At 43.0% G+C, this 490416-nt stretch overlaps 5 protein-coding genes and 1 pseudogene across 10 annotated transcripts; 3 read left to right on the forward strand and 3 right to left on the reverse strand.

Annotated features, from left to right (window-relative positions):
- Positions 1-131061: 131061 nt before the first annotated feature.
- On the forward strand, positions 131062-141760 carry Mc2r (melanocortin 2 receptor). 3 transcript variants are annotated; one of them, XM_032886114.1, is made up of 3 exons: positions 131138-131221; positions 134476-134532; positions 140737-141722. In XM_032886114.1, exon 3 carries the CDS (start codon positions 140832-140834, stop codon positions 141720-141722), a length of 891 nt encoding a protein of 296 aa, XP_032742005.1. In that variant the 5' UTR covers positions 131138-131221; positions 134476-134532; positions 140737-140831. The 3 variants fall into 3 exon arrangements, with proteins under 3 accessions (XP_032742003.1, XP_032742006.1, XP_032742005.1); XM_032886112.1 differs by lacking the exon at positions 134476-134532 and having other exon boundaries at positions 131062-131221; positions 140737-141760; XM_032886115.1 differs by lacking the exon at positions 134476-134532 and having other exon boundaries at positions 131112-131221; positions 140694-141722.
- Positions 141761-204041: 62281 nt separating this feature from the next.
- Mc5r (melanocortin 5 receptor) lies at positions 204042-208794 on the reverse strand. Its single transcript, XM_032885979.1, has 3 exons — positions 208568-208794; positions 205650-207636; positions 204042-205617 (listed from the first exon to the last, which is right to left on the reverse strand). The coding sequence occupies exon 2, from the start codon at positions 207594-207596 to the stop codon at positions 206619-206621; it is 978 nt and encodes a 325-aa protein (XP_032741870.1). The 5' UTR covers positions 207597-207636; positions 208568-208794; the 3' UTR covers positions 204042-205617; positions 205650-206618.
- Positions 208795-217468: 8674 nt separating this feature from the next.
- Rnmt (RNA guanine-7 methyltransferase) lies at positions 217469-238155 on the reverse strand. Of its 2 annotated transcripts, none has more exons than XM_032886249.1 (11): positions 237847-238059; positions 232578-232985; positions 230899-231040; positions 229259-229384; positions 227262-227374; positions 225260-225441; positions 224954-225118; positions 221070-221187; positions 219993-220094; positions 219167-219200; positions 217469-218048 (listed from the first exon to the last, which is right to left on the reverse strand). In XM_032886249.1, the coding sequence occupies exons 2-11, from the start codon at positions 232941-232943 to the stop codon at positions 218011-218013; spliced, it is 1386 nt and encodes a 461-aa protein (XP_032742140.1). In that variant the 5' UTR covers positions 232944-232985; positions 237847-238059; the 3' UTR covers positions 217469-218010. The 2 variants fall into 2 exon arrangements, with proteins under 2 accessions (XP_032742140.1, XP_032742139.1); XM_032886248.1 differs by having other exon boundaries at positions 217471-218048; positions 238044-238155.
- An 86-nt stretch (positions 238156-238241) lies between these two features.
- Fam210a (family with sequence similarity 210 member A) lies at positions 238242-268858 on the forward strand. The gene is made up of 4 exons (XM_032886250.1): positions 238242-238413; positions 261441-261952; positions 264818-264929; positions 268096-268858. Exons 2-4 carry the CDS (start codon positions 261477-261479, stop codon positions 268327-268329), a joined length of 822 nt encoding a protein of 273 aa, XP_032742141.1. The 5' UTR covers positions 238242-238413; positions 261441-261476; the 3' UTR covers positions 268330-268858.
- Positions 268859-280137: 11279 nt separating this feature from the next.
- Ldlrad4 (low density lipoprotein receptor class A domain containing 4) lies at positions 280138-483369 on the reverse strand. Of its 3 annotated transcripts, XM_032885581.1 has the most exons (5): positions 482533-483369; positions 445845-445985; positions 305172-305326; positions 288241-288294; positions 280138-281686 (listed from the first exon to the last, which is right to left on the reverse strand). In XM_032885581.1, exons 1-5 carry the CDS (start codon positions 482570-482572, stop codon positions 281156-281158), a joined length of 921 nt encoding a protein of 306 aa, XP_032741472.1. In that variant the 5' UTR covers positions 482573-483369; the 3' UTR covers positions 280138-281155. The 3 variants fall into 3 exon arrangements, with proteins under 3 accessions (XP_032741472.1, XP_032741473.1, XP_032741474.1); XM_032885582.1 differs by lacking the exons at positions 445845-445985; positions 482533-483369 and adding an exon at positions 426038-426055; XM_032885583.1 differs by lacking the exons at positions 445845-445985; positions 482533-483369 and adding an exon at positions 313019-313103.
- LOC116884471 lies at positions 292840-293207 on the forward strand (annotated as a pseudogene).
- Positions 483370-490416: the final 7047 nt, after the last annotated feature.

A 490416-nucleotide genomic window follows, 5' to 3' on the forward strand; every position in this document is an offset into this window, starting at 1 on the left:
CTCTTTCTCCACATCCTTGCCAACATGTGCTGTCACCTGAGGTTTTGATCTTAGCCATTCTGACTGGTGTAAGGTAGAATCTCAGGGTCGTTTTGATTTGCATTTCTCTGATCACTAAGGACTTCAAACATTTCTTTAGGTGCTTCTCAGCCATCTGAGATTCCTCTATTGTGAAATCTCAGTCTAGTTCTATACCCCATTTTTTGATTGGGTTGTTTGGTTTTTTTGGTGGTTAACTTCTTGGGTTCTTTATATATTTTGGATATTAGCCCTCTATCAGATGTGGGGTCATTGAAGTTTTTTTGCCAATCTGTAGGTTGTCGATTTGTCGTATTGACTATGTCCTTTGGCTTACATAAGCTTTCCAGTTTCATGGTTTCCAATTTATCAATTCTTTATCTTAGAGCATGAACCATTGGAGTTATGTTTAGGAAATTTCTGCCTGTGCCAATGAGTGTAAGGTTCTTTTCCATTTTCTCTTTTATTAGATTCAGTGTATCTGGTTTTATGTTGAGGTCCTTGATCCACTTGGACTTGAGCTTTATACAAATAGGTGACAAATAGGGGTCTATTTTCATTTCTCTACATACAGACATCCAGTTAGACCAGCACCATTTATTGAAAATGCTTTCTTTTTCCATTGTATATTTTTCACTCCTCTGTCAAAGATCAAGTGTGCGTGAGCGTGTGGTTTCATTTCTGGGTCTTCAATTCTGTTTGAAAAACCTGTCTGTCTCTGTACCAATACCATGCAGTTTTTATCACTATTACTCTGTAGTAGAGCCTGAGGTCAGGGATGGTGATTCCCCCCAGCTGCTCTTTTATTGTTAAAAATTGTTTTTTCTATTCTGGGTTTTTAAGATACACTCTACAGAACTCAAAAGGTCAACAAGCTGAGAGACCCAAGTGAGGATGCCTCAGTTTCACTTGGGAGAGAGAAGAAAGCAACCACAGAGGGGGAAGGGACAGAGGGACAGGGGAGGGAAAAGGGATGGGGGGTGGGGGAAGAGGGGAACATGATCTGATATCAGGTAGGGGGAAAGGACTGAAGCCCCAAGGGCCAGCAGAAAGAATGGAAACAGGCAACCTTGGAAGGAAGGAAGTTGTGAGAGACTTTCAGGACTCAAAGTGGGGGACTCTAGATGAAAGGCCCTACAGTGGGGAGAGAGGACTTATTAAAAACCACCTTCAGAAGTAAGACAGGGCATTAAATGAGGGACAGGTTGCTATCCCACAGCCAAAGCTCTGACCCATAATTCTTCCTGACTGAAAGAAATGCAGGGATAGAAGTGGAGAAGAGCCTGAGGAAAAGAAGGTCCAAGGACAAAGTGGGATCCAGCTCAAGGGAAGGCCCCAAGACCTGACACCATTACTGAAGCTATGAGATGCTCACAAAAAGATACCTACCAGGACTGCTCTCCAAAAGACCCAACAAGCAGCTGAAAGAGTCAAATGCAGAAATGTGCACCCAACCAGTGAACAGAAGCTGCTGACCCCTCTGGTTGAATTACAGAAAAGCTGGAGGAAGCTGAGGAGGAGGGCAAGCCTGTAGGAGGACCAGCAGTCTGAATTAACCTGGACCCGAGAGATCTCTGAGACACTGGATCACCAACCAGGCAGCGTACACCAGCTGAGATGAGGCCCCCAACACATATACAGCAGAGGTCTCCCAGGTCTGGGTTCAGTCAGAGAAGATGCACCTAACCCTCAAGAGACAAGCGAGGCCCCAGGAAGTTTAGAGGTCTGGTGGGGTGGGTGGGGTGGGGACATCCTTGTGGAGAAGGGGGAAGAGTGCAGAGGGGGAAAGGGAGGGGTATGGAGTATAAAAATAAATAAAAATAAAAATAATAATAGTAATAATAATAATAATAATAATAATAATAATAATAAATAACCTCAAAAAAAAGTTTTATTTCATCCCTCAAATAGAAGGAAGATATTTTTGTAATGATTCATTTTACTGAGGGTTGGGGTAGCTTACTAGCAGGTGTCTGTCTTGGTACATAAGTAAAGAAGAGAACCATGGGCTAGTGGAGTTAAAGCTGATTTACAGACTTCCTGACTTGGGGATGTGTCTTAATTTGATACATGTCACTAGGGCCACCCACTTACCTTTCTGAGTTAAACATTTGGAGGACAGAAAGCGGTTGTCTCCGAATGTGGCATTAGGGATGGAGGCCGGAGCAGATATCCACCAACGAGCACATCTCTGAGGACCCTGCCCAGGGCTCCCATGGGGATTTTGGTGGAAATGGGATTTTGTTGTTGTCATTAGGAGTTTTTCTCCCCATGGCCGCTCAGAAGTTTCAGATGAAATTTTCTGATGGTTTTAATGAAAGACGGTCTGCGCTTCCCATCGCAGAAGATATTCCCTCCACGGGAAAGCTGTCGAACATGTTGCATTCACAACATGACACAAAATCTAAAAATCACAGAGAGACTAATTACTGGAGGAAAATTACACCAAAAGACCTATTACCTCATGATGAAAATGACAGCCCCGTGCCCCTTACCTAGCCTGATCGGGCAAATAGCCTGGGCCACATTGTTCCAAGGCGTTGCACTACAAGCCGCCACGGAGGAAAGTGATGCTTCGGTCCTGCAAGCTGCTCAGGGAGGAGGCAAGGTGAGCTGTCAGTTAAGTGAGGTCTAATTATAAGTCTCATTTCCAGTATTTATGAATATGATAGACAAGACCCGGGGCTCGTTTCCCTCCACACATGAGGCTGCTTGGGTGAGTCCTCCTCTTCCGATGCCAACATCTGAATTATCATCTTGAAGCTTTGACATTTAGTGCTGACAGGCAGGGTCGCCCCCACCAAACTAGAAAGTGAGGACCACTGTTCTTCGACATTCTAGCTTTCTGCTTCCCAATCAGCTCCCCAGTACCAACGAGGCAAGAGATAGAAGGGGGTCTTTGCCTTCTCGATATGAATTTCAATCAGTTGGGATCACTCCTTCTCTTGTCCCCAAAGACCACATGTATTATTCCATTTATATGAAATGTCCAGGGTGCAAAAGTCGACAGAGACAGAAGAAGATTAGTGTTTGCACAGGGCTAAGAACACCGAAAGGAAACGGGAGGTGACAGCTAAAGGGAATGGGGTTTCTCTTCGGCCGATGAAAGTATTCTAAAATACACCAAGGCTAGGGCTGTGCATACTGAAAACTTACTAAAACACCCACCAAACTTTATAGTTTAGGGGCAAATTGTATGATATGTGAATTAAATAACAATAAATGTGTTTTTTAAAGATCTATTTATCGGGGTTGGGGATTTAGCTCAGTGGTAGAGCGCTTGCCTAGCAACCGCAAAGCCCTGGGTTCAGTCCCCAGCTCTGAAAAAAAAAAATCTATTTATCTGTGTTCCTGTTCCTAACTTAGAACAGTTTAAGTGTCCAAGAAAGGGTAAGGAAGCATGGCGGTGAGGATGGAAGGAGGACACAGAACACTCTCCTGCCCCCTGACTCACACAACACCAGCCTTGTTAATTAGATAAGCGGTAGGTAGGTCTTTCTTGTGCTTATAAACCTTCATGTGTCTGCATGTGCACAGTTGCTCACCAGTTCTGGTGCATGTGGAGGCAAGAGATAGCCATGAGACCTCTTCCTCAATTACTCTCCACCTGAACCTTTGAGACGGTGTCTCTCTGAACTGGGGCTGACCATTTCGTCTAAGGTGGCCATCCAAGAGGTTTCCAGAATCTGTCTCAGCCCAGGTATGGGGTTACGATCACGCACTGCTGTGTCCTGCTTTTACGTTGATTCTAGAAATCTAAACTCAAGTTCTATGCTCAAAAGCCATCCATTGAGCTTTGTCTCCAGCCTTCAGAAGGTCCTTATGATGGTAACTTATTTTAAACTTGTAACCAGTTTTGAAACTCATAAATATCTCAGGACTCCATTTGGATCATTGAAAATTTCAATATAATAATCATTGTTGCCCATGAGTCAGTGGCCAGAGCACAATCTCTTATAACTGGTGTTATTTTTCCTTCACTGGGTTAGAAACTCAAGATCAAGAGAGTGTTGCTTCTAAAGCTGCCCATGACTATTCAAATCTAAAGGACTCAGAGATGTTCCTTTTATCTTTCAAGAGACAGATAGTCCTGACTTCTGATGGTTCAAGTTAATGATTGCTTGGGATTTTTTGTTTGTTTATTTGTTTGTTTGCTTTGTTTTTCAACTTTAAGATGATCAGAAAACAATGTGCATTTGAAGGACACCATATTCAAATGTTGGATTTCGTTCTCTTGTCCTGCTAGCCCTTGGCATTCTCTTGACTCTCTTGATACAAAGCAGAAGCAGCTTCCGGTGAGCCGCATGACCATTAGGAGGAACTGACAACCTTCGACTGTGAGCTCGGCCGCTGAGCCGGGATGTAGGTGTGTTGAATGATGAGCTCATCAGCTAACCAGCTGTGGGAGGTGAGAAGGATCTGCATCAATCTGCCCAGTGGGAATATGAGTGTGGGCTTCAAAGAAACCATACGAAGACTAAGTGTCCCAGTCAGGGGGACTGTCGCTGTGACAGAACACCATGATCAAAGCAACGTGGGGAGGTCAGGGTTTATTTGGCCCACCTTTCCACAACACTGTTCTTCATCAAGAGAGGTCAAGACAGGAATTCAAATTGGGAGTAGACTGGTGGCAGGAGCTGATGTAGAGGCCACGGAAGGGGGTTGCTTCCTGCTAGCTCCTAATAGTTTGCTCGACCTGGTTTATTATAAAACCCAGAACCGCCAGCCTAGGGATGACAATGGACTGTGCCCTCCCCATCCATCAGTAATTAAGAAAAGATGCTCTATATTTGGATGTTATGGGAGAATTTTCTCAATTGTGGTTCTCTCCTTTCAGATAACGCTAGCTCACGTCAAACTGACGTTGGACTAGCCAACCAAGGAGTTCTTAAGTAAGGTTAAACAAAAAAAAAGTAAAGGAAAAAGAAAGAAAGAAGAGGAAATGCAGAGAAGAATGGATGTTCATGGTTCTAAAGAGAAGGAAGGATGCTGTTGAGTATTTAAGAGAAAAGGGATTTGTTAGGGGAAGGGGAAGGTTTCCAGCTTGAGTATGACTGTCTTCACCACCACTCCTTCTGGGGAAAAGTAGGAAAAGAAGGAGCAAATTTTTCATTACAATCAATTGGAGAAATTATATGCGTTTTCTCCATGTGATATGGAATCAAGTGCTGCCTTTTATCCCCCCGATTTACATAGGTTGAGTTCGTATCAGAGGTAAACAGTTTAAATTGCAATCCATGTCCTTCAGTTTAAAATAAGAGAGGCAATGGGAAGTTTAAGAAAACAAAGTTCAAATCATATCTGAATGCTATCTATAGTCATCCCTCAGTATCCATGGGGATTGATTCTGGGACCTCCTGCAGATACCAAAGCACATGGGATGCTCAAATCCTTAAAGAAGATGATGCAGTATTTGCATAGGAAATACACCCATCCCCTTGTCATCTCAAGATTGTTTATAATAGTTAATAAATGGAGATGTAACATGATTATGGTACGGTATTCAGGAAATAATGGCAAAGAAAAATATTTGCATTTTCACTATGAGTGAAAGTGTGTGTGTGTGTGTGTGTGTGTGCCTGTGTGTGTGTGCCTGTGTGTGTGTGTGTGCCTGTGTGTGTGTGTGATGCATGTCTATGTACATGTTTGTATGTATGTCCCTGTATATAGGTGTATTCATGTTCAGGTATCTCTGCCTGTTATTACAGGTGCATTTGAGTAGGGAGGCCAGATGTCTTTCTAGTTTTTGAGACACTGTCTCAATGAACTTGGAGTTCATCTGAATCAATTTGTTTCTCATTTTCCTGGGTTCCATTTTCCATGTAAAATAATTTACCCAAATAACAAACATCCATTATTTAAATAAGCAGTGACCACATTTAATTTTAAACAACTCACGAGTCTCAGAAATGAAGTATTAGACATAAACAAATAAATCAACCCCAAACACAAGAAACAAAAAAACCCTAATAACATTTTTTAAAAAAAAATATAGCACTATAACCTACTCAGGAGGATGATGGTACCAGGGTTCAGAGTAAGTTTGATTTTCTCATTACTCTCTTTTCTTTTTTCTTTTCTCTTTCCTGTCTTTCTTGCTTGATGGCTGGCTTGCTTGCTTTTCTTTTCTTTTCTTTCTTTTTTTTAGAAGTAGCTTCCTATATGCAGACTACATCTTTTTCTGTCAGTTCTTTGTGGAGAGTACAAAGCCAATTTTTATAAACTAAACAGGGTTGTTTTCACATGTTTGAATAAAATGCTTTACTATTATAATAATTTCTCTAATTATAATATGGAGCCTTTTAGAATGAAAGTCTCAGTGCGTCTAAGATGTCTGTCTCCTTTTTTTGTTGTTATTTATTACAGTAAACCTATGGAGTCTTCTCAAGAATTTAGCACAACAAGGGTCCGAGTGCCAGCAGAAGGAAGGAGTGAAGGACTTTAGTTCACCCTGTGACAGCCTCAGAGTCTTTCCTTGGGTCCCTCTTGGACAGCCAGTCTTTGGATTTGTGCTTGGAAACAATCTCTGGCCATCTGTTCTTCCTTGTTCTGCCCTCCTGATCTCTCTGGTTACGATAAGTTAATTTCTCTGATGATGTTATCCACGTTTGGATAATCATTTACAAATAGACCCCAAAGGTTCTTAAGAGGGGAAGAAAATGCCGTCTTCCACATTTGCAAGGAGACTCCACGTGCTCACTGGGCTCTCCTGTTTCTCTGACTTCCAAGACAGTCACATTTCATTGCCGCCATTGGTGCACAACTCAGTTTTTCATTTGTTCTTCGGAGGCTTACTTTGGAGAGGAATACAAACTGAGGTTGTACTTCATGAAGCTTCCCAAAGCATCTACCCTATGCCCTAAATCATATGGTTTAGAATATTCAGACCCCAAAATTCAATTGCTTGTTTTATTAAGTCTGGCTGGCCAGCTTACCTGAACTATCTGTAAGGGCAGTTCCACACTCAGAGAAGTTTCTCTGAGCTGGCTTAATAACCTTAAAATGGACTAATCTTAGGGTCCAAATTTTCTGATGCCAGGGCTTGACAGGCACTGAGCCACAGAGAGACTTTCAAGAGCCAAGTGATTCACTGGAGTTAAAGAAATTGAAGATTCTAATTAATTATAAATGAATTCATGAATGATCTCTAAGTCAAGGATTTAACCACATAGCTAGGAGTGGTAGCTTTAGGGAGGTGACCAATGGGATCAGGAATTCTAAATCGTTATCTTGTGAGACTAGCCTGGGGATAGATGAGACACTATGTAAAATAATAATAATAATAAAATAATAATAATAATAATAATAATAATAATAATGACAATTTAAAGACGTAAGTAGAAATAAGAGAATCAGTATTTTCCATTGTTTTGGTCACAGTTCAAAGCAGCCAATAAAACTTGCAGTAACTAAATTGAACCCCTAACTCTTGTTTTTTTTAGCAGGAACATGTGATTTAAGAAGTCAATTTATTATATCAAGGCTGTTTGGTTTGAAAGAGTTTTTTCATCAAAAGCATTTGCTTAGAATGCACCCAGTTTTGTTGAAAGTACTTCCCCACTATAGTAGACTTTCAGATAGAGCATTTAAGGCTCTTATGCTTTTAAAAAAAAAAAAAAGCCTTCCATTCTTCAAATGTTTAGCTAAGGGCTTGAAAGTATAACTCAGTGATGGCTTGTTTACCTACTATACACAAGGCCCTGGATTTAAGCCCCAACATCGAATAGATAAAAACATAGAGAGCCAATGTGTCTTAATGTTTCTATTGTTGTGAATGGACACCATGACCAAGGCAACTCTTATAACGGGAAACATTTAATTAGGGCTGACTTAGTGGTCTAGTCCACTATCATCATAGTGGAAAACATGGTGGAATGCAGACAGACATGGTGCTGCTGGAGAAGGAGCTGAGAGTTCTACATCGTGATTGGCAGGCAACAGGAAGAGAGAGTGACACTGAGCCTGATTTGAGTCCTTGAAACCTCAAAGCCCTCCCCTAGTGACACACTTCCTCCAACAAGGCCACACCTCCTAATAAAGCCACTCCCTATGAGCCTATGGGAGCCATTTTCATTCCAACCACCACTTAGTGTTCAAAGAAATGATGAGCATGAATGTTTTAGGGCCATAAAAGCTTTGTTTACAGAGCTATAAGCCTTTCAAAGAGAAAAGGCTAGCTTTTATCCTGTATTTTAAATAGTATGTTTTAGATAACTTTTCTATATCAATTAGAAATCAGTACCAGTTAGGAAACATCTTTGTAATCTTCCCTTAGAAGATGAGAAAGCAGACGCATTGGATGTTTACAAATTACATGTTTCATATTACGCATGTTTATATTTCATACTATGCAGCCTGTTCATCTAAATATAAGTGACTAGCCATAAGACATTATCAGAAATGATGAGCACTGGTTTATTCTAGAATTTACCTGATGAAACTGCTTAAGAAATAATGCTTTTTGAATGACAAAAACTCAACTGAAAAAAAGTGAAAATATGAGTCTAAATCCACTTTCCAGACTCGCTTCCCCTGTAATATGTGTAATAGAACAGTCCTGAATTAGCAGCTGCTTTCCATAATTCTTGTCAGCAGAGTCTATCAGTAGTTCCAACTCTGATTATACACGCTGGTAATGCAATTAGACATGTTTTAAGCCTATCTCTGATGTCACTGTTTCAAATATAGCCACATACATTTTAGCTATGAGTTTTTCATACATAATTTATATATACAAATGTGTTTGCATGTGTACCTGGATTAAGTATAATAAATGTAAATTATATAATTTATATCTATATATGTTTAACTGTGTTTAGTTTCAATCAGACAATGGTTTGATATATATTTTTTAATGAGGGAAAATCCTACTGCGATATTAAGATTTTGTGTTCCGCAGACTTCATTTCTTAGTATTTTTTTAATTAAAAAAGACAAATGCATTTCAATGTTCTTTTTAGTAAATGTTATGCTTCCTGTTCCCAAACAATTTTAGTTTATAAATAAGAGTTAATGAATCCAAGAGCTGTGTTACTCCATGAGCTTGTGGACAAACAATTTAAGGTCCAACCAGAAATCCCTTCCAAGTTGGGATTTTTACATGATACAACTGATAAACAAGTTAACAGGGCAGGAAAAACTGGGCTTTGCCTTGTTTTGTTTTTCTGTGCTTTAAATAAGTACACATAAAACTCTGCCATTGAAATGACGTAAGGATTAGCTGGATTTCTGACCCATCCTTCAGATAAATTTGTTTTCAATGGGGATTTCTCATTATCTGTCACTCTAAATTTGTGACTCTCTGAGCACATTCTAGGCAGGCATGGTGGATGCTTCTGGATCGTCATGTGGTGTCCCTCCACTGAAGACAGAGAAAGCCAGTGTGGACCATCACTTTGTCCCTCCTTTCTGCTGCCAAACAGAGAGGAGTTCCCAGGAGCTTTGGCACCTTGTAAAGGCATTCCAGTGGCTCCTAGCTCACCCAAACACATGGTGGGAAAGGGAGGAAGGAAAGAAAGTGTAGACCTCTGCCAGATAGATCTCTGTGTATTCTAGGTAGCATGGCATTTGAGGAGTAAAAATACATAGGAAGAAAGAACTGATAGATTGTTACTTCCCACCTTCCAAGCCAAGTCACCAGGCTTCTGTCAAGGTAAGGATGTCTTTAAGATGCCTACAGAAACCCCTAACATCATATAAGGTAAAAGAGTGTGAACCTTGGGAGGGATATAAAACAATAGTCCTTATCATTATAAGGCTGTGTTACACGGGTGCTTACATAAACAGAATTATTTTCACAAGAAGTGACACCAGCTCAGAGGGACCTCTCTGCTTCTTTGCTTAGTCTGTATTGAAGTCCCCGCTGAGCTTCCTCTCTGTGCCTAGCACTTTCTCCATAAAGGTCAGGACCTGGGAACAAAGCGTGTGACAAAAACATTAATGAGACATTAATCAGACACGCCCAGGCCTTTTAATAAGTACGTGAGGATATTGAGTATGATTTGTCATTAGGGAAATACAAATCGAACCCACAGGGCAGCGCCACCACAGGGTCTCAGAAGGCTTGTCAGGCGACAATGACGCTTAATGTGACAATGCAAAAGAAACCTTGTAGCTCTCAGTGGCTGCTGGGGGCACAACACAAAACCCATTTAGAACCCTGGAAAGCAGGTTTAGCAGTTTTGTTGTCAGTTAAACAGTTACTACTCTACAACCCAGCAATGACCATCCTGGGTATCAATCTCAGAAATGAAAACTTAGCATCCACACAGAAACCCAGGTGTGAATGTCCATAGAAGCTTCCTTAGTCATAAACCCCATCCTAACGAGTGACATAAACTACCCTGAAAGTGTGCTGCAGCCACACCACAGCATAGGTAGTAACGTAAGCATTCTATATCACGTGAGTGTGTCTATGTGCGTACATGTCTGTGTGTGTGTGTGCATGTGTGTGTGAGTGTATATGCGTCTGTGTGTCTGTGTGTCTCTGTGTGTATTTAGACCAGGGGTCAACATCAGCTGCCTTCCTCAATCATTCTTCACCTTTTCTTTTAGAGATAATCTCTCATTAAACCTGGATCTCATTGGTTCATCTAGACAAACTGGTCAATAAGTTCTGGGTATCTTCTGTCCCTACATCCAAGTACAGGTCCCAGATTACAGACTCACATTGTCACACTCAGCTTTCTACATGCATGCTGGGGCATCTGTACGTCTTCATGGTTGCAAGGAAAGCTTTTTAGCAGCGGAACTGTTCCTCAGCCCCTGAAAATGTCCTATATCATGACATATATATCAGCATCAGTTTTGTTTGCTGTGATATTGTATCCTGGGTTTGTAAGACGACACCATTAGAGAAAATTAAATTTAAAAAAAAGCCACCAAATTCTCTGTATTGTTCCTTATATGTGTTCCTTATATATGTGTGTGTGTTTACAAGGATTTGAAAATGAAAGTTTGAGATCTGGAGGGGTGGCTCGGCAGTTAAGAGCTCCCACAGAGGACAGGAGTTTGGCTCCCAGCATCCACTTCAGCTCACAACTACCTCTAACTCTAGCCTCAGGGATTCCAATGCCCTTTCCTGGCTTCCACAGATATTTCACCCATGTGCACAAACATACAGACATACACACAATTAAGATAAAAATAAAACCTTTTAAACAAATAAGAACCTAATTAAAATGTATCCCTAGTAAAATGGAGAACTTCTGGTCTACACAAAGACACTGTTGTAAGCTGAGTGACATCTTCTTGAAATTCATTACACAGTAAAGTGCCAAGCCTCCCGTGGCTGTATTTGGAGACAGGGTCTTTAAGAGTTAATTGAAGTTAAACTGGATCATAAAAGGTGGGGTAATCCAGTAGGACCGTGGTCTTATAGCCAAAAGGAAAGATCTTAGCAGAAACCACTTCTGCCCAATTTTTATCTGGGACTTTCAGTTTCAATACTGTGAGGACACAGATTTCTGGGTTGACATCAGTCTCTGGTGTTTTGTGATGATGGTCCTAGCTAAGTCAAACACAAGGAAAATACAGATCTTTTCAAGTGATAGAGCTGAAGCCAACAATGAACCAAAGAGGTTTCTCTCAAGCATTCATTCATGGCCCACCCATGGATGGAGGAAAGGAGGAAAGAGAAAGAGACAGAGAGAGAGAGAGAGAGAGAGAGAGAGAGAGAGAGAGAGAGAGAGAGAGAGAGAGAGACAGAGACAGAGACAGAGAGAGACAGAGAGACAGAGAGACAGAGAGAGAGACAGAGAGAGAGACAGAGAGACAGAGAGAATGTGTGTGTGTGTGTGTGTGTGTGTGTAAAGCACACAGAGCTCTTAAATTTACTAAAGAAAAGAACCACTCATCTCCCTATAGCTTCATTAACTTATCCTAAATCTCTAGATCAAGAGAGAGAGCATCAGGGGTTCTCTACCAAGGATGAGAGTGCTGAATGACAGCCAAATTCATTCCAAATGCCAACAATAAAAACTCTGAAGCATCACTCTCTCAGCGTGCGCACGGGTGCTCTGGAATCCTTCACACTGTCTGACAGTGACTAGAGCTGTGAATTGTTGAATTACTGGACAAAACCAAAATTAAGGTAGGTGGTTCAGAGCCGAGTGTGAGCGACCTGCACACAGAATTCAGGGCTTTCATCTCCCCGCCCTTTCTCCTTGTCAGGCACATTTCCTTTCATCCTAAGAGCCCAGCCCGGTGTTCGGTGTTCAAAGCTTGAAGCTCTTCTCCACACTGCGTCTCTGACATTGCCCTTGGCTGCCCTTGCTCCTCCCCCTCTCCTGCCTTCTCTGTCCTTCCCCTCAGCACTTCGATCCTCAGACTCTTTTTCTAGGCTTCTTCTCCATCATCTCCTTCCACACACAGGCCCTGCTTCCGCTCCAGCCCGGGAGCCCTACTCAGACTTCGCTTTCTCACGGTTTAACCTTCTCACCTGCTGTTAGATAATGATGAATCCAGCCACACGTCAGGAAAGGGGAAGTGACATGTTGCCTAAATAGATGCTTCCGACACGCCAGCATATTCTCTCTCTCTCTCTCTCTCTCTCTCTCTCTCTCTCTCTCTCTCTCTCTCTCTGTGTGTGTGTGTGTGTGCGTGTGTGTGCATGTGTGTGCATGTGCACACTCGCGTGTATGTTGCTTTGTTTCTTCTTAAATTTCACGCATACCATTCTCCTCTGCAACACATTTTCCCTCTAGGGTTGCAGAGGATGTGGATCTTCCCAACTGCCTGTCTCACATCTGTCTCCCTTCTTCTTTCTATACAACCCCCTTCCTCTTTCTGTCTTGCCCAGACTTCTCTTACATAAACCTTCATAGTTTTATGTTTCTTACACAAGTATTATACCACATACACACACACACACACACACACACACACACACACAAGAGAGGGAGAGGGAGAGGGAGGGAGAGGGAGGAGGGAGAGAGAGAGAGAGAGAGAGAGAGAGAGAGAGAGGCTGTCATACCATAAGGGAAGAGCAGAGGAGGAGGAATGAGGCTGTGATCTGCCCCTCAAACAGATCAATTCTACTTTTATTCTCAGTCTTACTACTCTGACATGTAATATTTTGAGGAGCAGGCCTTGGGACTAAAAAAAATAAAAATAAAAAAAAAAAAAAAAAAAAGCTTGAGAGAGAGACACGTAAGCCCCAACAGCTTAATGATAACTGATTGTGTGCTCTGGGTCTGAGAATGTGTGAGGACAGTAGCTTCTGTTCCTAACACTCAGTTCTTCAGGCTTTACAGACAGCACACAACCTCCCCACTGGCCCCAAGGACCTGCTCCGTCATCGACTCGTAGACCCAAGCCTTCTCCCACCAACCTCCAATGCGTGCCCCTGCTGCAGTCTGCAGTGCCTGCCGCCAGGGATGGAGGTGGCTGTTAAGTTAGAAACAAAGAATTCCAGGAGAAATTTGGACTGTGCACCATTGCAGCGGTGCTTAGGGAAAGAGCCTCTGCGAGCCCAACAATAAGGACCCTTCCCAACCTTAGCTCCACACTTGCTCTCTTTCCACTAAAGGATTTCTGTGGAACCGTGAACAGCAGCCTGGTTCCCAATTGAGCTAAGGCTGGAAAGCCTGGAGACCCTTCTGCCATGACAATAAATGCCTCAAAACCATGAACTGCCTCTTTTCATCAGGATCTGCTATGGGGAGCCATAGAGAAGGCCTTCACCTACAGAGCCACTATCTAATCCCTGTAGAAGGCCTCTCTGTGCTGCCAGTCTCGCTGGCTACCAAGCCCAATCCCAAGCCAACCGCCCACAAGTCAAGGACTCTTCCCCCAAGGGACTAGCCAGAGTTCTTCCCCCTTTTCCTTCAGCCCTGGACTAGATCCAGTCCGCACACCCCAACTCCATTCTCAGCTCTTCTGCAGCTCCCAGAGGTGCCTGGATGCCCAAGAACTTGAGAACCAGACAGCCCCAGCCTTCTTGCAAGCCCGGGACCCCTGAGCTAGCTCCGGCTGTCCCTTACCTCAGACTCTTTCCACACCCTAGGCTTCCCTACAGCCTGACGCCTGCTTGGTGAGGTAAGCGCAATCCCTTCCCAGTCAGGCCTCCCCAAGAGGCCTTGCCCTGTGGCAGAGTGGATTCGGAACCCATAACCCTACAGACTCTCACTGAAAGAAGGCAACAAACTGCATTTGGTTCTTTCTTACAAAATACAAACTGACCATGTCCCTGATTTCTCAACTCCCAACAGCAAGGAAATGTATTTCAAAGTCGTAGGCTATATTCCAAGCGTTCCCAAATGCCCAAAGGAGAGAAAAGCTAGAAAAACCCCAAAGATATGTGTGTATAGATTTATGTACTGGCAATGTTAATGGCCCTTGACTAAGACCACTGTGATTTTAATACATTGTATTGTTTTCGTCCTACTGTATTTTAGAAGGGAGCATTTCAAAACAATTAGATTAATTAAATATCCACGGGGATGCAGAAAATGTTTTCTGTCACACTTGGGGACTTGACCACGGTTTTTCAGAACTTTTAAATGACGATTCTCGCCCCCACCTCCACTGGAGGCCGGAGGACCGTCTCGATCTGGTGTGGAGATGCACATTCTAGTACCTGGAAAACTGCAAGACTCCTGAAGACTTCGGCTTGGCACCGGTAGCTGTTTCTTCTAGGTGAAGCTGTCCTTAGCCGTGAGTGGCACCCTTTCAGGTTTCCTAGCTCATTGTCTATGAATGCAAAGTGGAGCGTGGTCTCGGGGAGTAAAATACAGGTTAGAAAGGTTAGAAAAAGTCACTGAGCAATTTTTATTGTCTATGTTTCATCAAGATACTGAAAGTTGAAAATTTCACCCCGTGCTAATAACACAGTATTAGTTACAGTTGACTGCATTGCTGGAGTCAAACCAACGCGCCTGTTCTCTCAAGCCATTCCTCAGAGCGGCCAGCTTTTGAAGAAAACAAAAGCTGCCACAGTCTCGCGTACAGGCTGATGTCAAACCACAGGAGTCCTAGCGGAGACCACATATTATCATGAGGGGGAAAGATGAAAGAGTCCCGTGGCATGACAAGCTCGAGGAAAGCAACTCGTAACAGAAGAGCGCGTTTTCCTCCTCGATGTCACCGAGGCAATCAACTTGCAACAGAGAGAGAGAGAGAGAGAGAGAGAGAGAGAGAGAGAGAGAGAGAGGCTGAGATAGGAGCGAGAGCCAAGTGTCTGTGCCCTCGTTCAGTGCCAAGCTGTCTTAGGACCACAAAGAAGGATTCTGTTCATTCAAGTGACTGCACCGGGAGATTTGATCTTTGCTCCTTTTGTGAATATTGAGGTGGCAGGGTTGGAGGGAGGGTTTTGTTGTTGTTGTTGCTGTTGTTGTTGTTGTTGTTTTGTTGTTGTTGTTGCTGTTGTTGTTGTTGTTGTTGCTGCTGTTGTTGTTGTTGTTGTTGTTCTCCTTTCTTTTGTGCTGTCTTTGATTTTGTAGATTTACAAGGCTGTCAATGTCCCATGGCAGACAATGGGGTCCACACCCTGGCCTGCTCCCTTGCAACTCTGTGACCTTAGCCACTGTATTCTTACTTCCTGTCTCAGTTCAGCCAACAGTAATAGGGAAGACGATGATACTTCCACTTCGCAGGTTGTAAGAAATTCATTAATGAGGTAAGAAATTGGCTGCTATGAAACATCAGGTTCTACAGTTTGTCATCCTTCATCTATTTCTCTTCGGTTTTTAAAAATGCGCATTTCACAGCACACTCCGGCCTTCTCCTAGTCTCGTAGGAGTTAGTGATCCTCATTGATGGCATTGGATTTCTCAACTGCTTATGAAATCTGCATTCCTTTAGGATATTTGACAATACCATTGCCCGATAAAAATAGTTTGAGTTCAGGATTAAATTTGAACATAAGTTTAGACGGGAAAGACCACCTTTTCTCTTTCTTCCCTGCCTAGCTGCAGGACTCTTCAAAATCAAGGGATCAAAATGTACTCAAAAGCTGACCTAAAAAATGATAGAGAAACTCAGGGTATTGAAGATCTGAGGAACGTTAACGGTGGCTTGTCAAAGCCATTCACTATCACTGTATCATATAGCCTAGGCTAGCCCTGAACTCTGCTATGTAGCTGAGGCTAGCTATTTGCTTTCATTGCTCCTCCTGGCTCTACTTTCTAAGTCTTAGGGGACCAAGCGTCTAATCCCAGAAGGTCCAGCTCTCAACCAATCATCTTCCCTTGCCTCCCTCTTGACAATTTGTATTCTTTCCAAAAACCACGCGAATGCACAAACGAATAAATAAAGCTTTTAAAAACAGCAAAGCATCCTCTGTAATTAGGCTTCTTTTTCAGCCCCTGTAGAATAGCACTGAGTTAATCTTCCTAGCCAGGGACCTTTCCTTCCCCATAGAAATGCAAAATGGTCCGGTGCAGGTTTTGTTGACCTGTCCTCTATGAAGAACCAGGCTATAGGGATGATTTGATAGCCTATCCCTAATGGCTGGTCCATCTATCTTGTAACTTAGAGAAAGTTACCCACTGTCTTGGCTCTCCCTCAGCAAGTTAAGTAAAATCTTCAGCACGTTCCTGCTTTGCGTTTGCTTGCGTTGTAGTTCTCTCTTCTAAAAGCATATCAACTAACAAGGGTAGAGAAAATAATTAGTCCTGCTAACCTAGTCTCATTTTATGAGGAAAAAACATTTATATTGAAATAGCTTTACAGATTCAAGCTCAGACTGAAAGGTACTGTCCGATGGAGACCAATAATTTATAAGGAGCATGTCGTTTTTATAAATTCCCAGTGCCTCTCCAGCATTCAAGGAGAGTAGGGTATTTTAAGGTCTTTAGATTCTCCCTGTAATGTTATGTATATTCTTAAAATTACAAATGGATGCTGTGGAATGAAAGACCTCAGCCCAAATATCCCCAATTACAAATTTGCAAAATCCTACTTTGATGGGACTGTGCAGACATAAGTTGAAAGAACACTCATTTTTCAAAGGTTTTCTTTGGTCGAGACACCTAAGCCACTAGTGAACACAAGGCAGAAGAATGAGTCGGTCTGTGTGAACACATTTGACAAGCAGGATTCCCTACCTCTCACAAGCCAATGAATTGTTAAGAGTTCTGTGATTTGAGTGTTTTTCTTACAACTAATCAAAATCTTCTTCCTTAAAACACTCCCTCCTCAATTCTAGCTGCAGTTTTTACATAAACAGACACACCCGTTCTGTTTGTAATCTTCCTCCTCCATTTTGGTCAAGTTTGCCTGCCATTGAGGACTCTTTGGAGGAGAAAATATATCAGGAATCACCGTTAGCTAAGTCTCTGGCACCACTTTTCGTCAGGCCGAGACTCAACAGTTACAAACACTGACACCGTGGTCGTAATCGAAAGTGCCCAGATCTATCTTCCAACAGAATCTATGTCATCTGGGGCTGCTGTATACCACTCTGCTTTTCAGTATGTTTTTATAGCCATTGTTTTAAATCTTGAACTATTAATAAAAAAAATAACACTCCACAGCAAAACACCGGGATCTTTCAAAATCAAGACAATGAAAGAACGATAGATTTTTGCCCTCTTTTCTGTCCTGCCGTGCTAAGATTCCAAGAGCATCACAGTGTGTCTTTTGTAGCAAGCATTAAAATCATCCCATAGTTTTGTCACAGAAAATCACCAACCTACTGGTTACCTGATGCTGTGCCACCCAAACAATACAAAAAATTCCTTCGTGGTAGGGTCCTTTTGACAAATATCAGGACAGTTTGGTTTTTGAATAATTTTATAGCTTAAGCATTAAGACTTCTTACAGTTCCTTACACGAATTTGGTTGCTTTTGTTCACCCAGCTCCATCCTTAAAGAAAAGATGGGATCTGTTGACATCGTGAGTTCCAATAAATTCTCTAGCAGACAAGTGGAACTGTCTAATATTGGGACTCCTACACTCTACTTAGAAAGGAGGGAGACATTGGTACGGCTTTTCCAGATTAGTTCGCTAGAGAATAAAGAAAATCTTGCCATTTTCCCTGTGTCAGATGTAAAAATAAAAGGCGTAGAGGAGAAGAATGGGGCCATAAACTTGATGCAACGGATTGCTATACAGTTCCATCAGATGAACGAGGGAGACAGTTTCGATGATGCTCTTGTCAGAGAACACATGGTACGATGCACTGTATATGTGCCAGATAGCTTCTGCACTTTCAGAAATGTCATTTCTAAAAATGTCTATCCATTTGGAAAATAAGTATGCAATAAATCTGTAAATATTTATTATAAAGGCAATAAGAAAACAGTAAAGAATGAATGCAGTTCTGACGACGCCACGTAAACTGTTAACAGCAGACCTTGGGAGCCGACAGTTCTGTTTCTGGATCAGGGGCCAGAGCCCAAATGTTGTCACAACTGGGGCCATGTCAATATATCCTATCTCTACCCACTTAGCATCAAAGGTCACCCCGATCAAGATGTCAGCACGGTGAGATTCAAGGCAGACATAAAACACACAGATCTTGTATTTCTAAATCCATATGTCTGGATCAATGAACCAAAATATGTTTGGAACTAAAAGGCTTCTGGAGTTCCCTGCTGTTCTCTTTGGTTCTCAATCTCCATCCTATAGGAAAGGAGGGGTTAGCAGGTGAGAAATCGGACAGAATCTTCCAGAGAAAGAAGGAATACGCACACTTGTGCAGGACTCATATAACCTCAACGCAAATCTCTGAAAGTAACTGCCTTGGCAATGACCTTCCTGCTCTATGTAGCAGCCAAGTTTTCCTCTGTTGACTGCGGAAGTGTGGTGAAGAGATTTTGGGGAGAGGAATGGAATAGGATTGGCCACCTCTCTTTTTACTTAGGAAATGTGAGTTCATGTTGCTTCACCTTTCCAAGAAACTGTCTTTAGGGCAACTTAACTCAACACTTCTTGACTTAATCCACGGAATCAGAACATCTGTGCTAAATGGAAGCTTTACGGGGGGAATTATACCTACTCCATCTACGGATTGTTTGCCTCTGATGTCATTCTTGATTAGATGATTTTGGAATTTTGATTGCTTCACATGAGATTATTATGATTTCAAAATGCAGCTTGTAAATGTATTCAGTTCATCAAGGACTATAAATATAATCTTCAACAACAGACTTCTTTCCCTAGGTCCTCTTAGATGCTCTAAGTTAATGTGAGGCCAAAAGATATATCTTTTCGAAAAAAGTGACAAACTCCTCTATTAGAAATGATCTTCAAAACATCTGATCTCATAGGCAGATATTTGATAATCACAAGCCTTTCTGGTTCCAAAATTAAGTTAATAATTGCAGGGTAATGGAGGCTGCTTTTTTAGAGAATCCCTATTATATATATATATATATATATATATATATATATATATATATATGGAACACATGTTCCTCCTGGGTTTTTTCTTCTTGTTTTGGGGTTCCATTTTCAACTTTCTTCCAAGAGAAACCATCCACATTCGATTTCCAGCTCATCACTCTGGTGGACCTAAGAGCCAATAATGAAACATAGCAAGGGGTTGGGGGAGTTGGGGGAAACATTCTACACAGAAACAAAACCACCACAGAGTTCTTAAAATCAAATCACGTACTTTTTCAACGCTCAACACACACAGAATGGACACTTGCTACACAAACGATCTGCCACTGAACTACACCTCCAGCCTAACATTAAATGTAGCCTAAAACCAAAGTTTGTGTAAGTCTTTTCATATTTCTTAAAAAAAAAAAAAAAAAGACCAAACCTCATAAAAAAATTTCCAATGGAGATCCAACTTCAATTTCACTCTGAAAACTTAAGATTCACACGAATCATTGATAAAATCACATGACTGACTTAATTTCTATTGAGAATCGGAGAAAAAAGAAAGAAGAAGGCACACGGTGGAATCTGGCGGGTCAGTTGGCAGGTGAAGAGAAACTAGCATCATTATTCCCTAAGGCTTACATTAGCAAGGAAAGCTAAACCACCACACGGTGGTTACGTCAGGACCTACAGTGGTAATTAGGCCTCCAGAACAGCACACCACCTCAAGAACCCCCAGACCTGCAGGGGCGATCGCTCCCAACACTGAATCATCTAGCACTCCGCATGGCTTACTCACCCGCCCACGTGGTGCCTCTATTTCTCTGGGGACTACACTTTTCTCTAAACCATATTTCCTCCCTCACATTCTTCATAACCTGCTGTTCTATTTCTGAGACAGTTTCTTGAGAAAAGAAACCATTATCCCAAGTGGCATAAAGCCAAGAGTCTGTTATCTTCCTTCCTCCCGTCCTTAGCTCTCCTCTTTGCCTCACGGAAGACGTGCTCGGGTCAGGAAGGCTGACGATCATCCATTTCTTCTTTTCACGTTTGCTCTTCTTGTTTTGCTCTCCTGAAATATATCCTTGCTACAACGTCATCCTAGCCAAGATAAAACAGGGGTGGCTGTTTAGACGGGGGAGGGGTGGCCTTATACTTGTGGCTAACTTCTTGTTTCTGTCTGCTAAGTGCTAGGATTCCGTGTGGGCCACCAGACCCAGCATCTATGTCTTCCGTTGGTTGTACAATGTGGGGAACTGACACACACAGACCGTAGCAACTCATCTATCCATCCATCAGATATTTACTTCCCAGGTGAACTGGCCCCTGTCTATCATCCCCGCACGGAAGATGAAGAAGTGGCAGGCCTCAGAACTTTAAGCCCTTCCTCCTCTACATACTGAGATCAAGGCCAGCCTATCCTACATGACGCTCTGTCTCAAAACACCAAGTTTAAAAAAAAAAAAAAAAAAAAAAGATGTTGCACCAACAGCTGAAACGTGTGACTTAACAATCTACAAGAGACAAGAAGAAGCAAATGATAAAATGAGAGTCGTAAATCCAACGGGAGATGCGTTCTCACAGGAACACCCAGCAAGCCAGCCTGGTTTTGAGCTGCTCTGTTTCTGTGTGGGGCCTTTCCGAATTTGGCAACACCACACACTTCGCTTCAGAGATTCATATGTAAAGAGTTAGGCATCAAAGCAATGGCATGTAATAGAATATAGGTTCCTTTTGTGCATTTGCTCTGGAATTATTGAACGAATATGAAAGAGCAGGCTCTCACCCCACTGTGCATTAGAGTCACATCTGAGCACGACAGGAAGGTGCCAATCAGTCCACTTTCTGGCTGACGTGCCAGTTATTTGGCCTATCAACCCCAGTAGAGTCTACTACCAATTTCCGGGAAGTAATTTCTGCTGCCAGATGGCAGCACAGAAGTAACTTTCTGGATGAGTGAGGGAGTTGCTCCCCACTTCCTTCCTTGACATCCACAGCACAGCCCCCCTCCACCTCGGCCCCACAGGCTGGGGGCTAGATGGAGGGACCCACACAGACTGTGATTAAATGACTCATCCCCTTAGCATGGCTTATTTGTAAAGGTTACCCACAGAGACATCCAGCAGAGCCCCAACTCCAGAGTGGGTATTTGTCAAAAGGAGTCAAAATAATAAGGGGCCTTGGAGGGAACACCTACAAGTGGGGTAGGAGAAGGGCAATGCTCGTGGCCCGAGGATAGCGTTCAATTGAGCACTTCTATCTACCCTTTGGAAAAATGTGACCCCTCGAAGCAGATCAATGCTTGCCTTGCTCTAAGTCGCTCAGCTGAGACCACAAACTTGTGTCTTCCCATGATTCTGCCAATTGTAACAATGCCCAAATCTTTAACTACATCAATAGTGCCCCCAGCTCTAGTCCTGAGGTCCTCTTGTGCTGCCAATTATGACAACGTGAGATAGAAGCAGCCTGAGGTCTAAGACAAATGAATCCCCACCCATCCAGCACTTCAAAGGCAGAGTCAGAAGAAATAAAATGAAATAAAAACCAGTGACAACTCAAAGTGGTGATTTTTATTTAAGGAAAATATATCATAAAATAAAATGAATGCAGGTTGCTACAATCTTTAGTTGCAAAGGAGGCTTGGAGTCATTTAAATAGACACCCATACAAAAGTAGTTAGAAATCGTTTTTAATGTTTTCCTAAACAGTTACTAGGGACAGCTGTTATAGAGGATTATGGGGAATAGTTTTCTCATAAACTGAATAGTAACTAATTCTAGGAGAGACAAGCTCACATTTGTTGGGTGCTAATTCATTCCAGGCAGTGTGTGACAATGTACATAACCTTGCTTAATCCTTAAAAGCAGTTTAGTAAGTGTTACTATGCTTAGTTATGTAGATAAGTAAATCAGGACTCAGAAAGTTTAAATGGCCTATGTAGATATGGCAAACAGTAGTGATCACTCAACTTTTTGGGCTCTCTAACAACCAAACACACTTATTTTTGGGGATGATTCCCTGTATGATTCTTGGCACTGCTGTAAAGGCAATATCCCCTCCACTATTCAGGACAAAGGAACCAGACCATCTCTCTTCCCAGTAGCACACGGGACACAATTGTAGGCACAATGTTTTGTGCACTGAGTAAACTTGACGTTTGTATTATTCAAAGGCTGATTTCCCCTTCCCACTATCTGGTTCAATCAGGATGCTTGATTCATTGTGATGCTTCTGTTATAAATCTCCTGCCTCAAGTTTGTGTAAACAATGCTCACCATTTATTCTCTGCCTTGTCAATAAAAGCTGAAAAAGCCAATAACTAGGTAATAAGAGAAAATAGGGAGGGACTTCTGCTAGCCACCAGAGCGAGAGGGAGAGAGAGAAAGAGAGAGAGAGAGAGAGAGAGAGAGAGAGAGAGAGAGAGAGAGAGGAGAAAAGGAAGAGGAAGAGGAAGAGGTCTGGAGAGACATCGTGGTAGAAGGGACTTGAAGCCCAGAGAGCCAGACCAATAGGAAAATGTAAGTATCTCTGGGATTTTTAGCTGGGAGGTGGCCAGATTAGATTAGAGGATGAGAATAGAATTATAATAATGCCGAGTTGTTGTGCTTTTAAGTTTCAAATAACTCTTGGTCTCTCTGTCTGGCTATTGGGGAACTGGCTAGGATAAAGAGTGTCCATTTATAATAATATTAATTGTTAATAATATAATAGTATCAATCAATACACACAAGGATGAAGCTGGCCTATCCATACTTCATCCCGCCCGCCTCCTGAGCACAGGGCACAAATATGCAAAGCTGAGAAGCAGCTCTCAGCAGTGACGGCAGAAATTGTAGTCAGAAGACTGCACCAGGCTTCCAAGCTTAAATAAACTAACAATATATCAAAAGGCCAGTATAGGCAACCAGCGAAGAGGATTCTCCTTCTAGCTTGTAAGAGCATGGGGCTACTTCAAGGCTATACAACTGAAGTTTTCAGTACAACAAGTTATATAGGACATGCAGAGAGACCATTCCTAAGAGAGGCCTGGTACATTCTAGCAATCTAGTATCTAGTACCCGATCCAGATAATGTATGACCCCAGGAAGGCAAGCCACAGCCTTCATAATAAAAATGGACAGTGAAGTGGCCATTGCCGAAGATGTTCAACCAGAGCATGCCGGAGGAAATGGGGTTCTTGGACAAGCAATGAAGGAGTTGGCCAAAATGACTTTGAGTAGGAGGACTTAGTCACTAGGCTCATGAGATTTTCTTGAAGGAATTCTGAATCAATTCTATTTGAAATCGGTGGCACAGTTCTAGATGCTTGGAGTTTGGGGAAGATGTGAGGGGAGAATTATTCTCAGAAGACATGGTGTGAGGAAAAATCTTCAAGGCAGAGACCCAGGAAGAGGCAACCACAGAGAGATACCTTTTGCTCCCATCAAGGATATGCCCTATCCTCAGGATTAAGAAGAGTCTGTGTCAAGGGTCCAGATGTTACCTTCAACAATACCAGCCCAAGTGCCAAAACTCACAGCCAGTCTCAGCTCCCAAGCCTAAGGATTCAGTCAGTCCTTACCAAATCTGGTGATCACTGCTTAGGATATCCAATTACAACATTCCCCTTCTCCCTAAGGGGTAGAGACTCTGGGATCCAGGAAGTTGAATTGTTCTCCTGTTCTAGAAATGGGCCATTAGTCCCATGAAGTCCCAGCATTCTGCCAAAGAGATTATGTCAGGGAGGAGGGGAAATGTCAAACAACATTAGGAAAACTGAGGCATATGGAGTCTCTCTCTCTCTCTGTGGACTTTCACATCGTTTTATGAATTGGAAATCATTAGGAACTTTGGAACAAAAAAGGGCAGCTTTCAACTCTAAGGAAGGAAGAAAGGAGGAAAAGTCAAAAACAAAGGCTTAGAGAAGGAGATGCGAAATAATCCTTTCTCCAGCTTTGAAATGAGAAGCTCATCTCTGTGTTTCTGCCTTCATCTGATCTCCATTCTTCATTCCTCTCTCTAAACCCTAGTGGCTATAAAACAAGCAAGAAGCAGCAGGTGCTGATGACCTAAAGAGTTATCTGCCCTCTTATCAGTTGCCCATTCCGCATTCAGCACAGCATCCGGGCATCAATGGAGTAACTTGGTCTCTGCTATGAAGATTATTTTCATAGGTGCCTTTCTTCCTAAGTCAAATGTTAAACTCCTTAAGAACAAAAGCTGTTTAGTGCTAGCCATATATGTGTACTATATATGTCAATATGGATGCTGTTTTTCAATGCAAGTAAGGGGGAGGGGCCTAGAAAAGTGGCTTAGTGGTTAAGGGCCCATGCCATAGAAGAATAGTGTTTGACTTCTAGCACCCAAGTCAGGCAGTTCACAAATACCTGTTAACTCCACTCCAGAAAAATCTGATGCCCTCTTCTGGCCTCGAAAGGCATTGCACACACAAGGACAAACACACACACCCCACACACACGCACACACGCACTTCTTCAAAATACAAGCTGAATTGAATAAATGAATGGATGCATAATGCCAATGACTTCAAACCAGAAAGACACAGTGTATTATTTCTCTACCTTATTTGGAAACTCCCATTTGGATGCAGGGGGGAAAAAAGCAATCTTATCAGAAGACAAATTTGGGGGATAAGTAATCATCCAGCGGTACATATTGCATTCCACATAAATCATTTGCAAAATGAAAGATGCAAGATGCATGAAGTAAACAATTATGGTGATCCTGAGACTCGGACTCAGAGATGAGACTGAAGCAGCATCTGCCTATCCTCTGAAGAAGTCTGCTCTGGTCCTGCTTTGGTACAGGGCCATTAAGTGCTATGTGTAGGCTTTGCTGACCCACATTGGGAATAGCTACCATATAAGCAAGCCTAGGTTTTCTGCCTTGTAGAATGTTCGCCCATCATTTCTATTTCTACCCAACCCATCTCCAAGCTGCATATGTGTGTATGGAAGTTAAATAAGATGGGAGAAGGGTCTTCAGAACCCTTAGAATAAGCATTTAGAAATTCACACTTGGAGCTGGAGAGATGGTTCAGTGGCTAAAAGTGTCATTGGCTCTTGGAGAGGACATAAATTCAATTCCCAGCACACGTGGAAGGCAGTTCATGACCACCTGTGACTTTGGCTACAGAGGAATTTGACATCTTCTCCTGGTCTCCACAGACGTCTATACCCAGAGAGAGAGAGAGAGAGAGAGAGAGAGAGAGAGAAGAGAGAGGAGGAGGAGGAGGAGGAGGAGGAGGAGGAGGAGGAGGAAGAAGAAGAAGAAGAAGAAGAAGAAGAAGAAGAAGAAGAAGAAGAAGAAGGAGGAAGGAAGGAGAGGAGGAGGAGGAGGAGGAGGAAGAGGAGGAGGAGGAGAAAATAAGTATCTTTCAAAAGATAATCTTTTTCAAAAGAAAGTCCATTCTGCTACCCACTCCCCTTCTGCTGGGCTAGTGATGGAAAATTGTGTAGTTAAAGGAAAATAAACTATTGATCTCTGTGTATTATATCTGTTGTATTTATTTATCCATATATTTATACCACAGTAGGTGTGTGGTCAGCAGGCAACTTGGAGAAATCTGTTCTCTTCTTCCACCCCACAGATCCCAGGGATCACACTCAGGTTGACAGGCTTGCCAAGTGTCTACCTACTGAGCCAAGTCTTAGTTCCCTGTTGGAACCTCTTGATGGTTTGAGAAATCTAAAAGAAGCTCACTCTTTTCTTCTTCTTCTTCTTCTTCTTCTTCTTCTTCTTCTTCTTCTTCTTCTTCTTCTTCTTCTTCTTCTTCTTCTTCTTCTTCTTCTTCTTCTTCTTCTTCTTCTTCTTCTCTTCCTGCTCCTGCTCTCCTCCTCCTCCTCCTCCTCCTCCTCCTCCTCCTTCTCCTCCTCCTCCTCCTCCTCCTCCTCCTCCTTCTCCTCCTTCTGCTCCTCTCCTCCTCCTGCTCCTCCTCCTTTTTTTCCCACATCCCTCTCTTCTTCATCAAAAGACACAGGTGCTAAGCTCAAAGTGTGGTCCTGAACCAGCGCTTCATACTTTATAGGCTATTATTGGAACACCTGGCAACTTGAACGACCTCCAAGAAGCAGGTGTTAGCAATGGCTCTGTCCTTGTTTTCTTATTTCAATGTTGTCTTAGAGGGGTTCTAGCTCGGGAAAAGTCTAAATGCCTGAAGGGGCTATTGGGTGAGTCTTGAGATCCAAAGATAGAGGAAACTGGATTTCTGGCATTCAAGAGTAGGAGAAAAAGAGCATACCCCACATAAGTAGAAAGACCATTCTCTTCTCTGTTTTCTCTCTGAGCCCTCAACAAATTGGATACCTGCCAACAATGTAGATGATGGCTAGTCCATTCAGACTCACACATTCATCTCTTCTGAAAATATCCTAACACACTTCAAAAACACTACTCTAATAGGGGCATGCCCAGGGTGCTTCTTAACCTAGTAAACGTAACAACTAAACTTACCCTTCATGAGTGGCTCATGGCAAGATGCCCTGGTCATAGGAATTGCACATTGAGGGATTTGGAAGGTATAGTACATCAAGTTAGCAGCCTGCTCTCAAATGGTTTAGAATTCCAAACATTCTTTTATGTACTCATAAAATACTTAAGTTCGAAGTGGTTTTAGGAGGAAAACAACAGAAGGAAATGCCATTATTTTTCAAAGCAGCACCAGCAGATAAGCTTTGAGGTTATCAGATTAGTCTGTCCATCTGACACCTCTCTTTGCACAGATACTGACCTGCCCAGAATGTCAGAATGACCTTCCAAGGGTTGTCCAGAACATTCCAGCTTTTATTATTGCAAAACCCAAACTCATTCTTCAGTGAGCACTGGGCCCTCCTTGTTTCCTCATTCTTGGCTACTCATTTCATGTTTCATTTTAAGTCTCTACCCTTCCATGCTCTAAAGCCTTCCCCCATAATATCATCTCAATTAATGTCTGGGTTCTTAACTATCAATCTCAGCAAGTCCAAATAACAGACCAACTATTCCTTTCCCGCCTTCCCATCAAACATTCTGATGGGATTCTTCCCACCAAAAAGGCTCTGCTTCCATTTCTGTAGCCCTTTTGGTAGGGCTCGCCTTCTTTTTAAAACCTCCCAAGTTTTCTCAGACTACCTCCAAATTCCAAAGTTCCTATCTCTCATCTGTTTCTAAGCACACTGCCTTCCTACTGCAGTAGTTCCTTTCAGTCTCTCCATCTTGTCTTCGCCGGTGGATGGCAAAGAGAAATAGACAAAAGGTTTAAGGCTGGGAACAAGTGTGTACAGGGATGTCCTCCCACCTGACAGACAGCAGCATTAGCGTATGCCATCGTCAATACCTATAAGGCTAATTCCAGCATACGCAGGAAAAATGGGCTCATTGGGTCCATCTGTTCTGCACATTTCAACATGTACATTCCTTACAGATTAAACACAGTTTCCAGTACAAATCCCTCTTTATGTGATATGGTATATCTATAAAAAATAAACTCAGCTGTACTCTGAACTTATTTAATGATATTTACTATATTGATCTCTAACTGGTGAAAGCAATGACCTGGGAAAAAATCAAGTCAAATTCTGCCATTAACTGCTCCAGCACTTGGGTTAAGGACGTGGACCCTTGAGCCTCACATATTCAAAACTCCTCCCGAAAACTGGTTACTTAGCAATGGAAACAAAACCTTCACCTGGCCTTGCAATAATGTCTTCAGAAGTCCTGGAATGACGGTTCAATGAGTACGAGCTTGCACTTTGCAAGCATGAAGAGCTGAGTTTGACCCCCAGCACCCATTAAAAGCGATACATTACTGTCCTCACTGTAACCCCAACACTGTAGAGAACAGAGACAGGTGGGTCACTCAAGCCTGCTGACTGCCAGTCTAGCTCTTGGCCAAGAAAGGTTCTCTCTAAAGAGAATAAGGTGAGGAGTGATCCCGACATTCAACATTCTTCTCTGAGCTCCTTGTGCACACAAAAAAACATGAAACATCCTCCACATGCATACATACATACACAGACACACAGACACAGACAGACACACACACACACCCTCAGCCCTTTGGACCTGACCTAATGGCAGAGTAGACTCAGCCTCCAGCACCTGCATGTTCCTTGCCAAATGTTCTCACCTAAAAGAAAATCAGCAGCTGCCTACCACCACCACATCTGGCCAAGAATCAGTCATTGTCGAGCAAATCATCACTCACACTGGCACAGAGCTGTCTCTTGACAAGCTAGGAAGTACGTCCATCTACATTATGTTGTTGAGTCCTATGGCGGCCATTTGCGAGGGCAATAAATATTTGATGGGCCATATGCAAAGCACTATGGGGCACAAACATGTGTTTTAATTCATCAACTCTTCAGAGGAACCCTCAAGGTTGGTGGTCAGATCTCCCTTGTGAGAGATAGGGAACTGAGACTTAGAGAGGTGACATGTATGGCCTAGGGTCCCATAGCTCAGTGGCCACATCCGTCTTCCTGTGCTGAACACAGTCATCAGGTCATATCAGGCTATAATGTCTTCTTGATCAGTCTCCCATTAGCATTTTCTCTAAGGCTCCTCTGGAACTTTGCATGAACACCAGGGGGAAGGACCATGGTGAAGATACCAACAACCTTCCCAGGCACGCAACCTGTTGTCACCTCTCAAGCTGTGGTCTGGGAGCCCAAGAGAAATGTTCCAATAAAGCAATGTGCAGAGGAGGGCTGTGCTAGCCTAGGGTCAGGAAAGACATTGCTGACGCCGTTACCATTAGGACAGTTGTCAGATTCCTTAGAACTTGGGTACTCAAATTTACCTCCTTATTCTTCAAATAAGAATACCAAATACTTTCATTGTAAGGAAATATCCTAAGCAAATTGTATACTGACAAAATGCTATTTATCTAATTATTTTATTTTATTTATTCCTTTGTTTGTCTATTAGTTGGTTTGGCAGAGAAGGGTATCACCTAGCCCATGCTGGTCTCAAACGTATTATACAAGTGGAGCTGGCTTTGAACTTCTGATCCTCATGAGATTACAGGTAGGCATCACCTCACTTAGCTATTTACATATTATCCAGTTAGAGGACTTATGCTTGACTTGGGAGGACGAAAGGAACCTGGTGATTTAAAAGGTGAGGGGAAAATGTGATCAAGAAAAATAGACACCAGTCAGGTTTCTGTCCCTGCTCTGAAACACCTGAGATCACCAACTTATAAATGGAAATATTTATTTTGGCTCACAAGCTTTTCAGTCTGTACTCATAGGGTCCTATTGCTGTGAGCCTATGATGAGGGGGAACATACCAGCAGGGAGTATGTAGGGTATGAAGCTAGTCACCTCACAGAAACCAGGAAGCAAAGAGAATGAGCAAGAAAATAAGATCCTACTATCTTTTACTGGGGCAAGCTTCCGGTGACCCAACGCCTCTGACTAAGCACTATTTCCTGATAGTTCCACTGCCTCCTCATGGGAACATCTCACTTCAAGGCCTGAACTTCTGAATGTCCTGAAGCCCTCAGCCCTAATTTCACCTCTCGAGATACATTTTATACAATGAAACTTAGACAAAGACAGAAATGCTAGGCCTGATAGGATAACTATCATGCCCTGGATGGCTTAACTAATAGAAATTTCTTTGCTTGGTCTGGAATCAAGGTGTTGGAAAGAGGTGGGCTCATTGGAAGCCTTGGTTTGGATTGGCTGTGACTACCCCCTCCTTACATCTGCCTTCACGTGGCCACCACTCATTGCACATCTAGTGTTCAAATTTCCACTTCTTATAAGGACTCCATTCACAGTGGATTGAACCCAGGCCTCATTTTTAACTTGTTATTCTTTCAAGCTCCTTTCTGAGATTTCTGGGCTTCGGGCTTCAACATGTGAAATTTGGAGGAACACAATTCCTCCTTCAATAAACACCGAGTGACTCTCAGCTGCTGCTCTACCCCCCAGCCTCAGCCACTACCTAAAAACAGGATGTTCTCTGTCGCTAGTTAAGAGAAATATGTCCTAATAGACAATTGCTGAACTGAACATGGAACAAACAACCTATTATATAAAAAAAAAAAATTAAAGGGCCTCCCAAGGACAAGAGTCTGAATACAAAGCTGGCCAGACCCTCTCTGAATAGAAATGAGGAAAAATCTGGAGCAAGGAAAGATACCTTCCCTGAGAGCGTTCTCAGTGAGCATGTCTTAGAATGTCTATAAAACTAAATCTTTGTAGAATTGTGCCCAGCTGCATTCTTGAAATTCGGCCTCCGTCTTGGTTACTCTTCTTGTTGCCGTGACAAAATATAAAATAAAACAACTTAAAGAAGAAAGATAGGCTTTGGCTCACAGCTTGGGGGTCCAGTCCACAATGGAAGGGGAGATGTGGTAGCTGGAGCATGAGAGGACAGGTCACTCTGCATCCACAGAAAGCAAAAGACAAATGAATGCGGGGCTCCGGTCACTTTTGTCCTTTCCAGAATCTCAGACCAAAGGATCATGCTGCCCTAATTTGGGGTCATTCTTCCCTCCTCAGCTCAAACTGTCTAAAACACCTTCATACACATACATCTAGAAGTTTGTTTTTAGTGGGGATTCTAAGTTCTCTCAAACTAACCGCATGACAGGTAGCTCCCACCCTATCTGCGTTTCTAACACTTGTCTCAAGGAAGTGGATCTGTGTCTCCTCTTGAGTCTCTGTTGGTTGTGACTAAGGGACCAGTGATACTAAGTAACCTCAGAGCAGTGTTTATCAGGCCATTTAGCTTCCACTTGAGTCTCTTAAGACAGGGGTTCCCAAGCTGTGGGAATGGCCAACCTGTTCACAGGGGTCCCCTAAGACCACCAGAAAACACCAATATTTATATTATCATTCATAACAATAGCAAAATTACAATTATGAAGTAGCAACAAAAATAATGTTATGGTTGGGGGGGGCTTACCAAAACATGCAGGTCACAGCATTAGGAAGGTTGGGAACCACTACACTAAATGATGTACACTGTTTAAGAGCTGAGTCCTTGTGTTGTATTCTGTCTGCCCTGAAGCTATGATTCTTCACAGAGAACATATGTGAAATAATCCCAAGACAACAGGAAGGCAGAAGGCTAGCCCACTGGTCCCACTGCTTTTGCTCCAACCACCTCTAACAGCAGTGATGTCTGTGACCCAGAGCCAAAACAACTCAGCCAGGACTCTTCTTAATTATTGACCCACAGAAGCCATGAGCATCATAAAATGATTATTGTTGTCTTATATCCCAAAGTTCTGGAGTAATTGTTAGGTGGTGGGGAAAAATAATCTGAATGAAAATATTCTGATTAAGTCTTTCTGATGCTAATTTTACTTTGCTTCTTCCAAAAATGAACCCAAATGAGTAAAATGATTATTTCCTCTTGGTAGGTCTATAGATTTTCTACTTGGCATCTCTTAATACCGGAATATGACAATGTGTCTTTGGTTTTCTCAATTGCCACGGATGCTGCATTTGTTGAGAAGTCAGTACTGCATGAATCCCCCAAATAAACACCCTGCTCACAGCTTCTTGCCGTGTTTAAGATGGTTCACATGTAGCTCACCTGTGCTTGTCTCTAGCCGTCAGCTCCCAGGTTTCTCCTATAATTACAGCTCTTTCCATCTAGGGCTTCTAACCTGAATACGTCCAGATGTCTTCTGTTCTGCAACTGTTGCTCTGTATTCCCAATCTCTGTGTTCCTAGATGATGACCTCAGGTCAAGGCGAGGGACAGAAGGTTTCAAACGTATTTTGACTGAGACCCGAATGATATCACCTTAGGTGTGGTTTCCATATCCAGCTTGCTAGTATGCATTTCCAAACACTGAGGTGGCCACACCTACAACATGACCCTGAGATTCTCACCTTATTTCTGTCTTTATCTCCAATTAGAGTGAAGAGTCCATCTTGGATGACTTTCACCTAAGGAGATGCAACCTCTTTCACAAGGTGATAGCCACCGTATATGATGCAGGACTCCAAGGTTACAAGCATGTGTCTTCTTCACCAACCCAATGCCTGACACTCAAACATGAGAGACTGGATCCTCAGAATTACACCTGGACCAACTGATTGGTATTCTATAGATGTCTACAAACATATTGCCTACTTTTCTTTGCTGTGTCAAAATACCTGACAAGAAGAAGTTTAAGGCCGGAAGCATCTGTGTGCGCTTACAGTTCGAGAGGACACAGTCACAGTGGAGAGAGTGTAGTGGAGTGCAGTGTAGGCAGCTGCATTAGCACTCAGTTAACAGAAAGAGAATGGGAAACGGATCCTGGCTATAAACCTTCCGGTCCTGCCTCCAGTAATCTACTTCCTCCAGCAAAGCTACGTCTCCAAAAGGTTCCTCAGTCTTTTGGTTCCTCAACCATGCAGCACCAGCAGCTGGGCATCAGGAGTTCAAAGACATGAGCCTGCGTAGCCTATGTGACTGAAAGGAGATTGTGAAGTTCTTGACAGGGCCACTAAGGATTCATTCCAAATGGGCAGGAAAGACCATGACATTTTCTAGGGAAAGGCTGAAATGTTATCAGTGAATTCGGTATCAGCTATTGGCATTTCTGAGTTTAGTACACCATTTAAGAATTATCCCAATTGTTTGTGACTTTTATTAACAAATCTTATCAGAAAATGTTGGGCTTATAAAAGGAAACTGTGCAGCTGTTAAGATGGCCCAGGGAAACACTTGTGCTTATCCCCTACGCTGACACATGAGTGGATCAGATGCACCAGAGTAGTGAAAGGAGAGAATTGACCACGGCAAGTTGTGCTTTGAACTCATATGGGCTCTGTGCCATGCATGTGTGGGTACACACTCATACAAGCATGCATTCACACACACACACACACACACACACACACACACACACATATCCAGTACCTAAAAACATATGTTTAAAGGAAATGACCAGCCAGCAAGATAGAATATCAGGTAAAAGTGCCTCTTATTAAGCTAGACAACTCGTGTTTAATGCTCAAGCTCCATGTGATAGGACAGAACTGACTCCTATGAATCCTCTTCTGATCTCTACCTACATACCATGGCACATGCGAACACATACAATATAAAACTTAACCAAAAGTATTCCCAGTAATATGTACAGCCAATAATATGGGTGTCAAGTAATAAGACCACGTTGAACATAGGTTTCTGGAGGTGACGTCTCTATATTTATGTTTTGTCACCTTAAGGCAGGAAACAAATGTGACCTAGTCATGAGATTTTAAGAAAGCAGAATATTACACTATCTTAAGAAGTGAAAGGAAAGCCTTCTGTATTAAGTTTTAAACATCTCAAGTGTTGGGGCTGAAGAGACGGCTCAGAGACTTACAGCACTGCTGTCCTTGCAGAAGACCAGGGATTGATTCTCAGCTCCCTGCTCCAGTTGCAGGGGGACCCAGGGCCCTCTCCTCACCCCCATGGGCACCAGGCCTACATACAGTGAGCAAACATTCATCCACACAAAGAGGCAACACACACACATTTTATATAATAAATATTATATAATAATATATAATTATCTACATAATGTTTTATATTTATAAAACAAGTAAGTTTTTTAAAAGATGAAGCTGCTTGCACAGCTCTCCCTGTCCTGTAAGAGAAGGAAAGCATTGGTCCTTTCACACTAGAATCTGGTCAAGCTAATCCCGTGGCCTCACACTTTCTGCCTCCCAATTCGTGAACAGTAAAACTACCCAGTCTGTGGTACTTTGTTACAGGAACCTGAGGTAATCCCGTTCTCTAGTTCTCTATTAAGATAGAACTCTGTTCTATTCTTTTCTTTCTTGGTTTTAAATGGTGGTATGTATTCTTTGAAAATGTTATGCATGTATGCAAGGTATCTTGATCATATCTACCCTCTACTCTCCACTTCTAACTTCCCCTAGCTCTCCCAACATCTCTCAAGACTTCTTTCTACCTTTCTCTTTTTTAATCCAACTTCTTTTATTAATGTAAGTGCCGAGTCCTGTTTGCTGATCATGAACTATCTTTTAATTAAACATGTATTCATTTACATTCCAAATGATATCCCCCTTCCCAGTTATCCCTCAATAACCACCCCCATCCCATTCCTCCTCTCCTCCCCCCGCTTTGCCTCTATGAGGGTGCTCCTTCACCCACTCACCCACTCACCCACTCCCATCTCACCGCTCTAACATCGCCCTTTACTAGGACATCAACCCTCCACAAGACCAAAGGCCTTCCCTCCCACTGATGTCAGATAAGGCCATCCTCTGCTACATATGTATCTGGAGCCATGGATCCCTCCATGTATACTCTTTGGTTGGTGGTTAAGTCCCTGGGTGCTCTGCGTAGTGAAGTTAATTGATACTGTTCTTCAATCCCCTTCAGCTCCTACAGTTCTTCCCTTAGCTCTTCCACTGTGGTCTCCTGGCTCAGTCCGATGGTTGGCTATGAGTATCTGCATCAGTATTAGTCAAGTGCTGGTAGAACCTCTCAGGGGACAGCCATACCAGGCTCCTGTCAGCAAGTGCTTCTTGGCATCAGCGACAGTGTTGGGGTTTGGTGACGGCAGATGGGATGGAATTCTAGGTGGGGCAGTCTCCGGATGGCCTTGCCTTCAATATCTGCCCCATTTTTGTCCCTGTCTTTTCTTTGGACAGGAACATTTCTGTGTTAAAAATTTCGAGATAGGTGGGTGGCCCCATCTCTCAACTGGGGGATGTGCCTATCTACTAGAGGTGGCCTCTACAGGGTCTGTCTCCTCTTTGTTGCATATTTCAGCTAAAATCATCCCCATTGGGTCGTAGAAAAGAGATGTATCTCATAGTTTATTTATGGGAATGTGTGTGAATATGCGAGTCCATGTTTTTGGCACCTGGACAACCCAGAAGAGGGTCTATTGTTCCTTACTCCTGGGGATGGTGGCCAGGAACCAAACTCAGTCCTCCGTAAGAGAAGAATGCTCTCTTAACCCATAGGCTATCTTTCTAGCACCACCCCACTTCTTTCCAAGTGTAGCCCACTCTGTACAGCTAGTCTTACCTGTGAGTGCATGGGTATGAGGCCATCCACCACAAAAGGCCACATCGCTAAAGACATGTGCCCATCAGCTTGTACAGAAGATCTAGATATATAACCCAGGTTGCCCTCAGACTTGCAATCCTCCTTCTCCTTCTGAGTGTTGGGGTACACAGGCCACTATGCCCAATGGTGGATAGAACATCTATCAGTCTTGGTTAATCTTGGAGGAGTTAGGTAGAGGAATTAGGAAAGATGAACATGATCAAAATATATTGTGTGAGATCCTCAAAAAAAATTAAAAATATATTATATATTTTGAGAAGAGAGGGTTTTTATGTCTAGTAGGTCTCAGACCCAGCTGAACTGTATAACTACCCGGAAAGATCCTCAGTGCCCTGCTCCGAGGCAGTCGGCTGGGGACAGGGTGAGGGCATTGGAATTTTCATACACCCCCTCCAGAGTATTCTAATGCACACCCAGGGCCAAAGGCCAGACTTTTCTAGGAGCATTCTGCTCCGGGTTTGAACATGCCAGGTTAAGGTCTGTGCTTTGAAAGGAAGCATGAACAATGCAGTAAGCAAAGGGAACATCAACCCTATTTGCATCAAAGACCACAAACTGCTTAACCACCTTCCCGGCAGTTTGTATTCAAAGAAGGATGAGCTCATTCGAAGCACATCTTATCTGTCCGGTAAAGCCCTCACAGGACGCTCTCAAATGCATAGGCAACTTCTACTCTCCTGCCCCCTCCCCTTGTCCTGTCAGCAGTTACTGTACAAATTTGAAAGTCACAAAACTCCTTCCCTCGAGTTAAAAAAAAAAAAAGTCCTAAAAACTAATAATATGAATAGTGTACCGTGTAGCCATAAGCAAATGCGGGAACAAAATCAGGTCTGATGAAAGGAGGGGGAAATAAAAAAAAAAAAAGTGCCCAATACAACTGCATACAAAGTGCTACAAGCGTGTGGACTGCGATTTAGTGCAAGTTTTTCCGGCAATGAGTTTCAACATAAAACTGAGATCGAAAATGTTTAAAGTGTGTATAATGCAAACACATTATTCAAGGCTTATTTGCCTCCTGACTAGGACATATTTAACATCGGTGTTTTGCCCATTCTCCAGCCAAAAGTTAAGTATTTCTGTCTGTGTGAGTTTGTCCTCTGTTGCTCCATTTAGGGTGGGCCCCAGGCTGTATTTTCCTGTGAAGGGCTTCGTTCTTTGATTATATTTTGACTCCATCTTGGAAGACCTCCTTATAGTGACATCCCACAGTTGGATAACTCTGGAACTAGGGTCTTGCTGACCTGTCAGGCTGTGATTTAACTTCTTGAAAACCAGGGGAGCAATTTTTGTTGCCTTACCAAGGTGAGGTGATAGTTTCTGGGTCTTCGGAATAAGAGATAAGATTTTTAATTGGGGAGACGATTGGGAGAGTGCTTGCCTAGCACACATGAAGTCCTGAGTTTGATTCTCAGCATCCTTTGACCTGATTGTGGTTGCCTGATTCTGTGATCCCAGCAGGATGGGAGGACTAGGAGTTCAAGGCCTGCCTGTACATAGCAAGTCTATGGGTTAGCCTAGGCTACATTAGACCCTGTCTCAAAAAAAGAAAAAAAAGAAAAGGAAAGGAAAAAGAAAAAAGGAGGAAGAGGAATACACGTTTGTTGGTCTTTGAGCTTGGAAATAATATTGGCTGCCTTTTGTCACTACAGGAAACAAGATGTCAACCTATGTCCTTCACACGTATTGGTGCCTTCAGTCAGCACCAGTCTAGTTCTATTTTACAATCCCTAAGCAACCTAGTCAGAAACTCTACATTTGTTTTACCAGCAATAGAACTCATCATTTCTAAACAAAAATCATTGCGATTAAGTAACCTTTAATAAATAGCGTGGGCTCGTGTGTGTATAAACACATTGTACATGTATGCATGTGTGGATGAAAACCATGGGCGATCATGTCTTCTTGGTCACTTGTCACTTCATTTTTCGAGACAGACTCTCCCGTTGATCATGGAGCTGCCTGGTTTTGCAAGACTGGCAAGCTAAGAAGCCCTAAGCATCCTACTGTGCCCACCTCTTCAGGTCTCTGGTGTTACATGCACAGGCAACTGAATACAACTTTACGTGAGTTCTAAAGGACTAGACCTAAGTCCTCATGCTTGCATAGCAAGCGCTTGACATCTGAGCCATGTCCCCAACCCTTAATAAATAAGTTTATCCACTTCCTTTTATTGTTAAGCTGAGATGTAATTCATTTTTAAGAAGACTGTACCCCAAAGGTCATTTAAAGGGGATTCATAGATCTGGTTCTATTTAAAGAAAAATGCCACTCCACAATGATGCTCTTAGCATGAGAATTCGATAAAGAAGTCAAACAGCAGCAGAAATGTCTACTCCTCCTCCTCATTCTCCCTTTGACATTGAGAAAAGAAAGTCAATGAGCTGATGTCCACATGAGAGTAATGAAAGGACGTCCAGGTATTCGTGCCTGAAACCTAGAGCTCTTTCTCAACTCTTGAGGGGCTATGAATTCAGTGACTACCTCGCACACATCTGTGAACTAGGTTGTTTACTCCGTGTGTATCTTTTCTTTTACTAAGCTTTAGGTAGCATCTAAGACAATGGCTTTCACTAGGACACTTTAGTGCATATGTTTTTGATATACTTTGCTCATGACTGTCCCCCATTTATACCCTGCCATCTCCTTCCCCTCTCACTGATCCTTTTCCACCGCCATCCCAAACTGTCCCCAGTTCCTTTTTTGAAACATGTGTTCCTGTGGTTAAAGATAAATTAGTCATTAGCAGGAGGGTACACACAATTCTTGTGCAATTTGAAGTCCGTCAGAAGGAAAAATGCCAAACTACTAATCACATAATTAATCTAGTAGCTGATTGGTTGGTAATTTGCAGAGAAAGGCCTAAAGCTCTCCAATTGCCTGAGGAAGAACGGGCTCTTCTAAGTGCTATGACAGCTCTCTCCAGGCCTCCCACATCATCCCTCGTGGGTTTTATCAGTTTGACTTCAGCTCTCACTACATCTACGTATACACTTCCCTTAAAATTCCAAGTCATATACAGAGCAGATTATTTTTTTAGTAGTATATTTTGAGGAGATATAGCTCAGTGATTTAAGGTACTACTTTCTCTTCCAGAAGATCTGGGTTCAATTCCAAGTACCTACATGGCTGATCACTGTCTGAAACCCCAGGTCCAGGGGCATCTGATGGGTACTGCACCAACATGGTACATGAACAAGCAAAACACCTATTCATATCAACCCTTTTAAAACAATTAAAATGAACAAATAAATCGCCTCCATTGGAGCAGGTTCCCAAGGCAAACCAGAGAGTAGTATGTTACCTTCGTAGCCCACAAACCATGCTACTATTGTACCAATGGGTACATCTTGCCTTACAAGATGGCATTGTACTTCCTAGGGTTCCCAGCTGTGGAACTTGCTGATCTTGATACTTCTTCTCTCCCAGAAGCCTGTGAAGCACTATTTGACACTATAAAAGCTATCAGCAAAGAAGCACTTTGCAGATCACTTCTAACTCACGTCCACCGTATCTTGTAAAACAGGCAATGGTGTCTTCAAGCAAAAGGATCTTATCAACTACTTCTGTTGGGCAACCAGCATGACTAGCGTAAGCCTAGATGTCTTGGGGACCTCTGAAGTCTCCCTGAGTTCTCACATCTGGCTCTGGAATTTTGGTTTAAGGACCCACAGCAATATATTCTATTTTTAAAGGCAGCCTATCTAAATGGGACCTTCAATCGTCTCTTGCTGCTAGATCTTTGGGGAAAGAAACAAAGTTACTCTCTTTGTCTTTCTCTTTCCAGCCACTGAGGAACTCAGACAAAGAGGTTGCCAAATGGTCCTGGTTTCCTTCCCCAGGGGAGTCCCTACCAGACCTGTGGTTCTTAACTTGTGGGTTATAACCCCTTTGACAAACCTCTATCTACAAAAATATTTACATAATGATCATAACAGCAGCAAGGTTATAGTTATGGAGTGGCAATGAAAATAATTTTTTGTAGGGGAATCACCACACATGAGAGACTGTATTTATTAAGCAGCATTAGGTCCTACCATGAGAACCATTGTTCAAGACCGGACTAGAAGCGAGTCCGCCTAGCATCAAAACTAACCACCTGTCCTTTAACTTGTCATCATGGAAGGGGAGCCACATTTCTCCCTTCCCTACCATGCTTACCTGTCCTTTCCCTCATTGCTCTCTAGTCGGTGAGCTCCCCAAACGAAGCTGTGGATTCGGCAATCTCCCTTTCTCTGTGGTCTTTTCCCACAGCCAGCTTCGGCCTCAACTACCCCGCCATACGTTCCCTCGCTCCCTCCGTATTTCAGAACCGGAAAATGCTTGTTAAACATTTGTGCCCCACACCTACCCGTGCATCTTCTTTTATTAAGGAGGGAACGCTGTGTGTTGTCGAGATAGTTTCAGTCAACCTTGAATTTATAAATAGCTAACATTCCAATTGGTGGTGAGCCTGGCAGAACGATAACACATGCATGGCCCCCACCCGAGTGGGCCCGGCTTATGCTATGTTGAGCGATCTTTTTTTTTTTTTCCTAGAGAGAAATAAAAAAAAATTAAATTATGACAAAAATGCCTTAACTTCTGATTATTCATCTCAAATGCTGGTTTTTTAAATTACAGACTCTGAAACTTAAATCAAAATCAGCATCATTGAAAGGCAAATAGAAATTCTCTTTCCAGAGAAGGGGGTTCCAAAATATCGGTGCAGGTCTTACAGATTTGGGGATCTCGCTTTCCTCTCAAAACTCTGAAATATTAAAAAAGGGGGGAGGGAGGCAAAATAAATCTTCACGAACTGAGAAAATGTTAACCAAATATACGTCCCTTTACCTTCCTTAAAAATTACCATAAATCCTTTCCAAAGTCCAGCCAGCCTTGCTGTAGTCTCTGGTGATTAGAAACGGAGCACGGGGGTTGGGGATTTAGCTCAGTGGTAGAGCGCTTGCCTAGCAAACGCAAGGCCCTGGGTTCGGTCCCCAGCTCCGGGAAAAAACAAAAAAACAAAAACAAACAAACAAAATAAAAACAAAAACAAGAAACGGAGCACAGCTGAACAAATACGACACAACAATCCAACTTACCTTATCTGTCCAATTTTACCTACACACGCGCACACACACACACACACACACACACACACACACACACACCAACAGCCAAGTTGACTGACTTGGGTGCGTTTGTCCAGTCTCAGCTCTTTGGGAGGCAACGGCATCAGAGAAGCAGAAAGAGAAAGATGATGCCAAGACCTCCGACTACAGGTACTTGCTAAGTCCTCAAAGGGAAGGGGTGGTTATGGGATGGATTGGCTGGCTGCACTGAGCATATGAGGAGCCCTGGTGAAGAGCATCCAAAGACTTAGAGCGACCAAAAAGCCAAACAAGTGGGGGGGAGGGAGACGTATTATGGAGGGAAGAAATTATCCCCATCTTTAAAAAAAAAAAAAAATGAAAGGGATAAAGACTGTATCTCACACTCACAGAGCACTTTTACTGGTCAAAGATGGTTTAAGGTACCCTGAAATGTAGCTGCTCCTGTGAGCAGGGCACCGTGGAGCCTGGAGCCATACAGCTAGCCAGTAACCAACCGAGATAAGCATCGGTCTCCAGTAGATGCTCCCCAAACCCTTCCTGTTCCTATTCAATGGTGGCCATGTTTCTAGAGATTCTTCTTGTGCTCTCAGCATTCAGATTATTTGTCACAAGGGTCTTCCCAGAATAAGGAGTACATTTTTTTTTAAATGAAGAAAACGGCTTTGTAGGCAAGATATCATCCCAGGAGCCAGAGGGCCCAGTTTCACCCCACGATACAGGCTGGCTACCCAAACAGCATCTCTTTTTTCCTTCCCTCTTCTTTGCCTCGTTTTCAACCTGAGATTCCACCCCTCATCTCTCTCCTAAGAGTGTCTAAAGACACAAGAAACAACATCCCCCACCCTGTACTGCTTGGCGACAGTTAATAAAATTACGATTTTTAGCATCTGGAGACCCAAACCAAAGGACAACCTTTTTATGCCAGAACATAAATAAAATTCAAACATAAATTCACATTATAGCTTCTTATAAAAGTAGGAGCTGTAGATCTGAGTTATTAAGGCAAAGCCATATTTTTGGTTCCGATATTTTAATGCTTAAAACGCATCAGTGCCCCCCACAGGTGATGTCCCCTCTAATTCTGCTTAAGCAGACTCCAGTTGACGTCTGTTCTCATCACCAATCCTTTGCTTAATGAAGGTCTTAACACAAATGAAAACTTTGCGAAATTAGTATGTATTCAAGGAGCTGTAATTACTCCTCAAGGTATGGCCAACTGATGGCCAAGTCATGAAGTAATACCTCAAATGATTAGCGTTAACAGAAAGTCATGTATCCAGATACAACTGATGAATGGGCCAGCTTGTAAAACAGTATTCATACTTTCTGAAAGGACTCTGTCCAGCCTGTGAATGACAAGCATGGCTCTAGCAGGCCTTGCCCTTCTCCCTATTCCCTCTGCCTTGCTAAAACCATGAGCTGACCTTCCTAAGGCTGGACACCAAGGTCTGTTCCCTTATTTGCCCACTTCCACCTCCTGAGGATGACTGCCAAGGTCCAGCTATCAAAGTATTGAAGTCCAGCAATCAAAAGACCCCTTTGAAAACCCTAATTAACATGATCCAATTAAAATTAAACACCTCATCCAAACACGGGATGTTCCATTTTACCTTATAAACCACCATTTTCCTATTGGCCACATCTGTCCTCTCTAGCCAGAGACAGTCCTTGGTCCCTCAGGGACAAACATCCTTGCCCCCCTCCCTTGTTCCCTTCCCCTTCTCCCTCATCCTTTGTCTCCTGTCTTTGTTCCCTATCCCTGCCCTTTATCCCTCTGAGGCTAATCCTTTGTGCTGAGAACTTGGTCTTGGGCTCCTGAGCAAACACCTTTCCTTTCACTCTTGCCCCACAAAAAGTTTTAAGAAATTAACATATTTAAAACTAAACCACTTCAGATCTATTTGATAAATAGATCTTAAATAAATCCATATAATATATCATAAGTAATTCCTTTCTATTCGAATTGCCCAGTTACCTGCCCCAACCCCCCAGCTGTATTTCCAAGCACATTGAAGGGAGAGTAATTGTTACTGCTGCTTTTAGACACAGTCTAATGTGGTCCAGACTGGTCTTAAATTCACTGTGTAGCCAAGTGTCTTAGTTAGGGTTTTACTGCTATGAACAAACACCATGACCAAGACAACTCTTATAAGGACAACATTTAATTGGAGGCTGTCTTACAGGTTCAGAGGTTCAGCCCATTATCAGCAAGGCGGGAACATGGCAGCATCCAGGCAGGCATGGTGCAGGAGGAGCTGAGAGTTCTACATCTTCATCTGAAGGCTGCTAGCAGAATAATGGCTTCCAGGTAGCTAGGATGAGGTTCTTAAAGCCCTCACCCACACCTACTCCAAGACCATATCTACTCCAACAGAACCACACCTTCTAACAGTGCCATCCCTGGGCCAAACATATACAAACCATCACACCAAGGCTGGCCTGAAACTCCTGACCCTCCTGCCTACACCATCTAAGTGCTGGAGTGATAGGCTAGTCCACAACATCTGGCCTATCCCCAAGTTTCTGTTCCTTCTCTGCTTCACCTTCAAGGGGTGTTGCCAGGGGGCCTCATATCCTGGATTCTGATGTCACCCCATATGAAGAGTCCAACTCTTCCTCTTACTATGTGATGTTGGTCAAGTTGTATAGATGTAGTTCTCTAAGAAATGGTAGCAATAGCAGCATAGCACAAAACAATGAAAATGTCTAAGAAGTGAAAATTATAAGAATAAGAATACTTGCTACAGAGAAAGCGTTAAGACACCATCCATTGCTGTGGTGATGGCGGCATTCCCCTAGGCGCTCCCTGGCATTCGTCTCTAAGTCTCTGAGTCATTTATGGCGCTGTTGCTTAGATTTAGGGGAGATAGGGTCTCGTGTAATGAGACCATTAATACTAACCGTGTGCTGACTGTGAGGTCAGAGATGACCTGAATTTCTGATCCTCTTGCCTGCGTCTCTCACATTTGGGGGTTTCGGATATGTGCCCTGAGGTTTACGCCAGGCTGGGTGTCAAACCCAGGGTTCCATGCATGCTAGACAAGAACCCTTCCCACAGAGCTACATCCCTAGACTCTCTAAGGGATTCTCCACAACCTGTCCCCTACAAAGGCCACAGTTCTTAACTCATCAAGACGGTGACTGCAAGGACAAGAGGGAAGCACATGGCCCTCCTCTGAGCCATTTCCTCATCTCCTTTTTAACATAGGCAATGATTGACAGACAACCTGACAGTGCTGAGGAACACTAAAGTAATAGCTGCCAAAGCTTGACCTCCCTTCACCTGCAGGTCCACTTCTGCCTCGTGCTCCTCAGCTCCTGCCTCAGGTCCTTAGGCCGCGACTGTGCCTTCTATCTGGGTTCTCAGCAGTCATCCCATCCCACCATATTAACCTGACTTTAGTTGTGATCAGAACTAGTGACTCTAAGGATTGGACTAGAACATGAGGCTTTATAATCAGAACACTCAACCGAAAGGACCCTCCAATCCATTCCTACGCAAGGCTCTTCACCTACTATCAGTGCTTCTGAAGTAAGCCATTTTCCCAAGAGACAGTGTCATGGATTCAAAGAGTGAAGCTTGCCGCAGAAGATCCCTTCTGCCCTTCTTCTAGAGATGGAGACAATTGTGCTACACCAGGGACTGATTCTCCACTGGGCCATGGTGACTAGCCGAGGAAGCATCCATTTTGATTGTCCAATACATATGGGTATATCCAGAGCCTGAGGATCTTGTATGACAGTTATTACAATGTTGTTGTTGTTGTTGCTGCTGTTGTTGTTGTTGTTGCTGTTGCTTTTGTTGAGACAGGGCCTCACAACATAGCCCAGGCTAGACTAGAACTCATTATGTATCGTATCCCAGGTGGACATCAAACTTAAGACCTTCTTGCCTCAGCTTACTGAGCTGTTGGAATTATGAACATGCACCACTTTATCCGAATGGAAAATTCTGGTAACCTTTATAGAATATTAATTATAGAACAAAAGTCATCCTTTATTACTTTTGCTTTGTGTTGCATTGAGTGTGTGTGTTGTTGTTGTTGTTACTGATGCTGTGACATGTGCGTGAAGGTCAAGAGGCCCACTTGTAGTTGTCCTCCTTCTACCGTGTGGGTCCCAGGAATTGAACTTGCATCAGCAGGCTTGGCAGAAGTATCAGAACCCTTTTAGGTTTTACTTATTGTTTAAATAGATTTGTAGTGAACTAGAAGATACTCTGAAGTGATAACTACTAATCAGTCTAGTATATTTCTATTATTGCCGCTTTTTCACTCATAAAGTTTTGGCTCACAAACATAAGGACTAAAATACTTACATTTTTACTCTACATTTTTTGTCATAGGAAAAAATCCAAAGCATAAGACGTTGAGTGAAATGGATTTACGTTGCGTGTGTGTACTTGGGTCCTGTGTTAAGTCCATTATGCATATTATGAAGTCTGGAAGATTGGTCCTTACAATGTCAGCACTCATCTCTAGTAGATTAACGTTACAGGATTTATTTCTCATCATCCCTTCCAGTGAGTTTATATATACTGATCAACTAGAATACATACATTTTAAACTTTAAACAAAAACCCCTAAAGCATGTTACTTTTCCCATTAATCTTCTTAATTTATTTTTTAATCTACAATTGAAAATATTTGTGGTGTACTGGTGTACAAGATGATGCTTTGAATATATATATATATATATATATATATATATGTTGTGGAATGATTAAATCAAGTTAATTAACGTATCCATCACCTCACATACTTTTCACTCTGAGTAATGAAAGCATTTCAAATCTTCTCTCTTGGCGTTTTCAAGTACACAATACATCAATCTCTTTTTCAAGCCTGTTTGGAGGTGTGAGGTCTGCCAACTACCCTAAAGACCTCTGCAAGCCCGATGTTGTCAAGGAATCTTTGCCACCGAGTCACCTTCTTTTCAAGTCCTTTAAAATGAATCTAGGTAATTTATTTTTCTGACTTAATTACTTCGTATCTCCTGCCTGTAGGCAGTTACCTGCAATTCTTGTCTCTGGTGAAGAAAAACATTTTCTCACTATAATTGCCATGATTGCTCAGTCACTCTGCAAGCCTCGGCTTTCATTACCCTCCGCTGCTGTTCTTGGCCCCAGCACAATTCATCCTCCACTCCATGGTTGCTGCAACACACTGGAGACACATCGAGCACAACTTGCCTCGTTGCTTCCTTTGTTTGGAAATAAGCTTCTTGAGGACAAGGCCTGAGGTCCGAGACCAAGCTACTTTGCCCATTCAGCCTTTCAGCCCAGTGTGGGGCCTCAGTAACAACTCCAGGCCTGCTGACTAAATGAATGAGTTGTAGTAATGATTCCATCCACACTGCTTTCTCAGATGTTCCCAACAAACCTAGTCATAAAGGACTGGCCTCTGAAAAGAGGGGGTGGTTAGACTCTGTGGTGATTAATTTCCATTGTCAGCTCAACATAATTTAGAGACACCTAGGAGAGGGTCTCTAAGAGGGATTGTGTAGGTTGGTCCCTGGGCATGTCTATATGGGATTGTCTTGGTTTTATTAAGCTACTTGAAGTCAGAATATCCACTCACCGTGGGTGGCACTATTCCCTAGGAAGGGGATTCTAAATTGTCTAAGAATAAAGAAAAGTAAGCTAGGCAGTCGTACACAAGCACTGATTCAGTCTTCTAAGCTTTTGACTCTACAGACTGACATATGACAAGCTGTTTCAAGTTTCCGCCACTTCCACTTGCCTACAGTGATGGACCGAACTCTGGAATTGTAAACCAAATAAACCCTTTCTCCCTTAAATTGATTTCATCGGATTATTTCACGACAGCAGCCGGAAACGAAACTAAGACAGAGCCACAAATCTCGAGACAAAGCCAGAATCTCAAGTGCTGAAAATATACCTTTAACTCCCCAACGTCTCGGGTGAAATTTAAGACACATACTCTTGTGAGTATAGCATTCAGAACATGAAGAAATATGTATGAAAATAGGCTTGCTGGGCATATTTAAGAGAGAGGATGAACATCATGCAGAGCCTGAGTTCCTGCTGACCTCCACCATTGGAGTCCATTTGCCATGGATGCTCCTGAAGGTTACTGCACATCTTAAGGGTTTAATCCATCTAGTTAGCTGCTGCCCCCATGGGACGTAGTGGAAGAACCATGGTTTCTGGTTTCTGTCCTCATGAGTTTAGTACAAGGTACTGGGCAGATGACTCAATAAAGGGCTTGCTGGGTAAGTACAAGGATCTGAGCGTGGATTCCAGCACCCACATGAGAAGCCAGACACAGAGACACGCACCCGAATCCCAATGCTGGGAAGGCAGACACAACAGGATCTTTGGGACTTTAGGCCATTGAATTTGTCCAATTGATGAGCTCCAATTGATCAGTCAGAGAACCTGTCTCAGCATAATAATAATAGCAGTAATAATAACAAGAACAACAACAGTAATTATAATACGATGAATGTTTGAAAAAGATGTCCAACTTCAACTTCTGGCTTCCACACACATGTACTTACACATTTATACACATGACTACATATATACACATACATGAGGTGTCTATCACATAGATTTCATTGTCTTTAAAGCTTAGTGAGTGCTTAATGTGTATTAAGTGAGCTAGGTTTAATTATTTAATCTCTTGTCACACTACCACAAACTGAAATTATTATCCTTGCTGTAGAGGGATATTAAATTGTTTTTTGTTTTATTGAAACCAGGTACCTGTACATAGGTCTGGCTATCCTGAAACTCACTATGCAGACCAGGCTGCCTCCTGAGTGCTGGGGTAGGTGTGTACTACCACACCTGGTGAGATTAATTACTGAAAAACATGTACATGAAAAAGCATATACCTAAATGTATATAAAATATAAAGATATGTAGTCCTGATGGAGTAGTATAGACATATTTTACGTTTCCCTGAAATAACAAAATAACAGGGAGCTTCTTTCAAGATATGTTATTAATGGAGTTGACTTTCAGGCAGAAAAGGACCCAGTCAGGATTCACAAGTCACAACTCTGGGGCCCTTTCTTCTTCTAACACAGCCAACTCCATGACCTTGGGCACATCCCCGAAGCCCAAGCTAACAGTCTGTGACGTTTGGATAAATTAAAAAGAGCAGGGTAGTTTGTTGAAAGCCACGGGCTTCCTTTCTCATGTGCATCCTGAATGGTCCTATCACAGAAACCATGGTCCGCAGCAGAACCACGGGACTGCACCCCGGCGCCCATGGCTTCAGCTCACCTGCATGTAATGTATGCAGGTGTAATTGAGTTCCTCTGGAAGGGGACGTTGGCTGGCTGGCATGCTCACTAAAATGACTCATATGCAAGTGCAGTGCATTGTGAGGACCTTTTAAAACAGGGATTCGTAGATGATGTATGCTTTTTCCATTTGTTAAATATATGGCACATATAAAATTATATCTAGTGCCCCCAATGCTCTCGTGCATGCAGATTTTTTTGGTTTCTCGCATCGCTTCCTTTGTGCTTGAGTGAATTTGCAAAGCACATAAAGTGCTCAAAAATAGCTTCTGCATCCATGAGAAGAAAAAAAAAAGCCACTGCAGGTTTAAACTTGCCCAGAAGGCTGATAAGGGACTTGGTGAAGAAGGAGCCGAGAAAGGAATGAACTCCTCAGTTCTAGGATCAGCCGGATGATGGACCGCAGAATGTGGATATCTCCCTGCATCCTGGCCTTGCCCACCTGCAGTCTCTGCCTTTGACTTACTGGACTCCTTCTCAGCGTGGCAGAAACAGAGAAAAGAAAGAAGTGGAAACAATATTGATCAGTGTTGCTTCATGTTCACAGTGGGGAGAAAACACTTAAGAAGGGAAGGGAAGATGAGAGTACTAAATATATAAAGATTTGCAGGTGGTTGAAGATTCGAGTTATGTATGCTACTCTGGAAATGATCGGCTAGGGCTTTTTTGTAAAATAAGCGAAGACACCATTATCCACAGACTCATGTGCTCATGATTCTTGCTAAATACGTGAGGGCTTTATGCCACCTGTATTAGTTATTGCCTTGGTTAGGGTTTTATTGCTGTGAAGAGACACCGTGACCACAGCAACTCTTATAAAGGAAACCATTTAGTTGGGACTGGCTTACAGGTTCAGAGGTTTAGTCCATTATCATCTTGGTGGGGAATGTGGCAGGCAGACATGGACCAGAGAAGCTGAGAGTTCTCCATCTGGATCCTCGTGCAGCAGATGGAGACTGTGAGCCACACTTGGCTTAGCTTGAGCAAGAGGCCCCACCCCCAAAATGACGCACTTCCTCCAGTAAGGCCACACCTCCTAATAGTGCCACTCCCTATGGGCCAAGCATTCAAACACATGAGTAGATGGGGACCATTCCTATTCAAACCAGCACAGTTGTCTTTGCATCGTTGTGATCGAAATTGCTAACATAAACAACCTGAGGATGGAACGGAGGAAGGCCCAGCCCACGGTGGGTGATGTCATCTCAGGGCTGGTGATCCTGGGTTCCACAGCAAAACAGGCTGAGCTAGCCATGGGGAAGCAAGCCAGTAGGCAGCACCCTGCATGGCCTCTGCACCAGCTCTTGCCTCCAGGTTCCTTCCCTGTGTGAGTTCAGTCCTGACTTCCTTCAGTAATGAACAATGATGTGGACGTGTAAGCTAAATAAACCCTTTTCTCCCCAACTTGCTTTTTGGTCACGGTGTTGTTACAGCAATAGAAAACCCTAAGTAAGACAGGTATAATCTTCAAAAGGCTTACTCTGGTGGCCTGGCTTTGCCAGCTGGTCCCCATTTCCTAAAGACCCCAGAGCTTTCGAAACAGTGTGACAAGATGGCAACCAACTACTTCGAGCCCATGGGGTACGTTTCAAATTTATACTGTAATGCACGCTATAGTGAAAAATAGGAATATAAACCCTTATTGGCAATTGAGAATATGTGTGAGGGGCTCACGGTTAAATTATCTTGGGTCTTAGAAGAGGATTTGGACATTAAGATTTCAGGGACTTTTAAAAATAGAAAGCATACACTGCATTATAAGAGGAACATGTGACTTTGAGGTCCCAGGCTGGGATGCTCTGATTTACAAGTGATGCGTTCGGTTGTCTTCCTGTTTGAGGGAGCGCTGTGCTCAGGCTTTCATTAGACACCAGCTCTGCCTCCTCCAGTGTGGGGCTTTAAGAGAACTGCCTAGTCCCTCAGCTGTGGACTAAAAGCAACGATGTTGTCTCCTGAATATAACTGTGATAAGATTTTTTTCTTTTATATTTTTTCAAGTTTCTGTGTCTTTTACAGTCTTCTTATTGCAAGTGTGTGTGTGTGTGTGTGTGTATGTTGTGTGTGTGTTGTGTATGTCTATGTGTGTGTTTGTGTGTGTTTGTGTGTGTGTGTGTGTGTGTGTGTGTGTGTGTATGTGTGTGTGTATGTGTGTGTATGTGTTTGTGTATGTGTGTGTGTTTGTGTGTGTTTTTATGTGTGTGTATATGTGTGTGTGTGTATGTGTTTGTGTGTGTCTGTGTGTGTTTTTGTGTATGTTTGTGTGTTTGTGTGTTTGTGTATGCTTGTATGTGTTTGTGTGTGTGTGCATGTGTGTGGGTTTGTGTATATTTGTATGTGTGTGTTTGTATATGTTTGTGTGTGTATTGTTGTGTGTGGTGGTGTGTTTGTGTGTTTGTGTGTTGTATATGTGTGTGTTTTTATGTGTGTGTGTGTGTTTACTTGTGGTCTCTCTCTTCTTTCCCAGTATTCATTCTCTCTCTATATCTATCTCTCTGTCTCTCTGGCTCACTGTGTTTGTGTGTGTGTTTGTGTGTGTTTGTATATGCTTGTATGTGTTTTTATGTGTGTGTGTGTGTCGTGTATGTTTTTATGTGTTTGTATATGTTTGTGTGTGTGTGTGTGTGTGTGTGTGTGTGTTTGTATGTGTGTGTGTGTGTGTGTGTGTGTGTGTGTGTGTGTTTGTGTGTGTGTGTCTGTGTGTGTGTGTGTGTGTGTGTGTGTCTGTGTGTCTCTGTGTGTATGTGTTTCTGTGTGTCTCTGTCTGTGTGCGTGTGTGCGTGTGTGTGTGTGTGTGTGTGTGTGTGTGTGTGTGTGTGTGGCCAAAGACTGATGTTGAGAATCTTATTTCCTCATCCTTCCTTCTTATTCGCTGAGGCAGAGCATTCCAAGTGAACATCAAGTTCACCATCAACGTGGCCAGTTTCACAAGGCAGATTTCTGTTTAGATTCCCCATCTCTGCCTTCCTGGGCTAGAATTAGAGGCAAGCTGCCATGCCCACCTGACATTTGTGTGGATTTCTGGAGATTTACACTTGGGTGCACACACTTATACAGCAGAACTTCTACCATATCGCTACCTCTTCAGCCCCGAGAGTGTTTTGGTGTGAATAAAACATTCAGCTATTGCTGGGTTTATAGGAGGCATCTGGTTAGTGATGGTTACAATCATTGGCTATTCTCTGGTTCTAAGCATTTGTAATCCAACTAGCAGTGACAACCCTTAAATAAGACCTTAATTAGCTTAAACAACAAGAATACAACCCAAACTAGATTGTCTCTCTCAGTGAAACCAAACAGACAATAGATTTAAGAACTCTCTCTATGAACCTATGTTCCTATGGGTTCAACCAGAAGTTCCAGATACCCTGAGTGAAGCCTGTCTCTTACCTGTCATTACTGTTCAGCTTGTGATCATAGGGGGATGCTGCTGACATCTTTCAGTTGAGACGAACTTGCATACTACTTGTTCTCAGCCACTTTCCTCGTGAGAGCTTCATGTTCTCATGTTCTATGCCCTACTTTGTCTTTTGTTGCAGAGGTTGGGGAAGAAATTCCCTAAAGTAACATAGAGAAGAGCCATTTGCAAATTCATCTGGAATAACAAAAATCCAAGGACAGCAAAAACTATCCTCAACAATAAAAGAACTTCTAGGGGACTCACCATCCCTGACCTAATGCTGTATTACAGAGCAACAGTGATTAAAAAAAACTGTCTGGTATTGGTACAGAGACAGGCAGGCAGATCAGTGGAATAGAATTGAAGACCCAGAAATGAATCCTCACACCTATGGTCACTTGATCTTTGACAAAGGAGCTAAAACCATCCAGTGGGAAAAAAGACAGCATTTTCAACAAATGATGCTGGTTCAACTGGATTTTGGCATATAGAAGAATGCAAATCAATCCATTCTTATCACCCAGTACAAAGCTCAAGTCCAGGAGGATTAAGAACCTCCACATAAAACCAGATACACTCAAGCTAATAGAAGAAAAAGTGGGGAAGAGCCTCGAATACATGGGCACTAGGGGCTTATGCTCTAAGATCATAAAGTTACAAAGCTTCTGTAATGCAAAGGACACGGTCATTAGGGCAAAATGGCAACCAACAGATTGGGAAAAGATCTTTACCAATCCTACATCCGATAGAGGGCTAATATCCAATATATACAAAGAACTCTATAAGTTAGATTCCAAAGGATCAAATAATCCTATTTTAAAAAATGGGGTACAGAGCTAAACAAAGAATTCTCAGCTGAGGAATCTCAAATGGCTGAGAAGCATCTAAAGAAATGTTCAACATCTTTAGTCATCATGGAAATGCAAATCAAAACAACCCTAAGATTTCAACTCACTCCAGTCAAAATGGCTAAGATCAAAAACTCAGGTGACAAAAGATGCTGGCAAGGATGTGGAGAAAGAGGAACACTCCTCCATTGTAGGTGGGATTGCAAGCTGGTACAACCACTCTGGAAATCAATTTTCCTCAAAAAATTGGACATAGTATTACCTGAGGACCCAGCTATACCACTCCGGGGCATATACCCAAAAGATGCTCCAACATATAACAAGGACACGTGCTTCACTATATTCATAGCAGCCTTATTTATAATAGCCAGAGGCTGAAAAGAACCCAGATGCCCTTCAACAGAGTAATGGATACAGAAAATGTGGTACATCTACACAGTGGAGCACTACTCAGCTATCAAAAACAATGACTTCCATGAAATTCATAGACAAATGGATGGAACTAGAAAATACCATTCTGAGTGAGATAACCCAATTATAAAAAAAACACATGGTATGCACTCGCTGGTAAGTAAATATTAGCCCAAAAGCTCGGATTACCCAAAATACAATCCACAGACCACATGAATCTCAAGAAGAAGGATAACCAAAGTGTGATGCTTCAGTCCTTCATAGAAAGGATAACAAAAATATTCATAGGAAGAGAAGAGACAAAGTTTGGAGCAGAGACTGAAGGAATGGCCGTTCAGAGCCTTCCCCACCTGGGGATCCAGCCCAAACACATACAACCACCAAACCCAGACAACATTGTTGATGCCAAGAAGTGCACGCTCACAGGAACCTGATAGAGCTATCTCCTGAGAGGCTCAGCCAGAGCATGACAAATACAGAGGCGAATGCTAGCAGACAACCATTGAACTGAGAACAGGGTCCCCATTGGAGGAGTTAGAGAAAGGATTGAAGGAGCTGAAGGGGTTGGCAACCCCATAAGAACAATACCTACTAACCAGAGCTCCCAGGGGCTAAACCACCATCCAAAGAGTACACATGGACAGACCCATGGCTCCAGCTGCATATGTAGCAGAGGATGGCCATTGTTGAGCACTAATGGGAGGAGAAGCCCTTGGTCCTGCCAAAGCTGGACAGCACCCCCACCAGTGCAGGGGAATGTCAGGGTGGGTGGATGGGTGGGGGAACACCCTCATAGAAGAAGGGGGAATGGGATAGGGGTTTATGGATGGAAAAGGGGATAACATTTGAAATGTAAATAAAAATATCCAATAGAAGTAAATAAATACATAAATAAATAAATAAATAAATAAATAAATAAATAGATAAATAGATAGATAAATAAATACAGTGTGGAGGAGGAAGGGATTTGTTTCAGTTTGTACTTACAGGTAACAATCTATCACTGAGGGAAGTCATGGCAGGAATCTGAAAGCAGGAACTAAAGCAAAAACTTTGGAGAGTTACTACCCCTCTCTGGCTCATATTTAGTTTTCTTTTATAGCCCAGGCACACCTGCCTTGGAATGGTTCCACGTAGAGTAGGTTATATCCTTCCACATCAATCACCAATCAAGATAATCTCTCAGAGACATGGCCATGAGCCAGTCTGATCTAGGCAATTCCTTAACTGAGGATCCCTCTTCCCAAGTGCATTGCATCAAGTCAACAATAAAAGCTGATGAGTAGAATCCATCCTTTGTCAGCCTGTCACAGGAACACATCACTCTTAAACAATAACCTTTCCTTCCTTGTTTGTCCCCCAAATTTCATGTTAACGTCATAAGTAAAATACAGTATAACTTTCTAAAGTCTTACAGTTTTTAAACATTCCATTTCCACTCAGTTAAATGTCTTTCTAAAAATCTAAAGTCTCCATAACTATGCACTCCTCTAAAATTAAAAAAAGAAAGAAAATGAGCTACATACTTTAATCTTCTAAAAGGGAAAGAACATGTGCATTTCTTTCTATTTCATGCCCTCCATCCTACAGACCATGTCATAATCATGTCAGAGGAGAGAGAGAGAGAGAGAGAGAGAGAGAGAGAGAGAGAGAGAGAGAGAATATTAGTTGTTTGTAAACTCCCCAATTCCCCAGCTCAAAGAAGAGGATCTTAGAGTGAAAGAAAAAAAGAAGCTACTGGGATTTTTAGGATTGGTAAAACCAGAACCCTGCCCCCTACACACACATACAATGTCCTTACAGAACATCAGTGAGAAGCAGTCCTTTTAAGGCCCTCCAAGGACACAGGGGCTAAGACAGGCAATCTTGGAACTCTGGTTCCTAACATGTCCTGACCAATATTCCGTGAAGAAGCCTGGTAAACTGCCTCCTCTTCAGAAATCTGAGATCAAAACTGGAAAGGTCTTTTCCAGGTGTAGTTGTCATAGTGTTCGAATTGTGTTGGACTCTCAAATATACGGGGTTTTTCAACCACGGTAAGAACAAAGTTAGATCCTGGGATCAACATGAAAGGCACAGTTGTTGCCCTCCTAGAACTTGCAATCTAGTCCAGGAGGAGTGAGATGGCATCACCCAACCCCATCATCTCTGCTGCTGGTCTAACACGGCATTGACCCATTTTGTACGACTTGGATATTAAGGAACAAAGTCATTTGGGGGGGACTTTTCACAGGCAGAAGTGTGATCTTGAGATTTCCCTGCCCCTTCCCTGTTCAATGATTCTACTCATTCTCTCTCCACAGTGTAAGCTAAGAAACTGATCTCAAAGGCTGTGATCACATGGGAGCTGGGTGCCCATTTCTCACCCCGGATGGCCTTCTGCGTGTGGATTAGAGAAGCACGATGATTTAACAAAACCCAAGCTGTGCACACACGGAACCACCAGCCAATCTGGATTCGGTTCCCTTTATAGCCTCATGTGGTTACCTGTGCCTCTCACAGCCCTTCAACCCCCTCATGGCCCCTTGCCAAAGTTCCACATCCCCCACCAGGGGCCCCAGATGTTGCCGTTGTATTTTTAGACTGTGGAGGGAGAAAGTGTGTGTTGGGGGAAACACAAATGGGCTCCTTCTACTCCTCGTCTGGGAAGCTGAATCGGAGTCCTTGAACGATTTTACAGCGCTGTAAGTTTATAAGGGACAGGTGGCTGTGACTGTCTTGCAGACTGAAAAGCTGGGGGACTCTGAGACTGCTAACCGATATGCCAAAGACCACACAGCTGGCAAGAGAGGCTCACAGCTTGCGTCTAGCGCTCTCCCACTTTGGCCGATTGCAGAGTGCTCGCTGGCCTGCCCACTGAGCTACAGTGTGCAGGCTCGACTGCCATGCTGTAAAGAAAGGAACTCGAAGGCTGGGGGGGTTTTAAAGGTGCATGCTTTGTAGCCACACATTTAAATATACGAGCAATTGCACTGTTTCCCAAGCCAAGGGACTTGGCGGGATAGACATAGAAATAATGGAGAAAATAGTGGTCGAAGGGCTGAGGGCATAGCTCAGTCTGTAAAGCCCTTGCCGTACATGCATGAGAACCTGAGTCTGGAACCCCAGTGCCCCAGGAAACACCCAGCTATGGGAGCTTAGACCTGTAAACTCAGCACTGAGGAGCAGAGAGAAGATCCAGAGGACTTGCTGGCCAGTCAGTTTAGTCAATCCATGCGCTCCAAGTTCAGTGAAAGATCTTGCCTCGAAATCTACAGTGTGGGGCTGCTATTGAATCAACACATCATTCCAAATGCACAGAAGAGGACTTCTAAATCTTCAGTTGTCTTATCTAGTGGCTGACGTAAGAGACACGGGGAGGAGGGGGCAGCTGTCCCTACTGAGCACATGTTGGGCAACTTCTCTGATGAAAATAACTTCGTCGTGGAAATTACTGAAAAGCCACATTCACGTAGGCTGTCAGTTTGTCCTTCTTCAGAGTGCATCCCACTATTAACAAAGTCTATGAGTATTATATGAAGCCTCCTCCAGGCCGAAGATTCTTTAGATCATGACTCTCAGGGGACACTCTGGAGTCCCAGCTAAGAACCTGATCTGGACTTCAGCCAAAGCATCTCTGACCTTTCCCTTACAGCGCTCTCATAGTCAGCAAGATAGCTCAGTGGGTAAGGAATGGCACTTGCCTCAAAGCAAGCATGACATGATGACCTGAGTTCAAGTGTATGATTCCACGTGATAGAAGAGGACCAACTCTCACAAGTTGTCTCCTTTCTTCCACATGTATGAAGTCACACGACCCTCACCCCTGCAAAATCACTGCATACAGGTATTGCAAAATAAAATATAAGGTGTACAGTGGTTGATAGCCACTTCTGATCGTAATGGGTTCGTGCACACGCACATGTTCACATACACACACACACACACACACACACACACACACACACACACACACTCACACCAAGAATGATAGCAAAAGAAAAATTGAAACATTTGTTTGATGTACAAATCTCTACTCCCTGGGTTTGACACATTATTGACAAGACATTTTACAAATAAATAAATCTATGAAACACCTGTCTCAGTCACCTTGGCTAAAGTGATAAGGCAACAATGTCACTCTGGCTAAGGTTATAAAGTAACAACAACAACAAAACAAACAAACATACAAACTCATGAGAGCAGCCCTGACTTCTGGCTTTGTGGTTGGGCTCCCAAAGCAGATCTTTTACCTCCCAAATCATTCTTTTATCTAGGGTCATTCAAATTTAAAGTTATCCTGACCACCAATTTAAAACACATGATCTAAGAATCCAATATCTTACTAATCACAAATGTGTCTTTCTCAACCACTAACGATCGAGTTGGATCTTTAATCAATAGAAAGCTTATTTAGAATTATCTCCTTTTCTTGTGTTCTAGGTGGAGGCTAAGAGAATGTTCTGCTTTTATCAGCATTCGATAGTTAGCTCCAATGTGTATCATGATAGCCTATTGAGTGAATGATTTCCTCCTACCACACATTTTTAATTTCCAAGCTTAGTAAAGTATCATATCTCTCTATACATACACTAAAATTTGTACAGCTTCTCACTGGAAGAAAGTTCCAGAAACAGCCTGCAAAGTCATACCAGCTGCTGTAGAAGGCCTGGACCTGGAGACATACTACCACGGGGCTAACATACATAAGATACTGTGAATGAAAAGTCTGTCATCCCAACCTTACACATCTGAATCCTATTTTTTAAATGTGCTTTTTATTTTGGACCTCGTTTTTATTTTTATTTTTTGGACCTCAGACTAATTTGCAGCTCCCACATTTAATTCTGGGTGGAAAGGGAGAGAAGAAACGGGTCACTTCCCAACCAGCCTCCTGGCCTGCCTTGGGACTCTCGGCTGTCTGGTCTGGTTAAGAACGCAGGGTAAGAATGGAGCTACCTGAAGACAGCACTAGAGTGTTCCAGCTCATACCACAGGATAACACTTTATGGGGGCAGAAAAATAAACAAAGAAACAGGAAACCAAAAAACTCAGATCAGTCCAGGTTTGGATGCGCGCGATTTACTTTTCTTTTATTGGCAGCTAAAACTCATCTTGTCCTTAGGAACATTTTGAAATTTGTCCCTGTAATGTTTTCAATTAGCTTTCTTGCCTGTGATGCATCGGGGGGAAAAACAACATTTAGATTTAGAACTAAGGTGCTCCCAGAGACAAATATGATTAATGGGATAATCTTGTAGATTACAACAGTTAGAGGCAGTCCCTGCCGTTCCCCGCTCTCCGAGGACTAGGACTACACACTCCAAGACAAGCAGCTGTGCATTCCTCAGCACCGCTGTTATCGAACGCAAGGCCGCGTTCCACATCTTAAAATTCCTATAAGCTCCACATTTGGCCATGTGCTATTATTGTGCAACTTCAGTTTCCGAAGTTAAAACTTCAGGCTCCGCGTGATGACTTGATCGAGTTTACAAACGGGATTGATTTTCGAAAGAGCCATTAAAGGTTGCTTACGGAGGAACGGAACAAAGGGTGCGCCAACAAGCAGAACAGCTTTTCTGCAGCATATTGAAAACATAAAGGGCAGCCCTGTCATCTGCCAGTCAGGTCCCCAGAGTCCCCTCAGGGGCAGGTGGATGTTTTTATTCCTGGTTTACAGGAAAGGAGCAGCCGCGGGAACCTTAGAGACTCACCCGGGTGTGGGGAGGGCTGAGGCTGGAGTCCGTGTTAAGCAGACCAGGCTCCCAGGCTCTGAGGCGCATGCTCAGCTCACAGAGCGAGTGGTTCTTCTCTAAGGCCAAGTTCTCAGTTCCACAATGACCCACTGTAGAGAAGGTGTATACGTTTATTCTTCCTTCGTTGGATGCTACTTTTCCTATGCTATGATATTTTCCTCTTTGGTGAAATTTGCGGGCCTCACCAGCAAACCAGCATTTTCATCTCTAAGCAAGGATGAATGTGTTTGGTCTTCGCGTGCTTGTTCGTCTACCCGAAGCTTTCCAGCCTCATAACGTTTCTCTGCAAACCGTTTTGGATGGTGACAACACAAGGATTTCTCTACCAAACTGTAACCCCCACCCCTACCCTCCACACCCCCGAAATTCACTCTCCCTTCTGGTTGTGGCAATAGTCCTCTCTAAAGCGGGCAAGGTTCTTGCACACCTGAACGTCCATATCTTGAAACAGTTCCCCCTAGTGAAGCCAGAAAAAAATAAAAGTATTAAAGTGTTCGTCCTGAGATCTGTGTAGCTGCTGACAGCTTCTAGACAGTTGTGTCTCCCACTGACCTTTAAAGTTGAAAGTATGGAGCTGTTTCTCAGGGGGAGTTCAGGTGTGCAACAGATGAAGGGCGAAGGGTGGGCAGAGGGGGTTCCCCTGAAATCACCCCATGCTTCAGATGGCACGGGTACACGGAGGACACTGCCACCTCCTTCTCCTCAGCCGTTTCTGGCTCAGTAGATAAGAGGCGGGGCCCGAAAATGTGCAAATTTGACAATCTTCCACGTGGGGCCACCTCTTGGAGAAGAACACTTTGCAAAACTGAGTTTAGCTCTGAGTGGCCTAGAAACACCAGAAGGAAAGTTCCAGAAGGATGTCAGATGCTGCCCAGAGACACATAAATTAAGCTTCTAAAGAAAGCCTTAGGGGGCGGGGGACATTGCTCAGGTGGGAAAGTGCTTGTCATACAAACATGGGGATCTGAGTTTGAGTCCCGGTACTGACGTAAAAAGCTGAATCAAGGCGTCCCCTGCTTGTAATCCTAGCTCTGGAGAGACAAAGAGAGGCAGACCGCAGGTTCACTAGCCAGTCAGCCCACTCAGTTGGAGAACACCAGGTCCCAGTGAAAATATTTGTTCAAAAAAGAATAGGGAGATGATTCCTCATGAACAACACTTAAAATTGACCTCTGACCTCCACTCACACATTCCCACATGTGCAGCCCACATACACCATATGCGTATAACATGAATTAATACATAAAGTAACTTAATAATTAAAAAAACCTTTAGTCCTGGTCTGAAATACTAAAATGACCTAAGCAACACTGTGAGTGGAGAAGTAGGTTAAGCAGGCTTAGCTTCGTGATTCCTTTCTGACCGGACCCAAACCAACCAGAGAAGGCGAGCTGGGGAGAGTTTATCAAGGACACCTTTTCGGTGTTTATATTGGAGGTTTGTTAGCACTCCATTTGACCTCAACTGTCACAATGGTACACAAAGAGATGTCACTTGGTACGCAGGGAGCAAGCATCAGAGGTTTACAGATCAATACACACACCTTGAACTGTACTTGAGAGCAAATCAAAAGCCAGAGCTGGCTGCAGTGTAGAAGCCAATGTAAGCAGTCATTCGCAAAGACCCTTTAGTTGAAGTTCGTCAGAGAGGTCTTGCTGGTCATGCTTCTCTCCTCATCTCCCTAGCACGGTACTGAGCTTCTTTTCCTTCCAGACGCCCCAGACGTTATCCGGGAGGGTGGTAGGAGAGATGATCTGTAAACTTCCACATCTATAAACAATCTAGACACCTGAATGTTTATTGGATGTCTGATAACCAGAACCTGACTTTTCATGGAAAATACCCGAGTCAACTCATGGACCCACAAAACCTAAATAGAGAAAATAATTTCTAAAATCTACCGGGCTTCAATATAATGGTTTTTTTGCTACCACTCAGCATCAATATTATGAGTGTGTTTGTCTGTGTGGATGTGAGGAAGGTGTGTGTGTATAATTGTGTTGAGAAGAAAATGGAAAGACAGGTTGCTTCCTCACCTCTTAACTTGTAATTTACTGGGGCCAATGAAGACACTCGAGATAAATTTAAGTATCTACGGTATGTCCTTTGGTATAACATACAACACATCTGAATTAGCTTATAACCCCACTACAGTTGACGGAACACAATCAGATCCGGAGAGACGCAGCTTCTCCCCACTTATCCATCCAACAGAAAAGTTCCTAAGAAACGAGGAAGCTGAACTTGGCCCGTGCTGTCATTTACAAACACAGACAGACTTTGGTCAACATAAACGTCTGCATTTCAGTGTTTGCCTTTCTTTTCTGGTCTTGAGAACGATTGTGTTCTGAGTCAGCTATGAAGGCCTTCAGGGTAAGTAGCCTCTTAGACAATAATAGCCTGTGACGGTTTCTCCATACAGTGGTGGGTTCTGTTTCCCAAGCTCATACGCACTGTAGGTTTCTGGACATACAAACACATTGGAGCTATACAGCTGGGTAGAAAACTAGATCAACTCCTTTCACATGCCGGTGATAGTTTGGAAAAATTAATAACTTCCCCTTCCTAAGCTGGAAAGTGTGCAAAATGGGCTGGTGTGTTGTTACCATGTTTGAGGTTAAGCGCTTAGTGTCCTGACTATCTTTGGATACACCAATAAGGTTCCCCCAATAGGTTCCAAACTCAGCACCAGTGAGTCATTCTTATGGAGACTGTCCACGGAACCTTCACTTCTTCGCCAGCTTCCCTGAGCCAATATTCACTTCCTTTTGGAGCAGGCTTTACAATGAGAGCATTCGGGACTGCCCAGAGTGGTCACGTCGTACTTGAGCACAGGATGTAGGAAACTGAACTCACTTAACCAAACACTTAATCGAGGACCCACACTACGCCCAAAGCATTGTGGGAAAATCAAAGCTGCTGAGAAGAAGGCAGACACAATGCGAAGCTGAGGAACCATGAGAGCCCATGAGTCATTACCCCGCATTGGGAGGCGCCCAGTGAGTTCTACGGAAGAAAATGAGCGTTTATTCTTAACACTCCCAGATCTTTCTCCCTTCCTTTCCTGTGTTTGTTCACTTGCTTTAGAGACAGGATCTTGCCGCATGGTCCAGGCTGAGCTTCAGCTTACAATTCTCCTGCCTCAGCCTTGCCAGTGACGGGCTTCACGGCACAAGCCTTCCGCTTAGCTCTCAGACATTCAGATTTTACACCAAGTGGTCTGATTCATAACCGTGCCTGGGAATGAATGGGAAGCCATTCACAGAACGGGAAACCGGGCAGGCTTACACTGGGCACCGAGGTACGGGAAGCTGGTCAAGTTTCTTAACTTTTCTAAACTTCTTACTCTGACCTACCAAGATGTAGATACCTCACAGTGTGGGGAGAAGGAAGTTCTGATAAACCCATGTCACTGTCCATCCCAGAAAGTACCAGAAGCCAGGGCCACAACCTTCAACTAGCACAACCTCTGGCTTTAGGCAAAGAACAGTAGACCTTCCCTGCCTCTGCTGAGGGTGTCACGGGAGTGTGGATAGAGTCCTCTTTTCCAGGGTCTCACTGGGCTTCACATACAGAGTACTCTGTTCCCTCATTCCTTTCTCATTCTCCTTATTGCTTCATCCAGAGGCTTCATCCAGGACAATCTGCCGGAGTTTCTACCTTCCGTGTGGGTCCTGGGGATTGAACTGGGATCTTCAGCCTTGACCACAAGCACCTTTACCCACCGAGCCATCTCACCTGCCCAGAGTTCCTAACTGGCCAAGGTGCTTCCAAGTCTCACTGTTTCTAACATTTGTAAGAAGGTAAACATCCATCTGTCAGGCAGGACAGAAAGACACTGGGAGATTTTCCCAAGCTACCAAAGGTCATGGACAGAGCTGAGCTTACCACCAGGCCATACGCTGATGGTTCCACTGAAATACTGGGCCTAGGGTTGATGACATCATTTCGCTCCCTGTACAGCAGGATGTTGAGAGGAACGGCGTGCGGGGAGCTGCGTCCCTTTGTTTACTCTTTCCTTAAATATTTATAGAGTACTAGCTATGTACCAAACACTCTTCTAGGCACAAAACAGCAGTGAACAAAGGAGGCAATGTTTTTTATCCTGGTGGAGTTCTGTGCATTCGTAGGTGATCGTGGAGGGAAAACGAAGCAGAAAAGCGGGGTGTGAGGTCGGTGCACTGTGGTGGGTTGGAGCAGTGTAATTTTACACGGGTTGGCCAAGAAGGTGGAAGTGAGGTGACACCTGATGAGGATGAATTTGATGTTAGAGTCCTATGTGACATCTGGGAGAAGAAAGTCTGGAGAACAACCACAGTCAGTGGGAAGGCTGGAGCTGGGAGTGTCCCGGAGCTCACTGAGAAGCGCAGCTGGGCCTGTGTGACTCTGCAAGCCAAATGAGCTGAAGACAAAGTCAGAGGAGCAAGGGCGTGGTTCTGGGCCAGGTCAGGGAGCTTAGGGAGTCCTTGCTAGGATCTGCTTTTGCTCTGACCAAAATTCTGAAGCAGCAAGCAGCATAGGGGCTGGGCAGTGGGGTGTTAAATGACTTCAGCAGCTGCTCCTTTCAGCCACATTCAAATGAGATGGGAGCCCCCTCCCCCGAAAGGAGTCCATTGCAACAGCACAAGTGCTTCCTGTCAGTCGATAGTAACCTCACTTCATGCCTATTCCACCGTAGAACATGGTTAACTACTGTAGTAGCATCAAGGATGTCACCAAGGAACCTTGAAAATATCCATTGTTCTTAAGATCTAGAGCCAATCTGAACTTCGGGATCACCATAACTCATGAGCCAGTGTCTGGATTCACATCCTCCTAACACACATCACCGGGAGAAAGCTGAATTACTTTCTCTGTTGTGGGCTAGATTGTTATCTATCTGAGGTCGAAAGTTGGCTTTCTGTAATCATTAGAATGTTGTCTACAATGCCTCTGGAAAGGAAAGGAGGGATACAAATAGGGCTTGTTTTGTAAAAAGGGTCTTTAGAAACATGAGGTGACTGGGAAAAGTGTTCAATACATCTAATTCTTCATGGGGAAAAAAAATGAAACAAAACAAAACAAACAAAAACATTGAAGTGGTTGATGACAACAGATTTTACATACTTGACTTCCAGACAAGACAGGTCAAAACTGTGCACTGGCGGGCAAGTGACCTTCTCCCTGTGCCTCAGGTACACAAACCCCAGGAAGGAGGCAGAGTGGCCCTGGGGACAGTGAGATGCCCAGGGAGACACCTCAGAATATCCACCCCCCCAAGCATGTATGACATTGTGGATGGCCTTTGTCAAGGAAAGATGGCGGTCAAGAATCTAGGTAAACAGTGGGGCTCTTAACTCTCCTGCACTCAATGTAAGCCTTTCTCTTTGGGCAGCAGAAAGAAATATCAAACACATCCAAAAAGAATAACCACATATGATTTAACCAAACTCTAGATAGAAAGATATCATAAAGAAGGCCTTTGCTGGGTGCACATGGACCTATTTTATCTAGAAAACTGGACTTGTTAATAGCTCAAGGCCTTGGGTAAGAGCAAGCCAAGTCATATCACAGCTGTAATTCTCTTCTTCAGCGCACAGACTATGTGGAAATATTTTATTTTGCTTTTATCAGTCTCCGGAGTTCATGTGATGTACTTCAAGAGCCAGCCATTCTCTGGGGCTTATGGTCTTGGCAGATGCCGCGGCGACCGTTAGAAGGTCAAACAAGTCCCACTTCCGCCCCCTCAGACCAGCTGGGATCGTCCATTCCCAGACTGACTTTTGTTCCCTGAGCTAGCCTTGAGGCTCTGTCCTCTAAGAAAACGCAGCATAGCCAGATGATTTTCACCTGAGCTAGTCTCTGCCTTCCCTTATAGGATTGTCATGAGGTCAGTTTTTGATTAGCAGAAGGCCAAATATTCCTGTTGCCTTGGGAATGCTGAGATATCCAAAGCCACGAAGTCTCTTCTTCCTCTTCTCTCCGGAGCAGTCCTACACAGCAGCACAATTCCGGTGGAGTCCACTGGGTTCCCTCGATTAGGCAAACTCGACTGTTTGGTTGGTACTTTCTCGAACACACACCGTCTACTCTTTGCTTGATGCCTTCTCGGTTGATTAAATCTTCCCCATCATGGAGTACAGAATTAAAGAGAATTGCACATTGATTCTCACTATCATAGAGTGTAGATCTGGGAATCCGAGAGGCCACACAGCCTGAACTTCTACTCCAGAGACAGATTCTCTCTACCGTGTCTTCCCACTGAGAGGACATCTATTCTATTTGTACTTAAGTCATTCCTGTGACAAGACTCACACACACCAACACACACACACACAAACACACACACACAGACACACACACACACACACACACACACACACACACACAGACACACACACACACACACACACACAGACACACAGACACACACACAGACACATACACAGACACACACACACACACACAGCAGACACACACACACATACACACACACATACATAGACACACACACAAATACACACACACAGACTCCACACACACACACATACAGATACACACACACACACTGCTCAGTAAGGCACTGACTTAAAGAGTTGGCTATTTCTTTTAGAAAAATCCTTGACAGAGTCACCCTATCTCTCCCCGTGTCCCAAAATTACTTCAACTAGTAGAACTCAACGACTCAGGATGAACATTCTCCTCCTTCTCCCAATACCCCCTTGTCATTGTTCCTTTCTCCGTCTCATTTGATCAAAGCCCCCTGTGAAGACTTGGAGGCCTTGTAGCTCACGAGTCTGTGTCGATCAAGGATAAGGTTGGGATGACCTAACATGGGGACCCCCGATCAGACTCCAACTCAAAGAGGACATCTTCCTTGTGTGACTCCGGCTCTGTAGCTGATCACATTTTCTAAAAGTTTCTAATATGTTCCTTAAAGTTAAGACACGGGGAGTATTTCATACAAAGCCCTCAAAGGAAATAGCTACCTGCCTGGATTAACTACACAGTCAGGAAAAAACTTGGAAGTTTTTGTACTTAAACGCGGACGGACTACAGCATTTAAGCATGCTCTTACTGCCATCTCGTGGTCGTAACTGGAAGTACCGCCCACATTCAAAATCTGCAGAGGAGGTTCGAGGCGCAGGGGGTCACATGGGAATCGTCTGATTTTTCTCTTTGAACCTTTTATTTGGTGAAGCTGTACCTTAAGTTTATTTTCCAATCCACTACGTGTATCTTTACTTTAGCCGTCATCGTCTTACATCTTCCACACTGGGGCTAGCTTTCAAATGAATCACATCTATTTTTCACAGATGTCAGAAAGGAACTGCTTGTTCTCTTTTAGGCAGGAAAAAAAAAGGCATCTCAGGTGAGCATAAATAACTATATTTTTATCTCAAAGAGAACGCACGCTTTCACATAAATGTGTTCATCTTCGGATGTAGTTTTTAGACTTTTTTTTTCCGTTGCTGTGAAAGCTGTCGTTTATAGCTAACCTTGAGTGCATTGTTCCTCACAATTACAAGTAGATAAGTTTCACAGGCAGAGAAGTTGACAAGTCTTTAAGGGTTCACACTTGGTTTTCCAGGAAGAGCTGACGTTAATTAGAAGTGATTACACATACGTTGCATGTGTGTCTGTATGTTTCTGTTGCTGCTCGCAGACATCACAAAGGCCCTAGAAAGATTTCATGGGTTTGTTTTTTTTTTTTTTTAATGTTTTAAAAATAAACAATCTCCTTCCCATGTGTTGCTCTAAGCCAGCAAATCTAGGAAGCTCGGCGGGGTTGGACAAGGTCACTGCTTGTCAGGGCTCCGAGGGGAGCGGGCAGCAACCCTGAGAATCGAATGCTGGCGTCCTAATCCTCTCCAGCTTGAGCTTCTCGGGCGTGAGGGGCGGCCATGCCAGCGCTGACACACGCACAGAGTGAGGCTTGCTTGCTAGCCACACTTCATCTTAGCACCATACCCTACCTAGGATACCTCGCACAGTGAAAGTACAGCCTCACTCTTGGACGGAAGGCGGAACGCCACCCAACCGGTGCTCGCATCTTGGATCTAGTAAACAGGAAAGAATCATAAAGTACACGTTCCTGCCTCAAAGCGCAGGAACCATTATTGCCTTGCTATGGTTGGATTTCGTAAATGTACATTGCAGTTTACATTTAATTAAAAAATGATATATTAATACATATATACTTAAAGTTAACAACCTTCCCCTCCCCCCAAACATGTGGGGATTTGTGTACATATAGACCCGTCTTTATGCGCCTGAATATTTGGGTGTATACTCAGATCTACTGCGACAGTGAAGAAATAGAACACATAAAATGGTGTTATATACTATAAAGACAGAGTTGGTCCATATCACTGAAAGGTGCCTGAGAAAGAAGTGAGGGCTCCCCTGCTGGAGATTGGGGCCCGGCTTGAGGATCTGATAAATGCAAAGAATAACAATACCTAGTATATTCGAACTTCATTTTCCATCAAAACAGAAAGTATCTGGAAGGCAGTCAGTCAGGGTGGATGGAAAGCTACCTTACTTTCCTAAGCCGTAAATGAGAATCAACCAGACTTCTTCGACAACCGCGGAAGCAGGAAGATGGCAGGGTGGAGTGTTTGGTCTGGGGCGTGGCTCAGTGGGAGAGCAGTTGCCTAGGATTCCGGAGGCCCTGTGTTTGCCGCCCGCTACCCGCAAAGCGAAGTTAGATGTTGGATGACTTCAAACGGCCATGCTCCTAGAACTGAAGCACTAATTGCTTCACCAAAGAAGCTAAAGAGACAAAGTTCTAACTGCTAGGACAAACCCTTACGAGCATGGAGCCTTCCTTTCCTTTCTTTCACGGTGTTTTATTGATTATTCAGGAATTTCCCATCATGAACGCCAAGCACCCCCTCCCCACTTCCCAGACCTCCCAGGTCTGCCCGGACCTAAAAGACTCCACCCCACCCCACCCCGAAAAAAGAAAAGGAAAAAAAAATCCAATTTGTGTTGCCCATACATACACTGGAGCAAACTCCCAGGAGCCAATCCCTTAACGAAAACTGAGTCCTTCCTCACCTGCACCCTGGCCAGAAGCTATCAATTCTGGAGAGTTTCACTTTAGCATCCTTATCACGATTTTTAAGAGTTCTCTTCGATGGTTTTCTGTGCACAGCCTTCGTTTCTTGTCGTGTATGGACGTGGTATTGACGAACGGAAAAGTAGCCTATTGTAGCTATCGAGAAAGCCAGCCGGAAGCAAGTGTGCGTGCCCCCTCCTTTTGATCCTTGAAAGGAGTGTCCTGGATAGATCTCAGAGGGTTGCTGTTATAAACAGTCTTTCTGTAAGACTCACTGTGTATTATTCACTCCCAGTAAAGAGGCTGCCATGGACCTATCAAAAATGCTTCTAGAAGTCTGAGGCTTAACCCACGGGGCTCAGCATTGGGTCTATTTGATCCCACAAAAGCCTCAAAGTGCCTGCGACTGTGAAGCCCCATTGCCTTACATACTCATGCTGGGACCCTGAGAACACATACAGCCTCCCACTCGGTGACTCGGTGACAAGACACATGGGCTCCTGAAGCTCTGGACCAGGTCACTGTGACCCTACACGGGCTTCTGATGATCCTGAGCAGTGCGAATCAGGGCTGCCTGCTGAAATGAGTGTCAAGCCACTGCGATCTGCGGGGCCTCCTGTACCCAGTGCTCTGTCACTGTCAATGGACCGTCCTCCCGGGCTCAACGCAGGCTCACTAAGAAGCCTTTTATACTCCCAGGCTCAGCACTCGTTCGCGGTGAACACCTTGGGCCTTCCCAGGCTTGGTGCTGGTTAACCGTGAACCTGCATGGTTCTCCTAGGCATAGTTCAGGGCCCTGGGAGCCTGAACTCAGATTGCGGTTTAAGTGGGAAGCCACTGAGAAGTTGTTGCATGATCTGAAAGCTCAGTCACACACTGGTCACTGTGAATACGCATGGACTTATTGGCTTTATGCAACAACTATCTGGGAACACCGATGGCCTACCTGGTCACTGCTCAACCACGAGGAACCGGCGTGGACTCATAGTTTCCCTGTCAGGTCACTGCAAAACCAAGTGTTTTCCCAGGCTCAGTTCCAGGTCACTCTGGGCCTCCCAAGGCCTCCTAAATTCTGTTACTTTTAACCCCAGGCTCTCCCAGGTTTGGGGTCCAATCATTTTGAACTTCTGTGACCTCCTGGTTCAGCGTTGAGTGACCATGATTGTGTGTCGGGCCTACTAGGTCCGATGCCAGATCACTGGGTATAAATTGATATTCCAATCTCTCAGTTTGGTCTCACCGTGGAATGGCCTGGGTTCCATAGGTGCAAACCCACCCAGGTCTCTTGCAAACTCATTGCCAGCTCCCTGAGAACCTTGCAGAGCCTGCGAACTTAATGCTATCCACCTTGACAAAGCATGGCTTCCCGTATTCGGGGTCGGATGACCGTGAACAGCGTGAAGCGTCAAAGGTTCAGGGTTACTGTGACCCGAGTGGCTTACAGTCTGGGAGGTGGATGACAGTGAAGCCACAAGGCCTCATGGGCACCCTGCTGTGTCAGTTTAGAGCTGTGTGGTCTCCTGGTTCAGTGACCAGTGGCTGTGAAGGTGTGCGGGTCACCCAAGCTCAGTCCCAGGCCACTGTGACTATGAGTTGATGTCACAGTCTCATGCCAGGGGTCACTGTGAGACTTCATGGCCTCTCGGGCCCAATACGAGGTCCATGGATCCTCAGGGGCCTCATGGACAGTGCCGGGTCACTGTGAACACACATGGCATATCTTTGTGACCACATGGGCCACCCAGACTCAGTACCAGTGGCTATAAACCCCCACGCCATCCCAAGGCAGTGCTGAATCACTAGGAATCCACATGGCCTCCCATGCTCAGTGCAAGGTGAATCCATGTTGCTTCGCAGGCTCCGTGCTACCCTCGCAAGTCCTACTAGACTCAATGCCACGTCATGTAAACCAGGTTGGATGCCTGGATGCTACGAACCTGCATGGACTACCAGGCTAGAAGCCTGTCACTGTGAGGCTAAAGAGACTTCCCGGCTATTGGTCCCCTGGTCGTTCATGCTCATCCGGGTAGTGTGAGCTACAACAGGCTCCCAGGTCCAGTCTCAAGTCACTCGGCGTACCAGACTCTGTGTTGGGGTCGCTGTGAGATACATAGGCTTCACAGACTCAGTGCCACGTGAGCGTGGACCTACATAGCCTCCCAGGTTCAGTGCCAGTCATTATCGACCTGCAGCATTCCAGGGTCCACAGCATATCACTGTGAACGGTGTAAGCCTTACAGGCTCAGTATCTGAACTCTAGAACCCACACGTCATACCAGAGTCGGTGCCATTCACTGCGAGCTCCTATGTGTGCCATTCACCCCACGCTTAATGTCATATGATCACCAAGGCTCAGTGTGAGGCAAGTGCAAATGCACATTACCTCTCAGGTTCAGTGGCAGCTCACTGTGGACCTCCAAGTTCTCTCAATCCCTTGCCAGTTCACTTTCAAACTTGGTGGCCTCCAGGTTCAGTGTCAGTACACTGTGACCCCAGATGGGCCTCCCAGATGCCATGCCTGGTCACTGGGAGTCAGAATTGACTTAATAAGGTCAGTACCTAAGTCACTCTGGTCTTACATGGCCTTCTAGGTTTAGTGTCCAGTCACTGTGATGCTACATGGTCTTATAGGCTCAGTACCAAGTCACTGTGAATTGGAATTGTGTCCCAAGGCCCAGAGTGGTTGGGCAACGCATTCCTAAGAGGACTTGGGCAGCACAAACTGGACGGAATGGCTGTTTTAAAAGAAAAAAAATGGGGGTTTGGGGATTTAGCTCAGTGGTAGAGCACTTGCATAGCAAGCGCAAGGCCCTGGGTTCAGTCCCCAGCTCTGGGAAAAAAAAAAAAAAGAAGAAGAAAAATGAGAGGGATACTCATTTTTGGTGGAGAGGACATAATTTGAGGAACACAGAGAGGAGGTAAGTATCATCAAAATACATTATGTGAAATGCTCAAATAATTAAGAAAAATACTAACAAACTATACATACAACTCCAAAATATAGACTCTTTGGAAATGTTAAAAAGAAAAGGGGAGATCTGGAGAAATGGCTCAGTAATTAAGAGCACTGTATACTCTTCCAGAAGACCCAGGTTCAATCCCCAGCACTTGCATGGCAGCTCACAACTATTTGTAGTGCTAGTTCCAGGGAATCTGGTGCCCTCTTCTAGCTTCTGTGGGCATGAGGCAGGAAAGGGGTCTACAAAAATACATGCAGGTCAAGCATCTATATGCATAAAATAAATGTTAGCAAAGAAGGAATGGACATGGGTCTGGAGAGATGGCTCAGGGTTAAGAGCACTGACTTCTCTTCCAGAGGACCTGAGTTCAAATCCCAGCAACCACATGGTGGCTCACAACCATCTGTAAGGAGATCTGATGCCCTCTTCTGGTGTGTCTGAAGACAGCTACAGTATACTTAATATATAATAAATAAATTGTTTTTAAAAGAAGGAATAGACAGGAAAGGTCTCATATAGCAGGCAGCAATGGGCAACAGCTTGCTAAATATGAAGGGACATGCATGTACAGCAAAGCACATGGACAGAATGACTGCATAAGGGGAGAGGAGAATCAGAAACTAAAATTCAAGCACTCTGGGAAGGCCTGTGTACTTAAAGTGTACTCAATGATAGAGCAAGTCCCTCTCCCTTAATCTTGGACTGGTCAACTTAACAAATAAGAGGGAGCTGACAGACTGTAAGAGCTTCGTGCAAGCTGAGACATGTTTAAGACTGGCCTTAAATATTTCTGGACTGCTCTGGACTAGCCAACCAGAAGGGGCCCTGCCAGTCAGGAGACAGAACATTAAAAAGTCCACTAGGACATAATTTTGGATGAGGAAGATGAGAAAGAAGCTGGGAGCTTGTCATTTTACTGTTTCTCTGTGGCTCCTTCCCCCATCTGTTTACCTGTCATGCATTGTCTAACCCCTGGTCCTTCATTTTCGAATCTCTCACCTTGATTACTGTTGGGTTTTGCAGGGCGTACTCTTTGCACTGCTGTGAGCTGGCAAGAGGGACACAGGAAGAACCATCACAATGGGCTTCCAAGGGAAGTCACTCTAAGGGGCCACCACAAAAGTTAGGGCAGCCTGACACTAGCGTGTCTCTCTAAGGTGTGTGATGGCGAGATAGCAAATGCGATGTACATGAAGAGAGACTTTGGTATGACTGCCATTGAGAGAGTGGCTAAGAAGCCAGCTGGGACAGTTTCACCCTTATTAAAAGAAGGAAGCAAGTAAGAAAACCACTCTAAGAACCCTTTGTGCCCTGTCTTAGTTAGGATTCATTGCTGAAAAGAGGGACCATGACCAATGCAGCTCTCATAAAGACAAATATTTAACTGGAGCTGGCTCGCAGTTTCAGCGGTTCAGTCCATTATCGTCATGGCGAGAAGCGTGGCAGCATGCAGGCAGACACAGTGCTGGAGGAGGGGCTGAGAGTTCTACATCTTGATCCAAAGGCAGCAGAAGGGAACTGTGTACCATATTGAGCACAGCTTAAACCTCACAGTGACACACTACCTCCAATGAGGCCACACCTCCCCCGATAGTGCCACTCACTCTGTATGGCCAAGCATTCAAACACATGACTCTGTGGGGGACCATTTCTGGTCAAAGCACCGCATGTGCTTTGTAAGAGGGGGTCAGCCAGGTTGGTGACAGCTTCGCCACAGTCGTGCTCTGCAAGCTGTGCACTGTGAAGAAGGCCATTTGGCTCAAGAACCAGAGAAGCTTCTGGTTGGTCAGTTTAAAGTCAAACATCAGTGTAGCACATGGCTCTGATGCCAAGGTCCTGTTCCCCAATTGGTTCTTGATCGATCAATAAAGATGCCAGGAGCCAATTGCTGGATAGAAGGAAAGAGGCCGGATTTCTGAGGCCTCACAGGCAGGCTAATTGATGCAGGGGGAGGAGAGAGGTTTCGCCATGCTTTGGAGGTAGAAAAGGTGACTAGTTATGTGAGATCTCAGGCAGAGCGTCCATAGGCCGATTGCTTCCCCAGACGGGAGATTAGAAATGCAACTAAGCAGAGGGCAGTTTTGGGGTTGCTGAACAAGGAGAAGGTAACTGAGCAATTAATTGAGGGCAGATCTAGAATACTGAGCTGGGAGTGAAAAGAAGGATGTGATATAGAGCCAATAAGACAGGTTGAAAATAAGCATGTGTGTGTGTGTGTGTGTGTGTGTGTGTGTGTGTGTGTGTGTGTGTGTGTGTGTGCGTGTGTGTGTGTTTCATCTGAGAATCCGAAGGAACCTGGCTGGGGTTGGTAGCATGGTCTGCCCAGAGTTTAAAGCAGGGTAGCAAAACTACACACTACAGTCTGTTACTGGGTTTTTTTCTATCACAACGTCAAGAAGAGCATAAAAGGACAAGGTCAGTGAGGACAATTCATCAGAATGATGAACAAGGTAAAATGTCACTGAAACTAGCTGAACCATACACCCGAGCATTGCAAGGTAGACAGAATGCTTAGAAATGTTCACATACAAAGTGGGTGAAAGTGATGCTGTCATTAACTGCTCCCTCCCACCAATATATAGCAGACATAACTCTCAGTGAGAGTGGACACCAGATGCCTGGGTGAAATTAGGATCCTACTCTTGTTGCGGGGGAAAAGCCAGATGCCATTCTCAAATTGACAATCTGAAAGGAGAAATGAAGCCCGCCTGGTTGTGTTATAGAATTTCCCAGTGACATCCCTTGGGTACAACACAAATGCTTTGAATAATATTTCTAATCCTATGACTTTGAAATGGAATCTAATCCTCCACCCACCTCATTTGGGGAACATGGATGGTAAGAGCATGGGATGTGACGTCAGAATTTTGAGATGATGTTACATCACAATCGTGAGAGGAAGTTTTCCAGGGCAGAAGTGTTCCATGAAAACAAATTTCCTCAGCACTCAGGAGGGCAGGCCATTGGCCCAGAGTCAATTCAGATCCCACTTGAACAAGGATGTCCAGCAGATCTTTACTGAGCCTACATACAAGCCATCTCTCAGGTCATGGTAGAACCATATTCCTGGAAGATCTGCTTTTTTAAGCCTAAAATTTCCACAAACTATTCTAATCCTTTCCTTCCTCTCATAATACTAAGCTAACCTTTATATCCTCTCCCAGACAGGGAGGCCTTTTCTAATGAGTATCTCTCTCCTAAAGTGGTCCATTCTGTTTTGCAACCCCTAGACCTCTACCAATTTCCCTGATTATTTTAACCTCTGGAGATTGAATCTCATGAATTAATTTCTTTGGGTATCTAGTCAGAAGATTGTTAATTTTTCCCTCTCCTTTTCAGACAACTGGGGCTACTGCTCCCCATAGAGATGACGTTGAATTCTCAAGTCTTTAGTCAAACCCTGAGTTATTTCTTCTTGGAAGTAGGCCCATTATTACTATGGGGACTTTCAAGGTAGAATAAATCTGGAGACAATTTTGGACAGTAACACCCTAGTTGCCTCTGTGGGTTTTGCTGTTTTGCACAGGAAAAAAGTGCCTACCAGGACTGGGATATATTTGGAATTATGTCCACCAAGCAAGTGAGTGACACCCAATTTGCCAGTCTTCCTTAGGGTAGGTGTCCTACATGAGTGCTTCTAATTGGAGACACTTGTGTGAGCAGTTATGGTCCTAATATTTGTTGCCTGTTAGACTGTCTCTTTTAGGTCCTGCCCTTTTACCAAAATAATTGTGCTTTCCTGTCCAATAAGTCTGATAAAGGCACCTTATGCTTGCATTATTGGGGTTTGTGGAAGCAGCTGCTCATTGGGTATGGGCCACCATCCTCCGGGATCCAGGCATTTTCTGATCTTAGAGGCAAAGGCCATTTCTTTTGAGGAATATTTGAGTCTCTTTGGAGTAAGCAAGAATTCCATCTGGATATCAGGTATTCTGTGTAGGCCAAGGCAGCTCTCTTGGCCTTCGAGTCAACCATCCTGCATCCCTTTGTCATGGGCTTGTTCACTCTCTGATGCACAGAATATTGGATTACAGACACTTGAGGGAGGCAAAAGGACTCAAGAGTTTCTTGAGAATGTTTTATATGAGTCCCAGCTTTACTCAGGAGACCTCTTTCTTTCCAGGTAGCTAGGTGGGCATGGGGGATGAGGTAGGGTATTGGAATCTGTCTAAATGATGGTTCTTTTCCATGGCTCTGTCCTGAGGCTTGCGTGAGACCGATTAGCCAGCTAGTCGAACCCTTGAGTTTCCGGATCCTGACTCTAACACATCAAAGCTGTCTCATAGCCTGCACATCAGATTCCTTCCTTCACAAAGGAACTTCCATATACATTGGGAATCCGGGACTGGGATGGCAGCAGTGCGCGCGGGGGGGGGGAGAGCAGGGGGCGATTGGGAATAACAAACTAGGTTTTTCCAGGGGTTGATCTGAGAGGTCGGGACTGCTTTCACAGTTCTCCGTAAGAATCTCCTCAAAAGAGGTTCCCATTCCTCCTCTGGCCGATAAGTTGTCTGTGTTTTGTTTTTGGCAACTCTTAAGAGTAACTTTTGATCCCTCCAACCTGAGGGCCTGATTTATGGAGCCTGCTTGCTCTGTCAGTCAGGTTTAAGTTTCCCTTGGCATTTAGAATGCCCCTATGTCATAAGGCATACAAACCACAAGAGGGCGCGCAAGAATAATCTTTCCGTTTCCAGGGATAGGAAAAGGGATAGACGCATGTTTTGTAGCCTTCCAAGCCATCTTTGCAACCTGATCTAATTCCGTACCTAGGTATCCTACACATTGCGGAGCACAGCCTAAGAACTGAGCAATTACCCCTAGACCTACGCATTGTCTCTCAGCTACACACAGTTGGGACTAGACTGAGTAGCTAATCCTGAGGGAGGAGTCTCTGAGGATCACTTTATACCCTGTGAAAACAGCCTCCAGATCAGCTCCTCTTAAGACCCAAGAGTTTTCTCAAATTTTAATTATCCTTCCTTATCTCTATTCCTAGCTATTTTTAGTTTAGGCCGGTAGGGGGAGCTAGCTAATCTCTGTTCACGAGGACTGATGCCAGTGACCATCCAGGTTTCTGTGATCGGCTTTACAGTCAACCTGCCACGAATTAGAAACATTTGAGTGGGGCCCAGCAACTAAAGATTGCCCTAATTAATTGCCCCGCCGTGAGTGTGGGCCGCACCGTCCGGTAGCAGTCCAGATAAAAAGAGGGTGTTTCTTTGGCTGGCTCAGCTGTCCCCTCTGCTGCCAAGATGAGCTGTCCTGTTCTGCTCCCAATTCCTTGGCTGACACCAGCGTTTCCAGGCTTCCATCATTGACTAAGGGCCAGTGTCTCTCCGGAAGCCAGGTCTGCAGCTTCAGATTGAGACAGCAGAGGCAACCAGGCTTGGGGGCTTGGCCACCACGAGGCTGTCAGACTCCTCCGTGTAAAATGGCTGCTATGGGATGACTCCAGCTGCAAAGACATCTACATCAAAAGACCAGGAAACTCCCAGGTCCTAAGCCTCTCCTGTGTGAAACAACTGTTGTTACTGTCTTAATGGACTTTAATAATATTTAATGTAAATGTATGTATACATACACATATAGATATACATATAAATCCTATGCATATACACGAATATATACATTCTATATGCATACATTCATATACATTCTATCTGTTCTATTCCTATAGAGAACCCGACTAATACAGTTATCAAGTGGCTATAGGCATGATATACACAGAAATGAAAGATAAGGCGCTGGAAAAAAAAAACTCACTGTTAATCAGAGGCAATTATGATTAACAGGAGAAAGGTAAAAAACTCAATTTCATCAGGAGTAAAACTCGCCAAGTCTCCCTGGAGCTGATATCAGTAATTAACCCTAAGAGCTCCTGGGCCTTGGCTCCAAGGGGTGATTTGCCAGCACGGGGCTTCTGTCTTACTCATTTTAACATCAGCATTATAGCTAAAATCTAAAGGAACCACTTCTCCCTATCAAAGAGAAGGGAGAGAAAAGACCATTCATCCTGAAGTGGCCGTGTTACCTAGAGCATGCTGGGAGAATTCCCCGATTCCATGATAGGGGAGGGGTGCTACCCATCAGTGGTCACACCTTCAAGTTCTTTCACTATTAGGCTTGGTCTGTACTGAACATAATTAGGTCCTGCAAAGACATCCTGGGTGACTCTCCCCAAATGTTGCTCTCTGGGTGTTCGAATCAGCCTCATTCTCTCCACCGATGAAAGAATTCAAAGATGCAGACTCTCATGCAGCAAGCTGCAACAGGCAGCAAACTTTACTCAAAGCAAAGTGACCCACGAGTGAAGAAGACACCCTGAGCCCTTAACCAGGGACCCGGCTCCCACGTCGGCGCACTCGCTCTCTTCGGTTATATAACGTCTTGGGAGCATGCAGACTCTGGTTTCCAGCAGGGATATCTGTATTCTGCACCTCGGCAATGTCCACATCAGCTGCACTGACGTAAAGCCACTCCTCTGCTTTCAGAAGATGAGTGCGAAAGAAACCGTGTGCAGTGACTGGAATGCCTTGTTCATCTGAGGACCTCTAATGCCTTGGGAAACGCCCACTTCTCTTCTCTCCTGAGTTCTTTACACTCTACCAGCCCATCTGTCACACCAGCATAAACTAAGGGCAGTGCTCGAACCTGATACCTTCTATCTGAAGCAACTGAGTATTGAGGAAAACCATACATGGGCGTTATTTGAATTAATCTGTGGACTTCTCTGGAAATAGTATTAGCTAATAGCTCTAAGCTGATTTCAGGAATAAAAGGACTTGCAGCAAAAAATAAATAAATAAAGGAAGAGAGAGACAGAGACAGACAGAGAGAGAGAGAGAGAGAGAGAGAGAGAGAGAGAGAGAGAGAGAGAGAGAGAGAGACTCCAGAAAGAGTGAGGGAATTGAGAAACCAACCTCACAGCATCCCCAGAAGGGCTGAGTAAGTGTTTTTGGTTGTAGATGATAGGGCCCCTCTTCAGTTTTAGACTGGTGAACTTCAGCAAAGAAAAGAATTCTAATGGGCCCACAGCCTCATGCACTCTGAGGCATGTTCACAACTGGCCTTGAACACTTCTGAATCAGTCTGGACTGGACATTGCTGGAAATGGAAAGGGGTAGCCTTGCTGTTAGAAAGAAAAAACAACCTTGGCTTTGTCTGAGGTTAACAAAGAATCTAAAGAATCCAGAAATTTGTCAACTTTACAATTTGTCTGTGGCTCCTTTCCCTATCTACCTGTCAGAAATCCTTCTAACTGCTTGTTTGTCACCAGGTCAGTGTGAATCAAAATTCCCTTCACAGGTTCAAGGCCTGGCCACTGTGACCCTGCATGAACCTCCCACGCTCAACTCTGCCTCAGTCTGAACAAGCACTGGCCTCCCAGGCTCAACTCTGCACCAGTGTGAACAAGCACTGGCCTCCCAGGCTCAGTGTCTGTACAGTGTGATCCCCCCTGAACTACCAAGCAAGGTGCTAGTGACTGCACACAAGTGTTGCACTCTATGCTCAGTGTCAGCTGTGACTGCACGGATTCAAGGGCTTGGTGCTGAGTCACTGATAACACCGCAAGGCCTCCAAGGTAGTGTGGGTTCCTTGTAAACCTCCAGGGCATCCCAATCCCTTGTTGATTCACTTTGACAACCCCTGGCCTCTGAGTTCAGTATGGGAACAATGCGAACTCACCCAGGAGTCCCCAGCTCTGTGTGAGATCACCATAAGCCTGAATTGACCTCTTAGGCTCAGTGCCGAGTCCCTGAAAACCATCTAAGCCCTTGCACCTCCAGAATCATTCCAGGTCACTAGGATTCGGCGTGGCCTCTCCAGCTCAGTTGTGAATCACGTAAGCCTGTATGGCTTCCCAGGCTGTACTAATTACTCTTCTGTTGCTATGACAACATACCATTTCCAACGTAACTTAGAGGAGGATGGGTATATTTGTCCTGATGGTTCCAGAGGAGTGAGTACACCATAGCCAGGAATAACCATGGCAGGTAGGTATGAAAACTACAGCAGGAAGCTGAATGCTCACATCCTTAGCTGCAAACAGGAAGCAGAGAGCAACCTGGAGGTAAGGCTACAAAATCCCGTCCCCCAGTGTTCGACCTCCTCCAATAAGGTTCCACCTCCGAAGCCTCCCCAAACCACACCACAAACTGAGTATTCCCCGTTCCAATTCTGAACCTGTGGTAGACATTTCTCCTTCAAACCACCACCCAGATACAGGAACCATTCATTGTGAAGTGCTGTGACCTCTAAATACAATGTCAGATTACTAAGAACCCGTGGGTACCCCAGGCTCTCTGCCAGTTCACTGTGCTATGTGACCTCCCGGGCTCAATGCTAGCTGCCAGCGAACCTCATTGTCTCCAGGTACGGTGCCATGGCATTGTAAAGCCACGTGGTCTCTCAGGCTTAGTGTCAACTCACTGGAAAGCAGATTGTTCTGCCGGGCTGTGTTTGCTCGCTGTGCGCTGGAACTGATCTCCCAGTCGCAATGTGGTATCCCAGTGAGCCTACATCATTTCCCAGGCTCAGTGTCAAATCCCATCCACAAGCTATGGTCAGGGTCACTGCGCGCTCCGCTACGTACAGTTCCCAGGATCAGTTCCAGGTCACTGTGAACCTCCTAAACCTCCCACATTCACGGTGAGACTGCCACATACAGTGGGCCCTCCAGGGACACTGCTGGGCACTGTGAAACCATGTTGTCCTCTCTGGCTCATTGCCATATGACTGAATCGGTGTGACCTCTCGAAGCTCAGTGAGGAATCACTGTGAACACGAGGATTCTCCCAGGCTCAGTGACTGTGTTCCCAGTTAACTGTGAGCCTGCAGACTCCTCCCAGGCAGAGTTCAGGGTCACTATGAGCTCCACTTGATATCACAGTTTCTACGTGTGGTCACTGCTAACTCACATGACTTTCCAGGCTCAGTCCAAGGTCACTGTGAATATTTTAGAATATCTATTGCAATTTCAACAAACAAACAAACAAGCAAACAAAAAAATTGAGCTGGAGAGATGGCTCAGCAGTTAAGAGTACTGACTGCGCTTCCAGAGGTCCTGCACTTCCAAATGAAATTAAGTTCGCTTCAATTTCTGTGAAGAATTGCATTGAAATTTTGATGAGTATTGCACTGAATCTAAAAATTGCTTTTGGGATGATCGCCTCAAACATTGATCTAAGAGCAGAGAGGTCTTCCATGCCTGGTATCTTCGATCTCTTCCCCTCCCCTCCCCACATAGGTCTTCAAGTTTTTGTTACACAGATCTTTTACTTTCTTTATTGAAATATGGGGTTTTTTAGGCTACCGTAAGTGGGATTATTTCCCTGATTTAGCTCTTGGTGCATTTGATTTGTTGTATAGCAAAGAGGCTGATATTTGTGTGTTAATTTCTATCCTGTTACTTTGCTGGATTTTTTTCTAGGCTATATTTTCTAGGCTATATTTATTAATTATAGGAGTTTTCTGCTCGAGTCTCTGGGATACTTTTCTAATTTGTATCCCCATTATCTCCTTCTTTTGTCTTATTCCTCTGGCTAACATTGCAAGTACCATATTGAACAGGGAGGTGGGGAGAGGGGAGACATCCTTGTCTCATACTTGACTTTCGTGAAAATTCATGGAGGCTTTATCCATTTAACATGATGTGAGTCGTGTCCTTGTCTTTGTTATCTGGATTTTGTCAAAAGGCTTGTGTACATCCATCGAAATGACTCTGGTTTCTGCTCTTGAATCTGTTTATGAACTAAATTACATTTAGTGATTTATGAATGTTGAACCATCCTTGTATCTCTGGTATGAAGCCAATTTGATCGTGGTGTTTAGTCTTTTTGACATGCTCTTTAGAGAGATTTGCCTGTAAGCTTCTTTTTTTCTTCCGTTCTTTCTCTTTTCTCCTTCTCTCTCTCTCTCTCTCTCTCTCTCTCTCTCTCTCTCTCTCTCTCACACACACACACACACACACACACACACACACACACACACACTTTTGTCTGGTTTTGAGATCAGGATAATACTACTACTTTGTAAAGAGCCTTTCTTCCCTTTCTGTTTTACAGACTAATCTCAGGAGTACTGGGATAGTCTTTGGTGGTCCGGTAGAATTCTTCCCTGTGGAGATCTGACCCTGGGATTTTTGGGTTCGAAGATTTTAATTACTTCTGTTTCACCAGTTGGCAGGGGATTTACATAAATGACTTTCCTCAATATATCTAGAAGGCCATCCATTTCCTTTAGATTTTTCCAGTCTACTATAATATAATTATTAAAATATGTTCCTGCAATTCTCTGAATTTCCTGTGTCTATTACATTATTTCTCTTTTTATCCCTAATTTTATTAATTTTGGTCTTCTCTGTGTATATTTTGTTTAATTTGACTGAAAGTTTGTCAATCTTGCTGATTTTGTTTTTCATAATTGCTTGGGTTTTAACTCTGCCTAAAGCAAATATTTAATACTTTCCAGACAAATTAATGTTGTTTTTTTTGGTTTTATTTTATATTTCTGATATTATAACACAATTACATTATTTTCCCACTCCTTTCTAGCCTCTAAACCACAGGTTCTCAACCTGTGGGTCTCAACTCCTTTCACAGGGGTTGCCTAACACCATCAGAAAACAAATAATTACATTACAATTCACGACAGTGACAAAGTTATAGTTACAAAGTACAACAAGAAGAATGTTGTGATTGGGGTCACCACAACATGAGGAACTGTATGAAAGGGTCACAGCATTGAGAAGGTTGAAAGCCACGGCTCTAAACACTGGCATATAACCCTTCTTGTTCTTTCAAATTTATGGTCTTTTTTCTTACTAATTGTTGTTACATGCATATATGTATGTGTATATATACATATGTGCCTATAATATGTGTATTTAGGAATATACAACCAACTCAATCTGTATAATATTACTTGCATGTATGTGCTCAGGGCTGACTATTTGGTGTCGGATAACTGATTGGTATGCTTTCCCCTGGGAAAGACTTTTTCTCCAACTCTCAGCATTCCTTAGTTGCCTGGAGTTCTTGGTGTATAGTTGAGGCCTGAAGTCTTTCCACTGTCCTTGTTAGCACATCTATTGCTATCTTTGTTTGGCTTGTCTTGGGCGTCATATGGTTAAGACTTAACGGGAGTAGCTTCCAACGTGACTAGGAGTCCATACCTCACAGCAAACTCCCCAACCCCCTGGCTCTTAACCATTGTTTCTCCGTACTCCTCCATAGTGTTCCCTTTGATGCAAGAACCATTTTTGCAGATATATCCATTGGACTGGGCTCCACAGCTCTACATTTTGATTGGTCATGGTTTTCTGTGATGGTCTCTATCTGTTGCAATGAGAAGTTTCTCTGATGAAGGGTAAAGACTATACTTATCTGTGGATATAGAAACAATAAGTATAACATGTAGTTAGGTAAGTGTGGCTATTGCTTCACTAGCCCTGGGTGTTTGGCTAGGTTTCCAGTACCAGGAATAATTTCCCTCTTGTTGAGTGGGCCTTAAGTCCAATTAGAGAGACCTATGAGGACTACAGAGGTGTTCTGGGTCTTCTGGGTGAAAGGGTAGACCAGAAGTCTCATCACCGATAGGAAACAGCAAAGACAATACATACAAAGCCCTTACCCTGCAAGAGGTAAGGTTTGTAATGAACGTACTAACCCAGTGGAGATCTCTGCAGGAAAGACAGCACAAAAGCTGAGAATCACGGTCCCTTCCATGCCAATCTATGTCCCTTCCAAATCAATCTGCCCAGGAGAGAGCAGTAGAAACTGTCAGAAGCACTGCTACACACACACACACACACACACACACACACACACACACACACACACACACACCAGAATAAGTCATAGTAGAGTTCAAGGTCCATAGGAAACACCAGCAAAGACTTTCAACCCCCCTCCCACACGTGCCAGAACCCAAGAACACTGAGGCTTCAGAGACCAAAGTCCCCCTTCATTCATAACACCCCTGCTCTCATACACCACAGGGAGCCCAAGGCAGCCAGAGAAATCTAAGAGCTCCACTTTTCAACACCAGCAAGTGGCTGCACACATGTTTTTACTTTATACTTTCTAGCATTTAATTTCATATTCTTGCTTATATGTCTCACGGTGGTTTGGCTTTTGTTTGCATGCTGCTCAGTTGGATTTCCGGGCCATTGTTTAGGGCCCAGTTTATTCCAAAGCACATCTAGGGTACTTCTCCCAATTATTCCTGTGTTTCTCTCTCTTCCATTCTTATCCTCTTCTCCTTTCTACTTCTTAGTAATAGCATTCGGTAGATTTAAAAGTCTCTAAAATCTGGGGATACTAGAAAAATTACAACTTTCCCCATCCCATTTTCTTTATTTTCAATCTAATACTTAATCTGCATCTATGAGCTCCCTACCTGTAATCTTATTAACTAAAATCTGAGCATACATCATAGTGTTTGGGGTTGTTTATTCTCCAACAGCTATGGAAATCAAAGAGGCCACTGTTATTGGTCAACTAGTAAAACATTTGCACAATGGTGATATCTAGCAACTATGGTTTCTCTCAAAGTTAGTATTCTACTCAGAGAAAATAGAGAGTTTGAACTCAGCACCCTGAGTTCCTACGCTGGGAAACTATTTTCTGAACCACACACCGTATCACATCCAGGTCCCACATGAACATCAGAAATACTTAAAGTGACTAGACCATAGAATGACCTCCCCACATCAAATTATAATTAGAGCAATCACCATCCAGAACAAAGAAGGTACTTTGAAAGTGGCAAGAGAGAAACACCAAGTCATATATAAAGAAAGACCTGGCAGAATAACAACGGGTTAGCCAACAGAAACTTCAAATTCTGGGAGGGTCTGAATAGGTGTATTTCAAATTCAGGAAGATAACCACTGACAGCCCAGACTACTGTACCCAGCAAAGCTGTCTGTGATGATTGAAGGAAAAAATAAAAACAGGTTAAAATAATTTGTGAGCACCAAGCCACTGCTACAGAAAATACTTGGGGGTAAAAAAAATCCAGTGGATTAAAGAGAAAATCAAATAATCCCTGAGGCCACAGGCGAGAACAAAGCACACTAAGATAATAGTTAATCAAGAGGGGGAAGGGGGGAGAAGACACTACACACTAAACACACCATAAAATGACAGGAATCAAAACAAATGTCTCCATAGCAACCCTGAATCCTGACAGCCTCCGTTCCTCAATCACAAGACACAGACTAGCAGATTGGATCCAAAATCGAGAATAGTCTATTTGTTGTTTCCAAGAAATGTGTCTCACATGGAGAGAGGACAGATATCACCTCGGGGTAAACAGGTGGGGAAGGCCACTCTGAGCACCTGGGTCGGAAGCCACTGTCCTAGCATTTGACAAAACAGTCTTCAAACTAAGATCAAGTGAGAAGAGATCCAGGCAGTCACTTGGTTAATGGAACAGTTCATCAGAAGCACACCAGGAGATACATTAATTAGACTCGGTGGGTCTGGTTTTTTATTGTTGTTGCTGTTTTGTTTTGTTTTGTTTTGTTTTTGTAAGGAGAGGGCATACAGGTGAGAAGGGAATGTACTGGGGGCCTTTGGGTAGAACTGGATCAGGACCTGGTGGATCTGATCAAAACACACTGTGTAAATGTGTGAAGTTGTCTAAGAATAAATAAAAATATTATCTTTAAAACTATACTTTCACTTGGTGTAACCTAATGGTGAAGTCCTGTGATGGACACTCAGATTAACCCTTTGCTGACCTGGTGAACAGAGCCTAAAAAGGAACTTTTTACCCTACCCCCTCACTCCCCCCCACCCAGCCCCTCAGCCACAGACAGCAGCAAGAATGATCAGAGACTTCCCTCCATCACCTGGAAATCACAAAACAACCCTCGCTTCACTGGAATTTATGAAACAAAAGTAACATTCTACCCAAGTGCTTAACAAGTTTTATCCCTCCTCGCATCTAATTTTAGTTAAGTTGAATTTTTGCAAAAATTACAGAAGTAGTAAAAGTTGGCCAGGAGCCTTACAATCTGATGAGGTACCTTGTTGAGGAAACTAATTCTTCCAGTCATTTAAGAAGCTACAAAGGCTACACTCAAGGCAAGAAAACCTGGTCTGGGCCTGGAAGAAAACATAGGAAATTTGCCTTAGACCATGAAAAGATTGTACCTCATTGAAAGGAGGCATCTAAACAGTGACTAGAGCAAAGAAGTAAATACATCATTTGGTGTTGTCTTCTAGCCTTGAACTCTATTACGTCCTGCGAACACTCCAGACCTGCAAAAACCCACACACACTAATGAACCATTCCGTGTAACATCACAAACATCTTCTGCCTGCTTCCAGAGAGAGAGTCCCAGTGGCTAGGCAGGGAACAGAGAGCTGCTGGGGAAATTCGAATTGCCACATCTGATTCTAGTCAGAACCTGCTGTCCTTGGGGAAGCCCATAGCCATGCATGACTCTGGTAGCTGCAGGCAGCCAGAGTCTCTTCAGCCCTGGAGTTGACCAATTTGTTCCTTTTTGGCTCCCTGTGTGTATGGTGGAAGAGAGCACAGTAGCTATCGAAATGCTTGGGCACAGAGCCCTCCACATGAGGGCTCACAGAGTACTAAATTGCCACCGTTTCCGCACAGTGCTGGTCTTCTTGTGAACATACACAAAAGGAAGAACCTACAGGAAGCTGTGGTCTAGGATGCTTCCTGTGTGCCTATCTCCATCAGCCAAATTAACCGATCAACTGTCAGCTCTGCTCTGCCTTTCCTGGTTAGCCACTGGCTTCCTAAAAAGCCTTGAGTAAGCACTAACAGAAATGTCTCTCTGTACTTAGGAGGGTGGTCCAAAGAAAGGGAAGTCCAGATCTGACACGTGGACACCGGAAAAGATTGAAGAGTGTCCCGCTGTTGAACAAGTTTAAGAAAGGTCGAGGAGACTTAGGAAACCCAAAACAGCTAGCCTAATTTTCTACCACTGCTCTCCCCACCTGAGCTTTTTCTTAGCACCTCAGCGAACAAACCTTGCCTGGTCTCAACCTCCACCATCACGCACCTCCACATACACCAGTCGCTGAGTGTAAGTGACCATCCAAGCTCCAACAGTAACAGACCCACAAGAACACAAAAGGGACCAAGCACAGGTGTGCAGGTAAAGCTGACGGGCACCAAGAAGGCTGCCGAGGGAGAGAAGGCACTTGTACCTCACAGGCTTTTCCTGCAGTTGTCTGCAAGGCCCATAGCTTGCAGCAGCAGACTCAGCACCACTCCACACTGAGAGCCTCTTCTCCCTGGTCTCTCTCGGAATCTCATGGCTATTGAATTTCTGGGACATCAACTTGGCAGATGACTTTTAGTGACAGAGGGGACCTAGAACAGTTGTGGCTGAGGACGTGTTTGTAGGAAACTCTTCATGCTTGAGAAAGGATGGTGTCTCTCTGATCCCAGTGAGATTTTTTTTTTTTTTGTAGAGAAAAAGGGTTGGGAAGGCATGAAGCTGTATGTGTCATTTTGTAATTACACTCCTGAGTGACTTTAGCACACGTTTGTGTTTAATTACAGCAGAAATTGTAGCCACTAATGTTGAACTCTTTTTTTTTTTAAACAAACAGGTCAGAGTAATGTATTCATCCATTCATAAGGGATGTATTCATCCATTCATAAGGAATCCATTCATTCACAGGGAATGCATTCATTCACAGGGAATGCATAAGTATATAGTTGGGGACTGCATCAAAATGGAATTAAACTTGATCACCCCTAAACATGACTTGAAATTCCATGCACAGATAAATGAGCCCTTATCTAGAGTAGACCCTCCATCAGAAATGTGCATCAGAGTTCTATAGGTTTCCCAGTACATTACCTATGACTTTGAAGGGTAAGAATATCTCAAAGCACACGCTTCTCTTCTAGAATGTGTAAACGGGAATTCATTCTCAAAATTATGAAGGGCCAAATCCTGAAATTTTAAAGCAACTTTTAAAGAAAATAAAAGGTGGTGCCAAGATAATGTTGGAGAGTTTAGAGGTAGGAATGAGCTCTGGCCAAGGTTAACTAGTTTGAACATGTATATAGGAGTTTCCTAGGTCTACTGTAGAAAAGTCTCACCAAGTGGGTATCTTCAATCAATAGAAATTTATTTCCTTCCAATCTGAGGGCCAGGGTTCTAAATCCAGACGTTGGCAGGGAATCTCCCCTCATAGGGCCTGGGGAGAAGCCTTCCATAACTTCCAGATTCTAGGGACTCCTGGTGCCACTTGGCTGCAGCTGCAACTCTCCAGTTGCTGTCTTCATCATCGTGTGCCTTTTCTTCTGTGACCATGCCTTCTCTTTTCTCCTGAGAACAGTTGTCAGTAGGTTTATTTAGAGCACATTCTAATCAAGAAGCTCCTTCACTCTATTACATCAATAAAGGGCTATTTTCCAAATAATGTCAGATTCCCATGTTGTAGGGTGAAGGGCATGATCTACCACTCAACTCTCAACAATAAAGTAAGGATGGAAAGACATCAGGACAGGAGGTCCCCATAGCTGTGTGACCTTTGCTTTTCTGCTTGCATTTGATCTGTCGTCAAAGCCTATATTTCGAAAGAAGTCATCAAAATTCACTTCTGCTAATAATTCCCAAAATTAAAATGTGCTTTCCCAAACAACCACAGATAAGGAGTCATTATTTACAACATTTTCCCTAGAGCCTGTCTCCTGTGTGCTACCTTAGTGCCCATCAATATTACAGCCTGTTGAGGTAACAGGCTTGGCAGAGGCTTCAAGTCCTTTCCTGAATCCCTAGCCATGTACTCCTCCTCCCACTCACAAACTCATATACCCCATTGCTTAATGCTCAGTTCTTAGACTCACATGATGCTCTTGTGTCTGTGTTTTACATTCTTTGAGAAATCCACCAAAGCATTCATTCAAGGCAATGGACACTGCCAAGCCCCATGCCCTAAAAAAAAATACTAACACAATAGGGGAGCTTAAAATATTACTTTAAAAAAAACCTCTATCTGGTCAAGTCCATTATTATGGTGGACATAAAAATGCCTCAAATAGGTTTTAAAAAAAAAGAATGCCAATACTGCTTTCTTCCACTTGACCAGTCTTTGTATTTCGGAGATGCATGCAGAATTTAACATCTTAGCCTTCTCAAATGACAGGGAAACCACAGAAAGGCAACAAAATGACAAAACTTTTTTGTAAAGTTAAGGTGGTATTGTTAACACCATGAGGTCGTTGGGTGGCAAAGCAAAATGACCAAAAACAAAAAACAAAAAGTAAGAATGCATTCCATCAGTAGGGTATTTTTTTCCTACCATGCAAAAGTCCCTAAGTTCATCCCTGGCATAACATAAAAAAAAAGAAAAAGAAAAAGAAAAAAACCTAGGTGGGTTTATGAGGAATGCTACAATTTGGATCGAGCATTGCTTGAGAAGATCTCTCAAAGTTTTTTTGTGCTGATTATGAATCCTGCTTGAGGTAATATTGACAAGTTAGTGTATGAGGTCTGGGGGGTCTCTGTAAACTCCACAGCCATCAGAACACTGACCTACACCAGGTAAGAAGCAAGTCCTGCTTAGCACGGTTCCACAGCCAGCGTTGGTTCAAACTTCAAGAGTCTGGTGCCAGGTAGTTTATTTCAGGGATATTTAAGCTTAGCACCATTTGGAAGGAAAAAGAAGTTTCTTGGTATATATTAAGTTTCTTGGTGATAATTAAGTCAATCCCATGGGTACAGAGAAGCTTAACTCGTGATTACATTGAAACTCTTTGTAAAGCGCTAGTGACCTCTTCCATAAAGGTTGGTTCTGTAGATTGACTGAGAAATAATATTCAAGATAATTGTCTGGGGAGGCTGACTGAGATAAGCATGGGAGTCTGGGGGAGGCCATCGAGGTAATACAAATGCTACCATACTGTTAATCACATCCATCCCTAGCCTTCTGAGCAGAAAACAGGTCATACATCTCTTCCTTTGAAGACACAATCCCACACATGTAACATTCTTGTTTTCCCAGTGCGTATCTGTGAGCACAAGAACCCTGTGTCTCCTATAGTAGAAGTACTAGGATTGGTATCTGGCACAAACTGGCTGAGTTATGGGGCTTTGTCTTGACAAGGGGTGAGTGCTGGTCTCACAGAGAATTAGATCTCAAGAGGTAGATTCCTCTATGAAGTGAGGAGAGTAAAATGCCTGCTTTGCAAGAGCAAGGGCCTAGGTTTAGTACTCAGAGTCTGATCCACATTTTATATATTTTTTATATTTTGAAATCATAATGTAATCCCATCATTTCTCCTTCATCTTTTCTCCATTGACCCTTCCCATACAACCCATTGTGTTCTCCCAAATTCACAGCCTCTCTTTCTTTTATTGTCGTTGCGTGCGTGCGTGTGTGCGTGCATGCATTCCCGAATGCATAAATGCAACCTTCTCGGCCTCTTCAATGTTACCCATCTGTATATGATCGCAGAGATGAACATTTTTTACTGGATAACCAATCAGGGCAGGGGGAGGTGCTATGAGATTCTCCTAGAAAGGTCAGAGAAGCTCTTCCCATAAAGTCTCATCAATATGGCTGCTTAAACAGGACCGAAACAATGCTAACAGCAATGGATATGCTAACATGCAAGGGGAAAAAGCCTTGTGGTCTCAACCCAAACCATGAACTTTGGGTAACTGGGGAACGCTGACAGTAGAAGAAATGGTCTTCCCTAGGGATGAGACTCAACTTTTTAGAAAAAAAAAAAGAGATAGAGATAGTGTTGTACTTATCATATGAGCTCAGAACTAAGGAAAAGGGACAGGTTAGTCTCTGTGCTCACTGGCCAGCCAACCTGGCCCACTTGGCAAGCACAGGGTCAGAGATAGATCCTATCTCAAAACAATAAAATAAGATAAAACTTTAAAAGGATAATGATATCTGATGAACAAACTCTAATATTGTCTGGCCTTCTGGTCTACACAAATACACCAGGACACATGGACACACACACACACACACACACACACACACACACACACACACACACACATGAATATGACCCCTAACGCACATGGACAGCATCCAGCACCGTTTCCATTCTCCACCAAGTTATGACAGATTCAAGGAGCCCTTAATAGAATGCCGGTTTGTTTGGATCTTCCATAACTGGATTTACCATATCTGTATGCCAAACACAAAACCTTTTTATAAAGTATCCACCCTTGAGTGCATTGTTATAGCAATAGAAAATGAAGCAACCCCGGGTAATTTGTGGGGTAAAGATAAATTAAGAAGAGTAAAGGCTACGGGAGAGAAGCCAGGTAAGAGGCTACTGAAATCATCTCGGGGATAGGCAGAGGTCTGAGCAATGCTAATGCCAATGGGGAGAAGAGCATGAACTGTGAAGAAAGGGAAAGGCTACAGTGTGTGCTGAGACTCTTTGCCTAGCTTCCGGGATCTCTGACAATTTGATGCTGCTTTGAGATTGATTCTCAGTCACCCTCCAACCCTGACCAAAGGAGTTCTCAGTAGTAACTGCACCCAGGGTAAGCAAGAATCGAAGGGTCACGTGCCAGAAAAGAACACCTGCGCTACATTGACAAATTACTTCAGTGACACAGAGATGCAGATGCTTGGGGAGTTCAGGGCAGCTGCCTGAGCCTTTGGGGACTCTAATGTGCCAACTGTAAAGATGAAGGGGTTCATCTAAAAAAAAAAAAACAAAACAAAACCCTAGAGCTCAGGCTATGGTCACAGACTCTGCTTCACCTCTCATGGTCACGTGTATGGAGAGTTTGTCACTAGGCATCAGCATTGGCCTTCAAGGCTTGAGACCTACATCGAGTTCTGAGGCCTTGAGCTGAGCAGCTTTTAGACCTGTAACCTGCTCAGAGCTGGGGAAGGAAAAGTTGTCATACTTCTTGAGAGTGACCTAGCTATGTCTTATGGGAGCGATGGACAGCATTTAGGTATGAAAAAAAAATGTATTCTAAAAGGAAAATGGGTAAAATTTGTTTGTGGGGTGGTAGGTATTGATGGGTTAAACTTGCATGGAAATCACTGGAAGATTAATGGTAAAGCTATCTGATAAGATATTAGCCTGGAGTACACCATCTCCTTAACTCTGGCTTGTGTCTACTATGTAATGGTGATGGCATTCAGATCTCATAATTGAATAGAAGCTGAAGAGACACCATGGGAAATCCCCAAGGGTGACCCTGAAAGACTTCAGCTATGAAAAAGATGAACCAAGAACCACAAATTAACCTTTGAACAATGCTAGCAGAGGGCAGGAAAAGGGAAAAAGAGGTACAGGATAAGAATATTTTATTCTTTATGATTAATAAACAATAGAGCTGTTCATAGACACCTCTGAACACTACCAGTCAATAGTAATTCTGAATGTTCCTGAGACACAGAACGACCCCCCAATTAGATGACACAATGAGACTTGTGCTAGTTCATTCTCTTGTCAGTTTGACACAGGCTAATGTGATCTAGGAAGACGGGACCTCAACTGAGAAAATGCCCCCATCAGGCCGGCCTGTGGGCAAGTCTATGGGACATTTTTCTTAATTGACGATTGCTGTGGGCGGCCCCTCTCACTCTGGGCAGTGCACCACCCCTAGGCAGGCAGTCCCAGATTGTGTAAGAAAGCAAGCTGAGCAAACCCTAGGGAGCAGGCCCGGAAGCAATGTTCCTCCACAGTTTTGCTTCAGTTCTTGCCTCTTTCAGTTCTTGCCTCCTGGCTCCTGCTAAAACTCCTGCCCTGGCATCCCTCGGTGATGGATTGTGACAAGCGGTAGGGGTGGGTGGGTATTGTAGTTGACATAAACCCTTTCATCCCAAGTTGCTTTTGGTCATGGAGGTTTATCATACCAATAGAGAACAAACTAAGACAGATTTCCCCTCCCACAGATGTGTATGCAAACATTGCTCTGTGTGTTTCATAAGTTCTCTTGGCTCAATGGTAAGTCCTTGAAAACAATCCAGAATTATAGAAACCCACAGAGCCATAGAGTGAAACATATACTCTGAGAACACTCAGAGGGTACAGTTCTCCACAGTGCTTTTGACCATGCCTCTCCATAGCTCTAAACTGCTCTTCTTTTTCCTTCTGGCCCTCTGTGACCACACCCACTACCAACCCCTTCCAAATCTTTGATAATAACCCTACCCTGAAATATCTTATCCTCCCATGGTTTATCATGAGGACTCCTTCCTTTTCAGAGCATACATTAAAAAGTACACGTTCTTAGTTTTGATATGTGTTGATGCCATTTTCATTCAATTACCCTTCCCTGTATATGCAAAGATGTTTTAAAAATACCTACTTCAAACCAGCAAATTCCCTGAAATTGGCTTGTTTCCTCTTTACTTAGCTGGTGCTTCATGTGTATTATACAGCATGGGCCTCATCTTGGCCACTTTAGGAAGAGAGTTCTAGGAATTTATTCCCAAAATAGCTCTGGGGAGAGAAATGGGAACAAGTAGGAAAAAAACAAAACAAAACAAAAACAAAAACCAGACTGAATCTCTTTAACGCAATAGTATAATTAGCTGAAATGCATACACCTAATTTGTATTTGGATGTCCTCACATAGAAACTGCAACTTGTAGATTCTTTCTCTTTGTCCCATGACAAATCTCTGAGGTTGTCTCAGAAGAGATGCTGAACTGAGAGAGGACAAAGAGCACGGCAGGTTCCAAAAGGGACAGCAACACACAGAGAGTGCTTGCTTCCTACATAAACGGAATAAAGAGTTTGGAAAATCTAGATGACCCTAGTGTCTGACCAAACGACAACAACAAAAAACCATAAAGGTAATTCCTTACGATACATAAAGACACAAGTGATGGAGATCACCTTAACTAAAACTACCACAGAATGACAGTGGACCCCGCTGAGATTCAGTGACTCCATCGTCTATGTAGTCTTGATGCACAAATGTAGTGAACATCAACAGAGAACACATTGTAATGTTTTTCAGTAGGTAGGAGGCAGGGATGTCTCCTTGACAACAAGGACAAAAACAATTGGTAAACTCTGGAATGGTGCCTAGATTCTGTGAGGACCAGTCATCTATCACAAGCATTTGTTAAGAGAACACAACATCCAGATTCCCTAGTCTCACATTCATGAACCTAAACATAATCTAGGGATAAAAGTTAGATCTACCATTTATTAAAAGCTCACAAGGCATTAGCAGGATGCAATACTCAGAAGTCTGTAAGAGGTCAACCAGATAACCATGGGTTAGGTCTTCTGGGATAAGACAATTTGAATTTAATGTCTATGATCTGACAGTTGTGCTACTTTAGGAGAATACTGGGCCTGGCTAAACTTCAGTTTTCTTATCTGTAGTATAAAGATATTAATGACTACTGCCTCCCATGCTTGTTATAAGAATCAAGTTAAAAAGGCTCACAAAGAGGGATGGCTCAGTGGTTAATGCACTGGCTGCTCTTGCAGCGGACAAGAGATCAATTCCAAACACCCACATGACAGCTTACAACCATCCAAGTACAGTTGCAGGGGACACACACATAGACATATAAACAGACAAAACATCAATGAACATAAAATAAAAAATAAATATTTTTTTTTAAAAAAAATGGCACACAGAGAACTGGTTAAGAACACACGGGTTTGTGGGACATAGAGTACTATTATTTAAACACATTATTTCATTTAATTGTAAAGCAGAGTAATTTAGATTCTTATATAAGAGCATGCCTCAGGAGAATTGGGAATGTGCATACATAGGACCTGAAATACCTGAAGAGGGCACACAAAGCTGCGGAATGCCTGTATCCTTCTGACTAAGGCACAGTAGTCTGGGCCTTAAAGCCTTGTTGGACAGCTATTTGTCACATGGAAAAGTATTCCGCTTGCTTTCTGTTGCTGTGATGGAACCCTGACCAAAACCTACTTGGGGAGGAAAGGGTTCCCAGCGCCAAGGGAAAGTAGGACAACTACTGGAACGGAGACTGCGGAGGAACACTGCCTACCCCTTGCTTTTCTTGGCTTGCTCAGGCTGCTTTTTATACAACCCAGGCTCACAACCTACGATAGGCTGGATCCTCCCACATCAATCATTACTTAAGAAAATCCCTCACAGTCATGCCTACAAGCCAGTCAATGAAGGCAATTCCTTAACTAAGGTACACTCTTCCAAGGTGACACTGGTCTGTGTCATGTTGACAAGAATGAACCAACACAATGGACTCCTTGTCACTTTGGCATGTAAACGCATTCTGTTAAACCATAAGATGCTTGTGTTGCTTAGTTCCCAAATCTCATGTTAATACCACAGTATAAAGCACAGTCTAATTTTCAAGACCCCCCACCATCTTTTAATTCCAACTCCTGTATTCACGTTCTCTGTAGATATTCAAAGTCTCATTAACTTGGAATACTGTACAATTAATAATAATTTGTATACTTTCTTACTCCACAAAAAGATAAGCCAGGAAAAACGCGCACGCGCGCACGCGCGCACGCACACACACACACACACACACACACACACACACACACACACACACACATGCAAAATCATATCACATAAACAAAACCAAAGTCCAGCATTGTAGCTCCGTATCTTATAGCTCAGTGTCTGACATCTTGGACTCACTTATGATCTTCTCAGCATCAGAACATTTGAAAATCTTCTGCCATCTTGTCCTGTAGACTCAGGCCAGCTCTATGCCATACCTGCTATTGTCCTTGGACATCTCCAATATTTTGGAATTTTCACTCCAAGCGAGATATGGGCATATTCACCAATGGCCTCTCCTATTCTCTCATGGCACCAAGTTTCAGATTCTTTCCATGACCCTTTAGTAGTGCAGCTTTTGGACCTCAAAACATAGTAGCATGTGGGACATTCTTACACGTTACCAAGTACAGCCGTCAACTTGAGGTACAGCCTCATCCCCCTTAAGCTACAGCTTCTGAGTGATGACTCGGAGGAAATATTCTTTCAGGATATTTCATTTCAGTGATGCTGGTCTCTGATTAATGGCAACTGATATTTTAGCCACAGCAAACTAATCATCAATTATCTCAGTAAACAAATATTTCGCCTCAGTGGGCCTGGTCTCTTGTTAATCACAGGTGATTCTTCAGCTACAGCTGAGAGAATCCCACAAATTCTTAATTAAAAAAACAGTCACTCGATGGTTGGAGATGGATGGATGGATGGATGGTCCAGTAATCAAGACTATTTGTTGCTCTTGCAGAGGACTCAAGTTCAACTCCCAATACCCACATAGTGATTCACAACCATACATAACTCCAGCCAATGCTGTCTTATGATACCCATGAACACCAAGCATACCTGTGGTACCCAAACATACATGCAGACAAAACACTCATAAAATGAAATGAATAAATCTTTACAAATAAATCATTTTTAAAAATTCAGACACATGGCCCAGATAGAGTCTTTTATGTTGGATGCTCAAACTTCCTTCTGGGATTCTACAAGCCAAAGCTATATTGTCATATTTCTCTATGTCTGAATTTCCAAATTTCTGTAGTATCTTAGCAAACTCTGAGAATTCAATGGCCTTTCTAAGCCCAAAGTTTCAAATGTTTCTTCAATCCTCCCTAAAACAACATTGTCCAGTCCATCAGGGCAACATCTCAATCTCGGGGACCAATTTCTGTCCTATTTCGTTCTCTTTTAGTGTGATAAAATACAATGACCAAAAGCAGCTTGGGAAGGAAAGAGTTTATTTAAGCTTATAGGTATCTGTGCTAAGGGAAGCTAGGGCAAGAACCTGGAAGCAGCAACCAAAGCAGAGGCCATGGAGGAATGCTGCTTACTGGCTGCTTTTCGTGGCTAGATCAGCCTGCTTTCTTACACAATCTAAGACCAGTGGCCCAGGGGTGGCACCACCAATAGTGGGCTAGGTCCTCCCACATCAACCATTAGCCAATAAAATGTTCCATAATTCCTCAGCTGAAGCTCCCTCTTCTCATGTGATCCTAGTTGGAATCAGCTTTGTCCAAACTAAACAACACAAGGAAACAAAGTAGTTGATCAAGAGGTTACTTTGTACATAGCTAGAGGGAGATATGATAAGAAAGGGTAATTCATGAACAATTGGATATTATACTTCCCACAATCTAAAATGATACCCAGATAATGACTAAGATTATTTATTTATGCCTTACTAAATACTTTTAACTTTTAAAAATATTTTATTATGGGGTTGGGGCTTTAGCTCAGTGGTAGAGCGCTTGCCTAGCAAGCACAAGGCCCTGGGTTTGGTCCTCAGCTCCGAAAAAAAGAAAAAAAATATTTTACTACTTTGTGTGTATAGATGTTTTACCTGTATAAATGTCTATACACCATGCATTAACATGGCCCTCTGGAGCCAGAAGATGGCATCAGATTCCCTGGAATTGAGAGTCGCCCATGGTTGTGAACCACCATGGGAGTGTTGGGGATTGAGTTTCGTCCTCAGGAATGGTAGCTACTTGACCACTGAGCTATTACCTCCACCCCAAGTAAACACTTTTAAACATCACTGTTGAAACATATGGGAAGAGTTCAATTGACTTCAGTCAATGAAGAAGAGGAGCCTCTAATATATACCAAACATATTACCTGGTAAATAGATATCTACTGTGCACTGAATAGATGACTGTTCCTTTAACAATGTTCATCATGTGACAGAACAGAAGTTGTGTATAAGTAAAATTCACAGCACCTTTTTCATTCTCAAGATTCGGAAGGTTCCCCGCTGACCTGGATACATGTCACTTTCAAAAGAAATTTCACAAACTATTGTCATAATTACTGACCCCCAGATCTGTTTTGAAAGATCAAAATTCTCCTTGGTCTTGAGATCATCCTGTTAGTTGATTGGAATTGGTATTTGGGATTTACAGAGCTCATCAATTAATTTGTAATTGCTTCCTTCATTTTCATAAAAATCATTAGCATTTTGTAACTGCAAGACCTTGAGGTGAACGATATGGAATTAAGCACAGTTCTTGGTAAAATAAATATTCTACAAAGGGTCAGAAAGTTCTAATAGGGACATTTGGAGAGGTTGTCACAACCAGTGGGGACAGATAGTTGGCTGCTCCACAACGGATACCAGCCACCTGTTCCCGGTGACTGGGCAAGTTGGCCTTCATTCAAAGAAAGCAATGGTTGCTAATTGTTCTGAATTTATGGAATAGGAAAATTCAAATGACTTTCCATTGTTAGAGGTGTTGAGGAGAAAAGGACAAGAGAGAAACAGGGCTTTCTATGATTTCATCTTCTTCTGAAGAGATTCATTCCTACAAAGCATGGAAAGGCATTGATAACGAAGACGTGGAAGTGAATGGGAGGGGCACCAGCGATGAATTAAATCAAGTTCATGCCAGTGGAAATGAACACATCACACACACCCCCTCCACTTCTACCCCCTTTTAGTTTGAACATACCTACTCGGATCAGTAGTTTTCCCTTTCAAACTCGTGTGGGAGGGGTGCACACAAGGGGGGGGGGGTGAGAGATGGCTTTATGTGGTAGGGTTCTCTCCTTCCACCTTTGTTTGGGTTCTAGGGATCAAACTGAGGTTGCCAGACTTGCCAAGCAAGTGCCTTTATCTGCTGGGTCATCTTGCCAGCACAGCACATTAGTTTTCTGACAAAACGATCCTATTTTTCTGGCCATGGGTTAAGCCTCTGGAGAACAGGAAGCCCTGTAAGTTTAGTCATTTGTCACAGGTACACTGGTAGGCACTTAACATATAACATTATAGACACGCTCAATACCACACACTTTACCACTTCATTGATGCACTCCGGCACACATTAGTGTTCATAGCCAAGTTGGACAACAGCTTCTGCTTGCTTGGATTACTTTTTCCACCATTTTGCTGCTCCACGTCAGTTTTTCCACCATTAAAGAGCCGCATCACAGGACAAGGTGCTCATTTTCAGTATTGGGATCTAATCCAGTCAGTCCCTCATTCTGTATATTTGTTGCCCCCATGTCATATTCCATATGGTTTTTTTTCCTTTCAAGTAACAATATTTTCCATTTGTGTCAAAGGATTCCCCTTCAAAGTAGATCACAGGTTTGTACAGCAGAGGAGAAGGTGTTTTTCTGGAGCAATGGTTCTCAACCTTCCTACAGCTGCCACCCTTTAATACAGTTCCTCATGTTGTAGTGACCCATAAAATTACATTTGTCACCGCTTCCTAACTGTAATTTGGCCACACTGTTCTGAATCATAATGTAAACATCTGATATGCTTCTTTCAGAGAGAAAATCCAGCTGTAGCTACTTTTGAACTCTAACTCACTTGTGTATTTTTATTACCTAAATTAGTCATCCTACGAGTAAGAGCAGGAGGCAAAAGTTACTGCTTGCAGAAGATGCATAAATGTGAGCAAAAAAGGATTTTGGTTGTTTGTTGTTTTTTTCTTTCCAGATTCTTCTTCAGACACCAGCTCCTGTGGTTTGCCTCCTACCCTGAACAACCCATGTCCTTCCCCACGTACAAACTGCGCTCACCCTTTCTCAGACCCCAGAAGTCTCTACCTCAGAGAAACATTAATTCCATTTCTAGGATTTTGTGATTTAATACAAAGTGTTCTTGTTTGCTTCTCTGTTGCTGTAATAAAGCTCTGACCAAAAGAACCTGGCGGGGGTGGGGGAGTCTTAGTTAATCTTATAGCTCACAGCCCATCAACAAAGAAAGCTAAGGCCTTGCAGCAGAAATCAACAGAATAGTGTTTCCTTGCTTGGTTCTTCATGCATATACATATATGTTATTTATATATAGATATGTGTTTCATATATGTTATATACATATGTGTGTTTCATATATGTGTAATATATTATTAAAAATGCTTCCCTAGCTCGAGACCCCATATGAACAACAATGCCAACCAACCAGAGCTTCCAGGGACTAAGCCACTACCCAAAGACTATACATGGACTGACCCTGGGCTCCAACCTCATAGGTAGCAATGAATACCTAGTAAGAGCACCAGTGGAAGGGGAAGCCCTGGGTCCTGCCAAGACTGAACCCCAAGTGAACTGGATTGTTGGGGGGAGGGCGGTAATGGTGGGAGGATGGGAAGGGGAACACCCATAGAGAAGTGGAGGGCAAGGGGTTAGGGGGATGTTGGCCCAGAAACCAGGAAGGGGAATAACAATCAAAATGTAAATAAGAAATACCCAAGTTAATAAAAATAAAAAAATGCTTCCCTAGAGCTTTTCAAACATTTTAATTGATTCATCTCTCCTCTCCTGTCTCCCTCTTTCTACCCACCTTCTCCACTGCCTGGCTAAAGTCTCCTCACCTCTTCCCATACCCCTTCGTATCGATTCTGTCTTACTATCCCTTTCTCTAGAGAGCTTCCAATCCACAGTCCCTTTCTTCTTTTCTGGCTTCTTGTTTACTTTAGATTCTAAACTCCAAATCTAAGGATTTAGAGTTAGGATCCTCAAATAAGAGAGAACATTGTGTTCATCTTTGTTGGGTCCAGATTATATCAGTATAACATTTCTAGTTCAATTTAATGGCAAATGTCATGATGTGATTTCCTCTACATCGGAATAGAATTCCATTGTGACACTGTACCAAACTTTCATTCTCATTTTATTTTTTTATTCCTTAGCTACAGTGAATATAGCAATAATAAATATGACTGAACAAGTATCCCCACATTGAAGACTTTGGGTATGTACCAAGGATTGGTGTGGCCAGGACTTGGTGATATATATATATATATATATATATACATATATATATATATATGTATATATATATATATATATATATATATACTGAGAATTATTTGCACTGACTTCCATAGTGGCTGTATCAGTTTGCAATCCCACCAAGGTTCCCTTTCCCATACAACCTCATCAGAACCAGTTTTGGGTTTTTTTTTGTTTTTTGGGTTTTTTTTTTTGTTGTTGTTTTGTTGTTGTTGTTGTTGTTGTTGTTTGTTGTTGTTGTTTTGGGGTTTTTTTTTTGTGATCTTAGGTATTCTAACTGGGGTAAGATGAAATCACAAAGGAGTTTTGATCTGCCTTTCCCTAATAGCTAATATTGTTGAACATTTTTTTTCCAGCCAGGCAAGATATACCCAATGGTGTGACAGTGACACTTTTATCTTGAAGCTAACGAACCGCTGTCTAACTAGACTCAAGGTCTGCTCAGTAAGAAGGAATTTGTGTGCAAATTTACCCAACTACCATGACTGCATAAGTCATGGACCCTAGCAGAGAACATACTGCTGTTGTTCTCCTAAACCAGTACAATTTCAAGCTTTATCTTAAGTACTTATCCTTATACCCACAAGTAAGTCTAGCTCTCGCCCCTCATCAAAGAATCTTCCTTTTTACAAAAAGATAGACTATTACAAGATTCACAGCCAATCAAAAGTGGGGTGACTAGAGGTTGCTCGTCCCCAACTCATGCATCTAAATGAGTACAACAAGCCCTACACTGAAGGCTTATGGACCATTGTAGAAGAGATGCTGAAAGACTGTGAGGGCCAGAGGACCAGGAGGCTTGCTGTCAAGGCGATGCATCTTCCAGACATGACAGGAAAGTTGTACCTGTGAAATCTCAACGATACGGTTACCTAAGCAAGACCTGCATAATGACAGCCATCAGTTGACATGCCAACATGGTTAGGGGTTGTTTCTCAGGGTTCCATTCCTGGATGAAGAGCTGTAGATAATTGATGACTGCTGAGAGAGAGCGAGAACCAGTTGGCATTATCGAGAGACAAGCTCCCTTCTATACACGTGCATATGAACAACACTAAGTGGGCTCAGTCGGTATACATGTGTATACACAGTAAAGAAGAGGTCATGACTTTGAGAGGGAGTGGGAGGGGCATGGGAGGAGATGGGGAGAGGAAGGGATGAGAGTTGTGTCAATATGGTACCCAATAGAATTCTCAAAGCAAAACAAAATTTAAATTAAAAAACAACAACAACCATACAGGTAGCTAGTGCACTGCCCTGTTTCATCTTCTACAGATTTCTGGGTAATGTTGAAAGACGGTCCTTTGAAAAACAGCCCTCAACAAGATCAAGCGAAGATGTCTCACTTCCCTCCAACCAATCAGCGGAACCTTCTGTCTTCCTGATCCCACTGAAAAGAAGATGAACGGCTCGGGCTGCAGAAGAGAAAACAGAAAGGAGTCTAGCTAGTCTGACACAGTCAGATTGGTGTCAGCCAATAGGAAGACAGAGAATAAAGTCCCTTCTTTAAAAAGAAGAGAAAAGAAAAAGAAAAGAAGAGAAAAGAAAAGAAAAGAAAAGAAAAGAAAAGAAAAGAAAAGAAAAGAAAGGAGAAGAAAAGGAAAGCCAGTACCGCCTAAGAACAGTGTGCTTTGTCTTGAAGCGCTACCGTGCCAGAGCTCATGGTACGGCCAGAACCACAGTAAACTCCCAGTAGAGGCCAAACGAATTAAGTGCCGTCTGGCAGCAAACTAAGCTACTGTGCTGCCAGGGTATTTTCTCTTTCACAAACCCTTGCCTGGTACCACATGCTCCCTTGCATGGCCAGGGCTTGAAGGAACCGCTCCAAACAGGAGTGGGGCAAAGCAGTGTGGAAAAGGTCACTCAGCCTCCAGGCAAGACCAGTGTTCCAGGACAAAGGTGAGGTGCCAGGGACAGCGGTTCCAGCACTCAGAGGCTAGAGCAGCCAAGACAAATGGGTTACAAAATCCCCAGTAGTCGGGTAGGTTTCCAGACCGTCGCAGAAGCAGGGCCCAAGCAAGTTCATGTTTATAGCAAAGAAAAGAGAGATTTGGACTTGGATGAAATGTCTGTGGGGTGTGAGAGCCGCGCCCCAGCCAGCAGACACAGTGGGGGTCGTTTCAGTTCCTTGGCTCTATGCCTCTATCTAAATCAAACTTTCTAAGACCATGGACTTCAAGTGTCCTTCTAATCCCAGGAGCCTAAGATTTGCCAGAGGTTTCCCTCTGGATGAAATATTGACCGGACCTGTGCGTACAGGCTACCTGATTCGTCACCAAATGCAATATTTCCAATCGTGAGGAAAAGTTCTAAAGCCAAACAAAATTGATGGCAAACTGATCCCAACCCAGAGAATTATTAATAGTCCCTTCAGCTTCCAAAATTCCTGGAACCTAGTTCCCTTCCTTTTTCCATTTGGATTAACAGAATTCAGCTGTTTTGTGACCAATAAAACCGTTCCGTAGCGAAGACGCTTAGTGCCAAGAGATGCAGTTTAGGCGTTTGGTCCAAAACAAAGATGAGGCACCAGGTGCGAGAGGAATATTCTAAGATGCTATATGGAGTACGAAAGCACCATTCCACACCTTTGTCCCAGGAGCACTGAACACCCTCTCTCTACTGAAACCCATTCAAGCACCACCCACAAGAGTCAGCCCTAAGGACGGCAGAGCAAGCTTTTGTCACAGAGCCGTTCTGTCACTGTGTGATAAGAGCCAACACAGTACACTTCACACTGGTTAGGTACACGGTCGAAGATAGTATCCTTGTGGGATTAACGAAGAAGGGACTTGTATTGTGAGAATAGGACCAATGACCACAGATCTCCTGGGGTTTGGAAAACTGGTTCATTCTCAAGTTCAATGGAGTTAAACTGCGCATTGACCAACCAAAAGATCTCCATCCTGATCTGACCCAGTCTGTTGGGTCCCAGTGCAGGAACTTAGGCAAAGCAATGAATTTCTGGGAATTTCACCCAGCAGTTCAGCAACATTACCTATGCCCCTGCCCCCATCACCCAGTTCTCCTGTATATTGTTTCCTTCAGCCCTGTGCTCCAGGAGGCTGGGCAACTTGGATTTGTCAGCAGCTACTCTGCTTTTGGGTCTCTGGCTGAAGAGAGTAGAGTGCATTATCTGACTCCCTGCTGATGTGCCCTGAGATCCAGGACAGCTTGTAGGCACAGCTGCCCCAGGCTCTGCTCGAGTACTCATAAAGAGTTCTTTTGTTTTAACTCTTCCCGAATAATACAGACCGAATGGGCTTTCTATTCCAGGATTCCGGCTGTTACTATATTTACAGAAGCTCCCATTTGTGAGCCGCGTGAGAGTACTAGAAAAATCTCAGGAAATTAAGACCAGACAGCTGATGGCGTGAAACGGACAGCTGGTCGGTGGAGAAGAGATGAACTATCGGGGAAATGCAGATGTCAGAGTAACCGACTGCTCCACAAGGCATTGCTGCCTTCTCAGGTCGACGACGATGCATACAAAGGTTAAAGAAGACTCCATTTAGTTGAAAAGAGTATCCCGGAAAAAGGAAGACGTTAGACAAGCACACTTTGAGGTCTACTAAGAAGCGTTGTTTTAAAGGGCGGTTAAAGAGGACTTCCCTTACAGAAGAATCTTTGACCTTAGTGAATAGCCTTGAGTAGCCTTAAGTAGCTTCTTCATCACTGACTAGGTAGAGCCCACAGATGGAGAAACACTAGTGCACCTCCAGCCTCAGCCAGTTCTTAACCACACTCTCTATGTCTTTAGCTCCCCTGGCCTCGATGGGCAGCGTTCTACACAATGGGGCCAAGGTACGAACTATTATTTCAGAGATACTCCCCACGCTCCATCTCTAATCAACCTTCCTGACGTTTACAGAAGTCTTTCCACTTGAGAGAGTGAGTGGCATCCTCACTCCCACTAAAGGCCCTTGGAGTCACTCACATTCCCCTCTGCCCACTAGTCTGGAGCTTCTGTGGTCACAATACAACAAGACAACAAAAGCAGCAGTTGTGGACATCCACAGCGCCCTAGGCACTTCCTTTACTCTTTCTGCCCACAGCGACAACTTCACCTACTTTCAATGTATCCCTCTATTTAAAAGTTGGATTACCAAAGGCTTTAACCCTTTCCTGGCATGGGACTTTTCTTTGTTAGCCTGTGCTGTCCCTATGGTTACTGTTTCCCTATTTAGGGCTATCCCCTTTAAACTATATTTGTACATGTATAGGTATGTATTTCATGGGATCTTTTAAAAAGTCTTTGATGCTAGCTTTTTGTGTATCCCTTCTTCTACCCTGCTCCCCAACCCCTCCCCCTATTTAACACAACTTGTTCCATTCTCCCTTTCTAACCCTTTATACCACAATGCTCTACCCGCCTTCACTTGAAATCTTGCCTCCATGGTTCCTTAACAATTTCCTGACTTCTACACTTGTCCCAAGTAACATACATATATCAAAAGGCTCAAAGCTAGCAACCACAAATAGCAGGAACCAAGCCACATTTGTCTTTCTTGGATCTCAGTTACCTCCCTGGAAATGACTGTTTCCAACTCTATCCATTTGCCTACAATTTTCATAATTTTTTCTTAACACAGGAACAATATTCCTTTGTAAATGTAGAACAGTTTCATTATCCACTCATCAGTTGAGGCATCTCTGGCATTGTGAATAGAGCGGCAATGAACATGGTTTAGCAGTTATCTCTACAGTATGATATAGAGTCCAATGGGTGTACGCCTAAGGGTACCACTATATAGCTGAGTCATGTGGTAGACCTATTCCAGCTTTTTGAGAAACCTCCATGTTGATTTCCATAGTGGCTGCCCCATGTTACACTCCCACCAGCACTGAATACACATTCTCCTCCCCAACAACCCTGCCAGCATTCTCATCATATTTTTATCTTACCTATCCTGACCAGGGTAAAATCAAATTTCAAAGCAGATTAATTGGCACTTCCTTGGTGGCTAAGGACTTTTAAAACTGAATATCTAAATATACCATATCTATATATATAGATATATAGATATATAAAGATATAGATATATATTTCTCAGCCATTGGTATTTCCTCCTTTTAGAACTCTCTGTTTAGTTCCATGGCTCCATTTTTTACAGATGTTACTACTGTATGTGTTTGTGTGTTTTGCCTGCATGTACATCTGTGCACAATGTATGTGACTGGCATATGCAGAAGCCAGGAGAGTGTAGCAGATCCATGCCTCATTTTTAGGTAAATTATTTTCTCGTTTCATTTCTTTAGTTCTTTGTATATTACAAATACTAACACTCTACCACATGTACCTCTAGTAAATATTTTTCCAGTGTTGAGACTGTCTCCTCACTCAAATTTTGGAGCTCTTTACTATATAGAAACTTCCGAACTTTGTGTGGCCCATGCACAAATTGCTTGTCATAATGCTTGCACTACTGAGGTCCTCTTCAGAAAATTGTTGGCCAGTAAGCTCGCACAGGCCCACACACATTACAAACTATTTCCAATGCTCTTGAATACCTTACAGAACTTGACGATAAGACCCTACTGCTAGAGAAATTGCATACTTGAATCACAGAACATGGAGAGATCAAGCTAGTACTCATGTGAAGTCTCATCCCTATTGACGATGCCATGAGGTGCTATACATGCTACTGAGGGAAGAAATATCGATATGGCTAGCTGTGAATCCTGCAAATGCAATAGTGACTAGTTTGGCAAGACATGTCCACTGGTGCAATAATAACATGCATATCATGGGAATAACCAACCATCTGCTGCTCAGGATGGAATTCATACCTGGCATTAATATCAGGAACAAGACAAGTTCCAGACTCTAGGGGAGAACCAACCACAATTATTCCGCTAACTGAGCATAGCATTAAACGGATTTCTATTGATTTCCCATTATACCCATAAATTAGTGAATCCCTCGACTCTCATCAGAGAAGTTGTGTTTTGCAGGACTTAGTGATGAACACAAAGATCTACAACTGGCTAAGGTGCAGAGGATAAGAAGCATAGTGACATTCGTCCCTCAGTGGGTCGTCTATATCACAACCTGTCCTCCCAAGGCTCAGGGATCATTGCAGAAAAGGGGGCAGAGAATTGTAAGAACCAGAGATAATGGGCTACAAAGCCATGGCATTTCCAAGAAACAGCATGGCACTGGTACATCTGAATCCATAGCATTTGTGACAGGATTCACAAGAGTTGCACAAGCTCAAACCAGACAAAATCCCAGCACTGAACACGGAAAGTTGGCATGAGGTCTCACTTTTTGCTAAGAAGCTAGTAGCTAAGGAACTGATGACTATGGGGAAAGGGAGGGTGGGTTTCCCCGTGACTGAGGGTATGGCCCCTATGTCAATCATGCTATAGTGTGAAACCACACATCCAAAAGGATCCGAGCAGCACAAACTGGGCCTGATGAGGTTAAAAATGGCACAAACCGGGAAGTGGGATATCATGGGATGGGAAGATGGTGGAGGGGGTAACAGGGAAGTGGGGTATCATTTGAGATATAAATGAATGGAATGATTAATAAAAAAATGACACAAACTCGTGGGTTGGGGAAGGTGTGTTTATATCTAAGAGGAGTTAGAGAAGGGTGAATACAATCAAAATACAGTATATGACGTTCTCAAAGAAGTATTTTAAAATGAAAAAGAAAAAATATAAAGATGATTAATCTATGTAGAATACATCAACGTATGATATTTTGATCAGGATTGTAACTGTACGGCTGTCTACCGGTGCTCAAATTCATAAACTGTATCATCATTTATTTGTACATTTTGTTGGATGTTAATTATATTTAATATAACTATTCTGACTATTTTAATATTATAGATATAAAGTAGAATAAAAGTAAAGGACTTTATATTGTAATTTTAAAAATTGAGTTTCTGGGCTGGAGAGGTGACTCAATGGTTAAGAGTACTGGCTACTCTTACAAATGATTCCAGTACCAGGGGATCCCATGCCCTCTTCTGGTCTTTATATGGGTACCAGGCACACATGTAGTGCAGTTACATATCTGCAGGAAAAACACTCAGACACATAATTTTAAAAACTGAATTTCCTTAAGTCATGTCTCTTTCCAATCTAAACCATGCTGGTTAAGTTACCACTATGACCATTGCCCACCCTGTATGATTGTATTTCGTTTCCCAAACTCTCATAGAGCACTTACTGTATGCCAGGTGTTACATGGCTCTACCAGTCACTGTCAAGCCAAATGATCCTTACTGTAACACTAACTGTCTTAGTCAGGGTTTCTATTCCTCCACAAACATCATGACCAAGAAGCAAGTTGGGGAGAAAAGGGTTTATTCAGCTTACTTCCACATTGCTGTTAATCACCAAAGGAAGTCAGGACTGGAACTCAAGCAGGGAAGAAAGCAGGAGCTGATGCAGAGGCCATGGAGGGATGTTACTGACTGGCTTGTTTCCCTGGTTTGCTCAGCTTGCTATCTTATAGAACCTAGGACCACCAGCCTAGGGATGGCACCACCCACAATGGGCTGGGTCCTCTCACCTTGATCACTAGTTGAGAAAATGCCTTACAGCTGGGTCTCATGAAGGCATTTCCACAACTGAGGCTCCTTTTTCTGTGATAACTCCAGCTTGTGTCAAGTTGACACAAAACCAGCCAGTACACTAACTTGTTGTGAATGAATTTGAAATGGGAAGCCAGGGTGCAGCAGCACATTAACTACACATCAGTTACGGCCCTGGTAACCGTGTGGTAAAGCACACGGTTACCAGGGCCCTGGTATAAGAAAGAAAGAGAGGGGAGTCACACTTAACAAGTTCAGCTCAGAACTGAGACTTGTCACTGTATATAATATGCTGGCCTCAACCAGTTACATCAATAATATTTAACCTGGTTATACAAGAAAAATCAAAAGCATTGATTATACTCAGTGGGATACGAATGGAACAAAAGAGAACGTGACTTTAGGAGGGGATTGGATGAGGCAGTCAGGAAGGATGTGGAGGTGTGATGAAGGGTTGCTATGATCAAATTCATCGTTCTTATGTATAGCATGAGAATGGAGCACTTAGAAAAGGATTGGTGAGCATAGTTTCTCTGCCGCAGACAGGCAGTGTGTGGTGCGCTCTTAGAGAAAAGGGAAGACAAAGCAAAGGGCCGCTAAGGTCGGGTAAGTGGATCAGGATGGCACGATTACCCCCCCATCCTATCTGTGATTCACACCTGCAGTCTTTCTCCATAGAACATTCGGTCGGTCTCTCTAGTGGGCTACCCTGTTCCCCTCATCCTCTCTATTCACTCCCCACCCCAAATGTGTGCTTTCACCATTTCTTTCCTTCTTTTCTTTTTTTTATAGTATATAATAGAGTTTATTTAGTATGTGGGGAGGGGAGTTGAGGGCGTAGAGACAGAAAGGCGGTGGGGGAGGGGAGGGGAAAGGAGAGGAAGGGAGGAGAGAAAGAGAAGAGAAGAGAAGAGAAGAGAAGAGAAGAGAAGAGAAGAGAGAGAAGAGAAGAGAAGTAGAAACTAGTCATGAACACATGGAGAGAGGTGTGGGGGGAAGGAAATGGGGAGAAAGGGACAGAGATGGAAAAAAGGAAGAGAGGAAAAGGGGAAGACTCTTTCCTCCTTTTCATGGACCACCTTCCTTTTTTTTTCAATATTATCTCTTAAGCAGAATACTATACCCTTCATAACATAACTTAAGCAATATAGGAAGACATCCTTACACAAACTGGATGGAAGAATAGGTACTTTGCCATCTAAATCCCCCAAATATATATACTTCATATGTAGAACATTTTAGTTTGCTTCCATGGTGCTTGGATAAAACATTGCCTCAAAGCAATGTATGGAGGTAAGGGCTGATGTCAGCTTCCAGATTACAGTTTATTATTGGTGGAAGCCAAAGTAGGAACTCAAGATAGGAATCTGGAGTCAGAACCAGAAGCAGAGCAATGCTTCTTACTGGCTTGCTCCCTGTGGCCTGCTCAGTATGCAACCCACAAGTATCTGCCCAGAGTTGACATCATCCAAAGTGGGCTGGACCTACCCACAGCAGACATCCATCATGAAAGTGCCTCACAGACATTCCATAGGCCAAGCTAATGGAGCACTTCCTCAATTGAGGCTCCTTCTTCCCAAGTGACTCTAGCTGGTGTCTAGCAAACACAGGCACTCATCAACTGTACTGCACATTTTTAGTCATAGATGGCCCTTCTCAACTTCGTACTAAACTTTTCGAGATTAAAGATTGTGTTTTGCAAACCTCAGTTCCCAGAACCTGGCAGTGTCAAGATATGGTTTAGACACATTAATGAGAATTAAAGAAAGGATCAAAGACTCTAATGTAACATGAAAATGTTTATCAACAGTACCGCTGAAAGGAAGTGAGGAGTAGATCAAGGGTCTGGTTGATCCCCACTCTGTGCCAGTCATTACTGCTGGGTTATTTGTGTAAGCATGGATGTCCACAAGTTTATTCTGGAAGAAGGATCAAAATAAACCTAATGGTTAGCAATTATACTTCTTCTGGTTTTGTAACCAGAAGCTAATTTTCAATCTGGGTGGTGTGACGTAACACATTTATCTAATCCAATGACGTAGCTCAAATGTTTGTAGATCAGACTAACATATCATTGCCTGAACTTCTGTGAGAAAGATGGACAATTGGGAAGGCGAACTTTCAACTTCTACTGAGAGAGAAATACACACACGCACACACACACACACACACACACACACACAGAGAGAGAGAGAGAGAGAGAGAGAGAGAGAGAGAGAGATGCTTTAACACAACGACCTACAGAAGCATCTCATTCCTTTTCCACAGTGTTCAGATGCATTCTTCCCTGTCTTTTCAACAACACATCTCATAGCTACTCCTGTGCTATCATTGGCTTGCAGGGTCTTCTCTCTGCAGACTATTCTAACATAACAATGAAATCCCTTTGACAAGAATACTGCCCTCTACTAAGTATTAGGACTCTGTACATGAAAAGTGAGAATCCTCTGTGATTTGTTCATTTTTTTTGATAGAGATTATCTTTGAAATCTAATTGAGAGGCTGAAGATAATGGGAGGTTTGTTGCATAAGACGAGAAGCTTTCAATTATTCATGAATAAGCTCTGAGAATGTAATATACACAAAAAACTTCATACTACTTCATACTATTATAATATACACTTGAAATTTTCTGCGCCCCCCCCAAAATAAAATAAAAAACACCTCACCACAATATTCCAACTCCAACACCAGCAGGCTTCCCTAAGAAACCTGAGGCCACCTCAGTCAGGAAAGCTGGTAGCTGCCTACAGATTTTCACCTCTCCCTCATATTCTCCAAATCTAATCCCCAGTCTCATTCCCAACTCTGGAGCTGACTACCTCCTGGGGCTTCCCTCCCTCCCTGTCTCTACCTCCAGTGGACCATAGAGACCTTCCCCTCTAAATTTCGCCGTCCCACACCACACACCCCTCCCAGACTCACAGTATCCTAGCCTGCAACTCCAACAGGCATTCCCTGGAAGCCTGCAGGCCACTGTGATCAGGAGAGCAGGAAATTCAGCTGTAGCTCTTCTCTCCTCTTCACTAAAGTCCAATCCCCCTGTCTCAACCTCAACTCTGTAGAAGACTACCCTCTTCTCCTCTCAGTCTCTGTCTTCTCCTCTAAGCTGCCTCCCCACTTATCCTGTTATCCCAGCCCCTTACTCCAGCAGGCATCCTCAGGGAACCAGCCATTCAAGTTTGCCGGATAAGCAAATCAGCCAACACACTAGGTATAAGAACTTCAGATCTTCTCTGTCCCTCCTGTCCTCCAAATCCAATCCCCCAGTCTCATCCCCAGTTCTGTAGCAGAGTCCCTGCTAAGACCTTTCCTCACTCTTTGCCCCCAGAAACAAGGGATTAAGCAGATTCTTGTGGAACACCCTCTTTTCCTCCCTCCAGTAGATCCCATGAGCACCCCCAAAGCATCCCCATTCCCATGTGGTATCTCCTAATATCAAGAAACACATTGTACTCAGAATCCCTGGTGACCACACCTGGCAGGAGTCCAGGAGAATTCCCTACTAAGAAAAGCATAGCCGCCAGACCATCACTCCTCCCACCAAGAACCAGAGAGGGCAACAGAAAGCAAGGAGTGGAACACCCATTCAACAAAGACAGGACCAGAGATCAGCACCAAGAATCACATTTAACCCAGACGCCTAGATACCAAAGCAAAAACAACCAATGTAAAAACACAAGCTGGGACAGTGTGTCTCCAGTAGAGCTCAGCAGCCTTGCCACAATAGGCCCTGAGAAACATCACACAGCTTTTGGCTATGTTGGAGGTCCTTCAGGAGGAAATGAAGAAATCCCTTTTTAAAAGAATCTATGAAAACACAAGCAAACAGTGAAAGGCACTGAATGAAATGGTTCAGTGCCTGAAAATAGAAATAGAATCAATAAAGAAAACCCGGACTGAGGGAAATCTGGAAATGGACAAATTAAGAGTGCAAATAGGAGCCTCAAAGCCAAGCCTCACCAACAGAATACAAGAGATAGGAGAGAGACTCTCAACCATTGGTGACAAGATAGAAGAAATAGATACTCTGATTAAAGAAAATGTCAGGCAGATCTTCCTGGCTGCTGAGGCCGTGGAGAGCTCATAGGCAACACCCCGCGAGCAAACTTGAGCCTGGGGACCACAGGTAAGACAAACTTTTCTGCTACAAACGACTTGCCTGGTGATCTCGGGTCACACAGAAGCGGAGTTCCTCTGGGGCCGGACACTTCCGGTGTTTGGCCAGAGTCCCGGACCAGCGGAGGATCCCTGCCTTCAGCAGCTCTCTGCTCTCAGGCCCCCTGGAGGGGAGTTCTCCCCGCCTGGTCGGGCGGGCACTCCTGAGGCAGCAGAGCGGAGGAGACCACCGATGCCGCCCACCTCTGCCCACATCCCTGGCCCAGGAGGAAACTGTATACGGCCTCTGGGTACCCGTAGAGGAGGGCCCAGGAGCAGCAGATCCACTGCGTCTGAGACGCCGCACCTGAAGGGACCGACCGGATAAACAGTTCTCTGCACCCAAATCCCGTGGGAGGGAGAGCTAAACCTTCAAAGAGGCGGACACGCCTGGGAAACCAGAAGAGACTGCACGCTGCACACAGTACTGACCCCAGAGGAAAACAAAAGCTATCTGGAACCCTGGTGAACCAAACCTCCCAGAAGGGGCGGCGCAGATCTTCCTGGCTGCTGAGGCCGTGGAGAGCTCATAGGCAACACCCCGAGAGCAAACTTGAGCCTGGGGACCACAGGTAAGACAAACTTTTCTGCTACAAACGACTTACCTGGTGAACTCAAGACACAGGCTCACAGGAACAGCTGAAGACCTGTAGAGAGGAAAAACTACGCGCCCGAAAGCAGAACACTCTGTCCCCATAACTGGCTGAAAGAAAACAGGAAAACAGGTCTACAGCACTCCTGAAACACAGGCATATAAGACAGTCTAGCCACTGTCAGAAATAGCAGAACAAAGTAACACTAGAGATAATCTGATGGCGAGAGGCAAGCGCAGGAACCCAAGCAACAGAAACCAAGACTACATGGCATCATCGGAGCCCAATTCTCCCACCAAAGCAAACACGGAATATCCAAACACACCAGAAAAGCAAGATCTAGTTTCAAAATCATATTTGATCATGATGTTGGAGGACTTCAAGAAAGACATGAAGAACTCCCTTAGAGAAACACAGGAAAACATAAACAAACAAGTAGAAGCCTAGAGAGGAATCGCAAAAAATTCCTAAAAAGAATTCCAGGAAAACATAAATAAACAAGTAGAAGCCCATAGAGAGGAGTCACAAAATCCCTGAAAGAATTCCAGGAAAACACAATCAAACAGTTGAAGGAATTAAAAATGGAAATAGAAGCAATCAAGAAAGAACACATGGAAATAACCCTGGATATAGAAAAACCAAAAGAAGAGACAAGGAGCTGTAGATACAAGCATCACCAACAGAATACAAGAGATGGAAGAGAGAATTCAGGAGCAGAAGATTCCATAGAAATCATTGACTCAACTGTCAAAGATAATGTAAAGCGGAAAAAGCTACTGGTCCAAAAACATACAGGAAATCCAGGACTCAATGAGAAGATCAAACCTAAGGATAATAGGTATAGAAGAGAGTGAAGACTCCCAGCTCAAAGGACCAGTAAATATCTTCAACAAAATCATAGAAGAAAACTTCCTAACCTAAAAAAGAGATACCCATAGGCATACAAGAAGCCTACAGAACTCCAAATAGATTGGACCAGAAAAGAAACACCTCCTGGTCACATAATAGTCAAAACACCAAACGCACAAAATAAAGAAAGAATATTAAAAGCAGTAAGGAAAAAGGTCAAGTAACATATAAAGGCAGACCTATCAGAATCACACCAGACTTTTTGCCAGAAACTATGAAGGCCAGAAGATCCTGGACTGATGTCATACAGACCCTAAGAGAACACAAATGCCAGCCCAGGTTACTGTATCCTGCAAAACTCTCAATCAACATAGATGGAGAAACCAAGATATTCCATGACAAAACCAAATTTACACAATATCTTTCTACAAATCCAGCACTACAAAGGATAATAAATGGTAAAGCCAAACATAAGGAGGCAAGCTATACCCTAGAAGAAGCAAGAAACTAATCGCCTTGGCAACAAAACAAAGAGAAGAAAAGCACACAAACATAACCTCACATCCAAATATGAATACAACAGGAAGCAATAATCACTATTCCTTAATATCTCTCAACATCAATGGCCTCAACTCCCCAATAAAAAGACATAGATTAACAAACTGGATACGCAACGAGGACCCTGCATTCTGCTGCCTACAGGAAACACACCTCAGAGACAAAGACAGACACTACCTCAGAGTGAAAGGCTGGAAAACAACTTTCCAAGCAAATGGTCGGAAGAAGCAAGCTGGAGTAGCCATTCTAATATCAGATAAAATCAATTTTCAACTAAAAGTCATCAAAAAAGATAAGGAAGGACACTTTATATTCATCAAAGGAAAAAATCCACCAAGATGAACTCTCAATCCTAAATATCTATGCCCCAAATACAAGGGCACCTACATAATGTAAAAGAAACCTTACTAAAGCTCAAAAACACATTACACCTCACACAATAATAGTAGGAGATTTCAACACCCCACTCTCATCAATGGACAGATCATGGAAACAGAAATTAAACAGAGACGAGAAAGACTAAGAGAAGTCATGAGCCAAATGGACTTAACAGATATTTATAGAACATTCTATCCTAAAGCAAAAGGATATACCTTCTTCTCAGCTCCTCATGGTATTTCTTTTCCAAAATTGACCATATAATTGGTCAAAAATGGCCTCAACAGGTACAGAAAGATAGAAATAATCCCATGTGCATATCAGACCACCACGGCCTAAAACTGGTCTTCAATAACAATAAGGGAAGAATGCCCACATATACATGGAAATTGAACAATGCTCTACTCAATGATAACCTGGTCAAGGAATAAATAAAGAAAGAAATTAAAGACTTTTTAGAATTTAATGAAAATGAAGATACAACATACCCAAACTTATGGGACACAATGAAAGCTGTGCTAAGAGGAAAACCATAGCGCTGAGTGCCTGCAGAAAGAAACAGGAAAGAGCATATGTCAGCAGCTTGACAGCACACCTAAAAGCTCTAGAACAAAAAGAAGCAAATACACCCAGGAGGAGTAGAAGGCAGGAAATAATCAAACTCAGAGCTGAAATCAACCAAGTAGAAACAAAAAGGACCATAGAAAGAATCAACAGAACCAAAAGTTGGTTCTTTGAGAAAATCAACAAGATAGATAAACCCTTAGCCAGACTAACGAGAGGACACAGAGAGTGTGTCCAAATTAACAAAATCAGAAATGAAAAGGGAGACATAACTACAGATTCAGAGGAAATTCAAAAAATCATCAGATCTTACTATAAAAGCCTATATTCAAAAAAACTTGAACATCTGCAGGAAATGGACAATTTCCTAGACAGATACCAGGTACCGAAGTTAAATCAGGAACAGATAAACCAGTTAAACAACCCCATAACTCCTAAGGAAATAGAAGCAGTCATTAAAGGTCTCCCAACCAAAAAGAGCCCAGGTCCAGACGGGTTTAGTGCAGAATTCTATCAGACCTTCATAGGAGACCTCATACCAATATTATCCAAACTATTCCACAAAATTGAAACAGATGGAGCACTACCGAATTCCTTCTATGAAGCCACAATTACTCTTATACCTAAACCACACAAAGACCCAACAAAGAAAGAGAACTTCAGACCAATTTCCCTTATGAATATCGATGCAAAAATACTCAATAAAATTCTGGCAAACCGAATCCAAGAGCACATCAAAACAATCATCCACCATGATCAAGTAGGCTTCATCCCAGGCATGCAGGGATGGTTTAATATACGGAAAACCATCAACGTGATCCATTATATAAACAAACTGAAAGAACAAAACCACATGATCATTTCATTAGATGCTGAGAAAGCATTTGACAAAATTCAACACCCCTTCATGATAAAAAAGTCCTGAAAGAATAGGAATTCAAGGCNCANNCCTAAACATAGTAAAAGCTATATACAGCAAACCAGTTGCTAACATTAAACTAAATGGAGAGAAACTTGAAGCAATCCCACTAAAATCAGGGACTAGACAAGGCTGCCCACTCTCTCCCTACTTATTCAATATAGTTCTTGAAGTTCTAGCCAGAGCAATCAGACAACAAAAGGAGGTCAAGGGGATACAGATCGGAAAAGAAGAAGTCAAAATATCACTATTTGCAGATGATATGATAGTATATTTAAGTGATCCCAAAAGTTCCACCAGAGAACTACTAAAGCTGATAAACAATTTCAGCAAAGTGCCTGTGTATAAAATTAACTCAAATAAATCAGTAGCCTTCCTCTACACAAAAGAGAAACAAGCCGAGAAAGAAATTAGGGAAATGACACCCTTCATAATAGATCCAAATAATATAAAGTACCTCGGTGTGACTTTAACCAAGCAAGGGAAAGATCTGTACAATAAGAACTTCAAGACTCTGAAGAAAGAAATTGAAGAAGATCTCAGAAGATGGAAAGATCTCCCATGCTCATGGATTGGCAGGATTAATATAGTAAAAATGGCCATTCTACCAAAAGCTATCTACAGATTCAATGCAATCCCCATCAAAATACCAATCCAATTCTTCAAAGAGTTAGACAGAACAATTTGCAAATTCATCTGGAATAACAAAAAACCCAGGATAGCTAAAACTATCCTCAACAATAAAAGGACTTCAGGGGGAATCACTATCCCAGATCTCAAGCAGTATTACAGAGCAATAGTGATAAAAACTGCATGGTATTGGTACAGAGACAGACAGATAGACCAATGGAACAGAATTGAAGACCCAGAAATGAACCCACACACCTATGGGCACTTGATTTTTGACAAAGGAGCCAAAACCATCCAATGGAAAAAGATAGCATTTTCAGCAAATGGTGCTGGTTCAACTGGAGGTCAACATGTAGAAGAATGCAGATCGATCCATGCTTATCACCCTGTACAAAGCTTAAGTCCAAGTGGATCAAGGACCTCCACATCAAACCAGATACACTCAAACTAATAGAAGAAAAACTAGGGAAGCATTTGGAACACATGGGCACTGGAAAAATTTCTGAACAAAAACACCCATGGCTTATGCTCAAGATCAAGAATCGACAAATGGGATCTCATAAAACTGCAAAGCTTCTGTAAGGCAAAGGACACTGTGGTTAGGACAAACGGCAACCAACAGATTGGGAAAAGATCTTTACCAATCCTACAACAGATAGAGGGCTTATATCCAAAATATACAAAGAACTGAAGAAGTTAGACAGCAGGGAGACAAATAACCCTATTAAAAAATGGGGTTCAGAGCTAAACAGAGAATTCACAGCTGAGGAATGCCGAATGGCTGAGAAACACCTAAAGAAATGTTCAACATCGTTAGTCATAAGGGAAATGCAAATCAAAACAACCCTGAGATTTCACCTCACACCAGTGAGAATGGCTAAGATCAAAAACTCAGGTGACAGCAAATGCTGGCGAGGATGTGGAGAAAGGGGAACACTCCTCCATTGTTGGTGGGGTTGCAGACTGCTACAACCATTCTGGAAATCAGTCTGAGGTTCCTCAGAAAATTGGACATTGAACTGCCTGAGGATCCAGCTATACTCTCCTGGGCATATACCCAAAAGATGCCCCAACATATAAAAAAGACACGTGCTCCACTATGTTCATAGCAGCCTTATTTATAATAGCCAGAAGCTGGAAAGAACCCAGATGCCCTTCAACAGAGGAATGGATACAGAAAATGTGGTACATCTACACAATGGAATATTACTCAGCTATCAAAAACAATGACTTTGTGAAATTGTAGGCAAATGGTTGAACTGGAAACTATCATCCTGAGTGAGCTAACCTAATCACAGAAAGACATACATGGTATGTACTCATTGATAAGTGGCTATTAGCCCAAATGCTTGAATTACCCTAGATGCCTAGAACAAATGAAACTCAAGACGGATGATCAAAATGTGAATGCAGATCGCTCCTGAGAGACACAGCCAGAATACAGCAAATACAGAGGCGTATGCCAGCAGGAAACCACTGAACTGAGAACAGGACCCCTGTTGAAGGAATCAGAGAAAGAACTGGAAGAGCTTGAAGGAGCTCGAGATCCCATATGTACAGCAATGCGAACCAACCAGAGCTTCCAGGGACTAAGCCACTACCCAAAGACTATACATGGACTGACCCTGGACTCTGACCTCGAGGTAGCAAATGAATATCCTAGTAAGAGCACCAGTGGAGGGGGAAGCCCTGGGTCCTGCTAAGACTGAACCCCCAGTGAACTAGACTGTTGGGGAGAAGGCAGCAATGGGGGGAGGGTTGGGAGGGGAACACCCATAAGGAAGGGGAGGGGGGAGGGGGATGTTTGCCCGGAAACTGGGAAAGGGAATAACACTCGAAATGTATATAAGAAATACTCAAGTTAATAATAATAATAATAATAAAAAAAAAAGAAAATGTCAACTCTAAGGAAATCTGGGCACGAAATCCTTCCAGGGAACCAGTTCAGCTGACTGCAGAACTTCATCTCTCCCTCTGTCCTCCAGACCCAGTACCTCAGTCTCACTCCTACCTCTGCAACAGAACACCTGCTGCAGCAGCCTTTCCTACCTGCCTGTCCCCACACCCTGAGGATTCCACAGATCTTCCCTTCCTAACCTCCCTCCCACACCTTGTTGCTTTATCCTAGCCCCTAGCTTCAACAGAGACTCCCAGCTAAACCAAGGGCCACTCCTCCAGAGAAGCACATAGGCTGATTGCAGATCTTTGCCTGTCCCTCTGTCCCAATCCCCCCAGTCTCATCCCCAGCCCTGCAGCAAAACACCTGAGACAGTCTCTTTCCTCTCTGGTCTCATCCCCAAGGGATCATAAAGATTTCCTAAAATCTTCTTTCCCCCAATTCATCCCATTATTCCAGCCTCTGACAGGCATTGCTGCAACAAACAGGAGTTGAGCAGGCCAGGGAAACAGAGGAAACAGAAACCAAAGACTAAAACACTCACTCAACCAAGACAAGACCAGATATCAGCACTTAGAATTATAATCAGCCCAAACCCAGATGCCTAGAGGCCAGCATTAAAACACAAAGCAAAACAGCAACAACAACACAATAACAACCAAGAGAATGATACCAGAGTCCCAGTAGCCCTACCACAACAATTCCCAAGATTCCAACATACCTGAAACACAAGAAAAAGATCTTAACACCACCTGTGTAGAAAGGATAGAGACCCTTAAAGAGAAAATTAATAAATCTATTAAAGAAATCCAGGAAAATGCAAACAATGAGAAGAAATGAATAAATCCTTTAAAGAAATACAGGAAAGCACAAACAGTGGAAGGACATGAATAAAACTGCTCAAGGCTTGAAAAGGGAAATAGAATGATTTTAAAAAATCAAACTGAGGGATTTTGACAATGAAAAATTTAGAAATGCAAACGGAAACTAAAAAGGCAACCTTGACCAACAGAATACGAGAGATGAAAGAGAGATTCTCTACAGGGTAGAAGAAATAGATATGCCGGTCAAAGAAAATGTTAAATCTAAAAAAAGTCCTGACGTAAAACATCCAAGAAATATGGGACACTATGAAAAAGACAAAATCTAAGGATAATAAGAATAGAGGAAAGAGAAAAAACAAACAAACAAACAAAAAAAAACCAATCAAACCAAAAGCAGCTCAAAGGCCCAGAAATTATTCCAACAAAATCAGAGAATAAATTTTTCCTAACCTAAAAAATGAGATGCCTACAAAAGTATAAGAAACATACAAAAATCCAAATAAATAGGACCAGAAAAGAAAGTCCTCTGAGCACATAATAATCAGAACACTAAATGTACATCAAAGAAAGACTATTAAAAGCTGAAAAAAATAACCAAGTAGCATATAAAGGCAGACCTATTAGAATTACACAGACTTCAATGAAGAGTCTTAAAGCCAGAAGGACCTGGACAGATGTCTTGCAGGCTCTGAAATGACAGATGCCATATCAGACTACTATACCCAGCAAAACTATCAATCACCATTGATAGAGAAAATAAGATATTCCATGATAAAACCAAATTTAAGCAGGATATACCTACAAATCCAGGCTTACAGAAGGCACTAAAAGGATATTTCAATCTAAAGAGGTTTGCCACACATGCACACACACAAAAAAACTAAACAATGATTATCTACAAATCCAGTCTCTAGAACGTAATAGAAAAGGAAAACTCCAACCTAAGGAAGTTAATTACAACCATGAAAACACAGGAAATAAATAATCTCAGCCAAGCAAAATCAAAAAAAAGGAAACACACATCACTACCACCACCATCAACAACAATAACAACAACAAAATAACAAGAATAAAGAGTCATTAGTCACTGATACTTCTCAATATCTATTGTCCCAATTTCTCAATTAAAAGACACAGATCAACAGAATGGAAATGCAAATAGAATCCAGCCTTCGGCAGCATCTAAGAAACATTTCTCAACACAAAGGCTAGACATTGCCTCTGGGTTAGGGGTTGAAAAAGGATATTCCAAAAACTGGTCCTAAGAAGCAAGCTAGGGTGCATATTTTCATATCTAAAAAATAGACTTCAGACCAAAACAAATTACAAGAATTAGGGAAGGACACCATATACTCAAAGGAAAAATCCACCAAGATGACAATTCAATTCTTAACATCTATGCACCAAACACAAGGGCTTCCATGTTTGTAAAAGAATGACAATAGCTTAAATCACATATTGACCCTCACACCCTGATAGTGGGAGACATGATACCCTACTCTCACAAATGGACAAGTCATCCACACAAAAAATAAACAGACATGCTGGAGTTAATAGATATTATGAACCAAATGGACCTAACAGATATTTGCAAAACATTTTGCCCAAATACAAAAGAATATACCTTCTTCTCAGCCCTTCCTAGAACTTTCTCCAAAATTGAGCACATATTCAGACACAAAGCAAGTCTCAATAGACACAAGAAAATAGAAATAGCTCCCTTCATCTTATCAGACTACCACAAATTAAAACTGGATATCAACAACAGAAAGTTTATAAACCCATCAAAACTGAGCAAACCAACTACTGAATGAAAAACAGGTCAAGACATAAATAAATTAAAGACGTCCTAAAATTGAATGAAAATGAATACCCAAAATTATGGGACACAATGAAAGCAGTTCTAAGAGACAAGTTTATAGTGCTAAGTGCCTACATAAAAGAGCTGGAGAGACCCATACTAGTGACTTAATAGCAAATTGAAAGCTCTAGGATAAAAAGAAAAAAATCATACCCAAGAGGAGCAAACGGCAAGAAATAATCAAACTTGGGGTAAAATCAATAAAATAGAAACAAATAGAATAATACAGACCAAAAAAACCCAAAGAAAGGGTTTCTTGAGAAAAGTAACAAGATAGACAAAGCCTTATCCAAATTAACCAAAAGGCAGAGAGAGAATATCCAAGTTAACAAAATCAGAAGTGAAATGGGAACATGACAACAAACATTGTGAAAATCCAAAGAATCCCTAGGTCACACTTCAAAAACATGAACTCCATAAAATTGGAAAATCCAAAAGGATAATTCTCTCAATAGACAACACTTACCAAAGTTAAGTCAAGATCAGATAAGCAATTTAAATAGATCTATAAATATGTAACCCCTAGTAAAATAGAAGCAGTCATTAAAAGTCTCCCAACCAAAAAAAGACCAGGTCAGATGGTTTTAGCACAGAATTCTACCAGAACTTCAAAGAGAGTTAACACCAATACTCCTCAAGTTATTCCACAAAATAGAAACAGAAGGAACATTGCCCAATTCATTCCATGAGGCCACAATTACCCTGATCCAAAATTATACAAAGATTCAACAAAGAAAGAGAATTAGACACCAATTTCCCTCATGAATACAGAGGCATACATTCTCAATAAAATACTTGCAAACCAAATCCGATAATACATCAAAAGGAGGACCAGCAGTCTCAATTTACCTGGACCCCTGAGATCTCTTAGACACTGGATCACCAGCCAGGCAGCATACACCAGGTGAGATGAGGCCTCCAACACATATACAGCAGAGGACTCCCAGGTCTGGATTCAGTCAGAGAAGATGCACCTAATCTTCAAGAGACTGGAGGCCCCAGGAAGTTTAGAGGTCTGGTGGGGTGGGTGGGGTGGGGACATCCTTGTGGAGATGTGGGAGGGGAGGACTGTGGGGGGAGGGCAGGGAGAAGGTATGGGATGTGGAACCCTGGAGTGGGGGTGGTAGATCGGGAGAGTAATAAAATCTGGAGTGTAAAAATAAATAAAATAAAATAAAAGATCATGATCAAATAAACTTTAACCCAGAGATGCAGGGATAGTTCAATATACAAAAACCAATAAATGTAACCCACCATCTAAACAAACTGGAAAAAAAATATGATCATCTCACTACATACCGAAAAGGCCTTTGACAAAAATCCAATGTCATTTCATAATAAAAGTCCTGGGGAGATTAGGGATAAAGGGGACATACTTAAACATAATAAAGGCAGTTTACAGTAAGTCCATAGCCAACATCAATTGCAATGGAGAGAAACTCAAAGGATTTCCACTAAAATAAGAAATAAGACAAGGGTGGCTGTTCTCTCTATACCTATTCAATATAGCACTAAAGTCTTAGCTAGAGAAATAAGACAACTGAAGGAGATCAATGGGATACAAATTGGAAAGGAAGAAATCAATGTATAGTTTTTAAGATTATATGATTGTATACATAAGTTACTCTAAAATTTCCACTAGAAAACTCCTACAACTTATAAAAAGTTTCAGTGAAGTTCTTAAACACAAAATTAACTAACAAAAGTCAACAGCCTTCCTATATACATAAGACAGACCGAGAAAGAAATCAGGAAAACAACACCATTCGCAGTAGCCTCAAATAATGTGAAATGTCTTGGAATAACTCTAACAAAGCAAATGAAAGAATCGTATAATAAAAACTCCAAGTCCTTAAAGAACTGAATTGAAGATGATACCAGAAGATGAAAGGATTTCCCATGTTCATGGATCGGTAGGATTAGCATAAGCATCTACAGATTCAATGCAATCCCCAACAAAAGTCCAACACAACTCCTCACAGATCTTGAAAGCACAGTTCTCAACTTCATAAAAACAAATAAATAAAAATAATTAAAATTTTAGAAATTGAAAAAAAGGAAAGCCACTCCAACCAACAATAAAAGAACTGCTAAAGGTTTCACCTTTCCTGATTTCAATTTGTACAACAAATCTGTAGTAATAAAAACAGCATGGTGTTGGCATAAAATCAGACAGGCTGATCAAATTGAAGACCCAGACATAAATCCACACACTGATGGACATCTAACTTTGATTAAACAAAAAAGCAGACACACACTGGAAAAAAGACAGCATCTTCAACAAATGGTGCTAGTCAAACTAGATGGCTCCATGTAGAATATCATTCTTCCCACCCTGCACACAACTCAACTCCAAATGGATCAAAGATCTCAGCATAAAACCATGTGCAGTGAATCTGATAGAAAAGAAAGTAGGGGACGGCCTTGAATTCATTGGCATGGCAGAAGATTTTCTGAACAAAAGACACTAAGATCAATAATTAATAAATGGCATGAAACTGAAAAGCTTCTATCAGGCAAATGATACAAACAATTGGGAAAGCAGCAACCTACGATGGGAAAAAATTTTTTTTACCAACTCCACAATGGATAGTGGGATAATATCCAAAATATATAAAGAACTCAATAAACTAGATATCAAGAAAACAAATAACCCAATTAAAAATCAAGTGCAGATATAAACAGAATTCTCACGAGAAGGAATTCAAATGGCTGAGACACATGTGAAGAGATGTTCAACACCATTAGTCATCAGTGAAGTCAAAATTACTTTGAAATTTCATCCCACTCCCATCGGAATGGCTAAGATCAATAAAACAAATGACAGCTCATGCTGACGATGATGCGGAGTCAGGGAAACACTCACCCGTTCCTGGTGGAACTGAAACCTCAAATAGCCCCTTTGGAAATCCTTTGGTGGCTCCTTAGAGAATTGGAAATCAAGCTACCTCAAGAGCTAGCTATACCACGTGGGGGTATGTCCCCAAAGGATACTCCATTCTGCCACAAGGGCACTTGCTCAACCTTATTCATTGCTGTTCTATTCATAAAAACCAGACCTTAGGAAAAAAATCTATGTTCCCCAGCAGATAATTGGATAAAGAAAATGTGGCACATTTATACAATGTAATACTATTCAGGCATTAAAAGAAATTAAATTTTCAGGTTAATGAATGGAATTAGAAAAAAAGTCATTCCGAATGAGGTAACCCAGTCCAGAAAGACAAATAGGATATGTGTTAGCTTATATGTGAATACTTGTTATTAACCCCATGATCATTAAGCTATAATCTGTAGAACCACAGAGGTTTGTATAACATAAAGGACTAGGGGAAACAAATAGAACTTGTTAGGAAAGATAAACCACCAATCCAGCCTAAAATAACCCCTTTGATCTACAATCTGTACTACCTGAAAAATATGCTAGGGCAGTTATTCCTCAACCTTCTCAATGTTGTGACCCTTAATACAGTTCCTCATGTTGTGGTGACCCCCAGCCATAAAATTATTTTTGTTGCTACCTCATAACTATAATTTTGCTACTGCTATGGATCATAATGTAAGTAATCTGTGTTTTCCATGGTCTTAGTTGAGCCCTGTGAAAGGACTGTTCATCCCCAAAGTAGTCACTCCTCAGAGGCTGAGAAGTGCTGTGCTAAGGCAGTGGTGGCAAGAAGCTTGTGGGGGTAACCAACCAATGTCTACTTGACTTAAGATCTATTCCATCAGATGGAACCCATACCTGACACTGGGTAATCAAGAGCCTGAGGGTAGATAGCATGGAGTAAAGCCTAACGCTAATGTTCTGCTAAAAAGATTTAAACAATAAAATGATGCCTAGTGACATTCTGCTATACTGATAGATCCGTGTCTTTTCAACCATTACCAGAGAAGCTCCCTCCTGCAGCCAATGAGAACAAATACAGAAACCTATAACCAGACAATATGGAGAGATTGAGAATCCTTGTAACATGCAGCCCCAAATGGGATGCCTCTATCAAATCCCTCCTCTTAAGACTCACAGAACCCTGCAACAGGAGATGTGGGAAGGGTGTGAGAGTCAGAGGGCGTGGAGGACACCAAGGAATAAAGACCTAGACACAACAGGAATAGCACACATCAGGTCAGAGAGACTGAGGCAGTAGGACATGCACAGCTGTACTCTTAGGGACCCCAGAATAGAAAGAGGTGGACACATGCCCCCGATCTCTAACTCAGAAGCAATCTCCAACTGATAACAATTTGCAAATGGAAATATAGTTTTCTCCAGTTTAGATTCTTACTGGCAAAACAAAGCATTCTTAAGTGTAGGTCCCATGGGTGACAGGAGATCGCCAACAGGAAATGAACTCAACGGCATCTTCGGAGGTTGTCTCACTTTATTTTAGTGTGTGTGTGTGTGTGTGTGTGTGTGTGTGTGTGTGTGTGTGTGTGTGTGTGTGTGTGAGAGAGAGAGAGAGAGAGAGAGAGAGAGAGAGAGAGGAGAGAGAGGGAAGAGAGAGGAGAGACTTGCCTTACCTTTATCTTAGTTTATATTTTTCTTTTATTTCTCCTTTTACCTTACAGGTCCTTTGCATATATATATATATATATATATATATATATATATATATATATATATAATAAAATAGATATGCTTCCAGTTTAGTTTCTAGATTCCTGAGTTTGTGAGTGAGTTAGTCTCTGTCTATATTGTTTCTTATGCCCTTTCTAGGCTCCTTTTCGTCTGTGTATGTGTTGGGGTGGGGGTATAGCCTTATTCCAATGTGTTTGTTTTATCTTATTCTATTTTATTCTATGGTTATCATTTTTTTTTACTGTCCCTTAGAAGCCAGCTCTTTTCTAAAGGGACAGAAAGGGGTGGCTCTGGATGGAGGGAGGGTGGGCAAGAACGGGGAAGAGTAAAGAGAGGAGAAATCATAATCAGCATACATTAATTGAGGTAAAAATCTGCTTTCAATACAAGGAAAATGTGAATAAATTAATTAATAGATAGCAAATAAAATGTTAAAAATTTAAAATAGCTTTACCAGTAAAAGTAAAGTTCCCACCACAGAGAAGAAAACGTGACTGTGTAAGATGATGAATAACTTGATTGCTTTATATTATAATCATTCATCGTGTATGTGTAAATCAAAAAGGTTATGTTGATATAATGAGGGAGCTAAAAAGACCCCAACTGGACATCATATGCTGTTAAATAACACCTATCCCCTCCAATACTAGGAATGGGTTATAGCTTTTTGAGTCATTGGCCAAAGGGAGTCTCAATTTTATTTTCTACCCTCCACAACCTGAAAGTAAGAAGACCCTATTACTAGAGACATCACATACATATGACCTAGAACATGTGGAAATTTAACTGTACTCGACAGGAAACATTGCCCCTCCAGGCTAGGGTTCATAGTGCTGAAGTATGCTTTTTAATCTTTTTTTATTGTCCAGTCATTACCCCACTCCCAGTCTGCCTTCTGACAGCACCTTATCCCATTCCTCCTCCCCCATCTCCAAGAGGATGCCCCCCCCAACCCCACCAGGCTTCCACACTTCCCGGGGACTCAAGTCTCTCAAGGGTTAGGTGCATCTTCTCTCACTGAGGACAGACCAGGCAGCCATCCTCTGCTGTGTATGTTTGGGGCCTCATCTCAGTTAGTGCATGCTGCCTGGTTGGTGGCTCAGTGTCTGAGAGATCTTGGGTGTCCAGGTTAGTCGAAACCGCCGGTCTTCCTATAGGGTCTCCCTCCTCCTCAACGTCTTCCAGCCTTTCCCTAATTCAACCACAGGGGTCCTCAGCTTCTCTATTGGTTGGGTGTAAGTATCTGCGTCTGTCTCAGTCAGCTGTTTATTGGGCTACTCAGAGGACAGCCATGCTAGGCTCCTGTCTGTAAGCACACCATAGCCTCAGCAATAATGTCAGACCTTGGAGCCTCCCCTTGAGATGGATCCCAAGTTGGGCCTGTCCCTGGACCTCCTTTCCATCAGTCTCTTCTCCAGTTTTGTCCCTGCAGTCCTTCCAGACAGGAACAATTCTGAGCCAGAGTTTTTGACTGTGGGATGGCAACCCCATCCTTCCACTTGATGCCCCGTCTTTCTATTGGAGGTGGACTCTACAAGTTCCCTCTCCCCATTAGCAATCAACCAACCACTTTTTATTGGGGTTTTTAAGGTCCATTCCATGAAATGGATTGGATACTGATATTGTGAATGAGGCTAAGAGCCCAAGACTAGATACTAGGTTTTCCTAGAGGAAAGCAAACCACTGTTATTCTGCTAAGCAAACAGCAGTAGAACAACTTCTAAGGACGTATCGCCACATTCGTAAGTTAGTGCAGCCCCCAACCTTCATCAGAGAAGCTGCTTCTTGTAGTAGATGGGAATTAACACGGAGATCCACAATTGAACAATGCACAGAGTGTGAGAGACTTTGGAGAACCCAGCCCTGGATAAGATATCTTTACCACACCCCTCACCTCAAGGTTCGAGGATCAATGTGGAGAGAAGGAGACCAAAGATTATAAGAGCCAGATTATAAGTTTCTTACTTTAAGAAAACAGTTTTCCATTTGCAGCAAGGCACACATATGAACTCAGAGTGATTATAACAGCATGCACACGACCTAGAGAAGCTCAAGCCAAACACAGCACAGAGTGGGTGTGAGCACAGAGTCTCACGATTGATCATTGCCGGAGAGGGAAAATAAGTTTCCTTCAACAGAGTGACATTGGATATGACATCACACAGGGCCGACCCCATGCTCGAGAGCAGTTGGCCAACACAAATCAGATTCCATGGTTTTTACAGTGACCATCCCTCTCCTTCCTCACCTGCCCCCCAGAAATTCTGTTTATTTTGGTTTTTACAATCCTGATGCAATTCTCTTGTCTGTAGCTTCTCGAGTGTTCAGATAGTTCACATGATGCCTCATGTGGTCAATAATGAAAGCTGTAGGGATGTGGTGGCTGTGCACAGAGTGTTCCTGCAACCCAACATGGCTTTGCTTTTCTATGCAGGGGGCTGTGAAGTTATCAGGGAGTAACTGTCCATTTGAAAGAAGCTTGTCATCTTTGGCTTGATCGATTAATGCCTCTATCTGGGACCCTGAATAGGAAGGACTTCACAAGGCAGGTCATATAGTATGCCTTTCATGTACTTTGATCTGGTCCCAAATGTCTATTAAAGGCTTTTTTTTTTTTTTTTTTTTTTTTGCCTCAAGGACAGAGTGCTGGATTGCACATTGGAGCAAACACTGACACAGATTTGTATTTTCCAGGACTTTTCAGAGTCTCTGTTCTCTCCCTCTCCCTCTCCCTCTCCCTCTCCCTGTCCCTGTCCCTGTCTCTGTCTCTGTCTCTGTCTCTGTCTCTGTCTCTCTCTGTCTCTCTCTGTCTCTCTCTGTCTCTCTCTGTCTCTCTCTGTCTCTCTCTGTCTCTCTCTCTCTCTCCCTTCCCTTCTTTCTTTCTTTTTTTCTTTCTTAAAGAAAGGAAACAGAACCTTTGTTTTTTTAGAGAGAGGAAGAACATGGGTTTGTAAGGAGCAGGAAAGATCAGGTGTGTACAGGAAAGAACGAGATAAAAATGCACAGCATGAAATTCTCAAAAAATAAATAAATCCATAAGAAAAACACATTGAGAATTTTAACACTTATAATTTCTATTTTAAGCATTTGATTTTGTTTTAATTGTGTGTCTGTATAGATGTATGTCACACATGCCTATGGAAACTAGAAGAAGAAACCAGATCCCCTGGTACTGGAATTATAGATTGTGAACTGCCTGTCTTTGATGCTGGAACTCTAACCTCTAACTCTGTAGGAGCAGTACACACTCATAAGCATCAAGCCGCATCTCCAGCCCTATTTTAAAAATAAAGGTCAGGGCTGGAGAGATGGCTCAGTGGGTAAGAGCACTGACTGCTCTTCAAGAGGTCCTGAGTTCAATTCCCAGCAACCACATGGTGGCTCACAACCATCTGTAATGGGATTCAGTGGGCCTCTTCTGGTGTGTCTGAGGACAGCTGCAGTGTACTCACATAAATACAGTAAATAAATCTTTAAAAGAATTAAGCTGAACTGTGAAAGCTTATGTGTGGCTTCACTTTACCATGTCCCAGTCTCTCCTGCAGCATACCCCACGAGGACTCTACCTCTGCCATTGTGCACCCCCACATTTCTATCCCTACAGTGTGTCCTCCCCAAGTAGCCAAAGAAAATCTTTTAAAACTGAAGTAGGTTGAATCACCCACTTTCTAAATCCCAGTGGCTTCTTCTCAACCTTAGACTAAAATCAGAAATGCTCATCATGGATTCTGCCTCATTAAACTAGTCGGTAATGTTCACCTCACACAGGTTGCGAAAGATTTAAAGATCTGATGCTAGGCATTTAAAAAATGTGGTATTGGGTATAAAATTCTGAGACTTGTATACGCTGGGCAAGCATCACTGAGTCACATCGATAGCCCTCGCAGTGTGGAGGTGAAAGGTTCCCTAGGCAAAACCCTTAGGATAATGGTTGTAGTTAGAACAATGGTTGTAGTTAGAACATAGAGAACAACATATAAATTGTTGTTGCCTCAACAGCACATACCGGCAACAGCATTTGCTAGTTAACTACGGATCTCCAGGTTCTTTATGCTGTTAACATGGTTCCCTCCATCTCATCTTGTTGCTCTTCTTTGTCCCCGTGATCTCTGCTCTAGCCTTTCTCCATCTTCTCCTCTATTTTCTTTTGCCATGGGGAAGACATTAGCCTTGAATGGGGTGGTGGGGAAAAAAATCAACACACAGGAACCCCTTGTGTGCTTCCTGCTTCCTCGTGTTCCAGCACATCCTGAGAGGGAGAGGGGATGAATTTGAAGTGCAGTGGTCACAGAACCTGCCTGTCTGAGTCTCAGTCTTTAAGCCTGCCCTTCTATGCTCACGGCTGAGATGTCTCTTTTTCCCATGGCCACTCCTTTAGCAGCTTGGGGACCAGGTTATAAGAACCCTGAGTCTTAGTACATGATTTCACAGTTATCTAAGTGATTTCACAAATCCGATCCCTACTCAGAATCAGGGCAACCAGAAACAATGGAGGCCCAGAGTCTACCCATCCCTACCCCGCCTCAAAACTATTACTCTAACACACATCTCCTGGCTCTGTTTTATGGGGTTTTTTTTTCTGTTTTTTTCCAAAATGTATTTGCTCCCTTTTCTTAAAACATTGGAAGGAAACGAAAGAGAAAGAAAAGGCAAGGTGAAATAACCAGTGTTAACCTTTCAGGCAACACTTGAGCAAGCTTAGCGCACTCTGACAGAGCACTGTACCGGGCTGCTCATAGCTCCACACATAGGGAACTCTTGACTGAGCTGGCCTTCTCCAAGGTCCACCATCTGCTATCCTGCTCAGTTCCTGTCTTCTCAGGGCTACCTCGTTTTCCCAACCAGTTCACTGTATCCACCAGAGACAGAAGTCCTTCAGATACCACAAGTAAGAAAGTTGAACTGTGTTGTCCTACGTTGACATATGACTCATTCTGACGACAACGTCTCCCTTTTGTACAGTGTCACTATTGTGCGGCTCTGCTAAGGGAAAAGATGTGTAAGACGTCTATGGACCATGTGCAGAGTCCAGAGAAAGTCACTGTATGAAAGTGTGTTTACTCATCTAACAAATTAAACTCAGGCCTACATCCTTTTCAGACCACTCATAGATAAGCATCTTTCAATTAGAGGTTAAAACATCCTTTTGTTTGTAGTTTTTTTAGAAATAGCCACTTGTCTGTCCTCAGCACCTAAAAATCCAGATCCAACCAAAACTTGACGCAGTCCACGTTTCAAAATCAGGTTCGGGCTGGGTACATGACTCAGGGCACAGTTCATGCCATGCCTTTGCGGGCCCCTACTTCAAGTCGATGTGGGTGACATCAAAGGCCACCTTTCCCTGAAGACCTTGTCAAACAAAAATTAACATGGCAGTCCCCAGAACTGGATGTTTTTGCTTAGAATGATGCAACTATTAATAATGCTTTTCGTGACAGTTTTAGACAGGGAAGAAAGGCAAAACATGAAGATTTGGGTTTTCTTTTTTATCTTGGTCCAAGCCCCATAATGTGCCCTTAAGCACACAAATCCCTCTGCTCCATTGTTTGCCTTATAAAAGATGAATAATGGGGTTATTTCCTTACTCCAAATGAGGTTAATGAGTCAAATGTCCACAAGATGTCTTGAGAGGTCTACTGGTAACTTTGAAACAATTTCTTCCAGAATAATTTCCTCAAAATTCCAACTCGCTAATGCCTTCCCTGAAAAGTCAAGCACAATTCTAAAATGACATTTAAAAAGGAAAAAAAGAGAAAGGCTTACAATTTCATAGTCTGCTGTGGACATGGTCAGAAACATTTAAAATAATCTTCTCTGTGTAGACCCAGGGCTACTGTCTTCATCAGATCCTTCCCTCTGTCCTCTCTAGCTCTGCGTTACCAGAAGTATGCCGTTCATTTCTAGTGACATTTACTCAAGGTTACAATAACAAGTAGCTGTCTCCCAGTGATGTGTATGTTCCGGTCTTTCCTGCTGCCAGGATCTTCTGCTTGCTCTCCTTTGAAAATTATTTTCTCCCCTCAGTCCTCTTGGCCAGAAAGATCCTACTTCGGAGCTGAAGGTAAGCATGTTTTGTACAAATTTCTCGGCTTCTCAAGTGCTCTGGACCCTGAATAGAAAAGCTAGGACTATACCTAAGAAAAAAATTACATCTCAGTGCTTCCAAATCTTAATTGTGGTTCGTCCTTCTTAAGGAAGGATCTTATTTCTTAATTAAAGTATGACAATAAAAATCTATTACTTCTTTGTCTAACTGAAACTTTCTTCCCTACTAATGAATTTATTAATTTCTCTGCTCCTCTTTAGTATAGTCTATTAAATTATTATAAAGCCTATTAAATTATTATAAACTCGACTCAGGAATGACAGCAGGCTTTGCTAATGGAACTAGGGTTGAAATTAAAATCATTCCCTTTAACCTCTTCCTGAATCATCCTTTTTTAGCTGCTTAACCTTTCTTTCTGCCTTTTAAAAGGGGGATCGTTTTCTGCTAAAAGACCAGGGGAGTCGCCACAGGATGGCTCCCTGCTATTCTGAGCAGCTCTACCGCTATCACACACATGAGTGACTGCAGCAACGTGGGGTGCAGAATAACTAAGTTAAGGTAGTCACGATCGTATGCTCCCGAAAGTGGCATACGGTTGGAACGTGCATTCAGTAAAGACTCAGTACATTTGTGACTTTGCTTGACTGGCTGTCATAGAATATACAGAGTCCAAAGGAGATGGGGATGGGAAGGGTACTCGGAGGGGCTGAGAGAAAGGCCTTGAGCAAGACCTAGAGAGAAGAAGCCTCCTCCTCCGCACTCCCAGGAGGAGCGAAAGGCTCTTGTTCACCCTTTTCGTGCATTGAGCAACACTGTTTACTGGATTCCTATGCACTGGCCTAATTTCAAGTTGAAGTCGGAGTGGGGCCCGGGGGAGCCCCCAGAACAAGAACATTATGTTGCTGAAACGAAGCCTCACAGCGGCTCCTGCAAAGAACTAAGTCCGTGAGGTTGCACACAGAGCCACAAACCTTTTTTGGTGGGATCCCCTCGGGCCAGGGGCAGGACAAGGGGGGAGGCAGAAACTGGGTGAGTAGCTTCAAAAGACGATTGCCTCTCGGTTGCTTCTGTGTGCCTCCTATCACAGCAAGAGATTTAACTTCTTGTGGCCTTGCGACAACTTAAAGCAGATTTTTTTTTAAAGAACCCACTGAGACATCTCAGTAATAGCTCTAGGTCTGTTTTGCATCCAGAAATTTAACTGACTTTAAAGACATCTTTCTAAGCCATGCTACGTAGCATTCCTTTTAAGTTTTGTTTTTGGTGTTTTGGGGTTTTGTTTTGGGTTTTTTTTTGTTTTTGTTTGTTTTTGGATTTTTGTGGTTTTTTTTTTTTTTGGGGGGCGGTTTTAGTTTTGGTTTTCCTGCTTCGTGCCGTCTGGGTTTAAGACCAGCCGGGTAGGTCTCATCTCAGGGAACATTTGATAGAGCTGGCAATTTGCAGAAGTCTGAGCTCTCTCGGCCTGAAAGCAGACACAAGGCTGTGTGCTCAGAAACCTTGCCCCAGTACAAGGTACAGAGAGGCACAAAAGCAAGACCTCCTGAGAGCAAGGGGGAACTAAGAGTTGGGCAGTGTGAGGGTGGGGCAGAATGGTGACCAATTGCAGTGGCATCTTCTGTTCTCGTTTCCAAGAGCCAAGCTCTTCAGTTCTTGGAAGATTGGTTTTGTTTTTGTTTTTCTGTTTTTTTGTTTGTTTGTTTTTTCTGATTTCCACCATCTTCATATTTTTTCCATCTTTATTAAACTGGGTATTTCTTATTTACATTTCAATTGTTATTCCCTTTCCTGGTTTCCATGCCAACATCCCCCAGCCCCCCCTTCCCTTCTCTATGGGTGTTCCCCTCCTTCCTCCCCCCATTACCGCCCTCCCCCCAACAATCCCATTCACTGGGGGTTCAGTCTTGGCAGGACCAAGGACTTCCCCTTCCACTAGTGCTCTTACTAGGCTATGCATTGCTACCTATGAGGTCAGAGTCCAGGGTAAGTCCATGTATAGTCTTTAGGTAGTGGCTTAGTCCCTGGAAGCTCTGGTTGCTTGGTATTGTTGTTCAGATGGGGTCTCAAGCCCCTTCAAGCTCTTTCAGTCCTTTCTCTGATTCCTTCAATGGGGTCCCGTTCTCAGTTCAGTGGTTTGCTGCTAGCATTTGCCTATGTATTTGCTGTATTCTGGCTGTGTCTCTCAGGAGAGATCTACATCCGGTTCCTGTCAGCCTGCACTTCTTTGCTTCATCCATCTTACCTAGTTTGGTGACTGTATATGTATGGGCCATATGTGGGGTAGGTTCTGAATGGGCGTTCCTTCTGCCTCTGTTCTAAACTTTGCCTCCCTATCCCCTCCTAAGGGTATTCTTGTTCCTCTTTTAAAGAAAGTGAAGAATTTGCATTTTGGTCATCCTTCTTGAGTTTCATCTGTTCTGTGCATTTAGGGTAATTTAAAAAATGTTTGGCACAAAGTACCAGCAATAGGTGAAAGATTTGGTGCAAAGCAAGAACATTGCCAACGAATGAAACTTGAACAACAGTGTACTACACAAGTGATAGCCACCAAAGTTTTATGAAGCCTTTAAGCCCAGCAGGAAGAAGTGCTTGATTCTGGTCAGGAAAATAACTTCAGCAGGGTGGGGAGACTCTAGCTGGCCAAGGTCAAGGACAGCCAAGGCAGAAAGGAAATAGAATGGATACTTCAGTGGTCCTCCTCCCAGAAGTTCTCCAGACCCCAGCAGTACCTGGGCTCTTGGTCCATCTACCAGTACAAAGGGAGAACTTGACCAGACACTCTCATCTCTCACCCTGGTCTACTTTCCCTGGTCTTGCTGCTCACTAAAGCTGCTGTGCTCTACCCAGTATGATCAAATACCCAAATTTTCATTCCTCTGACCGTGCAGAGAGAGAGGCTCCCCCTAAAGCCCATCTTAGGGTGTTCCCCACAGAATGCAATGGGAAGGCACTGGCTTTGGAGCAAGCAGCCATCCCTTAGGGTGGAGCTTTGGTGTAAAACCAGGAATCCTGCACCTAGCAAAAGAAGCCATAAGCCTATTAGGATGGTATCCCTCCTTAGAGCTTCTTCTTCACTTAATAGAGTCTTGATTAATAACATATACACATCTAGCTAGGTTTGGTGGCACGTGACTATGATCCTGATATTCAGAAGATCAAGGTAGGAGAGCCAAATTGTAGATGGAATTGGGCCACATAGCAGGACCCTGTCTCAAACCAAAACCAAATCCAATCCTATTTACAGTGTTATAGTACAGGGCTGTTTTCTATTTAGTACCATAAACCATACATAGTAAGATTAAGTAAATTCCAGTCAAGGTTGCCTCAAGGTTTAAGGGAAAAGTCTTTCTGGAGGCAACGCTTTGATCCAAAGAGAAAGCTGTCATGGGAGTTGTCAGTTTTAAGAAAGAGATATATGACTCGTTTAGGTCAAACTCAAAACACTCAGGTGGATTCAGTTTAGGACAAACACTGAAGGTGTGAGGAAAGATAGCTTGAGAAACCCCAATCTGCCTCTCTGCCTATCCAGCGGACACCAGTTCTTGAGAGCCAAAACATCTTATACACAGCTAAACAAAGAGTCCTTAGGCACCCTATTCATTACACCTTCCTCTCCTTCAACTAAGGCGTAGGGTCACCTGCCACAGATCAGCTTGTGCATTTTTACTGAGCAGGTGGGTTCTCCCTCAGTGTCTGGAGAGAATTAGCTCTAAGACCTGCTGTGGGTACCAAAATTCATAGTCTCTCATAGAAAATGATGTCGTTTAATCTACGTGTATCTCATTACACACCTTAAATCCTGTCTAGATTACTTGCAATGGCTAAGGAAAAGGAAAGGTCATTTAAGTGATTGCTAAACTCGTGTTTGAGGAATGGTGACAAGAAAAAGTTTGTGCCTGCACAATAGACCTAAGATTTTTTAAAGTCTCTTTTTTAAAGTTACATTTAAATTTTTATCTTGTGTGTGTGTGTGTGTGTGTGTGTGAGGAGAGAGAGAGAGAGAGAGAGAGAGAGAGAGAGAGAGAGAGAGAGTGACTTTTCAACAGTTGTTACTGGAACCGCTCAATATTTTAGATGAAAAGGAAATAGATCTAAAAATAAAAATTGAGAGAGAGAGAGAGAGAGAGAGAGAGAGAGAGAGAGAGAGAGAGAGATTGAGAAATAAGTATTTCTGGTGCTCAGCTCTATTTTATACAGTTCATGATCTTCTGCAGGGGGGTAGCCCTCCCCACAATCAAGATGGGTCTTCCCATATCAATTAATCTGATCAAGATAATCTTTTACAGATCATTCTAGAGTCCGTCAGGTTGACAACTTTGACCGTCACAAGCCTCTACACTCAAGTAGGTATGACATTTATAGTCCATCTCTTAAGGGTGAATTGCACCCAGTGGCTTTCTTCTACAGCATGCATTCTAGGAAAGATATATAGGGGGAATAAATATACAGTGGGAAACCTAAAAACACTGTCATATGTCAGTCATATGACCTACAACAACACTGAAGAGTTATGTTGATGGTATGTCCCTTGATAAGACGTGATGAAAATGACGGTTTACCTATTGTGGTCTTCCTTCTCAAACCTTTAACCTCAGTGCAATCATTAGAAAAACATTAGACAAAAAAAAATACACCAACTTTGGCAAATTCTACAAAACATTTAACCAATATTCCATTAAAATCATCAAGTTCATTTAAAGAAGGAAAAGCCTAAGAAATTTTCACAGCCAGTAGGAGCCTAATGATTTTTGCCCTTGAGTAAAGTCAAAATATTATACTAGATGAGAGATCCCAGGACAGAAATTTGTAAGCCACTGAACAAATGCAAAATTCAGATTTTAAGTTAATAAGAATGTTGTTCCATTGGTCCATTAATTGGATAAGTGGGTCACAGTAAGTAAAGGCGTTAATAACCAGAAATTGAGTACGAGAATATATGAGAACTCAGTGACATAATTTTCCATAAACTCGAATTTCTTCTAAAATAAAATGTTTTAAAATACTAATAATTCTGCCAATCAACACTACCTACGACCAAGCTTTTTCAGTATTAACGCTCAAATACACAGATTCACCCATGCCAAGCAACCGCTCTGTAACTGAGCTCTATTCAGGCATGCACCACTAAGATCTAATGCATGTCTTCTAATTTTTTTCTGTGAGTTTTGCATAAAATAGTCACAGCCTTCTTCACTATTGGTGAGGTGCTAGAACCAGGCTCTCTAATGCATGCCAACATCCCCAGATGTTCAAGTCTTGACGTAGATGGCATCGTATTTTTTGAGAATCTATACACACCCACCTATATACTTTACACTGCCTCTGGATAAATTCTAATATCTAACACAGCAAAAGGGCTATGTTGGTAATTTTTATACTGTGCTGTTTAGGAATTATTGACTAGGAAACTCATGTATATGTCTAGTACAGTTGCAATTGTTTTTAGTATTTTCAATATCTAGTGGATATAGAATCTGTAAACACTATAGGCTAAGTGTGTGTGTGTGTGTGTGTGTGTGTGTGTGTGTGTGTGTGTGTGTGACACACACACATTCTCTATATCACTGAACTGGGATTTTTATCACATCTATCTTTTAGATCTGGTAGAGTTTATTTAATCTATCGTTGGGTAGAAATGATTTGTGTTTTAGTTTTTACCTTATAATGATAATTAAATGAACACTACATACAAACATTTTTGTGTGTACATCATTGATTATTTCTTTAGTAACCTGGGGTCACAGTCAGCCAGGGTGTTAGGTCTTGGAGTATAATGCTCTTGCAGTATCATGATAAGCCTGTATCTGTCACTTTCTGTGCACTTCTTGCTCTAGACTTTTAGTAAAAAATCAAATTGAGAGGCTGGAATATATCTTCAAAAGCTTTCATAGTTCTTAAACATGGTCAGAGTGTCTAACTTTGATTTGTTAGAATAACGTAGTGATCTTTGTTTGGAATGTTTCATAGATATTAGGTTTTAAAATGTACTTCCTGTGATCCTTGAACTCACTATACTACCAAGACTGGCAATGAACTTGAGATTCTCCTATTTTCATCTCCGAGTGTTCATTAGTGGTGTTCTTTTGAGACAGGACCTCACAAGGCCAAGCTGGCCTCAGACTCTCTGTGTAGCTGAGGCTTGAACTTCACATTGTCTTACCTCCACCTCCAATGGCCACAATTACAGGTGTGGGTTACCAAGCTCAATTTAGGGAGAGCTGAGGAGCAAGGAAATCACAGCTTGTAAGCACACTAGGTAACCACTTTACCAAGTGGGCTACATCCTCAGCCCACTAAGGACGGGTTTAATTCTGGAAACAAGAAGCACTCATGAAGAATAATAGCCTTTCAAGGAGGATCGGTTTGCACGTTTTTTTAATTGTGCAAGCTGCAAATCTAATTTTTATGTTGTTTCTAAAGTTAGCTTGCTCATAATTATTTTCATTCGCACATAGCGGTTGTGTGTGCTTACGGGAAACAATGTGACGATTTAATGCACGCACTATATTGTGTGCCCTGCTCAAACTGGGGTAATTAGCATGCGTATCAATTTAAATATTTATGATTCCTTTGTGGTAAGAATATTCACAATCTTTTTCTGGTTCTTTTGAAATATACTATTGACAATAATAGTACTGATACACAGGCACCTTACCATACAATAAAATGCCAGAATATAACTCTGTATCTAACTGTACACATTACAGATCCCCTTGACAAAGCTCTCTTCATTCCCTATCCTAAACCACACCTCTATTACCAACTCCTCTGAGATCAACCTTTTCAGATTCTACGTGAGATTAAATACATGTATAAAATTTTAAATTCTAGATATGTTTATGTATGCATCTAACGAAACATCTACAATCCTAGATTTCTACGCAAGTGTCTTTAGTGTTCCTTATCCCCTCCTCATATCCTTTCCTCTATTCTGTCCTTCCATTCCCCACTCATGTACTGTCTCTTGCTCCATTATTCTCCTGTAACCTTTTATACCACTGTATTCTATCTCTCCTCTCTTGATATCTCCTCCACGGTTCATGATTTTGCTTTTTGTAACAGGTAAATAATGTCTCATTGAGTAAACGTTCTAATTTAAAAAAAAATCCATTTATCAGCTGATGGATGTCTTGGCTGTTGTGAATAGTGCAGCAACAAGCCTGGATGAGCAGGTGTGTCTGTGGTGGGATTATTAGGTCATTAGGTCGGATGATTAGGGTCATTAGAAAATATGCCCAACAGTGGTACAGCTGAGTTGTGTGGTAGATATATTTCTAGTGTATAGAGCTCCCTATAGTGATGAATAAATGCCCCCTTTCCCCATACTCACACCAGCATCTGTCATCATTTGGGGTTTGTTTGTTTGTTTGTTTGTTTGATCTTAGACATTCTGACTTGGCTAATATTAAAAATCTCAATGTAGTTTTTGCATTTCCATGGTGGCTAAAGATGTTGAACATTAAAAAAAAATCTTCCTCAGCCATTTGTATTTTATCTTTTGACAATTCTAGTCTAGTACCATGCCCCAGTTTTTAACTGGGTTTTTTGTTTTCTTAATGTTTAGGTTTTCTTCATACTAATATATGCAAACACATATTTAAAAATTAAATGGAATTACCCCGGAAAGAGGTAACAGGGCCCTCTCCGGATACCATATGGTAACATATAGAAATGTCAAGACTGGATTACCTCTTTTTGACTTATTCAACAATAACGTCCCACAGATACCCAAACACTGAAGGCTATTGCTACTGGCTAGCCTCTAAATTTGGCAATAAGATTCTATTGCTGAAAACACCATATACTTAAGTCATTGGAACATAGAAAAAATCAAATTGATGCTTACCTAGAAGCTTCATCTCTACCAGATAGCTTTTGTGGTGCTATAAGGTGCTTTATATGCTACTAGATGAGAAAATAATCATGGAGCTTACCCAGATATGAATTTTGCAAGATACAATAATGACCAGCATGACAGAAAATGCCTACTAGTGCAATAAGGGCACGAATGTCATGGCAGTGACCAACCATTTTCTGATTAGATTTAAAGCCTGCTTACTGAAACTCAAATTGGCACCATTGTGCAGGTCAAGAATCTATGGCTAAACAAGTCATAGGCCCTAAGGGAGAACCTACGACTATTACTTTGCTAAGTGGTCATGGTATTAGAGCAGCTCCTAATGGCTTATGATTATACCCAGATATTAGTGTATCTTTCAACTTTCATTGGAGAAGTTTTTGTCTGTAGTAGATGGGGATTAACAGAGACCTATAACTGATCAAGACGCATAAAACGAGAAACTAAAGAATGCTCATCTCTACATAGGATATCTATATCGTGCCCCCTTCTTTCAAGGCTCAGGGGTCATTATAGAAGAGGGAGCAGAAAGACCGAAAGTGCCAGAGGCAGTGATGGATGATAGTGCTTTTCAAACACAACAGGACGGTTGCACATATGAGCTCACAGTACTCATGACAACATGCATGAGACATGACATGCATGACACAAGCTCAAGCTAGACAAAAAGTTCTATTGCAGAGAGGGTAAGTGACACATAATGTCCCACCCCTACTTGAAGATGGAATTAATAACTGCTTGTTATCAATTGATAATAAAGAGAGATGATACAGTAGAAGCCCACATCACCAAGAGTACCTGGGAAGCACAAATTCTGCTTACTGGTTGCTGTGGTTTGGGTTGGGTTGGGTTGGTTGGTTTGGTTTACATTAGTTTGGTTTGGTTTTAATTAAGAAAAAGACCCAAAGTTGTGTGGGTCTAAAGGAAAGGAAGAATCTGGGAGGAGTCAGGGAATGGGACTGAATGTGATCAAAACTCATTGTGCAAAACTCAAAGATCTCATTTTACAATGAGAAAGGAAGCAACAGTTTCAACAAAAATGTTAAAATTTTCTACGTTGTTTATAATTTTAAAGGGTTTCTTTAGCCACAAGCCTACTTGTCAAGCTTTGGTGACAAACCACAGGGGAGAAGCATTATTGGAATTGTTCTCAGCAACATACCTGATTCTGGTCCTTCTAAGTCAGGTATGCAAATCAGCCGCTCAATATAAATAGTAATGAGGGCTGCAAATTAAGTAAATCATGAGACTTCAAATCAGGATCTCTCTCTACACTTTATTATGGCAAAAGCCACAATGGTAGAAACATCACACCACTGCCTTGAACATCAGTTCTAGGCATCCCGACTCACCAGCTTGTTTACCCTACTCACCACAGTAGAGAGCAGTACGCAACCTCATTTAGAGTCCCCTACCGGTTAAAAGTATTGAAGTAAAGAGAATTAGAAGTCAAGTCAGACGGTAGCTTTCACAACTTCCCTCAAAGCTGTCAGTGGTTTCATGTCTAATCAACTGAAACTAAAATTAACAAAAGAAGTTAGTTGATCTAAGCTGCCAAGAGAACCCCTCGTTCACTCAAAGGTGATTTCAGAAAGCCCCAGCCCCAGCCCTAACAGTCACATACATTCCTTCTTTCAGCTTAGCCTGGCATGCTTGCCAGCCTGCACAAACCTCTTCAGTTCTGCTCTTAGGAGCCTACACTGGTGCATTAAGATGCAGGGCACACAACTGTTAGCAGTCAGAATCGGAGTGCCTGATAAGACTCACACAGCCACTCAGGACAAGGGATTCCAGCTGGTCTCCGGGAGAGCGATAAAACAGAGACCTCCAGATCACAGAGAAATTACTACACGCCTTGGTTGACTTGTCTTTGGAAAGATTCAAGGGAGCCTGAAAAGCACCAAATCCAGTTTGGGGGACAGCTAGAGGTATTGTGAAAATTCTTAGACATCGGCGGAGATTCCAGTCACCCTGCGAGGTCCTTCCTTGTTTCCTGTTTCTTGGTCTTTGGGTCTTGCTTTTGCTTTGAGACACATTCTCTTTATACTTTTTAGGCTGGTGCTGAAATCCTAAGTTCAAGAGGTCTTCCCACTTTGGTTTCCTGAGTAGTTGGGACCACACATGCACATCACCAAGCCCAGGTCCTTTAGAAATTGAAGTAATAACATGTACTCTCCGGCCATCTTTTAGAAAGGCTCATTAAAACCCTTGTCATTAATGTCATTGTTGTAGACTATTCAGTCAGATGTGGCTCAGAAAAGTAAAGTGAGGAAAAAGAAAGAACCCAAAGTTCTCATCAGGACCTTCAAGTTGGAGAAGATTGTGTGTGTGTGTGTGTGTGTGTGTGTGTGTGTGTGTGTGTGTGTGTGTGTTTCCTTTCCTTGTTTTTATTATTCTCCCATCCAAGGTCTCACCAGCACTCTCATTTATCACACACAACTCATTCATAAAAAAAGTAAGAAGGAACAGAAAGAGGGCAGAGGACACTATTTCATTATCATCTCACGGCTCCAAATTCCACATCACTCATAGGCTGGTTAGTACAAGGGTTTACTAAAATGTTTTATTGAAATTACCACACTGTGATAGTTTTTGGAAGGAATATAGTTTTCTCAAAGATAATGCAGCTTGCTTTTATTTTTTCAGTCATTCTCCAATATGCGTTCTTTTGTGTTCTCTTAAACCTCAGATCCTTCTGCACAAAGAAAACATTCTGAAGAGCCGATCAGGATTTCTGTAGGTCAACAGCAAGCACCATCCCCTTCTTAACTGCAAGCAAGAAAAATGAAGCACATTATCAATTCGTATGAACACACCAACGACACAGCAAGAAATAACTCTGATTGTCCTGATGTAGTTCTGCCAGAAGAGATATTTTTCACAATCTCCATCATTGGAGTTTTGGAGAACCTGATCGTCCTCCTGGCCGTGATCAAAAATAAAAATCTCCAGTCCCCCATGTACTTTTTCATCTGTAGTTTGGCCATTTCCGACATGTTGGGCAGTCTGTATAAGATCTTGGAAAATATCCTGATCATGTTCAGAAACATGGGCTATCTCAAGCCTCGTGGCAGTTTTGAAAGTACAGCAGATGACATCATTGACTGCATGTTCGTCCTCTCTTTGCTGGGCTCGATCTTCAGCCTGTCTGTGATTGCAGCTGACCGCTACATCACCATCTTCCATGCCCTGCAATACCACAGCATTGTGACCATGCGACGCACCGTCATCACCCTAACGGTTATCTGGATGTTCTGTACGGGGAGCGGCATCACCATGGTGATCTTCTCCCACCATATCCCCACAGTGCTCACCTTCACCTCGCTGTTCCCTTTGATGCTGGTTTTTATCCTGTGTCTCTACATCCACATGTTCTTACTTGCCCGTTCCCATGCTAGGAAGATCTCTACCCTTCCTAGAGCCAACATGAAGGGTGCCATGACCCTGACCATCCTTCTTGGAGTCTTCATCTTCTGTTGGGCTCCCTTTGTGCTCCATGTTCTCTTAATGACCTTCTGCCCAAATAACCCTTACTGTGTTTGCTACATGTCTCTTTTCCAGGTCAATGGCATGTTGATTATGTGCAATGCAGTTATTGACCCCTTTATATATGCCTTTCGGAGCCCAGAGCTCAGAGAGGCATTCAAAAAGATGCTCTTCTGCAACAGATATTAGTAGAGCTTTTGATCCCTGCTTTGAGTGTTGTAAAGGAACCAAGTAACACAGCACTCAGACAAACACCAATGATTCTTCTGACCAGTCTTTCCTTCTTTAACAGATGTAGATGATCCCACTGACTAGTATTTCCCATAGCTGCCTTTCTCATTAACACAGTCTTACTGTACCTGCAAACTTTATATTATATATGGAGAGATGAAATGATGTGCTAAAAAGGACGGTTTACAAAGTATACATAGCAATACAAATGTGAGGACTTTGGGTTAAGCAAATATTTGTTTTTCTGTGGGTACCTGGCAACACTGCCATGGGAGGCCTTTCCAAGCAGGAAGCCATGGTAACCAATTCTCTAGAAATTAAGTCTTTTGTAAATGTCTAACTACTATATGTGTTCGTCAGATTTCCATTTAGTAGCAAATACATGCAATGAATCAACTTTGAAAGAGGAAACATTTATTTTGGTGCTTTTGGTGCATGGGTTATTGAGATTTTGGTTCACCGTACCTGGCTGTTTCTTCCGGCCTATGGTGAAACAGTACATCACGGTGGGAACATGTAGTAAAATGACTCATGGTAGCCAGAAACCCATGGTAAAAAAAAGAAAAGATGGATTTTTATAGTCTTCTTTAATGATAAAACCTCAATGAACTAAGATTTTCCACTAGACCCCATCTCTTAAAGGCCACTTTCTGGTAGCAGCAAAGTGAAGACCAAGTCTTTAAGATGGAGGGAATCGGAGGGATCGCTTACCTAAACCACAATGAAGAATGACTCAGTATAGAAACTATAGTGTGCTTGTAAGACAGAGATGCTAATTAATTGCCACAGGTAAATAGCCCATCTCTCCTGTAGCCAGCTTTGAGTTCCCAAAAAGAAATGAATCTTCACTATGAGTCTTCTTTGCTCAGTCAGGATCCCACTTAGTCTTAAGATATCTTCCTGCTTCAGTTTCTCAAGGTTTAGAAGCAGAAAAAAAAAGATGAAATCAAATTTTAACCTGTTTGAGTTCTATTCAGGAATATATAAGGCCTATTGTATTAGAAGAAGTCACAGCCAAACTTGGTTCTTCTGTCCAAATGCATAAGTAATGCCCCCCAAAAGTATTTCATAGCAAAAGAAGGGAAAGGGAGAAGAGTGTATGGAGGTAAAGGGGGAGGAAAGGAGCGAGAGAGGGATGATAGACAGGAGAGGAGAGAAAAATCTGAGTCAGAAACATGTTTTGAAGTATGGAAATTCTAGATCAAAGCATTTCAAAAAACATGCTGTTGCTAGAGACCCAAGATGAGAATGTGAGGAAAAACCTCCTCCTCTTCCTCCTCCTCCTCCTCCCACCCTCCTCCTCCCACCCTCCTCCTCCCACCCTCCTCCGCCTCCTCTTCCTCCTCCTCCTCCTCCTCCTCCTCCTCCTCCTCCTCCTCCTCTTCTTCTTCTTCTTCTTCTTCTTCTTCTTCTTCTTCTTCTTCTCCTTCTTCTTCTTCTTCTTCTTCAACAAGTCCAGAAGATAGGTACATTAAATAACTGAAATTTGTATTCTACATGTAATAATAGAAAGATGCCCAATATTGAAAAGTAGCATGCTAAACAGCGGTAAAAGAAACAAACTTTCAAGTTTACCTATTAACATCATAGTTAAAGAGAAGGTTTAATAGGCAATAGGTTGCAGTGGCAAGTCCTTGCCAAACTGGAGAAAGGTATCTGTGATAAGAAGCCAAGAGAGCACAACGGCTTCTCTGGTCTCCCAGGATTCATAGCATCTTGTGGGAGAGGCAGAGTCTTGCCTTCTGTCTCCAAATCCTATCATATAAGAAGTTTTGAAGAAACCAGAGAAAAAGATGTGAACTACAAATAGTATGATTCATCAGGAACTTGGGGATGTGCGAAATCAAAGAAACATACTTAGGAGAGGGGAAAGGACTTACATGCCTAGTAGAAAAACATCAGACTGATTTCTACAATGGCTGACCTACCTAACATTCCCACTAGCATTGAGAAGGTCCATCCTTTCCACTGATACGTGTTATTTCATTGTATGAATGCATAACTTGTTGTTTTGTTATTGTGTGCTACTTAGGTTTACCCAAACCGCTGATCATACTCTCGATGCTTCTATGAACATTCCTGTGTGTGAACGTGCAAAAGAATTTCTCCAGAATACGTTCATTCCATGGGCACACTTCAAACTTAACTTGAGAATTGGAAACTGTTTTCCAAAATGGTCAACCATCATTCTTACCCCTGAGGGTGCCGAGATTCCCATGGGCCTGTATCTTCACCAATTCATCATGTCCTCAAAGTCTTGTGGATTGACAGATATCTGATGCCCATTTTCAGCTACTCAGGGAACTGGGTAAACTGTGCTCCCTACTGATGTCTCATAAAATCTTACTCATGAGCTTCGCTGGTCTGTCCCAGAGATTCCACTGATAGATATTTACAAGTAGAGCCCTTACTACTTTTGTCTTTGACCCTGGCTTGAGTCTACAATACCAGTGGTAAAAAGAAGCAAAGACTGACGAATTCTTCATGCTTCTCGTAATTTTAGGTATAGATACATTTAATTTCTTTCTACATAGTTTCCTAACAGTGTTTTTTTTTTATCACAAACACACATCGGTTTTAATGCATTTTTCAGTAACAGCTGACCATTTGTTAAATTATTACATGGATAGGTTTTTGTAAAAAAAAAAAAACTGATCAAGAACAAACCACAAATAGTGTGATATTACAGCGACTACGGTTAAAGCTAAAATGTGCCCATTTGACAAGACTTATTCTGAATCAAACTTTTATATATTCGAAAGGTTTTATACTAACATGACTTAGTGAATATTTTAAATGGAAGATGACGAATTGTGTGAAAGAAAAACAGTAGAAAAACAATAATTATGGAAGAAGAGATCACGGACTTGTACGAGTGTGGAGAACATGGGAGTCGTAGGGGAAGTGGTGAGGAGGGTGTGACTTGACGTCAATACAGTACTCAGGTATGAAATTCTCCAAAAATAATAAAAATTTAGATGAAAACATAAATAACATTCAAGAACTACTCTTTTCACAAATGAGGTTAATATATATATATATATATATATATTATAAAAAATAGAAGCTATTTGTTCTGTTACTATGGCTACTTCTTAACCTAAAGGGTTTTCATCTATTTGGAATGACACATATCAGTGAGAGACTTTTACTCTGAAGGAGCCAACCAGCTTTTCTGACTTCTGGCCATTAAAGAGTGGCAAACAACTATACTGCCAACAAATGAGGGGGAAAAAAATCAACAAAGTTTCCTTTACTAATATAAGTACATGTTCGCATGATAGATAAAACTTTTCATCGTTTGATGGGCATTCCGTCTAATGCCTAATAACACCTACACACTTCTTTGCATTGACTGTAACTCTTTAAAATTCTGTAGCAGTTTGGCAGATAACTACCATTCCCAACAGCCACAAAAGAACAGACGAGAATCCCAGTAGGGACTTCACCTGCGCAGGTCTCCTCGGGGCGCCCAGATCTCTGGCATCAGATCTCCAGCAAGGATTATGTGACACAATAATGATGTGAAAGTTAAAGAGTTTTAATGTTGAGAGGTTCTAGAAGAATGGGCGGATCCAGAGCAGCATGGCAGCTAAGACCGATGGGAATGGACTGTGGTGTCGCTCGCTTTGAGTTAGAGGCAAACTGCTTAATAGGAAGACAGGAAGCCCTGTGAGGCAGTCAAAACAATGTCTCTTAGCTCTAGAATCTACAAAGTTATTCTCTCTGGCTTCAGGCTCGAGCCCCTTAGGTGGAGTGTAAGATTTGAAACTTTGTCAAGGGAGACAGGAGAAAGTTGAACTTGTATTTGAGAGCAGACATCCGCGGAACATTCAGCTCTCCCTGAAGTATGTCTTTTTTTTCCCACACTCTCTGAAAGCTCAGATTCAGTTTTAACCAGGGTCCTCAAAAGTCTGTTGAAACAAGGACATTTGGGTGCAGACAACCTCTTTAAAAATATCAAAATCACCCTCAGAAATAGTTTTGCTTCTGTGCTGTTTTCTTTTAGCCATTGATAAACTTACCTACTTTAGTTATCTTTCAATTTTATAAACTTTATTATGAATTACTTGAAAATAAAAAAAACCCACACAAACAAAATTAACAAAACCCAAAGTGTCCTATACATTTCAGTGAACATCTATACATTTAGAATAGCCTCTTGAAATAGAAATGTTGTAGTTTCACACTGGAGTCCATGATTTACATATATACACACATATACATATATATATATGTGTGTGTGTGTATACATATATATATATATACATATATTTTTTTCAGAATTGAAAAATGTATGACAGTTATAACTAGAAACCCAGTTTATATCCTTTATCAGAAATGGGCATAAGCTATGAGAAAGGATAATTTAGTTATTTGGGGGAAGCTTTATTTTGGTAGCAGCTGAACCACATCTTGAAGGAATATATCCTAAGCACTTGTATTGGGCCTGTTAAGAGTCTTCGTTTTCATCTGGCCCTAATTTATCCTTCAATTTTCTAGACAATTTAGCAGCGTGGGATTTCTTAAGCAGAGATAAAGGCTTAAGTTGTAGCCTCTCCCAAATGCTGCTGTCTTCTGCCTCTTTGGTGATAACTAACCCTGAGAGAGTTGGGACATGAAATAAATTATCCCGTGACTAAAATGACCAAATAAGTTGATTATGTCTAGCAGAAGCAAGAGCTTCCTCTTGCAGATGGTAACAAAACTTGGGAAAATGCAGTGATAAGAATTAGCACGGTGATTAAGCAGTGAGTATCGGAGCAATGGTTCTTAAACCTGTGGATCACAACCCCTTCAGGGGTCACATATATAGCTAACCTATGTATTAGATACATGCATTGTGATTTATAACGGCAGCAAAATTACAGTTACGAAGTAGCAACAAAATAGTTTTATGTTGGAAGTCACTACAGCATGAGGAACTCTATTAAAGGGTACCAGAATTAGGAAGGTTGAGAACCACTCATGTAGAGAAAATGGACCAAAACAAAAGTTCAAGTTCCCATACACTCACAATATGGCCCTGTCCACTTGGAACCTGACCCCCATGACTAACTCCTAGTGACCCATAGATCCTTATCCCAGTGGCCAATCTCAAGGAAGACAAATAGTGCTATGCATTTTGCTATGTAACTTAAGATAGTGTGATACTCACGTACCCATCAAGATACAACCACACACACAGTTGATACTTAAGACAAATAACTTCCTTTAGCTGCATAAAAGATTTCCCATTCTATTCATGGAAGTGATTCTACTCCCTCAGATTTTACCACCCCTCCCACAGAGTATTTTCTTCATCTCTCCTCCAGAGTAACTCCCTTTATGAGAACATTTTTCTGGCTGTTGTAGTGTGGTAAACACTTTTACCACCAGGCATTTAGATGGTCAGCATTGCTGCCGTGTGACATTTTGATGGTTCACACAGAGAGTGTTCTCCTTGCCTGCATTGTCTGTGCCCCTCTTTCTTCTGATGCTTGTGGTAGTTAGATGACTGGCCTGAAAGCAGTTGAAGGTCTCTCCAAAGAGAACTGAAGGCCCCCTGGGTTGTGACGCCAGACTATGCCATCCTTCAGAATGAAAGCTAAGGGGTGCCTGTCAGCCTACTGTGGAACCCCCTTGCCTTCTGTTTACAACTGAGGGGCTCTGGTCAGGGCTATCACTGACAGAACACAATGGTGATATAGAAAGAATGGTCCCTTATAGCCCCTCAAGGCAAGCTCCACTTTGCCCTTTTTCTGGCAGGACTAACTTTTAATAGGTGATGGGGTTAGCAGTGGTGGCTTATCCACAGTAGAATCCAGACACATTCTCTGTGGTCCTTCTTCCTTCTCATAGTCAGATCTTTTCTTTTCCTTGGCACTGCTCTCCAGAGTGGAAGGGAAGAAAGCCTGTGACTGATGGTGTTTGTACCCTCGGTCTCCTCTCTCAGTCTGATCCAAGAAATCTACAGGTGGCCAGACTTTCACTTTCTTCAGAGCAATGCACTCTCCATTTCCCTCATGACTGATTCCTGGCCAGTTTCAATTTGCAAGTTTTCTATTTTAGGGGTGTCTGGCCTGACCAACCAAGTGGATTTGGCACTAAAGAGAAACTTGTTTTCACCTCTGTGAGCTTAGAGAATAATTATTTTCAGGAGTGATCTCAACTTACAGCAGACCTCGAATGAGTCAATGCATAGAGCCCAGGACTCATGGAGAGGTCTTTTGACTTCAAGGGAGGCCATCTGGGTAAACATTGCTCTTCTAGTAGGAACCACAAAACCGGTCTTATGTCCCAATTCCCTCTAACTGACCTGAGAGGTGTATTTCCAACAGTTGATCTTTTTGATCCATAGACTTTCAAAAAGTAAACAGAAAAAATTTTTATCATAAATCTTGGCCCTGATACCCACTATCAGGTCAACAATGCTTGCACCATGTGGTTCACCGGGCTTCAACTGCATCCCCTAATTAGATATTGCTGCTTATCATGTAAAAACAGACTCTGAGATCTCTTGTCGCAGACCCTAAACTCTCAGAAAGATATGCTGTGTGCCATCTTGCACTCTTACTTTACCTCGTCTTCCCCACACTCAGCCACAGATGAGGTCTTGGGTGACTCTCCTTTAGTGCACACTCAAGTCCCTTCTCAACCATCAGCCGACAGCCATCCCTCACCTGCACGCTGATCCCACCCACCTCTGTATCCTTCCCTTCTCCCCTTTCTTCCTCTCTACCTGCAGAGCTCTCTCAGATTACTGCTTTAACCCACTCTGCCTCTCACTTGCTCCAGAACTTCATATAGGGAACTCAAGAAACAAAAGCCTCTCTCCTTCAGAGAATACCCTTCTCTTTCACAGGGTAGCTATGGGGACTTTATCAGGATATCTGTCCCCTTCCCTATGTCTGACCTGTCCTCAGTATAATTCAAGCTAGAGTTATTTACCCAGAATCTACCTATCTTCATTAATGACTTCAGGAGGCTTTGAGCCAACCTGGCAAGACGTCTTTGACATCCTAACCATAGCTACAGGCATGAGGAAGAGCCCCATATCTAGACCTAAGTGTGCTTCTAGGTTGATGAGGCTAAGGGTCGCTGCCTATTTACAGCCAGTTAAACAGCATTGCTGTACAGAAAATGGAGCCCTGCTGGTCATAACTGGCCACAAATGTAGGAAATGTAGAACAAGACCCAAAGAGACTGCATGGCCACCTATCTGTTAAAATAAACATGAAAGGGGTTCTTATGAAATACATTAGCTACAACAAGTTATGAAACACAGGGAGCTTCTGATAACCCTCACATCTTCCCATGTAGACTACCTAAAACATGCATCAGTGTATTAACCTGCACCACAGGAGGCAGGAATGCTAAGCCATTCTGGCTTATTAGCCAAGTTTCTAAAGGTATTAGATGAAAGCTTAAAAACTTAACAGGAACATAACTCCTGTCACCATCTAATAAGACACAGATTTAAGATCTTTAATAACCAGGTGGTGACCTCAATGACCAGAAAGGAAGAGTTGGAGGAGGAAAAAGATAAATTAAACACACAACATATGACCACATCAATTGCCTGTTCTCTGCAGAAAACCTGAGGACCTGGTCTAGCAGCCATCTCATCCACTGGAATTTACCCAGTTCCTGGTCAAAGGACTTTTTCTACTGCTACTGTTGTTAGCCAGGATATTTTAACTGAGAGTAGCAAAGCCAATGAAGTATGCCCTTCTCTAGGAGCTGGGTCCAATCTACAAAGTTGAGACCCACTGCACTAGAAATATCCCTCTCTCCCAAACAAGGGGAGGAGACCTCATCCAAGGACCTCATCCTTAGGTCAAACCTGAGGAAGGACCAATGCCCTTAACATTGTTCCTGCACTATAAGAAGTCCATTGAGGAAAGATATACATCCTTGTTGAATCAGTGTCTGTGTTAGTCAGTTTTTTGTCAACATGACACAGGCTAGAGTCATCCGAAAAGAGGAAACGTTGATAGATAAAATGCCTTCATACAATTGGCCTGTGAGGAGAAGGGACACAGGAAAGAGGGAGGTCTTCAGACCTGTCTTTGGAATGAGAAGGACACACAACCATGTAAGGTCTTGGGGCAGCCAGAACGTTGGCCTCCACCACCAGTGGCTACTGATGGCCACCAGCAGATGGCTGATATAGGCTGGTTGATAAGGTTAGGGCAAGAGATACCTGTGCCCAGCAATTGTGTTATCTGTTCATTTCAAAATAATAAAGCTGTCTGAAGTGTTTCTGAGAGAGAGAGAGACAGAGACAGAGACAGAGAGACAGAGACAAAGAGAGAGACAGAGAGAGACAGAGACAGAGAGACAGAAAGACAGAGACAGACAGAGAGACAGAGACAGACAGAGAGACAGACGAGAGAGAGAGAGAGAGAGAGAGAGAGAGAGAGAGAGAGAGAGAGCTGTGAGCAAGCCTGTGAGGCTTTTTCTTGATTAATGATTGAGGCAGAAAGGCTTAGCATATCTGAGGTAGGGCCACCCATGGGCTCATGATCCTGGAGTGTATAAGAAAGCCAGCTGAGAAACCATGGAGAGCAACCATAAACTGAACTCTTCCATGGCCTCTGCTTCCATTCTCCAGGCTTCTGAGCCACTTGGGCTCCTACCCCTGAGTCCCTCAGTGATGAATTATAACCTCGAATTATAAGATGAAACAATCCCTTTCATCTCCAAATTGCTTTGGGCTCTGGCCTTTATCACTGCAATAGAAGCCCCGACTAAGCCAAGGACTGATGGAGGCCTGAAGTTTCCATAGTTTAATCCGTATGGATAAGTTAATCCTAGATATGACAGAGACTAGAATTCTATTCTTTATTGACACAAGAATTACTTTTTCTGTCCTGACTCTACTGCCAACTTTACCTTCTGGTTTCTAGTCTACCATACTCTGGTACTGAGAGCCACCTCTCACCAGGATGCTTCCGCTCCCATTAACCAGTGTGATAAATAATATCAATAGAACTCATATCTCATCTGTCTTAGGTAGGGTTTCCATTGCTATGAAGAGACACTGTGACCAAAGCAACTCTCATAAAAGACAACATTTAATTGGGGCTGGCTTACAGTTTCAGAGGTTCAGTCCATTATCATCAAGGAGAGAATATGGCAGCTCCCAGGAAGAGCTACAAGTTCTATATCTTTATCCAGATAAAGCCAGGAGCAGAGACTGTCTTGCACGTGGCTAGGAAGGGAGATTCAAAGCCCATCCCCACAGTGACACACTTCCTCCAACAAGGCCACACCTCTTGATAGTGTCACTCCCTGTTGCAAGCACATTCACACCACCACACCACAGGTAAATATCAACACAACTGCCTCCTCACATCTCCTCACTCAGCCATTGAATGCAATCTTGCAAACATCAGCAAGGCTGAAATAAGGCTCCCTCTTTTATTAAGGTCCCATCACACAGGTTGAAAAGTAATTGGCCAGTCATATTTAAGAGGATATCAAAACATGAGTGAAGTAGCTAGGAGCCAAGATTATTTCAAGGAGGGATTAAGGATTGGAGATTTGGTGTTGGGCTAAAAAAAACAAGTGTACTAGATAGGACAAAAACAATCTCTCTCACACACATAAGCAACTCTAATTTCAAGATAACACAGAGGTTTCAGAGGTACATGCTTGCAATATATCTGACAATACTTTAAGGAAAGCCTCTCCATTTAATCAAACAAACCATTTTACTTGTCCCAACTTCTCCTTGATGAGGTTATCTCTTTTCCCCCAAGGGCCTTCAAATGATCTCTGTCTGCTATGGCCAACAGTGGATTTTTAATAGACTGCCCCCATCAGCAATGGTTGAGTGTCTCCCTTTCTTCCACATCCTTGCTAGCATGTGCTGTTATTTGTTCTATGATCTTGCCCATTCTGTCTGGTATGAGATGAAATCTCCATGTGGAAACATTGCTATATAAGCTTCTTAATATGTATGCATACATGAAAGAAATTTAAGTAGAACCACCTAATATCAGGGCAGAAAAAGCCCCAACTAGACATGTCTTGCTCCTATGTGAAACCTCCAGTTCAAGGAACAAATTATATCTAATTCAATTGTCATCCAAAGGGACTCCATGAAAACATCCAAATAACTCAGTATCCTCCCAAGGGTATTGATCTCTCTCCACATACTGATGGTAAGGTCCTATTGCGAAGACAATACCTACTAGTTTATTGAATGTGGAGAAGTTGATCTGGTCATTCCTACTGACTAGTGAGCCTAGTTACTGGAAGGTATTCTGCATTCTACTAGAGAAGGAAGGCAAACGCCAACCTAGATACAACCTTTGTTATCTACAACAGTGATCTGCTTTCATGGTATGTTGGTGCAATAGTGGTACAAACATTGTGGGAGTAAACAACTTCTCTCTGATTGTATTTAAGGACCACTCCAAGAGATAGAACCCATGCCTGAATGGCTTGAATGGCCAAGGATGAGACTAGATAGTCCATAGACATAGGGAAAACTCAAACACGGTTGTTCTACCAAAGAAGCATAGCAATAAAATGATTCCTAGCAACACTCTGCTATGACCATAGATCAGTGTCTCACTCATCCCAAATCTGAGAGTCTTCCTCCTTCAGGAGATGAGAACTAACACAGAGACCCACAGCTGGACACTGTGCAAGGAATGAGAGATCATGAAAAAACTCAATCTTAAATGGCATGCTTTCAGCAAACGTTTCTCCTCCAGCATCAGAGAGATAAATGGAAGAGCCAGGGACACGGAAGACACCAAGGAATCCAGACACAACAGGACTTCCAGACACAACAGGACTTCCAGACACAACAGGACTTCCAGATACAACAGGACTTCCAGACACAACAGGACTTCCAGACACAACAGGACTTCCAGATATAACAGGACTTCCAGACACAACAGGACTTCCAGACACAACGGGACTTCCAGACACAACGGGATTTCCAGACACAACAGGACTTCCAGATACAGCAAGACTAATGCACATATAAACTCACAGAGACTGTGGCAGCACTCACAGGGTCTGGACAAGTCCAAGACAGACAGGGTCCCAAAGATGGGAAGGGAAGTGGACACGACTTTCCATCCCTAACCCACACATTATTTCCAATTGACAACCACTCCCAAAGGAAGGATTAGTGTTCTCTAATGGAGTACCACTGGGTATATTAACCACACTTAAGGATAGACCCCATATCCAACACAAAATGAACATGGCCAACACAAAATGAACCTACTGGTATTTTTGGAAATGTTTTGCCTCACAGTGCTTTGTTTCTGCATTTTTTTTTTTTTGTTTTTTGTTTTTTACTTTACTTGATTTTTTTTGCTTATGCATCATGGTTTCCAATGTTATGTTTTTATAAATTTTATGTGTGCATGTATATTATGTCTCCATGTGTATGTTTCTTCTGTTTATTGTATTTCTTTGGGGAGGGGTTCTCTCTTTGTTTACTTTGTTTTATTCTGTGTTTAGTTTTAATTAGCCTGTTTATTTTCTGAAGAAAAAGAGGGGGGAAAAAGGCATGGAGTTGGTTGAGGGGGAAACTGTGATTAGAATATACTTTGAAATAATTTTCAGTTGACAAAGCAGAAAGGAAACAATACATTTCTCTACCATCGTGCTTACCACCAACATTTTACAGTCTAGAAAATCCTCAGAAGTAATACTAATGGAAACTCGTTGTAATGGTTCCGAGGTAAGGCATGATCTCAGACTGCTTATTATTAGAAGTAATTTCTGTAATATATGCAGGGGGAAAAATAGATCATGCTTCTATACAGATCTGTAAATCAACACTCCTTATGTTTACTTGAAGGTATCACAGAAAAATAATTTGTTAATTAGTACCATCTGTCAAACAATGTGCTAAGTAATAGTCCCATTATTTTATTGAGATCAAGCACATTAGAAGTATTTACCTATTTAAAGGGAAAGCATTGACGCTAGGAGAAGTTCAGTTATACACCAAAGCACAGGCTAGTCATGAATGCAGGTCTGCCATTCTGTGAAAAGAAATCCATCAAAAATTTGAATATTCCCGAAAACAATAAAAACCTCAATATTACTCAACAGAATAATTTTTCCCAATGTTAGAGTACACGGTATACTTTAAACATATCTTCAAAATCCCCTTTTACACATTTACAGTAAATTTGAAAAGACCAAAGCCAAAAAATGAAACTGTTAGTTAAATTATTAAATTACATTAAGAAGCTATAACGCAGAAGCTCTTTAACAACAATGAGTAGTGGCATTGCCTGTCAGTCTCATTTCTGGAAATCCACAGCACCTCTTCAAGGAACAGATTGTGTAAGCTGCTACATTTCTCTTCACAGTGCCTTGCCACACTGTAACTAATAGATTCCGTGAGAAACCCTACCATATGGTTGATACACTGAAACCATTTGCCTTGAAAGCACACCTTGTAAAGAGTTTGCTAGCCTGTTAATAGAGTAACAATATATCCTTAAAACTCCTAACAACCATATGATTCATACACATAAATGTTTGCAAGAGATGTCTAGAGTTCAAACTCACTAAAGATGGAAAGGACTAAATCTTATAAGATTCTGGCAATGATACCAGCATTCTTAATTATGAAAAAGAGGAGCATTGGCCTTATTTGATAACTATAGCATTTTCTTGTTCATCTTTAAGGAGACATTCAGGAAAGTGTGAATGGACCTGCAGCCTATTCTAAGAGATCCTGTGGCTGCCCCTTCAGATGAATTTAGGTGATATGTTCTTTATAGAAACAGTAACAATTATATCTTCTATATTTTATTTTCAGTCTTCTACTGAGGAATTTTTGTTTCATTTTTGCTACAACAGATAGTCCAGAAATCACATCTCTGGGACTGGAGAAATAGTTCAACATTTAAGAGCACTAGATACCCTTCTAGAGGACCAGGGGTTTTTTCCCCAGAACTCACATGAGAGATCACTTGTAATTCCAGTGCCTGTGGACCGAATCCCTTCTTCTAGCCTGGGCACTTCTAGCAAGGGCACTGCATACATGTGGCACACAGGAACACATGCAGCTATATACATAAAACAAACAAAATACTTTTAAAGAAAATAAAGCAGCATCCCTGGAAGAGAGAAAAAGGGCCACTGGACAAAAGCTGAGATTAATTTTCCATAAAAAGATGGCTGCGTGGGAGAGAATACCTAGAATATCTGTATATATCACTTTGTGGGGCTCTAATAAAGAAGAATGAACAAGCTGGGCATGACCATGAGTGTCTGTGATCTAAGTACTTGGAAGGTGAGGCAGGAAAACCACTGTCAGTGTAAAGTCAGCGCCTTCAAGGCCACCCTGAGATATAGAGCCAGACTTGGTCTCAAAAAGGGAGATGCATCTTCCACATCCTCAGAGATGTGAAGTGCGGTCCAAACCCTTTGCATCCCAGAGATTATCACAAAGCTCCAGATATCCCATATGGACTTACAGGATTTAATGTTTCCCTTTCAAGCTCCAGTCTTGCTTTGGTCTCATATTTCCTTGCTATGTCCCAATCCCTCACTCCTGTATTAGGATTATTTATCCTGTGTTATTATATAGGGGAAGCATGTAACTTGTTTGGGGTATTTTAGAGGCTCGCCATTGAGAGAATGCCCGAGATTAAGAAGAGATTGGGCATACATTTTGAGCAGCCTTGGAACTGTTAAAGACAGTGGGCACTTTTGAAGTTAGACTAAACACATTTTGCATTTTAAGATGGCCACGAGGCTATGGGGATAGAGGAAGATTATGTCTTGAGGGTCTCATATTGACAAGGAAAGGACTTGTGATGATTAATATTATCAACATGACAAGATCTAAAACCACCTAAGAGGTGACTTCTGGGTGTGTTTGGGAGGGAGCTTCTAGATTAATTGGAGTGGAAGACCGACCCTAAAACCCTGTACTATTCCTGGAGCTAAGGTCCTGAACTTAACGAAAATGGGAAAACAAGCATAGTTACTAGCATTCATCTTGCTTTGCTTCTTCACCATGGATGCTGTGTGACCAGCTGCTTCATCCTCCTGTCACCAAATCTTCCCTACAATGATGGACTGTACCCTCAAACTAGGAGTCAAAGTAAATCCTTTCCTCCTTGCATTTTGTTGAGAATTTCATCACAGAAAGAATTTGTATGTATGGTCAGCGCACCTGAGCTTAGGAGCTCAAAGTTCTTTTCTATTTCACCAAGAATCCATCTCTTTAATCAGGCTTACTCCCTTAATCCTACATACATCACATAATAAAGACTGCCTACGATTTTTAACACTTTAGAAAGAGTGCAAACCAAATAACTCTGGATGGTGCACTTTTTTCATTCTAATCAATGTTTCCTATTTCAGTTCCTACCAAAACCTAATATTGAACTACTTTTTTAAAAAGGTTTGTAAATGAATAATCTCTCTCTCTCTCTCTCTCTCTCTCTCTCTCTCTCTCTCTCCCCCCTTTCTCCTTTCCTTTCCTCTCTCCTATATAGTGGTTTATGGATCAAGAACTGAATAATTATTAAAGGATTTTATTTATTCTATATAATTACAGGCACAGCAGAAGAGGGCATCAGATCCCATTACAGATGGTTGTGAGCCACCATGTGGTTGCTGGGATTTGAACTCAGGACCTCTGGAAGAGCAGTCAGTGCTCTTAACCTCTGAGCCATCTCGCCAGTCCGAACTGAATAATTCTTAATTTAGACACACTACAATAGGAAATTCTCTGCCAATTTAGATAGGATTCTGAAAGCTAAGTATCCTCTGGCTTACTCACCTAAAAGTTTTAAAAATCACAATAACTAGTGAGTTTCTTTGTCTTTTCTCATTGTGTCCAAAAGCAAGTAAGAGATTATGGTGAAGGTTACCTCAAAACTCTATGGCTTCTGGCCAGGCTCCACCATTTCTTCTAACCCATATTTCCTCTTAGGCTCACAAATCCCAGCTTATTCACCACCAGGGACCTTATAGCCACCCCAAGTGGCTCCCTGAGCCTCCTTCTTACTCCTCAATTTGGGTTGTCCACAAGTTCCTCAGGTGCTTTTCAGACCACCACCTTGTTCTTCCTTTGGAATGTACTGATTTCAGCCCGCTTCCCACAGTAACTCTCCAGGCATCCCATATAGTATGGAGACCCACATTTATTAGCTGCATCCTCCTTCCTGGAATCAATCCCTCCATTCAAGTACCCCAAGAGCTCCATAACTGCTTGGGAGGGACGGCTACCTCCTCTGACATCCCAGGAGACCCAGACCTCTCCCTCCAAACTCACCAAAGCCTGCTAGCTGCCTAACTGAGGCTATCCAGCTTCCCCATCTGGCCTTAAAACTAAGGCACACTGCCAGGAGAAAATTTTTCCAAGCTCCTTGACCAAACAGCTACATATACCGGACAATAACTGACAAGCAAAGGACTTAGCCTCAGATACTAAATAGAGGAAATTGACACTCTAGACCTGCTATGAATTAGTCTCCTACAGAACATCATGAAAAATTCCTGCTGAAAGGAAAAAGAGTGACTTGGACCAAAAAGAACTAATCTCAGATGTGCACATCTAATGCAGAAATATAAACAACACAAAAGACCAAAATAACAAGTACAATTCCAAAACACACAGATCCCATAGTCATGGCCCCTAATGAAATGACCTAAAAGAATGTCCAGGAAAAAAAGCCTCAAAAGAATAATTATAACTTTGAATAAGCATATTGAAGAAGACAAAAGTGAATAAATTAAGGAAATCAATCAAAAGACAGTTTGAAGTTCTGAAGAAATTACAAATTGAAATGTTACTATACATGAAAAACTCAATAAGCCAATTAAAAACCTCAATGGAGGTTTTTAATCAATGGAAAGGTTCACAAAAAAATGGATCATGCTAAATGCTAGAAGCAGGGAGTCAAAGATAGAAGAAAGAACGAAAGAAAGAAAGAAAGAAAGAAAGAAAGAAAGAAAGAAAGAAAGAAAGAAAGGAAGGAAGGAAGGAAGAAAGAAAGGAAGGAGAATTAGATTACTCAATGAGAAACTTAGAAAAAGAAAAAATGGAACATCTGACAGTTTTAGGGCATAATAAGCTCTAACTATTTGAATTATGGGCTCAAAAAAAAAAAAGACTGCCATAGCAATGACATAAATATTATTGCCAGAAAATCTCCAAAAGCTAAAGAAAGAGATCCCCATCTATTTACAAAAACCTGTAGAACACTGTACTGCCTGGTTTTCTGTGTCAACTTGACATAAGCTGGAGCTATCAAAGAGAAAGCAGCCTCCCTTGAGGAAATGCCTCCATAAGATCCAGCTGTACAGTATTTTCTCAATTAGTGATCAAGGGTGGACAGGCCCCTTGTGGGTGGTGCCATCCCTGGGCTGGTAGTCCTGGGTTCTGTAAGAAAGCAAGCTGAGCAAGCCAGGCGAAGGTAGCAAGGCAGTAAGTAACATCCTTCCATGGCCTCTGCATCAGCTCCTGCTTCCTGATCTGCTTGAGTACCAGTCCTGACTTCCTTTGGTGATGAACAGCAGTGTGGAAGTGTAAGCTGAATAAACCCTTTCCTCCCAAACTTGCTTCTTGGTCATGATGTTTTGTGCAGGGAATAGAAAGCCTGACTAACACAAACACCAAATGGACAGTACCAGAAAAAAATAGCCACAATATATTGTAATTAAAACATTAAAAATACAGAATAGGGGCCCAAAACCTACCAGAGAGAGCCGGTTTGCCAGAAGCACTCTCCCTCCTAAACCCGCAGCCCACAGGTGGGACCCCACTTTCCCTCTACTCACTGTCCAAGGAGAAACATTCTGGGAGTGCGAAGGGCAGCCTGAGACAGGACACTTCTGGTCTCCATCTATGCCCAGAGCTGGTACTGGTTTCCCAGGAGCACTGTCACTCCTAAGATCACAGGTTCACAGTTCCATAGGAGGGACAAGCTCCAGTCAAAGACAACAAGACCAATTAGCATCAGAGAAAACCAGATGGTGAGAGGCAAGCCCAGGAACCTAAGAAACAGAAAAGAAGGGTACTTGGCATCATCAGAGCCCAGTTCTCTCACCACAGCAAATACTGGATATCCCAACACACTGAGAAAGCAAGACTTGGATTTAAAATCACATTTCATTATGATGATAGAGGACTCTAAGAAGAGCATAAATAATTCCCTTAAAAAAATACTGGAGAACACAGGTAAACAGGTAGAAGCCCTTAAGGAGGTAACAAATATCCCTTAAAGAGTTACAGAAAAACACAACCAAACAGGTGAAGGAATTGAACAAAACCAACTAGGATATAAGAATGGAAATAGGAATAAAATGGAATAAAAAAACACAAAGGGAGACAACCCTGGAGATAGAAAACCTAGGAAAAAGATAAGGAGTCATAGATGTAAACATCACCAACAAAATACAAGAGATTAAAAGAACCTCAGGGGCAGATGATACCATAGAAAACATTGACACAATAGTCAAAAAAATGCATAAAGCAAAAATCTCCTAACCCAAAACATCCAGGAAATCCAGGACACAATGACAAAAACAAAGCTAAAAAGAATAGATATACAAGGGAGAGAAGATTCGCAACTTAAAGGGCCAGTAAATATCTACAACAAAATTATAGAAGAAAAATTCCTTAAACTAAAAAAGAAAAAGAGATGGGCCATGAACATACAAGAAGCCTACAGAACTCCAAATAGAATGGACCAGAAAAGAAATCCCTCCAATCACATAATAGTCAAAAGCACCAAATGCACAAAACAAAGAAAGAATATTAAAAGCAGTAAGGGAAAAGGGTCAAGTAGTATGCAAAGGTAGACCTATCAGAATTACACTAGACTTCTTAACAGGGACTATGAAAGCTAGAAGATCCTGAGCAGATGCCATACAGACCCTAAGAGAGCACAAATGCAAGCCCAGGCTAATATACCCAGCAAAACTCTCCATTACCATAGCTGGAGAAACCAAGCCAAAACTAAATTTATATAATATCTTTCCACAAATCCAGCCCTACAAAAGATAATAGATAGAAAACTCTGACACAAGGAGGGAAACTACACCCTAGAAAAAGCAAGAAAGTAATCTTCTTCTGAGAGAGAGAGAGAGAGAGAGAGAGAGAGAGAGAGAGAGAGCGCCACACAAACATAATTCCACCTCTAACAACAAAAATAACAGAAAACAATCACTATTCCTTAATATCTCTTAACATAAATGGACTTAATTCCCCAATAAAAAGACATACAATCACTATTCCTTAATATCTCTTAACATAAATGGACTTAATTTCCCAATAAAAAGACACAGACTAACAGACTGGATACATAAACAGGAAACATAACTCAGTGAAAAAGAAAGACACTATCTTAGAGTAAAAGGCTGGGAAACAATTTTCCAGGCAAATGCTCCCAAGAAACAAGCTGGAGTAGCCATTCTAATATCAAATATAATCAACTTTCAACCAAAAGTTATCAAAAAAGATAAGGATACTTCATATTCATCAAAGGAAAACTCTACCAAGATGAATTCTCAATTCTGAGCATCTATGGTCCAAATGCAAGGACACCCACATTCATAGAAGAAACCTTACTAAAGCTCAACGCACATTTCGCATCTCACATGATAACAGTGGGAGATTTCAACACCCAACTCTCATCAATGGACAGATCATGGAAATAGAAACTAAACAGAGACACGGTGGAACTAAAAGATGTTGTGAACCAAATGGATTTAACAGATATCTATAAAATATTTCATCCTAAAACACAAGAATATACCTTCTTCCCAGAACCTCTTGGTACCTTCTCCAAAATTGACCATATAATCAGTCACAAAACAGGTCTCAATTTCTAGGAGATTGAAATAATACCATGCATCCTGTCAGATCACCAGAAACTAAGGCTGGTCTTCAATAACAATGAGAATATTAGAAAGCCCATATACACATGGAAGCTGAGCAATGCTCTACCCAATGACAACTTAGTCAAGGAAGAAAGAAAGAAATTAAAGACTTTTTAGAATTTAAGGAAAATGAAGGAACAACCTACCCAAACTTATGGGACACAATGAAAGCAATGCTAAGAGGAAAACTCATAGCTCTGAGTGCCTCCAAAAAGAAAGGGGAGAGAGCATACACTAGCAGCTTGACAGCACACCTGAAAGCTCTAGAGCAAAAAGAAGCAAATTTACCCAGGAGGAGTAGAAGGCAGGAAATAAACTCACAGCCGAAATCAACCAAGTAGAAACAAAAAGAACCATAGAAAGAATCAACAGAACCAAAAGTTGGTTCTTTGAGAAAATCAACAAGACAGATAAACCCTAGCCAGACTAACCAGAGGGCAGAGAGACAGTATCCAAATTAACAAAATCAGAAATGAAAACGGAGACATAACAAAAACTGAGGAAATTCAAAAAATTATCAGATCCTACTATAAAAGCCTATGTTCAACAAAAATGGAAAATCTGGAGGAAATGAACAATTTTCTAAATAGATACCAGGTGCCAAAGTTAAGTCAGGATCAGATAAACCATCTAAACAGCCTCATAACCCCTAAAAAAAAAAATAGAAGCAGTCATTAAAAGTCTCCCAACCAAAAAAAGAAAAAAGAAACAGGGTCAGATGGGTTTAGTGCAGAATTCTATCAGCCCTTCAAAGAAGACCTAATACCAATACTGTTCAAACTATTCCACAAAATAGAAACAGAAGGAATACTACCCAATTCGTTCTTTGAAGCCACAATTATGCTTATACCTAAACCATGCAAAGACCCTACAAAGAAAGAGAACTTCAGACCAATTTCCCTCATGAACATCGATGCAAAAATACTCAATAAAATTCTCGCAAACCAAATCCAAGAACACATCAAAACAATCATTCACCATGATCCAGTAAGCTTCATCCCAGGAATGCAAAGATGATTCAATATATGGAAATTCATCAACGTGGTCCACTACATAAACAAACACAAGGAAAAAAAACACATGATCATCTCATTAGATGCTGAGAAAGTATTTGACAAAATTCAATACTCCTTCGTGATAAAAGTCTTGGAAAGATCAGGGATTCAAGGTCCACACCTAAACATAGTAAAAGCCATATACAGCAAACCAGTAGCCAACATCAAACATCAAGTCCTAGCCAGAGCAAGTAGACAACAAAAAGAGGTCAAAGGGACACAAATTGAAAAGGAAAAAATCAAAATATCATTATTTGCAGATGATATGAGAGTATACTTAAGTGACCCCAAAAATTCCACCAGATAACTTCTACAGCTGATAAATAACTTTAGCAAAGTGGCTGGATATAAAATTTATTCAGACAAATCAGTAGCCTTCCTCTTCTCAAAGGATAAACAGGCTGAGAAAGAAATTAGGGAAATGATGCCCTTCACAATAGCCACAAATAATATAAAATACCTTGGTGTGACTCTAACCAAGCAAGTGAAAGATCTGTATGACAAGAACTTCAAGTCTCTGAAGAAAGAAATTGAAGAAGAACTCAGAAGATTGAAAGATCTCTCATGCTCCTGGGTAAGCAGGATTAATATAGTAAAAATGGCCATTTTGCAAAAAGCAATCTACAGATTCAATGCAATCCCCATGAAAATTCCAACTCAATTCTTCATAGAATTAGAAAGAGCAATTTGCAAATTCATTTGTAAAAGCAAAAAACCAATGATAGTGAAAACTATTTTCAACAATAAAAGAACTTCTGGGAGAAATCACCATCCCTGACCTCAAGCTGTATTGCAGAGCAAGAGTGATAAAACACTGTAGGTTGATACAGATATAGGCAGGTAAGACTGAAGACCCAGAAATGACCCCCACACACCTTGGTTATTTGATCTTTGACAAAGGAGTTAAAATTATCTAATGGAAAAGAAAAACAGCATTTTCAACAAATGATGCTGGTTCAACTGGAGGTCAGGATGTAGATGAATGCAAATTGACCCATTCTTGTCTCCTTGTACAAAGCTCAAGTCCAAGTGGATCAAGGACCTCCACATATAGTCAGATACACTCAAACTAATAGAAGAAATAGTGGGGAAGAACCTTGAACACATAGGCACAGGGGAAATTTTTCTGAACAGAACACCAATGGCTTTTGCTCTAAGATCAAGAATCAACAAATGGGACCTCATAAAATTGCAAAGCTTCTATAAGGCAAAGGGCATTATCAATAGGACAAAACAGAAACCAACAGATTGGGAAATGGTCCTTACCAATCCTACATCCGGTAGAAGGCTAATATCTAATATATACCAAGAACTTAAGAATATAGATTCCAGAGAATCAAATAATCCTATTAAAAATGGTGTACAGAGCTAAACCAAGAATTCTCAACTGAAGAATATCAAATGGCTGAGAAGCACCTAAAGAAATGTTCAACATCCTTAGTCATCAGAGAAATGCAAATCAAAATAAGCACCTCACACCAGTCAGAATGGCTAAGATCAAAAACTCAAGTGAGAGCAGATGGGGGCAAGGAGGGGGAGAAAGAGGAACACTCCTCCATTGCTGGTGGGATTGCAAGTTGGTACAACCACTCTGGAAATCAGTCTCCAAGTTCCTCAGAAAATTGGACATAGTACTACCTAAGGACCCAGCTATATCCCTCCTGGGCATCTACCCAAAGATGCTCCAACATATAATGAGGACACATGCTCCACTATGTTCATAGCAGCCTTATTATAATAGCCAGAAGCTAGAAAAAACCCAGATGTCCCTCAACAAAGGAATAGATAAAGGAAATGCAGTACATTTACACAATGAGTAGTACTCAACTATTAAAAACAATAACTTCATGAAATTTATAGGCAAATGGATGGAACTAGAAAATATCATCCTGAGTGAGATAACCCAATCACAGAAAAACACACATGGTGTGCACTCATTGATAAGTGGATATTAGCCCAAAAGCTCATATTACCCAAGATACAATCCACAGACCACATGAAGCTCAAGAAGGACAACCAAAGTGTGGGATGCTTCAGTACTTCTTAAAAGGGGGAACAAAACTATTCATAGGAGAAACCAGAGACAAAGTTCGGAGCAAAGATGGAAGGAATTGGCCATTTAGAGATTGCCCCACCTGGAGATCCAGCCACAAAACCCAGTCACTATTGGGGATGCCAGGAAGTGCATGCTGACAGGAACCTGATATAGCTGTCTCCTGAGAGGTTCTGGCAGAGCATGACAAATATAGAGGCAGACTTTCACAGCCAACCATTGAACTGAGAACAAGGTTCCCACTGGAGAAATTCGAGAAAGGACTGAAGGAGCTAAAGGGGTTTACAACCCCATAAGAACAACAATACCAACAACCACAGCTCCCAGGGATTAAACCATTATCCAAAGAGTATGCATGGACTGATCCATGGCTCCAGCTGCGTATGTAGCAGAGGATGGCCTTGTCAGGCACCAATGGGAGGAGAAGCCCTTGATCCTGCCAAGGCTGGCCCCCCACCCAGTGTAGAAGAATATCATGGAGGGGAGGTAGGAAGAGGTGGTGGATGGGTGGGGGAACACCCTCATAGAAGAAGGAAAACGGGGGATAGGATAGAGGGTTTATGGACGGGAAACCATGAAAGAGAATAACATTTTAAATATAGATAAATTTTTAAAAATCCAATAAAAAACAAAAGGGAAAACTAAAATAAAAGTTTCAAGAGAAAAAGATGAAGTCACTTATAAAGGCAGTTACTCTAGAACAATACCTGATTGTGTGACAGAAACCTTGAAAGCCACAAAACATGCCCAAAAAGATGTACTTCAAGTTCAGGTAGAACTTAACCATCAACCCTGACTATTATACCCAGCAAATTTATTAAAATTGAGGAGAAATAGAAGCTATCCATGATAAAATGATTAAATGAATTCATTACTCCCAAGTCAATACCTCAAACATATTAGAAGGATACTTCAATCTGAAGAGAATGATCAATATCCCTAAGACATTACAGGGAACAAACCAACAATGTCAGGGCAGGCATTCAAAGGTGTTCGAGAAAACACCAAAGCCAACAAAATGATAGGAATTAATTCAAGTCTTTCAATATTAATTCTAAATTTTAATGGTCTCGATTCTCCACTAAAGATACAAGAACTAGAAGATAGTATCAGAAAATAGGATTTATCTTTTTGCTACTTCCCAGAAACATTATCATCAGTCATAGACACCAACCACCTTCAGGTAAAGGGATTTTAAAAAGTATTCCAAGAAAACAAAACAAAGAAACAAGCAGGAATAACTATTATAGTATATGACAAAATAGACTTAAAACAAAAACTAGTCAGAAGAGATAAAGAATATTTCATGCTCATTAAGGAAAAACAGTCTATCAACAGGACATTACACAGGTTATAAAATACTATTATTTTGTGAAATAATAGTATTTCATAAAAGAAATACTATTAGATCTAAAATCACAGATTAACCATGACATAGTGACAGTAGGTGACTTCAGTACCATTCTCACCAATAAAAAGGACATCTGGGGGCAGTATCAATATTAATAGAAACTGCAAAATTACTAAATGATAGTTTTTGTCAATAAAGAAATCAAGAAGAAAATGTATAAGTCTTAGAATTAAATTTTCAAAAGTCTATAAGAAACAATTAAAGCAGTCCTTTTCTTAAAAGTTTCTATCAATAAGTACCCATATTAAAAATTTGATCTCAAATTAATGACTTAATGATGCACTTGAAAGGCTTAAAAACACAAGGATATGACACCCAAAAAGTAAATGGTAAGAATTAAGCAACATGAAGGCTGAAATTTATGGAATGAAAAGCAAAAATTCAAAGAATACTGAAATAAGGAATGTGTATTTTTGGAAAAGACTAACAAAACTAATGAACTTGTAGTCAATTAAGCAAAAGAAAAAGAAAGATGATACAAATTAGGAAAATTAGAGATGAATACAGGAACATTTACAACAGTTACCAAGAAAAGTCAGAGAATTGTAATCACATAATTTAAAATATATGTCTCATCAAATTGGAAAATCCAAACAAAATGCATGAATTTATAGATGTATTTGTTTTGCCAGTTAATTCAAGTTGAAATAATTTAAATATACTCATAACATGCAAAGAAGTGCATTAAATATTTCCCAACAAGGAAAAGCCAAGTACCAGATAGAGTCAACATAGAATTTTTTTACCAGACTTTCCAAGAAGAAGAAACACCAAATTGCTCAAATTTTCTCATAAAATAGGAAAGGAAAAATACTTCCAAAACTTTTTTCTGCAAAGCCAATATCACCTTAATGCTGAAAGCAGACAAAGACCCAAGAAAAATAGAAAAATCTAGGTCAATTCTTTGCTGAACATGGATGTAAAAAAAAATTCTCAGTAAAATACTTACAAGTCAAATCCAGCAATGCATCAAAAATATAATCCACTATGATCAACTAGGCTTTATCCCAGAGAAGAAAATGTAATCTACAATCTAAGCAGGCTGAAAATCAGAAACCACATGACCATCTCATTAAATTCACAAAAGACCTTTGACAAAATCCAACACTCCTTTATGATAAAGTACTGGAGAGATCCTGGCCTACAATGCTAGCAGCGGACCACTGCTATACCAAAGGCCATGACAGTACTAGGAAGGCCAGGTAAGGTATTGCTTACTACCCACTAACAATCCTTAAAGCCGACCCAGTTATCCCAAACAGCATCCCCACCCCTGAGCTCCATATCTTGGCATACAAGTCCATCAGAAGACTCTTGCACTGCCGGAGGACAAGCCACTAGTAGGAACCCCAGAGACCAAGCTAGTACCCCAACCATAGAGGCTACACAGGTACCTGGGGCTCCAGAGGCCACACCAGTATCAGAGCCCAGAGACCAGTTCCTAGAATCCCAGAACCCTGCAGGCATCACAGGCACCCAAAACCCCAGGTGCCACCCAGGTTAACAAAACCCCAATAGAGATAGTCTATTGGAACTGAAGATTCTCTGTTCATCAGAATCACAGGACACTCAAGTCAGAAGACCCAGAGGAAAGATAAACCAAAGGGAAAACATCCATCCAACAAGACAAAACAAAAAAAACAGTACCTTAACCTGTAAAAACACCAAACACAGAGGACCAGAAGACAGCATAAAAGCACAATCAACAATAACCAGGGCAATATGGCACCACCAGAGCCCAGCTATCCTACTACAGAAAGAATGGTATATCCTAACACAGTTGAAGGACAAGACAATTACCTTAAATCCAATCTTATGAAGACGATAGAGGCTCTTAAAGAGGAAATAAATGAATCCCTTTAAGAACTCCAGGAAAACACAAATAAACAAGTGAAGGAAATGAATATAACCTTCAGTTTCAAGGTGTGAAAATGGAAGTAGAAGAAAGAAAGAAAAAATAGAATCCTGGAGATTGAAAAATCTAGGAAAGCAAACAGGAACTACTAATGAAAGCATCACCAACAGAATACAAGGAAAGGAGAAAATTTCAGGTACAAAAGATACAATAGAAAGAATCAATACATCAGTCAAAGAAAATGTGAAGTCTAAAAACTTCCTGACACAAAATATCCAGGAAATCTAGACACTATGAAGAGACCAAACCTAACAAGAATATGAATAGAAGGAGGAGAAGATCCCCAGATGAAAGGCCCAGAAAATATTTTCAACTAAATTATAGAAGAAAATCTGTCAACCTAAAGAAAGAGATACCTATAAAGGTACAAGAAGTTTACAGAACACTGAAAAGATTGGACCAGAAAAGAAAGTCCCCTCAGTACATAATAATCAAAATGCTAAACAGAACAAAGAATGTTAAAAGCTGCAAGAGAAAAATACCAAGTAACATGTGAAGGCAAACCTATCAGAATTACACACAACTTTACAACAGAAACTCTCCTACAGACTCTAAGAGATGACAGATGCCAGCCCAGACTATTATACCCAGCAAAACTCCAATCAATAAATGGAGAAAAATAATAAACAAAATGTAAAATGTATACAATATCTATCTACAAATCCAGCCCTACATAAGGCATCAGAAGGAAACTTCAACCCAAGGAGATTGGCTACACCCAAGAAAGTACAAGAAAGAAATAATTTCACACCAGAAAATTCAAAAGAAGAAAAAAATACACATTCATACCCACATATACTAACACCACCGCCATAACAAACAACAACAAAATAATAAGAATTAATAATCATTGGTCCTTACTATCTTTCAATGTCAATGAACTCAATTCCCCAATAAAAAGACAGGCTAACAGAAAGAAAATGAACAGGATCCATCCTTCTATTGCATACAAGAATACACCTTAACATCAAAAATCAGAATAAAGGGTTGGTAAAAGATTTTCCAAGCAAATGGTCCCAAGAAACAAGCTAGTATAGCCACCATTCTACTATCTAACAAAAAAAAGCCATCCAACCAAAATTAATCAAAAGAAATAGGGAAAGACACTTCATACTTGTCAAAGGAAAAATCCACCAAGATAACATCTCATTCTGAACATCTGTCCCCAGATGCAAGGGCACCCATGTTTGTAAAAGAAATATCACTAAAGCTTAAATCACACGTTGAATTCTTTTTTTTTTTTTTTTTTTTTTTTTGTTGAAAGGCACTTTATTTCAGCACATAAAATATATCATCATTTAATTTTCTTATTTTTTTTAATCATTCCATTTGTTTATATCTCAAATGATATCTCGATTCCCAGTTACCCCTCCACCAGCCCCTTCATCCCACATCTACCCTCCTCCCTCCTCTTTGCCTGTATAAGAGTGCTCTCCCACCCACTCACACTCTCCTGCCCCACTGCTCCAGCCTCCCCCTATGCTGGGGCATTAAGTCTTCCCGGAACAAAGTGCCTCCCTTCTCATTGCTATCAGGCAAGGCCATCCTCTGCTACATAAGTATCTGGAGCCATGGATCACTCTAGGTACACTCCTTGATCTGTGGTCTAGACTCTGGGAGAACTAGGTGGTCAGGCCAGCCTATGTTGATCTTCCAATGAGGTTGCAATCCCTCTCTTCTCCTCCAGTCCTTCCACCAGCTTCTGCACCAGGTACTCTGAGCTCCGTCTGATGGTTGGCTCCAAGCGTCCACATCTGCATTGGTCAACTACTGGCCAGACTTCCTCAGGAACCACAACACTAAGTTCCGGTCAGCACGTGCCTCTTGACCATAGCAACAATGCTGGGTTTGGTGTCTCCAGACATAATGGATCCCCAGATGGGGCAGTCCATGATTGGCCCTTCCTTCAGTCTCTGCTCCATTTTTTTCATCCCTGTTCTTCCTTTGGGCAGAAAAATTTCTGGATTAAAAACTTTGAGATAGGTGGGTGTCCTCATCCCTTGACCGGGAGCCGTGCCTATCTGCTGGATCTATGTCCTCCTTTGCTGCATATTTTGGCTAAAGTCATCCCCATTGGGTCCTGGGAGCCTCATGTTTCCCTGGTGTTTGGGACCCACTGGTGGTTATCCCAGTTCCTCAACTCCGCTGCTACATATTTTTGTTCAATTTCCTCACCCTCTGTACCCCTCTCACATCTCCTCCAGATCCTGACATACATTGAATTCTGCACATTGAAAATAGGAGACTTCAATACCCAACTCTCACCAATGGGCAGATCATCAAGACAGAAGTGAAACAGAAAAAATAATGAAACTAACAGAGGTTATAAATAAAACAGATCTAACATGTCTATAAAACATTTCACCTAAGCACAAAAGAATATACCTCCTTCTCTGAACTTCATGGAACCTTCTCCAATACTGAACACATACTTGGTCACAAAGCAAGGCTCAATAGATACAAGAAAATTGAAATAACCCCCTGTATCTTATCAAACCACCATGGATTCAAGCTGGATTTCAACCACAGAAACAACAGAAAGCCTACAAACTCTCAGAAACTGGACAACTCTCTACTCAATGATCACTGGGTCAAGGCAGAAATAAAGAAAGAGATGAAAGACTTCCTAGAATTAAATAAAAATGAATGCACAACATACCCAGACATATGGAACACGATGAAAGTAGTGCTAAGAGGAAAATTCATAGCACTAAGTGTCTTCATAAGGAAAGTAGAGATCTCATACTAGCAGCTTAACAGCACACCTGAAAGCTCTAGAACAATAAGAAGCAAACACATCCAAAAGGATCAGACTGCAAGAAATAATCGAACTCAATGTTGAAATCAATAAAATGGAAACAAAGAGCAATACAAAAAAATCAATGAAACCAAGAGCTGTTTCTTTGAGAAAAACAACAAGATAGATAGATCCTTATTTAAACTAATTAAAAGGCAGAAAGAGAATAACCAAAATATCAAAATTACAAACAAAAGGACATAACAGACACAAAGAAAATTCTAAGAGTCCTTAGGTCATACTTCAAAAAGTTGTACTCCACAAAATTGGAAAATCCAAAGAAATGGACAAAATATTGATAGATACACTTTACCAAAGTTAAATCAAGATCAGATAAACAGTTTAGACCTATAACACCTAAGGAAATAGAAGCAGTCATTAAAAGTTTCCTAATTAAAACAATAAGCCCAGAGACAATGGTTTTAGAGAAGATTTCTACCAGATTTTCAAAGAAGAGCTAATACCAATACTCCTCAAACTAATCTACAAATAGGAACAGAAAGAACATTAACAAACTCATTTTTTTTTTATTATTAACTTGAGTATTTCTTATATACATTTCGAATGTTATTCCCTTTCCCGGTTTCCGGGCAAACATCCCCCTCCCCCCTCCTCTTCCTTATGGGTGTTCCCCTCCCAACCCTCCCCCCACAAACTCATTTTATAAGGCTAAAGTCACCCTGATATCCAAATCACATAAAGACTCAACAAAGAAAAAGTATTATAGATCAATTACCCTCATGAACATTGATGCAAGAACACTGAACAAAATACGGGCAAACTGAATCCAAAACACATCAAAATCATCATCCATGAGGATCTAGTAGGCTTCATCCCAGAGCTGCAGATAAGGTTCAACATATGAAAATCTGTCAGTATAATCCATCATATAAGCAAACTGAAAGAAAAACACCACATGATCACCATTAGATGAAGAAAAGGCCTGTGACAAAATTAAACACCCCTTCAAAATAGAAGTCGTGGAGAAATTGGGGTACAAGGGACATAACTAAACATAATTAAAAAAAATAGTATACAACAAGCCAATAGCTAACATGAAATCAAATGGAAAAAAACTCAAAGCAATTTTACCAAAATCAGGAGCAAGACAAAGCTGCCCACTCTCTTTATCTATTCAATATAGTACTTGAAGTTCTAGCTACAGCAATTTGAGGAGGTCAAGGGGATACAAATAGGAAAGGAAGAAGTCAAAGATAGTATACATAAGCAATCAAAAAAATCTACAAGGGAACTCCTTCAGCTGTTAAACACCTTCAGCAAAGTGGCTAGATATAAGATCAACTCAAAAAAAATCATAATCTTGGGTAATTCGAGCTTTTGGGCTAATGTCCACTTATTAATGAGTGCATACCAAGTGCTTTTTTCTGTGATTGGGTTACCTCACTCAGGATGATATTTTCCAGTTCATTCCATTTGTCTATGAATTTCATGAAGTCATTGTTTTTGATAGTACTCCATTGTGTAGATGTACCACATTTTTTTTAATCTATTCCTTTGTTGAAGGGCATCTGGGTTCTTACCAGCTTCTGGCTATTATAAATAAGACTGCTATGAACATAATGGAGCATGTGTCTTACTACCCAAAGACTACACATGGACTGACCCATATGTATCAGAGAACATATGTATGGTCTGCACATGTATCAGAGAATAGCCTTGCTTGGGCACCAGTGGAAGGGGAAGTCCTTGGTCCTTCCAAGGTTGGACCCCCAGTACAGGGAATGTCGGAGGGCAGACAATAAAAAGGGGTGGATGGGGGGAACACTCGTATGGGGTAGGGGGAGGGGATGGGAGCTTATGGACAGGAAACTGGAAATAGAATAACATTTGATATATAAACAAAGAAATATATCTAATAAAAAAAAAAATAAAATTCATAGCCTTGTATATTCAAATAAAAAAGAAAGGTTGAGAAAGAAATGGGGGGAAACAACACTAGGGTGGTTTTACATTGGAATGGATTCATGTTTTTGAATGGTTGGCCATAGGGAGTAGCACTATTAGGAGGTGTGGCCTTATTGGAGTAATTGTGACATTTTTGAAGAAAGTGTGTCACTGTGGGGACAGGGACATTAAGTCTCCTATGCTCAAGCTCCTCCTAGTGTGGAACACAGTCCACTTCTGCTGCCTGCAGATCAAAATATAGAACTCCCAGCTTTGCCTCCAGAACCATGTCTGTCTCAACAATGCCATGCTTCCCACCATGATGATAATAGACTAAACCTCTGAAACTATAAGCTAGTCCCAGTCAATAATTTCTCCTTTCTATGAGTTGCCTTCATCATGGTGTTTCCTCACAGTAATTGAAATCCTTAGAAAAACAACTTCACAATAGACGCAAATAATACAAAACATTTTAGTGTAACTCTAATGAAGCAAGTGAAAAGCCTACATGACAAGAACTTCAAGTCCCAAAAAAAAAAAGAGAAAAGAGAAAAAAAAAAAAAAAGAACTTCAAGTCCCTAAAGAAAGAAATTGGAATAAGATATCAGAAGGTGGAAAGATCTCCCGTGTTTATGGATCAATAGGATTAATAGTAAAAATGATCCTCTTGCCAAAAGTAATCTACAGATTCAAAACAATCCCCATCAAAATCCCAACGCAATTCTTTACAGACCTTGAAAGAACAATACTCAATTTCATATGGAAAAAAAAAATTCAGGATAGCTAAACAATCCTGTACAATAAAAGAACTTCATGAGGTATCACTATCCCCGATTTCAAGCTGTACTACAAAGGTATAATGACAGAAAGTATTGCCATAAAAACAGATAAGTTGGTCAATGGAATCAAATTGAAGACCCAGATGTAAGTTTATACACCTATGGACCCCTGATTTTTTACAAAGAAACCAAAATTAGGCAATGGGGAAAATTGCTGATCTAATTGGATATCAGCATGTAGAAGAATGCAAATAGATTTATATCTCTCACTATGTACAAAACTCAAGTCTAAGTGGATCAAAGACTTCAACATAAAACCAGATATAATAAACCTGACCGGAAGTGGGGAATAGTCTTGAATGCATTGGCTCAGGAGACAACTTCCTGAACAGAACACCTATAGCACAGGAACTAAGATCAGCATTTAATAAATGAGACCTCATGACGCTGAAAAGCTTCTGTAAAGCAAAGGACATTGTCAAGGACAAAGCAGAAGCCAACAGAATGGGAAAAGATCTTCACCAACCCTACATCTGACAGAGGGCTAATATCCAAAGTGTGTTGAAAACCCAAGAAACTAGACATCAACAAGTCAAATAATCCAATTGAAAAATGGAGTACATATGTAAACAGCATTGTTAACAGAGGAATCTCCAATGGCCAAGAAGGACTTAAAGAACTGTTCAATATCCTTAGCCATCAGGGAAACGCAAATCAAAATGACTCCGAGATTCTTACGCTTGTCAGAATGACTAAGATCAAAGACACAAGTGACAGCTCATGCTGGTGAGAATGTGAAGCAAGGGGAGTCCTCCTCAATTGCTGGTAGGAGCACAAATTTGTACAACCCTTTGTAAATCAATATGCCAGTTTCTTAGAAAATTGGGAATTGATCTACTTCAAGACCCAGCTATTCCACTCCTGGGCATATACCCAAAGGATTTTCCATTTTACCATTAGGACATGTACTCTATTATGTTGATAACAGCTTTATTCATAATAGCCAGAAACTGGAAACAACCTAGATGTTCCTTAACCAAATAATGGCCTACAGAATGGGGGACGTCATTTAACAACTATATATCTGACAGAGGATTCATAACCAGAATATACAAAGAACTCAAAACATTAAACATCAAGGACCTAATTAAAAATGTGATAATGACCTAGACAGAGAGTAATAAAAAGATGAAGTACAGATATCTGAGAAACAACCCCTTAAAAGTTCATCCTTAGTCATCAGAGAAATGCAAATTACAACTACTGTGTGATTTTATCTTATCCTAGTCAGGATAGCTAAGATTTTTTTAAAAAAGAACAAAAACAAATATGTTGGCATGGATGTGAAGAACAGGGAAGGCTTACTCTCTGTTTCTGGAAACACCAACTGGTCTACCCACTCTGACCATCAGTGTGGAGGTTCTTCAGTAAGCAGATACTAGACCCACCACACAAACCAGCTCAACCACTCTTGAGCATACTCCCTGATTCTCTATATTCCACAACAGAGGTGCGTAAAATATGGTACACTTACACAATGGAATATTATGCAGATGTTAAAAAACTGACATTAGCAGGTAAATTGATAGAACTGAAAACAATCCTAAATGAAGGAAGTAACTCCGAGGCAGAAAGACAAATGCTACATGCTTTCTCTGACTTGTAGATATCATTCTCCAGACATGTGTGTTGCATTTGGAACACCCATAGAAGTCAGAGAATTAGTAAGGGGCCAAAGAGGTGAGGTTCTCAAGGGAAGGAAGATGGGATGGAGTGGTACAAAGAATAGCAATGTGTGGGATAATGAGGGTTAAATGGAGTAAGGTGGTGAGGACGGATTGGAGGAGAGAACATGGGGAGGAGGTAGCTGACATGGAAGACCTTTTGGAAAAGACCTGTGGAAACTTATACCCATAGACTAGTCCATCTTTCAACACCTGTCAGTGAAAGTTTTGTTTTTCTTGAAGCAAATAGTGATTAACATGTTGGATCACATCAGTCAAGACCAGAAAATAAGAGACTGGAATGTTATTCAGCTATAAAGTGTGTGTGTGTGTGTGTGTGTGTGTGTGTGTGTGTGTGTGTGTGTGTATCATATTCTTCCTTCACTAAGGCTCAGAGATCATTGCAGAAGTAGATATGGACAGACTGTAAGAGGCAGAGTGGTGGATGACTACAAGCAAATGGCATTTTCCAAATACAACTGGACAGGAGAACCCGTGAACTCATGACAGTTCTGACTACTTGCATATTACCTGCACAACAAGCCTGTGTCCAGCAAAATCCTAGCATGGTGAGGGGAGGTAGCAAGTAAGAGCATTAGCATACATGAAGAGTTATTAGCAATTGATAGCATGTGGGAGAGAGAGAGAAAGAGACAGAGAGAGAGAGTTTTCATTAAGGGTACAACCCTGGTGAGTCAGCATTTCTCCAGTTGATGGCTCAAGGGTACTAGGGTAGCACAAGTTGAACTTCATAGTTTTTAATAAAGAATAGAAAACACAAAGTTGGCTGTGTATGGAAGAAGTCATGGATCTAGATGGAGTTAGTGAAGAGGAATGAATATAATCAAAATGAATTATATAAACTTTGATAATAAATAATAAAGTTTAAAAACAGATAACCAGGCACCATGACCACTCTGCCTCAAGCAACACCTCCCACTACAGTTTCCCCTACTCCTGGGCATCCCTTCCCACTGCAGTTTCCCCCACTCCCAGCCAACATCTCTCACTACAGTTTCCCCCACTCCCAGCCAACATCTCTCACTACAGTTTCCCCCCACTCCCAGGCATCCCTTTCCACTGCAGATGATCCTAACTCCAACAACAGGTGTTTCCCATTCACGGCGCTGGTGATAATGCAGATGTGATGGCAAGACACTGAATTTTCCTTGGATTTTAATTAAACACATAATGAAATCAAGATCAAAGACAGTTTTGATTTTAAAAGAAGCAATTTTAATAACACAATACAACGAATATCTTCTTACCACAGAAACACTAATTTGCTGCCAATTAAAAAAAGATGTTATCGTTCATCAGAAAATAAAAGTCACTCACAACTCCACAATACGGATCGTCTAAACAAGTATGATACTGCTTTCCAATTGAAGATATATATTAGTAAGGATAGCCTAGAAAAACCACTCCTAAGCCAATAATGACATAGCATGACACAATGCTGCTTCTGTCCTGTGCCACACTTGGTTCTGGAAGGCAGAAGAATGAGACGATGCTCTCCTCTTAGCATTCCTGTCTCCACAGGCTCCCCCACTCCCTGGATTTAGGGTTCTTACTAGCTTCACCAGCACACAGCAAATGAAAAGTACATCCCAGGCTTTAAAATCTACACCCAGATGTTATCAGTCATTTGGGACTCGTGTTTGCTAACAAACACATGGAAGCTGGAAAATGCAGTGAGCCTAAAGAGGAAAGAGAGCAGTTTTGTTACACAAACATGTACAGGATATGGGTGTGGATATGGCTACGCGTGTAGATGTGTGTGGATAATAGGTATGGATATGAGAGGGAATGCAAGTTTAGTCATGGCACAAAGGTCTTTAGGAGTGTGGATATGTGGACTGGGTATGCATATACTTGCAGATATAAAAAACAAGGTTTCTCATAAAATATTTTATCTGGGCTGGAGAATGACTCCATTTGTAAAGTACTTTCTTTGCAAGCATGAAGGTCAGGAGTTCAATTTCCACAACTCATAAAAAAGAGATAGGTGTGATAGTATTCATGGGGAAACAAGCAGGCCACTGGGGTTCACTGGCCAGCTGGCTTAGCCTACTTTTTCAGGTCAGTGAGAGCCTCTGTCTCAAAAACTAAAGACCCTGCCACCCCCCAAAAAAGAGTGAATAACACCTGATGTTGCCCCATGATTGCCACATGCATACCATGAGCATACATGAACATACATGTACACATTAAAATGTTAGGTTTCATTCTCTTTCTAAAAGACATCATATTAGCCAGATGCTGTGATGTTCATCTGTGATCTGGGAAGGGTGAAGCAAGAGAATTGCTTTAACCTTGGAATTCCAGGCCAGCCTTGGGCACCTTACTAAAGTACCTGTCTCAAACTAAAAAGCAAAATCGTCTTTGTCTTTCATTCTTTGGTGTCAGAACAAAACAAGTGAGTTAACAGAAATATAATGCATATGGGCTGGGAAGATGGCTCAGTGCGTAAAAGCATGAAGACCTGCATTTGGATCCTCATTTGGATCCTCAATTGCCATGTAAAACTCAAGGCATGGCCATGCATACCTATCACCCCAGTGTTGATGGTGGTGTGTGTATAAAGAAGAATGTTGAAACTTTTTGGTCATCCAGCCTGGCCAAAATCGCCAAGCTCCAAGTTCAGCAAAAGGCTGAACAAGGGAGCACAGTCTAGAGGGCGATAAAGGAAGTCATTTTATGTTCTCAGGCCTCCAAAGTCATGGATAAGTATACACAGACATATGAGTACACACACATACACAAACTCAAAATCCATACACAGGTCTACAACACATGTAAACAAGATAGAAGATAGATAGATAGACAGACAGACAGACGTAGATAAATGGATGAATAGATGATAGATAAATGATGATAGATGATAGAATAGATGATAGAGATAGATAGATAAGATAGATTGATTGATAGATAATAGATAAATGATAGATATGATAAATGATAGAAGATGATAGATAAATGATAGATATGATAAATGATAGAAGATGATAGATAAATGATAGATATGATAAATGATAGAAGATGATAGATAAATGATAGATATGATGAATGACAGACAGACAGACAGACAGACAGTTCTGGGCCATATTCCCAAAAGGAACCCTTACTACAAAGTTACTTGCACATGTTCTACGCTGCTCTCTTTTTCACAGCATCTGGGAAAGGGAATCCGCTAGAGCACTCAGTCTAAACTCTTCCCCTAAAGCCCAAGGATATGTGCAGAGGAGAAGCCAAAAAACATTGTAAGAGACAGAAGGGGTAGATTGTTCCAATGAAACAGTATCTTCCCGACTCAACAGATGATACACACATGAATTCATGGAGAATCGTGACACCACACACAAAACCAGGCAAAATTCTACCCTAACCAAGACACTATTCGAAGTTTATACCTGCTAGGAAAGGGAAAAATCAGTTTTATCCAATCAAGTGTCAATGGATGTAGCAACCACACTCCAGGGCAGGACCCAGGAGTAATTAGACAACACAGAACGGACTCCATGGGATTGGGAGAGGGCTTTTTTGTTTCAATTTGTTTTGTTTATTTTATTGTCTTACTGTGTTTTTGTTTAGAAGTTTGGTGGTGGGGAGAGAGAGAGTGAGAAATAACATTAAATGAGTGAATTTGGATGGGCAAGGAGGTGAGGAAGACATGGAAGGACCTGGGGGAGGGGAAAACATAATTAAAATATATTGTATAAAAGTTTTAAATAACAAAAATAAATACATGAATAAATAATAAAGTCTTTTTTAAAAAGAAAAGGAATCATCCTGTTTCCACCAATTGATGGATAGATGATGAAAAAATGGCACATATACACAGTGAAGTTGTCACCTATTAAAATATATATGGGAAGATAAATGGAACTAGAAAAAAAATCATACTGCGTGAGGCAATGCAGACCCAGAAAGTGAGACGCTGTGCTCATTCTCAGATGCAGACCGTAAGTCTGAATGCTTACATTTGCTTAACTAAGAATTCCTATAGAGAGTTGCAAGTAATAGAATCATCTGTGGTAGAAGAAAGAAGAGGTCTTGTGGGAGAAAGAATGTTTGCATACATTTAGCATGAACATACATGGTAGGAAGCTGGGCAGTAGTGGCACATACCTTTAATCCCAGCACTTGGAGGCATAGGCAGGTGGATCTCTGAGTTCAAGGCTAACCTGGTCTTCAGAACGTGTTCCAGGACAGCCAGAACTACACAGAGAAATATTGTCTGGAAAAAAGCAAGAGAGAGAGAAACAGAAAGAGAAAGAGAAACAGAAAGACAGAGACAGAAACAGAGACAGAGACAGAGAGACAGACGGAGACAGAGACAGACAGAGACAGAAAGAGGGAGAGAGACAGAGAAAGAGGCAGACAGAGAGAGTGAGGGAGAGACCAGATGGCAAAATTTCAACCAAGGGTTGAAATGTGATGGGGTGCAAGGTGAGCGTTAACCCAAACTGAAGAAACATGAAGTCATATGTAAAGTGTGGGCCTGGTTGAAGCCCATGTGTCAGGAAGTCATAAGCACTAGGGTTGAATCTACTGCTTTTATTTTGCTAAAGGAACCTGTTGTTAAACTGGCTCCTAGATATTTGTGTTTATGCTCATAAGGACGTGTTGCCCACATCTTTAATGAAAAGAACTTGCTTTTGTAATAAACTGTAAGTAATGAGAAGGTTTCTGGCGGGCCAAGATAGTAGGGGGGAAACGTTTATTGAGTGTTCCATTTTTAACGGGGTGCCCATATCACCCCCTCCATGCCTCAGAGAACAATGAGGAGAAGGAGTTAGAAAGAATGTTCAGATCTGGTGATAGGGAAGGAGGCTGTAAACACTCTGATGGGACGCTGTGGCAATGGCATTTTGTACTCACAGCAACTGTCGGTGTAAGCATAGTGCCTTCATTTAGTCGTAGATGGGACCCAGGAAAGCAAGCAGTAGTCAAGGGCTGCTGTGAGAGAGGAAGCCACTGTCGCCAGTGATAAACCACTGAGCTTCAGAATCCGGGGAGTAGCTTCACACCCAATAGCCCTTGTCAAACACAGTTGGCCATGAAGTGAAATCAAAACTCAAAAATACCTTAAAATGGAACAAGGCCTTCTCACAACCACTTACTCAGTCACTACAGGAGCAAGACAAAGCCATCATCAAATTTCCAAGCCTAAAGACACTATATGCTCTAGTACCAGACTCAACAATGGTCCTTAAGATATTCCTAAACACCTCAGCCATGAAAATGAAAATGCCTATGTCCTAAGAGGGCATTTCTAATTATGCCCCCTTTTATTAGCATTTTAACAAATTAAAATATATTAAATATGAGAAGAACATGGGATCTTTTTCAGCTTACGCTCCCCTTACTCCAGCTTTATGTTTAGAAAAAAGTTCATTACTGTGATAAATTTTTCATCCATTTTACAGTTTGTTCTCTGATATTCTATATGTATACAATTCGTTCTAATTACTCTCCCCTACTTTCTCTTTTCTCCCTCTCATCTTCATTAAACCTCCCTCTTCCTTATTAATTCTTTTCCAAGATTCTGTTTTGTGAATCATTTAGTTTAACAAAAGCCATCTGTGTGACCATTAGATTGGAACCACCCACCAAAGTCTGGTTCGGTCACCAGTGGGTACATAATTAAAAGCAATGAGTCCTCCCATCCCTAAACTTACTAGTATTAAATAGGCCAATAGGCCCTGCCCTCTCAAACTCTCCTCAAGCTATGCCCTCCTGTTAACAGATTATTGGGCAGACGCACATCTATGAGATCGCGATTGTAATGGCTGTGTCTTCTCAGAAGATGAATTTTGAGACCCTTACTCCTGTGATCTTAGTTAAGGTTCCTTTTGCTATCACAAAACACCATGTACAAAAACAACTTGGGAAGGAGACAGTTTGTTTCACCTTGTAGTTTATAAGTCTCAAGGAAGAAACCTGGGGGTAGGAACTAATACAGAGGCCATGGGGGAGTGCTGGTTACTGGCTGGTCCTCATGGCTTGTTCAGCCTACTGCCTTATAGAATTCAGTGACAGGGAGTGAGCTGCCTGAACCCCCATCAATCATCAATCAAGAAACTGCACCCTTGACTTGCACAGGGACCTCGTCTTGTTGGGAGCATTTTCTCACTTGAGGTTTTCTCTTCCAGAATGACTCTAGCTTGTCTCAAGTTGTCATAAAACCACCTGAGTCTCTGCCCTTATTTCCACTCACTGGAATAAAGCATCTCTGATTAAAGCCAAGAGTAACATTTGTCTATGACTATAAATATACAAACTACTTAGAAATCAGTCTGAAGCTATGTCCATTTTGCTAGATGACAGTATTCAGACCTCCCCTCCCAAGCCAGACTAACAATAGCAGGCACAGATTTCCTCCTATGGAGTGGGCCTCAAATCTAGTCAGAGAGCAGTTGGTTACCTCCCATACTGACTGTGCTACTATTGTACAAGTGAGTACAACTGTCTGATAGTTTGTAGAGTTTGCAGTTGGGTGAGGATGGTTGCTTCTATCCGCAACCACCCTTGAGCCACCTCTCACTTTTGAGAGATTAACCAAAAAAATATAAAGCCTGAGTACCATCCTGTCACCTTCATCGCTCAGACATCTTACTCACAGCATAGTTTTAACTGAGTCACAACACAAAGGTCTTTGAAGAAAAGCTCTTTTCCTTTGTAGTGGGACCATGTGGCCATAAATGGCTAAACCAGAGGTTCTTGAGAGGAGAGAAAAAAGACCTTAAAAGCATATTTTATCAGTTCCCAGAAACTAGAAGAACTCTTCAGAAGAGTATCCAACTAACTAAAGCAGAAAATAGCAAATAAATGAAATATCTGGAATAGGGATCTCTTCCTGTGTTTGGGGGCTGGGTTTACATGGATGAGAGCACATGTGCATGTGTGTCCGAATGTGTAACATGTACATGTAAAAGCCAGAGGTTGACATTCAGTGTCTTTCTCAATCAACCTCCACCTTATTTTCGAGACAGGGTATCTCAGAGAATCTAGCTCTCACAAATCCGATGACAGGAACCCGCTTGTCTCTGCACCAACCCAGGCACTAGCGTTAGAGATGCTTGTGACTCTGCCCTGATGTGCCAGGGATCCAAACGCAGGTCCTCATCCTTATACAGCAAGTGTGTTACCAACTAACGGAACCGTCTCCCTCAGCCCCCTCCTTCTGCGTGTTTGGCATACCATCTGTGAACAAAAAGGTATTAGCTCAAGATCATTCAGCATCTTGTAAGTCACTTAGGGTCAAAACTCTGTGTTGCACATTCCCAGGGTTCCTTTGGGTAGTTGTCAGGCAAGAGCAGCAAGTAGCAGCACTGTGCAGATTACAACATCTGAGCTAAAGATTAGACAGCGATAGGAGATGGGTTTCATAAGACATTAGTCTGCTCGCCAGAAAAATATTGGCTCTGATCAGAATTGAAGGAGCTTTCAAACAGCATGTAAGACCAACGAATACAACTCATTTACTAATGCTAGTTCAGGTGAAATGTCTAACCACTTGGCTGCCACCGAGGCTACTTTTAGACAACTGATGTGCTTTTAGTCACTGGATCCAATTGCAGACTACAGTAAGCAGTGTCTCCTACACTTACAGGTAAAAACTCACATCCACAAAAATAGGGTGAAAAGTTGAGTAACCTGATGGCCCTGAGGCTGCATACGCTTCGGGAGCCAGTTTTCAATGGCCAAAGGCCTGCTTGTGGTATCCTTTTAGATGAAAGGCTGTTGGAAGTCATTCAAGGGAGTTGCCAGCAAAGAATTATTTCAAGACCTGTAAGATTCTGTGAGTCTAAAAGTAAATTTGAGCAATTGCCTTTTAGGAATGGAAATGGAAAATTTTCAAATGATCTTATTCTGTCAACTTACAGAGAAATCATAGCCACCGTCATATCTTATTCTGGATAATAGATCTCTTCTCTGGCGACTTGGAGATTTCCCATGAAATCTTTTGCAAGCTAAGGGCTGTATAAAGTAACTCTAATCTATTCCTGAATCTACCATAGGGAGCAAAGTGATCCACATATTGAACAAGAACAGGATTCCTAGGGAATTGAGCCTTGGCCAAAACCTGGAGTGAAAAAAAAATTACATGATTTTAAGCCCAATCTTATAATGATGATAGAGGGTTTTAAAGAGGAAAAATGAATAAATCCCTTAAAGAAATACAGGAAAATACAACCAAACAGGTGAAAAAAATGAATAAAACTGTTCAAGAACTGAAAATGGAAATAGAAGCAATCAGTAAATCACAAAGTGAGGGAATCCTGTATATGGAAACCCTAGTGTAGTGGATATCCCTGGTTGTCAACTTGACTCTATCTGGAATGAACTACAATCCAGAATTGGAAGGCTCACCTGTGATCTAGATCTTAAGGCTGGAAAACACAAATTTCTGACCTGGATCTTGGCATCGGGATCTTGAGGCATAGTGGTCATGAAAAGTTTAGACCCAGGCAAGGTAGCCAGGCCTTTAATCCTAGGAGACTAGGGCAAGGAGATCTCTGAATTCAAGGTCACCTGGGACAAAGCAAGTCCCAGACCCAGGTTTGGTGGTACACACCTTTAATCTGGGCCACACCTTCTGTTGGAGGCCTACATAAGGACAACGGAAGAAGGAAGATTCATTCTTCGACTCCTTGCATTTACTTGCCAGCACATCTGTTGGAACCTACTTTTACAGAAGATCAGTTTAAACAACTAGCCTGATGGGAGTGAGAAACTACTGGATTCTTAGATTTCCCATCCACAGTTGCCTATTGTTGGGTTATTTGGACTACAGACTGTAAGTCATCACAATAAATTCATTCAATACAGAGAGACATTCCATAAGTTTTGTGACTCTGGAGAACCCTAAGACACCTAGGGAAGAGAATATGAACTACAGATACAAGCAGAATACAAGAGATAGAAGAGAGAATCTCAGGCATAGAAGATATAGTTGAAACCAATGCATTGCTCAAAGAAAATACCAAATCTAAAAAGTTCATGACATAAATCAGCCAAGAAATGTAAGACACTATGAAAAGACCACACCTAAAAAAAATATGAATAGAAAAAGGAGAAGATCGTCAGCTACAAGGCCCAGAAAATATTTTCAACAAAATCATGGAAGAAAATTTTCCTAACTTGAAGAAAAATATCCCTATAAACATACAAGAAACTTATGGAATACCAAAGACCAGAAAAAGAATATCCTCCCACTGCATAATAATCAAAACACTAAGTGTACAGAACAAAGAATATTAAAAGCTACAAGTGAAAAAGACCAAGTAACATAAAAGGCAGGCATATCAGAATTACATATGACTTCCCAACAGTCTCTAAAAGCCAAAAGGGCCTGGACAGATGGCCTTTCAGACTCTAAAAGATGACAGATGTCAGCTCAGACTACTATACCCAGCAAAACTTTCAATCAATAAATAGAGGAAAAAAAGCTATTACATGAAAAGTCAAATTTATACAATATCTATCTACAAATCCAGCCCTGCAGAAGGTACTAGAAGGTAAAATACAACTATTGGAGGCTAACTACACCCAAAAAACACAGAGAATAAATAACCTCACACCATCAAACCAAAGTAAGGGAAACACACACACCACCAACAACATCATCAAAATAGCACAAATTAACAATAGCTGGTCATTAATATCTCTCAATAACAATGGACTCAATTCCCCAATAAAAAGACACAAGCTAACAGAATAAATGTGAAAAACAGAACCCATCATTCTACTGCATACAAGAAACACACTTCAGCAACAAAGATAGACATTACCTCAGAGTAAAGGGCTAGAAAAAGATTTTCCAAACAAGCAAGCTGAAGTAACCATTCTAATATCTAATAAAACTACTTCCCAAAAAAATTAATCAAAAAAGAAATGAGAAAGGGCATTTCATACACATCAAAAAAAAATCACTGAGAATATGTTTTAATTCTGAACATATGCCCCCAAATGCAAAGGGCACTAACATTTGTAAAAAGAAGAATCACTATATTAAATCACACATCTAATAATGGGAGACTTCAACACCACACTCTCACCAATGGACAGGTCACCAAGACAGAAACTGAACAGAGAAATAATGAAACTTACAGATGTTATACCTCAAAAGGATCTAGCAGCTATCTACGCAACATTTCATCCAAACACAAAAGAATAGACCTTCTTCTCAACACCTCATTGAGCCTTCTCCAAATTTGACCATATAGTCAGTCACAAAGCATGCCTCAACAGAAACAACAGCCCCTTGTATTTTATCAGCCCACTATGGATTAAAGCTGAAATTCAGCAACAGAAACAACATAGAGCTTATAAACTCACAGAAACTGAGAAACTCTCTATTGAGTGACCACTGGGTTGGGAAAAAAAGAAAGAAAGAAATTAAAGGCTTTCTAGAATTCAATGAAAATAAAGACCCAAAATACCCAAACTTATGAGACACAAAACAGTGCTAAGAGGAAAACTCATAGCATTAAGTGCCTTCATAAAGAAATAAGAGATCTCATACGAGCAACTTAAAAGCACACATGAAAGCTCTAGAACTAAAAGAAGCAGACATACTCAAGAGGAGTAGATGGCAGAAAATAATCAAACTCGGGGCTGAAATTAATAAATTAGAAACAAAGAGATCAATACAAAGAATCAATGAGAAAATTCTGAATCTTTGAGAAAGTCACCAAAATAGATAAACCTTTAGCAAAACTACCTAAAAGGCACAGAGATAGTATCCACATCAACAAAGTCAGAAACAAAATGGGGGACATAACAATAGACACTGAGAAAATCCAAAGAATCCCTAGGTCATATTTCAAAAGTCTGTACTCTACAAAATTAGAAAATCTAAATGAAATGTATGGTTTTCTTGATAGATACCACTTACCAAAGTTAAATTAGGACCCCCGAGACATATACAGCAGAGGACTGACAGGTCTGGGTTCAGTCAGAGAAGATGCACCTAACCCTCAAGAGACTGGAGGCCCCAGGGAGTGGGGCAGAGGGTGGGTTAGTAGGGACATCCTCATGGAGACAGGGTGGGGAGGAAGTATGGGATATGGAACAATCAGAGGGTGAACCAGGAGGGGGATAAATATGGAGTGTAAAAAAAATTAAATAAAATTTAATAAATAAATAAATAAATAGATAAATAGATCTATAATCCCTAAAATAATACAGAAGCAGTCATTAAAAGCCTTCCAACAACAAAAGCCCAAGGCTAGATAGTTTTAGTGCAGAAGTCTACCAGACTTTCAAAGAAGAGCTAATACCAATACTCTTCAAAGTATTCTACAAAATAGAAACAGGATCATTGCCAAACTTATTCCATGAGGCCACAGTCACCTTACTATCTAAACCACACAAAGAATCAACAAAGAAAGATAGTTTCAGATCAATTTCCCTTATGGAATTAGATGCAAAAATACTCAATAAAAATACTCATAAATCAACATCAAAAATATCCACCATGTCAAGTCGGTTCCATTCTGGGAATGCAGGAATTGTTCAATATATGAAAACCTATTGTTGTAATCTAGCATGTAAACAAACTGAGAGGAAAAAAAACACAGGATCATCTCATAAGATGCAAAAAAACAAACAAAAAAAAAAAAAAACAAAAAACCTTTGACAAAATTCAACACCCCTTCATGTTAAAAGTCAGAAATACAGGTGCATAGATCAGAAATACAAGGTGCATAGCTAAACATAATAAAGGCAATATGCAATAAGCTATTAGCCAATATTAAATTAAATGGAGAGAAACTAATAGCAGTTCTGCTAAAATCAGGGATAAGACACTGTACATTCTCTCCCTATTTAACATAGTACTTGAAGTTCTAGTTAGAGTAATAAGATAACGAAAGGAGATCAAGGGGATACAATTTGGAAAGGAAGAAATCGAAGTATCACTATTCACAGATGATATGATAGTATACATAAGTGATCCCCAAAATTCTACTGGAGAATTCCTACAGCTGATGAACACCTTCAGCAAATTGGCTGAATACAAAATTAACTCAAAATACTCAGCCCTCCTTTATACACATGGTAAACAGGCCAAGAAAGAAATTAGAGAAACAACACCCTTGGGGTTGGGGATTTGGCTCAGTGGTAGAGCGCTTACCTAGGAAGCGCAAGGTCCTGGGTTCAGTCCCCAGCCCCGGAAAAAAAAAAGAAACAACACCCTTGACAATAGCCACAAATAATATAAAAGATATCTTGATGTAACTCTAACATAGCAAAGTAATAAACCTGTATGAAAAGAACTTCAAGTCTCTACAGAAAGAAATTGGAGAATATATCAGAAGATGGAAAGATCTCCCAAGCTCATGGATCAGTAAGATTATCACAGTAAAATTGGCCATCTTATCAAAAGCAATCTACATATTCAATCCGCTTCTCACCAAAATTCCAACACAACTTTTACAGTCCTGGAAAGAGCAATCCTCAACTTCATATGGAAAAAAAAACAGGATAACTAAAACGATCCTGTACAATAAAAGAACTTCTGGAGGAATTACCATCCCTGATCTCAGGCTGTACTACAGAGCAAGTTATTTAAAAAAAAAAAAAAAGAAGAAGAAAAGGACATGGCATTGGCATAAAAACAGACAGGTTGATAAATGGAATAGAATTGAAGGCCCAGAAATAAATCTACATACCTAACAACACTTGATTTTTTTTTTTTTACTGAGAAGCCAAAACCATCCAATGGGAAAAAAGAAAGCATCTTCAACAACCGTTGCCTGTCTAACTTGATGTCTACTGCACGTAGAAGAATGAAAATAGATCTATATTTATTACCCTGCACAAAACTCAAGATCAAAGGCCTCAACATAAAACCAGACACACTAAATCTAATGAAAGAGAAGGTGAGGAACTGCCTTGAACACATTGGCATAGGGTACAACTTCCTGAACAGAACACAAATAGCTCAGGTACTGAGAACAACAATGTCTTAGGGGTTTACTGCTGTGAATAGACACCATGACCAAGGCAACTCTTATAAGGACAACATTTAATTGGAGCTGGCTTACAGGTTCAGAGGTTCGATCCATTATTGCTAAGGTGGGAGCATGGTAGCCTCCAGGCAGGCATGATGCAAGAGGAGTTGACAGTTCTCTATCTTGTTCCGAAGGCAAACAGGCAAATACTGGCTCTCGTGTGGGTAGGAAGAAGAGGGTCTCATTGCCCACCCCCACAGTGACACACTTCCTCCAACAAAGCTACACCTACTCCAACAAGGCTACACCTCCTAATAGTACCACTCCCTAGGCCAAGCATATTCAAACCACCACAAACAATTAATAAATGGAATTGTAAGGCAAAGAACACTGATAGGACACAACAATACCCTACAGAATGGGAAAAAATCTTCATCAACCATACATTTGACAGAGGACTATTATCCAAAATATATAAAGAACTCAAGAAATTAGACACCAACAAATCAAATAATCCAATTAAAAAAAATGGGTACAGAGCTAAACAGAATTCTCAACAGAGGGATATCGAATGGCTGGGAAACACTTAAAGAAATGTTCAACATCCTTAGACATTAGGGGAATGACTTTGAGATTCCATCATATACCTGTCAGAATCACTAAGTTCAAAAATTCAAGTGACAGTGTATGCTGGCGAGGAGGTTGAGCAAGGGAACACTCCTCCATTGCTGGAAGAGTAAACTTGTACAACCACTTTGGAAATCAATTGGGCCACTTCTCAGAAAATCAGGACCTAGCTATACTACTCTTGGTGTATACCCAAAATACACTATACCACAAGGACACTTGTTCAACTATGTCAATAGCGGCTTTATTTGTAATAGCCAGAAACTAAAAACAATCCAGATGTCCCTCAACCTAAGAATAGATAAAGAAAATGGGATACATTTATACAGTGGAATACTATTCATTTATTAAAAACAAAGACTTATAGCCCATATTTCTCTAATTTTCTCTAACTTCCCTACATGACATTTCTACCAATATATTTAAGTGCTTGTATTCATGACTTTTTTCTGTTCTGTTACTATAGAAACTTCATTCAGTTTACTATGCTTACACATGGCATTTGGAACAACCTGACTCCTTGTTTTCAGGCCACCATTAGTCATACTTGACACCAGAACTATCTCTTGTTCCCTTTATGTTGACATTAGTTAGTCACATTAGTTTCTAATACTTTATGACAGATGAGCAAGCTGGTGTTTATATTAACACTTTAGGGATAAATGTTTAAAACTTCTGTTCTATTTTCCAGCTTTTGTTAGCCTACTCCTGACAAATATCTGAGAAACAAGATCCTTGATATTGTCTTCATGTTTCCCATTCAGTTTTAGCCATCCCTTTGGAATATTCACAAGGTCTTAAATTAATCATAAATTAATAATTATCAGGGAGTCTGGGATTATTTTCCAAATAAAGATTCTAAATTTATTTAGCAAGTTTCCAGGTGTTTCTCTTTGAGTCAGAAAACTCTTAGACTACTGTACTGAGTTAAGATTTTGACCAATGAAAAAAGGGGAATAAAGATAGTCTGATTAATAAATCATCATGAGGCATTTGTCTTTTTAAAGGTCATTTCTAAGATAGATAACTAATTAAAATTAAGTGTTTTTAATTCCTGTGTATAAGTAGTTTGCCTGTAAGTATATCTGTACAGCACATGCACACATGCTCACAGAAGTCAGAAAAGGGGCATCAGATTCACTAGAACAGGAGTTACAGACAGTTGTTAGCCACCATGTGGGTGCTGGGAACTGAACCCAGGTCCTCTACAAGTGTAGTATATACTGTTAATCACTGGGCCATCTCTCAAGCCTCTGATTTTAAAAGATCAATAGTTTCATGATAAGTATTCATTCTCTGATAGAGAGAAGAAATGAAGGAGCAACCGGAATGGAGTTGGTCACTGCACTTTTGCCTCATCGATTGTATACGCTTTCCATGTGTCTTCTGTACAGGGTCTTTTGGATAGGTAGCAAAAGTATGGTTTCTATCAACTCTGAGACTCTGGATTCCATCCCTGCCCCCCAAACATATACTATAGGTTCAAGATAGTCCTCTCTCATGGACTAGGATAAAAATAAACCTCTCCACTGTAGCCACTGTCTAAATTGCCATTGACAAGTTCCATGACTTGCTTTAGTAAAACAAAGGCTCTGGATCATATTTTCTGCAAATACAATTACCTAGAGTTCTTTACTCTTTGGTTTAGTTGAGCCAATGATTTCCTGTCTTTTCGACATCTTGTCTATGAGGCCTTTCATTAGAGTCAGTCAAGTTTCCTCTGGATCAAATCCAATGTCAAAAACAAATCTGACTTACAGACTCAATTTGGATTTAAATACTCAAATAAACTTAAGAAATACTAAGAAATATAGGTCGGCAATGGGTGCTTGCCTAACACATCCTAGGCCTACGTTCCATCTCTGGCACTACAACACAACAAAGAAATAAATACGCTAAATCCAGAGAGCTCAAAATGCAAATCAGGAAAGAGGAAGCGACCTATGATCTCGGGTTGGAGATGGGAAAACAGTAGGCACCATACCTGGATCCATGGACACTTTACTTCAGTTCACAATTTGCCTGGATTGCTAGACATCTCCTGGGGAATCCTCACTCCTGACATCAGAACTGTGTGCATGTAAACAGGCACATGAAAATTTTCAAGAATTTTCTGCACAGACAGCATATCAATACATGTAGCGGTGACTGACAGCAAGTGCTTGAGCATTCCACTAAGAAGGTAAGAAAAGAGAAGCCCTCATAAGATGTTCCTGGAAACAACATAAGGAAACGTTGTCTTATTACATCTAACAGGTCTGAGGTGATAGATTAGCTGGTTTCTGATTGGTAAGTTCTCTCATTAGAAAGTAGCTGGCAGCTGGTGTTATTGGATACATATCAGTAATCCCAGCACTGGGAAGGCAGAGAGAAGAAGGTGGTGGGTTGGTGACAAGCCTAGGCATAGGCTACATAATGAATTCCAGACCAATATAAGCTACACAGCAAAACCTTGTCTCAAAAAAAGCTAATTAGCGACTTATGGTTCGTAAGCTCTCTAGTTTCATTGTGCTTTTCCAGTTAGTTTTAAGCACTATCTATTTCAACTCTGACCCAAGCTCCCGCCATCCAAGGATTACCTGGAGAACTCAAGTAATGGGTACCTTCCAACCCTACAGAAGGTCTGTTCTTGGCCTCAGAATTTACACCTATCCCTAACTAAGATAAGATCTCTTCTAACATTCCATTTACATATCAATGCACAGTACCCTAAAACTGAATAAGTGTCTCCAGTCCATTCACCTAGGACCCCCCAAACCCTGGAGTCATGTTTCTCTAATAGGCTTCCTCTGAAAGCTTTTTTTTTTCTCTCTCTCTCTCTTTTTCACAAAGACCCACTTGTCCCTACCTGTCAAGTTCTGGGATTAAAGGTGTATTACACAGCCTAGCCAACATTTTCTGGTTAACAGAACCAAGTGTCAGTACTTATTGGGTCTCCTGGACAACACAGAGTGGCCCAAAGACTGAATACCAAACACCGTTCAGCTAGAACATAACCTGACAATACAAGCCCACGTTCAACAAAGACAAGACCAAGTATCCACACTAAACACACACATCACCAATAACCCAACTGCAGAACCCTGTGTCACATCACAAACCCTAAGTAAGGTGAGTAACCAAGGCGGTGTGTCTCCTCCAGAAATCAGTGCCTCTATCATCTAATATTGCCTAAGAAAAGCAACTTGGCTAACGCGCAAGACAAGGATGTCCACATAGCAGTTATAAATATGTTCATGGGACTCAAAAGAAAACGAGCTCGAGTTCCAGAAACGAAGACCACGGGAACACAAACAAACAGCTGAAGGCAACAATGAAACGATTTGAGATCTGAGACTAGAATTTAAGTGGAGAATGTCTCAGAGAAGAGCAGAAATAGAGCTTGAAATGAAAATCTCAGGAGGGCCAACAGGAAGCTCAGGAAAGCCTCATCAACAGAGAGTCAAATGGAAGACGAAGCATCAGGTCTTGGAGACAAAGTGGAGAAATTGTACCACCCAGTCCAAGAAAACTATCAGTCTAAAAGCAAACAAACAAACAAAAAAACAGGAATGGACCACAGACCACTATAGCAAGACCAAACCTAAACATAAAAGGAGAAGAAATCCAGGTCAAAGGCATATAAAATATTTTCAACAAAATTAGAGAAGAAACTTCCATATTTAAGGAGAGAGGTGCCTGCCAAGACAAGCAGAGCATAAAGAACACAGAACAGGCAGGACAAGAACAGAAACTCAGCCAGGTGGCGGTGATGCGTGCCTCTAATCCCAGCACCTGGAAGGTAGAGGCAGGCAGACTGCTTGAGTTCAAGGCTAGTCTGATCCACAGAGTGAAGTTCCAGAACAGCCAGGGATACACAGAGAAACCCTGTCTTGAAAAAAAAAAAATAGAAACTCCATATTCACATAATTATCTTAACAATAACACATGACGTTTCAATGGAAATTTTTAATGACAGAAAGGCCTGGACTGATGTTTCACAATTCATGAAAGACCATAGATGCCATCCCAGACCATTATCCAAGCAAGACAATGAATCATGATTGAAGGGGAGAGAAAAACATTCTGTGACAAAAACAGATTTAGGGAATTTCTGACCATGAAGCCAGATCTATTAAAGATACTAGAAGGAATACTTCAGTCTTAAGAGGAAATTAAACACACCCAGGAGGGTACAAAGAATAAATAGTTCAAGGGTGGTTAATGAAAAGAGGGCTAAAAAGTAAATACCACCACAACAAAATAATAAGAATTATTAAACATCCTTCAGTAATAACTCTCACTATTAATGGTTTCCAGTCTCCAGCAAAAGACATAGGCTACCAGATTGTACAAGAAAACAAGACGCATCATTTGCTGCCTCCAAGAAACAGATCTCACCATCAATTGATGGTGACACGAAGATGAACAGGGGTATATTATTTGAATAGAACTGGGGAACAAGCTGACATAGCTATTCTAATATCTAACAAAACAAATTTCAACAAAACTAGGCAGAAAACATGAAAGGACATTTCGTACTCATTAAGGGTAAAATTCAACAAGAGAATTTATTACCATTCTAAACATTTATGCACTAAAAATAAAAGCACCGAATTTCGTAAAAAGAAACACTGCTGGATCAGAAACCAAAGGTTAAACCCAAGACAGTAACAATGATTTCAGTAGCCAACTTTCACTGACTGACAGGCCATCCAGGCAAACTAAACAGAGAAATTTTGGAATTAAATGACACAAAAAAATCAAAAAGAGACATCTACAAAAACATCCAAACCTGAACAAATACACTTTCTTCTCAAGCGCCCATGGAACTTGCTCCAGAATTGGTCATGTATTAGACCACACAGTGAGTTTCGACATATTAAGCAAAATTGAAACAACATTCTGCATTCTATCTAGCCACAAAAGAAAAAACCTGGAGCTCAAAATGAAAAAGACAGAAAGTACACAAACTCATGGAAACTAAACAGTAACTAATGTGTGAACATTGAGTCAAGAGGAAACTTTAAAAAGAAATTAGGATTTTGTGAATTAAATGCAAATGAAAACACAACATTCAGAAATCTATGGGTTACAATGAAGGCAGTCCTAAAAGTAAAGAGTATACCACTAAATGTCTAAATTAAAAAAGAAAAGGCTTGAGGGGTCTCATATTGATAACTTAATTATATAACAGTAGGCCTTGGGGGGGATCAAGAATAAACAGCACTAAAAAGTAGACAGGAAGAAATAATCAAAATAAGGGCTGGCACTAATGAACTAATAACAAAAAATACAATGATTCAATGGAATGAAGAGTTGGTTCATTGAAAAGATTAGTAAGATTGACAGACCTTTAGATAAATTAACCAAAGAAAGAGAGACCCAAATTGGTATAAAAAAAAAAAAATCTAAGCTGAACAGGGAAACAATGTTACAAGGTTGTCCACTCTCCCACTTCTTGTTCAGGGTGGTGTTAAAAGTCAGCTAGAGCAGTAAGATATAAGCCATGGAGTATGGGGAATACAAGATGCAAAGGATTAAAGTATTTGTCGAAGAGATGGTTCTATACACAGAAGACTCCCCACTCCCTTCTTCCCCCCCTCCCCCAGAAAGCCCTACTGCTGACTAATGCTTTCAGCAAAGCAGCAGGATACAAAATTCACACACAAAAATCAGTAGCCTTCCTAAAGAAATGAGGGAAACAATCCCCTTCACAATAGCCTCAAAGGGGGGGGGGAACTTTAAATAAATCTACCTAAGGATGTAACAGACTTGCATAATACAAACTTTGATACATTAAAGGGAAAAAAAACTGAAGAAGATAGCAGAAGATGGAAAGATTTCCCATGCTCATGGATTGGTAGGATTGATATTCTGAAAATGGCCATCCTACAAATAACCAATTTACATCTTCAATGACATCCCCATTAAGACTCCAAAACACTTCTTCCCAGAAACTGGAAGGAAAAGAAAAGCCTAAAGTTGTTTGCTCAGAAGAGCCCAAACAGTTCTGAACAATAAAAACACTGTTCCGTGTATCACCGCCCCTGATTTCACAGTTTACTATAAGAAACCATAGTAATAAAAACAGTATATCGCTGGCATACAGGCAGACACATTTAACAATGGAATAGAATTGAGAGCACAGTCCATGCCCCCACAGCAACATGATTTTTGACCAAGACGCCAAAAATATGCCCTGCAGAAAAGACAGCTTTGTCCATAAATGGTGTTGATCAAACGGGATGTAGAAAAATGCAAATGGATCTTTATCTCTCTCCTTTCACAAAACTCAATTCCAAACAGACAAAGGACCTAAATTCTAAACAGATATTCTAAATCTGAGAGAGGAGAAAGGTTTTGAACATGCAAACACTGGAAAAGACAGAACAGGACCCAGCCATCATTAACAATTGACAGATGAGAGCATATGAAACTAAGCTTCTGTACAGCAAAGGACATCGTCGTTCAAGTGAAGAGGATGCCTACAGAATGGGAAATAAAACTCTACTACCTATAAACCCAACAAGGAATTACTGTCTAGAGCAGACAAAGAACCCAAGACACTAAACATCCAGAAAAACAAACAATTTTAAAACGGGGCATGGAACTAAATGGACACTTCTCAAAAGAAGAAAAGCAAATGACTGGGACCCATTCTTAAGATGTCCAACGTCCTTCCATCAAGCCAATGCAAATTAAAGCTGTTTTGAGGTTCCATCTATGCCCAGTCAGATTGTCATGATCAAAAAGACGTCACAGCAAATGCTGGCATGGATACAGAGAAGAGGGGATACTCGAGCGCTGCTGGAGGGGGTGTGAGCTGCTGGTACAGTGGAAATGAGTATGATGTTTCCTCAAAAACGTAAAAATAAATCTACCACTCTTAGCCATACAGCCAAAGGACTCTATATCCTACTACAGACAGAGACACTTGCTCTTCTGTGTCCAGTGCTGCTCTGTTCACAACGTCCAGAAAATGGAAACAGCCTAGATGAATGAATAATGAAAGTGTGCTACATTTGCATAATGGAACTTAACTCAGCTCTTAAAAAATAATGAAGTTATGACCTTTGACAATAAGTGGATAGAATTATAAACAATCGACCTGAGTGCGGTAATGCAGACCCAGAAAGACAAACATCAATTTGACTCTTGAGTGATGTATGTTTCATTCGGAATACTCATTTGTTAGAAACCAAGCAAGGACCATTGGGAGTGAATAGACTCTTCCACGGGAGAAGACATAGAATACAGTGATATAAAGAAGGGGAAAAGAAAAAGAGCTGGGAGGTAGTGGTCTATGCCTTTAATCTCAGCATTCAGGAGACAGAGGGAGGTGGATCTCTGTGAGTTCAAGGCCAGCCTGATATACAGAGCAAGTTCCAGGACAGCCAGAGCTATACAGAGAAACATTGTCTCAACAACCCCCCAAACAGGGGGAGATGGAAATAAGGGAAAGAGACGGAGTACATGATTAAACGGGGTGGGAGAGGGGAGGTAGCAGAGGGATCATGAGGAGGGAGAGCTAACACTAAATGCCTTTTGAAAAAGTTGTACAGAAACATACTAGTGCAGGAGCTCTATAAACTACCTGAAAGTTTAAATAATAATGTTTCCATGAGTTACCTTGCAGCAGGGAAACAATACCTGACGAGGCACCACAGGCTAGCAAATACAAACTCCAGAACCGGAGCTGGAGAGAGGGTCCTGAGTTCAATTCCCAGCAACCACATGGTGACTCACAATCATCTGTAATGGAGCCAATGTCCTCTTCTGCTGTGTCTGAAGACAGCTACAGTATTCTTATATAAATAAAAGCAAATCTAAAAACAAAACAAAAACTCCAGTACTAGGAATCGGTTACCTACTTCAGAGTTGGTGGCCAGTTTGGTCCAATAGACCTCCCTCTCCCAAACATTGTAGGCTTTTGCCATTGCTCATGGTTACCCTCCAGAACCACTAGTATGGTACAGTTGCCCTCAGAGCCCTCCTGATGTCATTACCATTCTCTTCCACTCTAATCCATCGCCTCCCCTGCCATTCATAAATACTGGGGCAATGCTAGTGAGGCTGTACTAATGCGTCCCTAGCAAAAGGGGCTGAGGCAATCACAGTGGCTGGTAATAAAAACATTGCCTGTGGGCATGTCACTCAGTACTGACTGAACAATCACTGGGATCTCCTCTTCCAGGCTGTGTGGACCAGAATAGATTCTAGACAACCATGGTCTCTATCAGGCTTTATACAGTCACCACCACCACTTATTTTTAACCAGTAAATCTTACCTGGAATTTCCCATACCCATTTCTTCCCTGCTACACCCACACACACCCATACGCGTGCACAAGAAAGGCCAGAATTCTGATAAGGCAGGCAGCATAGAACCCAACTGGCCTCATGTAGTGAACAACCGGAAGCCCACGTCAGCAAAGACAGCCAAGGACTTAAAACAGAACAAGATGTAATGGCTTTTCAAGATGCATATGCTTTAATTCAGAGACAAGTACATGCCGAGAGTAAGATAGCAAACAAGGTTGCTTAACCTCCAGGTGAAACTGAGTAATATTTATCTAGTTTTTAAGGTGGGTGGAGAATTGAGTTAGTCCCTCTAAAGTGCACCGGCTATTGCAAGAGTACACCTATAACATTCTGAGAACCTTTCAAGCAATGAGAGATAAAGAAGAATTCTCACCTGGGGCTACTTGAGTTTACCAACAGGTGGGAGGGCTGGGTGGAAGACAGAACAAAAAAAGAAAAAACTGTTCGCTGCCACCTACTGGCGTGAAAGAGTTTGACAATTAACTTTTTAAGCATTGTTTTACCATAGCGTTGAAAGGATGCCTCTGGCCAGGGACCCCGGACACTACAAACCGTGGGCTCGTCTCCCTCCCTTGGCTCCATTAGAAGAAGAGTTTCTCTTGAATTAGCTGCTCTCTGCTTAGGATTCAGAACAAAAGAAAAGACTGAGCAAGGTGACAGAGCAAGACAAAACTCCACCACCTACTTGGCGCCAGCACAGATTCCAAGCGTAGGCGTGACGACCAGTTTGGAAGTAGAATCCAGGTGAGAAGGGAATCCGTACCTAGGCAGCCTCCTGCCTTATTTTTTGCTCGAAGAGTAGAACATACCCAGCCGGATGGCAGCCACCCCCAAAACCTATACTCCAAACAACTGATTTCCGTACAAGGAGTTGAGCACACAAATTCAAGCACCTAGGTGCACCTCTATAGAACTATAAAATGAGTGGGTTGGAAGAGGGAAGAGGCAAGAGATATCAAGGAACCAGAACTTAGAATGACTTTCTGAAGTTGGAAGGTCACAGGGTGGACCAACAAAGGGGCTAGTCTGAGACAGCCACACTCCAAGGCACACAAGCAATCGCTGGTGACAAGTGTTAGAAGTCAGGGTAGAAGGAAGAAAACAGGTGCCTATCATACAAAATGTGGCATATCCTTCTCTACTATGTCTCAAGAAAAAGACATCGTAGTACAGAATCGTGCCTCTGGGTACCAGCATGAGTGACAGCTAAACTCTGAGAGTACCACAGCAATGCCTTTGTGCTGGCCCAGAAGAGTACACTCAGTCTATTAGCCTGTTCTCAGTCTAAGCACTCTTTGAGCAAAGTCTGAGAGTTGATGTACCCACCCACTCATGCTTACCCAACCTTCATGCTTCACTCCAAACGGCTGCAAGGAAGCCCGGGCAATACTCAGTCAAGCACACCAGATTTTCATTCACAAGCATTAATGTAAAATTGAGACTCACCCATCCCCTGATGGAATCGAGTCATGCACAAAAGAAAGAGTGCGGAGTCAGCTGGCTGGGACTCATGGGGACTTGCAGAGATCAGGGACCCTGTAGGAGTCTGACCTTAGACCTCTGCATATATGTTATAGCCAAGTAGCTTGTTGATCTTGTGGAGATCCTAACAGTCGAAGCAGGGACTGTCCCTGACTTGTGGGACCCCTTTTCCCTACTAGGTTGCCTTGTCCAGCCTTGATATGACGGTACGTGCCAGTTCTTATTGTAGCTTGTGTTTGGTCTATGTTCCTGGGAGGGCTGCTTTTCTCTAAGGGAAGGAGGAGGGGAGGTGGTTCTGAGGAAGAGGGGACACACACATGGCAGGGGAGGCTGGGAGGAGGGGAAGGAGGGGAAACTGCAGTCTGGATGTAATATATGGGAGAAGTATTTTTAAAAAAGAGGGAGCATTATAAATAAAACCGTTGCTTTTGAAAAAGCAAGCATTTAGAGTAGAAGGTCTGAATTTGTTTTAACTGTGTGTGTGTGGGGGGGTTAGACAGTGTATGGATCCATGCATTCAACACTAGCACGCTGCGAAATGGAAACAATGAACAGCAAAAAGCCATATAAATGCAGCAGAATTAAATTTCAATTTAATTCAGTTTAAAATTCAATGCCAAAGCAACTGCACTTGAGTGGCTGACGCTGAAACTAGTCCGGGTTACAGAGAGAGACCTAGCCTCAGTTAACAAAAGAGAGAGTAGTCTTTCGGAAAACGAGGAAAGAGAGGAGGAGGGAGGGGAGGGGGAGAGGGGAGGGGAAGGGGGAGGGGGAGAGAGGAGACTATCAGTGAAGGCAAACCCACACAGAAATGGAAAAAGAAGAATATAAAAGTAACCAAAGAAGAGAAGATAATTTCCATCACAAAATGCTTTCTGTGACAAATGACAAAGCTGGCACTCCTGACTCTCCCACCTTCCTTTCTAGCCTGTGATTCCATCCCGGTACAGAGCTGGAGCCATGAATGAGCTTTAAGATGACAAAAGCAGCACTCCCTTGCGGCACCCTGCTCTGTCCACACCAGCCAGGAAATGCTCACCTCCAGACTTCCTCTCTACAATAGAGAGGTAGACTTTCCTCTTGGGTCTATCTCAGACTGTAGAGTTTCTGCGTATCCAATGGACCAAATCCTAACTCTATCCAATGTGATAGTCGTTAACCACATGCAGTTATTCAAGTGTGAATATAAAATCCAGGTCCTCGGCCACACTGGCCTCATTGTTAGTGTCTAATTGCTGCATGCGGCTGTGTTTCCTCTAACACACAAAGCAGAGATGAGTCATTTATGTGACTTCTGAAAGCCCTACCTGGTAAGTCACTCCCACCCAGGTCCCAGTGTTCTCACAGAGAACACTTAAAACTACTCTCTGAAACAGCAGAATAGACCACAGGCTATCGAAGGGATTCACCGACAGAAAGACATCTGACTCACAGGAGCATGAACGTGATGATCCCCAAAGATCTGTCAAATGAAAACCTCAAGTCGTTTAGAGGAGTCCAACATCATTGCTGTGGAGGATGGCTGGAAGATGAACCGCCATTCTGGAGATGCTTGCAGGCAAACATCAACCCACTCTCGAGTCACCTAGGTCAATGTGGAACTTGCAAGACCATTTTGGCCTATAGGCATGTCTTGCGTGAGGGAGTTTTTAATTGGGTTCATTGAGGTGAGGAGGACACACCCTGAATGTGGGCAGTACCAGTTCACAGACTGGGCCTGTACTGAATGAAACAGAGAAATGGAGTTGAACACTAGCATGCATTCATCCATTTTTCTCTGCTCTCGACTATGCATGTGACTTGCTTCAAGTTCCTGCCATCTTGATTTCCACAACGGTGCACTGTTAGCTCGGGTTGTAAGCCCATTAAACCCTTTCTCCCCTAAGTAGCTTTGGTCAGAATATATTATCACAACAACAGGACACTAAACTAGGACAGCGTGTGTGTGTATGTGTGTGTGTGTGTGTGTGTGTGTGTGTGTGTGTGTGTGTGTTACCTCATAACACAATGAGGTATTACTCAGCCATGAGGAAGAATGAAGTTCCGTCCTTTATTCCAAAATGGATGGACCATAAGAACACTATGCTGAGTGAGGTGAACCACACACAGAAAAACAAAAGCAAGTGCTGTATGTTCTCTCAAATGTGAAAGATTAAAACAATAAACCAACCTGAATGATATAGTGGTGACCAGAGAGGCCAAGCTGCAGAGAGAGTGGGTGAAAGTTGAGCTAATCTGAGTGTATATTATATGCAAATGGGATACAGTTAATATATGTTAATCAGAGGATATGTTTATTTGCTGAGTCAAAATCATCGAAATTGATGAGATCACCAAGAGGAAAACTAGATATAAAAAAAAGTAAGGCTGCTAGAGGACAAGCATAAATGTGGGTCATGGAAAAGAAACAGATAAGGTTGTGAATGATTGCACGGAGAAGAGGAGTTACAAATCAGGTCAGGGAATATTACAGAGGCGGAGAAAAGACATTTTCAGACAATAGCTGCAAGTGAGGTAAGATGCTCAGAAACAGAGAAGACTGTGGAGTGGGAGAGCTGCACTCAGGGGTGTGGCAAAGGAAAAAGAAAACTAACAGACAAGTCAGTGCTAAGGAAAAGCACAGGGCGTTACAAAGGCATCGAAGTTGTGCGGCAAAGATCCTTAGCTCTATTTCTCAATGATCATGTGTTTCTAGTTACATGGTGCTAACGGATTCAAGACATGCTCCAGTGTCAAGTTGGGGGAGGGGGGTGGCACTTACAGGCCAAGATGGCCTTCCCTCTGCCACTGTGCACAAAGTCTAATCATCGTGTAAGAAGGCAAATAGGAAAAATAAACGTCTGGTCGTGTCTTTTCTTTAGACCCAAGGTTGAAAGGCTTAACAAAGTTTATTTGTTCTTCAGTAACAGTGGTAACGGAAGTAGGGAGGGAGGGGAAGGGGGAGAGGGAGGATAGGGAGGCAGAGAAGAGGAGGAGGAAGGGAAGAGAGTGAATGAGTGAAGAAAGAAGGAAGGAAGGAAGGAAGGAAGGAAGGAAGGAAGGAAGGGAAGGAGGGAGGAAGAAGGAAGGAAGGAAGGACAGAGAGAATGGGGAAAACACACAGCAAGTTCCAGTGTGAAAGATCAAAACTACATGACCTTGGATGCATAAAGGAAAGTGAACCCGATGCAGGGCTACACTCTCAGGCCTGGCCACCCTGGGCTTGCCTTCCTCTTACGAGATCTGATTAAGTGAGTCTCTTACAGAGACATCGCTCCTTTAACACGCCTGACTTCCAGTTCTCTCCATCCCTGCCAGGTAACGCATCCCCGGCTCTGGCTCTCACCAGCCTTGAGTTTTTCCACCTTCTCCTGATCCTCTCTGTGGAAATAAAAGTTTCATCCAAACTAATTTATAAGGGCTTTCCCAATTTATATTATGTAGTTAGACACAGAGAGAGAAGCTTCCAAGTGTCCCCTAGTTTCTAGTCACAGAAGGTAAGATAATTTACATCACGATCACCGTGATGAAACTCGTCCATGACCAAAGCAATCTGGGGAGGAAAGGGTTTATTTGGCTTACAAATTCCACATCACTGTTCATCATCCAAGAAAGTGAAGCTAAGAGCTCAGTCAAGGCAGAAGCCTGGAGGCATAGATGGATGCTGCTTACTGGCTTGCTCTGCATGGCTCGCCACGGCCCAGTCTTGTGGAGACATTTTCTCAATCGGGGTTCTCTCCTCTCAGATGACTCTAGCCTGCGTCAAACTGACGTAAAATTTGCCAGCACAATTGACCCCTTGTCAAGTTAACACACAGCACTTTTTAAGATATAGCCTCGGGGGAAGGGGAGTTCATCCTCAAACCTCAGATTAGTAAGCATCACAAATACGAGACATGTTGCAAAGAGTCTCATATTATTTGCCAATTCAAGTAACTTTAAATTTTCTGTCTCTGCAAAAAGTCTCTTGTAAATCTATCTCCTTTAAAAATCAAAATCCCTATTAAAATCCAAAGTCTCTTAATGTGGGATCCTATAAAATCATAAAGAAGCTACATATTTTCTTACTTCAAGAGAGGGCACAATCACAATCTGAAGAAAGCAAAACCACACTTCAACCGTGTAAACGATTCCATTTCCAGCAGCTGGGATTCAGTCATGATCTTCTGGGCTCTTCCAAGGGGCTTGAGTCACTTGTCCAATTCTGTCCTCTGCTGCACACATGGCTTGGCTTCTAAGCTGAAGCCAACTCCACCCCCATCACTGCCGTTCTTGGTAGACGTCCCATGGTACTTACATCCCCAAAATGCTGGGGTCTCTGCTGCGATGGGACTGCACCTTCACAAACAACCTCTCCCAGCCTCTTTCAGTATCGAGCCTCAGCTGCTCTTCACGACCCCTTCACGCCTTTGAAACCAGTCCCACCTCAGTGGCTCTTTACCAAATTAAACTTTCCAGTGTGAGATACAATCCCGGCTGCCTCTGGAACACAGCGACTGTATGCAGACTCTCTGGAAACACTTCCCAGAAGATTTCTTTCTCAGTGATGCTGGTTAATCACTGCTAATTTCTTAGCGCTGACCAGTTGACAGCATCAATTGTACCGGAAAAGCAAACTTTTTTCCTTTTATGGTTCTGATCTCTTGTTAATTACAGCCAGTAGGTCAGCCCTGCATAACCAGAACCACAGATTCTTAATTCAAGATATGCAACATCCCTGATAGAGTCTTTGAGTGACTCTCAGACTTCCCTCCGTCATCTGCCTTTCTCCCAACACGCTTATCTTCCAAGCTCCCTTAGAACAGATCGCCAAACTTTGAACACTCAATGACTTTCAGAGCCCAGAGTTCTAAAGTCCGTCTACAATCCCCCCCTCCCCGAAAATAACATGGTCAAATCTGTCACAAAAAAAACTACCTCAGAATCTTGATACCAATTCATCTTAATTAAGGTTACTATTGCTATGAGGAAACACCATGACCCAAAACAACTTGGGGAGGAAAGGATTTATTTAGCTTACACTTCCACACCACTGTCCATCATCAAAAGAAATCAGGACAGGAACTCACACAGGGCAGGATCCTAGAGGCAGGAGCTGACCCAGAGGCCATGGATGGGTTCTGTTTGCTGGCTTGCTCCCCATGGCTTGTCAACAGCCCAGTGTGGGAGAAGCATTTTCTCAATTGGGACTCCCTCCTCTCACATGACTCTAGCCTGTTTCAAGACGACAGAAAACAGACCACAGGTCTAGCTCTTATTTCTGGCACAATTTAGTAACCTTATCCTGTCGCTTTAGCTGGAATCAGATGACTTTGCCACCCTATGCTCCCCCTTCCTCTGCTTAAACTCAATCCATGGCATGGGCTTACATAGTCATCTCTCATCCATTTACTGGATCTAATATGTCCTCTTTTCTACATGTGAGGGAAACTCTTAAGGAGAAAGGGGGAAACAACCAGACATCTTTTGATTTGCTTAGGAGCTTTTCTGAGCTCACCCTGAAACAGTGCTAACTGCTTCTGTTCAGGAATGCATCAAACCCTGCCTCCCAGGTATGTAAGGCCATGCATGCTCTGTGAATTTATTAACTATACTGCAATGTATCCTTTACACACACACACACACACACACACACACACACACACACACACACACACGATAATTATTCTTGGCCTTACACTTCTCAAAAATATAATGACAATTCTGGTCGCACCCCTGGCATCTTGATAATGCAAGCCATAGGCCTTGTTTATGAACAGCGAATGCTCAGGCACATAGGATTTCCCCAGCCCACCTAGACATTAGGAGTGGAATTGAGCAAGAAAAGAAACTCACCTGTGTAAGCCAGGCTTTAGATCTTGAGCAATCTGGTCCCTGAATAGCCAGCTGTAATAGACTCTGCTAATTTATTTTTAGCATGTAGCATGATTAAAGAAAAAAAAAAGCAATAAACTGTTGTCATGTGACCTTGCTGATACTTGAGAACTAGAGTTTCTTAAAGTGGAACCTTGGACTGATAGTATTTGGGAGCTTGTTAAAAACACAAAAAAGCCCAGCTGGGAATGACAACACACACCTCGGGAGGCTAAAGGTAGAATGTTTGCCTTGGCTTTGCTCTTCTCTGATTGCCAGCACTTCCAGCTCTGTACTGAGCTTATAATAAGTGATAGCCCCAGAATAATTATGTACTTGGATATATTTTTCAACAATGTATAGTCAAATAGAAAGTTTATTTTAATCATAAGATTAATATAATTTTGAATGTCTATACTATAGGCAAAAAATGCTGTCAAGTAAAATTTACCAATGCACATCCATTCTAATTTTGTAATACCTACCAGAAAGTTTCCAGAAAGATTAAAAAAAAAACACTCCAAATCTCACATATCTGAATGACCAATTCAAATGTATAGTTCAATTCATCCATTTTATTAATTTTATATATGTTTATTAGTATAAATTGAATCATTCTACTTTACTAACAATTTCTTTGAACGCGTATTTTACAGCAAATTTATTTCCCACGGAGACATAAAGCTAACATACAATGCCACATGTTTGACATGCCTGTGTATTCTTTTTTTATTGTTGGTAAGGGGACTTCATTTTGAGGTCAGCTTATTTGCATAAATGTAACAAGTTGCTACACACATATATTTCCCCAAGCATAACAACATTGGAACACAAGGGCCATTCTATTTACGTAGAGATTAAAATGCAGTCGAGCGTGTTCTTAAATACCTTAATATAAAGGTCAAAATTTGTAGTAAGTCCTTTTAGCACCCGGAGCAGAGATAGACTAGTGACAGTTGTGTGTCCGGATGAGCAGTGTAACCACCAAGGTCGATGTCTATTCTATCATTGTGATCAGAACTCCAGTCACCTTACTTAATCCTCATGGACGCTAGGCAGAAGATTTGACTTGGAAATTACCAACCCTGCAAGTAAGCACTTGCTCTGTACAGATGAGAGGAAGCCTATACAGACAATCCCGCCCCGTGACCTCCATGGCAACATGGACACTGCTTCCTAATGGCTACAATGAGAATTTTTACCTCCTGCATGAGAATATCCAGCAGCTACCAACAGGCAACATTTTGAAAGGCTTAGAGGCTCTTTGCAAATCAGTTGCAAACAATCTGCTTGTTTTCCATTTTGTAAAGGTTTGGACATCTCATTCATGCTCCGTGCTGTTAATTCCAGCACTATTCTTTTCTATGCTGAGCTCCTAGAGAGGTCACCCATCATGTTCACAAGTTAATTATGACACTTTTCTCTTACAATCTTTTGTAGACAGGGCCCTCTTACATCCAGAGTTCACCGTGGGATCACCTCTATGTCCGCTGCCTGATTTACATTTTTCTTTCATTTAGAAAAAGCCTAGATGTCAAGTGTCCAACGAAAGAGAAAATACTAATTCCAGCACACTACTTTGAAATGGAATCTGAGAGCTGTAGGGACTCACGCCCTTCACTTCAGATGAAGATCCCAAGCGTAACAGCATTGGAACACAAGGACCATTTTGTTTACATAGAGATTAAAATGCAGTCGAGCGTGTTCTTAATCGCCTTAATAATAAAGGTCAAGATTTGCAGTTAAGTCATTTTAGTACCCAGAGCAGAGACTCAGCCTAGTGATGGTTGGGTGTCCGGATGAGCACTGTAACCACCAAGATTGATGTCTTATTCTACCCCTGGGATCTTCCCTGGGATCCAGAGGGCCACGTGGCTCTCTGTTGAGCACAGCAAGCCTCTTGGCCTCCAAAACACTGCTCTGACCACTGACCTCTGTACGGTAACTTCACGTTACCTTGTCCAATCCCACCCAAATGGTTCAGCTCTTTTAAATAATTAAAAAAAAAATCCTACGTGTTAATTTTTACAAGAAGTTCTACCTTTTTTTTTTTTTTTTTCAGATAGCTCTTTTGGCCATTCTGAGAGGTCAGCACAGATGTGGAGCTTGGATCTGAGAGGTCAGCACAGATGTGGAGCTTGGATCTGAGAGGTCAGCACAGATGTGGGGCCCAGAGTGGAATTAAGGACACACAGCCAGTGTCTTCATGGTTAGTGCTTACATATCTTTCCTCCACGTCAGACTGGAGAAAATGGCGTCTCTCTCTTGTGGAACAGGGGCCTTTGATGACGGCTATAGGCAGGTTAAGATGCTGCAAAGCATCTAGTGAGGGCGTTTCAGACACCAGGAGATGCTGGATGACTACGTGGGAGAACGCCAACCTAGTTGGACTCTGGGCATGTGCTAAATGGAGTGAGGGTGGGTTTGTACCCAGAAACCCCGGTATGACCCCACCCCCCCTAAATTTCTTGGAAACGCTGAATTGAGTCAAAAATAAGACAGTGAGAGTCCTCGAGGTTTTCCCAGAAAACGAAGCAAGGTTCGTAGCATAGACATTTTCGTCTAAGTCCAAAACTACAGAAGTATAGGTAGTTAACGTAGGTTCCCAGACAATTCTAAATGAGGGTCGTAAACCAGAAGTCTAGGATAGGCAAACTGTAGAGACGCCCGCAGCAGATAAAAGTTTCAAATGAAAAGCAGCCGGATGTCTCCCCATTCCCGAAAGAAGGCAAAAGGTGCAATTCTGCAAAAATGGACTGCAGCATGAGGGAAGCTAGACAAACACAAAGGCCACTAATGGTAACATAGGCCGCCACTGCGTTTCTTTCAATGACAACTCACCCAGGAGGTTATGCATCTCCTGAGGCCACTTACCAGGTCAGGCAGAAAATGGTGAAACCTTCTAAAAATGGAACTGGGGAACAGAGAGTGAGCAAGGAGTAAAAAGACAACTGTCTCAGGCCAGTCTCACCACGGAGACGACTCACACATGCGCACTTCCAACACGCCATAACCAAACCTAGCTGCCAAGGAGATATGGAGGAGTCCCTCTGAGCTCCTTAGCGGCCCTGCTCATGCCCTGGCTGAACCTAATTGACTGAGAGATGAGAGGCACGGAGAGGGAAAGGTGTTTTAATACCTGCCAAGGAGCGTACAAGTTCGCCTGAACCCGTGACAACAGATGATCTCCTTAAAGGTCCTCCGCATCTCTTGGCTGCGGAGGGCGTAGATGAGGGGATCGATCACGGAGTTGCACATGATCAGTATAAGGTACATGTTAAAGTAAGACATGAAGCAAGCGCAATAGACGTTCTGAGGGCACGAGATCATTAGGATAAGGTGAAGGAAGAAGGGGGACCAGCAGACAATGAAAATCCCCAGCAGCATGGTGAGGGTGATAGCACCCTTCATGCTGGTCCTTTGCCTCACAGAGTTGTATCTGGGGGAAGCCGCTATCCGCTTGACATGGTTCCGGGCCAGGAGGAACATGTGTATATAGAGAGACACCATGAAGAACAGCATGGTGAAGAACATGGAGATGAGGCAGATGATCACGTACTTCGATTCGTAGTAAATGATGAAGACGATACCGCAGCTTATGCAAAAGGTCCAGATGCAGGCGATAATCACCCCCGAGCGCCTGGCCGTCATGATGTGGTGGTAGCGTAGGGCGTAGAAGATGGTGATGTACCTGTCCACCGCAATGGCCAACAGGCTGCACATGGAGGCCACCACAGAAATGCAGATCATGGAGTCGAACACGTTGTCGATGTGGCGCACAAAGGTGTCCGCTATCACCACGTGTTTGTTATTTATCAAGTATATGGTGATGGTCTCCCAGGCGTTGGACATGCTCACCAGCATGTCGGCCACCGCTAGGCTGCCCACAAAGAAGTACATAGGTGAGTGCAGGTTCTTGTTCTTCACTATGGCCCCGATGACCAGGATGTTCTCCAAGAGGCTGACCAGACCCAGAGTCAGGAACACCTCCACGGCAATGCCCAGGTCTTCGCAGGCGGAAGACTTGTTCTTGACATTTTGTCCTAGGATGTTGTCCTCCGAGGCGTTCAGGGTAAGATCCAATAAAGTCAGGTGAGACGAGGAGTTCATCGCTGGAAGAGAATGCCTTCACTTCTTGGCCTCAAACTTACTGTAAAGACAGGTTTGTTTGCTGCTGTTATTATGATCTCAAGAACGTAAGAGCACAGAATGTGCTACCGGACCAAAACCAGTGCACCTACAGAAATGGGTGGACCCGCACAGTAGACTGAGGTCCTGACCCTGCTTTACCTCGTTCTGACTTGTGCTCCTGGTGCCTGGAACTCTGTCCCTCTAACACAAGCCTAACCTTTTCCCAGGCTTCTCCACATACTCACATTCTGTCACGCTTGACTTACAGTTTTCTGCAAAGCTTCCATTTTTATGCAAAGTTCAACTTCTCTTTCCGTGTCTGATTTTTGGCTCCTAAGTTCACTCTCAGAGCATTCCCCCCGAACCCTATCCAAACTCCATAAAAAGTCCCAGGCAGTCACCAGATTTTCCCATTATTGGACTAGTGCTCATATTTTGCTCAAATGAGTCAAGATTTCTGAAGAACATATAAACATTCCATTAAGGAAGGCAGATTTATCTGTGTTCTTATCATTAACCAGGACTCTCCTCAAATCTTCAATTCATACTTTCTGGGGTCATAAAAGACTGCAACAAAGGGGTCGCTTACCTTGAGCATAAACACAAAGTTACTGTCTCCTATAGATAAGCTTGCTTTGCAGTATGTTAAGTAGAGAAAAACAACAGTACTTTCCCCTCAATAAATATTTCCCTTGAATTCTGAATGGTCTGAATTTCACTGAGTCTGAATGCTATTTTTATAAGTTCCACACGAGCACGGTATGAGGAAATAGTTATGAAATGTCAGAACAAGACACATTCAGAGAGCCATCGAATTAGCGATGAGGTAGAACTATCGGATCGTAATCATTAATTAGCAATACCTCAGAGGTGTAGAGAGACCCATTCTACTGTTGAATTAATCACACCACCCAGCTGCTTTAAAAAGCTCTCAGCACAAGCTGTCTCACCCATTCTGCTCTGCTCCACGCAAAGGTAAGCATGATTCCTCACGGGTTCCAGGCGGTTTCTGGGAGATCGAGTTGTGTCGTTTACCCAGCTCTGATCTTGCATCCGGCATCCGGGCCAGGCGTCCTCTCACTGGACGCTTTGCTCTGCCTGGGCACCTGATGTCCACCTGCGCAGACCTCGGCGAGAGAGTAGGGCCATCGCCAGGGCGCAGTCTCCTCCCGACCTCAACTGGCACCTCACCACTCTGCCTTTAAACAGCCTCCTCCGCCCGCCCAGATCGCCGCCTCTTCGGACTTCTGAGTTCAGGTCTCCAGCAACTTGCAGCCACCAGCTTGGGAGCCTAGGAGTCGTGTTTGCAGTGCCACCTAGTGGTCCACCACTAGGTTCTTGCAAAGCACTGCCCTTGGATCGGAGGTGCTTCCAAAGTTACAAATCTTTCTCCCTAGGTGCGCACAGATGGGTTTTCCAGCTAATGATTCGCTTTGTCTTCCCCCTCCCCCCTTTCTTCTAACTCACTGATCAAAACTGTCCAGTTCAATGACCTGATCTGCCCTGTTCTTTGTCTACCCTCTAGAGTGGCTCGCCGGTGTACCTGATACTTCTTTGGAAAAGGGACAACCTGGAAGCTCTACTGAGATTTGGAGATCACACACACAGAGAGAGAGAGAGAGAGAGAGAGAGACAGAGACAGAGAGAGAGAGAGAGAGAGAGAGAGAGAGACAGAATGAGAGAGAGAGAGAGAGAGGAGAGTCAGACACAGAGAGAGACAGAAAGAGATAGAGACAGAATGAGAGAACAAGAGAAAGTCAGAGACAGAGACAGAAAGAAACGGAAAGAGACAAACAGAGACAGAGAAGCGGTAGAAAACGCAGGCTTTGTGGGGGAGTCATCATGTCATGGAGGAGAGCAACTGTGAAATCTGTGAAGAGGTTTCCTAACTTCAGACTAAGCCTCTGTTCGTGCAGAAGAGACCTGTTGGCAGAAAACACCCTACAGTCTAAGTGTCCCCGTTTCCGAGATCAGAGAGGGATCTGCAAAGGATGCAGGTTTCACAATAAAGTACTGAAAATGGAGTCTTCACAAAGGCCCCAGGCGTGGTGGGGTTGATCTGTGAGTGCAATACAGTGCGTGGAGTTGCACTGAACTGTTTTTCTTAATCATTTTTTTTAAATGATTAAGGAAGTGACAGCTTTTGTCATTCCCAACTCACAGAGGGAGGAGAGAATAGAGGGAGGGAGGGAGGGAGGGAGGGAGGGAGACGGAGGGCATACAGCAAGAGCAAGCTTCTAACATTGGGAAGCATTAAATGGGATTTGAAGGCTGGCAGCCCTGCTGAGGAACCCCTCACTTTACCTGACATACTACAGCCTCTTAAAGGAGCACTTCCTACCTACCAGGAACGGTTCCTTCAAGATGCTGCTGGAGTTAGTTATTGTAACTTAAAACCAGGCATGGTGATACCTTCAGAATTGGGCTTCTTCCTTCCTTCCTTCCTTCCTTCCTTCCTTCCTTCCTTCCTTCCTTTCTTTCTTTCTTTCTTTCTTTCTTTCTTTCTTTCTTTCTTTCTTTCTTTCTTTTATTCCCCCTCAGGCTACCCAGGGTCTCTGCACTTTTATGTTTGTTGGTTGGTTGGTTGGTTGGTTTTAATTTCTGGTATTATAGCCATTTTCACAATATGCTGATCCATCTTCTAGTGCCTTCTACTTCCTTGCTTAGGCATATTTGGGGGTATTCTTTTAGTCTGTTGCAAATGGATTGTTTCCGAGGTTTCTTTATGGGATTTTTTTTTTAAATGTTACACAGGAAGGCTGCTGGGTTTGATTGGTTAATTTCGTATACTGTCACTTTGCTATGTTTTTTTCTGGATCCAGATTCTTTAGGTTCTTTTACAACCACAAGTGCATCATTTGCAAACAGGGTAATTTGATTTCTCCCTTTTTAAAAACTCGGTATCCATTCTACGTCTTTATCTCACTGCTCTAGCTGAGGCCTCAAGTATTGTCTGACATCGTTGTGGAGAGAAGCAGTCACTCTGGTTCTTGATTTTAGTGGAAATTCTTTGAGGTTTCCCCCATTTAATATAATGCTGGCTATAAGCCTGTCGTGAAGAGCTTTTATTATGTTGGTGTAGTGTCCTTGTATTCCTAGTGTCTTCAGACATTTTACTACAAAGATATTGCGGTTTCCCAAAATGCATTTCCACATCTATTAAGAAAACCAAGTGATTTTCTTTGAGTCTTTGAGTCCATTTATATAGTATATCACACATTGATTTACATATATTGAACCATCCTTGCATTCATAGGTGTAAATAAAAGGTATTTACAGGGCGGTTTAATGCTATACCCATTTAGTGGAATATTAGTAGCAGGTCATAGTAAGGCCTATCATCTATTTGGCCATGAGCTCCCGACCCAATTAACATTATTAGCAGGCATAAGTTCCGTCTTGTGGAGCAGACCTTATGTTCAATCAGAAAGTAGTTGCTAACTCATGCCATTCATGCCACCATCATAGCAATAGACATGTCTTGCCAAGCTGGTGCAGGGCTCTCAGCTGAGTAAAAAGGCTGATTATTTTTCTCCACCAGCAGTGATGAACAGGGGTGAACAGCACCCATGCCCCTATGAAAGCTAGCCAATAGACACGAAGTTTCCAGGTGGATACTGGCTTGCTTGCCCACATTCCTTCCATTACTTGAGTATGTGAGGTCTTCCATGTGGTGGAAATCCGATGGCCTTACCATCAAGCCCTGCACACAATTAAAGTCATGGTAATGGCTCTTAAGGTTTTGTGGGGTCTGTGAGACCCCATCAACCAACAAGGAGAAAAAGGTAGACAAACCTGGCGTCGGATTTTTTGCGTGTGATAGCCTACAGCATACAGTGGAAACATTATTCCCCTATAAATGGTAACTCTGTCTACACTTTTATGCATGTATGTGTATATATTTTAAGAAGTTTATTAAATGGTCTTCATGTGGCTTTTTCCAAAGGACTTCACAGTTAGTTCTTCTTTGCTGTAGTCCCTCCTTGACCCTGCCCTCCCATCCCTCACTCCACCTAACAATTTCTGCCTCATTATTCCCTCTCCCTCTCTACATTCCTGTGTTCTACTATCTTGAAATCCCTAGGTTTTCTAGCCTCCCGACTTCCACGGGAACTCTAAATTAAACACACATGCCTAAGAAGAAAAGCTAGATCCACATATGAAAAAAGAACGTGTCGTGTTTCTTTCTGGCTCTGAATTAGCTCACTCAGTATGACTGCTTCCAGCTCCATCCACTTACTTGCAAATTTTATTTTTCATTCAAGCTGAATATTCCACTGGTATAAAACATTTTCATTATCTATTCCATAGTTGATGAACATTGGGACTGAGTTTATTTCCTGGCTATTGTGATTAGAGCAGCACCAAACAGTAAGGAAGAAATATCTCTGTATAAAATAGTCACTTGTCTATATAGCCAGGAAGAGTACAATTAGTACAATCATATCATAGATCTATGCTTAACGTTGGGAAGTCACCCATGCTAACGTCCGTAGTGGCTACGCCAATTTTCACTCCCAGCAGTGAGCATTCCCTTTACCCCACATCCACACCGGCACCTGCTGTCATGTGTGGATTTGTTTTCGTTTGTTTTAATATTAGTCAATTCTGGCTGGGGTAAAATAAAATCTCAAGGTAGTCTTCATTTTCCTTTTTCTGATGGTTAAACATTTTAAGAAGTTCTTACTAGCCATTCATGTTTCTGAGAACAGGTTGTATGTTTTCTTTCTGTTTAGTTGTTTAGATATTGACTGTCAAATATATAGCGATTCCCCCCGCTCTGTAAGCTGCCTATTCACTGTTGGTAAGAGCTCGTTACAAGTATTTCAGTTTCATGAGGTCCCATTTGTTAATTGTTAGTCTTAATTCGTGTGCTGTCAGCAAGTCCTTAGGTGTGCCCATAAGTTGGAGTGTATTCCCTACTTTCTTCTCTAACAGATTCAAGGTATCGTTGGTCCATTGGTATTGAGTTTTGTGCAGGGTAAGGGGCAACAATCTAGTTTTCTTCTTCTACATGTAGCTATCCAGTTTGCCAACAATTGTTGAAGATGCTGCCTTTCCCCCGCAATGTGTTCTTTTGAACTCAAAAACAACAAACAAAAAACAGGTGCCTGTAAGATGGGCTTGTCTGGTTCTCCAGTTCTATCTATCCTGTTATCAATTATGCTTTTCTGACAGTAATGCAGTTTTTGTTACTATAGTGTTACCTCCAGCAGTTCAGGATTGTCTAGCCATCTTGGGAGTGTGTGTGTGTGTGTCCATATGGAATTTATGGTCATCTTTTTCAATTGTTGGGGGTTGTAGATTGCTTTTAGCAGGCATTTTCATATTACTCCTACAAATCCATGAGTATAGGTGGTTTTTCCACCTTCTGGTGTCAATTTTTCCCTTTAGTTTTAAATTGTCATTGTCTATTGGTGTTCTACTTCTGTGACTAGGTTTATTCAGTATGGGATGGGGGTGGGAGGGATAGTAGCTATTTTGAATAGAACTACTTCCCTGGTTTTTTCCTTGGTGTATTGTCATTGATATCTAGGAAGGCTAGTAATTTTTGTGTTGATTTTGTATACTACCACTTTGCAACATAGTTTTCTGGTAGACTCTGGATTTTATGAACAGAATCATTTGCAAGAATATTCTAACTTCTCCCTCCTCTATTTATATCTTTTATTACCTTCTCTTGGATTATTGTTCTAACTACAGTTTCAAGTACTGTTTGGGACGGCACAAAGGATGAATATCCTTTTCTTGTTCCTGATTTTAGTAGAAATGTTTCAAGTTTCTCTCCATTTAGCGTGTTGCCTGTGGTGTGTTGAATATTTGCCTTATTAAGCTTGTGTTCCTTGTATTCCTGGATTTTCCAAGACTTTTATAAGGGAGTATTAGATTTTCCCAGTGCATCTAATGAGATGATCATGTGACATATTCTTGAGTGGATTTATGTGGTGCATTACAATTGTTGACTTACATATGTTGGACCACCCAATTTCTGGGAGGAAGCTGATTAGCCATAGTGGGTGTGTTCTAAACTTCACTCATTCTTTTCAGAATTTTTGCATCTATGCTCATAAAGGAGCCAGCTTGCTCTGTAATTGTCCAATGTGTCTTTAGCTTAGTGTCATTCTGGCTTCCTAAAAAAAAAATTAGAGGCACAATTTCCATGTTTCATGGAACAGTGTAAGGAGCACTGGTTTTAGCTGAGTTCCTGGTAAAGTTCTGTGGGAAATCAGTCTGGACTTGGGCTTTTGCTTTGGATGGAAGTTTCTTAAATGATGTTTCAATGTCATTTCTTGGGTTATATCTAACTTTTAAAAATCTCTTGGGGCTGGAGAGATGGCTCAGTGGTTAAGAGCACTGACTGCTGCTCTTCCAGAGGTTCAGAATTCAATTCCCAGCAACCACATGGTGGTTCACAACCATCTGTAATGGGATCTGATGCCCTCTTCTGCTGTATCCGAAGACAATGACACTGTACTCACATATGTGAAATAAATAAACCTTCTTGGTTTAACTTTGGTAGGTCTTGTGCATTAAGAAATTCATCAGTTTCTTAAAGCCTTTCCAATTTAGAATATGGGCTGTGATGTGTGTTCTTACAACCCCTGGATTTTACCAGTGCCCTTTGTAATACCTTTTAACCTCTATTATTTTGGGTCTTTCCTCCTCCACACTTCTAACCCTTCCCAGTTCTACTAACTAGGGACCAAGTATTCAAACATGTATTTAAGCCTCCATTTTCATTCAAACACCAGTTGGCATTATCAAGAAGGTAGGATAACCAAACTCCACGAGCTTCTGGGTAACTGGTAGTGAGTATGAATTGGTGCATGTACTGTGACTGTGCAATCTTCCTCCGAGTAGGAAATGTAGCTACCTGCACAAAAACTCACTTCCCAGGTAATTGTGGTAGTGAGGTTCCAAAGCTAGAAATCAATCCGACCACCACGGTACAAGGTTGTTTATTCAGACATGGAGTACTACACAATCACAAGAACGAACAATGTACACCTATTGAGAGTAAGAATCTCACAAACACTGCCAAGTGAAAGACGAAGAATGAACTTTTAATTTTATTCACATAATATTCCAAGCCAGATGAAATGGGTTTTGCTTAGAACTGGATGGTTGTTATAGATGAAACAGCCAAAAGGGGACTTCTGGCATCTGTCCATGGACGTTCTGTCTGTGAAGAATCCCTGATTGCCCGTAGAGATGCAACACTTCAACAGAGATTAAGGAAGCAAATCCACATGATTAGGTTTGCCTACTTAATTCACACTGAGACAGCATCTGCTCTCAAAGAGACTGTTGCACGGATATCCACACAATAAGGTTGGGGGACACCATCACCTATAGTGTATACATTCCACATGTCTGGTTAGGGGACCAGGTCTCCACACCATGAAGAATAATCTACTTCTATTCCTGCCAGGGTACCTTATTTACTAAAGCACCTTACTCAGGAATTAATACATCTAAGTAAAGGTACCTCAATAATTAACACTAAGCTGCAGGGACCACCTGTTACACTCTTAGAAGTATGTGAGCATAGGACTTAAGGCCCACTACAGAGCAGAAGTGTTAACGTGGCTTTGTTCTTGAGATCTATATCCTCTCTCTGCCAGTCAGTCATCAGACAGGTCCATTACCTGTCAGTGACTCTACTCACTGTCTTCTCTTGTTGATAAGAGTCAGTCTCTAAAACACTCGGGCACTGAGGTGGTGTGTGAGCAAGCTGACAGGTTTGAGGATCTCCATACAGGTGAAGTTACCAAGATGGGGAGGGACTAACAACTCCTCAGCTTCTCTCCATCAACACTACACTGGACTGTTGCCCTGAGAAAATTCTAGGCCCAAACAAGTCCATGTCAGCCTTTTAGGTCCTAGTGCAGTGCAGCTTCATCCCCAAGCCAATACCTCTAGTCAAGCTGTATCCCCTAAACGGCCCGCATGGTCTTCATTTCTAAGACCTTTATTTTATGTGTTGGTATCTGCATGTATGTGCAGGTGCCAGCAGACTAGAGCAGAGGCTCAAGTCCCCAGAATTGGAGGTACAGCTAGTTCTAAGCCACTTGATGTGTGTGCTGGGAACCAAACTCCAGTCCTCTGAGAGTTGCAAGTACTCTTAACCTGTGAGCCATGTGGCCAGATCCCGATCCTCATTTAGAAACCCAAGCATACATGGTGTGGCAGGCCTGGGTGTATTTGAACCATTTTCATCACTGAACCCAAGAGAAAGGACTCTTTCTGGATGCTGCAATGAAAGTCACACCTTCTCATCAGGGACTACAGTCATAACAAAATTAAACATTTAGGTTCCAAGAATGTTGGGCAAAGTCTTATTTGTTGAAAGAAATAACAGGAAAGGCCACCTTCCCGTTCTTGTCCTCAAGAATTCATCCTGAGTCATTACACTTCTGCGGGGAGTGGTGGAGGGGTGGAGGTTCAACAGATAGGAACAACACAAAAGGAGAAAGGCAGCTGCTTGACTGTTTCCTGCAGGGTGACAGCATGGGAGCTCTCCTATGTCTTTGACAGTAGGTATAATGACTAGAGACCATCTCAGACCAAGGCCAGTTTTCTCTGAGTCCTCAGGGAAGGGCCTAGGAACTCCACATTTCTCTTCTTGCTGCTTGGGATAGCCATCAATAATTCCACCCTTTGAGGAATTCTTCTCTCCTAGAAATGACCCATGGGATGGAGTGGAAAGGGCAGAAAGAGACTAAAAATTGCTGTATCACCTGTTAACTAAGACCATGAATTGTGACGACACTTTCTCTACCTGCCACATCATCAAAATACTTACTGGTACTTCCCCAGGAATAAAATGAGGCTAAATTTCTAAGAGCAAGAACATTCCTCCCCATCCCACAACCCACAACTCCCGCACCAAAACGAAACCTACCCTCTAATACTAAGATCAGTGACTATATATAAACTAAATTATACCTTTAATTTTTTAATAATTATTTTTATTTTATGTGTGTGTATTCTGCCTGCACGTTTTGTCTATGTACTACATGCATGCCTGGTGCCCAGGGAGGCCAAAAGATGATGTCAGCTTCCCTGGAACTGGAGTGACTGATGGTTAGAAGCCGCCATGTAGGTAGGTGCTAGCAACAGAACCTGGGTCTTCTCCAAAAGCAGCTCTCCTAACAACTGAGTCTCTGAACCTGAGCCTACTTTTAAAGCAAGTACTATACAGATTTTTATAGAAGTGGCATCTTTGTGAATTGTCCTTTAAGTGGGTGATTTTTAGACAAATACATAATTGTATTAGCTCTTAAGTTTCTTGATGTACCTAAAGGCTGGCAAGTTTCTTAAGTGTAGCCTCAGTTCTAGGAGTCAGCTCTATAGTTGACAACACAGCTACGATGGTTGTGAGGCAGCAAGTAAACAGTTGGAAGGCAGCCCTACCAGCTCCTGTACCATTAGCGCCTCAACACGTCAATGTCTGAAAGACTATTAGACGGTGGAGTGCTTTATGGAGTCCCGATGTTTTAAGAGTCAGCAGGGTTGCGTGTTGGGACCTCGAAGGACACAGCATTAGTGACTGAGTTCTCTTTGGTGAGGACTCATCTGAACTGTACCTCACAGGGCTGCTCCTGTTGCACACGCACACCCACTGAAAACGTTATGGAGCAGAACTAGACATGGCATTTTCACAAGACCTTAAGAAAATCCAGCCATGGAACCACTGTCCAATGAAGAAAGTTAACTGTACCTTAATCACAACCTCAATAACAGATATCCTAATTGCTATGGCAAGAAATTCTGAAGAGAACATCAAACCATTCCACATTAACCCTATGCTACCATCTCAATTTCTCTACAGAGTCTCAGAATTACAGTGTTTTAGCAAATAGTTATTTTTATTGAAACAGTCAAAATCTAGTCAGGTAGCTCTTATGACAATAATCAAAATTAATTTTATAACTTTAGCAATATATATCGAACACTTACATTCAAGTGTATAGAACACAATCCATTAAATCTTGAAAAACACTGTAACAAGGCTTGAAATGACTGCACGGTGGCAATCTAGCGTTCCTCTGCCCATTCTACAGTTATGGGAAATTCAGCTCTGTAAACACAGCCAGCGATCACAGCACTGGAGCGATCAGTTGCTCTGACATGCCCTGCCATAGTTTTGACAGTAGAGGAAAACAATTCTTACAACATTACTTAAAAATAGATCTTAGAGACGACTCATCCTTATGTACACACATTATGCTAACCTGTCACAGACAGTAAACGTCAGATTTATACACTGGACTCTGTGGAGCACCCTACACATTTAGAACTTACTATGAAAATAAACAAATGGCTGTCAAATGTCTCTGGATGGTCTGCTCTACCTGGGAGGATGGAGGGCTGCTCTGAAGCACTGCGCTCACTGCTGCTTCTCAAAGGCAAAGACCAAGTAAATGCCTAAAGAAGAGAGAGGTCAGAGGTCAGTGACTCGGATCATCAGGGAACGTTCTCAGACAGGGCCAAGAAAGAAAAGCATCACTAACTCTGTAAGTTCCATTATCTGAGTGGTTTGGGGCAGATATAGGATCACTTGAGTATATTTAAAAACAAAATTCTACTCCTCCATTTAACAGCACTAAGAATACGCGCATGTGACTTCAGATACAGAACTCGAAACTCAGAGTAACTCAAAGTTCAGACAGCGACTGAGCACTCGGAAACAGCAGTGCTTCTCAGATCTTGCGAGTTCCAAGTTCTAACTTTAAACTTTCCATCTGCCTTTCCCCTCTTCAGCATCTAAACTGGCAATATTTGTTTGTGCTTGTTTCTTCCACTAAACTCTAGAAGGCAGACTTGTTTGCTTTTTAATCCCCCAAAGTCCTTTCATATAATTTCTTTTTTAAATCAGTGTTCAATGTTTATTAAATAGTACGTCTCTGACAGCAGGAAGTGTTCAGATTCTCAAGACACCCATGTGATGTATGTATGTGTGTGTGTATGTATGTATGTGTGTGTGTGTATATATATATATATATATATATATATATATATATATAAAATATTTTTATATCAACACTAAGGATCTACAAACTGAAGTCCTCTACGTTTCCCAGCTGCAGAAGCGCCAGATTGCATTCTCCTCTGGAGAAAGCAGACTGTGTCAGAATGTGTCTGTGTAACACTTGTTTTCACACATACTCCACAGGAGCCCTCCTTACTCTGCTGTGATTAGTGTTCTCTGTTCCCACTTCGCTGTCAACATCCGAATGACCAAGTTAAGTAATGGCCATGGAAGTCTGTATAAGCCAAACAACAGAATCCTGAAGACGGAGGCAACTGCTTACTAACAAGTATGTAGTGAAAACATGTAAGCTCACGAAAGTATGTTGAATAAGGGCCTACCCATATTTTCTCGTCTCACTATGCAGATGTGCAAATGGAGATGTATATGTGATGTGTTTCAATGTATCAACATAAATGCAAAATGTATCAGAAAAACTCTTATCATTTTAAGTTTTAATGATCCCTTAAAACAGAATCACTGAAATTACCAGTTAGTGGAATGATATACTCACTTGTAGCTTCCCATTCTGACTTACTTAACGTTCCCTAGAATTACAGAAGAAAGAAAACTTAGGTCCAATACAGAAGTAAATGTAAGCTTATCTGTTAACAGAGGACAGAGGCAGCAAAACCTCCTGACCGCTGTAGGAGCACGCACTGCACACAGACAGCATTATGACAGACTCATCTAAGTCAGTAAGACTAAAACACAAATTTTCTCAGAGGAGGTTAATCGCATTGCCTAGCAGTGGCTGGGCAGGGGAGGTGTCTACCTAAACCTGTCACTTAATGAAAACCTGAACACTGCGCTTTACCAAAGAACCACAGGTGAGCAGCTCTGCACAGGACACCGACTTCGTAAGGTCTAGTTTCAGTTCTAGAACCCTGTGTAAATGTCAAGCAATTATGAATGAAGAAAACTCCAAGACATTAAAGGAAATGTCTGCAATCTTCACTGGGACGTGTATAGCTTGTCTTATCATATACTTAATTTTTTAAAAACTGAGAGCCTGTATAAAAAGCCAATACAAATGAAAATATACTACTCCTCCATCTCCCATTTAAGTTCACGGAGCTCGGAATTCTGTTGGAGTTCTGTGTTAGCCAGGACCTCGCAAACCAAGCCTGTGATTCTTGCCCACCCTTAGCAACCTTGTACAAAGCTCTGCTTGCTGCTCCCTGAAGTAAGCGTAGCTTATGTTCTACAGCACAAAGTCACCACCACCAAGGGGAATCTATTGGTACTCGCCAAATCTGTAATCTAGTCAACAAGTGAAATGAGCCGGGTCTCCACACAGCACGCACTGCTTTTCTCTGGCTGTACAAGCCGGAACTTACCAGAGGTAACCTTACTTGACTGTTCTTCATGTACTCGGCTGCATGTGCGTAGTCACCCGCCTTTTCAGAGGCCAGTTTAGAGTTCTCGTTCGCAGGATATGACTATGGAAAAATGCAGATTCTAGTTAAGAGATCTCACAGCAGTTTTTAAGTCTGACAGAGTAAACACTGCAAAAGGGATTGCTTTGCTTCTTTCTTTGGTTGAATATAAACACAACAGGCTAAAAGAATATTATATGTCGATGGGCCTCACACCCAGAGGCCAGCAGGAGTGGGAAGAGGACGGCTTCAAGTTTGAAGGCCATCTGCTCTACATAATGAATTCCAGATCAACTAGTACCACAGAATGAGACCTTGCCTCATAACAAATAAACAAACAGACAGAATATTAACATTCTAAATTAAAAGAACTGTCTTCAATGTTTCATGGTGTGATTCTAACAAGTTACAAGCAACTGATGCTTATTACCTATCTGCATAATAAAAGGGAAAAGGAAAGCAACCAATGGCTGCAATCTCTCACTGCTTCACTGGGACAAAAAGGAGTTAGACAGCCCTAGCCTCAGTAGATGACAAATTACTAAGGTGTCACCAGAGTCATCACAGAACAAAATTATACCTTGGTCTATGGACTTGCACCCTAGGCCCTGCCAGGAGAGCACTGAACTGCTGACCTAGTTGTAAGAGAACTGTTGTAGATAAGGAGGTCCCAATTTTGCCCAGAAACATGACTAGACAGTAGGACACAGGCAGGAGTGCTGGAATATAGCACCAGAGCACAGATAGCAGTCTTTCTGTCCACAGTGCCAGTAAGTCTAGGCTGAGAAAGCTTATTTTAAAGTAGGACTGAGAACACAGGAAACAGAACTAGACTAGAGTCCCACTCATTGACTCGCCGGGTGTTTACTGACCACCCACTAGGGAAGAGTCTCGATCAGCCTCCGTCCTGGAAGGCAGAGCAGAAATTCTACAGCACCATAACCTGCATAGGACGTGTAACTATGCAATGTCTGAACAACTCTGGAAACACCCAAACACCAAACGTATTTACCATGACCTAGAATCTTTATACTTTACCTCCAGGGCCTGCATCCGTTTTAAGAGCATTTTGTTTTCATTGTTCTTAATCTTTTCTTCATAGAACTCCAGAAATGTTTTTTTATAGATTAGCTTCATATTATACTTCTTTGCCATCCTGTCCAAAAAGATTAACAGAAACACTTTCAGATGTTTGTAATTTATTTTTTAAGAAATGTTTCATCACAATTATGTGGCCAAGTTGAGGGTATTGGTTCTTATTTTCCATAATGTGGATCCCAGGGATGGAACTCAGGTCATCATGCTGGACAGCAAGTGCCTTTCCCCCTGAGCCATCTCTCTGGTCCTTTCTCATAGTTTACTTTTGAACTGACAGCAGTGACACCGGGCTTACCTAAAGCTATTTACTTATGTTGAACAAAATACAAATGAAGGGTAAGTAATAGTGTTCATGCCTATGAAGAAAGAGGCACTCTAAATATCCATGAGCTTGCACACAGGCCTCCCTCTTGTGGCAAACAGTTCGTGAAGAAGGGGCATGCAGAGCACTTTCCTAAGAATCCTACTCTCTTTGCATCCCTTAGCTGCAAATGAGTCAGCATCCTTCTTAAAGTATCTTCATCTCCTGCATTCTCTGGTAAGATAAATATTATATTTTTATCTAAAGACCATCCTGAATGGCTTCTTTGCAGACTGTTTTACAGGTTTTCCAACTTCTAAATGTTAAGGCTTTAACGTTTGCTCCAGAATCTATTTACTTCTCTGTCCCAACCACATGGAATGTGGAAGCTGTCTGGAATCCAACTTTCTGTGATCACTGTTCATTCGCTCTCACCCCTGGATAGGTCAGACACTCATCACAAAGTTGAACCTTCCAAGACTGGTTTCTGCCGGTTTTCATTACTACAGTGAATCCATCTACCTTCTTCTATAGTCCCTGTGGTCAATACATCATATTACTCCAGTGAATCCATCTACCTTCTTCTATAGTCCCTGTGGTCAATACATCATAGAGTTCTCCTTCTCTTACCCACGTGTCCACTTCCTACCGCATTCATTCACTGCCATCCTGCAATAGGGCTATCCCCTGCTTCCAGTCCTACCCTCCCTCAATGAACTTTCCCAGGTACAGCCAGATTAAGCTTGCAGATATACAAAGGTGGCCGTATTACTACCCTTTCGAATACCCTTCCCTCGGCTCCAGGATATAATCCCAAAGCATTGGACCTGGTCTCCGATGTACTCATTTCTGAGCGGATACTGCCGTCTCTTAGCAGCTGCATTTTGGTTCAGCCCCACTAGCCCTTCCTCTTCTTAGCTCAGGTTTTTTGCTACTTCCTGAGTTTTGTAGAAACAGCCAGCCTTTCTGTCTTCTACATCCACATCCCATTCAACTTAAAAGCTGTCCTTATAGTCAGTTCTCTCCTGCCTCCTGTTAGAACTCCTGAATTTGCTAAGCTTATGCAACCCTCAGCAATATGAAGTAGCCTGGAGACAACCCCAGTAATGGGTAAGGAAAAACAAACGAACATATATACAAGACAAGGCTTGAGAAGGAGGGGACAGCTGAGGGAAGAAGGCTGAAGGGATGTCAACTCTTGATACTGGGACACTGCATAAGACACACTGCATAAGACTGTACTGTTGTCTGAGCTAGTACTTCTTGGAGGCACAGTAAGAACATATGTACTTCTTTTATTCAAGGAAACTCAATTAAAATAAAGCTCCAAGACAAATCAGTAGAAACAAAAGCAAGTTATCTGCAAAAAAGGGGAAAAAATTCATTAAAAAGAACCCAATTTGAGCAATTCAAATGGACTTCTCTTAAGGTTATTCCATTATTATTTGTTTCTTCATTAAAGGCAAGAAGCCATCTCAACCACAACAGGTTTTAGATTTAACATTTAGATCACCAAATGCGTACACAAGTAAGTACACTGTAAATGATACATTAGGCTGTGGTCATGGATTTCCTTGGAAAACTCTGTCTCTCTCATCCCACCCACACTGCCTTTCCCGTGACTCAGCCCCAGAGAGGAGGAATACAAGCAGGTTTTCATGGTGTCTCCCCTCAGCCACTCTCTTTGGTTCTTGCCCCTGCCCTCATGTGACACACTGCTGGTGAGGTCCCTTTTCCACTCCCCTCAACTCCAGAGTCCCTCCCAGCACTGGCCTACACTCCTACTAGTGTCTGGATAACTCGGCCACACCTGAACCTGTCCAGAGACCTCACTGAAGCAATCACACACATAGAATATAATTCATCTATTGAAAAACCTATATTGGAATCACCTGAGCCTCACTAGTCAAAAACCAAAACAAGTATTTAATTAATAGAACTATGAGCTGCTCCTACTTACGCTGGAATCAACCACAGTTGTTAACAGCAAAGGGAGGAACAGATCCCCACTCAGCATAGGTGGACTAAAAGAAACTCGAATCAAACACACAAGCAATAAACTAACTCCAAGTGACTAGGTCCCAACACAAAACACAGTGGGAAGGAGCCAGGAGGGCCCGGGTAACACTAACTGGACTTTAACAACATAAATGTGAGGAGAATGTGGGAGGAACAGGAAGAAGTGGATATGGGAAGGACTGACTTGATAAAAACTGCAACTCCTACATGAAATTCTCAAAAAAAATTAATGAAATGAAAATAATCTGAACTTTTATTTAATTTTTTTTTTTTTTTTGGTGTCTACTAAAGCTCATTCTGCTAAGCAGAAACATCAAGTTAACATAGGAAACAACTGTAAAAAAGAAAACTAATTCTTCTTTTTATGAAGTTAAAGGGCAATCTTTTTCGAAAATAAAAAGGGCATTGATTTAAAAATCTAAATCTTGTAAGCAGCTTGCATCTGTAACACTGCTTAGTATATTCGTGTCCTGTTGTGTCCTGTTACTTGATTCTCTCTTGCCTTCCTCCCTCTTTCTCCAGCTCTACGTTCCTTCCTTGGTCTGGAATAGCCTCAAACTCAGTCGTCCTCTCGAGCACCACACCTGGCATGAGGTCTCACACTGCACTGACTCATGAAAGCCCCGTGTTTACAGTATTACAAGATGACTGAGTCTAGAATAAAACACTCACCAGCCAGATCTAGGTGAGCAAACCCCTCCTGCTTCCTCAATTAATATTCGAAATAGAAGATGTTTGCTCTCACAAAGTACAAAATGAAATTTCGTCATCTGCATACAAGCCCCATCTAAGTTGGCTTTTATTATATTCTCCAGGCAGGGAAACCCTGCAGACTAAGGTATATATCACAGTCTTAAAGCCACATGTAACATCCAGGACCTTCCATTTTTCCTATGCTTGCAGTTCACCAGAATTCTCAAGAATAAATGTGCATGGGGGAATTCACCATGGAATCAGGACTCTATAATCAAACCTGTAGAAAGCTGGGCATGGTGGTGCACGCCATTAATCCCAGCACTAGGGAGACAGAGGCAAGTAGACCTCTGTGAGTCCAAGGCCAGCCTGGTCTACATAGCAAGTTACAAGACAGTCAAAGCTACATATAGTCAGAGACCCTGTCTCAAAAGAAGATACGGAAAAATAAAAATAAAAACAAAAACAACGACAAAAACACACTAGGCTACTATTCCATGGGCAATTTCAAAGTTATACTGAAATACAAACTTTTGATACTCTCTTTCAAAAGGAGGATCTTCAACTTATGGATTCCTCTTTATACTACCAAAACTGTGTTTGCTATCTGTAGGATTTATTATTTTCTACCTGGAACAGAAGCAATTGACTCCCTTCCCTTAGGAAAGATTATTTAAAGTGAGCACCAATTCTGCAGCTAAGAATTTTTCTTGAGGTTGCATTTAAAATACAATATGAATAGCAATACAATTTTGTCCTCTTAGGACAGGGATGAGGGGAAAGAAAAAGCAACAGATCAAGACATTCTTACTCAGTTAGCAATGGAAAATAGACCAAGAATTCAGGGACATCCACAACACCTTCCAAGTTAAAGTCATATTTGCAGCCAAATAAAGGATAATTTCCTTTCTTCTGGAATTTCACAGTGTATATTTCATTTCCAAATGATTCTGTTTCTGAAGCTTCAAGGCGTCTTCTATTGGGTTATTCCACAACCAAAATAAAAGAATTATGATTAATATTTTTCATCCTATCAGTCATATCTTACATGTGAAAAAGTACATGATACAATTTTAAAAGGTACCTGGCCAATCGTAACTGGATTCAAATTACTTACATCAGTTCGAAGCTATTGGGAGTGGTACCAATAAAATAGCCGCCAGGGTTAAGCCTTCCACAGGCGTTTCTAAGCATCATGTCGGCCTGCTCCAAGGACTCGAAGGAGTAATGGCAAGCAAACTGACAGCTGCAGATGTCAAAGTACATTTCTGGATCATGGAATTTTTCAACCAAAAGTTCCTGTAACAAGTGTACATGGGTTAAAATTTTAAACTAGTTACAACATACATCAAATTTCTTAGTAAACTACTAGAATGCAGGGCTGTAAAGTAGACGTTCCCTGACAGTAATCAGTAGTTTTCACCAATCTTTGATTTATTCTTTGTCATGTATAGACTACAGCAAGGACCACTTAATAAAAGCATTCTTACCCTGACTTAAAAGAATCTACAGGTCTGGATAGATAGCACAAATGCAAGTTGGGGCAGACACAGCACCACAGAGCTCCTGGCCAGTGAGCTCATCTAATCAAGAACCCCAAGGCCCCTTTGAGAAACCTCAAGAAAAAGGAGCAATACCCAAGATTCATCCACTGTTCACCCACCAACACAAGCATATAGAATGATTTTGATTTTCATGGTGATCTTAAAAAAGAGGGGGTTGTGAAATCATGGTAAAAATATGTTAGCCAAAGACATGACTTGCGGGGTAGAAGTGTCAGGCCCTGCAAGACTGCAAGCCTAAGTTTGTGCCTTGGTATAAGGGCAGCTCAGGGCACTGCGGGCTGTGACAGGAGCCTGGCCATGATGGTGAGAGGAGGGAGACACAGGAGAATCCTCTGGAAGCTCACAACCTGGGCTATAAAGGACAGCAGCAAATAAGAAAGGTTTTCCCTTCAAACAAAGTGGACGGTGAAAACTAAGCTGGAGGCCTCTGACCTCCTGTGGAAACTGTGTCACAAATGAACCACCCCCAAACACTCTACTCACATACAAAATAATTAAAATGTTGCATAACATTTCAGTGGGTCTTGAGAGCTAAAGTATACTGGTACTCAACGGTCACTTGGGTCATTCAGCCCTTGGCAATCATGAGAACCAGTACTTAAGTTTGCACCTGTTAGGCAGCATACGCGTCTCTCACCCTCACTTTCAAGGCTGAGCGAAGCATGGCTGACTAAACAGGTCCTATTTAAAGGTGTTTAAACAGAAGACAATTCAGTTGAGAATCTGTGAACAATGAGGTGAAAAGCACACAGTGCTTCCGATAGGACAGGAAACCATCCTTATACACTACAAGGTGAACAAAACACGTTCAAGTGCAGGTCTACTGCAAAATAAAGCATCCTACATAACTCAGCTTCTGTAACAGTGAAGTCAAGCAATGATGAACGCAAGATGAGAGGAAAATTTATTTTTTAAAAAAGTATGTAGACTTTTTGGACACTTATTTCCTAATGTGAAGAGTTACTAGTGTGCAGTTCCCCTCAGATCCTACGCCATTTTACATAAGGGCATATTTTCAAGCTTTTGTGGACTCTGGGACTGTAGGCACACTAAGGGATGACCATTTGAAAACAAATCTTGCCCAAATCAAAAGAGACTTCAAAATATCCATCTATTAAAAGTAAAACTTGCCTAAAAATATCCAAGAATTTATTCTAACAGAATTTCTAATAGAAATTGAAAATGCATGCCTTAGGATTTTTAATGTTTCAAATCACAATTTAACAAACAATCTTAAAAATGGGAGATGCAGCATGTGTGAGGCCCTGCATTTGATCCTAGCACTGTAAAAAGAAAAGAAATTGTAAAAGATAAGGCTGGAGAGAGGGCTCAGCAGTTAAGAGCACTTAGCTGCTATGGTAGAGAACACAGGCTCGATGCCCAGAACTCACATGGCAGCTTAAAACTGCCCTTAATATCCCAGTTCCAGGGATCCAATCCCTCCATCTGGCCTCCATCGGTACCAGGCATGCATGTGGGGCACACTGACATGTACACTAGCAGACACTGATATACAGAAAAATAAACCTAAAAATTAAAACAAGAAATCTGTACCTTTGAACAGTCAGCAGTTATAAATTCTGCACTAAAAATATACTCATTATCACGACGACATTTCATGTCTTCATAGCGTTGTTGACATTGCTTCATAGAAATATCGGCAATATCTGGAAGGGTAAAAGGTGTGTATGTCATCACAGAATAGCCACTCAACTGATAAACTGTGGCGTGAAATCCAGGCGTAAGACAAGAAGGCTGTGGACCTGTCCAGTTCCTGCTAACAAAGGCTTGGTTTCCTCTGTTCAACTACATTCCACACAGAAGAGCAGCTTCTCTGCTCCTGCAGAACTTTCAGGAATTGGCTCTCTCCCTCCATCGTGAGGTCTGAGAACTTATCAGGCTCAGACAGCAAGGGCTTTTGCGCACTGAGCCAGGTTTTAAAAATTCATTCAAACAGAAGGCAGCAAACTCAGACTCCAACACGAACTATAAAACCTAACACCATCTACCAGCGTGTTATGTGAAATTCCAAGTCATTGTTTTCATATTGAAATTCATCTGTTCTCCTTGCTCTGAGATTTGCACTTGGGACAGAAGGCAATGATGGGTAAAGACAGACAGCCTTAGTCACACATGCAGAGCAGTGGCACCAAATGGTGCCATGGAGGTGTCCTGTGTCCTTCACTATCACACACCAGTGGGGAAAGCCAGTTCTCACTTAGAATGTCCTCCATAAACAGCAGAAACTCAGTCTTGGCTCTGATTTTCATCTCCGCGCGTCACCACGGGGACATCAGGAGCAGTCTTTTCCTGTCACTAGCAGCACAGAGCACATCTTGGGTTGTGGGCTGACACTGTCATGTGTTCAAGAGGAGTCACGTGAACTTGAAAGAATGGCTCTCAAACTCTATAATACATGTATTTTTGAAGATGAACAGGGTCATTTTAAGGAACACAATGGATAGTGCTCATTGCCAGAGATAAAATTTGACTTTCAAAAAAATAAAATCACAATTCTGAGAAAAAAAATTGTACCAACCACCTTTGTGACTGGATATAATATTAAGAAAATGTGATTTCTTGGTGTCAGTCCTAAGAGAACTTCAGTAAACAGTACTTTCCAGGTATGCTGAAACCATTATGAAAATATACGACAGACCAACGGGTCAAAGTAAGGGGATAAGCAGGCTTCAGATCCCGCACCTAACTCCCCTTACAGAACAGCGCGCACTTGACTTCTCACCCAAGATGAAGCCACAGTTATCTGAAAAGGATAACACCACCTTGCATTTACGACCACTTATTCACCAAAATAACCAAATGACCTGGCAAATGTAGAGACAGTTCTCAAAGTTAACTTGCCAGAATTCCCATTAAACTTTGTTTGTGTGAATTTAAAACGTCACAGCCTCAATTTCTAACATGTTCAAGAATCAACAGCTTCAGCCGCACACATAAAATGAACAATTCTCCAGTAACTGTTTTAGTACACATGGCTCATCAAACAACAAAAATGAAGGAAACTACTCATTTGGGCAGTGCTCCAAAACTACTTTTGGAGGCAATGCTGTTGTACATCCTGTGATCCATCAAACAGAAAGAATATGGTACCTGATAGAAATAATAATGGTAATAATATGTCCTTCCTTTTGAGGAGGTCAAGGTAACATTAACTGTATTACAAAACCACCAGAAAAGGCTTAACTCGTTTTTCAACACCTATCAGATGCATGGTCTCAGAGAGAAGGTGCCTTCAGAGAGCAGCATCATATTGGCCAGGAGGCCCCTTTAATTCCCCATTCACCTAACTGACCAAAACAATTCTGACCTTCGAGACCTGCGTGCTTAGTTGTTCAGCTATCATCACGATCACCGTAACTGCGCATGTGTGTGTGAACAAGGGAAAGAGAGTGCACAGCAAGCACTTGCCCCTCCTCCTTCATGTGGGCTCTGGGGATTGAACTTAGGTGGTCAGACCCCCACAGCAAGTGCTTTACCTAGCAAGCCATTACACTGGCCCCCAAACAGCTCTTCCCCTGTATCTGCCTTACCAGCGCACACTAGCCTGCTAATTCTCCCCTTCCTCCACTTGAGCAAATCTCCACCTTTTCCACATCCCAGGTCCAAAACGGTGATGTCACGGTTTTTTCTTTGTCGTACCTTTTCTAAAATTTCCCCTAAAAGAGAGAAATCAATTATAACACATTTTATTACAGCAACTTCTTTAAAACCTACTTCGTCTGACAAATCATATGGACTGTACCACAGTAATGTACAGTTAATATTAGGTTGGTATCCCAAACTGTAAGCAAGAGGAAGTAACTTGATCTTTTATTCCTAACCCTAACCCTAAAGAGTATGCGTGTTGTTTTAAAAGGCTAAGATTATCTCTTGAAAAACACTTTTGAAATGTGAATTGTTAAGCAGGTGATATTTAAGCTTAATTAAGTAAGAAAAGCTGTAACATCTGTGGAAAGAGAAGCACTAAGTTGCATTTTCTATGCTTCCCATGATGTGTAAGTGTAACCCTCTTGAACTGAAGTAGCTATGGAATGGTAACTACAGCTGATTCTTACTCTTTACACTCATAAGAGTGTCAAAACACTCAACCTTTCGCCTCATAAACAAGCAGATATTCAAATAGTTTAAAAGGCGTATTAACAATATCTGACATGAGGTATTCAGCAGTCCTAGAACTTAATACAATAATGAACCTTAGTATTTCCCCTAATTTATTACTGTTTGCTACTTTATAATTTGTATGGATACTATTAAATATTCATAACCAACATTTCTGCCTTTCATTATAGATATGAAAGTAGTGTTCATAAGAAGCATAAGTGCCCCATATTTGAGTCCTGTCATGAATCTTAACACTTATTCACCAAAACAATAAAATAACGGGTGAAATGCAGAAGCATCCATCAAAGTCAATTTATCAACTTGTCAGAATCCCACTAACCTGTACTTTTATGAATTAAAATCAGACAAAAAGGAAAAAAAAACTTCATTATAAAAAAAATCTTAAAATTTCTCCAAACTTACAAGTCTGATATAACCAGACAGAGAAAGCAATACTTACATTCTAAGTCTTATTTTCTTTACTCACTTCCATTTTAATTTTAAAGGTAAGTGTCCATAGAGAAAATATTACTTCCAAAACTATGTCTTTATCAGTCCTCAAGGTAAACATTTTCCTCAAGAAATCATGTAAGACAGAGAAGCTCTGTAACTGACAGCAACCCAGTACAGACACACACTGTCCTTTCCTTGGCATAATAAACTCAATGTTCAATCCAACATGCACTTCACTAATAGCCTTGAGTAACATTAACTAGGAGCATAAAGGACACTGCCAAGTGGAAGCCTGTTTAGCTTAATGTCAACCAAACATTATGAATGTCCCATATAATGAACTAAAAACGAATAGTAAAATAATTTCTCCCAAGGGCCTACCTCTGGCTCTCTAGCTTTAGAAACCAAAGTGTAGCCACAGAGGAAAGAGTAAATGATGGTCTTCAAAGCTCGATTTCTGATTAACCCTGGGAGGGAAGGCCCAGAGCAGAGAGCCGGCTGTGGAGACAGCTTAGCTGCACAGCACTTTCAGTGTGCATGGCCCTGGGCTCTGTGAAAAGCAATGCACCTCAGGGAAATTTAAATCTCCCAACTAAAGGGCAAAAACAGATCATACCAATAAGAATACTTTTAATCCAATTATTAAAGTTTCTTAGGTAGAAAATGCGACTTTGACTCCGCTTCACCAAGCCAACTTCCTGAAGCTCATTATAGTGGGCGGCCACGGCTGAGCTGTGTCCTTCCTCCAGCTTCTGAAACTGAAAGGAATAGAATATAAGACTTGAGTACAGTATGGAAAAGGAGGAGTCTCAGATCACCTGACTTACCTTACAGACCAAGCACACACAGCTCAAGCATGCTTTACAAAGCAAGGCTGGACCCACAGAAATAATGCCAATTACCACCACCCCTAAGAAGGATTGCCCTGATTCTTCATAAGAAGAATCCCCAGTTTAAGGTCTTCTCTGTGGCCCTCACCTATATAATTTACGACTAAATGTTTTAAGAAAACTACTGTGCTTCAGAATTTTGATTTATTCAACTTAATAAACCAGTCAATGGATGAATTCCTAGAAAGGAGTAAATGAAATAAGCTATTACACTTCAGTATCAGTAGGGAATTATTGTTATGATTACATGAGGCATACATATACATATACATATACATATACATATATATATATATGTTAGCATTTAGCACGTTACACTCAATATCAATGACCTTTATTATACATTAATCTGATGAAACAATTTTCAAACAAATCTGCATTTATAAAAATTCCATAGTAGGTAAAGGCCTTCAGCCTCTGCCATTTTTCCAAAGCATTTAATTCTTTATTTCACATATCAAATTTAAGGGTCAAATTTTACCTGGGGGGGAAAAATCTTCCAGTGTAAGTTTAAAAACTCAAATTTAACATAGAAGATTACCTTTTTACAAGGCCACTGTTGGTGAAAGCCCGGCCTGCTACTTTCTCTTTCAGACCTGATAACAAAATGTTACCAACTTGCAAAGTATTCTCTTTCCAGTCCCAGATCCAGCCTCAGTATTCCTTCCAAGGTCTGTTTTACCTTATCCCATCAGCTTTTTGCATCAACTTAACCAAAATTATGACAAATAACTATGTAAACCAGACCAGAAGCTGGAAACATTTAGACTTTAGCACATCAGAAAGGAGAATAAAGCTGGGCACAAGCTCGCATTTATTACCAGCCAGTGATCACCTGGCTACTTGAAACACCAATAAAAAAGGGCCAGTGATCACCTGGCTACTTGAAACACCTTAAAAAAGGAAAAAAAAGTAAATCAGCTGGGTAAAGGCCCATACCACCAAAAAGAACCTTAAAAAAAAAAAAAAAAAAAATCAGTAGGGCTGGAGAGATGGCTCAGCAGTTAAGAACACTGACTGCTCCTCCAGAGTCAAGTTCAATTCCCAGCAACCACAACCATCTCTGTAAAGGGATCGGATGCCCTCTTCTGGTGTGTCAGAAGACAGCTACAGTGTACTCATTTAAAATAAATAAATCTTAAAAAAAAAAAATTAGAAAAAAACAAACTTTAGAAACTGGCTTAAGGTTCTGGTCAAACAAGAGTTTCAAAATAATATGAAAATTATCCCAGCACAAGGTTCATCTTAACAAAATGTTAAGAATTAAGAGTATTGTACTTTAAGATTATACTTATTTAAAATCAAAACATCCCTAAACTGATTGTTTAAATATATCTATAATCTCTCCACAGTTGCTCCAGACTCCTAGTTAGACTGAAATAGAAAGAAAACACCAGCAGCGTACTTTCCGAGTCTGAGTTTCCACGGCCTCCTGAGGCTGCAGTTTTCGCTTTCTCTCGGTAAGCCCTCCAGGGGAAGGCTCATCTTCTGACCCACCACCCCTCTCCAGTTTGCTTCTCTTTGAAGCACCTCCATCATCCTCAGAGTGTTTTTCATCTAGGATGATTTCGACATCTAGTTTTCTTTTCTTGGATGGAGAATCTTGCACATAACTTGAATTTTGCTCTACAAGATCATCTTGTGTTTTCGGTTGATCTGCTTGCTGGCGTGTCTTTTCAGAAAGCCTCTGCCCAGACGCAGCAGCGGTTTCAGTAACACCTGGAGAAGATTCTGTCTCAGAATCTACAGATGCTTTCACAGAACTTTCCATTTCTGGTTACTTGAACTGACAGCAAAACCTCATGAATCGACACTGGAATAGTAAAAAAAAAAAATAATAATAACAATAAAGTATTATTTACACATACTAATGCCAAGACCCTAAAAATATTCTCAGTCATGCACACACATCTAGTCTATAGCCCAGGAAACTACGGCCATTCAGTATAGACAGGAATGTGGCCCAACACAAACATCATAAACTGGTGAGATGCAGTACAGTTCTCAAGCATGAGCTTTGTAATGACATCATTTCATAACGTCACAAGGTTGTACAAACCAGGACAACAATGCTTATATATGCATTATATATGAAGCTATAAATATATAGTACTATTAATCAGAATGCCGCCACTCTAATTAAAAAGACAGATGAAGTAAGATATACAATGCAGGTTTGGCATCTAAGACCTAAAGTTCTTGGAGTAGCTGTCAAATAAATGGTCCATTACCAAGCAGCTTTGCTCACTCAAGAATTAAACCCAGACACTCCTTCTATGTTATGTGTATTAACCTTTAATACACATAACGTAGAAACAAAAATTTGTTAAGAGATACTTATTAAATTATTTGGACTAAATTATTTAATTAATAGAACCATTAAGGCATTGCTTTGGTTTGAAAAGTTATTTGAATATGAAATTATTTTTTCCCAGGCTTGGGTGTCAAATGCATGGTCCACACCTAATAGTGCTATTTTGGGAGATTCTGGAAATCTGAGAATATGGGGATTAGTTTGGAGCAAGTAGGTCACTGAAGAGATACCACTGAAGGTTATGCTCATCCTTGGTAATTCCCCCTCTACCTCCTGTCCATCCCTAGGAAACTCCTTAGTCACACACTACTGTTGTCATGGTATTCTGTCTGCCCAAGTGCAAGGAGCCAATCACAATCTGAAACCTCAAAAGGCACAAGCCAGAGCAATCCTTCGTCCTTTAAACTGCTTTCTCTGGCATCTGGTCAAAGTGATGCAAATCTAGACTAGTAGCAGAGGTGGGTCAAAATGTAGTGATGACCTGACAATGTTGGAACCTTTGGAACCAACCCGAGGAAAGATTCTGAAACAATGTGTGTATGTAGGCTGGTATGTTGTAACACAGCAACACAGTCACACTTCACACTCCTGTTCTTGGTTCTCACTGTAAAGCTGGTAAGATGTGGCTACTAATGACATCAGTCTGAGCATGGTCACAGGCGCCTTTAATCCCAGCACTTGGCTGGCCAGGATCAAGCAATCTCTGTGAACTGGAGCCGGGTGGACAGTGTTCCAGACCAGCTAAGGCTACCTGGTAAGAACCCATCTCAAAGAGCAAAAACAACAAAGACCAACAGCTTGAATGTGGACATTCTTCTACTAGATTAGCCAGTCTGATAGCTTTCGACTCAGCCTGTGACAGTTTCAGCACAGAGATAAATCTTTACAAATTCTTTACCAGAGTATAATATGCACAGCCTGTAGTTCAATTTCCCAAAGCATACGTGCTCCTACCTGAGACCTCTTAAGCCTGGCCGCACTGACTGCGCTCCTGTGGACACGCTAATCTTCCAAGTTCCCACCAGAATTGCCATGTAATTTTCTTTTTACCTTACAGGGTCTCACAGCAAAGGCCTGCCTTGAGTGTCAGGAAATGTTGACATTCGACTTCTGAACAGCACTAAACTGCTTAACTCCGGGGACTGAAAGCGGACTCCCTGCAGTTGATTACCAAATGGTCACAGACCTTTGGGGCTGGAGCCAAGTGTTACTGACTGGGAAACCGTGCAGTTGTGTGGTGAGTGCTTGGTTGGTTGTCAGCTAGTAGCATTATTTGGGGACGTTCCAGAGACTGGAGGAGGTAAAGGCTATTTGGAAAAGTATGTAAAGTATACGTGGTGGCAGGTAATTCCTGCTTGACTACCACGGGGTAAACTGTCTCCTCCTTTCACACTCCCAGTAGCATAATGCCCTGCCGTACCCAGAGCCCAGAATGGTGTTCTGCCTTATCACAGGGCCCCAATCACCAAAACCAAGTAACACGGCCTAACATCTCCTAAATTATGAGTTATGCTTTTCTATAAGCTGCCCCCTTAGGTATTTGACTACCTAAAAATAATACATAAAGTCAAGATGCTGAAATCCTTATTTGATAATGAACCCATGTAATTACACAGAAAGTGAAGAGCAGAAATAGCTTTAGAACAACTAAGACTCACCTTTAAATCTCTCTCAGATATGTTCTGGGGCATATGTGTAAATTGGGAGGAAAAAGAAGTAATCTATAAGAAAGAATTGTTATGGCCTAGGTATTCATTCAATTAATTTGCCAACCCACTACTACAAAAAGAACTATCTAAATTTACAACTTAAATACTTCTACTAAAACATCAAACTGTGTTGCTGAAATAAATGGTAAATGGAAATCAAAAGTCAAAATAATGAGACCCTGAAATTTCAAGTCCTAAAAGTAATGAAGACATATGGTGGTTTGAAGGAGAATAAGACCCATAGGCTAATATATTTGAATACTCGATCTCAAATGGTGCTACAGCTTGGGAAGGATTAGAGGCGTGGCCTGGGTGGAGGAGTGTGTCAGTGGGTAGGCTCTGGTTTTCTAAAGGCCAGTTTACTCACACATAGCACTCTGCCTTGTGCTTGTAAGTCAAGACACACTCTCAACTACTGCTCCAGAACCATGCCACATGCCTGCCTGCCGCCATGTTTCCTCACACTGATGCTCATGGACTCTAACCCTCTGAAACTCTGATCCCCAGATAAAATCTTTTAAAAGTTGCCTTGGTCATGGTGTCTTATCAAGGCAATAGAAAAGTAACTAAGACAAGAGGTTAAATTACTTTTAAAGACCTTTTGCATAAAGAAAAGGTGAAATTATTTGTAAGAACAAGTTAAAAAGAAGTCACTCAGAACTGGTAAGGATCTCAGAGGACATTAGCTTTCACTAACCAATACTCAAAGCAAAAGCACAAAGCAACAAGAACAACAACAACAACAACAACAACAACAACAACAACAAGGCCAAAATGTGTCACACAAGAACAACTGAGTAAAAAAAACCAAAGGAAAAAAATCAACTAGGAAAATAATTTACAGAGTAACTATTATAAATCAGTATCAAGGAACACTGGCTACAGAGTTATGAAAACTCTTACACTCTTACTTCCCCTGTCACTTAATGCCTAGACGAAACTTAGTTTTACAACCATAAAACCATGTGAAATATTATCCTTAGCTATAACTGCTGCCTAAAATTAGTACTGGTATTTAAGGGTGAATTTTATTCATATGGTCTATACTATTACAGATTCAGTGTCATAAAAAGCATTTAGTATCACAAAATAGTTAAGAATGTCTAGGATCCTGTGTCCAACGACTCCATGGCAGAGCACTTTACCCGATACACAAAAAAGCAATGGCTCTTACCTCAAAGGGGATAGGAGAGTTTATTCTGGAAGCCAAATTTGTGCCAATGACTAAGGAACTCAGATTCAGGTTACTAAAATTTCACGTTCTAACACAGTAACCATTCCAGGAAGTTATATAGTAGCAGAAGAAAGAAATCATCAGTCCAGACACTTCTCAAATACACGGGTGGAAACAGCAGGTAGGTGGGTCCCAGAAAGGGAACTAAATCTCAGCTACAGGAACCAGATGCTATCTGACAGACTCCTCCGCCTTTAAGTCGGCCAGAACCAGGGGTCTGTTTGTACATTCTAAAGGATTTACCTAACGGTCACACAAATGTCAGGTCACATACAGAACAAAATAAACGACAAGTAAGGGGACTAAAGATGGACCAAGATAATTAGGATTTGGACTTGCAAAATTCCACCTCATCCAAGTCACTCAAGTTCTAAAGACCACCAAGATTCTAAACTCAGTTAACAGCTTTGTAGTCACAGTTCCTTTGGAGGAATTCTTGTTCACAAGGGCACACTCTAGGCCCCCGGCATGATCCCTTGCTTTGCATCAACAACTATGATAATAAAACTATCAACAATGGTAATGGAAATACTTAGAGATGCCCAGACAGAAGGGAATTTATGGTAAACTGATAGTAGACTGAAGGGGAGTTCGGTATTTTTACCTGCAAACACATTGTAACTTGCCTCACAGCAATCAAGATATTCTAAAGGGTTACCTAGATCTCTTGAGCTATCAAATTGTTTGGACAATGAAGAGGGAGTGAAAGGAGGAGGAGGGAGGGGAAAAATGAATATTCCCCTAGGAGCCTTAGGCCTAGAGACGGAAAAGAACCTTACAAGAAGAGAAGGAAGCCCAGGCAAAGACTTGTAATGGTAGGCAGGACCACACTTTGGTAAGGTTGCATTTTTCTTGTCTTCTATTTAAACCTCGCCCTCATTACAAGACCCACAAAGAAGGAGGCGTTATTGGATGGTTATCTCTGGGCCACCTCCCCAATGTCACACGGAGTGAAGTCTCCTTTTTCTGCTTTTCGTTCTTAACTCGGCTCTTTTAACTGGCTGATTGGGGTGGCGGAGGAGTGCTTGCTGGGGTATACACACACCAGAAGCCCTCCATAAGTTCAGAAACAACTCTAAATCATCGTTCTTGCTCAGCTCAGTTTGTACCTGCTAGCTAATGGTCAAGCATGACCTAGACCGACCAACTTGACTGTCTACAGCTGGGTGCAAGACAACGAAACAGAAAGGGGCAAGTAGCTCTCCAACTAATTTCATCTGTTCCCCTCCCCGGCCCAGCCTTTTACTCAACCTCTGGTTCAGGATCCTAAGGCAGTGCTCCAGACAGAATAAACCTTCTTTGGCTCCTAACACGTCTCCGGCCCATCCCTCATCACAGCCCTTCGGCCCGAGCAGAAAGAAGCACAGGAGCTTGTGCTCCCTGGGATAGTGTGGTCTGGAGGAGCAATAGCACCCACCGTCTTAAGACAAGCAGTACCCACACTGCTTCCGGCTACGGGCACAATAAATCCCACGAAGCAAGGACCGAAGGTAGAAGACTAACGGGGAACGAGCCCGGCCTGGAATCCCGGCGTTCGGTCTACCTTTGCTCTTAGCACACAAGATTAAAGACAAAGAAGCAAGGAAAGGCCAGAACGCCGAACGCCACACTCACCCACACAGTCATCCACGATTCTGTTTGCGGAAACGCCGGCCGGAGCCACGCGTGCCTTGTTACGTCACTTCCGGGGAGTGCGCCGGGGACTCGTAATTCGATGGCCAGACTCGAAGCGTGGTTTCCTCCGCGTTGGAACTACGAGTCCCAAGGTTCCTAGCGCGGCGGCGTGCCTCTAGCCCTGCGAGCAAGCACGGAGGGTCGGAGCACGTTGCTAGTGGGCGCGGCTGGCCTGGGCAGTGGAGGCCTAGCGTTTGCTGGAGTCCCGTGGTTCCGCACCCTGCCCTACGCTTGGCGGAGTCGCCCTGCTGAGGCAGCTCCTAACGCCCAGTGCGGTAGGAATCCGTGGAGACGTCCCACATCCTGAGAGGTAGCATGGGTCCATGTTTGCTGTGGGGCTTCGGGAGGGAGCCAGAGGGCACCTTCACCGCCGGCGTGTATGTCTGACGGCAGCGGAACGCGCCGCTGACAGTCTGTCGCGGCCTCCCTCCTGACGGCGGGAGTCGTCAGCACTCCGGACCCACCGCCCGGGGCGGTCGAAGGAGGTCACCCCTGTCCCGGGTCTTTCTGTAGTCCTGGCAAACCTCGTTCCTGCCGTTTTACACCCTCTTGCATTATGACCCTTAGTGCCCTGCTCTTCCGTCCTTGCTAGTTGGAATGTCCTTTGGAACACAACAGTTTTCACCTTTGGGACTGGCGGGCCACTTCTGACCGCCTTGTTTTTAGTCGTGCGATATTCTCTCAAGGGAGGCAAACCGTTACAGGCTTTCACCCCAAGATGAGGGTCAGAACGTAGAGTCTACCTGTGGATTAAGATAGTTTACGCACCAACACATTTAGCGTGCCTATTTCCCCTTCAAAGTTGTGCAAAACCACCATCAGATTTGCAGTGTATCCTGACTCATTCTTCAGCAAATTTGGTCCGTCCAAAGCCGCTTTGAAAATAAGTTTTGCTAATCCACCTATTTGTTTGCAGGCAATTTTATTAACATGGTCTTGGGGAAGATAGATTTACAGCGTATACCTCCCGTTGTGATCGCTTGCAAATTGTGATTAGCCCTTGTGAGGTCGTTGACCCCGTTATAAACCTCGAACTAAACTGCTTCCTTTTAGCAAGTATGACAAATCGATTTTAGATAACTGGGATTGTGTATTTATTATATGCCATTATCCAGTTTGAGAGTTAATTTCCGCTCAGATGCAAAGGGATCCGTCCTAGAGCCCCAAAGCTCTGCGCCTATTGAAACGTTGGAGTTTGTTGTATCCAGTGATTGAGGTTTTGGGAGATTTGGGTTTCTCTACCCCCCCCACCCCCCACCCCCCCAGATAATTGCTGTTGTCATCTTAGAGAAAATAAACCTGATTTCGAATTAAAAAAAAAAACTTTAACGACAGAATTTCATCATGTAGCACAGGCTGGATTTAAACTCATGATCTCCCTACCTCAGCTCTCCCTAATGCAAAGATTACAGATCGACATCAACCACACATGCCTTAAGTCTTTCTCTTAATGGATTTAAACCTTCTTAACTACTTGTTTATACGATCTCCACAATGTATTGATGTTCTGAGTTCAAACTTTACACATCAGTAAAGATATTCAAACTTTATACCTTTTTGTCTCAGTGCTATCTGGCTTTCCAGAAATTGAGTTAAAACAATGATAGTTAATACTTTGATATTTTTAGTACCAAGCTTAATGTTTCACATATCCCTTGCTCGTTTCCTTGTGTAATGCAGTTAGGATTGTTTTGGTTTTTCAGATGAGGATTAAATTTGTTTGTCAAAGTCAATCCAGTAAATAGTGGATCCAGGATTTGGTTCCTGGACCTGTATGCTAATAAACAAACAGAGTCTAAAAGGTCACTCAGAACTAAAAGTAGCCCAGCATGTAAATTTTCAAAAGTATTTTCACAATTCTTAACCTTTCAGTTATCTGTCGAGAGAAAATAGCTGGTTAAGGATGTTACTTTGCTGTATCTGAGTTCTACCCAGACTGTAACCATCATGGTCTTCAGGTGCATTAAACAAGTGCTACATAGTATCTACTTAGTGAATGACTGACCCTCCAGGGGAGTCTGAGACCATTTAACTCATATTTTTTAAATGTAACAGGGAATTTATTTGAAACCATTTATAAGAAAGTGAATGTTTCTCAGAGGAACGCTTGTTTTCAAAGATTTATTTATTATGTATCCAATGTTCTGCCTGCATGTATGCTTGCACACCAGAAGAGGGCACCAGATCCCATTCCAGATGGCCGTGAGCCACCATGTAGTTGCAGGGAATTGAAGCCTGGAAGAGCAGTCAGTGCTCTTAACCTCTGAGCCATCTCTCCAGCTCCACAGGTGTGGTTTTTGTTCTTAACTTGAGTGTCGTTTTGGAAAATGATATTTTGATAAAAAATGATATTGTTTCTAAGATATAGATAAGATGTCTGAGCTTCTTAAGAATGACTTTGTTCTATGGCAACAGAAAAAGTGTAAAGAGTTTGGTTTCGTTTCTCTAAATAGTCACTCCAAAAAGTGACAGTTCTCCTGCTTACCTGTGGCTGCCTGTGCTGAAAGTTTATATCTCTTTAAAGCATTTAAAAATGTTCCTTTCTAAAGTTGCAAGGGATATTTAATTAAGGAAATCTGTGCATGGTGACTATATATGTCAATTCAGGTTATAGTACCTAAGTTAATCAAATACTAGTCTCAGGGCTTGTTGTTAGGGTATTCTGAAGGTATAGTTACCTGTTGGCTTTCAAGGTGATCCTACCAATACCAACCTCTATTTCAACTTAGAAATAGTTATAAAGCTTCAGTCTTGTGTCTAACTTTCCTGTTGATTTTATATTGCTGGGGAAAAAAAAAACTGACAATACAGATGCTGTACTGAGTGTTTCCAGAGGTGACATTTAAAAATACTTTTTATTGATGTCATTGTGACGGACTCCATAGACACTTTTTAAACCTCAGTATGTTTGACCATATTCTGTCATTATATCCTCCACCTATTCCCCCACACACACCTGTCCCCTTCCTTTCTCTAAGAGACTCCTACTTTGACTCTGATGTTATATTCTTGTTCACATACATAGATGCTTTTATCTATAAAATCTAGGATCCACATATGAGCAAAAACACAGCAATGCTTGTCTTGTTTAGTCAGGCTTATTTCACCTAACATAATGACCTCCAGTTGTATGTATTTCCTGGCAAATGACAGTATTTCATACTTTGTATTTGTGTGTGTGTGTGTGTGTGTGTGTGTGTGTGTGTGTGTGTGTGCGTGTGGTGCATTGAGTGCAGGAAGGAGTATGGAATTCAGTAAACAACCTCGACTGTCAGTCTTTGCTTCTCATCTTGCTGGAGACATGGTCTCTCTGTGGTACCAGTGACCTAAGCTTTTGGGGATTGTCCTGTCTCCCAGCTCACTGTAGGGTCACTGAGATTAAAGACAGGCACCAAGGGGACCAGCTTTTGCATGAGTTCTGACAAGTCTAATTTAGGTCATCACAAATGCAGGCAAACACTTTACCCACTGAGCAATCTTCCCAGCCCCAAGGTTTCATTCTTTATGGCTAAATAAAATCATTTTGTATATGTGCCATATTCCCTACATCCATTGATCTGTTAATTTACACTTGGGCCCAGTCCAGAGTTGGCTGCTGTATGTAGTGATGCAGTAAACATGACTGTGGAAGTAACCTTGTAGTATATGGACTTGTAGTTTTTTCTTCTGTTTTGGGGTGAGTATATTGCCTGGAATGGTATCACTAAATATCACTAAATCTATATGGTAGTTCTGGCTTTTGTTTTTTCTGTATTGGCTGAGCTGATATACATTTTCATCAGTAGTGTATAAAGATTCCCTTGTCTACAAGTAACAATATTTGCTATTTTAATATCTCTGGGTGGTCTGTGCATATTATGTCGGTGTCTGTATCTGTGTATTGAGTATTGTGGGCATTTGGACATCATAAGACAATCTTGGATCTTGATTCTTGTCCTTCTACCTTCGGTTTTTACTGTTGACCCATAGATCTCATGTGTTCTGCCTTTCTTTTGTCTGACTGTTATAATTCATCTACCTTGTTTCCAGGACAATGTTCTGTCTCTGGTTTTTTATTAGTGAGAATTTCCACTGAAATTGTTATTTGGTGAGGTTTTTGAAAATTTCTAATTTTTTTATGTTTATCCCCTCCCCCCCCATTTCGTGTGTGTGTGTGTGTGTGTGTGTGTGTGTGTGTGTGTGTGGTGTGTAGTGTGCGTGCCTGTGTATTTACATGTTTGCATTGTGTGCAAGCGAGCATGCATGTAGAGTCCCAAGCTTGATATTTTCGTTAAGGCAGGGTCTTGCTCACCCGTGTGAGCCTGGCTAGCCAGCTTGCTCTAGGACCCCTCTCTCTGCCTTCCTTCCAGGCTGGAATTCCAGGCAGTCCACCATGCCCACCCAGCACTCCCATAGGTTCTGGGTATCTGAACTCCAGGCCTTAGGCAGAGTCAGCCCTCTCTCCATCACCAGTGTTTGTGTTTCTTTATTGAATTCACTTTTCATATCTTTCTTAGTTCATCCAAAGTAATCTCTTTGAAATCAATATGTTGGTTTTGATCTTGTTAAACATTCTTACAGTCATTCTTTTGAATTGTTTGAGACTCCGTTGGCCTCACTCACAGTGGAATTTGTTACTGTAGAATGAGTGTGTTCTGTACAAGTCATGTTGCTTTGATTTTTCATGTCCCTTAAGTTTCTGCATTGAGAATTTTCCCAGATAGGGTCCTTGGTTTGGTGTCTGAATCCCCTCGGGTCTTTCTGTCTGAAGTGTTGTCCATATTCAAGCAGACTGGCTTAGAGCAGGTTTGAGATGTACTCAACAGCACTGCGGAGCCAATCCTCCACCTGGGTGCTCAGGACACTGAACCCAGTTCCCAGCACCACCCTAACACAATACAATCTGCAGAGAAAACTGTAATGGATGAAGACATCCACTAAGAAAATACATTAATAGGCACTTAGAAACAAAACGATACTCTGTTTACCTCCAGGGACTTTCAGAGAATAAAGGAGCTGCCACAGTGTTATGTAGAGTGCAGGTTCCTTACAAAGGGAAGGAAAGGAGAAAAACAAGCATATACATAGTGTCACAAGAGAGGGGAAAGATAACTGAAGGGAGAAAGATGCCATACGGATCTTCCTTCTGTCCTTCTGAACCTTTTGTTTTCCTTTACTTTTCTTTTCAAGCCTGGCTTTCCCATAGGCTAGTCTGGGGTTACCAGCCTCAATCTTCTGAAGGCAGGATGTTTTAGTTTGACTGGATTCATATTCCTTTTCTCAGTCTAGCTTTAGTTGGACCTGAACTCTTTTCTTTCTTGACCATACCAAATAACATACCAAATAACTTGAAACGTGATATACTAGTGCATCGGCCCCTGCTCATTTTCATACACATTGGTTAACCTTTATATTATCAAAAGACTCACTGCTGTATGTTGGTTTATGTTTGTTTGTCTGTTTTGTTGGTTTTTGGTTTTGTTTTTTTAATGTTTTTTACTCTGTAGTCTAATTCAAAATAGATGTTTGTCTGACCACCAAACCCTTTTTTTTAAAAACCAGCTTTGGATAGCAGATTTCTAAACACTCTTTCCTCTTTTTTCACAATATCTATATTTATAGTTGCATAGTTGGATTAGCTTTAAAGTTAAAATCATTCTATAAGCACTGGTGAAATTAAAATACAGGTAACAGGTAAGTCCTGTGAGAAGGCCTTTGAAGGTTGTGCCTGGTCTCTGTGCCCTCTGTCCCTGCTTCCTGTCTCCATAGGTAAACTCTCTCAAATGCCCTTATTGCCTTGTTCTGCCCTCTGTGGTGTGAAAATCAGTGGGCCCAAGAGCTATAAGTAAATGTCTACAACTATAAGCCAAAAATTGCACCTTGAAAAGGATCTTCCCTCTATAGTCTCTGTACCTTTCCGCCAGCCACTCCTGCCTGAACCTAGAATAACCATCCCGCTGTATCTCCATGAGTCTCAATTGTAGACTCAATAACATATCCTGGGTAATCATCACGCCATCACTACAGTTCATACCATTTTCTTATTTTCCTCCTTAATATTCAGTAGACTTGTAACTCATGATTGTTAATTGTTTCTCATATCATGAAATATTTACCTTTCAAAACTTAATTGGAGGCTGTGACCATATTTTACAGATTGGTTGCCCAAAGGGTTACAGCTCTATGTACTGTCCAGTGCTTCATCAGTAAAAATGTATTTATTTAATTTAGTTTCATGACTTTTCCTGGGAAGGCATAAGCATATATCTAAAATGAGGACAAAGAAACAGTTCTATCCAAGTCTAGCTCAGAGAGGGGCCTCCAACTGTCCAAGTCAGAGAGCTTTCTCCCTCTAGGAATGAATGTTTTAATTCATGAATTAAATAACTACAGGACATTTTATGACTATTTTACTTTGGTATAAGAGGCTTAACAGGAAACAGTGCACTCTGGTCCATAGCCCTAGAAGGGCTACAGGAGTGACATTAACATTAACGTTAACAGCCGTGCATTAGGTGATGGGAGATGTTTGCTAAATATTTCATGGTGCTTTGCTGTTAAAAACCTTAAGCAGTAGAGGGCTCTGGTGTAGAGGTGGAGTTAGGACAGCAGACGGCCAGGACAGGAAAGCATCCGGGCTGCTGCTTTGGCCTAAGATACCATCTGCTCATCTATACCTGCTTACCTGCACCAGCTAGTATGTCAACTTGACACAAGCTAGGGTCGTCAGAGAGGAGGAGGCCTTGATTAAGAAAATGCCTCCGTAAGATCCGCTTGGAGGAAAGCTTGTGAGGCATTTTCTTAATTAGACGTGGAGAGCCCAGCCCATTGTAGGAGGTCCCATCCCTAGACTGGTGGTCCTGGGGTCTATAAGAAATCAGGTTGAACAAACAAGTAAGCAGCACCCTCCATGGCCTCTATATCAGCTCCTCCCTCTGCGTCAGCTCCTGCCTTTGTATCAATCAGCTGCTGCCTCCAGGTTCCAGCCCTGTGTCTATGATATCGAAGTGTGAGCCAAATAAACCTTTTCCCCCAACTTGCTTTGGTCATGGGGGGCATTACCCACGTATTTTCAGGAGCCAGGGATATGTTTGTGCTAATTCATATTCAGACATATTAAGATGACACATGCAGATACATAGTATCAATTATAGTGTAAGAAATGCTGTAAAGTTAAAAAGACCTTAAAGTAGTGTCAGGAAGAGGCAGACTAAGGAATATATGATGATAATGTGAATAAAAACACTATGCAAAGTGGCATTCTTACCCTTTGTCCTAGTTAGGGTTTTACTGCTGTGAAGAGACACCATGACTAAGGCAACTCTTACATAGGCAAACATTTAATTGATGGTAGCTTACAGTTTCTGAGGTTCAGTCCATTGTTGCTGTGGTGCGAAGCATGGCAGCCTGTGCAGGAGGAGCTAAGGCTTCTAGATCTTCATCCAAAAGCAACCAGGGGGAGACTGCATTTCCTGTTGTGCAGAGCCTGAGCATAGGAGATCCTCAAAGCCCCTCCCCACAGTCACACGCTTCCTCCAAGGCCACGCCTCCTAATAGTGCCACTTCCCATGGACCAAGCATTCAAACACTCAGTCTGTGGGGGCCAAGCCTATTCAAACCTCGACATTCCACTCCCCACCCCCCCCTCCCAATAGGCTTGAAGCCATAACATAATGCAAAGTGCTTTTAGTCCAACTTCAAAAGTCCCCGTGGTCTATCATAGTCTCAACAGTGTTTAAAGGTCCAAAGTTCAAAGTCGCTGCTAAGAGATTTATGCTATCTCTTAACTATAATCCCTGTAAAGTCAAAGTCAAAAGGCAGATCACACACTTCGAACATCACAGATTGTGTATTACCATTCCAAAACGTAGAGATGGGAGCACAGTGAGGAAATACTAGACCAAAGCAAGACCAAAACCCAGCAAACCCCAAACTCCGCATCTCCATGTCTGATGTCAAAGCGCTCTCAGATCTCCAGATGCTTTCAGCTTTGTTGACTGCAACACGCTTCTCTACCAGGCTGGTTCCACTCGCTGTTAGCAGCCTTTTTTGCAGGTATCCCATGGCTCTGATATCTCTAACATTTGGGGTCTCCAAGGCAACTAAGTTTACAGCTTCATGCAGTGGCCTCTCTGGGCCTTCTTGCAGGGACACCCCTGCCAATACATCTGGCCTCAGTGATTTTTCTTAAGTAGCAGAAGATGATTCTATAACCCCTTCTATTCTATTCTAAAGCTAGAGCCATATTGCCAAAGCTGGCAAGTTTTTCTGCTTGCTGGGGCTGGAACATGGTCCCTTTGTTCAATTACACCATCTCCGGTTCTCTGTTTTCCAAGGTCTCCTTCACTGCCTAAGCTTGGCTGTCCTGGAACTTGTTCTGTAGACTCAACTGGTCTTAAACTCGGAAATCTGCATGCCTCTGTCTCCTGAGTACTAGGATTAAAAGCATGTATCGCCCTGTCTTGGCCTAAGCTATTCTTTAATAGATCTTTATAAGTATTGCCACTGTGCATCAAGATCTGGATTAAAAGCTTATGTTGATCCAGATCAAAAGCCTGTGATATCTCACATCAAGATCTGTGTCAAAGGCCTTTGTCTTCCAGACTCAAGATCGGGCTCATGGACATGTTGTCTTCTTGCCTCAAGATCAAGATCTGGTTCACTGGTGTGCCCTCCATTTCTGGATTGTAGTTCATTCCAGATATAGTCAAGTTGATAACCAAAATTAGCCATCATAATCTACCCTTTGTCAACCTGACACATATTTCCCTATATCCAAATGAAACTTGATATAACTATCCTCATATAACCACAAAGGCATTGTAAATTTAGAATAGGTGGCAAAGTCCCTTGGGGAATAACCAATGGAAGCTTAGCTGGGTGAGATCATGCCCCAAGGTCACCCACTACTCCTTTAATTCCCTTTAATATCTTTAATCTGTTTATCTCCTCGATCACAGGATTTGGCTACATTCCACTTCCTGATACCCTTTACATAACTGAGCATACTGTAACTTCTGGTTCTCCTGCTTCTCCCTCCCAAGTGCTGAAATTGTCGGTGTACATCACCACACATGGTTTATGCCTTGCTGGGGATCAAATGTAGGGGCTTGGCTTGGCTTGGTTTGGTTTGGTTTAAGACAGGGCTTCTCTGAGTAGCTCTGGCTATCCTGGAACTTGCTCTGTAGACTAAGTTAGCCTTGAACATGCCTGTGCCTCCTGAGTGCTGGGATTAAAGGCATGTGCCACCATAGCCCAGCCAAACCTAGGGGGTTTTGGTGGTGGTGGTGGCAGTGGCAAAGGTTTTGGGGGGCATTATTTTACTTTATTGAGGCTTCTTCATAGTGATTTCTAGTGTCTGCACCACTTTGCATCCCCACCAACAGTCAATATGGGTTCCTCTTTGGCACAGCCCTGCGTGTGCTGTCATTGTTTTTGATCTTGGCTGTTTTGACTGTGGTTAGATGAAATCTCAACCTTATTTATATTTGCCTTCCCTGATTGTTAAGAATGATGAAGACTTTTGAGCTACTTCTTCTTCGTCACTTTTATTTCTTCTTAGAATTTTATGCCTGCTAGTCTCGCAGTCTGACAGCTTTACTACATGCTTAGTCCTGTTGGCTTGTTTTTAACATTGGATCTCTCTCTCCAGTCTTTTCTCTCCAGTGTTTATTTTGGGGTCTTGTATTAAGAATCAGATGCCCATACATATGCGGGTTTTATTCTGGGCTATTTTGTTCAATTTAGCTTTGTGGCTTATTTCTTTTAGGCATTTCTTGTGGCTTAAGTTTGAGTGTTTTGCCTGCACATATGTATGTAGACATATGTGCCTAGTTCCCATGGAAGCCAGAGGATGTGAGAATCCCTGGAACTGGGTCAGGGTGCAGGAGTCACCCTACAAACCACACACACGGACACCCATCTCAGTCAGACAAGTATAGTTTATTGAACACATACCCTAAGACTGATCGATCAGAGATGTAGCTCAGACTCAGGAGCTGAAAGCTACAACCCCAAATGTTTCTCAGGGTCAGTTTATATAGGCAAAAAAAAGACCTAATAAGCTCATAAGCGGGCGAGGGGAGGGCTGCAGGCCTTTTTCCGAGGCTTTTTTAGTAGTTTTAGATGTAACAGTTCAAGCTGACCTCTATTTTGGTTGGTCCTGAGTGGAGCTTGTGGTGGAATTTAAGATTAACAAACTTCACAACATACAGAACAGGGTATGTGCTGAGCATGACCCTGCTCTGAGCCAAGCTACTTTCCTGTGTCAGTGACAATATGAAATCACAGGCAGACATGGAACAAAACGGCGACAGCAATGTGCTAGGAGCAGGCTCCAACAGCTAGAGTAACAGGCTCACGGATGTCTGACTGTTAACGAAAGCATCAAGCAGTTTGACTAGTGCGGCTGTGTGCATCTTTGCTGTTTGCCTGTGGTTGGTAGGGTTGTACTTGAGAGCTTTGTGTGTTGGGGGGGGCGCTTTTTATCTTCCCCCTTTCTTTTAAAATAGAGATTCCACTAAACTTTTAAATGCTGTAGAGGTTTTAACAGTGGTAATTCTGCTGGTCCTTGATAGAGAGAAGTCTTTCCTTTTGGTGTGTGTTTTTAATTTCTTTCATTAAAAGTTTCGTAAGTGTAAAGGGTTTTGTTTTTCTTCCTTCCTTAAATATAGTCTCAAGTTGTTTGTGAATGAGATTGTTTAGAAATGTTTTAATTTTAGTTTTTCATACAATATATTCTGAGCACAGTTTCCCTTCCTCCAGCTTTTCCAGATTCTCTCCACCTCCTACCAACCCAACTCCCCAGCCTTTTTCCCTGCTGCCCCATCTCTCTCTTGGGGGAGGAGAACAGGCAAACAGCAACAACAACAAACCATGCTGGACAGTGGTGCACGCCTTTAATCCCAGCCTTGGGAGGCAGAGGCTGGTAGATCTCTGATTTCAAGTCCAGCCTGGTCTACAGAGGAAGTTCCAGGACAGCCAGGGCTGCACAGAGAAACCCTGTCTCAAAAATACAAGCCAGAATTAAGAGGGAAAAAAAAAAAAAAAAGAAAAAGAAAGGCAGAAGAAAAACCCAGAGACAGATAGATCTGCACACACACACTAGAAAATACAAAAACACAAAATCAGAAACCATAATATATAAGCAAAAGACCAATAAGACAAAGATTGGCCCAGCAGCAGTATGAGACAAAAAGTCTACAAAAATACCATAATTAATTTTCTCTTGACCATCCACCATTAGGCATGGGGCTACCATTAAGTGATACTACATTGGACAAAACTAATTTTTCCTTTGCAAACAGATGTCATTTGAGAATAGCTTCTTGGTTAAGGATGCCACTCATGTTATGTCCTCTCAGAGCTGGGACTTGATCTGGCTGGAACCCGTACAGTCCCTGTGAGACTATGTGTGCCAGTCCTGTTGTTTCCTGTCAGATGCTGTTTTCTTAGTCCCATTCTCCGGCCCTTACAGTCCTTCAGCCTCTACTACTCATAGCTCCCTGAGTTCTGAGGTGAGGGGAGACATCCCCTTTAGGACTGTTTCAAAGTCTCTCACTGTGCACACTACCCAGCTGTGGGTCTCTGTGTCAGTTCCCACCTCCTGCAGGAGGAAGCTTCTCTGATGATGACTGAGCAGAGCACTGATCTGTGGGTGTGGCAGAATAGATAAGAAGTCATGGGGTTGGGGATTTAGCTCAGTGACAAGGCCCTGGGTTCAGTCCCCAGCTCCAAAAAAAAAGAAGAAGAAGAAGTCATGTTGTTGCTGTGTTCCTTTGACAGGGCCACACTATTTAGTCCTCCCCGAGGCCCATGGACTACCCGGTCCGGTTCTTAGCCACCTGAGCGGTGTCAGCCTGGGCTCCATCTCATGGAGTGGGCCTTAAATCCAGTCAGAGAGTGGTTGGCTGCTCCCAAGTTTGCACCGTCATGCAGGCCGGTCACCTGTGGATGGCAGGGTTTCTAGTTGGTAAAAAGCATACGAAGGTGTATACCTTCCAGGACTGAAAATAGTCAGTAGGAGTTAAGGCTCTAGTTAGGAATTAGCTCAACTTCTCTTTTCAGTGAAATAGGTAGGTATTGTCCTCAGCAGTGAGGCCTAACCATCAGTTTGTAGAAGGCAACAGCTTTGGCAACAGCCTGAAATATTTGGGGGTTTCCATGGGGCTGCTTTAGTCAACAACTCAACTAGACTAGACAAAACCCATTCCCAGAACTGGAGGCTCCCTTTGAAGGTGAAGATGTCTAGTTGGATTGTTTGGTGACTGTTTACATTTCTTTCTATGCTTAAATATTTGAAGAAGCCTTTACAGTACTGGGTTTCCATATAACCTCTCAAATGACTCTCAGTGCTATTGGTCCTCTCATATTCCGTCCCTTACCCCATCCTCCTCTCCATCCCTGCTTAATCCTCCTGCTCCAACCCCTAGACCCCTGTCTCTCTGTAACTATACATTCTACTTCTGCTTCCTTGGGAGATCTCCCTTCTTCCTAATCCCTTACTCTACACCTAACCTCTGTGGTTTCATGGGTAGTAGCTTCCCTGTCAAATGTTTGAAACTAGCATCTACATATAAGAGACTACAAACAATAATCTTTTCTTTTGAGGTCTGAGTTACCTCATTCAGGATGATGTTTTTATAATTCCATCCATTTACCTGCAATTTTCATAATTTTATTTTTAACAGCTAAGTAATACTCCACTGTGTAAATGTGCCGCACTTTCATTATCCAGTCATTTGTCAATGGCTGTCTAGGCTGTTTCCAGTTTCTGGCAGCAGTGAACATGGATGAGCAAGGATCTCAGTAGTAGAATGTAGAGTCCTTTAGGTATATTTCCAAGAGTGGTATGGCTTGATCGTGAGGTAAATTGACTTCCATCTTCCTGAGAAACCACCACACTGATTTCCATAGTGACTGTACAAAGTTTGCACTCCCACCAACAATCTGTAAGTGTTCCCCCCTTACCCCACCTCCTTGCCAGTACAAGCTATCATTGTTTTATTGATCTTCGCCATGCTGACCAGTGTAAGATAAAATCTCAAAACAGTTTTGAACTATATTTGCCTGATGACTAAGGATGAGAACATGTTCCTCAGCCATTTGTGTTTCTGTCTTTTGAGAATTCTGTTTAGTTCTGTACCCATTTTTAATTGGCTTATTTGTTTTATTGATGTCCAGTTTTCTTTTTTATTTTTTATTTATTTATTTATTTATTTATTTATTTATTTATTTATTTATTTATTTATTTATTTTTGGAGCTGGGGACCGAACCCAGGGCCTTGTGCTTGCTAGGCAAGCGCTCTACCACTGAGCTAAATCCCCAACCCCCAGTTTTCTTTTTTAATTCTTCATGTACTTTAGATATTATTCCTCTATCAGATGTGTAATTGGTGTCTTTTCCTATTCTGTAGCCTGCCACTTTGTCCTAATGATGGTGTCCTTTGTCATACAGAAACTTTCCATTTTGATGAGGTCCCATTATTATTGTTGATCTTAGAGAAAAATCTGGTTTACTTCTGCCAATGATTTAAGGCTATTCCAACCTTCTTTTCTATCAGATTTGTCATATTTGGCCTTAAGTTGAGGTCCTTAATCATTTGGAGTTGAGTTTTGTACAGGTAATAAATCTATGTCTATTTGCATTTTTCTGTGGCTAGCCATTCAATTTGACCAGCATCAATTGTTGAAGATGCTATCTTTTTTACAATGTGTATTTTTTGGCTTGTTTGTCAAAAATCAGGTAACCATAATTTTGTGAGCTTCTGGCCCAGGTCTTCAGTTCAGTTCCATTGCTGAGTGTGGTTTTCTGTTTTCATTGCTGTAGTTCTGTGGCATAACTTGGAATCTGTAATGTTAATGCCCCGAGTGGTTCTTTAGTGTTCAGGGTTGTTTTCACTATTCTGGTGTTTTGGGTTTTCATATGGGACTGAGAATTGTTTTTTCATTTTACATGAAGAATTGTCTTGGAATTTTTTGAGAGGGATTACATTGAATCTGTAGGTCGATTTTTTTTTTGTAAGTGGCCACTTTCTTTATATTAATCCTACCAGTCCATGAGCCTGGAAGATTGTTTCCATCTTCTCATGTCTTCTCCAATTTCTTTCTGTATTATCTCAGTTTTTATTATACAAATCTTTCAGTTGCTTGGTTATAGTTATCCCTCAGTAGTCTTGTTTTGCTGTTTGTTTTCTTTGAGGTAACTGGGAAAGGTATTGTTCCCATTTCTTTCTCAGTCTGTCATTTTTATATAGGAAGGCTAATGATTGTGTTAATTTTTATTCTGCTACTTTGCTGAAAATGTTTCTTAGCTATAGAAGCCTTTTGGTAGAGTTTTTAGGGTCATTTATGTATATAATCATTTCATTTGACTACTTTCTTTCCTATTTTTGTCCCTTGATTTCCTTTAGTTTTCTGATTGCTCTATCTAAGGTTTCAAGTACTGTATTGAGTGGGTATGGAGAGAGCGGGCAGCCTTGTCTTGTTCCTTATCTTAATGGAATTGCTTTGAGTTTCTGTCTGTTTGGGTTGATATTGGCTGTGGACTTGCTTGTAGCCATAGTTTTTTCCAAGACTTTTATCATAAAAGGATGTTGGACTTTGTTGCAGTTTGGTCTTTTGCTGTGTACTGTAATACTGAACACTGGCCCCCACAGCCTGGTTGCCCCCAAGGGATAAGAGAATTTGCACATATGTAAGTGGTGCTATGTAACCCCGTGCCCCCTTCCCCCCACAGTTATTCCTAATAACTTGGTAATAAAGATGCCTATAGCCAATAGCTGGGCAGAAGAGAGATAGGTGGGGTTTGGGTTCCTGGGCTTAGAGTCTGAGGAGACCACAAGGAAGGAGAGAGACCATGGAGTAGGTGAGTTATGAAAACATGGCCATGAGAGCTGGCCAGTTGGAATTAAAAGCAGCTCAGATGAAACATGGCACATTATAATTCAGGGTTATTGATGGGGAAGAAGATTCTAATAACTTAGAGGATAGATCTCTGCCCAGCTCTAGAGCTGATTAAGGCTTATTATAAATATAAAGGTTGTGTATATTTTATCTGGGAACTGAATGATAAAAGGTAAGGTAGAAAACCCTTAAGATTAAATAATTACAACAGGATTTTGTCAAGCCTTTTCTGCATCTAACAAGTTTATCATGGTTTTTATCTTTCAGCCTATTTGTGTAGAATATTGATTTACATGTGTTGAACCATTTGTACACCTCTGGAGTGAAAACTACTTGGTCATTGTTGATAATCATTTTGATATGTTCTTGGATTCTGTTAACAAATACTTTATTAATCTATTTTGCATCTGTTTTCATAAGGGATATTGTCTATAGTTTCCTTTCTTTATTAAGTCTTTGTGTGGTTCAATTATCAGGGTAATTGTGGCCTTATAAAAAGAATTAGACAGTATTCCTTCAGTTTCTATTTTAGGGGATAATTTGAGTAGTATTGGTGTTAATTATTCTTTGAAGATCTGGCTAAATTCTAGCTGACTCCATCTAGCCCTGGCCTTTCTTTAGTGTAGTTGTGAGACTCTTAAAAGTCTTATGAGTCAAGAAGTGTATTCATTTATTTTAGGTTTCCTGTTCGGTTGAGTACAGACTTTTCTTTTTAAGTATGTTCTTAAGATCTCTGGATTCCCCCAGTTTCTATTGTGATGTTCCCCTTTACATCTCTAATTTACTTATTTGGGTCTTCTCTCTATCTTTTCGTTAATTAGGCTAATGGTTTATCAGTATTATTGATTTTCTCAAAGAACCAACTCTTCCTTTCATTGATTCTTTGTATTTGTTTCTACTTTATTTATTTCAGCTGTTTGAATGTCTCCTGCTATCTACTCTTTTGGGTGTTATTCCTTTTTTTTTAGAGCTTTCATGTGTGACACTAAGTTCTTAATATGAAATCTTTTTTTTTTTTAAATGTCAGTATTTAGTGCTAGAACTTGCCTCCTAGAACAACCATCATTGTGTCCCATAGGCTTGGGTGTGTTGTGTATTCATTTTCATTCAATTCGAGAAAGATTTTAATTTTTTATTTCTGTCTTGACTCATTTTTCATTAAGTTGTGAATTGTTTGGTTTCCATGAATTTCTATACTGTTGTTTTTAATCCATGATCATCAGAAAGATTGCAGGGTACTTCAGATTTCTTACATATGTTAAGATTTGCATTGTGCCTAGGTATATGATCAATTTGGAGAAAGTTTCGTGGGCTGCTCAGAAGGAGGTGTTTGGGTAAAATATTATGTAAATATCTGCTCAGCCTCTTTGATTTATGATGTTAACTAAATGTCTCTGTTTAGTTTTTAACTGAAGGACTTGTATGTTGTTGACAGTGGAATATTTAAGTCATCCACTATCCTAGGTGAAGATCAGTATGTGATTTTAGCTTTAGTAGCATTTCTTTTATGAACTTGGATGCCCGTGTGTTTAATGACTTAATGTTTAGAATTGCAGCATCTTGATGGATTTTTTTTCCCTTTGGTAAGTATGTAGTGTCCTCCCCTATCTCTTCTCATTAGTTTTGAAGTTTTATTTTGTCAGATATGAAAATGGCTATATCTGCTTAGTTCTTGTGTCCATTTGCTTAAAATATCCTTTTCCATCCTTTTACCCTGAGGTGATGTCATTCCTACATGTTACAGTGTGTTTCTTGGATGCAACAGAAAGCTGAATTCTGCTTTCTAAACCAGTCTGTTAGTTTGTCTTTTTGTTGGGGAATCGAGAGCATTATTAATGTTGAAAGTTATCAATGAGCTGTGTTTATTGATTTTCTGTCATTTTGTTGTGGAATGGGTTTTCCCTCTCTTTTGATTTACTGGCTTTGATTTACTTAACCTTTATATTTTTTTGGATGTGTTTAGCCTCTTCAGACTGGAGTTTTCCTTCTAGTGCTGTCCATAGAGCTAAATTTTAAGATAAACATTGCTTAGCTTGGGATTTAGCATTTTTTTTCCTCCATTTGTGATGGATAATCTACCCTAGCATCTGTGGCCTCTTAAGTTTGTGGTACATTGTGGTACATTTGTCCAGGCCCTCCTGGCTTTTAGAGTCTCCATTGAGAAGTCATATGTTATTCTAAAGGGACTTCCTTTTTATGTTACTTGGTCTTTTTCCTTTTCAACTTTTAAAGTTCTTTCTTTGTTCTACACATGTACTGTTTTGATTATTATGTGTTATGGGGAGTTTCTTTTCTGGTCCTGTATGTTTGGTGTTCTGTGTGCATCATATAACTTGGTAATACATCTCCTTCCTTAGGATATTTATTGAACACATGTTTTTTTCTAAATAAAGATATCTATAAAGATAATCAAAATTTTCATTAATTTTGGGGAAATTTTCCTCTATGGTTTTCTTGAAAATATTTTCTGTGCCTTTGACTTCTCTTCCTATCATCTGAGGATCTGGTCTTTTCATAGTGTCCTAGATTGCCCTTGTGTTTTATGCCTGTTTTGTGGTTTTTTGTGGGGTTTGTTGTTGTTGTTATTTATTTGTTTTGTTTTTGATTTAACATTTTCCTTGACTGAAACATCTGTTTCTTCTGCCTGCTTTTCAACACCTACAGTTCTCTTTTCCTGTACTCTACTGGTGAAGCATCTTTCCCAATTTTTCATTTCAGTTTTCTCTCAGTTGGGGTTTTCTTTATTGATTCTATTTCTTTGTGAAGTTTTTTTATGTCATGAATAGTTTTCATTATTTTGTTCCACTGTTTCTCTTTTCACAAACTTTACTATGCTATTTGTTCATTTTTTTTCTGTAATGTCCCTGACATAGTCCTAATTGCTGTTTTGAACTCCTTGTCTTATGCTTCAGCCATATTACCTTCCTCATGGCCTAGTTAGTAGGGTTAATGGTTCCTAGTGGAAGCATATTGTTTGGGCTGTTAGCACTCCTGGTTTTTGTGCTATTTTCTAGGCATCTGGAGTTCTGATAACTAACGTGATTCTAGCTGTTGATATATGATCTTATCTTGAGGTAGGAGAGCTGCAAGCTGGTTATTACAGAGCTGAGGGAGAGAATGCAGGTCATAGTGGAGGACAGGAAGGATAATGTGAATTGCTGGCCTTGGTCCCAGCTTGGTATGGCCACTCCCCAGTTCTAGGTAGAAGATGTGTCTTGTTATCTGAGGCTTCTGACATAATGCAGTACGAATGGGCTAGAAGGTCCACTGGAAGGAGAAAGCTGGGACTACACCAAGGATAGGTGCAATTCTCAAGGAATACATGTTTTTAATTGATAAAAATGATAGATTCTATATGTTAATTTTTGGACCATGCAGCTTTATTAACTTTGCCAATTCTGCAAATCTTTGGTAGACTCAGCTCTTTATATGGATCATATCATTGGCAAACAAAGACAATCTCACTTCTCTTCATATACATGTGCCTTTTACCTTTTTCCCTTCATAATTGCTGTATTGAAAAGGAGTAAATAAATATCCCTGTGTTCAGATATTAGAAGAACCACTTCCGGTTTTCCTCATTTTAGTATGTCATTGGCTTTAGGTTTGTTGTATGTAGAAGTTGCTGATTCTTCCATACTTGATCTGTTTGGGATATTTATTGAATACATGCCTTTTGTATATAAAGATGTCTATAAAGATAATCAAAGTTTTCATTAATGTTGTTAGGTCTTTTAATTTTCATACTGAACCGTTACTGAATCCCAGCAGTAAATCTTACTTATTATGCTGTATAAATTCTTGACTGTGTAGTTAGAATTGATTTGCAAGTATTTTGTTAGGGATTTTAATATTCTTGTTCATCAATTATACTAGTTGTATCCTTGTCTAGTTTTAGTGTCAGAGTAATGCTTATACAATGAAATCTAACTTTAATTGGAATATAGTGTCCAAGTCACCTTGAAATAGAAGATATCAAGTTGCTGTCCTGTGAGAAATTGTATGGTGTGTGTGTAAGAAAGGGAGGAACACATTTGGTCACAGAGTGTTGATGAAAGTAAGGAGAAGGGGAATGGTGGTTTTATAACGTTATCCCCTGCCCTTTACACTAGGATTTTGATTGGGTCAATGAAGAAAGTGGCCATGGTTTGAGCAACTCAGGATGAGAAGATGAAGAAGGGAAGTGTCAATGTGTAGTAATGTCCTTTAATCATCATATGATTTCTATGATGAAAATAGTGGTAGCTACATTGTAAGGGAGAGGATAAAAACTAACAAAGGCCTGGAGCTTGATTATTTCTCATAGAAAGTTCAGCTTGTCATCAAGATGCTACCTGCCAAAAGTGAGTTGACTCAAAAAACCGTTCATTACCCCAAGGGAGATAAGTGTTTATTATGGATCCAGATAAGAGTGATGATGTCATGGGAACACAGATTTAGGCTGCTCCAGATTACAGGTTCCAGTTTAGTGATGGTTTCTTATTATCAGAACACAGGAAATCATAAGTCAAGACACTTTTCAAATACATCCTGTAAATGAGGTACAGCAAAACAGGAAGTCCCTGCTATTGGCCTCAAGTATTCTCTGTGGACATTCTTAGTCTTTTGACTAGTTTCTGCCTGATAGTTTTTATCTGATAGTTTATTAGGTCACATAGGAGGGCGAACAATGATTAAGAAGAGTAAAATTGGTTCAAGATAAGTTGTAATTAAACTCTGGACCTGCAACTGTTACTGGTAAATCAGGGTTTCTTTTTCTATTCTATTGGAAATTTGAGGAGTCCTTGAGGTTGTTAGTCTTGATTTTAAAAAAAGAATTTAAGTGTAATTTAAAAACAAACTCAGAAAAGCTCAAGGACAGTTTAATTAATTAAAAGAAAATACACACGCACACGTGCCCCCATCGGGCTAGAGAGATGGCTCAGTAGTTAAGAGCTCTTATTGCTCATACAAAGGACCCAAGTTCAGGCCTCATCACATATACTCGGAGACTTACTGCCCTTAAGTCCTGCCCTCTGCAGGCACCACCCACATGGCATCATTGTGCGTACAGAGGTATATGTATACACACACAAATAAATAAACAATAAGGTAAGTTTTTTCAAGGAAATGCTAATCCATTTGCCATCTGTAAATCTTGGTGACTGCTCAGGAAGAAGGTAGAGAAGAAGAGAGAAAAGTATGTAATATGTGAGTAGCTCAATGAAGTAGAGGAAGGCTTCAAAGAAAGAGTGGGAGAGGAGAGAAAGACCAGCATCTGAAAGAACGAGACAGAAGAAAGGAAAGGAAAAGTTACACCTCAGAAAGGAGAGCAGACTTAATAGACCTTGATGTGGTTCTGTAGCAGCTGCACAAAGTCGGGGTTCTGGGAAAGAGACGTATTGTCACTGAAGGGATAAATATACCTCCCAGCTCTTCAACATGACTAAAAGAGTATCAGGCCTGAATGCTTCCTTGACTAGGTAATGAGGGGAGGAGTGAATTAAAACTAAGACCAGACACCTCTTAAATTTTAGGTCTTACATGGTCATCAAATAACAGGCACATATCAAACCAAGAGAAAACAAAAATAGGGTAAGGAAAAAAAAACTGGAAGAAAAACTTACCCTTATGTAAACATCATCATAAAATCACAAAAGGTCACAGAATTTTATTGGAGACGAACAGCAGACGCAGACATTAAAAGGTTATTTGTGTGCCTTATAAAACTTAATATACAACACCTAGGGCACAATTAAGGTTGTAAGTCATTATAGCACATGACTATTTTGGATCATGGAGCATATATATATACAACATAATTTTATTCCAGTAGGAATCTGGAAAACTAAATTCCCATAACATCAAATAAATAATAAACTTTTTGAAAAAGTATTTAGCTAACTTAGGATGATGGAAGGATGCAGACTGTCAAACAATCAGGTTTATGGTACTGTTGCTTTACTGGATAAAATTGACTCCAAAAGAATTGGCAGGTATCCAAATTGGCAAGAACATATTGCCCAGAAATAGTGCTTACACAGAAGGGATGTTGGCTTCAGGTCAGGGCTTCACATAGAAGGGAGTCACAAAATGGAAATAGACTTGCCAGGATACATTCGAAGGGCAGAACATACCATCCCAACATCAGAATAGAGTCCCACCTAGTCGGATAACACCCCTACCAGCCATGAGAGCTCAAGGAAAACTGAAATGGAGAGTTGCAGCCCTCAGACCCCACAATAGTATGGTCCTAGTAATGCCAGCCAGCCAATCCATAATGGAAAAACAAGCCAAACTTTACAAATGTACAGACTCAGGAACAACGACAGCGGTTTAGACCTGTGGTTCCACAAATGAACCCAAAAATTAGTGTAAAATAAATGGCAAAGACTTTTGGCCATGCCAGTATTGAAAAGGATTACAAGAAACCTCAACTGACTATAACACAGATGAAAACACTAACAAGAGCATAAACATAGAAGGCAAAATATGTGAAGTTAGTTAGGACAGTATTGCTACAAGCATATTTCTACCCATGACTTTTACAAAGAGAGAACAGGACACACTGGTAATTCTCAAGGGAAGGGAAGAACGGACAGTAAAATACTCCCCTTGAGCTATTATCTAGTTAAAGGGCAGAAGGCACCCCTAGAATATATAAGTAGAAAATGGTTAGAAAGCACTTGCCAGTCTTCCAAGAAGACACAAGTTCCCAGCACTCATGATGAATAACTTAAAGCTGCCTATAACTCCTGCTCCAGGAGGTCTGACAGTTTTCTGGCTTGCACAGGTATCTGCACATACATACTGAAATACAAATAAGTCTTTAAAAATTAAGTGAAAGGTAGGTAGAAACCAGAAAGTCATGTAGTATGAGATATGAGGGACATAAAACTCCTCTGGAAAAGTGTAAGTTCACTTTCCCATACATACACACACACGCCAGGACACTTCTAACTTCATTATGTTGACAGACTACAGAACCAGTGCAAAACCAATGCTCATAAAAAAATATGAAGTAACAGTGTTTGGCATTTATACAGGACCAGGCTTTGCTGTTGCTAAAGCTCAGCAGCAGCTGTCACAGTTAGTGTGCTAATGCTGTGGGATGCTGCTGCAGTACCCGGATAAAGGGACGTGTGCAGGAATTTCCACTTACCATAATACGTGATGTGGATTTCTCTGTGATAACTTGGTAGAGAGTGATGTTAATTATCAGAGAGGAGATAAAGTTGATCTTATAAGCTGGATGATTAATAAAAGCTTTTATATGATGACAGATTTTGTTTTCTCTGTCAACTGTCTAATCCAGATAATGAATCTTCATGTAAAAGTAGGTGTCAGGAACTACTGGATTATTATTGAAGTCTTACTGACTCTTAGTAGTAATGTAGCTTAAAATTTAAAATCATCTGTTTTCAAAATGTTAGGAGTAATAAGTTGTTAAGACGAAGTAAGGACTCTTAGTTCTAATAATTCCATCTCCTACTGAAAAACATGCACTTACAGAGGCTAGTTTGCTCAAAAATAATAAGTAAAGGCCTTTCTTTTTCTGAAGTACAGTCTTTTAAAATCATATCTTATCTTTCATAGAGTGAGGGGAGGTTAGTAGTTATCTTTGCAGTGTTCCGTGTAAGCTGCGGGTGTAGGTGCTGGGAACTGAACTTGGGTCCTCTGGAAGGACAAGAAGTATCCCTGTCTGCTGAGCCATTTCTCCAGTCCCTTGAGTTCTTTAGACATGATCACCCTTTGTGTCCCAGCTTGGCCCCCATCCTGAGAACCTTCTGCTTCCCAAGCACCTTGTCATTTCTGAATTCAACACCAATTCTGTCAAATCCTGAGACATCTTTTTTTTTTTCTTTTCTCTTTTCTTGATATAGGGGGCAAAGAAGATAAAATACTGGTCTGTTTCTATCATCATCAATAGTGTATGTGATTTACTTTATTATTACTTGGTTAAAGGCTATTATAGAATAGGTGGTACTGATCACAACTATTCAAACCTTAACACTTGTGAAAGTAACTTATTTACAGAGTAGCTTTATATCAGGAGTAGTAGTACATGGTTCTGTAAGAACCATGTTAAAGTAGTCATCATTTAACTTATTGACTTGGGCTTGGAATCTGAGAGCAAAGGACATGGAAATATGTCCCCAGAACATCTGTACTCAGATCTGTGCCCCATTGGTTCTTTGTATACCGAAGAGCTGTTACTAACATGCCGTTTATAGTTTTGAAAGTGCTTGTTAATGTTACCCTCTGAGATGTCTGCCACGCACACTGCTTATGGTTATGTGTTTTGTGAAATGTTAAAATTCCGCTGTCTTAAAACTATATACCTTACCATTTTTCCTGCAGGTTAAGTACCAGTTTGTCTGTCCTTTTATTTCTAATGGACAATAGTTAACTTTTAAGTAGTTTGACTTAAAATGGAAGTCTGTATATAATAGAATTTTTTTTTTCTAAATCTAGTCTCTGTGGAGCTGAAATCCATCACTGTCCTTCAAAATGCAATGGAATGTACCACGGACTATGTCTCGGCTGTTACTCAGGACATTCTTGGAAGCACAGAAAGCCAGGCTGTTTGACCACCATCGGAGCATAAAAGGACCGTTACTTGTGCATAGAGGTGAATACAGAGTGGCTTGGACACCGCACCTTCGAAAGCAGTGGCTTCATTTATCTGCTGTTCAGTGCCTTGCAAAGCAAAGGAATCTGTTAGATGCTCAGCCACCCCAGCGGGGGGCCCTTCCCCAGGGACGATGGGAGCAGGATATTTTATCCAAGAGGGTTTTATCTTCCAGTTCCACAAGCCAGGAAACTCCGTCAGAAAAAAAGGAAGAACCAGATCCTTTACAAGACAAATCTATTAATCTGTATCAACGATTTAAGAAAACATTTAGGCAGTATGGAAAAGTTTTAATTCCTGTGCATCTAATAACGTCCGGGATTTGGTTTGGGACATTTTACTATGCATCTATAAAGTAAGTCTTTGCGTAGTCGACTGTCTCCCACGTTTTATCACAATGTTACTCTTCTTGTTTATATTGATAGCTTTATTTAAATAGCCTTATTTTATTACCTGTACTTATTTATGTATGTAGGCAAGCATGTGGAAGTCAAAGGACAACTCCTTCTGCCTTGTGTGACCAGAATTGAACTCATGTCAAACTTGCAGGCAAGCACCTTTACCCACTGAACTATCTCACTGGCCTTTACATTTTTAAGATTTATTTTGTTTCTAATGTGTGTGTGAATGCAGATGCCCACAGAGGCCAGAGGCATCAGATCCCCCTAGAGAATGTGTTATGTGTGGTTGTAAGCTGCCCTATATAGATGCTGGCAACCAAACTCTGGTCCTGTGCAAGAACAGCATACACTCTTAACCACTGATCTGTCTCTCCGTATCCCTCTCCTCCCCGTGCCTTGATTGATAGAGGAAAGCTACTCTTTATAGCTGTCTTCACATTGTATTGAGGATACCTGACATTTATTTATGGGTACAGTTTGTAACTGCCATCTCATTTACTCTTCCACCAAACAAATACAGTAAGTAGTGCCATTCTTCCTGCCTCTGAGTGTGGGAGTGGTTTGGGCAAGGGGAGAAAAACTAATCCGGCTGGTAATCCACACTGAGGCTGAGTAGGCTTGCCTGGTCTTTGGGCCGTCTCCTGTCCCGTTGCTGACAGTGTGGCATGCTTAGGACTCAGAAGTAAGGTCATCGTGTTATTACATCTGTTGTCGGATAGATGAGTGAATGGATAGGGCCATGCACATGGAGTTCAGAAGATAACGTGCAGGAGTCACTAATCCTCTTCCAACGTGTGGGTCCTAAGAATGAACTCAGGTGTCCAGGCTTAGCAGTAAGCACCTTTACCCATTGAGCAGTCCTGCCAGCCCCATGTGTTCTGTACTTATATTTCTGTGCTGTCTCTACATCTGAAAAGATACTCTTTGCTTGGTGTGTGTTATTGGTGGATATCTTTTGCCAAAGTCTAGCTAACATGAAGTCCTCACAGGCTGAGGCTGACTATTCTCTTGGATTCATGGCATGGTAAGGCATTTTGTTCCAATCAGAGCTAGCCCACCCTCAGGGTGTTCAATATAAAGTTTCTAAATGCATTTTTTTGTGTCAGTTCCTGCCTTTAAGGTAAGTTGTGTTCATTACCCTGCTGGAGAGCAGGGAAACCTGCAGTTCTGCCCTCATGGGCCACATGCCAGAGGGGTGGCCTAGGCACGAGAAACCACTTGTTGACTCTTCTAATCAGTACAAAGTCCACTGATGTTAATGTCTGCTTGTGTTTAATGGCTTGGTGTTAAGGCATTAACGAGATATAACGGTTGTGAATATGGCGTTCACCCCATGGCAGGAAAGCTGGTGAGCCATCTGAACATAAAATAGGTACTGGGGTTGTTAGGGTCAAAGTCTGTGCCTAGGCTTCGGCCCTTTAGTACACCAAAGACAGCTGATGAGAGAAGCAGAGAGCACTGGTTGATTCAGTATGACCGTCATGTAGAAGAGGAACAGAGAGGTCTAGTCACCACCAACACACAGAGAGACCTGGTCCATCTCTGTGGCACTGATATGAGGTTTAGGTTTAAAAGATAAAAGGAAAGCGTAACTAAGCAATCCTGGTCACAGTGTGGGCTCAGCATTAACCACCGTTGTGCCAGCATCTGCCCCTTGGCTGGCCTCAGAGTGCTAGCATTTTCCTGTAGCCAATGCATAGGGCAGTTCCAGTCCTGGGGTCACTGTCTCACCAGACTGGTAGCTGAACTTGGGAGCACAGTTACCTTCTTTAGAGTGTCTTCCTCCTGCAGGGATGGCTACAGCCCGTCTCAAGATGGAGGGGAGGATGTGCTATTCCTGGGGAGCAGAGGGTTTGGACATTGTTTACTGCAGCTGTAGAAGAGTGGGTTTTCTTTATGCAGTTGATGCTGTTCTGTGTGTTTCTTTGCATTATACCGTTTGATAAAGACATTTTCTATACATGTTTAATATTTGTAGAGGTTTTCACAACTGCACTATTTCTTGACAGAAGGTATTTGGTTCCTAAGGCCATGCTATCTGATATGTGGTGTTTTTGTTTGCACTTGGGGATTCTTGTCATTCAGTAGTGTTAAGATTATGTCTTCTTCCAGTTTCTGGTTTTCCTACTACAGACAAGCTATCTAGAGTTGTAGTCAGGAGAGAGTAGGATAAAGGGATAACAAAATGAGGAAACTACAACTACAGAAGCCAGGGGCTTTCTCTGCTCTTCCTCTGAGAATGTCGTCATTTGTTGTAATTGTTCCTTACCTTCCTTTTAATCTGATAGCAAGCATAGAGGCATAGTTTTAGAGTATGTTAAACTCACAGAATCACACTCTTTGCATAATATCGTACAAAAGATATTGATGAAAGGTAAAATTTAAGGTCCTGAAAGATGAACTAGAGTATTCTAAGGAAAATGGTGTTTGGGTGAGGAAATGAAGCTCAGGTAAACAATTCTGACCCTGCTCTCTTAGTCAACTTAAAGCCACTGCTTTAACTCTGACACACGTGCTGGGGCTCTAAGTAGACTAATTGCCACAGGAGGGAGAGGCAGCAGAGGTCCCTGAGCACGCACAGGGCATGACGGGCGGACGCCATGCAGAGCCATCGCTGGGCTTTGGTGTGGTGTTGGTAGTGGTAGTTCGTTTGTTGAGGTATGTAGCCCAGGCTGACCTCCCATCCTGAGCCCTCAACCTTAGCCTCCTGAGCAAATAAAATTTAATGTATATTATCCAAATTTGTAGTTTGTTTTTAAATAATCTTCTGAAATACTCTCCTTAAAGGTTTGCTTAATAACTTAATTTGTGTTTTGCAGAGGAGTGAATCTCATCCCTTTCCTAGAGTTCCTTGGGTTACCTGACAGTGTAGTAGACATCCTGAAAAACTCCCAAAGTGGGAATGCACTGACGGCCTACGCCATGTTCAAGGTAGGTTCCTCCAGTGCCTCACGGACTGCACAGTCCCTGGAAAACTCACTTAGCCCTAACTTGTTTCTCTCTTTTTAATTGTTTAAATATCCTACTTTCACCTTTTGTACTTCTAATGAACAGCAAGCACAAGAATAAAACTGTGGCTTTAGAAGAAGCACCTTGAAAACAGGTAAGTAAGTCATCGTTTGCCAGGATTGGGAGGCCTCCGCCCGACTTGTTATTCTATTGTTGTGATAGTTCATCCTCTCGTCGTAAGCGGGTTCCGGAGGCTTCCTTCTGCCTGCCTGTGTGCCTCGCACTGGGCTCGGTTCCCAGGCGCGCCCGCTTTACACAGCTTCTGAAGATGTAGACGGACACTGCTGTGATCATACAGAGTTTTTACACCTGAATGTTTTTATCTTGGAAGGGAAATCTCACTGTAAATCATAGAACTTAGCTATATTAATCTCATTTTATTTGAAAATATAAGATTCTATGATACCTATTTCTAAATAAACATTTGGGAAAGTTCATGTTACAAAAAAGTACATGGACTTAACAATATTATTCAGATATGATTTTTTTTTCTATCTTCTTTACTAGAATCATCTAAATCTCAGGCAGTTTTTCTCATATTAAAGTTTATTAACTTTATAGTGTTTTATAGCTACAGTAGATGAAATTTAACCATAATATACCGAGGTATCTGAGGGTGGTTTCACTCACTTTTCTGGCTGTCCTTGCCCATGTGGTCTCCGTGTTGTCTGTTCCGTGCGCTTTCTCTCAGTGCTTGTGAACTTGCAGGTGTGTGGCCCGTGTCTGTGGCTTTGCTCGCCTTGGCCTACTTTTGGGTACGTCAGCGCTCAGCTCGTGTGGAGACAACTGTGGATCTCTCCCCCGTGTCGTGTCCCTTTGTGGGATGAGAAATGAGTGTGGCCCCATGCTTTCTACAACCCCCAGCACCTTGAGTAGAACAGCAGAATGTCTTTTCTTCCTTACACTCCACGAGTACTGGGCAGCTCACCCGTCAGAGCGCCCTCCGGTGCCCGTTACCGTGCGGCACCCATAGTTACTCAGATGGATCCAGCTCTGCTGGGGACCAGGAGCAATTCACTGAGTGCAGAAAACATTGTGGGCCAGGTACTCTGTAGCCTGCCTTTCCGTTCTAGTACTTGGGAAACAGGAAACAGTACTCTGAGTTCAAGACAGCCTGGTCTACATGATGAGTTCCGAGACAATCAAACCCTTTCTCATAAAAAGAAAAGACAGGAAGGGAAGAAAATAAAACACTGCCAAGAACCCCCCACATAAAGCATGTATCCTAGGGAGTAAGAGTGGACATGGACAAATGGAGGGGTTACACACACACAGTATATTTCAGTTATACTAAATGATAAGAGAGAATAAAGTTAAGAGTGCTTGATGCTCTTGTAGAAGAGCAGCAGCTCAATTCCCAGCATTCAGTTGTTGGCTCACAACCATTTGTAACTTTGGTTCTGGATGGTCCAATGCCATTCTTTGACCTATCGACACCAGGCTCACAGGCAGTGCACATACATATGTGTAGGTAAAAGACTCATGCACATAAAATAAATATTTTGAATTTTTTTAAAGAAACACCATATAAAGAGGTGTTTGGTGTGTGGTTTTTGTTTTGTTTTGTTTTGTTTTGTTTTTGTCTATCCTGTCTGGGAGGTGCGTTAAACAGTTAGCAAACTGATCTGGTAACTCGGTGGGGGTGCAGCTGGGGAGGCTGTGTTCCCAGCAGAGTAAACCTTGAGGGCAGCTGGATGCTGGAGCTGGCTGTGGCTGGCATGAGCAGGAAGCAGAGTCTTGCCAGATCAGCCTGTGAGCTACAGGGCTTGAAAAGCTGTAGTGAGAACCTTTCACGTCAGGGCCCAGTAAAAACAGGAGCCTCTGAGAAGGCCGTTTGTCTCATAGCCTAGGTCTTCACACGTCAGCACCGAGTGCTGTCAGGAGAGGCAGAGGAGAAGATAGTGGGTTTGTTTTCAGGAAATGATGTGCAGTCTTCATGATATGCATGCAAGTTATATTAAAGAAACACGTTAAGAGCTATTCATTTTGGCCTAAGCAGCCAGAAGAACAAAGTTCCCATTTCCTGTACTGAGTAAAATTTTGGAAGAGGCAGGCCTGACTGGGACAGCGGAGGTAAGTGAACTTGCACATACCCAGTTTAAAGTGGATTCAGATCCACAGCTACAAGTGAGATGGGTAATAACTATACATTTAGAATTCAGGAACAAGGGTCAATATGGAGATGTACATAAAGAATTCTTTATAGATGACACTGAAAGCATGGCCTGAGCAGGCCAACGTGGAAGTGAGACAGTGGAGAAGAGAGTCTGCAGCTGAACAGCTGGGGTGAAGGGCCGGGGAACCTGCGGAGTCAGCAGGGCAGTGTCCTGGCACCAAGGGCACCATCTTAGAGTGGACCCAGGCTGCTCACTGGGGAGGGTACTTGTGGTTTCACACAGCCATTAAAGAGCAGGCTGGTGGGAATAGAGGAAGAATTGTGAGAGAGATTGAGAGAGCATGGTTGGTGCTTTCCCCATGCTCCGGTGTGCTGTACCTGCTTGAGTTCCCGGTACCATGTGACCACTTGTTCTGCAAAGCTCTTCCAGTGCTTCAAGTCTCTGGATTCTTTGTCCCTTTCTGATCAAAACATAGAAGGCCTGACCTTAGCCTAGGGTGCTGTCAGCTCCAGACCCTGTAGTATGAAATGGGAACATTACATGCAGAGAGAGTTAAAGGAAGATGATTTGAGAGTCGAGCAAGAATAGATCCAGCAAAGAAGTGACTCCTGCTCAGCCTCCTGCCGCTGGGGAACTTCAGCTGCATTTTAGCTCCAGGAACACAGTACATGGCAGCAGTTGTAGGGCACAAAAGCAGGTGCACTGTTACTGTTAGCAGCATCATGCCTTCTCTCCGCCATGTGGGCAAACCTGGCCCGTGCTTATCAGCACTCAGGAAGGGCGTCAGTGCCACTGTCTGATAACAGACATTTTAAAGTGTCTGCAGGAAGAGTATCCCTTCTTATATAGGGTGCTATACTCACCTCAAACAATAGTCTATGCTGATTATTACCAGAAGTTTCCATTTCAGCCTAATTTTATTAGTTCTAGTCAGATGTTGATCCACCTGTTTGCTCTTCTTTCCCCTTAAGATCGCCACGCCTGCCCGCTACACTGTGACCCTGGGAGGAACCTCCTTCACTGTAAAGTATCTGCGAAGTCATGGCTACATGTCGACCCCGCCGCCCGTCAAGGAGTATCTGCAGGGCAGAATGGAAGAGACGAAGGAGCTCATCACAGAGAAAATGGAGGAGACGAAGGATAGACTCACTGAAAAGTTACAGGAAACCAAAGAAAAAGTCTCTTTTAAGAAAAAAGTGGAATAAGGGTGCCTTATTACAGAAAATCCTACACTTTAACCCTCTGTAGACTCTGGGCAAAGACCATGTTTCTGATTTTTTTTTTTTTTTCTCTTTTTTGGTTGCCTGCCTAAATGTATTCATTCTCTGAGGGTTGGGTTAAAGAACAAAGATAGTTGTTTTTTTTTAAAGTTATGTAACAGTAGGGGGGATCAATGTTTTTCAAAATGAAGAAATGAACCCAGCACAAATTTTATATGAGTTGCAGCAATAAGCAGTAGTTAATGTCCTAGAAATCAGAGTGCTTTTTCCGTGTCCTCAGAGTCAAATTTGCTTCATGTTCTCTGACATCTGCAGTAAGTGTGTGCTGGTCAGTCCACTCCTAAAGGAAAAGTCACTAAGTGTACACAGTTCTGTGGGAATGAACTTACACCGTTCAAACTGTGGATAAAGAGACTAGAGCAGTTCCCTACCAGTTACCATGTAGATCTCATTTCAAGAAGCTCATGTAAAGAATCAGTCTTCTATTTATAAATAAGATGTATTGGCTATGTAATGAAATTGCTCTTTTACAGTGATTTTTAACTGAAGCATGTCACCTTCACACTCAGTCTTGACTATGCTTGGTGAATGGTCACATGGACTATCGGTCATTCTTGTAACCTGTCTTCTCCAACTAATCTTTAGAGAAAAGTGAGTTTTACACCCTTTATTATTGCAACCACATACATCAGCAAGTCAGGGTCGCTACTCTTAACTACATCAATCAAGCTTTGAAAGACTACTGCTGATTTTGGTAGGAGCAAATATCTGTAACAGTGTGGAAGAGGTGGACGCTTGTGGGTGATGTTGTAGACAACAGGCGAGCAGAGCATCCGTGTGGTTCATGGTTTCCAAGATCTCTCCTGCTGCTGCCTCAGCCCCTTTGGGATTTCAGCCTTTTATCCCTGGTCAAAAAAAGAGGCCTGTCTGGCATGGGTACCATTGGTGTTGTGGCTTCTATTGGAAGGGGAAATTATTGCTTAAATATTCTGCTTGATTTTTTAATAGCAAAAAGTTCTCCTTGTAAGCATTCAGTGGCTGTCAGGCAAGTCCTATGACTGTGGGGTCTTTCTGTTTGTGATCCCTCCTTCAGGTCTACCCCTTGATTTGACGCTGGAGCAAGAAATGCCTCTGAGAGCATTGGCTTTGACCTACCACCAGAACTTCAGAGATCTTGCCACATTGCTATACCATTCAGTCCCTGCTTCATGTCAGCTTATGTCAAATGCTTAATTTAGCCAAATTTAGGAGATGGGGGAATAACTGCACACTTGAGACACCCAGTCATTACATTGAAACTGTTTAAGTAAAAATGCTGTGGTTGAAGTCTTTCTGGGTGGGAAGAATTACAGAGGGGAATTGGTTCTGTTCTCCATTCCTTTGTTTGCTGGCAGCATGGTTAAGCTGTAGCAGTGGGCTCACTGAACTCTGCCTCAGCCAGGTTGGCACACTTTCAAATACAGTATCACGTGGCAGCACGTTGGAGCATGCTTATGAAATAGTAAATACTAAATGCTGGTGTGCTAACATTTCCTCCCTTTAAGCCACCAAGAATGCTGTGCTAACATAGGGTATTATATAGAATTCTTTCCCCAAGAACCTTTTGTCTGTCGTAGTGCATAATTGGAGAGCCCTTGAGACATTACTAATAATCATAAGGCTGCAACTTTCTTGTCCTGAGTAGATATCTTCTGCCTGGTCCATCGGAGTCTTATCTCCAACCAGTTTTACATCTGGGTCCTGTACCCAGTTAGAGAAAATGAGGAAATGCTTGTGTGTGCTTTTAAATCCAATGAAAAATATTTCTAAAGCTCTCAGTTGTTACATTGTTTCGATTCGGCATCAGTTACATTGTAAATGCTGTTGCCACTTTATTATCTTTAAGGCAAGACACAGCTTATAGGCAACACTGTAATGTGTTGATAGCAGAAAACAGTAACATCAAAAAAATGTATATAGATTTTTATATGCTGAACTGCATTTTATTTAAAGTGGATCTTGCATTTCTCTGAGCTGCAAGGGAACCCAGACAGCTCCATGCCTGGCCAGCACATCCATCCTTTGGAAAGATACGCTCACGTCATAAATGGAGCTGTGACTGAGATGTTTTAAATATGAACAGAAAGCATTTGCCTAGCAAAGTAAGTTCAAACGAAGGCTTAGAGTGTTAAAGAATAATCACATCATTATTGAGAGCCTTTTGTACAAAGCAGGGTGCTGTTCCATTTCACCAAAGGAAAAGGGTGTGTGTTGGGATGTGCTGCCTCCCACAGTGAAATAATAAAAGCAAGCCTTGCAATAGACCCCGAGTTCTCCATTGTGAACCTGCCTCCATCTTCTCCCTCACAGAGGAAGAGCCACGTCCTGTGTGCTCAGGGGGGTGAGCTGCTTAGTTCCTTGGTTCTGTGGTCTTAGACCATGGTTCTAGGAATTGTAGACGTCTTTATAGTCTGGGCAGAAGAGGTGTTTGAGGAAAAGAAAGCTATGTTTTAGACATGTTGAGTTTCTTTTCCTGTTGTTTAAGTCTTCGGGATTTCATAACTGCTTCAGAGGGAAAGCAGACTATTGCAGATGACAGCATCAGTGAGGCAGCTAAAAGGGACTTTACAAATCGGATGGGGAAATGAGAGTTCACCTTTTCTAGTCTTTTCAAAGTAGAGAAGGTTTTTGCAGTACACACACACATTTTTTAATTACTAAATAGAAGTTGCTATAGAGTTAAAGGAATAATTTTCCTGGCAGCTACAGTTCATTTGCTAGTATATCGCTTTAGATTTTCAAAACTGAGTCTCCATGTGACCTAAAGTAGGGTAAATGTGAATGGTGAAAGTTCTCCGTGACCTATTTAAGTGCCCTTCCTGCACACCATTTAGTTGTTGGCATTAAGAACTCGCTCTTTAGCTGACTTAAGCAGGGGCATGGCGCCTGAGTCACACAGGCCTTGTCCTCGTGCCTGATTAGCACACTGTAGCCTGTGGTGAGGGCTGTGTGGGTCCCTGAGTTGGAAATTTGCAGAACGGGCAGGGGAAGCAGTAAGAAGGGTGTCACTAACTCTTCAAACAGTAACCATGCTTGGTCTCCATTGGCCCATGTGGATGGCGTTTGCCAATTTTGAATTGAGAAGGGTATCCATTAACAAAGAGAAAAGGAAGGAACGAAAGAAAAGTCACATACCCGGAGGATAGCGAAATCTGGACCTCATGTCTTTCCTGATGACTGGAATGATCTCACGGCTCTTCTTTCCCAGAATCCCTCTTTCATCATGAATTTTAGCATGGCCTTTTAAAGAGAACATTCTCTTAAACTCAGCTTCTCAAAGGTGAATGCTGAGTTAGGCTCACTGAGCTGATTTTTCCCTCTGTGTTTTGGCTTTTTTTTTTTTTTCTTCCCTTTGTGACTTCTGTGTCCTTTGTTCATTCTAACCAGTCAAAACAAGTGGATACTCCTGTGTCTCCAGGATTGAGCTTTGAAAATTAAGCTGTATTCTTCCCTATACCTCGTTGATCGTCATCTACAGTAATTACAGACCCTGAGTATCCCGTGACAGTTATTGGTTATTTCGATAAGAATGAACCCCTTAGCAGGAAGAATGTACCCTGATTATAGAACCCTGAGGGCAGAGCGGGACACGGATTGTTCTGAGGATTCGCTTGAATGGCCTCGGTAGGAAACAGATATCGGTCTCAGAATGTGGCTTCTTAGGGAGGTGCATCACTGCTGTTTTCTCTGAGAACTCAGTCTAAAGAACAAACTGAGAGATGAGAGGATGGCTTACTGTCACAGCGTCGCCTCTCTTTCCTCCTCTCGCCCACCTCCCTTTGTCCAGCCTTTTCTGTCTTGAATTTTGCTCGATTTAAATGTTAGCAAACAATCCCTGAACTGAGGAGGACATGTTCAGGGTGTGTCCTGTGAAGGTCAAATGTACAAACTCTCGTGGAGCATTCTTCCGAGGGCCCAAGGCTTTCAGCCACAGTTTCTAGAGCAACAACACTGAAACCTAACTCCCTTTTTATTTTAATAAGGTTGAAATCTTCTATATAGCAGAAGGCACTTTTTGTCATATTTTGACAATTCCATAAAGATGTTCCACAAAGTAACAGCATCTCTGTCCAATTAAATGTTTGCTCTTAATCCTGGGTTTGATTTTATGAAGGGTAACAACGTGTTTACATGAGCATAGGTTAGCTCTGGCCTTGTTTGCACCTCTGAGTATTAGATTGAAGATGCTATAACATGTGTTTTTACTCATCTGAATTCATATTTCCCTAGGACTCTTACTATGGTGACCAGCTTGTCTCACAGTTGGTTTATTTCTCTCACACAAAGGGAGCTGGGTGTCCTTACCTGCTCAGTATCCTGGCGATGGCAGTGTAGAGTCGTAAGGCTCTGTGACCCAGGACCTCAGTAAGCATGTGCGTTCTGTTTCCTTGGAGAGGCAGAGGCAGGTTCTCGCAGACACACAGCACGTACTCTGTACCCCTTCTGACCAGTAACCAACAGGTATGCATTAGGCCGAAGTAAAAAGTGTTGTCAGGAGGAAAACAGAACAAGTGTGTGCAGCAGAGCATCTGTAGTAGTCACTGCCTCAGCAGATGTCTGCCTTGTGTCGAGGGAACAGCATCCACAAGACCTGTACCTAGAAGACTTGGCTGATGTGCCCATCATACCTTCAGTTCGGATAGCAAGAATGATGGGACCTCATTGGTTAGCAGCTGTCGCTTCCTGTGGACACTGAGGATAGGGTAGGCTGCTGCTGCCGTGGCTGCCCTAAGGGCCCCTTGTCTTTAGCTCTACTTGACTGAAAGAATTACACATGCATGTAAATGAAAGTTCAGAACTACCTCCAGCCAGGAACACTAGTTATCTGAGGTGAGCTCTTGAACCATCTAAAGCCCGCTGAGCCCAAGGTCTGAGTGTTCTTTGTTGTATGGTGGAAGTATTTACAAAACCAAGCCACCTCAGAACCCCGTGCCAAAGATGCTGTTGCAAATCACATGTCTCAACTTACCTCAGGGTAGAGATTCTCAGCACATGGGGACCAAGTTGGGCTGGTAGTCCCTAGAAAAGTGAGGTGGCAGGGTTGTGATTGGGTTTCCAGCCACACTTGCTGTCTGTCCACGTGGTTGTTTTATACTCACAAATGGTTGACAGCTGAAGAAATGCTAGGTGAGAACACTATCTGACAGGCTAAATTACAGGAGCCGCTGAACGTAACAGTTCCTGCAGTGTTGAACGATTTTAAAGGAGTTCTTAAGGCCCTTGGGGTATGTAGTGTAGTTATCGCTGGTACAGTCCCATCATCAGAACCAGCTTTTACTCTTAATTTTTTTGGAAGTTAAGTAAAGCAGAGGAGATGAAATTTGCATTCATGAGGCAAAAGTCTTGACAGAAATACAGCATTTGAAACTGACTTTCCAAATACAAGGGCTTTACTTTGGGGGCTGATGTTTGAAAGTGTGTGTTTTAATTAGAATCTATGTAAGCCAAACAGATCGAGACATTATAGTGAGGAAAATGTAATGTGTTTTAAGTAATGTAATTTAAGTAATATGTGTTAAGTAATGGGTTCTTATAAACTGTTAATGCAAGTATTACCACCAAGAGACAGAATGACTGTTTTCAAAGGCCAGTGTGAGCTGCTGTCTGAAAGGTCTTTGTTTCTGTACCATGCCTTACCGGAGGTCTTCAGAGCTTGCTAGGTCCTCAGCCAGAGGCCCGGGCAGAAGATAGTCCCACAAAGCCTCTCCATTTGAACTGGAGTCTCAGCCTCCTGCTCTGGGGCTCAGCCTTCCTGTTGTGTCAAAGTCTATTACTCATCAGTGCCTCTTGGCATCCTCTTGCTTTTCCTGAAGCAACTGAGAACCTGGGTTGGATTTTTTTTAATTTGAGAGGAACTCAAATCTGTCAATACTGACGAGTCAGTGCAGTGGCACAGGGAGGGGGGGAGCCTGACACCTGCCATCCCTGCTCACACCACACCAGCGTTAGCTTTGGGAGATCTGGAAACAGTGTCTCCAGCAAGCTGCTGAACTGAGAATTTCTCCGAGAGCATAGTGTGGTTTTACTGGTGACTAAAGATGAGAGGCCCTATATTTGCTTGTTATGTTTTATAAACCCCTCACCAAAATAACCTCACTTTTAATCTAAGCATCTTAGGACTAGAATTTGGGCCCAGCCGCTATTCCAGAATTTACAGAAATGGAAAAGGCATTCTATTATCATGCTAAAGTCACTTTGTCTTATTGTGTGGTATGTCGTGTGCGTCCTCGTGTCATCTGAATCCATACACTTCCAGCAATCCAGCACACGTCACTACTCTCAGTGTAGGTCACAGCACATCTGAAAGCCTCCGCCATCAGGGAATAGTAAACATTTGTTGACAGGCCTACTTAGCTTGCTGTGTGACAGCCATCTAAAGCCCCTATGGGGTCGATGTTCTCAGTAACCAATTCTGAATGTCCTATGTTAGAACTCTCGATTGAGAACCTGTGATCTATCCGGGTTTCTAACACACTAGAAAGTCCTTTTTAAAAAATCAGTGACAGACCAGTAAAAAAGGGACTAAAGGCATTCACTGCCAAGAATGCTCTTGGAACTCATGTAGTAGTCAGAGAGACATGACGGGAGCAGGTTGTCCTCACCACACATGAGCTGTGACACATGACAAATATTTTAAAGTCAGTAACTAGGGATGGATCAACAGTATCCTTTGGGTTGGTGTGTAGCCAAGAGCTCTCCCTCCAGCACCACAAACAACAGGTATTTTCCGAGACTGGTCATACACATACATCAGTCTTCTATTTGTTGACTATGAGAAGTGAACAAACAACCCCAGGGAACAGATCATTTATCACTGATTATTTTTAATGATTTTGTGCTATGATTTGACCATGGCATTAAGAACAAGCAGAAAACCTGATTTCATAGCTAACAAATAGCACTTGTGCAACATCTCCCATCAAAAAGTATTGCAATTACAGACCTGAGGTCTAAACCACATTGCCGCCCGGGCAAAAGGTGCAGGTGGATGGCGGTTGTGAATCGCTTCCCGTATATAAGCAGGAATTATGTTAAAGAGTGAGCATATGGTTGTTTAAACACAAAGGACTCCCGACTTCTGATCATCATAGCTCACAGAGATCGGAAGGTTCAAATACAGTTGTATTTTTTTAGTAGATTGCTTTATAATAAAAATTAAATGAACTAAAATGCTGTGGATACTGTTGTATATATTTTAAAACAACTTTAAACTCAACAAGGATATGAATTGAAATTGGGTTTTAGAAAGGCAAGCACATCAGACAGGACCAGCATCATTGAGAGGAATGCTCGGTCAGAGCTGGGTCTGCAGGAAAGAATCTGGTTGGTCACACATCTTACTACTGAGTCCAGGACATTCTGACAAGTACTAGAGTGCCCATTTTCTGACTGACTGAGCCTCAGGTCTTGATGCTGGGACCCTCGGGGTGTGCCCTGCAGTAGACAGAGACGTGACCTTGAATTCGGCTGAGACATAGGAGGTACCCACTGTCACATCTACTCCCCTCTGTAAGGAGGTATTAAAGGGCCGAGTCAGCATTAAGAGTCGTACATTAAGCATAACTGGTACTAGCTTGAAGCTTTTATCCTCTTTGTTTTCCTGATTGGGAGAAAATTCTGTTTCTGACTTTCGATATCAGAGCACATAACCACGGGACAAAGAAAAGCCTGGAATTGCTCAAATGATCACCTGATGACATAGCTGGATTAGCTAGGACAGGCAAGATTCAATGGATTGCCTTTCTGGATAGCGCTTGGTATCCATGGACACCAAGGCTTCTTTGCTTTAAAGAGAAAATAAAAAGACAAAAACGCCAAAGCTACAATTGGATACTAAAGACCAAGCCGGAAGAGAGAAGTATGACTTGACATGCAGCTTAACACGTAACCTGGTAATTAAACCTAATTGTCTTAGGACTACCACAGAACACAATGGGAATCAGATTCTAGACTCAGCTGACTGACAGTTCTCTAATGACAACTTAAAACATTTCCCTACCCCAATCATCTTCCCCAATGGATCTTTTCTCTGAGACACTCCTATAAATTCCAGACAGTTCATTGGCGCCATAGCTTCCATTTATAAGACAAGGCACTGAGAAACACGGGACACAAATGGTCACAAGTGCCCTGAGGCTGAAGAGCCTCTGCTACAGGTTACTCACTTTCCTGACACCATGTGTGTCATCAAAGGTTTGCACATCCCACTGAGGCCTGACACTGATAACTACATGGAGAGAAAAGGCTCGCGCATAGAACAAGCTCAAAAGCAACTTTTCCCCCCGATGACTAAAATAGAACCAAACTGGTTAACTATTTCTAAAGGGATTAAAATAAAAATATCTTAGAAATTGCCAAAGTATTTTCAGAGCAAAGGTGCAACTTAATTCCTATGTATATGCTGGTCGTAAACGGCTGCTTTCTTGTTCAGACTTCATCCCATGGTGTTAATATGGTATTTAATAGGAAAATAAACTACATAGATTTTTATCTGTATGTAATCATTTGCAAGTTTCCTTACAAAAGATGGAATACATAGGCATTCACAAATTCTATGCCATTTCTGTTAAAACTGGTATCTATACAATATATTACAGTATTAATTTGTTCTACCCATTGGGTAGAGTATGTGCATATGTTCAATGTATATACAGCACCTTACAAATAAAAGCAGTTGAAGAAGCACCATTTCAAGTGAGGCACAACAGAGGTGAGAGCTGCACACTGGGGCTGGGGCCCTACATCTCCTGACATCAGAACAAGGCACCTCAGCTGCTTAGAGATGGACTTACCGGAGCTAGGGACCAAGGGGGCATGTGCGGCCACCTCACCTATCTAGTGCTAACCTTGCTATGTTACAGTGTCCCCAGCATACCTAGGGACAAAGATGGGGTGTGTGGGGAGAGAAGTCCCTTGCTCAGCAAATTTCCCTGTGCTGTGACATCAGCCTTGTGCTACATCCAGCTGGCAAAGCCAGCTGTTAAGTGACATCTTTATTCCTAAAACCTATGGACTAAGGGAGTCTGAGAATGCCATTGTGGTTTGTCCATATCTCCAAACCCATGAACAGCTCCTGGCAGCCAGACAACAGGGTTTGTTCCAATGGGTACAGCCTTAAGCCATGGAGTTGCTTATGATTTTAGGGTGCAAGCAAGTCTTGATGGGCAACTGACATGGGAGAAAAGCAAAAGATAGCAAAGCAAATACCCTTTCTAGTTTCTTCCCCTCGTCCCTACTGCTGGGAGTTTAGGAGGCATAGAGCAAAACTCTGGAAGCACTACCACGGCATGTACACTAAGTCTCTGTGGCCCAACTCCTGAAGTCCAGGAATGCCCATGCTCTGTCTAGCAGTGTCAGCAGACCTCAACAGAGGCCACATGGGTTTCCTCAGTAATAGAGCCTGAGAGCATCTTAGGGATCTACCACAGGAGTCTAAAAGAACAGTTGGGTAAGAGCTGTAAAGCCTACACCTGTGGGGAGGGAAGGCAGGCATACGAATGGAGTCTCAGATCAAAGCCGCTTTCTGAAAATAACTTCCTTTTGGTCCTGATAAAGATCAATTGGAGTTACTTAGAATTAAAAGAAAGTTATATATATATATATATATATATATATATATATATATCCTCCAAGTCCCATGTTTGTGTGAAGAGGCATTCATCCCAGTTTTCCTCATCCTTGACTCCTGAGTTGGAGCTGAAAATTACTAAGGAAAAGTGTAATTCTCACAGTATGCCTGTAAGCTTTAGTCACTGCCACCTCAGGATCTCCTGTAGGTAAGATTCGTGTCGACTGGCGAAGGTATGGAGTATGCTTTACCAGTAAACATAATTGGGTGGAGTAGTTGGCTTCATAAGCTCTTATATCTTAATATTGCTTCTGCATTTATAGAATTTCTGAAGAAGCAAATGCAAGCCAAAAGGCTGATTTCCAGATGGATTTGCAGGCCTGTGTTTCATAATTCTGGAAAGCTGTGAGACAGCAGATGAGTGGCCCAACCAGGACTGCTCCTTCTAATAATGTAAACCTTTACTCATGTGTCCCATGGGAATAATCTGTCGGTATAACCTGTTGTCAGTTGCCTAAATTCACTGCTTTCTAAACTGAACACCAGACTTGTAAGCACTCAGCTTCTTGAAAGACAACAGGTGCCACTCTATGAGCTGTGTCTTCACAGTAGCTCCATAGTCAATACCTTAGAGCCAGGAGACAGCAAGGCATAGACTTTTGGCTAGAGGGCTATGACCTAAACCTCTTCCCTGTGCTGAGAGAAATAGACAGATTCATTCTTATGATCTTTGCTTTGGCTTCTATACTAATTCCATAAAGAGGCCCAGCCTCAAAATCATTGTTGGGTGTGTGTGTGTAATAAGAAGGCAACTTCTCTTTTGAAAGGTAATTAAAGATACTTGATACTATTGGTATCTACAAAATGCCCTTGTGCCTGCCAAGTTCCAGCGTTATTTACGAGTCTCTGATATTAGTTCATTCTCACAACTCGTAGAAAATGAAGAGAGGATAAAAGGAAGGACTGAGAAGCTGTTTGGAGCTGAAACTAAAAGCTGGGCTTGCCAGCTTCACCAGAAACTACTTAGGATTTGGAATGGCAAAACCATAACCTCACCTTCCCCTGGCAGCCATCCATCCCAAGTCCTACCAGTGAGATCCCAGTGAGGACACAAACCTCTCCTCTGCCACTGTATGTCGGGGTACCATTTCAGCACAGTCTGAAAGCATAGGTCGCCAGCAGCCAGAACCTTCACAGGAAGCCTCAGAGAAGTGGGAAAGGTCACCTTTGGCCTGGTTAACCTGTGGCCTAAGAGGCCACTGAATGTTACCAGACAAGACAGAGGAGCAGCTCCTGAGTCCCAGTGTACAGCCTTCCAAGCTGCCTTTTAGACAAGCTGATGGCTGCCGCCTATCTGTGCTCTCCCTTTTTGGCTGGGAGTATTCCTGTGGGTACACACAACACTGTAATACGGATGAATCCAATGGAGATTTCAAATCTCAAACCTGGCCAGTGGCCTGCCTACGAAGATAAGCAGGAATGAGAAGCCTGGGACTTTGAACAATCTAGTTCTCAGGTAAGAACACAGAGTCACTTCACGTAATCACTTCTGCAAACAGTAACATACCACGGAGAAGGAGCGAGAGATTGGTTTGGTGTTAAAGTTACCACTGAATTTTCATCCCTGTTCATTGTGTTGCATGCAGAGGCCAAGCTTCCAGAAAGCAGGTCTGCCACTGCAGATGAGCCTACCTTAGTGCATTTTAAAAGCCAGCTCTTGGATCTGCATAAGAAAGGTGTTGGGTTCTTCCTTTAATTCTACATAAAAAAAATATTAGAAATCATAGACTGACTTCAAATACTAAGAAGCCATTTTCTAGCTGCAACTTTGCCTGCCATGCCTTGCCCTGAGTCACACCCTGACCCATCACCTCTAACTTCTAACTGACCACGGGACAAAGACCGGCTGTGCAGAGGGAGTGTGGCATGAGTGTTGGCAGGATTCCCCTAACATACAACACTGGTGATATGTAGTGGCTTATTACGCCAAACTTGTTCCTCTGTCAGGTCCAGGGGCATATTAAAACCTAAGAAACCATTGCCAGCGCGGCACTTAGGAAGCCAAGTGGCCTTGGGGACAACTGCTGGTGGTGCCAACTCAGCAGAGCTGCCTACCTAGGAAAGGGACTGGGAAGGCAGTGGGACTCACTGTGACCCATAGTTCAGCAGTACGCAAAAGAACCAGCTCGCATTTTAGACAATTTATTGCATAAAATAGGGTATGTGTCTGAAGGTATCTCATGCTACCGTGAAAAAAGAAAGTCTACACTGCTGATCCCGCTGGGAATAAGACTAGCTCTGTATGACGCTCAGCACACAATGCGAGTGTTTCTTTTCACCAGCCTCTCCAAATACCTCAGTAGTACACTGCTTCTGGCTGCAAATTCTTGCGACATAACCACATGAACTTGGCGAACACCAGGGGTACATCCCCAGATACCTTTCTTGTATGACTCTCTGGACACTCAAGAGTGCTCCTTGGGCATGATAGCCATCCATAGGTGACAAGACAACATATAGAACTTCACACAACATGGTTCCCTCATCCATATTTTTAAACATTGAGATAGTGCAACTCTTAAAACATACCATCACAACACAAATTACTTCCCTCTCACTCATCTAACTTCTCCAACTTTAAACCTTGGCACACAAAACAGGAGTTTTGACTCATATTTTTAAAAACAAAATAAGTTTCACACCTTTGGAGAAAAAGCAAACTGGCTGATTCTTCCCCATGATAATATATAATAATTCTTCCTTCTTTATTCAGTTAATTATAAAACAGGCCATTGTGGCCTCATTTATCCGAAGTCTCCTTTTGGAATTAAATATGTCAAAAATACCTCTGTGGGTCTTACTTTCATGATGTCTTCAAAGCAGCCTTTTGGGTTTTCTCTGCACACCCCTTTGTGGAGCTCATACCATCTCTAACCCTGTTCTCCACCCCTGCCCCAAGATGAACACTGTTTGTGTGGTCAAACCGGATGGAAGTTTGTATTGTGTTTCAGTCTTGTTTGCATGCAATTCCCGTGAAAGGAATCAGAAACGAAGACCGTGTTTGCACATTTTGGTTTTACTCAGCTGTACCACGTAAAGCTGGACAACACTGTGGCAGTGGGGCCAGCGGGCCTCTCTCTCTCTCTCTCTTTCTCTCTCCCTGCCGAGGTTTTTCTCTCCTTGAAAAGTGCACTCTGGAGGGAATCAGACCAGGTCCCCAGGCTTCCTGTCTTTGCCCTTGATGGGTACTATTGTGCCCTCTGAGTTGTTCGGCTGAAACTGTTGTCTGCTGCCCCTGTGTGCGTTGCTGTGCTGGTGATGGAAGAATGAGGTGCCTGGGTAGTGGCCCATCACCTCGCTGTAAGTCGGGGGCGGCCCTTCCATTCTTCCGTTACTGCTACAGGTAGCTGCACTGATGCCCGAGTGGCTGCTTGGTGGGCATGGTCCCCCGTTGTACATAGAAATGTCTATCAAGTCACTGTCAAAAACGGTTCGGTTGGGCGGGGCCCTCACGGACTCTCGGTTGAGTTCCATCTGCTGCTCTGGGTCCCGGAGCTGTAGAGTGCAGGGTCCTTGGTAAGGAGGTGGCTCCTCCCCGTCTGACAGGGAGATGGTGGGAGGCAAGTCAATCTCATGCTGCACATAGGGGTAGGTGGGCTGGAAACGACTGAACGGATCCCGCTGGATGAAAGATGGGGTCGTAAACCTATCCCTGCCCCGTGGGGCACACATGATCTGGAAGGAGAAGAGAAGAGGTCTCAGGACATTCTCAATACAACAGTGACCACCAACGGGAAGGACTGAGGGAAGCTCAAGCTTGCTCTGTGTTCACACCAGGTTACACACACACACACACACACACACACACACACACACACACACACACGCCTCACATCATTTCCTATGTAAAACAAAAAAGAACTTGTCTAGTGCAGTGGTTTGAATAACTTGACCCAGGCAGCGGCACTATTAGGAGGCGTGGCCTTGTTGGAGTGGGCGTGGCCTGTTAGAGTGGGTGTGGCCTTGTTAGAGTAGGTGTGGCCTTGTTGGAGTGGGCGTGGCTTTGTTGGAGGAAGTGTGTCATTTTGGGGATGGGCTTTGAGACCTTTCTCCTAGCTGCCTGGGAGACAATCTTCTAGCTGCCTTCGGAACAAGAAGTAGAACTCTCAGCTCTTCCAGCACCCATACCTGCCTAGACACTGCCACGCTTCCCACCATAATGAAAATGGACTGAACCTCTGAACCAGTGCCATCTGCTGCTCTTGATCCCGGAGCTGTCAAGTGCAGGGTCCTTGGTAAGGAGGTGACTCCTCCCCCTCTGATAGGGAGATTAAATGCTGTCCTTTACAAGAGTTGCTGTGTCATGGTGTCTCTTCACAGCAATGAAACCCTAACTATGACATCCAGAGTCATTTTGTTTGTTTTTCAAGAAGGGGGCGGGGTTAGACCTAATGTGTATTAGCATATCTGGAGGGGCTAAACTGAAGACTTGGATGTACTGGAATTTTTTGGGCAGGCAACAAAGATTAAAATGAGACCTCATGGAGTGGAGAGAGCAGGGAGCAGGGCTGGGGCAGGGAACATGGTGTGGTCCTCTAGGAGCCAGGTCACAGATGACTTCATCCAAGCCTCAGTGGCTCTACCCATAAAATATAAGATGAGGCAGAGCAAGCCTTTTGTTTTCTTGGGACCTGACAGCTCTGGATCCCAAAGGATGAGCCAAGGGACAGGGGTCTCTGAGGTTAAATACTCTGCGAATAGCTAAATAAAGCAGAAACTCTTGGATTTCTTTTGGATTTCTATACTTTTACAGTTATTTCATTATAAGTTTACTACAGCGGTTTTAAGTTGCTAATATGGAAAACTTTACATTTCAAGGTAAATAGCATTGTAGATTTCTTTCCCCAAAATGTCTTTAAAACTCTTGGGAGTCTTCTTTAAAACAGTAAAGTATAGGCTGCCAACGTGTAAGCTGGTGAAAGAGAAAGTCAGAATAATGGGAAATAGACATTATTCCAAAGGCAGAAAACGCTTCAGAAATCCACAAATGATGTCAAACGAAGAAGGGGAAACACAGCATGGAGAAGTGAGCTGAATATAGCCCCAGCTACTTGGTTGCCTGATTGGCACAGGAGGGGAGCTGGAGGAGAGACTGGTGTCTCTACCCTCAGGACAAGCCCTCACCTCCCAGGCTCCAGACACAGTTGCAAGCTTTGCCGAGCTAGCAATTACCTAAGTGGTCAGATCATCAGCAGAGAAGGTCCCATTCGGTCACACTTTATGACTTTATGACCGTACTGCTACCACACTGAGGTAGGATCTATTGTTTAAAATGGAGCGGCCCCAGGGAACCAAGCTCTGGGAACAGCTGAAGGTCAGCCAACTTCACTGTGATCTGACACAGGCCCTGGATGAGGGAAGACACAGTGAAGCAGTTGTGGACATCAGGATGCGTAGATGGCGTCAGGCCAAAGAGGGGCGGAAACATGAGGCTAGGTTCATGCTAGGGTGTATATAGAAAGAGACCATTTCCCCCTGGATAGCCTGAAACAGATAACTTGGATTGAGAACAATCTTGGAATGCAATCGTTCTGATCCAGAGGCCAGTGAATGGATAAAATGCTAGAACCACCTATCTGCCCTTTTACTGCTAAAAACTTGGAGACCTCTGATGTCCCAGAAGTGTATCTGACACTACAAAAGCTGCACCTTTCCAGCAGGATGAGGAGTAGGAGATCTTCAGTGTAGAGAACACAGATCCTCCACATGGGCAAGCTCAGTATGTTGCTCTCCTCAGTTTCAAAGCACTGGGGAGGCACGCCCCAGCTAAAACATCAGCCACCCTAGGATTATGGTCATGGAGACCGGGAAGGATGTTACAGCCTGCCCACCCCTCCACTACAAAGCTAACTATGGTCACCAGAGACTCCTGGTAAGTAAAGGAAAACTGTCAAGATAAAGACAGCTCTGTCAGACATCATATACTTGTCCAGTACAGGCTTAGCTGCCCCCTGCCCCTCCGTGCATCTAAGTGGCAATCTCCAGTTCTCAAGGACCCAGAATCAGGCTCCAATGCCACATCTTTATTCTCCTTTGGGATTCTTTTTATAAATCAGAAAATATGAATTTCATTTATTTGTGTACGGGGGAGGGACAGGACGTGGCTTTCGGCACATGTTGGGAGATCAGAGGACAACTTGGGGGAATCAGGCCCGACGGCAGCCATCTTTACCCACCATGCCATCTCACTGGCCCATGGCTCCCCTGTATTACTACACACACCAGGGTTTTTATTTGTATTATATTTTAAAAAATGTTTTATGTTTTTATTCCTCCCCTTCACATGCTCCTCTATTTTTTTTTGTGTCTTTTGATTACTGAAAATATATTCTTTTTCCTTTAAGTTTCCTTTTCTCTTTCCTGTTCAAGTTTTTCCCTTCCCCACTCTATAGTTAATAGTATTTTGACTTCATGTTATTGTTAATGTTTTTAAAGTTATTACGTTTACATTACAGGCATATGCTCTCATTCACACACAGTTCACATTGGGGGTGAGGGAATGTCAAAAGACTGCAGGAGTTTGTTCTCTCCTTGCCATGTGGGTTTTTGACACTGAACTCAGGTCATCAGGCTTGGTGGCAAGCACCTCCACTCGCTGAGCCATCTCATCTGCTCTTAAACCAGTGGGTCTCAATCTGTGGGCCATGACCCTTTTGGGGGTTGAACGACCCTTTCACAGGGGACATGTGTCATATGTCCTGCATATCAGATATTTACATTACAATTTTTAACAGTAGCTAAATTACGGTTACGAAGTAGCAACAGAATGATTTTATGGTTGGGGGTCAGCACAACATGAGGAACTGTATTAAAGGTCATAGCACTGGGAAGGCTGAGAACCACTGCTAGTCACTTTTCCCCCTCCTCTTGTACTTATCTGAATTGTTTTCCAACTTATGCATTATTGAGAAATCCTTACTTTCTTTCTCCTGCTCCTCCTCCCCCTAATCTCTTGTCCTTTAATAACATTTCCTCGCCTCTCCTCCTCTTCCTCTTTTACTTGATCTAGCTTCCTCTGGTTCGGCCTTCTCCCTGTCTCCTTCCTCTGCCTCATTCACTCACTATTTCTGTACTTACCTTAAGTAATTTTAAACCCATAACACACTTATACCATGTTTTACTATTTTAGCTTCATGGTCATATATATGTGGTCCCCTTTTTTTTAAAAACATAATCTCTTTTCATAACCCTGGCTGTCCTGAACTCACAGAGATCTGACCACCTCTGCCTCCCAAGGGCTGAATAAAGATGTGCACCACCACGCCCAGCTATATATGGTCGTCTCAGTGACTTATCAGTGAGCTATCATTGATGTTAAGTGTATTTCCATAACTATGACATGTTACTGCTATTACAACAGATTTTGTTTCTGTTTTTCTCCTGAATGGTGCTGGGGATTGAGCTCGCAAGAATTGAGCTCAATAAAATCAACACCTCCACAATGGAAATATTATCTAAACTAATGTTTAGATGGAAAAACAAGGCAACGTGTGATTCTGAACTTTTGGGAGAAAAAAAAAAGCCCCTAAAAAGATGGAAGTGTAATATCCAAGGAATCAAATAAAAAAAAACATGCAGTAGAAGTCTTTACCAGTAAAGTCACCCAAGCAGAAGAAAGATAATCAGGGCCAGGTTGACAAAGCACTACAGTCAAACATAAATAAGAGGGGAAATGAACAAGAATGACAACGGCTAAGAAATCTAAGGAAAAATCCAGACTCTCCAGGGTAGAAAAGATTAGAAATGAACACTAAAAGCATAGAGTATTCAGAGAAACAGAAATTATCCCAATCTAGGTAAAGAGACGAACATTCAAACAGCACAGGCATTGAGAACTCAAAACAGGCACGGCCAGAGAACCCCGGACATTTTACAGTCAAGACAGCAAAAACGCAAGTGAAAGAAAACAGCGTTCAAAGCTGCAATGGAAAGATACAAACTCACCTGCAAAGGAAGGACCATCAGAATAACACCAGACCTCTCCAGCAACCCTACAAGCCAAGAGCGCATGGGATGACAGATCTCAATCCCTGAAAGTAAGGACCGCAGATTGGGATATCCAGGAGAGCGAGGTTGCCAGAGAAATAAGCACGTCTCAAGGCAATCACAAACTAAAGCAGTTCTGATCTTTAAGTCAAACGACAGAGGAGACTTAAAAGGAATGTTATATACAGAGAAGGAAGAGACCACAGAAAAGAACAAACTCCATGAGAACCAACAATAACTAGCTCGAATAACAACAGAAGTGGTGGTCAGGAATTAGTAAACATCTCCCAATAACAACCTGAAATGCAAATGTTTTTGACTAGCCTAATAAAGAGGTAAAACACGTACAGAGATAGAAATATATACCCGTTTCTCCAAGAAACATAACTCATGGGTGAAGGCACTCACGCATTTCAAAGAGCTGAAGTTATTTTGCTATGCATATGGAAATCAAAAGCTGGTGTAGTTATTCTGATGTATGATAAAGCAGTCTTCAAATCGAAATTAGAAGGGATAAGGTCATCATTAATAAAGGAAATATTACTCAAGAAGATATAACAATTACAAATACATATGCACCAAATATGGGGACCTCCAAATTCCATAAAACAAAAAGTCATGGATCATGATACAAGGCTTGGTGATCTCAATACCCCACTTGCATCTCCAGATAGGGCATCTAAACTGAAAGTCAACAAAGAAACCTCAGAGTTAAAGCATACCACAATTCAAATGGATTTAACAAATCGTCTAGAATAACCCATGCAACGGATATGGAGTACACAGTGTTCTCAGGAGTCCACAAAATCTGTTCTCCATAGACCACATTATAGGTTACAAACACTAAGGACCTGGAGTAATTTGTTTCTTATTAGGTCATAATGCAATGAAAATGGAAAGCCATAGCAAGACAAACTACAAAAAAACTCACAACGAATACATGGAAATTCCTCTTTCTCCTTCTTTCGAAGAAAAGCTAACATCAGTGCTCCTCAAAGTGTTCCACAAACTAGAAAAGGGAGGAAGACTACTGAGCTCATTCTACAAGGCAAGAAATACCCTAAGAGCAAAAGTTTATGAAGACACAACAGAGAAAGGAAACTAACTACAGACCAGTTTCCCTGATGAACAGGGATGCAAGGGTTCTCAAGAAAATTCTGACCAGCCAAGTTCAAGAGCACATCAACAGGTTGATCTCATTCCAGAGACACAAGGCTAGATTAACAAATGCAAATCAGAACATTTAATTCGGCACATAAATAGACTTGAGGACAGAATTACATGAACACCTCAGTAGATGCAGAAAAGGCCTTTAACAAGGTCAGCATCCCTTCATGGCCAAAAGCCCTGCAGAACCTAGAAATGAAAAGAATGTGCCTCAACATAATAAAGGCTATGCATGACAAACCTACAGCCGACATGATACCAAGTGGGGAATCACTTAGAACATTAACTCCAAAGTCGGGAATGGAGCCAAGGTGGTCTCTCTTTGAACTTGTATTCAATATAGTGTTCTAAGTCACAGCTAGTACCGTAAGACAAGAGAATGGAGTAAAAGAGATACAAACAGGAAAGAAGGTAAGTTACTCTTACTTGCAAACAACATGAGCTTTAAAAAAACAGAAAACTCCATAAAGAAACCTCTGAGACGTGATACATACATACATATATATATATATTTACCACAGTGCCTCCAACCCTCACCCAGATGGCTACTGGAAAGTTCTCCTGAGAGAGTTTTGGTTTAGTCTGACCGCCAATACCTACGTTGGGTCCCACAAATTTCATTGTTTCATGATCTTTGTACATCTAAGTTTTGTTATTTTATATTTATACTGAAATACTTAAAACTTCAGATAATCGAAGAACATTATGTCACATGTTTTAACCCTGGCTTGGGAGTCAGAAACTGGTGCATCTCTGTGAGTTCAAGGTTGGCCTGATCTACATAGCCAAACCAGGTCTATGTGATGAGAATTAGCCTCAAAAACTCATATTATTGTATATGGGTCAAGTTGATATGTTAAAACTATGACTATACTTGTAAAACTCAGTCAGTAGCTCCAAGATAATCCAATATTCAGCAATTTTAAACCTATTCTCTACATAAAGCTTAGACACATGATTCTAAGGGAAAGTCCTTATGGCCCTTTTAAGCAAAGTTACAGACAATGACTTCACACTAAAGTTGATTTTGAATCCAAGGCTGTGGCCATGACTTCTCCCCCCAGCCTCTGTCTTACCTCTGAAGCCCCTGGCCGCTGCACGGAGCTGTCAGAAGGCCACAGGGACCCTTCCTGGAGGTGGGAAGAAGAGAAGTGGGGAACAATAGATAAGAAAATCACATTTCATAATAAAATCATGTGCATCATACAACAGCAGCAGTAGCCCCCCAAATCTTTAAACCCACTTTTTTGAAACAAAAATCACTTTGCTCTTTGGACAATGTCTCACTTGTCTAAAACATGGGAACAGGAAAGAGCTGGTCCCATTGCATGCCTCACATCTAAGAGGAATGTTCTAACCCAACGACAAAATTAGAGACCTTAGATCCTGGACATATGGATTTGAAGTCATAAATACTGGTTCGTCTATGTAACCATGTGCTTCAAATGGCCATCAAACTATACACAGTCGGGGCCTACCCTTGAATGACCCCTGGGGTAGATAAGCCTTGAGAAGCCTCCTCAGAAGAATGTATCATCTTGGCCTGCCAGGATCAAATGCCACACATACCCCCATTACCACACAGCCTGAAGTCTATGGCTGCCACAGAGATACAACCCCATGCAGGTCAGCTCTCAACATTAGTTGCAGTTTCCAAAGCCTGGATGAACTTCTATGGTCTTCTATTAATGTTTAGCCTGAATATTCACATAATAATAAATAGGAGCTGTCTTTTCGAGAAATGTGTGGCAAGGACCAGCCATGATGGGACAACATTTACTGCCAAGCTTGAAGACCTGAGTCTGGTTCCCAGAATCCAAGTGGTAAGGAGAGAACCGACTCCGGAAAGTTATCCCTCAAACTCTGCACATGCACCAGGGCACACAAACTTGCACACATACACACATACATAAATAAATACATACATACATACATACATACATACATACATACATAAGAATTTTAAAAACTTTGACTAGACTATCAAGGTCTAAGCATATAACTTCATTATTGGAACAACTGTTTTCCTACACCATGTTTACCAAGCACTCCATGGTGATATGCCTTTTGAGGTTAAATATTGGCTATTTGCAAGAGTTTCTTGGTTTACTGTCATTGCTATTGTCAGAGTAAGATCTTCTGCAGAGGGAAGACACCTGTATTTTTGGACTTCTGGGGATATGTATACTTGGTCTCAGGAGATCACGGAGTTTCCTCAGACTGCAGAGTCCTCAGTAAAAACAGCCACAGTGAAACAGATGCAAGTGCACACTGTTCTTTCCAGTGTCCAGTGTTCCAACAGAAATACTCACTTCATTGCTAACCACATTGTTTTGTCCAATACATAAAACCCGTTCCTAAGATACTCCCAGGACATCATGGACTCAGTAGCAAAAATATCAACAGACCCAGCTGTTCGGAGGAAGTGTGGGCATAAGGGTCCGACTATGAAATTATGTAACGAATCATTACAGCTTGTGCCTGGCAACAGGCGAAGGACTTAAATCAAATGGTGTGACTGATGGATCCCCTTCCCAGTACAGCAAAAGAGTAACTAGCACCAGATTCCAGAGAGCAAGTCCACTGGTATTTCTGAGATCCTCTAGCCACACTGCCACCAGTCACTGCCACCTCTCCTCCCTCCTTCCTGCCCAGCTCCAATCATTTAATGGCGCCATCAAGAACGAGGGCTCAACTTGTCTCAATGGCAATGACTATTCTTAGTGGCTTCCTTTTCAAATTGTCAGATCCGACCAAAGCGCTTGCAAGGAGGAGTCCCTAGCAGCCTCTCAGACATCCCTCCTTACTTGGCCTGTCATACCTTATAGGTGCTTGTTAAAACTCTGCACTGGGAATTACTTAGTGGGGTCATTACCTGGGGCAGCCACCCATGAACCACAATGGATGCCTAATAACGTTCTGATAGAAGGCAGAATTGCTCATCCTGACTTTATCCTTTCTCTGCTCACCCTGCCTTATCTTCTGCAACCATGGCCTCCTTTGTCTCTGAAGACAAGGCCTGTCTAGCATAGGGAATTCAATGGCTTCTCCTCACTTTAGACATTCCCGCATGCACCTTTCGGTGCCTCGGCTGTCCATTAAGGATAACCATAACCACAGACCTCAAGGTGCAGTCTGTACCCTTGCAAAGCTCCTAGTAGCCGGGAGACAGTGGACAGAGTTAGTTCCAAAGAGCACTGCAACGTTGAGGCTTATGATATGCTTCTTCCCCACCCCACCCCCCTGGAGTTTTTCCTGCAATCAAATCTTCATTGTGAATGAACACGCTATTTTTTATTCTCCAGATAATACAGTAAGAGAGTTCCTCACCCTCACCTTTGCCCATCAGGATAGAACAGTTTTCTTCCAAGTCTACAAGGCTCTGTGTGGTGAGAGCCTAGACAGTGATAAACACACTAAGTGTTTCCTTAACAATAACAATGCTTTCCTATAACAATACCTCTCAGTCTGTGTCTATAAAAGGCCCATGACAGAGGTGTGTGTGTGTGTGTGTGTGTGTGTGTGTGTGTGTGTGTGTGACTGTACTTTCTGTATATAGATACAGCCTGCTAATGTTTGAATGAAAAATATCCCTCATGACTCATGCATTTAAACACATGCGCCCCAGTTGGTGGCGCTGTTGTTTGGGAAGCTTATGGACCCTTTAGAAGAGAAAGCCTTGCTGGAGAAAAGTATGTTACTAGAAGTAGACTTTGAGGGGTTATAGCCTCACCTGACTTCCTGTGCTTTCTCTCTGCTTCCTGTGTGCAGATAAATATGATCTACCAGCTCATACTCTGAACACCATGCCATGCCTTCCCCAGCATTGTAGACTCTCCCTCTAGAACCATAAGCTAAGCATTATCTTCTTTAATTTGCTGTTGGTCATGGAATTTTATTAAAGCAACAGATGAATAACTGATACAGGTTATACTCTATAGTTTACATATAATAAGTATATGTATGTGTGCATCAGGGTGTGTGTGTGTGTGTGTGTGTGTGTGTGTGTGTGTGTTAAGCACACTTTGAATTGATCTAGAACAGTGGTTCTCAATCTTCTTAATATTGACCCTTTAATACGGTTTCTCGTGTTGTGAGTGACCCCCAACCATAAAATTGTTTTCTTGCTACTTCACAACTGTAATGTTGCTACTGTCAGGAATCATGATATGCAACCCCTGTGAGGGGGTCTTTTGACCCCCAAAGGGGTCACATCTCACAGGCTGAGAACCACTGGCCTAGAGCTCAGCCTCTGAACTTGTCTCCATGGCCAACCTCAAGGAGCACAGCATGAAGACTGGCTCACTGGGGCATGCTGGGAGTTTGGGCTTTTTATTCACATACCCGTGGAAAGGGAGCACAAAAAGCTTGCAGGCTTAAAGGCACACATCTACTTTCTCCTGTACAGTTGAGAAACCAGTTCCATGGTTTCTTCTTTCTGGTTGGTCTCAAAACATTAAATAGTCATGCCATCCCACAGATCCCATCTGTTTGACACACAAACCTCAGTATCCGAGAAGATGATTGCCTGATCTTTCAGATCTCTGTCTTTATTACTAAAAAGAATGAAAACTGTGTCACGTGTAGATCTGGAGCACAAAGACTAGTTTTCCCCCATCTGACACATTTTGGATGGGCTGTGAAGAGGTAGGAAATGTTCCCAATGTGGAGGTATTTGGAGGGGCAGGGAAGTAGTTCAGTCAAGAGTATGAGGTCATTGTGAATATACAATCAGTTATCTTAGAAGAGCCCAGAGAGCTAGCAAGCTCTCCTTCCCCACATAAGATGTACAAGACGTTATATTCACCAGTCCAGAAGCAGGTCACATCAAGAACTTGACCTTGGCACCGTGTTTCACAGTACTATGAGCTCTGACATCCAATATCCAGGACCGTGAAGGAATGCCAACTGTCTATAACCTATGGTGGTGTTTTCCAGCAGCCAAACCAAGACAGAATTTTAAAGTTTTCGCTCTAACATTTACACTGTTGTTTTTTTTTTTAAACAATTCTTAGATGTGTTGTAAGATCAGGGTTCCCTACTTTGTTTCGCATGTGGAGATCCAGCCTCCAACATCAGTTTTGAAAAGCCTGTTCTTTGCTGATTGAGAGTCTTTGGCATCCGGGTTGGCGGTCTCTTGACCTTCTTTGGAAAGGTTGGTTTCAGAGCTGTCTAATCTATTTCACTGAAGCCCACACCGTCATTCTTCATCCCAATATCACTGTTTTAATTACTGCTGACGTCGTATTGATTTTCGAGGTCAAGCATGATGAGACCAGCTCCGGAATTTGTTGTTCTCCTTTAAAATCATTTCGGCTATTGATGGCTCCAGAGCTATCATAGAAGTTGTCAGATGGATTTGTTTTTAATTTCTGTAATAAGCACCCCTGGGTTGTAGATATCTACAGATACTGAAGACTTTCGAAACCGTTAAGATGTCAGTGTTTTATTCATCTCTAGAAGATGCCTTTCCATTTCTTTGCGTCTTGTTTATATTTTCAGCAGCAATCAAAACCACTGCGGATTGATGGGGTTATAGACGATCTTATTAATATATCTTTAATGTAATCTCCTCATTTTACTTTGAACTATTAGCAAGACTATTGTGAATGGAAATGCTTTCTAAAATTCCTTGTAAAAACTGACTATCCTCCCGAGAGCTCCAGTGTGACAACATGGAACTGCTCATCCACAATCCTCTCAGCTCGCATGCGCGGGGCGTGGGCACGTGTGGCTTCCCGCTGTGCCTGCAGGCCACCGAGGTCCACATCAAACCCATGCAGTTCAACCCCAACTTTGTGGCGCAAATGATCCCCAAAGTGGAGTGGGCTACCCTTGTGCAGCCAGCAGACACCTTAAACTTGGCTGAGGTACCCAAAGCACGGACTGAAGGCTCTGAGCACGATGAGACGTTTTTTGAGGAAGAGGCACCGTGTTACTTGAGGTTGATGTACTGGAGGGCACCCTGCAATGCCCAGAACCTGGTCGTCTTTTCCACGGGATCCCCAATATGCTGTTGAACGATGAGGGGACTGAGACGTAACCTTGTTAGTCACCTCTTGGTATTTTGTGACCGTATCTGTTATGGTCTGTTAACTAGATGTGTCATGTGTGACTCCAAACTCCCAAGTGACTCACCACCCACCATGTACTTGAGCTCCATAGTATGTGTGTGTGTGTGTATATATATATACACACACATATATATATATACACATACACACAAACACACACATACATATATATGTATATATATATCATTAAAGGTTCAAAACCAAAAAAAACATAAAAAAGACTATCCACTGTTAAAGAAATTAAGCTGATTTATGAGTGGCAATTTTGTATCCTCCTACTGTGCTGGATTTCACTTATTAGCTTTAGCATTTTTCTCTTTCAGTAGAGTCCTCAAGGTTTTCTACATATCATTTGATAACAGGGAACCTTTCCTCATCCTTTCCCTTTTATATCAACTTGACACAAGCTAGAGTCATTTGAAAGAAGGGAACCTCCACTGAGAAATAGGATCAGGCAAGCCTATCAGGCATTTCATAATTAGTGATTGATATGGGAGGGCCCAGTCCATTGTGTGTGGGGCCAACCCTGGTGCTATGAGAAAACCAGGAGCTGGCCACAAGGAACAAGCCTATAGGCTTGTTTATAAACGGCTTCCTCCACAGCCTCTGCATCAGCTCCTGCCTCTGAGTTCCTGCCCTGACTACTCAGTGATGATCTGTGATACAGAAGTATAAACAAGATAAAATCTTTCCTCCCAAAGTTACTTTTGGCTACAGTGTTTTGTCATAGCAATAGTAACCCTAAGACAAGTCTTTTGTTCCTCCTGGCCAACTATTTTAGCTAGAACTTCCAACACACACTGGGTGAAATAGAGAAGGCAAAAGCAGCCATATTTATTTTGTTCGTGATCTTAGAGGAAAGTTTTAGTATTTCACCACTGATTACAATATTGTCTGTGAGCTTCTCATAGACCAACAAGAAGTTAAGGCGTTGAAGTTTCCTTTTCTTGTTCTACTTCGTCAAGTAACTTTTATGTAGGGATGTTGACTCTTATCAAATACCCCTCTGTATTGACTGAGATAATCATGGTTTTTTTTTTTTTTTTTTTTTGAGCTGGGGACCAAACCCAGGGCCTTGCACTTGCTAGGCAAGCACTCTACCGCTGAGCTAAATCCCCAACCCATGGGTGTTCTTTTCTGTCTCTTCATTCTGTTAGTGGGGTGTGTAATATTGACTTTTATATCCTAAGCCAGCCTTACATTCCAGAAACAAATCACATTTGGCCATGGTGTATAATTCTTTCGAAATGATGCTGAAGTCAAGTTTCTGTTACTTTACTGAAGACTTTTATATCAGTGTTCATAAGGATACTGGTTTATGGCTTTCTCTTCGCTTCTTGCTTTCTTTGTCCTTCTTCAGTACGGAGACTGTTGGCCTCTTAGACTGAGTCAAGAACCCTTACTCACTTTTTCAGTTCTTTGGAAGGATTTGAGAAGGAGAGGTATCAACGTCTTTCATATTTGGTATAGCTTTCCAGTTCATCCATCTGACCTTCCTGTGTTAAGAAGGCATCTTACTTAAGAATTCCTATTGCTACAATTAGGGAAAAAAAGACCAAAGACTACCTAGGGAGAGAGGTTTTTATTTCAGTTTATAGCTCCATATCATGGCCCATCACCAAGGGCAGGCAAGGCAAGAGCTCAAGGCAGAAGAACCCCAGAGACAGGAACTGATGCAGAGAACATCAAGAAGTGCTTACTGGCTGCTTCTCCTGTGTCAGTCTGCCTTCTCATAGAACCCACCACCAGCCTCACGGTGAGGTGGGCTCTCCTTAATCACCAATCGAGAAAATACACCAAACGCTTGCCCACAGGCCAATGTGGTGGGGCAGTTTTCTCCAATGGGATTCCTTTTCCCCAAATGATTCTAGCTTGTGTCAAGTTGACAGAAAATTAGCCAGCATAGAAGTGTATTAGTTATTTTTTTCTTGACTAGAGAAATGTAAGGAAGAAAGATATGTTTTGGGCACGTATTGTAAGGGGAAGCTTCACTAGAGCAGGGAAGCCATGATGACAGGGTCAGCCCATGCATCCGCAGAGTTGGAAAGCTCAGAGTAGGGCCTGAAGCAAGTCTAGGCTATAAAATTAAAGAACCACTCATAGCAGCCCCTTCTTCTATTTGGTCTCACTTAAGGAGCTTACAGCCTCCCGAAAGTGTCTCCAGATAGAGACCTATTGCTCAGATGCACCAAGCAAACCACAATAGGTAGCTTTTACCCATGTCTTCCACCTTCTTGCCACTCAGAGGTATGTTCAGAGTTCCTCTTTCTTCATAAGGCAGTTTTCGCAAGGTGTTTGTAACCGTTTGTTTTATCTAGAGAGTCCAGTTTGTGACTATATAGTTATCCATCGTCCTTTGTCATTCTCTTCATCTCTATGCATCTTGGATAACACTTCAAACCAGGAGAAAGCAGTCTGTCCTTGTGACTTGCCTTGAGCTATGGGTCAGAGCCCGCTGCTTGTGTCCATGTGTGCTGTGACCCCATGTGAGGGAAACCCCATAGCTCAGACTTGCTTACACCCATGTTCTCAGCCAACCTTTCCCTACCATCTGCAGAGAACAGTGGGAATTCTAGTCCCTCTCTAAGAGGCTCTTACAGTGATCAAGTGTCGTATACGGCTTCAAATCATTGCACATCTATTTTTCTATGTGCTGCTCCATGGGGAGAATTTCAAAGCCAAGGTAGAAGTGGTCTTCAGATATTCAGCAACATAGTAACTGTCTGATAAGATAAATTCTCCTTCCTGTCTTTTTTCCCCCATATACCTCTCTACAACCCAGATAGGACCATACTGCCTTTTCCACTCTAGGGGGCAGTAACAGCTTAGAACTCAGTGCCTCTACAAGGCCACACACACCCTGGCAGCCACAAGCTCCTTTATTCCTCCTTGGGAATCTATCCTCAGACTTCTTAAGACTCCTAACTCTACTCAATCTGGGGCACATCCCTTAAGAGAACAGACAAATCTTCCAGGAAGATCTGTTGGGAGGGAGGGGATGTGGATCCTTCCCATTTGTAGAATAATGCAGGGTACAGAGAAAAGAAGTCACCAGGTGCTTCCCCCAGCCCAGAGGGGCCTGGAGGGGGTGGGATAAGGGGTGGGGGTGGGGTGGGGACCACCACACTCTAATAAAATCCAGCCAGAAATAAGAAAGCTTAGAGGCCAGGAAGACTTTTTGGTTTTGGCAGGCTTCCAGCTCCAGTCCCTTCTTAGCTCAGAGGGCAATGTTTTACTCATGGCCCGGAGCTGTCAATGAGTTAACTTCTAGCCAAAAACCAGCCCTAGTGTGGAGGGCTCTTTAGTAAAGGCCACCGAGAATTTCAAAATAATTGAGAAACCTCTGAAACTTTTCCTATAACCATACCAAGAAAAAATTACCATATGATTTATGGTAATGCCTTCTAGACTTAAAAAGTTACTAGAGTTTTGTTTATTTAATATGGGGAGTTGGAGCTTCAGTGGCTCAGTGGGTAAGAGGTGTTCAGGTGTGAGGAACTGAGTTCTACCCTTGAAACACACAATGGCAGGAGAGAACCAACTCCCTTCACCGCCACACATGTGTCGGTCGTGGCATATGATCCTGCCTAGAATAACAAATAAAATTTTAGACTTTCACAAGTATTCTTTTAGCATGCTATTTTTACATATTGTTGCACCAATACAAACCATTGCTAAACTAGTTCCCTGGGATCTAAAGATGATCAGAACAGTATTAGATTTGCCTTCATCTTTTGTTATGTGAAAAGAGGATTTTTATTTATTAAAAGAAAGGGTCCCTGTGTGGAAGTCGGGTTGGTCTAGAATTCACCACACATACATTTCTCATCATGACTGTCTTTAAGATTTCTTTTTACTTTTATTTATGTGTATTGTGTTGGGGAAGGTGTATACCTTATATGTGCAGGTAAAGTAGAAGCCAGTAAAGGGTATCAGATCCTGGGGATTGGAGTCACAGCAGTTTTGAGCCCTGCTACGGGAATGCCGGAAACAGAGCCCAGGTCTTCTGAAGAGCAGCAAGTGCTCTTAACCACTGAGCCACCTCTCCAGCCCCTACTCATGGGACAATGCAGCTGAGGTACACCACTGTCTCCATTGCCTTCTAGAAGTGGCCTCATTTTGTTGTGGGTCCTGTCTAATCTTCGTGTGGCTCGGCTTGTGACTTGGAGAGCATCATCTTCCCAAGTCACCTGGCTTTGCCCCAGCCTGGTACCCTACACCAACACTCAGTCATCCACGGGACTTTGTTCTGAATGTATTGTGGGTGATACCAAAATTCCAATCTATCCTCAGAAAACAGAAGAGTGAAGACTTGCTATCATGGAGATGAGGAAGACAAGAGTTTTCCTTGCTATGAAAACTAAAGATCTATAAACCCTAACGGTAATTCTAAGACTATTCTGAGCGGTGGAGTTGTAAGAGGAGGGTGTGAGTTACTCACTCGGCTTTCAAGGTAAAACCAGGCTATTAGCAATGCCCAGATAAGCTACTTGGGAGGGGAACTAGCTGCATCCTCACCACTCTCTCTGCTTTGCACCTCCCCGTACTTGAAGGGATACATTGTGACTTTGAAGTTATCTGTTCTAGGGCTCTACACAGATAGACCAAAGGGCTGAACCCTTTCAGCTGCCACCTGGCAGCCGGAGCTCTTCCTGCCAGACAGTGTAACTGGCAAGAGGAAGTTAGTGTTGAGAATATGGGGTAAACAGTGCCCTGCCCTGCCTGTCTGCTCTGTGAGTAGAGAATGGAGACTAGAGGCTGGACAATATGGACGCCAGTTCCATCTGGTGTAAGGGTTCAGGGATATCACTGTCGGGGAAGCCACCCCCTGACATCATCTTCCATCCCATCAACTCCACCATCCCATCCTCTGCCACATGTTTTAGTCCAGAATGTCAGAAACAGTGGCATCATTTAGTAAAGGCCCTGCCAAAAATACTTTCTTCCTTCATTTTGCCATGAAGATTTTACACAGTCTAAAGTAGGTAGAAAGGAAGGAGGCATTCTTTGGTCTCACTTCGGGGAAATAGAGATGCAGTAGCCAGACCCTAACTCTGTGTGCCCTTCTCTGGACCAGAGCATAGTCTGTGGGTTTCCAATATTCCTATGGGTATGGGGCCCACCTTAGAGTCTCTGCATAGGGAGGGCCGATAAAGGCACCTGCCACACTGGGCACGTCCTGGAAGGTCTGCTAGTGAGGGCTGAGCCCCGGAGCTTTGAGATACACTGGGGCTGTTATCTACTGTCCAGTACTTCTGTCTTCCAACCACCTTTACTCCTAAGGCTTCCAGAGGCTGCTGCTGGTAGGAGGAGCTGCAGGCAGCCCTCAGTCAGTCCTCTATTCGCACTCACGGGCATTAGCCACAGAGTTCAAGGCCCTGTCCCAAGGAGATGACTAAACAGCCTGTCAGGACAGTCACAGGAAGTGCTGTCAGGACAGTCACAGGAAGTGCTTTGTTGACACAGACATAGCTTCACTTCTGAAGGAGCAGAACTGGTCTCTACCTTCACAATGGCATGTGGGACATTTTGTTTGGTTTCTGGAAACCAGAAGCCCTCTTAATTCATTTTTTGTTTCCTGCCTGTGCTAAACACTGTTTCTTAAAAAAACAAAACAAAACAAAAAAACAGCTCCCATGCCAGGTGTGGTGACTCATGCCTGTGACCCCAGCACTTGGGAGGCTAAGCATGGGGGGCATGAGTTCAAGTCCAGACTGGACTACGGTGTGAGATCCTGTCAACAAGTAAGTGTTGAGGACCTGGAGAGAGAACTCAGTGGTTCAAAGCACTTGATGCTTTTGCAGAGGACCCAGGGGTTGATTCTGAGTACCCACATGGTGGCTCAGAACCATTCACAACTCCAGTTCCCTCTCTCCTGACCTCTACCCATACCAGCCATGCACAGGCATACATCAGGCAAACACTCATACACACATGATAAAAATAAACAAATTTTTATACCACACTTTTTAACATGCCCTACACACACACACCCCACACACACACACACACACACAAACACACACACACACACACACACACACACACACCTACCATAAGGCTGCAAACCAGTAGGTAACAATGGTATTGCTACAGGACTCAGGAACAAGACAGGATTACAATCACAGGGGCACAATGACCCATCTCCTGGGGCATCTACTCTCAGGCCCATCCTAAAAGGCCAGGGTGGCCCAACACACCAGAGGAGATTTAAATTCCAAAAGTTGTTTGATGTCGCCCAATTCTTAACAACTGGGTCAACTTTTGTCAGAGGGACAAATGGCAGGAACCAACCATGTTCCAGGTCACATATGTAATTTCTTCAGTGTGCAGACGTACTCCACACCAAGGTCCTTGGGGGCTGAGGAGTATATTGTATTGGCAGAGGCCTACAAAGGATTGGTTCTCTTTCCCAGCAACCAGGGAGACAGAAAAAGTGGGCCCAGGTGAAGCTGGACTGGGAGGCAGATGCTTATCCTTCCCAAACTGCTGGTGCAGTCTCTGTGCAGAACCCCAGACATCTGACTCCACACAACTGACCAAGCTCCTGTAGCAGCTAGTAATGAAGAAATGTGAGCTGTGACTCTTCTCATTAACTCTTAAACTGGAATTCATCTTTCTACAAAGTCAAGAGTGGCTCAATGTATACTATCTCACATGACTCAATCTGACTAAAACTCTCGCCCCTGCTCTGAGGCCAGCCACCTCTGCATGCCTATTGACCACAAACCCTGGGCTGTCCGGATGTGGTTAGCAGGACCCACCTGGCGGGGGGTGCAGCTGTCAGAAAGGACATCTCAGACCTCGCCAGCTGGGAAAGCCTAGACCCGCAGTTCTCAACAACGAAGGTAGTGACCCCTTTGGGGATCACATATCAGATATTCATATCATGATTTATAACAGTAGCAAAATTACAGTTATGAAGTAGCAGTGAAATAAGTTTTTGTTGGTGTAGGAGGGTCACCACAACATGGGAAGCTGTATTAAAGTGTCGCAGCGTTAGGAAGGTTGAGAACCACTAGCCTGTCTGGAAGACCTAGGCCCTTTTATTGTTTCCTCATTCTTTGGTAGTTTAAGATAATGGGAAACAATCTAGATGGTCTCTCAGCCCCATGCCACACAAACAAGGTACTTGTAAACATTTGAGGTTGCTTGGAGAAAAACAAAAATGAGATTTGTGTCACAAATCTATCTCCTGCTGTGGTCATCATTTGAGCCTTTGACTTTCTTTTCCTTTAAGCCTGAGCTACCGGTTTTCAGTTTTGTTCAGTGACTTTCACTGGCCAGTATAATCCCATTGCCAGGCAGCCCTGTCACACACATTTCAGAGGGAGGTTGACAGGCCTCAGGCACACGGAACCCTCCTCATACTTCAAACCTACACTGTCTCAAAGAACGAATGAAGGGGCGAGGGTTGCTGGCAATGGGAGAAAGGAAAGTTATGGAGGTAGGAGCAGCAAGTCTCATCTCTGTGAACTCCCTCAAGATTGTGCTGTCCAGAGAGATAGGACTCATGGACCAAGGACAGCTGGACTGCCAGTGTTGTCTCCCAGGACTGACCCCCAGGAATCAAGGTCAGTCAAGCTTTTGAGATCCTGTTCTCTGCATTTTCTAGTTTGATTTCTACTGCTGTTAAAAAGGGGGGACTGGCACTAAAGAAAAGAAAGACCCACTCTGACCAAAAGCAGTACAGGGAAGGAAAGGAGTTACTTGCCATGCGCTTCCAAGTCATGATCCATCCCTGAGGGAAGTGTTAGGGCATGGTCTCAGCTAGGAGCCTGAAGCATGGTGGAATACAATTGCTGGTTCTCTCACACTCATGCTCAGTTAATGTTCTTATATACCCCCGGACCATCTGCCTAGGAATGGTACCACTCACCATGGGCCCTCCCACTTTGGGCCCTCTCGCATCAGTTAATAATCAAGACAACCCCCACAGACCAATCTGACCAATCTGATCTTGGCAATTCCTTAGTCCAGGATTTCCTCTCCGCTGACTGACACTAGGCTGGCAAACTGACAGTTAGATCTAAGAAGGTCAGCAATTCACCCTGGCTTTTCCTTTGGATCAAAGTGAATGCCCGCTCATGAGAAGAGAGGCACCTCGCACGTTCTCAACCATTTAAGATGAACACGGCATTATAATCCCAATAAAGATCCCACATGGGTGTGCAATACAGAGGCGAAAGACCTGGAACGCTGTCTCTGTGACACTCAGGCTCAGAACAATGAGAGGTTCCCCACTGAAAGGTTGGCAGGAACCTTCTGCACCTTCATGCTGCCAAGTAGCAGGGTGTTTGAGGTACTTGCTGGTCACACCGCCAAGAGAGGTGATCCTGGGGCTGTGGGCGCTCACTAAACAAGGGTGCTTCAGGATCTAGGAACAGGGTTTGGATAACAGATATGGCAGCACAAGGCAGAGGCAAGTGGACATACACATCCATCCTCACTCTGTCCCAAGTTCCACAAGTCAACATCCCATCCAGGGGCAACCTGGTCAAGTGAGGGGACCAAAAGCAGAGTATCTTCTTCTCTATGATGTGACTGCCAGGCTTTTGCTAGCTCTTGGCAGGAAGATGGTGAACACAGACTTCCATATTGAGAGGCCAAAGGAGGCAACCTGGAAAAGCCAACTAGAAGCTGTCCAGACTGGCCAGTCATGGGAGCAGAGGAGACAATGGGTTCTCGTGCGCAGTTCATAAACATGGGGACGGGATTGGTTTAAGCATTCCCAGTATGATCAAGAGGGTGTTAAAAGAGCCTGGACCTCAGCCAAGGATGACAGCTGGCTGCTCTTGCATGGTTACTTTGCTATCTTGGCTATGATGAGGTCTAGGGAACAATGAGGTGAGCATAGGTAGATGGAAATGGCTAGGGAAAGTGTCTGCAGGCAGAGACCCCAATGGCTATGTCCTGGGTGATACCAGAGAAGCGTGTCCTTCTCTTTGTGGGCACACCAAAGCAGCCAGGAGATGGTGTGCTCATGAGCTGGTGGGCTTGGTGACAGTGTGCTTGGACAGGTACTCAGCACTAAGAGGTCTGTTTCTCTGGGTTGCCCGTTGTAGAGCCCCTGAAGCACATTGTAGGAAGATCAGACAATGTGTGTAGCACGATGTCCTTGGCTGGAACACCATCCCAGCCTCTATATAGGATGTCCCCTAGCTGAGAGTCAGATGGATAAGAAGTGATCTGTTTTTCCAGCCCCTGCAGAGAAGCGACAATCCAAGGAAGGAGTTAGGGGTGGGGTAGAAAGGACAGAAACTCAGGTGTGTGAGGAGAGAAGGAAGGTCTGTTTCCTCTTTATCTACTTTATCTCTCCTGTTAGAACCATGAGCCGTGCTGATAGTCCGACTGAGAAAGCAGAACCCCAGTCTAAGACAGAAGCGCCCTGGTTACAGTGTGGAAACACACCTTGAATGTTAGGAGACATTCCCTCAGAGCCTAGCCCTCAGCTGGGTGATATCTACAGTTGTGGTTGACAGGGAAAGAAGCCCTGGGGATGAACGGGACTCAGTTGTGGGTCACCAGAGAAAACTGAAGTTTCATGGTAGCTCAGGAGTGAATGACCACACTCTTCTCATGGCCACTTTATAAACACAGGGACTAAAGGCATGCCTCTCTCTAGGCTCCACCTTGGAGTAGAACCCAGATCTCAGCACACAGCTTACCTCCACTCACAGAGCCCCCTCGGTAGATAAAACCCACCAATTACTGACCGTCTTCGTTCCTACTCAGTGTACATCCTAGAAGGACCTCTCAAAGTCAACTTCCCACACTCCAGAAAGGGAGGCCCTGCCAGTCAGCGTGCTACCACTTCCTGGCTCATGGTCCCCATGCTCCCACAGAGACCAGCACCGGGTAGACCACCAGGTAAAACCACACAAGAACTTTGTTTCTTGCCCCAGTCAAGTTGTCTTCCTGCTATACCTCTTGGTTAGTAAACACAGGACATATGGCCAGGCCACAAAGCTTAAAGGCAGTGAGAGCAGGAGAGCATGGGGCTGGGGCTGCACCAGGGAGACACAGATTCACTCAGAGGCTATGGATACCCTCAGTCTAGGCAAGTGCAAGAAGAAGACCAAGGGAGGGGTCAAGGCAAGACACCCTGAGTGTCTAGGGACTCCTGGAGCACAAAGTGCAAGCTGGGAAGATGGGACATTTTAGAACTAGAAACTACTAAGTCTTACTCAGGGAGTAGAGCTAACACCCAGGACTGAAGTATTTCTGGTAATCCATACATACCTGAGTGCATCAGCCTATTGTTTGGTGGTGATGTGAGAGTTGTACCACATCTGCCAAGGAGTGGCTGGTACCCACAACCGTTATATTAAAGCAAAGACCCTGCATGGCCCTGTAATGGCTGCTGTAATGAGAGTTTCCTCGTCTTCTTTCTTTGAGCTCAGGACTTTGGATTTGTTCTCTCTTCGGAGATCTGAGCTGCCCTTGCACAAGAATCCGTAGTGTCAGGGATAGAGTGTGGATACCAGAGGACAGTGGTCCGTAGTGTCGAGGTGGATACCAGAGGATACCCAGAGTTTCACTGTGGTATATAAAGATGTCAAGGAAGACCAGAGGAACGGGCTAGCAAAACCGGGAACCAGAAGAGACTGAGGAAGGCAGCAAGAGAAAATGAGGAAGCTCACAGGAAGTGGAACTGTTAGGTCAGATTCTGTCTGCCACCACTGTCCCAGACTGTGAGGTGAATACAGCACACACAGGCACACACACACACACACACACACACACACACACACACAGACACACACACACACACACACACACACACACACACACACACACCACACACCCTTCCTGTTCTCTGTTGTGCTTACCTCTGCCCCCAAGAACCCCCAAGCCATTAGGCTCCCTGGGCAAGCAAGATGCTACCCTATTTAGAGTTGTCCCAGGCACAGGTCCACACAGCCCATTACGATGGTCATACCCCATACTCACAACAGCCTCTCCTAAGTCAGACCTCCCTTAGGAAGTGACCAGGAATCCCTGGTCCCTAATAAAGGACATTCTACAAAGAATGTCTCTCCCACTACCCAGAAAAGGGTGGAAGAGGAAAACTAGATGCTCCTGTGTCCTACACTGACATTAAGAATCTAAACTCAGCTAAGGGCACACTATTTCCATGTCTCTTGCTAAAAGTCACCAGAATTTATGTACAGATTACAAAATAGGTGGAGAACATGATGTCCCAGCAGCCCCTGGCCTCCCAGGCTTGATTATGGCTTAGCCATACATCACTTTGTTTTATGAGGAGAGGCAAGAAGTTGAGGGTAAGAGATAGAAAGTTCTAAAGAGCACAGACTGAGGCGCCTCACTGGATGGCTTGTGGCACCCCACCCGCCCAGTTCACCCTGTTCCGTCTGAGGAGGCACGCATCCCACTGTCCCCTCCAGCTGGTTCACATCCGAGAGTTGCAGCCGTATCTGCTAATGTATGAGGACATTACTTATCCCTGGACCAACTCCAGGACCTGATCCAAGCAAAGATCTCTATATATAACGTGGTGCTGCCCGAATGAAACCAGACACAGGAGAGAAGGCATGGGTGTGGAGGCTACGCCTAGCAAAACTAATTAGGGCTGATGGCCAATAATCAGGCAGCGGGGACTTTCACACATGAAAGACCTGAGCGAGCTGTTGGAGGGCGTTAAGTCACTTTCCTGGCTGGACACTAGCTGTACGTGAGAGGTCACTGAGTCGTGTGCACACAATGTGTGCACACAATGAGCACACTTTTCCAGGTTAACTATCAACCCAAACCGCTAACACCTCAGCGTTACCTCAGTACCTCAGTGAGCCAACCAGCGACAGGCGAACTATCCCGCCCTCACCCTCTAGCCTTTACTATATCCTGTCTGGGTTTGCAACCCCAGAATGGAGCCCAGGGGCCTTCCAGATGGCGCAGGCCCATACACTTACCGGCTGCAGCCCGTCCTCCTGTCTCTGGCTCTGGTTGGGGCGGTTGATGAAGGAACGTGTGGAGACTTTGTAGTGGTTCAGTAGGCAGACGACGACCACCACCATCACCGTCACCACCACGACAATGATGAGGACCTGCGCGAACTCCAGTTCCGCTGCAAGGAAGGAGGAGGAGGATCATGAGCAGCGGCCATTTTCCTGACTATGGTTCCCGCAACTGCAGGCAGTCATGACCCTTCCTAGATACCCCGTGAGGGAAGACAGAAACTATGGCTCCATTTTGGAGGAGAAGAAAAGGCAGTTGTAAAACTGGTGCATGGCTGGGCTTGAACTCTGCCTGCAGATACTGTGGATCACACGCAGGGCTCTGGTATTGTAACTTTTTAGACAAAAGGGAGGTTCTGGGAGTGCCCTGTCCCACAGATCTCTGCTGCTCAGCTTGGTGAAGTTCAAAGACCTGATCTTCAAGCTTAAGGCTTTAAGGAAATGTTTTGCTGGCCCGGTCTACCAGACCGCCAGGGTTTTGGCTGCAACTTTCCTCACTGACACAGTGGAGTTCAAGGTCAGCCTGTGAGCTCACCACAGGCAGCTGTTAAATTGGCACCCGTTCACGTTGGGCCAACCTCAGGGCAGCTCAGACTGTTTCTTCAATTCCCTTCCTGTCAGACAACACCCACCATCTCTCCACTCCGGCAGAGTTGAGAAAAGTCTCTCAGAACTGAGGCTGCCCCCACTACCACACCTACATAACCTCTCCAGAAAATGAACTCATCTTCTCTGGTTGAGCCAACTTTCTCAAGAATGCCACTCACAGGAGTTGTGCATTAGAGAGAAAACAAATATAAACAGGCCAGCTTCGGCCTCCGTGGGGGGGCTATGCCTTTGTAAGTGACTTAGAAAGCATATCCCCATCCTATAGGCTCAGTGATTGAGTGGTAAGGTTCCCAGTTCCAACACTAACGTGACGAATGGGTCATTAATATGCCATGTATATGCATGCCTGGAGTCCCTCCCTGGTTCAGCATTCCGGCCACCATATTGAACAGAGTGTACAGTCGGTGTTTCTCATGATACTATGACTACAAGCATGCTGTGGCTTACGTTGTGTTCTCAGTGTCTAGCACATGGTGGTGCCCGGCAGGTAGGTAAACAGGAATAGGAAGAACAAAGACTGACTCAGGAATATACTCAGGTCCAGAGAAGGTGTTCATGCCCACAACTCCAAGGGCCATGACTCCCTGAGGCCAGCCATAACGGGTGAGACAGACCTCCACTGGCTGTGGGCGCAGAGGGAACAGTGAGAGCACCTGTAGGGTCCCGGGAATCCATGCCACACATCCAGTCAAAAACCCAAGGACAGACACCTCCATACACAACATGTAAGACAGGAAGTTCGGTCTGTTCAGGCCAATGTGAACTTAGAAATGAAGGTGGAATCTTAAGCAATGCTCCCTTGGACCAACTTCTCAAACAACGGAGTTGTCACAAACTGCCCTTCAGGTTAAAGCATGCCCTCAAGTTTACCAGTGTTTCCTTTTGTCAAAAGATCGAGTTGCTTAGCAGACCCTGAGCAGAAAGAAAGGGATTACAACCAGGAGACAGCCACAAGGACCCTTGGTTAACCCTTCACTTGACAGCTCTTTCTACGTTACCTTTTCCTCAGTACGGAAGCCTGTCAGAACGCAGCAAAGAAAACCAAGTTGTGTTTTCGCAATTCCATAAGCCTCTCTGGGTGGATGAATTCTCTCTGAAAATGATCTTATTACAGAAGTGTTTAAAATCCTTCAAAAGACTGAAGGCTTAAATATTATAGAAGAAAGAAGTCTAACGCAGCCGAAGCCGGGCAGCCCTCCCTGACTGTAACCACTCCACGCCATCCTGGTGGGGAAGTTGGTCTGGTTAGTATGCCTACTAAATAAATACTGCCTCCTCTTAATTATGACCAAATTATTGCAGGGGATGGGGTGGTAAGGAAAAGGAAGGAGATGCTATGTGTATGTGTGAGTGCCGGCACAAACTTGTCAGTTCCTTAAAATGGACGACCATTTAACAATGTGGTGTGACAACCACTTTATGAAAGCTTGTTGCCTACACCCTAGACTCTCGTCATCTCTGGAAACTTGCCCTTTTCTTTTTTCAATATTTAATTAAGAGAATTATGTGTATGTGACCATGTGGCCGTGTGCCTGAGTTTGGGAGCCTGCAGAGGTCAGAAGAGGGCACTGGATACCCTGGAGCTGATCTACAGGTGGCTGTGAGCTATAGGACTTGGGTGCCCTTTGGTCCTCTGCAAGAGCACACGTTCCTAACGGATGAGCCGGCTCTCCAGCACCTTACCACTCACACCCATTTAATAGGCAAACCTGTGCACGTTGCCGGGCAAGATGACCAAACCAGGTACAAACCTGCTCAGCCCGGGAGAGGGCAAGGCGGACCGAGTCGAGGCCAGCCTCCTCTACTACAGTGAGGCCCTGTATGAATCAAGCATCAAAAGCAAACCTTACTTTACATCTATTTATTTTGACTTGGTATTGCGGCTCCCCCAATTGCTGGCAATTTCTGATCTTTTTCTGGACTTACAGTAATTTATGCTTCTCTTTCTTATAATTAATTTGCATTAGTCTATTTGTAGTTTTACGAATTTCTGATGCACTTATGAGAAATATTTATATTTCATGGTTACAAGATTTTGTTCCATGTGTTGCAAACACTTTCTCCTTGTCTCTTATTTTTGTAAGTTGTTCTGGAAGTTTCTCTACAGATGATATATATACATATATATATGTGCATATATACGCATATACACATATATACACATATACACACATATACACATACATATATACATACACACATACATATATACACACATATATACACATATGCACATATATACATATATACATATATATACACACATATATACACACATATACATATATACACATATATACATATATACACACATATATACACACACACATACACACACACACACACACATATATATACATATATATATTTTATGGTACCAATGATTCTCAGTTTCTTTTTCTTTATGGCTAACATTCCCCAAACTTTTCTTTCCCTTGAAAAACTTTTACTTTGTTCTTCCATGTTTAGATTTTTATTTATGTTGCATTTTATACCCTGGGCCCAAGCGCAGGGTATTCAGAATGAAACGACCAAATGGAATGACCTAATAATGCATTACTTCAAAACCCAAGCCAGGGTGAGCAAGATCTCCATCACAGACAGTGCATAGCAATGTGCCCTTTGGAAGAAAGAGTCCCACCTTCTCCCTTTTCGTGAAGACCGGTGTGTCTTAGCCTCCATCCCAAGCCCTCCTGGAAAGCTGCCCTATAAACTCACTGGAGTGCCCTGCCCCTGCTGAGCTGTCTGCAGCTGCACACAGCTTGCCCTGGGGTTTCAAACATGAGCTCAGAGCCCTGGCAGGGACATCTAAGGCACCAACGCTTCCCAGCAACATCAGGAGTCCACAGGTACCAAAGCATCGGGGAACTGAGACACGTGCGGTAGGATGGGACAACAGGTTTACCCAAGGATAAATAGGATCCTTGGAGGTGGGACATGGGCTAAGGCAATCACCCTAACAGTAATACCCAGGGGCACCCTGGGGCAATAGGAGACTGATTGAGAATCTGAGCCACTTAGCCCAGGCATGGAAGGCAGCTCTTCCAGCAGACAAGAACGAAATCCAGGGTGCCCGGTCCCTAAGGCCAGAATCTTAACAAGTCTGACTGGCAGCAAGGACATGTCTGGATCTTAGAGCCCCACCCAGTTTACATCAGGGCCTCTAGGTTTAGGACCCATACCACAACACGCTAGGTACAGAGCTAGGGTGGGAGAAGGTTCAACAAAAGCCCGACTACCTGAGCTTGGTCCCCGGAGGAAAGAAATGACCCCTCAAAGTTGCCTTCTGACCTCCATATGTCTGTCATGGTGCGAGCATGCTGACACAGACAACTCCATCATACGTATGCGAGCGTGAGAGAACATCAAATTAAAATATTGTAAAGTCTACCTACTCTCTGAACTTGGGGCAAAATAGTCAATGAGGACAGATCACTTTTCCCATTTAAGTTGCAAGAGAGAGAAAACTAAAACTGGGAAAATATGAAGATTAAAAAATACTCAGCGTTAGGGGAAACCAAAGTGAAAAACTATTAAACAGGGGGTGGTCCCCAGGGATGAGCAAAGCTCAGGGTCCTGCTCTGTAGAAAGCCCTTTCTCTGGTGCCCTCTGCACCTTCCCTCCCTCCAAGCTCCACGCTCCCTCTCCCCCTCCCCTACACGGCAGTCATGCCATTACTTTAAACAGGAGCCTCTGCCCCAATTCTGCACAGCTTTTCTTTATGTGGTGGGGGATTGGGAGGGTGTGATGTAAGGAAGCCCAGTAAGCATGCCACCAGAAGATGTTTTTGGTTTTGCTTCCGAGGGGTCAGTTAGGAAAGGGACGCGGAGAAGAGAATGAAATTTTGAAAGAAATATTGAGATGGGAATACTTCTTAAGCCCACAGGAGTGGCAGCATTTTGAAAGGTAATAGGATACTTTTAAGGTTGCCATTTTTTTTTCATTGAACCCACTATGGATTCTGAGCACAGCCCCCTGGTCATGTCTCCCTCAGTCTCAACAGTTACGGGTATCAACAGAAGGAAGGCCACACAAGTAAAGGACGGGAGGTTAAACCAATTTTCCAAGCTCCTGTTCCTTTTATGGGACTGTAGTTCAAGGTGCAGTGTGTGACTCATCGCCACCCAAACACCAGAGATTCAGTAATGAATTCAAAGCTTACAGGAAGGGATTACTGGGCTTTGGTTTATTATCGTAAAAACAGTGTCGATGACGACGGTGATGACGACATCCGTATCTGTATGGCGACAACTTCAAGAGATTCTAAGCTGTACAGTGGGGGGCTGCGGGAACAGGTCTGTTTGGAGTGTGCTAGTCGGTTCTTTGGTCCAATGGGGCCCTGCACTGAATCATACTGGAGGCGTGAGTGTCTGGACTATTTTTAATGAACTCTGGGGAGATGTGTTTGTACTACCCTTGGGTTCCTAATATAACACTCACTTCTATTTGTGGGATGGCTAGCACCGTCTTCCATTCAGCCTCTCTTTGGTGAAATACATCCTCATCTGCTGAAACCAAGGTCTCTAAATGTTTAATTAGTTTTAAGTTCCAGGTGTGTGACATATTCCCTCACAGACATCCTATAATGGAAGAACACGGCGTGGGCTCTGTGGTGAGCCCTTCCTTTCACCAGCAAAACAGACGCCTTGGCAGCATGTGGGAGAGCGGCCATGATAAACACTTATGTCACTGCCAGGACGAGCCACTCCTCACAGATCTCTGAGTGATTCGACTCCCATTCTTACCAACAGCAGCCCCTCCAGTTCACTTCCCTTCCTGCTCAATCTGGGAATGCAGAGCCTGGAACAGGACAACCAGCCTGCCACAGAATCCCACCCTCTTGGCAGCAAACTCCTTCCCAGCAAGCCCTTCCAACTCCCTGCCATGGCTCGAGGCGCAGAGGACAACCTCTTCCCATTGGACTGATCTTGTTCAGTTTCTGTGCAGTGATTTTGTGTCTATATTTCTTCCTGTGTCTGTCCTGCTTGGCAGAAACAGGTATACTGATAAGATGACAGCCACAGGGGTGGGTGACTTGCATGGTTCTAGGACACCTGTCGATGGCGAATGTTCCTATAGTCTAAATTCTTTCCCAAATCCTAGAACCTACAGCATGGTGGCAGGAAGGTGGATGGGGCAGGAATTGGAATCTATGTAGCCTATAATTGCCTTGAGCTTGGGAACTATTAGTATAAAAATACTCTTGGCGATTTGAATGGTTGAACGAAAATTCACACTCATTAAACACCACAGTCGAGGGGCGACGTTCAGCCTCTGTGACAAAAATGACTTTACAGCTGGCAGTTCAGGTGGCAAAACAATGAGGGCTCCTCTAGCTCATGATTAGATTACATTTTTAAAATTTCATGTTCCTTTGTGGTCAGTCGGTTACTCCGACTTATCTTCTAATGGCGAACAACCAAAGGGAGAAATTAAAGACAGAACTACAAAGGTGGCCAAGGTTTTGCAACTGCTGGCTGTGTCTTTCATTATAAATTCTTCTCTGACCCGTTGATAACAGGTTCCTGACCTTTACGCTGCTTCCTATATGCACAGGTCCCATTCTGTACTGACACTCCTTTTTAAGGTTTGCCCTCTGACCTTCTCTCATACACCAAGCCCTGGGCTATCTATCTTGTCCCCCCATAGCTTACGGATGTGAAGGTGTTGCATATTACATACAAGGTGATCAGGTCCAAAGCAGGGACTTCTGTTGGCTAACTTGTTTGTACGGCGTCTCTCATGGAACCATATTCTGGCAAACACTCACCAACAACTTTAATAACGCTAACATTTTGCCAGAGATTTTCACATTTTGCACCAAGAACCCAGCACAGATCGTCACCAGAGAAGAAGACTCATGGTTGATCTAAGGTATCCGCTTATATATCCCCATTATATATCCCTGTATGCACACAGGCAGTTTGCATCACAAGATTGGAAGTGGTATCCTGTGATCCAGGATAACCAGGACACATCCCTCCACCTTCAGTCCCAACCAGGCACCTGCCAAGGCACAGGTAGGCTGGGAGCAAAGGCAGGGATTTGAGTAAGGAATCCCCAGAACACAGACTCTGTGCAAAGTAGCATCAAAGGCTAGAGCTCCTACCTAGCACAGCTCCTTTTCTCTACATACATCACAATCTAGATTATCTTGATCTCTTCAGGGGAAAAAAAAGTTGCAATCCAAGATGACTGACAACTTTTTCTTTAAATACAGAAACAAAACAAAGCAGCAGGGGAGTAAAAATATAAAGAGTTAGAAACCTTTAAAAAAAAAAATCCATCCCCTGCCCTTACTATAAATGGGAACTAAAAGTACCTAAAATCATATTCCTCCCTTATAGGAGTCATTTAAAATCCACCCTCACCTCACCTCCACATTATAAATTAAGAAGGTGTCAGTAGAAATACGGCTGCACATGTAACTGTCATAGCCACGGTTTCAAGTGTGGCTCCTAAGCGCGTGCTGGCTGGCAGCCTGCTTGCCTTCCACTCTAGCTCCCCATCGCTCTTGGGGTCCACTTCTGTTTCCCATTATCTCCTATTACCTGGATAACCCCAAAAAAACTAGTCAACAATCCAATCGCATTAAAAGAGATACTTTTTTTTTCTTTTCTTCCAAATGTTACCTTCAGCAACTCACTATCAGTCAAAGAGGAAAATTTTTAGGGCATCTGAAGGGGGGTGAAATATGTATTATATATATATTAACACACACACACACACACACACACTCATCTCCCCCAACAGTAACAAACTAATTGCAAACCAAAGAAGATGGGAAAAGCTCCCTTAAGATTCCCACCTGTCGAGCCAACAGACTTCTCTGAGGCAAAAGAAACTTTTTTTTTCCTTGAGGTGGGGTCTTCTGCATCCTAGGCTGGCCTCCAACTCACTCGACTCACTATGTAGCTGAGGAAAAACCTTCTGATCCTCCTGCCTCCACCTCTCAGCTTCATGGGCTACACCACGATTGCCAGGTTTGAGGGAAAAAAGTCCTGTGAAGGACTTAACTGTTCTGCTCAGCTCTGCTCAGACCAAACTCCAAGGGAACACACACACACACACACACACACACACACACACACACAGAGACACACAGAGACACAGAGAGAGAGAGAGAGAGAGAGAGAGAGAGAGAGCACCCCATAGACCCTGCATCACTCACAGCTACCCTTTTGCAAATGTACCTTTTTTAAAGAACAGGTCTTTAAATTGAACCTCCTTCAGTGAGCTGTTGCTCGGCTGGTCGATGGACATAATCAAGTCCTTTGCAAGGGACTCCAACTGTGGCACAGCCCATCCAGTTCAAACCATTCTTCAGCTTCAGCCAATCTCCTCTCCAGGCAGCTGAGAGCTGTAGTTATAGCTGGTGTGTGTGTGTGTGTGTGTGAGAGAGAGAGAGAGAGAGAGAGAGAGAGAGAGAGAGAGAGAGAGAGAGAGAGAGAGAGAGAGAGAGAGAGACGAACTGTGTGTGGTAGAGGGAGTTCTTAAGTCTCTTTCTACTCTATCAGCAGGGGCCCAGCCCAGGTGCTAGACTCAAAGTCTGTGGCTCCAACCACAGACTATGACTACCAATTATCAACTGCCATCAACAGAAATCAGGAGGTCTGTGGCAGGAAGCTGGCGATGTCACAGACAGTAAGCCCGAGCGCCTCCAATCCCAAGAGCACTCAGTGTTGTTGACGACAACATATATCAGTGATTAGTCTGCATTTCTCTGGCTTTGGCCTCACACCCAGACAGGTCACATCCAGACATGTCACATCCCAACATGTCACATACACAGGCAAGCAGAATGCAGCTAGACAATTCACCTTATTCTAGTACATTCGCTAATCCTTTTTTTTTTTTCTTTTTTATAACAGGCAAATGGCGAAACAGACTCTTCAGAAGAAAGAAGCCTCTGAAAATCTCAACATAGTATCTTTTTCTTTCCTCTCTGCTGGAAGCTTTCAGAGTTGAGGACTTAAAATGCGAGCTTACTGAGGGTAACCCGGCAAGCAAAAATATCAGCCTTTGGGTATCCAGCTGCCAGCACCCAACACATCTCTCCTTCTGGAGGCCCCACTACAGGCTATCTTTCTGAATCCTCCTCCCCACCGAGTCCGGACAGCTTACACCAGCTCTCCCAGCATCGACAGCTCCCAATGCCTTACCACAACGAGAAGTGCTCGTATTCTCAGATTCAAATTCTCCCTTAGCAAGCTCTCCTGGCTTAGAAGCACAAACACAGCACAGAGAGAAGCCTATAAAAACAGAACTCTCGATTTTACTATGCAGTCTTAGTTCAAGCAGTTCTAAAATTACAGAAAAATAACCCCCAAGTGATACAAAGGAGCCATTCACACAGGAAAGCCAAGACCTATCTCAGGAGCGCTCTTCCTTTTGTACACGAAGCCCCTTTTCTCTTGAGGTCTAGACAGTGGTTTTCAAACGTCCTTAAAACCTTTCTTATGCATCCTGATGTCTCGAGGCTGTGTGGAGAGGCTTTGTGGATGGCTGCACGTCTGTTACAGTTTTCAGAAGAAGAAGAAGAAGAAAAAAAATCACCTGGCAGCCACAGTGAGAAGGGCCAAGCGCCCTGGTCACACTGCAAATAACCCCAGCCGCAGGCCCTGCACTCTGCCGAGAATAGCTTTTGTTTTTCCTTATTTAGGGTAAATAGGAATGATGTGTGGGCCAGGACAACAGTGTTGGCTGGAGGAGTTGTCAAAGCAAAGCTGTTGGTTGCCACCAGAGTTAGAAATAAAGACAATTAAGGCCAGCAGTCAGTCCCTGCCAAGAGCCTAAGAGTGTCACCTGGGGCATGACAGCAGGGTCCAGGCACTTTGGACATCACTCTCTCCTGGTCCAGTTATTGGGGGCAGGAAAGGAACAAGAGGACCTCCTGGATTTTGGGGATGCTTCACACAGCTTCAGAAGGTTCAGCATGAAAACTGACATGTGATCAGATGGTCACATCAAGGCAAGAGGACAGTTCTTCAGACGCTCATCCTGACTTCCCTCAGGGTTATACTGCTGAGTGAAGAGTCGGGGGGAGGGGGAGTTCAAGTAGATTCGGGGAAGTCTCCAGTTCATGGAATGTTCTAGAACAGCCAGCTGCAAGGAGAATTAGAAACTGTTTCCGCTTCAAGTCAGCTTCTCTGGCCTTCAGCTGTCTCTTTCCCCTAGAGCCCAGGGACTCTTGCAATCGAGGGACAGTAGTTTGCAGTCAAAGGTAGTTGGCATGATGGCTAACAGTGACATCACTCCACACAGGAGAGGATATGATTGCCTTCTAAGTCTCTTGTAGTATTTGGGGATTTGGCAAGTTTCATGGGGTCTGAAACTCCCGTCTGCTTTTTGCTACCGGACACATCTGCGTTTTGAAATGCTCACGAATAACCAGCTTTGGAGTTTACATTTTTGGAGTCTCATCAACACTCATCTATCCAGAAACCCGTGGCACACAGGGGCACATGGCAGGTGGATCTCTATGATCTGGAGGGCAGCCTGGTCTACACAGCAAGCGCCCGGCCAGCCAAGGCTACATGGCAAGACCCTATCTCAAACAAAACAAAAACAGAAGAAGGGGCACACATTTGTGATGTCCAGTTGACTCCTATCACCGGGCATTTTGGTCACAAGTAACCAATTTGAATTAAGTTATGATCATTCTGTTTAAAATGAAACTAAAAGCCTTTGACCTTATAGATGAAAGTTTAAGCTTGCTACACACACACACACACACACACACACACACACACACACACACACACACACTGCTGTCTTGTATTCCTGTGGGACAGTCACTGTAGACTGCTGAGCACAGTGTCTACAGAAGCAGGCTGGGTCTGTAGTGTGCTTGGTGCACAGCCTGGTTAACGGTGCACAGTGCCTCAGCCAGCATTTGCTGAGGGACTCTCTGTGTTGATTCTACAACCTCGACTCTTGTTTTTTTCTGCCTTAAACACTCCTGAGGAAGTTTCTCCTGAGAGAGGGTCCAGAAGTCAGATCATACAAACCGTAATGGAGGGGTTCAGCCTGTGACAAACATCTCATTCTAGCTACAGTATGTAAAGACTGGCCCTGTTCCTTTTAATTACTTATCTTATGTTTTTTGAGACTATAATAATTACATCATTTTCTTCCCTTCCCTCACCCCAAAAACCTACCACTTACCCTTCCTTACTTTCCTAAAAAATTTATAGTATTTTTCATTAATTTTTGTTATGTGTATATACATATATGTATATGACCACATATATGTACATGACTATACATACTATACATACACATATGTATACATATATATGTATACAGACATACATATGTATATGTGTATAAATATGTATATATGTATACATACATACATGCAGTCATACATGCATAGTACATATGTATAAATGCATATGACTATACATATATACATATCTTCATTTATACTCATATACATATATATATTCCCAAACACATAAATACAATATGCTCAGTCCATATACTATTGCTTGTATGTATGATTTCAGGCTATTTGGTCCTGGATAACGTGCTCTTCCCTTGGGAAGACTATTCCTCCCATTCTCAGCATTCCTTAGCTGCCTGCAGCTCTCTGTACAGGCCCAAGACCTCACGAGCGTTCCCTCACCCACATTAGCATGTCTGCTGATACTACCCTTGTTCAGCTCCTGTCTGGTTAGTTGTGTTGGCGAGACTTTCTGGGTGTTGTTGGAACAACTACGTGCCATGCTTCTTTTCCCTCAATGCAGAGGAAATGGCAGCACACAAAGCTGAAGGGCATGGGGAATGTCTGATGTGCTAGACACGAGGACACAAGTGTGCCACAGTGCAAAACACATTGCTACCACATGCTCTGCTACTGTGGAAAGCAAGGGCTCGAGAAGGCTTTCTGGATCCTCGCTTTCTAGTAAACTCTGAGATAACCCATGCGTCTTCGATATGCACAGCAGAGGCTCGGAGCATGGTGCCAGGTGGGATTACCTCACATGGGCATTTCACAGGGCTTGTTGGCAGCACTGAAGACATGTCGAAGCAGCACTAATGACCTCACCACGGCTTCCCCTAGAGAAGTCTTCAGCAACATAATCTATCTGATAACGTCTGTGAGGTGTTTACAGCCCTCCACAGGAAACACGCAGGCCTTGACTATAATCCTATACAGATAGATAAGCCTTTCTGAGGCACCGAACTGTCTCAGGGTCCATCGGTAGGTAGGTCATCGTGTCTTAAGGAACTGACCCTACTCAGAGGACTGGCTTTCAAACATGGTCTATATAGGACAAATTAAGGGAGCTGAAAGCCTTGGGGGTCCCTGGCGCCAAGAGAGACAGGGAGCTAGTAGAGGAAAGCAGTATAGCCAAATGGGTCAGGGCTAGACCAGGGGAGTAAAGCATCCCCCTCCCTCCTACCCAGGAATATTTGTTTACGTGATAGCATTTATGACGTAACTACCCAGCGTCTTGTGTTTTACGTCATAGGCTCCTTTGCCATCTCTGTCCTCTGCTCCATGCACAAATTCTCACTGTTAAAGATCAGTTGAAGAGGTACAAATACCCTTCCAGCGTTTATGAAACAGGAAGCTGGCATTCATGGAAATCCAGAAACTTCCAAGCTTGGTATATTTTTTTTTTATCTTCACACCAACCCCAAAAAGCATGTTTTCTCATTCCCAATTTGTTGATGAGGGATCCAAGAGAAACAAGATGTAGAGGTGGGTAGGAGACGGATTATAGACTTGAAATTTGCTATGCACCCATAGTTTTGCTTGGTGAACAGAAAACCAAATATTGTTCATCAACATATGTAAAACTCCCTGAAGCTACCAAAGGATATTAGCAGATGGGTAAGCACTTGCTATGATTCTTTCTTTACATCTCGATTGCCCATTTTAGACATTAAGAGATAACCCATATTAACCCATAAATCCATTTCCACAAGGCTCTTACGACCATTTTGTGTTTCAAATGCTTGCAACCCCATTGAGAATCAATGGTCCTGACCATTATATTATATGTTCCTATTCTTTGGGGTTTTTTTTTTTTTTTGGACTATGCTGTAATATTTTGATCTGAGATGAGCTTTTCCATATAAAAGTGATACCCTGGAATTTGGTCTTTACAAACTGAAACTGTATTTTAAGAGTTTGTAATGTTCAAAGATCAAGGAATTAAAGCTCTAAAGGAACGTAAATACTGTGTTCCTAAAGACTCAAAAAAGCAATAGTTTGGTATTTGTGGAGATTAGCCTGTAGCATGGAAAATTTTACTAATGTATCCTTGGTGCTCAAAAACTGCAACACAAAGAGGTCTTTATATAGAAATCTAAAGACTACATTGTGTCCAACTAGCTCTATATTGATATAAATGTTAATAAACGTAAAAGTGTGTGACTTATGTAGCCAGCAGGCCAGTGAGATAGTTTAGAACATTATTAAGTAGTCAAAATCAATAGCTTTAAGGTAACCTCTTAATAGGAAGTGAATTCCATGTATTAACAAATTTTAGAGTTTACCTTTTATATAATCTATGCAACCACAGCACTATTTCCTTTCTAAGGAAAAAATTATTCATATTTATGGTGGTCCAGATTTGTATAATGCTCAAGCCATCCTCTGCTAAGTGGGATATTCACCTTAGTGTTATTATTGTTGTAAAAATTACTTTTCCAACCAGTAGAAAATACGTAGATAGTTGAGTAGCTAAATTCAGGTATCACTTGTGTTTCCAGAGCTGTCGCCTAACATTGTTAACTTGAACTGGGGTCCATCTTCTCTTCTGTAAAATGAGACACAATATTTCCTGCATATGGCACTTGGGAGACTGAGATGTAAAAGCTCCACTAATCAGAGCCTGGCCCCCAGGATCTGCAGCAGCTCTTGAAGCTCATCGGAAGATCAGAATCTCAGCCTGACTTTAACAAGGTCTTAGGCCAAGGCCAATGAGATGGCTCAGTGGGTACAGGTGCTTACACACAGGCCTGACGACCTGAGTTCACTCCCTAAATCCTGCAAGGTAGCCTACAAGAACTGACTCCTAAGGGATATGCCCTCAGACCTCCACACTTTACACACACACACACACACACAGAGAGAGAGAGAGAGAGAGAGAGAGAGAGAGAGAGAGAGAGAGAGAGAGAGAGAGAGAGAGAGAGAGACACACACTTTAAACAGAGAAACTTTTTTTTTTTTTAAAGAAAATTACTTTAATTACAGGCTGACTCATTGGGACACCAAAACTCAGGTGTGTTCCCTGGAACTATGTTCAACAGAATGAAGGAATGAGAAGAGAATATGGGCCTCTCATCTCTCATGTTAACTATTCCATGATGACTTTAAAGAACAGCAGTCAGTGTGCCAGTGTTTGTGTGCACACGGGTGTACGACAGCAAGGCTGTCTTCCTAGCCTGAGGGTAATAAATATGAGTATCACAGGGTGGGCGCTGGCCCTTCTCCCACCAGCTAATGCTGGTCCCATTCACTAATGCTTTGGGAGAAGCAGCAGGGGTTGACGGTGTTAAGGGATCAATGGGAATAGCAAAGGAAGAGCCTCCTGTGGAGATAGGATTTCTTTGTCTTTTAATACAGACTTTTTAATCTTATTGTCTGTGGCATGCGTATGTCTACATGTGCGCGTGTACCCATGAGGACTCAAAGAGGCATCAGCTTTCCCTGGAATGGTGTCTCAAGTAGCTGTGAGTTGCCGACAAGTGTGCTGGTAACCGCTGGACTGGACTGAACTGCGGTCCTCTGGAAGAGGAGCGATTGCTCTTAACAGCTGAGCCAGCTCTCCAGACCTCCATTTTTTTCTCTTTTTAAAAATAGTAAGTTTGTATTTATTGTTTGAAATGTTCATTCATTTATACCTTGTATTTTGATAACACCCAGCCACATTGCCTCCTCCTAACTCTCCATGGACCACTCTACCCCCATCACACTCCCAAGTTCACATCCTTTTGTTGCTCTTGTGATCACTAACCCTCTGGGTCCAATTAGTGCTGGCCATATGAACTTGAGCATGGGGCCATTCACTGGGCATGGGCAACCTACCTGTAGCCACATCTAGAAAAGAGAGTGACTCTTCCTTCCCTTAGTAACCATCAACTGCCAAAACCTCCCCCACCAACAGTGAGCCCTTCCCTCTTCGCACTGGGATTTTGTCTGGCTTGATCTTGTGTAGGTAACCACAGGAAGGTACTTGAGTTGCTGTGTGCAACAGATCACCATGTAGAAACATGAAGGAGGGACACATAACCAAAACAGAATCAGTCATGGCTAACACCAGGACCGTACTCATAAGGGGCACAGTGACGGACATCTCAAAACCATGTGAGCTCCTGCAACTAGGCCATTTAATTCTTGTAACTACTACCAAATGAATACTAGATGTGATCACTTAAATACGAGTGATCATATTTAACATATCATACAGGAAGGTGAAGTACCTCGACTGAAGTCACATAGTGTGTAAGTGCCACGAATCCAGCCATACCATCCACTACTAACCAGATGATCAGATAATTATAAATGCAGGGGATCCCAGTATGACCCTAGAGCCAAACTCCATTTCTAAAGGTGCTTTGATCTAGAAATTTCCTTTAAAAGGATCAAAGGATGAACTACTTCTCTAGGACAAGGGCTCTTGGGAAGGTCTGAGCCATTAGCTCCACCCTTTGGAAAGTTGGTTGGATTGGTTTCGTTTCTGTTGCCGTGATAGAAGACCCGGACAAGAAGGAATTTGGGGGAGAAAGGGTTTATCCTGTCCCCCTGCCATCTATTGATTAGGGCCAAGAACCGATAGGCAGGTGCCTCCTTTGACTCAGGCCTCCATGAGGAAAAGCAAAGCCAATCACCTGCCCCAAGCCAGAACCAAGGCAACTTGGGACTATGGATGCCACACAGTGCCTACCACCGTGGTCAGACTCCTGTCTGGCCCATAGGTTAGGTCACCAACATGAAGCTTGTAAATTCTCCCCCCAAACCCTGAGCAGTCAGAACCCCACCCCCTCTTTGCTGTCTAAATCTGAAAGGAACATTCTTTCTTCCTCTCTTCCTTCAAGACTCCATATGGCTCTCTTTGATATGATATGATATGATATGATATGATATGATATATGTATGATAAATGATGTATGATATATGATATGATATCTCTCCCAATGTTCTAGAAGCCACATCTATGTCTCCCAGTAAAGCTCATCTGTGGGTCTGAAGTCCTCTCCTCTTTCAGAGTGCTGTCATGTAACAAAGGTCTTCCAAATGTTACATTGTATCAATTCCTTGCCATGAAGCTGCAGTTTTGTTTTTTTTTTTTTAAGCTATAACATATAACAAGCTTGACATGCTAAAGTTTTTAAATAATGCCATGTTTTGTAGGTATGTGCACTATTAAAAGTTCAATTTCACCACAATCTCTAATAGTATGAAATACTAGACATTTCATTTGCCAATTTAGAAATATTTACTAGACATAATTTGGTTTCAGTTGTGTAAGGAAAATATTTGTTCAACTGCATTACATAGTGTTGAAAACCGAACATAAAAAAAAATAGACAAATTAACTTGCAAGAATAGATTTAAGAGCTCCGCAGACCTATTATCAGGAAAACCAACACAATCGGTAAAAGAAAAAAATAAAAAAAAAACTATTGTCTCTGAAATGTGTCTAAAGCAATTCAGCAGATAAACATTTACGAAAATAAATCCACTACATTTTCTTAAGAATAGCGGGACCATGAGGCACACGAGCCATACCCTTTCCCAAAGTCATCGGCACAGAGTTCACTCACTGTGGGGACGGGCACAAACAGTCTTACACTGCCCTCCCGCCCCAGCCCTTGAGGGAGACGATGGTACCCATGTGAGACCAGGCTGGCCTTTGACATGGAGGTTAAGTAGCAGGTGACTGGTCAAGCGGCCTTCCTTGCCCTTCTCTCTTCTCCCTTCCCAACTCTTAGGAAGGACTTCACCAAGCACAGCAGGCTGAGAACATCAGGGACTCAGGATCACCCAGCCTGGTTCAACAATCAGGAGAAAGTTCCACGCTAGGCAAGCTCAGAAACACTGTCAGGGAGCTGGGCATGGGGTACAATGTGATACGGTGTGGTGTCCTGTAGCAGGGGTGTGGTGGGGTGCGGTGCCGTGCGGTGCCGGTGTTCACTGAGAGAACTGGTCCAGGGCTCCTTTGTCACCTCTGGAGCAGTGACTGAAAAGATCTTGTCCAGAGTGGAATCATACAGCACGAGAGTGGGCTACAGTGCCTAAGAGACAATTTATTTAGATGAGAACAAGAGGAAGCTCAAACATGAAGGTGATTCTGTCAAGAATAGAAACTTCAGTAGCAAGTGACTAAGAAGTGGCGGTAACCTTGTAGCCAGCAAATTCTACATAGCACAAAAAAGAAAGGTTAGGAAAGTTCTTCCGAGGTTAGACCACACCTCAAAGGCTAGCACAAAAATGGCTCTGTAAAAGGGCCTAGCATAAGAAAACAAAGCAATCAGCTAACATAGTTAGTGGCTATTTAGTGGAAATTATCAACTGGGTGTTAATACCAACTAAGGTAGACTGTGTAATAGGAGTTCCGGGTAAAGAAATACAAAAGTCTTGCTAAATGATTGTGGTCACTTGTGACTGTTTGAAGAGTGATGGCAGAGGTGTCACACTGCAAGCTAGAGTTGAGTCAAACAGACCAGCCAAGTCCCTAAGTAAATAGAGAACAGCAGGTTCAGGGGTCGGGGGCTGGGATCAGCAGTTACTATAATGTCAGCAGAAAATGTCAATGTCCAATTTTCAACAAAATATAGGAGACAACGCTTGGCATAGAGGAACATGCCAGTAATCCCAGCACCTGGGAGGCAGAGGGAAGAGGCTCCTGAATTGAAACATAGTAGGCCTGACCTACTATGTTTCAGAAAAATAGATAGGGGACATGCAGAGAAAGAAACAAGGAAGTGTGACTCAAACACAGAATAAAGCAGTCAATAGAAACTACGTATTACCTCAATGTCAAGGCTTAGCAGGAAGGCTCGGTAACACTCACCATTATTATGATCAAAAACCTAATGGGGAATGGTAATTACAGCAATAAAATGTGACCGCATAATATACATTATATTGATACATGGTCCTGTGCTGTTTAAGCTTATTGCAAGTGAACTCTGAAAGTGAGGAGGTCCCCGTCTGTCTCCTTGAAAACCCCAAGTCCTGGGTCAGGCCCCTGGCTCTGTAAGGGCAGAGGAGAAAGAGCCAACAGCTTGAGAGTAAGAGTTCAATGAGAACAGCTATTAGGTAAGCCACTTCCAACAGAGGTGGCTGCTATTCATCCTGTGATGTAAGAATGTCTCTATGACTGGAACAGAGCAGAGAACCATGACCAAACATTAGATGGAGCTGGGGGAATCCTGTGGAAGAGGGGAGGAGATCCTGAAGGAGCCAGAGAGGTCAAGGACACAAGAAAATTTACAGAATCAGCTTCGTGGGCCCATAAGGGTTCACAAAGACTTAACAACCAGAGAGCATGCCTGGGCAGACCTAGGCCTTCTACACATATGTAACAAACATACAGCTTGGTCTTCATGTGGTATCCCTGACAGCAGGAGCAGGAGCTGTCTCTGACTCTGTTGCCTGCCTTTGGTTCCCTTTCTCCTAGCTGGGCTGCCTTGTTTAGCCTCAAGAGGAGATGAGCCTGGTTCTACTGTAACTTGATATGCCAAGGCAGGTCGATGTCTAAGGGAGGCCTCCCCTTTTTGGAGAAGAAAGGGAGGGGACATATGGGGTGAGAGGGAGAGACTGGGAAGGGAGGAGGGAGAGGAAGCTGTGATCAGGATGTAAAGTAGATAAATCAACAAAAAAATTAAAAAGAAAGGGGAAAGGAGGGAGGGAAGTGAGGAGAGAGAGAGAGAGAGAGAGAGAGAGAGAGAGAGAGAGAGAGAGAGAGAGAGAGGCCTCTAGCTATCCAGAAACCCAAGGTGGCTGGGTGTGGTGGCCATGCCTTTGATCTCTTGGGAGGCAGCAGCAGACACAGGTAGAAATGTCTGTGAGTTCAAAGCCGTCTGGTCTTTGTAAGATGTTCTATGCCAGTGAGAGCTGTACAGTGAGAAGGTCTCACACAAACACCCAGCACAGGGGTGCTCTGATAGACACTCAGACACAAGCACCCATGATTTAGTCTTAGGAGCACTGAGGCAGCAGGACTCAGGAAAATTTTTTTAAGAAACAGAGGTGGGAGTTGGTTTAAGAGTTCAATCAGATAGTTGCACTTTTCTTTCAAAAGCCAAGGAAGGGCAAGGCAAAAGTCTCAGAGGTCATTGGAGTGAAGGTGTCAGCAAGATCTTCCCTAACTGGGGACCCTGCCTGCTGTAACACGTGAGATGTCCCCATTGATAACAACAGTGCCCTGTTATGGGGGTAACCAGCTGCTTTCTGATTGGATCGAGGCTCATTCCACAGGAAGGAATTCACATCTAGGACTTTGAAGCTGGTCAAAAGCCCCCGCTGGGGAGTCCGTGAGTTGTAGGAAGGAATCGATTACTACTGCAGTTGCAGTGCTAAGCGGGCATGCTGGCTGACTTCTAAATGTCTGTTGATAGCCGCAGACTACGTGCAACTCTCAGCCTCAAGAAAGAAACTTCTGCCACAGGAAGCAGTTTAATGCAGATACTCACGAAAGGCTGAAGGGTCGAGAATAAGTGAGCCTGGAGGGCTCAGTTCTAGAAGAGGCGTCTGAACCACTCTTTGCTAATGTTCAGGGGACGGACGCTTGTGGAACAGGGGACAGAGGGTAGAAGAGCTGGACGTTGGGAAAGCCTGTCTTCTGGACACAGCATGGCCACTGCACTCAAACACAGTGGTTACCATGGTCACCAGCACAAGACCTGCATGAGATTGAGCTGTCATATCCCAACCTGGACTGGGAAAAGGGGTACCGGATGTTCCACACGTAGTTGAGCCGGTTTTGAGCAGTGACTGGATGCTCCATGAAACAGACATTTTTCTTCAGTGGTACAGCCACTGGAGTAGCTGCCCATGAGACAGGAAATGATCCCGCAGCCACACGTGTGAAATTGTTAAAGGATACTTTTTAAAAGAGCATTTTAAAAGAATTTGCCCACCTCTGACCTAAGCGGTGGTGGTGTTTCCAGGAGTGGAGATCTTCCAAAAGAAAGTGAAGACACACATACCTAACTGTTACCATTTGCTTTCTCCGGGTTCTGCGTGACTCTGGTGTTGAAATCTTTTTGTACTTTACCTGGGGATACCCTGTGATGATAAAGGACACATACACTTGCAGATCTGACATAATTATTTGTCAGACAGCATCTCACTGTGTAGTCCTTGCTGGACAAGACCTCAGTAGGTAGACCAGGCTGGCTTCAAACTCAAAGATGTCAGCCTGGCTCTGCCTCCAGAGTGTTAGTATTAAGGGCATGAACCACCACACCCAGCATCATTTATGAGGAATCCAGACCGTTTTGATATGAACTTGTCTAAAAGTTATATACGTAAATGTGTCATTCTGTGCATACAGATGTGTGTGCACATGTTTCAAAACTCTGAGGCATTCCTCAAAATAAGACAACCACTATTGTACTACAACGTATTTGATTAGGAGAAGAAAGGTAAAACATCGTAGCACAGACTCAAAGTCCTCGGTTTCTATTCTTTATTGGGTATATTTTCATCTTCCAAGTGGAAGAATTAAAGCCTCAAGGAGTTTACCACTCATGGTTTTAATCCAATTAGCTCACTTGCTGTCAAGCATTGGGTAGCTTATGCATTAAGAACTATGTCTGATCCTCTATACTTCCTTCCTATCCCGTCCAATACAGGAAATTGAATAGAAACATGTAGCAGAGGGGATGGGGAACTGGAGTAGCCACTAGAAAGTCCCAGACTCCAGGGAGGTGAGAGGCTCCCAGGATCAAGGATGACGACTTTAGCCAAAATACTCAACAAAGGGAGATAGAACCTGTAGAGACCACCTCAGTACATAGGCATGGCCCCAGCTGAGAGATTGGGCCACCCATGCATCTCAAAATTTTAAACCAAGAGATGTTCTTGTCCAGAGGAAAGACAGGACAAAAATAAATAAATAAAACAGAGACTGAAGGATAGGACATCCAGAGATCGCCCCACATAGGAATCCGTCCCATCTGCAGACACCAAACCCCCACACTATTGCTGATGCCAAGAAGCCCTTGCTGACAGGAGCCTGGCATGGCTCTTCCCAGAGAGGTTCTACCAGCACCTGACCAATACAGATGCAGAAACTCACAGCCAACCATCCCAATGGATGAGCCCGAGGTCCCCAATGGAAGAGTTAGGGGAAGGACTAAAGGAGCTGAAGGGGATGGCAACCCCATAGGAAGAACAACATCGACTAACTGGACCATCCAGAGCTCCCAGGGACTAAACCACCAACCAAAGGGTACACATGGAGGGAACCAAGACTCCTGTTACTTATGTAGCAGAGGACGGTCTTATCTGACATCAGTGGGAGGGAGGGAAGCTTGATGCCCCGGTGGAGGGGGAGGCTAAAGGGGTGGGGTGGGAGTGGGTGAATGGGTGGAGGAGCACCCTCATAGAGGCAAAGGGGAGGGGAGTGAGGGGGGATGGGATGGGGGTGGTGGTGAAGGGATAACCAGGATGGGAGATATCGTTTGAAATGTAAATGAATAAAATGATTAATAATAATAATAATAATAATAATAATAATAATAATAATAATAATAAAAGAAGTATGTCTGATCTTTTTCTTTAAGGAAAAAAAGCTGTGGAGACCTGTTCCTTTGACAGCCAAGTTCACTTAGGAGAAATTTCATAATTAGCCACGCTTCAGTTTTCCTATTTGAGCTGTTTCCACGACATGATTGATGAGGTTTTCCCCCTCCCCCTCCCCGTAACACAGGCTTCATATTCTACAATGTGTCTGCATATAATGTGATCTCCATACGACTCCTCACCAGTTTGTGCTCAGTAACAGATAGTTTGCTTGACGGAACGAGCGAGCTTCCACTTGGAGAAAATCTGGGAAAGCCCACGCTATAATTAAATGCTTTAATTTTCCTAATGGGTTTGGGAGGGGGGCGGTGGACCAAATGTGTGCTAAAAGATAATCTCCTGGAAGAGGAAGTCTGGATGGAGGCTTAATCAAATCTGGGTCAGAAGTTACATTGCCAAAATCACTAATCATCAAAATAGCCCTTTCTCATTGGTGCATTAGTGAGTCTGGGCATCCTTCACCTGGAGCAGGCTAGTAATCCCCCTGCCTGGGCACAATCTTCTTCATATTCCTCAGTATTAAAGGCTCTTAAAGGACCCCTTAAAAACAAAAAAAACAAAGCTCATGCAATAAATTTAGGACAACAACATCGAAAAATTCAGAACATGCTGTTATCACCAAAAATAGCTTAGGGGCTTCCAGTACCCACCCTGGACTAGAGAGAGCTGGGAACGGATTTCTCCCCGATGCGGAGTGAACTCCTGCTCTCCCTCCGGGAAAGCTGATGTGTTGGCTAGACAGGTAGACATTAGGTACTCAGGCTGTCTGGATGCTATGGAAACCAAATCGAGTGCATTTGACCATGGGTAACGGGGTCAGACAAGCATGAGGCTCAGCCTTATCCCAGCCGGGGAAGAGGCCTCATCTGCATTTGCTTTTTGCGACAAGGTTGCCGTATTTGTCAGTTCTGATATAAAACAAGTTCTCTCCTCATTATCTGGTATTTTAGCGAGCAGTAGAAGCAATGGATAAGGACAGCCCCCCCCCTTTTTTTTCCTTGCCTGCTCAGCCCAGCACAAAGCCTAAAGCCCAGACAAAACATGTTTATACCAAATGTTAATCACTGCACTGGGGACAGAAGCTTGGAGGGGTTTGAGGCAAATACGTAGGCTTTATTCTGGGCCCAGAGTGAAAATGGAGAAAGATACTGGAGCCCTCGCCACCGCAGGGTTATTTTCACACAAAGTAACTTTCTTCACCGTGACAGACTCTGACTTTTAATTTGCCCCATGTTCAAAACACACAATTAAAAGGAGTTGCGGGATATAAATAGTTGTCCAGCATCAGTGAGGAATAGGTGTGAAAAAGACAGATGAATTTCAAAGGCCACCTAACACACAAACCGTCTGTGGGTGGCACAGAGAGTTGCTCAGGGGGACAGGACAAAAAGCTCCTGGAACTACTTGGGGAGGAAGGACATGAGACACAAATGGGTATTTACCTACTAATCACAGAGGGCTACGAGTCAAATTTTATAGCCAGAAGGGCATACAGATGGGCTCTGTGCCTGTGATGTGCATGGGTCCTGCCACACGTCAGGGTTGCAGAACTGAGGAGTCCCAAAAGGCAAAGGCAAACGCAGACACCATGATACCATGTGTCTGAGTTAGGGGTCTACTGCTGTGAGCAGACACCATGACCAAGGCGACTCTTATAGGGACAACATTTAATTGGGGCTGGCTTACAGGTTCAGAGGTTCAGTCCATTATCATCAAGGCGGGAACATGGCAGCATCCAGGCAGGCACGGTGCAGGAGGAGCTGAGGGTTCTACGTCTTCATCTGAAGGCTGCTAGCAGAAAACTGGCTTCCAGGTAGCCAGGATGAGGGTCTTAAAGCCCACATCCACAGTGACACACCTACTCCAACAGGGCCACATCTTTTAATTGTGCCACTCCCTGGGCCAAGCATAACACCATGCCTCAGTGTATGTCTACTCATGATCTCCTGGGGTCACTGCTGTGATCTCGGTATCTCAAACAGCACTAGACAGGTATAAAGTACCAGTGACAGCTTGCTAGGTGAAGGAATGGATAAAACCACACTGACAGTCAAGGGGCCTGGCTTCTTCTTCTGTAAGGACTTACCTTAGTACAAGTAATAGATGTCTAAAAAGTTATCTTCTCAGCTATGGTGCATACTCATATTCCCAGTGCTCAGGAGGATCGCCACAAGCTCAGGGGCAGCCAGAGCTACAGAGCAAGTCACAGGCCAGCCTCAGCTGTGTGGACATGGGTATCTGTCTCATATTTAAAAAAAAAAAACAAAAAACAAAAAACAAAACCTGACAACACTAGTCAGTTCCTCAGTTGAAAGCGGTGGTAGTGCTGGGAACCAAATTATTTTCTTTTCCTTTGGAATTCAAATAAAATAAACTCTTTGGGCTTCCAGTTCGATGCTTTCTAGGATCATTAACTAGATTCTAAGTATTCAAAATGCAGTACAGAGTTGGGGAGCTGGCTCCGTGGATACAAGTGCTTGTTTTGCAAGATGACTTGAAGTTTGAATCCCCAGAACTCATAGCAACGCATGGCTATACATTGGTGTGACCTTAGGACCAGGGGAAAGGACAGGCAGATGCAGAATGCCCACTGGCCAGACACCTTAGCCGAAACAATGAACTTCCAGTTCAGTAAAAGAGCCCCGTTCTCAAGGCAAGGATGGGAAGGGCAATAGAGGGAAATGCCCAACATCCTGCTCTGGCTTCTACATGAGCAAGGGCACACATATGCATATCACACGCAACACACACACACACACACACACACACACACACTACTATCCCTTTCTCTCTCTCTCTCTGTCTCTCTCTCTCTCTCTCTCTCTCACACACACACACACACACACACACACACACTATCCTTTTCTCTCTCTCTGTCTCTCTCTCTGTCTCTCTGGCTCTCTGGCTCTCTCTCTCTCACACACACTATCCTTTTCTCTCTCTCTGTCTCTCTGTCTCTGTCTCTGTCACACACACACACACACACACACACACACATACACACACACACACACACACACACGGGCCTCTCATCCTTCCCAGAGATCTCAGTAACAAAAAGCAATTACCATACACAAAGAGATCGGGAGACCACACCCAACTTGTCACCCTGGGCTGGGTATCTTTGGTCAGCCAGCCTTTCTTCACCTCATATTGTCATCTGCAAACTCACATGTGTAATATCTGACCTACACATTTCATAAAGCTGTTTTTAGAAAAATGAGATAATATAGAAGGAATGCTACAATGTTAAACGATATGTATTTGTATGATTCTGTGATGATGTTACAACACTATTAACTTTTCATTAAGGGTTAACAGCCAGTCCAGTTAGCTAATAAACCCAAGAACTACAACTCGTATATATGGTGTGGGTAAAACAATGTGAACTATCTATAGAAGCAAGAAACCTTCTCTGCATGAAAGGATCTCAAGCAATGATTTAGATGTACATGAAAATGAAATAAAGCCATATGCAGTTGGGCACCCAGGAGCTGGAATGAGGTGAGAGCCAAGCCTGCTAGCTTCTATGCTATGTGTTTTCTGGGCCCAGTGGACATAGGGGATTGAAGCCCAATTGAAGTCAAATGTCTCGCCCCACCCACGCAAATGTACCACAGTGGGCAAGGCAGAAGAGTGGATCGATGCTAACCCGAGAGCCTGAGCACCTTGCTGCCCTCTCCAACTTGACCGACATGACGGCTGGCCTCAGGCTACTGCCCTGAAAGAGAATTACACTTGCTCTAAAACGGCAAGCTCCTTGCAGGCAAGTCACACCCAAAGGGCGGCTCAGATGTAATTCTTTAGTTAATAGTGCTGCTTTAAATAATAAGTTAGTAGTAAAATAATAATTCAATATTAACATTAGTAGTAATTATATTTATACAGTGTATAAATATATACTCATCATGTATCATATAATCATTAATATTGTCAAGATTAATAAAATAAGTTAGTAATACAAACTAAATAATTTAAGAATCATGCTGCTTTGAATGTATCAAATGCAGAAGTAAAAATATGCATCCATCCCTTCTCCTGTTCTCCTAGGAAATGCTTGCCCTTCTGGATAGTTCAAAGGTGAAGGATCTCACCATTGTTGAATACCCTCTGGATTCATTACTTTTCTCTTGCTGGGAAAAAAAAAACCACTATGACCCAAAGCAACTTATGGAAAAAAAAACAAAAGAAGTTTATTCTTATAGTTCCAGAGGAAGAGTCTATAAGAAAGGCATGGTGATGGGCAGGCCAGAGGCTAAGGGAGCACATCTTCAGCCTAAACATGATAAACTGGAAGCAGGGTGAGGCTGTGACCTGTCGAAGCCTGCCTCCAGCGATGTCCTGCCTCCAGTAAGGGTCTACCTCCTTAAAGGTTCCACAACCTCCACAAACACTGCCCCCACCAGGGAATCGGGTGTTTATAAGACATGGACCTATGAGGAGCCCTGTTCATTCAAAGTACCACAGCCTCTCCATGCTGGGCCTTGTGCTGACCACTGTAGAATTCTGTGTTTCCCCCTTCCCTCATGGCAGAAATCACAACTGCCTGAAGAAAACACCAAGGCTGAAATGGGAGAATGCCACTTGATTACAGATGCGCAGGTAGTGGGTAACTGATGACTATTCAGTCCAGTAAGGACTCAAAGGCCATGCTCACAGCTCAATAAAGAATAACTCAGGAGTTGGTGTGTGTGTGTGTGTGTGTGTGTGTGTGTGTGTGTGTGTGTGTGTGTGTGTGTGTTTTAAAGTCATAAAACATCAAATGCTGCAGTATACTTCCTGCCCATCCCCCACCACATACATAGGCCTGCAAAGTACACACATGCACATACATATGTGCACATGGGCACAGACATACACACAAATATGTGTAAACATACAGTCCTGGTAAACACAGCTACAGAGCTTAGAACGATAAGACCTAGCGGTGTGCTCAGTCCTTAGCCCCTGTCTACACAAATGCCTACCAACGCGGGTTCATAACTGATATTTTCAGCTCCCTGGTAAAGATCTGGGAGCCAATAGAAACCACAGAACTAAAATTACCAGGTTCAAGTTGCTGGGCAACCTTTAGGGAAGGATGACGAGAAAATGAATGGCAGACAAAACAGAAGCCGATGCTAAGAAGCGATTTTATATTTGGATGATGGCTGGTTTCTTTTTATAACGGCGTGAGTCTCCTTTTCACATTCACGAAAAGAACTCTCCAAAGAATCTAGGAGAGTCAATCCAGAGCAGACAGAACCCAAGTAGCTCAGGCACTGAAATATGCTAGACCATTATCTGGACAGCTTAGGAGGGAGATAGAAAACTAGAGACAGGCCGTTGTAGAGGGCATTATACGGGCGATGGAGATGTCTCAGTGGTTCAGAGCCCTGGCTGGACTTCTAGAGGACCAGGCTTGATTCCTAGTGCCCACACGGTAGCCTGCAAACATCTGTAACTATTTCCATGTAATCTGATGCCTTCTTCTGGTCTCCATAGGCATCAGGCATGCACGTGGGACACAGTGATGCCCGCAAGCAAGCATTCCTGCACATAAAAATCTACTCACATAATTACATGATGCTGCTTTTCTTTAAAGCCTGGATTTTTTTAAAGAGTGGAAGCCATATTTTAAAATATCTTCATGGCTTCATTAGCCAGGAAAACCCAGGATCCTGACTCTGTAACAACCTTGCTTGGGTAAAGCTGTAAGATAGTCAAGCAGGAGAGAGGGGATCAGCCAGGAGAGGTCTGTGAGCAGGGCTCCAGCATTGGCTGCCCTTGTCTTCTGGAACAGCTCCCATGACAGTAGGAGGTGGGATCTTATTATTGTCAGCTCCCTGTGAGAGAAGCCATGCTCCCCCAGCAGACACCAACACTCAGAAAGGAACATCTTATCTCCTATGGAAGATGTTGGAAAAACAAGCAGATTAGACAGTTCCAGGCCTCACCTCCTACCTGAGGAGACGTGCTTCTTCTATACTTCAAGAGAAGGTACTCACCAAGTAGCTCAGGGATATTAGGGGACAAAGTTAGGGGACAGAAATAACTACCAAGTTCAAGAGAGCAGATGGGCTACAAGAGACCAAGCAAGAGGGGGAAAAGGAAGTGTTCCGAGTTGGGCCTGCTTTCTAGAATGGCAAGAAGGTCTGGGCTCTGCCTGAGTCTGGGGCACTGGGGGCAGGGAGCTGGAACCACACCCTGTTAGCAAGGAAGAGCTGGGATTTGGGCTTGAGGTTTGGAGTGGAATGGAAAAACAGAACTAGGAGGCTGACAAATGTCCCAGAAGTTGTCCTGAGAGCGCTATCAGAAATGCTAGATCCAAAGGGACACGTATAAGGAAGGCATATTGTCACTAACTCAGAGTCACTCACAGGTGACTGTGGGTAAAGCAAGGAGGGAAAGACAGGGGAGAGTGGTTGGGACTACAGGAAGACTTGGTGAGCCTCTGTAGCTCTCGGAGCCCAGCCCTGTAAAGGAATATTTTCATGTGAATTTTGGTCCATGAACCTATATAACCTCAGGTAAGACACATACAGAATGTTCCAAGCATTGTACCAGAAAACACAGACTTAGAGTTGAGAATTAATCTTTAAAAAAATATTCATGAACGGTAGTAGGGTGGAATCCAGGCTACCCAACAAAACTCCCCTTGATTCATGTAGAGCTGAAAGCGAAGGTATACATGAGTCTATTTACACACAGTCTTTTGTGACTTTGCCTGGGTAGCTAAGTCCATATAATCATATCTCTACTCCTTGATATCTGAAATTAATAATGACCCAGGGCCCTTTGGCTAAACTGGCATGTACTCTTCCTAACAATCATGAACCAGGATCATGCCCTTTGGCCATCATGTAAAGACAAAAAATATCATCATCCCTGTTAGTTATTCATCAAGGAGGATTTAACCCTCCACCTCCACCACCCACAGCTTAATTTTTTAAAAAAAGGCAGAGAGCTTTAGGCTAGTGAGCAGGGACAAGTATTTCCTTCTAACAAGGAACCACCTCCCTAAACGCTTTCCATGTGCAATTAGAGGATGATGCAAAAAATCAGATACTATAATATTATTTGATGACAATACATAAAAATCAAGTGACCATAATTGGATAATTATTTCTTTTGTACACATTTTCTGGATATCTCCCATACCCATCAACTAGTGTTGCCAATGTAAACAATTAGCACTCTGTTGTCAACGCATAGAAACCTGTGATCTACTGTCACAACTGGGTCAAAAGCAAAAACCAGACAAACTCATCTCTTGACCCACTCACTGTATTTTGTGACTTTTATTTGACCTATTTTGATATATATATATATATATATATATATATAGAGAGAGAGAGAGAGAGAGAGAGAGAGAGAGAGAGAATGTGTATGTGTGTATATATATGTGTGTGTGTGTGTGTGTGTGTGTGTGTGTGTGTGTATACTTATTCATGTTGAGTTTCAGGTTGCTTTTCATACCATCAAAACCTGAAAGTTGGGTCAGGATTAGGTATCTCAGTGGTAGAATGGTGGCTTTGTCTGTGTGGAGTCCTAGGTTCATCTCCAAACACGGAAACAGAAAAGTTGCTTCCAGGTAGAGATATTCTAGCTGGCTGATAAGTCAATATGAATCTTGCTCAACTATTTCTGTGTTGTGCAATGCCTACCCACAAACTCTGTGTGTCACAGTCATCAGGAATGTGAATGTCAACAAAGGCTGTTGGAAATGTGACAAAAAGGCACCCCTATACAATCAAGTGTAAATTAGAGTGGCCACTCTGTAAGTCAGTCTAGAAGCTTCTCAAAACACTGGAAATGAAACAGCATATGACACAGCTATATCAGTCCCAGACATATACCCAAGGACTGTATTCTGTTCTATCAACCCAAGTGACCATCCAAGACAAAGTGGGTAGGAAAAGTATGGCATAGATACACAGCAGAATATTACTTAGCTGGAAAGATGAATGATATCATGAAAATTTTCAGGAAATGGACAGAACTGGGGGAAAAGCTACACTGAATTAGGTAGCTTAGTCCTAGGGCTTCACAGGCTCTGTTTCATATGCAGATCCCAACTTCCAGTCTTTGGTGTGATTGGCTTGGAGACAAATGGAAGCCAGAGAGGGCCTCTGGGGTAGGAGGAACAGTTAAAGGGAGGAGACAAGAGGCTAGGCAGAACTAAAGCAAAGACACGGAAATACTGAGAGTGGACAGGCTTAAGCGGGAAGGAGGCAGGAGTAGGAGGGAAATCAGTGGTTATGGGAAAGTGAATCTAAAAGAAAGTGTATGAACAGCCACACGGAAACTTACTATCTCAGAGCTCAATTGAAAACATCATTGAAGAATAGTATATTCTGCGTGAATGGGGATATTAGTTACTTTTCTGGTGCTGTGACAAAACGCCATCACCAAAGGCAACATAAGGAAGAAAAGAGTTTATTTGGGCTCATGGTTCCAGAGGGAGGGTCCATCATGACGGGTTGGGGGGATGGGCGGCAATGGAAGCAGAGCGGGAAACTGTGAGATCACATCTTCAAATACAAACATGAAGCAAAGACTGTGAACTGAAAGAGGAATGTACCTGCTCCTAGTGACACGCGTCCTCTAGTAGGGCCAAGCTTCCCTGTAACGTCTCCTGCACTTCCCCAGACAGTGTTACCAACCGGGAACCAAGTGTTCAGTTAACTGAGCAAGCAGAGGACATTTCTCATCCAAACCATCACGATGTGATGTAGAAGAAGAGGGACAACCAAACTAAACCAAAACTAACCAAAACTAAGAACATATAAAAAAGAAAGTCTAATGGAAATCTACCAGCTTAATATTATAATTATATTATATTATACCAAAATATAAATTTAACTTTTAAGAAAGAATTTGGTCAGAATTATCCTGCAGGAATAGACAAGGTCATTCCCAGAAGACCTGGGTTTATTGACTAAAAAAATCACAATGCGAGAGATGGAATATCTCCCTATGATTTATTGGCCACAGAAGCCCTATTGCTCTCTAAAACAACACCATTTCCCATTGTTTACCTACCAGAACTACATGGTAAGACCTTATCACTAGTAAACTATATAGTTTCATGCCAAAGCAGAGAAATCAATGTCAAACTGAACAGATATCTTCCTTACTTCTGGCTAGATTTGTGGTGCTGGGAGGTGCTATTCAAGCTTCTAGGAAAGAAAATACATCAAAGGTCTTGTCTAGCCATGTTACTACAATACCAAAACACCAGGCATGAAGTACTGACCAGTACGACTGAGGCATAACAGTTATGTGTTAACTAGCCACTCTGTGATTAGATGTGAGGCTTGTTCCCCAGGAGGAAATTCATGCATAGTGTTATAATCCTGACAAATAGCCCATGACTGGAGAAGTAAGACACCCTAGAGTAGAACCAGATAGTGTTATTCCGTTTGATGGTCATGTTGTCAATTTGCCTTCTAAATATTATACCAATAAACCTGAGTGGCTCTCAACCTTGGTCAGAGAAGCTTCCTTTTGCAGTCAACACAGAGATGCATAATTGACAAAGTGCTGAGAACAAGGTTGAATGCCTGGTTCTAAATGCAATCTCTCTATCAAAGCACAACCCTATCACCACCGACATTCCCCACCCCCATTTACCACTCTGCCCACATCCCCTACCTCACCAAGGCCAGGGAATCTCAGAGTCAGAAGCATGGATAGGTAGAGAATGGGGAAGAGTGCTGTGAGATGCTGTCTTCTAGACATGGCTGATACAAGAATAAAGCTGACAAAATCCCTGTGTAGATGGGTAAAGGGTTTCAGGCCATCTCCCCTTACTGAGGATTTATTTGAAGCCGATAGTGAGTTGGAGAAGGAAAATCATTGTCTTCTCCTTTTAGAGTGTTCCCAATAGTAGGTTTCTCATGCTCCAGGAGATGATCCCTGGAGGAGAGATGAACAGCACAAACTAGATTTAAAGAAGATGGCAACATGAAGTTGAGAGGAAGATATAGGGGAGTTGGAAGAATAAAATATGGATGGGTAGGATATTTTATTGTATAAATGTATAAAATTCTCAAGAATAAATTATATATGTGTATGTACGTATATGTCTTAGTCAGGGTTTCTATTCCTGCACAAACAACATGGCCAAGAAGCAAGTTGGGGAGGAAAGGGTTTATTCAACTTACACTTCCACGTTGCTGTTCATCACCAAAGGAAGTCAGGACTGGAACTCAAGCAGGGTAGGAAGCAGGAGCTGATGCAGAGGCCATGGAGGGATGTTACTGACTGGCTTGCTTCCCCTGACTTGCTCAGCTTGCTCTCTTATAGAACCCAAGACCATCAGCCTAGGGATGGCACCACCCACAAGGGGCCCTTCCCACTTGGTCACTAATTGAGAAAATGCCTTACAGCTGGATCTCATGGAGGCATTTCCTCAAGGGAGGCTCCTTTCTCTGTGATAACTCCAGTTTGTGTCAAATTGAGACACAAAAGCAGCCAGTACGATATATAACTTTTTATTCTTGAGAATATACATATTATATAAATATATATTTATTTATATGGATGTGTATATTATATATGAATATATAATATGTATATATTTATATTATATAAATATATAACAAAATTATATACATATACACATGCAATATATACATTTATTCATATATGTATTTATACTTTTATTTTTAAGAATATATATTATATAAATATATTTATATGTGTGTATATACATTAAAATATATATTCATGTATGTATGATTTTTTTATTCTTCAATATATACATATATATCACAACAGTAAGGTGATACATAATATCAGTTTTCAAGGTGCTAAAACCTAGAAAAACTGGGGAGACAGGACTCTGGGCATGGTTGCAAGGGATTATCTCGATTATTTAGTTGAGGTGAGAAGTCACCCTTCTCTGGACTGTGTGGAAAGGAGAGGCTGCCTGAGCATTATCCATCTCCACGTTTTGACCACGGGTGCAGCATGACGGGATGCCTCAAGCTCATGCTGGTGTGACTCCCATCAAGACGGATTACAAGCACCAACTGGAATCCCAAATAAATGGTCACTCCCTTAATTCCCCTTTTTAGGGGTATTTTGTCACAGCAACAAGGAAAAGGCATTGGTCGTTTTTCAGAAAGAAATTGGTCATTTTCATTGATACAGCTTGCTGCTCGGGGAAAACCAAAGCACCGACTGAACTAGCACCAGTGCTTCTGAATGACGTCAGAATCCTTGCACTTTTCTAAGACGATCTTCAGCCTGCATTAGATTCCCAAAGGTTAAGACCCAGTGGTAATTTGTGATCATTTCCCCCCACGTCCCCTCTCGGCGCCAAAAAGCAGTAGGAAAGCATACCTCTCTTCCTTTACCCCCATGGCAATGCTAATTTGAGTGTTGGGAAGACACAGTCTCTATTTTAAAAAGTGGATCGCGGATGTTCTGTAGCACGGATGTTCAGTAGCAGAGGTTACAATAGAGAAGCCTGTGCGTGGTCCGGGAGGAAGGGAAGTCCGGATGAAACGTGCTACACTGTTGCCACCTTCCCACCTACAAACTGAGCGCCTTTTTAGGTAAACCTGCTTTGCTTTCCTGAGAGGCGAGCCTCGAATAGGCAAATGATGTGAAATTAGCCTACCGCAAATCAATCTGCACCAGAAAAAGCAGTGAGCAATTTTCCTTATTAAGGTTCCATTTATTCATTAGAGAGGAACAGCATTGTGAGGGAAATGAGGCCGGTGAAAGTTCCCTGTCCCTTTACTTTGTTTTTTTACTCCTACGATCACCAGAAAGGAATTCATGTTTCAGGTTTTTGAGAATAAAAAATCTCCATTTTCTTTGCTCTTAGAACTCTTCTCAAAGGCTATTCTTTTTCATAACTATGATCACATGAATCATAAAGTCACTCTGCCTACTTCTATAACATCAGCACATTAAAATAAAATAAAATAAAATAAAATAACCACTGGGCTCCAGTGTGCCAGTTCTTGTCAAGGGACATTTCAGGTGTTTCCCGAGAGTCTATAAACTTATTCTAAGGCAAACTCCTCAGTCTCAGGACTGTAATGTAGAGTATCTACACTCAATTATCTCGGGTCTCTGACAGCGGGGAGGAAAACACAGCCTTTCCCCTCTTCCTTGCCCATTATACGACAATTAGAACAGCAGTCTCATTTCCTCAAATAATTAAATTCACGTGGACCAGCATGCTCAAGACTTTACCTTCCCATTGTCAACTGCATTTACTATCATTGTCTGCTTCACACTGCATGATCTGCAACCCACAGAACTACAAAAGTTAATATCGCGTAAACATTTTGTAAATGTTGTATACCACAGAGTCAAAAAATAAATAAATAAAAGGTATGAGAAAGGTTGTCATTGAGAGCTTAGCTTCTTATGAGACTGGTAAAAGGCTCAATAAAAAGCAATGTACCACTGGCTTGGTTTTTCGTGTATTTGTTTGGTTAGGTAGCTGGGTTGATTTGTTTTTTATTTTGTCTTGTTTTTGTTTTGTTTTCTTCAGTGGCCCTGGGGTTGAACCCAGAGCCACGAATATGTCAGGCAAGACTCAACCACTGAGCTAGATAGAATACCACAGCACTCCCTGTGTTGCTTTTGGTTTTGTAAGAATTAAACTCGCTTTTTTTTTAATTTTTTGTTTTATTTTATAGTATGAGTACACTGTAACTGTTTTCAGACACACAAGAAGAGGGCATCAGATCCCATTACAGATGATTGTGAGCCACCACGTGGTTGCTGGGAATTGAACTCTGGACCTCTGGAAGAGCACTCAGTGCTCTTAACCACTGAGCCATCTCTCCAGCCCAAACTCACTTTAATAATATAGTTCAAAAATATCTTTTAAGTAGCATGTGGAGGTTAAACTTTACAATACACGAAAAGGGCTGGAGAGATGGCTCAGTGGTTAAGAGCACCGACTGTTCTTCCAGAGGTCCTGAGTTCAATCCCCAGCAACCACATGGTGGCTCACAACCATCTGTAATGGGGTCTGGTGTGTCTGAAGACAGATACAATGTGTTCATATACATAAAATAGATAAATAAATAAATCTTTACAGTACGTGAAAAGTCCATTTGGTCAGGCTTAAAACTCAACAACAGAGAATTACAGAGACATAAATAAAATGGATTACACAGGGTTCAGACAAGTCATCACTTCCTAGTTATGCTGCTGTTCAAAATGCCCCTTTTAGATAAAGTTAAAAATCCACCTTTTCAACATTTGTCTGTAAGCCCACTAAGATTTAGGTGCAATGTTAAGAACTCTTAGACTAGTGTACCCAGTGGTGAGAGTAGACTGAACCTCTGAGACTGTAAGCCGCCCCCAGTGAAATGGTTTTATTAAGAGTGGTGGTATGCATGGTGCTCCTTCCCAGCAGTATGTTGGGAGGACTTACCCTTCCACTGTGTGAAGATATGCCCCTGTATTCCCAATGGTCGATTGCTGCCAGCAGTCTGCTGATTAGCAGAAAGCTAAGTGCTGGCAGGATTTTGGTGTTGTCATTTCTATCACTGATTTTCTATTTGTAAATGCTTGCCCTTCCTCGCCTGCCCAAAACATGGAGGTCAGGCAGCCCTCAATGCCTAAAGGCGACCTAAGAGATGGCTCAGGTATTGTCTTATTGGCGGTTGGTTCAGACTGGAATGTGGCTGTTTGGATAACAAGGAGGAAAAGGAGCTGATGGCCCAGAGCTGGAGCAAGAAGTACAGTGCAGGCCACAGGGAGGCAGGTGGAGGAAGCAGGTTGGGAGAACCACGTGGGGAAACAGAATGGCAGACAAATCACCAGAAGTTGGTAGTTAGCTGAGAGACTGCCCCAGCAAAAGACCAACAGCTTTAAACTATTTAGAGGCCTCTGTGCCTGAAACCAAAAGCAGGACCCGTGAAAGTCACACAGTAGCAATAGGAACCCTAAGACAGAAGTTGGTACCAGGGACTGGGGGGGTGAGATGGCTGCAATAGACCTGACTGTGGTTTCAGTCATAGGAATGTGGGCCTCTAGACATTGGATTAGAAACATAGATAAATGGTGAAAGCAGGCTTTAGTGGGCCATACTGGTAGACAGTGGTGCTGTGGGAGCCTGATGCAAAAGGTTTCAGAGGAGAAGACTATTAGTATGTGGCCTAATTAGTATGTGTTCTTGTGATATTCTGGCAATGAATGTGGCTGTTTTCTGCCCTTGTCCCAAAGATTCTGCCTAAGGCTAAATTGAAGAGTTACAGATTAACAGCTTCGGCAGAGGGCACTTCCAAACAGCCTAGTACTGACTGTGTTGTGTGGCTTCTCATAGCCGCACATATGCAGATTTATAATGAAAAGGAGCAAAGTGCACCATTTGAGGGAGGGGGGCCACAGGAAGTTGAATGGGGATAAGTTATTATCAAGGAAATAAACGAAGAAAAGTCACATGTTATGTGGAGTAAAGAGAGTGGTGACCTCACGGCAAGACTCCACCCACCTAAGCTTTGAACCTGTGATGAAGAATTAAAGAAAACCTTAGGGCCTGGTGTGGTGGTGTGCACCTTTAATCCCAGAACTCCATAAGCAGAGGCAGGCAGATTTCTGAGTTGAAGGCCAGCCTGATCAAAAAATCCGTTTCAGGAGAACCAAGCTTGGGCAGTGAAGGAAACCACTGAAAGAAGAAAGAAAGAAGGTGTCATTGAATGAGGCCGCCATGTTCCAGCCCAAGAAGCTGCAGAATTTGGCAGCTTTGGCCACAGGGCTTTGGTTTTAGAATCATGGATAAGATCAAGGGGTTGTGGAATCGCCCTCTGTAACTGAGGATGAGCATGTGTCAGGGGTGTCCCAGCATGGAGGCCTACAGAGGCCATTGTGTGAAGCCATGAAGGTGAAGCCTGGATTAGCCTTGGAGACCCCAAGATGTTGGAAGATGCCAGAGCTGTGGGATACCTGCCGAGGAAAGTGGATAACAGGGAGTGGAAGCAGCCCAAGAGGAAGAGATGTGTTGCAATCAACAAAGCTGAAAGGGGTTGGACACCTGAAGAGGGCTTTGACATCAGACATGGAGATGGAGAGAGTTTGGAGTTTGCCCAGCTGGATTTTGGTCTTGCTTTGGTCTGGTTTCCTCACTATGCTCCCTCTTTCCTCCCTTTCGGAATGGTGATGTACATCCTGGGCCATTGTGTGTTGAACGTATGTGATTTTGGAAGGGGGTTACAGTTAAGAGACTGCCCAAGTCTCAGAAGAGACTTTGGACTTCTAACGAGGATTGAGACTGTTATAGACCATGGGGACTTTTGAAATTGGACGAGTGCATTTCTGCATTAGATTATGGCTACAAGACTAGGTGGGACAGGAAGTGGAATGTGGCCATTTTTAATGCCCCCTGTAGGCCCCGAGGGAGTGGCATATTAGGAGATGTGACCTTGTTGGAGGAGGTATGACTCTACCTGCTGCCTGAGAATGCAGATGTAGAGCTCTCAGCTCCTTCGCCACGACACGTCTGACTGTCTGCCACCATGCTGTCTGCTGTGACCATAATGGACTGAACCTCTGACCCTGTAAGCCAGCCCCAATTAAATGTTTTCCTTTATAAGAGTTGCCTTGCTCAGGGGGTCTCTTCACAACAATAGAAACAATAAAACAGTAGGACAGTCATTATTCAATTTGCTAAGAGATCTATGCTTTTGCAACTCTGGTCATTCTATAGTTTTCTTTATGCTCTAAGAAGGGACTGTGAGTGCCTAGAACAGCAGCAAGTGTTGGACTTCTACGAAGACATGAACAAGCTCAGCTTCTTCCAGGGTCTTTATCAGATCCCTAAATACCCAGAAGCAAATATCGCTTGTCATCCATAAGCCCACAAGGTCCACACTGTTGGCAGACACCAGCTTTCTAGGTGACACATACCTAGACATTTCTAGGAAGAGGGAATCGCACCTGAGAGATGCCTTATGTGGGCCTGTAAGCGAGTCTGTGGGGTGTTGTCTCCATTGACGATCGATGTGGAATTAATGGTCACCGTGGGGGGTCCCGCACCTGGACAGGCAGCTCCTGGCCTACAAGGGAGCAGGCTGGGCAAACAGTGAGCAGCAGTTGAGCCCTAAACAGCACAGCACCCCTGCTTCAGTGTCTGCCTCCAGGTTCCTGCCTTCATCTTCCTCAGTGATACAATGGAACCTGGGAGTTGTGTGCGGAAAGAAAACCCTTCCCCCACCAAGGTGCTTTCAGTCATGTTGTTTTAGCACAGCCATAGAACCCCTAACTAAACAATTAGCAGCCTAGAAAAATCATGGCCTCTCCCTTTCCTGAAGCTCCTGACCAGGAAAGACAGCTTCAAATGAGAAGGGGCATTTCCCAGACAAACCCTGTCCTTCTATTTCCTGCTAAAAGATCCACACTGTGCTTATACGTCCATTGCCTGAAGAGGTAGCGAACACCTGAAATTAGGTGAGATGACCGTCTTCTGCTGAGGTACTTCTCAGCTTGTTTCTCTGAAACTGTGCCAAAATGACCAGAGCAGCGCCTCTCAAACTCCCTAATGCTACAACCCTTTAATACTGGTTCTTACGTTGTGGCGACCCCAACCGTAAAATGATTTCTGTTGATACTTCGTAACTGTAATTTTGCTACTGTACGAATCATAACGGACATGGTTTTAGACACAGAGGTTTGCCCAAGGGGTGGCAACGCACGGGTTGAGAACTGACGTACCAGAGTCAGGCATGAGGGCAGCACTCGTGATCTCTATATTCAGGAGGAAGATGCAGGAGGACCACACGTCTCAGGTCATCCTTGGCTACACAACAAGATCCTGTCTCAAAACACCAAACACCAAAGCCAAATAACCCACGTCCCTCCACCCCGAGCTAACAGATGCTAAATTCCAACTGAGTGCTTCTTAGCTTACATACTGTCTTTGTTTTGCCCGCCATATATGTCTCTCGGACTTTAGTTCCCCTTCTCCCCAATATTTATTGTTAAAAACGTTTGAGGAAAAACCTCCCAGGAGATTAGCGTGGAGCAAACTTCTCACAGGAGCACGTCATTCCCAAATGAACACGCCACTGTCTAACAGCTTCTTAAGTGCACGAGGCAGCAAATGCAGCCACACAGAGACCACTCAACATCCCAGACTTCATGGGGGTCTGCACAATGGATCTGGGGTGGTTCATACACTTCATGGCAGACTGTCAGAATGAGATAATGCTGGTCTTTCAGTGGCAACTCCAACCCCCGACACCGGTAAAAGTCCACATCCCGTGAGAGATCTATGTCATAAGGGATTCTGGCAAACTACCTACTGGTGGCAGGTCTGGGTGGCCCCAGCTCAACAACATGAGCTTAAGGCATTCCCAAACGCTGTCAAGAGGCTCGAGTTAGGAATCCTAAGGCAATTCTCAGCAGATCAACTTCCTTCCTACTTGGTTTCCCTTTAGGAATCTTTCATTCAGTGTGCACTGACGCACAAACAAACAGGGAGGAGTTTTCTAAATGAGGACAAAAGCCCCCCCCCACGCACAATCTAATACAAATACAGAAATACAATTCTTCTATACAGAGTATAGAAGGCATAAATGCCCTCTTCCTATACTGAGCCAGAATCTCCTTCTATCCCATGCCCAGGCTAAAAAGACTGTCATCTGCTGTTTACTACTAAGAAAGGAAAGATGGGAAATCTAGTTAAACCTTCAGCAACCACTTCATGACAGTCAGCTGAGAAGGACGGAGCTAGCACAAGCCGGAGTACATTCAGGAGACAGGTCCAGCATCCCGTGTTCTATGTGGAGCTCAGGGGACAGAAGCTAGAGTAATGACAGCTCCATTTGAACTAAGTTCTCCTCAGCTTTTTTTGTTTTTTTTTTTGTTTGGTTTGGTTGTTGTTTTGGTTTCAGTTTGGTTTTTTATAACCACAAAGCACTAACTTAGAGCTTCGGTGATCATAAACATTGTACTTACATGCCTGCAAACAGAAATGCGTTCATTTCCTTGGGTGAAGATGTACATTGTACGTTGTTGGGAATAGATGTGGAAGAGGAAGGTGTATTCATCACCACCTACACAGTAAGACTCCAAAATAGCCAGGTAGAGCTCACCCTGGCAGTCCTGGGCATGACAACCAGAATCGCACTGAGGGGAACACGCACACACACACACACACACACACACACACACACACACACACACACTCAGAGAGAGAGAGAGAGTGAGTGAGTGTGTATTCCTGTTATAATTATCAGTTTCTATATCAAACGGTAAAGAGCCCAAGTAATGCTAGTCATTAGTACTACTTTGTTTAAAGCTTATTTTCTTCCCCCAAAAGACTCACAGAAGAAATTCTTTTTCAAACAGGTAAAGATAAGCCCTCTCCATTTTACAAATTAGTTTGGTCCATTTATTAAGTAATCTATCCTACAACTAAAAAGTACTTTTTTACAACAATAAAGGTCCAGACAGTGGTGTAGCCTTTGGGTAATGACCCACTCCTTCAGCTATGAGACTGACCTCCTAGGCCTATCAGGAGACAGGGAAGTCAAGGGAGGGCAGAGTTAGAACTGAGCAGCATAAATCAAAGGTCCAAGGTCAGGAGCAGAAGTAAGGTGAGGTTCAAATATGCCTCTTTGGTCTGCCTGTGCCAGACTTCTAGAAAATTCAGACACCACCTAAGATGAGCATCTGAGAGAGTATCGGTTGCTGTTACAGCTTTTCTTACTTTATGAAAGTCTTTATTGCAAACTATCTGCTCATATCGATGCTCTGAAATCAGTGACGTCATATAATGTCTATACATTAAGTGCCCACAACCAGAATCACACCGAGGGGAACATGCGATGAATCAGTTAACGGACAGGGCGCAAGACATGTGCAGGGTACGGTGTCCTTTCCAAATGTCGTCAGGACAGTGTTGCAAACGATCTGATGACACTTACTGGGATGATCTGAATGATCATGAAAATGTAAAGGAATCGATTGAGGAAAGAGGCGTTAGAAACAAAGCCTACACTCAGTTCCCTCCAGACACATCTTTTATAAAACATGGGTCTGACGTCATAGGACGTGTTTTGATGTGGCATAAACTTCACTGCTTTTCATTCCAACCTCCACCCCTCCTTATCTAGGACGGACATGGTGTGGCCTCTCTTGTGGGTACGTATGGCAATGTGGCAAGGTTCTGGCTATGAGATAGTGACAGACATGCTGTATTAGGCTTCTAGGAAGATCCTCTGAAGAAGGAAAGGTGTATCATGGACTCCTGTTCTTACTCTAGGGTCCAGCTTAAAATGTGGACGTTCTGGGTGGATTACCAGTGAGCCATTCTGGTCCAAACTTCAAGTTTGCATGCCAAGTGCTGGGTAGACGATAGGGGAGGGGAGGGAGAGGGAGAGGGAGGGGGAAGGAGAGGGGGGGGGGAGGGAAAGGGAGAGGAGGGAGAGGGAGAGGGAGAGGGAGAGGGAGGGGGAAGGAGAGGGGGAGGGGGAAGGAGAGGGGGAGGGGGAAGGAGAGGGGGAGGGGAGGGAAGGGAGAAGAATCCTGTATCTCTGGGGACTCAGTAGACTACTCTGCAGTCCACACTGCCTTTGCCCAGCCTTTGATGTGAGAGGTTTTGATATGGCTTTAAGGTACAGGGCTCAGATGTTTGTGACTCACAATTACTAGCATCTACACCCAGCCACAGCAATTCCACAGTGTCAGACAATGAGGCATTTTTTCAAGCTGGAGCATAAAATGTGGAATTTATCGTTGTATTATTCTATTTTTTTTTAATGAAAAATATTTCACTATTTCAGACCAAAAAAAAAAAAACCCTGCCATTTCCATTTTTAAGGGAGAACTCTGTCTTCACATAACAATTAGAACTTGTCGGATGAGTGGCTAGCCACCAACAGGACATTAAGGAGAAATAGAGAAGCTGCCCTGCCTGGCCCTCGCCATTTCTTAAGCGTCACATTTTAGCAATGAGAGAACGATGTTTAAAGCCGTCAATAGTCTGTGTAGTTCTGAAGAGTTGGGTCTTCAGAATAAGTCCAAATTCCTCAGAACAGCCGCCATGATGGGTGCCGACAGTGCTTCCGGGCCCTGGTTCTACACTGGCCACTCGGTACACAAGCCTAGAACCAAGCAAGAAGCTAAGCCAATGTCGGGGACCAGCTCCTCAATCAGCAAGTCCCCATGAAGGCTTCATTGCTGCTCCCGTATGTCTGACCAGGGATTTCAGGCCAAGTACCTTCAGATTCAGAACATACAAGATGTCCCCTCTGCCTCCTTACATATATTTGTCTTGGCAGCATGTGTGACAGCTCTGTGTCCCTCTACAGTACTCACTGCATCCACAAGAGCCATCGGTAAGTGATCATTATCAACCAAGATGGACCAAAACAGCAGAAGATGAGAGAAAAGTCAGCAAAAAAAAAAAACACTCTGAGAGGCATCGCTTCCACAGGGAGTGTGGAAGGGGCTCCGGCTGGCTTCTGACTGGATAGACATTGGGCCCTCTTCTTTTTATAGGAGATGAGTGACAAGAACAGCATAAAGTCACAAAAACCTCGGCATTAGCGATCCCCGTTGTGCCAAGGCGTGTCTGGAGTCATTTGATATGTGATGACTGACCAGCTCTACCGAACTGAGGAAGACCTCAGGCCCACCGTTCTGGGAGGAAGACTGGGGTTGATTCTTGCTCTATTATACAGGACAGGGAAGGAAGGTCCTGGAACTCGTCCAGCGTTCCATCTTAAGACATCTGTCCCTTCCCATCAGGTACCACACTCCTGAGGGCTAGTGCTACAAAGGAATCTTTCTGTATCTCTACAGTGAAAGTATGGAGGTCCTAGGGAAAACAAAAACAGAACCCAGATGTGATAAATGAAATGAATGACCCAACCAATGAAGGGTGTCAGAGGGTAGTGTTAGCGCTGGGCCTTAAAGCTGCAGGAAATACCACTGGCTGGCTCCCTGCCATGTTCAGCCTCCTCCCGCTATCACAAACCCATACCCAACGGAGCTCCATTTCCAATGTGCGGCTCTGCACCTCAGGAGAGGTCTTGTCTCAAGGACAATCAAACTCTAAAATCATAAAAGTTCCTTACACAGAAGAACCTGTAGGCACAGAACTCACTACAGACGAGCAAACTGTCTGTCTCTCTGTCTGTCTGTCTGTCTGTCTGTCTGTCTGTCTGCTGGAGAAGGTTCTGCTCACAGAGTGAACCACAGTGTCATCCCTTTGGTTTATCTGCAGGTTGAGAAGCAGGCTTTGAGGACAGAAATAAAGAATGAGCAGTTCGGTACAGCTGGGCTGGCTCCCTTCCACAGGCCCAACCGGGCGCCAGGGCGGTCCAGCTGTGTGGTGTTGTTCATGCCAATGTCACAACCCTGCCACTGAGAGGCTGTTCTTTCCATCACCCTAGTGAGTGGTAGCCCTTGGCTGAGAATCTGCAGTCCCCTTCGCCTGGCATCCTGGATGTCTGCCCCGGCTGCTCTGGGACCAGTACCGCCAGGCTCTGACCCGGCTTTGTATGAGGACGCCTCTGCTTCTTTCTGCTTGGCCCCACACAGTACAAAGCCCTGACCCAGGAGCTGTCTGGAAGATGCTCGCTCGTCAGCTGTGGCTTCAGTCCCATTCTTAGACGCCCCCTGCCTACCTCTCTACTACAGACGAGAGGAGAATACATTATTATTTTACAGAGCCCCTTAGAGGCATGACGGCCTGGAAACTGTTTGTGTCTTGTGGGGAATTCTAACCTATTTCTTTGGAGGTATGGCTTCATTTTACATTGTTGCTTTGAGTACAAATCATAATGAGGTATAATTAATTGCTTTACTCTTCAGGCAATGGGATGCTGGGGAAAACATCCCATGTCCCCAAATCAAAATGTAAAGATCACTGACATGTATGGGCAACTTTCACAAGTTTCTGCCAACTGTGCTTTACTTGAGGGGGGGTGGTATTAGAGTGGGACTTGGGGTACGGGTAACATTCACTCTGTGGCTCTCAGGCTGGCCTTGAACTCATGGTGATCCTGAGTGCTGGAATTAGAGCAGAAAGCCCTCAGACTCAGCTCAGAGCCTCACTTTTTAAAATGATTTATTATTAGTTATTTTATTTACATCCCAAATGTGGCTCCTCTCCTGGTCCCCCCTTGCAAAGTTATTCCCCCATCTCCTAGCCCCCTTCCATTCATCTCTGAGACGGAGTCCCCAACCCTAGCATCTCCCGTCCTTGGGGGCATCAAGTCTCTATAGGATTAGGCACATCCTCTCCCACTGAGGTCAGACACGGCAGTCCTCTGCTACATATGTGCCAGGGGCCTTGGACCAATCTGTGTGTTCAGATCCCCGCTTTTAGTGTTCTTCTGTTTCCGTTTGGTTTTCTTTGGGGGGCACCGTATGGGAGAGACACAGGAAGTTAAGACTGTAACACGCACTGCACCAAGCCTAGGGAATATAAAACACACCAAACTTTAATGACCCCTACAAGCTAGAAGAAAATGTACAAGGGGGAGGGGGTAACTGGAGAGCTGCCACCAAAATGAAGGAAAAACACTTCATGCCAAATCAGGAAGAAGGGGTGAGAGGGAGGAGCAAGAAAAAGGGGCAGGAGCTGGGGAAATGCTGCCTGGGGCTTCACCCTCCTTTGTCTGCCTTGGCTGACCAGACCATACACGGCCTTTTTCTTTCTTTTTTAACCTTTAATTTTCCTAAATTTTTATTTGTTTACTTTTGGAACTGTCCACACATTCTCAAAAAGAAAAGCAAACAAAAAAGAGCTAGTAAGGGAGAGACTGTTGGAGCGCTAAGCCCTCAGGTACCTGTGGGGAGGACACTGAGTTCTGACAGCCATTTTCTAATCCAGGATACTGACCCACTTAAGGGAAGGAGACCACCGGAGAACCCAATTTCTCTAATCATCATCAAAAGTCATAAAATGGGGGCAAATGTGGCAGTTTGAAAATGGCCTAGCAATGACCTAGCCATGGGGGTGACTGGAAGGGTTTCTAATGGCCATCCTTTTAAATGACCCTGAGAACACGGATGGGCCCTCTGGCTTTGGTGTCTCCCCTGGGGCTGGGCAGCCACTAAGGACTTAGGTATTCAGTGATGCAGAACTAGGGTCAGTTGTCAATCAGCATCAGCAGCTGTGTCCGGATCCCGCCCCCCACCCCCTGCCCTCCCAGTGATGCAGAATGCCAGGTCAAAGAGGCATTCTGTAAGGAGATTGTATGCCCTACATTTCTTCTACGGAACTGAAAGAAAACCAGTGGAAAGTACACAGGAAAAAGAGATTCATATTTTGCCACTGAGCCACGCCTGCCTCCCACGGGCCCTGAGCCACGCCCCCCACCGCCCCCACGGAATCTCTCCCTTTCACTGCTTCGCTCTCAACAGGGTGTTGCCGGTTTCGTGCTAACAGACCTGGAGAAAAAAATCAGGGTGGTTGGTTATTTGCTCTTGCTGACCTCTGATCCAGTCAGTTTCCCCCTTCTCTGGCACCTGCAGCCATAGTTTGAAAACGTTTTATCTGAGGTGCCTGGAGGGCATCTCTAAAACTCAGTCGGACCTGCTACCTGCCTTTGAAAGGGTTCTGTGGATTTTTGTTTTAAAGGTTAATCACGTGTTGGGACCGCATCCAGTCCCCAAAATGCATCGTTACCACCTCCAAACAAAAATGTCTGTCACTCCTGTGGATAAAAAACGTGTTTTACTAAAAAGGAGAGAGACAAACAGTAAACCTCAGGTGTATCCGTGGTCAACCCTCAGGTCTGCCTTCAGGCAGTCAGAAATGGGAGGCAGGGAAGAGGACCACGGTGTTAGATTTCTGCCTCTCCCAACAGTCTGTGGGGAGAGAGCACAGTTGCTTCGAGTTCTCCCTTCCTTTCTCAGTCTGTTCTATTTTAAGGCTGCCGCAGAGGCGCTTGGCAGCTCAGTGTTGCCAAGTTAGTGTGTCACTTCCCTACTTCAGGTCACGTGTGAGGCACAGCCTGGGAAGCCCGGGGGTTCCTGGGAGGCTGGAGAGCAGGCATCATCTCAAAACTCCTACGTTTCAAAAATTCACCAACTCCCTGTTAGGCACCTTTATGAAGACATTTTTTTTTTCTTTAATCTTATTTATCTATGGAATATCAAGAAGTCAAGTACGGTGCATACACAGACGTATGAAGCTGGTTGCCAGGGGCTGGTATGTTGGAGGGAGGTGCAGAGACACTGGTGAAAAGACTCAGGCTTTCAGCAGTAAGTCGAACGAGCTCTACGGAACAGACTTACACAGTGTGTGGCAAGGAATGTGTTAATTCACTGGACTGTGATCATCATCAGACAATATACAATATAATAATACAGTATCAAAGAATCCCGTTGTTTATCACACATAGGCACAGTCTTCATTTGGGAAAAAAAAACTATACTTTTAAACATTTTTGAAAATATACTTATTGATAGCAAATTTGAAAGGAAAGAGCCTCATTAGGGGCCAGCAGGATAAAACAGTCGGAGGTGTAGCTTAGGTCAGTAGAACTGACTGAGGATGATATCTCGGAGCAGGGGTCAAAGACAATGATTTCCATGACAGTCCCTCTGTCAAACAAAACACTGACTCTTACGACAAACACAACACAAGAAGACAAGACATGGAAACTTAGATACATGAAGGGAGGTCTTAAGCTACCTGACCACAGGGGCCTCATTAACTCTCATCCCAGACCTAGGGAGGTCTGTGATGTTGGGTGGTTATGAAAAATCAGGAAGCTATATGATTCTTATTGGATTCTGCGGGCTATAATTTATACCTTCCCATGTTCATCACTGTTCAACATCTGCTTAAAAATATTTTCTCTACATAAAACAACGGCTGCAATTACTGAAGGAGTCAATGATCAGAAGAAAGTGCAGGGCTCCGTTTCTCCAAAGTTGGGTCCAGACCCACACTCGATGTTCCACACTGGGTACATCACTAAAGTAAACATTTAGTGTCCTCAAGTTCAGGAGCCAGCAGGATAAATCCTGCATCGAGTACAAGGTAAGATTCGGTGTCCTTGTCCTCGAAAGGATCATCACGTTCTCCATCGTTGGAACGCATTCACGAACGACAATGAAGACACCACTCACGGTGATGAAGCACACTCCCAGCGAATGGCTACTCGTCAAGGTGTCAGCTGCGGCGTGCAATCCTGCAGAGGGAACTGTTCATTTCCTCACGCGCGTCTCTTTCTAGTAATCTCTTAATTATCTCACTTACTCCCATGTGAAACGGGTGCTCGAAATCCAATTGAGTGGAAGATCTTAAGGAGTTTTAAAGTGCCCGTCTATTTCATTGGAGAATTTCCAAATGTTCAAACGTCTACGATGTAAGAGGGGTGGTATTAGGGTAACGGACAAGAAGATGTACCAATAGAAGAAGCCCATTGTGGAAGAAGAGCAAATAAAACTGATTATCTACCTATGGCTGCTGAAACAATTTCATGTGTTCATTTCAGTTTAAAAAAGAAATCTTAAAATCTTCCAAACCGAGGCAGAAGGGAAGGCTCAGCAGGTGTTGGCTGCTCGTCTAGAGGACCCCAATGTGGTCACCAGCATTTGACAGCTCGCATCGCTTGAACTCTAGCGCTGGTGGCTCTAGTGCCCTCTTCTGGCCTCAGACAGCACCTGCACGCATGTGCATACACACAGGCATACACACATACACATACATTTTTTAAAATTAAAAAATAATAATTAGTTAAAAGCCTGAAGAATAACTAGGGCAGAGTCGTATCTACGTAGGATGTTTCCTGAAGGCAGTGAGAGGAAGACACAGGAAGTGGCATGCTCCATTCAGGTCATGTGACACAATCATAGACTTTGACAAGTGAGAGAGCTCTTGGGTGACTGCTGAGACCACCCAGGTTGGGTGTAGAGAACTCGGGGCTATGTTTTTTTGTTCACATCTATTCCACACATGCATGAAGGTCCTTCCTTTACTGAGAGAGCCATCGTGGCCACATCAGCTATATCGTAACTTACTCAAAGACTCCTCTGTGGGCAGCTTTAACCACAGTACCGCACTGCCTTTCCTGAACTCTTAGCGGCCATATTAGCAAGAGCTGTATCTTCCTGAATGCCTGATGATAAAACAGAAACTGGAGTTCTTCTCATTATTATCTTTAACATAAAAGGCTGAGGGTAGAAGCAGTCCAGCTCCTGCACCCTTTCACACAATAGGTAAAGTGAACTCAAGGCAAGCACCCTTTCATCAGGGTCAAGGTGAACCCTGATGTCTGGTCTCACAGCAAAAGATCAGATTCACAAGTTTTAAACATTTTACAACTGAGAAGTTCAGACATTTTTAAAATGAGAAAAATTTTTAATGAGAAAAAAAATTGTCAATTCTTGTCCCTTCACTGAGGTAAAGCTCTTCAGGTGAGGCATCTCAGACGCAAGGCCACAGAGCTCGCTGCCAGACGTGCCAGCCTCATTTCCTCCCATCAGCACCGAGGCTCCCATCTCACGGTGAGAGGATCAGCACCGGCAGCATTTATAGTCTAAAAGGCAAGACCTTCTCGTCCTTCAGGCCTGAGGATTTCTACCCAGCATGTGTCACACCTGGTCAGGTGAGCAGCCGGCCTGACTCGCAGTGACGCGGGTTGTCATCTATTTCCTGTTAGTGTCTGGACACTAACTGACTCACGCAAACATTCCCCAATGCAGAGGGACACTTTATACTTTACCTACTGAGGGCCTCGGCTCACTGAAACAAATTCCCTGGCTCCTTGATTTCTTTTGAGCAACATAAATTTTAAAAGAAAGAAAAGGAAAAGGAGCCAATAGTTGTGCCATGGAAGACGGGGCCAGGGGACAGGAGCTGACACATTCAAGGTTACTAAAAGGCCATTTGCATGGTTCAAATGGTTTGATTCTGCAAAGTAGGAATCAGTATACAAGTGTGTGTGTGTGTGTGTGTGTGTGTGTGTGTACATATACATCTGTGCACATTTATACAAATATACAAGCACATTCAAATATACTCAGGAAAGTATAGGTACACTCATGAAATATCTATATTTCAGTTCTAGAAAAATAGAGACAAATCCTGTTACCCTTCTTTTAGATTAGGCATTATATACAATTAGCAAATTATAAAAGTAGCTTGGCTTATGTATCCATTTTTTTTCCCCATGAATGCCATTATAGCATTTCCCGAATAGCTAGCAACCTTTCAGGGACCCCTGTGATCAAGTGGCCATATAGACACTGTTCCAATCAACTGACAAAAAGTATGCCTTTGCTATTCAGTATCCAACTACTATTTATTGAGGAAAGAATGACGGAAGAAATCTCCTCTTCCCTTAAGATGCGAATGCCCCTTCTCTGGTCTCTAGTGATCAGTGACTGTCACGCTGTTTGTATGGTTCACTTGTGCCTAAAATGTAACATAGCTTGCACTGAGAGCCAGCTACAGGTAGTGGATGCTCCTGAACTCCTCAATGATAGCTGACAGAAACATACTCAAGCTGCTGGACCCAACAGGAATGTCGGACAGAGTTAACTGGATAACTGAAGTGTTTCACAATCCTGGGATGCCGTGGTCCACTTACAACTCCCTGTGTGGCCTAGGGAGAAATCAAGACTATAGTATAATGTTTATTCTTGATTAAACTTGTTAATATAAGAGAAAACATCAATGGTGTAAGTCCCCATTCCTGTATCACACTGTTATACATTTTTCTTAGTAGTAATGTTTATTAAAAAGTTATTTAGCATTTCTTAGCATATAGTGCTAGTGTAGAATTTGCTCAGAAAGATATAAAGACATTATAGGGGCCTTGAAGCTAGCCAAAAAGCATTGCTCACTGAAGTCCTATACCTTCCTTACTAGAGAAAAACCATTTGCTGTTCTCATACAAGTGAGTCCCTTGTCTGTTGATTAGTCGTCTCTATAAAGATATCGCTTTCTTCTCTGTGAGGTAGCAGTGTCTGTGTGAGTCAGCTGGGGTAACTGTGGTTAAGGTGTTAGGTCTCTCACTAGCCCCGGGAGGTGTTTCCTCCCACATTACTTTGACAGCTTGCTCCTGCTTGTCAGAGAAGCCAAGTGAGAAGGGAGGGGGAGGGGGTGGGGGAGTGGATCTCTCAAAGATGTGTCTTCCTTCTGGGCAAAACCCCATCATCTAATGTTTCGCTCTGGCACAGTGACACCTACTGGAAAGTACGTGCGAACACGGCCCAGTCCTGTCCTAGGAGGCTGCTTCTGTCTTCCTGGGTCCACAAGTCTAGGCTCTTTGGGGTAAATATACTGTGTGACGTGAAGATAAATTTGGCCTTGGCTGTCTAGGAATTGACAACACAGTCAACAGATGACCTCCCAGAGGGTCGCATTCCAACACCTTTCAAAGGGTTAACCAATGAGTTTGCAGAACAATTCATTCCAGTATGTGACATAGTCTGCCAAGTGTCAGATCCTCACGCCTTTACAAATGATGACATTTATTTCTGTTTTAATTCTTTTTTCCTAATTCAGAGTGAAAACAGTGAGATTGACCATAGAGATTTCGGTGTCTGGTACCTGAGTGCTTCAGCTATCCCAGCCTGAGTGGAGTGGAGAGGGTAGCGATATGGCAGCTAACATATATGGCGACTGCCCCACGGCAGCTGCTAAGCATCTCCCATTTTAAAACTCAATCCATAGTAATTTTTGGTCTCTACATAGACTGGGATGACATGAAACTCAAGTTCTGTAATTCTAGAATTCTGGATCTGTTCCGTCATACCCAGCTAGGAAAACACCTCAGGTGCTAGTTTTTGAGATTGGGCTTTGATACCTTTTCACAGCACAGGCAAAGTCTAGCAGTTGACCATTTTCTTAAGCCTGATATAAAATGTAGCATCGACCACACATTGACACCGGTACATCTGAGTACTTTGGTAGCGTCCATGAATGACTCTTGAGCAGGGTAGTTTCTGTTTGTTTCATTGTTTTGTTTTTATCAAGTGCAGGGTACAGCAACAAGCCCCGTAGCAGCCCAAGGCCAGTCGCAACCGTTAATAAATCATGTTGATAGACGTAGCCTCAGCGATATGATTCATAAATGCCAGGATGTGATCAATAACAACCAACTCCCCATCACGGACCATTTTAAAATATTTCCAACACTTTCTCCCCTTCTTCAGGTAAACAGACCCTTCCCTCAAACATATCTGCTACCACTGAAAATGTAAGTACTCTTTAAAGGGGGGCTTCGCCGTGACAGGATTCAACAAGTTTCTTTGTTCTCTAAGAAAGAGGTCATTGTTTTCCTTCTTGAGCCAATCTGGTTGTTGAGCTAGGCTCGCGTATCCTTCATTTGACTTTTAATAAAAAGTCCCCGGACTTAGGCAGTGCTAAGCATATTTTCCCAACACACAGACCTGATCTCTCACCCATGCCTTTGACATCGCTAAAGAAATGTGTGTTGAATTAACCAGGTGTCATTCAGGCTGCACACTTTAATGTTCTCTAATCTGAGCCTTTGTCTAACTACAGCGACTCTGCCGGAGACATGTTTGGCTTGTCTAATAGGACAGGCCTGGCATCCATCCCTTCAATTTAATCTTGAAGGAAAAGCATGAGACAAATCCCCAAAACAAGAGAATTCTACAATACCACCCAACCCCTGAGGTATCGGGGGTACAAGAGGATGACTACGAAGTCTGAGTGTCACATCACCACATTGTGTCACCATAACATATGTGCAGATCGTAACATGACTCATGGGTGACGTTAATGTGCTCTGATTATCCGTGCTTATGACAGAATGTTTCAGGCTTCCCTACTGCCAAGCTTACCACCCCCACTCCTGACCTCTGTTCATTCTACACACTTGAAAGGAAGTCACTTTGTATGGTTCATACCTGTACTGGCTGGTTTTGTGTGTCAACTTGACACAAGCTGGAGTTATCCCAGAGAAAGGAGCCTCCCTGAGGAAATGCCTCAAGAGACCCAGCCGTAAGGCATTTTCTCAATTAGTGAGCAAGGGTTGAAGGGCCCCTTGATGGTGGTGCCATCCCTGGGCTGGTAGTCCTGGGTTCTATAAAAGAGCAAGCTGAGCAAGCCAGGGGAAGCAAGCCAGTAAGTAACATCCCTCCATGGCCTCTGCATCAGCTCCTGCTTCCTGCCCTGCTTGAGTTCCTGTCCTGACTTCCTTTGGTGATGAACAGCAACGTGGAAGTGTAAGCTGAATAAATCCTTTCCTCCCCAACTTGCTTCTTGGTCATAATGTTTTGTACAGGAATAGAAACCCTGACTAAGACAACAGATAAGGCCGAGTCATTCTCTCTCTTCACACCATGCACCAGAATAGCTACATAAATCATGATCACCATTTGAAACTGTATGAATGTAGAAATTGTTCCCAAAAATTCTACTCTTAATGATAAGAGTCTTTAACTTTTAAATTCTACTAAAATAATCCTTAATATATTGGTTTGTGCTAAAGAAGTACTATTAAATGGGACAATAGTCATGGTAGCCCAAGATTACGTAGACCAATTTGAGGACCTCATCATACACAGACTTACATGTGTCTACATATCCTACACATAACCCCTTTAGGATTAGATCTGACCACTGGAAGAACTAATGAGAAAAGGCCCTACTTAAAGTCACAATTCAAATTAAATGATTAACATAGTGCTACTGAAACACACAACTACTTTATCCCACATTTCTGTACTCCACTTAACAAAAACTTGCGAAGCAGATCTGTTACGACCTAACACATACAGAGTACTATAAGCTAATTTTCGACTTTGATCTTAATTTATAACAAAACAATAGACCTTAAGCCAATATGTAAAGTGTAAGACGATTGAAATGTCTTGTACTACTACCTATGTCTTGTTGGTTGGTCGACTGATACAGTAAGCATTTACAGAGTGTCCTATTGTGTTTCAGACATCAGAGAAGTAGAGAAAATAATATCATTATTTTATCTGTTCAGGCACAGGGCAGAAAGCAAGTGGGACAAGATGAGGGCATTATACTCTAGCTGTGTGACCAGAATATTCATAAGAAATAAAACACACTGAGAGATAAACTTTGGGCCCTGAACAGTAGGCTTACTACTTCACTGCACTCATGATAACCGCAGTAAAGAAATACTAACCGTAATGTGTAAAAGAGGCTCACTGTACCTGCTCTGAGGCAGTGTTTCTCAATCTTCCTAAAGCTGCACCCCTCCCCCCTTTAATACAGTTCTTCCTGCTGTGGTGACCCCCAAGCATAAAATTATTTTCATTACTACTGCATAGCAATATAAGCAATATGTAATGAAATATAATGTAAATATCTCTGTTTTCCAATGGTCTTAGGTGACCCCTGTGAAAGGGTCATTTGACCCCCCCACAGGGGTCGTGACCCACAGGTTGAGAAACGCCGCTAAGGTCAAAGAAGACACTTAAAAAGACCAACCTTCATTGCCTCATCTGTTAACACCACATGAGAAAACTCGCATTAATCACAGACCGCAACATGCTGGTGGTAGGCCAAAGCTTTCACTTTCTTGTGAGAGGCAGGCACATACCACTATCAACAGGATCGAGATAATTAAGGTATCAAAGGAGGAGAGATTAATTAAGTCCCACCACTATTAATGGGCATCATCCTCTGTTCTTGCATAGCTCAGGGAACATAATGTTTCAACTTCTGACGAGGCTAAAATGGTGCTGGAGTCGTGCAAATAATTATTTTGGAAGAAACAAATGCTCTTGATTCAGAGCTTTCCTAGCTCTGCAGCCTAATTAAACGCTAAGAGTCTGCAGACAGGTTTTGTGCCATTTTTAAACTCGTCTTGTCTCACATCCTCAGACATCTTGTGGCAGGATAGCCGGTGTCTAGACACCCAGAGTAAGTGCCATGAAGCCAGCAGCAACCAGGACGGCCCTTCCTTCTGCTTTAGATGATGTGTACACAAGGTCACAAACGTGCAAGTGTGCAAGTATTTCCCCCACACACTCACCAGGAGACTGTTATTTGCAGACAGAAATATTGATGTTGCTAAGTGATACGAACATATCACAAGCTGTCTCTCTTATTTTTTTTTCTCCCGTCTATTTCTCGCTCGTAAACAATTTTAATACCGTTCCAGGTCTGCCCCTATTTCGTCGCAACTGGAATATCACATTTACTACGCCGCAAACGGAATATCAAGAGACTAATTTGTCGCCATTTTTAGATCCCTTCCTAAAATTCTAAACAGAGGGTGAGTGAAGCCGTAAGTAAGCAATTTATAAAGAAAATGACCAAGGCAGAATGATTACTAGCCGGCTTCGAACTAACCCTATGCTTCTCTTTGCATACCAATTCCTCCGTCTCAGCAAAGGAGAAATAAAATTAAGCAAATAGAAACCCAAGAGGTCCCAAAGTCAAACACAGTAAACAATTACACATGGACTTTCTCATGAATAGAGAAGCACATGGAATAAAATAACCAACCAAGTTAAGGTTCCGTCTCTCTTGTGCCCCTTCTAAAAGAGCAGCATCATTCGGAATTGAGGTGCCATGGGGAAGAGGAGGAAAGAACTCAAAGGACCTGTAGGTGCCACCCGGGCAGCTGTCAATCATTGTGAGGTAGTGGGAGAGACATGAGCACCTGGCCTCCCACGACAGAAACCAAATTATAGAGAGCTCCAAAGAGACAGTAGGAAGGGGATCTGGGCTGCAGACTCAAGATTCCTTGGGGGCTATGGAAATTTAAAGAATTATTTTTAAAGAAATTCATAAATCCAGGTCAAAAAATAATATTCAGTCCTTCCAATTCACTCAAGAAAGAAGGGACTGGAAGGGAGTAGACAGAAGCAGGTCCAAGTGATGCCTCCCAACATCCCTGGGGCTCTATTCTATCAGTGGCTGTACTGTAGGGAGTATTATAGAAAAGGACTTGGGGGTTTCCTCTGCTAGCCAAAGGACACTGTGACCTGGCTGTCACTTTAGGGATCTGTCTCAATTGTCTACCCACCAACTTCACAAGTCTAAATGCTTCATGGTCAGAGGCGTCTTGGTCTGTTTGAAGAATATCATTGAAAGTAGGTTCTTCTCATTTCCTCTGTTGTCTCCTCTGTCAGAGAACTCCTGTCATCCCTATGCTTGTCCCCACCCCCGACCCCCATCATCAATCATGCTTTGATGCCTCCTCCTGTTTATACAGTTAGTATTACTCACTTCCCAGAATTCTACATAGTTCCACCTACTTGCAAAGATCTCTCTTCTCTCTCTTACTCTGGTCCATAAGCCAGAGCTGTCAGTCCATCCTCTGACCCACCCCCAAGCTCTGTGATACATGTTCCATGTCAGCTAGGGATTGGGCCACCATCCAGCCTTCACCCCCCTTCATCCATGGCAATTCTCGCCCCGGAGCATGTAAAACTGAACTTTGCACTGTGGGAGCGTACAGCAGATCCTGGGAGTGGGGAAGAGGGTAGCAGTTATTTAATCCACGCACCTCAAGAAGGGAATACCGGGATCTGCCTCAGGCTGGATGGGACCGGCCTCAGTGCTGCTACTGGGGAAGAAGAGAGACTACTGGTAGTATAGAATGACTATTTTGTCATTTACTACAGGAGGTGAGATAAGAAATTAGGTCCTGCTAAGAGTTATGGGTGTGATCTCAGTGGCAGTAAAACCAGTTGGGGACACACGGAGAATGTATGATGACACGCACGGGAGCTAAGAATGTCAAGTGCTTTGCTCCCTCTAACCCAAAGGCCAATCCTTGGGTTGGGGACAAGAACAACAAACAACAAGTGGCCACATTCAGATACCACTGTAGGGATTGATGGAAGGGAGGAGCCATGGTCTTGGCAGAGTGACAATATTTTTATATATCACAGGAGACTTGAAGACGGCCAAGAATGAAACACGTCAAAATGGAAACCAACCCAGGCTGGGTCTCCACTCTCTGGAACGCTTCCTCTTTTATCAACTACAGCACGTTTATAATATCCAAGTCATTCTCCATATCCTTGGGTTTTGATTTATTCCAACCACTTAGTAGTTCCTACTGTTACGTATTTTCACAGAATTATAACAAGCTCAAGTATTTTGTTTTTGTTCTTTTTTTTAATCCATCACAATTCTATGACACACATCAGTTGAAGATTTGTTTGGTTTTTTTTTTTTTAATTCTCGCTTTCTCTTCATTATAGAAACTAACAGATTCTATGAATGAACCCACTTCCTTATTAAATTTGAAGTGTGTTTCTTCAGGATTATGCTTCACAAAAACTCATTGTCAAACCATTCATTGTTCTCCCTGCTATAACACTTTGTTCTTTACCTCAAAACCAATGATGAAAACATTTTTTTTCTGAATTAAAAATGCACAGTCTGAGGCAGAGGCTCTGAATCAGTGAGGTGGGGTTTCCATCTTGATTTTACAGAATAAACGCAGACCAGAAAAGTCAGGATACTGTACATTCCTCCACCTTCGACATGGCAGGCCCAAACTTGAACCTCACCAAGTTTAAGGTCAAAAGTATCTTCTTGATCATTCTGTGACTTGTTAACAAAGCAAGAAGAGAAAAAGTCAGATGCTTGTAAAGTCTACAGACTTACTAAGACCCTTCTAGCCAACCCAAATTGTTGGTGTGAGTAATTTCCATACAGGGATGCTACTGGCTCTCGCTTGATTCTATAAGTGATCTTTGTCACCTGTCAGGGGCCACCCTCTTCAGTGTTTCATTGGTACAGCTCTACACCCCTGATTTTCTTCAGATATTGAAAACAGAATGCTTAGTAAGTAAGATAAAGCGTTTTTGTCATGGTTGACACTGTTGGGTCTTTTTATTTATTTTTTATTTTTTGGTACCTCACATGCAACTCCTTCCTTGGAAACACTAAGCACTCTGCCTGGATGGCTCTCGGCACCTCCCAACCAGTGAGCTGCAGCCTGTGGCCAGGACTCACTCCTTCACCCTACGCTAATTCTTAACTCGCCAACTGCGAATACTTTGGCTGTTCCTGAGAACCAAGGAGAGATGTTTTCACTATGGTTTCAGCCTAAACAAAGCTCCAACTTCTTATTAAGAGTGTTTAATAAAATCAACAGGGTGTTAAAAAAACGTCAGCAGGGAGCATAGTAAATTAGACGCTGCCACTGCGCCTCCCTCTGTGCCTCGATGCAAATGTTTCTCATCCTCATAGCTTCTCTGAAATCCCAGACTATCATTCCAGTCAGCCCCCACCTCAACTCCACAAAAGGTACACAACTCCGTGAGGTGCACACAGACCAGCATCAGCTGAGGAAGTGGAGGTTTGCTCTGGGAAGCTGGGAAATGATAGCATTTGCTTTAGGACTCATGCGTTCATGAAGAAACCCCACTTTAAGATGTCAGTATTTCTTGCACTGTACCAGTATTTCTTAGGTATTAATAACGTAGGCCCACACTGGTACACACCAATGGGTTTCCCAATAAACTAAAGACATTCTCAAGTGTTTGTGCAAAAGTTTTAAAAAAAACCTCTCAAGAGTTCCAATTCGAACTTCGAGGCGTGACAAAGAACCATGTGACCTGAGGGGATGCTAGGCAAATACAAGATTAAGCAGCACCTTTTCTTCCCTTTCACCTCAGAGAATGACTTAAATAAAGCTAGCAACAGCGGTCCACCAAAAAGAAGCACACCATTCCAGGCTTGAGAGCTATAAACGCCCACGACTTCCGGAATCTTCTCTAACATCACAAAGTTTCAAGATAAAAGATGTAAGATGCACGACTTCACCTCACCCATCAGGATTTCAAACATTTCTTCTCAGAGAGGCCTCCCTCAAGAAGAACCTAGCCAACAACTACGTCGCCGGCTTAACTGACTCTGCATGTTGCCCTTTTATGGCCCCGTACCAACTTTGTGACATCCCATAATCCCTTTGGCAAGTCCATCACTCAGTCAGGGTTCAGAACCTGCATCCTTTGCTAAGTTTGGCCAATGGCTGTGCATGAAGGGGACCACAGGACCCCCACACTGGGACATATGCCTCCTACCACTGGGACTAATGTGTTCATTACTAAGTTATTTGCCCCGGAGACGGTACACACTAGTGAGAACGGCCAAAAGTATCTCTTTGTGCCGGGATGCCCACCAGTACTGCTCAGCTACATCAAACAGCAGTAGGGCTTTGAAAGATCACCCACTATGAAACAACGGTACTTAGCCATTTCACTTCTGCTCTGAGACGATGTTGCTGTTAAATGACCCCAGAATACCATCCTTTCCAACGCTACTAAATTCCATCCCAGTTCTGCCTGACTCCTTGCCAGTAGGCACGATGCTGACTTTGAAACGACTGCAATCATGACTTTCCAAATGAAACCGACTCTTCTCTTACTTACCAGGTTCTCACATGCCCAGCCTTACTTGTGTGGCTTTCCCTACCTGTCAGGATGAGGTCTTTGCATTCCGAGCACCTCCCCATGTCTCACTGGTACTATGACCAGAGCACAGCAGGCACTCAGTAGACACGATGTCATACATTTATAGCTTTAATCCCTTAGCATCTCCTGTGTCTTCCCTGCTCCACTGTCCTTCCCACCCTCTTCCACCCCTACGACTCATTTAGTGGTTCACACAGTGTGTTACTCTGAAGTCATGGAGGAGTTACTTCTGGTGAGAATCACATCATTCAAAAAAAAATCCATTAAATTCTAACATAAATTAGAATCGCATAGAACAATCATTCATTAGGCTACACAGGGTTACTGAGTAGTTAGTTCCCAATATACATATATAGTATTTAATTTTAACTCAGATTCAACTGATGGATTAACGTGCATTACACAGTTCTGCCAAAGTGATTTATGCAGAAGGTTATGCTAAGGAACAAAGGCTCTAAAAAGTTCCTTTTCTTCTTTGTATATGAAACAAAGTACATGGTCTCAGGCATCTACCGTGCTGCATAGAGAGACACTGGGCAAGCGTAGAAACAAAGAGACCTTTGCATGCCTGTGATCATCCTCCCTCACACTTTGCAAGCAGAGGCCAGACTTTATGCATGGAGGCAGTCAATGGGGACCATTAAGAGATTGACATTAATGCCACTCTCGCCTCTCAGAGAGGGAAACTCTTTGGATAAGCCTGAATTGTCTCGCTATTAAAACTTCAGAGCTAAGGAAGTCTATATTCTAAGAAATTTGAAGTTTTGTCTAGTGATGCCTTCCACCATAAAATGCAAGGCCTGCTCAAACAGGAATCCGGAAGACACAGGAAGCATTTAAGGGTACACAGAACATCTGCCTTCTGAAGTGCTTTGAATGGTTACAACCTGGAGCTCAGGCAGCCTCTGAAGCTGCCAAACCAACCCCTTTCTGTGGAGAATGTCACAGCCATACACTACTCTCTGTCCTTACTGGTCTGTTCAGACATTAGCTTAAATGTCCTCTTGTCCCTTTAAGCTCTGACTACACTTCCCTACCAGTCCACTTAAGAGACAACAATGTTTTGTTTTGTTTTCTGCCAGGAGGTGTTTTGTAACTTGCCAGTGACTTCACTGCCACCACCACCAATCAATCCTTTCTAAGTGCCACTCAAGAGAAAGGCGAACAACCTCTGTGCCGACTACCGGGCTGATTTCACCATTTTCTGTCTCCTGAGAACAGGTCTTTGTTTTCCCTCTCAGGTCTGTGACTGCATTAAGTTCAAGGCCCGGTTCCTGCTCTCAATAGCTTCCCTGCTTAGGAGGTGGGCTGAACACAGCTTCTGTGACTGATGGTGTCAGAGTATTGTTTACTCTGTTGACAAAATCAACAACAGGACACCAAAAAATGTCTCTAGCCCACTTCACTACACTTGCAGGAAAATAGGCCCAAAGCAGACTAGTGTCTTAGTATTAACTCTGTGTCTTAGTGTTTCTATGGCTAGGATGAAACTCCATGCTCAAAAACAAGTTGGGGAGGAAGAGGGTTTTATTTGGCTTACACTTCCACATTGTAGAGAAGTCAGACAGGAACTCAAACAGGGTGTAGAGAAGTCAGACAGGAACTCAAAAACAGGGACAGAACCTGGAGGCAGGAACTGATACAAAGGCCACAGAGGGGTGCTGTTTACTGGCTTTCTTACAGAAACCAGGACACCCCCACCCTAACCCAAGGGTAGCCACACCCACAATGGGCTGGGCCCTCCCCCATCAATCACTAATAAAATGCCTCACAGCAGGCTCTTCTGGCAGCATTTCCTCAATTGAGGCTTTCTCCTCTCAAACGACTCTAGCTCGTGTCAAGTCGACCTAGAACTAGTTAGCGTACCATGCTTTCACCAAACATATAAAGTATAATATATAGCTTTCTATAACATGTATGCCCAACTACCATTGCTGGCATTCACCTAAATCCGTGTTTTCTTTATTACCACTTAAACCATTTTCAGGTCTTGTGCTTGAGCCAGATAGGGGGTAAAGGACATAAAAACCGATTGCTCTTAGCTTGTTACCACCCCTGTTCTAGTGAGCTTTCTTAAATGTTTATCTCCGTGAATTGACCTAAACTTCTAGTGGAACAGCGTGCACGTATTAATATATAATACATATTTCTCCAACGTTTCCAAAATGGTAGCACTGACTTCAAAATCTGGCAGGGATGACTATTGATGTCTGACCCATTTCTGAATTGTGCCACAGGCCTCGGACACTTGATTTCTGGTGGGACCACGCTGCAACGTCAGAGACTCTAAGGCAGAGAGTGAAAGTTCTGTAAGTCTAAACCCTTCAGAACTCACCTCTATTGATGGGCAGTAGAGCACACTCATGGCGAAGAGATCAGCCATGAGCTTGCCTGGAACCCAGGTGTGACCAGCGAGCTTGCCAACGACGACACGAGAGATGAGAAGAAACTTCCTTCTTAACTGCTATAAACAACCCAGTAACTACTGATGCAGACTAACAAAGAGGCAGCCCTTAGGTCCCAGAGAACTTTCCAAAAGAGCTATAAATATATTTAACAATTTCAGAGCACACACATCTCCGGTTCTCAACCAGGATTTGTTACTTAGGGATAAACCTGAAGAGGGGGTTCTCTGTGGTGCGCATTTGAGTGTGTATTTTTTTTTCCCCAGAAAATATGTGTTCTGCTGCTGCCTGTTTCCCTTGGCCCCGTGCTAACACCTGCAGACATCTGCAAATACCAGCACCCCACGGATCCCAAATTGCAAGCCTATTGAGTGTCCGCTTGACTTCAAACACAAATCCACTTTATCTTGGAAACTAAACAAAGCGTTAGAGAGATCCGAGTTCCTTGGCTTCTATCTCATACTAAAGTTTTGAAAACTTGTAGTTTTAACAAAAGTCAGGCCCAGATAAATCTGAAGAGATTTGCTACAAAAACAAACACAACATAGCATTCTACCCAACCTCCGCCTCGGTCCACGGTGTACACTTCGACTACATATCTGCCTTCTTTGTTCTTGAGCCAAGCGGAGCGTTCGCATGCCAGTGCTGCCTACCATCCAGTCTTCCCAACCCTCAGGAGGTCAAGGCTTCTAGAACTGTCTGGCAGTGGTGGTGACAGTGATTTTCAAGGTTCCCATTGCCCAGGAGATGGCCACCTGGCCCCGCGTCAGGACGTTCATTTGTTGTTCTAGTTATGATTACTTTTCATGTACTACAGATTTTTTTTTTTTTGATATAAGGACCACTATCAAGTTGTGGATGCTTTACCTATTGTAAACTCTAGGATGCAATGAGGCAATAGGCAAATGTTGACCTTTATATTAACCCTTGAACTTCTGACGTACCATTTTTTCCTTCCTCTGAGATGTGAGTATCATGTTGCCTGTCTCGTTTGCAATTTCATTTGGGCGAAGAAGAAAACACAGACATTATGTAACAGTAGCAGATACAGAATAACACGGGGTTGAGGGATATTGCCGATTATCTTGAAAATGGGGGCAGAAAAATAATGTTTGTCTGCAGCACATTCCTTAGGGGCTTTCTGTCGTGAAGGAAACAAAAGCAAAAAGAGCTTGCCTCTGGCTTTTCCGCTAGCAAAATAGAAATGCTCACCTCTCCAAGTTCTAGAGCCTCTCTCAGAAAGATCATTTTTGCACACATTTTAAAAATGAAATCGAACTTATTTAATGACAAGAAAATTACCTGAACAGATTCTTCTTTCAGGCAGTCAATCTTTAAACACGTGCACAGCTAACCCCCAACATGGGCCACTGCATTCATTCAATTAGTTCTTGGACCTCAAATCTCCTCAGAGGCCTCTGAATGAAGTGTTTTAGGAAAGACATAAAATGATTTCCCAACAAGCTGTTAGTACTCCATCGAGTGCACGCAGGCAAGCCTCCATTCTGAGGAGTTCTTGGCAGGAGCATGTGACTAATTTTTTTTCCTCTTTGTAATGAGGAGAGGGAAATTCAAGCCAAAATCAAAAGTTATACCAATGGAAACTTAATTTCTCATGAAGAATCAAAGAAGCACAAAAACATTGGCCTCAGTTTTCCTTATAAGAACAGGTAGAAAGGCTACTGTTCATTGTTTCTTCAAAGACTTCACTAAACAGATCAACCCCAGAGATTCAAATTCTAATCATACTACACTTCCCCAAAGAAGGCTTTTCACTTGACAACGGAAGAATTTGTAAGAATCAAAATGTTCAAAATGTTGATTTATGATATGTGAGAGCATCCATAGCCCCATTTTACAGACAAGGAAATCAGGAGTTGACACTGTGATCAAGATTAACATACTGCAATTATCAATAGACTGTCAACTTGATAAGATGTAGAATCACTGTGGAGACAAATCTCTAGATATGCCCAAGATTCTGTGAGGGGGTTTCCACATTTGGTTAACAGAGCTGGGACAGCCTCCTAACCACCAAACAAACAAAAACAGATAAACAGGATGAGCTCTGCTCTTGTTGCTCTCTGCTTCCTGCTTGTGGCTAGGGAATGACCAATAGCCTCAAGGTCCTACAGGAGTGACTCTTCCATGCCCACCCTTCCCTCTTCTGAGGTGGCATGCTCGAGTATTTTGTCATAATGAAGAGAGAGGTAAATTAATTACAGATAGTAAGCCCTCAAGGTCTGGAGCAGTGGTTCTCAACCTGCGGATTGTGACCTCTTTTGGGGGATCAAATGACCCTTTCACAGGGGTTGTCTAAGACCAGTGGAAACATATTTATATTACTATTCATAACAGGGGCAAGATTACAGTTATAAAGTAGCAACAAAAATATTTCATAGTTGGGGGTCAGCACAGCATGAAGAACTGTATTAGAGGGTCAAAGCATTAGGAAGGTTGAGAACCACGGGCCTAGAGTACACTGCTTAGGAGACCTTTCCTACTGTAGGCTGGTCACTGGTAAATCAAATGTGCAGAACTTTACCATGGCGCTGGCCTTTAGTTCCCTCAGGTTGCAGGCAGATCCTGGTCTCTTATTTCCTGAAGGTACTTTTTACCTTATTTAGACTCCATCCGAGTTTTTTACCAAATGTTAGAAATAGCTTCATCAAGGCAAATAGATTGATTAGGCCAGAAATTGGAAGAACATTACGTTTTCTGCAATGGTTCCAAACAATTTTTTTTATCAATTCCTCAGGGAAGGCTGAGAAATGGAAATTTCAACTCATTTTAAAAACTGTATGAATCCTGTTCCAATTAAAAGGCAGAAATTTTACCAAAAAAAGAAAAAAAGAAAAAGAAAGAAAGAAAGAGAGAGAGAGAGAGAGAAAGAAAAGAAAAAGAAACCCCTAGGAAGAAAGGAGAAAGCCAGGCAGGCAGGCTGGCTGGCCAAATGTTTATAATAGGCCCATGTAGGGGTAGTTCTGATGCTAAGGTCCTGTTCCCCAATTGGTTCTTGATCTGTTGGTAAAGACTCCATGGGCCAATCGCTGGATGGAAGGAATAGGTGGGACTTCCAGGTCCCTGGAGGCAAGCAGACAGACAAAAGGAGAGGCAGAGTTCACCAGGCTTCTGAGGGAAAAAGGTGACCAGCCATCCAAGATCTTGAACTGAGTGGCCACACAGGCAGGTGGTCGGGTTGTTTAGCTGGGTCTAGATGTAACTGAACAACTAAAGTTGAGGGCAGGTGGAGAGGTGCAGAGCTAAGAATGCTGATAAGGACACACTTTTCTGGGTGGGAGATATAGCGCCCAGCAATTGTGTCGAAAGGCAAGATGAAATTGAACAACTGTGTCTGTATCTTTTACCCATGGATTCAAGGGAAACTGGGTTGGGCTGGTAGCAGGGTCTGTTTTGGGAGCTTAGGCGAGATAGCAAAGCAAAGCGCAACAGGCCACTTAAACAACACACAGTGTATGGTTGCTTGTCCTTTTGACTAAAATCTTTTGTGGAAAAGATACTAAGCAAAAACAGTAAGGGTAAGAGAATGGGAGTAGCCAAACTATCAACTACAGCAGACTTCATGTAGGGAAAAGGTATCACTAGGAAGGGTAGAAATGGATGATTGACTATAATGAAAGGGTCAGTTTTCTCAGGACCACAGCAAATCATAAAGCCATGTGTGTCTACAAACAGGACATTAAAGCAAAGCTTGACAGATTCAAAGGAAGTAAAAACAATTCCAACGATTACAGAAGTGTTTTAACCACTCTCTCAAGAGGAGCTAGGACAATAAGGTCCAGTTAGTAACACTGTAACGAAGACAAACAAAACAACAGTAACAAAAAATCCAGCCCCAGATGACACATTAAAAGGTGATGGAGGGGGTTGGGATTTAGCTCAGTGGTAGAGTGCTTGCCTAGCAATCGCAAGGCCCTGGTTTGGTCCTCAGCTCCGGGGGTGGGGGGGGGGGGGGGGTGGGGGGTGGGGGGGGGTGGTGATGGAGGGCTGTAAACTGGCAGTGGGATAGGCTTCTTTTTAAACAAGCTAAATGATGACTGGTAAATTATTAATAGTAATATTATGCTTTTTAACTGGAAAAGTTATTCTAAGGGATCTGAAACACACCGGCAACCAACCTCAACTGACAAAGAAAAGCAAACCAATGCTAAGGCAAGAGAATGGAAGGAAATAAGGAAAACGACTGATCAGCAGAAGTAGGAAGATACTAAGAGAAATGTCAACAGTGAAAAAAGCTGGCTATTTCACATGATCAGTAAAACTAAGAAGGATGTGGGCAGACTAAAAAAGAGGCAGGAGATATCAACAACACAGCACCAAAGTCAGGGTTAAAGAGGAGACACCACTTCAAACCCTAGTGACAGACAGATATGGGTCTCATAGATGCTGCTGCGTGCACAGCCTTAACAACTTAGAGAAAAAGAAACAAATTCAGAAAAAGATATAAATCGAATAGTAATGAATGCAAGGTGAAAAGGCTGAGGACATCCACATTAAAAAAAATAAGTTCACCTCTCACTATACATATATACAAATTCTAGACCCAGAAAAAATTAAAACCTTACTCAGATTATTCCAGAATCAAGGGGAAGGAGACCACCACTCAAGGAATCTCTAAAGGCAATATTAATCACTCCAAAGCCAAAAATGATAAACATCTGGCAATAAGAGAGACATCAGATGCAAAACTTCTTGTTTTTTCAATAAGGCTCTTTTAAAAATTATATAATACATCATGGTCACTAGGATGGAACTTTAGTTTAATATTCAAAAAGAAATCAATGAGATTCATCATAATTAGGGTATAAATATACATATTTATATGGCTATGTGTGGATATATGACTGTATGAAGAAAGATATGCAAAATAGATGTGATGTTTCAGTGTATGTCTACACTGTATGATCCTCAAATAAGGGCAAACACATCCATCTCCTTTATTGTGGTTGAAATATTTAAAATCCTTCCTTTTACATCAGTACATTATACAGTACATTAGCATCATCTATAGGAATTTTACTGTACAACAGAATACCAGAACTTGATTCTTCTAGCTAGCTCTAACTAGTACCCACTGACTAACCTTTCTGCTAACCCCTAACCTCTAGAATATTCTTAAGTCATATTATCATTTCAGTAGATGCAGAAAAAGTATTCGACAAACTACAATGCTCATTCTTTATTAAAAAAAAACTATGAAAATATAGAAAAATCTCCTCAACCTGCACAAAACTCCAAAAAAAAAACAGATTAAAAATTAGTTATCAGTGGCTTATGCTTTCTATGTAAGATTAGAACCAGACAAAAATGTCCTGTTTAGCTGTTCTCGTTGCTACCTGAGGCTGGTCTTGAACTTGCTAAGTACCTGAGGATAGTCTTGAACTCTTATTTCTCCACCTCCCTCTACAGGGACTAGAGATATGTGTCACAATGCCTGAACTTCTCCCCCTGCCCCTTTCTCTCTCTCTCTCTCTCTCTCTCTCTCTCTCTCTCTCTCTCTCTCTCTCTCTCTGAGTAGAGGAACTACAAGCTTGTGAGCAAAGTCGATCTATGACAAACTAGAAAGGTTACAAGGTAAAAGACTAATGGACAAAATTTTAATTATATTTTTTAAACTAGCAATGATGGAAGTAAATTCATATTTATATTTAAAGATCCATTTATTTATTTTAAATATATGTATGTGTGTGCCCATGTGTGCAGGTCTGAGGCATCAGATTTGCTGCATCTGGAGACACGGGTGTTTGTAAGCTACCTGAAGTAAGTGCTGGCAGTGAACGCAGATCCTTAGCAAGAGCGTATGTGCTGTCAAAGGCTGAGCCACCCCTCTAGCTGTTCACACTCACCTTTATAAGAGCATAAATCCCCTTAGGAGCAAAATGAAAGATGTGCATGACATGCACACTGAAAATAATAAAACTCTATGAAGAAAAATTGAAGGCCTTCTCACTATATGGTCATAAGCCTGTTCTGAGCTGTGGAGGGTGTTGTGGGGTGGGGAATCTCCTGACTCCATCTCCACCCAGGATTCCAGGGTTTGCTTGCTTCTTAAGAACTTGAATCCAAAGGACACATTTGAGAATGAGACCCTTAAATTATGTGAGACGGGACTGGAAAATATCGCAGTGGGTAAATGTACTTGCCACCAAGCCTGTCGACACCCTGAGTTCAATCCCCAGAAACCACGTGGTAGAAGGAAAGAACTGACAAGTTGTCCTCTAAACACAACATGTACGCCGTGGCACACAAGTATACACACCCTCCAAATAGTAAATGTGCACACTAGGGCACGCGTGTACACGCAACACGCGAACTCTCTAAATAAATGACTAGATGTGCTTGCTACGACAAACATGTTAACCCACGCACTCTTCCTCCAAATAAATATAATTGTTTTTAATTATTCAAGGCGATTTCAGAATAGAAACCCTCCCACTAAAGAGAAGAGCATATGATGTGCATGCAAGAAAAGATTCTCCGAAGGTGGCGGCGCTTCAGAATGGAAGCTACTCCATATTGGTGGGAGGGGCCACAGTTTGTTTCTATAAATAGTAACAGACTGTAACGTGCACAGACCACGGGGTCAGTGTGTGCCAGCTGACAAATGTGGATGAAGCAGGCACTTAATCACGCCGGGGGCTTTCGTCACACCTGCACAGTCAAGTGTCCTGCCAATATTCAGAGAAATGACTTTATCGATTTAAAGATTTTTTAAGAGAATAAAATGCAGTTTAGTTTAGATGACAGATAGGTAGAGGAGAGATAATAGATGATAGAGAAATAGATGATAGATAGATAGATAGATAGATAGATAGATAGATAGATAGATAGATAGATAGATAGAAGATAGATATAGAGATGTATTGATAGATGTTGTGGTTTGCCCTGGAGTTATCTGTATTTTGATGCTAATTCCACTGCCCCAAGGACTGAGGCTAGTCACTAACTCAGGAATCAGGTGACTTTACCAGAACCACCTCCGCACTGAATTTGTAAAGTACAGGTGAGGGGCAGGTACAGGATAGAAGGAGGCCTGTCATTGGAGGAGAAGGAAGGATGGGCGGGAGAGAAGTTTGAAGGAAGAGGAGGAGACAGGAACAGAAAGGAGAGACAGGAAGAGGAGAGGGTGAGAAGCCATGGCAGGTGACGTTAAGATTCTGCTGTGTATTTACAGGTTGTTATCAATGTTCCTAAGGGATGGATGTGTATTGGGCTTTGTATGCTTAAGTGGGCAATTATATCTTACCAATTGGGTCAAAGATTATTGTGTTGTGTGTTCTTTTATGTGAGGGTTTGAGTGTAGGAAAGTGTGTGGCTGGGATGTGTTTCCGCCAAGATATCTAGCAGATATTTCTGGGGCACCACAGTGCGGACTTAGCAGGGGCAGGGGCAGGGGGGAGGAAGACATCCATTTTTTTTTTTTTTTTTTTTTTTTGGTTCTTTTTTTTGGAGCTGGGGACCGAACCCAGGGCCTTGCGCTTCCTAGGCAAGCGCTCTACCGCTGAGCTAAATCCCCACCCCCATACTTTTTTTATTTTTTATATTTTTACACCAACAGATAGATAGATAGATAGATAGATAGATAGATAGATAGATAGATAGATAGATAGATATTGATGATAGGTATATAAATAGGAGACAGATGAGAGACAGTAGGCTTAGTCATTTGTCTGTATTTTAAGAAACTCAGAATCCCGTTCTTTTTTGGTTTTGGGTTTGTTTGTTTTTTTAAATAATAATGTTACTATGGTGTTGGCTGTATACTATTGCATATACCTCAGGAAAAGTTGTCTTGTCCTTGCTAAATAACAAAGCACAATTGGTAAGTCCCACGGACAGCAGGCTCCCTCAGAAAGTAGCCAGTTCTGTGAGCCACCCCATATCCCAAGGACAAGCTTGTGGAAGGCCAGATGAACAGCAGCCTTGGCTTAGACGCACACCAGTACATAAAAGCTCACCTTTCCAACCACGTGCAGCCAAGAGATTACCACAGACTTGAGGACACAGGGACCCTAAGAGGCTCCTATAGACAGTGCTGCCGCTCCAGGAAGTGGGGAAGGAACAAATGCAGAGAACACATCTAATGCACTTCCTTTGAAAATGTTTGCTTATAACAGCACCACTCATACCCCACAGGAAGTGAGCCCCTCCCATCTTCAAAACAAAAATCCCCCCAATGTGATTGGGTCCATGCAATTTCCAGGCCCTTTTAATCCTGCAGAAGTGCTCTGGGATGGAAAAAGCTGATCTCCATGGATCAAGTCGCACTTTAGACAGTGCTGGGTGGGTTGCTATTAATAGCAGTAAATGGTTCTCTTATCAATGCTGTCCTGTGTCAAGCCATGGCAAAAGCAGCATGAGACATGCATGGGGGCAAAAAATGTCCCCACAGGTTAGACCACATAGCAAGGCACTGCTGGAGGAAGGCTGTAGAATTTAGGGAACCTGGAGGAAACCCTGATACCTGTCATGCTGAGGGCATGCAGAATGGACTTGTTTGAGAACAGCCCCAGAAGGTATATCTGAGAATATTTTATTCCAACTGTAAGTGGACTAAAACAGAGAAATGTCCAGTCTCTGTGTCACTTCTTCCTGACACAGTATTTCCTGTCCCTCTACATCCAGCTCAAAGATTCCAACTACTTCCAGGTAGCATTTTAGACATGTAAACCTAATGCCAACACACTAAACATTTCTTCATGCAGGGAAGGGAAAGACTGGCATCCTTCCTTGTTACCCTCCATTAGAGTGGATACAGCAGCTCCTAACACAGTCTGGGAAAGCACACAATTAGTCTCTGACATCAGGGAGGCATGCTGCCTGGGACATGGCCCCAGTTGACCGTAATTCTAGTCTTTACATTGTACCCGAGTTTCTACTGGGTTTTGTTTGTTTGTTTGGTGTTTGTTTGTTTGTTTTGTTTTGTTTTTTTGGTATTTTAGCCAAATTAAAGAGCTTTTGTACACAGACATCATCAAGACCCATCCAGCGACTGAAGAGATGGCTCAGTGGTTGAGTTCAATTCCCAGCAACCACACGGTGGCTCACAATCATCTGTAATGGGATTCGATGCCCTCTTCTGGTGTATCTGAAGATAGCTACTTATATACATAAAATAAACAAACAAACAAACAAATAAATAATCTTTATTCGGCAAAAAGAAACGACCCATCCAGATACAACGCAGGCCTGAAATGGTACCCTCGTCAGCTGACACATTCACACTTTTAGTGACTTTTATACAGCCCATCAAGTTTCCTGATGTCCCCGTTACTGAGGTTTTGTGAGGGCTCATGTTATGTCTTAAGTTTTAATTACCGTGCTTAAGAGATCTATAAAACAAAAATGCCTCCGTTGTAAGCCCCCTCTTCCCCCAAGATAGGGAACCTCCTGGACTGCTGTAAGAAGCAAGCCATGTGTTCTCACTTCCGTAAACAAGGCTGGTTGCCCCAGCTGCACTGGACGGGTGAGATCACACATAGGCAGGAAGTGGGTCAGGATGTAGGCTTGCCCGCATTGGACTAAGGTTGGACTTAACCTTGTGGGAATCATTCTCTGGGGGTCCTGAGTACGGACCTGACCAGTGCCCATCATCCCAGGTTTAATAAAGCTTGCTTCAATTTTTGCTCAGAGATTGTGGTAGTGGCCAGGCAGTGTTGGCACAGGGTTTTAATCCCAGCACTCGGGATGACAGAAACAGGAAGTTCTCTGTGAGTTCAAGGTTAGCCTGATCTACAAAGCAAGTTTCAGGACACCCAGGACTGTTACAAAGAGAAATCCTGCTTTGGGTGGGGGAAAACGTTGGGTGGGGGGAAACGTGGTAGCAGTCTTATTCTCATCCAGTGGGATTAACAATATTATCAGGATAAAGAGGTTGTTCTTGGGGGGTCTGAACACCAGAGACTAACTTAAATATGTTCAGCGGAAGTTATAAAAGATAAACTCAAAGACCTCAGGCATGTTCGCCAAACGCTATCTGTACATTAAGGACAGCGCTAGATCCTTCATTCTTGCAGGAAATGTTTGGTATGCATTTCTCCATTTTACTATAGGGACACTAAAGCTCTCTGACATCAGATCGCTTGATGAAAATCAAAATAATGGTAAGAGGAAAAGAACCAAGACTCAAAAGGCAAACCTACTAATTCCCAAACCTTTTTACTACCTGCCAAAATGTCGTTCTCCACGGGAACATAGCTTGATGATTCTAGGCCGGAGTGTGTGTGTGTGTGTGTGTGTGTGTGTGTGTGTGTGTGTGTGTGGTGTATTTGCGTGCACGCCTGCACACACTCAAAACCCATGCAAAGACACACGCTCCCGACCAATCCTAACACTCAGGCACTGTGAGAATAAGCAGCTCTAACTGGGGCATTCTTAATTTAGAACTGGGGCAAAACAGACATGGCAGAAGCCAACTTAATTGGCATTTTAATTCTTTTTAAGATAAAGTCGCATAAAATTGAGGAAGCCGAGACTAAAAATGTGGGCTCAGAGAGGAAATGCGGAGAGGAATGTGGCCCTGCTTTAAGCCACAGCTTCTTTGCTGGTGGCCTGGAGCATAGGCCACTTGGCCCAACTGCTCTTCCTTTCAGTGGCAGGAGCAGGTCTGAGAGGGGTGGGGCAGGGTTCAGTCAGCCACTGAGCTTCAGTGAGGTTTGTTACACAGTAAAACTGAGGCATTAGCTGACCTTTCAAGTCATACAAGACTGGGAAAAATTAAGGCCTTCCTCAGACTCCCTGAGCAGCTAACAGACTAACTCCTCTGCTTACATTTTTTTATCTGGCTCTACTTAAAACCGTTTCCTGAGGAAGGTGTGAGGGTCTTTCTATTTACAGCCTAGCACTCCCTATGCAGTCTGGACTGACCTCGGATTGGTGGGTAATCCTCCTGCCCCAGTCTCTCCAATGCTAAGATTGCAAGCATATATACATTACACCTGGCTTAACTACACTTTTTAAAAGATGTTAAGAAACAGCAAAGTGCTTTTATTTAGAGCGGGGCGGGTGGGAGTGGGGGCATAGGAAGTAAAATTCTAAGTTTCAAAAGAAGCATCCAAGTGTAATGAACAGGATGTTGTCAAAGCAAAGGTAGGTCCTCCAGTGTGTGTCTTCAAAGAAAAACAAAACAAAACAAGCAGCCAGCAGCAGCCAGGGGACACTGCAATTCTCTGTATTAAGTACACAGTATTGCCATGAGGGTTCACTTCTAATCCTAGAGAAAAACAAGAGAGTTAAGAGGCACGCTGCTGCGTTAACACCTGTGAGAAGAAGCCCCTATGGTGTCTACAAAGTCAGGCTCCCTATGGCCCTTCTCCAGAGAGCAGTGTGCAGAAGCCTCAGTGGAACTCCCATGCTGGATGAGAAGAGAACCTGGCCAGACCATCTCCCATTAAATGACAAGGAGCCTAAGGCACATCTGCAGACGCCTACACCTTTGCCACCGGAAGCAATCAATAACAGAAGAGCTTATGGTGTCCACGATCCCTCTCACTGTAAGGAGAAAAGACCGGCCAAGGTCTGCACATAAGAAAGTAGAAACCATCTTCCAAGTATGGTCAGACTTTGCGGTCTGCCATTGGATTTCCTTCCCCTCGCTGGAATCCCTTGTCAGACCCTCAATGGTAAAGGATGTGCTTAGTCCTGCTGCAATTTGATGTCACAGACTCACGTACCAGAAAACAAATTTGATCTGCATATCATTATTATTGAAAAGGCCCCTTTAGTAAAAAGACCCCATAGCTGTGCACACAGAGAGACTATGTCATTAGCCAAAGTCAAGTAGGCATTCTTATGGCATTAATTCAACAAGCCGCCATGAAGAGTGGGTCTTCAAAGGGCTAGCACAAACAGCAACAAGTAGTAGTAGCATCCAGGAAGCAGCTGAAGCCACACCCACGATGTCCTCCCACTCTGTCAGGGTAAGGGACTTCCCTTGTCTCACAACATCTCTTAATATCTCAGCAGAAAGAACACTGCGGAACATGGCACACAGCCTAGGGGGGGGAACTATCAGACTAGTGCTATTAAGGGTGTGGCTAGTCTTTAATGCGCCAAGCTAGTCTAGAGCCACGTCTCTCCTGGTGATAGAAAACCAACTAGGTTCCTTCCAGACAGATACTACAAGAAAGCTTTTTAGCAAACTTAGCAAGTTGTTCCCAATTAAAGGAGTATATGAAATAGACCTCAGCCCTTTTGAGGATTACCAGTAATGTGTCTCATCAAGTCTCTACTGAGAAGGGAGCTGGTAAACTCTGGAGCCAATAGGGAAGATGCATGTGTGGTGAGCTATTTGTTCCTTGCAAACACACAGGCATCCACTTCCATCGTCTCTCCCATGCGTACCAATTATTTAAAAGCAACGTAGCTAGTGCAGCTTTTACCGAGTAATTTCCAATTTTGCTTTACTGGTCAATCTCTCATAGGTAGCAGCACTTACTCTAAACAATAAGTCTAAATAAAATATCCCCCACGAAATTTGGAACTAACAAAATTGAAAACTTTGTATGAGCTGTTAAACTAGTCGTTTTGCATGTGCTTCAGGGATAAGATGGGGGAAAAGTTTCTTTCTGCTAACTTTTAGAAGACATTGTTTTCCTGGAAGAGATTAAAAACCATTTGTGGAAATTAATCAAGAGAAGGAAACTCTAATGCAAACACACAGAGAGCTTGGCACTGCCTCCCCCCCCCCCCAGAACACCAAGAAGAACGAGGCACTCTAACTTCCCCTGCTTCTGAGAGCAGGAAGAGGATGTGTTCTGTTTCTGACAATACAGTGAAGGACATCTCTGGATGATCTCTCCCCTGGAAACACCTTAAGTGCCCGATAAAAGAAACAATCTTTAAACTAAAGGAGCAAGAGACACTAAGCGACCAAAAGCTAGAAGAAAGCAGAAGCTCCGAGTTAAGTGGGCACTCAAAGCCTTCACTTTTAAAGTATTTGCCGAAGCAATGGACTTGACTTTCAGTGGTGATGTGTGCTTGGAGTTTGTAAGAAAGGAGCAAAGCCCAAGGCATTTCTGTTGTGGAAGAACCAAGGGATGATGCTACAGGATGAAGCTAGGCTCTGTAAAAAAGAAGCTGCTTTCCATGCAGCGAGGAAATAGAAACAAGTGTGGCCTAGTCCCTACTACCCCAGTAGCCTGCAGTGGAAAGCTTTAGTCTTGAGGTGATAGGAAAATTATCTCCATTGTAAAACAGGAATTTATAACCAGAAGACTGTCCCTAGGCAGATTTCTACCTTAAAATCATGCTTCCAGTGAGCCAAGCCAGTATAGCCAGTGTAGAGAATGGTCAAAAGTCAAGGATGCTTCCGTCCATCTGGTAAGTGCATATCCACTGGGGGAGTCCATCTTCCCTGGAGACTCTGAATTCCTACAGTGCAGTTCCATGGAAAGTAAGTTCGCACCAAAGCAGGTTAGCAGATATCACGGGCAAGACCCAGTGGGACCACAATAAACAAGACTTGAGAAAACTTCAGATATGAAACGTTATCTGATGCAGACAGTAAAATTAAATATATCGGCTAAAGGAAGCGAAGGGATTGGAAATGACATATAAGGAATAACTGATCATACGGCCACAATAAAGGAGGTGCACAGAGATAATATTTAAGGAGGTAATGCCTAGGATTTCCTTAGAACTGGTAAGAGCCAACTGACAGAGTAGAAATGTCACAGAACATCCAAATGGAAGTCGAGAGAGGAAGGGAAGAAGAGAGAGAAATATATGTCCGTATGTAGAGAGAACTGAGCAGTATAAAGATCTTACAGGCAGCCTGAGAGAAATACAAGCTACCCAGGGATCCAACTACCCTGAGGACGACACTCTTGCTGGAATTCAGGCCCTCCCCTAGACAGGGATTCACACCTAAAGGTGGCTTAGGAGACACTGAATTGTTTGAGGCCATGGCACTAATAGATCGTGGAATCCTCAAGCAACTTGGGAGTGCTCTCCAAAGTGAAGCTACCCTTGGTTCTTCACGGTACTTGCGTGGAGGGAAAACTGGTTGATTATTTTACATGTATGGCCAGGCAGATGCCCCTGGTCATTTAATTAGCAAAGTTAATTTCTGAAACTTAGTGTTCAATAACTCCGTCATGTCTCTGGAAAACACTCAGGCCAGCCTCAACTCACAAGCCCAAGTCGGTGTAGAAGTTCGGCTCACCCTGGAATTCTTCCTTGTAGGTGTGCATGTGGAGTGAAAGCCTGGGCTTCCTGTGAGTGGCTTGAGGTGACCTGTGAAGACGGTTCGCTACTCTCTTGACCCAGAAAACCCTGCAGAATCATGCAAATCAAGAGGTTCAGATATTCAGGTTCTCTGTAAGAAAACCCATGAAAACTGTCCAGGCCATCAAGGGTATGAATATCCAAAAAGCCACCAAGTGTCTAACAGATGTCACCTTAAAGAAGCCATTCCAACAGTAAAATGGTGGAGTCGGTAGGTGCTCCCGGGCCAAACAGTGGGGCTGGACACAAAGTCAGTGGCAAAAAAAGAAAACAGTGCTGAGTTTTTGCTGCACATGCTTAAAAATGCAGAGAGAAATGTTGGACTTAAGGGTTTAGCTGTAGATTCTGTCGTTGTTGAACATATCACACGAACAAAGCACCTAAGATATGCAGAGGAACCCGCAGAGCTCATGGCGGATTAACCCACATATGAGCTCCCCCTGTCACACTGAGATGATCCTCACGGAAAGAAACAGATTGTTCCGAAGCCAGAAGAGGAGGCTGCACAGAAGAAAAAGATGGCCCTGAAGAAACTGAAGGAACAAAAAGCGTATGACCTTGCGAGGATAACGCAGCATAAAATATGTACAGAGAAAAGGGAGGGAGGGAGGGAGGGAGGGGTGGGAGGGAGGGAGGGAGGAAGGAAGGAAGGAAGGAAGGAAGGAAGGAAGGAAGGAAGGAAGGAAGGAAGAACATCGTGCAGCAGTTATTTCTCTCCCTCCATCACTCGGGTTCCTCCTTCCACCGTGTGAGTACTGAGCACTGACCTCAGACCATCAGACTTAGGGGGGGCAACACCTTACCCACTGAGCCGTTTGCAGGCCCACTGTCTGACGTTCTAGGACAGGACATCTTGATCGCTTTTGGGAATCTCTTCAGCCAGATCAGGTTCTGAACTCTGAGTCTGGAAGGAAGTGTAGCAGAGGTCACTGGCCTTATTCTGTTTCAGTTCTTTCAATGTCCACCTTTGTTACGGGTATGTAAGGCAAGTCAAATAACTTGGTTCCACTCTGTCATGGACAATCAAATGGTGAATTAGCGGAAAATATTTCCCAGATACCCAGCTGTTGTTACAAGACAATGTCCCATGGGTATCTTATTTTTGCACATCTTTTGTATTTTATTTTTTTTAAAGATTTATTTATTCATCTTATGTATATAAGTACACTATTGCTCTCTTCACACACACCAGAAGAGGGCATCGGACCTCATGACAGATGGTTGTGAGCCACCATGTGGTTGCTGGGAATTGAACTCAGGACCTCTGGAAGAGCAGTCAGTGCTCTTAACCACTGAGCCATCTTTCCAGCCCCCTGTATTTTAATTTTTAATTGTTTATTTAATGTGTGCATGCATGTATATGGGTGAGCATGCACATGTGTGTACAGCTACACACACACACACACACACACACACAAGCACAGGCACACGCATGCAAGGTTGAAGAACTAATTACTAATTGTAGGAGCTGGTTCTCTCCTTCCACCACCAAGAATTGAACTTGGGTCCCCAGGCTTTGGCAGCAAGTGCCGTTATTTGCTAAGCCTTCTTGCCCATCCCTGCCTCCACACCCTTTTTCCTGGAATCTGTGATCTAGACTGACCTGGAATTCACTGTGTAGCCAGCCTAGCATTGCTCTAACGACAATCCTTTTCATTCATTTTCCTGACTGCTTGGATTATCGGTATGAGTCGTAAGGTCTGACTCTGCACGTTTTCAAGAAGAGATGCTGCACTTCCGGTCCCTTCACGCAGGATTATCAGTTTCCCCTGCTGGCAAATGTGTGGCTTGCTTGCCGCATCATAATTAAGACAATGTTCCTTCAAGAACAAGGACAGTATTACTTTCTAGCTCAGATTTTATAGACTTCTGCTCCACAAGCACAGGGTTCTCTCCTGGAATTCAACCCTCAAGCATTCATTTAGACCTATCTGCACCCCCTGGGCCTCTGAGGCAAGAAGAACTTGAGTCCAATCCGAGAGCCTCATATGTTCTTCCAACATCGTAAAAATGTGGCAGGCTAGATTCTCAGTTTGCAAGGAAGGTAAAATTTCAGATACTTCACTGTCCTTGACCTAAGACAAATAAGCAAAAAAAAAAAAAAAAATCAAAACCCTACAACAACAACAAAACCTGAAGAAGCAATTCACAGAATAAAACAATGTTCTATTCACTGCTTTGAAGGGCCTTCTCGTCTGCTCATCTAAGTGAGATGCTGACACAGCCTTGGTGGAGATGTTAGCAGAGCAGTGGTCCAGTGCAGCCCTGGGGTCCTCATGGGACTCACGCTTCAGTCGGACGTCAGTCTGTAGCCACGCTCAAGTCTGTGATTTTTGGGTGAGCTGAGATAGAATCCCCATTTCGTCAAATAAATTATACGAAGAAACACACTTGGAATTTGAACGGAATCTTAAGGTAACCAATGGTAACCAGCTAGGGATGCTTTGGGCAATGTGATAAACCTTGCTGTTTTCTGGATTCGATTTGAGAATCTAGAATCTTGTCTGTCAGCCAGGCCAAGTTACTTAGATATCTGTTTGGGTTACTTAATTCTCAACTCTAATAAAGAGGAGTAGGGGGAAAGGAGTTACTATGTATTGAGTTGTCTGTTAGAGGGAAGGCACTGCACTGGGGGATTTCTTGGCATTTGTTGAATTTTCATAGCGATTTATTGTACAGAAGAAAAAAGTGAGCTTTGTAGAAAGTGAATTACCTGTTCTAAGCCTATATACCCGTTTTACAGGAAAAAAAAATCAGACTTCAACATCTCAATGACTATCCCAGATTCTGGGGAACTGGAGAGGACATGTATTGTAGAAGAGAATTTATGCTTGCTTGAAGTTAAAACAAGAGTTGATTTTCTGCAATTGACTCCAGTAGGATCATGGCCATCTCATGATGCAAAAGGCTTTCACTCTAACTTCAGGGGTCCCATAGTCTTAAGAATACAACTGAAGGGGCTTGTAACCCCGTAAGAACAACAATGCCAACCAACCAGAGCTCCCAGGGACTAAACCACTACCCAAAGACTATACATGGACTGACCCAGGGCTCCAACTGCACATGTAGCAGAGAATGGCCTTGTTGGGCACCAATGGAAAGAGAAGCCCTTGGTCCTGCCAAGGTTGGACCATCAGTGTAGGGGAACATTGGGAGGGGGTTAGGGGGGTAGAAGGGAACAGGGATGGGATAGGGGGCTTAGGTCCGAGAAACCGGGAAAAGGAATAACATTTGAAATGTAAATTTTAAAAGAAAATACAAATACTGATTAGAAGTCCAGAGTCTCTACGTAGATGTGAGTAAACTCTGAACTAACCCCTGTAAAGTGGAAAACCAAACAAACAAGCTGTACACTCCCCATACACTCTGACACAGAATAAACTTCCGCTCCGTGAAAGGAATGGGAAACAGCAAGGAAAGACCAAATCCAGCAAGACAAGTGTTAACTAAACCTCGTTCCCCCATCTCCAGCATCTGGGATTCAGATGGTGGCATCATGACACCCAACAGACTTAGTTAGCTGTGCGGTATGGCCCTGTTACTTACAAGGCTCATGAGCTAAATCTTGGGCCATCTCCCCCTGAAGCCTGCAACTTTGCTCAGCACAGTGAACTTCCTGGAGTCTCCATTGCAGTTCAGGCTCACTTTCAAAGCTCCAAACACACCCAGGAGCTCCAGGAAAGAAGTCTAATCTTGCTACGCATTCCCTGGCCTCAGCGGCCTTTTTTTCCCCCTGGAATCTTGGCACAAGGCTCCATGACCCCACTCACTTTGGCATTCTGTAGGTGTACAAAACCAAAACAAACAATAAAAACACCACAGGAAACTGGTAGTCTGAGATGTAGAAAGGCCTCCTTGGACCATGGCTGCGGGGCCTCTGAGTATTGTAGGGTGGAACTGGGATAAATATTTCCCTAGGTGGTCTTGGTCCAGGATGCCCTGGAGGCTATCTCTCTCTCTCTCTCTCTCTCTCTCTCTCTCTCTCTCTCTCTCTCTCTCTCTCTCTCTCTCTCTCTCTCTCTCTCTCCTCCCTCCTCCCCTCCCCTCAAATGAAAAATTTTTCGGTGGCTTTCACTTTTATACCCCTTTCCTCTCTCTGCCTCTGCCTCCGTCTCTCCCCCCCCCTTTCTCTCCCTCCCCCTCCCTCCCTCTCTCCCCCTCCCCTCAGAAGAAAAGTTTTTCCGTAGCTTTCATTTTTATATCCTGGATCCCTGAGTGGGTGAGGTGCTACCTTGAGGCATCATTTCTTTAGTCCCAATACACAGTTCTTCATTTCTCTCTCTTTTGTATAATATTTTTTCATACATGCATACAATATATTTTGATTATAATCACCCTAACTCCTGGATCTAATGCACCATTTTCCCCTCCTATCCATCCAACTTCATATCCTCGTTTTAGTTTTTAGTTTAGGCGCCACTAAACATGGTTCTGTTAACCGCCGTGCCAGCCTGCATTAGCCAGGCTAACCTCTTTAACCATGCTAACCTCCTTAACAATCCTTGCCACTTTGTCCCCAACGGCTTTTTCCACAGCTTCCGACTCATTCACACTCCATCCCTCAGCAAACCTCACAGTTTGAACATTTTTCCATTCCACATTTGGCTTGGAATTCTCATTGTAAACCTAACTGAAGGCAGCCAGCCAACCTGGATGCTGTATGGAATTTCCTCTGCCAAGTAAATTGGTCCATTATGCTTTCAATCCCCAGACCTTCAGGGAACAACGGTAACAGCCAGAGTGTTTACCACAAGGAGCCCGGATGGCCTCGCACCCAATTCCCGGGAATCTCCATCGCCATCTGAAATCTGGTGGCACCTGGAGCTAGCACTCTTGCCTCCTTTGCCTCTACAGGTTGTGTTCGGGTCCCTGTGGCGAAGACACACAAAACATAGCCCACCATTCCCAGGGAAACCTAATCGGAGCTCAACGGTCTTGCTCCCTAGAATCATTGTTGTTACATTGTGTCTCTTTTTCTCTGGAAAACCTGAATTTAGTTTCTTTTTCTTGCAAGCAAACGGGAAGATCTGCTTAGCACCTCCTTGACACTGTTTTCAGTTGTTTGTTTGTTTTTTATGATGTCCTCTTACTCCCCATCCATGCCTTGTCAGTGCAGTAATCCCTTCTGACCCTACTTTCCTTTTGTCCTGCAGGTTTTCCATCCGGCACCTGGTCTCTGGACTGGAGATGGCAAGTCTGTCTCCAGCACTGAGGGGGTTAGGAGGGCCCTCACGAGATCCTGAGCGGGGGTCAGTCTGGATCCAAGAAGGAGCCCAGGTATCTTAGATCTTCCTAGTATTTTCAGTTAGTCGTCCTTGTGACGTTCTTTGGGTCTCTCTCCCTCTTCTCTTTCTCTGGTACCTCCACACCGTACAAATATGTAGTGGTCAGAAACTTTAAGGTTATCTGACCTCTCACAGAAGGCCTAAAAAGTCTGAATGAGGTGCAGAAAATGTCTCAGCTCCTTACAGTACAGTTTTAACTGGAAATGTCAGTGCTCAGGAACCCTTCTTTAGCTAAGTGCTAACCATGTATGGTGGTCCTTGTGCTGGCCAGGTCAGATTCTAGGAAGACATTTCCATGTCATCACAGTTTCTGAAGTATTTTTTGAGATTAGGCCATAATCACATCACATGCCCTTTCCTTTCCTCCCTCCGCATCCTCGAACACACAACCCCTTGCTCTCTTTCAAATTCCTGAAGGTGGAACCCAGGGTTTTGCACACACTGAGCAAGTATCCTACCGCAGCCCAGTTACTATGATTTAATCAACAAACGCCTCCCCTGCACCACACGGTTCGAATTCCAGTCATCACGGTATATGGACTGTGAGTGGCTGAAATGCATACTTGGCAGTCCGCCCTTCTGCCCACAGACCACTATATGAGTAACAGATGAACATCAGGTCTTTGTTTCCAAGTCTCTTGGCAACTGGACTCTGTATGGCTGGAGGCTGGATTCACCTTCAGACAGCAGAGAGTGTAGGGACTGTGTTTCCTGCCTCCCTAACACATCACAAAGATGAGCAATCAAAAGAGGAAACTGGCCAACATAAATATAAGCGTAGCACAGTGACGAAGACATCGGAACACTGGAAATGGTCTGTCATGTCACTCTGACATAAGCATAACTATAGAAACGGTCACCTCCAGGGCAATAACCTGGTGCTCTCAGGACACTCTAGAAGTGTAGCGTAGCCAGTGGACGCAAGCTAATCGCATAAAGGAAGAAAGTTAGCAAGGTGGCCCGGGGCATGAAAGGCTTGCTGTGCAAGCACGAATAGGGAAGTTCAGATCCCCTGCACCCACGCAAACGCTGTGCAGAAGCAATAGCCTGCCTGTAACCCCAGTGCTTAGGAGGAAGTCACCGGGTAGTAGGAGCAAGCTGGCTGCCAAGTCTAATGAGAGATCCTGCCTCCGTGATTAAAGTGGAGGAGGATTGAGAAGGACACCCAATGTCGACCTCTGACTTCCACACACACCCACACGCGTGGGACCACACTTGAACATATTTGTGCACGCCGCCAAACCAACCAAGTCAGCTCTCTGTGGCCCTTCATTCCCAGTTAATCCCCGCCCCCCAAAAGCCTTCCCATCGGCGGGTATTTATTACGTCTACTTACTTGTAACAACCACCAGGACACAAAGTCTCCATGAAAAAAATATGAATCTGTGGTCAGCTGTCTAGTGAAACGGACCACAGATGCAAGTTAAGGCTTCCATGAGCAACCACACAGGCCATGAGGACCTCTCCCAGCTGAGATGCCGCAGGACAACTGAAGAAAGGCCGGGTCTTGACTCCGAGTTACTGCATCTGGATCCTGTGGCAGCCTCCATCTGGTATCAACGAATAATAAAAAAGTACTAGAAAGCCCTCCTGCATACCTATGTATTGAGCAGCTGCTAGCATTGAAAAACGTCTTCACGACTTGGTGGCTCACATGAATTCCGTGTGTTTGGTAACACACATGCCAAAAATCAATATTCTAATCTGGGGAATGTCACGGGATTTTTTTTTTAAAAAAGGATTTACATATAACTAAGATCTTTCTCTTCCAAACAGAGTCTCACTATGTTGGCCAGGCCGGCTCCCACCTTCTGCAGCTAGGAAACGTTCCTGCCTCCCTCTGAAGAGTTGGGACCATGGGTTAGGAAGCACCACCATGCCTCATAGGAGCTAAGCACATTTTTAAAGTTATTCAATAAATCCAGAAAGTTTCGAAAAGAACCATCATGAAATGTATTCGGTTAGTGATTAATTAGTCAAGCCCAACACAGAACCTGTTTATTCTGGGACAGATTTTTTTTTTTTTTTCTTGGTAATGTGGCACCGATGGGTAAGCTATAAGCCACACTATATTATACTATACTCTCAATAACTAAGAAAAGAAAAGGTGTTCCAGCTGGGAAAACTGACATAAATATTTAGTACTTTCATTCAGGGATATCTGAATATTTGAAGTATTTCCCAATGACTTCACCATCTAACCTAGCAGTGTCAATCATACAAACCCAAACTTCTATACTATAGCTTGTTAATTTCAGAGAGGTTTGCGGCAAAGGCATAGAGGGATTGGAAGTGTTACAATGGTCAACTTGGTGATGGACCACTATGATGATAGCACAAGGCCTTCAGCTTGGGCCTTGGCAACCACACTAACAATTTACACGTTACACTTTCTTGGGTTAGAAGTGTGAAGAATACTTGATGTTTTAAATTTTATTACATTTGCTGAAACACAACCTCTTTAAAAGATAATTCTGCATTCATTATGAATTAAACAAACCCAAGGCACCTTTTCATCCACATTTTCACAAACAGAGCTGTGTGCAAATGTCTCCGTGTGTGTGTGTGTGTGTGTGTGTGTGTCTGTGCACACACATTCGTGCTATGCTCTGTGCATGCACACACAGGCGCTTCTCTTCCTCCTTCTAACATTTCAAGTTTCCATGTACCCACCCACTTAGCTAGCAGACCTTTTAACAGTGTGCCCTTCAAGGTTTAAAAAAAAAAAATAATAGCAAAAGAACTTGAAAATGGACAAGAATTATCTACTGAGGGCTGGAAGGGGAAGAAGGGGGTCGAGGAGGAGGAGGCGCAGACAGTCATCCACAGGCAGACAATGCTCAGGAAACTGCTTCCACCCCGAGTCTGGGCTGCCCTGTTCATCGGGCAGGTATTCAACCCTCCGTGTCTGCAGACTTGCTTAGCATTGCAGTCGGCCGTCTGCCCAGGAGGATGAGGTAATGTCTAGGTTTAATGCCAAAATCTCTCTAACTGGCAGGACACATCGGGTAAATATTTCTACTGTAGGCGATCGCATTCATTTGACATCGATGCCAGTTTCATTGTGGTTATTTTGCTCATTTACATTAAATCTTAGTCCTTGTATCTGTTTAAGATTGAAGGTGGAAAAGGCAGGATTTCTTTTTTTTTTAATTTTTTTGCCGGAATCGTGTTAAGGAGAGGACAGGAAAGGGCTCAGACTCCTCCCTCTCCCCAGCCCTTACTTCACCCTAACAATGCGGGGGTTTCAGGGCCTCCTGCAATTCCTTCAAATATCCTTGGCTCTACAGGCCCCTCCCACAGCTGACTCCCTGGGTGGCTGTAAATCTGGAGCTCACAGACAGGTTAAAGGGTAGGTAGCAGACAGGAATCTCCAGCCTTTCTTCCAGCTACCTTGTTTGTGGCAGGATTTGGAAGCACAGAATATTCTAGTTGGTTTCCTCTCCCTTCTACAAAACCAGCCCCACACCTGCTATGCCTCTTCATTTTGATCCTGGGTTTGGGTTTAATGGACTCACAGATTACAGGCACTCTGGTTGCCGCACCTTCCCGGACAGACTCCCTTGTTAATCTTGCTTCTGTAGTCACTGTCCACACCCAGCAAATTATATTACAGGGGTGGTCAGGGTCTCTTTCCTTCCATTTAGTTTCTTCCCTTGTTACTACCTAAAAGACCTCTGGCATCAGCCTCTACTTGGTTTTAAAAAAAAAATAAAAATCATTTTTATTTGTTTATTTTTGGAATCAGAAAAAATAAATTTACGAGTGTTCACAAAGGACAAAGGGCAGTCACAATCTGTCAATAATTTGGTCACCGGGATTAGGAATAATACCGCCCCTCCCTCAGGCATTGCTCCAGGAAGGGCTGTGAACACATGATGTCAAGTAAACTCCTCAGAAGGACAGCACTGTGAGAGCTGAGTTACCTTTGGGTGATCCTAGGAACCGTCTAAGAAGATCACTCTGCAGTGGGGGAGGCAGGGAGCAGAGAGGGCCAGAGAAGGGATATGTCTCCATTCTCGTGGTCTCAAGGCAATGGGGACACTTTAGAGGATGGGGCTCAGAAGACCGTTGGGGGCAATGTGCCAAATTTGGGGAAGGTCTATGGATTCTACTCCTGGGCCACATGGGAATATTAAGGTCCTTGCAAATGTTCTAATCTGATCCCATGGTGTGAAGGTCTGCCTCCATTCTCCAGGTGGTAGCAATTAGCACTAATAAAAGTGCTCAGTTGTTCCAGGTGTGATAGTGTATATTCGGTAATCTCGGCACTGGGTGCTGAGACCAGAAGCTCAAGAATTCAAGATCAGCCCAGGCTATGCAACACTCAACAACAACAACAATATACACACATATATATAAATATATAGTATATATACACACACATATATAGTATGTATACATATATAGTATATATAGTATACATATACACACATATAGTATGTGTGTATACATATATAGCATATATGTATACATATATAGCATATATACACACATATAGCATATATGTATACATATATAGCATATATACACATATATAGCATATATGTATACATATATAGCATATATACACACATATAGCATATATGTATACATATATAGCATATATACACACATATATAGTATTTATAGTATACATATATAGCATATATGTATACATAGCATATATGTATACATATATAGCATATATACACACATATAGCATATATGTATACATATATAGCATATATACACACATATAGCATATATGTATACATATATAGCATATATACACACATATATAGTATTTATAGTATACATATATAGCATATATACACATATATAGTATATATAGTATGCATATATATAGTAGTCACCCATTTAAAAATGTTAGACAACATCTTTGTTTTAATAAGAACGTAAATAAACAAATAAGATCCCCCCATGCTAAGCTGTTTCAACTTCATTTTTATTTAAGCTAGGGAAAGCCCGTTAGGAAGGAGGCAGGCTACAATTTTACAAATTGGTAATTAATTGATGATGACTAATTAATGAACACTCTAGACTGAGAACACATGAAGTCATCTTGCTGGATTTCCTGAAGGTGTGCGTGCTCTAAGTTTCCACTGAGCTAGTAAATATAAAATCTTTAAATGTTATTAGTGGGAAAGTTCTACCTCCCAGGCAACTGGGCTGTCTGTCTTTCAGTCCACTGGGGAGCTTTGAGAACTGTTGACAAACCTGACTAAGTCATTTATGCTTTGTCATTTTGATCTGGTTTCCCTTAGTGTAGTGGCTTTTGTACAACAGCTACAAACCAGGACATCGCACTCTTTCACTCCCAACTCCTAATCCCTTCACTCACCGTGGGTGTGAAAAAACAAAGAGTCAAATTTCTATGACATGCTTGCTTCCCTCTGAAACCACTGAACATAGGGCCCAGTTGGGTGCCAACTCCTAAATCCTCTAAGTCCAGACACGCAAAATGTAACTGAGCACCTTAAAGATGAACTTCGAGTTCAGGAGCCACGGTTTAACAGAAAGACTTGGGTCAGCTGAAACAATGGCATTCAAAGAGTCAACAAAAGCATTAGACCGATAGTACTGACAAGAAGTCACCAAAATACCCTGAAAAGACTCAAATATAGGCATCAGGGGAGACAGGGCTATTTAGTTGATCTCCTAGATTCAAGCACGACCCTTGAAAATCACAGGCGAGGCCTCACTGAGGAGGCGTGGCTCATGTATTCGCGGACGACCACGCCCACCATCTTATTAGACAGTCTACTCTAGTTCCCTTCTCCGTGACTCAGCGGAAATCTCCACAGCTTCCTTCACAGTGCTCATCTCTTTTCTTCCGGACTGCTCACGGGTTCCTATGGAGACCAGCTAGAACTGTCTTCTGTGGCATGGTATTTCCTTTTCCTCCATCCTCAGCCGGATCTCCAGAAAGGGATCAGAGAGGTGTGTCCGTAGAGCCAATAGGGTAGAGATTTATCACCAAGTGAGTAGGGCTAAGAGCTGCGGGATGAAAAGCCAATCAGAGAAAATTTTACCCAAGAGCTAGCAGACAATGGCTATTTGAGTTAGAAGATGGGGGAAAGGAGGGTAGCTTCACATTCACTGAATTTGGTGACACAGCAGAATGTCTATGATTTTACATCTCATCAAGATGTAGGTCAGCTACCTTTTCTGTACAACATCGATAGCTGCCTGAAGATAAGGGTTTAACTGGATAACTTCTGAGGACACTTCTTGGTCAGGAATTTGATTTTTATAAACTTATTCTCAACTTAGCTTCCAAGAGATAATGGCTGAAGGGGAGTTTAAGTATCCTCGATGCCTTCCCTTCCTTTTTACTAAGCAACATTTTTCATAACAGCCTCTTTCAAGAATACTAGGTTAGGTTCCAGAAAATGGAAAACACATGCTCCTAATTTCCTCAGAAAGACAGACTCATTCCACATGATGGTCCTAGTCTTCTTCCATAGGCCATCCGGTAGAGCACACATTGATTGAAGAACCACAATTTTATCATTTCACTTGCCAGTAGACTTTTAGCCTCAAGATTTTCCATTTTAAGGTTAAAATCAGGTTCAATTGTTTTTCAATTCCATAATACATTCCCCCACATTCACTTCTTTGACATGAGAATTGCAACTATTCTCCAACCTATGAACTGAGGCCATTAGAACAAATGATTGATGCTTTCACTTCCATAGTAAAACTACTTTTATAGATAGTCAGCGGAATTTTAACATTGTTTCCTCAGAAATCCACCACCATGTGAACCCTTTTGAGGAGTTCCACGGATTTCTATTCAAAGGTCAGCCATGCTCTCAGACAATGATTTATTCCCTTGGAAAAACCCTTCATTCTAGCTTTCAGGACAGTGGGCAGAGTTCCTGGGATGCAGATGACCTTACACATAGTATAAATTCACTAGGTTCCATGTTTGTAAAATCTGGAAAGGTGACTTTGGAAGACATGCCCTCCATAATAAAGTCTTGTTTGACAAGGGTTTAGCAATTCATTGATAAAGCCTGGGAGACAATGGGGGGAGGGGTCCACCCAAACTTCTTACCACTTAAGATACTTTCTTCAGGTTCCACAAAACGTCACTCATTCTGTATATTTTCTATAATGTACGTAAGTCAACATCATATGTGCAATATGTAAAAGAAGATGCATCTTATGTGTTTGGTGACACAGATGCAGGTGTCAGAAAAGTAAGACAAACTTTCAGGAGGCACTCTGCATGAGACGTCATTAGAGAAAAGTTCTTGTTAAGGTTTTAGTCCTTAATCTCTCCAACTGAGACCACCACAGTGGGAACAAATCCTATTAACTAAAAACAAACCAACCAACAGAAACCCAAAACAACAACGGCAACAGAGCTGCTTTAAACAGAAGTAAGGCATTTTGCTTCCTTTTTAGAGAACATATGCTCTAGTGTCAGACGAGTCTAAGAACACAGTAAGTGTTAATATTTCCTTTTGCCCTTTAGAACCACAGAGGCTCACCAGTATGATTAGTAACATCTGTCCATATCTCCACCGGACTCCAGGTCTTTTGTTGCTAGGTAATGTTTAGAGTCAGTTGTCCTCCAAACACAGGAGACAAGCCCTCTGGTGGCAGGAAAAACAGCCTCTTGACACCAATGCTTGATAAGCCCTCCATGCCAAGCGTTGTGTATTCTAGGTCTAGGACTACACCATTCCATACTTCAAGGTACCCCAGCACCTTCTCTAGAAGCAAGGACCTCCTAAATGACCACTCATAGGAAAGAGACCCAGTATAGCACACATCTGTTATCTTAGAGATCATGGGGCCAAACGACAAAGAGGAAGGCATGTTGGGTTCTCCCTCCGTCCCCCTTCCTTTACCTGTTCCAATGAATCCTTCTCTCTAAAACAAATAACAAAGCAAAACATCTATGTTTGGAGAAAAATGGGTATCAAAACACAGGACTGTATAAAATCCCAAATACACATGGCCAGACAAGAACCTCACTATAGTACATGATAGGCAACACAAAAGATTATTTTTTTAAAATTCCATGTTAAAAAAAATGTTTAAGGAAAAAAAATGTTTATTCAAATATAAAGACTATTCATCCAAGTGGCATTAGACCTCTCAACAAAGACAGGAAAACATGGGGATAATATTTTAAGGCCTGAGAATAAATGGGTGCAAACAAAAAATATTACTACCTCCAGAAAAATCTATTTTGCAAGTGCAGCAGAGAACAGTATTTCAAAATTCCATGAGGACCAAGCCAGCACTAGAATGTGTGAAAGACACAGTCCAGAGGAGAGGGAAAAAGTGAGCAGCACACTGAGGAACACTCAAGTGCAGGAAAGGAATGAGTTCACTAGGCAAGGCAGGAAACGGTCGTGTCTCCCTCAGTAACCTAGAGAACCCCTAACAGCAATGGGGGTGAACAGAAAACAAAGATGCAAAAGTAAACAATGGAAAAGCAAATCATGGACACTGGGAAACAACCCTCAGCCACAATTTAAAAGGTAATCCGTGTTAAATCACAGGACTAGAAAACGCACAGCAGCTCGCTGGATTAAGAAACGAGATTGAACTATTTGTTTTCTACCAGAAACAGGTCTCCCTGCGAACACACGCCAAGCCCGACAGTGGAAGAATGAGAAACAATGTGACACGTCGTGACAAGCCAAAAGCTACCAGGAGGAGCTAACATACATCTCATAAAGTAGATTTCAAGCCAAAACGAGTCAGAAGAGACAAGGTGACTACAGGTTAATAAGGGGGATAAAAAAGCAGTTTATAGCAACTTTAAACATATCTACGCCTAATGTCGATAAGCCCAATGTCATTGAAGAATGCCATTTACCCAATTTCATTTTAAAAAATGCTATTCATGTCTACAAAAGCATTTTGTGTTTGTATCCAGCACATAGTGGGTAGCATCAATGACCCAATATCATCAATAAATTGCAGAATAGCTCAAATGATCATAAAGGGCCCCTATAGAATATTCAACCCAATGCCTGAAATTCACATTTTCCTCCTATGGAGGAAACCCATGGAATTTTCTTTACAAGGTCAAATTATAGGTGCAGAGCCACACTTAACAGATGTAAGCAACCGGAATTTTTCTTCTATTCTTTAGATCGCAGTGAACTAAGACCAGAAATTCACAGCTAGGGAAACCATAGAAATGATGGATACACAGAGACTGGACAATATACTCCTGAGTAACCAGTATATTATTTAACAAATTAAAATTTTTCTAGAATGAAAAGAAAACTAAAGTTCAATTTACCTAAACCTTTGGTATACAGGGAAGGCAATGTAAGAGGAAAGTAGACGGCTATCAGTATTGCTTTAGAAGTCAGAAGTATTTATCCCTAAGAAATAACTATTAGCCAGAAAACAATTCAACAGAAAAAAAAAAAAGGACAATAATTTTCCCAATGCAGAATTCTCAATGAAATACTTGCAAACTAAATTCAGCAACTGGTCCAGAAGATCAGACACCTTAATCAATTAGATTTCACTGGTGAGCAATGCAAAAAAAAAAAAAATGGCCCTGCGTTCATAAATTAGTGCATAAACATATAATACAAAGTCACCAAAACATTTCAGTGCTTATAGAAAGGGTCTTTGAAAACTTCAACGCCCTTTAAAAGTCCTGAAGAAACTAGAAACATCCTTCCACATAAGAATATGTTTGACAAATCTGCAGAAAGCATTAGACTGAACAGGGAAAAATAAACCACTTCCTTCTAAAATCGGAAGGAAGACAAGAGTCCCTATCCCTTCCACTTGTATATAGTGCTTTGTCTTAGGTAGACTAATCAGGCAGGGAAACTTTTTAAAGAATAAAAACAGGAAAGGGAGAAGTCCAATTAGGCCTATTTGTAGATGACTTAATCTTATAGTTAACATATTCTACAGACCCCATAGAAAACCCCAACATCTGGGAGATACCAAAATCAAAGCACACATAAATCGGTAGCTTCCTAATACCAATAACTAATTTGCCAAGAAAGGATCTTGAAAAAAGTTTTCTATTCACTATCCCTTAAAACTCAAACAAAGAACACTTGCCTGAAGACTTTAGAGCAATGGAAGGAGGACGTTAAAGAAGGCATTAAAAGTCAGACTATGGGTCAGCAAGATTAATACTGTGAATTAATGGCTGTTACCATGGCCCATCTACTCATTCAATGCAGCCTCCATCAAAACTCCAGTGACGACGTACACACACACACACACACACACACACACACACACACATACACTCCTAGAATCCATATGCACAAAAGACCCCAAACTACCAAAGCTATCCTAAGCAGAGAAAAAGCAGTGCTAGAAGATCATCATGTCTGGCTATAAATTATACGTCAGGGTCATAGCAACAAAGCCAACGAGGTACTGAGACTGCTGACCCACATGTAAAGCATGTGTTGAAAATCACTGCGAGTGTTAATGATAAGTTAGGCTTACCCTGTAAGCACACCTCCTGACACTCATTTCCATACATTAGCAAAAATATTGGGCCTGGAGTAATTGGGCTCCCTAATTAGTGGGTATTGAACTCGCAGTTGCTGTCTTGGCTGCCTAGAGCAAAAGGGCTATCACCATAACAGTTATCTGGACGATTATGCCAGTGCCAGCCATCTTGAACGCAGATGCCTCCAGGCAACTATGCAAAGATTGCTGACGATTCCCTGGCTCTTCAAAGCGCCGCTTGGCAACCGTTATTCCAAACAGTTTGTGTCACACTTTCCGTTATCCCAAGGCCCTTTGAACCTTGTCTCCCTATTCCACAGGGAGAGCCCGTCCTTGGTGGAAGCTCTGACTGATAATAAGTAAACAATGATTGGCCCCAAATGAACAATTATAACTGCTCTAAATACCACTCTTCTTCTCAGGGTCAGTTATGCGGGCTGCTTGGGCTCCCTTAGTGAGCGGCCTGGGAGACACTCTCCTGAGCTACCTTCCCTGATGATGCACTATTCGGCCAAATACGGACTCATCCAAGTGGCCCTTGCTTTCCTGTTTCCGGTAGGGCGGGCTGAGCAGGTACCAGGACACAGGCAGCAGCAGAGACAGGACAGAGCAGTGGCAGCAAGGATGTTGGCTGCAGCCGCCTAACAGAGGAGTACACAGCACTGTCTTGCCACAGCTTGATGGTTGAAGACGTACTGACAAACTTGGGAATGACCTACCAGCTGAAGAAGCAACGGTGCGCTCCTGAACCAGACATTTGGGTTCTGCCTGTGGCCTGTGCCTTCTGGCACTGCCTGGGGACCCACAAAGGATACTTATGCCCCCGGGATCCCTACCAGAGCCACAGACTGGTTCCTGAACAGCTTTCACAAGTCCTGAGCCCTGGTGAGTGCCCAGTCTCTCAGAGACAGTACTTTGTGTTGTCCCACGGCCACAGAGCTGTGGGAGACTTCGGGCAGCCAGCTGTCTGATGGCTAAAGGAGCAGATGAGGTGTTCCAGAGTAGCCACGGCAAAAATAAGAGAGGACACTAAGGGGTAGAAGGAAAACCCGGGCAGCTAGAGAGGAGCACCTGCAGGAGGCCCCAGTTGCTGAGAGACTTCAGTGTCCTGTTAAGGGAGGGAGGGATTGGTACAGGCAGGACTGGGAGGAGAGGAGGGAGAGGGGTTGCGATCAGGATGTAATGTGAGTAAACAAATTATGGGGAAAAATCCTTAGAGCTGAGGGTCTTAGACTCGGGTTAGCATTGGCTGCTGTCAAGAGCTAAGGGTTCCAACACCCACGACCTGCATGGGTAGTGTTACCATTCACGGATCTGAAGCCTACATGGGAACTACCGCTCCTAGGGCAAAGGGTCCTCAGATCTGTGGATGGATCCCTGGCACCACCTTTGATAGACAAGCCGCTCAGTGATACCTGCTTGTCCCGCTGCTTGAAATGGAGTGGAAGGGGGTAAGAATCAACCCAGGAAGTTCCTCTTCCCCACACCCCACCTCAGGCTTCTTCCTGCACTTCAGGCCACTGTATTTGAGTCACCTTTAAACACTGACGGTGGCACAAGGGTTCCCAGAAGGGACCCAGCCTGGGCTCACAATGCACTGTACACTGATATAGCCAAACTCAGAGTACTCAGCATCACCCCACAGTCCCATGTGTCGGTCACTGGTGATACCATCCTCTTCCAGGCTCAGGCCAACTACCTGGGGACAGTTCTTGTCCCCTCTCACTCTCTCATTACACCTGTGATCACCTGCAGTCCCTGCTGACCTTTTGTTCAACGCAGGCACCGCTACTGACCTTCTCCACTGAGGTCCACATTGCCACTTCCTCCTGCTTTCACTGTCTCTACAGCAGCATAGCCAGATTCCCCTGCTCCCGCCATTGTCCCCAGACAATCTAAGCTCCACACAGCAGCCAGACAAATCTTTTAATCAGGTCACATCATTAGCTCTGTTCTGACTTCTAAGGTCTCATCCGAAAGCAAAACTCCATTCAGTGGTCTATGAAGCCTTGAATGATCTTAGCCCCGCCTCTTCCTACGATGCAGCTGCTTCTCTCCCGCCTCTCACTGATCCTGGACACTGCTCTAAGTTAGCTTTCCGTTGCAGTGGCCAGATACCATGACCAAAAGCAACTTGGGCAAGAAAGGGCTGATTTTAGCTTACAAGGCTTACCAGCCCATCATTAAGGGAAGGGAGCCAACGTAGGGGACTAAATCAGAGACCTTGGACAAATTCTGCTGATTGACTCGCTTCCCCTGGCTTGATCAGCTCCCTTTCTTATAGGGTCCAGGACCACCCAGCCGAGGATGGTACTGTATACAGTGGGCTGGGTCCTCCCCCATCAATCATTAATCCAAAGACACACCCACAAGTCCAACTAGTGGAGGCAATCCCTTAGTTGAGATTCCCTCTTCCCTGGTATGTCTAGGTTTGTGCCGAATTGATAAAACAAACTAACTTTGAAAGGCAGCCTCTAGGTTGATGTCTTCATACAGTCTGGATCCTTTCTCTGTATTCCTTATACATGTGACTTATTCCTCCATTGCTCTGAGTTATGATAAATGCTACACCCTCAACAGGGCCTTTCATGACGATCTATTTATAGTTGGAACGCCCTAAGATTCCTTATCTTCCATTCTTTCCTTTTTCTCCAAAGTATTCATTAACTTCCAACACATCACTTAATCAGTTTATTGACTCGTCCCCTGCAGCAGAGTATAAAGTCATGGGGACGGGTTAACTATTTTGACTTTAGTGCTGGCTCATAGTGAGATGCTAGGTATTTATTCCCTCAATGAAGGAATAAACATTTTTACCTGAAGACTCCACAAAGGATGTGTACACTCTTATGTTGCCAACTTCCAGCTTTCTCTTAAAGCCTACCAAAGGCAGAATCTAAAAGGCCAGATTCAGCATTTCCAAAGTGATACGTAATTGGTTTTCTTCTCACCAGCGTTCGCCCTTCCCTGGTCCTGCCATTCCTACCATTTCAACAATGTTGTTTCCTCACCAGTGTTTTCACAGGATGTTGGTTTCCATAATTCCCTGACACGCCTGCCACTGTTTCAGGAAACAAGGAGCTTGGGAAAGGCTCTTCAGAATTACTCATCTCTACCACACACCTCAGAGGAGAAATGAATTAAGTCATCACGCGTGCACACGCACCTTCACCTGCTTGTTAGCAACGATGAATTAATCACTGCTCTTTTGGTTTAAAAAGACACAAGTCCTGATTCCTGAGGAAACATCTAGAAGACCTTCAGGCTTCTGTAAGGAGGTTACACTGAGTGGATTGGGGTGGGGGGACAACTACTTGAGTGGCGTTGACTTATCTGAAATTAGAAATATCGATCCAAATTATTCTGAAGAGCACTAAATGGTTTTAAGACAATAACTTGGCCTACTACAAACACAGTGTTCTTCACTGTATCTCTAAGGTGTGTCCCTCTAAAATAAAAAGCAGTTCTTCTTTCTCTCAACTTCCTCTCATTTTGTTATTGCCCTGTAACCTGCCTCAATGCCGAGGACGCTCCTCCCTAGGGCGGACTCTCTGACTCAGGCCCTGGCATTCTATCCCTACTAACTGCCACAATCTTTAGAACCTTGTAAAGCCCCAGCCAATAGATGTTTTCCATTTTTGCTCCAACCTCTTCTAGCCTCTTCTCTTCCTTCATTTCCGTAATGTTGCTTCATCCCACTGAGCTACTCCTTAGCCTCCTAAACAGCCCCTCAGGATTCAGGTCTTGTCCCCAGTGAACTACTGGGTGTTGCAGCTCATCTTTCTGCACTTTCTGGGAGTTGAGGCTTGGTAACAGCAGCCCTGGCCCAGACTAATTATCATTCACCTCTTGGGAAATGGTAACAAGCACTTTCTCACCTTGAGCTGCCCAGCAAGACCCCAGATGCCGCCCAGCCACACAGGTCACCTTCAGGAACTTCCGCACTGGGCGAACTAGCTGACTGTAGTTCCCACAGGAATCCTCTGGCCTGCTGCTGCCCCGGGATCTCTAGGTTTCTTCCCATTTAAGCAACTTGGCACTGGGTTTCTATTTTTGTGTTGAAGGGGAGAAGAAAACTAAAATATTCAAATGTTAACGAACGTTCCCTGCTTAACCGTTCAATGAATTCTGCTAAACAGAATTCACTTACATTCCTTTTGCTAATGGGAGTCTGCAGAGATGAGTATTAGAAAGGGTGTTTATAAAGGGTGGAACTCACTAACCAAGATTGTCGCTATCCCTGACACCCACCATGGGACAGGGCGCGGCTGGCTTATCTTCCTAATTTTACTTCAAGTTACTTGTTACTGACCAACTCTCCTTCACATTACTGAACTCTATTAATGGTTAAGACTTTTTCCTTTACAGAAATCTTTAGTTCATAACAAAATTTGAGAGGAAATTTGTACATTTCAGAATTCCCTGCTCCTGACACATGCAGAGCCTTCTGACCAACACCCCCATCTGAGTAGAATTAGTTACTCCAATCAGTAAAACCAGGTGACTTCCCACTCAAAGTCCATCATTTATGTAAGGCTGAAAGGCAGTCAGAGATGCTCTGCAGATGACGACGGGAGCCTGTATTATCACACAGACCAACTCCGCTCTCCTCCTGCTCTCCTTGTCATCTCTCCTCCTCAGTAAGTCCTGGCAATCACCTGTTTCACTGCCTACACAGCTTAGCCTTTTGCAGAATGTCACCGAGTTTGAGCCATACAGCACGTCGCTTTTCAAGGAGTCTCTGCTCACTTCATAGTAGGGATTGAAGGTTCCTCTGTGTCTTCCCATTGTTCAATATCCCATTGCCTTCCAGTGATCAGTGACATCCCATGGTCTGGGATGTTTACAGCCTTTACCAACAATGGGAATTTTGGTGACTTCCAAGTTCTGGCAATTATTAGAAAGCTGTCATGAACATCTGTGAAGGATTTTCACCAGATTTACATTTTAAGAAAACGCCAAAGAATATAATTAGCATCCAGGGACTAAGCCACTACCCAAAGACTATACATGGACTGACCCTGGACTCTGACCTCATAGGTAGCAATGAATATCCTAGTAAGAGCACCAGTGGAAGGGGGAAGCCCTTGGTCCTGCCAAGGCTGAACCCCCAGTGAACATGATTGTTGGGGGGAGGGCGGCAATGGGGGAAAGATGGGGAGGGGAACACCCACGTAGAAGGGGAGAAGGTGGGGTTAGGGGGATGTTGGCCCGGAAACCGGGAAAGGGAATAACAATTGAAATGTAAATAAGAAATACCCAATTTAGTAAAGATGGAGGAAAAAAAGAATATAATTAGCAAATCATACCCCAGTAGCATACTCTTTGGGTGTTCCCCTTTGGTTGGTTTTGTCAAACTACCTTCCAAACATCTGTATTTCCACCAGCAATGAAGTGGCTCCTTCGTGCTCCCCATCCCACCCTGGGTGGAATTGTCAATGCTGTGCAGTTTGGCCATTCTAGAAAACTCTGGAGTGATATCTTGTTTTAATTTGCATTTCTCTGGAAACATGTGCTATAGGTCATGTTTTCATGAACTTATTTTCTTTAGTGACTGTGATAGGCCTTAATGGTGGTTTACTTTGTGTTCTTCTTTGTTTAGATGTGCGAGCATTTTACTCAGTTTCTGTTCCTCTAGTCAAATCTTACCAACTCTTCACACATTTCCAGTAATGGGCCATTAAGTTAATCTCTGCAAATCCTCTCCAAGTCTATGTGGCTTGTCTTTTCATTGACTCGGCAATGCTATTCAACAAAACAGACAATTTTAACTGTAATGAAGGCTAATTCATCAAGCATTTCCCTTTGGTGATCCGTTTAAAACGTCATCACAAACCCAAGGCCATCTAGACTTTTTCTGTAGGATGATGTCACAGGGGAGGCAGGTACAGGATAGAAGGAGGCCTGTCATTGAAGGAGAAGGAAGGATGGACGGGAGAGAAGTTTGAAGGAAGAGGAGGAGACTAAGAGAGAGAGGAAGAGACAGGAGGGAGAGAGGGTGAGAAGCCGTGGCAGGACAAGATGGCAGGTGATGTTAAGATTCTGCTCTGTGTATTTACAGGTTGTTATTAATGTTCCTAAGGGATGGATGGTACCGGGCATTGTATGTTTAAGTGGGCAATTATATCTTACCAATTGGATCTAAGATTATTGTGTTGTGTGTTCTTTTATGTGAGGGTTTGAGTGTAGGAAAGTGTGCGGCTGGGATGTGTTTCTGCCAAGATAATCTAGCAGATATCTGGGTACCGCGGTACAGAGCTAGCAGGGTAAAAGACACCGTTACTCTTTTTTATTTTTATATTTTTATATTTATACAACAACATTTTTCCCCCTATATTTTTGAGAATTTTGGATGATCTTATGGTTTATATTTATAACTGTGATGAATTTTGAGTTGATATTTGGGTAAGATCTGGGTATATCTCAATGTTCACTCGTTCCAGAATCATTTAATAATTTCTTCAAGTGCTGGCTTAGCCTTTGTTGTTTTTGTGGTCTGCTAAAGGTATGTAGATCATCTGTTTGCAAATACTGTTCTATTCCATTTAACTGCTTGCCTATCCTCTGGTAAATACCATACTGCACTGATTACCGTAATTCACAGTAAACCCTGAGGTCTCGCAGTGTTAATCCTCTCATTTGCTCCTGCCCTTCGATTCCATATTCTATACAATGTGTCTTCTGGATGGCACTGTAACCTTTAAAGTTGGTTCGTAAGTGGGTACAAAATAACTTGCTGAGTCAGTTTTAGTGCTACATAGAGCTCATTTAAAACAAAGAAAAACCAAGGTCTAGAGATACAGTTTAGTAGCAAAGCGAAGCATTAGCTCATCTAATTTTGTTCATTTGGGTCTGTTCTTTCCTTATGTTAGATTAGCTAAGGGTTTCCCAATATTGTTTTTTTCAAAAACCCAATTAGCTGTTTCATTAATTCTCTGTATTATTTGGGGCTTTATCATTTTTCATTCTTATTATTTTTCAGCCCACATTTTTATTATTTCTTCTTAGCTACCACTTTTGGATTTGATTTGATTTTGTTTTTCTAAAACCTTATGGTGCATCATTAAGTTGTTAATTTGAGATCTCTCGACTTTTTTATGTAGATAATTAGTGTTGTGCACTTTTCTCTTAGGAAAATCTTGTGCCTTCATCCTGCCCCCAAGATTTTGACAGGTTGTGTTTTCATTCTCATTGAGTCCCAGGGTTAAAAAAAAAATTCCTTCTTTATTTCTTTAGTGAATCAATTATCATTTAATAGTGTGCTGTTTAGTCTGGTGAAGACTTTCTATGGCTTCTATTGCTCTTAATAGAGTTATCTTTATTCCATTATTGTCTGATAGAATGCAAGGAGCTATTCCAACTTCCCTGTATTCGTTGAGAGTTCCTTTGTGGTCTTCATATGTGGTCATCGTAACAAAGTTCCATGACTGCTGAGAAGAAAGTATCTTCTTCTGTACATATGTATCTGTTAACTTCATGAAGATACCATTCAACTCCAGAGATCCTCTGGCTTTCATCCTGATGAGAATGGAGTACCAAGTCACACGCTATCACTGTGTTGGGATTAATTTGATTTTACATATTGTATTATTTATTTTGTAAAATTGGGTATTGTGTGTTTGATGCATATATGTTTAGACCTGCAATATACTCTCAGAGAATTGTTACTTTAATGGGTATGATTTGACCTTCCATGTCTTTTCTGGTGCATTTTGCTTTAAAGTCTATTTGGTTAGCTTTAGAATAACCATGCCTGCCAGCTTCCTGGATCCCTCTGCTTGGAATATCTTCTTTTATCCCTTTACTCTAAGGTGGTATCTATCGTTGATAAGTTGTTTTTTCTGCAAACAGCAAAAGGCCAGATTCTGTTTTCTAATGGTCAAGGGAGTCCATTCTTATAAAATGCAAATGCATTTAAGGTATCAACCATTTAGCATAGTGCATTGCATCATTTAAGAACAACCACTGCTAACCTGGCATTTCTTGACACTGGGAGAGTGAAGGGTAACCAGTTTAACTAAACAACTCTAGTTATGCTTGCTAAGAACAGAGTGGAAAAACAGCAACCAACATTCACATTCCTAAGTTTGTCAGTCTGCACTATTCTCCTCTGTAATCTCCTGAACACTCCAGTAGTCTAATGCTTTCCTAGGAGAGGGGCCTCCAAAGAACTGGGAGGACAGTAGACTTTGGGCAAGCCATCTCGGACCCTAAATTCTAATTTTTAGAGAACACGGTTTGCCTTTCTTGGCCTTGCACCCAGACCCAAATAGGCCATGACTCTCTCCAGACACTATGGAATTTTCAGCCAACCACCCTGCTTGGAGTTGTGGGCTATTTTCCAAGATCGTCTTCAATCCTCTGTAACTGCCACTAGGAAAACCTGACCATGTATATCCAACCTCGCTTCAGGAATCACACACCCAGTAGGGCTTTCAACTGATGGCATGATTCATTCGCTCATAAACACCTGACAGAAACACCTAACCCATTAAGATAAATTCCCAAACGACTGGAGAATCTAGAGTTGTCACAAGAAACCCTCACAATCTCATCTACCTTCCCTCCCAGGATTGCTGTGTAATGCCTTCTTTAAAGAGAAGAAAACTTACCTGGGATTCAATCTTTAAGCTTTAATTAGGTTTGTTTTTTCTAGCTTCAAGTATTTAAACCCCTCTGAAGCCTGGCAGGGGCAAGGAATTCACTGTATTCACTCCAAGTAGTTTAAGTGCAGCTAAGAAGCTTAATTAATGTTGCTTTTTTACAAATAAATGCTTTTTAAAAGATAATGACATGCAAAGATTTTGAGCAAATTAAAAATTGACAGTATCTTTGAAAGTTTGTCTGTAGTCTTCTCTCCATACATTGATAATAAAATAATATGGCTTATATATTCTCACTGTTGAACTATGAAATGTGACTAGTTTCACATAAGTGAAAGAAAGATGTATTACGTTTGCAGGGCAAGATTATTTGTGCGACAATGTAAAATTGTGTAGTGCCAGAGAGACGTCTGTGATTCATATTATTTATGAATGGCCTCACGGACTGTCTGATTACACTTGACCTTAAATTGTTTCTCTGTAACCTTTCTGCCAACTGCTAAGGTCAGGAAATTAAGGTGAGAATCTACAGAGGACAGGGGCGGGATAATGATGGGATGGAGGGGCCTGTCAGGTGGAGTTTTCATTAGCTCAGAGGATGCCCAAATTCTCAGACGTGGCTCATTGCCTGGGTAGGGTCAGGATCCTGCAGACTCCACAGTGTTGCTCCTTTGTTCTTATTCTAATGTGTTTTGCAGCCCAGAACAGAAGCTACACTGTTATAGGGAACATTTCATGAACCTCAAGTCTTTTATCTGAAACTGAAGCCTAAATGACTTCCTTTATCTGCCTGGCTTGCCAGCCATCCCCCTTCAAGTACCTGCATGAAAATGAGGAAGGCCTGTGCTGTTACACTTGCAAGTCTCAATGAACTTACACAGACAGCCAGAATCTCAAGGGGCAAGGGGCTGATTTTCATACCCAGCCTTTGGCCTTCGGAAGCCAGCTCGCTCTGCAGAAGGCTGGCTGCACAGAGGCCTCAGCCATGTGCCGACATGAGCAGACAGAGCTGTAATCGGCAACTGAGGCTGCTTTACCCTCTGGTCTCAGGACTGCTGGAAGGGGGACAGCTTCAGTTTTGGTGGCTAAGATAAACCTCACCCAAACTAAGACTTCCAACAAAACCAAGACCCCAGTTCCTCCATACAGGTCAAAATCAGTGTTTTTAGTGATCTGAGCTTCCTTCTAACTCATGAAACTTCCCTTGTGAGATTTATGTCTTCTCTTGAAATAATAAGACATTAATTATTCAGCAGTTTTTTTCTCTAGTGCCTAAAACAGAAAAACAACAGCACTGTCCAAGAAAAACACCAAATCACTGTGAGGGACTCATATAGAATGGAGGGAATTCTAGGCTACCTGAGTCCCCGGGGGCTGAGGCGAGCCCTCCTTGGAAGTGTGCACTCTGTCTGGAACATTCTCTTCAACCTTGACCTTCCTTTGCTGCCCTCATGGCCTACTCACGGCCTGCCCAGTGAATGCTATCCTGTGACTCACGGCTTCTATCAATCCCACCGGATGAGAACAAGACCACTACCATAATTTTGAGCTAAATTTGAAGCAGGCTTTAATTAAAAAACTGACCAGGATGATGGACTCTAGCCAGATCCATCCTAGGATTCCCAGAAAATGGCCATGAGCTACACTGGCCAGGTGCTTAAAAAGACAAACCCACAAGGCCACATACTTCCTGCCTTTGTCCAATCTGGGGCCAGCATACATCCTGCCCTACTTCCTGCCTCTATGTGATCAAGCACATCCGTTACAGCTGGGTCAACCAAACTTGATTGGGATGAGAAAACACGTGAGTTGTTATCTTATATGAACAGCAGCCAGCTGTGTTTTAGAAGTATCTCTCTTTGGGGGCGGAGGGGGGTCTCGCTGGCTAGAGGCATTTTTATTCTCTGGATCTCTCGGGCCCAGGAACCAAAACTTGGAATGTTACCTTGGCTCTCACCCTTCCTAGTGCTTCACACCAGTGTTTTCAAGGTCCAGCCCGTGAAGCAGAATCATCAGCCTCACCCTTGCAAATGTGTAAGAAATGCAAATCCAGAGGAACACCCCCACCCCAACCCACAACGCCTTCTCAATCTCAACACGCAGTGCCTTAAAGGACAAAATGCTGGGAAGCCATTATCTGAGCCTTTGTTTCCGTCCTTTCAACCCAAACAAAATGCTGACTTTGTTCCTCCTCGTGCTTCCGATGAAATACCACATTGAGCGTCTCACACCAATTCCTCACGGAAGTGTGTGAGGGTGCACGGCAGAGGAGGAAAGGCTTCATAGCATGAATGACTGTTACTTACATACAGTTCCAACTAAACCAGCGACTTGACTCTGACCCTTAACGACATCCACTGACCATCCTGGGGCTTGCCCTCAGTATGAAGACATTCTTAATTTCAGCCATGAGAGACGCAAAAGCCATTCCTGGACTCCAAGGGTACCTTGCGTTTTCATCTGACATCCACACACAGGGACACGCATGCATATATATATAAATATATATATATACATACACAATATATATATACACAAATATATATATACACAAATATATATACACAAATATATATATACACAAATACACACACATACATATATATATATATATATATATATATATATACACAAATAAAAAAATGGCAGGCTTGTTGTCCAATCAGAGCAAACGAGTCAGACATACCTCGGCTGCACTGGGGCCCACTGAAGGTACTGCGTACGAATTATGACATCATTACCAGCATCTCCGTGGCTTTTCAAGGGAACAAAAAAGTCTCCAAGTTTGGTAATTCCCTCATACACAGCACACTGTCTGCAAACAAGCTTCTTTCAGCTATGTCAGCCCCATTATAGAAAGCGGTTTGAATCCTTGACAGTGGCTGGCGAAGAGGGGGTGGGGAGGCATTAGATGGTCTTGCCACATTAGCTGAAGAGCCTTCTCAAATGGACTCTGGTTGTCCAAGACACAAGGGAGGACAGAAGTTGAGGGCAGGGTGAGCTGTGAGGGGTGAGGAAGACAAAGGATGCTTTCTCACCTGTGCACCTGAGACACAGGGTGAGAGAAGCTGCAGAGAGAAAGGGGAGACACTATTCTATTACTGGGAACCAAGGCTTTCACTCCAGTATGCTTCCTCCCTGACCTCTATTTTCCAACACATGCTAAAAAAAAAAAAAAAACGCACAAAAACCCCAAACAACAACCACCACCACCTTCTCCTCAGAGAACAATTGTGAGAATATTGTGATTTTAACAAGAGGACCAACTGAGTCATCAGATAGGTCTATGGCACGTATGGAAGGTCAGGTAGGTACAAAGAGATGTCACACCGCTCATGGTATGGTGTCCCAGGACCTGCGCTATGCAGTATGATTTGAATCATGTATCACCACACAGATGACGAAGCTGGCTACAATCTTTGTGCCAAACTGACAGGGTAGCCTTTATTACAGATAGATTTCTTTTTTCCCACAATATAATCTGATCAAGGTTTGTCCTTCCCCATCTCTTCCCAGACCCTCCTCACTCATTCCCAACTCTGTGCCTCCTTCTTCTATCTCTTTATGAAAAAACAAACACCAGAATAGAACAAAAACAGAGAAAAAGAAAGGTGAGAAAAAGGAATGAAAACAAGAAGCACATACACATGCGGATTTACCTGTGAACACACATACACACACACACACACACACACACACACACACACACACACACACACACACATGCATACATAGGGGCAAAACCCATAAAAAATACAAAGTCAAAATTATAATATATAAGCAAAAGTCGAGTAAGGAGGAGAAAGTCTCCAAGAGTATTCATTTTGAGTTGCTGTGTGCTGTTGGGCACAAGGCTGGCCCTTAAGTGTGGTATGTGTATACACAGCGAGGTTTGATTTCTCCAACTCTCCTTATACATAAAATTGTAAAGTTCTGTAGCTATTTTTTTCATGAAACACAGCTATAGGAAGAGATTAAAAATGCAGGCTGAGGAAACACATGGAGAATGTTTCTTTTCTGATGACAGTGTGTGTGTGTGTGTGTGTGTGTGTGTGTGCGCGTGCGTGTGACACACACATATGTGTAGGAAGTCAAGGCACTGCAAACATCTGGCAGCCACATTTCTGGAAATCTGGGGAGGTCTGAGCTGCTCCCCTTTGGTGTGAGGGTCTCACATCATCCACTTCCCACTTCCACATGCTACGTAGTCCTAGTAGGAGAAGTCTTCTGCACAGAGCGCCTGTCTGGTTAGGCTTCCAGGACACCAGACTGGAGAGAGAGAAGCCCAACTCAACAACTTGAATTCTTCTCCAATTATTTCTACTTATTAAACCAAAAGAATTATGGTGAACTGCCATACCAAGTGCTCTGTCACTTCAGCCGTTTGAAGTGTGACATTCAATAGCATGTCACATTTACATTGCTGGGCAATCACCACCCCTAGATGTTTCCAAATCTCTTTTCTTATCACTCAAAATAAAACTCAAGAAATAAGTCCCAAGATGTCATCCCAGATCTTAGCAGCCTGGGTCAACTCTTGTCCCTGTACTTGCTCATTTTGGGACACGTCACACAGCGGTCACTAGCTCCCTTCATGGAGTCTATTCCCCCACGGTCTGTGCATGCCGCAGCGTGATTAGGAAGCCATTCCTTGCTAGGGATGACCACGGTTATCACTGCATGGATGCGCTACTCATCCACGTGTCTGTGGGGTGCATAGGTCATGGTCAACATCTTTAAATGCTTCTTCCCATGTTTACTGCAAGTCTTTGAAACAGATTCCAAAGAGCTCTGGGAATCCTGGGCTTATCACTTTGAGGAAACAAATGATGTGGTACGTGTTCCTGTTCCTACCAGCAATGGACATAGGCTCCGGTTCCTCTCTGGTCTTGCTGAAGCTCATTGTCAGGCTTCGAGAAGACATTTTCAATGGCTAACTTTGTCATTTGACAGTTCCATGATTCTATTTAATGTGTTCTAGATACTCCTCCTCTCTTATGTCCCTTCAACCTCAGCAGATTACACACACACACACACACACACACACTTCCCACACCCCCTCGCCAAGCCCCAGGAGTCCCCTTCCAGAATTTATGACTCTTGGTTTTGTGACTCCATTTAATTTAACCAGGGCCGTCTCCTGGAGCCTGAACAGGTCACCAGTGGGCACACAACTGGAAGGAACACTTCTTCCCTGCTTTTAGTAGCAAACACCTCAGCAGGGAGGGGAAGGGTCCTCTGAGTCCCTCCTCCTCCCATGCCTGACTTGAGTTGATGGCCCATTCTTGGCACGTAGCCGCAGCTGCCATGGATCTGTGACTGGGTTGGTTCCGTCTTGCCCAGGAGGCAATATTTCACAGGCCTTGTCCATATTTCACGACGCTCACATTCTTTCTGCCCCCCTTTCTGCTCTGAGGGGATGTCATAAAGGACTTATTCTGGGCTGAGCCCTCATTCTCAGACCTGCTGCAGCCGGGACTCTGCTTCGCCACCATCCTCTGGGAAGAGAGACTTCCGGCTCCCTTCAGACTTTATTACAGTTCTTCTAGGGATGACAGTGCCTCTGGGTGTGAAGGGATATCTATCCACTCACTGTGCTTTTGGTTTGTGTTTCCCAAATGACTTAGGATGCCAAGGATTTTCCATGTGTATCACCCACTTACATGTTCTCTTTGGAGGAATGACGGCCCAACTCCACTGTTTAGATTTGGGTTTTCTTTCCGATATTGGATTTAAAAAAAATTACTTAAACCTCTTTTTCATACAATATATTTCCCCTCCTTCAGCTTCTCCCAGATGTTCACCACCTCCCAACCCACCTAACTTCATGTTCTGTCTCTCGTCTCTCATCCTTGTCAAGATGACTCTTGTCAAGAATATAACTTGCAGTATCTCTCCTTACTCTGTGGAGTGTCTTTTCAGTTTTTTTTTAAAGAATGTCTTTGGATGCATGAAGGTTTTTAATTTTGAAAACATTCGATTATTTTTATTTTGCTGCACATATGTCAGCATCAAATTAAGAACCCACTGCCGTATAAAATGTCATAAAAAGCTACCCTACGGATAGCTCTGATATTTAAGTCATTTGCACTATTTTGAGTTGTATTCTGTATGTAGCATGAAACCAAGGTCCGATTTTATTCTTCTGATATGGAAATCCGCTTGTGTTCCCATTCTTTGTTGAAAAGACTGCTTACTTCCCATCGGAGTGGACTTGGCAGCCCTCCCAAAGGTAAACTGACCACAGATATCTAGGTAGACATTACTGAACCGACAGCTTAATTCCTCTGTCCGTGTATCTAACCTTATGCTCAGCGTAAATTTTGAAACTGAGATGTACGACTCCTTCAGCTTGAATCTTTTTTCAAAATCTTTTATATAATGGATTTTGTTTTTATCCCACGTGGAATATTCCTGTCTCACTGTTTACCACTCTAGAGGCAACAGGAGCTGAGAGAATGGAACCTAAAGATGAGGAGACTAAAGTTTCCTGAGGCAGCCAGCTCTATTTGGAGCATCAGACAATTCATGCTCTTGACTCTGAGGGTCAAGAATACAGTGTACAATCACAAAGGCAAGCCACATGTGGCAGGCAGGCTGCATAGGGCGAGAACATATTTTTCCGTCAAGGCATGTAGACAAACAACAATATCCAGTTGCAATGAATAATCTGAAGTAAACTCACTCTTATCTGCTACTCCTAGGAGAAGCATAAAAGCAGAATCCAGGAATAATTTTGCGTTTTTGAAGAAAATGAGGTCGCGAGACTCTTGTCTTGGTTTCTTGGAGTTTTAAATCCCCTCACACGACTCCGTTCTTGGACCATGTTCTGACACATGATTCCAAAGTAATCCTCTTAGAATTTTGATGAGGTCTGAATTCAATCTAGTGATTACTTGAGGTAACACTGTCTTCTGAGACCTAGAAGTGTTGCCATTTAATTCTTTTTAGGCTGTTCTGTAGTTTTCGATGAATGATATTTCCTCCTTGGTTATATTTAATTAGGTATCTTAGTCTTTCAGATGCTTTTATAATTTTTATGGAGATACACACACAAACACACACACACACACACACACACACACACACACACACACACACACACATTTATATATGTCCGTGCACCCATTGTATGCCTGGTGCATGTGGAAGCCAGAAGAGGGCATTAGATCCACTGAAACATGAGTTATAGGTGGTTATGAGATGCTATGTGGGTGCTGGGATTTGAACCTGAGACTTCTGGAAGACCAATCACTGAGCCACCTCTCCAGCACCTCAGATGCTATTTCAAATGGGAACACTTTCCTAATTTCTGTTTCAGACTGTTCCTTGCACACGAGTAGAGAAAAGCTCTCTTTTCACATTTCGATCTCATTCCAGGAAACTTTACAAGATTTCTTATTAGCTCTAGTAGCTGCTTTATGCATTCTTTGGTATGTTTTATGCGTAAGATAATTTCATCTGTGCACAGAGTAACTTGTTCTCTTTGCAAGAATATCCCCCCCCCCTTTTTTCCATTTCCTTTTCTACTTACCTCAGCTAGAATACCCAGGACAATAAAAACTACCAATGGTAGAAGTGTTCATCCTTGTCTCTCCTGATCGCTCATATTGGATATGGTGTTAGGTGTGGAGTTTCCATACATTTTCTGTCATGTGTTGAATATTTGGGTTTCCTCCAAATTCATGGGTTAAAAAAAATGAATCCTTCAGGCAAATGAACTAGGAGATGAGGACTCTGAGTGAAGATTAGGTCACAAATGGAAACAGAGTTTTGTTTTGTTTTTTTCCGGAGCTGAGGACCGAACCCAGGGCCTTGCGCTTGCTAGGCAAGCACTCTACCACTGAGCTAAATCCCCAACCCCAGAGTTATTTTTTTTGCTTTAAATTTTTTTTATTTATTTTTTTTTTTTTCAGAGCTGGGGACCGAACCCAGGGCCTTGCGCTTGCTAGGCAAGCACTCTACCACTGAGCTAAATCCCCAACCCCAGAGTTATTTTTTAAGTGAGTTATTTTTATTACAGCTATTTCTACTATGTTAAAGATACATAGATGCCATTTCTACCATGTTAAGGATACAAGAAGCCACTGTCTATGACTCAAGAATGAGTCCTCATGAACAGTGGATCCAACAGAAATCTGATTAAGGATTTCCCAGCTTTCAGAGCTTTGAGAAATACACTACTATTATTTACAAAGCTTCCAATAATGCTACTTTTGTTATAGCAGCCTGAAGGGAGTAAGATAATTCCCTTTATCATGCTGAGGAAGTTCCTATCTGGTTTTGGCTTTTTGCTACTTCAACCATAAAAGGATTCTGGGTTTCAACACAAGTGTTTTATGTGTCTATTAAGACGATTGGGGTGAGGGATTCCCCTGCATTCTATTACTGTCACATATTATCTTGTTTGACTTTATATTGAGTCACAATTCTTCAAAATGTGTCTTTTAAAAGATAATTGCAAAACATTATCATTCGAAAGTATTCTCCAGGTACCACTTGAGAGATTGGTTGATTAGTGCGTTCAGCAGGTGTTTGTTAGATGCTCATAGGTACTAATCAGAAAATTAAGAGCACATTAGTAAACCGAATGATCAGCAATCTCTACCCTTCTAACAACATCCAGGGGGCAGGGGAGAGACAATAAACAAGACACTGGAATATAGAGGAGATTAATGGCTGGAGAGAATAACAGGGAAAGAGAGCAAGGAAGAACAGAGAGCATGAAGAACTCCTTTTGGATGAGAGGAACTTGCACTAGGACTTACACGTAAGTCATCAGACATCCCTAGCAGGCAGCACTGAGTCAGAGATGAGGAAAGCTTTTATTAAAGCCTAAGCAATTGCCAAAGCGGCCTTTGCTGCAACGATCCCATGCCAAACCACAGCCTAAATGGGGAATCCGATTTCGTTCTAGCTCTCCGTCTTGCACCAACCAAGATGGCGCTGATGCCAAACACAGTGTGGATTTAGTGCTGGGAACCAATGAAGGCATAAATTAGAGAAAACGTGGCCTCTCGGGGAACTCGTCCACTCATTCGAGCAATGAGTAAAATTCCAAGATCAACTATGTCAAAGTACCTGCCCTTTCTAATCTTCATTCATTGTGAGAGCAAGAGGCGATTCAGGACCGTGTATCTGTCTGTCCACACCTTCCATAGACCCCACCCTCTTCAACTCCAGGTTGAATAAGTGAAGGTAAAAGCCACAGAGAATCTGTCAACAACGGAAGGTCTCTGAACATACAATGGACGTTGTGAATGCCCAATAACCAAAACTTATATAAATACCAGTGTGTAATGAACCTGTGTGTTTGTGGCAACACTTGCCCGAGTTTCATCACGAGATTTCTCTTCAGCCTTGGTTCTGAACACACATCATGAACACGCCGTAATGAACACGCCCCATGCCACACAACGCCGATGTCTGCCGCTGCAAAGCAGCTCAGCCCAACGCCCCTATGTGTCACAAATTTCAGTCATTTTACTGTAACCACAACCTTTTCTGCTCTTCTAGAAACATAATGACTTGATTAGAGAAATCAAAGCCTTTTAATATTTCCTTACAGTCATTCGGCAGCATGAGTCATAAGAGTAATGTCTTTAGACTGTGTTGTGTTAAATACGTTTCATTTTTAAAATGGCTGTTTGAGTTGCTGACCAGAGTTTTCTAGAAAAAGTTGTTAAATGAGTTTTGGCTTGGGGTTGAAAAGCAGATTTCCAACAATTTCCCAATGAACCCTAAATACATTTCTGCTATTTTTTTACTATGTCTTTATTTAAGGCTGATCGCATTGATGATAAAATAAAAATATCTGTCACCTTGAAAAACAGAGGCTTTACATCCCACAGTGTCAAATACTCAGGCACAGCTCCACTGTCTGTGAAATAGCATGCCCATCCCCCTCAGCATGCAAACTTGTTTTCATTTCTAATAAATGTGGGAATCAGATGCCAGAGTTGTTTGCAAATTTAGTTATGATATACTATCCATACATATTTGGTTTATATACATGTTTACATGCCTACATGCCTAGGGCTACAGAAACGTTTCTTGGGCGAAAAGGGTTCCCAGGTGGGAGAAGTTTAAGGAGCGCTGCAGCGTACCGTCATGTGACCAGACGTTACAAGGGCAGAGGTAGCCCAGGCGCTAAAAGACCTTGCTGTGCAAGTGTGCGAACTTGAGTTGATCCTCACGTAAAAATCAAAATGCCAGACATAAACCGTATTCCTGACATTTAACCCTTGGGACACAAAGGAAGGAGCCAAGCCAATGAGCTTTGGATTCAGACGGAGACTCGGCTCATAAATAAGACAGTGATTGAGGGAGACACCTGACTTCAACCGCTGACCTCTGTGGGCATGCACGCTAACATGAACATACACAGGCTTGTGCACACACGTGCGAGTGCTCGTACACACACACACACACACACACACACACACACACACACACTACAAAAGGTCAGTCCAATAGACTAACAGAAGTTGAACCCATCCACCTGACCATCAGGACGAATAGAAGCTATAACAAGAGACCAGAAGGAGGGCGGTGCCACTCGATAGCTGAGCGTCAACGCGTAAGCAGCCATCGACTGCAGTTCAACCGAGTAACATGAATCGGAAGAAACTGTATTCGTTTTTTTTTTTTTAAATATTCAGATATTCTGTACATTTAAAAAAGATCAATTTAAAAATCTGAAGCAGCAATCTATTTATTAACAGAGAGCTCTCTAGAAAACATGGCTTGACTTGGCATCTGAGAGGCTGCCATCCTGGGCTTGAGCAGGGTTTCTTTCAGCTCCGTTCGCTTCATTTGCCTTTCTCCCCACCCCAGAAGACAGGAAGCACTGTGTGAGCAACAGGAAACTTGAGCTTCCTTCTCTTGTGCCCCAGCCAACCAATTAGCATGCTACCATGAGGGGCAGATGCACATGAATATGGAACATAGACCCTCATTTTTCTGTTCAGTCTGTCAAGCTATGAATCCACTAATCCTGTTTTATCCCAACCTTAAGGGTTCAAGAGGGGCTTGAAGGGAGAGGTGACTTTGAACGCTCCGTCTACAAGGGTGTGGAGTTCAAAACTGTCAGCTACCAAAGGACATTCCTGAAAGCAATGGCATTCTACTTCCTGGTAGAAGCTGCTAGATTCAGGGACCTCTCAACTCATCCCACGTTACAGACAACGGTAAAGTTATGTCACTTGATTAAAGTAAAAGGGGGAAGGCTCAGACACAAGCGCTGACATAAACCTAGAATACAACAGGTATAATCAAGTATTCAAGAAGAAAAACTGCTGAAATGAGTTCTTGGCTTACATGAGCTTGATAGCTGATGGGGAACAGAAATCATGTGATGTATGATTTTGTTTATCATACTAGAACAATCCCTATAGGAAATTGTTGTTCTCCCTTCATCAACATGGTTCAAGAAAATGCAAACCCATCCCTGGGACCAGTATCCCCAAATAACTCTCCTGAGTTATTAGCCGTGCTTTCCTTTCTTAAGAACCAATAGACAACGTGGCCAAACAGATACATGGAGGAGTCCCCTCAGTATGGAAAAAAAACAGTTGTATTTTGCAGAGACCGCTCTTTCAAACAGAGATTTCCAAAGCTGGTCTTATTTTGTTAACCGGTAAATAGCTCATTCATATTCTACAAAGAAAGCCTCTAAATTGGGAGGAACAGTCATATTTAACATTAGGTAGGCGAAACGGGAGCTGAAAGCAAGAAAAGAAGTCGATTTCCCCCAGTTTCTGTCTCGAGATTAAAGCTTCCCTTGATTTAATGGTGGGGTGTGGGGTCCGTTTTTCCGCACGTAAGAATCAGGGGCTCTCATGGAAAGGCTGATGACAAGCTCTCCCCGTAAATGCAGGAGTGATGCCAGAGAACAAGTAAAGCAACACATTTTAAGACATAAATCTCGGGTCTTTTTCTCTTATTCTGCCGTACAGATTTCTTAGCTGGACTACTTCCCACAGAGATGGAGGACGCCTGTCAGTGTAGTCCCAAATGCGCTCTGGGTTCATGCCAGGGCCCTCACTCCTGAACACAAAAGTGCCCATCAGAGTATTTTGCAATGGCTAAAACATGACTTCTACTCAATTACTCAGAATTAGCAATAAATACCAGACATGTGTGAACAGGGTGGACACTACAGGCAATGAACTAAACCCCGCTGAAAGGCACTATGTGTTCTCCGCCTTCTCCAAAAAAAAAGGTGACAAGTTAGGAGCTGAGAAAATGTGCTAACAACTGTTCTTAAGCTTGCTTGTTTGGGCATAAAAAGAACAGAATGGAGCTAGAATGTTAACAGGCAACAAACGGGAATGGGTCCTGTTCCTGAAATTAGTCATACCTCCATGCGGAGTTCATGGGCAGTCCCCTTCCTTCCAATCCCTGGGCTCAGGGAGATGCAAATGATGGGGAAGAGGATCTGGAAAGCATCCAGTTCTATGCAAAAGGTGAATGAGAACAGGGTGGGGCCAGGAAGGACGAGAGAATCTGCACCAGTTAAGAGCAACCCCGAGGCGGCCATGAGTGATATATGGACATAGCCCGAGGAAGTACGCATCATGCCTCAGACAGGAGACCTGCCTGTGAGGAACGGCCAATTCTGTCATGGAGACTCTTGGACATGGATTGCTAGCAAACAAACCCTCCAACTCCCTTTAAGGCCACCCACAGTTGCTGTTCCAGATACCTATCCGTTAAGAGCACAGGGACCGTCAGGATCTTCACAAGTATTTGTTTACCCTGCTCCATCCCTCACAGCCACCATTGCTAAGCCTTCCCTGGACTTCCGGACCATCTGTTCTACCAACACGCTCCCACCTCGGGAAGCTCTTTGGAAACAGAAAAGAATTTTGTGTCAGGTAAGTGGAATAGACGTATGATTAAATCACACAGCTCCCAATTAAAGTACGTATATTATTAAGATCAGCTCCAAGATCTGATAGCTTAATGGACACAAAACATCTCAGAGTCGTTTCTAAAATTTGCCTTATTAGGATCACATTTGTCACCTTAACCAACCAAATTAATCCCCTCCAGGATTGCCTACATTGGAGAGTCACAGCACTAGGCACCAGGCTTGATGCCCAAATCCTGGAGCCTCCCCAGTCCATCGGTCATCTAGTCTTGAACATTCTAGAAGCTCTGATTTGGGGAACGGACTGAGACTGACCTCACACCTAACTCAGCAATGGTATCTTCCACATCCAAGAGGACCAGAGTTGACAAGATCTGTCATGGCCTCTGGGAATGGAGAAGTTCTCCACTGCGTTGGTTCCAATGCTGCTGTTGGATACTAAGGTGTGGGATGTCTGCAAGCACTCCCAACATTTTTGTTTTTGTTTTTTCCCAGTTTCCACACAATAAACAGCAAACCGCCTCTCCAGAGCCCCAGGTCCTTCCCCACAAAATAAATCCCTCCCCTTCAGATGAGTTATTGCTGCTGTCCTTTGACCCTTTCTTGTTTTTCTTTACTTCTGTCCTTTCTGATGTCTTCCACCTTTCTACAACTCTTAAAACTCCTTATGTTCCTCAGGGCTGCCTTGCTGCACTCTCCGTACCTAACCCGAAGGAAGCTTGGCTGCCTCTGGCTTTTCCAATCTTCTGGAAACTGTCTTCATTCCCGGGGTTCTGGCTCCTCCCTCCATGTTCTAGCTCAGCAATAACGGGTCATGTGTCCTTTCCATACTACATCTCCATGACCTTAATTCTGCCCTCACAGAGCCCCTCTGGTCACACACAGCAAAGGTTCCTCCACTTTGAGGAATCTATGTGTTTCCGGCCTGTCTTAGTAGACCAGGGTGACCTTCATCAAGGTCTTTAGCCTTAGTTGTATCTGTAGATGCCCTTTTGTTGAGAGAGGTTACCTTTTTATAGTCTTTTGAGGATTAAGATGTGGACATCTTCAGGCTACAGAAGGAGACTCATGCAACTGAATACGAGAGTTGAAACAATGGAGTCATGTTGTAGAATACATGTAGGACGGTTCTCGTGGACGTGTCTCTAGTTTTCACCCAGATTCATGCTCTAACCTGGCCCTAGTCCCCTGAACGGTGAAGAAAGAAGCCCAGGATATTTCTATAATTAATATGCAGATATAGAAGACTTACTCTCAAGCTAGAGATCCACTAAGGAAGATGCTAGCTATTGACTTTTGGCCCTCACATACACGTGCTGTCTCTGACTCTCTGCTCTGTGTCTGACCCACCGCTTCCCCCATCTTTCCTTCCCCCTGGCCTCTGTGAATAAAGATTCCTTCTCCTTCCTTGGGTAAGCTTCACACACACTAACAGACAGCGCTGTCAAAGTAATGTGCAGCTCTTTTTCTTTTCCTAGATGCTACAATTCTCTTCACACAAATAGCATTTTGAAGACCTCATTGCTTAAAGTCAGCACAACCGTGTGGCTTTGTCCCACTGTTCCTGTCCCAAACTCCCTTCCTTACACTCTGTAAACCTCTGTCTTTCGTGTTTGGAATGCTGTCACCTCAGTTCAGTTGGGACAGTTTTTGACTACAGTTTTCAAGGACAATAAAAATGAATAGAGCAACAACTTTCACCGCCTAGGAAAAGCAAGAGAATCATTTACCAAGACAAACACTCCAGGACTGCAATGCATTCATCCTTCACTCTAACAAACACTAAATATCAGTCATGGTCATGGCATGGTGGATGACAGAAGGCCCTCCTGGGTTGCCTCTAGTAGGCCCAACCATGGAGGGCAAAGAGAATAGAGAGTGAAATAAGTAGTAATGAGGAAAGTAAGTAACAAGGTGTGAAATGAGTAACAGCAAGGAATGAAATAAGTAACAACAAGAAGTGAAATAAGTAACAACAAGGAGTGAAATAAGTAATAACAAGGAGTGAAATAAGTAACAACAAGGAGTGAAATAAGTAACAGTAGGAGCAGAAATAAGTAATAAGGAGTGAAATAAATTAATGTCAAAGCAAAAGATAGCTCTCCAGGGTGAGTTGAAAGGCAATTCTCACAGCAGAGGGTACTAGTGATGGATATTCTGAGGGACTAGTTAGAGCTGGACCAGTTATGAACACTGACATGAAGCTATAAGAACTTAGAGGAATTTAATATGATTTTTTTTTTATTAACTTGAGTATTTCTTATGTACATTTCGAGTGTTATTCCCTTTCCCGGTTTCCGGGCAAACATCCCCTTCCCTCCCCCCCTCCTTATGGGTGTTCCCTCCCCACCCCTCCCCCCATTGCCGCCCCCCGACAGTCTAGTTCACTGGGGGTTCAGTCTTAGCAGGACCCAGGGCTTCCCCTTCCACTGGTGCTCTTACTAGGATATTCATTGCTACCTATGAGGTCAGAGTCCAGGGTCAGTCCATGTATAGTCTTTAGGTAGTGGCTTAGTCCCTGGAAGCTCTGGTTGCTTGGCATTGTTGTACATATGGGGTCTCAAGCCCCTTCAAGCTCTTCCAGTTCATTCTCTGATTCCTTCAACGGGGGTCCGTTCTCAGTTCAGTGGTTTGCTGCTGGCATTCGCCTCTGTATTTGCTGTATTCTGGCTGTGTCTCTCAGGATCGATCTACATCCGCTCCTGTCGGTCTGCACTTTTTTGCTTCATCCATCTTGTCTAATTGGGTGGCTCTATATGTATGGGCCACATGTGGGGCAGGCTCTGAATGGGTGTTCCTTCAGTCTCTGTTTTAATCTTTGCCTCTCTCTTCCCTGCCAAGGGTATTCTTGTTCCTTTTAAAGAAGGGTGAAGCCTTCACATTTTGATCATCCGTCTTGAGTTTCATTTGTTCTAGGCAACTAGGGTAATTCAAGCATTTGGGCTAATAGCCACTTATCAGTGAGTGCATACCATGTATGTCTTTCTGTGATTGGGTTAGCTCACTCAGGATGATATTTTCCAGGTCCAACCATTAGCCTCTGAATTTCATAAAAGTCGTTGTTTTTGATAGCTGAGTAATATTCCATTGTGTAGATGTACCACATTTTCTGTATCCATTCCTCTGTTGAAGGGCATCTGGGTTCTTTCCAGCTTCTGGCTATTATAAATAAGGCTGCGATGAACATAGTGGAGCACGTGTCTTTTTTGTATGTTGGGGCATCTTTTGGGTATATGCCCAAGAGAGGTATAGCTGGATCCTCAGGCAGTTCAATGTCCAATTTTCTGAGGAACCTCCAGACTGATTTCCAGAATGGTTGTACCAGTCTGCAACCCCACCAACAATGGAGGAGTGTTCCTCTTTCTCCGCATCCTCGCCAGCATTTGCTGTCACCTGAGTTTTTGATCTTAGCCATTCTCACTGGTGTGAGGTGAAATCTCAGGGTTGTTTTGATTTGCATTTCCCTGATGACTAAAGATGTTGAACATTTCTTTAGGTGTTTCTCAGCCATTCGGCATTCCTCAGCTGTGAATTCTTTGTTTAGCTCTGAACCCCATTTTTTAATAGGGTTATTTGTCTCCCTGCGGTCTAACGTTTTGAGTTCTTTGTATATTTTGGATATAAGGCCTCTATCTGTTGTAGGATTGGTAAAGATCTTTTCCCAATCTGTTGGTTGCCGTTTTGTCCTAACCACAGTGTCCTTTGCCTTACAGAAGCTTTGTAGTTTTATGAGATCCCATTTGTTGATTCTTGATCTTAGAGCATAAGCCATTGGTGTTTTGTTCAGGAAATTTTTTCCAGTGCCCATGTGTCCCAGATGCTTCCCTAGTTTTTCTTCTATTAGTTTGAGTGTGTCCGGTTTGATGTGCAGGTCCTTGATCCACTTGGACTTCAGCTTTGTACAGGGTGATAAGCATGGATCGATCTGCATTCTTCTACATGTTGACCTCCAGTTGAACCAGCACCATTTGCTGAAAATGCTATCTTTTTTCCATTGGATGGTTTGGGCTCCTTTGTCAAAAATCAAGTGACCATAGGTGTGTGGGTTCATTTCTGGGTCTTCAATTCTATTCCATTGGTCTATCTGTCTGTCTCTGTACCAATACCATGCAGTTTTTATCACTATTGCTCTGTAATACTGCTTGAGTTCAGGAGTAGCGATTCCCCCTGAAGTCCTTTTATTGTTGAGGATAGTTTTAGCTATCCTGGGTTTTTTGTTATTCCAGATGAATTTGCAAATTGTTCTGTCTAACTCTTTGAAGAATTGGATTGGTATTTTGATGGGGATTGCATTGAATCTGTAGATCGCTTTTTGGTAGAATGGCCATTTTTATTATATTAATCCTGCCAATCCATGAGCATGGGAGATCTTTCCATCTTCTGAGGTCTTCTTCAATTTCTTTCTTCAGAGTCTTGAAGTTCTTGTTGTACAAATCTTTTACTTGCTTGGTTAAAGTCACACGAGGTACTTTTTATATTATTTGGGTCTATTATGAAGGGTGTCGTTTCTAATTTCTTTCTCTGCTTGTTTCTCTTTTGTGTAGAGGAAGGCTACTGATTTATTTGAGTTAATTTTATACCCAGCCACTTTGCTGAAGTTGTTTATCAGCTTTAGTAGTTCTCTGGTGGAACTTTTGGGATCACTTAAATATACTATCATATCATCTGCAAATAGTGATATTTTGACTTCTTCTGTATCCCCTTGACCTCCTTTTGTTGTCTGATTGCTCTGGCTAGAACTTCAAGAACTATATTGAATAAGTAGGGAGAGAGTGGGCAGCCTTGTCTAGTCCCTGATTTTAGTGGGATTGCTTCAAGTTTCTCTCCATTTAGTTTAATGTTAGCCACTGGTTTTGCTGTATATGGCTTTTTACTATGTTTAGGTATGGGCCTTGGATTCCTATTCTTTCCAGGACTTTTTATCATGAAGGGTGTTGAATTTTGTCAAATGCTTTCTCAGCATCTAATGAAATGATCATGTGGTTTTGTTCTTTCAGTTTGTTTATATAATGGATCACGTTGATGGTTTTCCAGTATATTAAACCATCCCTGCATGCCTGGGATGAAGCCTACTTGATCATGGTGGATGATTGTTTTGATGTGCTTTGGATTCGGTTTGCCAGAATTTTGTTGAGTATTTTTGCGTCGATGTTCATAAGGGAAATTGGTCTGAAGTTCTCTTTCTTTGTTGGGTCTTTGTGTGGTTTAGGTATAAGAGTAATTGTGGCTTCATAGAAGGAGTTCGGTAGTGCTCCATCTGTTTCAATTTTGTGGAATAGTTTGAATAATATTGGTACTAGGTCTTCTATGAAGGTCTGATAGAATTCTGCACTAAACCCGTCTGGACCTGGGCTCTTTTTGGTTGGGAGACCTTTAATGACTGCTTCTATTTCCTTAGGAGTTATGGGGTTGTTTAACTGGTTTATCTGTTCCTGATTTAACTTCGGTACCTGGTATCTGTCTAGGAAATTGTCCATTTCCTGCAGATTTTCAAGTTTTGTTGAGTATAGGCTTTTATAGTAAGATCTGATGATTTTTTGAATTTCCTCTGAATCTGTAGTTATGTCTCCCTTTTCATTTCTGATTTTGTTAATTTGGACACGCTCTCTGTGTCCTCTCGTTAGTCTGGCTAAGGGTTTATCTATCTTGTTGATTTTCTCAAAGAACCAACTTTTGGTTCTGTTGATTCTTTCTATGGTCCTTTTTGTTTCTACTTTGTTGATTTCAGCTCTGAGTTTGATTATTTCCTGCCTTCTACTCCTCCTGGGTGTATTTGCTTCTTTTTGTTCTAGAGCTTTTAGGTGTGCTGTCAAGCTGCTGACATATGCTCTTTCCTGTTTCTTTCTGCAGGCACTCAGCGCTATGAGTTTTCCTCTTAGCACAGCTTTCATCGTGTCCCATAAGTTTGGGTATGTTGTACCTTCATTTTCATTAAATTCTAAAAAGTTTTTAATTTCTTTCTTTATTTCTTCCTTGACCAGGTTATCATTGAGTAGAGCATTGTTCAATTTCCACGTATATGTGGGCATTCTTCCCTTATTGTTATTGAAGACCAGCTTTAGGGCGTGGTGGTCCGATAGCACGCATGGGATTATTTCTATCTTTCTGTACCTGTTGAGGCCCGTTTTTTGACCAATTATATGGTCAATTTTGGAGAAAGTACCATGAGGAGCTGAGAAGAAGGTATATCCTTTTGCATTAGGGTAGAACGTTCTATAAATATCCGTTAAGTCCATTTGGCTCATGACTTCTCTTAGTCTGTCTACGTCTCTGTTTAATTTCTGTTTCCATGATCTGTCCATTGATGAGAGTGGGGTGTTGAAGTCTCCTACTATTATTGTGTGAGGTGCAATATGTGTTTTGAGCTTTAGTAAGGTTTCTTTTACGTATGTAGGTGCCCTTGTATTTGGGGCATAGATATTTAGGATTGAGAGTTCATCTTGGTGGATTTTTCCTTTGATGAATATGAAGTGTCCTTCCTTATCTTTTTTGATGACTTTAGTTGAAAATTGACTTTATTTGATATTAGAATGGCTACTCCAGCTTGCTTCTTCCACCATTTGCCTGGAAAGTTGTTTTCCAGCCTTTCACTCTGAGGTAGTGTCTGTCTTTGTCTCTGAGGTGTGTTTCCTGTAGGCAGCAGAATGCAGGGTCCTCGTATGCATCCAGTTTGTTAATCTATGTCTTTTTATTGGGGAGTTGAGGCCATTGATGTTGAGAGATATTAAGGAATAGTGATTATTGCTTCCTGTTATATTCATACTTGGATGTGTTATGTTTGTGTGCTTTTCTTCTCTTTGTTTTGTTGCCAAGACGATTAGTTTCTTGCTTCTTCTAGGGTATAGCTTGCCTCCTTATGTTGGGCTTTACCATTTATTATCCTTTGTAGTGCTGGATTTGTAGAAAGATATTTTGTAAATTTGGTTTTGTCATGGAATATCTTGGTTTCTCCATCTATGTTGATTGAGAGTTTTGCAGGATACAGTAACCTGGGCTGGCATTTGTGTTCTCTTAGGGTCTGAATGACATCAGTCCAGGATCTTCTGGCCTTCATAGTTTCTGGCAAAAAGTCTGGTGTGATTCTGATAGGTCTGCCTTTATATGTTACTTGACCTTTTTCCCTTACTGCTTTTAATATTCTTTCTTTATTTTGTGCGTTTGGTGTTTTGACTATTATGTGACGGGAGGTGTTTCTTTTCTGGTCCAATCTATTTGGAGTTCTGTAGGCTTTTTGTATGCATATGGGTATCTCTTTTTTTAGGTTAGGGAAGTTTTCTTCTATGATTTTGTTGAAGATATGTACTGGTCCTTTGAGCTGGGAGTCTTCACTCTCTTCTATACCTATTATCCTTAGGTTTGATCTTCTCATTGAGTCCTGGATTTCCTGTATGTTTTGGATCAGTAGCTTTTTCCGCTTTACATTATCTTTGACAGTTGAGTCAATGATTTCTATGGAATCTTCTGCTCCTGAGATTCTCTCTTCCATCTCTTGTATTCTGTTGGTGAAGCTTATATCTACAGCTCCTTGTCTCTTCTTTTGGTTTTCTATATCCAGGGTTGTTTCCATGTGTTCTTTCTTGATTGCTTCTATTTCCATTTTTAATTCCTTCCACTGTTTGATTGTGTTTTCCTGGAATTCTTTCAGGGATTTTTGTGTCTCCTCTCTATGGGCTTCTACTTGTTTATTTATGTTTTCCTGGAATTCTTTCAGGCATTTTTGCGATTCCTCTCTGTAGGCTTCTACTTGTTCTCTAAGGTAGTTCATCATGTCTTTCTTGAAGTTCTCCAGCATCATGGTCATATATGATTTTGAATCTAGATCTTGCTTTTCTGGTGTGTTTGGATATTCCATGTTTGTTTGATGGGAGAATTGGGCTACGATGGTGCCATGTAGTCTTGGTTTCTGTTGTTTGGGTTCCTGCGCTTGCCTCTCGCCATCAAATTATCTCTAGTGTTACTTTGTTCTGCTATTTCTGACAGTGGCTAAACTGTCCTATAGGCCCGTGTCTCAGGAGTGCTGTAGACCTGTTTTCCTCTCTTTCAGTCAGTTATGGGGACCGAGTGTTCTCGGGCCTGTAGTTTTTCCTTTCTACAGGTTTTCAGCTGTTCTTGTGGACCTGTGCCTTGAGTTCACCAGGCAGGTCACTTGCAGCAGATAAGTTAGTCTTACCTGTGGTCCCGAGGCTCAAGTTCGCTCGCGGGGTTCTGCCCACGGGCTCTCCGCGGTGGCAGCAACCAGGAAGATCTGCGCCGCCTCTTCCGGGGGCCTCCGTGCACCAGGGTTCCAGATGGCCTCCGGTGTTTTCCTCTGGAATCAGTAATGTGTGCAGAGAGCAGTCTCTTCTGGTTTCACAGGCGTGTCTGCCTCTCTGAAGGTTTAGCTCTCCCTCCCACGGGATTTGGGTGCAGAGAACTGTTTATCCGGTCTGTTTCCTTCAGGTTCCGGTGGTGTCTCAGGCAGGGCTCCTGCTGCTCCTGGGCCCTCCCCCACAGGAACCCAGAGGCCTTGTACAGTTTCCTCTTGGGTCAGGGATGTGGGCAGGGGTGGGCAGTGTTGGTGGTCTCTTCCGCTCTGCAGCCTCAGGAGTGCCCACCTGACCAGGCGGTAAGGTATCTCTCCCACGGGTTCTGGGAGCAGAGAGCTGCTGCGGGCCGGGATCCGCGGGTGTGGGACTTCCGGTAAACACAGGACGTGCCCGGTCCTAGAGGAATTCTGCCTCTGTTGTCCCGATTCCACCAGGCAAGTCACTTGCAGCAGATAAGTTAGTCTTACCTGTGGTCCCAAGGCTCAAGTTCGCTCGCGGGGTTCTGCCCACGGGCTCTCCGCGGTGGCAGCAACCAGGAAGATCTCTTAATATGATTTTAAAAATATGAAAAAATTAAAAGTATATCTAAGAAAAAATCATCATATTTCTGCTAGCCTATAGTTTACTATGATTTATTTTTTGGCTTAAGACAATAGTCCAATAATGTAGATCTAGACCTAATATAGCATTAATTTTTCTATTTCTCTGGAATACTTATTTGAGTCTAGCACATTAGACCATTCTGCCATCCTTCTACGCTTAGGGTTCTCTTAGTCAACTTCCATAATTGTGGCAAAATCCTCAAGAAAACCCATTTAAAGGAGTAATGATTTGTTGTGATTTGTGGCTCCAGTCCATATGCAACTCCTCTCATATCTAAGTCTGTAGCAAGGCAAAATTATTATGGCAAAGGAAAGTTGCTTACCTCATAGTGGCCAAAAAGGAAGGAGATAGAAACAGGCAGGCAGATAGACAGACAGACAGACAGGAAAGAGAAAGTGATAAGGCAGGCCCTTTAAAGGCAACTCTACCATGGCCTACTCCCTCCAACCAGACCTCACCCCTAACGGTTCACACAGTTTGAGTTCATCAATAAGCCCACTAATGATCTAATCATCTTGAAGTGATGTCATAAGCTTGGGGCCAAGCCTTCAACATCAACATATCAGCCTTTCAGAGGACACTTCACAGTCAAATAACTACTTTTAAAAGTTAAAATTATCCTGGAGAATGACTCAATGGTTAAAAGCACTTGATGCTCTTGCAGAGGACCTGGTAGCTTAGCAACCATCCCTAACTCCAGGTCCAAGGGATCTGATGCCCAATTCTAGCTTCACGGGAACTAAGGACATATGGGATGCAGAGATATGCAGGCAAAACATTAGTAAACATAAACTAATGTAAACCTAAAAGTTTAATATTATAACACATACATGTAACCGATTTGTATGTATAGTCACATACCGTATGATCATATTTAAGTCAACAGTAGAATGAATCTCATAGTCAATGGTACCCATTACACAACCTAAGTACACAAAGGCTATATCATCTGTTTAAATAAATTCGTCCTGTGCCAGTCACACAATAGCAAAGTTCTCCAGCAGATTTCTTAAAATGTATTCCTGTCACAAAGAAACACATGACTTCATGTTTGTGCACATACATGCCTGCACATTACAAAGTGTTCTATCAAAATCAATATGCTTTGAAGTGTACTATTGAAGTAGCTTTGGAAAATAAGGGTCCAAAATGCATAAAAACCCATAGTAGCAGGAAAGAATTAAATATTTATCATCCACCTTAGCACCACCAATAATTGTTCAATTATGCTTTAGACCACCCAAAGATGGCATTAGGTGGGGGACCTACCACAGGTAAGGGGAGATTGTGGCCAAGCTCCTAGCTTCCCTGGAAGCTCTACTGTGGCAGGATGTTCCTATCAATTCAGGGTGTATGATGTCCAAACAGAACATCTGAAGTCATTCCTGGTGTTTATTATAGGAGTGTTGTCTCCTACTCCCTACCATATTGTGGACAAGGCTAGACCCTGTCTCACCTTACCCATGCTGGCCACGCACACCTGTGGCAGGTGAGTTCTAGCCTGGGTCAGACAGTCATGCAGCCATCCTTCCGAAGAAACAGTCCTTGTTCACTGTAGATAAGCAGTACCAGGTCTATATGGGCCGATAGTTCTCCATGGTATTGGTTTCCACACAGCGAGAGCACAGGACGGAGGGAGCTGGGGCCTCAACACTGAAGAGCACATTCAGACAGAGGGGCATGTGTCAGGAAGTTCAGGGAGTGCAGGAAGTCGGTGCACAAGGAAAATTTCCAGCTGAGAAATTCAAAGGCCCACTTGTCATTTCTTGTTGATAAAACCATCCTTTTGAGTTTGGCATGTTGAATTTGCTCTCTCATGTTTAGGATCTCTTTTCAGCAGCAACTCCACCTCGAGTGATAGATACGAACCACATCTAATTTATTTTAATTAAACTGACTGCCTTCTAGCATCACCACCGCCTCCCTCGTGTGTGTGTGTGTTGCATTCTTTTGCACACTCTCACCATCCGATTAGCATTCCCATGTCATCAGAACCCCCAGAGGCAGCGCTTGAGAAAGCAGGCAGCACGCTCCTCTCGTGAGCCTTGCGATGAGACAAAGCCAGCAGAAGACTCGGGGATAAGAGCAGCATCCCGCTCGCCGTCCCTGCACTCCTCACCAGCGCCAGAATGAACATCTGCAGGGTAGCCGCTGCGCCCACTGTTCCCTGCTGCCTGTTAGCATATTTTAATGCTGTGATCACAGCTTTCTATTTCTATCGAGGTGCTACAAGGTGCCAGACTCTGGATTCACACGTTGCGTCATTACCGTCCCCAGTGAGCAGACTACACAGCAATGCTGGGGACAGGGCTGAAAGGTAATGAGAAGGTTAATGGTGGGAAAGACACACGGAACACCTGGTATCCTGCAAAGACTAAATGTACCATCGCGAAGGGGGAGGCTCTGGCATTAGCAGGCTCTGGAAGATACTGTGTGCCCTGACGATGAAGATTGCTCTTGAAAACTCTTAAAATAGCCACGTATTTACAAAAAAAAAAAAAAAAAAAAAAAAAAGCATCCCTCTCTGCTCCAGCCAATATTTATCTTGTTAAATTTAACAGAAGCAAAGCCCCTGTCTCAGAATGCCTTTTGGAGTCACAGGGGAATGAATCTGGGCTCCAAAGCACTGTTCTTGCCAGCAAACCTCAGTCCAAGGTGTTAATGAACCAAGGTCACCACAGAGATGAGAGTGGCTGGTTATTAATTTTAACTCATTCTTGTGAGACATAAAGGGGGGAAAAGCACAAATCCAGTGTCATCCTTCAAGGAAAACATCATCGAGGGTCCTCCTCCTTTGAACTTTCCATTCTGAGCTTAAGTATAACACAAAGGCAATCTAAGTATCTCCTGGTTTTCATAGTGCAAACATATACTCACACACCCATAAACAGAAGCAAGCAAGCCTGCCCTCGTGACTTCTCCAAGGGAAAGCTAGAGCCCACATCTAATGACTCTTCATTTTCTCCACATGTGATAGATATTTACATGTCCACCCACAAACATAAGCTCCTCTCTGACCATACTGTGGGCATCTGGAAACAAGCCACATCTGCCCGCATGGATGCCCAAGGGCCAGTAACAGGCATGGCACAGGCTTGTCCCAGGTACGGTCTCCCACCAGCCCCTGGGTCTCTTTTGTGTCTTTTCTCTCGGGAAGCTCTCAGTCACGTACACATGACCACAGGACCAAACTGAACCCACCGCTGCTGATTTCTTTAACTATGTGGACGGGATATTATAGAGTCATATAGCATCTGCTTGGTCGAACATTAAAATGAATCAAGTACGTAGCACTTGGTACGGACCCAGCCTGGGTAATTGTTGAGAAAGATGCCCACACCTGTGCAAAGTTCTTTTGAAAGTTATAACATAACCAAGGCGTTGACCGTCATGCCTGGATCTATCTATCCTACAGTGATGTTTCCCTCAGAGACTGCCAGCTCACGGCAATTTTAAACTAGTGCAGATCTGTGCCGCAGGGAGAGGACGCCTCAGCAAATGCCTCCCTGTGCCTCCCTGTGCACCAGTGTGCTTCTGCCTGTGTGTACAAGAAATGCTTTCACTTTCCCACGCTAGATCCCATTCCCTCAGAGGCTAACTTGGGGTATCAGCCTCCTGTAGTATCAGCCACCACCAAAGACATCTTTCTGCTCTCAAATGGCAGACTCGGTGCCTTCTCATTCATTCATTCATTCATTCATTCATTCACATACCAAGAGTTTCCAACTTGTTACCACACACACACACACACACACACACACACACACACACACACACACACACCACACCACTCTGAGCCCTGAAAGCATATCAGTGGCAGATGCTCTAGGACACGATGGACCCCAGAAGAGGTCCCTCTGCCTGCTGACTGGTTCCACACTCATCCCCTCTTGTGGTTTTTGCCTTGATTCTTCCAAACTCTGTTTTCCTATCAGCTCCACAATAGGGCTGTCTTTAAGTCCATCTGAAAAGACAGCACTTCCGATAAGCATGCTGGCTTCTTCCCTCTCTGATAACCTTCCTTGGTGTAGCCTTGTCTCTCCTTTCATGGACTTTAGACCTAGAGGCCATTGAGCATGAGAGAGTTTCTCCAGGGTCTTTCCTTCCTTCTTCTTAAGGTATCTAATCCTGCAAGTTAGCATGGCGACTTCTCCAGCGTAAAAGAACTAGCTCACAAAATGGGAAGCACGCTGTTTGGTCTGAGTATCTATAGACACGCACTCAAAACACACACCAAATTCTGTGTTTGAAATCCCAACCCTCAAGACAATGGCATTAGGAGTTTAGGCCTGTGGAGGTTGATGAAGGCGCGTAGAAAGACCCGTCACAAATAGAAGTCAGATTTCTTGCAAAAGAAGTTAGAGTTAGAGAGTTAGAGCAAAAGAGTTAGAGAGATGGTTTCCTCTGTGGGTAATGATGCTGCCCAAGGTAGACAAAGAGAACCAGCTCTCCCTCAAGTCGTCCTCTGCGTACCATGTGTACCATATGCACACAGCATACAACAGTGTAATAAAAGAAAACAGAAGTACAGCTGGATACAGCAACCATGTGTGTTTGTAACCCTATCATACAGACTGGGGCAGGAGGACCAGCTTGGGAACATGGCAAATCCCTCCTTTAGAATTAAAAAATAAATAAAGAGAAAAGTAAAGGACGGGGTTATATTTCAGTGGTGCAGTGTTTGCCTAGCATCTGGGAAACCCTAGGTTCAACCCTCGGGACTATAAAAAATGATGAAGAAAGGCGGTTAGGGAGGGAAAAAGATGGGGGAGGAAGAGGAAGAGAGAAGGAGGGGGATGAGAGGAGGGAAGGATAAAGAGTAGAAAAGAGAAGTACAGAGGAAGACAGAGACAGAGATAGACAGACAGACAGACAGACACACATACACACACACAGAGAGAGAGAGAGAGAGACAGAGAGACAGAGAGAGAGAGAGAGAGAGACAGAAACAGAGAGACAGAGATCCTTCTGCCATGTAAGGATACAACGAAGAGGTAAGACTGGGAAATACGTTGTCTTCAGGTGCTAAATCTGCCAGCATTTTGATTTTGGATTTCTCGATTCCAGAACCATGAGACGCCCTTTTCTGTTGTCTAAAGCCTCGCAATCAGGGCTAGGGCGATGGCTCTGTCAGAAAAGTGCTTGCCCGGCCAGCATAAGGACCCAGGTTCGAGCCTAGAACCTAGAGCTTTCCAAAGAGGATATGGTGGATTTTGTAACCCTGGTGCTGAGAACACAGTGAAGTTGGATCCCTAGGATTCAGTGACCGACCAGCCTGGCCTACTTGGAGAGATCTGGGCCGGTGAGAGACCCCATCTCAAAACACAAGGTGGGGGCTGAAGAGACATCTCAGGGATTTGGAGCACTTGCTGCTCTTGAGAAGAACTGAACTCAGCTCCCTGCCCCTGCATCAGGTGGCTCATAAGCCCTATGACTCATGTTCCAAAAGATCAAACACCCTTACCTGCCTTCTGCAAGCACATAAACACACACACACACACACATACACACACACACACACACACGGTCATACACACATATTTACCATAGTTTTTTTAGTCTTTTTTTTAAAGGTAGACAGCACCTAAGGAATAGCATCTGAGGTCCTCTGAGTCCACAAGCACATACCTGAATAGACATGCACACCCACACACATGCACACATGTTCATACTGGTACACACACACGGTAACATTGGCCCAGGCTACAAAACCTATTTATCAGGGTTACGACAGTAAACCCCTTCGGCTCTCTGGGTTTCTGACACATCTACAGTGCTAGGACAGGGGCTTCTGCCTCCCCCATACCTGATCCTGCCCCTCCTCTTCCCCTCTGCCTCTACTTCTCCCACCCAGGTCCTTCTCTCCCTCTGCTTCCCGTGATTATTTTGTTCCTCCTTTTAAGAGGGATTGACACATCCTTACTTTGGTCTTCCTCCTTAGGGTCAGTGGGGGTATATCATGGGTCTTTTTGGCTAATAGCCACTTATCAGTGAGAACCTCCCCACAGAAACTTTGGTCAGTTGACAGACAGACCCCTGTCAAGGGTTAGTGGGCAAATAACTTTCCAACAGACTCAGCTTCTGCCCCTTAACAAAGACACAGCTGGACTGAACCTGCCACCCCAAGACAAGCACATCCTGGCCAACAGGGCAACACACCCCCTTGCACTGTTACCCCTCAACACGAGCTACCCAGGCCCCAGAACCGAAGGAACGAAGGTTTAACTTGGCTTTTTTTTTCCCCTCCCAATTTTTAGAATGCAATAAAGCATCAGTGTGAAAGACAAAGGTAACATGTAATTTTCATTTTTTAAAACCTATTTTTAATGATGGTTCTTGAACACTTTAACCTCCCTTGTAGCCCACCACCCACCAGAGGTAGCGGAAAAGGAAGGATGTGGGGGAAGTGGGCCTGTTTTGAAAGGTTCTTTGGAGCAACTCTCGTCTGTGTTGTCTGGAAACCGGCAGTTTGGTTTATAGGTCAATAGCGGCAGCTTGATCCGTGGGCAAACACTTCGTGGATGCTCCAGCGGTCCAGGTCAGCAGAGTCGGGATAGCGAACAGAAAGCAGCAGCAGTAGCATCACCAGGCCTCAGCCTCAGCTTCAGTCAGCAGGAGGGACGCCAGGAGAAGTTCTCAGCCGTGGGGATCAAAGATCAGCAAAGACCTCCAAGCATTGCACAGCCGAGCTCTGTAAGCAAGCCTCGTTCAGTCCCCAAACATCTCGTGTCCTCCACAGGTCTTGCCTCATCACCGGTCTTGCTAGGCAAGTGCATCTGTCTTGGCTGACATCACTCTACCAATCAGCCCAAGTCTGTGGAAGTGGCAAAACCCTGCAGCACACCACCGGAAGATTTCTTGGTGCATTTCTCTCTATGGCATCCTGACAAATGCAACTCAACTACACAATGAAAGGCGGACCAACATATGGGTGTGGTTAGCAAAGAATCCTTCATCACGTGTCCTCTCACGTGCTTGCTTTAGCAGAACATCCTCTCTCCTGTGTCTGCTTTAGTGAAGCGTTCCTTCACGAGTCTGCCTTGGTCTTTCACCTGTGTCCACTTCAGGAAAACGCTCCTTCCTGTGTTTGACCCAGCAAAACACCGTCCACCTGACTTTGCAAAGAACCCTTCCGTTTCAGTAACATCCAAAGTAAGGCCACCCGTGGCATATAACTCATATGTGATGCCCTTTCTAGAACAGGTGCCTGTCTGAATAAAAGCATACTCTTTCAGTGGGTGGGTGGGGGGACCACTACATCCTATGGCCAAGGCACATATCTGAAGTCAGCATGAACAGGAATATGTTATAGAAACAAGAGGCAGTGTGGGGAGCAGCCAAGTGTAGCTCTCTGTATAGACACCAATGCAGTCAGTAGAAGCGAGGCATCACACCTCCACATCTGACCTCACTGCCACAGCCATTAGCTACGGGTCATCTCCTGGGTGAACCGGTGTATGCCCCAATGTGAGAGAATGCAGACAGCAGGAGGGGGTTAGGGAAAGAAGCCTCTCTGAGAGGCCGTTGCACCTTCTGGACAGCTCTGCTGAGATTCCGGACAAGGGCTGTCTGGGAACCCAGGCAATCTTGCTCACTCCTGAGACCTGCAAGCTCTTGAAATGTACGATCTCTTTCTTTCCTCTCCAGTGATGGTCTACACTAAGACGATTTTTTTATTTCCTTTTGCTCTCTGTGAAAGAAAAGGCAAGGAACATAACCCTTTCCCTTTGCAAGTAGCTCTTGGCATATAGCGGGAATGCACAGAGAGAAACGGTCATGGCCAAGTTCAGGCTGTTGTCTTTCTTCTCGTTAAGAGCCTCCTGCTGGGCCTCCATGAGACATGACTAAAACCTATCAGCTCCGAGAGCTAACTTGGAGGTTGTAACCTCCAGGGTGGTTCTTGTCTCTGCATTACATCAGTGGTCACATGACACCTCCGAATATCAGTGTCTACAAAGGCGGTCCCTTACAAACTTTACTGCATACCATTGTACAGAAATTTTCAAGGGAAATTATGACCAAACCACCACCGAATCAAACAGGGAAATGCTCCCGAGCAAGCTGAGTCGAAGCCTATCTGGTTGGTGGTGTCTAACCTTTCCCCTAAGTTTGCCTCCCTCGCTGTTTTTACATAAACACACTGCAGGACAGATATCCGCCAGCGTCATGTAAATGTCATTCCTGGCACAGGGAACAATGACTAAGACAGCCACTGCAGGGCTTCCCGAGCAAACACAGCCTAGCACAGGGCTCATTAGGATTGTACCTTATTTCCTACAGCACAGAAGTAAAGCTGCCTTTTAAAGGACCCTGCTCTGGAAGGGTCTCGGACATTCATAAGACAAGGCAAACCAGGTGAGTCCCTACACCCTTCCAATCTGAAAGCCTAAACACCGGAGACTGGACAGTCTGGAGCAGCAGTTCCCACTGGCGCGTACCAGGTTCTTCGATATACACAACAGCCCAGGCCTGCATTCCCTTTTGACCAAAGTTCTTCTCTGCTGTTGGGCCTGGGTCTGAATGCTTTTCTGCATTCAGTGACAGAGCCGCATTTCAAATGGATAATGCTACCGTGCTACAACTGTCCCTTCACGATGTGCCGACTGCTTACTAACTGTCCAGTTGGCACTAAAATTGATCGGTAACGGGGGGCCTCTCCTCTTAACACCCCCCTTCCCTGTATAACCTGTCGCCCGGTCCTCCTTGAGGAGGCAGGTTCTGCATTGATTTCCAGTTGATTGCAGGAGAGCTTGCCCTTACTTTCCCCAGTTACTTAAGCCAGCAGGCGGCTCACTGTGTGTCCTTAGAGACCAGTGCTCTGCTCAGGCAGAGAATGTCTAGACGGTATTCATGACCCATCTGTCTGGCAAGGCTCAGCGGATGGCAAACTCTATTAGAACTGAAACCACTTTTCCTCCTCCTCCTCCTCCTCCTCCTCCTCCTCCTCCTCCTCCTCCTCCTCCTCTCCTCCTCCTCCTCCTCCTCCCCTCCTCCTCCCCCTCCTCCCCTTTCTCCCATTCCTTGTTCCCTTTACAAAGCAGGAATCTGACACTGGAAATTACTATCATTGTTGCAATTCTCAAAATAGCGCCATCAGACTTTCATTAACATCCACTCTAGACTGCTAAATATTTAAAGAAGTGGATAAATTTCATCCGAAGGAGGACAGCCCTGTACACGCGAAAGCAGCCACAGAATCAACATGTAAATCTAAGAGGCCGTTTCTACCGGAGTGAATTCCGTGTCACAGCAGGAGGACACAAGGATGCCCATCAGATTAAACTTCCCTTCCCATTTCTCCTGCACCTTTTTGTTTGGAAAAGGCAGAACTGCTTGGTTCTAAACCCTGTATGTTTTTAATTGACCCGAAAACTGTCTTGGGGAGACAAAGACTGTGAACAAAAGGGGGTATGGAGTGGGACTCACAGGCCAGTGTCTCCACACTTTCTGGGTCGCCCCACCCCCAGCCCCCTACAAGCACATCAAGTACCCAGGTAGAAGTTTGTTGCCAGTGGCAACCTACTTCACCTGGACCCAGCATAGTTCTTTTTTTGTTTTTTTTGTTTTTTTTTGTTTTTTTTTTTTTTTCCGGAGCTGGGGACCGAACCCAGGGCCTTATACTTGCTAGGCAAGCGCTCTACCACTGAGCTAAATCCCCAGCCCCTCCCAGCATAGTTCTTAATTCAGCCCAGAGACCCCACACATCCTGGCCCGCCCCTTGCTTTAGATCCATTCTTGGTTTACTGTTACACACGCCTGTAACTCCATTTCTATAGGTTCTTTTTCTTTCTCTTACGTTGAAAGAGGGGACAGCGATCCCTGGCTGACAATGCCCACTGCTTTATAGAGCAGCCTAGTACTGGCCTTGACCAAGGTAATCCACAGTTGGGCATTCGGTACGTAGAAACTTTAGAGTTCCCGAGGTAAACATGCTGGGTTACAACACAGCGAACCAGAAGACCCTGCCCCATGCTCTCCACGCTGGGCTCCACTCCCCTACAGGCGCACTGAAGAATGAAAAGAACAGAACAGTCAAGCAGGTCTATACTGAAAGCCCCTGCTTGGCAATGTCTTCTTGGCTAGGGGACAGTAATGACTGAAAAAGACTTGGCCCAGCAGGCTACCTCATCTTCACAGCTTGGCTTCTAATAAGGAAGGTCAAAAAGAAAGGGAGCTGGCCCTCCTGGGTCACATAACAATACATGGGTAGCCAGAATCCAGGACAAGTCAGTATACCAATGATTCCTAACAGGTGGGGGGCTGCTGGGTTCGTTCTTCATATTTTTATTTTGAAAACTCAGTATGAAGCCAAGATAAATAAAAATCCGTGTATTGATTAAGCTTTATTAAATAAACAGTTGCCCTTGGAGCACTCTGTCCTTTGGCCCTTCAGGATAGGAGACTGTTTGATCTCTGCCCCATAAATCCTACAAATCCTCCAAGAACTGATTAGTAAATCCCCATCTTAGATCTTTTTTTTTTAACGCTATCAAGAGGGGAGGGGAACACAGGCAAAAATAAAAACACAGCTGAATTCAATCTTCCAGCCGCAGCAGTGGGTTCTAGACATGGGTCTGAAGCAATTACCTAATCTCGCCAAGCATGGCCTTCCTATGAATGCCTTCTAGGATCCTCATAGGAGATATGATGGAGATGATGTGTGCCAACAGCTGCCCTCAGCGAACGGAGCATTCCCTGTCACTTCACACCACGGGGAAGCTGCAGACCTTCAGAGAGCCCGGGTTGAATATTTGCCATGTGCGGGTTTTACTCTGATTGATTGATCGGCACTGTTTCATTAGATCCTCAAAGCTTCCTTCTGAGGGCAATATTCTAATCCTCATTTCATAAAGGATAGAATCAAGGTACAAGAAAGTCATCAGCTGTTTTAAGGCCATGGTCAATGACAACTCTACAGCTGGAACCCTAGCCTAGTGCTCTATGCTGAAGTACTGCCTGGGCCCTGAGTCGTTATTTAAAATGTCTATCACACTGTGCCTGTAGGGAAGGATTTTCTTTAAGAAATACACTGGCAGAAGAGAGGATGTGCTTGGTAGGACCATGTGGAAACCAAGGCTACAAACACTCACACACGTATGCACACTCCACACAGTCACTCTTACATTCATCCACTCATGAACACACACAAGACTCCCATAATCATACACTGTAGACACAGTAATATACATATTACAGAGATACATGGAGATACTACACACACCATATGTAGATACACACACACACACACACACACACACACACACACACACACGCTTCTTTATGACCATTGAAAAACATTCCACATTTTTATTTTTTCTGGGCATGAAATAGTCCTGTGTTTATAAGCATTTACATATTTAAAAAAAAAAAAAAAAGATTTGTCCCTCAAGATTGCCTGGTTGAAGAGTCTTCTCCCATTAAAGCACAAATTCTACTATATTGTGAGTTCTATAAAAAGATTGCTGGTACCAGAACAGACCCATACTTTGGTTAGTTTAGTATCTATAGTAACCAAATACACATTTAAGGACAGATAACTTTGCAAGGCTGGACCTTATATCATATTTACGTCATCTTATTATGTAGTTCTCCAAGACAGTATGGATATTTTCAACCCCAGTTCCTCTAGCTGTATAGCACGCCATGCAAACAGCAGCCTTGTCTGCCTCTGATCAGACTCAAATGTTCTAAAGTAATTTATATACTAACTCAGCAAATACACATAGGACCACGCCCTCTATACCATGAGATATACTAGATTAAGCTAGGGCTCCAGCAGAAACCTTATAGGCCTGGTACTCTGAAGGTATACAATAGTACATTGGGTAGCAGCCGAGAGAAGATACCATCCAAGTGTCGGTCAACATGCACAGTCAGCGCTAAGGTAGAAGCATCAAGCATACAAAGTGATAAGCACAGATCCTCTGCTCTAAGAATGTAATATCTTTCGAGAATTGAACCTGTGAGTGTATTAACAGACGCTATCTTAAAAGGGCACAAAGTGCTTACTCCAGATAGGAGAACATATTTCTGGTTATGGGGTAGGGTCAGAAAAGAGTGGGCCACTAAACGAACTAGCAGACAATGCCCTAAGTCAGACAGTAGAAACACCAGGGCTGTCTAGGGGTGAGAAAGTAATGTGCAGCCGGGTACCAGACACACAGAGTCTGTGGGTCTTATAGAGAGGCCTTACAAGTGGTTGCAAACAGCAGTCTTGGCTGTGGATAAGGACAAAGGAATGGCCATAATCCTATGACATTGTCTGGAGAAACCTAGGGCAAGGTAGTGTGTGGGATAGACAAGACTGACAGCAGTATAAACAAACAACAAACAAACAGACTGTGATCCCAGGGAACAGAGAGCTTTAAAAAGAGACTGAACACTTCTATCAACTGTGGAGAGATGACTGGCCAAAAACAAAAGAAGAGAAAGAAAGAGAGAAAGAAAGGAAGGAAGGAAGGAAGGAAGGAAGGATGGAAGAAAGAAAGAAAGAAAGAAAGAAAGAAAGAAAGAAAGAAAGAGAGAAAGGAAGGAAGAAAGAAAGAAAGAGAAAGAACGAACTGTCTACTAGGTTGCAATGAGCGGGTGATACCAGCAGAAGCAGCTATGAGAGAGCTGTGGTCACAGGGCACTTGATCCAGGAAGCGAGTGGCAGGCAGGAGAACTGAGATGAGCACTGAAAACTGAAGCAGGGTCTGAATAGGAAACTGTGAAGACTCCAGTGGCCTGGAAGCCTATAGAGGACAGAGCTCACCCACGATGAGGCAGCCATGGGCTTCTGAGGAGCTGAGTACAGGGTTTACCAGGTTTACCTGGGCCCAGCAGAAGGCAGCGAGCTCAGAACCAACAGGCTCCAAGGAAACACAAATACCGTAAATGTGAAGTTGCAGGGCAGGTGGTGGGAGACAGGTGAGGATGGGAGATCTGGGAGTCGGCTCCTAAGGGGGAGTAGGAAAGGCAACTGCAAAAGCTGGATGTGTGCAGCCCACACCCGATAACAATGAAAATATCATTGGTTATAAGTGAACAACAACAGAGAAATTGCTCATACTTAAATTAATCTAACCAGTGTGGCATATACCTCAGGGTGATTGATCATATTGTTGATATGAGCTTCTCTTCATAGATAATTAGCAGGAGAAAACTACAGAAATAGTTTATGGCTGTTTTTGAAGCCAATAACAGCACACAAAGAAGACCAGACACACAAGCCTGCTGATGAGAGACAACTGACCCCTATGGAGTCATATGCATAGGCACACAACATTCACAACTGACTCTCTCCAGGTCACTCAGCGGAACTAGCAGAACCACAGGAATGGCAAGGAACAGACAAGCATAGTCAGGAATACCATGGAGAAACAGAAAAGTCCACCTTGGGAAGCGTATAGAACGAACAACCCAGATCTATGGAAGTCACAATTAGAGAGGAAAGGAGAGAAGAAAAGGGTTTGGAAGGGAATCTAGACAGAGCATCACCACTGCCACCACCATCTCCACTGCCACACACACCACCACCACACCACACACACACACGCACACACACACACACAGATGTGTACACACACCCCACACACACATACACACAGATGTGTACACACACAGGCACGCACACACACACGTGCCAGCACACACACAGATGCACACACACATGCACACACACACACCACACACCACACACCACACACCACACACCACACACCACACACCACACACCACCACCACCAACAACAACAACCACCCACCACCCACACCACCACCACCACACCGCCACCACCACCACCAACCACCCAAAACCCCACACCACCACCACCACCAACCACAACCTAGACCACCCCCCACCCACACCCCCACCCCCCCCCCCACCCCACCATCCCCAACCCCCCAAACACCAACACCACCACCACCACCCACCACACACCACCACCACCACCACCACCACCACCACGATGTTTGGGCTTTGGATTCTAATTCAAACAAACTGTATACAGAACAAACTAAAACACAATTTGAAAGTAAAAGGCCAGGGTTGGGGTACTAGGGAAAGGAAGAGAACCATCAGGAAGGGAGGCATGGAGATGGGGAAGGAGAGTAGGGCACAGGATCAACAAGCACACCGTGTATTATGAAGCAGCCGTTGTCATGAAACCCATGACTTTACAGTGCTGACAAAGCGATTAAGAGAACAGAAACCCAGATACAAGGGAGACAAGCTTGCACACTCTATTGGGATATTTGATAATATGAAGAACGGCGATAATTATAGAAAAAACATATAGGTCTAGCAACTGTAAGCCCTAGTCATAGTAGCTTTTCTGTAGGGTCCAAAGTTCTCATGGACGAAGATACCTGAAAGCATAGGGTATACCAGATGGTAGTTTCCGCTTGGTGCCTGAGGACACTGGGGTGTCTCTGAGAGAACCCAGGGAAGAGAAAGCTGGCTTGGGAAGGAAAGCAGTTGGCTCGGGTTATCTCTTATTGTGTTATTACTGCAACTGAGCTGGGGTTGAGGGTGCTTTCAGGAAGAAGTTTAGAAGTCGAAATGCTGGCTTAATTGGGAACCCCCGGCTTTGGTTCATTTGATTGTGAGGTTGGTTTTATGAAGCCACCTATGGCGAGAGAAACAGCTCATGCCTCTGGTGGGGAGGGTAGCTGCTGTGATCCCCACTTTTCCCTGAGTTGGATCCTTCCGGTTAATTGGAAATTCCACTGGAGCTGAAGGTGAGAGATCCTTCCTGCTGACAGCCGGTACTTTTCAACTCCGGGCTTCCTCGGCAGGTCAGTGGCACAGACCCCGCAGTAGTGATTGCTTCAGACTGAGATGTGCAGCCCTCACCAAGCTGAATAGACCACAGTGTCTAGAAGGCCGTAGGAGCTCAGTTCTCCCCCACTGAGCTGCTGTGACAGGACGGTGCACCAGGAAACTCCCAGCTGAATGGGACACTGAGGTGGCACGTGGCTGGTTTGCTGTGGAGAGCTCAGTACATCGAGACCAGCTCGCTTCAGCTCTGGGACACAGCAGACCACATGCCAAAGTCCTATACAGCATCCCACACTGGCTCCTCTCTGGCCCCAGCCCAGTTTCCAACTCTTTCTCCCAATGCTCCCCGGCCCTCACTGTAGGGCCACCTTCTTGGGTCAGGCTGCCTTGTTTCTGTCCAGGATGACACCACCCTCACTGCTATTCCATGTTCCTGCTGGTTGAAGCCCTGACTGCCTCCTTCCAGAAGCCATCATGATCAGTGAAAGCAGCTGATTCTGTCTTCACTTCTAAACCACACACAATGGCCAATCATCCATCACTGCCGATGTTCACTCGTTGTCATCTTTCTCCGTGCTTCCCTTCTCACTCGCAACACTAGATCCGTTTTCCTCATTCTTCCATAACACCTAGTCCAGTGGCCAGAGAAGACGTTACTAAACGTTTAATAACCCATCTCATTTGTACATGGAGTACTCAGGTGTACTACACTACTTCAGTAGAACAGCCAAAGTAAAGTACCGAAAAGGCCGAGAGTTTGGTCTGTCCTCTCCCCCACTGAAAGGTGCGTCTGGAAACTCTCTTGTGTTAACTCCCTTGAGATAATCAATGCTAGTCTAGCCTTCCACATCTGTGCAAAACTCTAAGGCTTCACAGAAGAATAAACTAGCCTCAGTTGATGAGAATCTGGTAGCAGTTATCTGAGTAGAGAGAGGGCAGATGAAACCAGCTATGCCTGGACCCAGGTTCCAAAACCTACTGGAAGGAAAAGCTACAGAAAGGCGTTAAAGAGACCATTCACATGGCTGACCACAAGCAACAGTGGGATTTTCTGTCTAACCTTAATTCATGCTAAACATTATCACATGAGAAACAGAGATATCTGAGATGTCTGAACACTGGTGAAAATACCTGAAGCCAAGGGCAGAGGCAAAAAATTGATTTGGTTCATCTGGATATCCAGAAGGTCCCACTTTGCTCCACTTTAAGTATCAAATGTCAGAATATTCAGCATTTTCTTTAAGGGAACAGAGCAGGTCAAATGAGCCAACTGTTTCTAAATAGTGTCAAAAATAAGAGCTCCTAGGTATGTTTGGTTGTTGGTTTTGTTTTGTGTGTGTGCAGATGTGTGTGTGTGTGTGTGTGCATGCACATGTGTGAAAGTACATGAGTGCACATGTGTGTATGCTCATGTGGTGTGCACCACACAAAACAAGAATTCCTGCCGTCCTTTAATTTCCTCCAGATGGGAAGGATGGTAAAACTTATTTATGGAGTTGGCCCTCTGCAAAAGGCACATCTCCAGAAATGCACCATAGATGGCCCAATAAAAGGTACGAGCTGCCCATTGAAATCACAAAAGAGAGACTCCAGGACACAGGACACAGATGTTGGTAGATGCCAATTCTCATTTGCTCTGAGTTATGACGGGTTGGGAGGATGCATACACACGGTCCCTATCAGATTACCCTCTCAGGAAAGAGGAACAGAAGCAACTACGACCTCTCTAGAAATATCCAATCCCTAGGAACAGACCAGCCAGCAACAGGTCAGGGGAGCGTTCCTTACAGGACAGATGCCCTTCCCCCTCTGGTGCTTCAGGAGAGCAGCACACAGGGAGTCCCCCGCCAGTCCACAAGCACCTTCACCTGATATCATTCGTTCCTAGGGAATTTCTCCAGGAGACAAAGTCAGTAGGAGACACTGACTTCTGGGGATGCGCTCGTTCTTGGACACCTAGAAACATATGACATACTACATATGTGTGACACTGAAGACACGTCAGATAAAGCTATGGTGATTCAGTTCCCCAAGGGATGGATACTCATGCAATATCTGAGGAAGAGGAGCAGGAATGGGGGGGGAGGGGGAGAGGAAGAGGAGGGCGGGATGGGAGAGAAGACAACTCAGTCACGTAGTCCACACTTCCCATGTCTTCCATTCAATCCGTGTGCAATCTTACAGGTCAGAAACTGCGTCCATTTCATAAATACCTAAATCTGAGCCTTATGGGGATTTAGTTCCTTCCTTATGCAAAAGCAACCTGCCTAGCTGCCAAGAAAGTCCTAGGACCAGGATCCTCACCCCCCAGTCTACCTTGGAACAAATTTGTATTCACCAAGCACTGAAGCCTTGGAAGGTTTGAAGTGAGTCACTTGGATCACCCATTTCCCCTGTAGTGCACGCAACAATCATTCTTGTACCCTAATTGCTCAAACGTGGGCTCTGGGGCACAGATAGAGACAACCTAATGACTGCAAAGAAAGCTGTTAGTGGGACCCCAACGCTCCAGCAGTCTAGTTGGAAAGAAAGACACTTATTCAAAGCACATTTAACCAGCCTGGTGATACAGGCCAGTAATCCTAGCTACTTGGGAGGTTGAGGCTACATAGTTCAAGATCGCCTGTTCAACACCAACCAGAACTACAGTTAAAGGCCGCATAGGAAGCTTTAGTAGCAAGACCGTGCCTCAAAACAAAAGAGAACTGGGTGCGTAGCTCAGGGGTGGACTGCTTGCCTGGAATGTGTAAGGTCCTAGATTTCAATTCCCAGCACAGTAGAGAAAGGGAGAAGAAGAAAAAACATTTTATGGTTTCGATGTGGGGCTCAAAAATACTTTTCCAGATTCATGTAAAAGGCAGAGACGAAGGTCCTGAGTGTACTTAGTCTTTTGGCTTGCTGCCTGCTTCAGAGAGATAGTCCCCACCCAGTTCCCAATCCCTCTAGCACCCTCCACCCTGTGTCCTCCTCCCTTCGCCAGCTGACAAATATATCAGACTATCCATAAGCAGAAAAAGAGAGGCTGGACAGGCTGGGCCATTCCATACAGGGAGCGGCATTATACAAATCTAGCAAACACACATGACCGAAGAAAAACCCAAGTCCAGTACTAAGGGCAATGCAGGGCCCACCCTGACCTTGAGAAGTGTCTTCTCAGCCTATAAAGACAGAACTTGAAAAACAGTTGATATAAAGAAATTCGGGAGCTGGAGAGGTGGCTCAGGGGGTCAAGGGCTTACTGAGCAAGCAGGATCTGATTTGGGATTCCCAACATCCACATTAAAGGCAGATGTGACATCACGTTCACATATGTAACCCCAGTGTTGTGATCAGGGGTAGAGATAAGGGGAACTCAGGGGCTCACGAACCAGCCAACATGGCGGGCTACGAACTCAGGGAAAGACACTGAAAAAGAATGAGTTGGAGAAGCAACTGAAGAAGACAGCCAGTGTCAGCCTGGGGCCTTCCACCCGTATGGCCTGTATGGATAAGTTACCCACTTACACATGGGCAAGTACAACCGCAACAAGGAACCCTCGTGTTTTAAAACTGAAATAAAATTCAAAATGATAATACAAACAAAAATATCTTAAGAAAACAAACACAGAGACTCCTGGATTTGGCAAGCACAGACAGCAGGCTTAAAACTCACCAGAGCAGAGTTATTTTTACATTAGGGCCATACATAGTTTTCTCCTTAAAAGTAGTATAATGCAGTAGGGATAGAGAAAAAAAAATGTATATATATGGTTTTTGTTTTCTTAGGCCCTCTCCAAATTTACAGTAATTGCATCTTGCAGACTAATTCCCACACAACATTTTAACTGAAGAAATATTTATTTCATGTGCATGACTGTCTTGACTATCAGTATGCATTCTGTGTATATGCCTGGTGTCCATGGAGATCAGAAGAGGCCATCAGAACCCCTGAAACTGGAGTTAAAGACAATTGTCATCTGCCGTGGGTGCTGGGAAGAGCAGGACCTCTACAAGAGTAGCAAGCGTTCTAAACCTCTGGAGCCATCTCCCCATCCCCCACTGCCAAACGTAATGCCTCCAAATGATACCAGTACAGTTAGGAAGAAAGGCTGAGCGTACCCTGAAATGATCGACCTCCGTTGGGACCCCCATGAAGAGGATTACACCTCTTAGCCTCAAATCACCACAACAAGTACTTTAGAACGAACAATCCGAATGACAAACTGGTTTATTCTGGTTCAGTTTTCAGAGGTTTAAATCCATGGGCAGCTGTCTCCATTGCCGTTGGGGCTGTGCCAAGGCAGACATATTGGAAAGCAAAACTGTAGACCAACAGTGCTCACATCATAGCAGCAAGAAAGCTAAGGGAGCTGGGCGTGCTGGCTCACATCTAGAATCTAGACATGTAGGATCCTGAGGCAGGAAGGAGGGCTGCTATGAGTTTGAGGCTAGCCTGGGCTACATAGTGGAAACCTGTCTCAAAACAATAACAATAAAAGAAGCCAAAAAAAAGAGGAGAAGCCAGGGTCCCAACATCTCCTTAAGAATGGCAAAGTAGCCCTAATGAGGCTCCAAGTCTGTAAGTTAACCACTTCGAGATTGTACCATGCATGAGCTGGAGACCAAGCCTCCAATGCCAACCTGGGTCTTGGGGAAGCATCGGGGAAGTCTGAACACAGCAGGGCCAGCATCATAACCATTCTCCCTAGGTGGACGGATATGAAGAGTCTCACCTTCAACCTGCTTCATTTGGTTCACGGGAAGTCAGATGACAACACACTACTCTTCTGACAGAACCGAGTAGTGTTTCAAACTGCATTTCTCCTCTTTCCTCCTCATGATCATCATAGGACCCCTCCCCCCAAACCAGTGAATTTCAGATTTCTGATCTCACATTTTTCAACTTTAAGATGCTATTCCAAGCTTCTGCTCTGGGGAATCCTACTTGGAAATACCCAACACATTTTATTTCCATTTGGTATCTAATAGCAAACGTATGACCAGAACCTTCGAAAGTCTCATGTAAAAGACCTGTCTTCTCCTATTTCAAAATATACACTTACGAACTTATACATTCAAAGAACTCTCTGAAGCTGTATGAAGAACACAGATGTGCGGCTTCTTGGAATCAACTGGGGCTTCTAGAAATAACAGCGAAGACCCGCTACAAACCAAGGCTCCCCGCTACAAACCAAGGCTCTGGTGCCCACCTGCAGGACCACACACGGAGCTCTCCCTCTTACAAACCTGCTGTCCTCCATCCTGAAAGCAAACCTTGGTGAAAACGCACGTCTCTTTCCTTAACCAGAATGCACGACATGTCCACCTCCCGTCTGCCTCAGAATACCATCAAGACACAATGCCACAAGGGTGAGTCAGAGGGACTTACAGTTGAAGATGCCCGGCGGTGGATGTTCAGTCACCAGGAGACAGTTCTCTTCGTCACTGTTGTCCCCACAGTCGTTCTGTTGGTTACAGACCAGAGAACCAAGATACAAGCATTTACCGCTGGTGCAGGTGAATTTGCACTCTGGAAAAGCACAAGACAAAGCATGAGGCAGTCAGTGCTCGATTGGTGCTTACAAGTTGTTACCGCCATGGCTGCCCCACCCACCGCCTCCCAGGTGCACGCCATGAGGATTTGAGAACTGGGATTATCTGGAGGTCCCAGGAAACTGGACTCAGAAGGGCCATCTAGATGAGGCTGGTCTTGCTTTGCAACACAGCACTCTGAGGCCTGCCTGCGGCATAGTGCTACCCACAAATGAATACGCAGTTGCTCTCTTCCTTCCATTGCTTGCCCTAGGAGAGTTATTCTGCTTCAAACTAACCTTGACGGCTTCCCACACTCTAACAGCATATATATATGATAAAATCAATATTTTATAATATAAAACAGGAACAATCGTGGGGCTCTATGACCTAAGAAGCATGGGTATGGAAGGCCAAACTGACAGATTAAAAAATAATACAGAGCCCACCCCCACATCCCTGTTGGTTATACTGGACACAGGATATCTGAGCTATACAAATCTGTATTTGAAAATAAAACCACTAAAGTGGGATTTTAGAAATAAAACTTCTAGGTTAAACAATTTTAAGCAATTAAAGGAGATTTTAATTGAAAGAAATTTAAGCAATTAAAAGAGATTATACATCAAAATATAATCAGTCGTATAAACACTCATGGATATCACCTTGGACTCTTAGGTAAACACAGAGATCAAGAGAAGGCACATGGGGTAAATGGCCAATAGAAGGTGCTTCAGCAAGAGTCACAAGTTACCTCAGTTGCCAACGCCTCTTCCTGTCTCAAGTAAGAGCAGTAGACCTGGATCAAGTGTCGAGTCATTTCAACTCCAAACTTTCCACTAAAATAAAATTTCAAATAAAAGACTGCACAGCCCGCCAATGTCTTCCCAGCTCTGCTAATCATGAACAGAGTTTCACTAGCTGAGACCATCTGAGAGGACAGCTACAGTCTTCGAGAAAATAGTACCTGTCACAAAGAGCGGAAGTCAAAAGAATGTTTGTGAGCCTCTGTGAGAGGGGCACCATAATTTTTCCATTTGGTCACAATCTGAGAGGATATCGGAAAAAACACTCAGCCCCTGACCTTGTGCAAAATGACAGGGGAACAGAATCCAAGTGCATTCATTTCACAAGCTTTTCATTGGCCACAGCACCTAAGTCAGAAACTGTGCTGAATGTGATCAGGTTCCGTTGTGCAGATGTGGTTAGAGCTGAATGCTATCATCCTGCACGGTGCAAATATTAGAATCCAGATGTTTGAAATCTCATTTATGAAGTGACAACCTTTAACTTAATGGAAAAAAGGAAATGTCGAGGGAAGAATTTATCTTCCTTACCAAAAGAAATATTGGACTTCAGATGAACGCCAAGCACGGAAAGAACAAAGAAGCCAAACACAAGTGTTCTAGTGTTACCAAAAAGGCCAAACACGAACAGAAGAATCTGCAGTTGTTAGAGTTTAAAAGCTCTAAAGCCAGACCACCATCTTCAAGTTCACGAGGAGCCTTAAAACGGTGAGAAAATATAACTGCATAAGGTAGACTCATTTACTCCTACGGCCGGTACTCAATGACTTGTAGACGGGGACAGGGAAGCATGAGGATGGCACACCAGGCAGGGTGGTACACGCCTGTCATCTCAGCACTTGGGAGAGCGAGGCACAAGGATGTGAGTCTAAAGCTAGGCTTGGCTACATAATTAGAATCTGTGATAGATAGATAGATAGATAGATAGGGATGGATAGATAGATGGATGGATGGATGGATGGATAGATAGATAGATAGGCAGATAGATAGGCAGATAGATAGATAGGCAGATGGATGGATAGATAGGCAGATAGGCAGATAGGCAGATGATAGGCAGATGATAGGCAGATGATAGGCAAATGATAGGCAAATGATAGGCAAATGATAGGCAGATAGATAGATAGATAGATAGGCAGATAGATAGATAGATAGATAGATAGATAGATAGATAGATAGATAGATAGATAGATGGATGGATAATGGATGGATGGATGGATGGATGGATGGATGGATGGATGGATGGATAGATGGATGGATGATTGCATGAATAGATGGACAGACGAACGGAGAAACTAGCTGCTATATAAATTTACAGCATGAATTCTCAAAAAGAATGTGAAGGTTTGGGGCTGGGGAGATGGTTCAGTGGGTAAAATGTTTGCTGATCTTGCTGCAAAGTGTGACCACCCGAATTTGGATCCTTGCAACCATGTACAAGACTGCAAATGATACTGTGTACCTGAAATACCAACAAGGGAGAGGAAGGCCTTTACCTGCTTGCTGTCCAGACAGCCTGATCAATGAGTCTGTTTCAGGCCAGTGAGAGAGTCCATGTCAAAATAATAATGATGACAATGATAATGTAGGAGGTTCGAGCAAGACATGGAATGTGGGCCTCAGGCCTCCACACATGCAGGCACACTGTCACTGAGAAGTGGGAATATATATACATACATACATATATATATGTGTGTATGTATATATGCACACAAATACATATGTACACACACATATATACATATATATGCACACAAATACATACGTACACACACACATGCGCACATGCACACACACCAAATAAAGTAGAAATGTGAACTGATCCCTCCAAGGTCACACATTTCTTCCTTGCATCCTCTGTTGGGCTAGCCAGTCTGTAACAGGAACTCAGTGAATACCAGATGTGTTCGACAACTGAATAAGTGAAAATCTGAGCCTCGTGAGAAGCCCATATGTGGGACACCCAGTCTGTGAGGCTGGCAGAAGGAACCTAACACTCACAAGGAGGGCCAGGCCGCCCACCAGCACTCTATCACAGCTTCCTCAGACCCACACTTACTTCACCTCCCTCTCTACCAGGCTGTCTCTGCTTCAAGCTCCGCTTTCTGAACGTGTGTGATCACCTATGGTGAGCATGCCTACCCATACGAACTGTCAAAACAGCTTGTTTTCTGAAGTAAGCCTCAACAGTGCCCTGGGAGGGCTTGTGCTATGACCTGCTCAGCAAGCTTTTCCTCACTAGATAACAGTATCAACCCATGAGCTTTCGCATCCACATAATCCCAAACTTCTCGGTGACCCAGTCTTTAGTCAAACATCAAACTAAGAGTCTGTCACATGGCCACTCGAATCAAAATAAATAGACACCTGAATTTATTAGCTCTTCGTGTGCTGTAGGAAAATACTTTAAAAAATGGTCTATAAAGCAACTGAGTATTAAACTTTAATGGGAACGCTGGGGTGAAATTTCAGAGCAGAGGAGAGCATCTGTTGAGGTTGGCAAGTCCAGCATTGACGGAGGCCAGCTTCCAACATGACCCAAGCTCTCCTACAAAGGCCATCTCCACTGTACTTTCCTACCCCAAACCGCACATGTTCTGACCCTCTAACAAGTACATTAACAACCCTAAGAGAAGACTCACCACAGGAATCAGCTAAGCGTCTTTCAAAACTATTGATGCCTGCGTACCAGCCCAGGGTACTGCTCTCACTGGCTTGAAGTACAGCCTAAAACAACAGGTGACTTTAGAGTTCCTTTGAGCAGCTCTGATGACAATCAATTCTGGCCCCCAAGAAGTGGGCAGCTCATATGAAGCCCTCTCTTTGGCTCAGAATATTTTACTAAAATATTTAATGGTGTTTTGTTCATTTATTTTTTAAAAAAAATTAAACATGCACGTACTTAGATAATTCTTGGATACAGAGCCCACGGTTTCTTTTCTGACGGTAGGATAGTTCAGAAACCCAGGGACCACAGCACTTCAGGATCCATAAGGCTAAAGTACAGGAACCAATGTACTTTGCTTCCCAAACTACACTCACACATCAGAACTAGGCTGTATTTTCAAAGATATAAAACTCAAACCAAATAAGGAAGATAGACTATAGCCGCTTGTATTATAAATGATAATTATGTTCCCTGCCCCCCAAAAAAACTGTCTATATGAGTGGATCTGCACATAGCTTCTGGGAACCTGCCCCCACTTGGTTCTGATTGGTCAATAAAGATGCCAGCAGCCAATAGCTGGGGAGGATGGCAGGATTTTAGGAGTTCCTGGGCTTGGGACCTGGAGTGGGAAGGAGATCCGTCATGCTTTAGGCGAGTGTGGAGGGAAGAGAGACACAGAGGCTGTCATGGGGTAGGGAAGCAAGGAGAGTGCCCTGGGCTCTGGGCCAAGAAAGCACAGCCCAGAGATCTGCACGAATGGGTCTGAAGCAGCCGAGATGGAACACAGAAGTTAGAAAGTAATAACTCGGAATTATTGGCAGGAGGTAGATTCTAGAAACATGGAGCTTAGGCAGCTAGCATGCTGCCTAGGGCATATTAAAATATAAAGTGTGTGTGTGTGTGTGTGTGTGTGTGTGTGTGTGTGTGTGTATTTGTGTGTGTCCGTGCATGTGTGTGTCCGTGCGTGTGTGTGTGTCCATGCGTGTGTATGTGTGTGTGAGTGTGTGTATGTATATGTGGGTGTGTGTATGTGTGTGTGGGTGCGTGTATGTGTGTGGGCGTGCGTGCGTATGTGTGTATGTGTCTTTCACTCAGGAACAGAAACCATTGAGGCAGGAAGTAGCCCACAACAGGGTTTATTAATTACTAATTCAACATAAACAAAGTACTCTTATGTAGAATTTTGCCTATTCTTTCTGGACCTCGTTGAGCATTCCAACCTATCTATAGCTTAGAGAAACAAATGATTATCAAATATTAGAAACAAAAAAAATATTAGAAACATTTGGATGACAAAGCCACCGTGATTTCATATGCAGCATGTGAAATGGACTCAGAAACCAGTGGTAAAAAAAAATCAATGATATTTAGATAACTCCTCTTCTTTTCAAGAAAAATAAATTTTCAAATGAAGAAAATAGCATTTCTTTGTGCCACCATTCTCCTTGATTTCTTATAAAAATTGCTAAAGTGGGTGCTGCCAAGATGGCTCAGTGGCCTGAAGCTTGAGGCCCAGCTTGGTGACCTGGGTCCCAGAACCCACCCGGGGGGTGAGCAGAGAGGCAACTCCAGCCGTTGTCCTGACTTTTACATACCTGTCATTGCACGTACACATGTGTTATCAACAACAGAAAACACTAATGAAAACGACAAATTTAAATGGATGTGATTGATATGGTAATAATAAAATTCTTTCCAAATATGGGGGTTTTTTTCCTACATCTCTATATAAAACTTTGATGAATTCTTTTCAGGGTCTTAGATTTTCTTAGAGATTCATAGTTTAATGTTGATAGGAACCTAAAAGATAACACCGGGCTACCCAAAGTTGAAGAATAATTTTTCAATCAAATTGAGAAAAAATAACTTTTTAAAACCATGGATGTCATTCTAATTATGCATAAACGTATTAATCAGTAGAGACATGCCATGTAGAAAGAAAATGTACGATTAGGAAAAAGTTTGCTAATATTTTGTAAACTTCTAGAAAAAAGGAGGACTTTAGATCCAGACACCAGAACAGAAATAGAATAAAGTAGTGTTTATGTTAATTCCAAAACACTGGAAAAATAGCTTTTTTTTTTAACAACAGGACCAGGAGCCTAAGAATCTGAGCATTCTAAACCCAAAGCAGAACGGGAGGAGAAATCTGCTTTGCGGGTCTGAATTTAATCCATTTGGTAGAGTCAACATTCTCGTAGTTAAAAGGCAACAAAAAAGTTGTTCTTGGTTTTTCTTACACTCATTTAAAGTCTTGTTTTCACAGATGGATTCTCAATCACAAAATAGGGCCCTCTGTGCAGCTAGCTCTCAGCTGTGAAGTCGGCCTTTTTCGAGAATTGGCAGAGGAACCTACGTGAGCTATTCCTGTTAAAATTCATACAGCAACACGGACTCATTTGCTTCACACATCTACCATTCACAAACCTGCAGTGATTCTGGCTACACCATCGACACCAAAGCCTGTAACGTGTAAGTAATGGGGAACCTTCTCAGTGGCCTTACCTTGGTGAGGGACTGGGGGGTGGGGGGTGGGGGGGGGACAAAGAGACTACACAGCTGTTAGCAAAGTGCAGGAAATGACAGGCTCCTGGGCTGGCAAGATGACTCAGTGGGTTGAGGCGCTCGCTGCCAGCCCTGATGCCTTTAATTGAAGACCCTCTACCCAGGTGGAAGAAAAAAACCTGACTCCAGCCAGTTGTCTTCTGCCTTACACACACACACACACACACACACACACATGCACACACACACACACACATGCACACACACACACACATGCACACACACACAGTAATACAAAATTTAAAATAATAAGTTCCTAAAATTAAAAATGAATAATTTTACCATAACCCATGCATGCTTATAGGTCTAATTACAGAAACCCAAATACCTTATGGACTTTAATATAAATCTATACTGCCTATTCTGCTACAAGGTAGAAAATCTCCTATAATAAGAATAGAGTTCAACAATTGAGATGTATAATGAATAAGAAACGAACCAAAATACAGGGAACAGGAAGAGGGCACCCATTAAAGCACAGCATCTCAGGACATGGTCATGAACCCCTTGCTCACCCCTAGCAATAAATCCTCCAATGAGGCAGACAGTTTTTTCTACTTCTACTACTTCAGAGGATCTGCCCCTCTCTTTATTAAAGAGAGCTGTACAAGAACATGGAGATGATCTTAAATATTAATTTTATCAAATAAGGTTGACCATATTATTACTTCCTAGGACAGTCTTCAGTGGGGCTGGAATGTTGGAGCGCTCACTATGTGGAAGCCCAATAGCAGCTCCCCATTACCACCACCACCACCACCCCCCACCCGCCCTCCATGATGACTTAGCTAAATTTGAAGATAAAGCCTTGAGAATCTTGAGAAATGAGAAGGTATTCATCTCTAGGGCAAAGCTTTTTAACTGCCAGCTCTCTGTAGCATTCGGAGAGCAAGGATGAACACACACACACACACACACACACACACACACACACACACACACACGGCACCGTGAAATGTTTTAATACAAAGTATGCTTGCTGAAAAACATGGGAGGGGTCTAATAGGCAGAGTCCTATCAGCATTCACCTCTCGGGCAGCACAAAAGAAAATAAAACAGACGTTTCCACACCTCAGCAAGCCCTCCACCCTGCCAGTGTACCCTGCCAGCATACACCACAGAGGCAGAGGAATCTCTCCTGACACCATCCTCACTCAAAGACAGGCTTCGAAGGGGAAAGTTTGATTCCCTTTGTGCTTGCATAATAAAGTTGCCCCACAAACATTTAATAAAAGTCCTATCCTTGAGTGCTACGGTGCCCTGGGGAAGATGACTATAATATGCTGAGACAGCATTTGCTTGCCCATTTGGTGAGACTGGCGGCAAAGCCTCACAGAAGAGAAAAACCACTCTAAAAGGAAAAGAAAACAAACAGACCCTCAAACTATTTTACAATGTGGACAATCATTCCCATTACGATATTGAAAAGATTCCCTTAAGGTGTCTAAATATATCTGAGAAGGTTAAGTGAAAGACACGTGTGTGTCTTTTGCCCTAGAAGGTCAAAGTCTCAGGATTTGGGAACCTAGCCCTGCAACCACCCTTCAGCAGTCAAAACAAAACAAAACAAAACAAAACAACAACAACAACAAACCCATACCCAACTTTCCACCAAATACTAACAGTCCCTTATGATTCAACACAGCACGGGATACTTTCCCCATCTCAAATGAATGAATGAATGAATGAATGAATGAATGAATGAGGTTATTTCTGTGATTTTGTGTACATGAAGTGTGAGGTGGTGTTCCTACTGACTTTCTATAAAGAGTAGTACACAGGTCCAAAAGCAAATAGGTAATTATAAGTCGTCAGCTCTATGCTTTTGGAAAAAAAAAAAAAAAGTACACCCATATCTATAAGGAACACAGAAAATGTGTGTCTCACATGAGCCTCGGTCACCATCTCCAAGGGCTGAGTCAGAGCTCACTTTATCGTTCCTTAAGATTCCTATGGTCTTAGAATTAGGAGAAACAAAAAGCCATTTTGGGGTTGGAGAATCACTGAGAATTATTTTTTTTAATTTCTAAATTCATCAAGATAGTGGTTTGGGGGTGTCTAGATGGCTCCGTGGGTAAATGTGTCAGCAGTCAAGCTTGAGGACCCGATCCCCTGCACCCTTATGGTAGCAGGAGAGAACCAACTTAAAGATCTATCCCGATCTCACATGTGTGCCCACACACGTACAGAGAAGTTTATATAATTTCCTAAAGATAATCATTTTAAAAGGAAATAATAAAGTATGTTATTTCTTACAGTATCATCCAAATAGAAACCCTAGTCCACCTCGCCCCATTTTGACAGGAGAAATGCTACTGACGTTTCGTTTCCGTCAAGAAAATGAACCGGAGCTATTCCTGTGGACCGTAGTCTGGAATCCTATGGGGCAGGGACACTGCTTGAATAGAAACAAGGAGCTGAGGCAGCTGTGAGGCCAGAGAGGCAGGGAGCCTTTCAGATGACCCATTTTTGCTTTTACTCCGTCTGAGACCAGAGGAAGTTCGAAGATGGCTACAATGTGACCCTTAAAAATACATCCTTTTGTTTTTGTAGCAGTGTATCCTCTTCACAGCGGTGTGTAGACACAATGATGTTCTGTACACAGTTGTGCACACTAACATAAAGTTCAGAGATACAGATGTGTCCAAAGAAAAAACTACACAGCCAGCATTATGCAAAATGGACAGAAAAATCATAGGGTCGGGATCTCAGAGTCCCCTTTGCATCGTTACAAGATGTGTTTGCTATGTGGGAAAACAGACCTCCTGGGGGAGGGGCAGGCAAACCACTGTGTGAGGAACCATAAATGCCTTAATGGCAACTGCTAATAGGTTCTATGTAAATGTACTTGAGTGTAACAAGAACTAGGAGCATTCAGCACCCATTCATGGAGGTTAACCTTGCAAAATCTTCTTCTGTGGGTGCTCTGCAAAGGAAGGAGTGTATATTATAAATTACAATGAAAGCCCAGAGTTGTCCACTGACAAGGGTCGTTTTTTATATGCATTTGTGGACCACACCCAGGTAGTAGGATCAATCTGTAGATGCATAGGTGTTTATGGAAGGAGTCTTGGTTCCTAAGTGAGGCCCATACAGTGTGTGACAGTAATCTTCTGGCCAGCAACCATGGGTCAGATACACATGCATGCATGCATGAATTGCCCATCTAGTACTGACTGCTCTGGGCAACGAATATGTTCTGGGCACTAAAGAAGCAGACAGAATTGTATCCCGAGACCCTGGGAACCTGGCTTTTCTCCAGCTCTCACACTAAATATTTAGTTTGTCCTCAAGGAAGACTCTCAATCTCCAATTCCTCTTGGGAAAATGGAGTTCCTGGGTTAATGTTAATTTCAGTGGTCACTACACAAGTACCCACCCACCTCCTCCCCCACCATCTAGGCACAAATCAATGGGACCAAAATGGACGCCAAGACAGTTCTCTCTTCTCCAATTTTCCAGTGGCCTTCATGTTGTTCAGAGTGAAATTCCAAGTGCTCTCATCCCCCAACTTGACCTGATTATCAACTCTTTGGTCCCTCCTCTCTTCTTGTGAGAGTACCTAGGACGCCGGCTTGCCCACACTTGCTTTTCCTCTGCCTGGAGCACATCTTTCCTGCACCTAGCTAACTTATGTCCTCACTTCCCTCATGCCTCACACAAATGTCAACACAACCCAGACTTGGGCTCTTGTTACTTCTCTTTCCACATCATTCTCCATTGCCCACTAGTCTAACTCCACAGTTAAACATATGCTTAATGTTCATTCTGTCTGTCTGTCTGTCTCTCTAGCTATTCTCTACCTTGACACCAGAACAAAAACAACATGAGGGCAGCAGGATCTTTTCTTTGCCCAGTTTTACTGATGAATCCCCGGCCTCTAGAACATGGTTTGGGATGTGCAATAAACATTCAGGAAACAGTGTCTAAATCCGTGTTCAAGTAAGAGCGGAAGAATCATTCTCACATTAATTACTGATGCCCCATTTGGGTGAAGAAATCTTTCTTTAGCTGAGCAAATATCTTCTCTAAGAAAATGTATGTTTTATTATACACAAAAGGAGAGGAAAGGGGGGGGCAGACAAAAGAAGGAAATGAAACAAAAATATTAGCAAATCACGAAAGAATGTTAACATAAATAGCCAACGAGCTTTTTCAACTATGTTCTTTATTTACAGAATCATTTCTTCTCTAGCCCACAATGTCATAAATATTTAGTCTTTTCCCCATCTGTCCCTTCCCAATTAACCTGGCTTAATTCCTAAATCACAATGTTCCCTCTCAGTAAGGCACTCATGTGTTACACAGAGCAAGCCCATTGTCAGGCTAAAGTGCTGGATGATTTACTCGGGAAACAGCCTGCAGCTCCTTCCCTGGCAGCTTCTAGCACCCCAAGAACTGGGTGTTGATGCTCAAACTCTCCACTTGTTTCTCTTCCTTTATCAATAGAAACAATTTGACTGATCTGGAACTAGACAGACTTGGAGCCAGGAAGAAGATGGTTCCCCATCCAGAAATCCATGGATTTCTGGTAGCTGAACTTGACTTTTGATGGTTATCTTTATCCTTGGAATTATTAAAAAAAAAAATAAACACTTTTTTTTTTTACTTTGAGCCTCCTGTAGTGTCTATAGTGTCCTTCATCTGTCACCTATCCTTTATAAAATGTCCTTCCTTGGAAATTCCTACTTTCTGAGACATAATTAAAATTGGCTTCAACATGCCGAATGAATTACTTCAATGTCCCGCTGAGAGAAGAATGCTGCTTGTCTCAAAACAAGGAACGTTTGCTAAAATGAACTGTTTCTAGATGGGGACTCCCGAGAGTGTAAAAGGATGGTCTCCAGAATCTGTAACTTACATATTAGAGGGCTGCAGTGCGTGGAAAACCATACCAGATGCTCATGCTTCCGGAGGCAGGAAAGGGAAGGCAGATACCCTACCCTTTTCAGTGTTAGCAGAGCATAGAGCTTCCCCACCGATCCAAACCAACCCTGATTGTGGGAGGGACTGTGTGTCTTTGGAACCCTATTGCCATGATGAACCACCATGACCCAGAGCAAGTTGGGAAGAAAAAGGTTTCTTTGGCTTACATATCCTCAATCATAATCCACTGAAGGAAGCTAACTGGGCAGAAACCCCAGCTTCTAGAGGCAGAAGCTGCTGCAGAGGTCATGGAGGAGTGTTGCTTACTTACTTGCTCCCCACGGCTTGCTCGACATGCGAATTTATAGACTCCAGGACCAGCCAAGGGGCGGGGGCTAACCACCCACAATGGGCTGGGCCCTCACCCATCAATTGCTAATTAAGAAAATTCTGTACATGTGTGTTATAGCCCAATCTTATGAAGCAATTCATGAATTTAGACTCCCTCCTCTCAGATGATTATAGCTTGTCAAGTTAGCATACAACTAAGCCAGCACAACATGCGACTCTCTTGTCTTCTAGCAGAGTTCTATCACAGACACCACTGTTTTGGGATAAATTGCTTACTAATGACAACATACTGAAAGTTAGACTCTCTGGTTCCAAAAAAAAAAAAAAAAAAAAAAAAATTTGTCCTGAACATGCCCTTTTCAGATATAAGCCAACTAAGTACTTCCTAGTTTATCTATTTGTCCAATAATCAATGTTTCTGATAAACAAAAGACTTCAAGACTGTTTCATTATTATCCTCTAAAATTAACACTTTTCTGCTCAGTTCTTACCCAGGGCAAATTCAAGCACTGAGATCACAGGAGGGATCATCAACCCATGCTTTCAATTTAAAAGGTAGCGCTGTGCCCACCCCCTGTCCCAGACCGTGTTCTTTGTTACATTTTCACTATAACACTTACCAGCTTTCACTCAATCCTAAATTAGCCTCTTTTGTGTGTAGTCTCTACTCACCAGCCAGTAGCTCTATGTGAGGGAATTCTACATCACAGCTAGGATACTTTCCCCAGCATCTCCACCACCATCACCCAGAATTAAGTATCACTGCCTGTGTTCCCATGACAACCCATGTATTGCTATGTTTTTATCAACGGTCTGTCTCTCTGTCTAGCCCACTGGCAAAGTCACTTGAGCCCAGAACGCTAGTAGTGTTTTTTGTAACTAGCAAAGGCTGTTAATAATAATTGGTTCAATTTAATGCAAATCAAAGAGCACTAGAAAAGAGAGCGGTCTGCGGACTTTGAGGGTGAGCTTTGTGTATTTTGCCTGTACTTACAATGTATGCTTTCAGCACGGGTGAGCACACAGGTACAGGAACTAAAGAAATGGGTCCGCCATGAGAAAGAAGGTGCAACTGAGAGAGAGGAAAGCCATTGGCCTATGTCACCACGGCTCTGAAAGGAAAACACCTAGTTTGTGACTCATAAACAAGGCAAGAACTAGAGAAGGACAAGATCGGACCTTTGTGAAAAACAGACAAGTCCAGAAATACTGTAAGTTAGATCTACAGCCCAGCTTCCTTAAGATCACTGGGTGAGAGCAGGGAGCAAGAAACTCCTCCTCCAACCTTGCCCCACATCGGGCTGTGAACAACACAGGGATGTCTCCAGAAGCAAATGCTACACAAACAAAATGAACACCGAGATTTTGAAGCAGCCACTCGGTGTGTCTGCTGGCCTTCCCCATCTCTGTCCCAGGCTGGGAGGGAAGAGGGTACCATCACTGAGAGATGCCTCTTGTCAAACCTGGCCCCCTCGTTTTCCTTTTAAACTATGATCACTCTTAGCTTTAATGGACTTTAAATTTACCACGGCAGCGCCCTGCCTCCTCTCTTCCCAAGCCTTCGTAGCAAGTATCTTTAACCTTATTTGATCCTGCACTTGTCTTGATTCTGTCGCTTCTGCCTGATTACCTCTTCAAACACTAGAAGTGACCGTCAGCCCAGAGTAGATTATATGCAGCAAAACGCCCAGCAGCAAAGACACACAGGCAAGGACACTGTCCCCTTACCTAGCCCTTGGGTATTGAAAAGCACACACACAAGACCCAATTAAGCAGCACCCAAGAGAGAAGAAGGTTCTGGGATACGGTGTGTGTGCACGCGTGTGCGTGTGTCCTGTGGAGCTGACCCTCCTATGGGAAGTCAAGCCATCAAGGGAGCCATCCCTTTTTAAATCAGGGGAAAACCAGCAACACTTTCTCAACTACAAAAGACAACTGGGTTTTGGGGGGGGGTGGAGTATCAGCCTCACTCAGTGAAGGAGAAAGGGGACAGTCACTCCTCTTTCAACATATATCTTAATTTTATCACATTTACATTAGTAACGTTATCACATTTTAATTTTTCCCTTTTGTATTTTAATTCTTTTGCCTTAACATTTAACTTGGTGAATAGATATTCAGGGTGCTCCTCTGGTGTCAGCACCTGCTCTCTGGTGCTTTCTGTGTCTGATCTCTACCCTCCTCATTCTTCCTTTCTCTCTCTCTCTCTCTCTCTCTCTCTCTCTCTCTCTCTCTCTCTCCTCCTCCCTCCTCCCCATCCCCTTCTTACAGTTGCAATTATTATCGTTAGCTTTAAAATGCTTTGAACTACATTTACCACAAACAGTTCTTTGCCTCCTCTCTTTCCAAGCCTTTGCCGGGATGTGACGGAGGTAAACCAGTACCTTTCCCTTCATTTTACCACAGGCTTTTCCCGTACTGGATCCCTTATTTCTGTGGCTTACCTGCTGAAATGGAAGTAGTGACCATACGCTTCAGGGTAGCTTATAAGCAAAAAAAAAAAAAAAAAAGACTAATATAAAATAAAACATCTCCACCAGCCAATCGATGAATCAATCAATCAATCAATCATTTATTTATGTATTTATTTATTTATTTATTTATTATAAGTACACTGTAGCTGTCTTCAGACACACCAGAAGAGGGCATCTCATTACAGATGGTTATGAGCCACCATGTGGTTGCTGGGAATTAAACTCAGAACCTCTGGAAGAGGAGTCAGTGCTCTTAACCCCTGAGCCATCTCTCCAGCCGGTATAGGTAATTTCTTAATCAGAGCAAATTTTAACAATGGTTGAAATGATTTCCTCCAGGAAATCCTTCCTTCCTTCCAGGAAGTTATGTCTTCAGTCTACAAGGGGATACCAATGTATGTATCAGCCATTCTGTTGGAATAAACCGGTTGACTTATTGCCTAAAGCTCCATATCTAAAAATATCTCAAGACGTTCACCCGTCATCACACTAGTGCAAGTGGAGATGCGCCTCCCTCAGGATGGGGCAGGGCATGTCTGTCTCTGGTGCCCGTGTACTGACAGGTCTGTCTGTCTATCTGCTGCAAAAGCTTTTCCGATGAGAACTGGGTCATGTGAATACACACATTTCTGACTTCCCTGCATCAGCAAAGATACTTTGAATTCTACAAATAGCAATTAAGGAAATAATGAGGTGGGTGAGGCAGATTCGCAGAAGAACACTTACAAGAAAGCTAGGAAGGCTGAGGCAAAAAGGTTGTCAGTGGCACCTTCTAAATGAAAACCCGAAGATCCATGCTCAGAAACTGGTGAAAACGAGATAAAGGGAGACTCAGAAAGAAAAAAAAATTCTGCTAGGTTGGACCAAGACTAGAAATGGGCACTGTAGACACTTGTGTTTTCTTAGTGGCGTCCTAGAGTTTCTATTGCTGTGAAAAAAAATTAACAACCAAAAACATGGAGAGGAAAGGGTTTATTCCAGCTTAGAGTTGTAGTCCAGCACGGCAGGAATTGGAGGCAGGAATTCATGCAGGAGCCGTGGAGGGATGCTGCTTAGTGCTTGTTCCCCACGGCTTGCTCAGTGTGTTTTCTTCTACCATTCAAGCCCACTGGCCCAGGGGTCGCATGGTGATGTCCTGGGCTCTACCGTGGCCTGAGCTCTCTCTCTTCAATAAGCAATCAAGATGATGCCCCTGTAGGCCAGTCCTACAGAGGCATTTTCTCAACTATGAGTCCTTCTCCCCAGATGACCCCATCTTCTGTCTTTGACCTGAAAACTAGCCAGCACATACAAATAGCTCTTACTTCCGGGTGCTAATGCCTAGACTCATTTACTCATAGCTGGGGGCAAGTTACAGTTTCCATGCAGTTCAGATTAAATCCCATGCAGTCGATTAAAAATCAAAGCACCTACCTCTTCTGTTCTACATGCCAAGCTTCAGATCACCCTTCACTGTCTTGTGTGTTATCCCTGCTGCTATTTACCCAATTATTTATATTTCAGTCAACACATTTTATGTGACAGACCCTGGGTTAGGGGTTTGCTACACATGTGTGGAGAGGGGAAAGCAAGTTTAGAAGAAAGCTTGTCACCTGAGGGACAGCTAGAAATCATTTCCCTCAAATCATCATCTCCCAGTCCTATGCCTTGACCCCAATGGCTTGGTGCATTGCCAAGAATATGGGAGAAAGAGTGTTAGCATCATGACAGAGCTGCAGAATCGTCAGCCTGAAGAGAAGGGTCAAGACTGCCATCCTAACTTCTGCCCACTGGCTCTGATCCATCCCAGGACACCAATGATGTAGAAACAAGAGCCAAAATATATAAAAAGTATTCACATAAGACTCAAAAGCAGACAGGTTGGAAGGGTGTTAAAACGAGCAACTTAAATATTCCATTATGCAGAGTTACCCCCTCACCTGCACATGGACATAAGACTAACGTCTGTGGTATAAAGATATATCTGTCTGATCCTGTTAATAAGCAATGTTTATTCCCCCTCAATAACTACTGCATGCTTTTCTCTGTATTAAAGTGAATCCTTAAGTAAATCCTCTATGGTATCCCCCACTACAGTTGGGAAGCATCTTCGATGAAGGCATCTTTCTGACACATTACCACCAGGCTGCACTGAATCCCGTATGTACCTGGGACATTAGATGCTAAGGTGTCTTCTAGCAGCAACAGAAGTAACGAATGCCCATTCTGACATTAGAATGGACCCAGCCCATCCTGAAAGGCTTTCTTAGCCAGCCATTCATCTGTGAAGATGGGAGAGTGGTTAATCAGGGGTCACAAAGGACTGCTGTGGGCAGTAACTGGGCAAGGAAGGCCCATCTTCGGGCTCTACACCTTGAGCAACATTTCATCTTGGGTATTTCTAGCCAAGTAAACACCGGAGCTCAGTATTAGGGCTTGACGGCTTAAACTATGATTCCAAAGCAGAATAAATCCTAGCCTGGGTTGTATGTATAAACTGTGGAGCAGTGGACCATGTCAGGAAACTTGGTAAAGTTGAGTGGGTTGGAAGCCCCTGAACCCAGAGGAGACAGTAGGCACTTCTGTAGACACAGAAGTTAAAATGTTGGCTTAATAACAGCCAAAATAATTGCTTTCTTATTTGCGCTATCATGGATAATGCTTAATTTTTGTAGAATGATAAACCCAACATTCATACATCTGTGCTAAACAGATCTACCTGAGGTCTTTAGGCCAAAACCTACATGGATACTCCCACTCCCGGACACCATTACAGCCAATGACATTCCTGGGAAGAAGCATTGAATTGGGGCTGGGGAGATGGCTGGCCATGGGGACGGCACTTCTGCCTGTACAAACTTGATGCTCCAGTGCAGGGAGCACAAAGAAGCCAGCCACAGTCACCAGGAATGTTCCCCGCAGCTATGGCTGCACAGAGCCAGAAACATCCCAGGAAGCCTCAGGATAAGCAAAGAAGTATGAGAATTTGGGCTCACCCCAGAACATCTGGGGAGCCCGTTAGTGTCTATTGGTTTCTTCCACATGGAGACAGCATTTGACAGTTTTGTTTGTTAGTTTTTCAAGACAGGGTTTCTTTGAGTAGCCTTGGCTGTCATGGAACTTGTTCTGTAGACCAGGATGGCCTTGAACTCACAAAGATCCGCCTGCCCCTGCCTCCCAAGTGCTGGGATCAAAGTTCTGCAGCACCACCTCCCAGGCTAGCATTTGACTTTTATAATTAATAAATATTTGAAGTGATTTGAGACACTGTTCAAATATCTCGCTTCTCCTTAATTTCCAACGACTGCATTTGGAAATTACTCATCTATCACTACCCCTGTGTCCCTGGTCCATCTTTCTGGGACACAATAACCTGGAAATCTCACTGGGCACAATCTGGACTGCAGTCTACCCTATAATACTATCCAAAAAAGGGAGGTATTAAAAGGCAGGGAATGAGGAGAGGTGTGCTGGGATATTGCCCCATGGTGGGGCACTTGCTTAGCACGCATGAGACTCCAGAGTCAACCCCCCTCAGTTCCAGGCCAAAATAAAGAAATTGATTTCACCTGGAAAACAGCTGCTTGCTATGCATGAAGAACTTCCTGACAAGCTCTTAATACAATTAGCAAGTGTCTTGCTAGTTTTAAAGGTTCTATCGCATGCAATTTAAAAATAAGTGAGGCATTTCCTATACCTGTCAAGTGCTTAGGTTTTGATTCTATCCTCCTAAATCTGCTCTTCCCTTATAAAGGAGTTTTCTTCTGAGTTAATGAAGACTACCTGGCTTAGTTAGATCCCCATTGTGGTGAGGAGACATCCTGACCTAACGCAAGTTGGGGAGGAAAGGGTTTGTTTTCTCACAGTTCCATGTAACCGCTCATCATTAGAAGCTGAGGACAGGAACTCTCACAGGGTAGGAACTTGGATGCAGAAGCTGATGTAGAAGTCACGGAGGGGGTGCTGCTTACTGGCTTGCTCCCCATGGTCTGCTCAGTCAGCTTTCTTACAGAACCCAGGACCACCATCCCCCAGGATGGCACCGCCCACAATGGGCTGGGGCTGGGCTCTCCCACATCAATCATCAACTAAGAAAATGACTTACAGGTTTGCCTGTAGCCATATTTTAGGGGGAGGGGGTATTTTCTTAATTGAGGCTCCTTCCTCACAAATGACTTTAGTGTATGTCAATTTGCTATAACGCTATCCAGCACAGAAGCCAAATGCCATCTAGATTGTAGCTTCAAGCACGAACCTGACCAAAAATCCCCTAGTAGCCAACACAATCCGCTTTCCATCGGCACCAGTCTTGGGAGCTGGCTATAGAAATGTGTGTCAGTTAACCTGACAGTAGCACGCTAAGGAGATTTCTGTGTTAACCCTGATAGCTTCTTGATAAGTCATTTTGCCTTTATACTAGGGGAACCTAGTACAGAGTCAGACACAGTCACACACCTGTTAGTACAGCAACAAAAGGACTGGGGCAGAAGGACTTAGACTGAGAGCATCTCATGCAGTGTTTCTCAACCTGTGGGTGGCGACCCCCTTTCACAGGGGTCACATATCAGATATCCTGCATATCAGATATTTACCTTCCGATTCCTAATAGTAGCAAAATTACAGTCATGAAGTAGCAACAAAAATACTTTTATGGTTGGGGGGTCACCACAACATGAGGAACTGTATTAAAGGGTGGCAGCATTAGGAAGGTTGAGAACCATTGATCTTGGGCATCATTGTATACTTGAGGCATCTGGGCTACATACATAGTTAGAACTTGTTTCCAAACAAAGCAGAATGATACATCAGCGAACATCACAGGCATTAAGCAAAAACAGCAAATGTCCCAGAACTAACAGTGAAATTTTGGTTTTACGCAGACTTTTAAATGTGTTTAAGGTTCCACGTAATATATAATGGGTTGGCAGCCTGCTCTTGCAAAAGCTGAAAGTCTTCCCACATGTATTAATAAACGAGGGGTAGTTATTTAATAATCTATAGGCAGGATAACCACAAATGATACGATAACCATCTATATTCAAGGACAGATCCCTAGAGGGCATCAAGAATTTACACACGCTCCCTACAGTGACCCTGCATGACTTTCCACCCTCTGAGGTGGCCTCACCACCACCATTGTACCTCTTTGTGTATTCCAGATATTAATCCTCTGTCAGATAAATAGCTAGCAAAGATCTCCTCCCATTCTGTATGCCATCTCTTCATCCAGTAAAATTTCTTTGGCTGTTATAATTTTGTGAGGACCCATGTGCCCGTTGTTGTCACTGTTTCCCAAGAGCTTGGAGTCCCAATCAGAGTCCTTGCCTGTGCCGATTCCATCAAGGGTGTTCCCTGCTTTGTCCTCTAACGGTTTCAGAGTTCCGGGTCTTGCATTAAGGTCTTTGTCCGCTGTATTGAGCTGATACAGTAAGAGATGGGTTTCTTCCCTTCCTTCTATGTGTGTCTATCCACTTTCTCAATGCCGTTAACGAGGCCATCTTGTTTCCAATGTATATTCTGGCATCACTGCCGGCAATCACATGTCTGCAACTATGCTTACATTATGTTACATGTATTCTATTCCACTAACCTACTTGTCTGTGTTTTTGCTAGTACCGTGCTGTGCAGGTGTGGTGTGTGATGTGTGGTATGTATGGATGCACGCACACATACCGAGGCCAGAACAGTTTTCCTCCATTATTCTCCACCTTGGATTTCGAGGCAGGGTCCCTCCGCGAACCTGCCGCTTACTCTTTCTGCCAGACTAGCTGGCACACAAGAGTCAGCCATCTTCCTGTGGCTGGCTCCTCACTGCCAGCATGCAGTGCCACACCCAGCTTTTAAGGTGCTTGGCCTCTGCCTCGCGTCCTCATCCTTGCAAGGCAAGCACTTTTGCCAACAAAGCTGTCTCCCCGGCCCCATGATGGTTTTGTTCCTACGGCTCCGTAATAACTTATCATCAGGCATGGCGGTGCCTATAACATATTCCTTTTGCTCAGGAATGTTTTGGTTATCTGGACTCCTTTTGGCTTCCATAGACATTTTAAGATTTTTTTCCCATTTCTGTGAAGAATGACATTGGAATTTTGATGGGAATTGTATGGAATCCTTAGATTGCTTGTGAGAGTATAACCATGTTCACAATATTAATTCTTATGACACATGAACATTGTTTTCCCTGTAAGCCCAGCTTGTTCCAAAGTCATTCTTCCTTCCTTTCTGTTTTAGGGAGGCAATGTTACTGACACGTTTTCTGTTTTGTTTTGCATGTTTGTTATTGCTATGTGGAAGGGAGATGGAATTTTCTACGTTCTTTGTATTCTCAGACAGTGGCTCTTTGAGCTGGGGGTGTTCACCTACTCCGAAGGAGGTCAGAACTCACATTGCTATAGCTCTAGAAGGTTCTGTTACCCTGGGGTAATTGTGAAAATAAAATCTACAAGGTCATTAATGTAAGTGATGAACTAAGGCAATACCTGGCCTTGTTTGTCTTTGCATCCAACTACAGTGTCAGTGCAAGGCTTAGCCCCGGAGGGGTAATGTAGCACCGGTCAGATTTACCCCAGATAATCACATACTCAATTAATGGAGGGGGGATTATATTTTCCCACCAGACACTGCATTTGTGTGACTCTTATAAGAACAGAAATCAGAGATTCTCTGGGGTTGTGTTCAGATCATCATTTGACTCAAGCAGGAGACACTGAGAGGAAACAGAGCCTGCGTCCCCTTTCACATTAATTCTTGGGTGTCTAAAATACTGTGCCAAGAAAAATCAAAAGAAAATCTTAGAATCAACATCGCCATATTGCCATGTTCTCCACGTCTTAGATTAATGCACAGCATATCCGACTGTCATGTTAAATTTATAGTGATCTTCAAAGAGCCAAGGCCTACAGCCCTGGCCTTAGACTGCTGCTATAAACAGTCGTTTTATTTTATTGCTGGATCACTGTCTGGTGTTCAGAGGTCAAGGACTCAAATCCATTTTCATTTGTCACATGCCCAATCTTAGCACCCTAACAACCGTATTTCCCCTCATAGTCATCATGTGGAGGATGCATGCCTCATCCTGTGTGTAGAAGGCTCCTGGGTAATTAATTCCTTCCAAGTCCTCTCACCCTGTGCCCAGCGGGAGCAGGATGCTGAAATCTCACAACACTGGGAACAAGATGCTTCCAGGTCGGACTCAGCCCCTGCCCCCCGGCCTCATCGGGAGAAATTGTACCTTGTATGACTAGGTCTGCCTCCTAGTCTGTCAAGTTTCCAGAGCCCAGCCCCATCCCTGCACCGGTTTCTGCTTTCAGAGGTAGACAGAATGATTAAGCAAGTCTGGGAATTCTAAAGTAGGCAGGTTTAGCATAAAGGTGAAGTTACCTTCTCCAGTAAGCCACTGAAACATGTGTCACTGAAACCAAGGGACAAAGAGGACACTTGTTTTCCTTCTGTGATATTGAGCCCTCCACAAAGGAATGCCCAGGTGGCATTCAGCATTCAGGCTGTTTCTTAATACATAGGGACGCTTGGGCTCTCATTCATGGGTCACTGTCACAAAGCAGTCAGCAACAGCAAAACCCAAAATTCCTAGTGCTATCAGTACTAAGGAGATGCCAGGGCTTGGATACAGGGCTTAGTCACGCATGCTGAGCAAATGCTCTACCACAGAGCTATTTCCAGAGCCCTAGAAGTCTATGAACACACACTGAAATATGATGCAAAAGTACAGGTAGATTTTATCACACACACACACACACACACACACACACACACACACACACACACTTCACATAGAAAGAACCATCAGGAAATCATTACTCAAAAACTGCCCTTTGTGGGAAGCAGAAGGCTAGAGGCCTACAGGAAAGCAGACAGGGGCTCTTTAGGACTCAACAGCACCACACATCCCACACCAGGAATGTACGCTAACACTTACTGGTAAAGAAGAGTAGTCAAGGCACTCATGTCTACACACAGGAACTCCTCTCATCCAATTACCTTCCATGCCCAAAGCACAGACGTTAAGAAATGTAAAAGGCGAGGGGGAGGTGCTTTGTGGCCGAGATGAAATTGTTGTCATAGTGTTATGCGTAAGGAGATAGCCAGGAACTTACTAGCTTATCTCTTTCTTTCCTTGTGTGGTACTTTAAGACCGTATATTCTTTGTGTCAGGATTTAGGGGTAACTTGGATACATAGCCCCAATTCTGACACTGAGTTTTGTGATAGAGACCTTATATGAAGGAAGTGTCTGGTACAGTGTCTGACCCAGGCTGGATACATAAGGGAAGTGGCAGCTGACAAAATGGCTCATCACTATTCTCTCAGGGTCTGTGAGATTCCCCAGGGGTCCCCAGGGTGTCACGGACAGGAAGTAACATGCCCGTGAAAGAGAGAACACTCACGCTCATGTGGCCACACCTACTCTTACATCAAGGTAACTCCTTATCAGGTGTCTGGCCCACTGCAGTTAACGTCCATGGTGTCCGATTTCAGTTCTTTGCTCGTGTTTTTTAATTATCAACGACAACCAAATGGATATGGAAATGGGGCCTGAAGACACACTACAACATCCATTTAAAACAACGAAACCTCCTTATCTAGTGGCAAGGAAACCTTGCCGGAGAGGTCACGTAAAAAGAATCAGGAAGGCGCTTTTTCTTTTCTTCTCTCTCTTTTTTTTCCTTCTCTTTTAGTTTTCTCTCTTTTAGAATCTCACTCTGTAGCTCTGGCTGTCCCAGACCTCACCATGTAGACCAGGCTAGCCTTGGACTCACAGAGATCTGCCGGCCTCTGCCTTTGCCTCTCCCTCCTGAATACTTTTTTTTAAATTCTAGTTGTGTAAATTGAGTGTAGACCCAGGTTCCACTTAAGTAGCCCATGTCTGTCTGGCTCATTATCTGATGTGCCAACGAGGGAAGGTGTCTAGAAGATTCACAGGATCTCGGGCTCTCCCAGCATAGGGACCAGGCTATGGTCACAGTGTCATTGTACCCCAAGCCTGTGCACATCTGGATACCCATTTTAGGAGGCAAATAAACCAAACAAATGCAGAAAAACCTAACACAGAAACTTCTGGAGGACACCATGGCCTATGTTGCAGTACAAACATTATCTCTAGGAGCTGTCAAGTTCAGAACTTAAAACAACACATCCAGGATGCTCTATAAAGATTCCCAATCTCCCAGCACCTGTCAACCTTATAGGACAGTAGTCCAGAAGCAACAGTATTCAAAATGTTGGTTGATCACTAAACTGCACTCATGAAGAAAGGGAAAGGTACTTTTCTAGGACGCAGTGGCCCAGCAAGACGGATGTAGGACTCAGAGAGACCTAGGACTCAGAGACCTCACGCCGGACTCTCTCATCTGTTCAGTGGCTAGATCATTTGACTCAAACATCTTTCATTTACTGAGTCTGCCTGCTTTACCAGAGCAGGGAACACCCAGGTGTCCTTGCTCTCTCTCACTCAAGCATCCTCCTCCAGCTTCCGATTTTATTTTAGTAAAGAAAATCGAGAAGATAGAAATGAGGGAAAAGAAGGAAGTAGAATTTACTGTGTTTAAAGCTACTTGATCCACTTACGGTCTTTATTCTCTGAGTATTGAACATTCCTTTCTGGCTGTTTGATGGCAAACTCCTTAAATAATGATTTATATGTTTATTTACTCATCAATTCTTCAGACAAATTCTGACTATGCAGACGAGACCAGTCTCTAACGCAAAATCCTCCTGCCTCAGACTCCCAAGCAGTGAGATCACAAGTGTGTGCACCCGTTCCCCGCAAACTACTGCCGACTTTTTTAAATTGTAAGAGTTTTTCAAGGGCCAGAAAACTCTTCCCAAATGTCATTTAATAACAGCTACACAGCGTTTCATCATAAAGATAAGCTATAATCACTAGTCATATGTTATCTGCGGACTGGTCCACCACGTTTTAACGCTGCTACCTTTCTAAGTTTTGATGGTATCAGCCCATGTGTAAGTAATCCCGTGCAATCTGTCACCCCCTAAATGTGATAAGCCTGTTTTCCTCTTGTCCCAAATTCTCAACGAAAGCAATCTTGATAGAACCATTTCTTTCTCGCTTGACCTGAATCCATCCATCAACGTTCGGAGTTTGTCAAGTCGGAATTCCAAGTAAGGGAAAGTTCTCCAATCATCCTCGGTGGCTGGTCGTTTGACTCTCTAAAGCAAGTTCACTGACTGCTATCTGCAAAGCTGCCTGAGCCAACAAGATGGCTCAGTGAGGAAGAGCATCTGCCTTGTTAGCCTGACCCGAGTTCAATCCTCAGAAGATACCATAGGCCAGAACTGATCTCAAAATGCTCTGCCTAAGCCTGCGAGCCTGCAGTCTCACAATCTCCCCCCCTCTCCCTCTCCTCCCCTCCCCCTCCCCCTCTTACACACACACACACACACAATTAAATAAGAACCTAAGAATCCATCTGTGAGCTGGAGAGGAGATGGCTCAGTGGTTAAAAACACTGGCTGCTCTTCCAGAGGACACTGGTTCAAATCCCAGCACCCACTTGGCAGCATTGGTTACTCCAGTTCCAGGGAATACAACACCCTCATATGGACATATACACAAGCAAAGCACCAATGTACATAAAGATAAAAATAAAGGACTCGTCCAAAAGGTTAAAAATAAATTACCTTCAAGTTTTTGCAAGTTACTTGTGTGAGAACTTTTGACTTTTATTCACAAAAATATAGAGAGACCTTTTTTAAATCCCTATAATTGTAAAAATCCATGAAATTTAAATTTTTTTAGTTAAAAAAAAAAATTCCCTACAGTGCCCAAAATACATTCTGGTAATATATCTAGATTGTAAACCGTTTTCATGTTCCAAGAAACAAACGCTCCTGTGGCTTCAGAGTTCCAGCTCTTGGGCCGCACTAAGCCTCGATACAATGTTTCTGGAAACAGGGTTCTCCAATGAAAGCACTTGTCTGGGACGAAGCAGCGGCTCCTTTAGGTTTTGACACAATGAGCAGGAGAGAGGGTCCCTCACTTTACCTCAGAAGCAAGGGGAAAAAAATCACAAAGGACAAGAAAACGGGCTCCGGTGGCCAAGAGCATCAGGGGAAGATGGGAAATGGGTGGAAAGGAGGAGTGGAGAAGAAGAAAAAAGAAAAGGAAGGAGAAAAAAAGCACTGTTTTCCATTCTTATCTGTTTGAAAAGCGGTATTTAAGGCTGAAAATATGATTAAAAATGTGTCAGATGCTCTCATTCTAAGTGAGAGGTGACGAGTGTGTGAGGATTGAAAACTGCCTTGGCGAGGAGCCACTGCTTCTGTCACTAAGCTGTTGTCCTTGGATGGGGACACATTCCCCCTTGGAAACTGTGTTTGCAAAGGCGAGGCTGAGAATCAAGTCCGGATGTGGACTGGTAGTGGTGTCGCCTGTCGGAGAAGAGGGGAATAGGTTCTTTCATTAATTTATTTATTTACTTTATATCTGGATGCCAGCCGCCCCAGTCTCTCCCTCGCACAGCCCCTTCCCCCACACCTCCCTTATGTCCAAGCGCCATCTCTCCTCCTATAGTGGTCCTTTCCACTTCAAGGTATGTCAACCAAGTGTGAAGATAATTCAACACTGCTGGTCCAACTCCTCCTCCCTATGTCTGTCTCTATGGGGATTTGGGCACAACTATGAAGGAAGGGCCAATATACCATGTCCACAAAACGTGGCCTCAACCAAAAGCCTCTCGTGGGCCCCAAATCAGGAGTGGAGACAAGATCAAGGCAGGAAGGTCAAACTATTTGCTTCAAACACTTCTGTAATCCTCCAAGAGACGGGAGAATGGTTGGTGAAAAGAATGGTACCCAGAAACAAAGGGGCATCCGTGATCGAAGGTGGAGCAGAAAGCAATTCTGGAGAACCAAACGTAGCTGGGGCGAGCATAACACAGAAGCATGGGCAGAGGGGGAAGAAACGACAGAACACCACCATCCTTGGCTGAAATTCAACCTCAGTGCCTTTAACGCCACTCCTACTTGTTACCCAAGAAGAACCAGGTCCGGGGGCACGCAGGTTAAGAAGTTACCCAGGATGCAAGCCTACACTGCTCATGCTCTAGAAGGTGCTCTGTCTGCACACTACAGAAGGAAAAGGGTAAAGAAAACCCGGCTATAAACCCTTCAATCTACGATGCTGACCTGACCTGTCTGCATGATACCCAATGGTGGTACAACGGTTACGGGAGTAACCAACTACTACCTGGTTGGGTTGAAGACTCACTCCATCAGATAGAACCCATGTCTGATACTGGCAGGAACCAGAGACCAGATCGACCATACACCTCGGGGGATAGTCAAATAATACTGTTCTACTGAAGCTAATGGCATCTGACAGCATTCTGCTGTACTCATAGATCAGTGGCTTGCCTAGCCATTAGAGAAGTGTCCTCCTGGAGTAGATGGGGATAAATTCAGAGATCCACAACTGGAGAATGTACAAAGAGCGAGTGATAAGACTTTAGAAAACACTCAGTCCTGAATGGGACTGTCTCCATCAAACCCCTCCCCCCTTAGGGCTCGGTCAAGTATGGGAAAGAGGCGGCAGGAAGACTATAAGAGCCAGTTAGGATAAAGGTACCAGGGGAACAGTGCCTCCCAGACCCAACAGTGTTGGTAACAGGAACCACTTTCGCCTCCACACCCAGCAGTGAAGTCACCCACAGGCGACAGGACCCGCCCACATCTGTTGCCATGGCAGTGGCCATACATTCCCAAGTAAAAAGCAGACCTTTCCTGACTTTCATCCCTTCTTCCTCTCCCCCAACCCCATGTCTCTGACACCCCCAATAAACCTCTCCCACAGGGAACTGCGTTGGCTTGGTGTGGTCTGTCCAGACTCGAGCCGTGATTCTCTCACGACAGGACCAGCACACAGGTGACTTCACAGAAACCGTGGCAGCATGCACAGGGCCTACGCTGGTCCAAACCTGAGGGGGTCTGTCCAGTGTTGAGAGGGGAATGGGACATAAACACTATCTCCAATTAATATTCATTTACAAAAACAATCCGTTTCCTACAGTAGAGTCTCGCTCATTATACAAACTGTAGTTAAAGGCAGGCCTATATGCCTAGCAGCAAAAATTCAACGGTAGTTTTGGACATGTTGTCTCATGATGCTTTAGCTTTTTTTTTTTTTAATCTTACAGGTCTTGGGCTTATATATTATAGTTTCCAATTTTGTCTTTTATTGGTTTTGTGTCTGTACACGTGCATATGTGCACGTGTGTGCGCATGCATGTGGGTGTGCATACGTATGTGTTTCTCGTGATTTTCTTTTTCACTTTTTCTGCTTATTTCGTTTGCTTTTTCACTCCGCTTTGATTTTCTTTTTAATTTACCCGGTTGATTTCTAAGGAGGGAAAGAAGGCATGAGAGCAGACAGCTGGGAAGGTGGGGAGGATCTAGAAGGAGATGAGAGACGAGAAATTGATCAGAATATATTGCATGAAAAAATATTGTCAATAAAAAATAACCATCCCACATCCCCCCCCCAGAAAAATAAATATTATGATACAGAGGAAGCCGTCCCTGTGTGAGCCATCTGTGAGACTGAAGGGAACAGGACCAACACCCTCCAGGGAAGCCAGCCTCACGCAGTAGCAAGTGGACCGGTCTCCTGGGGGACTTGGGCTAGGCTCAGTGAGAGACACAGACTGGATCAGCAACAGGCAACTGGGTCTCCACATGATGAGGACCCCGGCAGCAGGGAGACTTGGTTCCATGGCATCTCAAGTTCATAGGATAAGCTACCCATTTCCTTCCAAACTCGCCACAAAGCTAAAAGAAGAGCCTTGTTCTTTCTTCCCTCACAGCTCAATCGTTTCTGCCTTCTCAGTCCCCTTTCTGCCCCACTCCTTACTCCATAGGAACAAAGTTAAAATCTTAACTATCAAAATAAGTTCAACAGGATCGGGTTCATTGGGGAGGGTGTTTACAAAACTACTCTGTGTGTAACATTAGCACGCACTCTTTTGCACCGTATGGATGCAGTACCCACAGAGGCCAGGAGAGGGCGTTGATTCCCCCTTGAACTAGAGTTACAGATGGCACGCACTCTTTTCAATCACACAAAATACACTACGGGAACCAGTTTGGGGCAAACTGTGGCATCAAGCAGCCATCATCCAGCCCCTAAAACAAAGCCATTTTGAATCTAAAATAACAAGAGTAACCAGGTTTAAGGTAAAAGTCGACACAGAGATGTCCACATTTCCAGGTTAGGACTCGGTCTATGCAACGTGGTCAGACACACACTTATCTCTTCCTCTTATCTCTCTGCCCATCCTCCCTCCCAGCCCCACGGCCTGAACTAGATTCTCAGACACAACACAATTCTCTCTCCTCTCCCTGAAACCACAGTAGAACGGGGACAGAGGACCTGAGCTTCTTCCCAGATGGCCCTGCATTTCGAGTCTGGCTCTGCAAGACAGGGCTGTCTGGGCCTCTGTTACTTCTAATCCACAAACGGCACCTCTCAGTTGCTTTCTGTTGAAGCGATAAACACTACCATCAAAAGCAGCTGGGGGTGGAGAGGAAAGCACCTATTTGACTTATGGGTTAAGTCATCTGTGAAAAGCTGAGGCAGGAGCATGAAAGCAGGAACTGAAGCACACTGGTGTGTGTCTTGTGGCTCATGCAGCTTGCTTCCTTCTACAGCTCAGGACCACCAGCCTGAGCTGGCTGAGCCCTCCCACATTAACCTCTAATCAAGAAAATGTCCCACAGATTTGCCTCCAAGCCACTCTGATGGAGGCATTTTCTCCACGGATGTTCCATCTTCCCAGATGACTCTAGCTGCTGCCAAGTTTACAGCAAAAAGGACAACAGAGAGGGAGGGAGGGAGGGAGGGAGGGAAAAAAGGAAGGGAAAAGAGAAAACCAACACAATGCCCTCACCTCTAGGGCTATCTCAAAGATTGTGTTTGAGATGAGACTCTGTACATGAGAAGTCCTCATTTGTCAGCTCTGTGAAAACATCACGTTATGGTTGACACTAGAGGCATTCCAGAAGAACAACACGGAAACACCTTGGATTGTTCGAAATTTTATCACAAAGTAAGTTGAGATGCTAATACCAGCACATTTTCCCACTCTGTCCCTCATAAAAGGGACGCTAGGCCATTGTTAGACCGTGCATCAACACCTGACCATGTCCGGCCCCCTACGTGATGAAGCTTTCCTTCCAGTAAGCCCCAACATGTGACCCTGATCCTTTAGGACCTCACAGAATAGGAGGTGATGGGAAGCAAATAGTAAGTCTAAGTCCTGGTCTTGCTTGGGGGGGAGGAGGGGTTCTGCTCAGTTAGAACACCAGAAGCAAAGGGTACTCTGTCCCTTAGGGCTGCAGACACTGACAAGCCTGAGACTCCCAGGAAGTGTAGCAATGTCCCCTTCTCCTTAGGGAAGTAAGAAGGCTTGCTGTCTACTTGCCAACTAGGGCACAGTTCAAAGATCCTTGTCCAAGATGTTGTCCATGAATCTTCTCTCAAGCCTTGGATTGAAAAAAGCAGTTGGAGGATCTTTTCAAAGAAACACCCCAGGCAGTTTTGGAAGGTACAGGCTGACGTCATCTACGGGTCCTCTCAAAGGTATGGCCTTGAAAACTATTGCAAAGAATCAGAAGCTAAAGGTCTGGGGTGTGCAGAGGGGGCTATCGAGAAGAGCATTCAAAACACTGTCATTACCCCCCCTCACTTGCTCTGTGTGTGTGTGTGTGTGTGTGTGTGTGTGTGTGTGTGTGTGTGTGTGACACTAACACACCTTCAGGAAGACCAAATCCACCCACTCAAGAGACAATAGAGGAGAGGAGACGCCCCAACTCTTCAGTTTAAAAGGTTCTTCCCTTTTGGGAAGTAGTAAGCTAAGCACATATGGCCACCAACACACATAAAGAGCTTCCTTTCAGCCATCCAAAGACAATTAAATTGACTCTTATCCTCCTTATGGGTAAAACAAACCTAAGAAAGGCTTGCTATAAATTCTACAGAAATCTGATCCTCTCACATAGCCCGCCATGGTTCAAATGGCTTTCCTCTTGTCACTGAAATAGTCTGGTTAAGCCTAAAGAATTGTGCAACACCTGAGGTATCTGAGGTTGGTGTCAGAGGCAGAGGAGACACATTCTCAACCTTGGCAGGATGTTTACCAACTCACTCCAAACTATAACAAGCTTCAGGCCACCTCCAACAGTATCGGGAAGTCTAAATAGAGCCTGACTGACCCAGCCTAAACTTCTATTTCTCTCTGCCCAGAGGCACCGGGTCTCAGTTTTTACCACAATGTCCTATCTTCCAGGACTTCATTATCTACCTTGATACACAACTGCCTCACCAAACTACAGCTGGGAATAAAGGCTGCCTGGAAGAATCAATTAGAATCAAGTATAATTAAGACCACCTAAATTTTTAAGCAGCCCACATTACTATGTATGGAGGGGATCAACCTCGCTTGCAGTATTGGGCCTGCCTGCAGAGCAGCCTGTCCCAGAGTTTCTTGTATGTATGTGGGAGGCAGAAAAAGGCTTCTCCATCTCAGCTGAATGTTGGAGATCAGACCACTGTATCTGAACACGCTGGCTGAAAACACGTAACTGGCAACTCAAACTGATTCTAGTGCAGCCTCAAAAGGAAGGATTAACCAAAGCTCTCTGGGAATTGCATCATAAGCTTTAATAAATTTCACTACTTTAGACCCTTAATTCTGTTCTGGAGGCTTATCCTAAGGAAATAAGTCTACGGAAGGGCTTTTATGCATGAAGCTATTCATCAAGGTAAAATGTATATTCCACAAGGGGGATATGATTTTAAAAGTTGGGTATATAAAGGGTATTATGCAGTAATTTAAAAGCATATTTGTAAAGAAAATGTTCATAGTGTGATACTAAAAATAAATAATCCACTTATAAAATTGAACAAGCATTATGAACACAGCTCTTTATGAAGAACTTTGCTCAAGGAAAAAGGTTGAAAGACTCTTAAGTTAGGATGTTAACACAGAGAAATTTTATATAGCACATGCGCACATCTGTATGAATGTACATCTGTAACCCATTTTTCTTTTCTTGACTTGTCTGTGGCTTTCCAAATATTCTTACAATGAGTAGATGTTACTTACAAAGGGAGGTGTCTTTCTTAGGGTTTCTATTGCTTCGATGAAACACCATAATGAAAAGGCGGGTTGGGGAGGAAAGGGTTTATTCAACTTACACTTCCAAGATTCTTAGAGGAAGTCAGGACAGGAATTCAAGCAGGGTTGGAACCTGGAGGCAGGGGCTGATACAGAAGCCATGGAGAGGTGCTGTGTACTGGCTTGCTTCCCAGTGCTTCCTCAGCCAGCTTTCTTACAGAACTCAGGACACCAGGCCAGGGATTGCCACCCACCATGGGCCGGACCCTCCCCCATCGATCACTAATTGAGAAGATGTCTTACAGCTGGATTTCACAGAGGTATTTTTCTCAACTGAGGATCCTTCCTCTCTGATGACTCTTGTGTCAATCTGACATACAAAATCATCCAGTAAGTGGGGCTTTTCTGTTCTGTTTTGTTTTGTTTTTGCTACGAAGTATCATCTAAGCAGCTAAGATAATTGATCAATATGGTCTGAGAACATTCAAAACAATATATCAATTCCTATGTACAAAGATAAGTCCAAAGGAAAACACCAGTGGGAGGGTGACCCCTCTCTATGGGTAGAGCTACATTCACTCAGAGCAAAAGATGGCAGAGTTGACTTCTAACCACAGTGTTGGGGAAAGTGAAAGGGATCCTCTGGTTTTTTTTTGTTTTTGTTTTTGTTTTTGTTTTTTGCCATCTTCAGTTTCACACATTTCAAACAAGCGATGCCTTCCTATCCAAACACAGCTACAGAGCTACCCATTCTTCCCACAGCCAGTCTGCCGTCTGCTGGACTTCAGCCTCCAAACAATCGATTCAAAAGGGGTAAGGTGACAAATTCTGTAAGTTGAGGTATGGCTAACGGCATTAGTGATTTTTTTCCTTGCTCTCAAACAGGATCGAAAGCTAAGGACAGATGCCACGAGCGAGGCACCATTTAAAGCAACGTTCTTTCCTAGTAACGGAGACAATTAGCCAAGTGTTGCAAGACATTTGATCACATTGTGAACCCTGAGGTGGTGAACTGGAAAAACCTGTTTCTTGTTGTGGTGTGGCTCAACCCTGGCACGCATCTTTAATCCGAGAGCTTTCTGTAAACAGGATTAAATAAAGTCAACAGGATTGAATAAAGTGGGTCAAGGGGCAGAGCAATCAACCAATTGACAGGGAGTAAACTCAAAAAAAAAAAAACAGGAAAGAGATAGAAGGGACTTTGATTTGAAGGGTATTTAAGACAATATGGAGAAGGAAAAGGAGAAGAAACTTTTCCTTCTGAGCTATCAATGGAGTAGGAAGGTCAGCTGGGTGCTTTCTCTGCCTCTCTGAGTTAGCAGGCTTTGTCCATATCTCGTGGCTCCTGCGCCTTCAATGGTAAAAATGAAACATTTGGGGTTTAGGGTAAAATCAAACAACAGCAAAATTACTGCTACCTTCAGGAGCGTATGAAATGATATGTGGGATAAAACTGAAAAGAATGAAACCAACTAAAAAGGTCAGCAACAGTCTTCTGTCACCTTCTTAGATAACAGCTTCATTTCGTTGCTCAGGACACACAAAAGAAAGCTTATCCCTTCCATCCTATGTCATTGTACCTCTCGCAAGTGACACAATCAAAGAGAGGATATAGGAGCGAAGATGCTGAGCCAAGGAGGAACCCGGCCAGGACAGCCCCGTTTCTTAGTTACTTTTCCTAGTACTTGATAGAACATTGTAGCAAAAGCAACTTAAGGGAGAACGGGTTCATTTTGGCTCACGGTTCAAGGGTACCATCCATCACAACATGAAAGGCTTGGCTACCGGAGCCTGAGGCAGCTGGTTACATGGTATCCACAGTCAAGAAGAGACATGAGGGGCTGGGGATTTAGCTCAGTGGTAGAGCGCTTACCTAGGAAGCGCAAGGCCCTGGATTCGGTCCCCAGCTCCGAAAAAAAGAACCAAAAAAAAAAAAAAAGAAGAGACATGAACGTCAGTTCCTCGTGTCCTTTATACACAGTACTAGATCCAAGCCCAGAGTATGGCATCACCTACAGTAGGTGGGCCTATCCACTTCAATCAATCTAATCAAGGTAATTCCAGCAGGTTCCCTAATCCTAACCCTAACCCTAACCCTCACCAAGTGACAACTGAAATTAACCATCATAATTCTACACAGGATCACCTTGACCACCAACATATTTTATATCATAACCTTCATCCCCAGTCTCCAAAGTTTTATGTTCATTTCAGACTACCTTTAGGCTACCTTCCTTCACATGAATTTGAACCCTCAAAGGGTGGGCCTGTCGGTAGATGGTGTTTTGTCCTTCGGATGCCTTTCTTATGTCCCTGTTTATCATAGCTGCTTTCTCAGCACTGGTCTGAATTTTATCCAGTCTCTAGATTTCTTCTGGCACACAAGTTAGTCCAACGCTCTCAAAGTCAACTTAACTCAAGTTCTCAAGACACAGAATGAAACCAGATTCTTTGGGGGGTGGGGAGACATTGCATATGGAGACTGGTTAGATGGTCTAATGAGTACAGGTGTTGGCCATCAAGCCTGATGACCTAAGTCCGATCCCCCAGGACCTAAAAGGTAGGAGAAACCCAACTCCACCAAGTTGTCCTCTGACCTCTACACACATCCACGGCACACATGTGACCACTCATAAACGTGGACGCAATTAAATAAATGTAAGTTTTAAAATCCCATGAATGGCCCCATCTCAGTTCCTGATAGTCTTTGTTCACCTCTAAAACCTTACAAGGCAGGCTCTACAATTCACATTTCCTGCCATTCTTGTCTTCTAAGATCCACCAGAACCACTCGTAAGCTCTGCTTACAGTATGCAACATCCCAGTCCCTTCCACATTCCTCCCAGAGAATCATGAAGTTTATTACAGCAAAGGCCCCATTTCTATCAATTTTCTGTCTTAGTTGCTTATAATTAAAACTTCCTAACAAAAGCAACTTATGGGAGAAAGGTCTTATTTTGACTCACAGATTACCAGTGTGTACAATCCATGGTGACAGAGGAATCACAACTGCAGAAGCTTGAGACAGTCATATGATATCCACAGTCAAGAAGCAGAGAGCGATGGATGCTTGTGCTCAGCTCTTTTATATACAGTACTGATTCCTGGCCTAGGAAATGGTGCCGCCCACAGTGGGCGGGTCTTCTTACCTCAATCAATATAATCCCCCACACACAAGCATCTCTAGAGGTCCATCTCCCAGTTGACTCTAGATCTTAGCAGTTGATAATAGAGTTTGACTACCAGACCAAGTACTTGTATAACCTTTATTTTTATCGCTAGTGGTTTCTCGGGAATTTGGGAAAGATTAAAAAAAAAAACAAAGAAAAGAAAAAAAGTAAGAGAAACCCATCAACCTGAATGTGTTATCATATATAGTATTAGGTACCTAATAGCATCTTAGAATGAGATTGGTTAAGGAAGGTACAAACAAGTGCCACACCTTGGGTTGAAACTCCCAACACATCCTTGGCCTCTCTTGAAACACTGCTTGCTGTCTGTATGACACTGGCTTTTGTGCTTCGTGCTTTAATATACACAAAAACCAGAGATCTTGTTAGGATAAAGGTCCCAATTTAGCAGATTTAGGTGATGCTGAGGATAACTAAGTTCTAATCTCTGAAGGCAAAACCCAGGTAGCTGTATGAGCCCAAGATATAGCTAGATTCGCCAAGATGACCCAGTAAGCAAAAGCAGTCGCCACCAAGTCTGATGACCTGAGTCCCATTCCCAGGTCCTGTGGGATTGTTCTCGAAGCAGGGCCAACACAGCTGGGTAGAGATAAAAGGAGAGAGAAATAGAGTTCTGGAGAAAAAGATGAGAGAGGATAAGAAAATATGAACTAAGGAGGCGCTGCATGAGGATGGACTGAGCAAGGCATGGAGGGTGGAGGGAGCTACAGGGAGCAGACACAGCTGGGAATTACAATAGCAGTCATCGTTGCTTGGCCTGGATGTCTGAAAAGCCCTGTGTTACCCATCAGGGATTCTCCAAGCAGAATGGGGAGTTCTGCTTGTTGCTTCACACAGAACCCCAGGTTGGTCTGCCTTCCTTTGTCCTTGGGGTAAGGAGTGGGGAGGGCTGGATGTGCCTAAGTGGAGACCACGAGGAACCAGTAGCGGCTCGTGTACGGTGGCAACAGGGGCATGGAAATAGCCTCAGGAGTCAAGAAGGAAATGGCAGCTGCTGTAACTGTTCACATCCTCAGAAGCAGAGATAGCCTCTGGGCCAGCCTGGCGATGAGGCTGGGGTGAGGAAGCAGACGCTCCCCCTCTTGTCCCTCTCCTGTTTCTATCCTTATCCCTTCTTCTCAGAACCGCTTTTAGGACCCTCTTGACGTGTCTCTCTACACATCCTCCATCCTCAGTTGCCTTCTGGGTATCAAGGAGGCTAGGTGACAGACAGGTCACTACCCTCCATAGGAAGGGAAATGACGTCCACAAAGAAGCAGGTCTTGAAACCCCAACAACCGAAGGTACACGGGCTAAGGGCTAAGCAATAATTTGAAGGCCAGGATTGCGGCCGAAGCTGCTGAAGACGATGCTAAAGAGCTCGGCTTTGTTCTATGTCTTCTGAGGGAATGCTTAAATACCTATTTAGTCACCGTCACTTGGGGGATAACCTCCCCCCCCCATCACGGCTCCAGACAGGAGCGCTTTTAGTTAAGGCCCCAGGTTACATCCAGGAGTGCTGAGGTCTTTAGAGTCAACCTCGTTCCCACAGTGAGAATGGGGAGCAGACAGGGCTGAGCCTGGCCACCCAACAGAACTCTGTGGGCTCCACAGGACATCCGATGCCAGTGTTCTCAGCCTTCCTCAGAGCAAAACAGCGGAGCCCGGGAGTAATTCATTCACAGGGAGATGGAAAGGCCTTGTTAAGGAGCTGAGATCAGCCAGGAAAGACTCCCCGTGGCTCTCAATGTTGAGCCTTTGACCCCTTTGGTCCAGGCACCTCAACAACCTGACCTACTCTCGCTACAAAATTCGAAAAGCGATGGTTTAAGATTCACAGGGACAGCGACAAAGTCGTGCTCCAACCCCTCCTCTCATCTTTCCTTCAAAGTAAAACATGCAAACAAAATAAAGGGCTCTTTTTACAAAATATATATATATGCGCCCAGAAGATGAAATCGTTTCCCGGGATGCTAAGTGAATCAGAAAAGAACCAGAATTCAACATCCAAGGTCACTGCACCATCTCAGGCCGTGGTTCCAGCGCTAGCCAGGCACAGCGGTTCCTTGTAAAACGTGCAAACTGATGGCCAGCAGGGAAAATGGACAGTAAATCCTTGTGTCTTGCTTGCTCATTTATGAGCGTGTGATCGTAAGTGCAAAGTTGTCTCGGCCACCACGGCCCACCCCACCGCGGCATTAGCACGCAGATAAAAATTGAGAATGGAAGGGAAAGATTGAAAGGTTACTGGTCAGCAATACGTTTCTCCTTGGAGAGCTCGCCTATCCCTCTTCTTAAAAAATTACTGATGCATTGTTCTGCTGATGGGACAGCCCTATTTAGAGAAGGTGGGGTATACTATTATTCTGTCAAAATCCATCACCATGGCAGCCTGGACTCCAAATAGCGTTCAGATTATAAGTTTAAATACTCCTCCTTGTCATGTACCGTTGTTGACTATTTTGTTACCCATAACCCAACAGTGAAATCAAAGCCACCCAATTAAATGGAGAGTGCTCTCACCTGTGAACGCGTTTGTGGCCTGAAAACCAGCTTCCGGCATACTGCTCCCCAGACGAGCCTGTGTTTCAATTCTTAAGCTGTCCTGTTGTGAAGAAACTGCCTGGGCGAGGCCTCAGGTCACTTCCATTTTAGCCTGACCAAGTCCATCGCTCTGCTGGTCCAGCTTTTGGGAGCATCCGATGCCCACTGGCTACCTGGATGTTACACAGTCCGACGGCATATGGGACACATAGTCACATCAACCATCCAGCCAGAGAGTGGAAGCCATGGTGAGGTCAGGAACGGAGAAGCTGTCCTGCTGAAACCCGCTCTCCCACCTCAAAACGAAGGGCTCCTCAGCCTCCCAGCGGCCAACATCGTCCTCACAGTGAGCAGGCTCAGCCTCAGCAAGGGCTCTCAGTCTGCCCGGATCTGCTGTTCTCGGCTTTGCTTCTGTTCTTGCTGAAATTGAAAAGAAAGAAGTCACTTTCTTAGGGACCTTGGGAACCACGAAGATCAATAGATTAGCTGGTGATACATACTTGTCATCCCAACACCCAGGGGGCTGAGGCAGGACAGGCGCAGAAGCCAGACTGGGCTACATAGCAAGATCTTGCCTCACAGAAACAACACAGCAGCAGATTAGCAGGCCTACAGAAACTAAGAAGCAAAAACCAACTGAGGCCTGACTATGACCTTCCTGTGAACACTCGGATAAGGGGTGAGGAGGAACCCCCAGTTAGAACCCTCAGACACATTATCTATTTTCTAAGTAACTCTAGTAACAGATATAAGACCACAATCTCCAAGTGTCTTTCCTTGGGCTACTTAGAACTCACACACTTAAGAAATTAATTTCCCAAAGTTGAATCCTGAGGTCTTAGAAGGGGGTCTTTAACTCGTGCAAACGACCATCAGCCCTATAAGAACGTAAAATTAAATTTTTAAAAAGCGACTATGACACTATGATCTAGTGGAGCTCATCCAAGGGATGAGAGATGACTCATCAGATATCAAAACACGTGACACATCCCACCAATGGGATGAGAGCAAAGCCAAACAACTATCTAAACAGAAGCACAAAAAGCATTCGATAAACTTCAGCATCTCCTCGTGACGTTAGGTAGAGAAGGAACACACCAGCATAAACAGGCGATGTGAGACTGATAATATACAAAGCCAATACCACGCCAATGGGAAAGACGGAAACATTTTCAAGACCAGCACATCCACCAACACTACTCTCGCTCGACACATCATCAGAGGTTCCAGCTGAAGAAAAAGGGCGAGGGGAAAATACCAAAGTGTCTGATTTAGAAATTAAGTCAAACTGTCCAAGCTTGCCGAGACCTGGGTTTTTATAAACAGGAAAACATAGAGACCCTCCTAAAGATTGCTAGGATTGATGACTTTAATAAAGGTGACAGCAAAAATATCAGCACTTTATAAAAATAAGGACAATTTTTAAACATCAAAGTAAAATCACTGAGAAAGAAATAAAAATATCCCAACTCACAACGACTACAGGAAACAGGAGGAGGAGGAAAAAGAGTGGGAGGAAGGAATAAAAAAGAAGAGAAAAGAAAAGAAAAGAAGAAAAAAGAAAAGAAAAGAAGAAACTCTGGTATTGGGAGCAGAAAGCAGCAATGGCCAGCTTATGTTTAGACAAGATGGAGCTGATGTAGCCATCTGATGAACTATGAGTCAGCACAAAAATGACTGACACCATCTGTCTGGGGAACCCCAAAAGTAAACAGTGATGTACTCTGCTGTGTAACTATTCCTCAGGGAATGTCATTTTTGTGTGAATTCTATATATATATGGCCTAGGGGTCAGAGACCTAAGCTTTTCACCTCTGTCTTTGCCGGCCTGTGTGTTTGTCTGTACATGTGTTTGTCTACTTCCATGTGGCCTATGTACCAATCTGTGTTTTGTGCTTATGCCTGCCTGTGTGTGGCCCATGTGTAACACCACGTGCCTGGGTGCCGGCCAGCAGCTACTTGCCGTGTAACCCCTGGGCTGGTGAATTAAGTGTGCCTTATGTGCCTGAAGCTCCTTATATCTCTCCCCAACCCTCAACTCCAAGCCTTCATGACTCCCCTTTGCTCCTGGCATCAGAGTGTGGGCCTCACATGAAGCAATATATTTAACAAAGAAAGTAAGTAATCTTTACAGTATAAAGCTGCAAAACTCTGATGGAGTATATTCAAGTGGACACACAGACACACAGATACACACACAGACAACACAAACACACAGACACACAGAGACATACACACAGACACACACGCATACGTACACACACACAGACACACACATAGACACACACACACAGACACACACAGACACACACAGACACACTCAGACACACTCAGACACACTCAGACAACATGGACACACACAGAGACACATGCAGACAGCACGGACATACACACACGCAGGCACGCACGCACGCACGCACAGAAAAAAGGCCATGCTCATAGATTAGAAGAATTACTATTGTTAAATTTATCATACTGTCCAACATGATGTACAAATTAAATATAATACCCATGAAAATACCAATGTTAATTACTCCCAGAGATGAAAATATAATTCTAAATCCATATGTAACCTCCATGTGGATTCTAAATCCAGGGCTGGAGAGATGGCACAGCAGTTGAGAGTACTCGCTGCTCTTCCAAGACACCCAAGTTCAGTCCCCAGCACCCACACAGCAGCTGACAACTGTCTGTACCCCCAAAGCCAAGGTAACCAATTCTTCATGCTTCTTTGGACAAGCACAAACCCATGACACACACATACACACATGAAAACTGAATCTTTTTTCAAATCCCAAGTTCAATTGCAAAGCAATTGTGAGCAAAACTCCATGCGCCATCAAGATAAATTGCACACTTACTGGGAAGTAGAGTAGCCCCAACAGGAAATAGCACATTGTCCTATGCAGCAGACGGGAGGGCCCAGGGTTGAGTGCAATGTTTACAGCCAACTAATCCTTAACAAAGGCTCACAAACATACATTGAAGAAGACAGCTTCATCAATGAAAGGTACTGAGAAACCTGGAGATCCACACTCAGAGGAAAGAATCTATAACCCGGTCTCTCATCGCACACACAGCCGATCCCAATGGCGCAAAGGCAGAGCTACGAAACACTTAGCCTCGTTAGTATGTCCTTTGGGTTGTTTTTGGTTTGTTTTTTATGTCCCTAGGAGCACAGGAAGCAAAAGGCAAAGTTAACAAATGGATTTACATCAAACCAAGACTGTCTTGCATATTATTGAGATATTCAATAGAGCAAAAAGACAAACCATACAATGAGAGGAATGCCCAATGCTCCTCAGACCAAGGGAAACTATCCAGAACATGTATCAGGAAAAATCAACACAAAAAATAGAAGTATAGAGACAGAATATGAAAGAATATATTACACATATTTATTTCATATACAGTATATATTATATAATAAATTATATATAACAAATATATAATTTAATATAAGTGTATATAATAATATAATAAATATAATTACATATATTTATATTATATGCATAATAGATTTCTTATATATAATTACAATTATATAAAATTATGTAAAATTATGTATGTATTTATATTTGTTACATAATGTATATTTATTGTATAATATTTATATATTGCATAATGTATGTTATATGTGATACATAAAGAATATATATTTATATAGAATATATAATTTATTATATATTTATTTATAAAGAATAACCTGAAGACATGAATAGCAAGCTTTGTAATCAGAGAAGACTGACTAACAGCCAAGAGTATATAAGAAAAATGCCTTTGAGGAGATCAGACCTGGCTCTGGCCTGTCACCTGGCTTCCCAGTACTTCACACAGTCTGCTCCACACGGAGGTGCTCATCACCAAGCACACATTTCTCACACTGCACTGTAAGGGTCACGAGGACACGGCACTGCCTCTGCCTGACAGGTGCCCAGTGAAGAGACACTCGCCGAGTGACTATGTGACTGGATGGAAGTACTTGTTCGTTTAACACGATGCTTCCTGAGTACCGTTCCTCACACAAGGCAAATGGTGCTCATGGAAGGGTCCAGCAAATACCTGTTATGGAAATCTACCCCTGAGCCTTGAGCTTACACGTGCTCTGCACCAGGTGGAGAAGCAGTCTCCAGCTCTGCTTAGCTCTGATCCTCTTGCATAAGGGGGTGGGGAAGGAGAGTTCACCCCCTCGTGAAGATGAGACAGAAGGCAGTGGTCACACTTCACAGAGTGTCCTACCCTTGAAACGACGACATGCAGTTAGCAAGAGTTACTTATCAAGACTACAGAGAAGGAGAAGTTACCCTGCAGAAGCTAGCTAGCCCAACTGTCTGATGTGTTAGAGAACCACGACTCACGTATGTCTCGTGCCCTCCTGCTCTCCCCAGCTTCCAAACCTGGGGTAGCTCTTTAAACCTGAATGACCTCAGCTTGATAATAATAATAATTATGGAGGGAGGAGACTTACCAAGTACAAAAGGTCACGGGCTCAGCCTGAACCACATGCGAGATCACCCTCTGTAGAGAGCCCACTGCATCATACACACATAGAGATGGGGGTGGGAGGGGACAGACAGGCAGGCAGACAGACAGACATTCATGTCTGCTCCAGTGTTCTATTTATCCTGGAAAGATGGGAAGGACTAACCAGGAAATAAATTAATTTAATACTGCACTTGAAAAACGTCTTGAAGCACTTCCATAACAGAGCAACAGTAACTAAGGAAATAGAGCACACTCAATGGAAAAAAACACCCCCACAGGAAGGGACATTTTTAAAAACATAAACACTCCCCAAACCGAACCAAATCAGTTGTAGAATAAGTCTGCCTTGCTAGCTGCTCATAAAAACTGATGTGGAATACAGTCCTCCTTGGGACTCATTCAAGAACGAAAACTTAACCTCACTTTTCTTTTAGCGTTCCTGCCACCCCCACTCCCCCACAGAAATACGTGGTAAAAACAGATATGCGGTCCAGGAAGTAGGAAGGTCACACAGTGGGCACAGGGGCCAGAGCCCAACCGAGAAGTGGCAAATCCTTTCTTTCGAAATCAAGTTAACGTTCAAAAAAAAAAAAAAATTCTAACATACAAAGAATCAACACTGCGGTTGTGTTTTTATTTCCTTTCACTGTGGACAGACTGTTTCGCTGGCAGAGTGTCTGTTACCTAGGTGACAGCCAGACTAAGCAGCAGAGAGCTGCAAGCCATCCAGGGCCTCCAGAGTCCAGGACCTGGCTTGTGTCTAATGACCTCTCGCTCTCTGCCCACCAGAAAAGTTCCAGGAAGAAAAATAACACCACAAAATGAAGAGGTGGTCCTCAACTTTGGCAGACTGAGGTAATGTTGCTAGCCTGAAAACACTTGAGCGTTTCTACCACGACATTACCGGAATATATCAAATGCTAGTTCCCTTAAAACCCAACGCAACAAAGGATTTTTATTGAGGCAGATGTGCAAAGAAAGAAAGAGAGCTAAGGGTTCCTTATCCAACTTACTTAGCTCTTCCTCCCGAAGGGCAGATGGTTGAAACTTGAGCAAGGACCAATCCAAGTAAAGATTAGAGAGGAGAGGAGAGGGGAGGGGGAATAAAGGGAACGTCAGGAAGAGGAGAAGGAAAAGAATGGGAGGGGAGAGGGGAATGAGAAAAGAGAGAAGAAAGACAAGAGGAGAAGAGAGAGGATGGTGGAAGAGAGCGAGGAGGAAGAAATGTGACTTGATTAAGAAAAACACAGGGAGTGCCCCGGGGGAAAGTCCCACTCCTGAATTCCAGCCCCACTTCTCAGACTTGCTCAAGTCACTCGCCCTGTCTAGACTCCCATTTCCTCGTCTGTAAACTGAGGAGGTGAAATTCAAGATCCTTTCCAATCTGAATAGTCCCCTGTGGCTCTGTGCCTGGCCGAGGGGGGGACAAGGCCGACACGCTTGCCGTGCACGTGGTACACAATCACGCAGAGTCTGCTCAGGTGTCCGGTCAAAGGCGCTTGTGCCAGCCACTAGGGGAGGCTGAGTCCCCGGGGCGAGGAATCACTCATGATACTTTCATTTCTGTGACTCGGAGGTAAGACACGGATTGTAGCTTCTGTGTTACCATCTCAAATTATCTTAGCTTGGGGTAGCTCAACACGCGCTGGTTTTATCTTCAGAATAAAGGAGCGCCGTCTTCAGACAGACAATTCAGGAAGCGAGCGCTAAATATATACGGTGTCTGAATCAAACACACAGAGAAGCTGCAAGCGAGGAAAGCGATTATGACAATGCTCCTTGGAATGTTGCTTCTGCGAACATAAACGCTGGAGAAAGCATGAGTAGAGCGTGCGGTCAAATGCTCAACTCCAACCTGTGAAAAGCAGGGAGCTGCCAAAATGTGAGAAAATAAACCTGTGCTCTGTGAATTGGGCTAAGCCTAATGGTCGCCTCGTGATTCAGCAGCAGAGGAAGCAGTGTGGAGCTGTCTATCAGGTAGACATAGATGAGAATCTCCCAGGCATCCGCAGAAGGTAGGCACTAACAAGTCGAAAGTTAGCGCGTTGTTGTATACAAAGCCAGGACCAGAGCCACGGATTTGGATCCAGGTCCAAACTCCAACTTGCTCTGTACATGTACACAGAACCAAGGAAGATGATGGCCCAGGGAGGGAGGTACCAGTATATACCAGTACAAACCTGCTCACTAGGAACCAGGAGGAATATTGACATGATCTCTACGTCCTAAAGCCGAAACTGTTCACGTGGGCGTGCCCACAATGCTCACACGCGCAAGGAAGACGGTCTGGGCTTGCCTAAGAGTCAGAAAGTCCTCAGGTAAAGGTTCCTCTAAACATCACCTGACCTGTCACGAACACCTAGACCGTGGGTGCCAAGGAGGAGGCAGTGTGAAATCCCGCCACTCCCACCCCCCTCAGGGTTCTGCTCCCACCTCCAGCCTAGAAGACAGTCCTTACCCCACAACAAAAGTCTTAAGATAAAACTGTCTTAAAATGGGCCTGGCAGACAAACGAGAGGTCAGGAAAGGGTTATCCTTGTACCAGAAGAATGGGGGACGTGACTCACTCTTTACAAGACTAAAAGAGAATATGGACTAATAAGTCGTTTGTACGAAACAACTTCGACACCCCCGCTGGTGAGCCATTGTTGGTGCTAGCTTACACCAGGCCCTGATGGACAACTGTGACTGGGCCACGATACATCCGGATCTCTAGCCTACTGGACATCACAAAGGCTCAGTGTACACAATGAGTATTTCACCATCAATTTGTGGGGGCCATTACTCTGACTGGAAATTATGCTAGGCACAGGGAAGAGAGAAGAGAGCAAACAAGCCAAGTTTCTACCCACAAGGCCCCCATGTTCTTCTGTCTGTGGTGCTGCTTCTGAACGCACTGTGACTACCTCTGGCACTGGCCACGGAGACCGGAAGATAGCAGATGCCCAATCCATTTGAGCTGGACTACACTTATAAAGCCTATCTTCAACATCCTAGTCATTTTCCCAATCTCCTGCCTCAGCCCTGCAGCCACTTTTAGAAGTAGCAAGGGCCGCCAACCATAGTTAAGAAGGCTGATGGCCATGAGGACTCAAACCCTGAAGCAATCCTGGGTGGGCTCTGGACTTCTCGCCATTTAAAACACAAAAGCTTCGCACACAATGGGTCAAAGAGTAGAATGATGGGCTCTGAGTCGGACCACGTCATGTTCCTCTCGTTCTAAGTGTGAGTGTGACTTTGCAATTACTGAATGCCCACCCCAGCGGATAGCCTCCGTTACTTCAGGTGTAAAAGACGAACAAGGCTGGCATCTGCCCTGTGAGCTCTTACACATTTGAACAGAAGATTAGTGTGGGACACCAATACCCGGTAAGTGCT

Source organism: Rattus rattus, chromosome 15 (assembly GCF_011064425.1).
Source record: "Rattus rattus isolate New Zealand chromosome 15, Rrattus_CSIRO_v1, whole genome shotgun sequence".
NCBI classification, from domain to species: domain Eukaryota; kingdom Metazoa; phylum Chordata; class Mammalia; order Rodentia; family Muridae; genus Rattus; species Rattus rattus.

Bases quoted from the DNA above. Each gene is read 5' to 3' on its own strand.
- Mc2r (XM_032886112.1), top strand. From the start codon at position 140,832: ATGAAGCACATTATCAATTCGTATGAACACACCAACGACACAGCAAGA.
- Mc5r (XM_032885979.1), bottom strand. From the start codon at position 207,596: ATGAACTCCTCGTCTCACCTGACTTTATTGGATCTTACCCTGAACGCC.
- Rnmt (XM_032886249.1), bottom strand. From the start codon at position 232,943: ATGGAAAGTTCTGTGAAAGCATCTGTAGATTCTGAGACAGAATCTTCT. The intron at 227,375-229,258 runs GTAAGGCAGATA...TTACCCTTCCAG, and splicing joins TAGCAGGCTAGTGTGCGCTG to ATATTGCCGATATTTCTATG. The intron at 221,188-224,953 runs GTAAGAATGTCT...CTTTTTGGACAG, and splicing joins TATTTTCCATTGCTAACTGA to GATGGCAAAGAAGTATAATA.
- Fam210a (XM_032886250.1), top strand. From the start codon at position 261,477: ATGCAATGGAATGTACCACGGACTATGTCTCGGCTGTTACTCAGGACA. The intron at 261,953-264,817 runs GTAAGTCTTTGC...TGTGTTTTGCAG, and splicing joins TTTTACTATGCATCTATAAA to AGGAGTGAATCTCATCCCTT. The intron at 264,930-268,095 runs GTAGGTTCCTCC...TTTCCCCTTAAG, and splicing joins CGGCCTACGCCATGTTCAAG to ATCGCCACGCCTGCCCGCTA.
- Ldlrad4 (XM_032885581.1), bottom strand. From the start codon at position 482,572: ATGCCGGAAGCTGGTTTTCAGGCCACAAACGCGTTCACAG. The intron at 445,986-482,532 runs GTGAGAGCACTC...GTGCTTTTCCAG, and splicing joins GGCCACAAACGCGTTCACAG to AGTGCAAATTCACCTGCACC. The intron at 305,327-445,844 runs GTAAGTCCCTCT...CCTTCCTTGCAG, and splicing joins ACCGCCGGGCATCTTCAACT to CGGAACTGGAGTTCGCGCAG.